Source organism: Heloderma suspectum, chromosome 4, assembly GCF_057233095.1.
Source record: "Heloderma suspectum isolate Gila_16-S chromosome 4, 16-S_ref, whole genome shotgun sequence".
In the NCBI taxonomy this organism is placed as follows: domain Eukaryota; kingdom Metazoa; phylum Chordata; class Lepidosauria; order Squamata; family Helodermatidae; genus Heloderma; species Heloderma suspectum.
The window spans coordinates 243717637-244294352 of NC_139461.1; the positions used below are offsets into that span (position 1 = coordinate 243717637).

The 576716-nt window shown below is 45.3% G+C and overlaps 1 protein-coding gene across 1 annotated transcript; it reads right to left on the minus strand.

Moving 5' to 3' along the window:
* Window positions 1-62548: 62548 nt before the first annotated feature.
* Window positions 62549-440829, minus strand: GRM4 (glutamate metabotropic receptor 4). Its single transcript, XM_084851663.1, has 10 exons — window positions 440299-440829; window positions 332532-332745; window positions 213941-214076; window positions 195980-196134; window positions 186670-186810; window positions 141662-141862; window positions 133305-133441; window positions 130865-131800; window positions 92840-93086; window positions 62549-62980 (listed from the first exon to the last, which is right to left on the minus strand). The coding sequence occupies exons 1-10, from the start codon at window positions 440827-440829 to the stop codon at window positions 62931-62933; spliced, it is 2748 nt and encodes a 915-aa protein (XP_084707789.1). The 3' UTR covers window positions 62549-62930.
* Window positions 440830-576716: the final 135887 nt, after the last annotated feature.

Consider the following 576716-nt stretch of genomic DNA (forward strand, 5'->3'; position numbering starts at 1 on the left):
ATCAGATGGAGTTGATACAGCGCTGTCCGGCTCACAGCTGACACCTGAGCCTCCATGGACAGCTGGGAGTCCAAAATGACCCCCAGGCTGCGGACCTGGTCTTTCAAGGGTAGCTGTACCCCATTCAACACCAGGTCAACATCCCCCAGCCTCCTCTTGTCTCCCACCAAAAGTACCTCGGTCTTGTCAGGGTTGAGCTTCAGCTTATTCCTCCCCATCCAGCCACTCACCGTCTCCAGACATTTGGACAGGGATTCTACGGCCAACCTTGGTGAAGATTTGAATGAGAGGTAGAGCTAAGTGTCATCCGCATATTGATGACACTGCACCCCAAACCTCCTGATGATAGCCCCCAGTGGCTTCACATAGATGTTAAATAGCATCGGGGAGAGGATGGAACCCTGTGGCACCCCACAAGTAAGTGGCCACGGGTCCGAAACCTCCTCTCCCAGTGCTACCCTCTGGTACCTGCCAGAGAGGAAGGACTGGAACCACCGCAATACAGTGTTTCCAATGCCCAACCCCTCCAGGTGGTCCAGGAGGATACCGTGGTCAACGGTATCAAAAGCCGCTGAGAGGTCGAGGAGAACAAGGAAGGAGCATTCACCCCTATCCAGAGCCCTCCTCATATCATCCACCAAGGCGACCAAGGCCGTTTATGTCCCATGCCCAGGCCTGAAGCCCGACTGAAATGGGTCTAGATAATCAGTTTCTTCCAAGTGTGCCTTCAACTGCACCGCCACCACCCGCTCAATCACCTTGCCCAAAAACGGCAGATTTGAGACTGGGCGAAAGTTGTTCAGAACTTGAGGATCCAAGGAGGGCTTCTTTAAGAGCGGTCTTATCACTGCCTCCTTGAGGGCTGATGGCATCACTCCCTCCTCAAGGGAGGCGTTCACCACCGCCTTGATCCCCTCACCCAGTCTCTCTCTGCAGCTCATAATGAGCCAAGATGGGCAAGGATCAAGTAAGCAGGTGGTTGGCCTTACAGATGAAAGCACCTTGTCCACTTCATCAGGAGGAAGAAGCTGGAACCGATCCCACAAAACCGGTTTGCCACAGGCCGCCTCTTGCTCACTAACTGTATCCACAGTGTGCAGAGTAACACACCTAATCTGATCAATTTTATCTGCAAAGTGCCTTGCCAAAGCCTCACAGGAGGCCTTAGAATGCTCCAGTGGTTCCGGAGCCACAGGACCGACCAGGCTCCGGACCACTTGGAACAGCCTCCTGGGGCAGCACTCTGCAGACGCGATGGAGGCAGCATAATATTCCTTTTTTGCTGCCTTCACCGCCACGTGATAGGCTGAAGATACAGCTCTAGCCCATGTCTGATCGTCTTTGGAGCGAGACTTCTGCCACCGGCGCTCTAGCCATCTCACCTCCTGTTTCAGAGCTCGTAACCGCGGATTGAACCATGGTGCAGTCCGAGCCCTGTTCAGGGGGAGAGGGCGTTTCGGAGCCACCTGATCTAATGCCCCAGTGATTGCGGCATTCCAGCCACCCACCAGGGTCTCGACCGAGTGGCCGTTGGCATGCCCCAGAAAATCCCCAAGCGCGTTCAGGAATCCATTCGGATCCATAAGACGCCTGGGGCGGACCATTTTAATGGGTCCTCCACCCCTGCGGAGGGGTTGTGGAACCGAGAAGTCCAACATCACCAGATAGTGATCTGACCATGACAAGGGGGGGGTGGATATACCCCCGACTTCCAGATCACTCCCCGCTTCTCCAGAAACAAACACAAGGTCTAGTGCATGACCGGCTACATGGGTGGGCCCAGTTAGAATATGGTGCAGCTCCCAGGAGGCCATGGTCTCCATGAAGTCCCGAGGTGCTCCTGTGAGGATGGCCTCCGAATGTACGTTGAAGTCCCCCAACACCAGTAAGTTAGGGGACTGTACACACACATCAGAGACCACCTCAAGCACCTCGGCCAGGGAGTCAGTCGTGCAGCGGGGTGGACGGTACACGAGCAGAATCCCCAGACTGCCCTTCGGGCCCAACCTCCAGTACATGCACTCAGCAACCTTGGTCTCCCGGAGAGGGGGTCTGGTGAAGACCAAGGACTCTCAGTAGAAAACAGCCACTCCCCCTCCCCGATCCCCAGCCCTCGGCTACTGTGCATACGAAAATCCAGCTGGACACATGGCTGCAAGGGTTGGAGCAGCAGCCTCGGCCAGCCAGGTCTCCGTAATACATGCCAGGTCTGCACCCTCATCCAGGATCATGTCATGGATGAGGGAGGTTTTCTGGGTAACAGACCTGGCATTGCAGAGCAGCAAACGAAGGCCAGAAGATGGGGTCACGCCTCCCCCAGCCATCCTTTGGCTCTGGACAGGCCCGGAGCAGGGGACAGATACTACACATCTCTCCCTTGTTCCCCTTACCTGGCATGGCCTGCCCCTAGCGCTCCGCCAGCGCCTGCCGCCCAGCCTCGGTATGTTCTGGCCCCCAACACTCCCCCCACTGCCTCCATCAGGTGGACACATGCCCCCTCACTCCCGCCTATCAGGCAGGCTACCCACCCCTAAAAACACAACAAAATCCCCCCCAACAAAATAAAACAAACAAACAAAACAATTAAAATCCCCTTAAAAATGCCAGGCAGGAGTCCACAGGGAAGGCCTGGTGGCGGTGGTAGCGGCGACGGCGGCAGCAGGCCCAGCGGCTGCAAGCACACCTCTTCCCCGGTGGTGGTGGTGGCTTCTCCTGCAGGCCCTGGCTCTCCCAGGCCACCTCAGCCAGCCAGCTTATGTAGCCCCTCCAGGGAGGGGCAGGTGGAGCAGCACAGCTGGCACCGTACCTGGGGTCCTGGTCCTGCAGGGACTGGCGGTCTGCCAGGCAGAAGTCCACAAGGAAGGCCTGGTGGTGGTGGTGGCAGCGGCGGCAGCAGCAGGCCCAGCGGCGGCAAGCAGCAGGCCCAGCGGCGGCAAGCAGCAGGCCCAGCGGCGGCAAGCAGCAGGCCCAGCGGCGGCAAGCACGCCTCTTCCCCGGTGGTGGTGGTGGTGGCTTCTCCTGCAGGCCCTGGCTCTCCCAGGCCACCTCAGCCAGCCAGCTTATGTAGCCCCTCCAGGGAGGGGCAGGTGGAGCAGCACAGCTGGCTCGGTACCTGGGGGCCTGGTCCTGCAGGGACTGGTGGTCTGCCAGGCAGAAGTCCACAAGGAAGGCCTGGTGGTGGTGGCAGCGGCGGCAGCAGCAGGCCCAGCGGCGGCGGCAGCAGGCCCAGCGGCAGCAAGCACGCCTCTTCCCTGGTGGTGGTGGTGGCTTCTCCTGCAGGCCCTGGCTCTCACTACCACATTTGTCTGGGCCAGAGTGAGAGGCAGGGGAACAAGCAGGTTGCAATGGTGAAGCAGAGGAACAACTTCATCAGGCTCTTATCACTGGGCCCCTGCTGGGGTGTGGGCCCTCAGCAGGTGCCCGACCATGCCTACCCTTGATGTTGGCCCTGGAGGTGCCCCTACAAAAGAAACCTGAACATTTTCAGAAGGATCGCTTCAGGGGGTTTTTGTGCTAGGTAGCTTGTTTAAAGTTGATTTGGGGGTGGGGGCTAAAAAGGAATTCACTTTCCCTGCCTCTGTTTTTGTGGGCAATTTGTATGCATGCATCAGCAAGGTGCCCCTAAGTAATGACCTTGCAAACATGCAGAAGAACAATTGCGGGGATTTAGGAGCTCCTTCTACATCCCTCCCCAAATCACTGTGATTGGAAGTAAAAAGGAGAATCGTGGTAAAGGTATTCTCTGGTTGAAAGCTAGAGTTGTTGGTCACAAAATTACATTTCCTCCTCTCCCTCTCCCCTCCCTGGTGTTTTCCTTATGGAAAACTTGAGCAGGGGCAAAATGTACCAATTTTTTTAAATGCACACTGTGTCTCTGTGTCTCTCTGAATTATTCACAAAGCTTTGGGAGGACCAAGATTAATTTTGGAATGATTCAGAGGACTAAAACTTGCAAAACGTGTCAAAGTATTGTAAATGGTGGTGCTTGCCCTAAGACAACAGACTTGGTTGCCCTTCGTGCAAGAGGTATTCCTTTATGCAAAAGCAGTGCTTAGCACAGATGGCTATCTCAACACTGCACATTGAGGAAACTTATTCATGACACATTGCCTTATCCCAAACAGAATTCACTTTATGTATGAGACATGCATACCTTGCTCAATTTCACCCCCTTTTCTTGCTTTGGGGCATATTGACATTGAGAGGTTTGTTTAGCATCTGATGATGCCTGATCTAGCCTTACCTACATAGCTGTTGATATTTATCGCTTTGTCTGTGTTTCCCACTTCTAATGCAGGGGGAGAAACAGCAAGCTCACCGCTCTCTGGCTAATATGGGGTCTGTTTGGTCTGCTCTAAAACTGAGTGAGTGTTTAACAAGGCCTGAATATACACAGCCTCTAGGATATGTCCTAATCTCACACATGAGGTTGCTCTATCAAACACTCAAATCTTCTTCAACAGGCTAATGGCTGATTTCAAGCACTGCCCTTTAAGCAGTCTCCTGTCCTACCTGTATGACCTACCTTATTCTAATGCTTCCCCTTTCTCTCCCCATCACCTGAGTTGTACTGGATTAGCAGTTGCTTATGTGGCTACAGTTCCAGGGGAAGATATTTATCTTGTTGCAGAGCAAGTAACTCAGTGATTGCTTTTATATCTGCCTACATGTAGGGATGTACGAAAGTCACTTACCTTTCGCGGATTATGTTGATGGGGGGGGAGGCGTTCCGTCCCTCCCACTGGAATTCTCGACGGGGGGGGATGCGATCCGTTCCTCCCCCCAGAATCCTCCGCAGCCGGCTGTGCTCCACAGCAGCTCTGCGGAGCAGCCGGCCAGGCCCAGCCAGGCCAGAGCCGTCCGCAGCCAGATTTCTGGCCGCGGAGGGCTCTGTGAAAAACAAAAAACCGCGTACGCAAATGGCGGCGGCTATGGCCGCCACCATTTGCATTCCTTATTTTTGCCATCTTAATCTACGTAAATATTTACGTAGACTAAAACGGCCCGAAATAAGGAACGCAAATGGTGGCGGCCGTAGCTGCCGCCATTTGCGTACACCTTTTTTTTTTTACCCAGTCGTTTTAGGCTACGTAAAAACTTATGTAGCCTATTACATCTCTGTAAAAAAACAAAAAAAAAAACCCTGCAAATGGCAGCGGCGGCAGCCGGTCGGAAGACCAGCTGCCGCCGCCACTGAAGCCGCCGCCGGAGCTGCCACCACCCGGAAGATCTGCCCCAGGTAAGTCTCATCCCGGGGGTGATCCGCAGGGTGGCGGGGGGGTGGCAGGCCATTCCGCCACAGATTTTGGGGGGCCGAATGCACTGGCATTCAGCTTCACCGAGATCCGTGGCGGAATTCTCTGCCATCCCTAATTACACGTCCAGCCTATCAACATCATGTTACACAACAACGCCACCTGTGCCGGTTCTTCTATGCAGTCACTGCAGAGACATCACAGAAAAGATGTATGCAACAGGTCACAGTAGGCAAATCAGATGCGCATTACAGCATCTACTGTAGCACTGCCAGGTTGCAACCTGAAGAATGTGTGTGTAGTTTTGAATGATTTACCAGATGTAATGGGGAAAGAGGCAGCTCTAGCATCTCTTTCCCTGGCCCTGTCATCTGCTTTTCCTCCTCCATCCAGTATAACAGCCTTCCACAAACTGGGTCCCTCTAGATGTTTTGCACTACAATTCCCATCATCCCCAACTAGCCTGGCCAATGGTTAGGAATCATGGGAATTGTTGTCCACACACCATACAGCAACTAGGGTTGGGTAGGTGATAGGAGCAAGGAAACAACTGGCAGGAGAATCCGCCACAGCCACTTCTCCCCCTGCATTAGAGAATTTAGCTTTAGCTGAGCTTTAAACACATGCTTTCCAAGTTGTGGTCTGATGACCCTTATCGGAAAGGCAAAGTAAACTCCTATGGAGATGTGCAAGTGTTCCCGACCTCCTTTAGTAGTTTCTCTGCCTCAGTGTGAGAGGGGGAGATGAGTCAAAATTGCTCAGAAGACATTTTTCTGAGAACATTTCTGAGATTTTTCTTTTTCTCATCCCTCTAGAAAAAGAATGTGACTTTGCAGAAATTTCTTCAAATATTCTCCACCATGTTTTGGTGTTGGCTGCTATCCCCTCACACATACACACACACTGCCCTGGAATGATGATAGGTCTGAGGTATTGCTCTGTGGAAAATTCTCCAACATTTTTTGACTAATCTCATTCAATTTGATAGAAAATAAATTGCTTTTGAAAATTCAACAGTGAAGAACATTTTGGATAAATTCTCATGGGCTGGGTTGGGATTTCTTCTGCTTATCTTACTTAAGAGGTAGCCAAAGAATATATGCAAGTGTTTTGTTTTTCATTGTACGTATCATCTTTCTGGCAACCTGTAACTTCCTTGGCTTCCCACACTTTAGTTAAAGCCCAGCGGAAGGCATCATGAGTTAATTCCTTTTGCAGATCAGGAAGCACAGGCAGCTTGGGAGGCTCCAGAGCAATGGAGAGATGTGTAATAGAAAGAAAAAACACACACCCAGGACTCTTGGCTGCTTCACAGTGATTAGACATGGTCAAAACATCACAAAAATAAATTATAAGGCATCCTGAGAATGAGGCAGAACAATGGAAGCCTCTTCCATGGGAGAAGGAAGCTTCCGAGGAACTGGAGGAGAGACTTTGGCACAGCACTGGCTCCACTGCTGTCTGGGAGCTGGACACAACACCCCCCCTCCTCACATCTGTATTGTGTGGATGCAAAATGGGGGTCATGACACCAACACCGCGGATGCTGTTGGCACTTGCAGCGACAGTGCGAAGAACCAGAAACCCTTTGGGAAAAAGAAAGGACCTGTGCTACAACCACTGCCAGTTGGAGGGCCCTCCCTCCCTGTGAGAAACTGTTGGAGCATTTCTCCTCCCCCTGGAGAAATTAAGTGAAATTGTCCTCCCAATTTCTCTGCCACAAATAGGGTGGAGAACTTTCAGAGGACACTTGTGCACAACTCTAGTCTGAGGCATTGTGGAGGTTGCAACATGGTGGCCCCGTTTGTGCTGCTGCTGCTAATGGAAACCCCCACCACCAAGAAACTGGTGGAGGTTTCCTCTAGGGCTGTGCACACACACACCCCGATCCGCTTCGGATGCCGCTTCAGATCATCCAAAGCAACCCCAATCTGCCTCAGACTGATTTGGTGTCAAGGCAAGGGCTCCTTGGAGGCCTCTCTCAGTCTAATCCAGTAGCCAAGTCCAGACACAGACAAAGGGATTCTTTTCAAAGCTTTATTCCTCTTTTACAACTCTACTGTTAGCAACTAGATATGAGCAGCAGAGTACCTATGCCCTAAGTTGAAACAGTTGGTCCCTGTTTGAAGGAGAATCACTGGCAGACCCTGAACTTATGGGCTAGGGAGAGTCCCTCCCCTTTTCCCTTGGATCCTCTGGGCGCAACCATTGTTTACGCACCAACCGGGCACTACGCCTCCTTTCCACACCCTTCATTTGGCACTGCTCCCTGCATCGGTCTCGCGCGTCCAGCAAGTCTGCTTCCCACGATCTCTCACTCCCGGGACTGCTATCTATGCTAGGAATGCCGGTGGGAGGAATCCCTGCCAGCTGTTGGCCCTGGGAAGGATGAGCATGCTCCTCTCCCAGGAGCGGCTGCTCTTCTCAGAATCAGAATTACTCTGGGATTCGATGGGCTTAGTGTCCACCCTGACATTTGGACCTCTTCTGATCTGATTCAGATCCAAATCCAAGGTGAGATTCGGATATCCAGATTGCCCGTTTGGGGCGTTTTCCCATTGACTTGCATGGGAAAACACAAACGGTCATAGCTTTTTTGTTTTTATTACACAACCATGAAATTTGGAGACCTCTCCACACCCCTAGAGAGGAGGCCACCTGCGAAATTTCAGACTGTTTAGCCCACCAGTTTTTGCGCTAGGTGGAGTTGAAATCTGATGTTTTCCACAGAAACTCTCAAAGCAAAGAGCTGTAACTTCTGCCTGTTGTGTTTCCACACACGCACGTGACACCTTGGCATCTCCCAGCCCCCTCCATAGGGTGCTATAATATGTCTTTCTTTATGGATTTAGAAAGAAAGCAAGAAAGAAAAAACTGAATGCTTGAATATGACTACAAAGCAGGGGGGGGACATGCCCAGAAGTCAATGTTTATTTTAAAAATTCTAAATAAGAGGGGGTTTGTAAAAATCTAACAGAGACACAGTTGACTAGGGATGTACGAAAGGCACTTACCTGGTCCTGCAGCTTGCTTCACGGTGGGGGGGAGGCGCTTCGGTTCTCCCCCTGAAGTTCAGGCTGGGGGGGGAGGCGCTCCGCCTCGCCCGGCCGAAATTCAGGCCAGGGAGAAGCGCCCCATCTCCCCAGCTGCAAAATACAAAAGTGAAAAAAAAACCCACCCATGATAGGCTAAGTAACGATTTACGTAGCCTATCACGGCTAGATTCCCAAAGTCATTTCCCAAACGCCGCCATTTGCATTCCATATTTGGTCCCGGTAGTCTACGTAAAGATGTACATAGACTACGGCGAAAATAAGGGCAATGCTGACATCCCTACAGTTGACTGACAAAAATGACAAGAAAATAGAATGGAGAAAACAGAAGTAAGGCTTGATGTTACACAACAAATGCAGCCTTTTCCAGAGTCCAAAATCGAGATAAACACACACAGAAATGGTGGGGAGTGGGAGCATGGCAGCATTTTGCAAGAAAAAGCTATGTTAGTTTGAAAAAATATGGAAAGGAGAGATAGAATCTAATCAAATACAAATAACAAATAAGTTGGAGGTACAAAGATATAGGCGAGAGCGGCTGGAAGAGGTGCTGCAAAAGACACTGCCCCAGTGGGGATGGGCGATCAAGGAGTGCGAGAAGGGAACACTCCCAGTACAACCAATATGTTTCCTTTTAATTTAAATTCTGAGGAAAGCCTAATGGTTATCAAAATTGAATAAATTGAAGGAACAACTCCTAGGAATGCATGCGTGCACACACGCACAAATGATCATCTACCCACACCAGCCCTCTCTCCCAAAGACACAGCTAGCGCAATGATTGAATGCAGCCTTTCGAAGAAGTATATACCCCCCTCCTCCAACACTTTCTCAGAGGCTGCTATTGTCAGTTTTGGCTGAGGGTTCTTATTCACCAAAGCACACTCCCTCCTCCTCCTGTGCTCACCGTCCTGTCTCCCTGCGTCCGCTTGCCTTCCCCCTCCCCCTTCGCATCTGCTTGCCTCCCTCCCCATGCACATTGGGGGGATTTGCGCATTGTTTTGCAAGTGTGAATTTGCACAAATGCAAATTTGCACAGATTGGATAAATCAGGAAAAAAATGGATTCCACCAATGAGCGGGAAACAGAATGAAAGGCACCTGAGAATCTGTGAAATGCAGATAGAATGGATTTTACAAAATCCATCTCTCCCTAGACATGATAGTCATGAGGCAGGGGAAGAGCCAACAGTTAAGTCTGCCCTCTTCATGCAGCTATCATATCCATTGCCCTGTGAGGTGAGAAAGCTAGATGCGCATGTGCCATGTGCCCACAATATCCCTGGATAGAGGTGGAATAGCTCCCTAGTTGATTTTAGGGATGTCAGAGAATTCCGCCATGGATCTCGGTGAGGCCGAATGCCAGTGCATTCAGCCCCCGAAATCTGTGGCGGAATGGCCCGCCCCCCCGCGGATCCCCCCCGCGGATCCCCCCCGGGACGAGACTTACCTGGGGCGGATCTTCCGGGCGGTGGCGGCTCCGGCAGCGGCGGCTGTAGCGGCTGGTCTTCCGACCAGCTGCCGCCACCGCCATTTGCAGTTTTTTTTGGTTTTTTTTTTTACACACATGTGATAGGCTACGTAAGTTTTTACATAGCCTAAAACGTCTGGGTAAAAAAAAAAAAATTGTGTTCCCCTTATTTTCGCTGTCTTAGTCTATAAGGAATGCAAATGGCGGCGGCCGTAGCCGCCGCCATTTGCATATGCGTTTGTTTGTTTTTTCCCCCCAGAGCCTTCTGCGGCCGTAATTCCAGCTGCGGACAGCTCTGGGCTGGCTGGGCCTGGCCAGCTGCTCTGCGGAGCTGCCGTGGAGCACAGCCGGCCGCGGAGGATTCCTGGGGGGAGGCACAGAGTGCCTCCCCCCCGTCCAGGATTCCGGGGGGAGGGACGGAACGCCTCCCCCCCCACCATAAACATAATCCGCGAACAGGTAAGTGATTTTCGTACATCCCTAGTTGATTTGCAAGAAGGTTTTGCTGTGGACTGCTGTGCATAGGGCAGCATTCTCTAGCTCAGCCCTTGCTTGCACATCCTATTCGTGTGAGGTGGGTATCAGCAGGGCAGTCCTTTGACACAAGGATCAGTAGCATCCCCACTAGTTGGCTTCAGTTGAAGGGAATATTAAAGAGGCAGATGCACACAAGTGAGTTTATAATTTCTCCCACAAGTGCCTAATCTTCTCTCTGCTTCCCTATCCTCACTCACACACCCATAAGTCGACCTATCTTACATTTGGGTAGAATGCTGATAATTAGATGGCATGTTATTCTAATGATCAAATTGCTATTGCACAGGCCCACAGGAATGCAGAGAACTAATTAAGGAGCTCATTTGCATACTCTAGAGTTTCTGATTTGTGAACATGGTGTATGTGAGTAGTTCCCATAGAAACCTTCACCAAAAAGAAGTATGTTTTTGGTGCTTTTGCTTCACTTTGTATATAAATTCCCATTGTTCCTGTGATGATAGCAAAGGCTTGCAATCAAGGAGGCTTGCTACCCAAAGGAGGTCAGAGATCTGTGGAATGTTAAAACAGAACAGGTCAGCAAAGATGTGTAGTTAAAGGGACATGAAGCACATGGGTCACTCCTAGTGCCCATTTTTAGGACTAGGAAGAATTGATGCCAAGCAAGATAGGCATGGGTTATATCATAGCATGTTAGATTTGGCAGGTACCTTGGAGGTCATTTAGTCCATTTAGCTTATTGCAGGATCTACAATGCAGGCACAGCATCCTGGGGTCAGATGGGGACAGCATCAGGAGATGATGGCCATCTAGCCTCTGCTTGAATACCTCCAGTGGAGGAGAGCTCATCACTTCCCAAGGCAACTGGTTCCACTATTGAACAGCTCTTGCTGTTCAGAGGTTTCTCCTAATGTTTAGCCAAAATCTGCTTCTCTCCAATTTCCACCCATCGGTTCTAGTCCTAGTCTCTGAAGCAACAATGAAAAATTCCTTTAAAGACTGTATAGAAAAAGGGGATTTTTTTTTTTTTTTTTTGCAGGTAGAGCTTGTCATGCAGGTATGCCTGTCACAATCGCCTCTTCTGGGCAGCCACCACTCAAATTCCAGGGAGTTCACACTGCCTGCCGGTCACGTGGACTGATATTGCAACTCCCGTTCTCTTCTGTGCCTGAAGAAGATGCTGAGGCACACACAGTCTCAGGTCTTAGGCAAGGCTAGGTCCTTCCCTCAGTCCAGCAGGTTCCTTCTCCAAAAATTATTGAGCTCCTGACAGGTCTAATCAGGGCTGGCCCAAGACATCTTGTGCCTGAGGGGAAGGACATAATGGTGCCCTTCCTATTCCATGTGCAAAAGCTGACTGGACTAGCAGCTGATAGGGGTGGACGGAAGTCCCTTACCTTATCCCGCAGCTTGCTTCGCGGTGGGGGGGAGGCGCTCCGTTCCTCCCCCCGAAATTCTGGGCGGGGTGGGAGGCGCCCCATCCCTCCCCGCCGAAATTCTGGCTGGGGGGGAGGCGCCCCGTCCCTCCAGCCGCGAATCTCGTCTCCTGCCGGGACGCAAATGGCGGCAGCCATAGCCGCTGCCGTTTGCGTCCCTGCAGTCAGCTGTGAAAGGCTACATAAATCCTTACGTAGCCTATCACGGCTGACTTTGGGGAAAAAAAAAAAGCACGTACGCAAATGGCGGCGCCCATGGGCACCGCCATTTGCGTTCCTTATTTGGGCACGTGTAGTCTACGTAAACATTTACGTAGACTACGGCGAAAATAAGGGCAACGCTATTTGCGTACGCGCTTTCCCCCCCCCCAAAGTCAGCTGTGATAGGCTACATAAATCTTTACGTAGCCTATCACGTTTGTTGTTGTTGTTGTTTTTTCACCTTGGAAATGGCGGTGGCGGCAGCCAGTCGGAAGACCGGCCGCCACCACCGCTGCCGAACCACCGCCAGGAGCCGCCAGCGCCAGGGACATTCGACAAAGGTAAGTCCTATTCCGGGGGTGGCGGGGGGGTGGCGGACCATTTCTCCACCAATTTCGGGGGGCTGAATGCGTTGGCATTTGGCCTCCCGGAGATTCGTGGAGAAATTCTCTGACATCCCTAGCAGCTGAATATTTCTTTGACATTGGCAATGGGATAGCATCCTCCACCACACCCGAAGTCAGTAGCAGGCACAGAGCTGGCTGTGAAGCCCACAGCTCTCTTCTCCAACACCTTGCTGCTGCCTCCCAATCATCTGCCACCTAAGGCAATTGCTTCACTCTGCCTAATAGGAGGGCCGGCCTTAGGTCTGTCGATTGGACTCAATGCTGCCTTCCCATGCAGTCTCCTGCCCTTGCTGCTGTTGAGGCCTTCTTTATTAAAAGTATAGGAATCTCACCCTCATTCGAATCTGATCATCCCACACAGGATGCTTTCACTCTGATCCCATTGATGTTAATGGGTCGGAATAACATTTACAGGAGCCTCATCTCATGTCAGGTATCGGCATGTCTTTGTATGCCTACCTTGCAAAGGTGTCAAAAACCTATAATCTGTGTAAACAGCAGACAGAGACATATTTCCCTGACATCTTTTTGACATTTTGGTGGCAACACCAAAATGATCCATTTTTATGGAAATATGAGGGAAGCAGTCACAGTTCAATGGAAGAGCACAAGCTTTGCCTGCAGAAAGTCCCAAGTTCAATCTCCAGGTAGGGCTAGGAAAAATTCCTGCCTGAAACCCTGGAGAGCCACTGCCAGTCAATGTTGACAAAGCAGGCTGAATGGAACAATGATCTGACTCAGGATAAGGCAGCTTCTATGTTCCTGACAAATGACACTCATGTTAAAGCAGCAAGTTGATGCAGCAGGTGCAGCAATGCTAGAAAGTAGAAGGGTGCTTATACAGGGTTCTGTTATTTTGCAATCCAGGTGAATTGTATCCAAGCTATACGTGTGGGAGGGAGAGTGCAGGTGCCCATGCATCAGCCTGTTCAAATACATGGGCTCCCTCCCGTTTCATAAAAGAGGTTGCAGAGTTTTGCATTTCCTTTGTAACATGCAGAACAGAAACTTGTGCAAGCCTCACATGCATCTGGAACTTGTGCAAGGGAGACACAAGTGCTCCCGCCATGCACATAAAACACCCAAAGCCACAAAGCCTGCCTACCTGTCTGCTCTTTGAACTCCTAGCTGCCAAGCTCATGTCTTGAGATGTCCTTCCTTCTGTCCTACTTTCCCTCCCTCCACCCCAGAGGATCAGGGCAAGGAATATGGTCCACCATGAAAAGATTCATCAAAACAAATTGCAGACTTCTAGCTATATGAATTAATTATCATGGCTGCAAGAGCATCAGATTAATCATTCTCCTGGTTTGTCTAATAGTCATCACAATAAGGCAGCCTTCCCCAACCTGGTGTTCATGCTAGACGTGTTAGACTAATACTCCCATCACCCCCTGCCAGCATGGCCAATGGTTGGGGATGATGGGAGTTGTAGTCCAGCACATCTGGAGAGTGCAGGTTGGGGAAGGCTACACTAAGGTACCAAGCCCTCTTTGTCCTTTATGCATATCTGAATGTGAAGAGTCCTATGTGTGAAGTGGTCCTCAGACTTCTAGAGCTAGGAAGCTCTTTACTGAAATATTTCCGGTGGAATAGTTTTACTTTTCCAATGCTAGACTGATGTGACTAGTGAAGCGTAAACAATATGACAGACTTTTCCTCTTGCTGGCTGTGAATTGCTTGTGAGCAAAGCACAATTCCTCTCAATTTGTCTCATGATTATTCACCAGAGGATTCCCAGCCTGTAGACTGAAGAAAAGATCCCTGATGCGAGTTCTCAGAATTGCCTTTTGCACTGTCAAAACACCAGAGGCCTCATCAGATTGGCATGAATTCAAGTGACGTATTCATGTGGCAATGAGACCGGTTGTTGTGTGTAACCCCACCTTGCCCCCCATTTATGAAAAAATCTGTTGTGGATAATAATCCAAATGTGCGGTAGGCAATTCAAGCAACAGGACTAATTTGTTACCTGATGATGCAGGTGGTCTGAAACACTTAATCACTTTGCTTTCTTTTCACACATTTTTTTTTTAAGAAAAGCTTGAATAGAGAGGTTGTGCATGCCTGGGACAGTGCCATATTTAAATATGTCAGGTTTCCCATAGTTCCATGTTCTGGAGGCAGTGAATGCTCCTTCTTTTGATCTCTGTTGCTTGTGCAGTGGAGTGCCCAGCCTGGCTAGGAATTGCATGGAAGAGAACGAGAAGCCCTGCTGAGTTCCATCTGCTGCCCCCTTCTATTGCCATTCCAAGCCTACACATGGGAAGGGGAAGGGTCTAGAGAATGTCAGGGGAGGGACCAGAAGGGCAACCCATGTATTTCACCCCCTTTCACAGAGGGTGAGAAAGATTGCATGGTGCAGAGCTGGACAATGGTGGGAGCTCTCAGTGTGCAGAGCTGGCCAAATTCTGAGCAACAGTGAGGTGTAAAACAGCAGGATTTATCAACCTCAGATGGATAATTTCAGAGGTAAGAATGGATGCCTTAGATTCTAGGGCAGGGAACCTCTAGCCCATGGAGTTATTCAGTTCAAACCAGAGCATGCCATCCCAGCCCCTCCACGGGCCCCACAGCTTGTCTAAAGCTCCCTTCAGCATCCTATCCCACTTCAACTCCTCCTCTGCCTTGTTGCTGCTTTCTCGTCTTGCATTTAGGCTTCTTCTTCTTTTTTAACTGCTGTTCTCCCCTTCTCTTCAGCTCTCTGTTTATCTGTGCATGGGATATTATTACTGTTGTTGTTGTTGTTGTTGACCCCTCCCTTTCTTTCCAAATCTCCCTTTCTCTCAACTCCATTTTTCTGTGCTGCTGGGCTTTCTTTTTTCCTACTGTCCCCTCCCATTCTCTCCAGCTTTCCATTCCTTGGTGCATCTGGGTTTTTTGTATTGTTGCTGCCCTGCCCTTTCTCTGAATCTCATTTCTCCCTGCATCTGGGCTTTTTTCCCTACCAAACATGGGGGCGGGGCGGGGGTTTCACCTTCTTCCTTGACATCTTTTTGCTTTAAAGAAACAGTGCATATTGGCACAGAGCAATTTTGCACCTTTCCAGTTTGACAAACTGCAAATTGTTAGATATTTGATTCATTATTATTGTATTTTTACTGCCAGGGATGGGGAGAGGCACTTGTGGGATTTTCTGCTTCACATGCCAAAATCAGTTGGCCAGCCTTGTACATTGACTTGGGAGGGGGTACCATTAGTTGTTCTGCCTCAGGCAGCAAAATGTTTTTGGTCGGCCCTGGATGTGTGGTCTCCATTACTCATGAGCAAATTCATCAATTTTACTTCTTCCTTTGATTTCACTGACATGAAATCAATTGGAGGAGCACTTTTTTATTCCTCTATTGGTTGTATTTCTTTCACAGTTATGGAAAAGAGGGCATTTTAGCAGGAGCAATTTTTCTCACCCCTAAATGACATTTGTCTTCCACATATTAAAGTATAGGAGCACTCTCTTCCTTTGCATATGAAAGAAATCATTAATGTATTCAGTCTTTACAAATCCCAATATGAACTGACCCAAATGGATACAAATTAATAATATGCGAGACTCACAACTTATTTTTCCACAGGAATTTGCACTTGCTGAATGTTCTGAGACAGCTCTTGTCTCAAAAAAAAATGATTGAAATGTATACTTCGAGAGAAAATACATTTAGAAATTAGGGCTGTGCACCACTCTGGCCTGAGGCCCAAAGCCTGAGTCGAAGCAGGCTGCTTCGGGTCACTTCGAGCCCACTCTAAGGGGAAGTGGTGGGGGCACGAAGCAACCCAGAAAGGGTCGGGGGCTCTCCAAAGTGCCTATTTGCACTTCAGAGCTTCATCACCCCTGGCCCAGCCACGTGAGCACCTCCAGGCCCTTCCCTGAGAGCCGCTCATCACCATCGCTGCTGCTGCTGCCACCATCACCTCCATTGCTGCCTCAGCCTCCACTGCCGTCATCACCATTGCTGCCACTGGCTCTGCCACCGCCTCCTCCATCACCATCACTTCCTCCACCACCATGCCGCTGCCATTGCTGCCACCAGCTCCGGAGGCCTGGGCATGTACTGGCTATAGTATTATCACAGGGAGTCGCCATTCTTAAAAATTCCTGGAAGTTCCAGGAAGTCACCATTTTAGAAATGGTGACTCCCTACAATAAGAGCTGGCACATGCCCAGGCCTCAGGAGCTGGCGATGATGATGACTTCGGTGGCAGCAATGGAGGAGGAGGCAAAGGAGGAGAAGGCAGCAGCGGCGGAGGAAGTGGTGGTGGAGGAGATGGAGGAGGTGGTCGCAGAGGAGGCAGCAGTCACAGAGGAGGCAGAGGCAGAGGAGTAGGAGGCAAGGTAAGGAGGTGGGGTTTGCGCGGGGGCATCAGGGGGGCCTGAAGCAGGATTCGGCCATCTGAATCCCACTTTGGGTTCAAGGCCGAGTCGGATGGGTGGCCCCCAAATCAGCCCGAGCTGAATTGGGCCCGCCTCCAAAGCCACAAAGCGGCTTCCAAGTCAGATCCAGGGGTCCCTGCACAGCCCTATTAGAAATGTATGTGCACTTTGACAGAAAATACTTTTTGAAATATGTCCTTAAATATGTGATGCCAAAACCCAATTCATAAGTCAAATCTAACAGGTTCATAATGCTCAAATGCCTAAAACATCCTGACCATGATCCACCAAACTTTAATATTTTGGAAATCCAAAACCAAGATTGATTATAAGAATTTACATTTTCTGTTCTTGTGCAGTCTGCATGGGTAAGCAGCCAAACTCCACCATCTTTGCATATGTTCAGATTTTTGTTCCTATACCCTTTACTTCGCTGAGCAAAATGAAAACATAACATTCATAGCGCACATGCATTCAGAATGACTTTGCTTTAACTATTTAGGGCACAATCCACATGCTGGCTGGGGAATGCTGCGAGTTGTAGGACTTCTTTTCTGTCTAAACATATATAGGATTGTGCCTTTAGTTATTCTTGTCCTTGGCAGCAGCAACAGCAACATGGGTCCTGTTGTGATGTACTGACATTTTTGTTGCTGATGCAGGGCTGCCTCTGCAGACACTACCTCTATCATCAGTTCTATATCCATCTAAAATTGTAAACAAAGCACTTATGATAACCGCCAATCAGCCAGCCATGATGCATGATAGGGATGGTGGAGAATTTCTCCACGAATCTCCGGGAGGCTGAATGCCAACGCATTCAGCCCCCTGAAATCAGTGGGGAAAATCTCCACCACCACCCCGCCACCCCCACTCGGATGGGACTTACCTCTGTCGAATGTCCCTCTCGGCGGCGGGTCCCAGCGGCGTTTCGGCGGCCTTTTGGTGGGGGCGGGGGCGGCAGCCGGTCTTCCGACCGGCTGCCGCCGCCGCCATTTCCCAGTAAAATAAATTTAAAAAAACAAAACGTGATAGGCTATGTAACGATTTACGTAGCCTATCATGGCTAGATTTTCAAAGTCAGCCGTGATAGGCTACGTAAATCGTTATGTAGCCTATCACTGCTGACTTTGGGGGGGAAAAAAAAGCACGTACACAAATGGCGGCGACCATGGGAGCCGCCATTTGCGTTCCTTATTTGGGCACGGGTATTCTATGTAAAGATTTACATAGACTACGGCGAAAATAATAAATATTTAAATAAATAAATAAATAAATATTTTCGCCGTAGTCTACGTAAATCTTTACGTAGACTACCCGTGCCTAAATAAGGAACCCAAAAGGCGGTACCCATGGGCGCCACCATTTGCGTACGCACTTTTTTTTTTTCAAAGTCAGCAGTGATAGGCTACATAACGATTTACGTAGCCTATCACGGCTGACTTTGAAAATCTAGCTGTGATAGGCTACGTAAATCGTTACGTAGCCTATCATGTGTGGGTTTTTTTTTTTGCATAACTCTTTAATTTCACTGCCGGGGAGACGGGGCGCTTCCCCCCGGCCAGAATTTCGGTGGCGAGGGATGGGGCGCCCCCCCCCGGCCTGAATTTCGGCCGGGAGTAGGGATGGGGGAGAATTTCTCCCCGAAACTTCAGGGGGCCGAGCGCCAACGTGTTTGGCCCCCCGAAGTAGTTTCAGGGAGAAATTCTCCACACACACCCTGCCTCCGCACCCCCCCCCCCCGGGACGGGACTTACCTTTCCCGAATGTCCCTCCCGGTGGCGGGTCCTGGCGGTGGTTCATCAGGTCTTCGACATTTTTACTTTTATTATTCCAATAAAAGTAAAAAAAAAAAAAACGCCCCCGTGATAGGCTACGTGACGATTAACGTAGCCTATCATGGGTAGCTTTGCAAAGTCAGCCGTGATAGGCTACGTTAATCGTCACGTAGCCTATCACGGGGGCTTTTTTTTTTTACTTTGTATTTCGCGGCCGGGCGAGGTGAGGCACCTCCTCCCCGGCCTGAATTTCGGCCGGGCGAGGCGGGAAGCCTCCCCCCCCGCCTGAACTTTGGGGGGAGCAGCGAAGCGCCTCCCCCCCACCGCGAACAAGCTGCGAGACCAGGTAAGTGGCTTTCGTGCACCCCTAGCCGGGAGAGGCGGGGCGCCTCCCCCCCACCAAGAATTTCGGGGGGAAAACCGAAGCGCCTCCCACCCACCGCGAAGCAAGCTGCAGGACCAGGAAAGGGACTTTTGTCCATCCTTACATGGGTTTGGAAAACACCAAATTATGCACACTATGAACCCAAGATGCACATGTTCAAAAATGTGAAGATACTACAACATCTCATAATAACAGGAAACTTTAATCTGAATCTGTTATACTGAATTTGCGATTTGGTGGCCAAATTATGAATTATGATAGGGTCAGTTCACCCATCAACAACAGCTGTATGTAAATTGGTATTTTTATGCAGACTTTTTTTTTTTTTCATTAAACAGAGATTCATGTGGGAAAGGAAGGAATGGGCTGAAGGCTGAAAGCATGCAAAAGTGACATGGATAAGAGGAATGGATGATGAATCCATTCCTACTGTCATGAATAGTAGAGAAAATGGAGTCCATGTCACTTTTGATGTTCATATTAGATTCATGTTTGTCCCAGACTCTTTACACTCTTGAGTATTAGTCTGGTATTTTCTGTCTTCTTTTGAACTTGTAATGTTCTTGCACCCTATGAAAGTTGTTGCTAACAACTGTTATCTTATTTTTGTTCCCCATATCTTGTAAATTATATTAGAGAATATATGAGTTAGATTCACTCTCTTATTAAATTGGAATAATATAATTTTTATTTTAGCAAATGCTTTCACTCTATTTGACATGCTGTACTTTTTCACTGTATTTTTTCAACTCTGACAACTTGGCCTACCATTCTTCGCCTAAGTGACAAGAGACAAACAAGGCTGAATCTCAAGAAAAACACACACATATGGTTCAGATCAGATCAGAGCAAGGCTAGCTGGTTAGCTAGTAAAGATAGTATTGTTAATATTTTCTGTGTATTTATTTTTAAACATTTTATTTAAAACATTTCTTTCTTTCTTTAAATAATAATTTAAATATTTATTTAAATAAATAATATTTATTTAAAATATTGTATTTAAATTATAAAATATGTCATATATAACATATCCAGGCAGCGTACAACCCAAAAACCCCTACAGTATAAATATACATTATAACTAAAACACAGTACAACTATATAACAAGTCAGTAGCCATAAACTAACTGTATAACGTATCAGTAGGCCATAAAAAAACCCCAGACTTTTATTCACTGAGGTGAATAAAAATGTTTTCAACATGCACCAAAACTGCAATGAGCTGGCACATGTTTTATTCCTGGCAGGAGGGTATTCCAATCCATAGTGGGCACCACAATGGAAAAAGGGCCCTCTTGTTGATTTTCACCAGATGGACATGTGGCACAACCACGAGGGCCTCTTCATTAAGAAAAGTATTTCCTGAAACAATTCCTAGAAAACATTTTAAAATATGTACATCATCATCATGATTATTATTATATCCCACCTTTTCCCCAATACTGGGACTGAGTGTTTTGCTTATTACAACTACCGCTTTGTATTTTTGTATATGTTCTATCATACACTGTTACGTTATCATGTAAATGTTGTTTGATATTTCAAGTGTTTGATAAGACAGTGATTGATAAGACCAAGTAGTGATGGGCAAACTTATCCACTGCAATACAAATCATACTTTGCTTGTCAGCTTATGAATTCCTTCATTCAATTTCAGACAAACATCCTATTCTTTGGTGATCTCATTGCGCATATAACTGTTGTGCGTGCATATCAACAAAGTGCATCTTGGGAACTTTGCTATGTGTCTGACATCATGCATCACTATGGTATGTTCCCCTTCTGGCTGTTTTTATGTGCCCTGCTGGTTGCCCTACAGTCAGTATGGAGCCACTGGAGCTAGAGGGTGCAACTACAGTGTGGGCATCATGGGCATGAGCTGTGGAGGAGGAACTTCCATCTGCCAAAGCCCAGACCTCCCCCTTGCCCACCAGTCACCCCAGGGTGCACTGCTCCCCGTGCAACTTCCTCCTCCTCCTTGATGGATCCCTTTTCCAATATCGCCACACAGTGCCACCCACCAGCGTCCAGATCTAAAATTAATGTTTACCTACTAAGTGGTGGATACTAGTCTACATGTGGCTAGCTTGTTGAAGGATTTAAAACCCAAACGTTTACACTGATATGTCTGGAAAACAATAACTACAGGGGTAAAAAGACATCATTCCACAAGCGTGAGCATTGTAAATGGGACATTAATATTTCCTTCAGAAAGTAAAGTGTTACATCAAACAACAGGACATTCGCAGAAATGGTGGAGTTTCCCTGCTTAGGAATGCAGGCAGTGCAGGGACAGAACGTAGATATCGACTCATAATTCGACTAGCTTTTGTTGGCTCTGTCCCCCCAGACTCCATTCCATCTTCTGTCAGCTGGCCCAAATCGGTGTGCAATGAGTTGGGCCAGCTGGTGGAATTTCCTTATTATTTTTTGTGAAATATTTCCTCAAATCACAGCAGCAAATTGCACAAAATTGCATAATTTGTGCAAATTCCAGCTGCAAAATTCACAAATTTGCACAATTTGTGCAGATTACAGCCATAATCTGCACAATTTATGGCTGAAATTTGTGCACATTTACCAAATTACAACCACAATTTGTGCAAATGGTGCCCGCAGCCACCACATTGGGGATCCTGGGGAAATGACTATGGGGAAGGGGGAGAACCCCGATTAAGTTCCCAGATTTTGAGAAAAATCTTGTGGCTTGACTCACAAATGCAAGCTGAGTTGGGGGCTCCAGAGAAACCTAACAAGCCCCAAAAGGGCCAGATTTTCTCAGAACAGCCATCCCTACTGTGAAGGAACAGAACTGTCCTCCATTTTTGGCATTTAGCCTAAACACGTTTATGCATGCTAATCAGCTTCAGCCAAAAGTCCAATAGTTTGGAGGTCAAAAGTTTAGTTAGAATATAGAGGTCAGGAAAGTTCTGCTCAGGAAGCAGGAGGTTATGAAGTTCGACATAAGGTCAGAGAAAGAGAAGGGGAAGTTTTCACTCAGGAAATACAAACTTAATTGGCAGAAATGAAAAAGAAACCACCCTCATGTTGGTTGGATTCAGGGTGAGAAAAAATAATTTTAGAAGATAAAAGCCAAAGGCAGAAGGGCAGACAAGCAGAGTGAGGAAGCGAGTGAGAGGAAGAGGGAGAGAAGGCCAGAGGCCTAGAGGAAAGAAAGAGTCAGAGCTGCTGGAACAGGAGAACTGATTTAGGGAACTGGACCAATGACAGTAAGGTATTTCAGATAAGGATAAGGGAACTGAATAAAATGGGATGCAGTCTATTTACATTAGCTGGATACATTTATTCCTGGATGCTTTATTAACCTGTTCCTTGAATGTTTTATCTGTGTTGTGTTGATCCATTCAGATTTTAAAACGTTTTCTATTGGTGCATTTCTTCAGTAAAATTTAAACCTTGTTATTTGAAATGCTGTGGTATCTTTTGGGGGTACCTACCCTACATCTAATAGCCATTCTACACTACTTAAAATAGACACCTGAGACCCAGAGAGTTTTGAGGTTGTTTTAGTGGAGGTAACCAGAAGAATAAAGACTTCCACCTGGTGGCAGCAGAAAAGGCCACGGGAAGGGAAAAATAAAACGGAGCATGAGCACACTACTTTGCCTGTTTTTCCTTTACTCAGTGAACAGTGCACAGCTGGTCCATGACAGCCACCCGGGCTTGGCGCACATACAGGCATTAAGAACGTAATAGATTATACCAATGAGCCATCTAATTTTAGGTTTCAGCAGTATCACTAATCTCAAGCCTTTGATTTAAATATTTGTCAAGTAAAAATACCTACTGGACCCACAATAAAGATGGCAGGTTGTACTTCTCCTTCATAGGATTATTTGTATCACCGAGTTAACTCATCGCTTACTTTTATCTAAATACCAAAGGTATGAGTCTCTGTCCTGGAGCTGAACCTGACACTCTGCGTCACAATAAGCCAGAATTCCGTATGATTCTGGCTTATTGTGAACGAGGCAGCATACTCATGCATGCTGTGTGTTCACTGCTGCTTAGCTCATCCTGCACAGCTAAACAAACCACATTGTGGTCCATTGTGGATTGTTTATTGTGATGTGTGAACCAGGAACACTGACTTATCTCTCCCCAGGGAAGCCAGAGTCATAAGCCATGGATTGTTCTTAGCTTATGACTCTGACTTGTCAGAGAGACAAGCCAGAGTCCCTGGTTTGCATGTAACAATTAACTAACTACAGACAGAAGTTCCATGGTTTGTTTAGCCACTCCCACTTGAAACAGGAGCAATCAGGCAGCATGCACCAGCACACTGCATTGTTCATCCTATTCTCCATCCTAGGCTTTGATGTGCTGAGAAAAATGTGCAAAAAATAGCATCTGTAAGGGGTCGGAGTTACCCCTTTCATAAATGTGAATCATTCTTCTTGGTGGCAGGGCACACAAGGGCTCTAGAGTGAAAGGAGAAGAAATAAAGATCCCATCTCTGCACACTCTGTGGAAAAAAGCATGCTGCATCTCTGGAATTAATGCACTAACACTCATCATTAGAGTAAATTAACTATTAGTTTTATTGAGCCAGGTCCATTCTGCTGGATATCAGCAAGTATCTCTAATGTAAACAACAATAGGAGAGTCTGCCCAAGGCTTGAACACATTCATGGGATGGATTTAAGGTTATTGTTACCTAGAATAGGAAGAAGCCTTCCTTCCAAAACTGGAGCTAGAGCATCCCATATTGTATACAGTCACTGCCGTTTTCCAGCTCTAAGTACTTTTCAGCCTGAATCTCATTTGTCCATAAAGAACCCTCAAGGTTCAAGATGTTGAAGAAATAAAGGCAAGCTAATTTCTAGTTTTCAAGACTAAATACTAGATTCTTATTTTTTCATTAGCTCCCACAATTTCTTCTTGAGTGTCATGGTATGGGGTAGGGCCCTATATTTGATATTCTATGTAAGTTCCAAATTTCATTTGGTGATCTTCTATAGTGTAGTCCATTCAAAGTTTCATGTTAGCATTACAGTCTATTCAAAGAGGTGTAGCCTTGCATAAACGGCCCCTTTGCAGCCACCATTTGCTTGAATGGGCATTTACGAAAAAGGCCAAGCCGCTATTTTTATGCAATGTTGGGCAAGCACAGTGGACTGGAGTCTGGATGTCCAAGCAGGAGGTTGTCCGACGGACTCCACCTCCTTCCCAGACTCTTGTGACATCCCTAGTGGCAGCTTGGAGACCAATGGATTTACTTCAGCAGAAGCTTTCATGGGTTAGAATCCATCATATGCAAGATTCCTCAGATAGCTTTTACATCCATGTCAAGAATAAGTGTGGTGACGTGAAGTCTCTAAGGTTACAATCTTAAACATGCTAATGGAGCAATTTCATTGCAGAGAGCTCTTATGCTGGAACCTCCAACAAATCCAAATCTCTGCCCAGCACAAGCCCAGCAGGATAGAAGAGAGGAAGGAGCAGCATCCCCCTGCCCCATTTCCCATACACTTTATGAATTCCATTGAAATCAGTCAGAGAGATTGATGGATGCCAGCTCCACAGCTGATGTACATTAGCAGCCAGTTTGGAGCATGTCTGGGGCCAGGAGGGATGTGCATATGCTCACCTCTGGCCCATCCTTGGCATCAGGGGCATCTTTAGGGGAGGGCTCACCAGGGCATGGACCCGGGATGGTTTTTGAGCTGTGCCCCCGATCTTTTGAGCTGTCCTAATTGCCTTTTTTTTTTTTTACATTTTCCCATAGACTTGCATTGGAAAACAAAAATGGCCATAACATTTTTAGTGTGTATGACAAATTCGGTAGTCCCCATGGAGCTGATTGAATATGCCAAATTTCAGGCAGTTAAGTCCAATGGCTTTTGTGCTAGTCACGGGTAGAATTTGCTATTTTCAAGAAAATCTGTCAAAGCAAAGAGGTTTTTTTTTTTGTGCTTTCACATACATGCATGGAATTTGGGGACCTGGCAGCCCCCATAGAGCTGACTGAGCCTGCCAAAGTTCAGGTAGTTAGGTCTAGTGGCTTTTGTGCTAGCCAGAGTTAAAATTTGCTTTTTCCAAGAAAATCTGTCAAAGTAAAGAGCTATAATTTTTTTGTGCTTCCACATAAATTCATGGAATTTGGGGACCTGGCAGGCCCTATGAAGCTGACTGAACCTACCAAATTTTAGACAGGTAAGTCCAGTGGCTTTTGCGTTAGCCATGCATAAAATTTCCTTTTCTCAAAGTCTAAAAAAGTAAAAACTGCCAAGCCACCCAGGGGATTAGGGATTCTAATCAGAAGTTGTTTAAGGTGACCATTAGGAGGTCACTATCCCTAATCTCTGGTGTAGGGTTGTTGTTGTTTTTGAGGTGCAAAAAAACTCTATCCCCCTGCTTTTCTGCTCTTACATGCCCACTGTTGAGAGCTTCCCTGCAATGAAATTTTGAAGAGGGAGAAGGAAGGGAAGAAAGAGCTCCATGTGAAATACTGGCATCTGATTTTACTGCCCCAAACTGGAACCTTTGGATTCTGTAGAAGTTTAGTAGCTTCAGTACAGCAAAGGATCCAATCAGCCTCCACAAACTTCTTTCTCCCCCTCCACTTTAATTTCTCCTAAATAGCTGTAGGACTCAAATAATCCCAAAGGGAGGGTTAGGACTATGTGGCGTCATGATCGAGAAACTGCTGGGGCTTTTATTTATTATTTATTTATTTATTATTAAATTTATTAATCGCCCATCTGGCTGGTCACCCAGATAGGTTTTAAATAGGTTCTACAGTTTTAAAAAAAGCTAGATAAAACCCTCAGCCACCTCACCTCATAAAGTTCATTTAAGTACATGCAATCCTTGCAAACCCTCCACAGCCTCCTAAATTCCTCTGAAGTACTACCCCTCTGAAAAGAGCCATTTGGCTTAGGGAATTCTCTCTACCTGCCAACCCCATGCCCACGCACATTTCCAATCACCTTTCTTCTTTTCTTCTTCCCTATCCATTCTTTCTTTCTTTCTCTTCTTTATTCCACCCAGAGCATATCTTGGGGAATTCTTAAAGAGAATTCTGTTCAGCGGGCAAGAGAAGTTCTGAACTATATTTGACTTTATACAAACAGACAAGAGGGTTGGGTTTTCTCCTCCTCCACACTCAAGTCTTTGAATAGAGTGGGTTCACATGGTCGCAGAGAAACAAATCTGGGACTGTTTTGTTTGTCATTTGCCATTATCCAGAAACAGAATAGGAAGGGCTGCAGCTCAGTGGCAGAGCCCATGCTTGGCATGCAGAAGGTCCCAGGTTCAATCCCCAGCAGCATCTCCAGGCAGGGCTACGAAAGAATCCTGCCTGAAACTTTGGAGAGCTGCTGCTGCCAGTCAGTGTCGACAATTCTGCGTTAGATGGGCGCAGGGTCTGACTCAGTATAAGGCAAGCTTCCTGTGTTCCTATGATCAGAAAGCTTTAATTAAAAAACAGGAGTTTTTGGTTTGTTTTTTAAATGGAGGGGAGATAAATATTGCTAATTTATGCAATCCTATGTATGCCTACTGAGAAGTCCCATTATGTTTAATGAGGCTTACCCTCAGGAAAGTGTGCATAGGATTCCAGCTCAAGTTACTTTTGCAGGGAGGTTTGCACCCTGATGTTCTGCATGTTTACCCAGAAATAAGTCCTGAGTTGTGAGCATGGTACAGGAAGCATAACACAGTGCCTATGCAATTCCATCTAATGAATTGACTACCCTTTCAGCTCAGTCCCATGCATGTTTTGTCATTTGTGGCTTGGGGAGGGCAGGGCAGGGTTGCATGAACTCTAGCTTCATTGGTGAGGGAAAGGCACTTAGTACATGCTCAGAGTTTCTCCATAACTTAGCCCTAGTTTTGAAAACAGACTCATTGGCTGAAACCTGGTGAAGTCTTGGCACAAATGAAGTTATGGGGAGGAAGATACAATGAGAGTTTGTGCATAACAAGGAGGAGGTAGAGAGCAGTTGCACAAAACAAGACATCTGTTTTTATGAAGAGTTGGTGGAGGGTAGTAGGATGAGGAGGAATGGTTGCATGGAGGGGAATAGAATTGGTAGGGGGAGAATGTAAGTGCTCAGTGCTGAAAGAAAAACATTCTGCACATGCTCAGAGGCCCTCTATATTTAAGAACATAAGAAGAGCCATTCTGCATTAGACCAAGGTCCATCTAGTCCAGCATTCTGTTCACACAGTGGCCAACCAGATGCCCACTGGAAAACCCACAAGCAGGACATGAGTGCTGTATCACCTTCCCACCCATGTTCCCCTAATTGCTAACTTTGATGAAATGTAAATAAATTCTAGTCATTCTAAATATGCATGCATGTATATCCTTCAGAAACTTTGCAGGTTTTTTGCCTGGGGTACACCTCTAATGACCTGTGCATTTTCATACAAATTTACCCAAAAACTATTGGGGAAGAGGTGAATGGAAGGGAAAGCAAATCACTCCCTCCCCCAAATTGAGAACTCCCCTTCCACATGACCTGCTGCACCTATCCTTCTGAAACTTTGTTGGTTTCTTACTTAGGGACACCTCTAGGCTGTCTGTAATTTTCAGAACAATGGTCCACAAGGAACATAGGGAGATAAGTATGTCCTCTTTTGGAGGCCTCAAAATGTCAAGGCCACCCTTGTACAAAAACCCTTGTGGCTATCATTCTGAAATTTGACAGACATGATCTTTTTGATAGAGCAATGAATCCTGAAATTTTTATCCATTTCTTCCAAGGAATTAAGACGTTATTGGCAGTTCCCTTTAAAAGAAAATCAAAATATAAACCCTGCACCTATTTTTCTGACATTGGGCAGGTGTAATCCCCTTTTAGGGGGCTACTATGCCTGAAATTATCATCCAGGTCTGACCAAGAGAAAAAAGTTACAGGGTGTTGTTGTTTTTTCTAATTTCCCATAGTAGTTAACAGCAAGCATAAAGATTCATTTTTCCAAACCTTGACTCAGGTTTGAAAGTGGTCCGACTACAAATTGTAGTCTGAAGTGACTCACTTCAGGTGAGCTGAAGTGGTCCGAATACAAATTGGCCCAAGCAGAAGCGGGATGTTTTCCAAAATGTTGAATCGGGGTCTGAGAGTTGAAGTGGGGTGGGAGGTCAGTGCACCCTTCCTATGTATGTATGTATGTAATCTATACACACACGCAAGCACACCACATGCACACACCAAACACCACACACACACACACATATTAGATGTGTGCTTATGTATGTATGTATATATATATGCTAATTTGTGTTATGGACCTGTGCCCCGGATCTTTTAAGAACCTAGAAACGCCCCTGCTTGGCATGCCTCCTTTTCCCCCTTTCTGACATCAGAATTCTGAGGTTGGAAAAGAACCACTGAGGAAGTTTCTATGGCAGCTGGGAGGGGGTATCTGAGGTTGAATCATCCCCTCCAAGGGAAGACCTCTTTCTCCATTCTTGGAGTGGGAGATCTTGTGGGGGGGGGGGATCTATGGACCTTGGGATTAAGGATGGATGAATCTTTCAATTTCAGCTTCTCTCAGCTTCTCATTTTTTCAAACTTAGGTTCAGTTTATTTTGAACTTTGAGAATTTCTCCAGTATTAATTTCATTACATTGCAAACTTTGATACAATTTGTAAAAGTCTGCATGAAAATTAATAAGCATTTTTCTGCACATTTCTTCTAATGCATGCATCCTAATATACATATTTTTTTACAAACATTTTTCCTAATATAATGCATTTTGGACTAGCACTGTGCCAAATATTTCAAGTCTGACATTTGGGGCAATGGGGGGGATTAATAATACCACAGCAAAAGAGGCTGGGGAGTGGGAGAATTTCAAAGAATTTTCTCACTGGAGAGGGGAGCGGGGGTTCCTTAACCTTTAAGTGTAGGAAGCGGTCAGTCTTTCTGGTGTGTGTGTGAGGGGGGGGTTGCTCTAACCCCCACCAGGTTATTGCAACACTTCTTGGAATGTCCAAGAGACCACATGACATCGTACTGTCTCCTGAGTGTTCAAGACTGAAGACGTCTGTGCTAAAAGCCCCAGACTTCTGTGGCAAGAACAGAGCTTTTAGACCTTTACTGGGGAAGAAAGCAGTGCAAGGCTCTTAGCTGAGTGGTGTTCAGCCCAGCAGCAGTTCCTGAATGTGCAGGAGGCTGCATAACATCACATGGTCTCCTAGGCATTCCAGGAAGCATTGTCATCTGAAAGCCTCTGTGCTAAGAACCCCACAATGCTTCAATAGTGGGGCGGTGGGTTAGAGTAAAAACAAAACCAGAAAGAACACCACTCAGCCCCCTCCTACTCTTAAAAGGTAAATGGAACCACTTTCCCCAATGAGAAATTTCTTCAAAATTCTCCCCCAAATACATTTCTCTCCTATCCTAGCTAGGACATGTTCCCAGGGAGTGTGGGATTGCAGGATTACAAGCATATGCTGCATTGAACACAGTGCAACTTACTTTTGACAAGTGTCATATAGGTTATGGGGTACCATTTTCTTGCATCCATAATGCATGTAAACAACGTTAGTTCTTCAAGGCAGGAATTTAAAAAGTAGCTGCTGATGTCCATAGTTGCTAATGTCTATAACATCAATATCTGTGGTGTTCATCAATGGTACCATAATGCCTATAGGTAATACCACAAAGGCTTAAAAGCAAAACACTAACATGCAAATCAGCTTTATTTTCCATTGACCCAGATACGTGCATATAGGATTTTTGCAATCTATAAGCTTTTCACTATCTGAGGTTTGCTTATTTATAGATATTTGGCCACAAACCTATGCACATTTACTTGGCTGGGAGAAATGTCCCATTGAACCCATTGCATAGGATTGTGCTGTTAGTTATTCTGAGATAAGAGTTTTTCACTCTCACCCAGGAAAATCTGCATAGCAGATTTGGGTTTGAATGAGTGTGTGGTCTAATGCTACAGGATCTGAGAAGGCAAATGAAGATCTGGCAACTTACCAGAGTTAGGTGCTTCTGCTATCCTCCTTACTTCATCCATCTTGGGAAAGCTCCCATAAATCAAAACCAAGAAACCCCATTTAGCCACCTAAATGCCTTTCCTCCCTTAACATTGTTTTCATTTTCTCCTCTAAAAAACCTCAGTAAAAACATAATTACAGGCCTTTTTTATATAAACCCCCCCACAAATTATAGTGACATACTTTAATTATCTCTGAGCAATGGAGAACTAAATTACACAGTCAGGGAATCTGAGGTTACCTAAAAATAAAAGGAAGTAGTCTCATTAAAAACTAATTGCATCTTTTGCCACTGAAGTGAAATTTTAACACAATTTGCCTTTGACTCACTTGGTCATTTATGAAAGGATTTGCGAAAATCTGGTTTGCGAACTAAGATAGACTCATTTTGCAGGGAGGGACTGCAATAGGGGTTACTCATGCATTTGGGGAAAATCCAAGTGATGTTTCTCTGATTAGCACAGCCATTACCGGGGGACATGTGATTTTTCCTTATAAACTAACCTGTGATTGTATGAAATGTGGAATCGGGCTGATTGGCACACTAGATTTATAGGGTTAGATCCAGGATCTCCCTTCCACAAAAGAAAGGAAGGATGCTTTCCACAAGCATTCCACTTGTGGAAAGTCCGTCTGCCAAATTTGGGGGGATCACACACACACACACACACACACACACAGAGTCCCCACTCCTTTCAACAAAGTTTCCTGATTCTATGTAGCACTTTCAGGGGGTTAGAGTCACATCTGTGGGAAGAAGGGGGCAGGGAAGTCCACTTCTGCCGGTGCCGTTGTTCCAGCTTAAATCTGGATATAACCCCCAGAATCACTTGGGATTTGCCCGTGACATCACAGCCATGAGGGACACCCACATTGTCCCACTCCTGCTGCCAGAGCCATTTTATGAGTAGGGATGTTGGAGGAATCTGGTTGGGGGGTGGAGCTCAATGAGCTTTCATCAGCTCAGCCCCCTGGACTCTGTCCCGTCTTCTGGCAGCTGGCCTAACTTGGTGAACACTGAGTCAGGCCAGCTGGTGGAATTTCCATAAATTATTATTATTATTTGCATTAAAAGACATTTGTGCAAATCACGGCAAATTATGCAAATAATTTTGCAAATTTGCGTAAACTGTGGCTGTAATTTGCACAAATTTCTATTTATGGAAATTATGGCTGAGGCAAAACAAATGCATAAAAAGTCTCTGGAACTCGGGAAAACCTGCAGCTTGGCTTGCAAAAGCAAGCCAAGTTGGGCATGCTGTGGAGGTCTGGCAATCCCCAAAAGGGCTGGATTTCCTGATGACAGACATCCCTATTTATGAGTACTTTAAAAAAAAATCTGGGAGGTTTTCTTATGTTTTCCAGAGGTAGTGCACTCACATTCTCCTATGTGGAAGTTCATGGCCTCAAGTGAAGTTTAAATTAGGGATGTCAGAGAAATCCGCTGCAGATTCAAATGAGGCCAGATTCTTTGGAATCCAGCCTCAGGAATCCGCAGCAGATTGGGACCACTTACCTCTGCTCCAGGAGAACTGGAGGCAGAATGGCACTCGGCTCCTTCTTGTCAGCTGGAGCCATTTGCCTCCTCCCTGTCCCTGCCGATTGCCATGTCTTCAAAAAAAAAACAAAAGGCCATTGGGAGGATGTGCCCATAGACTTATACACAAATAGAGTCATGAATCTTGCGTATAAGTCTATGTGTCCATAGGCTTATATGCAAGATTCATGGCTGTATTTTGCATATAAGTCTATGGGCACATCCTCCCGATCAGCAGGGTGTGCCCATAGACTTATATGCAAAATAGAGCCATGAATCTTGCGTATAAGCCTACGGACACATAGACTTATACGCAAGATTCATGACTCTACTTGTGTATAAGTCCACGGGCACATCCTCCCGATCGCCACTTCTTCTTTTTTTAAAGACATGGCTATTGGCAGGGACAGGGAGGAGGTGAAAAACTCTGGCTGGCAGGAGGGAAGGTAAGCGCCCCCAAGCCACTTCCCCCCCCCCAGAATCCGAGCGGCGTGGAACCGCTCTGGAGGATTCGGGGGGGGGGGGAGGAATGGATCACCACCACCCCCACGGATTTCCCACCAGAAAAGACGGTGGGGAATCTGTACACCCCTAGTTTAAATAAAGAGAAGGTGTTAAGTGGCTTTTCCCTTGACTATAAAGCTATACCCATACCCTTCCATTATGTAGGGGCGGAAGCAATCATAACATACTCATTAGCACTAACAAGCCACCAAAGAATGGATTGTGAGCAGGGGTTCCTTCTGCCTGGGAAGAGCCACCTCTGGGCAGAGCCACCATCAATTCCCCCCCACACACACACACACACACTCCTTTGGAGGGGTTTTTCAACCTACTCCATCACCAACCAAACCTGTATTAATTAGGGATGTATGGATTTTGTTCCATTCCATCTGTGTTTCACGGTTTCTTGGGCATCTTTTGTTCTGTCGTCTGCTCATCGACATAATTGGTTTTTTTCAGGGATGAATGAGAATTTTGTTCCACTTGAGCAAACCTGCATTTTCAGTAATGTGCAAGTGCGAATTGGCGCAAATCCCTCTCCAAAGCTAAAAACCAATCTGCAAGTCCACAGAATCTGCACAATTTGAAAAAATCCGGTCTGCTGCAGAATCCACAGGTTGGATTCCTAGAAATGCAAACTCATTTCAATCCATTGCCCCTTCCTCCAGCATCCCTAGTATTAACGCCTAATAACCATCACCTAAAGGTGAACCCTATTTTGCTGTCCTTTACCTTCCCTGACCCCATCATGTGACAAAGGCCATTTTTATACTTCCAGCCATCCAGTTTAATATCTGTTATAACTGATACCAGTGATTCACACAACCACTTTGGTGAAATAGTTGTCTGAGTGCTTTGCCAGAGGCTCAAATGCCCATTTTATGTGATGGTCTGCTAACATGGAGAAGTGATTGGATATGATTGGCTCCCCCCTTCAGCTGCGGAGAGCAAATGGCAAAAGTGGCACTTCAGCTTCAGGCAAGGACTTAGAGTTAGCGGGAGGACGTGTTTGAGGCACATCACAAGTCCCCTGGAAGAGTACCCTAAGAAGGCTCCAAACCAATCCTGATCTGAGCTGAATTATAGCTGTATGATTAGGGGTAGTAGAGAGCAACTTACCGTATACTCTGCATTGTACCATTTGTCTTGCACTCTTTTGCCCAGCAAACAGGATGGATGCAGTTTATCCTGGACACAGGCCGGACACTGAGTTACCCAGCATATGGGCTAGGGACTAAAATGCTGCAGTCCCTGCCCTCTGCATGCCAAGCCATTCGAAGTGGGTTATTCAGTAAAGCTGTGGCCTGTTTTCACCTTAGTTCACCTATTGGCTTTCTTTCCTCACCACTGCCACTGTCCTCTGCTGTGGGCAAAGCTGCCTACCCACCTCAGTTTTCCATCCATGGTTAGAGATTTTTGTGAAAGCCTGTTCAGAAATCTCACTAGCCTCATCGAAATTCTTTTAGCTGCCCTCAGAAATTCCTCAGATATTTTCCCCAGGGAGAAATTTGTCTCAGTGCTTTGTTTTAAGCCACATTCGGTCACAAGTGAGGGATCTCTCTCTCTCTCTCTCTCTCTCTCTCTCACACACACACACACACACACACCCCTTAGAATGTTTGTTAGTCTTACTGGAACACTTCTGGTTTTCCTCAACACTCCTCCACTGTTTTGTCTAAGAAGGGAGTCAAGGGACCACCACATTCCCCTCAAAGTTCACTAGCGATGAAATGTGATGGCAAGCCTAATCCATGGTAATAAAAATGAAACATGTTCCCAATCACATAAAGTAGTGTGGAAGAAAAAGCCATTAGCCCCCGTCACTTGAGTTTGTTCAGTTTTCCCTGTCCAGATTTGCCAACTAATGACATAATGATTTTGCTGTCATTAGCACTGGTTGTACCAGCTCCTCCCCTAGCAACCCTCTCTTGCTGCCAGCCATGTCTATCACCCTCTGTCAAAGAAGAACAGCAGCTAATTTTACCCAGACTGCTGTATTCAAAGCAGGGGGAACAGAGTTAAAAGAATTTGCAGAGAAATGATTTTGTTTTTCCATTTCCTATAGCATTGGCCTAATTGTGTCGCTAAGTCTGTAATTTGCCTCTCACGGAGTCGAGTTAATGATAGGCCCCATGCTGCTGCTTCTCTCCCTTTTGATTGATGAGTGTGCAGGCATGCACACACAGCCTTTGCCAGTGCCATCCCAACACTTGCAGACCTCCTGATCACAGCTAAGACTACACCAGCAACACTATCTGTGGTACTTTCTCTCTCTCTCTCCCTTTATTTGCCAACTTTGGTGGAAACAATCTACGGTCAAGAACAACCTGCTGCGATCTCCCACTGGCAAGCATTACCACGGAGGATTAAAGAAAGAAGAACTAAGGATAATAGAACTAAAACTACTTCAGTAAGATCCACCAGCCTGTGCAGTCACTCTGACCTAGGGATGCTGGAGAAATCCATTAAGGACCCCAATAAGGCCGAATTCCCAAGAATCCAACTCCAGAATCTGCAGAGGACTGCCCCTCAGCTTACCCATGCATCCTTGCTCAGGGCGGCTGTCCATCTTTCTAAAAGGTGCAATAGGCTAATGGCAGCTGCCATTAGCCTATCAAGGAAAAATTGCAGCTGCAATTGGTGTATTTTACACCATTTGTGGCTGTAAAGCACTTACTTCTACCTAAATTGTGGTGTAAATGGCAAAGCACTTGTGGCTGGAATGAACTTCCACCTAAACTGCAGTGTAAACAGCTGTAAAGCAGTTAGAAGTAAGTGCTTTCTGGCTGCAAATGGCATAAAATATGTCAGTTACAGCTGTAACTTTCCCACAATAGGCTAATGGGAGCTGCCATTAGCCTATTGCACCTTTTAGAAAGATGGAGAGCTTCCCCCACAAACTCCTGCCAGGGCTTTGGAAAAATTCATGGGACCCCAAGTGGCCTGGATTCCCTGCAGCAGACCCCTCCCAGACCTGACATCAAGGGGTTTGCCCATCCCTACTCTGACCTTATCTTAATTTTCACTCCCATTCTTTACAGACCAGCCTTCCTCTATTGGATGCATGGTTCCTTCTTATTAATCTGGGAGGAGCCTAAGAAGGCAACCTTATAGGGGAGGGGCCATAGCTCATTGGTAGAGCAGCTGCTTTTTATTGAAGAAGGTCCCTGGTTCAATCCATTGCATCTCTAGGTAGGACTGGATGGGAAAACTCCTGCCTGAAACCATACCGGTAGGACTCTGTTTTTAACCTCCAGTGAGTAAGGGCCAGGCACAGGCTACTTTAGAACAATCAGGAAGCTACACACACAAAAGAAAACAGACTATGGAAGGACAAGACTCTCCAGTGGTGGTGACCTGCAAGGTGTGTGCAGAGTTTGTTTTCTTGCCTGAGAACAACATGGTCTACACCTGCAATAAGTGCAAGTTGATCATGCTGCTGGAAGAAAAAGTAAGAGGACTGGAGCAGCGACTGTTGACCCTCCAAGGAATAAGAGAACACAAAGAGTTCTTGGACAGAACAGTGGAACTACAGCAGCAAAGCGAAGTACAGTAGCTAGAAGAGCAACAGCAAGCTGAGACAGAAGAGGGAAATGCTGAGGTGAGGAAAAATGGAGTAGAGGATACTCCTTGGAAAAGGGTGACAGTTAGGAGCAGAAGAACTAGAAGCCACTGTGCACCAGTGGAGGCAATGGAACTAGGGAACCATTTCCAGGTACTTGAGGATGAGACTGGAGGACAGCCTGCAGAGGAAGAATTACAGGGGAACCTGCATGAGAGCGAGCAAGAGGCTGAAGGTCAGTCAAGCAGAGGCGATGAAACCAAGGCCTACAACAACAGGAAGAGAAGAGCAGTAGTAGTGGGAGATTCCTTGCTGCATGGGATCGAAACCCAAGTATGTCGAGAAGACCCGTGGATTTGCCAGGTATGCTGTCTCCTGGGAGGATGGATTAGAGACGTGACTGAAGGGTTGCCTGCACTCATGAAGCCCACTGACAGGTATCCCTTTCTTCTCATCCATGTGAGAACAAATGATACCACCAAGAGGAGCTATGAACAAATCACATCAGACTTTGAAGCTTTGGGAAGGAAACTCAAGAACTTTGGGCCCCAGATAATTTTCCCATCCATCTTTCCAGTAGTCAGAAGAGGGATAGAAAGGGAAAGAAAAATACTCCGGGTGAATGACTGACTATGAAGGTGGTGCCGATGAGAAAGATTTGGATTCTGGGACCACGGGCTATACTTCCTGGAAGATCGACTGTTGGCAAGGGATGGGTTGTACCTCACAAAGGCTGGGAAGAATGTGTTTGGCCACAGCATGAAGAACTTTATCAGGAGGGCTTTAAACTGAATCCTATGGGGAAGGGAGACGTAAAGTTGGGTGTAACAATGGATGAAGGCTCATGCACTGCAACAGAGAGAACAGCTCTAATAGTGCCCAATAATAGTCTTCACAAAGATGTAGGAAGAAAGCCAGAACATGAAGCACATGGTCTTTGATGTCTATATACTAATGCTCAAAGTATGGGAAACAAACAGAACAAACTTGAACTCTTAATACAGAAGGGAAGTTATGACTTGATAGGTGTAACTGAGACTTGGTGGGATGACTCTCATGACTGGAATAGAGCAATTGAAGGATATTACTTGTTCAAAAACAACAGGAGGAACAGAAAGGGAGGTGGGGTTGCACTGTAAGTGAACAATACATATCTCTGCACAGAAATACAGGAGGATGAGCTTGGTAGCCCCATTGAGAGCATCTGGGTTAAAATAAATGGAGCAAAGAATAAAAGGAACCTGGTGGTCGGAGTCTACTACCGGCCACTCAATCAAGGAGAAGACAAGGATGAAACTTTTGAAAAGCAAATAGCCAATGTTTCCAGGAAGCATGGTGTAGTAGCAATGGGGGACTTCAATTTCCTCGATATTTGTTGGGAGACAAATTCTGCAAAACATGGCCCCTCCAGGAAATTCCTGACTCGTGTGGCGGATAACGTCCTCCTACAGAAAGTAGAGGAAGGAACTAGAGGATCAGCTATCCTTGACTTGATCCAAACCAATAGAGATGACTTAGTGGATAAAGTAGCAGTTACAGGAACTCTGGGGGAAAGTGACCATGTTATACTTGAGTTCTTGGTTCTAAAGGAAGAAAAAGCCAAGCATAGCCAGATGCGTATCCTGGATTTTAGGAAAGCTGGTCTTAATAAACTCAGAACAATGATCAGTAAGGTCCCATGGCAAGCGACGCTAATGACAAAAGGAGTCAAAGATGGGTGGGAGCTTTTAAAAAAGAAAATTCTCAAGGCACAATTACAAACAATTCCAACAAGAAGAAAAGGTGGAAGACAACAGAAGAAGCCAATGTGGCTTCACAAAGAGCTTAGAAATGACCTGAAAACAAAAAAGGACACATATAGGAAGTGGAGAGAAGGCCAAGCAACAAAGGAAGCGTACAAGCAGGTAGCACAGAATTGCAGGGATGGCGTCAAGAAGGCTAAAGCTGAGAACGAGCTGAGGTTAGCGAGGGATGCTAAAAGCAACAAAAGGGCTTTCTTCGGACACATGCATAGTAAAAGACAGAGGAAAGAAATAGTGGTTCAGCTATTAAATAAGGATGGCAAAATGATAACAGATGACAAAGAAAAGGCAGAAGTGCTCAATTCCTACTTTGGCTCAGTCTTCTCCCAAAAGAGGGGCTATGACCCCCGCCCCTGGCAAAGGCAAAGTACAGGCTGAAGAGTTAGGATTGCAGCTTGAGATCAATAGGCATATGGTCAAGGAACACCTAATTACTTTGAATGAGTTCAAATCCCCAGGGCCAGATGAACTGCACCCTAGAGTAATAAAGGAACTGGCAGAAGAACTCTCAGAACCGCTGTCTATTCTCTTTGAGAAATCATGGAGGACAGGGGAAGTGCCAGATGACTGGAGGAGGGCTCATGTTGTCCCTATCTTCAAAAAGGGTAAAAAGGAGGAACCTGGGAACTACAGACCAGTCAGTCTGACATCAATCCCTGGGAAAGTTCTGGAGCAGATAATAAAGCAATCCATCTGTAAGCACCTTGATAACAATGCAGTGATTACTCAAAGCCAATTGTCAAGAACAAATCCTGCCACATGAATCTGATCTCATTTTTTGATCAAGTAACCTCCCTTGTGGACTGTGGAAATGCTGTGGACATAATATACCTCGACTTCAGCAAAGCTTTTGACAAAGTGCCCCATGATATCCTGATAAACAAACTAGCTCAAAGTGGGCTAGATGAAACAACGATCCGGTGGATCCACAGTTGGCTACAGAATCGCACTCAAAGAGTGCTTATCAATGGGATCTTCTCAAACTGGGAAGAGGTAATGAGTGGGGTACTGCAGGGCTCAGTCCTGGGCCCAGTGCTCTTCAACATTTTTATTAATGACTTGGAGGAGGAGGTGCAGGAAATGCTGATCACATTTGCAATGACACAGAATTGGGCGGGATAGCTAATACTCTGGAAGACAGAAACAAAATTCAAAATGATCTGGATAGACTGGAGCACTGGGCAGAAAACAACAGAATGACATTTAATAGGGATAAATGTGAAGTTCTGCACCTAGGAAAAAGAAACCAAATGCACAGTTACAAGATGGGGGATACGTGGCTCAACCACACTACAAGCGAGAAGGATCTTGGAATTGTTGTCGATCACAAGCTGAATAGGAGCCAACAATGTGATGTGGCTGCAAAAAAGGCAAATTAATAGAAGCATAGCTTCCAAATCCTGGGACGTCCTAGTTACCCACTACTCAGCACTGGTTAGGCCTCATCTGGAGTACTGTGTAGAAGGATGCAGACAAGCTAGAGGAGGAGCAACAAAGGGGAGGGCAACAAAGATGATCAGGGGACTGGAAACAAAGCCCTATGAGGAGAGACTGAAAGAACTGGGCTTGTTTAGCCTTGAGAACAGAAGACTGAAGACTTCTCTGATATCATATCAGAGAAGATATGATAGCACTCTTCAAGTACTTGAAAGGTTGTCACAAAGAGGAAGGCCAGGATCTCTTCTCGATCATCCCAGAATGAAGGACATGGAATAATGGGCTCAAGTTACAGGAAGCCAGCTTCCGGCTGAACATCAGGAAAAGCTTCCTGACTGTAAGAGCAATACAACAATGGAACCAATTACCTGGGGAGGTGGTGGGCTCTCCCACACTGGAGGCATTCAAGATGAGGCTGGACAGCCGTCTGTCAGGGATGCTCTGACTTGGATTCCTGCATTGAGCAGGGGGTTGGACTCGATGGCCTTGTAGGGCCCTTCCAACCCTACTAGTCTATGATTCTATGAAACCCCAGTGAGCCACTGACAGTCAGTGTTGACTATACTGCGCAAGATGGACCAATGGTCTGACTCAGGATAAGGCAGCTTCCTATGTTTCTATGTTCCTAGCCTCCTGTCTTCCTCCCTTACTGTCAGAGGAAGCTGAGCCAGTGCTATATGACAGCACAACTCTGATGGATCCCAAAAATCAATTGGATGCTGTGCAACAATACCAAAGAGGACTTGCCCCTGTCCTGCCCTACCTCTGTTACACTTTCATTATCTTAAGACAGGCGTTGGCTAGGGTACTGGCTCTAGTATAAGGGCACCATGGGTGCTGATGTAATACCAAATTTGGACGCCTGATTCAATACTGAAGCATCAGATCAGCCTGCTTAGCTGCAATCAGAAGCATACAACTGGAAATATGTTCTATTACCATCAATGAGCCTTGTTTCCAAGTGAATATGTTTAGGATTGGGATGTAAGGCTGAAAATCATAGAATCATAGAATAGTAGGGTTGGAAGGGGCCTACAGGACCATCAAGTCCAGCCCCCTGCTCAGTGCAGGAATCCAAAATCACTGACTGCAGTGGAGCTGCAGCTGCTCACACCAAAAACTATGGGCTTACTTCAAGTCAGGGATGTGTGGATTGCAGATGAGGAGCTAATGTAGCAGCTAAGAAACTGCAAATCAAGAAGTCCAATGTTACTGCTGCCATCAAGCTACAAGGTGCCTTATGCAAGCCACTGTCTCTCAGCCTCTGTCTCCACCTGCAATATGGGGATGATTTTTATTTATTTATTTATTTATTTATTTACAATATTTATATACTGCTCCACACCAAAAATTTTGGAATGGTGAACAGCAAGATAAAAGAATAAAATCCCATAATTAAAACAAACATTTTAGAAGAACGGATGAACATAATAAACCATGGCTGCTCACTCAGGGAAAGCCTCTTGAAATAATAACATCTTCAGGAGGTGCCAAAAGCAACACAACGTTGGCACCTGCCTGAACTCCAAAGGCAGGGACTTCCACAGGAAGGGGGCCACTACACTGAAGGCTGTCTTCCTGGTGGACTCCAACCAGGCCATAGGTCCATGTGGAACCACCAAGAGCAAGCCCTCTGATGCCAGTGACTGGGCAGGTTGGTAAAGAAGAAGTTGCTCTCTCAGGTATCCAGGTCCCAAGTTGTTTAGGGCTTTGTACACTAGTACTTTGTGCACTAGTATTAAACCTGGCCCAGTAGTGAATAGTAGGGATGGGCAGATTCCCTACCTTCTGGTAGGGATGTCAGAGAATTCTGCCACAGACTCCAGTGAGGATGGATTCCTTAGAATCTGGCCCCCCGGAATCCGTGGCGGAATGGCCTCCCCTCCCCCCTCCCCCCCCACAGAATTGCCCCGGGACTGAGCTTACCTGGCGGCGGATGCGGTGGCGGATGCGGTGGCAGCTCTGGCGGCGGCAGCTCTGGCAGCGGATGTGGCAGCAGCAGCGGCTCCAGCTGGTCTCCCAGCCAGACGCTGCCGGGCTGCTGTGGATGCAAATGGCTGCTGTCTTAGCAGCCTCCATTTGCGTGCTTGCAGTCAGCCATGATAGGATATGTATTTACATAGCCTATCACGGTAAAGGCAGCCACACAAATGGCATAGCGGCCACAATTTGCGTCCCTGCTCTTTGCTGTGATAGGCTACGTAAATACTTACATAGCCTATCATGGCTGACTGCAAGCACGCAAATGGCGGCTGCTACAATGGCTGCCATTTGGGGCCACAGCAGCCCGACTGTGGCTGGAACTCCAGCTGCAGCTGGCCCCGGCTGGTGGCTCTGGCTCTGCAGAGCTGCCGTGGAGCGGAGCTGGTCTGGGGAGGATTCCGGGGGGAGGGATGGAGCGCCTCCCCCCACCACCAATGCCCCAGAATGGATGGGTGAGTAGGATTCATACATCACTACCTTCCAGTCCATGGGGAATCTGCCCAGGGGGGAGGCGATCCGTTCCTCCCCCTGGAATCCTCCGGACCGGAGCCAGATCCTCTCCACAGTGATTCTGAGGAGCCTCACGCTGGCTCTATATCGCTGTGAGGAATGAATACAGCCGCAAATGACATACTGGCTGGACACCACTTGCAGCTGTAAAGCCGTTAGTTTAACCTAACTGCAGCCATTTATGGCTGCATTTAGGTTAAACTAAGCACTTTACGGCCGCAAGTGGTGTCCACTATGCCATTTGTGGCTGTATTCATTCCTCACAATGATACAGTAATGGAGGCCCCCATTACCCTATTGCCAGCGATGCGGAGCCAGTGTGCGGCTCCATGGAATCACCACAGAGAGGAGCCAGCTCTGGAGGATTCCAGGTGGGAGGCGGAGGTAAGTGATCCATCCCGCCACGGACTCTGGAGGCTGGATTCTTTTGAATCTGGCCTCATTTGGGTCCACAGCAGAATTCTCTGCCATCCCTAGCGAATAGGCAGCCAGTGCAGTTCCCTCAGCAAAGGAGTTACATGCTGAAAAGGGGCAGCTCCTGACAACAGCCGAGCTGCTGCACCCTGCACTAGCTCCAGCTTCAGGACCAGCCTCAAGGGCAGCCCCACATAGAGCGCATTGCAGTAATCCAGTCTTGAGGTTACTAATGCCTGTACCATCATGGCCAAGCTATCCCTGTCCAGGAGAGGCCGTAGCTGGTGAACCAGCTGAAGCTGATAAAAGGCACTCCGAGCTGCAGTGGCCACTTCGGCTTCCAGCAACAGTGATGGATCTAGGAGAACCCCCAAACTATGGACCTGCTCTTTCAGAGGGAGTGCAACCCAGAACAGGCAATGAGCTTATCTCCCAGACTCAGGAACCACTCACCCACAGAGCTTCCGTCATGCCAGGATTCAGCTTCAGTTTATTGGCCGTCATCCAGCCCATTATTAAGTTCAGACACTGATCCAGGACTTGCACAACTTCTCCTGATTCAGGTGTCACAGGGAGATAGATCTGCATGTCATCAGCATACTGATGGCATGTAGCTCCAAATCCCCTAATGACCACTCCCAGCAGCTTCATATAGATGTTAAACAACACTGGGGACAAGATGGTGCCCTGCAGCACCTCATAGCTCAATTGCCAAGGGGCCCAGGGATAGTCACCCAATGTTGCTCTCTGAAATCAGCCCCGTAGGTAGGACTGGAACCACTGTAACACAGTGCCTCTGATACCCATCCCACAGAGCCAATCCAGGAGGATACCATGGTCAATGGTATCAAAAGCAGATGAGAGATCAAGCTGAATTAGCAAGGTTGCACTCCTCCCGTCCCTGTCTCGATAAAGGTCATCCATCAGGGCATCCAAAGCTGATTCAGTCCCATAACCAGATCGAAACCCAGACTGGAATGGGTCTAGATAATCAGTATCCTCCAAGAGCACCTGCAGTTGCTCTGCCACAATCCCCTCAAGTACCTTCCCTAGGAAAGGGGTATTTGCGACTGGGCAGTAGTTGTCTAATACCATTGGGTCCAGAGTGGGCTTCTTCAGGAGTGGTTGCGCTACTGCCTCCTTAAGGACAGCAGGGACCACCCCTTCCTACAGGGAAGCATTTTTCGCTCTCTGAACCACCACCACCACCCTGTCATACTTCCTCAGCTAGCTTTTATCAGTCAAGGGAGGCAGGGATCGAGAGGGCGTGTAGTTAGTCACATTACTGGAAGCACCTTGTTCACATCGACAGGCCACAGGAACTGAAACAGATCCCACAAAATCGGGCAGATGGTGGCAAGTAATACTCGCATTACAGGGTTGTTGTAAGGATTGCTGAGAGAATGCATGTGAGGTGTGTTAAGCCCTCTAAAGGTGCTATATAAAGGCTCAGTATTATTATTATGTCAGTGGACCAAAATGCCAATGTGCAATTTAATTCTCCACAAATGTCTCTTGCATGCCCCCTGCTTCCCATTCCTCCCCTTCTTTTCTGTGTCACTCCATGACCCTCCCAATTACATTTAGTTTACACCGAACCTTCCAAATGCTCTGCTGGAAGCATTAAGAGCATCTCCTTTTACTGTGAGTCATGATCAGCATCTTCATTCATTAGAGAAATGTAAGCCTTCCCTTCTGCTCCTGCACTCTAACAAAAACCTGGAGCTTGCTTGTGCCAATGCAGCCAAATGGTACTGATAATATATAGAACAACACCCCCACCCCACCCACAGTGACTTGACTCCTAGGAGCAAGACTCTGAATCTAGGGATGTACGAAAGTCAGTTACCTTTCGCGGATTATGTTGATGGGGGGGAGGCATTCCATCCCTCCCCCCGGAATCCTCGACAGGGGGGGAGGCGCTCCATTCCTCCCCCCCCCCGGAATCCTCCGCGGCCAGCTGTGCTCCGTGGCAGCTCCGCGGAACAGCTGGCCAGGCCCAGCCAGGCCAGAGCCGTCCGCAACCAGATTTCTGGCCGTGGAGGGCTTGGGGGGGGGGAACCGTGTACGCAAATGGCAGCGGCTACGGCCGCCCCCATTTGCGTTCCTTATTTTTGCCATCTTAATCTATGTAAATATTTATGTAGACTAAGACGGCGAAAATAAGGGGAACGCAAATAGCGTAGTGGATGCTATTTGCGTTCCCCTTATTTTCACTGTCTTAGTCTACGTAAATATTTACATAGATTAAGATGGCAAAAATAAGGAACGCAAATGGGGGCGGCCGTAGCCGCTGCCATTTGCGTACACGGTTCCCCCCCCCAAGCCCTCCACGGCCAGAAATCTGGTTGCGGACGGCTCTGGCCTGGCTGGGCCTGGCCGGCTGTTCCGCGGAGCTGCCACGGAGCACAGCTGGCCTACGTAAATATTTACGTAGACTAAGATGGCCCAAAATAAGGAACGCAAATTTGCGTATCCTTTTTTTTTTACCCAGACATTTTAGGCTACGTAAAAACTTACATAGCCTATCACGTCTGTGTAAAAAAAACCCCTGCAAATGGCGGTGGTGGCAGCCGGTCGGCCCCCCAAAATCAGTGGCCGAACGGCCCGCCACCCCCCACCTCCCCCCCTGGGACGGGACTTACCTTGGGCGGATCTTCCTGGCAGTGGCGGCTCTGGTGGCAGCTCCAGCGGCGAGGCGGCGGCGGCCGGTCTTCCGACCGGCTGCCGCCACTGCCATTTCCAGTTAAAAAAAAAAAAATGTGATAGGCTACGTAAAGATTTACGTAGCCTATCACGGCTAGATTTTTAAAAAAACACCATGATAGGCTATGTAAATCTTTACGTAGCCTATCACGGCTGACTTTAAAAAAAACACACCCGTACGCAAATGGCGGCAGCCATGGCTGCCACCATTTGCGTTCCTTATTTTGGCATGTCTTAGTCTACGTAAACATTTACGTAGACTAAGACGGCGAAAATAAGGGAATGCAAATAGCGTAGACGCTACGCTATTTGCGTTCCTCTTATTTTCACCGTCTTAGTCTACGTAAATGTTTACGTAGACTAAGACGTGCCAAAATAAAGAATGCAAATGGCGGCGGCCATGGCCGCCACCATTTGCGTACACGCATTTTTATTTTTTTTTTAAATCAGCCGTGATAGGCTACGTAAACATTTACGTAGCCTATCACGGCTGACTGCAGGGACGCAAATGGTGGCGGCTACGGCCGCTGCCATTTGCGTCCCTGCTAGCCAGTGGCCAGATGTCCAGCTGCTGGCAGAGCCGGCTGGCGGCTTCGCAGAATCGCTGCGGAGTGGAGCTGGCCAGCCAGGATTCCGGGGGGGAGGAACGGAACGCCTCCCCCCCACCATCAACATAATCTGCGGAAAGATAAGTCACTTTCGTACATCCCTACTTTTAACACAACTGTATTTTAAGCTACAAGGGAGTAGGGGAAAATCCATAGACATCTCCAGTGATTGTGTGTGCGCGCGTGCACATGCGTACATGCATGCTCACATACACACACACATCTTTACTGGATAGACAGACAGACATGTGTACACACACACACACACACACACACACACCATTTCTCCAGGTGGGGAGAGGTTCCATAGTGGAATGTGCTTACTCGGGTTTGTGTTTATTTACAAATTATATGAATGCGCATAGGTGGAGGCACCTCTTAAACACTGCAACAGATCACTGAAGTCCACCTGCCACCCCCAATGCTGTTAGCTTAGAGCCCAAAATCTCACCTCTCTGTCTCTTGTCACCTTGGCCTGACTCAAATGGCAACATATTATTCTTTTCACACAGAGACACCTTCCCCACTCCCTCTGGCTAAAGAGGGGGAATCCAGATGAGAGGAATCTCCTCCAACCATCACCTAGCATTTTTGGGCTGTCTTAGCTTCCATGGAGGCACATTTCTTGAATATTACAGGCTGCAGCCCTCTTTTGTAATGGTATTGATTCAAGGCAACCCATTCTGATAGCTCAACTCACAGAAATCTGATAGGAAACCCATAACATTATTATAACGCTTTCCTTTTAAGGATCTTGTTCTAGTAAGGTTCATATAGCCAGTCATGCCCACAGTCATCCCAGGCAGTAAGAAATATGAAGTACATGGGTGATACATATTATGGGATGTAATTGTTGATGTTAGCATAATGGCAAATGCCTGGTGAAGAACTCTCTGGAAGTCAAAAGCTTGCATACAAATCCTAACCAAAGAAACCTGGATTCAATTAAAGCTCAGTGCTACAATCACTTAGCTTGGTACCAAACAGAATGTAGTTTCTGTTCTCCCCATCTGCCCTGTGCCCTCCTATTTTACTCGCTCTAGAACTCCTGCAAACCCCAGGAATCCATACTGAATCAATGATGCCTGAGGAGGAAGGGGTACACTCCACTGAAAGCCAAAGTAAATGTTAAGTTCTACAGTTCATCCAGGCCCCTGGCAAACCAGCCATGAAATTCATCAGAAATTCTTTGCTTTGCCAGTGCTGACACCAAAACCCTATAGAATCAATTGATTCTTACATGTGGACAAATGCAACTGGATGCACCCAAATAATGAAAAATAGTTCATGCCATGTTTTATCTTAACTTCAGCAAATGCTGCAAATACACCAAAATTCTTACTGATGGCTTCTTGTAGCTCTTGAGTCAGTGGGCTCAGATTACCTGCATTCACAGATTTGCAAGTATATCCTCCATATGCAGAAAAATCCCTGATTAGAACTGGTATTTTTTCTTTTCTATTTGCATTCTCAATGTGTAGAAAAATACGTCCAAATTCTGGTGCCACATTACTCAAGAGCCTTTGCTGATATCTCCCATTCAGCCTGGGAGTGGGAGCACACAGAACTGGCTGGAGGATCTCAGCAGTGGTTCTGGACTGCACTCAGGGAGGGACTCCATTGAGATTAATACTGCGTCGAATTTTTTGGTCCATTTATTTTCAATAGGGGCATTCATTAGGGGCAGGGGCAAAAAGAAAATGCACCCAGAAATTGTGGGAAGGGGTGAGAATTTCATATACATTTCTCAGTGTGGAGGACTTCAGTGCTTACCTTACTGCTTCACACCTAGGGGGCTTTTCAGAAAGCTCAAGCCACTGGAGAGGCTGCAAGGACAGAATGGGATAAAAATGGTAAAAGAAAGAGAGCACACATGACCATCACCCTCAGCAACCTCCTTACAGTAAGTAAGCTCTGAAGCCCAACACACTGATAAATTTCTCAAAATTCTCACCCCTTCCCACACTTTTCAGGTGCAGCTTCTTTTCTTCTCTCCCTGCAGCAAATGGTCAAAAATAAATAGATTGAACAATTCAGCACAGTGCTGTTTCAGACTTCTTCATATTTGTTTAGTTGTCAGAGGCCTAGCCAAATAATACACAAGTATAGCTGCCTATAAGGAGGAATATTTGATGTCTTATGAGTTAAACTAGAAAGTATGTTTAGGCAGAAAGTCTGTAACTACTCAGTATTCTAGATCTTCTATAAAAAATGTTATATGCATCCATGACTTCAGTCCCACATCTCCTTTATAAAACCAAGATGGGTAGGATTCGTGGAAGAGTGGCTGACAATAGAAGATACGAAATCAGGATGTTGCTTTGCTCCCATCTGCCTCATCCCACTTCCAATACCGTCATCAATCTGACAAGGTCCCATCTCAGCAGGGTGCAGATAGATGGATGTTTCTGTCTTCCTGTGACATCCAATATCCAATTCCTCAATTTCTTTGATATTCATCAAATGTTTGTCCATTCCTGCTGGCCACTGACAGGCTGGCAATTTCATCCAGCTACATAGTTTCAGAAGATACTTTCTTCTAACTCTTCACAATATTGGACAAGAAGATGAGGCAATGCTAAGTTATGTGGGAGGCAGCATGGTTTAGTGGATCAAGTGTTTGCTGAGCTTGGACAGGGGAGACCTGGGTTTGTTGGGCTCTTGAACTGGGGAGATTCAGGTTCAAACCTCTACTCAGCTATGAAGTGGCTTGTGAGGTGGCTCTGTACAAGTCTCTCTCTCTCTCTCTCTCTCTCTCTCTCTCTGCCTAATCTCTCCCTAATGAACATAATCTCAGCTCAACCCAGTCATCCTAATCTCAATATAAACTCTTTTTTTCTTAACGTGATCTCTCTCAACCTGTTTTCTCTCTAATCTCTTTCTGTCTCAGCCTAATCTTCTTCCTAGCATTTTTCTGAGGTTAATTGGGATAACGTCATATATGCCCCCTTGGAAGAGGTGCAGAATACAAATGTGATGCATACAGTTATTGACCTGGTTCACATGATCACCACAGCGCAACATGGTTTATTTAAGCTATGGTGGGCTGCGGCGCATGCCAGTGCATGCCAGGCTGGTTATGCATATTCAAGCCATGGCTGCAGCTTGTCATGTTATCCGAACCTGGGCAGTGTGAGTTGGGTGAAGGTTAAACAGCCCTCGCATAACCCTAAAACAGGCCATGGGTTATGTGAAGGTTGTTTAACCCTCGCACAACCCACGTCGCCTGGGTTCAGATGACACGACAAGCCATGGCTGCAGCAGCTTGAATATTCAAAGTGGCCACCTACATGCACCAGTACCTGCTGCAACCCACCATGGTTTAAATAAGCCATGCTGGCTTATTTGATCATGTGAACCAGCCCATTGTCTGAAGGGGTAGCAGGGTGAAGCAACAATGCAGAGATTTTGAGAGCTGGCTTCTTTCAAGTTATGCAAAATTGCCAAACAATCTATTGGATAAGAGAAGAGCCATATCGGAATAAGAAAAATACAAAGCCTTCTGTTTCCTAGTATTCATGTCTCATCGCCACCACCACAACAAAGGAAGATAAAAGATGCTTGCAGCTGAAAGAACCTGACTAATCAAATCCAGAAGGAGCAGGTCTACTCACTGTTTGTGTAGGACAGCCTTTCCCAACCTGGTACCCTCCAGATGTTTTGGACTTCAGTTCTCATCAGCCCCAACTAGCATGGCCAAGTGTCAGGAATCCTGGAAGTTATAGCCCCAAACATCTGGAGGGCACCAGGTTGGGGAAGACTGATGTAGAGCTGTATATCTCAACACCAAATTGGGTAATATTCCCTGCTAGGGCTGTGAATGGTTTCAGCATGTGTAAGATCATAGTAACTAAAGCAGAGAGAGAGAGAGAGAGAGAGAGAGAATGGCAGGCAGGCTCAGGTTTACATGACTCTTCTGAACTAGTCACTATTTCACATCCAAATGGAAAATGATGGGATGGAGTAATTTTTTTTCTTCCCAGAAGCTCTTTTGGCAAGTGTGATCTTATCAAAGTTTCATGCTTTTCATTTTCTGTGAGCTGTTGCGCCCCAACCTGCTCCCTCCACTCCTTGCTGGTGGAGGAACTTTCGGTTTTCCTTGTACTGATCGATTGCATTCATTTGGCCCAGCTGGGTCAGCCCTCACACTCAGAGTTTGTAGAACAGATAGCAATTTTCTTAATCAATAGGATCTAGAAAAGAAGGGAGAACGTTTCAGCTCCCAGACCCAGTCACCCACTTCAGATCTGATGTACCATGAACACCTAGCTCTGGTCACCTGGAGCGCAATTTGTTAGGGTAAAATAGCCCTACATTTGTGAGTGTTGCAAGTTATGACAAGACACGTGTGCACAAAGGGGTGAATTAATCTTGCAGAAATGGTTCCAGTGCAGGGGAATTGTAAATGGGGTGAGTGCACATGCCCAAACTGCCATCTAGCCCAAATGCATGGGCACACAAGCTCTTTTCAGGCACTTAATTGTGCGTACAATGAATGTCCATATGGGGGTGGCATCGTAACGAGAGGTTCTGCCCCTGACTTACATGCGACCATTGTACTGTCTGGTAGGACTTCCAGGTATATAACCCTATGCACAGAGATCTCTTCTCCACACATTCAGGCATCTTGCTTTTTCAGGGTTCCTGAATGCAGAGCAGACAATACAATGATCACCTTTAAGTCAGGATTCTTTTCAGAAAGTACAATGAAGAATGAACTGTACATACAAATAAAATGTCTGAAAGGGTTGCTGACCGGGAGCTGAATGTGACTGTTCAGTAGCAAATAATGCCCCAGCTAACTACAAAAAGAAGATTCTCTTCAATAAATAGCTAATGACTTATTTATTTAGGATATTTATATCCTGTTTTGCCTCCAAGGAGCTCAAAACGGCATACATGATACATACATACTTTATCCTCACAGCACCCTAATAGATAGTGAGTGAGTCTCATCCAGTGAGTCTCATGGCTGAGTGGGGACTTGAACCTGAGATTCCCCAGTCCTGTATGGAAGGTTTTCTAGTCCGGAGTAGGGATGTCGGAGGGATCTGTTTGGGGCGGGGGGGGGGGGAGCCCAACAAGTTTTTGTCATCTTAGCCCCCTGGACTTCAGCCTGATTTCTGCTAACTGTCCCGACTCAGTCTGCAGCAAGTCAGGCCAATTAGCAGACTTTTAGTGTTTTTTTTTTTTATTTGCAGAAACTACAGCTGTAATTTGCACAAATTATACGAAGTATGGTGGCAATTTGCGCAAATTATGCAAATTTCTGCTGCAATTACTATGTGCGCAGATTTCAGCTGCAATTGCTATGTGTGCAAATTTCAGCTGATACCAAACCCCAAAAAGAGGGGAAAGTCCCAGAGTTCATGGAAAACCCATGGCTCAGCTCACAAATGCAAGTTGAGTCAAGCAGGCAGTGGAAATCCATCAAGCCAGATTTCCAAGTGAGAGACATCCCTCATTAGGGATGTCAGAGAATTCCGCCATGGATCTTGGTGAGGCCGAATGCCAGTGCATACGGCCCCCCGAACTCCGTGGCGGAATGGCCTGCCACTCCCCCACCCCCCGCAGATCCCCCCCGGGACAAGACTCACCTGGGGCAGATCTTCCGGGTGGCAGCGGCAGCCGCTGCGGCTGCGGCTGCAGCTGCGGCGGCGGCTGCGGCGGCAGCGGCCGGTCTTCTGACCGGCTGCTGCCGCCGCCATTTCCAGGCTTGTGTAAAAAAAAAAAAAAGATGTGATAGGCTATGTAAAGATTTACGTAGCCTATCATGGCTAGGTTTAAAAAAAAAAAAAAAGACGTGATAGGCTACGAAATCTTTACGTAGCCTATCATGGTTGGGTGGGTTAAAAAAAAAACCACCGCGTACGCAAATGGCGGTGGCTACGGCCGCTGCCATTTGCGTTCCTTCTTTTTACCGTCTTAATCTACGTAAATATTTACGTAGACTATGATGGCGAAAATAAAGGGGAACGCAAATAGCGTAGTGGGTGCTATTTGCGTCCCCTTTTGATTCACCGTTTTAGCCTACGTAAAGTTTTACGTAGGCTAAAACGGGGAATCAAAAAGGGACGCAAATAGCACCCACTACACTATTTGTGTTCCCCTTTATTTTCGCCGTCATAGTCTACATAAGTATTTACGTAGATTAAGATGGTAAAAAGAAGGAATGCAAATGGCGGCGGCCATAGCCGCCACCATTTGCGTATGTGGGTTTTTTGTTTGTTTGTTTTTTACCCAGAGCTCTCTGTGGACGGAAATCTGGCTGTGGACGGCTCTGGCCTGGCCAGGCCGGGCCTGGCCGGCTGCTCCGCGGAGCTGCCGCAGAGCACAGCCGGCCATTCGAGGATCCCGGGGGGAGGAACGGAGCGCCTCCCCCCCTGGCCAGGATTCCGGGGGGAGGGACGGAACGCCTCCCCCCCACCATCACCATAATCCACGAAAGGTAAGTCACTTTCGTACATCCCTATCCCTCATCCAGTGTCCCTGCTAGAAATGGAACCAAAAGCTGCAGGTTGAGCTGGAGCATGAAATACAGCAGGCAGAAAATGCTGCTCTGTTGATCAGGCAAGAGCAGAAGCGCAGGAGCCTGATGCTTACACAAGGCTTGGACAATCCAGAGGCTTCATACTGCCTGCTAATGTCAGGAGCTGATGTTGCACTCTCATATGTTCTACTGTGTCTGGAGAAGGCTCTAAGACCTGAGCATCCTCATTTCTAGGTAGCTCAGTAGGCTTCTCACAAACTACATTTAGGAGGTAAACCTATTTTTCTGGATTGTATCACTTCAGGCTGGAAGTGTGTGTCTCCCATAGAAGGGCCACTATAACTTAAATAGAAATACAATACATGACACCACAGAGAGGAAGACAGTGACCTGTTTGCCTGCCAGGTGTTGTTGATGGGCAACTTCAAGGCCCCTGCTGCTCTCCCTTCTAATAGTTCTCAACCTCAAAATTGGTCTGGGACAGGGCAGTCTTTCAAATTGCAGATGCTTTCAAATAGAGGACTGTCCTTTTTAAAGGAGGACACAGGGCCATGATAGTCTTCCATGAAGAACTAGCAATTATCTCCAAAGCAGAAGAAGAAGGAGCAAAATCAAACTAAGGGACTTGAGTGCCAGGAATCAGAGGCATGCCTTGCAATAATAGATATTTCATAATGAGAGTTCTGCTTGGACTCCCACCTTCTTAGGGTGCAATCCTATTCATGTTTAGCCCCCCCACAAAAAAGTCCTGCAACTCCCAGCATTCCCCAGTCAGCATGAGAAAAGCTGGGAGTTGTAGGTAGGGATGTGTGAATCAGCAAAACTCAAACCACCAAAGCTCTCCAAATCCCAACTCAAAGCTCATTCCACTGGAGTCCATATCAGATTGTGAGCGCTGGGTTTGTTTGTTTTTTCGCATGAAAAACCATGTTTATTTTTGTGCATATTTTTCTAAATGTACACATCAATTGTGTGCACTTAGGGATGTTGTGGGTGCTCGAGGGGGGTGGAGTCTGTCGGTGTCCCCTCACTCATCCTTCTGGACCACACCTGCTGAGCTGCCAGCTCTGCTCACCGAACTGTGCAAGCCCTCAGCACTTACTGATGCCATCCATGAACACCCGGCACTGTCCACGAGCACCTGGGGCCAATGACGAGCACCCTGCACCATCAGTCCCTCAGTGAGTCACCATTTAATGAAAAAAATGGCAACTCATTCTTTTCCATAAATTTAATCTTGTGCAAATGGCAGTCGTAAAAGAGCAATTTCTACAACATCACAGGCATAAATGGACAATTATTCCTGTAATGTTGCATAGATGACCCCCCCCAGGCCACCATTTGTATACAATTAGATTTACAGAAAAGAACGAGTCGCCATTTTTTTAGTAAAATGGTGACTTGCTGAGGGAGCAAACAGCTGCCAGACCCACTCATTGGGCATACAGCTGCTTGGTGATCAGGTCTGGGTGAGTGTGAGGACTCATGAGTGGGTCCGGGAGGGCACATGGGGCAGCAACTCAGCAAATGCTCAGAGAACCTGGATGGAGATGAGTCCGTCCATCCCTATTTGCATTTTTAAAATGTACGCAAACTTCTCCCATTGGGTAAAGCATATTTTTTCATGCACATTTTTCAAATGCACACATGCTGCCAAACACGCTTTTGGGGGGGTCTGTGAATCACATTGCAAGCTTGAAAATGTATGGACTTCAACCACAGATTGTGTCTGAATTCAGTCTGGAAGGTGTGAACTGGGTAAAATCCTGATTAAGAAATGAACAGAAATGAATCCCTAGTTGTAGGACTTCTTTCTGTCTAAACATGCACAGGATTGCACCTTTAAACTCTGTTTTCATATGAAGGAGGGAAAGGTCCTTACCTCTCTGTGGAATTTTTATAGTTGTTGAAGATTCAATGCAAACTTGTTTTCCATTTGTTGCAAATTTACCTAGTCATCCCTTCTGAGCAGTCTAAGTGCTATAGAATACCTGGGGAAATGTACTATATCTCCCAAACAGAGCATTCATTATCCTTATCATAATTGCAGTATGACTGTGATTGTGTGAGTGTCACTTTGTGGCTATGGTTTCTGATGTCATTGGTGATGGAGAGCAATATAAACCTCCACCTAGTTCAATCAGATCCCATTGCTGACATGTTTCCTGAAACACTGTTATTTTTGTAGCTTTGGGTTGTTGCTTATAATGCTGTTAGGATGCCTCTGCCCCTGCCACTGCCACCACCATCACCACCACCACCCCCACACACACCAACTCAATATTTTTTTCAAGGTTTTATGCTGGGAGTAATGTTGTTAGTATCAGATTAGTAATAGTAATAAGTATCTTCTCTCCAATCCCAATAGCATCAGAGTGCAATCCAGATGCCTGTACTAGTGGTGTTGCCAAGAGTTGTATTTCAAATATACAAGTCTCAGAGAGTCATAATGCTTGCCTCAAATAAGAGGTAAGCTCCTGTTTTTCTCTGGCTTGGATCTTAATCCATCCAAGCCACAGAAACATCTCCCTCTTCCACTCCTTCCACCCAGCCTGCCCTCAAACCTCCCTCCCATCCTTCCACTGATACCTTCAACCCCCCTTCCCTCCTTCACATCCTGTAAGCTGTGCCTCCAGCAGTGTAAGGAATCTGTAGCAAGCCCATTCTCCCACTTCCCTTCCCTGTGCCAGGCCAGGGTGAAGTAGCCCTTGGAAAATGTAGTTTCCTCCAGGGCTATTCACACTGCAGGGATCAGGAGGGAAGGGCCAGGGTGAGATCTCCCTCCCTTCATGCCCTCTCCCAGCAGCTTGCTACAGCAGCCACAGGACCACCACCATTCCAGCCTGATAAGAGTGTTGGGAATGAAGATGCTAAGAGGATTGGTGGGAAGAAGGCAGCTAGGTAAGTGGGTCAGGCAAACTTAGCTTAGAAATAAGACAAGTTTAGAAATAAGCTCAGCGACTCCTTTTTTCTTTCAAAGGTAGCTCAGCTTATTTCCAAGCCAATGTGATATAAGCAAGGGAATTTCACCCATCACTAGTGTGTACCTTGTGGCTGAAGGCTGAAATTCTATCTCTGGGAGGGCATGCCAGGGAGCATGGGATGGAGAAGATCACCACTTCAAGCCTCCTGCTTATGGGCATAGAAACCTCCAGGGCTGTTGCTGTTCTGCCATTGGTGATCCAATGGTGGTAATGACAGAAAGGGGCATTTTGGGGTGGGGGTGTCATGGCAGATTGCGGGAGACTTTGAATCTACTTGATCCAAAGCACACCAATTCCCCCAATACACCCCTGGAAGGGGGGAAGTGCAACACACCTGGAGCTGATGTGCTTAATTCCCACCACCACCTTTTACTGTAGTGATGTGAGACCAGCAGAGCTCTGGATTTGGTGGTTCATCCAGCATCGATTCTCCCTCCACCATCCTTGTTGGATTGCTCTGTAAACCTGTCTTGGCTCAAATGAAATTTTTTGTTAGAAGAACAGTCAATCAAAAATGTGCCCAAGATTGGGATGGGGAAGGGAGGCTGGGCACTAGATAATGATTAAATCCCTGGAACGTTTCGATTTTGACTCCATGCTTCACTCCTTCACCAACTCCCCCAATTGATTTCCCTTTCCCATATGTTCATCCTGCCTTGCATTCTGTTCCCCATTCTTGTAATGTTCTCCTCTTCTTGCCCCTCTGCAGTGTGTTCCATTCCTGCCATATAAACTCCTCATGGGAAAACCCCTTGCTCCATTACTTTCAAAGGATTGCTCATTCGGGAATCTCACAGCCCAAAAGATCCAATAGGTTTTCCTTCAGAACACTGCAATTAATAAATCCACACCACTGCTCTGCAATGTCCCTCAGTTTTGGCACATTGATGGCCCCCAAAATTCATTCAGCGACCGATGTGCCATCAGCAACATCTCTGCCCCAGCTGCACACAGCTACAAGTCCCTTTGTAGCACCCCCTTTATGCAGAAGTTAGTCAACAGTCAGTTCTCGCTATAGTGCACCCACTAAAGAACACAAGGACTGTCCAGGTTGCCCATTTCCTGTCATCAGACAAATAGCAAATGCACAGAGGCAGAGTGCTCCTATACATCATTTAGACAGCCAGCAACATTTGATGTTCCTAGGGCACCATCTCCCACAAGGTTCCTGAAGAAATTACTGCTTCTTGGAGTAATACTGACACACCTCATGCTTCCTTCTCAGCTCTCCCATCAGGCTGCCTGGTCCTTCCCAAGACAGCCACACAATGCTGCCTCTTGCCTATTACCCCCAAACCAGTTCTGTCTTCTTGCTAGGCTCTTTGTGAACCTCCCCTCTCCCCATCCCAGTGCACTACTTCTTCCAAACTATAAACCAAGTACAACAGCAGTGTCCCCTTCCTGCAACTCCCCCCCCCAAAAAAAAACCCCAGTGATGTTGCTCCTGAGATAGCCTGGAACAGAGGTAACCCTATCAGAGTAAAATTGTAAGGAGCAGGGAGGAGGCCATGGGAGACAACTGAGATAGCCCTGTGGGAAAACCTATGGAGAAAAGTTGACCCCACCACATTGCCCTAAACTCTTGACAAATCAGTCTCTCTGCAAGACTCAGTTCTGGCTTCTCTCACTTTCCCAGTATGTCTGGGACAGGCTGTGCACTCCTGTCACATATGGAGCATATAGTGTGTAGGGCAACACACTCACATCTTCAAAACAGTCCAGCCGAGGAGGTGCTACTAAAGTGGGCAAAAGATGATGATTTAACTCAAAATACTTGAGTTAAATCATCATCATTACCATCACCATCATCATCTTCATGCTCCCCCTACTTTTCAACCAGCTTACTCGTTCTATGCATTTGTATTAAAACCAGTTGCTGAATATTGAACGCCATAATCAGTACTCTGATTATTGCAGAGATGTACAGAGCTGCTATTTCTATACAAAGAAAGAAAGTTCCCCAAATACTGTAGCATCTGTTAGGGACAAGTGGGACATAGTGAAGCTGGTGCTGTCAGTGGCTGGAGATGTCAATGGTTGGTGAGGGGAGTGTCTTTGATGCTATTCTACAGCCCTCCTGCCCCCACAACCTTCCAGCTGCTGGTAGCTGCTAGTTTTTGGACCCTATGATGTCCCTCCCTGCCGAATCCCATGGTATCCTTCAGAGAAGCATGCCCCAGTAAAAACAGACCAGGCAGCAGAGAAAATATAAATACTAGCAATGTAATATATGTAAATGTACAATATAAAATATAAATTAGATTGCTCCTGCTGCTGAACAAGTGACTTGCTGGCACTAGGAAAAATCATGAACCAGACTTTCAAGGGATGACTCTGTCCCAGGATACTGACTTTATCAGTTCACATTTTCCCACATCTAGCCAGAGCCCAGCACACACTGGTTGAAGTGATTCCAGTTCTGGAGGGGCTATAATTCCATTCAGGGTTTTATTTACCACCAGCCAAAACTCTAACAGTTCTATCCAAGGTGTTGCTGAACACTTTCTGGGGATAGGGCTCAGCACCTTGGTAGTATCTTTCAGCACCTTGGATAGCACTGTTAGAGTTTTGGCTGGTGGGAACTAAAACCCTGGATGGGATCACAGCCCCTCCGGGAATGGAGTCACCAGCTGCCACTGGGCTGGAGGGGTAATGAGGCTTTTCAGTAGATCTGGCTGAAGCCATGTCTAACTCTTAAGCACATGCCTGGCTTTTTGTGTTTAGAGCCCTCCTCTCCAGCTGGCTCTTCCAGGCTCCCCTATTCAATAGCATCTCCCCCATTAGTACAGGATGGAGAAAGCTTTGTTTCATATATCACATTCCAGTCATTCTTACCCAGACCTTGGCATCCTTCTAGCAACTGTATCCATCCTAGTGAAGCTTGACCTTTGTGCTGCCTCTATGAGGCCTTGGCATATTTGCTGCAGTGAGAACCCCCTGTGGGAAGGATGTCAGGCTTTGTGCCATTGGGGGTCCAATTGGACCTGGCATTTCCATTAACGCCCCCCTCCCCTTGACTCCAATCTCATTTTGTGACTTCCTTTGCCAGGTCCAACCCTTTCCAGTGGCTAAGATCCCTGTGTGGAAATTCTACCTCAGTTGCTGGAGAGACATATCCCAAACACAGCTGCTTTTCCAGTGGCATGTTCACCATTAAGAAACGGGTGGTGGGATTGCAAGGTTACTGGCAATCATTAAGGAAATTAGAGGGTATTATGCTGTCTTTAAGGGACTCAGAGATGTATGAAGTGGGGGGGGGATACTTCAGATATACCAAAGTGCATCGTTTCAGGGAAGAGTAGATTAATGGGGGGATGCCACTAGTATTGTTGTTCAGTCGTTCAGTCGTGCCCGACTGAACCACTAGTATAGAACTGGACAAATTAGCAACAGGAGCCCATATAAAACACTGGGGTGTGTGTGTGTGTGTGTGTGAGAGAGAGAGAGAGAGAGAGAGAGAGAGAGAGAGAGAGATGTTCTACTTTTAGACCCTGCCTCAATGGACATACACGTGCATACACACAAACACACACACACACACACACCTTTAGATGGCCGTGTGTATTACTTTACTTGTGAAGCACACAACTTACTGTTTTCCCCCAGCCCCACTACCACCTTCATTCCATGCTTTGCAACTGCTTCTATATTCCTGATACATTAGAGCAACACACAAAACCTGTTTGCCAATCATGATTAAAAAAAGAAAAAAATTATCTGAGCATGTGGAGTTTTTCATTTTCTCACATCAATCATACACGATCTTGACTACAGAAATAAAATGGAGTTTGCTTCTGCCTTGCCCCACCCAGCCCCAGATGCAAAACTCATTTACTTCAGCATCATTTTGTTGTATAAAAGAATGACATATTATTAAGAGAGAGAGAGAGCATCTACAAACATGTACATGCCTGGCTCGCCCCTCACTATAAAATACTTTTTAAAAATAAGAAGCAAGAAAGGTAGTGGAAGCTCATGGATCTGATGTCAGTGAGGTGATGAATCCACTCTGGGTTTCAGTCAGAACAAGCCAGAACTCTAAAGGAGCTATCCAAGGTGCTGGGCCTATTTTGGGGATAGGGTCCAGCACCTTGGATAGCTCCTTTAAAGGTCTGTCTGGTTCTGACTGCAACCCAGGGTGGATTCACTAGGGATATCACAAGCACCTGACTTAGTCCAGAAGGCCAGTGAAATCCCACATGCCTGGCCCCCGCTCACCAAATTCCAGGGCACTGATGGGCCTGGCCAACAAGTGCCCTGGAGCTCAGCAAGCAACCAGGAACAGCTAGGACTTGGCTGGAGGAAGAGGAGGTGGCGCCCCGTCCACTAGCCATCTCCCGCTTGTGAGGAAGAGACAGCTAGCAGCTGAGGTGTGCTGGGATGTGCCCCATGCCTCCTCCTGCTGTTGACCAGGCAGGAGGAAGAGGCGATGACACCCCGTCGCAGGCACCTTCCCGGATGCTCCCCACAGACACCCTGGTCCCATCCAGCCAGCACCAGCCATTTTGCTGCCTTGGGGTTTTTTTTACGAAAAAAGGGAGCTAAAAGAAACTGTGTATATGTAAATGTATGCATTTTTTAAGTTCTCTTTTTCCGTTAAAAAAAAAAAAGCGGCAAAATGGCAGGCGCTCGCCAGGTGGGTCCGGCATGAGCGCGGGCAACTCACTGAGCTCCTGAGGGCTTGAGTGCAGGTCCAGTGGTGGGCAAGCAGGGGCGGTGCTTCAGTGGGTACCCAGAGAACCCAGGCAGGGGTGAGTTCAAACACCCCTAGGATTCACTGCCCCACTGACATCGAAGTCACCAGCCTCCACTGGGGAAAGGATGCTGCAGTAACCAGGGCCAGCCCAAGATGGCCTCTTTGCTGCTGCCTTCATCATCTGCCACTCTCTGGGTGGTCACTGGAGGCGGGGGCTTCAAGTTCCTGGAGTTTATCTCCAAGTTCCAGCCCTAGCTGTACCACTGAGAGAGAGAGTGTTTCTGGGGTGCAATGATTCCTAAACTGCGGTAGTCCCACTCTTGATTCAGAAACCCTTGATTCCCTTTCCTATAAGGTATGATCAAAACCCTGGGACCTCTTTCTGCCTGCATCCCCCCCTGTGGTGTGTGTTGTGAAGGTTGCCACTGCTATAAATCTGCTTTACAGAAATGTAAACTGCACAATGGGAGCCTTGGCTGAGGCCAACTGAGTGGGTGCAGGGAGAAGATGGAACTCAGTCACCTAGGGAAGTTGTTACCCTGCAAGACTTCAAAACCCCTGCTGAGGTAAGAGGATTTTGAAATGCTGGTAGAAGGAGAAGGGGTAGGCCATGCATTAACCCCCAGGAATGAGGAGTTGTGCTAAAATTGTGCTGGACAAGTTGTGGTTCCATATATATACGTGTGTGTGTGTGTGTGTATGTATGTGTGTGTGTGCGCGTGTGTGTGTGTGTGTGTGTTTATATATATATATATATATATATATATATATATATATATATATCAAACAGGAAGCTGTTATGTTGCACCTTTGTGTACAGTCATCCAGGAGACAAAAAGACCACCTGGGGTTAGAACGTAATTAAAATGCTAATAAACCTGACTCAGAGAGAAAAGCTTTTCTCTTAGCTCTCACCTAGGGAATGCATGCATGTAGTACTGTACCCTTTTGAAATGATAACAAGATGCAGTGACTGTAAACAGGGGCAAATGAAAGGAACCTTTCAAAATGCTGGACCATTTCAGGAAGAAGGGGGGATGACAGTATTTGTTATTCACCACTGCAAAACATTGTGTCTCAGTGGCAAAGCCATCATGTATGGAGGGTGACATTGAGCCTCAACCACTGGTAACAGATGTGACAGGAAAGTCCACAAAGAACAGGGGGTGTGGTTGAAGAAAGGAGGAGAGTGATGTCCCCAGGACTATACAACGAGGCAATCAAATGCAGAGATCCAAGGCCAGTGGAGTTCCCAGGAGACCTTGGATCTGACCTCTAATGTTTTGTGCACTGGCCTATCATTGAAAATAGTGTGAACTGGAAGCCTTTGTTCATACAGAAATTACATAGGCTGGATCCAGATGCAGTCATACTTTGAGAAGACCCATTGAAATCAAGGGACGTAACTTAGTCACAATTAATTTAAGTCCCCTTGATTTCAACAGGTCTGCTCTAAATATGACTAAGTCTAGATCCAGCTCCATAGAATTCCCATGGCACTTATCTGGATCTGACCAAAGGGTTGACTGCTCTTTCTGGCAGGCTCCTTGTCTTTGACAGCTATACAGATGACATATACAATATGTTCCTCTCTAAGCTATTTTATCCTGATGTTTGTTGCTTTTTAGAATGGTTGCTGCTGTTGCTGCTTTTACCATTTTTATTAACACATTATTTTCAATTATGTGAGTTTTAGTGCTGTATGCCACCTTGGAAGGGCTCCTGCCTTGAAAGTGGGCAAGAAATATTTTGAAAAAATAGCTGTACCTATTGAATATGATGGGTGAGAATTTTGTTTCAGTTTGTTTTCGCTAAGAATTCATCAAAATTTGCACATTTCTTCATATACAGAACAGAAAGAACTTGAGATTTAAAACAATTAGGAATGTGGGACAAACTGTATAGCATCGTTTTGCATATATGGAGTTCCCCTTTGGTAAATTGGGTGACTAACTTTAATAGACCATTACTCTACCATTTATCTTAGCTTAGTCCCTAGTTTATAAAATTCAAATGTTCAGGGTAAAGACAAAAAGGTTGCAAAACACTTGGCACACTAGCACCCTGATCCAAAGATTCTTATGGATACAGGAACTCTAAAAGTGCCTACTTGCACAGGCTCCTCTGTTGCTTTATGCATGCTGATCTACCCCATTAGAATGAAACAGCTCCTATCCATGCTGGAGCTTCATGTGTACATTAGGGAAGTGTGAACCCCCTGACATCTGGTCTGGGCTGATAGTCTGCCACGGGGAAATCTAAGCCACTTGGGACTCACCAGATTTCCCCGGGGCCCTGGCTCATCCTCTGGATTTTGCAGGGCATTTCTCCATCTTAAAAAAAGGCAAGATGCGCCAATCGTGGCTGCAATTGGCATATCTTGGGCAAATTACAGCCGTAATTTCCATATCATTTGTAGCCATAAAGCACTTACTTCTACGTAAATTGTGGCTGTCAAGCACTTACTTATATGTCCATTGTGGCTAGAAATCACTCTATGGCCACAATTTATGCAGAAGCACTTTACGGCCACAATTTACACAATAGAAGGAACTGTTTTAAGGCTGCAAATGGTGTACAATACAGACATTAAGGCTGTAATTTGCCCAAGATACGCTAATTGCAGCTGCAATTAGCATCTGTTGCCTTTTTTAAAGCCAGAAAACCACCCTGCACAAAATCCATGGGACGGGCGGGTAAGGGGAGCTGGTCTGCTGTGGACTCCGCAGGTCAGATGCTTGGCAATTGGACCTTATTGGAGTCCACAGCGGATTTCTGCAGTATCTCTAGTGTACGTACAGAAGCACACATAAGGCTCAAGGCCAAGATGCTGATAAATAAGTAAAGTATTTATACTGTAATATTCTGTGAATGCCCACAGCATTTACTTTTGTAAGGCTACAGTTCCTTAGTCCTTCAATCAGACACCAACATCAAGCAAGAAACGACAACTACTGAGTGCAAAACCATGGTTTTTATTAGAAATATTCTGGTATAAAAATGGTCATGCTCTACACATTGTCATCGAATAATTCATAAACATCCAGGCACTGAACTTTTGATATATTTTTTTTGTTTTTTATCATTTTTGATTGGTCAGTACAATAAAGCAGACATATTTCAATCCATATGGTCATCACATACATTAATTTACCACCTATAGAAATCAGCACTTTGAACACAGTCTAGGTTTTGTTTTCATTTTTTGTTGCTGTTGTTGTCGATGTTTTTTTGTTTTTGAAAAAGGAATTTTTATTATTTTTGCAACACAGAGAATTTGGTAAGGAGAGAGGGGGAAGACAGAAGGGAAAGCTAGGTGGGAAAAGAGTGGAAAAGTCAGAAGACAGGAATGAAAAAATGAGGTGGAGGGAACAAAAAAAAAATGAGAGAAAGCAAGACTCTTCACGACCACAAACCATCTCACAATTTTTTGGATAAAAGGGAAATTTATTCTTTTCTTTTTTTTCTTTTTTCATTTGCCAAAATACAGGAACAAAGCCTCGCCCCCCCCCCCCGCCAACCAAAAACCAAAAAAATTGCTAAAGATCTGTCACCTTCTTTCTGCTCAGTGTGATGCCCACCCAATTGGCCTGTTCTGCTCACTCTGACAGAGGGCAAATATTTCTTGTGGGTGGGTGGGTTCGTTCTTTCTGCTGCTGTGGGTGGCCATCTTCCTGCAGAACTGCCTCCAACAGCCCAGCCATCAGCAACAGTCACCCATGATGCTGCCTTCTTGGAATCAGATTTGGTTTCACCCTCTCCCCCACCATAACGTCATCTGTGCTGAGGGGTTCAACTCCACTTTCCGGTTCGTCCCCTTCATCAGCCCTTTTCTTGTGGCCAGTTGCCACTGGCTGGGTTTAAATCGCATGGTTGCTATAACTGACGTAAGTCTGTTTGGTAGCCAGAGCTGGAAGAAGAGACAAATCACACACATACCATTAATGAAGCTTTTTCTCTCCCATTCCTTTTCCAAATATGGAACTACAGGGGTGCCGCACAAGTGAACTTAAGACTAGTGCTGTGCCAAATCCTGCCCCCCTATTTTTGGGAATTTTGTGTGTGAAAAGGGCATTGTTTTTCTGCCTCTTTAGTGGGGATAAGAAGAATTTTGATTGAAGACTTTTCTCCTTGGGGAGGGGGACAAGGTTTCTACATATCCTTTTAAGTTTGGGAGGTGGCTGAAGAATATTTTTTATTTTACTTGAAAAATGTCCCTAGCATGAGACTTTTTACAGAGAGGCTTCTCCAATACAGCAGCACTTCTTGAACTCCCATGAGACCACATGACCTCGCCCTTTCCTATAGGTATCCAGGAAGAACTCCCAGGCTGCAGAGGCTTTAAAAAGATTCCCAGGCTGATGCAAACAAGAACAAATGGGAGTTTTGGAGTTTTAGAAAAACCTCTTATCTTGCTTGCTCTATCTTGCTGCAAGGAAGAAGGGAGTTTTTCTAAAGCTCTAAAAGCCCTGTTTGTTCTTGCTTTGCAGAGCCTCTGCAGCCCTGGAGCCTTTCCTGAATGCCTGCAGGAGAAGGCAAGGTCATATGGTCTCCTGGGAGTTCAGAAAGAGCTGCCAGGCTGGAGAAGCTTCTCCCTAAAGAGCCCAGGAAAGCTGCAAGTGTGGGGGGCAGCATTTTTAAAGTAAAAAAAAAAATAAATAGAAAGAAGATCCTCACTTAAAAAGGTAAGCAAAAATCCTATCCTCTTCCCCAAGGAGAAAAGTACTCAAAATGCTCACCTCCCCAGCCTCTTTCGCCAAAATGTTAATTTCACACACATACCCCGAAATGCCGAAAATTGAAGAATTGAAATTCTCAGCACAGCACTACTTAAGTTAAGACTGCCTCTGCTAGGGATGGATGAATCTGCCAATTTCAGTTTCTCTCTGTTTTTTCATTATCCCAATCTTAAACTCGGTTCATCTTGGGAATTTCTCCAGTCTTCAGTTCAATCAGAATGTTGAGATTTTTCTAAGGTTAAAAATTATAAGTATATCTGTGCACATTTCTTCCAACACAAGCATTCTCCCTAATATACACATCTTTGCAAGAACCTTTCCTAGTACAATGCATTTTGAATATGATTTCCCCTAATATATAGCATTTCTGTCACCTTTTTCAATGGGAGAACACCATTGCAAAATTTGGAGAAGTGGAAATTTCGAAGGACAACAGAGTTTCAGTCTTCATACTGGTTTGAAAATGCCAAATCGTTCAATGAATTTCTTTCTCATCCCTGGTCTCCAACTCCTCAACTGCTGCATCCCCAACATGGCATGAATCAGGAGAGAGTGTGGCTGGCTAGACTAAATCAAATATGGGCATTCTTTCACCTCCAGGCCACTATTCCCACTCTGAAGAGTTCTGACTTACTGACCTCAGGCTGGTTTTTAGACTGTTTGGGGCATGGAGGCAACTGAACCTTCATCCTTTAAGAAGTTACCAGCTCATCTTCACACTAGCCTGGGTTGAATAGTCTTTCTCTGTACCTGGGGAGATCAGGACCGCCCCCCCCCCCCAAAAAAAAACCCACCTTCCATGAAAGTTATGAAGTCTGTCTTAGTCTTGGGGAGAATTTGCTACAGATGGAACCTAGTCTTTGGGGAGAAATCAGAGGGATTGGTAGAAATGAGCAAAGCCAATGTATATGCAAGTGAGCAACAGTGCTTGGAGAATAGGGCTCGCACTGAGCAATTCACTTCTCCCCTGGGGTGTAATATGCATTAAACTGCAAGAGATAAAGGAAGGGAGAAAAGGAAAAGAAATCATTTCCCTGGTTTTACTTTAGGCACTGGAGTCCATGATGAGTTGCTCTTAATTAAATACCCACTTCCAGATGGGAAGCTGACTCTTGCAAGATTACAGATTAACCTTCCTTATGGACATTAGAGAAGGAGAGACAGTCCCCCGATCCTTCTTGTGAAAATGAACCAGACTTTGAGCACTCAGATGGGTGGAGCAGCTTTAGTGCTGTGATGGATTCCACATATAGCCATACTCAGAAGGTGAGTGCACAAAACAGGGCCTGAAAGGTGTTTTATTGAGGCCCACAGCTTTAAGAGAGAGAGGATTTTGTTTTGGAAGAGTACAATAACAAACTTTCCAAGCCCTAGATATGCCACTGTCTCCTTACTAGGGTTGTGTGATGTTGGAAATTCTGTTCCATTTAACAGAATTTAACAGGATTTTGCAGTGTTTCCATTAAGTAGCGGAAGTAGCAGCAGACTGCAGATGAATCTTTTTCTGATTCCAGAAATATTTTGCACAAGAGGGGGGAGTTCTGCCATTTGCACAAATCATAATTAAAAAAAAAAATCTATTGGTGATCTTGTGCACATGCACACGATCACAAGTGCACCTGTCCACTCTGTAGCCCCACAGAGGCATATTCCCCTCTTGCCAATATCCTCGTCAGTTTCAACCTCTCCACCCTCTGTTTTGTTTAGCCCAGCAGAGCCATATGTTAATTTCATCCTCAACTTTGGCACTTCCCTAGGGAAGGGTGCATGGGGAAATGACAAATTCTTTGACCAGTGTGGAATATGGCTCTGCTGGGCTAAACTAAGTAGGGTGTGGAGAGGATGAAACTGGCAAGGATATTGACAAAAAGAGAACATGCTTCTGTGGGGCTACTTAGCAGACAGGTGCACTTGCGATCATGTGCACTTGTGCAAGATAGACAATACATTTTTTTTTTAAAATGACACCACTTGCACAAATTTCAAGACCCTCCCTCCAAATGTCCAAATTGCCACCATCAAAAAACAAACAAAATCTGTGCATTGGCTTGACTTGCTACAGACTGAGTCAACACCAGCAGGGCTTGTGCGGGGGGGGGGGGGAGCAGAACAAAATTTGCAGGGCTAAACTGGAAAAATCTGTTGAGTTTTCACCCCCCCAGACACAATTCTCATACATCCCTATTCCTTAACTACCTGGTGTACTTTCCAAAACTGTTCTCTAGAGCTGCTAATGTAAAGGTTAATGGCCAAACTACAGATTACGCTAAGGGTGCTTCCAGACAGAGAGCTCCTAGCACTCATGGCAGCATTGTGCCACTGTTCCATCTTTTTTCCTCTTAACAGATTTTCTGTGTTATGGGAAAAGATGGAAGAAGTGGTCAGAAAACAAAGCAGGGTCATGAATAGAAGACGATGACATCTGGACCCAAGTAAACTGCAATGAATGGGTCAGGGTGATGGCAGTATAGAAGTCTTTAGAAGCAACCTAAATGTGTACCTCCATTTCCTTCCTTCCTTCCTTCCTTCCTTCCTTCCTTCCCTCCCTCCTTCCTTCCTTTTGTCTTCATTTATTAAAGAGTAGGGCTGTGCAGGGATGCCCTGACTAGGGATGGCAGAGAATTCCGCCACGGATTCCAGTGAGGTGGATTCTTTAGAATCCGGTAGGGATGGCAGAGAATTTCTCCCCGAAACTTCGGGGGGCCGAGCGCCAACGTGTTCGGCCCCCCGAAGAAGTTTCAGGGAGAAATTCTCCGCACCCCCCCCCCGCACCCCGCACCCCCCCCCCCCGGGATGGGACTTACCTTTCCTGAATGTCCCTCCCGGCAGCAGGTTCCGGCAGCGGTTCGTCGGGTCTTCCTCAGGGGCGGGGGCGGCAGCCGGTCTTTCGACCGGCTGCCGCCGCCGCCATTCCAATAAAAGTAAAAAAAAACAACGCCCCCATGATAGGCTACGTGACGATTAACGTAGCCTATCACGGCTAGATTTGCAAAGTCAGCCATGATAGGCTACGTAAATCGTCACATAGCCTATCACGGGTGACTTTAAAAAAAAAAAAAACGCGTACGGCTAATGGTGGCCCCCATAGGGAGCCGCCATTCACGTTCCTTATTTGGTCGCTGTAGTCTACATAAAGATTACGTAGACTACGGCGAAAATAAGGGCAACGCTATTTGCATTGCCCTTATTTTCACCGTAGTCTACGTAACTCCGACTGTGGACGGCCCTGGCCGGCTGCTCCTTGGAGCCGCTGCGGAGCAGAGCCGGCCGGGCAGGATTCTGGGGAGGACCGGATTGCCTCCCCCACCGTCAAGGATTCCAGGCGGAGGGACAGAGCACCTCCCCCCCCACCGTGACTCACATCCGCAAACAGGTAAGTCACTTTCGTACATCCCTAGCCCTGAGCTAGGGATGGACAAAAGTCCCTTGCCTGATCCCGAAGCTTGCTTCGCGGTGGGGGGGAGGCGCTCCGTCCCTCCCCCCGGAATTCTGGCGGGGAAGAGGTGCCCTGTCCCTCCCAGCCGAAATTCTGGCCAGGGGGGAGGCGTCCTGTCCCTCCCCGCCGAAATTCTGGCCAGGGGGGAGGCGCCCCATCCCTCTGGCCGCGAAACCTCATCTCCTGCCGGGACACAAATGGCGGTGGCTGTAGCCGCCGCCGCTTGCATCCCTGCAGTCAGCCGTGATAGGCTACGTAAATGTTTACGTAGCCTATCACGGCTGACTTTGAAAAAAAAGAAAAGCGTGTACGCAAATGGCGGCGCCCATGGGCGCCGTCATTTGCGTTCCTTATTTTGGCACGTTCAGTCTACGTAAACATTTACGTAGACTACGGCAAAAATAAGGGCAACGCTGACCTGCTTCGGTGCTTCGGACCAATCCTGACCCACACTGGGTGCAGCCTGAAGCAGCCCAAAGCACCCCACTTTAGCTCAGAATTTGGCTCCAGAGCTGAAGCAAGGAACAGCCTATGAAAAAGCAGTCATGGTGAGGCCTGATCAGGATCAGGAACATGCTGTATTAGGTGGGTGAGAGTTAATCCTTTTACCCCCATGCCACTGTACTGATGAAAATGGAGGTGGTGGTGGGCTCTCCCACACTGGAGGCATTCAAGATGAGGCTGGACAGCCATCTGTCAGGGATGCTCTGACTTGGATTCCTGCACTGAGCAGGGGGTTGGACTCAGTGGCCTTGTAGGCCCCTTCCAACTAGGGATGGCAGAGAATTTCTCCCCGAAACTTCGGGGGGCCGAGCGCCAACGTGTTCGGCCCCCCAAACAAGTTTTGGGGAGAAATTCTCTGCACCCCCCCGCACCCCGCACCCCCCCCGGGACGGGACTTACCTTTGCCGAATGTCCCTCCCAGCGGCGGGTCCGGCCGGCGGTTCGGCGGGTCTTCGTCTGGGGCGGGGGTGGCAGCCGATCTTTCAACCGGCTGCCGCCGCCGCCATTGCAATAAAAGAAAAAAAAAAAAACGCCCCCGTGATAGGCTACGTGACGATTAACGTAGCCTATCATGGCTAGATTTGCAAAGTCAGCCGTGATAGGCTACGTAAATCGTCACTTAGCCTATCACGGGTGACTTTAAAAAAAAAAAAAAAAGCACGTACGGATAATGGCGGCCCCCATAGGGAGCCGCCATTCCCGTTCCTTATTTGGTCGCTGTAGTCTACGTAAATGTTTACGTAGACTACGGCGAAAATAAGGGCAACGCTATTTGCATTGCCCTTATTTTCGCTGTAGTCTACATAAATCTTTACATAGACTACAGCAACCAAATAAGGAACATGAATGGCGGCTCCCTATGGGGGCCGCCATTTGCGTACGCGCTTTTTTTTTTTTTAAGTCACCCGTGATAGGCTACGTGACGATTTACGTAGCCTATCACGGCTGACTTTGCAGGTGTAGCCGTGATAGGCTACGTTAATCGTCACGTAGCCTATCATGGGGGCGTGTTTTTTTTTAACTGTTTATTTCGCGGCCGGGCGAGGTGAGGTGCCTCCTCCCTGGCCTGAATTTCGGCCGGGCGAGGCGGGAAGCCTCCCCCCCGGCCTGAATTTCGGCCGGGCGAGGCGGGAAGCCTCCCCCCCCGGCCTGAACTTCGCGGGGGGAGCAACGAAGCACCTCCCCCCCACTGCAGGAAATCTTCGAGGACAGGTAAGTGACTTTCGTGCACCCCTACTTCCAACCCTACTATTCTATGCTTCTATGATCATGGACCTCCCCCCAGTTATTTTCCACAGAAGAGAAGAGAAGCTGCTATTGATGCTCTAAGCTGGGGCTGGGGGATTTTTGCCAGAACTGTACTGCATGGGAGAGGACTTATTTTTTTATTATTATTTGTATTTATAACAACCCCATAAAACAGGTTGTCTGGTATCATACAATTCTTTTAAAATAAAGCAAATAGACAATAAAATACAACAAATATATAAAAACACAACAATGCAAAAACAACAGGATACCAAAACAGAAGCAAATACAAAAGCCAATATGATAAAAAAAAAAAATACAGTACAAAGCCAACCTGATAAAAAGTGGTAATAAATGAGGAGCTAAAACCAGCCAAAAAATAAAACAATTTAAATTACCAGAAACTAATAGGGACTGAGAAAGCACACCTTTAAAAGCCTGGGAGAACAACAACAAAAAAGTCTTAACCTAGTGACTTTATACATGAGGCTGTTAATCCACTGTTTCTACTTTCAGTTTTGTCTCAGAATTGAGAACCAAGCACTACATGGAGAATGTTTCCTTTCCTGTTTCCCCCTACATAACTTCTAGGTGTGGTGCAGCAGAATAGTGCAAATACACAAGTGGAAAAGCATTTTATTTTGCTTTCACAAATAATACTGCATTTTCCCTGCTCTAAAAAATACCTCGGCAAAAGTGCTCTTTAATAACAGAAGTGAAACTGATGGGGCACGATGTCATCTAAAGTTATGTAAACAACTGTGAGTAAGGAACGATGAGCACACAATAAATGCCTCATGCAGAAAAGCTTTGAAAGAAAGAAATGCTGGTGCCAGGCAAATTTTCCTGTGGAGAATCAGGGGGCCAGCATCAAGAGGTTCCTCCCTCTAATACAGAGCTACTCCCTCTAGTAGTTTCAGAATGAAGCAGCACTTGGAGGAGGGCCTCCATAGACAACTTTAGGGAGGAGAAGTTCTGACAAGCACTGAGGTCCCATGCCATGAAGAGCTTTGGAAGTCAAAACAAGCATATTGACTTGGGCTCAGAAACAAACTGGGACCTAGTGCAAGTGAGACAAGACTGGGTTAAACATCCCTTCCCTGTATACAGTAGTCCCAGTCCTGATCAGACCCTGCTGTGACTTTTATCGAAGGAAGGAAGGAAGGAAGGAAGGAAGGAAGGAAGGAAGGAAGGAAGGGACAGACTTGCATTTAATGTAATCTGTAACTTGGTCCTGTTTCATTACCTGTTCTTGACCTTATAGGGGCTCTTGAAGCTGAGTGACTCTGGAAATGGAAATATGCCCCACAATCTATTTTCCTTTATATTTTGGCTGGGCGCCCCTGCTCCTACCCCACCTCACCAACACATACTTTCAATTTTCCCTGCCTTGTTTCTGAAGGGAGTTGTGTGCATCGCAATCACTCCAGCAAGGCCAGATGGTTTGCAATCCAATCAACACATTTCCCCTTTAAATCTTCCTACTCCTTTTTATTATACAACACTGAATATTACTGAGGGTTAGCATCTGCCTGAACATGTAATATCATGTTTTTAAAATGTATATATTGCTGTGAATACCAAGAAGAGGGTTCTTTGGGGGAGACTCAAAAGCTCAGTTCCAATTTTGTGAAAGATTTGGTTGAGTAAGAGTAACGCCTTGCCCACTCTGCATGTTCTTTTTTCTTTTCTGTTATCCATAGAAAGGTTGCTGATGTCTGGAGAGGGTAGGGAAGGAGATGGCCATTTGGTCTGCCTGATTCAGAGCCTATAAACAACAAGCTGGATCCTTATATGTGCTAAGATTCTCCTAGTGCTGCTCAGGAAGCAGGGGAGAGAAACACATAAGTAAGACAAGAAAATACCTTTGCGATAACCTTTGTTTAGAAAGTGCCACTGGCTTCAGGTCACAAATGCTTAGTAGGCACCTTGGTTTAGCTCACTGTTGTTGATGATGTACCTTAAGCCTATACAGCAAGCAGGATTGGGGGGGGGGGGTGAACAGCTCATTGAAAATATCAACTCAGCATACAGCAGGCAAAGGCAAAGTCCATGCCAGAGAGATCATTAAAAAGGGGACTGAAAATAACACTGCCGGTACTGTAATGTCTCGATTCAAAGCTTGGTGCAGCCATACTTGGGAGACTGGATTTGAAACAACAGATTTGAAACAAGAGATTTGGATCTCTTCTTGATCATCCCAGAGGGCAGGACACGGAACAATGGGCTCAAGTTACAGGAAGCCAGATTCCGGCTGAACATCAGGAGAAACTTCCTGACTGTTAGAGCAATACGACAATGGAACCAATGACCTAGGGAGGTGGTAGGCTCTCCCACACTGGAGGCGTTCAAGACGAGGCTGGACAGCCGTCTGTCAGGGATGCTCTGACTTGGATTCCTGCACTGAGCAAGGGGTTGGACTCGATGGCCTTGTAGGCCCCTTCCAACCCTACTATTCTATGATTCTATAATTCTGTGACTGTGTCCCCCAATTCTGGCGACTAGTTCTGGTCACCCAGTCTGGTTTGTTGATCTGGAAAGGTACAGAAAACAGCAGCCAAAATAATCAGGGGGTTGGTTGGAGCTAATTGTGGTTGAGGGATTTGCTCTGTCACCTTCCTCCCAAAACTAAACATAGAGCCAAATGCAACTTCTGGTCAGAAATGAATAAATGAAATGAGAGGAAAATCTGCACATTTCTGAGCTTGCGATGTATTTCATGAAACAAAAAAATGCATCCATCAACATACACATTTTGAAAAATGTGCAAAGGAAACTGTGGATATTTTAAAAATGTGAACAAACAATCTTCAGTCAATGGGTGCATGTGTACAAAAATGCATACATTTGAAAAATATGCATACACACACACATGTGTATACATTTGAAAAATGTGCACCAAAATATGTATGCATTTCTGTGCAGGAAAAAGAACCCCATAGGGAACCAGGACAGAATGAGCTTAGTGGTGGAAAATGAGAACCTCTATGGGATCAAGCTTGACTGATCCAAGCAGCACCTGGCTTACAAGGAAAAGCTACATTGTTTGGGGCATTTTAGTTCAGAAAAAAAAGAGTGATGAGGGATCAAGAGAGAGATTTAAAGAGCAATCCTATGCATGTTTAGACAGAAAGAAGTCATAGAATTCCCAGCATTCCCAGCAGTGCTGGCTGGGGAATGCTGGGAATTCTAGGTGTTTTTTCTGTCTAAACATGCATAGGATTGTGCCCTTATAAAATCATGTATAGTATGGACAAAATGGATACTGATTCTTTTTCCCTCCCTCCCTCCCTCCCTCCCTCATAATATCAGAACTTAGAGCCATCTAGTAAAATTGTTTGGCCGTAGATTCAGGACAGATATTCGAAAGTATTTCTACAACAACCTGTCATTTATTTATGGAATTCAATATCACATGGATTCCTCATGGAAGATCAGGCTATCAATGGCTCCTAATCATGATGGCTATATTACCTCCAGTATCAGAGGCAGTATGCCTCTCAATACCAGTTGCTTGAGAGCACCATTGGGAGGGTGCCATTGTCTTCATGCCCTGTGGCCACTGTGCAAACAGAATGCTGAACTAGATAAGCCTTTGGTCTAATCCAACACAGCTCTTCTTATGTTCTTATCTTTTGTTAAGTTGTATTAGTGATGGCCGCAGGTTTGACGGATTCATCCAAGGAGACTAGACAAGTTCATGGGGGATAGGTTTCTCAACATCTATTAGCCATGATGGCTACATGGATGGAACATCTGTATTAAGAGGCAGCATACTAAAGTGCTGCAGAGCAACAAGGGGGATGGATTTTGCCTTGATGCCCTGCCTGAAGACTTCTTCTTGGCATCTTGTTGCTGACTGTGAGATCAAGGATGCTGGACTGGATGGACTTTTGTCTGATCCAGCAGGGGTAGGGAAGTTCTTATGTTCTTGGGTGCTCGAGGAAGCCCATCTACAGATGCAAAGTCAAGTTTGCTTTTTAAAAAGGAGATCTTAATTGGCATTCCCTCACCACCCCTCTTTACAGTCATATCACTTCTCTCAAGCCAACCACCCTGTCCCCTCTGACTGGTTAGCACTGCAGGGATGGACTCCCCTCTCTGCCCATGCTGCTAACTCGGGGGAGGGGGTAGTATTTCATTTCTGACAGTGCATCCCACATCCAGTATTCCTGGGATCACCCCCACTCCTGTCTGACAAGGCTAATGCAGGCAGCATAAGCTGAATAGTGTTGATTTTTCTCCACCTGCAATGATGCCTCCCTGACAAATGAACCTTATTGAAGATTTCAGGCACTGTTATCCTCAGATAACGGTTAGATGGGCCATAAGAAATCAGAGCTGACAGCGCTATTTGTTAGCCACAGTGTTTTCATAGCCAATCTGCCTGCAATCAAGCCCCGTAAATTATTTATTCTCTCGTTTATTTAAGGATACGTGACCTGCCATTGACAGAGTGAAAAATGTCCCTTTCTTCCCAGGCTGACAACTCCATAGCATCTCCTGTCCCCAGTGTGAACAATGTGATCACTCTCAGATATTCCCCCCAAGTTGCCTTGGCATTTGGATAACAAGCCTTGCCAGCTTCCATTTGGGCTGAGCTGCGGCATTCCAAATGGGAGGCATGTGAGAGTCTGAGGTACCACAGACTTGGGGGTGGCGGCCGCGGTGTGGTCTTCGTTCTCTGCATCACTCTCCATCTGAGCTGGTTTTCACCACCAAACGGAGGGAAATAGATCTAATGATCTCCTCTTTCTGAGACCCAGCACTGTGAAGTGCGGCGAGGGAAGAAGAGGGCTGCACTTCTTGGCTTGGCCAAGGTTCTGGCCAGGCCTCGTGGGCAACTGTGAACATAAAGTCATCAACATGAAGCCAGTGACCATTTATCGTACTTCTATTTTGTAACTTTGCCTTCACACCCACCTGGGCCTTTCATCAGTAAACTGTTTACCATGGAATCACTTGCCTTTTCTGAACAGCACAGCAGATAGCCACCTTTCATTTTCACTGCAAGATAAGAACATAAGAAGAGCCAAGCTGGATGAGACCAAGGGTCCATCTAGTCCAGCATTCTGTTCACACAAATCTATTCCCGAGGATGGAAATGTATTTCACATTCCTAGATGTCAGCAAGAAAACAGACAAGAAAACAGGTGTCTGGGATTCTTCTAGGCCTATGCATTTTCTTACTGAACTATGATAATTAATATTAGGGCTGTGCAGTGACCCCCCCGATCCGACTCGGAAGCTGCTTTGTAGCTTCCGAGATGGGCCCAATTTGGTTCAGGCAGATTCAGAGGGGCCCTGACCGGATTCAGCCTCAAACCCAAAGTGGGATTCAGATGTCGAACCCCGCTTCAGGTCCCCCCCTGATGCCCCCACGCAAACCCCCTTACCTTGCCACCACTGCCTCCTCCGCCGACATCATCCTCGCCACTGCCTCCACCACCTTCTCTGCTGCCGTTGTCGTCCTTGCCACCATCCTCGCTGCCATTGCCCTTCCCACCGCCTCCACCACCATCCTCGCCGCCACGGCCCTTGCCTCCGCCATCCTCGCCCCCGCCAACTGCTGAGGCCTGGATGCACATGGTTATTCTTACTGCAAGGAGTTGCCATTTTTAAAATGGCAACCTCCTGGAACTTCCTGGAGGTTGCCATTTTAAAAATGGTGGCCCCCTGCAGTAAGAGTCACTGTGCGCATCCAGGCCTCAGCAGTTGGTAGGGGCGAGGACAGCGGTGGCAGCAGTGGCAGTGGTGGTGAGGACAGCAGCAACAGCAGCGGCGGTGGTGAGGATGGTGGCAGTGGAGGCAGCAGCGCCGGCAAGGACTACATTGGTGGCAGCAGCAAAGGCAGCGATGGCAGCGTCAAGAACAAAGATCGCGGCGGCAGCTCAAGTAAGGACCTGGAGGCACCGGGGGGGCTGGGCTGGGGGGGGCAAGCCCCAAAGCACACTGAGCACTTTGGAGAGCCCCCAATCCACTCCGGGTCACCTCATGTGCCCTCCACTTCACCTCGGAAGGGGCACAAAGTAACCTGAAGCAGCCTGCTTCAACTCAGGGTTCGGGTCTTGGGCCAAAGCAGTCCACAGCCCTAATTAATATTTATTCTTATCTTTAAACAGATGAACTGAGTTCTCTGCTTTGCCACTGTAGTCTTGTAGTGACTTAGTCAAGACACTTGGGTTGGACATATTCTAAAAGATGATTAAACTGCCATTTCGGTCACAGTTCTCAAAACATAATTCATGGGACTCCTCTGAAGTAGCTGCTCCACTGAAAATACTGCCTGTTCCTGTGAGGTATCAACCAACCTTTCAAGCAGATCTAAGAATACTGAGGGAAAAGACCTAAAGCCAGTTGAGGCAGTCTTAACTCCTATTCAGTAAGAAGCAGATTCTGCCCTGAGCATCCTGGCCTTTGCTGGCTATGATTCTACTATGGTAAAAACTTCTAAGGGCATGTTGATGCTGCAGCTTTTTTTCTCACACACTGGTGTAGTGTTAGTTAGCTCACATTTTTTTATGACCATAGACCTGTTCATGTGATATGATCTCTTTTTATCTCCTTTAAAAAGTTTTTTAAAAGCCTCAGTGTGATCAAGGACCCCAATAAAGCAGGTTCCCCAGTCATGCAGAGGCTTCTACTCATGTTCTACTGAATGCAGACAGAAGCCCTGTTTAGACCTCCCTACTCTAGGCAGGAAGATCAAGGGCTGAGAGGATCAGGACATCGGGGCTGTGGGCAGTGGGTAGGGATGTGCAGATTTTAATCCATTCCATTTGTGTTTTGCGGATTGTCAGGCATCTTTCATCCTGTCATCCATTCATTGATGGGATTAGATTTTTCCCCTTTGGAAAAGTCTGCACAAAAGTCCACTGCAATACATCCAATGTTCACTGGCATGTAACATTTTGCATATTTTCCTTAGCTCAGTGTACAATCAATGAACAGAGTGTGCTCGCACACATACGCACACACACACACAAGAGTGCTACACAGAGAAAGTTGAAGAGAGATCAAAGATATAAAAAATGGTGTGTGGGGGGTGTGGGGGGTGTTTTAAAAAATGGTGTATATATTAGTGTATTTTCCAGTAATGTTCATACTTTTGTATGACTAAATTTGTGTACAATTCTGGAAAGTTAAAGAACGGTCTGAAGTCTGCATGACTCAGAAGCTGTCAGCCTGCTGCAGAATTTGAATCGATTCATAGAAATCTGAAGTCATTTGAATCTGGATTTCTCTGACATCCCTAGTGGCATGCATGGCCCTGTACCCCTTACAATGCATTGCTAACTGCACCTGTTCATGCAATGTGTCTGCCATCTGCTCTATTTTGAATGTGCATTGTCTTTCGCCTGTATCTGTGCATGCATGCTGCTCCTAGCCATTTGTTTCTGTCTGGGAGCCCTTTCCTTCAATGCTTGAAGGTTCTCCAAACATCATCTCCAAAGATGTTTGGAGAATGGCTGGGTTACTCGGCTGAAGGAAGGGCATTCCAACTATGTTCAACTACATTCTCCTCCTGATTATTTTGTGGTTGAAAAACATAAGAAGAGCCCTGCAGGATCAGAACAAGGGTCCATCAAGTCAACTATCCTGTTTCCAACAATGGCCAGCCAGATGCTTCTGGGAAGTCCATAAACACTGCATGGGCCGTTGCACTAGCCTTGCCACTATTTGCTCTCCTCCAGTGGTATTCAAAGGCATACTGCCCGTATTGGCCCCAGGAGCGTAGCCAAGTCATTTGTAGTGTTAGAGGGGCCTAGAGATCCATAATGTTTGCTTAAATTCATTATTGGTGCAATTCCCGTGCTAGTAAGCCTCTGAGCATGTGCAGATGAGTCAAAAGGCCAATGACAGCCTTCTTGGTGCATTCCTTGCTAATGAGGAGAGTCTTTATCTCTGATGTCCCTGGGAAGCAAAGTCTGTTTTCAGGTGGCTGTGCTTGAGAACCAAACACTTCTGGCCTATGCTGAGAATGAACGCTAGGGGTGCTGAAACACTGCTTACTGCTAACCTGTAGAGTATAAGACCCATTGTACCCAGTGGCTCAGGGTTCAGAGAAGCTGTCTGATCCAACCACTGGGTACGCCTGAGTGCTGTAAGTTACTCAATGAAGTCTCCTTGTAAGCAAACCTTTAAGTCTGATTTATCACTATCTTGGCACCTCTAACCTAAGAGTTAAACACCCATGGCCGGGGCAACACACTGCCCAACACATGGAGATTTCACTTAGTTATCACAGCTAATAGCTGCTGATAGACATCCTCCATGAATCTGTCTGCTTCCCTTTTAAAGTCATCTAAAGGCAAAATGAGAAATTATGTCATCTCTCGACATATCTTTTAAGACTTCAAAGCAACCATGGTGTATGTGTGCATGTGTGAATTGAATCAGGGCTACTGCACAACAGAGGTGGGTTAACTTTTTCCCTTGCACCATTTCCTCCAATTTAAATAATTATCCAAAGTTGCTATCTGATGGGGAGGAGGAGGCTGATATAAAATGGGTAATCTCCCCTTGCCACAGTGGCTGATAGCAGCTGGGGAGGGGTTAAATTGAAGAAATGGAAGAGGAGAAGGGGTTAAACCCCTTCCCCCAGTACTGTGACCCAATCCAGTTGGTCTCTCCTGGGTGTTTAAGTTTTAAAAAACAAACATTTGGAGATTCATTTACCAGCAATACCCTCCCTGAGTCATATCCAGTTTGTAGCTAAATCAAAAGCCATTGCCACCAGGGTAGTGGGACAGCTCTGTGGCAGAAGTTAACCATGTGATGTTTGAAGAAGTACTTTCTTTTATCTGTCCTAAAGCTACTTCACACCATTTTCTCTAAGTGATTCCGAGAGAGAGAGAGAGAGAGAGAGAGAGAGAGAGAGAGAGAGGATCTTTAACCTCTTTCTCCACACCATGCATAATTTTATAAACCTCAACCCTTTACTTACTTAAAATCTTTATACACTGCTTTTCACACACACACCAGTTTTAGAAGAGGTATACATAATAAAATAAGGCAACTATTAAAATATTCATGTTAATTCTATCATGTTCCCCCCAACCTGTGTGGTGTGTGTGTGTGTGTGTGTGTGTGTGTGTTTGTGTAGGGGAGGTTATTCATCAACGTAAAAGCCCTCAAAGCTTTAGACTTTTCCATGGTTTAGTACATGGCTTAGTACTGAAAACGGTTTGGAGTTGCTTTCTTGGCCACCCTTGGCTCAAACTGAGCCATGACTGACCACTGGACTGCACAAGAATTGTGAGCGATTCTTTTAAAGGCTTACAATAGTTGTGCAGTACTGTGGGTGTCTCTACATTAAGCAAAACCCCCACAAAAACCACATCCTTTCCGGAGCTTCCTGTTTTTGGTTTCTTTGCGGGATTAGGAAGGGCTTCTTTACATGGCAGACACATGGTTTGAACTGAGGGAGTGCCTTCCTCCCTCCCTGGCATGTGTGCAATGGAGGGGGGGGGGGGAGTCTTGTTTTCATAGCTCACTGCCCCCAGGAAACCTCTAAGTTACTTCTGAGTAGACATAAGTTACTTCTGAGTAGACACCTGATATTCTTCCGGAATCTGGCTTCCTGTAACTTGAGCCCATTATTCCGTGTCCTGCACTCTGGGATGATGGAGAAGAGATCCTGGCCTTCCTCTCTGAGACAACCTTTCAAGTGATTGAAGAGTGCTATCATATCTCCCCTCAGTCTTCTCTTCTCAAGGCTAAACATGCCCAGTTCTTTCAGTCTCTCTTCATCGGGCTTTGTTTCCAGTCCCCTGATCATCTTTGTTGCCCTCCTCTGAACCCTCTCCAGTTTGTCTGCATCCTTCTTAAAGTGTGGTGCCCAGAACTGGACACGGTACTCCAGATGAGGTCTAACCAGTGCTGAGTAGAGGGGAACTAGTACTTTCCGGGATTTGGAAGCTATGCTTCTATTAATGCAGCCCAAAAGAGCATTGGCCTTTTTTGCAGCCACATCACATTGTTGGCTCATATTCAGCTTGTGATCGACAACAATTCCAAGATCCTTCTCGCTTGTAGTGTGGTTGAGCCACGTATCCTCCATTTTGTAACTGTGCATTTGGTTTCTTTTTCCTAGGTGCAGAACTTGGCATTTATCCCTATTAAATGTCATTCTGTTGTTTTCTGCCCAGTGCTCCAGTCTATCCAGATCACTTTGAATTTTGTTTCTGTCTTCCAAAGTATTAGCTATCCTGCCCAATTTTGTGTCATCTGCAAATTTGATCAGCATTCCCTGTACCTCCTCCTCCAAGTCATTAATAAAAATGTTGAAGAGCACTGGGCCCAGGACTGAACCCTACGGTACCCCACTCATTACCTCTCCCCAGTTTGAGAAGGTCCCACTGATAAGCACTCTTTGAATCCGATTCTGTAGCCAACTGTGGATCCACCGGATCGTTGTTTCATCTAGCCCACTTTGAGCTAGTTTGCTCACCAGGATATCATGGGGCACTTTGTCAAAAGCTTTGCTGAAGTCGAGGTATATGATGTCTACAGCATTCCCACGGTCCACAAGGGAGGTTACTTGATCCAAAAATGAGATCACGTTTGTCTGGCAGGACTTGTTTTTGAGAAATCCATGTTGGCTTCGAGTAATCATGGCATTGTTTTCAAGGTACTTCCAGATGGATTGCTTTATCATCTGCTCCAGAATTTTCCCAGGGATTGATGTCAGACTGACTGGTCTATAGTTCCCAGGTTCCTCCTTTTTACCCTTTTTGAAGATAGGGACAACATGAGCCCTCCTCCAGTCATCTGGCACTTCCCCCGTCCTCCATGATTTCTCAAAGAGAATAGACAGCGGTTCTGAGAGTTCTTCTGCCAGTTCCTTTATTACTCTAGGGTGCAGTTCATCTGGCTCTGGAGATTTGAATTCATTCAAAGTAATTAGGTGTTCCTTGGCCATATGCCTATCAATCTCAAGCTGCAATCCTGCCCCTTCAGCCTGTACTCTGCCTTTGCCAGGGGGGTCATAGACCCTCTTTTGGGAGAAGACTGAGCCAAAGTAGGAATTGAGCACCTCTGCCTTTTCTTTGTCATCTGTTATTGTTTTGTTATTTAATAGCTGAACAACCATTTCTTTCCTCTGCCTTTTACTACGCACGTAGCTGAAGAAAGCCTTTTTGTTGTTTTTAGCATCCCTCGCTAACCTCAGCTCGTTCTCAGCTTTAGCCTTCCTGACACCATCCCTGCAATTCTGTGCTACCTGCCTGTACTCTTCCTTTGTTACTTGGCCTTCTTTCCACTTCCTATATGTGTCCCTTTTTTGTTTTCAGGTCATCCCTAAGCTTGTTGTGAAGCCACATTGGCTTCTTCTGTTGTCTTCCACCTTTTCTTCTTGTTGGAATTATTTGTGATTGTGCCTTGAGAATTTCCTTTTTTAAAAGCTTCCACCCATCTTGGACTCCTTTTCTCATTAGCGCCGCTTGCCATGGGACCTTACTGATCATTGTTCTGAGTTTATTAAAATCAGCTTTCCTAAAATCCAGGGTACGTGTTTGACTACACTCAGCTTTTGCTTCCCTTAGAACCAAGAACTCAAGTATAACATGGTCACTTTCCCCCAGAGTTCCTGTAACTGCTACTTTATCCACTAAGTCATCTCTGTTGGTTAGGATCAAGTCAAGGGTAGCCGATCCTCTAGTTCCTTCCTCTACTTTCTGTAGGAGGAAGTTATCTACCACACAAGTCAGGAATTTCCTGGATGGGCCATTTTTTGCAGAATTTGTCTCCCAACAAATATCAGGGAAATTGAAGTCCCCCATTGCTACTACATCATGCTTCCTTGAAACATTGGCTATTTGCTTTTCAAAAGTTTCATCCTCGTCTTCTCCTTGGTTGGGTGGCCGGTAGTAGACTCCGACCACCAGGTTCCTTTTATTCTTTGCTCCATTAATTTTGATCCAGATGCTCTTGATGGGGCTACCAAGCTCATCCTCCTGTATTTCTGTGCAGAGATATGTATTTTTCACATACAGTGCAACCCCACCTCCCTTTCTATTCCTCCTGTTGTTTTTGAACAAGTTATTTCCTTCAATTGCTCTATTCCAGTCATGAGAGTCATCCCACCAAGTCTCAGTTATACCTATCAGGTCATAATTTCCCTCTTGTATTAAGAGTTCAAGTTCGTTCTGTTTGTTTCCCATACTCTGGGCATTAGTAAATAGACATCGAAGACCATGTGCTTCATAGTCTGGCTTTCTTCCTACATGTGTCTGAAGACTATTATTGGGCGCTATCAGAGCTGTTCTCTCCATTGCAGTGCATGCGCCTACGTCCATTGTTACCCCCAACATTACATCTCCCTTCCCCGTAGGATTCAGTTTAAAGCCCTCCTGATGAAGTTCTTTATGCTATGGCCAAACACATTCTTCCCATCCTTTGTGAGGTTCAACTCGTCCCTTGCCAACAGCCCATCTTCCAGGAAGTATAGCCCGTGGTCCCAGAATCCAAATCTCTCTTGTCGGCACCACCTTCGTAGCCAGTCATTCACCCAGAGTATTGTTTGTTCCCTTTCTATCCCTCTTCTAACTACTGGAAGGATGGATGAGAAAACTATCTGGGCCCCAAAGTTCTTGAGTTTCCTTCCCAAAGCTTCAAAGTCTGATGTGATTTGTTCATAGCTCCTCTTGGCGGTATCATTTGTTCCCACATGGATGAGAAGAAAGGGATACCTGTCAGTGGGCTTTATGAGTGCAGCCAACCTTTCAATCTATCCTTTGTTGGTACAGTTTTCAGGACAGTAGCACTGTTTCTGCTATCTGTATATACTGATTCACGGGTGTTTTCAGTGCAGGCCAGATATACGCTGATGGCGTCACACACACAAAAAGAACACAAGCAGGCCAAACAAACTCAGGAAGCTTTGGTAACCATAACAACAATTTACAGGCACCTAGCACCTTTCATCTTAAGATCTCAAAGGACATTGTTAAGCCAAGCCTATTGAGACAGGTGACTCATAATCGGATTAAATGGAAACCCACCAGCAGACTCTTAGGGAAGCTAGAGAAAGACAGAAGAGAGGGACAAACACTGAGGATTAAACTACAGGCAACGTGGCTATTAAAGGAGTACAAAGCCACTGGACACCCTCTCTCCTTTAAGAGTGTGGTTACTACAGAGAAAGTCACACAGTGGGGTTCGCATAAACAATGCTTACTTTGAGCCCCAAAGCAGCATTTTCTTGTTGGATTCTCTGCATGCAAAAGGTCTGAAAAAGGCCTACCCAGAAACCCTTGTTCCCCTTGAATATTCCTGCCCAGACCATTGGGGATGGAGAAACGGGGCTTTCCCCAGACAGTTTCCTCCAGTGCCTGCAGCAGCAGAGCAGATTTGTGTAACCTACTCTAGTAGGAACTTAGACAGCATGAAGAGTAGCACCATGCTTCCTGCATCCTTCAGATGTTGACAGCCACCTGACAAGGACTTCAGCAGGATAAAAAGAGAAAGGGCTTCTGCATAGGGATGTCAGAGAATTCCGCCATGGATCTCGGTGAGGCCGAATGCCAGTGCATTCGGCCACCTGAAATCCGTGGCGGAACGAAGCCCCCCACCCCCCCGCCCCACGAAATGGGCCTGGAACGGAGCACCTACCTGCTGCCTTCTGCGCTGCATTGCGAATGGTGGCCGCGTCTGCGGCTGCCATTCGCTTCTTCCATATAGCCGTGATAGGCTACGTAAATACTTAGGTAGCCTATCACGGCTAACGCAGGGACGCCAGTTGCATCCCTGTATTTTGCTGTGATAGGCTACGTAAATATTTATGTAGCCTATCATGGCAAAAAAAAAAAGGAATGCAAATGGTGGCTACTATGCCATTTGCATTCTTTTTTTGCTGTAATAGCCTACATAAGTATTTATGTAGACTATCACGGCAAAAAAAAGGGAATGCAAATGGCGGCGGCTATGGCAGCCACCATTTGAGTTCCCTTTTTTTTTTTTGGCCATGATAGCCTACGTAAATATTTACATAGGCTATTATGGAAAAAAAAAGAAAAAAGAATGCAAATGGCATAGTGGCCGCCATTTGCATTCCCTTTTCTTTTTTGCCGTGATAGGCTACGTAAATATTTACGTAGCCTATCACGGCAAAATACAGGGATGCAAATGGCGGCGGCTACAGCAGCTGCCATTTGGGTCCCTGCAGGCTGCCCAGCAGCCGGATGTCCAGCTGCGGGCGGCCCCGGCCTGCGGCTCCACAGAATCTCTGCGGAGCGGAGTCAGCCAGAGAGAATTTCAGGGGGAGGGATGGAGTGCCTCCCCCCCACCGCGAATGTCACCCCTCGAAAAGGTGACTTTCATACATCCCAACTTCTGCAGGAGGCAGATCTGAAGACAGGATTAGCGACCTTCTTCAGCAAAGCTGTTAAAACGCATCCAGGCTAGAAGTGTGCAGGAGGTATCCAAGGTTTTTTGCATCATGGTGGGTTTATTTTCAGAGTGGAAGCATAGAAATTCAGGAGATGTAAAAGAGTAGAATTCTGCAGTTGGCTCTGCCATTCATGCAGCCATTGGTTGGGGTATGGAGGATAGAAATTCACCCTGGGTCCAGTGAATAATGCTACAATGCACTAGTGGCGTGAAAAGTCTAAATGTTCAGTTATTGGGGAGTTGCATTGGGAGATCTGTTTCATGAGCTCTTGTTGTCCTCAGCCTACAGGTGTTTGTCCAAACTCTGCCCTAGGATGGGAGAAGCAGTGATTTTCTAGCTCAACTAAATTCTCCAAAAAGCACCTTGAAGCTCATCTCAGCTTGCTTCTATTTTCATTTTCAACTGGTTTTTTGGCTCATTCAAACTGGAAATGTATGCATTTTAAATGGTAAAAGTGTGCATTTCTGAGTGTATTTTTCAAAAGTGCACAGTTTTCCTCCATTTCGAAGTGTGCATTTTTTTAAAAAAAAAAACACAATTCAGGACTTTGCAAACATTTATTGAAAAGAAAAGCTCTCAATCATCGCTCTCATTGTAATCCTGCTCTTGTTGAAGTTCAGGTTTACAAGCAGGACATGTTTGCATGATTTGTGAACAGAAACAAAATTCAAATATATCCCTATTCTGCTTATCCAATCAATTTCTAAAAAGAAGAAAACTAGACTTGGAGTGCTTCCAGATGGAGGGATGCTACTGGAGGGGTCCTAGTGCTAGAAGGCATTGTTCAGCTATATCATCTTTTCTTCCTTAATGGGTTGTCTGTGGTAAGAAAAAAGATGGAAGAAGTGGTGGGAAAACACAGGAGGGCTAGAAGAAGTGGAAAATTAAGTTGTCTGGACTCACCACAAAATTCTGTGAGTGAGGTAGGACAATGGCACAATAAAAGTGTATATGGAAGCACCCTTAACTCACAGCTAGGGATGGACGAGCGGCCCCCCCTTCAGCTTCTCCGGGTGCCTGCCCAGCCCCTGCCCCTGCTTGCACACCCCCAGACCACACTCAAGCTCCCTGCCACTTCTTGAGCCACCCGCACTTACCCAAGACCCACCCTTGAGCACCGCAATCCCTATTCTGTGATTTTAAAAAATGGCAATTGCGATACACACATTTCAAGTTGTGTGCAAAATGGCACTGTAAATGGCTCATATATGCATGATTACAGTTGTAAATGGCCCATTTAACACCTGTAATGTTGTGCATATGGGCCAGTCATGATGCCATTTTCTGTACAACTAGATGTGTGCATATCGCAATCACCTTTTTTTTTTTTTCAAAATGGTGATAGTGGTGCTTGCGGATGTACCCCAGGTGAGTGCTGGCGACTTGGAGAGTGCAGGGGGTCAAGCAGGGGCAGAGACTCGGTGGGCTCGGCTAGGGAGTGTGGGCAGGGGGGCTGACTATGAACCCAGGTGGTTGGAGATGTACCACCAGGGGGTTGTGCTTCTCTCTCTCCTCTTCTCTAGAGTAATTCTGGCAGGCCTGTTTCAGTCTTTGATATTTAAATGAGTACTGTAGTAGTCTGATTCACAATGGGATATGCCCATTTTAAGAGCTACAGAGAATGGAGACTTTTCAACAAATGTGACTTCTTTTGTTACAGTGAAGCCAGTAAAAGAAGTCCCATCTTTCTTTTTCACACAAACACTTTCTAAAACCCATGTCATCAAAATATGTGCAAATCTCATTTAGGAAGGATTATAAAAGGTAAAGGTAAAGGTGTCCCCAACCAGTCATGTCCGACCCTAGGGTGCGGTGCTCATCCCCGTTTCTAAGCCGAAGAGCCAGCGCTGTCCTAAGACACTTCCGTGGTCATGTGGCCAGCATGACTGAACACCGAGGTGCACGGAATGCTGTTACCTTTCCTGCCGAGGCGGTACCTATTTATCTACTTGCAATTTCTTGCTTTCGAACTGCTAGGTTGGCAGAATCATAGATAGATAGATAGAATAGTAGGGTTGGAAGGGGCCTACAAGGCCATCGAGTCCAACCCCCTGCTCAATGCAGGAATCCAAGTCAGAGCATCCCTGACAAATGGCTGTCCAGCCTCGTCTTAAAGGCCTCCAGTGTGGGAGAGCCCACCACCTCCCCAGGTAATTGGTTCCATTGCCGTATTGCTCTGACACTCAGGAAGTTTTTCCTGATGTTCAGCCGGAATCTGGCTTCCTGTAACTTGAGCCCATTATTCTGTGTCCTGCACTCTGAGATGATCAAGAAGAGATCCTGGCCTTCTTCTCTGTGACAACCTTTCAAGTACTTGAAGAGTGCTATCATATCTCCCCTCAGTCTTCTCTTCTCAAGGCTAAGCATGCCCAGTTCTTTCAGTCTCTCTTCATAGGGCTTTGTTTCCAGTCCCCTGATCATCTTTGTTGCCCTCCTTTGAACCCTCTCCAGCTTGTCTGCATCCTTCTTAAAGTGTGGTGCCCAGAACTGGACACAGTACTCCAGATGAGGCCTAACCAGTGCTGAGTAGAGGGGAACTAGTACTTCCCGGGATTTGGAAGCGATGCTTCTATTAATGCAGCCCAAAATAAGAAGCTGGGACTGAAGACGGGAGCTCACTCCGTTACGCGGCACTCGGGTCTCGAACTGCTGACCTGCCGACCTTCCAGTCTGCAGTTCAGCATCTTAACCATTAAGCCACCGCGGTCCCATAGGAAGGATTATACATGCATTTTAATTCTCTGCCCAAATCTGCATTTGGCAAAACTCTAGAAGCCAATTAGCCAAACGTGCACCTTGCAATGAAGTGGAAGCATAAGCCTTCCTAAGTGGCACTGTATACTTCAAGACACAAGGGTTAAGATGTGTGTATGAGGAAAGTTATCTTGAAAGCTACTCTGAATTATGTTAGCGCAGCCATGTGCTCAATCTAGTGATGTCACCGAATCTCTTATTTCCCAACTCAGAAATTGGGATCTTGATAGTTCATAATGCTTACCTAGGTTGTTGCTCTGCTATTGGAAACAGTAGGAAGAAGGAAGAGAGAAGAGAGGGAGGGAACCCGCCCCCTCTCCTCCTCCATCATACCACTGCCCAGTGAAGGCTGGTGCTCTGATGTCAGTGGGGCAGTGAATCAAGTCCAGGTTTCAGTTAGAACTCTAAAGGAACTATCCAAGATGCTTTAGAGTTCTGATGGTTCTGACTAAAACCTGGAGTGGATTCACTGCCCCACTGACATCGGAGCCACCAGCTTCCACTGTCACTGCCACTGACAGAGCAGGAGGTAAGTGAATGGGAGAGGTGAGGATGCTCAAGGATTTTGTTTGGTCTGCATTTTAAAGCAAATTGAGTTTTGATTCACACTGTCCAGATTAATATGCAGATCAGAACACTGTTATCCTTTAGTTTTTGTACATCTTTGATTTTTCAGTACAGCTTTCAGCTCAAATAGGTAACAAAATACTTATAAAATGTGTCATTTGGCTTAAAATTGATACAAAAAATGCATATCTTACAATAAAATGCATACCAAAATCTTTGGAACAGACTTCTGAATGAGTGCATGCAAACCTGGCACAGACTGATAGATAGATAGATCCATGTTTAGTGGGAGGGTGGGGGTTTGGAGGAAGGCAGGCAGGTGGGTAGTTAAGTAGGTGGGTGGGAGATGGAGGGAAGAAGCTCAGAGGTCCTCAGGGAGGTTGAAGGGGGGAAGGTTGGTATCATACTCTCAATTACACCATCTGAGGTGTGAACTGGATCTAAAAAAAGAGCTTGGAATAAACCAAGCTATTTTCCAGATTATGAGGGAAATTGCTCAGTTTTCCAAGCGCAGTTCCAAGCATGAGTAGAGGGGTTTGTCTCATCGCTAACTGAAGTGCTTTCAGAGATGGGCTGCAATGGGCGAGGGTAGCAAGACATTTGGCAATGGATCATGGCTCCTTTGGAATAGCTCTGCACTCTTGGTTCCCTTGCTGATTCTTCCATTTCTGGTCCAAGTATCTATCTTTGGAGATAACTACACTTGGGTTGCTATCAAAAATGGCAGCTCTGTGTTGAGTCCCCGCTTCCCTTCTTAACAGATAGCAGAACTTCCCTTGTTCTCTGACGTAATTACACAGGAAAATGTCAGGGAGAAACAGGGGGCTTTGGGGGAAGTCAACATATAACTCTGCTCTGTGAGAGGCTGCTCTCTGCAGGTGTAACCCAACCACAGGAGAAATTAAACTGGTATCATCCAATTTTTATGGCCATGGTAATGGGGTGCAAATATAACTGTAAAAATAATTCAGTTTCTCACGACTGCTGGTGTTTGCACAGAATTTGTACCCATCCCTATTGCCTTTCAGAAGACAGAGTGGAAGGAAGGTGAGTGGGTGTGTGTGGTACACAGCAGAAATGTTCAGGGGCAATGAGCCCTACAGCATCCAGTGAAGGCAATGGGAGTTCCAGGTAACTGGTGTTTCGGAACATCAGGCTGCGTTGGGTTTGCTTTTCTTCTAAGCACTACTGCATTTTGCAAGGGTTCCCATCCCAGGGGAGAAAGGGGAGGGTTGCCATGGAAACAGATTTCTAAAGGGGGGGGGGATATGCCTAATTCCTCTTGTGTTTGTTCTAGGTTTGGCAGCATGTGCTGCATAGATATATTGAACCTATGAGGATCAAATTACATGTTGCGTTTAAGGTTCACATTTACATGTTTTACATTTAGTGTCAAACAACATGATGAATTTTTTAAAGAGTGCCTTAGCACTAGACACTTCATTCCCCACCCCCCGCGCCCCCCGTCAGCTCAACAGGGGCCTGAACCAGATCAGAACTGCACTGCATGAGGGCTTCACTCATAGGTTTTTCCCACTGAAAATTCCTTCCCCAGCTTCTGTTTAGTCCCAAAGATGTTATTTGTAGGAAACAGCACCTCTTGAGGAAATAACACCTGGGGGAGAGTGATTTTCAGAGGGAAAATGGCACAGGGAGGAGAGGGTTAAATCTCCTCCCCACACACCATTCGTCTGATCAGGCCCCTTCCTGGAACATAGGAACACAGGGAGCTGCCTTATCCTGAGTCAGACCATTGGTCCATCCAGCCCAGTATCGTTGACACTGACTGGCAGCGGCTCTCCAGGGTTTCAGGTAGGGATGAACGAAAGGGACTCACCTTGTCCCGCAGCTTGCTTCGCGGTGGGGGGGAGGCGCTTTGCTTCTCCCCCCGAAGTTCAGGCGAGGGGGGGGAGGCGCCCCGCCTCGCTCGGCCGAAATTCAGGCCGGGGAGAAGCGCCCCGTCTCCCCGGCCGCGAAAGGAAAAGTGGAAAAAAAAAAACCGTGATAGGCTACTTAACAATTCACGTAGCCTATCACGGCTAGATTTCCAAAGTCAGCCGTGATAGGCTACGTAAATCGTCATGTAGCCTATCACGGGTGACTTTGGGGGGGGGGGAAAGCACGTACGCAAATGGCGGCGGCCCATGGGCGCCGCCATTTGCGTTCCTTATTTTGGCACGGCTAGTCTACGTAAAGATTTACGTAGACTACGGCGAAAATAAGGGAACACTATTTGCATTGCCCTTATTTTCGCCGTAGTCTGTCTACATAAATCTTTACATAGACTAGACGTGCCAAAATAAGGAACGCAAATGGCAGCGCCCATGAGCCGCCGCCATTTGCGTACACGCTTTTTTTTTTCCAAAGTCACCCATGATAGGCTACGTGACGATTGACATAGCCTATCATGGCTGACTTTGGAAATCTAGCCGTGATAGACTACGTAAATCGTCACGTAGCCTATCACGGGTGTGTGTTTTTTGTTTTTTGTTTTACTTTTTTATTTTGTAATGGTGGCAGCAGCTGGTCGGGAGACCGGCCGCCGCCCCCGACCCCGACGAAACGCCGCCGAAACGCCACCGGGACCCGCCGCCGAGAGGGACATTCGGCCATGGTAAGTCCCATCCCGGGGGGGGCGGGGGGCCGGCGGAGAATTTCCCCAACACTTTCAGGGGGCAGAATGTGTCAGCACTTGGCCTCCCGAAGATTCGTGGAGAAATTCTCCGCCATCCCTAGTTTCAGGCAGGAGTTTGCCCAGCCCTACCTGGAGATGCTGGGGATTGAACCTGGGACTTTCTGCATGCAAATCAGGTACTCTGCCACTGAGCCTCAGCCCCTCCCCTTCATAGCTGCTTTTTCTGAGAAAGAAAGGAAGCGGTCAGTGCTAAGCAAGCTTTTAATAATGTGTACTTAACATAACATATACCTTGACCCTGAGGTGTGTTAGCTGAACATGATCTCCAACCACACCAGATATGTGTCACAGACAGGAAAACATGACAAATAGGGTTCCCATAAACTACTGCGTAAAGTAGGGATGGGTAAGAAATCCACTCCGTCGAGGTTTTTTAAAAAAATGTTTTTACCCAATCCACACCTCCAGGAATAGAACATAGAATTAGATGCCATTTCCAGTTAGAAATCTGTACATTTCCAGGCTTGCAATGTATTCCATGAAAGAATAAAAAGAAGTGTTTGACAACATGAGCACATTTGAAAAAAAAATGTGCACAAAACACTGAGTACGCTTCTAATCCACACACAAAATAGCACTGTGCCGAATTATTCTATCTATGTTGTTTTCACCATTCATGGGAGGGAGGGGTGAAAAGAAATGGCATCCAAAAACTGTGGAAAGGGGTGAGACTTTGGGGGGGAAATTCTCAGTGTGCAGGGGGCTTCAGTGCTTACCTTACTGTAAGGAGGTGGCTGAGGGTTTTGTGTGTGCCCTTTATTTTACAAATGTTGTCCTGTGCGATGCTTTGCAGTCTGCCTAGTGCCTGAAAGCTGAATGAGGCATTTTTGGTTTGGTTTTGTTGTTCTTTAAAATCCTTTTAACAACAAGAAGGACAATAACAACAGCAACAACTCCTCTCTCAGCTTTCAGGGACTCATCAGGCACAGGGAGGCCCAAAGGGAGGGAGGCCTGCTAAAATCCTCCAGGGGGCTTTCCAAGAAGCACAAGCAGCCAGGGAAGCTGCAAAACACAGAACAAGACAAAATGGTAAAATAAAAAGCACACACAAACCCCTCCGCCACCTCCTTACAGTAAAGTCAACAGTGGAGCCCTGCACCACGAGAAATTTCTCCAACATTCTCAACATCCCTGCAAAAGAGGAAGCAAAACAGGGAAACAAAGAGGTTGTGAAAGGGCAGGTGGGGTTTTGGCAAAGCACTAACACAAACACTTTAATCAATGCGGGCATGCATACAAAAATGGATACATTAAAAAAAAAAGTGTTGTTTGGGCTTTAGCTGATAAGATGTCTAGGCAGTATGCCAGAATAAATAAATGTTTGCATTTTTTTTCTTTCTCCTTTTTTATGTTATATTGTAATAAAGTGCATATTTGTGTGTGCATGTGTGCGTACACATATAAATATATTTTTAGATATAGTACTTAAAATATATAAATGATTTGCTTTTGTTTTTATCCTTTTCTTAAACTTTTTTTCTCCCCCCTTTTTATTATTATTATTACTACTACTACTACTACTATTCCTTGTTGGCTAAACCTTTAATGTTTATTAATACGCGTTAACTGAATGGTAATATATGGCCAATGGAAATGGATTGTTTGCGTCTATTCCTGTGCTATAAGACTGTTTGGATATTTGGTTTGTTTTTATTGAAGTTTAATATAATTCTTTTTTTTCTTTTTTCTTTTTTTCTCTTCCTTCTTTTGCTATCCTCCCTTTTTTCTTTTTCTTAGAATACTGTAATGTTGGAAACTGAAGATTCTGATTATATTGTTGGTAGTGTTTATTTCACTTATAAAAATAAAATAAAAATAGTTTTTTAAAAATGCGTACAAAATTACATATGGATTTCTGTGCAAGGGGAAAAGAACTCATATGGAACTGGGACAGAGCTAACTTGGCAATGGAAAACCGAGAACCTAGACAAAATCGAGATTCAGAGATCTGCCTCTCTCTAGTACAGGACCCAGGCCTGTTCCTTCAAAATATCAAAATATTCATGACTTTCAATTGACACCGTAGGTGCCCTTTATTCCAAACATGTACAGTTTCAGAAGTTTTAGACACCTTCCCATGCTGTCTAAAATGTGGAGGTTACAACTGAGTTGCTAGCATACTTCCATGGCTAAAAGAGCTTCCACTATTGGGCAGTATAGAAAGAAAGAAAGAAAGAAAGAAAGAAAGAAAGAAAGAAAGAAAGAAAGAACTGAGCTGGAAAGCAGGAGGTCCAAGCCTTCGATTCAAATCTTGTCTTGGCCATGAATTCACCTTGGGCAAGCCATCAGCTCCAGACCTATCCTCACCACCACCATTTGTAATATGAGTATATAGTTGTTGCTGTAAAAACTATAGAAACACCATATAGTAGTTACTGAACAATACCTTTTTAAAGCAAGATGACAATGATGATGGGTGCTGCAGTTTCTAGATTTGGGAAACACAGGGAGGCCATCAAAAGGCATTCCACAAAGCTGGTGCCTATAAATATTGATTTCCAGCATCTAGGAATGTGGAATATGTTTCCATTTCCCAGTACTTGGTGCATGGGTTGCCTGGTAATGATATTGGAGGAAGGGAGGGAACTCCAGTATCTGAGTTCCAGAGAAGGATGGATTTTAAAGAAACCCTCCAAAGACCAGCAGAAAGCAAAATGGGGAAAAGCCTGGATGGGGTAGTCACTTCTTCCTTAATTGTTGTCAAATATTACAGTTCAAAGCAATCTGAATGAATTGCTTTCTCTCTAGATAGATAGATAGATAGATAGATATAGATATAGATAGAGATAGATAGAGATAGATAGAGATATAGATATACACACATACGTATATAATCTACCATCCTAACAGGAGTCCTCCTATTCAGGTATTCAGGATTCCAACCAATCATTTCCTTCAAGCAGGGCATTCCCATCTTACACACACACACCACCCCATCCCAGTTTTGTGGTTTACTTTTCCAACTGGCAACCAATATTTGGTGGCTACGACTCATGTTCAGTCCTCATTGGGTTTGTCTTGGGCCTTCTATTGTGCTGAATCCAGATTTAGGCATGTGCAGCTGGGCTGGTGGACTTCTCCACCCTGTTCTCCCCACAGCAGCCCCTCCCCCTTGAAATGCTACTCAAAGAGTCAGGAGATCCTGCTGAATGGGGTGCGCGGTGGTGGTGGTGGTGGGGAGGAGGGATCCTCCACACCCCAGAATTGGGTGTGTGTATCCAACCACCTGGATCTAACCCATTTTTGTTATTTTTACTATTTGTTTGCACTTCTGCAAACCTCAGGGTTCCCCTGAGCATACTGAGACCTTGTCTCTCTGTGGCCCCATTTTGGCTCCATTTCTGTTGGCACTCACCACCTGAGTTCACTATTAGTGGAAGTGATATTTTAAAGGGGACAGAGCAGCATGGACTCAGGTGGGTTCAGAAGGTTACCTTGTGTTTCCAGATTTTCACACAGTTCTGATTTGGCCTCTCCATTGGGGCGGAAGCCTCCTTTCTGAGTGAATTTGTTGGACATCGTGGCTGCTGTCACAACTGCCTTGAGGCTGCGCTTTCGTTTGGGTACATTTTGCTCTGGATGGAAGAGGATGATGTAGACTTTGGGCATGTACAGCATACCCAGTGAGACAGAGGCGCTTAGGCTCACCGAGATGGTCAACGTTGTGGTCTGAATATACATCTGAAAGACAGAAGGGAACATACTCAGCTCTGAAACCAGACTATAACTGCCTGCACTATTTCTTTCTTCTCTACGGGAATACTTGCTTGAACAACATGAAGATAGAAAAGATCATGGATCAATTAATCTCAGTGGAAGAATGAACAGGATATTTATGTACAGTAGGAAAGAGGGTCCCAGGAATTGGCTACTTTGATATGATTATTTTACTGTACATTTAACTTCTGGATGACTTTACCCCTTCCAGCACAAGCACATCACACACACAAATGTTGGCTGTGTAAGCCCCACCCACTGCATCCCAAGAACTGAATGCTGAAAATGTAACTCAAATGTAATAGGATCTTTATTTATACATCTAGATCCCACCTGACTTCTATGACACATGGTGAAGAGATAGTGGATAGGGAGAAAAACACAGTGGATAGAGATGTCTCTAATAATATTAGATCATGGGGCAATCCAATGAAGCTGATTGATGGGAGATTCAGGACAGATAAAAAGAAGTACTTCTTCACACAGTGCATGGTTAAACTGTAGAATTTGCTACCACAAGATGTAGTGATGGGCACCAATTTGGATGACTTTAAAAGTGGGTTAGGCAAATTAATGGTGGTGAAGGCTATCAGTGGCTACTAGTCCTGATGGCTATATGCTACCTCCAGTATCAGAGGCAGTGTGCCTATGTACACCAGTTGCTGGGAATATGAGCTATTGCACTCATGACCTACTTGTAGGTTTCCCACAGGCAGCTGGTTGGCCACTGTGTGAACAGAATACTGGACTAGACAGAGCCTTGGTCTGATCCAGCAGGGCTCTTCTTCTGTTCTTATGATAGAACTCAAAGTGGCATACCTAGGATTCTCAGATAGTCTTCCATCCAGGCACTGTCCAGACCTAGACCTTAGTTCTAGCAAGGTTGCATCATGTGCTTTTAGATCATGCCCAGGAACCAGAATACCAGCTGTCACTGAAATAATTTCTGCTTAGCACTCTTCACAGTACATTTTACAGGGCAGAGTTGGTTTGTTTTTGTTTTTACCCCACCCAATCCCAGAGGCTCTATGATTTAAGAAACGTTTAAAAACACTATCAAAAAATAGCCATATCCAAATTTTCCTGGATGAGACAGATGATCTAGATCCTTTTCAATCCAACTTTAGTACTGGTTTGGGAACTGAAATGGCTTTGGCGAATGACCTACACTTGGATCTGGACAGTGCAGTGGGAGTGCATCCCTGTCGGTTCTGCTGGACCTCTTGGTGGCATCTAATACCATCAACCATAGTTTCCTTCTGAGCTGGCTCACCAGGATGGGTCCTGGGGACACAGTGTTATAGTGGCTCCAGTCCTTCCTGGAGGGCTGGGTTTGGGAGGTAATGCTGGGGGACACCTGTTTGACATCTTGGCCATTGACACCCATGCTAATTAGTTGATTAAACTTGCACATTACCAAAGCAAAATATAGGTGCCTTCTTTGTTATACTGAAAGAAGCATGAGAATGCTTTCAACTGAAGCAAAAGCTACTGTTCACAGATAGAAGGAAATAACAGATTTCATGTCTTCATTTTCATTCCCCATAACAATAACATGCTAGAACCAAACTAGCCTTCCAAACTATCAAATTGTACTCAGTATGCAACTCCACTGATTTAAAATTGCCCTCTCCAATTAAAATTTGTTGCCACCAATTAGTCAATGAAACTTTAGCAGATTAATTTACTGATTAAGAGTTGCACTCTTACTGAATAGCAATATAAAGTGTGTGCGATCATTGATGGGATCGCAGTGGTGAGACTCATTGTTACACAGAGGAAATTTTTTGCACAACGTTCCCTTTGCTACATCCCTAAGGGCATATTGGCTGCATTGCTTCTTTGCTTACCCCTTCTTCACAGACATTTCAGCAATCACAACTATGAACTATACGAGGCATCCTCTCTACCCCATGCCATAGTCTCTATTACCTGCTTCTTACATTAATTCTCTGTAGAACTGGCAGCAAATAAGGGGCTGACATACTTTCTGATCACAGAAATCAGTAGGCAGCATACATGCAGGTGGGCTGGCCTCCTTTTAAACCCCTCCCCCAGCTTCCACACATTGCCCCTCCCCTCTCTGTTAGTGCAGAAGAAGCCCATTCTCCTTTCCACAGGTAATTCTCATTCAACAGCTCGCTCTCTGAGCCGTTGTAATGTTAGTCACATATTACACACTGACGTAGCCTTTCTGCAGTCAAAACTAATTTCACGCTCACTGTCCAAGACTAACGGTGACAGATGTTTTGCAAAATGAAAGCCCATTAATCTGACTGTAGAATAATCCATTTTTCTATGGAAAGGGCCTGGCAGGCATCTCGGAGATGGGTGGGGGAGATGTGTAAATCAGATAGCACCAGGAAGGGAAGTTCTCTTCATTTTGCCCAATCACAGAGAGCTGGCAGGGCTAGGCAATCCTTCAACACCGCCAAATAACAAGACATCTTCCTCATTTCAGCATTAGTCTGAGCCTCCCTCTCTTTATTCATTAGCTTAATCAATCACTATTGCACACTGAGTAATGACATGCACAATTCACATTTCATTCTGTATTATTTGTCTTTACTAAAACTCTAGATCTATCCTACATCTTGCTAATAAGGGCAAAGAAACTAGACCTAAGAGAGAGAGAGAACGAGAGCACATGTGTGTGTGTGTGTGTGTGTGTGCGCGCGCGCAAAGGTAGCTGTATAAAAAAACCAGGGATTTTCAAAACCCTCTTGACTGCTACACTACTTGCTTTATCTTTGCTATGCCTACTGAAGTTACTTCTAATTGCAGAGAGGTGTCAATTGAGAATTTGAGCAGAAAACAACAAAGCCCTGAACTGTTTTTCGTTCATAACTCCCAGCCCTTGCACCTGTCCTACTGAAGTTTTTTAAATTTATTGCGTAGGGATACCCCTATGACATATACCGTTTTCATAAAAATTACATCCCCCCCAAAAAAAAAAACCTATGGGAGGAATTAATCACACACACACACACCAAATTTGAAGACTCCCATTTGACAAAAACTGATGGTCCTATGCTTCTGAAATTTTGTAGGCTTCTTAGTTAGAACCACCTCAATGTCCATGCCATTTTCATAACTACCCACAAAGAACGTAGGGGGATAACCACATCCTTTTTATCAAAATGCCCAAACTTTAAAGGGTAATTTTTGTCAAAGCCCCTGCACCTATTCATCTGGACCTTGGCAGGCATCATCCCCTCAGAAGGGGTATGTATACCTGCAAATTCCATTCAATTCTACCAAGAAATTAAAAAGTTATTGATAGTTCTCTTTAAAAAGCAACAATGGACTTTCAAGGTGCTTAGCACAAACTTCCTGCACCTATTTGTCTGAAATGTGTCAGTTTTCATTCCCTTACATGGGGCTACTTTCATCCAATTCTGCAAAACAGAAAAAAACAGTTATAATCATTTGTTGATTTCGAATGATGGTCAATGGGAGATTTAGACCAAGAGTCAAATTGGACAGCCTCCAAATCAGTCTGAGGTGAATCAGGCTGGTTTCTAAATTGGGGTCTGAATCGAATCTTGGGGTCGGTGCATACCCCTAGTCAGTGTCTTTGTGGCTAGAGATTTCATGATTAAGCAGTGCCGAGACACATGAGGGGTAGGAGAGACAGGGCACAGCAGGCACCATTGCTAAGATTAGCAAATGGGCACTGCATGAATGCTAATGTGGTATCACACAATCAGTATGACTGCATGGTAGAGCACATAATCACATCACAACATTTTCTGTGAAATGGTCCTTTGCATTTAGCAGTCCAGATTATATGGAGTGCTTCATTTTCTTCCTGATGATTTAAGTCTATTCTGCCACTCTCAAAAGCAGTGGGATTCAGGGATGGGAGGCAGACTCAAAAACCATAAATCCTGTAACCCTCAGGGAATCTCCCAAGTTTACAAATAGAAGGCTATGAATTTGAATCATGCCCCTTATGTTCTTTTACCAGGGCAATCAGATGCAGAAGAGGACGGGGTTCCTAGACTTTTCCAGTTTGTGTAAAGGAGGGGATTTCAGCCGGTGCAGCTTGTCTCCTCATGACATGTAGTGATGTCACTGAGTCTCAGGCTCAGGGACTGAAGCTGGAATCCTCTGCATGCAAAGTATGTGCTCTACCACTGAGCTATGACCCCTTCCAGGCTCTATAAATATAAATCTCAGGGGCTTGTAATGTTCACCTCAAATATGAGGTGAGCATTACAGCCCCCAGCAACTATCTTCTTAGATTTTAATCTAAACCAGACACAAATTCCCCTGCTTTGGAATTTCACAATGGGAATTCCCCATCTACCCATCTCCCACCCACGCAGCCCTCTTCCCCACCAATCCCTCATACTCATTTCCCCCTTCTGTCCCACTCCACTTACTGGGCTGGTACCTCTGACAGCAAGCAAGGAGATGGAAGTAAGGAAAGTATCTGCCTCTTCCCCCAGGGCCTGGCATGCTGATGAACATCAGGAAGGAGACCCCACAAAATGATTTATTTCCCAATGGCTACTGCAATGTCAATAGCCCATGGGGTGCAGGGACAGGACCTGTATCTCCCAGGGGATACTTATGGATGAGCATGCTGTCAATGGAGGCTGGTGGCTCTGTTTTTGGTGGGACTGCGAATGTATTCTGGGTTTCAGTCAGAGCCAGCCAGAACTCTAAAGGAGCTATCCAAGGTACTGAACCCTATCCCCAAAATAGAATCAGCACCTTGGATAGCTACTTGAGAGTTCTGGCTGGTTCTGACTGAAACCTAGAATGGATGCACAGCCCTACCAAAACTGGCGCCACCAGCCTCCACCACATGCTGCATAACAATACTCCAATTACGGGAGAGGCAAGAGACCCCTTTCCCACCCCTCTCCCTGCTGGCTGCAGCTGGCTGCCACTTACACATCACTACCACACCAGCTCAGTAAGGAGGATTGACAGGGTGGGGAGTGGAGTTTGGAGGATTAATGGGTGAGTGGGAGGTGGGTGGGAGGGAGGGACAGGGATGGGACCACATGAGTGGGAGGCTGTTTCAATCCAGATTTGGATTGGCTCAGAAATATGCTGAGCTACTTAACCATTTGGGGGGAAGTCAATCTGATGTGAACTGAGGGTGCAGTCGCCCAGCATTCATGACAAACTGTACCTGTTGCAATGCCTCTTCCACACAACAATTAAAGGAACAGGAGGTCTGTCCTCCTTTGTCTCTGCTTTCATTCTTCTCTCTCTCTCTTTCTCTCTCTCTCTAACCCAAAGCACTACTCTCCTAAACAAGGAAGCTAAATCATGTGTTGCTCACGCTACATTGTTATAAGTAAACAAGTAGGAGTATAAGCTGCTTGAAATGATACCATTCTGCTAGGTGTGTTAAACAGGCACATATTTAACTTGCTGAGGGAAACAAATGACTGACAATTTTTCTTGTCATTTTTAGAAGCAGTAATGACCTCATGTCCCTCTGTCTCTCTCTATCTCTCCCTCCCTTTCTCTCTCTCTCTCTCTCTCATACACACACACACACACACACACACTCACACACAAATGACAGAGGATGTTGAGATGCACCTGTTCTTCAACATAGCATTCCTGTTCTTTCTACCAGACAGTCTGACACAGACCAGTTTTGGGCAGCTGCAGTACTGTGGCAAGTAGTCCAGGTCTGGGCTTTGCAGCTTCACTGTTGTTACATTGGCAAAGGCCTACATGCTCTTTGCCTCCTCCAGTGGGCAGTAGGAATATCACATGATCTCCTTAGGGTCCAAGAACAGTTCTAGGCCCATATTGTTGAGAATTGGATAGTGCTGGTTTCGGTCCCCCTGGATGTTTCTCCACCAAGCTCGACCTGCCATGACCACTTGGCATTTGCTGGATGTCTTTTCCAAACAGATTAACATTGTCCCTTCACTGTCTTTAGTGGCATCAGAAGCCAAGAACTACATGAAGCTGTAGGTACAGATGGCCAGGCAACTACATGTACCTATCCTTAAAGTTTTTGGGGTTTTTTAAGACTAAAAGGAGCCATTGCCCTGCCATCTTTCTTACTACCTGGGGAAAAGGTGGCTTCAGAACAGGGTCAATGTGCAGACCTGCCCTGAGCCACTGACACTGGGACATTTGGGAAATTGGAAAAAGTCCAATTCTGTCAATGAGTGGAAGATGGAATAAAAGGTGCCTGACAATCCACGAAATGCTGATGGAATAGATTTTACAAAATCCTTATATCCCTAGGGGTAACATGTGAACAGAGGGGTGGAGCACCTGGACAATGGTGAAGCTTTGGCTGGAGTCAAAGTCCAGAATCCTGGAGCCCAAATGCCCCCCCCCAATGACCACTGAGAAAGCAGAAGGTGTTCCATTTTATTCCTGTAGCTATGATGGCGCTGTGATTTATGTGAGTTTAAAATGCAAACAATGTTATCTTGGACAAATGCACAACTTTTAAAAGGCACAACTTTAAAAATGTACAATTCAAATTATGCATTTTAAAAAATGTGCATTTTTTTTTAAAAAAAGAACATACACTTTTAAATATTGCATTTTCATGCTTTAATGGGGGGAGTGCACACTTTTGAAAATGCACACATTAAGGGCACAATCTTATGCTTGTTTAGACAGAAACAAGTCCTACAACTCCCAGCAAAACGCAGCCAGTTGTAGGACTTCTTTTCTTGTCTACACAGGCATAGGATTGCACCCTTAGAAACACATAATTTTAAAATGTCCAACTTTAAAAATACAAACTTTTCCCATTCAAATGAACTGAAAGAACAGAACATTAGCAAGAATAGGAGTGACCCAAACTGAGCTTTGAAGTAACATTTGGAGAATTTCAGTGAGCTCAAGCTTCCCTGGTTCTCCCATCCCTATAACGTGCTACCTTGAGGAATGGTAGGATGTGTAATACATTTTTAAAAATAGGCTGAATGTTATAGAAATGAGCATTTGAAGTATGATAACAATAAAGCATCATTGGGGGAGCAAACTGAAAAGCAGTGTTTTACACACACAGAGTGCAAACTGCTGTTCATTAACATACCATCTTACCTCTAGACTAGTTGATATATGGAAGAGGTGAAAATGAGTCTTTCATTTTCTCCTGTCTCAGAGTACAAGGAGGATGTACACATATGGATACATTTCAGTGGAATGGATTAACTATTTTAGCTCATGCATTCTCTGCAAAATAGGTGGTACAGAGTGCTTCATGGCTGGCAACTGGCAAGGGCACCAATTCAGGCTGTGCAGTTTCCTTTGCGGGCTTACCACCTTAGAAATGGGGTGTCCTTCAGGAAAAGAAGCCTGCCTTTTCAAGGAACACTCCTTCCACCCCCAATTGCATGCCAAACTAAGATCCCAGAAAGCTGTTTATGGCTATGTTCTTAGTTAGCACGAACTAAGAAACGGTGTCAGATTTCTCATCTACTAGAAAGCAGAGCAACTGCAACAATACCATTCAACAGTGGTATTGGTTCAACAGACTTGTCAAAAGGGGAAGAAAGTGCAAATGCTGAAAGTAGTGTGCTCAGATGTCCTGGCATTCTGAAAAACTCTCTAACAGTCACAGATCAGTCTCAGCACACCTCTACAAGGCATGCAATCCACACACTTCCCCCCCCCATCTCAAGCTCTCCACTAAAGGGGGACGACAAATTGCTAATTGCATCGCTTACAAAAGGGGATTCATGTTGAGATGACTGCGGCATTACCTCCCCCTGCCAGGCACCAATCAGGCTGTCAGTGACAACAAATTCACCAGGAAGATTCAGAAACAACTGCAAGCATCATTGAAAAGAGACAGTTGGACAGTTCTGCTGCCAGCTATAGAGCTAATAATACGGAAGAATTCTTCTTTCAACAAGATATTCTTGCTGTAGGTTTTAACCAGGACATTGTTCAGTTCAGACCTATGCTAAGGTGAGCTTAAGAGGTATAGTCCCAAGTGGCCAATTTACACTAGCTGGGGACTTGATTAAACACACCACTTTCCTTTGTCACACCTTTATACTACACAGGCCTGCCCGGAAAATCATTTGCCTCTACAATAAATGTGCAGTCATTACTTGGCTGTTATAGTGGATCCACATCTCTTTCCCATAAGTAATAATCTTGTTCTTTCCCCCAACTAGTGCTGTGCATCTGTCATGGGGAAATTGTATTTTCAGACACACACACACACACACACACACTTCCTCAGGGGCATCAGAGACAGATGCAAACAGAGACAAGGTGTTGAGTAATATGGAGGTGCAGTATTGAATCCCTCTCCCTAGTCACATGGGATAGACCTGCCGGCATTGTTTGGGTCAGGCATGTTATATGTGCCTTCCTCTGAAACAAATGGGTCAACTGATTGAGCCATCCAGAGCGTCTGCTTTTTTCTCTCCAGACAATCTCCAGCAATGCACCTGCTTATCAATTAGAGTTAGGAATACACTAATTTAAATATTGCCCTCTGTTAAGTCTGTATCTGCATGGGCCAGATTGTCTCCATGGTCATGCTGGCTGGGGATAATGGTACTTGTAATCCAACACATCTGGAGGGCATCAGCATTGGACAAGGCTGCAAAAGAACAAGTCATAACAAATGTCTATTCTCCCATTAGGAGAAACCTGAACATGCCTTGCCTTACGTTCTGTACTGGGGACAAGACCACTTTTGGGAACTACACAACTTTAGCTAGGCTTGGTTAGGATAATTCACATTTAAGAACCTGCAACAGAAGAGTGCCCCCAGCCCCCCAGTCCTCAGTTCTACCTTCCTGCATTACCCAGCATGGCCAGCTGGGGGATGCTGGGAGTTGTTCGATTTTTTCTCTCTAAACATGCATAAGATTGTGCCTTAGATTGCCTTCAATCAAGCATTAGTGAAAGCTGTGCTCTCTGCAATCCATACTGCACATTCTGCCAAGGTGCCAGAGATGAACTTGGGCTTGTCCTTGCCTCTTGCTAGGGCTCTCCAGCATCCAAGTAAGCAATAAATGCCTCCCGAGGTTATCTCAGACAAATATGAAGTCCAAAATGCTTTGCTTTGAGGTGGGGGGGTCTTTCACTGCAACGTTATGCTTTTTGCATATATCAAATAAGAACCTAGGGATGGCACGGATGTCTGATTCCATCCGGGAATCCGGCGGAACCCCCCCTGCCTGCACCCCAAGCCCTGCTCGCTGAGCCCCAGGCCCCGCTCGACCCCTGCCCATGCTCTGAGAGTGGCCTGCATTCAGCCCAGCATCCTTGTCGAGCAGTAACCATTTTTTGAAAATAAAATGGCAGTCACAAAAATGTGCATATTTGCATATGCGTGAAAATGTACATTTGCCATTTTCACGTACGCGCATTCGCAAAAATGTGCATTTTTGTTCATATGAAAATATGCAAATTTTTGCCATGGTCATTTTATTTTTCAAAAAATGGTGACTGCAGACTCGATAAGGATGCTGAGGTGAGTGCGGGCTGCTTGCCGAGTATGGGAGGGGTTTGAGCACTGGTCCAGGGACCAGCGAGCACAGACAGGGACTGGGTGGGTGCATGGAGAACCCGGACGGGGGTGAGTTTGCACATCCCTAAATAAGCCCCAAGGGGCCGCGGAGGCTTAGTGGTTAAGACGCTGAACTGCAGACCAGAAGGTCGGCAGGACAGCAGTTCGAGACCCAAGTGCTGCGTGTCGGAGTGAGCTCCTTTCTTCAGTCCCAGCTTCTGCCAACCTAGCAGTTTGAAAGCAAGAAATTGCAAGTAGATAAATAGGTACCGCTTTGGCGGGAAAGGTAACAGCGCTCCGTGCACCTCAGTGTTCAGTCATGCTGGCCACATGACCATGGAAGCATCTTCAGACAGCGCTGGCTCTTCGGCTTAGAAATGGAAATGAGCACCACCCCTAGAGTCGGACACGACTGGTTGGGGACACCTTTACCTTTTTTAAAAAAAATAAGCCCCAACCTTTGGTTAAATACACCTAGGTGCTCTAATTGCAGGAGATTCTACACTTATCTCATCATAATATCTTTGTCTCTTTGGTCAAGTTATTAAGAAAGATCTGTGATAACTTTTGAGATTGGGAGATGGCAAAATTAATCCAGGTTTCTAAAGTGGAACTACTCGTAGAAACAAAGAGTCCCAATGATCACTCACTAGGAGGTGGAAGAACTATCAATGTATAGTTCCCTGTCAATTTTCTTGTACCTCTCAGTGGCTTTCGATGCCATCAACTGTGGTATCCTTTGCTGTCTGTGTTGGGTTTTGCAAGTACAGTGGTTTTGCTCCTAAATAGATGGGCGATTCCAGAAGGTGGTGCTGGGGGATTATTGCTCTGTGCCTTGGCATTTCTGCTATGGCAGAGGTGCAGAACTGTTTTGGGGTGGGAAGCTGGGCTGCCCCCATCCCACCCCCTGTGGGCCAGATGACATCAGGATGTGTGGCCCCACCCCTGATGTCATGGCAGGGGGCATGGCCCCACCCCCTGATGTCACACCTCCCCTTTTCCTTTTTTTCCCTACATGCTGGAAGGAGGCACAGAATTGTGCCTCCTCCCAGCACACAGAAAGAGATCCCTGATGCTATCTCTGATCTGAGCTTGGCGATAACAGTGGGGGAAGTGCTGGTATTGGCCTTTAAAAACCTAAATGGTTTGGGACCAGGCTATCTGAAGCACCACTTGCCTGCATTCACATAAACTTCCCTGAGCTTTAAGATAAATGTCTGAGGCCCTGCTCTCTGGCCTGTCAGTGACAGATGCTAGACTAATGGGTACTAGAGACAGGGCTTTTTTGGTGGTGGCCACCTAGGGAACTCATGCTCTCTGGAAATCCATATGGCTCCATCATTATCCTTTAAAAAAAATCTCTCAAGACATTTTTATTTTAATCTACATGTTATTAATTGCTGTGCTTTGGATGGATTTTTTTTGTTCATTTTAAAGGGTATTACAATGTCTTTAAAACTGATAGTTTCATATATTCTGTTGGAATTTATACGCCACTTTGTGAGGACTATTATATCCTGAAAGCTAGTCTAGAGATTAAAACTAAACTAAACTAAACTAAAATAATATTATGTTGGCCTCTGTGGAACAAGTACAGATGTTTTTGGTGCAAAATCCATATCCAGATCCCACATCAGACACAGACTTCCCAACAAATGTTTTTTCTGCTCCTGCTACTGTGCCTTTAAAAGACTGATGAAAAGCAAAAATTCATCAAGCAAAATTTGTCCTGGGGGACCCATCTACACCTGGCTTTTACTCCAGGGCAGGTGCAAGTAGGGATGTACGAAACCCTGCTTACCTGGCTCCACCGGGTTCCGCTGGGGGGGGTGCTCCATCCATTCCCCCAGAATCCTGGCTTTCTGGCTCCGCAGGGATTCCGCGGAGCCGCCAGCCGGCTCCGCCAGCAGCCGGACATCTGGCCGCTGGCTAGCAGGGACGCAAATGGCGGCGGCCATAGCCGCCGCCGTTTACGTCCCTGAATTCAGCCATGATAGGCTATGTAAAGACTTACGTAGCCTATCACGACTGGGTTAAATAAAAAAAAAGTGCACGCAAATGGCGGCGGCTACGGCCGCCACCATTTGCGTTCCTTATTTTTGGCTGTCTTAGTATACGTAAATATTTACGTAGGCTAAGACAAAGACAAGAAAGGGGAACGCAAATAGCATAGCGGACGCTATTTGCATTCCCCTTTATTTTCACCGTCTTACTCTACGTAAATATTTTTTACTTAAATAGTAAGTAAAAGACTTATGTAGCCTATCACAAATGGGGGGAAAACAGACTGCAAATGGTGACGGTGGCGGCGGCGGCCGGTCGGAAGACCAGCCGCTGCCGCGGCCAAAGCCGCCGCTGAAGCCGCCACTGTCCGGAACAACCACCCCAGGTAAGTCTCATCCCGGGGGGGATCCGCGGGGGGGCGGGGGGGCAGGCCATTCTGCCACGGAGTTCGGAGGGCCGAATGCACTGGCATTTGGCCTCACCGAGATCCATGGCGGAATTCTCTGACATCCCTAGGTGCAAGTCGAGGTCCCTTGTGATAGATGACACAGTCACAACTTTGCAGCCATCTGTGGTTTTTGCCCAGAAAATGCGGAGGTCCAAGGAGGCGTTTTGCTGCAATGTTTTTCATTTGCTACAGGTTTCCCCACGCTTGTGAGCCATTTGTCCCCTCCCCACACTGACTTCGCATTTTGCAGTGGGTGTGTTGTAGGCATGTGTAGTGCCTGCGACACTCTGTGATGCCCCTTACTCCCCCCATCCCTTTGCAGCTGCACAGTTAGAGAGGCACAGATATGCATTCTCATCTATTTAGTCACACTTCTGCACATTTTTGCAGCTTCGTATCTTTGCAATGGTTGCTTTTGGACTCAGTACCCAAGGGCTGGGGGGGGGGGCTTTGGGGAGGACCAACATCACTCCAGCCACCATTTCGGAGTGATGGCTTGGCACATAGTGCTCACGCTTGTGAGTATGAGCCTTTGTGAGAGTCTCAGACTGGGGAACTGACAAACTGATGGTGCAGAAATGAAGGAGCACAAAACACTAGGGCAGTGCATGGACCCCCCGATCCAACTCAGAAGCCGCTTCGCAGCTTCTGAGGCAGGCCCAATTCAGCTCAGGCAGATTTGGAGGTGCCCTGACCCAAAGCAGAATTTGGATGTTGAACCCCGCTTCGGATCCCCCCCGATGCCCCTGTACAAACCCCTTACCTTGCCACTGCCACCACCTCCTTTGCTGTCGTCCACACCTCCTCCTCCACTGCCTTCTCCACCACCGCCATTGTCCTCACCACCACTTCCATCACTGCTGCCACTGCCGCCATCACTGTCCTCACTGCCTTCTCCACCGCTGCCAACTGCTGAGGCCTGGATGTGCATAGCGACTCTTACTGCAGGGAGTCACCATTTTTAAAATGGCAACCTCCTGGAACTTCCTGGAGGTTGCCATTCTAAAAATGGCAACTTCCTGTAGTAAGAGTCGCCGCGTGCGCCCAGGCCTCAGTAGTTGGTGGCGGCAGAGAAGGCAGCGAGGACAGCGGTGGTGGAGGTGGTGGCGCCAGTGGCGGTGGTGAGGACGGTGGTGGCAGTGGAGAAGGCGGTGGCAGCAAGGAGAAGGCAGTCGTGGTGGTGGAGAAGACGGCTCAGGTAAGGGCTGGGCTGGGGGGGGCGAAGCTTTAAGGTACACCAAGTGCTTCAGAGAGCCCCCAACCTGCTCTGGGTTGCTTCGTGCCCCCGCCGCTTCACCTCAGAAGGGGCACAAAGTGACCTGAAGCAGCTCGCTTTGACTTGGGGTTCGGGCCTCGGGCCTCGGGCACAGCCCTACAAAATACCTACTTTTTACCTAAAAAGGGACAGAAAGACACAGTAGAGCACCTCAAATACAAAACAGCGACTGAAGTGTCGCTGGCACCCCCACACTCATGGGACTGCACAGCTGCGCATTTCAGTATAATGGCAAAAAAAGGGGAGCACAATGAGCCTGTTAGGGAAGCGCGCAGTACTTCGTGAGCGTATCGCAGGGCATGCTGATTCGAAGTTGCATTGCTGCGCAGTTGCGACGGGGTGAGGGGTCATGTAGATGGGGCCCTGGTATGTAGATGCAGTCATGTCAGCTAAGCTATATAGACCCAGGAGTCCTGGTAGGAAAAAAAAAAAGCAGAGCTCATCAGGTATGAAACAAACAAGTACTTCTCAGATTAATCTACCTTGCAGGATTGTTGTGAGTTATTATTATTATTATTATTATTATTATTATTTTATTTAAACAATTACCATGAAAACATGCAAGAGACATGAGGAATATCAGTCCCCTATCCTAATGTGCTGTATCTGCTTGTGACTGTCTATTGAGTGAGTTAGTGAAGGTGCTGCAGAGTGGCATAAAAATGCAGCATTCAAGTTGAGACACAGAAAGCATAATAATGGAATTGAAATCAGGACTGGTGGGAAATTTGCTGATGAATCATTTCCCACATCTTGGGGGTGGGGGAACATGTCTCCAATTTTCCTGCAGGAAAGTTGTGCTTTGAGTACACCAGGGATCCACTTCTGTGCACATCTGAAATTGCTAACAGGAGGTGTAAATTCAGCTTCATTCTCCCTTCTGCCACTTGTTCTTTGGGAAAAGGGATTATATACTCCCTAATCCAGACAGCTATGATGCACCAGGGCCTCATGGGAACCACGCCAAGACATGGGAGATGAAAACTGTCAGACACCAAAGCTTGTCAAAGAGAACAGAAAACTATCTGAAACTTTTATATGGCAACAGCTACTCTGCTCTAGTATAAAAAATGTCTGTAGTCAACAGTAATGAGTTTGTTTAGCGTGCACCAGACGCTATTTTCTGACCATTTTTAAAAGGTATTGACATTCCTGTTCTAATTGGATCTGGAGGTCTTGTTTACACGTGCACTGCAGATATGCCTCTGAACTAAGAGGGCTATTTTGCACTGTTCTCTACCACCCACACATCAGGAAGACATTTATGACCAAGAAGGAGGCAGGCAACAGGTAAATGTGATTGCAGGGATGTGATTTCTCACTCATTCCCTTTGCATTCCCACTGATATATGTAGACATTTGCGGTCAGAAGCATGGAAAAATGCACAGACTACTCCCCTTTCACTGCTCCGACACGGAAGGGGATGCAAAAGGTGACATATACTTCTCAACACAGCCAGTATGCAGTAAGACAGAAAACCATAGTCAGTGCTGCACCTGTACATTTTGAACTGCAGCACTCATCATGGCAGCCCCCATACCCATGCCCACAAGGAGAGTCTAACACGGAAAGCAGCTGTGTTGATCTATGTCAACAAACCAGTTCTAGCAGTTTCTCTCTCCACCAGGAGCAGGTCTTCTGTAAAGCCACAAGTCTTGATTACCCATTCAAGACCAAGCCACCCAAAACACTTTACATTATAACAAGGAAGAACTGGTTGCTGGGAATATTCATTCCCCACACTACTGTGAGGATTGCAGCTAAGCTCAGAGGGAACTGGAAATTCGGGGAGGGCAGATTATGTCAGTGTCCCTCCTAATAAAAAAAAAAGTGCTGGCACTGTGGCCCTGAGAGCCCCAGCTCTACCACACCATGGATCATACTGTTTTGTAGGGCTGTGTGCACCGCTTTGGTCCAAGGCCCGAAGCCTGAATCAAAGCGGGCTGCTTCAGGTCACTTCAAGCCCCTTCCAAGGCGAAGCAGAGGGGGCACAAAGTAACCCAGAGCAGGTTGGGGGCTCTTCCAAGCACCTCAGTGCGCTTAGGAGCTTCAGCACCCCCAGCCCAGCCTCGCAGGTGCCTCCAGGTCCTTACCTGAGAGCCACCCATCACCGCTGCTGCCACCGCCACCACTGCTGGCTCCGTTGCCGCCGCTGCCATCACTGCCGCCACCAGCTCCTGAGGCCTGGACGTGCGCTTGCTCTTATTGCAGGGAGTTGCCATTTTTAAGTTGCCATTTTAGGCCTCAGGAGCTGGTTGCGACGATGACAGCGATGGTGGAAGCAACAGAGGAGGAGGAAGAGGCAGTGGAGGAAGAGGAGGAGGAGGAGGAGGCGGCAAGGTAAGGAGCTGGGGGTTTGCGCAGTGGCGTCATGGGGGGTCCAAAGCAGTATTCAGCCATCCGAATCCTGCTTAGGGTTCAGGGCTGAGTTGGGTCGGTGGGGCCACGAATCAGGCCGAGCCAAACTTGGCCCACCTTGGAAGCACAAAGCAGCTTCCGAGTCGGATCAGAGGGTCCCTGCACAGCCCTACTGTTTTGTGCCCATAGTCATGCAACAAACACCTCCGTGTTGGATCTTGCATGTCGTCATTGACCCTAAATTCACTTTTATTCAAGTAAAGTTTGTTTAAACTCAAAACTGTGAGAATGTACTGGTAGGGATGGGCAAATCTGTCAATTTCAGTTTTGCTCAATTCCACACTTTCCTGACTGTAAGTTGATTTCGCCCCCTGTTTCCATATCAGTTTACACATTCAGCACACAAAAAAAAACACCTCAGCACAAAAATGTGGATTCATGTTCGTGATCATTTCTTCTAATATCTACTTCTTTGTATGCCCTCTTCCTGGTATGCACATTTTTTGCAAGTGATTTCCTCCCTAACATAATGTGTTTTTGTGCAAACGTTCCCCTAATATATGCATTTTTGTGTGCACTTCTCCTTAATATACATGTGTGAACTTTTGTGTAAATTTTTTCAGTAGCCTTTTTTTTTCAATTACCCCTAAAGCTCTAAAAGCCCCCCTTTTTTTCTCATAGCAGTGTGGGGCTCTTTGCCTAGAGGCTTTTAGCTGGGCAGCAGCTCCTGGATGTTCAGGAGACTGTGTGACATCACATGATCTCCTGGTTATTCCAGGAAGCATCGCCAGTTAAAAGCCTCTCTCCTGGGAAGCCCGCAACATTGCAATACTGGGCAGGGCATTTTTAAAGGTAAAACAACAACAACAGAAGACCCCTCAACCATCTCCTACACTTAAAAAATAAGCTGAATCCCTCTGCCCTCCCCAGTGAAAAAACTCTTCAAAATTCTCTCCTCCCCAGCTTCTTTCACTGGGTATTCATTTCTCCCCTCCCCACGTATGATAGGCTCGAAATGTTTGGCACAGCAGTAGTTTGTATTTCTCCACTTAGCAACGGAAATGATAAATTCTCCATTTGCTTGAATAGGGGGAGAAGAAAAAGCCCTCCTGCACAAAAACCCTTGGAGCAACAGGGTTCTTGGCAGGGGTGGGTTCCCCCCACCATCTATTTTTGGACAGGAGAGCTTTCTTCTCCCCCTATTCAAATCAATGAAAAATTTCTCCTTTCGCTTGATATGTGGAGAGAAAACAAATCTCAGTAGAAAAAACGGCTGCAGGGGGTGGGGGGCAAAAATATGCAGATTTGGGGTTCTAAAAAACCCACACATGAACCAAATGCAATTCTCAGTCATTCCTAGGTACAATTCTCTGCATCCAGTACTAGGGATGTACGAAAATTCCGCCACGGATCTCAGGGAGGCCGAACGCCAGCACATTCGGCCCCCCGAAATCGGTGGCGGAACGGCCCGCCACTCCCCCGCCCCCCCCCCGGGATGAGACTTACCTTGGCCGGATCTTCCTGGTGGCGGTGCGGCAGCTGCGGCGGCCGGTCTTCCGACCGGCTGCTGCCAACGCCATTTCCAGTTAAAAAAAAAAAAAAAGTCATAGGCTACATAAAGATTTACGTAACCTATTATGGCTAGGTTTTTTTAAAAAACGTGATAGGCTACGTAAATGTTTATGTAGCCTATCATGGCTGACTTTAAAAAAAAAATGCACGTACGCAAATGGCAGTGGTCACAGCCGCCGCCATTTGCGTTCCTTATTTTGGCACGTCTTAGTCTATGTAAACATTTACGTAGACTAAGACGGCGAAAATAAGGGGAACGCAAATAGAGTAGCGTCCACTATGCTATTTACGTTCCCCTTATTTTCGCCATCTTAATCTACGTAAATCTTGACGTAGACTAAGACGTGCTAAAATAAGGAACGCAAATGGCGGCGGCCGTGGCCGCCACCATTTGCATACGCACGTTGTTGTTTTCTTAAAAAGTCAGCCGTGATAGGCTACGTAAACATTTACGTAGCCTATCACGGCTGACTGCAAGAACGCAAACGGCGGCGGCTACAGCCGCTGCCATTTGCATCCCTGCTAGCCAGCGGCCGGATGTCCGGCTGCTGGCGGAGCCTGCTGGCGGCTCCGCAGAATCCCTGCAGAGCACAGCCGGCCAGCCAGGATTCCGGGGGGGGGAGGAACGGAGCGCCTCCCCCCTGTCCAGGATTCTGGGGGGAGGGACGGAGCACCTCCCCCCCACCACCATCAGCATAATCCGCGAAAGGTAAGTGATTTTCGTACATCCCTATCCAGTACCTAGGAAAACATGTAGTGATTATTGCTGGACTGGATATGTGCACACATTCCCTAACAGATGGCTGGCAAACAGCATCAGCCTGGAGTTTTTAAATCTCAAGTTCTTTTTGCCCTGAATATGGAGAACTTTGTGAATTTGGCAAATTCTTATCATAACCAAACCAAAACGAATTTCTCACCCATTCCTAGGAGGAAGGAGAAGAGAAAGAAACTCCATTCTGACTCAAGAAATTAATTAAGTATGCAGATACTATCTGCAGCAAACCTTTGCATTCCACAGTGACTGAAAGCACCAACAGCTTCTACAGTGAAACAACGGCTTTTAAAGCTTTGGGAATTTGCCATTATGCATACACTTAGTGAGCAATAAAAAAAGTAAGACTTTATAAGAGAAATCAGATTGTGAACATTTGAGTACCTTTATATTCATATGCAGATAAGAGTGGTATCAATGACTTTAGGCCAGAAATATAGAGCAATTTTTCACATTGATTAACTAGGGCAGGGGTGGGGCACCTGTGGCCCTCTAAATGCTGTGTATTCCAACTCCCATCAGCCCCAGCCAGCACAGACAATGGACATGGATGATGGGTGCTGTACTCCAATAACATCTGGAGGGCTAGAAGTTTCCCATCCCTGATTTATGGACTATACAGTATGTTCCATTAATACTAGAGATGGCTATAGCTCCCCTGTTCCATTCCTTCACTGCTTCTCAAATTGGCTCTGCCTTGCATTCCAGTCCTTCTGAATTCCAGTTTAACTAGGAAGATTTCTAAAATTATTTCTGGAACTGGAATATACAGTTTGCTGCAGGTTTTAGTTCTTTCACTTTATCTGCAACTTTCCCCCTCTCACATGATCCTCATGGTCCACATGTAAAAACAATGCAAAAACAACATTTGATGTGATCATACTTCCTACTGCATCAACATTCTTTTTGTGCAGTGTTTTACAATGTACATATGCACACATTGATGAAACACCACACAAAATGCATCTCGAGACAACCACATGTACAATCCCATCAAGATTGTGTGTTGTTGTTTTTTGGTAATGTTTAATCAATGTGCGTGCATGCAATGGTAATATCAGTAGTGGGGAGAAGATACAAATGAAGTGAAGATAAATGAACTGAAGGAGCATTTTATACAAAATCCATTTTTTTTTTCTTTAAAAAAAATGGAAAAGTGGAGGATGGCTAATGCAAGATTTCCATTCAGAAAGAAGGCCAGGTAATGTAATGTGGAACTTCAAAATCTAGGGAGAAAATTGAATGAGGAGAATTCCAAATGCATCCCTAATCAATACACCACACCATTGGATGAGAGGAATTGGGAGTTCCCTGATCTCTGCTTTGGGTGTTTTGCTTGTTTTCCCCCAGAAAAGTTGAATTAATGATTTCCTGCTGGGTCAGGTGTTATGGCACTTGCAATACTGTACATATCCTGCCACTTTTAATATGCCTGTTGCTGTAAAACAAACCTGATTTATGCTGAAAAATCACTTTCTGAAATTGTTTAATAAAATTTAATTAGAGAAAGAGAGAGAGAGAGAGAGAGAGTGATTACTATTACTGTGCTGCTGAGAAGGTTGCATTTAGGGACCTTCTGTCAGATAGGCTCTAGGATGTTGATAAAAGCTGAGAGGCAGAAGCTCCTCTTAATGAGCAGAGCTGGAGGAGGAAAAAAGGAGGTGCCGAGTGGATGCTAATGGGTTTGTGTAGGCAGCAGCCTCTGTCATGACGCTTTCACTAGATGCCTTCTATTTTAAACAATAACTTGCCTCCATTGAATAATCTATTTGTGGGTTAGAAATGCGGTATTTCGAGGACAGAGACTGCTGTCTCTTGAGGCAGGCTCTCTGGGAGACCTGCACAGATGTAGATGTCCTCAGTGCAGTGGCTCAGGCTGGATGATTCTGCCCTCCTACTGTTCCTGCTGCTGGTGGTTGCACACTCCATCACAGTGAGGGGCGTGTTGGTCCCCTGTTCTGTTTGCAACGGAGAGCTCCAGTTCTGAGAGGCATCCTAAGCTAGACCACTTGACAGGCCTCCTGGGATCTCCGCTTTCTTCAAGGCACTTGGTTAAGCTGGCCTGAGAGAATGGCAAGGGCTGAGACTCAGAGCACAAGCTTTGCACGCAGTTGGTCCCCGGCATCACCAGGTAGGGCTAGAAAACCTCCTGCTGAAACCCTGGGGAGCCTCTGGGCTAGATGGTCTGACTCAGTATCAGGCAGCTTCCTATGTTTCTATTTAGTGATACGTTTTGATGTCTATCATGCTGTGTCCCAAAGGCTCCAGGTATATAATGAGATATATTTAAACACAAGTCAACATTTTAAAATATGAAAATAAATGCAATTTACCTTCTACGTGTTGGTTCTAGCAACTGAACAACAGGCCGAACAGAGAGGTCTGGGCTGTTTTGGGCTTCCAAGTGTGAAAGCACAGATTTGGTAGATAAGATTTTTAAAGGGATCTGTAAATCAAAACTGACATCTTGAATTCTGTTTCTCCATTCTTCTTGTAATTGCCAACTAGAGAGGCAAACTCCCCTTTCTGCCCACATCAACCTCTGACAGATTTCTACATATTTCATAGCAATACAGGAAGCTGCCTTATTCCGAGTCAGTCTGTTTGGTTCAATTAGCTCAGTAGTGTTAACACTGATCAGCAGCGGCTCTCCAGGGTTTCAAGCAGTAGACTTTCCCAGCCTTATGTGGAGATGCTGAGGGTTAAACCTGGGAACTTTAGTAAGGCTTTTTTTACTGAGCTATGGTCCTTTGCATTCCCTCTTGTTTTTTCCATTGAATAGAATAACCAAAATATATCTGTGTGAGGGTCAAGTATTCCATCTCAACACCACTGCTAAATTTGTTTCAAGCCCAGCATGGTCCACTATCTGCAGATGTGATGAAGGACATAAAAGAAAATAATGTGTGTGTATTGGGGAGCGGGATATTGAACAGGGATACAAACAGCCTGAAGCATGGATTTTATGAAGATGGATATTTGTCTTAATAAAAACTGTTTGTTTTTTAATCTAGTTTAAATTGCTTCCATGTAAATGCTTCTAATTTGGATTAACGTCCCTTATGGAATCAAATCCTATATTCCCATTGGTGGACTTTATGTCTCTTTCACTCCCTCCCACTTTCTTTGTTAGAACACCATGGGGCTCTGGTCGCCTGGCAAGAGTGCCAATTACCCCTTTCATTTTTTTATCATCACCAAGAGCCTTTGCTGAAGAAACAAACGGGACAAGGAGCACCAGCATATTTCCCTCCCTCTCGCCATATCTCTGGAAGCACTGGCGATAAACAGTGGAATAGACAATGATGCTGCTGTTTGGCGTGTGCCTTATCAGCACAGAAAATTGTCTCTTTCTTTAGATCCTCGGTTATTGCTATTTCTGTAATCCACTGGGATCCGTTAGGATAAGAGGTTCCTTTGAGAAAGGGCTTGGGGGACTTGTTAGAATAATCTCCTGCCTCCAAGTAAAGTTGTAGACACAGGGTGGGGAAAAATTTAATAAAATAACATGGAGATCTCATCAGCTGTTCCCTCAGGAGAAGACAATAAGGCAATTGCACTCGGCTCCATAGATCAAACAACACATTTGCACAAATGAAATGCCTAGTGTGCAGTTCTACCTATAAGAGGGCATGTGAGCACGCACGCACGCACCACCACCACCACCCTCCACCCTTGAGGGCTTTTCTCAAAGGATACCTAAAACTGTCAGACCAGGGAACAGAATAGGCTTTGTACTACAGTCACATCTTGATGCCCCAGATGGGGCCCTCTAAGGCCCTATTTAAATAATAACAACAACAACAACAACCACCACCAATGCCTGCCTTGAATTGTACATTGTCCTTGAGCAGGAGACACAAAGAAAAGACTGGACTTCTCAGTCTTGAGTGGGAAAAGGCATGATACAAAATTTCAGTAAAAGCTGAGTAGGGATAAAACACGTTTTTATTCAACACAGCTGTATTTCTCCAATGGCCATGACTGCCTGGGATATTCCTGATTTGATCTGAATTCTTGACAAACTGTTCAGCATTGCTTTTTCTATGTTACTAATTTCCCCCATGCTTTTCCTGGATTTGCCTGCAATCCAATGGGCAGTACAAAGTCCAATCCTGGCTACTGGAGTCCACTGTTGTACATTCCCAGAGTTAACAAATAAAACATTCTCACACACTGGATGTTAACACATTCTTTCTAATTGCACAAATGTTAAGAAATGACTCCTATTTGAGGACACTTTTTTCTTTTATTAAATAAACATTTCCCAAGAGTCTCCCAAGTCTTTGCCCATACACATCAATAGGTCATAAATCAGGGATGGATGAATCTCTCAATTTCACTTTTTCCTTTTTCTGCTCGTAAGTTAGTTCAGTCCCTTTTCTCCATCACTTTTCAATTAAAAAAATACCACATGAACATTCATACTCATTTTCATAAGCATTTTTCTTAACATATGCATTTTATATGCAATCTTCTCTCCTATATGATTTTGCAAGGAATTTCACCTCATATAATGCATTTTGTACTTTATTTTCACGAATATACACATTTTTGGTGCAACTTTCTCTAATATACACATTTTTGGTACCCATAGTTTCTTTAGCAAATAATTGTATTACAAAATTCAGATAAGTGTAAAGACCAAAGGATAATTGCATGCTGATTAATGTATCGGTTTGGGAAATGTGAATTAGGTAGATTCACACCAAAATGTGAACCAAACAAATTTATCCTTCACCCCTATCATACATTTAACTTAAGCTTCTAAACATAGACATCTCACTCAAAGAGCTATAAGTCTGCCCAAAAGAAGGCATTTATTTCCTTGTTAATAGAAAGTTTGATGCCCCACATTGTGCCCTTCACTTCAAGGTGGTTCTCCTTTGCCTCTCATTTAGAGAGCTCCCGTCCCTCTTCCCTCAGCACCACTGGCTAGATTGCTACCTGGCCTCCTTACATTCTACCTGATCCTTCCTCCTTGTCACAGCCTTAATGCAAAAGAAAATGATCCAATGGCTGGCTGCTAGAGTCCACCCATACCCCCCATGTAGTGTTTGGTGCACAACCTTCTTCAACCTGGTGCCTTCCAGATGTTTTGGATTTTAACTCCCATCAACCCCAGCCAGTATGGCCAATGGTCAGGAATTCTGGGAGGTGTCGTCCATAACTTCTGGAGGGCACCAGGTTGGGGAAGACTGTGGTAGGACAATGGCATGAAAGTACCTTTGTTTATGGAAACTGTCTCTCTCCTATACAATTGTAGTTATCACTGCATCTACCTGTTATGATCATGTAAGTACTACACATAGAAATTGTCAACCCCAGGGATAAAACAATTGTATTATAATGTATAAGTACAGCTGAAAATGGCAATAGGGTTGTACAATTGCCTCAGATAAGGCTCAAGTTGGAGGTGCTCATCCCCACCTCAGAAATAAGCAGACTGCCTTAGAATCCAAGATGACCTGGATTTGAGGTGGTACAAGGTCAAGTGGCCTGGCTCTGAGGCCTTGGAACCCCTTTGGAGCCTAAGGAGGGCTTCTAAAGTTTTGTGTGCGTGTGCGTGTGCGTGCGTGTGTGTGTGTGTGTAAAACATTTTGTAACCTTCCCCAAGCTCTCTGAAATTGGAAAGTGCAAAGCAGAGAGGAGCAGGGAGGCAAAAGAGCGGGTGTAGTTAGTTTTGTGACTGAGAGCCTTAGCTTCCAATCAAGGAATAAGTTTACCAGGACTCTGTGTTTATTTCCAATCACAGTGGGTTTTGGAGGGAAGTCCACCTCTGTCCAAATCAGCTTTCCATGTTGTAACTTCAGTGCAAATTGAGCAGACAAAAGAAAAATAAATTTTTAAAGCCTCAAATACTGTTGTTGTTGTTGTTGTTGTTGTTGTTGTTATTATTATTATTATTATTATTATTCATAACTCCCTAACTCCTGCACCTATCTTCTGAAATTTTGCAGGGCAATTATTGCAATTATTGCATTTATATCCCACCTTTTTTCCCTCTTGCAAGGAACCCAAGGTGGCTTACATTATCCTCCTCCTCTCCGTTTTATCCTCACAACAACAACCCTGTGAGGTGGGTGGGGCTGAGAGTCTGTGACTGGCCCAAAGTCACCCAGTAAGCTTCCATGGACAAGTGGGGACTAGAACCCAGATCTCCTGGCTCCCAGTCCGTCACTCTCACCACTACACTACACTGGCTCTACACTGGCAGGGACTTTATCCAGGGGCACCTCTGTGTTGTATGTCATGTTCACACAAAGTTGTCCAAAAAAAAACCACAGAGAAGGGAATCAAACCTTAAAAAAAAAATCAAACTTAAAGGTTTGTAGCACAAAAAAATCATGCACCCATTTCTCAGAAGGGACAACTGTGCCCTCAAATCAAATTCTGATGACCAATAAAAAATATTTATGGGTGTTCATTGATTATCTTTTTGAAGTCAATGGGAAAGACATCTGAAGCTCTGGAAAATGAGGTGAGACCATCCTCTGCCTCCCATCTGTGATCTTAATCCAAACCACCAATCCAAGGCAACTGTGTAAAACATGCACCAATCTAACCCCAGAGTCATTTCTTAGAGATCAGCTATTTGACATCTAGAAAGAGAAAGGAACTCTGGGTTGAAATAAGACTCAGCTGGCAGTCTGGTTGGCTTCTGAACACAGGATGTGCCATCTTGCCCATTTCCTCAGGTGGTAAATGTCTTGAGTTGGCCCTGCCTGGGGGAAATGTGGCCAGGCTGACTCCAATGAAAAGAAGGCTGTTCCTGGTAGATGGCTGTACACAAAGAGCAGGAAAGTGAGTTGGGCTGTTGTGTTGTCTCCAAAGCATGCTAGGAACATTGCTACAATAGCCTCTACTCAGTTTGTTAGCAGCCTAATAGAAGAGGAACACTGCATATTACAAACCCTCAAAGTGAGGCAAAGCTTCTTGTCGAATTGCAACTTGACAGCTAGCTTTCGGCAGCCCTAAATTATCCCATGACAAGCTGCAGTAAGGAGGTGAGTAACCTTGCACATAATCTATAGTCATTATCATTTCCATCTTTATTACCCACAGTATACTGAGCACATTAAAGGAGCTTTAAGGGAGCTTTTGTTCTGGGGAAATAATTTCTTAAGAAACCTGTTTTCTTGTTAGCATCTCCTTTGCCATTTCTCCAAAATGAAAACCCTCCTTCATTTGTTTTCATTTCATTCTCCTGGCCACTTTAGGCAGACAGCTTTACTTGGTACCCGGTTTGCTCCTCCATCATGAGATGGATCAGCAGCTGAAATCACATACGTGGGTTGGAGCTGATATCCAAATCTAACAAAGCACCACCTTGGTCTCATGGCACTTCCTCAGAAAGAAAGAGTTCAGCTTGATTTGCACACACAGACAGTGCTCTCAGGGATTAATTTGAGGCAGGGCTCAGAGCCAGAACTAGTTGTCAGTACCAAGGCTATGACCTAGAATACATGCAGTAATAATAATAAAGAGTATATATCTTAAGAGGAGCATTTGCCCTCATTGGTGAAGGCTGCTTCGTACATTACATTTTGTAGGTGTCCACACATGTAACGTGTGCACCTAAGGAATTTGGAAATGAATTCTTGCATGTACATTCTTTGGCAAACCTGCATTCACCACTGGGTAACATGTGAAGAAAGTCCTCAGTAACCACACAGCTTACATGTCTAAGATTAAATATAAGGAACTCCAGGGCACAGTTGCTTCCAGGCAGACCTGAACCCAGCATTATATATATATATATTCTCCACCAAAACCCTTTCCTGAGTAATTGCTGAGATTTTCTCAAAGCTGCACTTGAATCTATAAAAGCTGAGCACATCAGGGGCATATTTAGTGCACCGTTTTTCTGAAAACATCAGATCGTTAAGTGTCACATAGACAATATAGGAAAGAGGCAGAAATACCATAGATACCACAGAGAAACAGATAATTACTATATCAGACTCTGTTTTTCTTTCTGGAGATTGTGTATCATCCCCACTGCTCATAAAATGACACTCCTCTCCTAAAGCATAACAGACACCCAAAGTAACACACACAGAGAGCCATTGAGAACATTTCATTCCACTCTTCCGAACAGATTCCTACAAGCCACACATTATGAAGTGCAAGAAGAAAAACAGTTAGTTTTCAAAGATACCTCCAACCAAGGATTTTAGTTCAATGATGTTAGTGGCCACTAATTCAGATAGTGCAAACGAAGATGAGCAACAAGTAGGGATGTATGAGAAATCCGTTGGGTTTCTTATCAGGATTTTACCCAGTTTGCACTTTCCAGACTGTACACAGACTTGGATATTATCTGCAGTCGAAGTCTGTACATTTCCAAGCTTGCAATGTGATTTGCAGACACACACAAAAAGTTCAACAGCATGAGTACATTTCAAAAATGAATACATTTCAAAAATGTGCACAACTGATATGTACATTTGGGAAAATACATATGTATTTCATGCAAAAAGAAAAAAATAAGGCTTGCAACCTGATATGGACTTGGTTGGAATGAGCTTCAAAATGGAATCTAGACAACTTTGCAGTGTTCGCGTTCTGCTGATTCGCACATCCCTAGCAACAAGGACAACTGTATCTTGCGCTTTCACCCCAAGACATATGTGATGGCAAAACCCTGAACTATCATACATCTTTGAGAAGAACATAGCCTGCATTTTGTTGCATGCCCCCTTTATCACAGCTTCAGCAGGGCCAGCCTGACTGTACAAGCAACCAAAATGGATACTTGGATGCAGCAATATTTTTAGGGGCAGAAGCAAAGCAGTGGGCAAATCTAAGAGGTGCACCTTGAAATCATTTGAACACCACACACACACACACACACACAGAGAAAGAGAGAGAGAGAGAGAGCAGGCTTGAAGTTTATACTAAAAAAAATCCAAGCACCATGTCATCTGAAGGCCCAGATGCTGCTGTTAGAATAGATTTGGCTTAATATATATTTGATTTTGGGAGATCTGGGATGAACACACAGAAATAAAAGCTGGAGGCAAGAAACAGATCATGGGGACCAAGTCTCGGCCATGAGGAGGGACTGTAATCTGTATGGAGTGTGAAAAGGCCCACTCTTTAGCCCCTGAAAGTCTGAGCCATATGCTCTTGTCATTTTCTAGATCTTTGTTGGGATATGCCAATACCTTTTACAGCAATTTCCTACACAACGATAAGGACTCGAACCAGGGTTAGCTCCAGGTTTTTGTGGGTACTGATCAAGAAAACAGTGATCACTCCTCTCTTCCCCTTGTATGTACGCACAGAGAGAGAGAAAGAAAGGGCTGCTACAGACTTGGACTGGCTGAGGCTCACTTCCCCCTCTCATGTGTGTACCTAGCTGCCCCTCCACCCTGGTGGGGCAAGGTTAGTGTGAAATGGGATGGGTGTGAGCATGAGCAGGGATGTTGCCTGACTCACCTGGCTGCTGAGCCATGAAGAGAAGTGGCAAAAAAAATTCTGGCATTCCTGGCCCAGGCAGACACTCCCCTGCAGCCTATCAGTGATTGGCTGCTTGCTTTCGGCCTCAGCAACAGCCAAAGAAAAATAAAGGCCCAAAGTCTGACCAGCTGGGGCACAGACAGAGATTGCAGAAGGATTCATTAAGAGGTTTGGGAGAACAAGCAGAACAACCTGGCTGCATCCATACCACTCTTCCTAAAGCAGCCTTCCCCAACTTCATGTATTCCAGATGTGTTGGACAACAACTCCCATCAGCCCCAGCCATTACAGCCCATGGTGGTACTTGGCAGACGTTCTGGGTGTCTACAGTCAGCAATGGGCTCCCTGCCTGTCCATGGATTCTCACAGCTGCCCAGTTATATGGACTGGCAATGTGTGCCCGGACTGGAGTCTTTCTTTTTAAGACACAAAAACTGTCACAGAGTTTGGTAGAAATTCTGCAGAAGCTATTGGATTGGAGGGCTCATTCCACACACTACACCATGACCATAGCCACCAAGTTTGTAGGTGCTCCAGTAAATTCCACAAGGCAGATAAAGGCCACTTAAATAGCACTTAGTGGAGGGAAATGTTTTCTTCTCATTTAGGGGCTCTAGACTAATTTTGCGTGATACTGTGGGGAGTTCCTGCTTGAAAAACACAAATCCAAATTTCCCTTTAGTGTGCAGAAAGAAACTGTAGCATAGTCCTTTGGATTCTGGCCATTTCTTACATACTATCATGGGAGAAAACCCAGTTTTTTCCTCAAAGTAGGCAGATCTACCTAGCTTAAAAAGTGTTGTTTTTATCTCAGCAGCACTGTAGCAAGAAATCACCGCCACTCTCTGTAGACTGTTGTGGAAAGTGACTACAGCATAATAAAAAAAACCACCACTGTAGCATCAGGAAAAAGTGCTGGACAACCTTCATCCATTATATGGGGTTAGCTTGCGAACCCCTTAAAATCCCAGCAGTACAAACAGAGGTCATACAGCATCAGTAAATGACTTCCACATCCTCCTTAATAAACTGGTATTTACAATAGATTTATAGAGATGTCAAGAGACATTAGGTCAGCGATGCTCAGGGCCCAAAATAATGCCTTTCCTTGTGTCACTAATAGAGCATGAAGGGACAGATTCTCACCGGGGCCGAAACAGGCATCACAGTCTCTGGCATCAAGCTGCTCTACACCAGCTGTGAATCAAGCTTAATGTGCTCCCATTCCCACTGCCTGCCTGTCACGTGGTGTGTAACATTGGATTAGCTAATGTGATTCCACCAGGTCATGTTCTAGCCCAACCTGATCTGCCACAGAAGACAAGGCCCTGGAGAGCTGGTGACCAGAATGACAGAATTCCTTCACTCACTAAACCTGCTGCTGCAAGATGTGCCACCTCCTCCCACTGCAGTTACAGGAGCTCAGTGTTGGAAACGCCCGTGTGTGAATTACAGTCCCAGCAATACAGGAACGGAATGAGGGGAAGTGCATGATTAGATGAAGGAGTGGAAGGTCTTCTCAGTTCCTTGGGCTGATAACTCAAGGATGGGGTAGAGTGTGTAAGAGGACCCCTTAGAGCTAAATTAAGGCAGTGCTGGTGCATGTTGCTCAGGGGCTCAGTAGACCTGTGGCAACCTTTTTTTCATGAACACAACAGGGACAGGAGAGGCTGTTTTTCTATGCAGTTTATTCCATTCCTAATTAATTACAAACTAAGAAGATGGTGGCAGAATGCAAGACAGCAGAGATATTAAGGAGGGAGGGGTTCAGGCAAAAGCTGTGCAAGCTCTATTCCAGGTTTCCTTGCATGGCTGATGGTTTGAAGGGAATGTTCACAGGCACATCAGAAATGTGGCCCGGTGCCTTTGAGTGAATACGCTTCATCATAGGCTGTAAATCACTAGGGGAGATCTCATAGGTTTCATAGAATCATAGGGTTGGAAGGGACCTACAAGACCTTCGAGTCCAACCCCCTGCACAGTGCAGGAAGTCTGATTCCCAGGCGGTCCCCGATCCAAGAACTAACCAGGGCTGACCCTGATGCATCCAGCCCTTTGCTCATCTGATGCCTGATCTTGAAATGGGTCCTCTGGCAGCCACCTTCTTGCATCCTGCAGCACTAGTGCTCTGGTCCCTCCGTCAGCCGGATGGACAGGTCTTTGTGAGTCAAAGGCAGTTTCTAGGCTACAGTCCTGGCCTGACCTGACCTCACAAGCCAATAGAGACACCCCTGGCCCTCTCAAACCTTTCCTTCCAAGCCAGCTCCTCAGCCTGATTGACTCATTGCTTTGAGCAGCAATACAGAGTCCCTGGCCTAGCCTGCTTAATCCAGTATCTCACCTCCAGCCCAACCACAATAATCTCTCCTGCTTTTGGCCCTTGGTTCCCATTTGCCTGATCCAGTATCAGAGTTTCAGCCTGTCCATTGACCATGTCTGCCTACCTCTGACCCATCTGCATAGCACCCACTTAGGTCAGACTCGGACCCTGCTGCAGCATGTTGAAAGCTCAGTCCCAGGACTGACAGGGGCATTAACCAGGCAAAGCAGTCTCTGTTATTACTCTATATCAGTGGCAAACCCTACAGTGGCTCATGAGTTATGGTTGAACTGAAGATACAAAAGCTGGGCGATCATTTTCCCAACCATAATGCCAGCCCCCTTTCAAACCAAACGCAGCTTGGGCAAAGTGACCAGCACACATGTGGCAAGCGATGAAAGGCAGGAGTACTTTGGGATGCACATGTCACTGCTGAACCACAGGGCTCTGGGACCTATCAGTCAACAGCCTGAGTGCTCGGACCTGTGAGATATTATGCATGCCCAGTCACAGCTGCCCCCTTGTTTCAGGTTCATAAGCATCTCTGCATGTCTGCTTCTGTAGCCTTCTCTGTACCTGACGATCAAGCTGCTTATAGTCCTGTAGCAGTGAAGGGTTGTCAGACTGAGTGCTGGCTAGCAGAGAGGAAGTTGGGATATAGAGAGAAAGCTCTGTCCTTCATCGCTTGCAACACATGTGCTGGTCCCTTTGACCAAAGCGCATTGTGGTTCAAAAGCAGAGTGGCGTTATGGTTGGAAAAATGATCTCCCACCTTTTTTGTGTTCAGTTCAACCATAATTCATGAACCACCGGCTTCCACTGCACCCAGCAGCTGCTGAGCTACAGGCCACAGTGCTGTCCTCTGGCCAGCTGTACTGGTGGCAACTAAGCACAGGCCAGCAACTCCTTCTGGCAAGACAGAAGATGAAGAGAATAAGGCAAGACTCTCTGCACCTCACATTACCTTGTGCAAACTCCCAACCTACTGAAAGGAATGACAAGTCCATCCGTTGTGAACTCTTTGGATCAGGCACTTTCCTGTTGTGAGTAGATTTGAAAACAGAGTCAAAGAAAGGCAAGACTAACCAGGGATTAGCTCCCAAACCTATTCAATGCCAGGTCTCTGGCCGCTGCCAGGCTGCTGCAGCCGCAAATGGCGGCCGTCGTAGCGGCCGCCATTTGTGTCCCTACAACGGCCCATGATAGGCTACATATATATTTACGTAGCCTATCACAGCTAAAGCAGGGACACAAATGGCATCCCCTATGCCATTTGCGTTCCTGCTTTAGCCGTGATAGGCTATGTAAATATTTACGTAGCCTATCATGGGCTTGTGTAGGGATGCAAATGGCGTCCCCTACGCAGGACGCCATTTGCGTCTGCACCAGCCCGGCAGTGGCTGGAGGCCCCACTGCGGGTTGGCCCGGCCGGCGGCTCCGCAGCCTGGCCATGGAGCAGAGCCAGCCCGGGAGGGAGGAACGAATCGCCTCCCCCGCATCGAGGATTCCGGGGGGGGGGAACGGATCACCTCCCCCCACCTGCGGAACCCAGTGGAGCCAGGTAAGTGGGGTTTCGTACACCCCTAGTTTCCATATCTACCTTTAAATTTACATTAAAATTCACATTTCAGATAAACTTGAGGTAAGGAGTCATTCAGAGAAGTCTGTAGAGCAGGGGTGTGGAACTTTAGGTCTGAGGGCCAAATCTAGCCTGCCTGGGGGCCAAATCCACTCCTTGAGGTTCCCCAAATGGACACACTCCCTTTTCCACATCACCAGGTAGTTCCTACTTTCTCCCCCACCCCCTGACCTTTTGGTGGTTTCCCACCTTTTGCATAGTCTTTCCCCCATTCTAAAAAGTTGAAATGTCTCTCGTGAAGCTTATTCACTGGCAGTTAAAGCTAGGGATGTCAGAGAAATCCACAATGGCATCAGATGAGTTTGGATTTCTAGGAATCCAACCCACAGATTGCATAGCAGACTGGCTTTTCCCAACTTTCACATGTTCCACAGACTTGTGGACCATTTTTTCTACTTTCTGGAGTTTTATGCAAATTTAGTTGTAGGAAAATATGTTTTAAAAAAACACCAGTCAACAATGCACATTTCCACCATAGGCTAAAACATGAAAAGTGCATTTGGGGGGGAATATGCACATCTGGGGGGGGGGATTTCCACATTTGTACAAGTGTGAATTTGTGCAAATGCGAATTTGCGCAAATTCAGGAAATTGGAAAAAATCCAGTTCCATCAATGAGTGGACAATGGAATTAAAAGTACCTGACAATCCATGAAACACCGTTGGGATGGATTTTATATAATCAGTACATCCCTAGTTAGAGCTTTTAGCTAAAATATGTTTGTATTTTTTGTATGCTGCTCGACCCCTTTTGCCTTCAGCCCCTCCCACCACAGGAATGTAGCCCCTGAGAGCTTCTATGAAACTGAATTTACTCCTTGGTTTGACAACTCTGCTGTACAGCAACCTCCCCCAACCTGGTGCCCTCCAGAAGTTTGGGACTACAACTCCTATCAGTCCTATCCAGCATGGACAATGGTCAATGAAGATGGGAGTTATACTTTGAAACATTTGGAGGATTCTAAGTTGGGGAAGAAGGCTACTGTAAGAAGAAGGGATACCAGACCAAATGGTCTAAAAATCTGATAGGTACAATGTATTCAATTATTAGTGCTGGACTGATGGGTGGCAAGGAAGAACTGAATTCCTCAGGGAAGTACAGAAACTGTGTGTGTCTGATGTCCAGGATGTTAACATACCAATGCATTGTGGGGGCAAAGGAAAAATGCTGTTTATTTCCTTGTTCTTTTTGGAGTGATGAAAAGGTTGGGAAACACTGCTTCACATCCAGAAGATCAGACTGCTTCACCTCTGATCTGCAGTCAAGTTGGCTAAATGCCATCCAAGAATTCTGCAGCATACTGAGGATATTCCCAGGCTTACAAGCACAAGGCCTATGAGGCATGTCTAGGGATGGACAAATTTGTCAAGATCAATTTCACCGAGTCTCTCATTTTCCCAGTGTTCAGTCCAGCTTTCACATCAGTTAGGAATTCCCCCCCCCCCAAGTCTGCAGGCACATTTGTATGAGTGTTCTGTGCATTTCTCCTAATATCCACATTTTGTATGTATTTTTTTCCAAATACATAGTTTTTCCAAGTAATGTCCCCTAATGTAATATATTTCATATGTTCTTTCCCCTAAATATATGCATGCTCATGCACATTTTTTTATTTGCAAACTGCATCACAAAATTCAGTGAAGTGCGAGTATTGCCATTGCCATATACCTGCATTCCTGTTCCTGTGTACATTTAGGAAGTGACAACTGGGTAAGTTTGCATTAAATTGTGAACCCAACAAATCTGCTACCCATCCCTAAGAGTGCTGTCTCTTAACTTACACTTTCCTCCATGAATGTCACTCCTTTAGAAATCATGGATGGTTATGGCAAAAGTAGGGGTATGCAATGGATTTGGATGAACCTCAAATCCCAAGCAGAAGCAGGCAGCTTCATTCCATTTCTGTTCCCTTCAAAGCCACAACAGAACCACACCCCAGCCCAGGATGAGGATTCTGCAGTGTGTTTCAGATACAGGCCTGTGTCCCACAAACTTCCTGCCTAGGGATGGCAGCGGAGTCTGGATAGAGGCTCAATCTCAGTGGATTACCACCACCTCAGCCCCCCAGATTGGAGCCTGTGGACTGCCGCGCTCACCTGACTCGGCACACACCAATTTGGGCAAGCTCGGTGGGCCCACTGCTCCACCATGCCACCATTCTGTGCAAAATGGCAGCTTGGTCTTTTCTATAAAGGCTGATTTTACATAAATGGTGGCTGTAAAGAGGCCCATTTACGCAACATGACAGGCAGAAATGGTCTATTTAGATGTTGTGTAAATAGGCCTTTTTACAGCTGCCATTTATGTAAAACCAGCCTTTACGGAAAGGCTGAGTTGCCATTTTGTGTAGAATGGTGGCTTGGTGGAGGAACCTTATGTAATGTTGTGTAAATAGGCCTCTTTACAGCTGCCATTTATGTAAAACCAGCCTTTACGGAAAGGCTGAGTTGCCATTTTGTGTAGAATGGTGGCTTGGCGGAGGAGTGGGATTCCGCGCACCACACACCGTGCGTTGGGTGCTTGCCAACCACCAGGCAGCTTGTCGCACACAGTGAGCGGGGGCAAGTGGCTGGCAGGTTTCTGGCAAGCGGCGCATGGTGCAGATGGGGGGAGTTCACCCATCCCTATTCCTTTCTCCCACAATAAATACAAAAGAGTGACTTTCTTATTTGGTTTCAATTCTCTAAATGCTGCAAGGGGAGGGGAGAGTATGGCTGGGTGACTGACAGGTCCACCTTTTAATCCTAGGGCATGTTTTACTAGGGACTCTAAACACTGTGTTTTTGGGGAGGGCATGGATGGGACCATGAGATGGACATTCTTCAACCAGGCTTCACTATGAAAAAGCCTAGCCTTCAACTGGTTTTCAAGCAACATAACACCTTCACCCCTATGCTGAAGCCTCTCAAAATTGGCAGGTTTCTTGCTTGGGACACCCCGAGAATCCATGCCATTTTCATAGGAATTGTCCAAAAAGATCAAAGGGGAATGGAAGGGGAAGCAACTTCCCTACCCCAAATGGGAGAGCTTCCCTTCTACATGTACCTAGCCTTCTAAAATTTGGCAGGTATATTCCTTAGGGACACCTCTAGGGTACCAGTAATTTTTAGAGCAATGTTCCAGAGGGTACATAAGGGGATAAGTGTGCCCCCCCCCAGAATATCAAGACTGCTCTTGCACAAAAGTCTTGTGGCTAGCCTTCTGAAATTTAGCAGGCTTGATTCCCTCAGAAGAAGGAACTGTCCCTGCAATTCTCATCCAATTCCATCCAGAAGTTAAAAGGTTATTTTTCACTTTTTAAAAAATCAAAATATAAAGGCACATACATAGCCCCCAAAACCCTGCACTGATTTCTCTGACATTTGGCAGGTGTAATCCTATCATGAGCAGCTACTCTGTCTGGAAATATCATCCAGTTCTGACCAAAAGGGGAAAAAGGTATAGCTGTTTTTGTATTTCCATAATGATCAATGGGAAACACACAGCATTGGATTTCTGTAGGGGTGTATGGATTCCCCACCATCTATTCCAGTGGGGAATCCGTGGGGTGGGGAGGTGATCCATTCCCCCCTACCCGGAATCCTCCAGAGCGGCTCCGCTCCATGCGGATTCCGGCGGGGTGGAAACCGGCTTGGGGGCTGCTTACCTTCCCTCCTGCCAACCAGAGTTGTTCGCCTCCTCCCTGTCCCTGCTGATTGCCATGTCTTTTCTTTTTTAAAAAAAAATGGTGATCAGCAGGATGTGCCCATAGACTTATATGCAAAATAGAGCCATGAATGAATCTTGCGTATAAGCCTATGGACACGTAGACTTAGAAACAAGATTCATGATTCTATTTGCATCTAAGTCTATGGGCACATCCTGCTGATCGCCTTTTTTTTTTTTTTTTAAGAAAAGACATGGAGATTGGCAGGGGCAGGGAGGAGGTGAATGGCTCTGGCTGGCAAGAAGCAGCCAAGTGCCATTCCGCCTCCAGTCCTCCTGGAGTGGAGGTAAGTGGTCCCAATTCGCTGTGGATTCCTGAGGCCAGATTCCAAAGAATCCAGCCTCATTTGAATCCTCAGCGGATTTCTCTGACATCCCTAGATTTCTGAACCTTGACTTGGGTCAGTCAAAGCAAACTGACGAATCAGTCCAAGCAGAAATGGGCTGTTTTCCAAAGCAGTGATCAGAGCCCAGATTGAAACAGAGGACTCATGCACATACCTAGCAGCTTCCGTGTCTGCTCCTGGTCCCACTATGGCAGCAGCTTTTTCCAGCAGTGCATCCCCAGTTCAAGCATTAAGAATTATTGCAGCAGTTAACTGCTTACCTGAGCAGGCAGGTGTTCAGAGACAGGACCTGCAGCTACACATATGCACACCTAGTCCTTGCAATCAACACTGCACCTTCGACCATGCTGGTCCCCTTCCATCCTGCATGGCATCCGAAAACCATCATGGTGCTAGTGCAATAATGGGCACATGTGCAAATCTGCACGTATGATGTTAGAAAATTCTCCCACACCGCATTGTTGATTGGTTGGATCCAGATTGACAGTGGAGCAACTGTGTTGGTTGAAGTGGACTTCCCTGTCCCCTTCTTCCCATGACAGCCCCTTCAGCCCCCTCAAGGTGCTACACAGAGAGTCTGCTCACCCTGCTGAATGTGGCAAGCTATGGTTTGAGGGGTAGGGTTGGCGTGGGTGCCCGATTCAGTCCAGGAATCTAGCAGACCCGCTCTTGCCCATACCCACGAGCCCCTCTCGCTGAGCCCCTGCCCCTGCTCACCCCCTGCCTGCGTTCGGAGAATGGCCTGCACTCAACCCCATGGCCTCGTCAAGCTCTGTGGTCACCATTTTTGGAGAAATAAAATCACGATGGCAAAAATGCGCAAATTTGTGCAAACACAACATGCGCATTTCGTGAATGCACGCATTCATGTATGCAAAATGTGTAGTTTGGGAATGCACATATTTCTGTATGTGCAAAAATGCACATTTTCCAAAAAATTCACATTTTGGCACACACACTGTGTGCCTTCGCAAAAATGCTCATTTCACGCATGAGAATATGTGCATTCACAAAAATGCACATTGTTGCACATACCAAACTATGCCCATTTTTGCAGTCACCATTGTATTATTTTTTAAAATGGCAACCGCGGAGCTCGATGAGGCTGCTGGGGTGAGTGCGGGCTGCTCACCAAGTATGGGAGGGGCTCGAGCGCAGTCCAGAGACCAGCAAGTGGGGACAGGGTCTGGGCCAGTGTCCGGAGAACCTGAACGGGGGTGAGTTCGCATATCCCTAGTGGGGGGGGGATTCCAAAAAATTCCAAAGAAGGCAGAGGGACCTTCGGCAAGCACAGCCCTTCCCCTTGCAGAAGATCCCTCTCATGGACGGCAGATCCTTGATCCAACCCAATGCATTTATAAATACTTTGGAGGAGCTCCTGCTAGTAGCAGCAAAACCCAAAGAGCCAGCAGAGCTTTGGAAAGCAGCCTAATCATTTCATCATGACCCATCATCCTATTACCTGCACCTTCAGGAGTGAGAACAACAAAGACCCCAACTAAAATTATTCAAGAAACTTAAAACAGAGGGAGAACTATGAGATCTAAATATCTAAATATCCCATCAGGACTCCAGGAACAAGGGCCTTCAGGATCCAAGAATACAATGGGTTGTTCTCACCCTGTGGGTATGTCATTATATATTCTGTACAAAGTTAACCCAGCTTCTGCATTAAGAATAGCCAAAATCAGGGCAAATTTGCATGTGCTTACTTCTCTTACGTGATCTATTTTCTGCTTTTTATAGCTTCGAAACTCCATCATCTGGACACTTGTCCAACCAAGGGAGTTTTCTTCCAGCTTTTGCCAATTCCCCTGGACATGTTTTCAAGTTTACCTACTCAGCTATAAGGACTAGAAATTTGGTTTTTTAAAACAGTGGAAGCTTTCATCCCCAGGATTTGCATTCTGTACCTGAAACTCAGTTGCATGCTTGTGCAGTGCAGTGACAGAAGTGCAGAATACGCTAAGGCCTGCCTGTGGACCAGAGTTCAGTAAGAGCCACCTCTATTTAATGCTCGATAGCCTACAACTCTTCTCTTCCACATGCTAAGGAGGTAGGGGAAGGGGAGGAAGCACAATTCAGAAAGGAAAATATTGAGAGCTACCCACAAAGAAATTCTGAATGTAAGGGAAAACAAAAGCAGTGGAGAACAGTGCAGGGAAATCTCAAACAAATCTAGAAACAGTACAATTTTGACAGCACCAGAACACTGGGAAGTCACCATACCAGGTTTTTGGTCTGCAGATTCACACATGCCAGATATATTTCATCACATTTCAACATCTGGGGAAAAGGAGAGCAGACCTATGAGTCACCCCCCCCCCTTCTGCCCTTACCCTTTCTCCATTACCTTCTCTGCTGACTGTGATGTCCCAAAGAAGATGGGAATGAAGGCTAACCAGACGATGCAGGTAGTGTACATGGTGAACCCAATGGGCTTGGCTTCATTAAAGGTCTCAGGAACCCCACGGGTCTTTATAGCATACACAGTGCAGGTCACCATGAGCAGCATGCTGTACCCAAGCAAACAGATGAGGGACAAGTCAGAAATGTCACACTTGAGGACTCCCCGGGCAAAGCGGGGGTCTGTAGTCCGCTGGTCCTCATAGTCGATGATGGAGTGGGACGGGTCCACAATGAACCAGATGCAGACCCCCAGGAGCTGCAGGGAGATGAGACTGAAGGTGATGACCAGCTGGGAGGCAGGGCTGATGAAGCGCGGGGCGCTGACTGACTTTTTGCCCTGCTCAAAGATGCGGTAGATGCGGTTGGTTTTGGTCAGCAAGGCAGCATAACTGATGCTCATGCCCAGCCCCAGGAAGACACGCCGCAGGGAGCAGGTGCCCAAGTCAGGCTCAGCAATCATCAGGAAGGTGGTGGCATAGCAGAGGAAGATGCCCGTCAGCAGCACATAGCTGAGCTCCCGCCCCGAGGCCTTGACGATGGGCGTGTCGTTGTAACGCACAAACGTCACCACCACAAAGAGGGTGGCGATGATGCCCACAATGGCAATGAAAACAGGCACCACGGCCCAAGGGGAGCGCCACTCCAGCTTGACGATGGGGATGGGGATGCAGCCCGTGTGGTTCTCATTGGGGCGCTCGCTAAGGCGGCACACCTTGCAGTGGAACTCATCCTGCTGATACTGGTACCCGTCGCAGCGCTCACAGTGCCAGCAGCATGGGATGCCCTTCACCAGCTTCTTCCTTTCGCCCGGCCTGCAGGGCTGGCTGCAGATTGAAGTGGGCACCCGGTTGCCTCCGCCAGGCCAATGCAGCCGCTCCATCTGAAGCAGAGAGAAAGCAAGGCACTCACTACTAGCCAACAGGAGCCAGCACAGCAGGGGCCAGGTCACAGCAAGGGCTGGACCAGTGTGCCCCACCAGCTCTGCAGAAGCACTAGCTTCAGATCTATACTGAACCCAGCTATGCTCACTGCTCCCTCCAGTCCAGTAGCAGCCCCTGATGACCGCATCTTGCAGATCTGCAGCACCCTTCCTCTTTCAGCCCTACAGCTAACTCAAGTCTACACTCTCTGGTTCTTAAGCTTCTTAAGGAGCAATCTTATGCATGTTTAGAGAGAGAAAAGTTCTACAACTCCCAGCATGGCTGGCTGGGGAATGCTGGGAGTTGTAGGACTTTCTTCTCTCTCTAAACCTGCATAGGATTATACCTTTAATTTAGCTGCTTAACCAGGACTTGTCATTTTAAATAAAATAGCTGTTTTTTAAATTGTTTTAACTCTTGGTCTCTTTTAATGTCTGCTGTAAGTCACCTTGAGTCTTTTTTTTTTAAAGGAAGGTGACTAATAAATGATGATGTTGATGATGATGATGCAATACCAACCTTTTACAGCAGCCTTCCCCAACATGGTGCCCCCCCAGAGGTGTCAGATTGCAAATCCCATCATTCCCAGCCAACATGGGAGCCTAGATTTGCTCCCATGTTGCAAGGGTTATTGCTAATCAAGTCCACCCACACTGACCTTGCTGAACGACATCAGTTCTTCTAGCCCTGTATCCTGCCTGCTACCCCTCACTGGCACAGTGCTACTTAATCTGTCCCTGCCTTTCTTTCCTCCCCAGCTCCCCATACTTATTGAAGATCTGCTAGCCCACACAGCCCACTTTGTTGTCCTCCCAGTCGATAGGCTATTTTTCAACAGCCAACTCTGAATATCTTTTCACCAGAGCCAAGATTAAATTCTGCACAAATGCAGGATTCCACAATGCTTCATAGTCTGGATTTCACTTGCTGAACATCAGGTTTCATTGTTGACATCCAAATCTGTGGAAGATCCATTAGCCACTTTTGTCCCATTGAATTCAATGGGAGTGTTAAAAAGATACACTAAATTCTCTCTCATTGAGATTGCACCCTTAAATCTTAAGTCTGTTTTGGTGAATTGCTAATAACATTGGCATCAACTTGCTAAGTGAAATACTTTTGCACCCTTTGTGCCCTAACAAACAAACAAACAAACAAAACTGTTCTAGTCTGCAGTTGCAACTTGCAACCCATGGTGTGAATTGCACTAAATGAGATCAAAGAGAAACCAGTGCAAAATGATTTCAGAAATCTCACCCTGTATGATCCCTTTGATGCCTACATACAGACAAGATGAATCAAGAATAAGCCCATTTTGACCAGGACACTTGATGTTGGAGTCTTTCAGGAGTGCAGCTCTGTTTCCTAATTAAAACTGTGGCTTCAGGGAGAAAGCTGTTTTTATGGGTTGTCTCCTTTAATTGTGTATGGATAAACCTACACTCAAGCTAAGATCTTGCTTACTTTTAAGTTCAGATGATCAGCCCAGTGCCCAATAACTTTATACTCAGGTGTGGCATTCTTGATTTGGTACTGGTAGATGTCATAGCGGCCTGGAGCATCTCCATTCTCATTGAATGTCACTGGGGTCCCAGCAATACCTGCAAGACACAAAGCATTTAGTTTGGGGGAAGCATTGCTAGTTTGGGCTGTATGTTTGATCCACCAAATGAAAGTTTATCTGTGTGTGTGTGTGTGTGTGTGTTACACATACACAAATGTATACATAGTATGAGAATCAAGTGGAATCCTGAGTTTGATCTAGCCAAAGTTAAGTACATTTAAGTCCTACTGATTTCAGTGCTTATGCTAGCAATGAGCGAACATGTGATGTTCGAGCTCGTTGAAGTTTTCCAAATTCCTCCTCAAGGCTTGGTGTGTCTCATTCCCTAACTGTAAAAACTGTGCATTAAAAATGAGCAAGTTTCCTTACTGAAAATGTGTATTTGCCACCATATGCTGAAGTATGAAAATGCAGATTTGGGGTCGGGGGATGTGCATATTCACATGTGCAGAAGTTGGGGAGTGTGCAATTGCACAATTTCAAACACAAATACAAAGTTTGGAAAATTGCCAAAAAATAAATAAATCCTGCTCGCATTCAGGGTTGCAAACAAGGTATGTTCACATGAGTTGTAAACAGGAATGAAATTCCTGTACAACCCTAGTTTAGGCTTAGCTTATTACATCTTTAACGCTTCCCTTTAATATCAAGGCGACATGCTTAACTTCAGCCAGATTGGGGCAAAGGTATTCAATGTCTGTTCCATGTTTCCAGTAATTCAGCAATTAAACCAACCTTGCAAAATTGTCCAATAAGTAAACTAACAAGGATATTAAAATCTCCTGGCTCTTCATTTGGGATAATAGATGTAGGAGAAAGACTCTCAGGTCCTGTACAGACAAACAGTTTCATTGACAACAAGGGGCCAGATCTGCAAATCAGTAAAATCCCCTCTTGTGAATTTCAGGGGTTAGCTGCTCTTCAGCTTTTGAGTTCGACTGGCTGTACCCCAATAAGAACCTATCCCTCTCACCCTTATATGAAGTATTTAAAATCTATTTCTTTGCCTTGGGCAAGTAGAAAAGAGCATCAGTCTTACCCTTCAACTCCTGTATTGCCAAGAGAAATCCTTCTGGTCTTTCTGCTCACATGGTTATAATCTATATAATAATTATATATTTGTACAGAGCTAAAGTCCAGATGCCTCCTTTGTTGACCAGGCCACCCACCATGTTAGGTGCTGTACACTCTGAAAATCAATAGACCATTTTGACATATGAGGCCGAGATTGGCTTTGTTTTGGCTCCAAATGCCAATGGGAAACCTGCAGAGGGAAACCTGTGGTGCCTGTGGAGCACATTCAATGCCTTTTCCAAATTCTCTCTGACATTGACAGCATTCATAAGTGGCACAAAAAACAATGTACTTTTCGCTGACCTGCAGTGAAAACACCTGAAGTCTCTATCCCAGCAAGTTTATAATTTGAATATAAAATGAGGGGCAGCCAATACCGGAGCTGAGGGCATTGATTTGCATTCACACATTCTCAATTAAAGCAGCCTCATGCAACCATGGCCATGCTGGCTGGGAATGATGGGACCTGTAGTCCAACACATCTGGAGGGTGCCAATGATGTTGAATGTCCCCTATATTAGGGGCTGTTGAATTAAAGCATTTCCCACCAACTATGTAAACTTGGTCAAGTTTCTTGTAGGCACCAAAGCGGGGGGAGGCGGGGGGAGCAGGGTGGATAAGTTCAGTTTAGGTTATATAAGGTGCTAGGCTAGGAATCAGATTGCAAAAGGGACAAAGCGAAGGACAGTTGCCTTTCACTTGTCATTCATCCAATCAGTTCCATTATGTCCATGAAGCACATGCCGAAGGACAGTATGCAGGTCTCCCTCCCTCCCGAGCCACCTGCGTATTTGTTACACCTCTGCTGGATGTCCAGGCATATTCTTCTTCCCTAACCCATTGAGCAATGAATCCATATATAGTGACAGTACATCATGAGGCTACATCATTCATTCACCAAGAGCGGTAATCCCCTCTCAGTATTCAACCACAGAGCTGGAGACAGAAAATAACATCGCATTTATATAGAGAGCTGGGTAAATCTGCACTTCATGAAATCGAAAAGCTGAAAGCCATAGCTGGAAGGAAGCTGAGAGCAGGCAGATGCTGAAAGAGACTGTGCTGCACATACCTTCTGGTCCACCTCTGTGTAGTACTGAGCATCCTTCTTCCCCTTCCTGCCTTGCTATCTCCTCCCCCCGTCCCAGCCACAATAGGCTGTTGCTGTTTCCCCAAACTTGAACAAATACTCTTCAGTCCTGCCCTAATATCTGAGTCCCAGACACGACACTCATCACTGCAGTCTAGGTTCTCTAAGCCTATTGCCATGTGTATGGCCCTGCTCCTGTGCCCTTTACAACAGGCTGACATAATTCAATTAACCAACCTCACTGCAGGAATAGTAGCCATAATAAGGATAAATTTTAGACTATGCTCCTTGGGACAGACACGTGTCTTCCTATATTTTATAGTGCCATGGGCATTGATGGCAGAACCAGAAGAGCAATAGCAGCAGATGATGCTCAAGCATAACGGTTAAAAGCGGATGCACAGGTTCAAAGGTCAGCTTGCTGTATATGCTCCAGGTTCTCACTGGTGCGCTCCCATTCCTGAAGTGAGGTTGGCACACAGCCACAGGTGGAGCCCTGGTCTGCATAACCCACTGTGCTACTGCAGTTTTCAGAAAAAGGAACAGAGGTTGGATTCAGCCAAGAGCTCTCTGCTGAAAACCATGGGCCACAGAAAGTGGTGGGCATGCTTGCGTGAACAGAGTGGCAGGCCGGTTGCTCTCTCATATGCTCTGTGAGGCTGACCTACTCACCACAACAAAACACACAGATCCAGGCAAGTGAAAAGGTGAGCTGAAAGACAGGATGGCTACCTTTCCCATTCCTGTTCTGGATGCCTTTGCAGACAGCTCATTATACTTGATGCACACAGTGAGTGATGAGCATTGACATCCCTGCCACTCATGTGCAAAGGGGACATGAGTTACAGAGGAGCAGTGAGGGATGTAGCCCGTGAGGGAGATGAAGGCTCTTCAGTACAAGAGCAGTCAGTGCCTGATCAGGCATTTGCACCAGCTGCTCCAGAAATGAGCGGCCAAAAACAGCTTCATTTGCCCTCCCCGTTTTGGCTCTCTTGGAGAGCTCTCTCCTTCTCCCCAGTGCTTGCATGTACATACATGCTAGACCCAAAGAAACAGAGACTGCTTTGTCCTTTCAACTGCACTGATCTTGCTGGACTAATTCTAAAACCAGAGGGAGGAGAAAAGTAAAAAACAAGCCAGAGTGCAGACACCTCAGCCTCTCCACACTGCTCTCTCACACACACACTGTAAAAAAGACATTCATGGGGATGGAAATGGCAAAGTTCTATCCCAGCTAGTCTTCAACAGATCAGGACTCAGTCCCTCCCTCCTCTCTTGACCTCCTCCTTCCTTCTTGGAGAACAGAGTCCATCCTCCAACATGGAAAACAGGGAATGATCTATTCTGCCCCCACCCTATCCCAAAGCAGGAAAAGACAGGATGAGCAGACAGAAAGCAGGAGACTGCCCCCAGCAGGAGTTTCCACACTGGATCTTGAAAGTTCATTCCAGAACCTTGCCCATATATCGATAGAGTCTGGAATACACTGGGAAATTGTAGATGGGAGCCATGATAAAGCTCACCAGCACTTCTTGTGCATGTCATCTATATAACTGTTGTATTCCAGAGGCAGACTCCTGCGGGGTATTCCAGTTTGATAGCTCCTTTCCACACACTGGGCTTATCCTGATGCAACCAAGATTATAATCCAATCTGTATGGGTGAAACACTCTCCTGAATGCCCTGATATGCAATGAGATCACATCTGTTCTGCTCTGCTCTGCCCACTTTCCATAGATTTTTCAAAAAGCAATTAAGGTGCAATTTTCCCCCAAATCAAAGCATTTAGAAGACCTCTTCCCCAGGTCAAAACTGGAAGCAGGGGAATTTCAACCACTGGCAAGCTTGTACAATGAAAAAAAAATTAGATCAGCACTTAGCAGTATCTTAAAATGCCCAGTTTAAAAGAAAAGTCTAATTAAGAGGAGTCACCCAGTTGGCTGGCTGCAAATGGACGATCAGACATAGTAAGGGAGATGTATGGCATGCAGTTAAAATGTACTTATCCAGAGAAGGATGTGACCAGATGAGAAGTACTATGAAAACTTTAATTACATTGGTTTATTTAGCAAGTTGCCTGAAACACAGGCACTCGGCTGCTTTTCTTTCTCCCAAAAGTTTATCTTAAAACAAAATCAAATGAATTGCATAAATAAACCCCAATAACATTAGAAAGCAGAAAAATCAGACAACAAGATTGGGAGGGAATAAATAAGGGAGACAGATTGTGAGGAGATTGCAGAGGAGAGATAAATAGATGCAATAAGAAAACAGGAGCAGAAAATGTATTTTAAAGACATATAATGTGAGGAAGTAATGATTTTCTAGAAGATGTAAAGGAATCACTAATTGAGGAGAGGGAACATTTTGTGCCAAACAAAAAAAAAATGGAAAGAGACTAAGGAAATAAGAGCTATTAACATGGGATTGTTCATGTGAATAGAATTATGATGGGGTTTTAGAAACTGTCAGGTTTGGTCCAGCTTTGCCACGTGCTCCCTGGCAATCCATATAGGGACAGCTACAAAAGCGCAAGGGCCCACACACCTGGGTATCGAGAGGCGGATACAGAGAAATTTCATTCCACCCCCATCCAACTGCCTAGATCTAGGATGATTCTTTCAGTCATTAGGAGCCACTTTATACATTCTAGGAAAGTTTCCCCATCACATGAGTTTGCAGCCAGCACTGTATGTGTGGACAGCAACAAATTTCTGAAAATATTGAGTAAAAATGTGCCTGAGAGCACTAACCAGTCATGATCCCCAGGTTTATATTTATCCATTTCCCCTCCACAAATTATAGTAACCACTGCAGAGAAACATGCAATGGACAAAAAGAATCCTATTTTTCCTGTGATGCATGAAGTGCCCCTAAATGACCCCCACCTCCTTTAGAGACACTCTTTGCCTTTAATACTGTTAGACTTGTTGAAATCAGTGGGACTTAGTGATGACTCATTTTAAGTCCCATTGATTTCAATGTGTCTGCTCTAAGTATCACTAAGTCTGGATCCAACCCTAGAAGCTTTTAGTGCTACCCAATCTTTGTTCTTCTACTGTAAGCTACATTTGGATTTGCAATTGACTTTCCACACTTTGATGAGTATAGTGCTTTTTGTATGTGCACATTCCACTATGTTTCATCCACACTGATGGAGATAACATAGCCATGTGGGCAAGGAAGAACAATGCACCTGAGTATGCCATTTTAACAACAAGTTTATTTTTGAATCAATTTTAAAATGTGCTCAAAATTACGTTTTTTCTTTTGTGCCAATCTTTTATTTATTTACTTTAAACATGGGCAAAAAAAAGTGTTGTAGGACCATTTTTAAATGGATTAATAAAGCGACACACTGCTGAAATGGCACTATCTGGAAAGGTAATAGTAAAGGTTGCTGAAGTGAAGAGGCATGGTGATAGAGTTCTACTGCCTGAAATGTCATTGCATGCATCAAAATCACATCTCTTCAAAAAGAGGCTAAGGTGGACTATACCTGTGGAGATTGTGCTAGTGTTCCATTCTCACCACCACCACATCAAAAATGGAAGGCAGCATTTTTGACCTTCCAAATAGGGATGTACGAAAGTCACTTACCTTTTCGAAGGGTGACATTCGCGGTGGGGGGGAGGCGCTCCGTCCCTCCCCCTGGAATTCTGGCCGAGGGGGGAGGCTCTCCGTCCCTCCTCCCGAAATTCTGGCCGGGGGGGAGGCGCTCCGTTCCTCCCCCAGCGGAATCCTGGCCGGCCAGCTCCACTCCACAGGGATTCTGCGGAGCCGCCAGCCAGCTCCGCCAGCAGCCGGACATCCGGCCGCTGGCTATCAGGGACGCAAATGGCGGTGGCCGTAGCCACTGCTGTTTGCGTCCCTGCAGTCAGCCGTGATAGGCTATGTAAATGTTTACATAGCCTATAATGGCTGATTTTTAAAAAAAATGCATGTATGCAAATGGCGGCACCCATGGGCGCCGCCATTTGCATTCCTTATTTTGGCATGTCTTAGTCTACGTAAACATTTACGTAGACTAAGACGGCGAAAATAAGGGGAACTCAAATAGCGTAGCGTCTACGCTATTTGCGTTCCCCTTATTTTTGCAGTATAAGTCTACTTAAATGTTTACGTAGACTAAGACGTGCCAAAATAAGGAACGCAAATGGTGGCGCCCATGGGCGCCGCCATTTGCGTACGCGCGTTTTTGTTTTTGTTTTAAATCAGCCGTGATAGGCTACGTAAAGATTTACGTAGCCTATCACGTTTTTTTGTTTTTTTAACTGGAAATGGTGGCGGCGGTGGCAGCCGGTCGGAAGACCGGCTGCCGCAGCCGCCGCTGCCAAACCACCACCGCAGCCGCTGCCGCAGCCACCGCTGCCAGGAAGATCCGCCCAAGGTAAGTCCCGTCCCGGGGGGGCGGGGGGGCAGACCGTTCCGACACCGATTTTGGGGGGCTGAATGTGCTAGCATTCAGCCTCCCCGAGATCCGTGGCAGAATTCTCTGACATCCCTACTTCCAAATGAAATGGAAGAAGCATGGGGAAAACACAGGAAAACAATATGGTAAAAATATCACATAGGGGGTGTCTCCATGAGCAATTTAGTCCGAGCTGGCTGTGTTTGGAGGTTGTTAGGGATATATGACATTGTGGCCAACCAGCAGACAGCCTGGGGCTTATGGGGGAAAAACCAGATTTCCTGAGACTGCTTAAGTCGGGTTCTCCCTGGTATAGTTTCTGTGTGCCCTAACATCTGCATTTACCTTGGGTATGCTAGCCCTGCCCAGGGGTGTGCCTTTCACCGTGACCCCAGTCAAGGGGTGTTTCCTGTGTGTTTCCCATCCCTGCACAAACGCATTAGTGTCTACTCAGAAGTAACTCCCATTGTGCTCAATGAAGCTTGTCCCCTGAATGCCCACATCAGAATTTACAGAGATCCCCCTCAACTGAAATGGCACAGTTTAAAGCACAAAGTCCCTAAATGTTATCGAGGCTCTGATTCTCCATTGTTTGGTTTATTGCCTTAGGAAGCAATGTCTTCACACCTTCATTATAGAGATCCTCCGCAGCATCAGGTTAGAAAGGGGGCTGGTTTCCCATCCCTGTGTTCCCCCTGCCTTTCCAAGCACAAGCATATGTGTGTCTATTCGGAAGTAACTCCCATTGTGCTCAATGAGGCTTGCCCTCTGAATGCCCACATCAGAATCCCCCTCAATTGAAATGGCACAGTTTAAAGCATGAAGTCCCTAAATGCTCTATAGCATGATCTCAAGGCTCTGACTGATTCTCTGATTCTCGGTTGTCTAGTTTATTGCCTTAGGAAGTAACTACTTCACACCTTCCTTATAGAGATCCTCCGCATCATCATTAGAAAAGGGGGCTGGTTTCCCATCCCTGTATTCCCACACACACACACCTTTCCCAGCACAAACATATGTGTGTCTACTCGGAACGGAAGGTACATCTGGAGCTTCAGGGGAAAGGAGAAAGGGAGGAGAGGGGGGAAGCCTCTCTTATTGGTTGAGCAGCCCCTGCCAGTCAGATGACATTCACTCCAACCTCCACCCCCTCCTGGAAGTATGTTCTGTGAAGTGATTTTTACTGGTGCAGAGCACTCACTCATGAAGCCCTGCATGGACCAAAGCACAGCAAAGCTGATTCCTTTTTAAAAAAAATCAATTACTACTCCACTCACTTCTCCTTCCCTTGTCATGGAAACACCCCCATAGATGCCCCAGAAAAAACAATGAATGAACAAGCAGTCCCAATATCAGAGTAAACACCCCACAGCATTTGATTCTGATGTGCCTGGCTCTCAAGACATATGGAAGGGAAGGAAGGAAGGAAGGAAGGAAGGAAGGAAGGAAGGAAGGAAGGAAGGAAGGAAGGAAGGAAAGGCATCATCCACTACCTGTGGATAAAAGATGCAAAACCATATGGAAGGTTGCAAATAAGGCATTTAAATATTCACTCAGGTTTGTATATAATTACACCAGGGAGGGCATGTCATCATGCCCCAAGAAGCCTCAACATGCCCCAACATGAGCCCTCAAGTAAATGAAGTCTAGCCTTGAGGGCAATCCCAGCCAGATGGACAGACCTGAGAAATTGACGCTACGGATGTACTTGAGCAGCTCTGCACCATCGACTGGGTCCATCTTGGGGCAGAGGCCAATCTTCCCTGGGCACAAGTTCTTGTGCATGTTGTGCAGTGCGTGGCCCATGGCATAGACAGCATCGATGACAAACTGCACCTTTCCCTCCTGCTCATAGGCAGAGTCCTGGCCAATCCGTTCACGATCTGGAACACAAAAAAGACACCGTGCAGGATTCTGTCATATGCTTCTGTTGGCAGCTGCAGACTTAAAGGGTTGTCTGTTGCCATTACAATCTGGTATTTGCTGCAGTTGCTGAATATTATTATTATGCCACTGTCAGAGGTATGGCTTGATCGCCTTACAAGGCTCCATTCCCCTTGTGCAGAGTGTCCTTTGAGGCCTTCCAGAGCCCACTGAGGAAAGACATGCACTGAGGAGGAGAAAATAGTATGCAATAAGTCATGGGAGAGAACCATTAAAGTACTGGTGGGTTTGCTGCACATTAAGCAGCGGGGAGGTGGGGGGGGGCATAGTTAAAGACCACTGAGAGATGAAGAGGTTACCAAAGAGCTGTGCTGCCTGAAGAGCTGCCAGTAAAAGGACTGTAAAAGCCACAGAAGTATCTAATTCCATGAGATGTTTATGGTGATTTAGAACATAAGAAGAGCCATGCTGGATCAGACCAAGGGTTCATCTAGTCCAGCATTCTGTTCACACAGTGGCCAACCAGCTGTCGACAGGGGACCCACAAGCAAGACATGAGTGCAACAGCACCCTCCCGCCCATGTTCCCCAGCAACTGGTGTACATAGGTATACTGCCTCTGATACTGGAGGTAGCATATAGCCACCAGGACTTGTAGCCATTGATAGCCTTTTCCTCCAGGAATTTGTCTAACCCCCTTTTAAAGCCATCCAAATTTGTGGCTATCACTACATCTTGTCATCACTACATCTTTGTAGATGTCTTGAATAAGGAGCAGGGTTTAGACTGTTCTCTCACATGAGAGAATTAAATCAATTTTTGCCTAAATCAGTTCCTAATGGGAATGCAAAACTTATAGTGCTCATTCCAACTGTTGATGTCTCTCTTCTGTAGGGATGGATGAATCTGTCAATTCTGGTTTCTCTCAGTTTCCTACTTTTCTAATCTTAACTTTGGTTCATCCCATTTCCACATCAGTTTGAAATGTATTTATTTTTAAAAGCCTGTACAAAAACTTGTACATGCTTTTGTGAGCATTTCTTCTAATACATTCATGTTATTATGCAACTTCCCCTAATATATGCATTCTTGCAGGCAGTTTTTCCTAATACAGGGATGGGTACCATCTGGTCCCCCAGATGATGTTGATCTGCAAGTCCTATCATCCCTCACCATTGACTATGCCAGCTGGGGCTGATGGGAGTTGCAGTTGTATCTAGATGGCCACAAGTTGCCCTCCCCAGCCCTAACTGGGTGCATTCATAATGCTCTATTAGTGTTTCTGGCCATCTGGAGGCTTCTATTCACATTTTATGAAAAATGTACATTTTGTACACACACTAATGTGTACCTTTGCAAAAATGCACATTTCACATGTGAGAATATGCACATTTGCAAAAATGTGCAGTTTCGCACATACAAAAACATGCACATTTTTGTGATAGCCATTTAATTTCTTTTAGAAATGGTGACCGCAGAGCTTGACAAGGCTGCTGTGGTGAGTCCAGGCTGCTCGCTGAGAGTGGGAGGGGCTCAAGCGCAGTCCGGGGAATGGTGAGCGGGGGCAGGAGTCTGGGGTGAGTTCGCACATCCCTACATTCAAGTGAACACAAGCAGAAGCCTTTTCAGAGCTTCTCCCTCAATACAGGAAAGTCAGGGTCTGAGAGGACAGGAACACTAGAACACTGGCAGGGCTTGTGTGCATGCCCAGGTCTACATTTTGCCTTTATGTGAGCAGGCAGAATACCTGCACAGGTCTCCCATTAGAGCTGTTTGTAGATCCAAAGTGACACCACACAGCGTACATCCTTTGAACTTCCAAACTTGCTCACCCCAGTCACGGCTTGAGCTGTACATATGCAAATATCATTCAGCCTCTGTGGCATCATCCATCTACCCACTGGTTGCTCTAGCATCAAGTCTCTCAGGCACTATCAACTGTGTCAAAGGATGGTCTGTACAACATCCATCAGTTCCAGGATGTGCTCTATCCAGTCCTTACCACTGCCAGACATTCTTCCAGGTTTCCTTCCATCCCAATCCTCCCCCCTACCTCCCTCTACCCCTGCCCCCACCCCCTCTCCAGCCAGCACCAGATTACAGGATCGTTCAAGTATACGCTAATTACCCATGACAGCTGCCTGGCTCTTCCTGTCATAACCGTTCTTAATGGGATTTGAAACATGTTAATCATTCGGCAAAAGATAACGATTAACGTAGCATGCTGTTAATTAGAGCTAAGAGAGGGTCCCCTGTGGAATAGTGCAGTGTCGTAGGGATGTACGAAAGTCACTTACCTTTTCAACGGGGTGATTCATGGGGGGGGAGACGCACCGCACCTCCCCCCGAAATCCTAATCTGGCTGGCTCCGCTCCGTGGAGATTCCACAAAGCTACCAGCCGGGGCTGCCTGCAGCCAGACATCCGGCCACTGGGCAGCCTTCCGGGGGGGGAGAAACGCGTACACAAATGGCGGCGGCTACAGCAGCCACCATTTGCATTCCTTTTTTCCCCTGCCATTTTAGCCTAAGTAAATATTTACGTAAGCTATTACGGAAAAAAAAAAAGGAACGCAAATAAGCGCCCACTACGCTATTTGCGTTCCCCTTTTTTTCGCCGTAATAGCTTACATAAATATTTACATAGGCTAAAACAGCAAAAAAAAGGAAATGCAAATGGTGGCCACTGTAGCCGCCGCCATTTGCGTACGCTGTTTTTTTGGGGGGGAGGTTGCGTGCCATGATAGGCTACATAAGTATTTACAACTTTACGTAGCCTATCATGGCAAAGGCAGCTACGCAAATGGCATGTTGGCCACCATTTGAGTCTGCAGCAGCCGGCTGAGAGACCAGCTGCCACTGCCGCTGCTGCCGGAGCCACTGCCGGAGCCAGAGCTGCCGGAACGTTCACCCCAGGTAAGCTTCGTCCCAGAGGGGATTCCACAGGGGGGGCGGGGGGAGGCCGTTCCGCCATGGGTTTCGGGGGGCCAAATGCCAGTGCATTCGGCCTCACTGAAATCCATGGCAGAATTCTCCGCCATCCCTAGCAGTGTGGTACCTCAAGAGTAACAGCCAGTATTTCTTTCCCAACCCCAGGCTCCAAAATACTACCCTCTCCCCAGCAGCTAACAGAGGGAGAGCATGCTTATGTGTGCCTCAGTATGTGCACTAAGTCATGAGGTTCAGAGGGCTTTCAAAATGGGGGATGTTCTGAAATGGAAAACCTAAGTGGACCATCAGAAAAAGCATCAACCCACATGAAGAATGATGTAATTTGTCCCAAAGGACTTAATGAGCTCCTCTATACATGTTTACTTGGGAATGAACTCCAGAATCCCGTACACAATCCATGTGCAATTCACACATGGTACCGATGTGCGTAAAATTGCAGCTCTTGCACACATGGCCACCGGAGGGAAAAAATGGGCCCTTGCTTGTGTGTGTGTGTCTGTGCATGTGTGGGATAGGGATGTACGAATTGTGTAAAATCCATTCCATCTGTGTTTCGTGGATTGTTAGGCACCCTTCATCCCATCATCCACCCATTGACAGAATTGAATTTTTTTTCAAATGTGTGCAAATTCGCAGGTGCGAAAATGTGCAAATTCCCTCAAAATGAGCAAATCCCCCACAAATGCACATTTTCACACTTTAGCCTAGGGGTAAAATGCACATTTTTGGTCAGCTTGTGTGTGTGTATCTGTTTCTATGATGTAATTTGCGCAAAATTTGGGAAAGTTAGAAAAACAGTCCACAAGTCCACAGAATCTGCCTGACAGGGAAAGCTGGTCCACTGCGGAATCCATGGGTCAGATACATAAAAATCTGAACTCATTTGGTTCCATTGCAGATTTCTCCAACAACCTAATGCGGGATTGCTGCAATTAATAAACGGGTAAAGTGCCAGAAGACTGGAGGAGGGCTAAAGTTGTCCCTATATTCAAAAAGGGTAAAAAGGAGGAACCTGGGAACTACAGACCAGTCAGTCTGACATCAATCCCTGGGAAAATTCTGGAGCAGATGATAAAGCAATCAGTCTGTAAGCACCTTGAAAGCAATGCAGTGATTACTCGAAACCAACATGGATTTGTCAAGAACAACTCCTGCCAGATGAATCTGATCTCATTTTTTGATCAAGTAACCTCCCTTATGGACTGTGGGAATGCTGTGGACATAATATACCTCGACTTCAGCAAAGCTTTTGAGAAAGTGCCCCATCATATCCTTATGAGCAAACTAGCTCAAAGTGGGCTAGATGTACAAAAGTCACTTACCTTTTCGAAGGGTGACATTCGTGGTGGTGGGGAGGCACTCCGTACTTCCCCCTAAAATCCTACCTCAGCTGGCTCCACTCCGTGATGACTCCACGGAGCCACCGGCCGGGTGCATCCTCATGGCAGGTCTGTGGACGGAAATGGGAGCCAGCGTAGCGGCCTCCATTTGTATCCTTTCGCTGAGCAGTGATAGGCTACATAAATATTTATGTAGCTTATCATGGCTCAGCGAAGGCACGCAAATGCCATAGGGGCCACCATTTAAGTCCCCGCTTTTGCTGTGATAGGCTACATGAATATTTACATAGCCTATCACGGCAAAAGCAGGGATGCAAATGGCGGCTGCTACGCCATTTGTGTCTCTGCTCCGAGCCGTGATAGGCTATGTAGATACTTACGTAGCCTATCACAGCTTGTCAGGGATGCAAATGGCGGCCGGCGTAGCGGCCGCCATTTGCGGTCGCAGCCCGGCAGCAGCTGGAGCCACTGGAGCTGCTGCTGCTGCTGGAGCCGACGCTGCCACAGCCAGGTAGGCTCCATTTTGCAGGGCTTTCACGGGGTGGTGAGGCAGGTTGCACCGTTCCGCCACAGATTCCGGGGAGCAAAATTCACTGGAATTCGGCCTCCCTGGGATCCGTGACGGAATTCTCTAACATCCCTAACTAGCAGGGATGGACAAAAGTCACTTACCTGATCCCGAAGCTTGCTTCGCGGTGGGGGGAGGCGCTCCGTCCCTCCCCCTGAAATTCTGGCCAGGGGGGAGGCGCCCCGTCCCTCCCCGCTGAAATTCTGGCTGGGGGGGAGGCACCCCATCCCTCCGGCCACAAATCCTCTAGTCCTACGTAAATGTTTACGTAGCCTATCATGGCTGACTTTGAAAAGAAAAGAAAAAAAGCGCATATGCAAATGGCGGCTATTTGCGTTGCCCTTATTTTCACCTTAGTCTACGTAAATGTTTACGTAGACTACACGTGCCAAAATAAGGAACGCAAATGGCGGCGCCTATGGGCGCCACCATTTGCGTATGTGCTTTTTTTTTTCTCAAAGTCAGCCATGATAGGCTACGTAAACATTTACGTAGCCTATCACTGTGTTTTCTAAAAATCTAGCCGTGATAGGCTACATAAATCTTTACGTAGCCTATCACGTTTGCTTGCTTGTTTGGGTTTTTTTACTTGGAAATGGTGGTGGCGGCAACCGGTCGGAAGACCCGCCGCCGCTGCCGCCGCCGCTGAACCACCACCGCCAGGGACATTCGACCAAGGTAAGTCCCATACTGGGGGGGCGGGGGGGGCAGACCATTTCTCCACCAATTTTGGGGGGCCGAATGCACTGGCATTCGGCCTCCCCGAGATTCGTGGAGAAATTCTCTGACATCCCTACAGATGAAACAACGATCAGGTGGATCCACAGTTGGCTACAGAATCAGACTCAAAGAGTGCTTATCGATGAGATCTTCTCAAACTGGGGAGAGGTAATGAGCAGGGTACCACAGGGCTCAGTTTTGGGCCTAGTGCTCCTCAACATTTTCATTAATGACTTGGAATGCAGGGAATGCTGATCAAATTTGCAGATGACACAAAATTGGGTGGGATAGCTAATACTTTGGAAGATAGAAACAAAATTCAAAGTGATCTTGATAGACTGGACTGCTGGGAAGAAAATAACAGAATGAAATTTAATAGGGATAAATGCCAAGTTCTGCACCTAGGAAAAAGAAACCAAATGCACTGTTACAAGATGGGGGATACATGGCTCAACAACACTACAAGTGAGAAGGATCTTGGAATTGTTGTCAATCACAAGCTGAATATGAGCCAACAATGTGATGTGGCTGCAAAAAAGGCCAATACTATTGGGCTGCATTAATAGAAGCATAGCTTCCAAACCCCGGGAAGTACTAGTTCCCCTCTACTCAGCACTGGTTAGACATCATCTGGAGAACTGTGTCCAGTTCTGGTCACCACACTTTAAGAAGGATGCAGACAAGCTGGAAAGGGTTCAGAGTATGGCAATGAAGATGTTCATGGGACTGGAAATAGCCCTATGAGGAGAGACTGAAAGAACTAGACATGTTTAGCATTGAGAAGAGAAGACTGAGGGGAGATATGATAGCACTCTTCAAGTACTGGAAAGGTTGTCACAGAGAAGAAGGCCAGGATCTCTTCTTGATCATCCCAGAGTGCAGGACATGGACTAATGGGCTCAAGTTACAGGAAGCCAGATTCCGGCTGAACATCAGGAAAAACTTCCTGACTGTTAGAGCGATAGGACATTGGAACCAATTACCTAGGGAGGTGGTGGGCTCTCCCACACTGGAGGCATTCAAGATGAGGCTGGACAGCCATCTGTCAGGATGCTCTGACTTGGATCCCTGCACTGAGCAGGGGGGTATACTCGATGGTCTTGTAGACCCCTTCCAACCCTACTATTCTATGATTCTATGAAACCTGGTTGCTTTTCAAAGTGACACCCCTTATGAAACTGTCTTATACCAAGTCAGACCATTGTCTGCCTAACCCAGTACGGTTTACATTGACCGGCATAATTTCCCTCAGTGTCTCATGTCTGGGTCTTTCCCAGCCTGGCAACCGGAAATAGCTGGAGATGGCATGGACTGAAGCTCAGACCTTCAGTACATAAGGCATGCACTCTACTATGGAGCTATGACTCTTCCCCTTGCAGATTTTGTTCTCGAGAACTGGTTCTCAAATCCAAAATCTGACCCTAACTTTGTCTTGCCATATCAAACTACCTCAGGCTGGCTGCATTTCCTGTACTTTTGGCCCACATTAGATAAAGTGTGCTTGCCATTTATCATCAGGTGTACCATTAAATGTGGCTTTCCTTCCCACCCAGCCACCCCCACCCCATCTCCTCTCCTGCCAAGAGTTCTCTACTGGCATGTATGCATGCAGCAAGTTCTCTTCCCACCCAATATGTTCCTTCCAGCAATATCACAGGGGGCAGTTCTGTGGGTGAGAGAAGGGGAAGGGAGTGGCAAGGCCAGCTTACAAAGAATCCTCTGGCCTACCCAGCCTGCTTCCTTCATGCTCTGCAGAGTCCGAGCTAGACAGGCGAAAATGCCTGTCTAGCAAAAATGCAGAGTAGGAGGAGCACAGAGCGGAGATTGCCTCTGCACTCATCCTGCTCTGCATAGGATGCCCATCAGCCTCCAAGTTAAGAGGCTGATGTACATCCTGATAGGATTGAACCCTAAAATACTAAACGCTAAAATTTATGGGGCATATTTCTATGTAAACATGGTTTAGGTTTGAGTTAGAAGATGAGCAACAAACAAAAAGGGCACAAATGAGTAGAATCTTAGGGGTAAAAACTATGTGAATTTCCATAATTTATTGCAAAGGCAAGTTCACTGGAAAAAAATGACAGAGAGCTTTGAAAGAAAAGAATTGTCTATATTTCAGGAATAATGGAGTCCTTCCTTTATATGCTGAACTGAATACAGTTGCAGTTTGCATCTCCTAGTTTGCATCTGTTTGATTTTTCCAACTTATGCAATAGTCATGCATGTACATTTTAATTGTCAAAGAACAGAAAAAGCAAAATATGCTTTTTGAATATTTTCATTTTAAAATATTTAGTTACATGGAAGAGACTTGATTTTCCTCATTTTCCTTGTAATGTAAGGAGTGTAACTATTCCTTATTTCAATGCCATGAGGAAACATGGGGGCATGTATAATAAAAGCTCTTGACTGTATAACAAGCAACGGAGTAAATCTCCCAATTCTGTTCTGTAGCTATTAGCAACCAAAAGAGGGTGGGGGGGGGGAGGAAGAGCATAACCTGAAAAAGGTACCACAAAAAGAGGAATACAAAACCTTTAAAATATACATAGAACTGCAGTGTATTTAAGCAAAACAAAGTGAAAATAATCTATGCAATACTATCATAAATGCTAGTTGTCATCAATGAAGCATACCCAATATGCAAGGCTGTGCAACACTACTCTAAATCCACATAAAAATGCTGGGCTGACAATAAAACATTCCATTTACTAGGTGAGCAAAATATCCACATTCTCTCCAGCGTGCTGGGCAATCAGCTTGATGGAAGGCCAGCTTGCTCCCACATTTCATTCATGGTCATGCAACTATTATAGATGCCAACAATATTCAGGCACCAAAAGTCTTCACAGATGTTAATAACTGAATTAAAAAAGTCTACACACAATAGAATTGGGTGCATAGACTATTTTGTAGCAATGGCTTCCCTGCAGCATGCTGAATATTAACAGAAGAGAGTCCTCATCCTATTTAATTAATTACAGGGAGCTCTGTTTCGTGACTGAGAATTCCAAGCTTTAGTTCATTGTGTGTGCCCTGTATCTTTCATTTTAGACTATTGTGTGTTCCTCTTTTTGTTTGGGGAGTGCCAAAGCTATTAACAGCGCATATGTATACACGAGCTGCTTGAAGGACTGCCTCCAATTACTCTTAAGGGACAAGCACTGGAAGAGGAGCTGGCTTAACTATTGATTCAATGGCAGTCAACAGATTCACCTTCCATTTTGCAAGCAGCAAATCAGAAGAAACTGGGTTACATTTTAGAAGCAAAGGCTTAATGAGGGAAAGGAAGAGGAAGTGGAAGTGATAGTGTAGTTTTTCCCATTTCTTCCTCCAGCATCACCACAGAAGCACACCTCAGTCTCTCCTAGAATGTGCGTAGTCAAGTGAACAGCCCACTGGAAAAACTCCTCTCTTTAGCCAAAGAAGTGATGATGGATGATGGCTAAAGAACTCTTTTTTTCAAAGGTGAGAGATTTCCTTGCTTCCACATCTCAGTGCCTTGATTTTGCATTTTAACATTCCTTGAAACATAAATCAAATCCACAGCATGGGACTCTCAACTTTTTTCAGGTATCTGAAAAATCAATTTGTGCTTGCATTAAAACGGTGAGATTTATGTACTCACTATTCCAGTGGGCTCCAACTGTTTTCAGAAGCTGGAGCCTCTTAAAGGAATGGGGGTGTCAGTGGGCTCTGCTTAAGACAATCTAGTACATAACCCCTTAAAAATACCATGTAAAATAAAAACCGTAAGTTATTTGGAGGAAGAAAAGAGTCTAGGTGTAATAAACAAACACATGAATAAATTCCATTGGCACATTTGCTGCTGGTGCCAGAGTTGTGCAACAGCCACTGTAAGCTTCTAACATGAGGCACAGATGTATATCCTGACCTTTCCTCCGAGGAGCCTCAGGTGGTGTACATGATCCTCCTCCTCTCCATTTTATCCTAACACCAACCCTGTGTCACCCAGTGAGCTTCATGGCCAAGTCGGGACTTGAACTTCGGTCTCTCTGGTCCTAGTCCAGCACACTAACCTAGGGATTGGCAAACTCATTGGAGCCAGGTCATACACTGCTCACCAGATCCCTGCCAGCCGGCCAGTTGTGTTCACTGTGCTGTGCACTGAGCCAGACAGTCTGCGAGCACCTGGCAAGCAGTGAGTGGCTGCCCACTTCCTCACCAAGCTGCCATTTTGTGGAAAAAATGGTGGCTCATCCTTGTTCGCAAACATCCATTTGTGCAAATGGCAGCCATCAAGGGGCCATTTAAACAAGATTACAGGCATAAATGGTCCATCTATGCCTTAATCTTGTGTGAATGGCCCCTCTACAGATGCCATTTGCACAGATGGATGTTTCTGTACAAGGTCGAGTTGCCATTTTTCTGCAAAATGGCAGCTCAGTGAAGAAGCCAGCAGCCGCATGCTTGCCTAGCTCACTGCATGCTGAGCCAGGCAAGCAGGGGATTCACAGACCGGCATCTGGGGGGCCGAGACAGAGATTTCTTGTTAGGCTTTGAGCCCCAGACAGACACCCGCGACATCCCCATGCTAACCACTACACTACACTGGTTCCCAATATTCTGAGATGGATATTACTTTAGCAACAAACAACAGTCATTTATGGCCTTCCATCTAGACTAGTTGGTAGGTGGCAACTCACTCACTATGACTGGGTTCGCATGACACAAGGGTGGTTAATAATAAGCAACAGTGGCTTGTGAACTACCCCCACCCACGCATGCCGCTCGCATGCTGGGTCATTTCCCTAATTACCCTCACCGGGTACAGTTTTTCATAACTTCTGAACCTGGTGAGGGTGGGTGACTAGGATGGCTAACAAACCACCCAGAACCCACAGTCTGTTGTAGGGTTGCACACACAGGGATGGTTGTTAACCAGCCACCATGGCTCATGAACTGTCCTTGTTCTGTGCGAACCAGACCTATGTGTAAAATATAATTGAGCAACCTATTATTATTATAAATACTGAGTAAACATCTGCCAGCTTACCTTTGTATCCAAGGCACCATGTGGATCTAGGATTTTAGATCACAGCAGCCAATGCCATTCCTTTTGGTATCCAATCTAGGGATGTTTGGGGTCACTCCTAATGATCCGGATGATAACTAACTACAAGTCACATGGGACAGTTTTACAAATGATGCTAAGAATAGGCTTTTGTCAGTTCTTTAAACTTCATGGCTACCTTGTCAGTGGCATGAAATATAAGAAGCCATCTTTCTTTTTTAATTTGAAGGATAGCTCCGAGAAACATGTCCCATTTATTTCAAATGCACAGTGGATATACACATTGCTGTGATCCGATGAACAGAGACAGATTTAAAGATGCAATTGACCACATTCACACATGACAAGCAGGCTGCGTGGGATAACAGAGGCAAAAATGCCTCCTGATTCTCCTGTCAGCTATTTTTCACTGGACAGGACTCTAAGCCCATCCAGCTTTCTGGCTTACCTGGAGGGAGGGTGTCTGGGAACAGAGAGGTTTATGGATCCTGCAGCTCACCTGGCACCTGATCTCATCTGATATTGGAAGCTAAGCAGGGTCAGCCCTGGATAGTACTTGGATGGGAGACCACCTGGGAATCTAGGGATGTACGAATCCCTTACCTGGCTCCGCACAGGGGCATCCGTGGGGGGGGGCACTCCTGCCTGGCCGGCTCCGCTCCGCGGCCAAGCCGCGGAGCCACTGGCCAGCTCCGGCCGCCCACAGCCGGACATCTGGCCACTGGGCAGGCCTGCAGGGATGCAAATGGTGGCTGTCGTAGCTGCCGCCATTCGTGTCCCTGTATTGAGCCATGATAGGCTATGTCAATATTTACGTAGCCTATCACGGCAGGGGGGGGGGGAAAGCCAGCGTATGCAAATGGCGGTAGCCACCACCATTTGCGTACGCTGGGGTTCCCCCCCCCCGCCATGATAGGCTATGTAAATACTTACGTAGCCTATCACAGCCTCCGCAGGGATGCAAATGGCATCTCTGCATTAGCCGTGATAGGCTACGTAAGTATTTACATAGCCTATCATGGCTATGAAGAGGAGGAAGCGAATGGCGGTCGCAGGACGGCCACCATTCGCAAAGCAGCACAGTCGGGAGCAGGTAAGTGCTCCGTTTTGCGCACCTTTCGTGGGGGGGGGACTTCGTCCCGTGTGCCTTTCGTGGGTTGGGGGGGTGGGGGCTTTGTTCCGTGATGGATTTCGGGGGGCCGAATGCACTGGCATTCGGCCTCACCGAGATCTGTCGTGGAATTCTCTGACAACCCTATGGGAATCAGGCTTCCTGTATGGAGCAGGGGGTTGGACTCGATGGTCTTGTAGGCCCCTTCCAACCCTATGATTCTATATCATCTCCATTTCCTCCCCACACCACCACCCATTGGCATGTCCCCTTCCTACCCTCCCTGACCCTCTTCCAGGATTGCAACAGTGAACTTGGGAGAGAAGCCGCAGCGAAGCTTACCACAGCAACTGGGGGGGGGGGGAATCCCCAGACAGATTTCCTGGGTCTCTTATCAGATTGCTCATAGTGAACCTGAGCTGCCTGATACCAAATTGGACCATTGGATCATTTAATCCAGACAAGGTCAGGAGGAGCAGAGGTCCCCGAGGTCTCTGGCTGAGGTCTTTCCAAAACTTGCTACATGAGATCCTTTTAATGGAGATACTAGGGACTAAATCTAGGATCTTGTGCATGGAAATCTTGTTCTTTACCACTAAGATAACCCCACAGGTTCAGTCCTACCCAGAGAGCCAGGCACTGAGCCACAAGTTCATACTGCTAACACAGAAGGATGCTGTGCATGCACCTTCCCCCCTCACCCTCAACATGTGTACAAAATGGCTATCACTTCTGCAGGCAGCCAGATGGCTTAACAATGATACAAGAGAAGGAAATACAGAGATGCATGAATGATATGATACCCAGGTACATTCCCATTCTCTGTCACTGCAATCTTCACTTCAGGATGGGAGCATCATGTTCAACAGATGATGTACCAGATGGAGGAGACACTATAACAAATCGATAGAGAACTGACCAACAAGAAAAGATTATATCAAGGAGGTAAATTTCCAGCCCATCCTTCAAAGGTATAAAAATGATCTTGGACTACATGGAGATTACTCATGTGAAACTCATCAAGTTATCCTTTCTTTCGCATTATTGACAATGACTATTAATCTTCTCCCTCAGCTCAGAGTCCTTACTGCATTCATCTCTCAATGAGCAGACAAACCACTCTATCTTGTCAAGATAATTACATATTTTTAAAAGAAGGGTGTAATAGACTTTGATCCTGAGCTAAGAACCTCTGAGATGTTCCTCCCAGCATTTTTGCTATTTGGTGCTCCAATCTTCTGTAAACGGGGGTATTTTTCAATAGCACAGAAACGTATATGTTATCATTTCAAACACTGGTGGATATCCAATCTTGTGACTGCAGGAGTTCCTGATCCATGAATTTGTGATACTCAAAATAGGCCATATGCACCGTTTTGAACATGTCCATTAAATTTATATATGTAGGCACTGACATACCAAGGCCATAAAGTTAGATAAGATCATTAATTTGATTCCTGCTTTCATTTTCCACTTCCAAAACAGTTTTCTTTTTCATCATGGGAAAAAATAAAATATCCTTGTCACAGAGTCTATGCTGGGGATCTTACCAAAGGAAGTTGGAAAAGCAAAAGGCTCACAAATCCCATCTGCTTGAAGACTTCCCTTCCACAAAAACTGCTGCCCCTGTCCTTCTGAAATGGTGCAGATTTCTTAGTTAGTACTACCCTTAGCTCTGTGTCATTTTCATAAAAACTGTCGAGGAAGAACATAGGGGGATAAGCACGTCTTTTTTGGAAACTCCCAAACCGTAAATGCTGCTCTTGCACAAACAACACCCCCACACACACACAAATTATTCACCTGAAATTTGACAGGGAAGATTTCCTCAGAAGGAGCAATTAAGTCTAAAAAAATTAATCTAATTCTATCAAACAGCAAAAAAATGTTATAGTCATTTGTTGATCTCCAATGGTAGTCAGTGGAAGGCACAAACCTGCAGATTTCTGAAACAAAATTTGGATTCACCCTGAGTCAAATCAGGCAAACTCCAAATTGGTCTGAGGTGAATTGGGTTGTTTTCTGAATCACTGAATCAGGGTCCAGATTGAATCTTGTGGTCGGTGTACAGACCTACTTTAGACACTTCCTGTAAGAAGCACTTTCACAATCAGAACCACAGGACTCAGAAGTCCTGTTCATGCATTCTTGTTTTATGTGTAGAGGGGGGAGAGCAAGAACGAGCACCCCTAAATTAACATGCTTGTTGCCTCCCCCCATCCAGTGGGGTAGTGGAGTTGAGGCCCACAGGGATGCAGCACCAGCACTTTTTTTATTAGCTGCCACCCCCTTCAGAATTCCCTGTTCCCTCTGAGCCTAGCTGCAATTCTCACAGGAGCTGTGGGGAAATGAATTTTCCACAGCAATAATGTATTGTCCCCTGTTATAACGCAAAATGTGTTGGAGCGGCTTGGTCATAAATGGGCAATTAAGACTCATTAGCTTTACAAAAGACCCTGATCTTGCAGGATTCTAAATTGCATAGGGAGCCTACATGGATAGAAAATCTCCCCACTGTGGAAGATTGCCCTCCTCAACACAGAGAGGGTGACAAGAGTGGTAACAGAGGTAGGAGGAGCTGGCATGCACATTGCTGCTCTCCCCCCTCATTTCTCCTTTATACTCACAGCAGGAATGTCTGAATAGGGCTAGGGTCACAATAAGATCATGGGTAAGCATCAAGGCAGGACTGGGACTAGATTTCAGCAATGGGACAGGATCAAGTTCCTCAGCTCACTTTTTATGCTTCAGAATGAGCCAATCAGGGTTCATCCAAGATAACCAAGAAAAAGTGGAGTTGTAATTGGGGTTGTCCATCATGGGGGAATCTGGCCCTTCTGAGGCCCGATGGATCCCTGCGACAGACCAGGCTGGACTTGCATTTGCAAGCCAAGCTCTATGATGGTTCCCGAAACCTGGGAACTTTGCTGAGGGGTGGGGGTGGGTTGCAAATTGACACCAGCAGCGGGCAGTGGTGGCAGGAGTCCTCGCCATGACCACCAGCCACTGGCAGCACCACCACTGCCATGTGCAAAGTGCTCAGGAGGGGGAGAAGGAGCCATTTGGGCATTGCAGGATCACTGTGTGTGAGTCACCAGGAGAGACCCAGGAGGAGAAAAACGACTCATGCCGGTGTGGCCCTGCTATTGTGTGCAAAATGGAGGATGAGAGGGGAATGGCACTCCCCTCTCATCCTTCCACTGCTACACTGCAGTGCAAAGGTGCAAAATCCACCAGCTGACTTAACTCGGTGCAGGCCAAGTCACGACAGCTGGTGGATGTTGGAGCGGAGCCCGGGGGGGGTCGAGCCGGCAAAAGCTCACCAAGCTCCACCCACCAAATGGATTCCTCTGACATCCTTAGTTGTAATCACTTCAGTGGATCAACGCCTGGCAGCTGGGCTCCTGAAAAGCAAGCACCTGATGTATCAAAACTAGGCCAGCAACTTGAAATGTGACACAGTTTGGGACCAACTTCCTGAAAGACAGTAATAACTTCAGATTTTATACAGACTCGTTACTTTCCATTGTCTCCTCCTCAACATGCCCTTGCCACAATGCAGAGCAGAGCAACTGGGGCAAGATATGTCATCTGGAGGACGTTTTACACCCCTTCAGCGCCATCTGTGTTGGCTGCCTATTTGCTTCCAGATCCAATCCAAAGTGCAGACTTTGCCCTCGGAAGCCCAACACAATCTGGGTCAAAGACAGCCAACTTCACCTCTCATTATAAATTAAACACAATGTACCAAACAAAAATACATTCACCCATCCACCCTGAATGGTGCCACAAGAGGCTACATGTATTTCTCTGGCCTACGTTCTTATTTTGGATGAGGTAGTTTTATAACAAAGGAATAGCAAACTTCTAAGACTCAGAGAAGAGCCATGCTGACGATTTTCTATTAAGATGTCAACTATAAAATTCAAGCTTGTATTATGCGGACATCCTTCTATGAGTCGGATAGAGTTCTAATAAATGGAATAATAAATCCAATTATATTAGAAGCCGTTAAGTGTATAAGGCGTCAAACATTCAGCTTAATAGCACCATAATCTTATGTGGAGCCTTGGAGGGGGGACTCATGTCTTATGGTCTTTTAGTGTTGCGTTCCTTCAAAAAATCCCCCACAATGCACTATGCAGGCATTCACCTGCATCAGATTAGGGCTAAAGCAAAGCAGGGCAACCTGAAGCCCTCAGCCAAATTTCATGAGGCCCTCAGTCAAATTTGAAAAGCTCTCGGCATGCAATCAGTTCAGACTTCTGGCAAGAGTGATCTGTCCTTTCCTTGGCATCCCATTGCATGGGAAGGAAAAGGGAAAGAGAGAAAAGTAGGTTGCAGAAAGAGAACAGGGGTGATTCACCCACTTTTGGCTCTTTCCCTGTCCACCACTAACTTCAGCCCTGCTCACCACCAACATGTGGCCTCTGACAGATTGCCCACAACAGAAAAAAGGTTACCCAGCCCTGGCCTAAAGTGTATATGGGACATGGGCATGCACATAAGCCCTGCCCTCAAAATACCCATGCACCTGAATGTCTTTTTGATCTTCACACTGAATGTGAAGGGTTCTGTAAGGGCATTTGAATTAACATGCTTACAGAGCTCCTGCGATCGGAAACCTGCAAGCTGAATGCACTTGCAGATCTTCATGCTAAATGAGTGCTAAAAGACATCTAGGCATGTGGGGGGATGGGTGTGGGGCTTATATGTATGCCCACATCCTCTACACACTGTAGCTCTACTTGTGTGCAGGCAAATGCCTGCATAGGGCTATCATCCGCTGAGGTTTTGGTAGTTTGCATCAACACAAAACCCAAGCTCAGAATTGTCCAAGGAGACTGATCTGCCTTGCTGTGCTTCTGAAGCAGAGCAGCAGGTCCTCCTCTGTTGGAGAATCGATGAGAAGAGCTTTCAGTATTGCTTCTCATACAGGCAGCTGTTCCCTGATGCACTGGAACTGTCAGCCCAGCACCTTTCTTCAAGATGCTGATACTTACATTAGAACGTTTTTTGAGAACGGGATTAGGTTGGCACTGGCAGAACACAGATGAGAAAGCAGAGTCGTGCAATGGCATGTTCTCGGCAGGAACACAATAAATCTCTTTGAAACTCACAGTAGATTAGGACAGCAGAGGAAATGTGACCCTGCTGATTATAATAGCAGGGGTCATGCATCGTTCTACCCATCTGATAATTAATTTTCAAGTACGCAGCTGAGTCTTGCCAGGCACCCCTCTGAGAATGAGCGCAGCTCTCTTTCCACGTGCTGGATGAGAAAGGATTAGCATCCGTTCTGATCACATCCCATCTCTGGAAGTGGCTTTCAGCAGGAGTTAATCAAACTCACTCGCTATGCCACTTTCCTGAGAGCTCAATTGATGCTCTCCCCAGACCACCAGGGGATCTGAACCATGATCTTGCCTGCTGTGAGTCACTTCAGGAAGTAACAAATGGCTGCAGAAAGCAAACAAACAGTTATTGGGGGAACCATCCAACGAAACTTGCATCTATCACGCATCTTCCCATGGATGCACTTTACTTCAGAATCTTCTACCCATGCAGCTTGTTAAGTATGGTCATATAAGTTGTTCCAAGCAGCAGTCTAGGGTCTACTTTACAGAACTGCCTGGAAACAAGCTGAATGGACAATGCATGCCAATGAAACATTTTCACACACATGCATCTATGGGACTCTTTCCATAAATCATCCAGTAGATGCAGAATGTTATTTAGGGAGGAACTATAGAGGGAAAAGCTGTGGCTAAGGGGTAGGGCACATGCTTTGCATGCAGAAGGTCCTAGGTTCGATTCCCCAGCATCTCCAGACTTGATGAACTGAACTTAAGACTGGAGAAATTCTCAAAGTTTGAGATGAACCAAGCTTAAGACAGGAAAAATGAGAAACAGAGAGAAACCAAAATGGACAGATACATCAATCCCTAGTCAGGACCAGGGGTAGACAGGACACTTTCTGAGCATCTACTGGATAATGATGGTGATACAGCCCAGTGTTACTGGTAGCCAGAGACATAACCAATTCCCGATTGTGGAATACCTTCCCTAAATCTGTTTGCCAGGTATTTACTTTAATATCCTTTAGGTGCCAGGTAAAAACTGTTCTATATACTAACACCTTCAGTGGGTTTTAAGTTTGGCTGCTGCCTTGAATTTTATTTATTGTAATACTGCTATTACTCTAACTTGTGCATGCTCATTCTTGTCAGTTTGGTTTTATTTATTTTTTTTGAGCTTTGTATTTGTTTTACCTTTATATGTAACCTGCCCTGGAAAAAGTAATGGAAAGGCAGGATATACATTTTAAATTAATTAATAAAAGATTGAAAGCTCTTCCTTCCTGCACTTATGTAGCTTGACAATGGTGCAAACTCACCTACCTGCCCAAAATAACTCATAAATGCATGAGATCAAAATTTGAGGTAAATGTGTAACAAAAATTAAGAGGTTTTTGGTTGCCTTTGTCTTCTGCTTGGCAAAGGAGAGCACTACCTTGATGACTGTGATGCACTCTCTCTCTCTCTCAATATATTAAAAGACTAAACTGGACCAAAAGAAGTGTTCCAGATGAGGATTCAAAAAGGGACAAATCAAAGGAATCTGTAAGATGGGAACAATGTTTCTCTTGGCTGCAGGAAGAAGAGAGTGGGTAGTGTTGAAGGAAAGGTATGAAAGGGAAGAAGACAGAGGAAGGAATTTGCTGGTACATGAGGCTACGAGGGGCTCTTATCTTCTGCAGCTAGAAGAGATAAATTCACCAACACATGGCACTGATGAGAGCATAACAGTTTGAAGATGTCCTAATTGTGTCCCGGGGCACAATGAACCAGACAACAGAGAGGAGTGACAACAATTGGGGAGCCAACGCAGAGCTCGTCAAAGCACAGCAGTTTGCCGTTACTACGGAGATGCACACTCTTTTTGTTAGCAAGTTGTAAACTGTAATTGAAATGAATTCTCAAGGTTGAAACGATCAGGTGAGATGATAACCCCTTCCTTTCCTCCCCTCCCCACAAAAAGGGAAGGAAGACAGGAAAACCATTTGGATTAATGGAAACAACCCAATGCAGCAGAATGTTGCTGAAGAGAACGGCTTGTCAATGTGATGATTTTGCAGAAATATTATCTGTTTACTGATTCATTAAGCCCGGAAACATTTCTCCAGCTCCATCTTTCCCACCATCTCTCCCTCCCTTTCACTCATACATTTATCTTATATCTCTGACATCCTAGATAGTGGGAGGGATCCGTTGCTCAGTGGCAGAACATGAGGCAGCAGGAGAGGGAAACCTCTAGCCCATGGGGCCTGATCTGGGCCATGGACATTTGCCAAATGACCCATGGGGGCTTTGGCTCCCTCCATGGGCCCTGCCTCCTGCCCAAGCCTCACCCCAGGAGTCTACCAGGGGCTTGGAAAGGGGGTGGGAGTCCCCCTCTTATCTTTGACCAGAAGCTGGGGGAGGAGGTGGGCAGAGGAATCCCCCTGTTAGCTCCAGTTAGGGAAGTCTGTCGCCAGGAAACCCATCCGTTTCTGGACTCACCAGAGTTCTGCAGCATGCCCTACTCAGCTCGCATGTGTGGGCCGAACCATAGGTTTTTCCAGAAATGCAGGAATGTTTTCTGTATTTTTCAAATTTGCACAGAGATTTCTGCACTGAAATTTGTGCAAATTATGCAAATCGTGGCCAAAATGTGTGCAAATTATGCAAATTGTGGCCAGGATTTGTGCAAATCTCTATTTGTACAAATAAAAAATGGAAAATCCACTAGCTAGCCTGACTCATTGTGGACCGAGCTGGGCCAGCTAGCGGAAGTTGAGCTGAAGTCTGGGGGGCTGAGTCAGTGAAAGCTCATTGAGCTCTAGCCCCCAATCAGATTCCTCTGACATCCCTATCTTCAATCAGTTATCCCAACTGGGAAGGTGAGCAGCAGCAGTGTTTTGGCCATGCTGTGCCTTCCCCTATCAGGGAGGATGCAGTGTAGGTAAAGTGGCCCCAATTGAGGCTGTAGCTGGAGTGCTCCAGCCATGGCTTTGGTTGCAGCCACTTTGCCCTCGTCATGCCTTCCCCCATCAGAGAGCATGGGACACGGGTGAAGCAGCCCTGACAAGAAGGACCATCTGGAGCTCCGCACAGTGCTTTGGCAGTGAACAATGATGTCAGAGGGTGTGGCCACACCCTGTCACATGGAGCTGTGGCTATGCCCCTTTACATCATCCAGCTGTGGAGGGTCTGGGTAGTGGAATTCTCCCCAAAAAACTGAGTTCCCTCCCCTGCCCTACAGGCAGGTGTTCCAGATTCTGGTATATCCAGCTCAAAGGATCATAGAATCATAGAACAGTAGGGTTGGAAGGGTCCCATAAGACCATCTAGTCCAACCCCCTGCTCAATGCAGGAATCCAGGTCAGAGCATCCCTGACAGATGGCTGTCTAGCCTCATCTTGAACGCCTCCATTGTGGGACAGCCCACCACCTCCCTAGGTACTTGGTTCCAATGTCCTATCACTCTAACAGTCAGGACGTTTTTCCTTATGTTCAACCAGAATCTGGCTTCCTGTAACTTGACCCCATTATTCCGTGACCTGCACTCTGGGACGATGGAGAAGAGATCCTTGCCTTCCTCTCTGTGAAAACCTTTCAAGTACTTGAAGAGCACTATTGTATCTCCCCTCAGTCTTCTCTTCTCAAGGCGAAATATGCCCAGTTCTTTCAGTCTCTCCTCATAGGGCTTTGTTTCTAGTCCCCTGATCATCTTCATTGCCCTCCTTTGAACCCTCTCCAGCTTGTCTGCATCCTTCTTAAAATGTGGCACTCAGAACTGGACAGAGTACTCCAGATGAGGCCTAACCTGTGCTGAGTAGAGGGGAACTAGTACTTCAAGGGATTTCAGGGAGCAAGGCTGGGAAAGACTTCTACCCAAGTGCTTGGCGAGCTATCCAGCTGGAGTTGACAGTGCTGGACTAGATGGGTCAATGGCCTGATTTACTATAAGACAGCTCCACATGTTCATATCTTTCTAATTCAAGCTGCCATCTTTCCCACAGGGTCTTTCAATGCTGAAGACACCCATTTTTTTCACCTCCTGTTACACAAAGCCCAATTTGTTGCCATCTTGTTCAAAAGGCTATGGAAAAATCAGTGCTTGCAAACAACAGGGTTTGAAAGAGTTCAGCAGCACTTGGCCCATTGGTCAAAAAAAGACTCTCTGTCCAGCTGTATTCCCCTTAGGCTAAAGGACATGTGAGTCCGGTACCAATGCCAGCTAGAAAAGCTTGGCTCTTTCCTGCAAGCTGTGGGCCATGTCCTCAGCTGCAGATAATCTCTGTGGTTCCATTGCAGAGAGTGGATTTCTGCTACTGCCAACAGAGGCATTAGGACAAGGGCCAAGAAAGCCCTGCTACTGAGGGCCAGTATGAAATGGGATTACCTTATTTTGAACATCACTTGCATTTATTTGGATATATTATTTATACCGCACCATCACTACGCAAGACACTTTAAAGAGTAATGTAAGCAAAACAAGAACAGAATTCAGAGGCCCTCGCCCCAAGAAGCTCACAATGAGGGATGCACGAGAATTCTGTTTATGCTCAGAAATCATGCGAACATGTCCTGATCACAACCCTGAATGCAAACGTGAGCAGGAACACATGTTCTCCAAACCTGTTTGTAAATTCTCAAGCTTGTGTTCACATTCGAACAATGCACATGGGGAGAAAATGCACATTTGGGTGTGCTCTTTAAAAAAAGTGCATCCTCCCACTTGAAATGCGCACTTTTCCCACTCAAATGAAATGAAAAAAGAATGCAATTGAACATGGGAAATGAGGCGAGCCACACTCCAAGGTGGTGTTCAGAGAATCTTGGCAACCACAAAATCACTTGTTTGCCCATCCCTCCTCACAAGATATGCCTTGTGGTTGACAACACAGGTAGGGAAGAAGAGGGTGAGACATGGGATAATGAGTGCAGTGTCACATACTTAGGCTATATTGAGTTGGGGATCATGAGGGAAAGGGCACTGAGCCTTCGGTTTCATGACAGCAGTGAGTTTTGAGGAGGGACTTAAAGTAAGCGAGAGAGGTGGCCTTTCCATTGTGGGAGAATGGGCAGATAACTCCATTTGCTCCCTCTCTTATTGCCTTTAAGCCAGGGCTGTTGAACATCAGGCTGATGGCCAAATTTGGCCCACCTAGGGGCCAAATCCAGCCTTCTTGGGTTCCCCATATGGCCATGCCCCCTTCCCCTGGTCCCACCCCCTTTCCTCTGACCACTGATAGTTTGGTGGTTTCCCCACGTTTGCTGTTTTTCTCCCATTCAAAAAGGTTGAAATGGTTCCCCTTTCACCACCACCCACCAGTGCAATGTGGTCCCTGAGAGCTTCTCCAGCATTAAATTTGACCCTCAGGATGAAATATGTTTGACATTCCCAGTACAAGCTGACTCTAAAGTCTTTTTTTTTAATTCCTCCAAGCTGTTTTATTGATGTTATTATTCAGTTGTTCTGCTTTTAGCATTTTTATTGTAAGTCACCTTGTGAGGACTTGTCCCCCAAACTAGGAATTATTATTATTATTATTATTATTATTATTATTATTATATTGAGGAAAAAGGCACACTGAGGTGATAAAATTGGAAGATCAAAGCCTGAAGGCAGGTAATGCCACATGGTGTGTACAATGAAAGAGATACATGATTTTGGTGGCAGAGTTCTGGGCAGAAGCGAAAGGGCTGAGGTGTGACAAGGGAAGGCTTGAAGAGAAGAAGGCTGCAGCAATGAAGGTCCAAGATGATCAAAGCATCAACTAGAGCTTTAGTCAAGGGGGCAGAGAGACAGGGATGGGGTTTTGTAATTCTGGATAGAAAGAATTAATGTGATTTGGCAATGGACTGAATATAAGGAAAAGGAAGAGGGCAAAATCAAATTGGCTTCATGGCTGGTTGACAGGATGGATGGTGATGCTGTCAAGGAGACAGAGAGTAATTGAAGAGGGAAGGCTTAATAGGGAAGATGAGCAGTTCCATGTAAGATATATTGAGTCACAGATAGTGATAGAACATCCTGTTACAATATCAGACAGGTGAGGGGGAGGAGGAGGGTTCCTACTTCCTACCATTACTGAGGACTCAAAGGAGAGTTGTGCAATGTCACTTGCCTGTGTAGCAGCCTTTGGTGACCAGTGCAGGCATTAACCGATTACATATTTGGCTCATGTTATTAAATGGGGACTACCTGGTAGGTTCAATGGCACAGCATAACTCTTTTGAAATGCTCATTTCCCAGTAAGAGGCCCACACTCTGATACAATCCACTCTACCAAGGGTTAGCAGCCATACACTTTTGATTTGGAGGAAGGATGACTAAGGTTGGACCTGTAATGCAGTAACTGCCTGCAGTGATGTAGTGGTGAATTTGGAAGTGCAGTTGCTCATCATGACAGTCCTCATAGCCATGCCCCCAAGGAGAGTCCAAAAATGCAGGTCACTATGTTGATCCATATCTACAGACCAATCCTAGTAGCTTTCGACTCCACCAGGAGCAGGTCTTCTGTAAAGCTAATGGGTCTTAATTGCCCACTGAAGACCAAGCCACCCCAAAATACTTTTCATTATAACAAGGGATGGATGAGTCTGTCAATTTTGATTTCTCACAATGTCTCATTTTTCCCAGTCTTAAATTCAGTTCATCCCAAACTTTGGGCATTTTTTTAAAAGTTTGCATGAAAATTCATATGCATTTTTGTGTGAATTCCTCCTAATCTATTCCTTTTTGTATGAAATTTTGCTTAATATACACATTTCTGCAAATAATTTTCCTAATATACTGCATTTTAATCTTATTTTCACTAATATATGACTTTTTGTATGGGAGAACTCAACTGCAAAATTTGGAGAAGTGCAAAGTATTTTGCTGAATTTTGGTTCGCATATTGGTTCAAGAGTGCAAAATATGGTATGTTTGCATTAAAGATGAACTGAATGAATCCCCTCCCCCATCCCTAATTACTGCAGGGATATTTTACAACAATACACTGTTGCTGAGAAAATCCATTCAGCCTCCCCCACTCCGCTACTATGAGGATTGCAGCTAAGATCGGGGCAAAAGGGAAGCCTGAGTGGGACCCTGCAAGCCCAGCCTCCACCACAACTCTGTCTACTTCACTCATGCAAAGTCCTTATGCAGGACTCTGTAATATAAAAGAGCAAGTGGCTTGAGACACCCAGTTGTTGGTCAGCAGCACCAAAAACAGTATGCCATGAAGGAAATGGTGACATCACATCCTGTTTGTGCTATGACTTCCAATGGGAGTAAAAAGTTGGAACTGGGCCTCGGGCAGAGTTTTGTGGTGAGATTTGGAATTCAAAGCGCTAAAGGGAAACATCAAAGGTCAGGACCAGGACCCTTCCCCAGAATGAAGCTGGAGGAAGCGTTTCCACTAACGCTCTGGAAGCAAAATCAGAAAGCTTCCATCTGGCTGCATTATTTATTTCAGTCTGTGCCACAATAAAATGCTATCTCCCTCCTGTCTATTTGGTAAGCAAACATTGCTCAGACAAATGGGGAGATAATTTATTTGCTGACAAATTCAGATAATTTAAAGACACTCCTTGGATTGCTGAATTTTACCTGCCTTTGCAAAAACAATGCTCTTAAAACATGCTCATTTAATGCTATGTTATCATTAAGATGAAGTGATCAGCAGCTTGCAGCAACTGGTAATGGAGCCAGTGAGTCGCTTTGCATCACCAGGGATTTCCAGAAGATGCTAGTGCCAATATATTTCTTAATGAACACGTTTTCCCATTCATGAATGTGAATACACAATGTGCTCATATAATGTGAGCACATAACACAAAGACTGGAGCTACTATTATAACGAGGAAAGGGGGAAAGCTGAAGACCACCTAGTAAATCCATGGCAGCAGCAAAATGTGAACTGGGGACATTCTGGTTCACAGCTCAGCCACCAAACTGGACTAGCTCTAGATCCATGGTGACAAGGTAAGGAGGCTAATATGTCCTAGGGTAGATAGGTGCAGGAGTAGGGATGTATGAAACCCCCCTTACCTGGCTTCGCCGGGTTCCGCTGGCGTGGGGAGGCACTCTGTCCCTTCCCCTGGAATCCGCGCCGGCCAGCTCCACTCCACGGGGATTCCACATCCAGCCGCTGGCTAGCAGGGACGCAAATGGCAGCGGCCGTAGCCGCCGCCATTTGCGTCCCTATATTCAGCTGTGATAGGCTATGTAAACACTTATGTAGCCTATAACATCTGGGTTTAAAAAAAAAATGTGTATGCAAATGGCGGCGGCTACAGCCACTGCCATTTGCGTTCCTTATTTTTGGCTGTCTTAGTCTACGTAAATATTTACATAGACTAAGACGACGAAAATAAGGGGGAACGCAAATAGCGTCCGCTAGGCTATTTGTGTTCCCCCTTAGTTTTGCCGTCTTAGTCTACGTAAATATTTACGTAGACTAAGACAACCAAAAATAGGGAACACAAATGGCGGCGGCCGTAGCCGCCGCCATTTCTGTACGTGTTTTTTTTTTAAAACCCAGATGTGATAGGCTACATAAGTCTTTACGTAGCCTATCACGAATGGGGGGGGGGAGACTGCAAATGGCGGCAGCGGCAGCCGGTCGGAAGACCAGCCGCTGCCACTGCCGAAGTTGCCACTGGAGCCGCCACCGTCCGGAACATCCACCCCAGGTAAGTCTCGTCCAGGGGGCAGAGGCGTGGCAGGCCGTTCCACCATGGAGTTCGGGGGGCCGAATGCACTGGCATTCAGCCTCACCGAGATCCGTGGCAGAATTCTCTGACATCCCTATGCAGGAGAGGAGAGTGTAACTGGCTTCATCTCAGCATGTTTGTTCAGTTCTGGAAGAAAGTGCTCTGGTCTCCCTCATAACAGTGTTTGGTTTACATACGATGGGAAAACTTCCGGCTAGGGATAGGAGAACCGGGGATGCTCAAGCTCACCAAAATTCTCCGATCTCCACTTTGAAGTTCAGTTCACATTGCTCCCATTTTTGTTTGCCACCTGTTTTTCCCTTTATTCAAACAGGAAAAGTGCATATTTTGAAGAGCAAAAGTGCACGTGTCTGTGCGCATTTTTCAAAAATGTGCCCCAATGACTAAAGTGTGAAAATGCAAATTTCTCAGAAGTGATCGTAAGTTCAGGAATGTGTGAGCTTTTCCCAAACAATGTGCTCCTGTTCATGTTGGTGTTTGGGGTTGCAAACAGGGCAAGTTCTGATGATGTACAAAATTATTGTGCTTCTCTACTTCAGGCTTGTCAAATCTACTTTTCTATTTTTACTAGAGCCCCAAGATTCACAAACTAAAGCCAGGTACAAAAGACCTATACATAGGGCAAAAACAGATGGGCAAAAACAGATTCCTTGAAATATGTGGCTAACTGCTACATTTTTTTTTCACTTTTATTCTAGAGTATGTAGAACCTGATCCAAATTGGGCCTATGGAGGTGGGAAGGGTTAAAGCCCCTATACCCCCAAACTAGGATCCCCCTGATCCAGATTGGGCCCACTGCACCTTGTTGTTGTTGTTTATTTGGTCAGTCGCTTCCGACTCTTCGTGACTTCGTGGACCAGCCTGCGCCAGAGCTTCCTGTCGGCTGTCACCACCCCCAGCTCCCCCAAGGTCAAGTCCGTCACCTCCAGAATATCATCCATCCATCTTGCCCTTGGTTGGCCCCTCTTCCTTTTTCCCTAGCATCAGCATCTTCTCCAGGGTCTCCTGTCTTCCCACTGCACCTTGTTGTTTTTCAGTCATTAAGTCATGTCTGACTCTTCGTGACCCCCTGGACCATAGCACGTCAGGCCTTCCTGTCCTCCGCTCTCTCCTGGAGTGTGCTCAAATTCATGTCCATTGCATCAGTGATGCTATCTAGCCATCTCATCCTCTGCCATCCCTTTCTTCTTTTGCCTTCAGTCTTTCCCAGCATCAGGGTCTTTTACAGAGAGTTTTCTCTTCCCATTAGGTGGCCAAAATATTTGAGCTTCAGCTTCAGGATCTGTCCTTCCAATGAGCAGTCAGGGGTGATTTCCTTTAGGATGGACTGATTTGACCTCCTTGCAGTCCAGGGGACTTGTGAGAGTCTTCTCCAGCACCACAGTTCGAAAGCATCACTTCTTCGGCGCTCAGCCTTCCTTATAGTCCAGCTCTCACAGCCATACGTTACTACTGGGAAAACCATAGCTTTGATTATGCAGACCTTTGTCGGCAAGGTGATGTCTCTGCTTCTTACTATGCTGTCTAGGTTTGCCATAGCTTTCCTCCCAAGGAGCAAGCATCTTTTAATTTCATGGCTACAGTCAACGTCTGCGGTGATCTTGGAGCCCAAGAAAATAAAATCTGTCACTGCTTCCATTTCTTCCCCTTCTATATGCCAGGAAGTGAAGGGGCCAGATGCCATGATCTTAGTTTTTTTAATGTTGAGTTTCAAACCAGCTTTTGCACTCTCCTCTTTCACCCTCAACAAGAGGCTCTTTAGATCCTCTTCGCTTTCTGCCATTAGGGTGGTATCGTCTGCGTATCTGAGGTTGTTGATAATTCTCCTGGCAATCTTAATTCTGACTTGTGATTCATCCAACCTGGCGTTTCTCATGATGTACTCTGCATATAAATTAAATAAGCAGGGCGACAATATGCAGCCTTGTTGTACTCCTTTCCCAGTTTTGAACCAATTGGTTGTTCCATGTCTGGTTCTTACTGTTGCTTCATGGCCCTCGTACAGATTTCTCAGGAGACAGGTAAGGTGGTCTGGTACTCCCATCTCTTTAAGAATTTGTCAGAGTTTGTTGTGATCCACACAATCACCTACTCTACAATAAAAAATGACTTTCAAATAATGTCTATTTTGGCCCTTGGAATTAAAGAACAGGGTGCTTGGGGCACATTTCTGAGTCCAGGAATTTGTCTTCATTCCTAGAAATGAATGATTACCCCCAAATTTCTTCATCTTGGCAGCCTAGTTTAGGTGGAAAAGATCATTTTGTTGTTACTGTTGTTAAACCATTGGGAATCAGAAACCTTTGCTGATCTAATGCAAACCACCCAGAGATCTAGCCGTAGATCCCATCTACTGTCTGTCCACCACTGCATTAACCAGATTAAAACTGTGAGATGCATAGATCCCATTGTGATGGAGGGCTACAAAAGCATTTATATTAGGCATGAATTTTTCCACAGGTCCATAGAAGGGATGTATGAATCTATCAGTTAACTTTCTCCCACATCCTTTTTTTTCTTTCTTTTCAACCTCAAGTTCTTTCCATCCTGTTTATAAAGAAATCTGTAAATTTTGGTAAGTTCTTATCGAGCAATGAACTGAACCCATCTGCACAGACCAAATTCAATTGGTGCAGCAATTCCCAGCATGCAGAAGGCCATGTTGTACCCACCTGCCATGTTAAAGATGAGGAGCCTCTCAGAAAAAAAATCAGGTAGCACTCATAGCAGCCCTAATTCTGATGACAAACAAGGCTGAACACACAGGGATTCAAACCCAGACTTTAAGTCTTAAAGCACCCAAAGGCTAAAGCCCTCTGCCTTGATGGACAAATCCGTCAGTTTCACTTTCTTCCACATTCACTTGGTTTAAATCTCACATTCTTTCTGTCCCATTTGTGGAGAATTATGCACATTTTGGTAAGATCTTATAAAAAAAACAATCACCCATCCCTAGTCTAGAGCTTCACCTGGTGCAAACTGGAGTAAGGACACTGACGTGAATTGCCTTTTTCACATGGGGGCTAAATATGGATCTGCTTTCATTCTGTGTTCTATCCATCAGCTATACAACTGATCTGACAGAGGAGGTCCTGATCCTTCTCTGCGCAGTCTTGAGAGTCACCAAGGCAGGTGCTCTGACTTTGCATCATTCTTTGCAAAGGTGCAAATGGTGATGCACAGTGCAAGACAAAAAAATAAATCATAGTTACTGTCTCCTCCTCTCATGCTGACAGTATCATTTTGGCTGACTCCAAAAGGAAAATTAAAAGCACACAAAATCTTGGCACCTTTAAATAATGGGCCTTTTTCCTGAGTCTGATGTTGGGCTCCATGTCTACTTTCACTCCAGAAAAACAACATCCTTCACAGTAGCCCAGGAAAGAGCCATCATTACCCAGGCAGGTTTTATGAGGACATGGGAAGTTGCAGCAGTTTCACTGGGTGCTTAGAAACAAACTGTGCTGCACTGCAAATATTAATCACCATGGACATTTTAATGGCAGACATATGCGTCCAAGTCAGATGCTCAACAGCCAACTGGTCTCTCTCAGCTTCCATACAGGAACCTGTCTCAGTTCTCTACACCTGTAGCCATGTGCTTCCCTCTCCTTCCCCAGGATCTGAGCCTCTCCTTTTTGACAAATGTCAGGGCCTTTTGGCTCCATTGCTTACAGGCTTTCTTCCCTTCTCGGCATCCATGTGTACCTGCCAACTAGTGGAGGCTGGTGGCTCTGATGTCAGTGGGGCTGTGGATCCGCTCCAGGTTTCAGTCAGAACCAGTCAGAACTCTAAAGGAGCTATCCAAGGTGCTGAATCCAATCCCCAAAATAGGTTTGGCATCTTGGATAGCTCCTTTAGAGTTCTGACTGAAACCTGGACTGGATCCACAGCCTCACTGACATCAGAGCTACCAGCCTTAATTGGTGCCAACTTGAGATATCACTTAATGCATCTGATGAAATGGACTGAAGTCCACAAATACTCATGCCTAGGGATGTCAGAGAATTTCACCACGAATCTCGGGGAGGCCAAATGCCAGCGCATTCGGCCCCCTGAAATCAGTGGCGGAACGGTCTGCCCCCCCCGCCCCCCCGGGACGTGACTTACCTTCGGCGAATCTTCCTGGCGGCGGCGGCAGCTCCGGCGGTGGTTCGGCAGCAGCGGCGGTGGCAGCTGGTCTTCCAACCGGCTGCCACCACCACAATTTCCAGTAAAAAAAAAAACAACGTGATAGGCTATGTAAAGATTTACATAGCCTATCACGGCTAGATTTTTAAAAAACACCGTGATAGGCTACGTAAATGTTTATGTAGCCTATCTCGGCTGATTTAAAAGGAAAAAAAAACCCGTGCATACGCAAATGGCAGCACCAATGGGTGCCGCCATTTGCGTTCCTTATTTTGGCATGTCTTAGTCTATGTAAACATTTACGTAGACTAAGACGGCGAAAATAAGGGGAATGCAAATTGCGTAGATGTTACGCTATTTGCGCTCCCCTTATTTTCACCGTCTTAGTCTACCTAAATGTTTATGTAGACTAAGACATGCCAAAATAAGGAATGCAAATGGCGGCGCCCATGGGCGCCGCCATTTGCGTACGCGCGAGGGGGGTTTCTTTTAAATCAGCTGTGATAGGCTACGTAAACATTTACGTAGCCTATCACGGCTGACTGCAGGGACGCAAATGGCGGTGGCTACGGCCACCGCCATTTGCGGAGCCAGCCGGCCAGGATTCGGGGGGGGAGGGATGGAGCGCCTCCCCCCCGGCCAGAATTTTGGGGGGGAGGGACGGAGCGCCTCCCCCCCGGCCAGAATTTTGGGGGGAGGGACAGAGCGCCTCCCCCCCACCGCGAATGTCACCCTCTGAAAAGGTAAGTGACTTTCATACATCCCTACTCATGCCACAATAAACGTGCTAGTCTTTAAGGTGCTAGGAGCCTCTGTGCTGTTTTTCCTATTGTATTGGCCCCAGGAGCTTAATCAAATCACCTGTAGTGTTAGAGGGGCCTAGAGATCCATAATGCTTGCTTAAGTTCATTATTAGTGCAATTCCCTTGCTAGTAAGCCTCTGAGCATGTGAAGATGTGTCAAAGGGCTGATAGCGAGGCCTAGCACATTCTATACTAATGAGTGAGAGTGTTATGAAGCACTCTGCCTGGGAAGTGAAGTTTGTTTACCTTAAAGCTACAGGTGGCTGTGCTGAGAACCAAGAGCTGTTAGTCTACGCTGGGAATGAATGCTAGGGGGCACTTGCTGTTGTCATGCTGCCTGATTGCTAACATGTATGGTATAAAATCCATTGTACCCCTTGGCTCTGGGTTCAGAGAAGCTGTCTGATCCAACCATTGGGTATACCTGTGTGCTGTAAGTTACTCAATAAAGTACACCTTTACCAGTAAACCTGGGTCTGATTAATCACTATCTTGGCACCTCTAAATTAAGAGGTTGAAGTTCATGGCCAGGGCAATACACCATGTACAATCATGTACAATCCTCTGGAATTCCTTTGAGGCATGCTCTCAGAGAAATGTGTTTCGGACATTGATGCCTTTTTAAACAGCAGACAGGGACTTGGAACTAACTCCACATTCACACAGAGCACCAATTCCTATCTCATATTTAACAATCAAGGGATGGCATCTTAAGAGGCCCTGTAAGCTTAGATACATGGAAAAATAAAATCTGAGGATGTTTCCAGGCAGAAGGCTCCTTTTGACTAACAGTCAAAAGGCATTGTGCAGCTCTTCCATCTTTTCTTTCTTAACACTTTTGGTTTTTTCTTTTCTTTTCTGGTAACTAAAAAAGATGGAAGAAGTGGTGGGAAAAACCAGAATGGCTACAAACTGAAAACGATGTCTGGATCCCCACACCTCCCTAAATTCTGCAGATAAGGCAGGGTGACTGCGCAATAGAAGCCTTGTCAGGAAGCACCCTCAATGCATTCTCTGTGTCTTTTCCAAGGTAGCACAGTCTCCATGTCTTATTCTTTCCTCTCTTTACTCACTGCATTGGCAGCACTTCCAAGATCAACTTCCAAGCACCATCGTTGGAGCTCCCTTAATTATGGAAGGGATGCAACCATGGTCTTTTGTGAGTTCCCAACTCACACACTGTGTCTGTGTGTGTGTGTGTATGCCATTTACATGAGCTGAAAAAAGGGTGGAAAGGGAATTGGCCTGGAATTTTCTAAAAGTCATACACGCACACAAATACAAAAATCTTCACTGCAAAGGAATCCAGTAAGAGCCCTGCCTAAAAAGCCTATGTAGGTGTTCTCTCTAATGAATAGCATCTGGTACCTCAGAATGTGGAGATGTCCTTGGCCTTTAAATGACTCTTGCATTCTATGTAGTGGATTTTATTGAGCTGGAAAGCATGGGTCCTCTTTATTTCTTGGAGCATTATGATATATGTGAAGAGGGGCCAAATGTATTATTGTGTTTGCAGATACACTGTAAACAATTTTCTACTGAATCCTTATAAACTTAAAAACATCTCTGTCTCTTTGGCCCAACTGGAGGCATTAAGAAATCAAATGAGGAGAAACAGAAAGATAATGGCTACAGCTACACCTGACTTGATGTGTTCCATTAGAAGCCAATGGCTTGCATCCATGAAAGACTGAAGTTTGCTGCTACCTGCTCAGAAGGGTACAAATGTTAGTTTTCACAACAATGTATAGTGCACATTATATTTTATTTCTTTGTAGCTTTTGCTTTTTCCCATTTCACCTCACCCTTGAACCCATAAACATTTCTGTAATAATTGTATGTGCTTTTAGTTTTGCGGCAGTAGAACTTGAGTCATCACTATTCCCTTATTTCTGAAGTTCAGGCAGTGAACACTGTTGCATATGGAGCCAAAATGGCACCACCCAGGCACAAGAGGGAGGTATCAAGGGAGGTATCTGCAGGCTCAGGGAAATGCCAAGGTTTGCAAAATTCCAAATTATCTTTTTTGGGGGGAGCCCTAATGAAGGCTGAGCATTCTCAATGGCCACAAAATGCTATACGATAGACTGTTGCAGAAACAAAATGGAAAACTGGATGGAAGCGGGAAATGGAACGGAGCAGGGTTGAGTGAGTAGAACACTGAACAGGAGCACTCCATGCTGCAACATTTTGTTGAGGGTCCCACTTCTTAGTTTCAAGGAAATGTACTTGGAGGAGAAATGGGAAAGCAGGTTTCCCCTTGCAGTCAGTGAACCTGAAAAGCCTGTGATTCTACAGCATCAGACGTTCAGCATCATAGAAGCATAGCTTACCAGATAATCAGGGTTATCCAGGGCATATTCCCATTCAGGTGAGCAAAGGCTAGTACCAGCGTAAAGGAGGGGATGAAGTGCTTATAGATGCTGACATCAAGGAGATACCTTATATCCAACAGAGTCATGCAACCAGTCATGACCTTGGGGCATCACGGTGCTGCAACAGGTAAGGATGGTTCCACTCAGTTCCACACAAGCCCCAGAAAGGAAAAGGAAATCTTACAGCAGACAGTGCACATCCTACAGCCCCACCACGTCTTCTCTGCCTGAAATCCCAGACACCTTTATCTGTCTTTCCCCAGAGGGAGGGAGGCAGTAACTCTCCCATCTTTCAGTAAACATGTCACCTGCAACCATCACCTCAACTGCATGGCTGTCAACAAGACAGATATCCTGTGCACATTGTTTACTACTCTAATCCCTCCCAGTCATTTTTAGTGGGAAACAGCTGAAAATACAGATGACCACATAATAACAGCAAGACTGGACCAGTGGCCAACACACGCACATGCACACACACACACACACACACACTTTCTTTACAAGATAGAAATGAGCCGCAAATGGGACACAAAGCTCAGCAAACCTGACTTTCTTTTCAAACATGTTCACTGGATACTGCATCCTAATGTATTCAACTCACTGGAGATTTGCTTTGTAAAGCTCCAGTATCAGTACCCTGCACTCTCAGGCAGCTGCTTGGGACAGGGCCCACTGGCACTCAAACCTGCCCCAGCTAGGGATGGCAGAGAATTCCGCCACAGATTCCAGTGAGGCCGGATTCTAAAGAAATGCCCCCGGAATCCATGGCGGAACGGCCTCCTGCCCCCCCCCCCGCGGAATCCCCCGGGACGGAACTTACCTGGGGCGGATGTGGCAGATTCGGCAGCAGCAGCGGCAGTTCCGGTGGCAGCGGCTCCGGAGGCTGGTCTCCTGGCCAGCCGCGGCCGGGCTGCTGCTGCCATCATTGGCGTCCTTGCAACTGTGATAGTCTACGTAAGTATTTACGTAGCCTATCACGGTTAACACCAAAAAAAAAACACCAGCGTACGCAAATGGCGGCGGCTACGGCGGCCACCATTTGCATTCCCTATTTTTCACCATTCTAGCCTACGTAAATATTTACGTAGGCTATTAGGACGAGAAAAAAAAGGAACGCAAATAATGCCCACTACACTATTTGCGTTCCCCTCTTTTTCGCCATAATAGCCTACGTAAATATTTACGTAGGCTAGAACGGTGAAAAATAGGGAATGCAAATGGCAGCCGCCGTAGCCGCCGCCATTTGTGTATGCTGGTTTTTTTTGGGGGGGTGGCGTTAGCCGTGATAGGCTACGTAAGTATTTACATAGTTATTTACGTAACTATCATAGTTATTTACTATCATAAGTATTTACATAGTTATTTACGTAACTATCATAGTTATTTGCATAACTATCATGACAGCCTGTCTGGATGCAAATGGCGGCCGCTACAGCGGCCACCATTTGTGTCCGCAGCAGCCCGTCTGCAGCCGGAACTCCGGTTGCGGACAGCCCTGGCCAGCTGTTCCGCAGAGCCACTGCGAAGCGGAGCTGGCCAGGCAGGATTCTAGGGGGGAGGACCAGATCGCCTCCCCCCCATTGAAGATTCCGGGGGGAGGGATGGAGCGCCTCCCCCCCACCGCGAAAAATTCCACGAAAAGGTAAGTGAGTTTCGTACATCCCTAGCCCCAGCCCCCTCATGTCAAGTGACTGGGTCCGTGAGCCATCTTTTTTAATTTTCCCACAATGCCCTGAAGTGATGCTACATCATGGGCATTGTGGGAAATTTAAAATGGCATCTTGCAGCTGCTGCCAGGAAACATGCAGCCAGGGCCCACCAACATAGGAGGTCACCAGATCGAACTTGGCAGAGGGCCCTCTCAAACCTGGATCTGGCCCTGGTCTAGTTTGGATAGAATCATAGAATCATAGAATAGTAGGGTTAGAAGGGTTAGAAGGGACCTATAAGGCCATCGAGTCCAACCCCTGCTCAGTGCAAGAATCCAAGTCAAAGCATCCCTGACAGATGGCTGTCCAGCCTCCTCTTGAATGCCTCCGGTGTGGGATGGCCCACCACCTCCCTAGGTAATTGGTCCCATTATCATATTGCTCTAACAGTCAGGAATAACTTGAGCCTGTTATTCTGTGTCCTGCACTTTGGGATCATCAAGAAGAGATCCTGTTCTTCCTTTCTGTGACAACCTTAATCCCATCCCTTCAACACAGGAGAGAGAGAGCAGAAGGTGTACTAAACAAAACCCACTAATTTTCCATGGGCTTGGAGGAGTGAAAATCTCACTCAGCATGTAGAAGCAACCCAAACATTGCTCAAAGTACAGAAAGTGGTACAAACATCCATAATGGAGGCAGATCCAGATCCTAGTATGTAGCAGTAGAGGAGCGAAGGTGGGAAGAAGCAGAACTTGGCCCACAACTGAAAAATCCACAGCTGCTCCTGGAGGGAAGTATGCCTGTATACAGCCTTAATGTGACAGATTTCCCAACTACAATGTGTATTCGTGAAAAAATATATTCAAGAATAAAGCATATTTGCATGCACTTTTTTTAATGCAGATTGATGTGGACACAAGACAAAATGGATTTATGAAGGAACATGTGCAAAACTGACATGGACCAGACACAGTCTGCTCCATCTATCCCTAGTTTAAGGGACATCTGGAACCCATAACCTAGATTGAGCAAATCCAAATGTGATTCTCATTCTTTCCCATTGTGTATCTGGAACCTTGGGCAAGTTATTGAGCATCCATAGACTAGATGGCTCAGCTTCCTCTGCCAAGTTGGACCAATGCACAACTGTACCTCCATTGGTAATGTCTTTCTGAGCTGTGTATAGGGGGAAAAGGAAGAGAAATGTGTAAAGAATGGGCTTGACACATTAGCTGCAGCACACGCAATAGCTCAAGAGTAAGGAAACCATTGCACTGCTGCGCTGCCCATGGCACCAAGCACCCATACTCCAATCCCAGGTCCAGATATTATTTCCAGCAACATGAGAATGTCAGTGAAGCATAAGTAACATTTTCTTTTTACACTGTGTGTGTGTGTGTGGGGGGGGATCTCCCTACTAGATGGGGAGAAGAAACTGGCCCTGTTAAGTACATGACCAATGTTAAGGCTGGCAGGGGAGATTGGATGCACAGGGTGGATAGAGAGGGGTTTGTTTCTCCTCCTCCCTGTCCCAAAGCATAATGAAACTGCCTGTGATGTAAAATGACAGAAGCCCTGGTGCTGGGCACCTCTTGCCTCAAGCATCAATTAAAATATTTCACTCCATAAAAATTTCTAGCCGCATGGGAAATACTATGCAAAATTGCTGTTAAAGGGAGTGGGGGAACCCCAGAGAAATTGGCTGCCATGTAAATGATACCAAGTCTTCAAGCCACAAGTACAGAAAGTGACTGGGACGGCTCCGTTATCTCTGTGTAGTCACATCCACTCACCATCCTTGACAGACACTGTGCTTCTGTGGAATTCATGGATGCCACAGCAACTCAAAGGAGAGAACAGAGAGAGAAACAGGGACAGAGAAATATACCTAGACCGCTGCCTCCGCATGCTGCTTTCTTGCTTCCCACTGAGAATAGATTCAGATGACACAGTAACTGCTTAAAGGCCAACCCTGCATTGCTTGTGACCTTGTGGAGACGAAGACTCCAGGCCCAGACACTATGAACTTGATACTTCTCCACTCTTTGTCCTCCATGTCCACATTTCATTTGACCAAAGACAAGTGGAAACCACAACAAAATGTTGTGCCCTCTGACCGAATACTTCATTCCATTCCCCTCTCTCAGTTTTCTATTGTTTGCCCCAACAAACCCACAGCGTTCTGTAGCCACTGAGCATGCTCAGTCCACATGGGGTTGTTCAGGGATCCCTACCACCACCACCACGGCGTTTGTTTCTACTGTTTGTACTTCTGCAAATCTTAGTGTTCCCCCAACCCTGCCGATACCTCCCTCTTGTGTGTGGGTGGTGACATTTTGGTTACATAAGGATTGGCACTTGAAGAATCAGTTCCCATCTTTCAGAAAACATGTCACCTGCAACCATCACCTCAACTGCAGGGTTGACAGGATTCTATTTTTCAAACTGGAACCTGTACCTAAATACATAAGACAAGAGATCCTCTTATACCAAAGTACAGTAAAGAGATGGTGAGCATGTGTGGACAGATGATGGAATGGAAAGTTTCTTTTGATGGGGAAAGGCAGCCAGCCAGCCAGGTATGGAATGGAATGGAATGAATGTATATTTGGATTCAACACCTGTGAATAGAAACTGATGGTAAACTTGAACAGAGTTGCATCCATGCCTTTGGAATAAACTACTAGTAATACCTTCCTTCTACTTATTTAACCCACTCATCCCAGGGCTTGGGGCAGGTAACAGTATGGCAGTTATTCTATCTTACTTCCTTGTCCAATGTGAATTAAAAAGGAAGTCATGCAGGGTCAAGCTTTAGAGAGTCTCCAGAGGAAGAGAATTCCATAGCTGAAAGGCAGTCATTGAGAACGTCTCTGCGCATACTCCTGCAATTCTGACTTGGCACATAAATAGTATGTTTAAGGGAGCCCCCTTAAATATATGTGCATAGTATGAGCACTAACAGAAGAGAGACGTATTGCATCTTGGACCATAGCTCAGTTTATACATCGCCCACATCTTTTAGTCCGGCTCTGGCAAAAAATATATATTCTTATTTGGTGGAGAGAGGTGGTATGCATGGCAGTTCATTGTTCATATTCCCTTGAGAAATTCATATTCTCTTGGGAATATGTCTGTTCAGTGGACCCTAACCATGTACCTGTGAATGTGAAGTGTGATCATGATTAGGGATGCATGAGAATTGTATTTTTCACTTTTTACCAGAATTTGCCCCATTTGCATCCCCTAAATGTAAGTGAATTTTTCAGGAAAAGCTCACATATTCCCGAGTTAAAAAGATCATAATTTAGGGGGGGGAAGTGTACTTTAAAAATGATGATTTTGGAAAAAAATATGCATTTTCATGCTTTAGACAATGGGGGAAAAGTACAGAATTTTCCCATTCAAACCACAGAAGCTAGCAATTGGGAATGGTGATGAGGCAAACCAAGCTTTGAGGTGGAACCTGGAAAACCTTGATGAGTTTCAGCCTCTCGGGTTCTTCCATCCTTAATCATGATAAGCCACATGCGTCAAGTGTGTGAGCTCATGCCTGTGGCTGAGGGCACACATGCCGTCGTGTGGCTGTGCTGGCACTTGTGTTCACAACACAGTCAAGTGCTATTCACTGCAAAAGCGACACGCCTTCTATTCCTGTGGCTGCTTTTATGTGGATCCAGCCTGACATACAAGCCCGAATTTCCAGCTGAGGGCAAAGCACTAAATGCCAAGTAGGTCCTGAGCAGAGGGAACTCGAGCACTTCCTGACTGTCAGTTCCTGTTTTAGAGAAGAATCCAAAAGCAGCAACATCGCAATAAGGGAAGAAACTGGGCTGATCTGAGAGGCTGTAATAGGAACCCGAACGAAACATTTTCAAAGCCGCCTCGAGTAATATGAGTGTCTTGAATATTTTATATAATCATCTAGTGGGAGCTGGGGGTACCTTTCCACAGCGCTGCATCCCTCTCCAGCACACAGCTTTATAACCTGTCAGAATACGGTTTTAAATAAATCATTTTAAATGTGTGTTTTCTCAAGGGATCCAAGAGGGGGGGGGAGAAGACAGAGAGAAGAGTTGCTGAGATAGATGTGGCTGATGGTGGGAGGGAGTAATGGAAATTTATGAGCAAATGAGGAAAGAAAAGAAAGACACAGAGAGGGCAGTCGTGGTAAACAGTTTGGAGGGAAACTAACAAAGGGGAGGGAAGTGCGTGTGCAGAAATGGCAGACCTGAGGAGAGAGTAGAAAGAGGGCCCCAGGGGGGCTGGGAAATGTGCCCGGTGGGTCAGTTGAGTTAAATGTGGGTTTGGTGCTATTTAACGATTGCAAAGATGGTGAGGCATTTAATTGGCTCATCCACACATTTCTGCCATACCCCTACAGGGATCAGAGGTTGGCATGGTTGGGCCCCTGCTGAGGCCCAAAACTCTGCAGGGGCCCCACTGGTGCATACTGATGTTGCACTTCCTTACCATCCCTACTTCCTCACTCTCCTGTGCTATTTGTCTGGCCCAGAGCCAGTGAATGTGGGTGGCAAGAAAGAGGAGAAGCACCTTCTGCCTCCTTCTCACCCATCATCTCTCTCTCCCTGGCAAGCAAGCTGGCAACAGTGGTGAGGCAGAGCAGAGCAGCTGATGACACTGGCAGCAAGGGGAAGGTAGGCCCACATTGAAGGAGGAGGCCCACTGACAGTGTCTTGCCCAAGGCAAGGTGGTGCTGCTAGGGCCGAGGTCCTTGGGGCTGAGGTCCAGGGTCCCCACAGCCCAGGTGGCCCATAAATCACCATCCAGAGAGTCCCAATGTGATGGGGGCAGTAGCAAACAGGCCCTGCATCAGCACCTGGCCCACCAGGGCTGACACTGCTTGCTGCAGCATCCTTATTTTTCAACATTTTAGAGTTAGAGAGAAGCTGACTAGGCATATATATGGTTACACATGCTCATTTAATTATTTTTACATTAAAAGTATATTATCCTTTTCTACAACAAAATGGTGCTTTTTCCCAAGTAAATGTATTTAGGATCAGAACAGCAAAAGCAAACTCCATTTTATTCCTGTAGTCATGGGTTTGTTTGCTTTAACACATCAAGAATGTAGAGCTGGGGATGGGTGAACATGTGATGTTCAAGCTTGTTGAGGTTCTCAGAATTCTTCCTTGAAGCTCATTTTGCCTCATTTGTGTAGCCCAAATGCAGGCATCTTCTTTTATTCAATCAGGAAAATGCGCATTTTTAAAATGCAGATTTTTTCCCAATTGAAAAAAATACATTTTTTTTCCTGACTGAAAACACATTTTCCTCCATAGGCTAAAGTGAACTAATTGTGAAGTATGGAATGGCGGAGAGGGGAGAAGTCAACAAACAGGTTTTGAACTACTAGTTCTGTTTCCATACAAACCTCTCCTCTTTAGTTGTGCGCTTTACAATTCAAGTCATATACATGACCTTCTAAAGGGCCCCCTCAAGGATAATTAAGTCCAAGGTCTAAAATAATCTAGTGGCACCACTGGCCCAAAGGCCCTCCAAAACCTGGAGCTGGCTGTGCCTCAAGGCTTTCATCATCCACTTTTGAACTTTGGCCATGCCTTGTGGCCTTATGCACCAGGCATCACAATCTAAAATCAGAGCCAGCCCAAGGAATGTTGCTCCCTGAAGTGAAGAACAAGATACCCCTCCTCCCAGTCCATGTACAAAAGCCAACTGGACTAGCAAATTTATTTTATTTTTATTTTATTTATTAAATTTATTAATCACCCATCTGGCCGGTCACCCAGCAATGAATCTGTCTTCAGCACTGAGGATGGGACAACTTTCTCCACTGCACTTGAAGACAGCAAGGAAACTTAGGAGGGAGCAGAGCAGGCCACATGGCACACAGGTTTCTCCTCCAGCTTCTCACTGCGACCTCCCAGAATCTGCTGCTTGAGGAGACTGCTTCAGCCTGCCTGATGGCAGGGGAGGTCTAAAACAATGCTCCTGTTCCACTATCACTGCTCATAAGCAGGTCTGGGAGAGGTTTTTGGCCAATAGAACCTCCCATGTGTTAGACAAGACCCACACAGCCACCTCAGCCTTGTTCTCTGACAAACATGTTCATACACTCCTGCCCTTGACTCCCACTGATACAAAAGACTTCTGTCTTAGATAACAGAGATGTATCAGGAGGCTGCTTGATCTGACTCCAATTCCAGAGGATCCAACCCCTCCAAGTTTGGGGAATCAGATCAATCAGCCTCCCGATAAATCCTTGCCCTAGAATAGATTCTGCCACTCCTGGTCAGCTCCTTTTCCTGTCATAAAAAAAGTCATCTCAGTTAATAACAACAACAATGTATATGGTACCTTCAAGTGTGTGTGTGTGTGTGTGTTTTCTTTTTCCTGGGGGATTTTGTTGTGGTTTTAGGGGTGGGTAGCCTGCCTGATAGGCGGGAGCGAGGGGGCATGTGTCCACCTGATGGAGGCAGTGGGGGGAGTGTTGGGGGCCAGAACATACCGAGGCTGGGCGGCAGGCGCTGGCGGAGCGCTAGGGGCAGGCCATGCCAGGTAAGGGGAACAAGGGGGAGATGTGTAGTATCTGTCCCCTGCTCCGGGCCTGTCCAGAGCCAAAGGATGGCTGGGGGAGGCGTGACCCCATCTTCTGGCCTTCGTTTGCTGCTCTGCAATGCCAGGTCTGTTACCCAGAAAACCTCCCTCATCCATGACATGATCCTGGATGAGGGTGCAGACCTGGCATGTATTACGGAGACCTGGCTGGCCGAGGCTGCTGCTCCAACCCTTGCAGCCATGTGTCCAGCTGGATTTTCGTATGCACAGCAGCCGAGGGCTGGGGATCGGGGAGGGGGAGTGGCTGTTATCTACCGAGAGTCCTTGGTCTTCACCAGACCCCCTCTCCGGGAGACCAAGGTTGCTGAGTGCATGTACTGGAGGTTAGGCCCGAAGGGCAGTCTGGGGATTCTGCTCGTGTACCGTCCACCCTGCTGCACGACTGACTCCCTGGCCGAGGTGCTTGAGGTGGTCTCTGATGTGCGTGTACAGTCCCCTAACTTACTGATGTTGGGGGACTTCAACGTACATTCGGAGGCCATCCTCACAGGAGCACCTCGGGACTTCATGGAGACCATGGCCTCCTGGGAGCTGCACCATATTCTAACTGGGCCCACCCATGTAGCCGGTCATGCACTAGACCTTGTGTTTGTTTCTGGAGAAGTGGGGAGTGATCTGAAAGTCGGGGGTATATCCACCACCCCCTTGTCATGGTCAGATCACTATCTGGTGATGTTGGACTTCTCGGTTCCACAACCCCTCCGCAGGGGTGGAGGACCCATTAAAATGGTCCGCCCCAGGCGTCTTATGGATCCGAATGGATTCCTGAACACGCTTGGGGATTCTCTGGGGCATGCCAACGGCCACTCGGTCGAGACCCTGGTGGGTGGCTGGAATGCCACAATCACTGGGGCATTAGATCAGGTGGCTCCGAAACGCCCTCTCCCCCTGAACAGGGCTCGGACTGCACCATGGTTCAATCCACGGTTACGAGGTCTGAAACAGGAGGTGAGACGGCCGGTGGCGGAAGTCTCACTCCAAAGACGATCAGACATGGGCTAGAGCTGTATCTTCAGCCTATCACATGGCGGTGAAGGCAGCAAAAAAGGAATATTATGCTGCCTCCATCGCGTCTGCAGAGTGCTGTCCCAGGAGGCTATTCCAAGTGGTCCGGAGCCTGGTCGGTCCTGTGGCTCCAGAACCACTGGAGCATTCTAAGGCCTCCTGTGAGGCCTTGGCAAGGCACTTTGCAGATAAAATTGATCAGATTAGGTGTGTTACTCTGCACACTGTGGATACAGTTAGTGAGCAAGAGGTGGCCTGTGGCAAACCGGTTTTGTGGGATCGGTTCCAGCTTCTTCCTCCTGATGAAGTGGACAAGGTGCTTTCATCGGTACGGCCGACCACCTGCTTACTTGATCCTTGCCCATCTTGGCTCATTATGAGCTGCAGAGAGAGACTGGGTGAGGGGATCAAGGCGGTGGTGAACGCCTCCCTTGACGAGGGAGTGATGCCATCAGCCCTCAAGGAGGCAGTGATAAGACCACTCTTAAAGAAGCCCTCCTTGGATCCTCAAGTTTTGAACAACTTTCGCCCAGTCTCAAATCTGCCATTTTTGGGCAAGGTGATTGAGCGGGTGGTGGCGGTGCAGTTGAAGGCACACTTGGAAGAAACTGATTATCTAGACCCATTTCAGTCAGGCTTCAGGCCTGGGCATGGGACAGAAACGGCCTTGGTCGCCTTGGTAGATGATATGAGGAGGGCTCTGGATAGGGGTGAATGCTCCTTCCTTGTTCTCCTCGACCTCTCAGTGGCTTTCGATACCGTTGACCACGATATCCTCCTGGACCGCCTGGAGGGGTTGGGCATTGGGGACACCGTATTGTGGTGGTTCTGGTCCTTCCTCTCCGGCAGGTACCAGAGGGTAGCACTGGGACAGGAGGTTTCGGACCCATGGCCACTTACTTGTGGGGTTCCACAGGGTTCCATCCTCTCCCCGATGCTATTTAACATCTATGTGAAGCCACTGGGGGCTATCATCAGGAGGTTTGGGGTGCAGTGTCATCAATATGCGGATGACACGCAGCTCTACCTCTCGTTTAAATCTTCACCAAGGTTGGCCGTAGAATCCCTGTCCAAATGTCTGGAGACGGTGAGTGGCTGGATGGGGAGGAATAGGCTGAAGCTGAAGACTGAGAAGACCGAGGTACTTTTGGTGGGAGACAAGATGAGGCTGGGGGATGTTGACCTGGTGTTGAATGGGGTACGGCTACCCTTGAAAGACCAGGTCCGCAGCCTGGGGCCATTTTGGACTCCCAGCTGTCCATGGAGGCTCAGGTGTCAGCTGTGAGCCGGACAGCGCTGTATCAACTCCATCTGATACGGCGGCTGCGCCCCTTCCTTCCCGACCATCTGCTCCCATCAGTAGTACATGCCCTGGTCTCCTCTCATTTAGACTACTGTAATGCGCTCTACGTGGGGTTACCCTTGAAGACGGTTCGGAAGCTGCAGCTGATACAGAACGCAGCGGCTCACCTGATTAAAGGCAGCCGCCGGCGAGATCACATCACTCCAGTGCTGAAGGAGTTGCACTGGTTACCAGTTGTTTTCCAGGCCAAATTCAAGGTGTTGGTTTTGACCTTTAAAACCCTATATGGTTCCGGCCCAGCCTCTCTTAAGGAGTGCCTCCAGCAGCACCAGACAGGCTGCTTAACAAGATCAGCCTCGGATGGCCTTCTCTCTGTCCCATCAGCCAGGACAGCTAGACTGGTGGGAACGAGGGAGAGGGCCTTTTCTGTGGTGTCCCCCACTCTGTGGAACTCCCTCCCTAGGGAACTCCGTCATGCCCCCTCTTTAATGAGCTTCCGTCGTGCATTAAAAACGTTGTTGTTCAGGCAGGCATTTGGGGTGGGTTAGGGTATTTTAGAAAATGTTTTTATTGTAGAATTTTATTGTTTTAAACTGTTTTATTTATTTATTTATCTATTTATTTATTTCATTTCTATACCGCCCAATAGCCAAAGCTCTCTGTTTTTATTGTATGTTGTACATCGCCCAGTGTGGCTGGGTGACCAGCCAGATGGGCGATTAATAAATTTAATAATAAATAAATAAATAAATAAAATAAATGTTCAAAGAGCTTCTCATATATGTTATTTTGTAGCCTTTACTGCATACCTGTAAGGTAGGTCAGCATTATTATCATCTCCAAACTGCATGGAGGGGAGGCTAAGCTTGAGAGAAAGTAGCTTGCCTAGTGAATTCATGGCAAAATGAGATTCAAACCATTGAGGGCCATCCTTCTTCATAGCTCAGCTCAATGCATTTTCATCCCAGCCCCATCTTTATCCCAGCCTGCTTTGCTTCAGACTGTTACCTTATCTCCTGAACTTAGCCACCAAGGCTCTCTCTCACACACACACTCTACGAATATAAAGACTATGTTGGCTGTAGAATTATGTTGATACTATATGGAGGATGTGATAGTGTGTTCTCTCCACCCATCAAACAGTCCCAGTGATTCCCACAGAGGATCCAGTTCATATACCTGGTTGATAAAAGCAACCAGTATCCTTAATGAGAACACCTGTCCATCAAAATGGAGATTGCCTGCCTGTAAGCCCCAACATGGAAGATGTTCACAGCCCACAGCTCAACTGGGCAATGGACTTCCTTATGTTACAACCTTGGAATTTAATCTTGCAACAACCCAGCCAGATTACTCCACCCCTCCCATGCTCCACCTCTCCCATACTCCACCCCACCCATGGCCCTCCCACCAGCTCACAGCCTCTTACTTGTACATTTCTTGATGGCGCTTCCCTTCTTGAGAGCATGGCGGCTCAGCTTGCAGTGGAAGTTATCCTCCCAAAATTCAGCAAACCAAATGTTTCGACGGTTATTGTCCAATGTCCTACTGGAGAAATAGCGATCAAAACCTGATGAGAGAAACAGATGATGGAAACATGAGGTCTTGGAGTCAAAACGTATTGGATGTGCTGCACATAAAGCAAAGGAAATCTACCACTTTTGATGCAAGGGACTTTTCAGCAAGTGAAATTGCATGTTAAAAAGAGGACGATTGTGTATGGAAACAGAAATAGTAATTCAAAAGCTATTTGTTGACTTCAGTGAATACTGAGGAACTTTGGAATCTTTCAATTGTATACCCAGCACAAAGATAAATAGCTCGAATGGCGATTCAGACAACGTGCACTGTCAATTTGATCGCCCATTTGTCTAGAATGGGAAAATGTTGTTCTGTTGTTGTTGTTTTAATCTTTTATTGTGAATTTTTACAAAACAAACCAAAATGAAAACATTACAAACCCTAAAAAAGAAGAATGAAATAAAAATAAAAACACAATGACATGTTCAAAATCCTCAGTTTCTAACATTACAATATTCAAGGGGAAAAAGGGCAGGGGAAGATTACACATAAACTTCAGTGAAAGCAGACCAAATATCTGCATATAAGTCCATTTGCAAGTTATGCCTATATACCACTCTTTCAAAAGTTGCTAGTGTTGTTAAGTCTTCAGCCCATTGTGTTACAGGCGGTGAGCTTTTACCCTTCCATTATTGCAGTATCAGTTTTTTAGCATCCAAAAGGGCACAAAAAATTAATTTACACTGACCATGTGTTACATTCCAATAAGCAGGTAAGTAATTTAAAAGAACATTTACATCAGTAAATGATGTACATTAAAGAGCTTTCCAATACAAAGTTTATCCATACAATAACTTCCTCCCAAAAGGAGGCAGCCATTGGGCATTTCCAAAACATATGAATAAAAGAAGCATTGACTGCATTACACCTCCAGTAAAGGCTTGTCAAATTCAGCTAATTGTTGTTGTTGTTTAAAGGACAAAATTTTGAGAACAGAGCCTCAATTCATTTGATGATATCTTTTGGTGATACCTAACTAAATGAAAATGGTTTGAGGATCTAGCTTTCTTGACAGGAATATCAAGAGGGGAAAAAAATCTACAGTGAGATATACGTGGGCTGATTCACATGAGCATTTTTTAGTTAATCAATTTCCTAGGTTAATCCCTCAATTCTCACTTAGCAATATGGTTGCTGTATCCTGAGAAATGCTTGTTTTGTTTGCAACACATGTGAAGCAGTTTACATTTGTGTCCAAGGTGATCTTCTATCCAGGCTTTGTTCAGGGCCAAACCCACTTAGATTTAGTCATGGGCCTTCAAACCATTCCTTGTGTGGGTGTTTATAAATGTTATAAAATGCTGGCCACTGTGCAGTGTCTGATCAAGACATTCTGTAACATCCTTTGTTTTATATACAGAATCACAACAGTACCAAATTGAGAAAGCCTAACTCAAATCCCTGCACTGAATCATGATAGTCTATATCACAGAGCCCCACCTGAACAGTTTACATCAACCAGATTCTAATGTTCCATAAACAGATAACTGGAACACCTGAAATGCATGATTCCAGAGGTGCTCCAGGGCAAGGAATACATTTAGATGTCTCAAGAAAGGAAGTTGAGTCACAGTCTACAGGGGAAAGCAAAACCCTCCAGGATCAACTCAAATCAGTGCCAAAGGGGGAAATGTGGCAATGATCAATGAGTTAGATTCAGAATGTGAAAGAAAAATCTCTCTATAGGAACAAATTTCAGGCTTTAATGCTTCAAGAGCTTAGGAAAAGTTATCACCCTCTCTCCCTTCTACTTTTCACAGAGATATTCCCCTAAGTCTGAAGGAAAACTGGAAGGCAAAAAGACAGAAGACTGTGGGGAAAGGACCTGCGCTCTTCAAAGGCATCAGTGTCTCCACAGACCATCTCTACAGCTTGTGAGGGCACTGGAAAGAAATGAAGGAGGGCTCTCAAACCAGGGTTTTTCACTGTTTCAGTGCCATCACATACCACAGGATGGTATGGGGCTGGATCCAAACCAGGGTAAACAGGTTGGTAAGGAATCTTAGATACCCATTTCTCAAGTTAATTCCAGCCTCTGCCCAGTGAGTCCCCCTCACAGCATTATTGAGAGAAGAAAGCTAAGTAATGTTGTAATAGTAGTAAAGTTACACAAGACTCTTAAAGGCATAGGTCAAAACCTTCTGAAACCCCAGGACAAAATGAGTGCCAGGGTGTGCAGCAAGGGTTAGAGTGTGGGAGTAGCACTGGGGAGACCTGGCTCCAAACCACTACACAGCCAAGAACCTTACTGGGTGACCTTGGGCCAGTCACCAACTCTCATCCAAACTTACCTCACAGAGTTGTTGTGAGGATAAAAGGGGGAGGAGAGCCATGTACACTGCCTTGACCTCCTTGGAGAAAAGGTGTGATATAAATGTAATAAAATGAAATGAAATGCAGCATTAGTTAATCTTTAAAGAAATTGGGGAGGGGGACAGACCCAGACAAATGAGAAAGTAAAAATATAACTGTTAACGTAACCCTCATCTGAAACTGGTATAAATGTAAAAAGCAAGTGTTTGAGCTTAGTTGCTTATTGTTTTATTTTAGAAGTACTAATTCCATTTGTTCCTCAGGCAGATGCCATCTCAGGTAAAACAGCAAGTCAAGCTTTCCAAATCCAGGTCTGTGTGCAGTTCACAGTCTGAAATCAGTTGACAGCCAAGCAAAAGGTAATAGGCAACCTGGAAAACATCCCTTTTTAAGGGAAGCCAATGCACGTGGTAGGTATGGGCCTCTGACTTCACAAAGCTAAGTTGCTTTGAGCCAATCTCTTGCTAGTTCCCACGATAGCAGAGGCTTAATTAACCGTGCATATTTTAGTCACGCAGAACACAAACCTAATTTCCTTGGTATAAGTGGATGTCAGTGGGGGGTAAGGTAGAGACAGGAAGGATGGTGGCATTGTATCTCTCCCTCTAGGGTTCTGTCTGGCATAGCCTTGTTAATTGAATAGATTCTTTAATGGGCTCGGGGCACTTGACAGCTCTTTCCGTTCTAATGAATGACACCTCTACAAATGAAACTTTGACTGTGAGCTAAGTTGAACAATGCTATGACATAGATGCACTTTTGGTCAAGTAGATAAAAACCATATTAATGACGAGCTAAGGACTCATTAATATGATTGCCTGTGGGGGTCAGAAAACCTCAAATGCACTCTTGCCATCTGTGGCTCTGACCCTTTGTGTCTCTCTGCAGACCAACCTGCTTTTATATCCAAGGGGCACTAGCCATCCTAGGGATGATGCAGGCATCAGGTTGGGGCTCGAAGCTCTGCGATTTCTTGCCAGCTCAGCCCCACGAATGCCAGTCCGCAGATCCCTTGCCGAGCTGCCATTTTGAGTACAAATGCCAGAGCAGACTTTTTCATAAATAACCATTTACATAAATGGTGGCCATACAGTGGCCATTTACACAACATTGCACAACACGTTACATAAATGGCTGCTTTACAGCCACCATTTATATAAATGGTCATTCATTAAAAAGGTCGAGCCACTATTTTTTTCGCTAAATGGCGGATTGACAAGGGACCACCTGTGGACCACCCAGGGGCTTGCCACATGCCGTGAGCAGCATCAGGCAGCCAGTGAGCAGTGCACAGGGCAAGAAATGGTGAGTTTCTCCATCCCTGAGCCATCCAGATATGTTGCAGTGCCTCTGGCTGCCCTTGGCTTATTTCCTCTGATGTCATAACAAGACCTGTCAGCCCTTGCCTGAGGCAGCTTACGGGGGCTTTTGAATTCACAGAATTTTCATTTTGCATTCTGTGAGCAGTTTATGTAAAACTGAATTCCTCTTATCTATTTGGGAAGTCCATGGGCTTTCAAAGGACACCTGGCTGCTGCAGATCAGTTCAATGGTTTCAAACCTTTTTAATAAAAGGCAGAGAGACACGCGATGCTTATGGATATGACAGGGCACAGCTGAATCAGCTTTCTTTACAAGCAAGGGGCATATTTTCTTCTTGGTGAACAGTAGGGATGTCAGAGAATTCCACAACGGATCTCAGTGAGGCCGAATGCCAGTGCATTCGGCCCCCCGAAAACTGTTGCGGAACAAAGCCCCTGCCCCCCCAACCCACGAAAGGCATGTGGGACGAAGTGCCCACCGCCCCCACCATGCGAAAGGCTTGCAAAACGGAGCACTTACCTGCTCCTGTCAGCGCTGGTGTGCAAATGGCAGCCGTCCTGCAGCCGCCATTCGCTTGTTCCTCTTCAGCCGTGATAGGCTACGTAAATACTTATGTAGCCTATCACAACTAATGCAGGGACACCATTTGCATCCCTGTGGAGGCCGTGATAGGCTACATAAATATTTACGTAGCCTATCACGGCGGGGGGGGGGGACCCAGCGTACGCAATTGCAGCGGCTACCGCCATTTGCGTACACTGGGGTTTTCCCCACACCGTGATAGGCTACGTAAATTTTTACGTAGCCTATCATGGTGAAAGAAAGGGACGCAAATGATGGTGGCTATGACAGCTGCCATTTGCGTCCCTGCAGGGCTGCCCAGCAGCCAGATGTCTGGCTGTGGGCGGCCAGAGCCAGCTGGCGGCTCCGCGGCTTGGCCGCGGAGCGGAGCCGGCCAGCCAGGATTCCGGGGGGGGGGCACGGAGTGCCTCCCCCCCCATCAAGGATTCCGGGGGGAGGGATGGAGCACCTCCCCCCCAGCAGAACCCAGCAGAGCCAGGTAAGCGGGATTTCGTACACCCCTAGTGAACAGGCAATGTTAGAAACTGGTTGACATGAGAAACAAAGATGAAGCTTGACCTGGAAGACTTACTTTTATGGAAGGGGTAGGGTTTTATGAGAAATTTGTTTCAGTTTGTTTTTTATCGGGATTTACCCAATAAGAACCTTCTCAACCAAACATGGACTTGGATGCAATCTGTGGTCGAAATCCATACATTTCCAAGCTGGCAATGTGATTTGAAGACCAAAAAAATGCACCCAACAGTATGCATACATTTGAAAAATGTGCATGAAAAAACACATACTTTTGAAAAATGCACACAAATACATGTTAATCAATGGGAGGAAAATGTGTACATTTAAATGCTGTGCACAATTGCTGTGTTCTTTTGGAAAAATATACATGAAAATATGCATGGATTTTCATGTGAAAAGGAAAAACGAAGCTCACAATCTGATACAGACTCTGAGACAGAATTTGGAGAACTTAGTTGAACTCGGGTTTTGCTTATTCCCACACTCCTAGACAGGGGTGGGAAACATGTGGGCCCCCTGATGTTGTTGGGCTGCAACTCCCATCAGCCTTAGCCAGCATTGCCAATGGTGAAGGATGATGGGAATTGCAGTCAAACAACATCTAGAGGGCTGCACATTCCACATCCCTGCTCTGTGGGTCAGCATGAGAATTTCAGAATGCTGTTAGGGCATTATGCAGTTAATGCCAGTTACATCCATCCCTCACAGATCCAAAGAAGTCAGCGGCTTGACAAATATTTAGATAGGCAAAGTGAGAAAGATTGACAAGGAACACTGGAAGGACTATGGGCATGGGATAATATGATGTGCTAGAAAACAATACTGACAAGGCACAGGCGGTTAAAACTGGAGTGGGGGGAAGCATGTGAAACTAGAGATGTACAAATGTGTCTCTTTCTGGGCTGTGTCACTTGTGCATGTTTTTACCCATAATTCCCTTCCCTTCCATTTGTACATTGTTGTTGTTCAGTCATTAAGTTGTGTCCAACTCTTCGTGACCCCATGGACCATAGCACGCCAGGCCCTCCTGTCCTCCGCTCTCTCTCGGAGTATGCTCAAGTTCATATCTGTACATTAATCTCCATTAAAAAATATTAATATTCATACTTCAATTGGTATTTTGTTACATTTAAGCTGCAGAGTACTGTGTCCCATGGATACATAAGTTGCAACCTGCACATTAGTCCAGGAGATGCGGAACAGCTCATTTCATATAGGAATTTGCATAGATCTGAATCTTCATGCATCCCTATGCGATGCATCTTTGCAAAGGACGTAGAATATCTGACAATGCTCCCATTGTTTCAATGAGATTTGCACAGGATAATTTCTTGGTGGACTGTGCCCACTGACAGGTTCAGAATCAATGAAGATATCCAGGTGATATTTGAACACTGTTCTGTAGAAGGAGCTGACCTTTGAAGAAGCTTAGAAAAAATGCCCAAGGTGTTGTAAGGACACCAAGCAAAACATGGCCATCTCTAAAGCATACACACCATATAATATATACCAAACTGATGGTTGTGATTTCCGCCACACAAATTCCATGGCTGCTTTCAGTTAATACCTTAAAACAAGAAGGGAAAACTATTCCAAGCAAAATAACACACTTGTAGAAAATCTGGAAAAGGATTTTTAATTATCAGCCAAACAAAAAAGAGGGGGCAGATTGATGCCTAGTAATAGTGGGGACACATCTGCCAAATGGCAGTGGAAGGCTCTTCTGAAACTGTGACCCATTTATCTAAGTGCTGGGATGGGAGCCTCACTCTTCTGCAAATCTAGCACCAAAAGCAGCCTACAGACATGAAAGGAGAAAATGCGTAAGTATGAAAAATGTATGAAGAATGGCATTGGGACATTGAGGAACAAACCAAAAGCAAAGTAACAAAACCTTCAACAAAGAGTTAATTGCAACACAGAAAGGAAATGCAGCAAAGGGTACTGCAGTAGCAATATCTGTAATCTGTGTGATCAGTGCTTTGTTTATATCTTTGTTATCTAGTACATTTATAACCTGGCTTTCTTCCATGACAGAACTCAAGACAGTGTACAAGGTTCCCAGATGTCACCTATCTGGGCACTGACTAGATCCCGGACTACTTATCTTCAGCACATAGCTGCATTTTATGTGTCCTTTGACCATGAACTGAGACTAGAGATGTTAGAGAAATCCACAACAGAATCAAATGAGTTCAGGTTTCTATGAATACAACCTGCAGATTCCGCAGCGGACTGGCTTTTCCTAAATCACATGGATTCTGCAGTCTTTCAGACCAGATTTTCTTTTTACTTTCTGGAATTTTGCACCAATGTCGTTGTAGAAAAATAGGTATTAAAAAAAACAACAACAGCCAAAAATGTACATTTCCCCCATAGGCTAAAGGAGGAAAATGTTCATTTTGGCGAGATTTGTACATTGGGAGGGGGGATTTGTGGAAGGGCCGCGGTGGCTCAGTGGTTAAGACGCTGAACTGCAGACTGGAAGGTCGGCAGGTCAGCAGTTCGAGACCCGAGTGCCGCGTGACGGAGTGAGCTCCCGTCTTCAGTCCCAGCTTCTGCCAACCTAGCAGTTTGAAAGCAAGAAATTGCAAGTAGATAAATAGGTACCGCCTCGGCGGGAAAGGTAACAGCGTTCCGTGCACCTCGGTGTTCAGTCATGCCGGCCACATGACCACGGAAGCGTCTTCGGACAGCGCTGGCTCTAACGGGGATGAGCACCGCACCCTAGAGTAGGACACGACTGGTTGGGGACACCTTTTAACTTTTTAGGGGGGATTTGTGCATTTGGGGGGGGGATTTGTGCATTTCCTCTGGTGTTAATTTGTGCAAAATTCAGGAAATTTATCAGTATGTGCAATTGCATCACTTTCTTAGGCTGAATCACATTAGGAAGGCAGAAAAGTGTCAACTTCTTTTGATTCTATTTTATAGAAGCTGCTGTTACTTCAAATAAAGGTTTAATATAATCTATTTATAAAATCCTTCAAATGCCATTACTGGATGACAAGTCATCCTATGTGCAGGCATGGGAGAATGACTCAGGTGAGTCTTTGGAAGACAATGACTGGCAGTGTGTTTGGACTTCTTTTGCATTTTTAATCAAGCAACACTAATTTAAAGTTGCCCAGTAAGGGCACTAAAGCATTATCAACTGGGCATGTCAAGAAGAGATACATCAGACTTCCTGCCTCAGGGTTGAGAAATGGTTAATTGTGCATTTATCAGCCTCTCCAAAGATATCCTCAGCTAATGCACAAGAGCTTCCCACCTACAATAAGGGAATCATATAATTTACTGAAAAGCTCTGACACCATCACCTACAATTTACAGCAACAGACCTGATACTGGCTTCATTTGCTGACCTTTCAACCATTTCAGCCGGGATCCATCACTAAAGGTATCACAATAATTACTGGGTTGTTAGGGAAGAATTTTCTAAACGGCATATGTGTGTTTATGTATGTGTCCTCATGTATGTTAGCACAAAGAAGTGTCTTTGTGTGGTCCAGTGTATCAGAAATTTGTTCCACCCTGTTCTCCCCAATAGGGACCATAGCTTAGAACAGGGGTGAGCAGAAAGTAGGTCAGCATCTATTGGCATGTTCAGCAAGGGTTTCTGATTCCCAAGTGTAACAATAGCAACAACAAGTTTTTAAACACTGTATATTGTGTTTTAACGTTTTAACTTTTGTAACCCACCCAGAGAGCTTCGGCTATGGGGCGGTATAGAAACGTAATAAATAAATAAATACTGTAAATACATAAATAAATAAATTTAACTAAACATTGTTGTTCTTTTTACTGAACTTGGCTGCTGAAACAAAGAATGCTTTGGAAGGAATCAGGATTGCATTTTTGTATGAAATGTCTATGAGTTCAGTTCTGGTACTGAACACAAACCCCTGGGCAGAGTACATGCTCAGAGGTACTCTGTTCTTTAATTCTAGGTGTACACTATCCAGCCCCTTGAGTCACTATTTTTCCCCAGCTTGGGTTGATGGACCTTGGGATTCTAGCAAAAACTTAAGCAGATCCTGCAACCCTGAAGTCTTCCTACCTTAAGCCTTAGAACACTTAAGCAGGCTTCCACGTGATCAAGGCATCTGTGCAATCAGGAGGTCCAATCATGTGGAAACCTATGTGCTGCTCATGTATGAGCTTCAGCAGTGCAGATGTTCCCATCAATGCATTGATATCTAGGAGATAGGGCCAGGGATGCAATGATGGGGTGAAGCCAGCTGCATAGCCCCACTGCCTGGTAACTGCATCAATCACCTTGCACATGATTAACACATGAAGGGGCTTCTAAGAGTCCAAAAACAATGTCTGTACACCCTAAGGGCAATGATAGCAAATTTCTACTCCTTGCCGCATGCTTCAAAACTGCACAAATCAGAAAGTTGGCATTGTTGTAAACATACCTCTAACAGATGCCCTCTTAGGCAAGATGGTGACTGATCCCTCAGCCACCTCTTCAAGATCTCTCACTGGGGCAATTTTGGAACCCCAGCTGTCAGAGCCCATCCAGATGAAGTGTCCAGTCTGATTGGCCTTTTTTGCTGCCATCAGCACATTCCTGAAGAGAAAACAACAAAGCACCAGTTTATGGAATCAGCATGGCATTTATATTCAGATTAAGTTAGGCACCACAATGGCAGGGAAAGACAGTGCTCACATTGTACATGCCACATTCACTGTGAGGAGGAATCACTTGCCATGTGCAATCACACCCAGAAAGCATCCCATCCAATTTCCAATATTCATAGCACAGCATATTCATTAATTTGCCACGTCCTTTCCTCCCTAGAGCTTTATATAGATGGATACAGATGAAAACCAAAACCAAGATTATGCTTTAAGTTTTAAGTAGCCATGACATATCTTCCAAACAAACTGAGGAACCTACTTAGCACACTCATGGTGCCTCTATACAGGCCATGTCTCACAGCTTGGATATGTAGTGGTCCCCCACCTGCATTTATTTATTTATTTATTTATTATTTCATTTCTATACTGCCCAATAGCCGAAGCTCTCTGGGCAGTTCACAAAAATTAAAACCAAACAACACACAATAAAACAATTTAAAATATATAGAACATTAAAACCACAATATAACAATACAACCACAATAAAACCTAGCAGCAGTGCAGGAGTTTAAAATACAGATTTAAAACAGCAAAGATAAAAATTTAGAAACTAAAATGCTAAAATGCCTGGGAAAATAAAAAGGTCTTCACCTGGCGCCGAAAGGAATACAATGTAGATGCCAGGCGAACCTCACTAGGGAACTCATCCCAGAGCCGGGGTGCCACAGCAGAAAAAGCCCTCCTCCTAGTAGCCACCCACCTCACTTCCTTTGGCAGGGGCTCACGGAGAAGGGCCGCTGACGATGATCTTAAGGTTCGGGCAGGCACATATGGGAGGAGGCGATCCTTCAGGTAACCTGGCCCCAAGCTGTTAAGGGCTTTGAATGTTAACACCAGCACTTTGAATCGGGCCCAGAAATGGGCAGCCAGTGCAGCTGGAAAAGTACTGGTGTAATATGAGCTCGCAGGCCAGTCCCTGTTAACAATCTTGCTGCCCTATTTTGGACCAGCTGAAGTTTCCGGACCGTTTTCAAAGGCAGCCCCACGTAGCTAGGCTACCTCTCTCCCAATAAGGGCATAGTTGGTATACCAGCCTAAGCTGATAAAAAGTGCTCCGTGCCACTGAGTTCACCTGTGCCTCAAGTGACAGTTCTGGATCCAAGAGCACCCCCAAACTATGAACCTGATCCTTTAGGGGGAGTGCAACCCCCTCCAGAACAGGTTGAATATCACCTAGCCGGGCAGACAAACCACCCACTAACAGTACCTCCATCTTGTCTGGATTGAGTTTCAGTTTATTGGCCCTCATCCAGTCCATTACCGTGCCCAGGCACTGATTCAGAACAGCCACTGCCTCACCTGGTTTTGATGAGAAAGAGAGGTAGAGCTGGGTGTCATCCGCATATTGATGGCACCTCAGCCCACACCTCTGGATAACCTCCCCCAGCGGTTTCATGTAGATGTTAAACAGCATGGGGGATAAAATAGAGCCCTGTGGAACCCCATGGCACAATTGCCATGGCACAGAGCAATAATCCCCCAGCACCACCTTCTGGAATCGGCCATCCAAGTAGGAGCGGAACCACTGTAGTGCAGTGCCTCCAACTCGTAACCCATACAACCTATCCAGAAGGATACCATGGTCGATGGTATCGAAAGCCGCTGAGAGGTCCAGGAGAATCAACAGGGTCACACTCCCCCTGTCCATCTCCCAGCAGAGGTCATCCCACAGGGCGACCAAGGCAGTTTCTGTTCCAAAACCAGGCCTGAAGCCCGATTGAAATGGATCTAGATAATCTGTTTCATTCAACAGTGCCTGGAGCTGTCCTACAACCACCTGCTCAAGCACCTTGCCCAGGAAGGGGATGTTGGCCACTGGCCTATAATTGTTAACATCCTCTGGGTCCAGGTTAGGCTTTTTCAGGAGTGGTCTAATTACCGCCTCTTTTAAAGGGCAGGCACCACTCCCTCTCTCAAGGAGGAGTTTACAACCTCCTGGACCCAGCCAGACATCCCCTCCTTGTTTGATTTAATAAGCCATGAAGGGCAAGGGTCAAGCACACAAGTGGTCGATCGGACTTGGCCAAGCACCTTGTCCGTATCCTCAGGCCTCAGTAACTGAAACTCATCCAATAAAACTGGACCAGACGGTGCTCTGAACGCCTCTACCAATGGAACTGCATTAATGGTGGTGTCCAATTCATGACAAATCTGAGCGACTTTATCCTCAAAGTGCTGTGCAAACTTGTCACAGTGTGCCACCAAGGGTTCCACCGTCTCTCTCCCTGGCCCAGAATGTAACAGGCCGCGAACCACTTGGAAAAGCTCCGCTGGGCAACACTGAGAAGATGCAATGCTGGTGGAAAAGAACTGTCTCTTTGCCACCCTCACCACCACAGAGTAGGCTCGATAGTGGGCTCTTACCTGTGTTCGGTCAGACTCAGCACGAGTTTTCCTCCACCTGCGTTCTAGCTGTCTCCCCTCTTGCTTCATTGCCCTCAGCTCAGGTGTATACCAAGGAGCTGGCCGGGCTCTGCTCAGAGGGAGAGGGCGCGCCGCTTGGGTGCGATCGTGTCAACCGCCCAAGTCATCTCTGCATTCCACAGAGCGACCTGGGCTTCAACCAGCAGGAAAATCCCCCAGAGCCCTCTGGAATCCATCGGAATCCATTAATCTCTGGAGGCAGACCATTTTAATAGGTCCCCCACCCTTGCAGAGGGGGAAGGCTGCCAGGAGTCTAAACCTCAGCAGGAAGTGATCTGACCATGATAAAGGGACAGATGTTAATTCCTCCACTTTCATATCACCATCCTCCTGCCCAGTCAAGAAAACCAGATCAAGCGTGTGTCCTTTTATATGCGTTGGGCCGATGACATGTTGGGACAGCCCCATGGTTGTCATGGCGGCCATGAAGTCCTGAGCTGCCCCGGATACAGTGGCCTCGGCATGGAAGTTGAGATCCCCCAGGACCATCATCCTAGGGGTCCTCAACACCAAGTCCGAGACCACCTCCGTCAGCTCAGGCAGGGAGTGTGATGGGCAGCGGGGTGGGCGGTACACCAACAGAATCCCTAATCTGTCCCAGGTACCCAACACAAGGTACAAACACTCACAATCTGCACTCAAATGATCTTGCATAACCTGTAAATAAGGAGTGAGCATAGAAAACATGCATTGGGTGAATAAATATGGGGTGAGCATAGAAAAAAAGTAATGGCTGCTGGACACACAGAGTCAGTCACATACTAACCCTCTTCATGGGTTACTCAAATGAAGTTGCAACACCAGTGCAGTGGGGCTATGCCTTTAGCCCTGCCCCTGAGGTCACACAACTCTTCCCCTCACAGGTGAATTTCTGCAGCAGGGCACGTTTTGTATATGTGTAGTCTCCCTGCATAATTTAGAACCCCAAAAGATTAGGATTCTCTAACAGTCATAGGGACCTCAACAGACAGAAAAGGCTCTCCCCTGCAGAAGGTATCCCTACACGTACAGGGCCATGAGAAATCATGCAACCTCAGGGGTGGGGCTAAACACACAACCTCGCTGGCTTTGAGCCAGGTGACCTCAATCTGTGAGAAATCAGGGTCAAAGGTCTACAGGACAGGATAATACAAAGAGGATAATAAAAGAGCCAAGATAGCATACAGTGTTGTGTCTTCAACAAAAGAAAAGCAAGTGGAGCTTCCGCTGTGTGTTTAACTTGCAGAGTAGCAAATAAGTCAAAAATGGGTTATTATCCTGTTGAGAAAGAGAAGGAGAAGAAATGGATCCTTAAGCATGAACTCCAGAAGGGGGGCACAGAGGGAGCTAGAGCCTCCTCTAAAATTAGCCAATGAGGGCTAAGAACCCCCAAGGATGATCAGGCATTAAAGACGACTGTGGTAGTCAAAGGTGATGGATCTTCTATAATTTTTTACTTTGATCAAAAACTAGCCTAATTTTAAAAGCCCCCTGCATGTGATTAGTTCAGACCTCTAGCAAGAATGATCTCTCCCTTTCCTGGCAGTCTGTTGCATGGGGCAGGGAGGGGGAGAGGAAGAGGGAAAGGGAGAAAATGGTAACAGAAAGGGAGAGAAAATGCAGTGGTAGAAAGAGAAAAGACCCACCCATTGCTGGCATGGACCCATCTCGTCCTCCCCAACGCTGGCTTCATCCCTACCCATTGCTGGCATGTATGCTGCTGCCGCCACCACCCCGACAGATTATCTATGAGGGAATGCAGTTCTCAACAGAAAAAAGGTTGCCCACACCTAGGGAATGTTGGATAAATCTGCAACAGATTCAAATGAGTTCAGATTTCTATGAATCCAACTTGAAGATTCTTCAGCAGACCAGCTTTTTCTGAATCACATGGATTCTGTGGACTTGTGGACCATTTTCTAACCTCTGGTGGGAATTTGCGCAACTGCGCATTTGCAAATGAATGAAATTCTCGTATCAAAAATCAAAATCCATCAATCAGCAGATGACAGAATGAAGGATGCCTGAGAATCCACAAAACACAGACAGATTTAACAAGCTCTGCACATTGCTACCCACACCTAATGTATAACTTTATTACTTGCCCATTAAATAAGCAGATGTTTAAAAGCACCTGAAAACTAGGCAATATTCATCATGTCCTTGAGCTCTGCTTCCCCTACCCCTTAAAAACACTTCTGGGGATCCTTGGCATTAGGGGAAAGTGGTACCACCAGGAGTGCAGGACTATTAATGAAGCTGGAATGCGTCTGTTCCTGTGTGGTAAATAAATAAAACAAAAGAAAAGGGTGCCCCATGGATCAATGGAGATTTTGTCAATAGCAAGGTTGATTAAAAAGTGATTAAGGGAGTAGTGGCAGCAAGACTGAATGACAGGCAACTTCAGGGCCCTAAGGGAAAGTCAAGTATTTTTTGGAAAGCCATGAAAAACACAAAGAAAGAAAAACAAGGAATTCAATCAGAGAAGGGGAAAGTGCAAACATGGTAGTGATCTGGATTTTTTATTTTTTAAGAAAAGAAAGGAGAGAAATCATGGCAGTTACTGTGCAGTCAGCCTAACTCCCATCTAACCTCAACTTTTCTTACTAAAGCATATTACTATTACTGTTATTATTATTACAGCAGCACCTCCAAAAACCATTGTGTTGCAACACTTAATAAAAGCTTTTCCTTAGTCTGATGAAGCGACAGTGTGTGGTAGGAAAGAGAGCAGAGGCAAAGAAGTGGGCAGGAATTTCTCAAGGTCACTCAGTAGGCCGGTGTAACCACTGGAAACTGAAATGGTCAGGTGCAAGGCCAAACTTCTGTCTTCAAGGTCATGGAATTATTGGAGAAATTACAAGGAAACAATCTGAAAGACCATGAGTGTCATGGCTAATTCAAGCATCACCGGGTAAATCCTGTGCAGTAGTTTTCCTTATTCAGTAGAGTTCTTTGTATTGATTTCATTGGTGCTACACCCACATAGGCCAGTGTGAGGACTTTTCAAGTAATAAGTACATAGATGAAACATACAGTGGGTTAATCTACGCATAATCATGTATGTAGGTATTGGTTCAGCATAGCTAGCGACTGACAAATAAGTATATTTCCAGTAGAGATGTGTGATAAGGACCTACCAAATTTTCTCCATAAATGGGATGGGAAATGGGATGGGAAATTTTCTTCATAAATGGGATGGAAAATAATTGAAATTTAATTTTTTTTAACAAAAAACTTGAATGTGGGAGATAATGAAATTTATAGATTTGTCCATCCAGACAGAGTGCTTAGCTTAGCTCTTTAAAGTCTGTCTTTTAATCCCTGAGTTTGTGGCACAGGATTAGAGTTCCCAACACTTTTTATGACAAGCTCCTCATTGTTAACAGCTATATGGCAGGCAGGTATGACATGGTCCTGGGAATAGCTGTACCCACTGAACTTGGACAGTGCAGATGATGGGTGAGCATTTCATTCAGTTTGTTTTTTGAGAAGAACTTGCCAAAATTTGAAAATTTCTCCATAAACTGGATGGAACTGGAAAATAATTGAGAAGAAAGAAAGAAAGAAAGAAAGAAAGAAAGAAAACCTGAATGTGGGAGAAAATGAAACTGTCTGATCCATCCATCCCTACTTTCTGGTCCATGTAACTTTTAATATGTTCACTCGTAAGTCTGTTCTGAACTGTTTCTGCATTAATCTGAGAATGTTTAAAATGTGCATAAACATTTGCATTTCAATACATATTTAATATTATTTTCTCTCAAGATACACAGTTCTAAAGATATTTTATTTCAAAATACACATTTTAAAATGCACTTTGATACACTTAACAAGCCATGTACTACGTCACAATATTTGGAGAAGTGTGAAATCTGATGGACAGCTAAACTGAAATCCACACATTAGTCTAGGAGGTAGGATCAGGTCAGTTCATATCACAATTCACAAAGATCAAATTCTTTAAGAATCCCCAAGTACAGCCCTCAAGGGCTGCCAAGATGAGACAGTACCTTTGCCGGTGTTAACGTGAACTTATTGTGCTGCACAGCTAAATGGAGTTGAACAGAATGGACATGCTCCAATAATTATCCCCCTAAGCCTTCCCAAGCTGGTGCCCTTGAGATGTTTTAGACTATGACTCCCATCAACCCCAGCCAGCATGGCCAATGGTTATGAATGTTTTGTAGTCCAAACCATCTGGAGAGTACCAGGTTGGGAAAGGCTGCCCTATGTCTTCCTCCCTCTCTCAGATGGTGTAAGTCAGCAGACCTTCACTGAAGGCAATGAATCATAGTTAGGGATGTACAAGAATTTGATTTCCATTTGCAAATCATCAGAACGTTCCCTGTTTGCAACCCCAATTGCAAATGGGAGTGTGCTTGGGCGGGAGAAGCTCACACAATTCCCAAACTTGCAATTGTGTTTTAAAAAATGCATATTTTTGGAAATGTGCATTTTTCCAAAAACATGCATTTTCATGCTTTAGTAAATGGGAGGAAGATATGTACATGGAAATGTGAATATATTTTTTCCATTTGAAATGTGCACTTTTCCTGTTTGAATGAAAGAAAAGCAGGTTGCAAAAAAAAATGGGAGCAAGGCAAACTGAGTTTTGAAGTAGAGTTCGGAGAATCTCAGCAAGCATTTTCCATCCCTAATCAGAGCTCCAATCAGCACAACCCAGCATTGCTTTATACCGCCAGGGACTCTGGAATAATTTTATTTTATCCTGTCCTTCCTCCATGGAGCACAGGTCAATATACATGTTCCCCACCCTTTTATCCTCACAAAAACCTTGTTAAGTAGGTTAGGCTGAGAGGAAGACGGAAGCTGTGATTTGCCCAAGATTACCCCTTTTGCTTCACAACTGGAGGAGGAACTGAATTTGAAGAAAAGAGCAATTACAGCCAGTGACACACTCACCCTGGGATGCTTTAAATCACACAAGAACATAACTGTGCTAATAAACAGGGCTATGTATGCTGGCATGGTTATCTGGGCAGGACTCATTCTTTTATTGTGAACCCATTCTAGAGTAGCCTCCCCCAAACCTGGTGCCCTCAAGATGTTTTGGACTACAAGTCCCAGTATTCCTGATCACTACCAATGCAGGCTGGGCCTGATGGGAGTTGAAATCCAACATATGTACAGCGCACCAGATTGCGGAAGGTTGTTGTAGAGAATCTCTCACTCAAAAGACTCAAACTCAGTTCCTATCCCCCTCCCAAAGTGATGCATAGCATAATACTGCTTTTAGATTTGCAGTGATGCAATGCTTTGGGGCAAAAGCAGTGGTCTAAGCCAGTGGGGGCTGGTGGTTCTGATGTTAGTGGGGCTGTGAATCTGCTCTGGGTTTTAGTTAGAACCAGTCAAAACTCTAAAGGAGCTATCCAAGGTGCTGAACCCTATCCCCAAAATAGAATAGAATAGAAAATAGATTCACAGTCCCACCAAAATAGGAGCCAGCAGCGTCCATTGGTCTCAGCACTCTTCACAATATGTGTGCAGACCACATACAGTCCTATCTGCCACTTTCTCTCCCTCCTTTCTCTTGCACCAGTCACTATGTGAGCACCAAGCTCTGTGAGCCCAGAGGTAGGGATGTGAGAACACATCCCAGTTTGTGTTCTCTGGGTGCCCCTGAGATTTCCCCCTGCTCGCTGGCCCTCCAGGCTGCAGTCGAGCAGCCCCTCTGTGCTTGATGAGCAGCCCGCAACTTACCCGGACCTGTTCATCTCCATACCGATCGCCATGTTTAAAAAAAAATGGTGATTGGTAGCACTTACCCATAAAGCTATACGCAAAATAGCTCTGTGAACTAGAGTCTATGGGAGATTCACAGCACTTTTTGTGTATAAGTCTATATGTGCCCACATACACTTATACGCAAAAGTGCTGTGAATCACCCATAGACTCTAGTTCACAGAGCTATTTTGCGTATAGCTTTATGGGCAAGTGCCGCTGATTGCCTTTTTAAAAAAACATGGCAATTGGCACAGAGACGAAGAGGCCCAGGTAAGTTGTGGGCTGCTCATTAAGCACATAGGGGGTGCTTGACTGCAGCCCGGAGGGCCAGCAAGCAGGGTGTCAGGATGCCCCTGTTGCCCACTGACTTCTCCAATAGCCAGAATCAACACTCAGACAAAAGGGCTGCTTTCCAAGGCTTTAATTCCATTTATCCTAATGAGGCATACAGATGCTAATTGCTTGAGACTCAGAGGAACTACAGAGGAACAGCCATCTAGGGGTTTCTAAGGGTTCGGACGTCAGTTGATCTCCATTTGGGAAAAATGCAGCAACTGCCTGAACTTAAGGGGTGGGAGGGGAAGATCTCCCCCTCTCCCGTGATGCTCCTGGGCACAGCTGTTGATGTTGAGCCAATCGGGCTAAGTACCGAAGCTCGGCCCCTGCAATCTCTCGCTTGTGCCTGCGTCTGCACCTCACATCTAAAAGCTCAGATTATACCTCCCTTTCCACGCCTGGTTCACTGTCGCTCCCAGGGGTATGAGCGGGGGGGGGCTCCCCCTCCAGCTGCTCCTCTCAAGTCTGAGAGAGTTCCTCCCCAACAAATTGTATCTCCTCCTCAGAATCAGAGTACCTTTGGGGTGGGCTCAGCTACAACCCTGACATCATCCCCACTCCCATGAGGCCCCCCTCATGCTCCCTCCCCCAGGGCCCCAGGCTTGTGGGGGTATTGTTGGTGGAAATGTCTCAGCAGCAAAGGGGAATGCACAGGTTCAGCTGGTTCCCAGGAGCGTTCATCTGGGCCATACCCCTTCCAGTCCACCAAGTATTGCAGGCGCCCATGGGAAAGGCACGAGTCCAGGATGCCAGTGACTTCAAACTCCTCCTCCCTCCCCACCAACACCGGAGATGGGGAGGAAGCAGATGGAGTGAAGGGGATTGCCAGAGATCAGTGGGGTAAGCAAGGAGTGATGAAACACAGGATGCACCTTCATGGAGGGGGGAAGAGCCAGGTGAAAAGCAACAGGGTTAATCTGGGCCGTAATTTGGAAAGGACCCATCTGGCGGGCTGCGAGCTTCTTCGCGGGGGAGCGAGAAGGGAGGTATCAGGTGGACAACCAAACCCAGTCTCCCAGCTACAAGGGCAGGCCAGGCTGGTGATGCCGATCAGCAGTTTCTTTGTATGCTGCTTTCGCTTGTTTGATGGAGTCCTGTAAAAGGTGGTGCACCAAGCACAACTTCTCTAAAAACTCATGGGCCATGGGTATTGAGGCCGGACCAAGCGAGGAGGGGAAAGCCTTGGGATGGTACCCAAAATTGGCAAAGAAAGGAGTTTGGTGGGTTGAGGCATGACATGCATTGTTGTAAGCAAATTCTGCCAGAAGCAGCAGGGAAAACCTGTCATCTTGTTGGTAGTTTACATAACAGCGTAAGTATTGTTCTAGAGTTGCATTAGTGCATTCGGTCTGACCATCCATCTGGGGTGGTGAGCAGGGAAAAGCTTTAGCATCACACTGAGTAGCCCAAGCAACTCCTGCCAGAAATGAGCTGTGAATTGGTGGCCTCAATCCAAAATAAGTCCCTCTGGCCATCCATGGAGCTGGAAAACATGTGACAAAAAGAGCTCTGCCATCTCCCTGGCCGTGGGCAGCCCAGAGCATGGGATGAAGTGAGCCTTCTTAGAAAAGAAACCCATTACCACCAGAATGGTGGTCTGACCTTGTGAGTGAGGCAAGTCAGTGATGAAATCGAGGAAGAGCAGCTTCCAAGGTCCTGAGAGTGTAGGCAGGGGGTGAAGTAAGCCTGTGGGTTTGCCAACGGGCCTTTCACCCACTAACAGGTTGTGCAGGGGGCGACATAACTCTTGACATCCCGACACACTCGGAGCCACCAAAAATCCCATGTAACTCCATGTAGGGTCTTGGCGAAGCCAAAATGCCCAGCAATGGGGGAATCGTGGCACTGATGGAGGACTTTTTCATGGAGGGGTCTGGAAGGCACATACATCCAGCCTGAATGGTAAAGCAGCCTGCCTTGCAAAGAGAAGGGGGTAGACTTGGGGGTGCCAGAGGCTAGTCCTAATTCCGCCACCTTCTCATGGACAAAAGAATCCCGAGCTTGTTCAGTGTGAAGGAGCTCCTCCCAAGAGCGAGGTACCACTGCAGCCACCAGACTTTCAGGGGGAAGAATTAGAGTAGGGGAGGGGCTCTCCTCACCCCCTGGATAGAGGTCCAGCTTACAAGAGAGAGCGTCTGCCTGTTGATCGTCAGCGTCTCTCACGTGGATGATCTTCAGGTTAAATCGGGGGGAAAATAAAGACCACCTAATCTGCCATTGATTTATGGCGTGGGCTGTTTGGAGATGCTCCAGGTTGTGATGGTCAGTTCTTACCTCAATTGGGTGCTGCACCCCTTCCAGAAGATGACGCCACGTCTCTAAGGCTGACTTAATAGCTAACAGTTCCTTCTCCCAGATAGTATAATTCCACTCAGACATGTTTAACTTCCTGGAGTGATAGGTGCAAGGTTGCAACTCTCCACCTGCCTGACCTGGCTGGAAAAGCACAGCCCCCACCGCATAGTCTGAGGCATCCATTTGCACTACAAAAGGCCTCCTCGGGTTGGGATGTAAAAAGATTGACTCAGAACTAAAAGGCCTTTTAAGCTCTTCAAAAGACTGTTGGGCAGAGGCAGTCCAATGAAAAGGGGATTTCCTGCCTTTAAAGAGGTCTGTGAGAGGAGATGTCAGTCTTGCATTACCAGGCAAGAACTTTCTGTAGAAATTGCCAAAGCACAGGAAATGTAATTCCTTCCTTGTGGATGGAGCCTGCCATGAAAGGATGGCTTGAACCTTGTCAGGATCCATCTTGATGCCATCTGCTGAAATAATGTAACCGAGATAGTCCAAGGATGTCAAGTCAAACGCACATTTCTCCAGCTTGACAAAGAGAGGGTGTTCTCGGAGGCGCTGTAATACAGCTGAGACATGAAGTTGGTGGGAGTGGGGGTCAGAAGAGAATATAAGCAAATCATCCAGATAAACAATGAGAAAAGTGTCCAAATAGTCCTGGAAGATGGCATTCATAAAACGCGAAAACATGGGGGGAGCGCACGCCAGCCCAAATGGCATAACAAAATATTCATATGCTCCATACCAGGTTCCAAAACAGGTCTTCCACTCATCCCCCTCCCAGATGCAAATCAGATTGTAGGCGCCACGCAGATCCAATTTGGTGAAAATCTTGGCTCGTCCCAGGTGCTCAAGCATCTCAGGGATCAGGGGGAGAGGGTATTTGTCAGGGATAGTAATGGCATTGAGGCTTCGATAGTCATGGACTGGACAGAGTTCCCCTGACTTTTTTTAATAAACATCATAGGAGCACAGGCAGGAGAGGTGGCGGGGCGAATGAAACTGCGCCGGAGGCTTGTGTCCAAAAACTCCCGCAGAGTTCACAGTTCTGGCTCTGACATAGAATACAGCCGGCCTGCTGGGATGGCGGCAACCAGGATCAGGTTAATGGCGCAATCAAAGGGGCAGTGACAGGGGGAGCTGGTCAGCCTCCTTCTTGTCGAAAACATCCCGGAAAGCTACATACTTCTCTGGGAGGATCACAGGAGCAGAAAGACTGCTTGGGGAAGACAAGGAGAGGGTAGAAAGGGTTAAGGCCTGGACTGGGGCCGACTCTACATTTGGAAAGCAATGCTGTAGGCAGTAGGGAGATGAGAATTTCACTTGATGAAGCTCCCAAGAAATCTGAGGATTGTGCTTAGAGATCCAGGATACGCCCAGCACGATTGGGCATTGGGGCACCTTGGCCAGGTGAAATTGAATCTGCTTGACATGGCCCTGGGAACGCAAAGTGACTGGAGTTGTAATCCGAGTGACTGCTCCCGAAGAGAGAGGACACCCATGGATAGTATCCACCTTCAAAGGGGTAGGAAGGAGCAAAGCAGGAATGCTGTGTTGCTGAGCAAACACTTCATCTATGAAACTGGTAGTAGCCCCAGAGTCCACCACCGCTAGGACATCTTCCCCACCCCGCTAGGAAGACTGGAGGTGCACAGAAAGCAGCAGATGGGATGGTGGGGGGTCTGAGGAAGGTGCCCCCTGGGTATGGAGTGGGCCCCTGCACTGGAGACCCCCAACAGGTCTGAGGGGTGACCTAGTCAGGCTTAGGGGCCAGGAGGTGGAGGAGGGGGTGGGGCCGTCAGTTGGGAATGACAGAATCTGGCAAAGTGCCCCTGCTTTCCACACCAGAAGTACCGACACTCTGCGCACTGCCTCTCCAGTTCGTCCAGCAATAGCGTAGCTCGGCTGGCTCCCAGTTGCATCGGGGTCTCTTCTGCCTCCACCACAGGGGTGGGGGTAGGGGGCAGAGGCCATGGGGGAATGGAAGGAGGAAAATCCTGGCCACTGGAGCTCCTCCTAGTATGTTGGCACCCCTCCAGCCGCCTGTCGATCTGCAGACAGGATTAGATGAGCTGCACCAGTGTTGGTGGGCAGGGTGCCCATGCCAGCTCATCCAAGATCTCGTTGTTCAAACCGTCTAAAAATTGGGCCACCAGAGCGGCATCATTCCATTGTAAATCCTGCATCAGCAAGTGAAAAGCGGTCGCATAGCTGGAAACTGAGTCCTTGCCCTGCTTGAGGCAGTGAATATCCCAAGTCGCCGTATCTGCACAAAGGGGATCACCAAAAAATCCTGCTATTGCTGTCATGAAACCTTGATAGTCCCCCAGCAGGGGGTCATTAGCGAGGAGAAGCGCTGAAGCCCATTTAGCCACCACGCCTGAAAGCAGGTTAATGATAAACCCCACACGAACCTGATCTGTCTGGCCAGAGGTGCATATACAGCTCTGATTGGGTGCAGAAAATTCAAAAAAGTCCCTTCTCACCCGCAAACTTTCACTGGGGGGGGGATGTGGGGTGGAGGGGGTTGAGCGTCAACTTGCAAGTCTTGTACAGCAGTCGTCAATTGGGTGACCTGATCATGAAGAGCCTGGTTCTCCTGCGTCAGGGTGTTCAAAACCTGCTCCATGGTGCTGTCCCAGAGGCAGTGAAAAAGAAAATGATGAGGAGCAGAGAGAGAGGGGAGAAAAGGACAGAGATCAATCTGTCAGGATGCCCCTGTTGTCCACTGACTTCTCCAATAGCCAGAATCAACACTCAGACAAAAGGGCTGCTTTCCAAGGCTTTAATTCCATTTATCCTAATGAGGCATACAGATGCTAATTGCTTGAGACTCAGAGGAACTACAGAGGAACAGCCATCTAGGGGTTTCTAAGGGTTCGGACGTCAGTTGATCTCCATTTGGGAAAAATGCAGCAACTGCCTGAACTTAAGGGGTGGGAGGGGAAGATCTCCCCCTCTCCCGTGATGCTCCTGGGCGCAGCTGTTGATGTCAAGCCAATCGGGCTGAGTGCCAAAGCTCGGCCCCTGCAACCTCTCGCTTGTGCCTGCGTCTGCACCTCACGTCTAAAAGCTCAGATTGTACCTCCCTTTCCATGCCTGGTTCACTGTCGCTCCCAGGGATGTGAGCGGGGGGGACTACCCCTCCAGCTGCACCTCTGAAGTCTGAGAGAGTTCCTCTCCCATGAATTGTATCTCATCCTCATAATCACAGCTGCTTTGGGACTCTGTGGGCTCAGCTACAACCCTGACACAGGGGGGAGTTCGGTGGGCACAGTTCGGTGGTAGGGACGGACAGAACACTTACCTTCCATTCCGTTCTGTTTCCGCTGGAGGGGAAGCTCCGGCCCTCCTCCCGGAATCCTTGATGGCGGGGGAGGTGATCCGGTCCCCCCCCTCCCAGAATCCTGCCCAGCCGGCTCTGCTCCGCGGCCAAGCTGCGGAGCCGCCAGCCGGCTCCGGCTGCCTGCAGCCAGACATCCGGCCGCTGGGCAGCCCTGCAGAGACACAAATGGTTGCTGTCGTAGCCACCACCATTTGTGTCCCTGTATTTAGCTGTGATAGGCTACATAAATATTTACATAGCCTATCACGGCAGGGGGGAAAAAACCCAGCGTACGCAAATGACGGTAGCTGCCGCCATTTGCGTACACTGGGGTTTTTCCCCCCTGCCATGATAGGCTACGTGAATACTTACGTAGCCTATCACAGCCTCCGCAGGGACACAAATGGTGTCCCTGTGTTAGCCGTGATAGGCTACGTAAGTATTTATGTAGCCTATCACGGCTATGAAGAGGAAGCGAATGGCGGCCCTCATTCGCAAAGCAGAGCGGATGGGAGCAGGTAAGTGCTCCGTTTCGCGCGCCTTTTGTGGGTTGGAGGTGGCAGGGACTTCATCCCACGCGCCTTTCGTGGTTTGGGGGGGCAGGGGCTTCGTTCCGCGATGGATTTCGGGGGGCCGAATGCACTTGCATTCGGCCTCACCGAGATCCGTCGTGGAATTCTCTGACATCCCTATTCGGTGGGCACTGGCACCAGCAGTCCATCAAATTTGCAGACCAAAATGGGTGCCCACAACATCCCTACCCAGAGGACATGAATCAGCAAAATGGAATCCAGTTCTCTCCCTATCACCCGCTTCACTCACAAATTACAAGCAGTGTGTGTCATATTCCTTAACACTAAGCAGCCTTCACCAATCTGGTACTCTCCAGATGTTTTGGACTTCAACTCCAATCAGCCCCAGCCAGCATGGCCAATGGTCAGGAATCCTGGGAGGTGTAGTCCAAAACAACCAGAGGGCACCATGTTGGCGATGGTTGCACTACAGCTTTGGTAGAAATAAAAGGGGAGGGATCCAGTCTGGCTGTGTAGATAAAGGCCACCAGCAACAATAATGGAACCAGCCTCCAAGCTGCCCTGTCTTGTGGATGATCTTCCTTAATTTTAGAGGGTATTGGCAATGTGAAGTTCCATCTTCTTATGGCAACTGCATCACCTTATGGCACTATATCCAGAAATACACACATACACACACAACATTTTAATGTCTCAAAAAAGGATCACATGGATAAGCCCTGAGAGAGATGTCTGTCCCAGAAGTAAACATCACTGCATGAAAAATGCAAGGCTTCCAGATGTGTGTAAGCTACTGCCAACAGGGTGCAATTCTCCAGCTTACAAACTGTTTTCAGATAGGTAAATGTTTACAAACCCTGGTTTAATGGTGCTTGCCATTTACACTGCAAGGCAAGTCCCTGGATTTGCTCTGAGTAAACAAGTGTAAATGTCTGGATTTCAGACATTTCTATTAGCCAGCTTCCCAGAAACTTAGATTGTTTGCATATTCCATGTAAACTGATTGAAAATGTCAGTTTACTCACATTTGCATAATGTTTGCTGATTAATAAATTAGACAGTTGCAAAATCAGGTGTAACTCACTGTAGATCGCTAGGTTCAAAACAAAACAAATAATCCAATACAAACAGAAACATTGTGCATTTTAAGATTTTTGTGCTGCACTTATTCTCTTGGAATGGAGCTTATTTTGATTTCCAGTGATGAATGCAGAACACCTAAACTATGCTTCTGTACCACCACAGAAAAATCCCAAGAGATCAGGCATCAGAATCTCTTCAACACATTATTACAATCTTCGTGAAAAGTATTTTTAAAGGCATTTGAAAGTTATGTTTTTGAGTTACAAAATAAAAAATAAAAAACCAGACCTGTTAAAACTTTTCACATTAGGTCAGGTTATTAAAGCTTCAAATAAGAGCAAACTGACTTGTATCACTTCTGATTCTATTCTATCAAACATGTCAAAGTGACTCTGAGAGGGGTTTTTTTAAGGGCAAGAATGGGCTTCTCATCAACTTTTCAGCTGAGCTCTTACTGGAACACAGTCCAGGCATTCTGAATCTCAGCCTTTTGATGTAGCCATTATGAATCATCCCGTCTCACATGTACCTTGGGTACACTGTGATGACACCTTAGAGGATAGTGGGATTATTTATAGACTTATGAGGGGTGCATCTATCTCTGGCCTGTGGTTCTAGACATGTGAACAAAAGAAACGGTGTGATCCTAGAAGCAGGAATATGGCCCCTGTAGTGGTGTAGATTGCAGTGCTGAATGAGTGGGGATTCAGTGCAGACTGAAGAGGGATGCAGTGTGGGCCTCCAGGTTCTGCGCCCAAGTGTATGCAATGCACATCAACCTATAGAGCTGCAAAATATATTTACTATAGGAATGTATGAGAATTTCGTTTTTGCTCACAAAACACGAGAGCATGCTGTGTTAGAATTTGGGATGGCCATTGTGGGGAAATCCAGCCATTTGGGGGCTTTTTCCAGATTTCTCCAAAGCCCCTGGCTCAGCTTGCATTTTTCCCAAAATCCAGGAACTTTCTTTACATTTTTTTCCTCCCGTAAATCACCATTTAAACAAATTGTAGCCATAATTCGTTTAATTTGCAGGCACAATTTGCCCAAAATTAAGCATATTGCAGCCACAATTTGCACAAATTAAGCATATTACGGCTGTAATTTGGGCAAAATTAAGAATATTACGGCCATAATTTGTGTAAATGGTGATTTTAATTGGGAAAAAAACTGAAAATCCACAAGCTGGCCTGACTCACCCTACACAGATTGAGTTGGGCCAGCTTGTGGATGAGCGAGCTGGAGTCTGGGGGCCAAGCTGCCAAAAGCTTAGCATACGTCATTCCCCAGATGGATTCCTCCAATGTCGCTAGTTTGAAGGTCCAAACGTGAGCACAAGCATAAGCACATGTCCACCAAAAATATTAGTCAATTATTGAACATGTGCTCACATTAATCTCATTTCAGATTCCCAGTTTGATTTGTACACATTTCATAATTTGCACAAATTTCTTCTGTAGACTAAATCAGCCCTACTTTATTCTATGGAGGAAAGCTGTGAAAATTTGGAAATGTGCGCAAATTTGAGGAAATTTCCGCAAATCTCCTGTTCAATCACTGCTTGATTTGCGCAGGTTTCCCATTCACACAGAGTGAGCAGTGACTGCAAATGCGAACAGGGATCAGGCATGAGACAAGCAGCAAGATGATGTTTGGAGAATCCTAACTATCTCTGACCTCTCGCTCATTTGCCTATCCCAACGTATTGTGGATGTATCTCAGATCTAGCTGTATAATACTGAGCTACCAGATAGGTAGGGGCACTGAGGCTCCTGGGAGGATAGAGAAGGGGGATGCAAAACTCAGAAGACACAATGACCCAGACAGTCTGCCCACCTTCATTAACACACATATAAGCACTCTCATTCTGTGACACAGCAGCTTGGAGCTTCCTGTTCCATTAGCTGCCCTCTCCTGTCCTCACCCTTCTCTCCCACCGACTTACTCACTCACTCTCCCACTTGCTCTCTTCTTCCCCCACAGTCCCTCAAACCAGACCATCGCCCTCTTACTTGATATCATCTTCATTGGCAAAGATGATGACGGCTCGAGCATGGGATGTTTCCAGGAGGCGACGAATGATCTTGTCGAACTCCCCCGCTTTGGGCTCTCGAGGGATCTTGACTGACTGTGCCACACAAACGCTCCCTGTGGTTGGACAAAACGGCGCCATTAGAGAAGCCTTTGAGCAAAATTACCAAATAACCCAGAGCCTGGGACTCCTCTGCCACGGATTGTATTGGTGGACTCAAGAAAGCCATCTGGGACACTTGTGCTTTTATCTACATTTTTGTGCATGGATGTAACTGTGACTCAAGTAAGGGGGGGACATGGAAGGAAGTGATGAACACAGATGAACATGCATGTGTGAACAAGCCCCATGATGACTACATATGCCAGGCAGCTTGTACATGCCTGGATGCAAATGTGAAGACTACACGAAAGGACATGGATGGAAGCCTAAATGACACTAAACATAGTATTCTTCTCCCATACCAGGAGTAGGCAATCTGGTGCCCTACAGATGTTTTGGACTATGACTCCCATAATCCCAGTTCTTGGCCATACTAGCTAGAGCTGATGGGGGTTGTAGTTCAAAACGTCTGGAGGGTACCAGGTTGCCTGCCCTTGTCCCACCCTAATGACCTAGAACTGTTTGGGGGCCTCATTCAGGCCTGATTCACAAATGCATGTACTTAATCTGATTTATCTATCCTTGATTACTGTACAACTGACTAGAAGCCAGCAGGTGAAAAACTGCTTAGTTCATGTCAATGTTTGAAATCCACCCCTTACCTCCTATTGCGCCCTTTGGATTGTCAGGTCATAATGCTGCAGTAAAAGCCACAATTGTCAGAATTCATCTTCCGTGAAATCCTGAAAGTTACAGAAGCCTCTATAGTCCCTTTCATATATGGGTTGCATGTGCCAAATGGGGCAGCAGGGCTTTGCCTCTGTGGTCACACAGCTCCCTGGCCCCTCCCTGATGTCCATGAGGTAGGCATGGATTTATGGAAGGGAAAGCCTGCATGTGTAGACTCCCAGGTGAACTGGATTGCATGTAGGCTTTCCTCTGTAGAACTCCATGCCTAACATGAGCAGGTCAGGAGTAGGGCCAAGGAGCCATGCAACCTCAGGGTTGGGCCAGTAGCACAGCCCCACAGCCCTTTTCTATGCATGATGCCCCTTCATGTGTTTCATATCTGAAGGGGGCTGATCAGAATCTGGATTCTAGACCTAGCAACCCAATGCCCCTATGGCTACCTGCTCCCCACTCTCAGTTGTCTATCACGGGCTTAGTTCCCTGTATCCTCTGCACTCCACCTCCCAAGCCTACCATTCCTTCAGGTTCCCAGTTCTCAGTCCATTGCCTACTATACACACTTCCTTCAATCATCTTGCCCATCAGCTTCCTGTTCCTTATGCTGCCTCACTTTAAGGCCTTCTTCCCAGTCCTCAGCCTGCTCCACAAAGCCTACCCGAGGGCCTGTGGGAGGTACTGATCAGAGCCAACGTGTCTAGCATCTGGTTTCAAAGACAACTGCAGGAAGCAGCTCATATGGCTAAGCATTCTTGCCCCAGCGTCAGCTTGAAATACTTCATCCATATATGCTGGTGCAAGGCCTCAACTTCAGACTGAGCATAGTGACAGCAATACCCAGCAGCACCACTATATAGCACAGGTCTTCACTTTCCCACACATAGGGATGCTGTGGAAATCTGCTGTGGACTCAAATAAGGCCAGATTCCCAAGAATCCAACCTGCAGGGTCTGCAGTGGACTGGCTGCCTTTACCTCCACGCCCACCAGACTCCGTGTGGAATGGCTTCCAGGTTTTAAAAACACAAAGTCAGTGAATGGCCATAAATTGCATATTTTACGTCATTTGCAGCCATAAAGCTCTTTCATCTATGTAACTTGCAGCCATAAACTGCCATTCACCAACCTTGTCATTTTAAAACCAGAAAGGTGCCCTGTGAAATCTGGCAGGTGCACACTGCGCACAGGGCTCTGGGGAAATCCGGTGAGCCCAAGCGGCCCAGATTTTCTCATGGTGGACCCCCCTCCTTGGACTGGACTTTGGGGGTTCTCCCATCCCTATCCACACATGGCACAACTGTGCCACGCACAGGGCTTTCAGGTGGTGGATGGGATGGGACAGATAAGTGACGCTCTCATAAGTAGTATCCTCTGGAGTGCTCATTGTCCCCGTATCTGGAAACACTTGTGCAACCTTGCACCATTATTCCCTGGTAGTTAAGGTTTTGGGGGGGGTTATGAAAATGTGTGCTTGGGGGCGGGGGGTCCACCACACTTAGAAGGAGACGACAATGCTTTAGTTTGCATACAGAGGCAGACAAAGTTTATTCGCATGGTCAAGCTGACCAGGTGGATTCTCTTGACAATGGTTCTGCCACAAGGTATTTTCTGTAGCACTGTGCAGAATTTTTTTTATCCATTTCTTTTTGATCATTTGTTTGGGGGAGAGGTGAAAAGAAAGTGCACCCCAAAATTGTGGCATGGGGTCAGAATTTCAGATAAATGTCTCAGGTTGCAGGGCTTCAATGCTTACCTTTACTGTAAGGAGGTGGTTGAGGGGTGATGGTGGTATGCAAGCTCTTCATTTTACCATTTTTATCCCACTGTTACCTGCTGAGTGCCTGAAAGCTGAGCGAGTTGTTGTTGTTGTTGTTGTTGTTGTCGTCCTTCTCCTTCTCCTTAGTACTCTTAACAACAACACTTAATGTGCCTTACTCAGCTTTCAGGTACTCAGTAGGCAGCATGGAAAGCCCCAAGGGAGGGAATCCTGGTTAAGTCCTCTGGGGGGCTTTTCAGAAAGGTCAAGAGGCTGGAGAGGCTGCAAGGATGAAATTTTATTTTATTTATTTACAATATTTATATACCACTCCACATCGAAGATTTCGAAGTGGTGATCAATGAAGATAAAAGAATAAAACACTATACGAAAACAATTAAAACATTTTAAAAGAAACAAATTCTGAATTTGGTAAATGATAAAAATGGTAAAATAAAGAGGGCACATGCCACCGCCACCACCCCTCAGCCCCCTCTTTACAGTAAGGTAAGCACTGAAGAAATTCCTCTGAAATTCTCAACTTCCCTGCAAAGAGGCAGAAAAATGACTGCCTCTTTTGCACAGAAATGAAGAGTTTGTGAAAGGGCAGGTGGGGGTTCAGTGCAGCAGTAATTTTTTGTAAATCTCTTTGTGAGGAGGTTCATATGGATGAACCCGATATACCAGCTTTCCCCAACCTGATGCTCTCCAGACGTTTTGGATTTCAACTCCCATCATCCCCAGCCAGCTTGGTCAATGGTCAGGAATGCTGGGTGTTGTAGTACAAAACATCTGGAGGGCACCAGGTTGGGGAAGGCTGCAATATATGCTAAGTTGCAGTCCTAAACTCACAGTGAGGTAACATTGGAGTAAATATGATTAGGATTGTAGAATGTTAGCATCATGGACCAACCTGCACATTACTGATTTCTGAAGCCGGCTGAACTCATGCTGACCTGCAATCCCAGCAATTGTTGTTTGTAACTCTCCTATTATATTGTTCTATGTGGCTATCTACAGCAAGAAGCACAAGTTCAACATAGGGGGAAAACAGTAGTATCTATCCAGTTTTTATCTTACTGGTTGAAAAAGAAATGCAAGGGAAATGTCTTCTACTATCTCCCTCTAAAGTATCTGGCAATGGTGGCTGTCAGAAAAATGGGATGTGGAACGCAATGCATCAATGGCAAACTTTGCTGCAAACTTTCCTCTGGATTAGTTTGGCCTCTGGACCACAGCAATGAGAACCTTTACACTTGATCACTGAGCCAACTCCTGGGGGGGTCCATAGAAGAAGCTAATTAAAAATAATTTTGGAAAAACAAGGCAGAAAGACCAAAAGGAAAACTAACTGCTCTGGCTTGCTGAGATTTAACCCTCGACATCTGTTTGCTTCAGCCTCTGCAAAAAAATACCAGACACTCCTGCTCGGTACAAACTTTTGCAGATTTAAAAAAGGAAGAAAGAGAAGATGTTACAAGACCTTCTGGATATAATTGATGGTCTCAATTTGCATAGGGAGTGACAAGATTGGTGTTCACTGCCACAAAAGGATCCCTCTTTATACAAAGGTCAAAATAATTAGCACAAGCCTGCTATTACAGAGGGTTGCACATAAATGTACCTGGCGAAAGTGACTCCTTTTTTAAAAAGGAAAGGGTTGGGAAATGAAAAACAGAATAGAAGAAAATAATAAACACCACCCATCCACCCCAAAAAGAAAGCTCTGTTTGTAAGTCAGTCTGTGGCCCTTGTTAACACTGGTGATGGCTTACTGAAGATGCCAAGAGGTGTCTATGGGGAACTCAGAGACAACACATGAGTGCTTTCTAAAAATGAATGGTGCCATGGATCAAGTCTGCCTTCAAGTCATACTCTCCAGTCTGCAAGCCCTCCCCAATTCCAGATTTGCAAGAAGAGGTTCTATACATGCTCAAGATCATACTTATCTGTAAACATGTGCCAGATATGCCAGAACTAAACCATGATTTAAAAAACAGGTTCCGGGGGGGACTAAGCCCTCACTTAAGTTAATTCCTGCTTGTAGGCAAACTAACATACAAGATCCAGCTCCTGAATTACGGCACCAAGAGAAGATCGTATTTTGTTATGTTGCTCTTGCCTTGTCATCCCGCACCTGATTCTGTGGCAGACTGGTGGCATGGGTTTGCGTGACTTACCAGAAACAGCCAGTAGTGCTGCATTGTGTGCCACAGAACTGAATAAAAGGGGCCTGCACACTCTAGTCTCAGTACTCTTGGGAGTGGTCCTGGAGTAATCTATCACCAGCCCTTCGTGCAGCAAGAGACACGCTTGGATAGCTGCGGGCTCCTGAAGACCCTGGAAGGAAGAATTGCAGTCCCAGGTCTCAGATACTCATCTGTGGTGTTGCAGCATTTCTTTACACCGGGGGTGGGCTACTTTTGGTCCTCCAGATGTTGTTGGACTTGGGGGTGGGAGAACTAGAGATGCTTGAGCTTGCTGAAATTCTCCAAACTTCACTTCAAAGTTTGCTTCAGCTCACGTCCATGCTTGTTTGCTACCTGTTGGGTGGGGTTCATTCAAATGGGAAAAGGGCACATTTTGAACAGGGCAAGTGTGCATTTCCCAGAAGTGTGCACTTTTCCTCCATTGACTAAACTGTGAAAATGTGATTATTATTTTAAAGTATGCATTTAAAAAAAAATGTGTAATTTTTAAAGGGCACATTTTTCAAATGTGAACACAAGTACGGGAATTTGCAAACATGTTCAGAGAACACGCACTCCCATACTCATTCCCATTTGGAATGACAAACGGGGGATTTTCAAGTGATTTGCTAAGTAAAAAAAAAAATTGCACATCTCTAGTTGGACTGGAACTCCCTTCATCCCTATCCAGCATAGCCAGTGGCAAGGGATGATGGGAGTTGCAGTCCAACAACATCTGGAGGGGCAGAAGTTGCCCGCCCCTGCTCTACACCTTCAAATTTTGATTAGGGGGCCCATTTCTCAATGCTGCCTTAGGGCTTCCATTTTCCAACCTCTTAGAGAAGAGGACCAGGCGCATAGTCAGGAAAATCAGCTGCTAAGCCTGCACTGGGACATACTGCTCCACACCATCCCCAGTCAATGTCTTGATTATTTCTCCTACTTTATGGCATGTCAGAGCTGCAGTTCCAATTTGGTGTGGTCCCTGTCTCAGTCCTATTGTCAAAACGTCTTTTGCACAAATCAACACAACAAAGAAGAAATTCTTGTTAGTATAGCTGCCAGGAAGTATTCCAGGAGATGGTTTCTCCATGGCAAGAGGAACCACTAGATGTAAGAGTTTAATGGAGAGCAGCTCATGAACAATAACCATGAACAATAAGCATAAGACAAGCACAAGAGCCATACTCTGGGATATTTTAATTATTTTGTGAAAGCTTTATCAGGAGCAATAATCAGGAAGGGCAGCATCCCGTCATCAGGGGGACATTCCCCTGAACCCCAGTTCAATCCCACCATAGCCAATTTATGGAATTACTATTGTAGAGAGATTAGTTATCATACATTCTATGACAAAGAGCTTTAATATCATCTGGTCACAGTAACTATCAATACAGCCAATCCAAACCTATCAGTGAATGATCACATGGACTCAAGTGAGCCATTCTAAGAGGTAGCTCTGACAAGCTCATCACATTGAGCAATATGCTTTAAGTAAACTTCATTTTTCAATGCATTCTAATTATGGTTATTGTATTGATACTGAGTGCAATATATTTTGGGGAAATGGGGTAGATAAATAAATGGGCGATGGCTATGCAATTTCCTTTTCCATTGCTCGTTACCACTTGCTTATGATTAAAAGGCCAAATGCTTGATAGCTGACATGATTGCCATGCTATCCAATCATATTTGCAATTATGAGATTAGGATCTAACCCCAGTTCAAGGTCACAGGTGCAGGATGTGCCCACAAGGTGCTTATTAGGGATTGGATGTACTGGTGCAAAGAACCTGATATCCAGTATCAGCCTGACCAGCATCCTATATATCTTCAGGGATAATTGCTCAACCAGAAAAACCTCCTACCATTGGCATAGGGGATGTCCAGGTGATGATGGTAGAGAAGGATACTTGCCTTTCCCAGGAACATTTCCTATGTTTGGAATTGTGTTACGGCATCCTGGCATACGGCAAGGAAGAATCAGGACCTTCCTATCTCTGACACCACCTTGCAAGGCAGTTTTGTCAGGCAGGAAACTTGTTACAGTGTGGGCTTTATATCAGGCTGTAGGCTATAAAAGTTAAGAGCCCATAGCGATCCATCTCAGCACCTTGGCTTAATCCCTGTGCACTGGTGAGGGTGGACAGACTGTGAAGACAAGAACAGTGTGCTAGCAAGGTAGTGCAGAACAGAGATAAAGAAGAGGTCTCTTGGGGAGGCAGACAGCTGTAAATCGTGTGGGGGGGGGTTAAATTTGGAGGTTGGTTTTTGAACTTTACATTTTATGAATTGAGATCATAATGCAAAACTTGGGGGGAAATGGGGATTTAGCTATGTGCACAAGAAACAGAGACAGGCTTTTGGTACACATTATCATCATTGAAGTATATATAAGAGCCAATTCTGAGAATTATGTCATGCTCCAGAGCTGTCATGCTGGACCATGGCAAAGGAACATTACACAGGGAACCAACGACACCCCTCCCATTCTTTGGAATAGGAAATCAAAAAGGGGGAACAGATCTTTTTGTGTTCCATCCTCCCACTTCAAAGGGATCATCTGGACTGGATGGGTAAAGCATAGGAAATGCACTGGAAAATTCTGAGCCGAGTAACTGTTAGATCAACCTTCCCCAACCTCAGGCCCTGGCTGGGGTTGATGGAGTTGCAGTCCAACACATTTGGAGAGCCTTACGTTGGGGAAGACTGTGTTAGATCCTGGCCCCATGAACATTTGTATTAACTAGGAAGGGCAGTGTACTTGGAGGGCTTTCATTTTCCAACACTGAATCATGGTGAATTATTGATCTCTGCATTCTTCTACTGCTCATTCCTTCCTAGTGAAGGGGGAGCTAAACTTATAAAATGAGATTTATTGTCCCACTTCTTTCAGTTCATCACTTCTGCCTTGACTTCCCCGTTCTGCAAGAAGCTTCTACTTAACAAACATCCTGCCCCCCTTCTTATCACCTTGTTTCTCAAACTTCATCTGCAAAAGCAGAAAGAGATACAAGGGAAAATTGTTTCTTAACTCTGCTGCCTACTATTCATGGATGATTTACACAAGGGATAACCCCACTGTCAGTACCTGCCCATTCAGTTTTTACCCACCTCCACTGAGCAATGAAAGGACTGCTGTGTATTGGGTTGCCAGGTCTCGGGCATTGCTTCTTGGGTTTGAGGCAGCAAATTAAATATAGCCAGCAAATTAAATCTTAAGACCATCGGCTAGTTCAGCACACCTGTGCACTGATTGGTTTCTTCTATGTGTATGGCTATGCTGGATGAAATTTGAGCAGCTTTTGCACAACAGCAGCTGTGTGCACCCATTCACAAATACCTACAGTATGTACCCACAGAAGAAAAATGATTCACAGATGCATGTTTGAAGGGAAACGCTCAAAAGATCTTCATCAAAATATTGGAGAGGAACTTCTGGTGAGGAGTTCAAGAAGACTGCTCAAGATTAATGGGCATCTGAGTTCATTTAGTCTATTTAATAACACAGTGGCACTATTGGGCTGTATCCAATGTTAGTCCTCCTTAGAGCAGACCCATTAAAATGAATGGAGCTTAAGTCAGACTAACATCGCATAAAACCCTTTGTTTTTTGTTGAGCTATCCAGACGTTTCCAGAGGCTGAAGGCAAAACAAAACTGAAGTGGATGTCCTTATGGAGAGCTAAGCTTAGTGCTAGAACACATGATTTGCATGTAGGCTCAGGCCTTTAAGCTGGATCTGAGGTAGCAGGACCTGGACAGAACTCTGCCTGAGACCGTGGGGACTTATTGCCAGTTAAAGTAGACAATATCAGGCTAGATGGACCAGTAGGCTGGCTCAGATAAGACAATTTCATATTAGCAAATAGACCCAGCTCTGCACAGGTTGGAATACCCCTTATTTGATTCAATGAAGCCTTCAAGCAAACTGACACAGCTGTCAGAGTTGGACACATTAGAATCATAGAATAGTAGGGTTGGAAGGGGCCTACAAGGCCATCGAGTCCAACCCCCTGCTCAATGCAGGAATCCAAGTCAGAGCATCCCCGATAGATGGCTGTTCAGCCTCGTCTTGAATGCCTCCAGTGTGGGAGAGCCCACCACCTCCCTAGATCATTGGTTCCATTTTCGTATTGCTCTAACAGTCAGGAAGTTTTTCCTGATGTTCAGCCGGAATTTGGCTTCCTGTAACTTGAGCCCATTATTCCGTGTCCTGCACTCTGGCATGATCGAGACGAAATCCTGGCCTTCCTCTTTGTGACAACCTTTCAAGTACTTGAAGAGCGCTATCATATCTCCCCTCAGTCTTCTCTTCTCAAGGCTAAACATGCCCAGTTCTTTCAGGCTCTCTTCATAGGGCTTTGTGTCCAGTCCCCTGATCATCTTTGTTGCCCTCTTCTGAACCCTCTCCAGTTTGTCTGCATCCTTCTTCAAGTGTGGTGCCCAGAACTGCACACAGTACTCCAGATGAGGCCTAACCAGCGCTGAGTAGAGGGGAACTAGTACTTCCGGAGATTTGGAAGCTATGCTTCTATTAATGCAGCTCAAAACAGCATTTGCCTTTTTTTGCAGCCACATCACATTGTTGGCTCATATTCAGCTTGTGATTGACAACAATTCCAAGATCCTTCTCACTTGTAGTGTTGTTGAGCCACATATCCCCCATCTTGTAACTGCATTTGGTTTCTTTTTCCTAGGTGCAGAACTTGGCATTTATCCCTATTAAATGTCATTCTGTTGTTTTCTGCCCAGCGCTCCAGTCTATCCAGATCACTTTGAATTTTGTTTCTGTCTTCCAAAGTATTAGCTATCCTGCCCAATTTTGTGTCATCTGCAAATTTGATCAGCATTCCCTGTACTGCCTCCTCCAAGTCATTATTAAAAATGTTGAAGAGCACTGGGCCCAGGACATTGAGTGAAGCCATGCCCACTGCCACCCCTAGGAATGGCCTCTGCCATGGTTCACCCCCATAGCCCACTGAGGGAGTGGTCTGTCCACTCCATCCACTTGAGGGGAGTTGCCCAACAGCATGGAGGGAAGGTGTATAACTCTGTCCTTCAGCCTACTAAACTCCCATAGCTTCAAACTGTATGGACTGCTACGTGCTGATTAGGAAAATCTGCCCCTTGTTCCAAAGATGTTACTACTGATGTTACATTTAAGGGCGCAATCCTATTCAGATAGGCGGCTGCCTCCAAATTCAGAAGCAACTACCTATCCAGTGCAGGGCAGGAGAAGCAGGGAGGGGATCGTTCCCTCTGCGCTTCTCCTGCCCTGCATTTTCAGCTAGACAGCCAATTGTGGCTGCCTAGCTGCAGGAGGGCAGAGCAGGGGAGGAGGGATGTGTCATACAGGCATTTCTGCCTTCCCCGCCCAAGAACACCCTCCAGAAACACCCCATTTTGACCACTCCGCACTCCTCTTGTGAGCGCGGAGCACAGGGCTGTTCCGCGCTGCCTCAGAGGCAGCGTGGAATTGGGGGGAGGTTGATTCCTCCAGAACCAACCTCAGAGCACAGGCTGCAAGGTCGGTTCCCGGAAAACCAGATATCCTATGGCCATCTAGCTGCTGTCTAGCGGCCATAGGATTGCTCCCTAAATTACTTTAAATTATTTAATGTTTGTAAAAACAAATAAAAAATAAACCAGATGTACACACCACTAGAGACCCATTAGTATGCATACCAAGTTTCAGGTGTTTAGGTTTCATGGTCCTGGTGCTATGACACTGACAGATGGACAGACAGACATATGTCCCCTTTTATTATTATAGAGTAGAAAACCGATCCAACTTCACATGGAGGGACAGACACGCACCCTTTTTTATTATAGATGATGTTTGTACTGAATTAGACCAGCCTTTCCCAACCTGGTACCCTCCAAATATTTTGGACTACAACTCCTAGAATTCCTGACCATTGACCATGCTGGCTGAAGCTGATGGGAGTTGTAGTTGGGGATGTCAAAAAAATCCACAACAGATTCAAATGAGTTTGGATTTCTATGTATTCGACTTGCAGATTCCACAGTGGACCAGTTTTTTCTGAGTCACACAAGTTCAGCAAACCAGTCCTTTACTTTGCGGGCAGATTTGTGCACTTCTACAAATGCATACTTGCACAAATGTGCATTTGCAAACAAGAATAAAATTCTTGTACAACTCTAAAAGAAAATCCAATTCTGTCAATGAGCAGACAGTGGAAAGGAAGACAATCCAGAAAACACAGACAGAACAGTTTTAACAAAATCTGTACATCCCTAATTGTAGCCCAAAACAACTGGAGGTCACCACGTTGGGAAAGGCTAAGTTAGACCTTGGGATTCCATGTGGTGCTCAAATCATGGGAGAAAAGGTTGGAGGTATTTAATGAAACACAAAAGCCTGACCCAATTTTAGCCAAAATCATACTCCCTCCTGTAGCCGTCTAAAACTGTAGCTAAGGATGGTTACAAAAAATGTGTCCCTCTGCCACCAACCTGTAATTTTATCCCTGATTTTATCATAACTGAGATCCCTAGGGAGGGTACATTGCCAGTACTGAAGCCCATTCTCCAGCTCCTGGAAAAGTGGATTAAATTTAGCGTAGTCAATCAATCCTTAAAAATCATGAATTCAGCCTTCCTTGCCAAGCACACATTACAAAATGGGTATGGAATCACATAATGTAATCTCCAACAATGGCACATTTAAAATTTGTTTTTATTAAACAAATAATTCTGAACCGTTAGTTTCTCATATGATATATTTTCTGTAACCTTTTTTTTTTATTTAACATTTTTGTGATCCTCAAATCTTCATGAGCTGGGTCTTGGAGACAAAATAATAAGATTCATACTGAAACCACAAGACATGTAAAACTAAAATTTGTTTTGCCCCTATTCACACACTGGTTAGATGCTTCTCAGACTATGGATGCATTGCATTTCCAAATACAGATCCCCAATTACAGTTGAAAGCAAAGTAACCACTCCCAATTTGAACGGTTGTTCCAGTCTGCAGACCAGGCATTGGAAGATTCTATTTGCCTTTTGGGAATAGGTAAGGGGAGGGGGAGCAGGTTAGATTAAATCCATTCACAAATAACAAGATTTGCATGCTTAACTCCTGCAAGCTGCTTTGGTATTTCACTTCCCTGAATAAAAAAGCAACATCCATGACTTTAAAAAGAAGGAAAGAAAAATATTGGGGGAATGAATTCGCATAGATGAAAATGCCACGTTAGCCTATTAGTATTCCTGGCTCCCAAAGGAAATAAACTGTTTTACACACACACAGCTGTATTATTATTATTAGGGTTCTATGCAATTCAGAAGAGATGTGGCATCAAAGCAAACTTGGTGTGGCTCCGCTTAGAAGTCCCATCCTCATTTTAGTATTTACCTCCTCCCTGCCTCTTGCCTCTGGTGTTATCTAGAATAGCTGATCTGCTCAAAGTCTCAAACTTCTCTCCAGACAAGATCTAGATCCTTGTGTTACCTGAGGATGTTGGAGAAATCCACAATGGAATCAAACGGGTTTGGATTTCTATGAACTCAACCTGCAGATTCTGCAGTGCACCAGCTTTTCCCAAGTCGCACGGATTCCATGGACTTCTGGAGCAGTTTTTTTTTTCTTTCCAGAATTTTACACAAATTTACTATTAGAAAAACACATGAAATAAAAGAGAAACAGCCAAAATGTGCCTTTCCCCCATACACTAAAGCATGAAAATGTGCATTTCATGGGGATTTACGCATGGGGGGGGAATTTGCACATGTTTGCAAGTACAAAATTACACAAATTCAGGAAATTAGAAAAAAAAACTATTCCATCTAGGAGCGGACAATGGAACAAAAGGCACCTGACAATCTGTGGAAGACAGACAGAACGGATTTTGCAAAACCTGTACATCCTTATCACCCATCTGCTCTCTCACAGAATCTTCTTAATAACTCGCATTTGTACAACAGCAAAAGCTCCAGGGCAGCCCAAACAAATGAGGCGCAGCCAAGATCAGAACACTTACAATTCTATTAGGGTGCACCATATAGACACAAAGCAAAACATAACTCTTGATCCAAAGGAACTTACAGCCTAAGTAAGGCTAAAGGGAAGAATGTTTTGTTCACTTTTGATAGAAAACAGGAGTACAAGTGGCCAAGGTCAGGCGGAGAGCTGTGTTGCTGATGCCTGAACCACTAATGGTGTAATCCTATGTATGTTTAGACAGAAAAACGTGCTACAACTACCAGCATGGCTAGCTGGAGAATGCTGGGAGTTGTGGGACTTTTTTTCTGTCTAAGCATGCATTGGACCCTTACGTGGATTGCACCTTGCTTTACCTGCCAGTCTGTGCCGTGTGACTGCTATCGTAGCTAGTGTCTCATCTTCTTCATGTAATGGCCCTGGAGCTGAGCCAAACTTGTTGTTTTCCTCCTTATGGGGAAGCAGATGGATGGGGAGGAGGGAGTTGGATCAACAGATTTCAGGACTAATATAGACCAGTAAAGCAAGCAAAACAAGCAGCAGATCCTGAGCAGCCAGGGAAGAGTAAATCCTCTTTTTACACAAGGGATGAGCTCCTAGGAAATGTTTGGGGCTGACATCCCATGAGCCAATTGAGATGGCAGCCCTTCAAGGAACTCCAGCAATGTAATGATTGTTTCCATGGCAATAAGGAGGAAAATCCAGTATCAGCAGCCGTTTGTATTTCACAAACTATGTGTGCAGAGCAATGTAGGCACTTCCTGTTCCCATGTGTGTGTACATATCTATGTGCACATGCAAACTAGATTCATACAAGCATGCACAGATGTGTGTGCATGCAAACATCTCTACATACAGAGCCAGTCCTGAGCATGAAGGCCCTTGGGCAAGACACCCTCAGTGGGCCCCTCCCTCAGTGAGTCTACCTTTTCATTGCCATTGTCACCAGCGGCTATTTCTCCTCATCCTCTTTCTCATCATTGCTGCCATTCGTTTGCTTGACAGGCAGGGAGCTAATGTGAGCGAGCAGGTAGTGGCATCTACTGTTCCTCTTTCCCGCACGCGCAGCCACCATCACCTGGGCCAGAGCAAGAGGCAGGTGAACAAGCAGGTTGCAATGGTGAAGAGGAGGAGCAAGTTCAGGGGGTTCTTGTCAGTGGGCCCCTCTCCAGGTGCAGGGGTTTGGCACATGCCTGACCATGCCTTACCCTTGGTCCTGTCCACACACATACAAACAAATTTTTCCGCCATGTGCGGTGCACACAAGGGTTTTATTTCATCTGGGGCGGCGGGGAGAAGGCAGATGCCTGGAATTTAGCTTGCTGTTCAACACCCCTTGAATGCTACACACTAGCCCTAGCTAGGTGTTCAGGTTGCACACAGGAGGGCTAGAAAGATAGTGGGGGTGAGGGCGCACATGCAAGCGCTGCCTCCAGTGTCGCCCTCATCCACGTTCCCAATCTCCTTCAGCAAGGTTTATGATTGCATGGAGGTTTCTCCTTGTATTCAAGCAAATGTGAGTAGAAGCCCTTTTCAGGCCTTGCTGCCCAGTGCAGGAAGGTCAGGGACTGACAGGGCAGAGCCAGGCCCTGTGGGAATCTTGAGAGTGGATTTTGCGTGCACACCCTCACCCCTACCACCCTTTTACCCCTCATGGGTACAAGCTGAACACCTGCAGTATGATCAAGGGGCGTGTGTGCTTAAACTACTAGACTGTGTAATCCACATATAAATTATGAAATAGTATACACATTTATATGGGGCCGCAGTGGCTTAGTGGTTAAGATGCTGAACTGCAGACCGGAAGGTCGGCAGGACAGCAGTTCGAGACCCGAGTGCCGTGTGATGGAGTGAGCTCCCGTCTTCAGTCCCAGCTCCTGCCAACCTAGCAGTTCGAAAGCAAGAAATTGCATGTAGATAAATAGGTACCGCTTTGGTGGGAAAGGTAACAGCGTTCCGTGCACCTTGGTGTTCAGTCATGCCGGCCCCATGACCATGGAAGCGTCTTCGGACAGCGCTGGCTCTTCAGCTTAGAAATGGAGATGAGCACCACCCCCTAGAGTTGGACATGACTGGTTCGGGACACCTTTACCTTTTATACGCATTTATGCATATTTTCTAAATTTGCATAATTAAATCTACTCTACCTTTCCTAGTAACAACATGAAATGAGGAGTAGGGATGTACAAATCCTCCATTGCCCCATCTGGGGGGGGTCCGCCACGGGGCAATTTGGGCCGCTTGAGGCCCTGCAGAGTCCTCCAGAGCCCTGCCATGTCCACCGGAGTTGGCAGAGCGGCTCTCCAGCTTTCTAAAAAATGTGATACGTTAATGGTGGCTGCCAGTATCCTAGCGCAGGATAATTACAGCCATAAATGGCATATTTTATGACATTTGCAGCTGCAAAGCACTTACTTTTACTTAAATTGCAGCTGTTTACAGCTGTATTTAGGTAAAGGTAAGTGCTTTATAGCCACAAATGGCGTAAAATACACCATTTACAACTATAACTTTCCTGTGATAAGCTAATGGCAGCCATCATTCACGTATTGCATTTTCTAGGAAGCTGGACAGCTGCCCTGTGCAAACTCCTCCAGACCCGGAGGTAAGTGCGGCCAATTCACTGCAGACTCTGGAGGTCAGATTTTTTGGAATCCAGCCTCATTTGAGTCCATGGTGGATTTCTCCAGCATCCCTAGTAAGGAGCTGTGTTGCTTATGAAAAGGGTTGCTGGATCAGATCAAAAGCCTATCTGTTTCCACATCCTGCTTTCCATAGTGGCCAAGCAAGCAAGGCTGGAAGGCAATACCTTCATTCACTCTTGCACCCCAACAGCTGGCACAGAGTAGCAGAGTGCCTCTGAGCTTGGAGGCCCAGTCAATGAATAGTAGCCATTGATAGACCTACCCTCCATTAATTTAGTCAGTCATCTTTTAAAATTATCTAAGCTAGTAGCTATCACAATGGGGGGGGGGGAATCTACACTAGAGCCCCTCCCATGTGCAAGTCAGTGCTGTGGGGGTATTTGTTCAAAACACAATGGTTTTCATTGAGACACATGCTAATGAATATGATGCAGCATTCACCAGGTTTATAATGTGATCGTGTGCCTCACAAAATCACATAGAGCTCTAATTCTGGAAAGTAGAAATTTGATAGGGGTGTATGAGAAATTCATTTGTTTTTCATCAGGATTTACCCTTTTTGCACCATCTGGACTGAACACAGACTTGGATGCAATCTGCAGTCGAAGTCCGTACATTTCTGAGCTTGCAATGTGATTTGTGGACCAAAAAAGTGTTCAACAGCATGTATACATTTGAAAAATGTGTACTTTCAAAAAATGTATACAAATATGCTTTAATCAATGGGAGAAGAATGGATATATTTCAAAGATAGACACAACTGATTTGTACATTTGGAAAAATATGCACGGATTTTCATGCATAAAGAAAAAAAAACAAAGCTCATAATCTGATACGGATTCGAGTTAGAACAACCTTTGAGATGGAATTTGGAGAACTTCAGCAAGCTTGAGTTTTGCTGATTCACACATCCCTAGAAAGTGAAAGGTCTCATGAGCATAGTTGTGCCATTTTGTAATGCAAGTTTGTGCCACATACTGCACTGTGGAGCTTGGACTGCCTTAGAAGTGGGAGGGATGAGCTGGGCTCGCTCGTGCTTCCTCTCTCCCTCCCCCCTCCCCTCAGCTGACAAAATGTGCAACTGTGATGGTGTGAAGCAACAGAGGTTTAAAAATAACAACTCAGAGCTCTTCTCTATAGTATGTGTGCAGTCAAAACTAGGTGCAAAAAAAAAGGAGGAAGAAGAGGAAGAGAACATGGCAGTTGTTCTTGCAGAGCAGTGCCCAGCAAAATGGCCCCTTGCCACCATGACCCCATGTTGCTCTCCTCCTCCTTTCATGTTCTGCTCTTTTCTCAGTGATGGCAGTGGGAAGGAGCTGCTTTGCTAGGTAGCCATGCAAGACCAAGCAAGACAGGAAGAAGACATGGGTGAGGGGGTTCCTGCCCATTGTTGTTGTTGTTGTTGTTCAGTCGTTCAGTCGTGTCCGACTCTTCGTGACCCCATGGACCATAGCACGCCAGGCCTTCCTGTCCTGCGCTCTCTCCTGGAGCGTGCTCAAGTTCATATTCATTGCATCCGTGATGCTATCTAGCCATCTCATCCTCTGCCGTCCCCTTCTCCTTTTGCCTTCAGTCTTTCCCAGCATCAGGGTCTTTTCCAGGGAGTTTTCTCTTCGCATTAGGTGGCCAAAATATTGGAGCTTCAGCTTCATTATCTGTCCTTCCAATGAGCACTCAGGGTTGATTTCCTTTAGGATGGACTGATTTGACCTCCTTGCAGTCCAGGGGACTCGTAAGAGTCTTCTCCAGCACCACAGTTCGAAAGCATCAATTCTTCGGCGCTCAGCCTTCCTTAGAGTCCAGCTCTCACAGCCATACATTACTACTGGGAAAACCATAGCTTTGATTAGACGGACCTTTGTCAGCAAGGTGATGTCTCTGCTTCTTACTATGCTGTCTAGGTTGGCCATAGCTTTCCTCCCAAGGAGCAAGCGTCTTTTAATTTCATGGCTACAGTCACCATCTGCGGTGATCTTGGAGCCCAAGAAAGTAAAATCTGTCACTGCTTCCATTTCTTCCCCTTCCATATGCCAGGAAGTGATGGGGCCAGATGCCATGATCTTCGTTTTTTTAATGTTGAGTTTCAAACCAGCTTTTGCACTCTCCTCTTTCACCCTCAACAAGAGGCTCTTGAGATCCTCTTCGCTTTCTGCCATTAGGGTGGTATCGTCTGCATATCGGAGGTTGTTGATAATTCTCCCAGCAATCTTAATTCCGACCTCTGATTCATCCAACCCGGCATTTCTCATGATGTACTCTGCATATAAGTTAAATAAGCAGGGTGACAATATGCAGCCTTGTCGTACTCCTTTCCCAATTTTGAACCAATCGGTTGTTCCATGTCTGGTTCTTACTGTTGCTTCTTGACCCTCGTACAGGTTTCTCAGGAGACAGGTAAGGTGGTCTGGTACTCCCATCACTTTAAGAATTTGCCACAGTTTGTTGTGATCCACACAATCAAAGGCTTTAGCGTAGTCAATGAAGCAGAAATAGACGTTTTTCTGGAATTCTCTTGCTTTCTCCATGATGCAGCGAATGTTGGCGATTTGATCTCTAGTTCCTCTGCCTCTTCTAAACCCAGCTTGTACTTCCGGTAGTTCTCGGTTCGCATACTGCTGAAGCCTAGCTTGTAGGATTTTGAGCATCACCTTGCTGGCATGTGAAATGAGCGCAACTGTGCGGTAGTTTGAACACTCTTTGGCGTTGCCCTTCTTTGGAATTGGAATGTAAACTGACCTTTTCCAGTCTTGTGGCCACTGTTGAGTGTTCCAGATTTGTTGGCATATTGAATGCAGCACTTTAACAGCATCATCTTTTAGGATTTTAAATAGCTCGGCTGGAATACTGTCATCTCCGCTAGCTTTGTTGTTACTAATGCTTCCTAAGGCCCACTTGACTTCACTCTCGAGGATGTCCGGCTCAAGTTCAGTGACCGCACTATCATGGCTATCAGGGACATTCAGATCTTTCCTGTATAGTTCTTCTGTGTATTCTTGCCACCTCTTCTTAATCTCATCTGCTTCTGTTAGGTCCCTGCCTTCTTTGTCCTTTATCATGCCCGTCTTTGCACAAAACGTTCCCTTGAGATCTCCAATTTTCTTGAAGAGATCTCTAGTCTTTCCCATTCTGTTGTTTTCCTCGATTTCTTTGCATTGTTCATTTAAGAAGGCCTTCTTGTCTCTCCTTGCTATTCTCTGGAACTCTGCATTCAGTTGGGTATATCTTCCCCTTTCTCCCTTGCTTTTCGCTTCCCTTCTTTCGTGAGCTACTTGTAAAGCCTCATCAGACAGCCACTTGGCTTTCTTGCATTTCTTTTTCTTTGGGATGGATTGAGTTGCTGCCTCCTGAACAATGTTACGGACCTCCGTCCATAGTTCCTCAGGCACTCTGTCTATCAGGTCTAATCCCTGAAATCTATTCCTCACCTCCACTGTATATTCATCAGGGATATGATTTAGGTCATACCTGAACGGTTTAGTGGTTTTCCCGACGTTCTTCAATTTAAGCCGAAATTTTGCAAGAAGCAGCTCATGATCTGAGCCACAGTCAGCTCCAGGTCTTGTTTTGACTGACTGTATGGAGCTTCTCCATCTTTGGCTGCAAAGGACATAATCAATCTGATTTCGATATTGACCATCTGGTGACGTCCATGTGTAGAGTCGCCTCTTGTGCTGTTGGAAAAGAGTGTTTGCTATGATCAGCATGTTCTCTTGGCAAAACTCTATTAGCTTTTGTCCTGCTTCATTTTGTACACCAAGGCCATGCCTGCCTGTTATCCCAGTGATTTCTTGACTTCCGACTTTAGCATTCCAATCCCCTATGATGAAGAGGACATCTTTTTTTGGTGTTAGTTCTAGAAGGTGTTGTAGGTCTTCATAGAACCGATCAACCTCAGCTTCTTCGGCCTCAGTGGTTGGGGCATAGACTTGAATTACTGTGATGTTGAATGGTTTGCCTTGGATTCGTACTGAGATCATTCTATCATTTTTAAGATTGTACCCCAGTACTGCTTTTCCCACCCTTTTGTTGACTATGAGTGCTACTCCATTTCTTCTAAGGGATTCTTGCCCACAATAGTAGATATGATGGTCACCTGAATTAAATTCGCCCATGCCTGTCCATTTGAGTTCGCTGATTCCCAAGATGTTGATGTTCAATCTTGCCATCTCATGTTTGACCACCTCCAGCTTACCTTGATTCATTGATCTGACATTCCAGGTTCCTAAACAATATTGTTCTTTACAGCATCGGATTTTCTTTTCACCACCAGACACATCCACAGCTGAGTGTCCTTTCGGCTTTGGCCCAGCCGCTTCACTCTTTCTGGCGCTACTTGGAAATACCCTCTGCCCATAAATCCCATTAAAACCAGTTTGAGGAAAGAGCAGGGAATAAAAGGATGAGGAGGAGAGTGACATGGGGTCGTGGTGGCAGGTGGAGGTGGGGAAAAATTTAAAGCCACTCTTACCATTACAAGTTATACCACTCGGTTGAAACACACATGTCTTTGTAGCAAATAGAAACTGCAAGCAACAGAAGAACCATCATAAAGATAGTTAAAAAAAAACAATGGAATATTGAGGGAGAAACACTATGAGACTGGTGTTCTGGGGTGTGTGTCATGTCACATGAGCCATTATAATGCTAGTAAAAACCCTTGGTGTAGATCAGTCCCTGATCTTGTGGCAAGAAATTCCTTTAATTAATTAAATATTGTGTGAAGAAACACTTCCTTCAGTTTATCTTGAATATATTGCTAATCAATTGCATTGAATGACCCGGAGTTCTATTATTATGAGAGAGGGAGAAGAAAAACCTCCATCTTCTTTCTCTACACCTTGCATAATTGTATACAAGTCTATCATGTTCTCTATTAGTCATCTTTTTTTCAAAACTAAAAATACTTTGGCCTTTCCTTGCAGCAAAGGTACTCTAACCCCTATTCATTTTGCTTGCCCTTTTCTGCACCTACTACAATATTGTGTTTGAGGTAGAGCATTACAATACTTAAAATTGTATTTCATATTCTGATAACCCCTAGCATGGAATTTGCCTTTAGTTGAGCTTCCACAGACTGAGTTAATGTTTTCATTGAGCTACCGTCCACAATCTAAAAAGATCTTTCCTGGTGAGTCACTACTAGTACAGTACAGTACAGACCCCATCAGTGCAGTTAGGATTCTTTCCCCCAATGCGTGCCACTTTATGCTTACTTATATTAAATCTCATTTGCCATTTTGTTTCCCATTCACCTAGTTGGGAGAGTTTGTTGGAGCTCTTTGGAGTCCACCTCATTCTCACTATGCTGAATCATTTGATATCATCTAGAAGTTTGGCCACACTGTTCACCCTCTAAGTCCAGATCATCTGTCTACAATTTAAATAACACCAGTCCCAATGCAGATCCTTGGGAGGGCACTTCATTTTCCATCCATCATGAGAACTACCCATCTACACCAAGTTTGCTTTGATGCCACGTCTCTTCTGAATTGCATAGAACCCTAATAATAATTATAGAGCTGTATGTTGTAAAACAGTTTATTTCCTTTGGGAGCCAGGAATACTAATAGGCTAACGTGGCATTTTCATCTATGCAAATTCATTCCCCCAATATTTTTCTTTCCTTCTTTTTAAAGTCATGGATGTTGCTTTTTTATTCAGGGAATACCAAAGCAGCTTTCAGGAGTTAAGTATGCAAATCTTGTTATTTGTGAATGGATTTAATCTAACCTGCTCCCGCTCCCCTTACCTAGGGATTGAGGAGAATTCCGCCACGGATCTCAGTGAGGCCGAATGCCAGTGCATTTGGCCCCCCGAAATCCATGGCGGAACAAAGTCCCCCCACCCCACCACCCCATGAAAGGCACATGAAACATAGCACCTACCTAGTGCCGTTCACGCTGCTTTGAGAATGGCGGCTGCATCTGCGGCCACCATTCACTTTATGATTTTTGCCGTGATAGGCTACATAAATACTTACGTAGCCTATCACGGCTAATGTAGGGATGCCATTTGCATCCCTGCAGAGGCCACGATAGGCTACGTAAATTTTTACATAGCCTATCACGGGGGGAAAAGGAATGCAAATGGCGGCCGCCGTAGCTGCTGCCATTTGCGTTCCTTTTTTTTCGCTGTGATAGGCTATGTAAATATTTACGTAGCCTATCACAGCAAAAAAAGGGAACGCAAATGGCGGTGGCCACGGTGGCCGCCATTTGCATCCCTGTGCAGGCCAGCAGTGGCTGGATGTCTCTGTGGGCGGCCCCTGCCAGCTGGCAGCTCCGCAGAGTCGCCACAGAGCAGAGCCAGCTGGTGAGGATTTCGGGGGGAGGGACGGAGCACCTCCCTCCCACCGCAGATGTCACGAAACAAAACAGGTGAGTCATTTTTTACATCCCTATCTACTCTACTCTTCACTTTCTGTTCTTCATCCAGTCCATAAGGGGAGCCATCATCATATCCCATTACTGCTAAATCTACTCAGGAGCCTTTGGTAAGGAACTTTGTCAAAAGTCTTTTTGAAAGTCCTACTATATAATGGGTTGGATCCAGATTTAGTCATGCTTAGAGTAGACCCACTGAAATCAGTTTTAAATTAGTCATGACCATCTTTTCCCATAGATTTCAATGGGTCTATTCTAAGCATGACTAAGCCTGGATCTGAGCCAAGGGATCACCACTACTTGCATGCTTGTGGACACTCCCAATGCACTCAAAAGAGCTGGTGAGGTAGAATTCACAATGGTATATTCACATCAGCAACATCTGCCTGGAGAAATCAAAGAACCAGTGAATCTGTCCTGCATTAGCATCTGTTCAAAATTACACACCCTAACAATTTATGGGAATTGAGGTTCATGTGGTAGAGTCTAATCTTATGAAATGACTGTGGAAGAATCAGTTATTCCACTTCTAATTGCCCTGTGCAAAATTATGTTTGGATAGAATCCATTGTCATGGTTCGATATCATCTTTGCTGATTTCTACTTAGCTTTAAAAGGGAGAGGTATACTTAGGTGGGGGGTGGGGGTGGGAGGATCACAAGATACAGTTCCAAATCTAAGTAACAGAGAGATTGGTGACATCTCTCAACATCAAACCAAATGTGAAGTAAGGAAGCTCACATGCAGTGCAGATATACTCTTACGGCTGACCATAGGTGCTTCCAGAAGTGTCTTTTATTTAAGGATGGACAAATCTGTCAGGTTTTCTTCCTCTTACATTCAGATCTTTTAAAACTTAAGTTCCCTCCATCCAAAATATGAAGACATTTGCAAATTTTCATAATTTTCATAGGAATTGAAACAAAGGAATTGAAATAAAATTCTCTTCCCACCCACCTGCACTGGCCAAATTCTATAGGTATAGCTAATCTCTGTATGGAAAGGACCATGTTTACCTGCCTGCCATGTATCTCTTAAAGAAGAGGACCATGTCAAAATAAAGAGGTGGCAACTAGGGATGTCAGAGAATTCTGCCACAGATCTCGGTGAGGCCGAATGTCAGTGCATTCAGCCCCCTGAACTCCGTGGCGGAACGGCCTGCCACCCCCCCGCCCCCCACGGATCCCCCCTGGGACGAGACTTACCTGGGGTGGATGTTTCGGACGGCGGCAGCACCGGCGGCTGCTCCGGCTGGTCTTCCAACCAGCTGCCGCCGCTGCCACCATTTGCAGTCTGGTTCCCCCTCCCCCCATTCATGATAGGCTACATAAAGACTTACGTAGCCTATCACATCTGGGTTAAAAAAAAAATGCGTACGCAAATGGCAGCAGCTACGGCCACCGCCATTTGCGTTCCTTATTTCTGGCTGTCTTAGTCTATGTAAATATTTACGTAGACTAAGACGGCGAAAATAAGGGGGAACGCAAATAGCGTCCGCTACACTATTTGCGTTCCCCTTATTTTCACCGTCTTAGTCTACGTAAATATTTACGTAGACTAAGACGGGCCAAAATAAGGAACGCAAATGGCGGCAGCCGTAGCCGCCGCCATTTGCATATGCATTGTTTGTTTTTTTTAACCCAGACGTGATAGGCTATGTAAGTCTTTACGTAGCCTATCATGACTGAATACAGGGACGCAAACGGCGGCGGCTACAGCCGCCATTTGCGTCCCTGCTAGCCAGCGGCCAGATGTCCAGCTGCTGGCGGAGCCGGCCAGCATGTCTGCAGAATCCCCGCAGAGTGGATCTGGCCAGCCAGGATTCTGGGGACAGGCACGGAGCGCCTCCCCCCCCGGCGGAACCCAGCGGAGCCAGGTAAGCGGGGTTTTGTACACCCCTAGTGGCAACCCTTATTCCGCCCTAACAAGGATTCAAACCCAGACTTTTACAAGCTAAGCACTCCACGCCCTGAGCCCAGATAGAAAAATATGTCTGTTCCTTTTTCTCCTGCATTCATTCATTTAATTTTTTAAAAAAAATCTCAAGTCTTTTCCATTTCAAATATGGATAAAGTTGTGAATTTTAGTAAATTCTTCTAAAAAAAAAAAAAGAACTGAAATGAAATTCTCACCCATCCTTATTTGTACTGTGCAATCACCATACCTCATTCATGGAATTTTACTGGGGGGGGGGTCGCAGCAGAGGACCCATTACCTTCCACCTTTATCCTTTCTGTGTTTCCACACTTATTCTTCAACTTTTTTTTTCTTTCCACAAAATATGAGTTAAGGAAGAAAGGATGGAATAGCTGCAGAATGTCTTTTGATTGGTAGCACTAGGAGACCTCCATCTGGATGCACCCCAAGCTATCGCCTCATCTTTCTCTCCCCCCCACCCCACCCCACCCACACAAAGAATGTAGCACTGAAGGATGAGAGAGAGACAAAGACAGAGAGATGCCCCTTGTTTCAGACCATATGTGATATTTCCCACGGAGCACCCACATTCTTGGCTAACTCAGTGATTCTACACATTGAGTGGCCTTTGATTACTAGGGGTGTTTCCAGAAGAAGGGGCCCTAGCACTAACAGTGAGAAGGGCATTGTGCAAGTAGTCCATCTTTTTTTTCCCCCTTAATGGATTATCTGAAGTAAGGGGAAAGGCAGAAGTTGTGGTTGTCCAGATTCTGTTAGTGCAAAAATAGCAAAGCTAGAAAGCAGCAAGAATCAAAACCAGAAGCAAGGTCTGAAGACAGTCCAAAGGTCCAAACACCCAGGCCCCTACAGAGAGCAAGGTAGCCAGGGAATTCATCGGTCACCTGAGGAAAGGTCTACTTGTGAGGAGAATCTTACTCATGAGTAACCCTTTACTCATGAGAAGTCTTTATTTCGCATGTGGGCAGTCCTTCGCTTGGTGGCCAGTCAAGCCTGCACCTTTAGATGCCTGTGCTTCCTCGGACTAGGTGGTTACTTGGCTTCTGTCTTTGAATATGAGGCTCTGTGTGTCTTGAAGGAAAGATTTGGATGCCATCTCCCCTGAGGGCCCAGGATCCCTCAAAACTAGCTGCTCCTCAGAGACATTCAGCTGATCCTCTGAAAAGGATTCTTCCAAAGGGGTCATGGCAGTGGGAAAACACAGGCAGGTTACTAGACCCTGCCCGCATAAAATTCTGTGAATGAGGAAGGGTGATAAAAGCCTTGTCTGGAAATACCCTAGTTATGTAGGCAAAATTAGTGTTGTGCTGAAAATTTATGCCACATTTTTCCACCATTCTCATTCAATTTGATAGAAAACAAATTGCTTTTGAAAATAAGTTCAGTGGTGAAAAACTTTTTGGAGACATTCTCATGGGTTCAGTTTGTGTTTCTTCTGCTTACCTTACTTAGGAGGTGGCCAAGGAGTGTGTGCAACTGTTCTGTTTTTCATTGCACAATCATCTTCCTGGCAGCCTGTAGCTTCCCTGGCTTCCCATGCTTCAGTTAAAGCCCAGAAGGAGGCATCATGAGTTAATTCCTTTTTCAGATCAGGAAGCACAGGCAGCCTGGAAGGCTGCAAAGCAATGGAGAGATGTGTAATAGAAAGAAAAATGCACACCCAGGACTCTTGGCTGCTTCACAGTGTTTAGGCATGGTCAAAAACATCACAAAAATAAATTATGAAACACCCTGAGAATGAGGCAGAACAATGGAAGCCTCTTTCATGAGGAAGGAAACTTTCAGGAAACTGGAGGACAGATTTTGGCACAGCACTGGCTCCACTGCTGGCTGGGAGCTGGACACAACACCGCCCCCCTCCTCACACCTGTATTGTGTGGATGCAAAATGGGGGTCATGACGCCAACACCACGGATGCTGTTGGCACATGCATCCACAGTGCAAAGAACCAAAAACCCTTTGGGAAAAAGAAAGGAGCTGTGCTACAATCACTGCCAGTTGGGGTGCCCTACTTGTGAGAAACTGTTGGAGAATTTTGCCTCCCACTGGAGACATTCAGTGAAATTGTGCCCCCAATTTTTCTGCCCACAAAATAGAGTGGAGAATTTTGACACGTGCACGGCTCTGAGTAAAATCCTTGTAATTGGTTGATGTATGTTGATAACATTGCTATAGTTTTATGAAGCATTTTAAAAAATCAACCCCAACAAATGCTCTTAAAATATACTGCTTTTATGCAAGGTAATCTTGGATAGATTTAAGAGCAGGCCTTTAAACATTGCTAAGGCTCTTCCCCCTTCTACTGAAATCTCTTTGCACCCCATAACTGAAATATGGAAGGGTGCTATGGGTATGACAGACATCCAGCTAGTAGTTTCTCAACTTTACCAGTGTTCTCTCATTCTCCACAAAGAGCTGAAGGCATGCAGCAGAAGGGTATGTGGAAAAGAAACTCTCCTCCACCCTCATCCCATCGCCAAACCTGAGCAGAAACAATGCAAAAGCAGTAAAATATCTCAACCCATGTGCACCACAGCTACAAACATTCCCATTCCTACCAAATATTAGTTTCACCTCGCATGTTGTGGCCTATCCTCAGAACTTTGCATGACTACAGGTATTGACAGCCTGAAGAAGACTGCAGCCTCTTTCAGAGTCCATAGAGAAGGGCTGGGCAACTCTTGAGGCCAATACGCCAATTACAACCTCTTGAACCTCCCAGGGGCTTCACCCCTGCTGTTGTGCGCTACCAAATTTCAGCAGCAGCAGCAAAACAATCGATGGTTTGCTGCCAAATTTTGACAGCAAGCCACAATGGTGGCCTAAACTAGTTTTCACCCCTTTGGTGTTCTGTAGCATCTCAAGATGCCATTTTGGTTTTATTTTTTCTTTCTTATCCCAAAAATGGCCCCTGGATCTTCAGAAGTTGTCCATCCCTGCTTTATGCCAAGGCTTTATAGCTAATTTTGGCTGTTTTAGACCACCATCACAGTTCAGCAGCAACCCATGGAAGTTTGATGGCAAACCACCAATTGTTTTATTGCTGCCACCACTGCCATGATTGTGGCCAATTCAGTAGTGGGGCTGAGGGCAGCTGGGGTTAAGGAATGCTTCCCATTCCTGCCTTAGAGGCATGTAATTTTAGTAACCTCTAAGCACATTCTCAGCCCGTGACTATCTGTTCTGTGCACTCCACTGGCTTAAGGAAAGATTCTTTCACAGGTCTTACCATGCTGCTTGGCAGAAGACCAAAGAATGGCCTTTTAACCTTTCCCTGAAAGGACTCTTGGGGTTGACACTGATGTAGCTGCCAGAAAGGGATGGACTCAAAATCCCCAAAGCTGCTCAACTATCAATAAATGATGGTTTTACAGGAAAGTGTGCTGGCAGTCTTTGTGCAGGCAGTTCCGAAATATTGTTTTTTCAGCCCTGCTCAAGCCAATATCTTTCTCTGCCCAGTTCTATCTTCTGGCCAACTATTTCCATGACAGCAAGGCTGCAGCCACTGTCCTGCTAATTAAAGGAACCACCAATTTGACCAGTGTAGAAACTACCTTACCAAACTGGATTCCCAGCACACAAACAACCCAAATGGTAGGGTTGACCAGCTCTCTGTATTTTATCTTGTGTCCCATTTAGGGAATTGCTGTGTAGAAAGCACATCCATTGATACAGAACAAAACCCCAAACTCCAAATATGTGTGGGCTTACTGTGATTGTACCCTGATGAAGTCAAAGAATTCTGCATATGTTCAGAGGCATTCTCCTCTCAACTAGTCACATTATCCCAGATTAATTTCAACTGCTGAACTGCCATGGGGGAGAGGGTTTGATGGACCCCCCTCACATGTTCAAGGGGTTGCAGGACCATGCAAGCTAGTCCCTGGTATTTGTGTATTTGGCATGCATTAGAAGGGACCCTACAACCAAATGTATGTGTCTATAGAGCTACTCCATGCAAGGGGAGATCCTGAGCCAATCAGGACCCCTGCCTTGCTTGGAGGAGTTCTACATACATACACACTGGAGCAGTTGGAAAAGTTTAGATCCTGGACTTAATTATCTTAGGGGATGGTTGCTTTAGACAGCCATGTGTATGTTGTAAAACACACAACCAACATTTCACTTCTCCACCCACAACTGTCATTCCATGCATTACAACAAACATTCCTGATATATTAAAACAACATTGTTTGCCAACCATGGGCCGATCTACACTGCGCCCACCATCGCAATGAATTCAGTGTCCCATCGGATTAAATGCTCTCGCATTAAAATGTGATTATTCACACTCACCCATTTTCCCCGTTGCAGTGCTTCATCGAATGCGCAAGCTCGGTTCACACTCGAGTACTGTGCTGTTTTCCTGCTGTTTTCCTGCGTGCACTTGTCTGATCTTGGATGCTAAGCGGGGTTGGCCCCGGTCAGTAGTTGGATGGGCGACCGCCTGGGAATCAGGCTTGCCGCACTGAGCAGGGGGTTGTTGTATCCCTTCAAATGAGACTAAGTTTTACCCCCTCCTATCCCCCGCTCTGGGTGGGTTTTTTTTAACATTCAGGCGTTACCCTCACAGAATCGGGGCTTCTCTGCCATGTTTTTTTCCTAATTGAGGCATGATCTTCGAAGCTTATGCCTCAATTAGAAAAAAAACATGGCGGTCACCCATCCAACTACTGACCGGGGCCAACCCCGCTTAGCTTCCAAGATCAGACAAGCATGCATCCAGCCCTTTGCTTGTTGCTGAGGAAATGGAGGCTGCTGAGGAAGCTATGCAATCAGTAGCCAGAAGAAGACATGGGGCTGTTGAGAGCTGTGATTGGACAGGAGGGAAATACAAACACTGCCGCATATGGGCAGGTGGGGGAGGGGACTATGACCAGAAATAGTAGCGAAGATGGAAAATCAGAGCACATTAAGGGGAAATACCAGTTCCAATTCAAGGCAGCTACTACATAGTGTGAAAGGCTGAAACCTCATTGGAAGCGAAAAAAGGCGGTAAGTGTAGATCCAGCCCATAATAATAATAATAATGAGAAAAATACTCCAAGCATGTGCTATTTTTCATTTTAAACTCCCTGAAGTCATAGCACTATCATGGCTACAGGAAAAAAATGGAGTTTGCTGCCACTTCCTTTATCACTTGCCCTCTCTGGGTGGTCATTTACCCACCCCTGGGCTGCGGGGCCCTGGACTCCAGCCTCAAAATCCAGCCCCAGCTTCCCAAATCCACATATATCAGTTCAAACATACATTCCCTCCTTACACGCGCTGAACATGTTGATAGAGGGAAGTGTGGCTGCCAGGCACATTGATGACAGGTGCAGGACTAGCCACCTACCCTCAATGTGCCTGGCAGCCCCACAATCCCTTCCTACATACTTTGAAAATGGGAAGGAGGTAATCTGCACACTGCGTATGTCCCAAGTGTATATTACACGACTCTTTAAAAAGATATTAATTCATTTATCCTTGTCTTACACATCTTGTCTCAAAGTTAAATTGCATATGACCTTTCAGTTGATTCTACTGAATTGCACCTTAAATGCACAGGAGTGCCATTCTGAATTATTTCAGTAGAGGGCTAGCATTTGCTCTCTGTCTAGGTTCCCCCTTTCCCTCCCACGAAAAATCACTGAAAAAAGAGGTGGAAGCCAGATTTGGGGCGGAAGGAGCAGCAGCAGAAGTCTCCTGCTGCCTGCCACCAACTTCAGTTTCTCTGCCATTCTATCATCTCTGGAGAAGAATGCAGCAGCAAATAGATGTGAAACACCAGGGTACAAAGTCCCCCACAGGCCTTATTGAAGTCCTTGTGTTAATTCTCCTTTAAAGCTGGGAGCCATTCCAGCAGCAGCTAAATTTAGAAAGAGCTACAAGGTGCTCCAGGCCGAGGATGGGGGTATGCTTGTTGGTGGAATCCAAATGGGCAGAGAATCAGAGTGGAAAATTTTTCCTTTTTGCATGTCAGCCTTGCATGACAACTGAGTGAGAGGTAGAGAACAAACAGCTCCCTGCCCCTCCCCCATTTGCTGTCACTTCTGTTTGAACAGGGAGAGGGTGGGCCTCAGAAACCACAAGGTATGGGGGGGTTATCATTCGGCTCTTTTACTCTGAGCTTGACACAGAAAGAAAAGGGTGATGGAAGCCACCTCCTTGACCTCTGTATTATCCTTTTACCCGCATTTCTAAAGGTGTAATCCTATGCAGGTTTAGACAGAAAAAAAGTCCTACAACTCCTAGCATTCCCCAGCCAGCCATGCTGGCTGGGGAATGCTGAGAGTTGTAGGACTTTTTTTTTCTGTCTAAACCTGCATAGGATTGAGCCCTTATTCTCCTTTCCCATACCATCCCTTAAACTGCATGCTGAGTGACAAGGAAGAGCCAAGTAGACTCCCCAGGGTGAAATTCTTTTGTTTTTTTAATGAGATGCAGTTATTATGAAAGTGACACAATCAGGATAATGCCCAATAAGCAACTCACACTGTAGGAATACTCTCTTAACGTTGTGTACTAAATGCCCCTGATGACTCTCAAGTAACGCAAAACTCTAGTGGCTTTGAATGAATGTCAGGATCCCACTTCCATAGCAGACATGAGAGAACGCACTCAGTCAATAGAGTACTCCCAAATGAACGAGTCCCTTGATGCCCCTGAAACCTGTCATGTGAATTGTACTTTTGCACTGGCTAATGAATGATAAAATTATGAATCACCCAGTAATAGACTGCAAATAGCATTCACCAAATTAATGAAATATAAATTAACAAAGTGTGAATAGCCAATTGCAAAGTCATATAACGTAATAAATTGCCCCCAAATGCACAGTTTTCATGTTATTTCCACCCAATTATAAGACAATAGACTTCTTTATCAGACCTCGGAATGTAAATATATCAAATTGGACATGAGAAAAATGTGAGAAAAGGCTCATCTGGCTATCTGTAAATCTGGCCTTGTGTGTGTGTGTGTGTGTGTGTGTGTGTGTATGGAAATCAGAAGCCTGAGTGCTGCTTCCACTTTGTCAGCGATGGAAATCAGAGTCCTACCACTTAATATGTCTTCCATATACCTTCAGAGAGGGTTCTGACTTAGCTGAGAATTACCCATGGAATATACAGTATTTTCAAAATGAGAGGGTTAGTCGCAGCGATGTACATCAGATTTGGATGAAATCCGAAGCCTGAGCAGAATTGGGCCAATTTGGTCCAGTTCTGTTGGGTCTCAAGGCAAAGCAGATTTCCCTCCAAAGCCAACAGAATTGAAGGCACTCCAGAATGAGGCTTTGTTACTGACTCATGTTTCGGATATGATATGAGCCCTCAGACTTTATGTCTCCAAGTAACTGCAAGGGGATGTCTCTAAACGCTGCAAGGGGATGGGGAGGGAGTACAGTTGAGTGACTGGCAGTTCCACCTTCTAGTCAGAGGGCACATTTTACCAGGGGCTCCAATAGTTGTGCTTTGGGGAAGGGTGGGGATACAACCACGTATACAGCCCCTTCTTCCAACTCTACCAGGCTTCACTATGAAAATACCTTAAACTGGTTTTCAAGTATCATAACTCCCTAGCCCCTGCACCTACCCTTCTGAAATGTTGCAGGTTTTTTGCCTGGGGAGGCACCTGTATGTGTGCCATTTTCATACAAATTGACCAAAAAAAACAGTGGGAGGGAGGGAAGGGGAAGCAAATCACCCCCCCCACACACACCAAAAAATTGGAGAACTTCCCTTCCACATGAACCACTGCATCTATGCTTCTAAAACTTTCAAGTTTCTTACCTAGGGACACCTCTAGGCTGCTTGAAATTAGAACAATGGTCCACAAGAAACATATAGGGGATAAGCATGTGTCCTCTTTTGCAGGCCTTCAAAATGTCAAGGCTGCTCTTGCACAAAGCTCCCTGCACCTATTTATCTCAAACTTTGTAGACCTGATCCCCTGAGAAGTAGGCCCCTATCTGAAGTGCCAAAATGAAGTGATTTTTCTCCTTGTGCACACCTCTAGTGTCTAGATCTTGTAAGACTCGCTGGAGCCAATCAGAGGTAAGCAACATTCTGCAAATGAGCAGCTAGTACAGCCCCCCCTTTCTTTTAGGAAAGAGAGTGCATGCACTAGTACAGGAAACCCGAGGTAGCTTGAGAAGTGAGATGTGTGCTTCCTTATCTGACATGCTTGCTCAAGAACTACAAGTCCCAGAGTTCCTTTGGGCATTTCCTATGCATCAGCAGGTGAAGCCAACAGAGAAGCCATATTTTCAGATTACTAGCATGTCACAGACTCACAGTTTAAAGCAGGAGTGAGGCCACACTCCTGCACCTGCGCCTAAAGTTGCTTCCCTGGGCTAGCCCTGCCCTTCAAAGTCTGCACTTTGAGCGTGATCATTTGCAAAGGGTATTGCATGGGCATTCCACTCATATGGAGCCCTTATCCATAAGCAGCATCTCACATGTAGGGCTTCCTTTACAGAAAACCATGTACACTGTGTGGATGTCAAGGGGTGGGGCTAGTACGGGACAGCAGCATCAAGGGCCAGGTTCATGCTTCAAACCTGGGGTGCCCTCTACATGCCAGTAAGGCATGAATAGGGCTACTGAGCACCATTTCTGGAGGAAGGAGGAGATATAAATGTAATTAAAAAATAAATATCTGTCCCAATCTGGAAATTTATTATTAATTTATTTATTTGATTTGTACCCTGCCTTTCTAACAAAAATGGTACTCAAGGTGGCTTCCAATCACTAATAAAATTTGATAAAAACTAGGGCTGTGCATGGAAACCCCACTTCGCTTTGGATTCTGCTTCAGACTTTCCAAAGCAGCCCTGCTTTGCTTCAGACCAACTTGGACTTCGCTTCAGATTTGGATTCAAACTGTAGGGATGTCAGAGAATTTCTCCACGAATCTCCAGGAGGCCAAATGCCAATGCATTCGGCCCCCCGAAACTGGTGGGGAAATTCTCCGACACCCCCTACCCCCCCCCGGGATGGGACTTACCTCATGCGAATGTCCCTCTCGGCGGCGGGTCCCGGCGGCGTTTCGGCAGCGGCAGCGGCCGGTCTTCCGACCGGCTGCCACTGCTGCCATTTCCCAGTAAAGTAAAAACAAAAAAAAATGATAGGCTATGTAACAATTTACGTAGCCTATCACGGCTAGATTTTCAAAGTCAGCCGTGATAGGCTACGTAAATCTTTACGTAGCCTATCATGGCTGACTTTGGGGGAAAAAAAAAAAGCGCGTACACAAATGGCGGCACCCATAGGCGCCGCCATTTGCGTTCCTTATTTGGGCACGGGAAGTCTACGTAAAGATTTACGTAGACTACGGCAAAAATAAGGGCAGTGCTATTTGCGTTGCCCTTATTTTTGCCGTAGTCTACGTAAATCGTACGTAGACTACCCGTGCCCAAATAAGGAACGCAAATGGTGGCACCTATGGGTGCCGCCATTTGCGTATGCGCTTTTTTTTTTTTTCCAAAGTCAGCCATGATAGGCTACGTAAAGATTTACGTAGCCTATCACGGCTGACTTTGAAAATCTAGCCGTGATAGGCTACGTAAATCGTTACGTAGCCTATCACAGTTTTTTTTTTTACATAACTTTTTTCTTTCACAGCCGGAGAGGCGAGGCGCTCCCCCCCGGCCTGAATTTCGGCGGGGAGGGGCAGGGCGCCTCCCCCCTGCCAAGAATTTCAGGGGGAGAACCAGAGCGCCTTCCCCCCACACTGAAAACAGCTGCGGGACCAGGTAAGGGACTTTCATCCATCCTTAATTCAAAGCGAGATTTGGATATCTGAATCACTTGGATTTGACGTTTTCCCATTGACTTGCATTAGAAAACACACACGGCCACAACTTTTCAGTTTTCATGCTACATACATGCTATTTGGAGACCTCTCAGGTCACATGGAGAGGATTCGAAGTGCCAAATTTCAGACAGTTTGGCCCAGGGGATTTTGTGCTAGGTGCAGGTGAAATTTGATTTTTTTAACAAAAACTTTCAAAGCAAAGAGCTATAACTGTTCACTGTTTCCATAGAACTGTGTGGAATTTGGAGACCTGTCAGTCCCCATAGAGGGGATTCCACTTAGGGATGTCAGATAATTTCGCGACGGATCTCAGTGAGGCCGAATGCCAGTGCATTCGGCCCCCCAAAACCCATTGCAGAACGAAGCCCCCGCCCCCCCAACCCACGAAAGGCACGCGGGACAAAGTCCCCGCTGCCCCCACCCCATGAAAGGCGCGCAAAACGGAGCACTTACCTGCTCCCGTCAGCGCTGCTTTGCGAATGGCGGCCGTCCTGCGGCCGCCATTCGCTTCCTCCTCTTCATAGCCGTGATAGGCTATGTAAATACTTAAGTAGCCTATCACGGCTAACGCAGGGATGCCATTTGCATCCCTGCGGAGGCTGTGATAGGCTACGTAAGTATTTACATAGCCTATCACGGCGGGGGGGGGAACGCAGCGTATGCAAATGGCAGCGGCTACCGCCATTTGCGTACGCTCGGGTTCTTTAAGTATTTACATAGCCTATCACAGCAGGGCGGGAAAACCCCAGCGTAGGCAAATGGCAGCAGCTTCCGCCATTTGCATATGCTGGGGTTTTTCCCCCTGCCGTGGTAGGCTACATAAATATTTACGTAGCCTATCACAGCTGAATATAGGGACGCAAATGGCGGTGGCTACGACAGCCTCCATTTGCGTCCCTGCAGGGCTGCCCAGGAGCCAGATGTCCGGCTGTGGGAGGCCGGAGCCGGCCGGCGGCTCCACAGCTTGGCCGCGGAGTGGAGCCAGCCGGGCAGGATTCCGGGGGGAGGGACGGAGCCATGGAAGTTCACAAACAGGGCAGGAAGGTGATGATCAACCCCTATTGTTTCTCCCTTGCATCTCATACTCAGCTGTCTTGCACCTGGAACTCTCTCCCAAGAGGAGAGGATGTAGCTAGGTGGAAAAGTGCATGTTTTGCATACAAAAGGTCTGAAGTTCAATCCTTGGCATCCCCAGGTAAAGAGATCAGATACTGGGTGATGGAGAAGACCACTGCCTGAGATCCTGGAGAGCTGCTGCCAACCTGAGTAGAGAACACTGGGCTGGAAGGACCAAAGATATGACTTTGTATGTTAAACACCTGTGATGAGATGCCTCTCTCTTCCTTCAAAAACTTCTCTGCTTGTGAAGTCTTTCGCTCAGGCGTGGGAACCCTATTGCCCCTCAGATGTTGTTGAACTCCAACTCCCATCAGTCCCAACCAGCATGGCCAGTGGTCAGGGATGATGGAGGTTGTAGTCTAACAACATCTGGAGGGCCACAGGTTCTCCATTCCTGCTTCAGCTTGGCCGCTCAGTCCTTATATCACACCAACATTCAGTTACATGTACTCTAAGTACATGTAACTGAATTTGCACATCTTCCTCCCACTACTCTCACCTCCATCTTCCTCCCTTCTGTCCACATTTAGATTGGTATCTCCTTGTGTCCCTCTGTAAAGCACTAGTAGCACTGATGGAGCCAAACAGCAAGAACAGTGCTATGGCTGTTGCTAAAACCTGCCCTCTACAAATTTGAATAATCTTTTCTTTTTTTTTAAAAAAAAGGCATCAGTGCTAGTGGCCATCACCACATCTTGCAATAGTGAATTCTGTGTTCTGTCATGCATTTAGCAGCATGAACTAGCCCCAAAGATAGCAAGGAAACTGTTCTGTGTGGTGCCTGTTGTCAGCCATGTGACGTTTTCAGGGAAATTCTTAGTGGCCAAAAAGAAAACTGGGAAACAAGAAAATGGATGGCCATGTGACCTACTTTACAGAAAACACTCCTCTATTTGAATGCCATCTTCTGTTTGAAGGGCTGCCCAGTCCAGGTCTGGTTTAAAGATGAAGACTCAGAAGAAGGGAGAGCAGCAGGGGCCTTGAAGTTGCCTCTCAAGAGTTAGCACCTGGACACCAGACTGAGCAAGGCACACAGGTCACCTGGTTAGAGTCTTCCACACTATAGTGCCATGTATTGTATTTAGGAATGTTGCAGGCATCTGGTTGGGGCTCGAAGCTCAGCAATTTCCCCGGATGCCAGTCCACAGATCCCAGTGCTTGCTGTACTCGGCACGCACTGAGTCAGGCAAGTGCAGTGTTCCCCAATCTCTCGCCAAGCTGCCATTTTGTGTAAAAATGCTCAACCTTTTACGAAAAGGACAATTTTGCACAAATAGCAGCCATAAAGAGGCCCACTTGTGCAAAATTACAGGCTTAAATGGTCTATTTACACCATTTATGCCTGTAATTTTGCATAAATGGCCCTCTTTATGGCCGCCATTTGCGCAAAATCAACCTTACTGTAAAAGGACGAGTCACCAGTTTTACACAAAATGGCAGCTTGGCAAAGGAGTGGGAGGCTACACATCACTTCTGGAAGCCCACAGACCACCCAGCAGCAAGCCACATGCAACGAGCAGGGTCAGGCAGCCGGCGAGGGACTCGTGGACAGAACACGAGGTGGGATGAAGTGAGTTCAACCATCCCTACTTGCATTTCTATTTAAATTATAATAATTCTTTCTAAATTTACATCTATTTGTACAAATTAGCATGTGTAAACTTAATGCAAACCCATGTCCTCTTTGGGGGTGATGTATTTCTCCTGTTTTGCTGATGCATAAGTGGACACCCTATACGGGAAAGAAGAATATTCAGAAAGTTTATGCATCTGATGGTGGACTCCGTTAATGTGGTCCTGCCAGGCCCAAGGCAGCACTGGATTCCGCAAGTCCTAGAGCAGCCATGTTGGAATGAAATGCATAACAGCAATGAAAAAGAAGGAAAGACAACCCTGGGCAACATCTGAGGAAGCCCAGAATGCCACTTATGGATCAAAGCGACTACTTTTGTTGAACCACAGAGTGACTGCCAGTGTGTAACCTTTTATTGATAACAAGAATACTTTGATAAGAGGAACATCCGTGGCACAATGGATGGTACATTCTTAACACCTTCAGAGAAGAAAGAGACACTGACACAACATTTGCTAACAAAGGGGCAGAAAGACAGTTACAGAGGCAATGGCGACACTTTCCCTTAGAAATCTGGGCAGAGAGAGAGTCCTAATGTCCACCTCTGGGCCAGGCACCCAAATAACGCAAATAAGGAAATGATCTGATCCCATTTCTAATCAATATAAAATCTATGAACTTAATTCCAACATTCTAGACAGTGTAGAGTGTCAGGGAAGCTTTGGATGGTTTAGGATGCTTTAAACTATATGGGCTAGAGGGAATTTTAGTGGGGAGATGCAGGTTTAGGCTTCTTATTCAAATTGCTTTCATGACTTGTTTTGTCAATGCCATTAGTATAATGGTTCTTTATGAACCTGATCGCGATATTATTTCCTCCTTTCCATACCACTGCTTTCATTGCATTGTCCTGTCCGGAGATATGTTTTGCTGTTCCTGTAGTGCAGAACAATAATATTATTTCTCTACTATTCCTGTAGTCATCATTGTGTTATCAATAAATGTTTTAATTCATTCTGCTTACAATCCTGAGTCTGTGGTCCTTGTCACTGGTTCAGTTTTGCCCACTTTGAGGTGTAAATCTGAACCCGCAAAAGCAGGCAAAATACCAGCAGAAAACTCCCATAATGCTGCAACTGTTTGGGGGAAGAGGAATGTTACTAATGGCCAAAGTGATCCAGCCAACCTTCATCTTATCAGACAATAGGCCAGAGTATCCAGGATCCTAAAGACTCCCAGAAGAGCATGCCATAAGAAATTTGTTATCCTTTAAAATACTTCCAGACTCGTTACTGGGGGTTTTTCTGCAGCAGACTAACACGGCTACTCTTCTGGAAGTCTTTAGGATCCTGGATACTCTGGCCTATTGTCTGATGATATGCAGGTTGGCTGGATCTATATGGCCGTTAGTAACATTCTTCTTCCCCCAAACAGTCGCAGCACCATGGGAGTTTTCTGACGGTATTTTGCCTGGAGTCTGGACACCAGCTACCGCTGCTGCCTGCTCCATACTGCTTATCTCACCAGCCTCTGCTGAAGGCATCAGGCTTGGTGCACTCTTTAATAACCCAGAAGCGTGCTGACAGGAACACTTCGTTAACAGTCTCTGAAATCTAAATCCACCTTGCCTTTCACCCTCCTATTCATTTCCCTCCACTCCTTTGAAATTTATAGCCCAACAACACATCCAGTCACATTTCCTGGACTAATGTGTGTCTCCTGAGCTCTGGCTTAATATCCCAGCTGCAGCAGTGCTGCAGCAGAGGAGGTGCAAAATTCTTTTTTGACCTCTCTGACCACTGGAGACAGGAGCTTGGAGCAAAACCTTCCTCCTGCTGGCTTGTAGATCTTCACATTCAGGCACATTTCTGGCAGATGCCAGAGCTGGAGGGTGTCAAAAATGTCTGTAGAAAGAATTTCTACAAAGCAAAGCAAAGAAAGCAAAGGGAAGGAGAATCTTCACTGTGGTTTTCCATTGTCAGGTAGGAGAGCCCGGAAGACATGCTTAGTTGTTTCCAGAGAGCACGATTCCACCACCATTTTGTGACTCCCTTCATAAACATCTCGTCTCAAAAGGCAAAATTGTCTGGGAAGGTAAGCTAGTCAGGATCTAACAAACTAGGAGAAAGTTCATGGGATGGTCCTGAGAAAACCCTTTACCAAAATGGAAAAGAAGTGTCCACACACTATACACTAGCATAAGACCTTCTGAACTCACTGATATCCAACCTTAGACCAGCTCCTAATCTAATCAGAACAATTTCATTGTCTGGTATTGTTCCTTTGTTCCTTGGATTTCATGCATAGTTTTAATTATTTTATTGTACATCATCCTGAGCACCTGCTAAATGAAGATGCAAATTTAAAAATCTAATAAATAAATCCTGTATTGCCTACTGTATCAGTTGGGATGAAATGCCCTCAGATTTCTAGTGTCCTTTCCAAAAAGTCTTTTAAACTTCAGTCCAACCACTTTAAAAAAATGCAACTCCAAAAACACAGTAGTTAAACCACCAGAAGTAAATAAAGCTTAAACACCAGTAAAAGGTAAAGGCCAGCCAAATGCAAAGATCTTAGCCGGGCACCTAAAGCTCATCAGACTAGCAAGCAGCTGTGGGGAGAGCATTCCAAAGTCAGGATGCCACCTTGGAGAAGACCCTTTCCCTGGCTGCCACCTGCCTAACTTCTGACAATAGTGGCACTCAGGGAAAATCCTTGATGGTGATCTTAACTGCTTTTGCAATCATGAAATGAACACTAGCTGGCTCTTTCTATAGCAGAGGTGCAGAACCTTAGGCCCTGGGGCCAAATCTGGCCCACCTGGGGTACTAACCCAGCCCTCCAGAGTTCCCCAGATGGCCACACCCCCTTCCCCTGATTCCACCCCCTTTCCCGTGACCACCGATCTTTTGCTGGTTTCCTGGCTTTTGAGCAGTTTTCCTCCCATTTGAAAAGGTTGAAATGCTTCTCCGAATGCTTAATCACTGGCAGTAAGCGCTTTCAGCTAACATATGCAGGTATGTTTGGTGTTTTGCCCCTGGCCCTTTTGCCGTTAAGAGCTAGGGTTGGTGGAGAATTCCGCCACGGATTCCAGTTCTTTAGAATCCGGCCCTCCGGAATCCGTGCCCCCCCACCCCCCCCCGCGGAATCCCCCCGGGACAGCACTTACCTGGGGCTGATGCGGCGGCGGCAGCGGTTCTGCCGGCGGTGGCTCCGGTGGCTGGTCTCCTGGCTGGCGACAGCCGGGCTGCTGCCACCACCATTACCATCCTTGCAGCCGTGATAGGCTACATAAGAATTTACGTAGCCTATCACGGCTAACCCCCCCCAAAAAAAAAACCCAGCGTACGCAAATGGCAGTGGCTACGGCAGCCGCCATTTGCGTTCCCTATTTTTCGCTGATTTATCTTACGTAAATATTTACGTAAGATAAAATGGCAAAAAAAGGGGGGAATGCAAATAGCGTAGTGGGCACTATTTGCGTTCCTTTATTTTTCACCGTTCTAGCCTATGTAAATATTTACATAGGCTCGAACGGCGAAAAATAAAGGAACGCAAATAGCGCCCACTACGCTATTTGCGTTACACTTTTTTTCGCCGTTTTATCTTACGTAAATATTTACGTAAGATAAATCGGCAAAAAATAGGAAACACAAATGGCAGCCACCATAGCTGCTGCCATTTGCATACCCTGGGGGGGTTGGGGGGGGGTAGCTGTGATAGGTTATGTAAATTCTTACATAGCCTATCACGGCTGCCTGGCTGGACGCAAATGGCGGCCGCTATGACGGCCGCCATTTGCGTCTGCAGCAGCCCGTCTGTGGACAGAAATCCGGCTGCGGACGGGCCTGGCCGGCTGCTCCGCAGCCTGGCTGCGGAGCGGAGCCAGCCGTTGAGGATTCCCGGGGGGAGGACCGGATCGCCTCCCCCGCCATCAAGGATTCCGGGGGGAGGGATGGAGCGCCTCCCCACCCACCGCATAAGATTCCGCGAAAAGGTAAGTGAGTTTCGTACATCCCTATTAAGAGCGTCTCCAAAATGGAATGTGGCCCTCAGGCTAAAAGAGGTTGAAAACAAAACAAAACCCTGTTCTATGGAACGTCTGGCATCTTTGTGATTAAGAGTCACACAGCATGAATTCCATGTACAGAAGATCTCTGGTGAAATCCCAGGCATCTCCAGGTAGGTCTGGGTAGGGATGTATGAAACCCCGCTTACCTGGCTCCGCCGGGTTCCACGGGGGGGGGAGGCGCTCCATCCCTCCCCCCGGAATCCTCACTGGCTGGCTCCACTCTGCTGGGATTCCGCGGAGCCGCCTGCCGGCTCCGCCAGCAGCCGGACATCCGGCCGCTGGCTAGCAGGGATGCAAATGGTGGTGGCCGTAGCTGCCGCCGTTTGCGTCCCTGAATTCAGCCGTGATAGGCTACATAAAGACTTACGTAGCCTATCACATCTGGGTTAACAAAAAAAATAGCGTACGCAAATGGTGGCGGCTATGGCCGCCGCCATTTGCGTTCCTTGTTTTTGGCCGTCTTAGTCTATGTAAATATTTACGTAGACTAAGACGAAGACAAGAAAGGGGAATGCAAATAGCGTCCGCTACGCTACTTGTGTTCCCCCTTATTTTCGCCATCTTAGTCTACATAAACATTTACGTAGACTAAGACGGCCAAAAATAAGGAATGCAAATGGCGGCAGCCATAGCCGCGTTTGTTTGGTTTTTTTAACCCAGACGTGATAGGCTACGTAAGTCTTTACGTAGCCTATCACGAATGGGGGGGGGGAAACAGACTGCAAATGGCGGCAGCGGTGGCAGCCAGTCGGAAGACCAGCCACCGCCACCACCGAAGCCGCCGCTGAAGCCGCCGCTGCCCAGAACATCCACCCCAGGTAAGTCTCGTCCCGGGAGGGATCCTCCGGGCGGGGGGGCAGGCCATTCCTCCACGGAGTTCAGGGGGCCGAATGCACTGGCATTCGGCCTCACTGAGATCCGTGGCAGAATTCTCTGACATCCCTAGGTCTGGGAAAGAATCCTATCCAGTGGAGGCTGGTGGCTCCAATGTCAGAGGGGTAGTAAATCCTCTACGGGTTTCAGTCAGAACCAATCAGAACTCTAAAGGAGCTATCCAAGGTGCAAAGCAAGGTGCTCTGCACCTTGGGAGCTCCTTTAGAGCTCTGATTGAAACTCAGAGTGGATTCACTGCCCCACTGATATCGGTGCCACCAGCCTCCACTGCTCGTATCTAAACCCCTGGAGAGCTGCTGCCAGTCAGTGCAGATCAGGACTAGGCAACCTTTGGGGGCCATGGGCACATATGGCAATATAAAAAACTGTCCTGGGCACCACCACAACGTGGTTGCCATGGGAGGCATGACAAAGGACAAGTAACCTGCCCAAAAGGCTGAGTACAAGGCAGAGGTGGGCTAAACAACTGAACTAAACAACTCCTTTGAAGTCAGTTTTCAGCACCAACATATTTCACAGCAATTCCAGCTGCCAGGAAGAAAATGTGGTAATTAAAAACAAAAAAAAGTGGGAGGCCTAGGGCACCTTGTCTGGCACCACAAAAGGTGTCTGGGCTGGGGCCACATTGGTGCCCTCAGGCACCATGTTGGCAACTCCTGGTGTAGACAGTGCTGAACTAGATGGACCCATGGGGTGACTCAGTATAATGGACCCATGGGGTGACTCAGTATAAGTTAGCTGCATGTGTAATGGGCTCAATATATCATCTACAGATTGTGGGAAGCCTAGCACATATTCACTTGTGGCCTGCATAAATATGGAGAATAAATGGGAAATGTACCTGCTACTATGAATCATGGACACCCAAAAGAGGTGGCCGTTTAACATAAGAAATGTGATTTCTGCAATTATGTAAATGCAGCCTAATTAACGTTTTCCTTGTTTTTCAAAATCCTCTCTCAATTAACTCTGGATATCTTATGTTTGCTCTCAGTTATTTCCATCCCTCATGTCTTACTCCCAGACTAATTTTGCATTACTTCTGGTCCTTGCATATCACTAGGTTGAATATCATTTGCAAATTTAATTCGCCTGATGTTTACTTTTAATTCCAGGTCATTTAATAAAGCAGTTTGGGGAAATCAGGTACACCTGTCCATTCTGCTGGACCCCTTCCACAATGCTCATTAGAATGATTACATTCCTCCAGCTAGTTCCCAGTTCATGATAACCTTTCGACCAGACAGCTCATATTATGAACCCTGTTGAACTAACTTGGATCAATTGCATCCAATTGCAAGCACGGATCCTGTACAAAGCTTCAACATGGAATTAGTTATTTGATTAACACCAGCAATGTTAGAGAAGGGTTGTAGCTCAGAGACAGAGCAGATGGTTTGCATGTAGAATGTCCCAGGTTCACTCCCTGGCATCTCCAAGTAGGGTTGGGAAATCATTGGCTGTGCTGGCTGTGGATGATGGGAGTTGTATGCTAACACATCTGAAAAGTGGAAGGTTGGGGAAGACTATACACACCAACTTACTTGAATACTCAGCTATGACTTGAAAACCATTAAAAAGCATTGTGTATTGGCACCTTACCATGCAAAAATGATGGGTATACAATTCACCTCATCTCATATGTGGGGTTTTGACAGCTGGGACACAGAGTCCATCCATGGCCATGCCAGGTGATCATTTTCAAAGTGAGCATACCTGAACTTTGCGACGGCTTCTTTTCCTCTTCCCTCCCCACCTCCCGTCCTTTCACTGTAAGCCATTCAGTGTCACGGTATCACTATAAGTCATTCTGACAGGGTTTTGTGCTTAGCAGAATGTTTAACAGCTTGATAAATACTAATATTCCAGCTTTTGCCATTTTCCCCCCCATCTTTATGAAGGGTCACAATGACTTCATAAAGACTCAATGAGTCACCGCAGCCTCCTGACCATGCAATCTCTCATCCAATTCTGCGACATGTCATGTGCTAATTTGTGCCCATCCTTAGCTGTGCGGAGAAACAACCAGGCCAAGGATACTGGGGGCTGCTGGGACTTGCACACCATTGTTCTGAAATGAGTCATCCTTCTTCAGAATAGAAGCAGGTAATCTTCAAAAAATGTGGAACGTATTGCAGAATAATGCAACTCCCCTTCTTCCATAGAAAGAGACTTTGGGGGGCGGTTTCTAAGAAGCTGAGCACAATTCCCGAGAAGAAGGCTGTTTGTTTGTTTGTTTCTCCCTTCTCCTCCCAGCCACTCATGTCTCAGCCACAAGAATGAGAAGTCAAGTATGAAAGGACCTTTTATACTTCTCTTTCGTTGCTGTCTCTTTGAGATACGTTTACATAAGTAGCCAACTACAGAGTCCAGAATGACAGCCATTCACTTTTACAACAGAAAGTAGACAGTGAAGGCTAAATTTCCTCCTTGCCTCTGGTGCCTACTCCTAGCTGCATAGCCACATCCTGGGTTCTACTTTTGTTCATGTTTCATTGTAAGAAAATGTAGAGAACAGGTATAATTCATCAGATTTCTATACCATGGATCATGGTCACTTTCTAGAGTGGCTGTCTGAATTGGAAGCCCTGCTTTGCAGTGGTTCTGCTCCTATCTGGATGGTCATTTCCAGAGGGTGGTGCTTGGAGGAGTATTGCCTGGCTCCATGGCGCCTCCAGTGTGGGGTTCTGCAGAGGTCAATTCTGTCCCCCATGTTGTTAATATCTACATGAAACCACTGCGTGTGAGGTCATTTGGAGCTGCATTGTCATCAGTATGCTGATGACACACAGCTCTATTTCTCCTTTTCATCTCAGGCAGGTGTGGCAGTGGATGGGCTGAATCGGTGTCTGGTCTTGGTAATGGACTGGATGAGAACCAATAAACTGAGGCTCAGTCCAGACAAGACCAAAGCTCTGCTGATGGGTGGTTCCTCTGTCCAGGTGGGGGAAGTGCAACCAGCTCTGGATGGGGTCACACTCCTGCTGAAGAAGCAGGTGCACAACTTGGGTGTAATCCATCATTGTCACTGGAGGTTCAGATGGCCTCTGTGATGCAGAGTGCCTTCTCCCAGCTTCGGTTGGTAACCCTGCTGTGACCCTATCTGGATGGAGATAGCCTAGCATCAGTGGTCTGTGCTCTGTTAACCTCTAAGTTAGATTACTTCAGTGTGTTCTCTTTGGGCTGCCTTTGAAAATGGTTCAAAACTGAAACTAGTGCAGAATTCAGAGGCCAGGTTGTTGAATCAGACTAGGTGATGTGAACATATAAACCTAGTCCTGGCTCACCTGCACTGGTTGCTCAATTGTCTCCAGGCCAAATTCAAAGTGCTAACTTTAACCTATAATCCCTATATAGGTCAGAACCCCAACTCCTCAAGGACCACCTCTCCCTGTATGAACCTATCTGGTCCCTAAGGTCAGCTTCAGTGGCCCTTCTCTCTATGTGCCCCCTCCAAGAGAAGCTGGGCAGGGGCGGTCAGTACAGGAATGTTCATTCTAGGCTGTGAACAGGGGGAGATTTCGTGTATTTGTGCATGAACACTTTTCATATTGTATTGTTTTTAGGGATGTAAGGATTATTGTTAAATCTGTTGCATCTGTGTTTCACAGACTGTTAAGCATTTTTCATTCTGTCATCCGCTCATTGATGGAATCTGATTTTTTTTAGGAATGCATGAGAATTTTGTTCCTGTATGCCAATGCACATTTGTGCTAATGCACACTTGTGCAAATGCTCTTTCATGCAATGTGCATTAGTGCTAATGAGCATTACTGCAGATGCGCACTTATGCAATTTTGCATTTGGGGGGAAAAAAACCGCCCAGTTTAAAAAAAAACAACAGTGCACAAGTCCTTGGAATTTGTGCGACATGGAAAAAGCCAGTCTACCATGGAATCTGCAGGTTGGACTCATAGAAATCTGAACTCATTTGAATCCACTGCTGATTTCTCCAACATCCCTAATTGTTTTTAGTTTATATTTTTCTTATATTTATTTTTATTTGTATTATCATGCTGATTATGGTTTATATTGATTTTCTTCTTCTTCCTGTTATGTTAACCATGGATTTCTGTATTGTGTGTTTAAGTTGCTTCAAGACTGCTTTTTATGGTGGGAAGAAATGCACACATTTCATAAATAATAATTTTTATTATTAGAATTATATGCACATGCAAACCTGAGTCCTTCTTGGTCTTTCATCAAGTGGTTGCTTCCAAACACACCAGCTAGGGATCTGAGCTATCAAGATAGATCAAGATAGATCAGAGCATGGTTTGGGTCATATTAGTTCTTTGTGTACTAAAGGCTAAGAAATGGGCTTTGTCATAATCAGCCTTATTGGCCAGAAATGTATTAGGATGAAAAATGGTGAAAAACATGGCCATGTCCCTCAGTCACAACTCCAAGCCTTCCTCTGCTACTTCATTTTCTGGGGCTTAAACACACCCTTTCCACATGGGAGATAATTTTCAGGAAACTACTGAATGCAAACTATTCAATACAGCTCCAGAGAGCATGGCAAGCTTACTGGGCATTACGACTTGATGTTCAGATCTCAGCAGAACCCAGAATCATTCAAGCAACGTTTATGATGAGCCAAGTTCCACTAAAGTTCAACAGTGCACATGATAAGTACAAAATTCATACTGTACCGTACAGCACATTTATTCATTCTGTCCAGTTGATGGGATTTATTCTGTGGGTGGATCCTGGACAATGACTATTATCACCACCAGCCTATGTCACCAAGATCAATTTCTTCAGCATTTTCTAAGCAGAGCAGGCTTTTTAGAGAGAAAGGCTGAATCTACACATAGCAGCTATACCGTTATCATACCATTATAACTATTGGTACCCATTGGTGTCATGTGTACCAATAGTTATGATAACGGTATGATAACAGTATAACTGCTATGTGTAGATTCAGCCAAAGAGAAATCTTCTCCTAAAATCCAGGTAGGCACTGGAATTGGGTAGGCAGACAAGCGTTGGGACTGAAGTCACATTCTTTTAATAAATGCTTAGTGTAGAAAAACTTGCAATAATGCTGTGCATGGCAGCCCCTTGGCATTACGCTGGGTGAGGAATGGTCACATTTTCTCAATGGAAATTGTACACTTCCCAGCTGTTTGCAATAATCAATGTGCCAAGCCTGCGTGCTCACTGGAGGAAAGAATCAACATAAAGGGATAGATCAGTCAGCAGCCTTGTTCATAAGAGGATGAATGCAAACTATGAGAACTAGCTCTGCAACAGAAAAAAGTCTTGATAAAGGAATCTCAGTTCATCACGGACTTATTCCATATATTTTAAGTGTCACAGGAATAGTATGCTCACCATACATATATTAGGCCAATGCACCAGAACAGTGACTTGCTCAATGTTAGAAATGGCCATTACCATTCATGTCAGATTAGCTCAGAAACGAGCCAGGTCATTTCACACACAAAATGGCAATAGCCCTGCTAATTTCAGATCTCTAATCCCTGCCCCATAAACCCTCTAAATCCTTGCCTTCCATCAACCCATCCAGCCCCCTTCTATCCCAACCCCCAGCATAGCTGGTGCAAGTAGCTGCAAGGAGAGGCATGAGAGGGAAGTAAAATTTTAGGCTGGAGAGGGGAACCGCCCCCCACACAGGGAAACTTCTTTCCTCTGTGGGAGTGGCCTCTTGCCCCCAAACTGGTAGTAAGCAAGCATTTGCAGGCACCCAGAGATCACGGATGATGTCATGCCTCCACAGTCCCTAGCTGCCTACAAATGCTTGGCATGGCAAGCAGAAGCCCCAGTACGGCTTCTTCTGTCTGTACAAAGCTGTCAGATCACTGAGGCTTTGAAGACCCCATGACCACAAGCTGTGAAAGCTTTCCACACCCCAGCAGGGCATCTCCTGGTTGGGCAAAGGTCTCATTTGGCGGCTGAGAAGGTGACAGCGAGTTAAGCTGGGAATTCTTCTCTGGCTCAGATTAGTATCTGAGCCAATGAAGAACTTAGAGGCTTTGTAATGCTCACCTCTTCTTTGAGGGGAGCTTTAAGAGCCCCTGAAGCTCATACCCAGGCCCAAGCACCAAGAGCTTCACCAGCACCTCTAGTCTCTATAAAGTTAAGGGTTAGAATGTGGGAGAATGATAGTTAGGATAACAAGCTCAGGGAGCAATCCTATGCCCCCAGAGAGTGTCTGGAGGATATAGGATTGTTCAGTTTGTGGGCTCTGAGGTTGGAAACAGGGCTCTGACCTTGGAGCCCAGAAACTGTGCTTCCCACCTCCTCATATGGTTCTGGCTATGTCTCTATGCTCGGAAATGGAGATGGGAAATGGGGTCGTTCCTGGGGGCAGGGAGGGGAGGAGACTGGGGCGGCAGCCATGCAACATTTCCTATGGCTGCCCCAGCCTCCTCCCCTCCCACTCTGAAGCGCCGCTGCTTGATGGGCAAAATCACCCATCTAGCAGAAATGCAGGGCAGCTGGAGAGTGGAGGAGAAGATTGCCTCGGCACTCCAGCCACCCTGAACTAGATACTCAGCAGCCTCCAAGGCTGCCAACTATTTTCAGAGGACTGAGCCCTTAGTGATGGGAGTAATCCCTTTGTCTTGATTTGGCACTGGATTATATTAGGGATGTATGAGATCTTCACAAATCTTGCAAACATGTCCTGTTCACAACCTTGAATGTAAACAAGCAGGAGAGCTTGTTCACAAATTCCTGAATTTATGTTTGCATTAAAAATGCACACTTTAAAAACTGCACATTTTTGCAAAAATGTGCATTTTCATGCTTTACTCTATGGGGGGAAGTGCACATTTTGGTGCACTTTTTTAAAAATGTGCATTTTTCTGGTTTGAAATGTGTACTTTTCAGGCTCAAAGGAAACACACACAAAGCGAGCACAACTGAATACAGGAAATGGGGCAAGACTTCAGGGAAGTCTTGCAAGAATTTCAGAGATCATCAAAATCACTTGTTCACCCATCCTTATTTAATATTAATGAACTCTCTTGGAGAGCATTCATAAGAAGCTTGACTATCTTCTGACAGTTCTTCCCATCTCATAACATTAGTGCATGTGGCCTTCTGATGCTATGTGTATGTATGCACATAATTGGACCTCTCCCTGGGACCTCTAGTTTGGTTTCCCCTGCCCTACATCCACTTCTGTGCATGCACCTACAAGCTGGCTTTAGGCATCTGATCTTCTGAATGCACACAGAGTAGGTACACACAGAATCTTGTTTCACTTTCTGAGCTGGAAAAGAACTTCTGGGGGTAATGGTGCTTGATTCATAATATAACATTCCAAGCCAAGCAATTACAAATTTCCACAACATGGCTAAACCTAGGCTCCTCCTGGGCTCCTCTTAACAGATGTGAAAAGATGGCTCTTTCTTTTCTTTTCACATTGTTGCAGAGGTACAAAAAGCTGCACCTGCTAAAATCCCCTCTTCTACTCAAACATTCGTGATACAGAAGCCATGGTCTCTCTTGCATCCAGTCTCCTTAATGACTGTGCGGGGGGGGGGGGCATTTTTCATTTTGTTTTGTTGCTGTTAGAAGTCGGAAGAAGAAGAAGAAGAAGAAGAAGAAGAAGAAGAAGAAGAAGAAGAAGAAGAAGAAGAAGAACAACAACAACAACAACAACAACAAGAAGACCTCATCTGGAGTACCGTGTCCAGTTCTGGGCACCACACTTTAAGAAGGATGCAGACAAACTGGAAAGGGTTCAGAGGAGGGCAACAAAGATGATCAGGGGACTGGAAACAAAGCCCTATGAAGAGAGACTGAAAGAACTGGGCATGTTTAGCCTTGAGAAGAGAAGACTGAGGGGAGATATGGTTGTTGTTGTTCAGTCGTTCAGTCGTGTCCGACTCTTCGTGACCCCATGGACCATAGCACGCCAGGCCTTCCTGTCCTGCGCTCTCTCCCGGAGCGTGCTCAAGTTCATATTCATTGCATCCGTGATGCTATCTAGCCATCTCATCCTCTGTCATCCCCTTCTCCTTTTGCCTTCAGTCTTTCCCAGCATCAGGGTCTTTTCCAGGGAGTTTTCTCTTCGCATTAGGTGGCCAAAATATTGGAGCTTCAGCTTCATTATCTGTCCTTCCAATGAGCACTCAGGGTTGATTGGATGGACTGATTGGACCTCCTTGCAGTCCAGGGGACTCGTAAGAGTCTTCTCCAGCACCACAGTTCGAAAGCATCAATTCTTCGGCGCTCAGCCTTCCTTATAGTCCAGCTCTCACAGCCATACATTACTACTGGGAAAACCATAGCTTTGATTAGATGGACCTTTGTCGGCAAGGTGATGTCTCTGCTTCTTACTATGCTGTCTAGGTTGGCCATAGCTTTCCTCCCAAGGAGCAAGCGTCTTTTCATTTCATGGCTACAGTCACCGTCTGCGGTGATCTTGGAGCCCAAGAAAGTAAAATCTGTCACTGCTTCCATTTCTTCCCCTTCTATATGCCAGGAAGTGATAGGGCCAGATGCCATGATCTTAGTTTTTTTAATGTTGAGTTTCAAACCAGCTTTTGCACTCTCCTCTTTCACCCTCAACAAGAGGCTCTTTAGATCCTCTTCGCTTTCTGCCATTAGGGTGGTATCGTCTGCATATCGGAGGTTGTTGATAATTCTCCCAGCAATCTTAATTCCGACCTCTGATTCATCCAACCCGGCATTTCTCATGATGTACTCTGCATATAAGTTAAATAAACAGGGTGACAATATGCAGCCTTGTCGTACTCCTTTCCCAATTTTGAACCAATCGGTTGTTCCATGTCTGGTTCTTACTGTTGCTTCTTGACCCTCGTACAGGTTTCTCAGGAGACAGGTAAGGTGGTCTGGTACTCCCATCGCTTTAAGAATTTGCCACAGTTTGTTGTGATCCACACAATCAAAGGCTTTAGCGTAGTCAATGAAGCAGAAATAGATGTTTTTCTGGAATTCTCTTGCTTTCTCCATGATCCAGCGAATGTTGGCGATTTGATCTCTAGTTCCTCTGCCCCTTCTAAACCCAGCTTGTACTTCCGGTAGTTCTCGGTTTGCATACTGCTGAAGCCTAGCTTGTAGGATTTTGAGCATCACCTTGCTGGCATGTAAAATAAGCGCAATTGTGCGGTAGTTTGAACACTCTTTGGCGTTGCCCTTCTTTGGAATTGGAATGTATACTGACCTTTTCCAGTCTTGCGGCCACTGTTGAGTGTTCCAGATTTGTTGGCATATTGAATGCAGTACTTTAACAGCATCATCTTTTAGGATTTTAAATAGCTCGGCTGGAATACTGTCATCTCCGCTAGCTTTGTTGTTACTAATGCTTCCTAAGGCCCACTTGACTTCACTCTCGAGGATGTCCGGCTCAAGTTCAGTGACCGCACTATCATGGCTATCAGGGACATTCAGATCTTTCCTGTATAGTTCTTCTGTGTATTCTTGCCACCTCTTCTTAATCTCATCTGCTTCTGTTAGGTCCCTGCCTTCTTTGTCCTTTATCATGCCCGTCTTTGCACAAAACGTTCCCTTGAGATCTCCAATTTTCTTGAAGAGATCTCTAGTCTTTCCCATTCTGTTGTTTTCCTCGATTTCTTTGCATTGTTCATTTAAGAAGGCCTTCTTGTCTCTCCTTGCTATTCTCTGGAACTCTGCATTCAGTTGGGTATATCTTCCCCTTTCTCCCTTGCTTTTCGCTTCCCTTCTTTCGTGAGCTACTTGTAAAGCCTCATCAGACAGCCACTTGGCTTTCTTGCATTTCTTTTTCTTTGGGATGGATTGAGTTGCTGCCTCCTGAACTGTGTTACGGACCTCCGTCCATAGTTCCTCAGGCACTCTGTCTATCAGGTCTAATCCCTTACATCTATTCCTCACCTCCACTGTATATTCATAAGGGATATGATTTAGGTCATACCTGAATGGTTTAGTGGTTTTCCCGACGTTCTTCAATTTAAGCTGACATTTTGCAAGAAGCAGCTCATGATCTGAGCCACAGTCAGCTCCAGGTCTTGTTTTGACTGACTGTATGGAGCTTCTCCATCTTTGGCTGCAAAGGACATAATCAATCTGATTTCGATATTGACCATCTGGTGACGTCCATGTGTAGAGTCGCCTCTTGTGCTGTTGGAAAAGAGTGTTTGCTATGATCAGCATGTTCTCTTGGCAAAACTCTATTAGCTTTTGTCCTGCTTCATTTTGTACACCAAGGCCATGCCTGCCTGTTATCCTGGTGATTTCTTGACTTCCTACTTTAGCATTCCAATCCCCTATGATGAAGAGGACATCTTTTTTTGGTGTTAGTTCTAGAAGGTGTTGTAGGTCTTCACAGAACCGATCAACCTCAGCTTCTTCAGCCTCAGTGGTTGGGGCATAGACTTGAATTACTGTGATGTTGAATGGTTTGCCTTGGATTCGTACTAAGATCATTCTATCATTTTTAAGATTGTACCCCAGTACTGCTTTTCCCACCCTTTTGTTGACTATGAGTGCTACTCCATTTCTTCTAAGGGATTCTTGCCCACAATAGTAGATATGATGGTCACCTGAATTAAATTCGCCCATGCCTGTCCATTTTAGTTCGCTGATCCCCAAGATGTCGATGTTCAATCTTGCCATCTCATGTTTGACCACCTCCAGCTTACCTTGATTCATTGATCTGACATTCCAGGTTCCTAAACAATATTGTTCTTTACAGCATCGGATTTTCTTTTCACCTGACATGGAGATATGGTAGAACTCTTCAAGTACTTGAAAGGTTGTCACAGAGAAGAAGGCCAGCATCTCTTCTTGATCATCCCAGAGTGCAGGACACAGAATAATGGGCTCAAGTTACAGGAAGCCAGATTCCGGCTGAACATCAGGAAAAACTTCCTGACTGTAAGAGCAATACGACAATGGAACCAATTACCTGGGGAGGTGGTGGGCTCTCCCGCACTGGAGGTGTTCAAGATGAGGCTGGACAACCATCTGTCAGGGATGCTCTGACTTGGATTCCTGCATTGAGCAGGGGGTTGGGCTCAATGGCCTTGTAGGCCCCTTCCAACCCTACTATTCTATGATTCTATAAGAAGAAGAAGGCCTTACTCAGTTTTCAGGTACTTAGCAGGTAGCATGGAAAGCCTCAAGGGAGGAAGTCCTGGCTAACTACTCTACGGGGCTTTCCACGAAGTTCAAGCAACCAGAGAGGCTGCAAGGACAGAACGGGGTAAAAATGGTAAAAGGAAGAGCACCCATCCATCACCACCCTCATCCACCTTCTTACAGTAAGGTAAGCCCTGCATACTGAGAAATTTCTCCAAAATTCTCACCCCTTCCCACAGTTGAGTGCAATTTCTGTTTGCCTCCGCCCACAACTGATGGTCAAAAATAAATAGATGAAAAAGGCACAGTGCTAACCCAAAGTCTTGTGTAGGTGGGGGGGCCATTGGGGAAGACCACCGTTGTCGGCTCTTTCTTCACAGTCTTCAGCCCTTTTACCTTGTGCAGCCGAGGCTTTTAGCACCTACATTATTCATGGCCTCTCAGCTGTTGTAGCAGGAAGGGGAATTTTCTGAGTGATATTCCTAATATCTTAACACAAAACCCATTTAGTCACAACGAAGCTTTGAGAAGAGAAATAGAGCTCGGTGGAGGAGACATTTTCCCCCTGTAGTGACAGTTGAGGCCAAGCAGGAAGATGAATATTCTAATTTGTTTCACCCCTTTTCACATTTGAAAATCCAAGACAATTATGTGAGCATCAGACCAACCTAGTGGATCCAGCAGACAGGTCCTGCTACATGGTCTAATCAGAAATGATGGAGGTCTTGAATCTGATATCAGTTTGCTTGCCAATAATAATTCTGCCACAGCAAGACTAACAAGGCTAGACTTCAGGAGGCTGCATTTGTCTACAGCTTTTCTACAGATATACAAGCAGGCTTAGAGAAGACTTTAGTTATAGAAGATTTTTCTCCACAGCTCCCTCTCTCCATCACATTCCTACTACTTCTCCTCCTTAGAATCATAGAATAGTAGGGTTGGAAGGGGCCTACAAGACCATTGAGTCGAAGCCCCTGCTCAATGCAGGAATTTAAGTCAAAGGATCCTGGACAGATTGCTGTTCAGCTTCATCTTGAATGCCTCCAGTGTGGGAGAGCCCACTACCTCCTAAGGTAATTGGTTCCATTATCATTTTGCTCTAACAGTCAGGACGTTTTTCCTGATGCTCAGCCAGAATCTGGCTTCCTGTAACTTGAGCCCATTATTCTGTGTCCTGCATTCTGGGATGATTGAGAAGAGTTCCTGGACGTCCTCTCTGTGGCACCTTTTCAAGTACTTGAAGAGCGCTATCATATCTCCCATCAGTCTTCTCTTCTCAAGGATAAACATGCCCAGTTCTTTCAGTCTCTCCTTATAGGCTATTTCCAGTTCCCTGATCATCTTCGTTGCCCTCATCTGAACCCTCTCCAGTTTGTCTGCATCCTTCTTAAAGTGTGGTGCCCAGAACTGGACACACAGTACTCCAGATGAGGCCTAACCAGTGCTGAATAGAGGGGAACTAGTACTTCCCGGGATTTGGAAGCTATGCTTCTATTAATGCAGCCCAAAACAGCATTGGCCTTTTTTGCAGCCACATCACATTGTTGGCTCATATTCAGCTTGTGATCGACAACAATTCCAAGATCCTTCTCGCTTGTAGTATTGTTGAGCCACGTATCCCCCATCTTGTAACTGTGCATTTGGTTTCTTTTCCCTAGGTGCAGAACTTCGCATTTATCCCTATTAAATTTCATTCTGTTATTTTCTGCCCAGCACTCCAGTCTATCAAGATCACTTAGAATTTTGTTTCTGAGTTCCAAAGTATTAGCTATCCCACCTAATTTTGTGTCATCTGCAGATTTGATAAGCATTCCCTGAATCTCCTCATCCAAGTCATTAATAAAATGTTGAAAAGCACTGGGCCCAGGACTGAGCCCTATGGTACCCCCTCATTACCTCTCCCCAGTTTGAGAAGATCCCATTGATAAGCACTCTTTGAGTCCAATTCTGTAGCCAACTGTGGATCCACCTGACTGTTGTTTCATCTAGCCCACTTTGAGCTAGTTTGCTCATCAGGATATCATGGGGCACTTTGTCGAAAGCTTTGCTGAAGTCGAGATAGTATATTATGTCCACAGCATTCCCACAGTCCCCAAGGGAGGTTACCTGATCAAAAAATGAGATCAGATTCATCTGGCAGCATTTGTTCTTGACAAATCCGTGTTGGCTTTGAGTAATCACTGCATTGTTTTCAAGGTGCTTCCAGATGGATTGCTTTATCATCTGCTCCAGAATTTTCCCAGGGATGGATGTCAGACTGACTGGTCCATAGTTCCCAGGTTCCTCCTTTTTGAAGATAGGGACAATATTAGCCCTCCTCCATTCAGCTGGCACTTCACCCGTCCTCCATGATTTCTCAAAGATAATAGACAGTGGTTCCAAGAGTACTTCTGCCAGTTCCTTTATTACTCTAGGATGCAGTTCATCTGGCCCTGGAGATTTGAACTCATTCAAAGTAATTAGGTGTTCCTTGACCATATGCCTGTCAATCTCAAGCTGCAATCCTGCCCCTTCAGCCTGTACTTCGCCTTTGCCAGGGGAGTCATAGACGCTCTTTTGGGAGAAGCCTGAGGTGAAGTAGGAATTGAGCACCTCTGCCTTTTCTTTGTCATCTGTTATCATTTTGCCATCCTTATTTAATAGCTGAGCCACCATTTCTTTCCTCTGTCCTTTACTATGCACGTATCTGAAGAAAGCCTTTTTGTTGCTTTTAGTATCCTTCACTAACCTCAGCTCTAGCCTTCCTGACACCATCCCTGAAATTCTGTGCTACCTGCCTGTACTCTTCCTTTGTAGCTTGGCCTTCCTTCCACTTTCTATATGTGTGTGTGGGGGGGGGGTGTTTTCAGGTCATCTCTAAGCTTTTTGTGAAGCCACATTGGTTTCTTCCATTGTCTTCCACCTTAACCTTATACTTCAGGAAAGCTTCAGGTAACCACTCTTCTCAAACGTACAGTATCTGAGATGCAATTATCAGCAGTTTCCCATTCCATTCAACAAGGTCTTATCCCCCAAATGATTCCAGTCATGAGATAATCCACTGAAATTTAAGCAAATGTTTAATTTCAGAACATTGACTGTGGAGGAGACTAATCAGCTGGATGACTTTTAGATTTCAAGGCAAACTGCCTCTTCTTCTAAAAATATGGTTAATTGTTCAACAGCAGGAGAGGGACCACAACTGGAATAATAGAGGTGTAAAAATAGCAGGTTGAGAACATCTGTACAGCTGCAAAGTTTTTATTTCATCTTGTGAAGTTATTAAAGGCACATCGCCTCATTCATGAAAAAGAAGGAAAAAAACATGGCAACCCTTCAAAGCCAAAAAACCTTATGCCAAAAATAGGTTTGCCAAATTTTGAATGATCCTGTTTTTGTTCCCTGAACAGCAGCCCAGCATGCAGATATTTCTTGAGGTTTTTCCACACATGAAGACACATTGATGGGAAAACCTTCATCTGCCTTCCATATTTTTTCAATGGATTTATTTTGTTTTAGCCATTGTGAATTTCTACATGACTGTTAAAGAAAATTATTTAGGAGGATTGTCTTTAAAGGGGCAGACATGTAAAGCTCCCACAAAAAAGGCACAGGAAGTAAATATCAATGATAGTGCCTGGGGGGAAGCAGTTTTCGTATGACATGGGCCACTGCTGTGCAAACATGGAGTCCACTTGGCAATGGTTAAGCACGACAGTTGCATATACCGGGGGTACACATTTTGTAAACCGACATCTTACAGGGTTGGGTTGTGCATAAATCCTCCATGTCTAGTGAGGAGTCAAAGGACCATGTTGAATGCTACATTTCTTCATAGTAGGATTGCTGTCCTAGGCAGGGGCTGGGGCCTCTGCATCTGATGCCTGTGTAGGTCCCGAAGCAGTTCCAGGGGAGAAGCCCAGCAGCATATGTGGCTCTGGGGGTAGAAAGGAATCCATTGTGAGAACCTAGTAAAAAAAAAACCTGTCTGTTCATCTAGTGTGGTTGGCGATGGGGGAATAGCCTCATCTGTTTTTCTTGCAACTGATATAAAAGAAAAAAGACCCGCAAAACACCCAGGCTAAGTTGTTTTAGGGTCATATGGCGACCCTGCTTCCCATGCACATGTGCATTTTTCTCTGCATTACATTTAGGGAACAGAATGCAGACCCAAAAGCAATCTGCAGTTGAACTCCATACATTTCTGCGCTTGTAATGCAATTCTCAGAACAAAAGAATTTTTAAAATGTGTGCTTTTGAAAAATGCACACTTTTGAAAAATGTACACAAACATGACTTAATCAGTGGGAGGAAAATGTGCACATTTCAAAAATGCACCCAAGTTATGTGTGCATTTGGGAAAAAGCACTCATGAAAATACACACACATTTTCATGCAAAAAGAAAAAGAAAAAAACAAAGCTCACAATCTGATACAGATATGAGCTGGAACAAGCTTCAAAGAGGAATTCAGAGAAGCTCAGCGTTTGCTGATCTACATATCTCTAATTCCATTGCTGGGAAATTGTGATTGCCTGGATCTTCCCTTAACATGTGCTGTACATACACATGCAGCAAAACGCACAGCTGTGCCTTCAGCACATATGGCAAACTGTGAATTCGCATTCAGCTAATTTCTATATGGAAATCAGTGTTTCCCACGTAGGGATTCTGTAGTTTGAAGCTGGCCTAAAACTGTGAGTACCAAGAGGCAGGCATAGGACAGCAGCCCTCACTGCTTTCCCTCCCAGCCTTGACAATATAGCCTCTGCTGGGCTGTAAACGGTGTCGCACGGCAGGACTCTTGGGATTCTCCTCTGTTATGGTGGGGTTAATATATGTTGTCAAACATGGGTCAGGGTTTAATCTCCAGCATTAAGGGCTCTGTGGGAGCTGAGAAGCACACCACTAAAATGCCCTCTTGATTGGAGGTAGCTAATAAGCTCTTGCCATTGCCAACATCCATCAGGGACCAGTTTGCCTGGTGCTCCCTACTGAGCTGACTGCTACAAAGTCTTCAGAATCAAACAACCTGCAGAGGTGTCCTGCCAGGCAAGCCATATGGGGGGAGGAGGGAAGCAACCATTCATTTTCTTCCAAGGAAATGCAGTCTTCTTCTCTCCTTCCAAATGCTTTGGGAGCTTTCCTAGTCTTCTCCATGATTAATTCCTTAATAATACCCTGCATATGCACAATTTGATATGTAGTCCATGACTTGGCTCACTTCCTTGAGATACCTGCTGTGCATGCACTTATGTTTTTGCCTGCTTTCTGATTATGGTACAGTTGTTTTGGATTGCATTATGGTTAGCGATGGGTGAACTAACCTTGAGTTAATTCGTTATTTGTTACTAATAAAGTAACAAATTTGTCCATGTGAGCTTGGACAAGAGTTCTCCTTCAATACAAAAGCTCATTTTTGCACACACACAGTATCATGGTGCACCTTGGGAGCTGTAATTTGGTACAGCATGACATCATGTGTCACTATGTTATGCCCCCTTTCTGCTTGGTTATTTTCACATGGCCTGCCTGCATGATTATGTCATGTGATGTTTACTTGTTGTCACCAATTGCCAGTATGAAGATGGACCCCATGGAGTCCTCCTGGAGCCAGAGTTGTGGTGGTGACAATGATGAAGGAAGCAGCTAAGGAGACTGCTTCAAGTAAGTGTTGTAGGGATCATGGTGGTAGGACAACCGAAAATTTAGGGGGGATCTGAGTAAAATCCAACATATGTCTTACTTAAAATAGATCAATTGAAATGAATGGGACTTAGTTCAGTCATGATTAACTTCAATCTCATTCATTTCAAAAGGTCTACTATAAGTAGGATTTATGTTGGATTTTACCCTCTGTGTGCTACTTTATGGCATGTGCTCCGAAGCTCTCAATCAGTTCTGAACTTAATAGTGAATACGTACATGGGTCCAGGATCGCTACAAAGTTAAGTATTATGAACTGACAAGTTTCAGCCAATGAACCAACTAATTACAAAATTCAGTGACATCACTCATTATGATCCATAGGGAGGGACACATCTGACACATCATGTGTTGATAGTATTGCTTGGTGGCAGCAAACTTGTAATTACTATACACCTAAAAGCTGTCATCTGTAGGGTTCTTCTCTCACCCATGAATAACCAGAACATGCTCTTATAATCTGGAATTAGTGGGAGGAAGGCTTCCAGGTCTGCAGCTTCCAGAAAGGACTGAGCTCTGCAGTGTCTCTTTTTAAAATTAAGTCCATGTCTTTTTGTAGTTTGGATGCTATTTCAGGGTTTGATATTAGAATTACTGATCTACAGTAATGCAATTGAGAACTTAGACATGCATAGGCAGGTCATTCCAGTGCAGTGCCCATCAGAGAGCACCAGTGGGAGAAGGACGATCTGCAGTGGCAGCCAGGATAGCTGGAGGCCAAGGAAAGTCTGTGTTATTGGAACATCATTCCCTTGTGCCTCCCAAAGTGGCCACAGCATCTCCCAGTCCAGCCTTACCAGTGAGAGCAGCAGCAGAGTCACAGAGTAGTCCTCTGACTTCCTAGAGGATCAGGTAGGGATTTCTTCTTTGGACCTTATCTGGACCCAATGTGCGTGGCAGGTCTCCACCAGGAGGTCTCCACCAAAAGAGGAACACAAAGGGGATCATCCCTTTGGGGTGGAACAAGGGCAAAGGCCAGAATGCAGCGAGGTGGGTCTTCTAGTGAAATGGGAGGGAAACTGATAATTCCTGGTGAGGTTTGCAATTGCGCTGTGGGTGATGGGCAAACTGGATAAAGCTCTGAGGTTTTAGTTGCTGTAAGGGGGCTGGTGGGCTGGTGTTATTGCAGCGGGGCTTCAAGCTGATAGAAGCCTATATGTTCGAGAGGTGAGGAATGTGGGGGGCATTATAAATACAGTGCATGGCAGTGGGTGCTCTCATGGTGGGAGGTGATGATGGTGGTTCAGGGGATAGTGACTGAGACATCTACGCGCTGTTTCCCCTTCCTATCTGCATCCCAAGCTTAGTAACGCTTGGTGCTCTCTCTAGTTTGAGTGCAGCTGCTGAATGCCAGACTGGTTCATGGGAAAGGATGGTTTACTTCTGACCTAATTATGGAAGAACATGATGACCTGCCTTGGATAAGACCTAGGGACATAAGAGAAATTCATTTCGGTTCATTTATGACCAGAATTTAACCCATTCACACCTCCCGAACGTGGATGCGAGCACAATGTGAGGCTGAAGCTTGTACATTCCTGAGCTTGCAGTGCTGTTCACAGAGGGGAAATGCATTTGAAAAATGTGTGCATTAGAAAAATACACAAGAAAAAAATGTGTACTTTTTAAAAAGTGTGCCCAAACGCACTTTAATCAATGGGAGACAATTGGATACTTTTGAATGCACACCCAAGTACTTTCTGATTTTCATGTGAAAAGAAAAAGAATGCTCACAATCTGATCTGGATGCGAGTTGGGCCGAGCTTTGAGGTGGAACTCGGAGAACCTCAGTGAGCTCAAATTGTGCTGATTTCCACATCCCTAATAAGACCTGGTTGGATAAAGCAAGAGGAATTCACCTCTTGGTGCAGCACCAAGCTCGATTAGAGAGTGAGTGAGTGAGTGAGTGAGTGAGCCTTTATCTAGCAGGGGTGGGTAACTTGTGGCCCTCCATGTGTTTTTGCCTCCAATTCCCATCAACCCTAGCCAGCATAGCCAGTGGTGATGGATGGTGGGAGTTGTAGGCCAAAGCATCTGGTGGGCCACAAGTTGCCCACTCCTGATCTATAAGAATCCAATTTCACTGTTCAGGAACTCTGTTCAATAGTCAACCAGTTTTGAAAGTTGGTATGTGGCACTGGATCTCAAGACAGGATTAGGATTCTGTTTGAGCACTAGCCACCCTGCTGCCTAACAGTCTTTCTGCCTGACCTGACAGAGATGGTCTTGAGTGTGGTCTTGAGGATTCAAAGGCTGACGTCTTAGAGGACTTGCATATTCATGCCAAGGCCAGCTTGTCAAGAGCAGCCCAGGATTTCATGGTTTCCACCTCAACCTTGGATTGGTCTGAGTTAATATCTAACCCAGCACTTGTGGCAGAACATATATTTTATCTGGGTTTCTGCATGAAATTAAGGGATAATGATCTCTGGGTGGGAGAGCCAGAAATGATTCTGTTGGCAAGCACAGATCATTTATTACCTGATCAGTTTTAACTTTCAAGCTGCCTATAACCTCTGCAGCAGTGGAGGAGCAATTTGGATGGTCTGCCCCAGGTGTCAGGATTCCTTTAGCCCCCACTTTATTTCAACACGGAAAACAAACACAAATGAGAGGCTTCAGTCTACAGCTTTTAATCCAGTACTTCACAGGGTCATACAGATGCAAATTCTTAGTGACTCTCAGTCAATTTGTGATTTACAAATCTACAAAGGAATGCCTTCAGGGGAATTCAAAAAGAAGTTATAAGAGTTGCCCGCCATTTGAAGAGGAAGGCAGTTTCACTAGCCTAACTTAAGGGGAGGAGGTTCCTCTTTCTCATGAGGCCTCTGAGCACAGCTTTTCACACAAGGCCAACCGTCTAAGTTCTGCCCTGCCTTCTCTCTCTTTGCTCTGCACCTGCATCTGGTGTCTATTAGATCAGACTCCCCAAACCCCACCTCCTTCTGTTCACTGTCTCTCGGGGGGGGGGGGAGGTGAAGAGGGACTCTCATCCTCAGCCAGCTGGATGTTTGTAACCTGAGAAGCTGGCCTAGTCATGTCTGGACTAGCCTGGGAAAACACCTCCCCCATGTCTGGCAGTTCTCCTTTAGTATCTGAACTGCTATCCCACTCCCTGTGCTCAGAAACACCCCTGACACCAGGTGGCTGATGGATCAGGATGGTTTTCTGAAGTCTCTGGGAGATTTTTCCCGAAGGTTTCACTCAGAGGTGCAGAATCTGTGTCAGCCTAATGGCCAGATTTGATTCGAAAAAGTTCTTGGTGGACACATTCCAGTGGTGAGCAGGGCTGAAGGCAAACGAGGATGAGGCTAAAGGCAATGGAGGTGGGGCCAAAATACTAGCAGACTCTTGCTCATACCTTATCCTGCCAGTAACTAAGCCTTAGGAGGGCTATTTCAGCCTTTTAGAATGAGGCTAAAATGCATAAAAGCCAGGAAACCACCAAATGATTAGAGGTTGGAGGAGCCATGGTCGTATCGCTGGACTGTGGACGCAAATGGCACCTGCTATGCCATTTGCGTCCCTGCTCTTTAATGTGATAGGCTACGTAAATCTTTACATAGCCTATCATGGTAAAGTGCCGGACGCCATTTGCGGATGAAGTCCAGCCGCGGCCGGCCCCGGACAGTGGCTCCACGGACTCACCGCAGAGCGGAGCTGGCCGGGAAGGATTCTGGGGGGAGGACTGGATTGCCTCCCCCCCCTGCAGACCCCCCAGCGGACCCAGGTAAGTGGGGTTCATACACCCCTAATGCAGACAGACTGGAGAGGGTTCAGAGGAGGGCAACAAAGATGATCAGGGGACTGGAAACAAAGCCCTATGAGGAGAGACTGAAAAAACTGGGCATATTTAGCCTTGAGAAGAGAAGACTGAGGGGAGATATGATAGCGCTCTTCAAGTACTTGAAAGGTTGTCACAGAGAGGAAGGCCAGGATCTCGTCTCGATCATCCCAGAGTGCAAGACACAGGATAATGGGCTCAAGTTACAGGAAGCCAGATTCCGGCTGAACATCAGGGAAAACTTCCTGACTGTTAGAGCAATATGACAATGGAACCAATTACCTGGGGAGGTGGTGGGCTCCCCCACACTGGAGGCATTCAAGATGAGGCTGGACAGCCATCTGTCGGGGATGCTCTGACTTGGATTCCTGCATTGAGCAGGGGGTTGGACTCGATGGTCTTATAGGCCCCTTCCAACCCTACTATTCTATGATTCTATGATTCTAAGGATGGGGTGGTTCCCACTAGCTTGAAGGAAACAGTGTTGAGGCCAATCCTGAAAAAACCTACTTCAGATCTAATGGTTTGCCACCGAAACCAAAGTTGCCATTCTTTGGCTCCTGCTGTCCTTCCCTCCAACACATTCATGTGTTAGAGCACATGGTAGCTTCTCAACTCCAGAGAGCTGAAGTTGATTGGATGATGCTGATTATTTCGATTCATTCCAATCTGCTTTCAGATCTGTTTTTCTGATGGAAATACCCATGATCTAGTGCTGTGCTGAAAATTTCTCACGCATTTTTTTCTACCAGTGTAATTCAATCCAGAGCCAGTGAAACAGTGTTGCACCAAACAGCGTTGTGGGGCAGCATTGCAAAGAAGAGAAGAGTGAGGCTCCGCTCCATATACGCATATTTGGAAGATAGTAAATTCGAAGTCCCATGTTTTATTGGGCAGCAGAAATCCAGGAGCCACATTAGCTGATGTCTTACTTGCACTAATTCACATACCAGCCCCGTGGCCAGCTGTCCTCAGCCGTGTGCTAGGCCCAAGCAACAAGCCACAATTAGGAATAACTGGCTGCTCCCTCCGCAGTATAAGGTCATATCCATCACTGCATATAAATCAGATGGGAACTAATAACCTCCATTTAATTTCTCCTCACCAGTGTAGGCACTCCCTGTTCCAGCTCCTGCTGTCCTTCCCTCCGCCTTCTCAAATGAGTCAATTTAAATGAAACGGCTGAGCCTGGGGTATTTTAATTGACAAGCTGGAACTCAACACTCCCCTACCTGGACGGATTCATTATTCATGTCACCTCGCAGGCCCCAGGAGTCTAGCTCATTAGAAAAGGTGGGCTGGATCCTGCTACCCATGCGCTTGGGCAAGACTCTTAGAGCTGATTAAAAGGCTGCCCACACATGAACTGTTAGGGGGAGGGCTGCTCAGAAATGAGGCCTCTGCCCTATCCGCTGCCCCTCACACCTCACAATGCTCAACTTCTAAGAAACAGCAACTTCTATAAAACACACACACACACACACACACACACACACCACCTGTCTGTGTGCTTTCGTCATGGCAGAGAAACCAGTTGGAAGTTGGCTGCATTTGCTTGCTTTGTTAGGGACCAATTCGACTCCGCAAATGCCCAGAAAGCAAATCCTCCATTGCCATGTAATGATGTAAGAAGGCGGTCCATTTTGCTCTGCTCAATGCAGCTGCAGTGGCAGGTGAGAGCAGCTCTGCAGAGAGCTCAGCACAGGGTTAGGGAACAAGAATGCTAAGCAAGCAGGCTGGTACCCCTGCTGTTTTCCAGAGAATGTGGTCATTTCATCTCTCTCAGAGGACAGGATAGCAGGGGAAATATCAGTGAGCTGCCTGAGTCCTTTATTAGCCACTGCTCTAATCTTTCCTTTGTCCTATCAAAGCCCTAATGAGAACAATACCCAGATTAGCGCTGCTCAGAAGAGGCTGCAGTGCCCTCTGCCTCCCACTGCTACTGGCAGCTTGCCTAGTCAACTCACCCAAGGAGGGAGAGGAAGCAAATGGAGCCTGCGCTGCACAGCAGGGGGATAAACAATCTCTCTTTTTGAGTGTCCGGTGTTGGGGAGAAGAGAGGGCGGTTTTGCGGATAATGAAGTTTTAATCAGAAGGGACCCAGAGTTTTAAGATGCAGCCCATCATCCATGGAGTGGTCTTTGCTGTCAGGGGTTTCCTTTTTAATGGCAGTTCTAGCCACAAGCCTCAGCCAGTTTTTCTTTCACGTGCTGTTGCCCTTGCAAAGTCCATGACCTTTCAAACTATGGATGGTTGTTGGACCCTAAAGCCTGGAGGAAGGGGTATCTTAGACCAGCCTTCCCCAACCTGTTGCCCTCCAGATGTATTGGACTACAACTTCCATCATTGCAACCTGCATGCTGGCTGGGTTGTGGGAGTTGTAGTCCAAGACATCTGGAGGGCAACAGGTTGGGCAAGTCTTCCTTAGACTGACTCAACAGCAAGGAAGGATCTCTCTTGAGCAGGATTCCTCAACCTGGTGCCCTCCAGATGTTTTGGATTTCAAACCTATCAGCCCCAGCCAGCATGGCCATGGTAAGAACACAAGAAGACCCATACAGGATCAGACCAATGGTCCATCTAGTCCAGAGTTCTGTTCACGCAGTAGCCAACCAGCTGCCCATGGGAAACCCACAAGCAGGACACAAGTGCAACACCACCCTCCCACCTATTTTCCCTAGCAACTGGTGTACTTAGGCATACTGCCTGGATACTGGGGGAAGCATAGAGCCATCAGGACTAGTAGCCACTGATAGCCTCATCCTCCATGAATTTTTCCAATTCCCTTTTAAAGCCATCCAAATTGGTAGCCATCGCTATATCTTGTGATAGCAAATTCTACAGTTTAACTATGCACTGTGTGAAGAAGTACTCCCTTTTATCTGTCCTGAATCTCCCATCAATCAGCTTCATGGGATGACCCCACTGGGTTCTAGTATTATGAGAGAGGGAGAAAAATGTCTCCCTATCCACTTTCTCCACACCACGCATAATTTTGTACACATCTATCATGTCTCCCCTTCTTGCCTTTTTCTAAGCTAAACAATCCCAGATATTGCAACCTTTCCTCATAGGAGAGATGCTCCAGCCCCTTGATCATTTTAGTTGCCCTTTTCTACACTTTTACCAGTTCTACAATATCTTCTTTGAGGTGTGGTGACCAGAACTGTACACAGTATTCTAAATGTGGTCGCGCCATAGATTTATATCGTGATACACAATGCTGTATACTAAGTTATTGTCAGAAATGATGGAGTATGAAGCCACAAATGTGTTCTCTTGCTTTCAAGTCATCCCTGAAATTTGCCAAACTGGAGATTTTGATCTTTTGATCTTTTGATTTCAAAAGAAATTTGATCTTTTTGAATTCTGATACAAACTGATATGCACCTCCCAGATCGGAACGTTGTTAAAATTGTTATCCATCAACTTTTGCATTTCCCAAATGTTTCAGTGCAATTCTCAGCTCAATCAATATGTATTTAAATTTGAGCATGTGTGTGTGTGTGTGTGTGTGTGTGCAGATTAAAAATACTAGTGTAGATTCATGCAAAAATGACACTGACTGGAAATAGCACATACATACATACATCTTGTAAATAAGGAATCGAGCACATGAAGGGTTTTAGCCGACAATCTCAGAGCAAAGGACTTCAGTGCAATTTCAGCCTTGTACAACATCTGCTAATCTTCTGCTGGATAATAATAGCCAAGGTATACTTTAAAACTCTATAAGAAGGACCTCACATTGGTCAGCTCTCTCTTGGCAATTATATCAAATGTATTAATACTAGGAGTCCAAGTATTAGGAGTCCAGAAAAAAAGGTTGGAAGTTGGAACTAGGAGCCAAGGTTGCCAACTTTTGAACTGGGCCTTGTAGCTGTCCCTTCACAACTATTTGATCTGTGGCAATAATATTTATCTCTATCTTGTGAAAAGCTTTATCTGCTAATACCTGCACATGAATCTGCTTTTAAAAGCACAGGAGTGTTCCAAGCCATTCTTTCTGGTTAACTGGCATATTTTCCAGAACAGAATAAACATTAGTTAGGTGGTAGTTATGGCAGTACAGACACCTAAGAGAGACCTATTCTGAGGATTAAAAATATTCCCCTTGCCTTAGAAAACAATTCCCTCCTACCCACATATCTGCAGTGCCTTACTGTACAGACCACCCTCTCTTAAAACATTTTCTCCCTGATTGTTTCTCAAAAACTATTGGCAGCCTGCATCTCACTCTGGAACTGGTTCAATCACTGCTCTTTAGTGTTTTGAAATCTCATTAGACATTATGAATTTGGGCAATTTAGCCTGCTTTTCAGCCAGCAGTGATGTGCTGCTAAATCAGTAATTAATGAATTTGCAGTAATAAAAAGAATTCAATAAAAACCTTAAGCTCTGCCCTGCAGAAGCTTTGGGGAAAAGGCAGACTGGAAAAAAAACCAGATCAAACTGAGGTGGATCTGAGTTTGAAAAATGGATTGTGGAGTTACAATATGAATTGGATGGTCATATGGTGCTGGGAAAGATTGAAGGCAAAAGGAGAAGAGGACAGCAGAGGATGAGATGGCTAGACAGCATCACCGATGCAATGAATATGAACTTGAGCACACTCTGGGAGAGAGCAGAGGGCAGGAAGGCCTGGCGTGCTATGGTCCATGGGGTCACGAAGAGTCGGACACGACTTAATGACTGAACAACAACAACAATGGTTCAATAAGGAAACTTCACTTGAATATCATTTCAAGAAGAGGAAAATTGGTCTCCCAGCTGTGTAGTTGTTTCCCCCAGTTAAAAAGAGGAAGAGAAAGGAAACATCCTTACTTTTCCCATTACATACTTTTTTATTAAATCTCTTTGCATTGGCCATGATGCTCAAGGGTGCAACCTCTTTCTCAAGGTACTCTTAATTTTGCTTAGCAGGAGCCAAGGGATGAATGACAAAGGAGGATAGGCAATTTCTCCCAAACTGCCCGATGCTCTTGTAAACTTCCTCCAAAGCACCTCGTATTGATCACTGCTGGAAATATGATACTGTGCTAGATGGACCAGAATTGCAGCAATATTCTTGGAGGCAGGGATTTCCACTCACTGTGTGTGTTTATGGTCCCTAACATAATAAGACCAAGATCCCAGCTGGCTACTGATTTGTTACCACAGTTCACAAGAACAAACCCAGGCATCCTGCGCAACCCTTCCCCCTAACCTATGACTCGCAGATCCATTTCAAATTTTTGCCAAAAGGCTGAAATGTCAACACATTTCAAATACTGTCCTGATTTAATAACTGTTCTGTTAAGTTTAATTTCCCTGAATGCCCTCCCCTACATTTGAAACACTCTACACCTTAGGGCGTATTTCTGCCTGAAGAGATTTTCAGACAGTATTTTAAAAGCTGATTACATGCTGGTTCAGAGCAAGTGTCCCACCACAGTGAGGAGCTTGGGAGAACCACCTGGCAATAGCAGGGGTGTTCGTGAACTCATCTAGAAGTCCTTTGATCACATTTGACTAAGGCCAACCTTCAAAATAGGGTTAGTCAGTGATAAGTGCCCACTTACACTCCACAGTGCAGATCCCTTCTCCCTTCCTGACAACTCTGCATTCCACTTTCTCTTTCAGAGCAACTTCTATCCAGACAATGTGAAAGAGATTTTAGGACGAGATCTATGCGAGAGTGGAGAGCCCTCCAGGGAACTGTGTTTGCCCACATTCAGGTGGAAGGACTGGCTTCTCTGAGCAGTTCAGATTACAATAGGTGGATGTCACATCCCTCTCTGTAGTACCCATTCGTACCACAGTACCTGATTCACAGGTCTGAACATGAGAGAAACGCACAGCAAACTGTGCCTCAGGAACTGCATGTGGCTCATTGACGGGTCCACTGTTGTCTTGAACCAAAAGATGAGTCCACACCGTTTTGTGGCTCCTGGCATCCTCCCCAAGGTGCTGACAGACCAGGCAACCCTCGCCCTCTGTCTGGGCTGTATTCACTGCTGAGGACCAAGGAGGAGCATCTGGCTTGCAGCAGAGAGAAGCAGTAACATTGAAGAGACATGGACAGCATGCAGGAGGAGGACACTGTGGGAGAAGCATGGACAGGGAGAAGACAGGAGCCAAAGAGGTGTGGATGGCATGAGAAGGGGGAGAGAACTGTAGGCTGACAAAGACTGCTGGAAAGCTGTGAATAGCATGGAGGGGGGGGAGGGAGGGGGGAGGGAGAGAGAGAGAGAGAGAGAGCAGGCTCAGCCAAAACAAAACAAGTGCAAGCCCAGGGCAGACAGAGAAGTGAGGAGACCCCCAAGGCCTGGAGAAGGTTGAAAGGTTACCCAATGTTACTCTTATGGCCACCTTCTAGGAGTTTGGCCCAGGGTATGGGCCTTCCCCACTGGGGAAGCTGGGGGAGTGAGTGGGCTTCAGCTGCTGCTCAGTGGTGGGACTCTGAGCCCCACCTCTGAGCAGCAGTCGCAGGAGCCTGCCCCTACACTGCTTCTATCTCCAACTGGAAACAAAGGTGGGGTGCATGCTTCCCATCCCTCCAGTTTTCCTTCCAACCCTGGAGTTGGCAGGAGGACCACTGTAAAGCTGCCAGCACAATCCTCACCCACCTCTGCAGCTTCAAAGTTGGGAGGAAGTTGTCACACTCGCCAGAGGGTTGTGCTACATTCACCACCCCAAGTGTAACAGACATATCTGTTGAAACCAGGGAGGAATTAATCTTCACCCTCCAATGCCTTTTCCCTTTTAACAGGGTTTTACGGGGGGGGGGGGGGTTGTCACCTGCACCTTCTCCTAGCCTTTCTTCTCCACCCGTGCTCTGCAGACCTTACAAAGGACCAGGAGGGGGATTCATCTGCACTCCCCAAGTCACAAATTGCCTGGTAATGCTTGTTGGTAAATGTTCAGGGCTCACAGGGATGCAGCGCCACCACTCATTCATTAGGAGGGATGCTGATGTCATCCGCCGCCACCATCCCTCAGATTTCCCTGTTCCCTTAGCTGCAATCCTCATAGTAGCAGGGGGGGGGGAATGAATATTCCTAGCAACAATATATTATTCCTTGTGGTAATGCAAAATATTTTGAGGTGGCTTGGTCTGGAATGGGCAATTTTGACCCATTAGCTTTGTGTGTGTATATGTGTTTTATAAGACCTGATGGGGAGGCCCTTTAGTCTCTAGGATCACCTGGGCCTGCCCCATCCTGACCCCTTGATCTGCAATGGCTTTTCTTCTTTTTTGGTGGTTACTCAGAGGCAGCAGCCTAATATTACAGCTGATAACACACACCCCCCCCCCCCGCACAGACATGCAACTGATAAAGTTGAAGTGATATGAGTGGGTTTTCCAAAGGGTCCCAAGTTTTTCTCAAGCAGCCTGGCTGGAAGACTATGGCCAAGCAGAATCAGAATACTTCTATTCATTAAGTACTGTGATATGCACTGCTCCTCTGGGGATCTTCTGGTACAGCTGGGAGTGAGATAAACATGGCACACGTTAGAGCCAGATGGTTCTGCAAAACCTGTGGGCAGAAAGCTACAAATGCTGCTAATAACTCACTGCTACCTGCACTCACACCATCCATTCACCTTGCTGAAACCTCTTCTGCTTGAACAGTTGACATTAAGTCACTTAGCTCCTGCATGATGCTTTCAATTTATCATTGACAATCCCGGGGAATATTCTTACGAAACACTGCATACCTTTCAAGGATCATCAGCGATGTCTGTGAAATATCTATATTTTGGAGGCAATGTACTATGAAGTTTGCAAACAGTTATCATAAAGAAAATAAACTGTACATTGTGCGAAGAAAATACAGCCTGTTATAACTGGCCTTTATCCTGTGAATTTTTTCCCATAGTACAGGTGACATTTTTATCTATGTTTGGTCAAAGCTAGAGTAAAATATCTCCATTCAGTTCTGAAATATGTGAAAGTTTGAGGGTTAGTTATCAAAGACTAACGAATGGCAAGTTCAGTTCCTTCAGAACACATCTTAATCTTATGTTTACATGGAAGTAACTTCCAGTCCCACTAATGGGATTTACTCCCAAGTAAGCATATATACAATTGCAACCAAATGCTAGGAACGCTAGGGAGTTCTAGAAACCCCATTAGTTAGGAGGGAATCTAGAAAGATATCCCTGAGACCATTCCTAGCAAAAGAATAGTCACAGGCTTCCAGACCAAAATGTCAGCTCCCAGGCCTGGAATCTCTGTTCTGGAGGAGGGCCTGGGCTAGGGTGGCCATGTGTCCTCTTTTACAGAAGACAGCCTTCTGTTTGAAGGGCTGTCCGGTTCAAGTCCTATTTAAATATAAAGAACCATAAGAAGGAAGAGCTGGGCCTTGAAGGTGCCCATCAACAGCACCTGGACAGCAGACTGAACAGGCAGGGATACAGCACACCTGGCCACAGTCTTCCACACTGTGGTGAGATGTAGTGAATTTCTATTTAAATTATAATAATTATTTCTAAATTTCCATAGGAATTAGCATATGCACATTTTATGCAAGAAGATGCATTTCCTCCTTCTTGGTGATTCATTAGTGGCCATCCTAGCCTGGACTTACAGCAACTGTGTTCAGAATGCTATCTGTTCAATATGCTCTCACACAGCTTCTGTTTGATTAGAGTAAATCTCACAAGATCTAGACACCTGATAGACACAGGGAAATAAGTTTGCATAAATATGCCTAAGCACTATCTTCTACAATTTAGTTGCAATTTTCCACTCATGGTAATGGGCTTATTGCAGGAAAGGTCCTGGCTCCCCTGGGATTTTGGGCCCCAGTAAAGTGTACCCATTCCTCTCTCCCTGCCCCTCTTGGCTCTGCTAAAGGCCTTTCCCCTCAGGCTGCTCTGGCTCTGGACCTTCCTCCTTCTTCCCCAACAGAGCTGGGAGGAGGAAGTTCAGCACAAGTGTCTGCCAGCTGGCCACCCATTTATCTCCAGTTTAGAGCCCAGCACAGGCAGCAGGTAGGAGAAGCTGTCAGTCCACATCCCAGAAGACTGAGAAGAGAGCAGGCCAACAACATGCCCAGTTATAACCAATGACTCTGGAGGCATCTATCCTTCTGTGTTTTTCTGTGGAATGGGGATGAGGCATACAGCTGTCTGCTGTATGGAGCACAGAAGTGACATATTCCTTGCACAGAAGATTTACAAACTAGTACAGGAAAAATTGCGGGCGGGGGGGGGGAGTTGCCAAGATTAATTATGAGTTGCCCAGGGGGATGGGAAGGAAGAATCGTGGCAACTGAGGAACAACATTGCTAAGTGTAGTGTACTTCAGGAAAGACCCTGTCATGGAAATGGGTCTTGAGGAGGTCCGTGAGGAGGATACAGAGGCAGAATAGAAAGGAGGGCAGTGTGAGATGTATTTTTTAAAGATCAAGATACCACATTCAATGCCAAAGAGATGATATCCAAAGCAGAGCATAGTTACAATAAAAACCATAAAGTGCATACCAATAATAACCACCATAAAATGGATACCAATACAACACTATAAAATTTGAAACCACAAATTTAAAACTAAAAACGACTAAAAATCCAGCTAAATGATGTCAGAAAAAAATCCAGCAAAATGGATGCCAACACCAGCTGCCATTGAACCAGTAAAACAACATGCTTCCCAAAAAAGTCTTCTTTTGACTATACATCAGAAAGCCAGCAGAATTGTGGCACCCTTCAAGTGCAAAGCATTCTACAGGCATCTCAATGGAGATAGCACAAGAGGGATGGGAGAGGAAAAAGAGGAGGCATTTAAGAAGCTATTGCAACGTACTGTTATGATACTGTTATGAGCCTGGCTGTCTTGATGATTGCCATGAACCAATCACTATAGTTCTTCTGCCTAGAAAACTTGATGACTTGATGATCAGAGTCTTGATGATCAGAGACTTAATCAACAGGTCTTTGATTAGCTCTAGCCTTTGGAATGTAGTACCCATCAGAGTTAAGGGAAAGGCAGAAGGACAGCTAGAAAGAATTTTAGCAGTCTGAATTTGGGCAGAGAGGGAGAGAGAGCTGAGAATTAGCTAAAACTGGAGTTGGCTAAACTGGAGTGAAACCCTGGGGTACGGATGGAGGAATTAATCTGTTCTGGACCATATCACTTTCACATGTACTCAATCAGAAGTCTGTTCTGTCCAATTTCTGCATCAGTCTGTAAATTAAAATACACACACACACACACACTTTGTATGCATTTTCTATAATATCTGCATTTTTCTACACAACTTTACCTAATATACACATTTTTTTATGCAACGTTTGAGCAGAAAAATGCACCACAAAATTCAGAGAAGTGCGCTGTCTGAAGGACAACTGTGTGTTCTGATCTTCTTATTAGTCCAGGAAGTGCAAATCAGGTCAGTTTGGTTAAAAATGCAGACCAAACTAAATTCTCCCGTTCCTGCAATGATTGGGCACCTGATGTGGGATGACAGGTTGTGCAGTCTTCCTTAGGAATGCTGTACTTTTATATCTGTAAATTAACAGGCATTACAAAGACTCTGTAAGTAGTGCTCTCTTTTCCAAAGGAAACCAAAGCCTGGTGCTACCCCAGCATTTCTCACCAGGGAATGGGGATAAAGCTTTGCTACAGTTCCTAGTGGTGTGGCTATGCTGTCCCACACACACACACACATCATCTGGTCCTCCAGGATAACATGAACAGGCATTCAAACCCAAAGGCGTTCAAGCTGCATATCACAGAAAAGCTATTCCAATGTTACATTTTATTTGATCTGATTTGCATACTGCCCAACTGGCAAATGCCCTCAGGGCACTTTACAGTCATAAAACCAAACAACAACAACAACAACAATGTAACAAAAAACACAACCTTGGGCTTTTGGGGACGTGAGTTACAGTTGTTAAGAAGGTGGGTTCCAGCCACTAGGTAATTTTCTGATTTGCTGGCTAGACCACTGACATCAGAAATAGAGGCTAGCACATTATTGGACAGACCAACCATCTCTGCAGAGGGGCTCACATTTAATGAGTGGAGATCCCCGTAAAAAAGATTCCCTCAGCCCTGCTAGAGCTTTCCTATATACCATCTAACTGGAACCCAGATGTAGGGATCTCGCGAAAGTCCACGGGGTGTTGGGGGGAGTCCAGCAGACTCCCCCTCACCTGACCTCTCAGGTGCTGCTCACTGAACCATAGGGCACTTGCAGACCCACGTGGTGAGTGCCTCATGGCTCAGCGAGTGCCCGGCAGCTGCCCTGTCCTCCAAGCGAGCCGCTATTGTGCATTGTGCATGGAGCATTCATGCCTGTAATGCTGCATAAATGGGCCCCTTATGGCCACCAATATTCCCTACCTGGAAGCACCCAAGCTGCCATTGTTGTGCACAATGGCAGCTCACTGGGAGGACGGCACCCCGCAGCTTCGTTGGACGCTCACCAGGCCATGAATAGGGGCAGGCAGTGGCTCGGGAAGCACCCAGCAAAGCTGGGCGTGACTAAATCCATCCATCCCTAGCCTGATGCTCCCTCTCTCTCAGACTAGCCTCTCTGCAATAAACTCAACATAGTCTTCGGGACCCAAGGCTCTACTCAGGTAGGTAATATGACTATGTTAGACTGACTTTTTGATTTTTATTTGGAATTTTGTGTATGTGTGTGATGGTTGCCTTCCCTGGTTCCTCCACCCTTAATTTCTCTTCCCCCTGCCCCTTTTCTTTCTTATATTGGACATTTGGCTGTGTTGTTTTAATGGGGATTTTCTCACTGAACTCTTCCCCACTTGAAAGATGGCATGGTTACAAAGCTACTGCTGGTATTTAAAAAAAAGAAGAAGAAGAAGGGCTTTGGAAAGTTCTCCGTTTCTGAGCTTTGGAAAGAAAAGTCCAAAGCACCTTTCTTTCTCTTGTTTCCTAGGTCTGGGTGGAAGGGTGGGGTCCTTGGCAATAAGGCTCAGAAATTCCCGAAGCAGGTGGACAGACTAGGGTGTGTCAGGAAGTTTATCCTGACTGGTGACAGCCTATTAGATATTATTTTCCTGGGGAACCCACATAAAGAAAGGGTCCATAAGGAGGAAACAGGCTCATAACAGTGGCTCTCTGCTTCTCTCTCTCTCTCTTTCTCTCTCTCTCTTGCTGCTCACTTTTAGCATAGATCTCTAGCTTTGCCTTGTTGTTTGTCTTAGTGGTTGGCCAACTTCTGTAATCTGGTTTACTTAGGGATGTACGAATCCCTTACCTGGTTCTGTTCCAGGGCATCTGCAGTGGGGGGGAGGTGATCCATCCCTCCCCACCGAATTCTCCCTGGCCGGCTCCGCTCTGTGGCAGGTGGACTTCCGGCAGCTGCTGGGCTGCTGTGGCTGCAAATGGTGGCCATCGTAGCGGCCACCATTTGGTCCTTGCATCAGGCCGGGATAGGCTGCATAAGTATTTCATGTTACTCTTTGCTTGTTAGAGTAGCGGCCACCATTTGCGCCCCTGCCTTTTGCCGTGATAGGCTATGTAAATACTATCCCAATCCAAGGACCAATACTGAGCCTGTTGGAATTTGCCTCCATGGTGACTTGGTGCCTTACTGATGAGGCCTTGCTTGGATGAAGTGGAGGGATATGGGGAGGACGGGCCCCAAAAGGCTCCAGATGAGTCCAGGACACAGTGTCGCTTCTTGAGTGAGGGTGGGTGGGAGAGGAGAGGAGAGGAGAGGAGAGGAGAGGCCACTTGTGGCCTTGGAAAGGCCTCCAAGTGGCCTCGTTAGCGGTGCCTAGAGCCAAAGTGGCTCCTGCATGAAAAATAGTGAAGGTTACACATTTAAAACCCACACACACACACACACACCACAGTCCTGATCTTGTTCTCCCATCTGCATACACATACATACGGCTGCTATTTAAAGAATAAAAATACGCATATTAAATGCTTATACACATTTAAGGTCACTTGTAGTTTGGCCCACACATTAATAGTTTTTAGGTGTACACTTAAGATGTTTCAAGTGTACTTTTGGTGTCAAATCATTTCATGCGGAGCATACTCCAGCACCACCACTGGGGAATAACATTAACGTGGAAGTATTGCAGTCTAATTTTTGTGCTGTGCATCTCTATTTCTGCATGTTTGTGTGTGAAAATATATATGTATGTATGTATATCTCACATTGAATGGTATGCTTCAAGGAAGCTAAAGATGACAACGTATTGTTGGAGTGGAAACAAACAGTGTTTATCCAATCTGAGTATTAATTTCATGTGATGAATACTTGAATTCAAATCTGCATCCTTTGAAAATTGACTTCTATTGACTTGCTTTGGCAGTTTCTGCAAATGCGGCTGCAGTTTTATTATTTCCACTGCCATGCTATATATTTAACCAAGCACAGGTGATGGAACCGCGTTACTGAAGCTCATAAATTTGCTTACTGCAAATCACAACATGACAAAAACAGCCATCACAAATTTATAAATTTACTGAAAACAAAGCAGGGATGGGGGAAATAAACCACCCTTTGGAACATTTGAATGTGGATAGCACAAACTTTGAAAAGGGCTTCAGATCTTAAATTCCCACAATGCACAGAGATGTGACATTTCTCAAATTTGAAATTTGCTGTGAAGATTTGGTTCCACTCTATGGACTGCCCTCAGATGACATGGCAATTTGCTGGGGCAGGAGTAAAGGTAGCTATTTATCATGCCATCTGGCCAAAAGAAGGGACAGGACCAACAGCAGCAGTAAGTTTGCTTTATTATTTGGGTTGCTGTTGGGAACCAGATTCAAGGCCGGGCACTGCCAGCCAGTGCCAACTTGTTAACGTCTCTCATGTGTGAAGATCAATTTGGAGTAACTATGTGATTGATTTGTAACTCACTCTTCAAAAAAATGAGAGGGGCTAAAGAAAGAAAAATGGGAAATATGGCCTTGCTGGACAAAAGCCCACAAAAGTACAAGGGCAACAAAATGCTGGCCCTTCTCTCAGAATGATTAATCAGGGAAGACGCAAACCTGGAGACACGAGTTCAGCAGCCAGTATCTGCAGCAGACAGATCAATGGCTATATCACAGTGAAGGGTAGTTCAATTCCCATCCTTTTTGTGCTATACAGAATAGAGTACCAGTTTGAATGTGGAGGTGGCAGCATTTTTCTAGAGGTTGGGGTAGAGTTATTCAGCATTGACACCTGCATGGGAAGGGTACAAAGGGTTGGGGATCAAACAATTTGTTCCAGTTGTATATTCTGCTACAGAACCCACCAGAACTAGAATACAGGGTTAGTGTTATACTTTCATGGCTAGCTGGGGATTGCTGGGAGTTGTAGTCCAACACATCTAGAGGGCATCAGGTTGGGGAAGACTGCTTTACATTCCTCTTAGTCCTTTTCTTTACTCTGTGCCCTCCCTGAAGGCACATTCCTGGTTTCTGATGTTTCTGGTACCCCCTTGTTAGACCCTTGCATGGGATGCTTAGGAAGGTTACTAATCTTGCCAGCACACCTCCAACCCTCCATGTCTTCTTTCTTTGGTGTGTTCCTCCTGCTCTTTGTACTAATCAGGGTAAAAGGGATACATGGTTGCATGCTAAGGCTACCATTGCACAATGCAGTGGGGAAAAGGCAACAATTCTATGGCTGAAGGTCTGGTACCATAACATGCTTGTAGCAAAATAGGACATTTCTCTCTCTTCCCCTGCCCCATCAGATATTGATTTCTACCTCCATTAGGCTGGGGGGGGGGGTTTCACTACAGCTTTTCCATCCTAGAGTGTGAGACTTTCAAATCTTTATGTTCTCTAGATAGATGAGCTGCTTTGATACTAAACTATAGCAGCAAAGGGAGATCTAATGCAATGCCAATGAATACAAAGTATGTTAATTTTACATTTATCAACAAAAAAAACACAGCCCCAGCTTTACTTATGCCTCATCAGATTTTCTATTCCTTGTTTGACAGTCTTTTTAACTAAAGGTAAGTTGACACCGGCTGATTCATATGATGTGTAATTGCAGATCTGGTACCATCAGCATCTCATCCAGTGTCTGTCTCTCGACTACTCTTCCACTTTCTGGTTCTTTGCATGAAATTTAGAGTAACAACTTCCCAGTGATTAGTTTGTACAAATTCCTTGCATTGTGCTATTGTGCTATCCTTCCTGTTTCATTATCAGATACTCCTCCCTACTTAAATAAAAAAAAATCCACCCACCCACTGTAAGCACATTATTAACACCTGATTCACACTTGCATCTTCATTACATGATGTCTTGTCACTCAACCCACAGCAAAACATATGAAATGCCTCCATTGAGACATATCAGTGCCAGTCCCTATGAACGCTCTGCCTGTGATTGCCTTTTCATACTTTTGGCACACACTTACTTTATGGCATGGTAGTGGTCACATTATGGGGATACATGTGAGAACCTACACTGATTCCTTCTGCTATGTTTTGGGGGAAGGCAGAAGAGGAAGGCATATTTTCTTACCATGCACAACTGCAGCTAATTCCACTTTATAACCCCTAACAATGCACAGTCACATATATGGGTTCGAGAACAAATAAAAAATTATCCAATATTGGGCAGCTCCGCCCCCTCCTGCTGCCATGACTATGTAATAGCCACAGTCTCAAGCATCAGTCCTGCTAGCACATAAACTAATAAAATGGCATTTAGAGAATCATACCTTGACAAGGAGGAATCAGAGGGGCATGTAACAGGGTTGGGACTTGAAATCGTGCCTATCCATCTAGACTTGCAGCTAACGGGCAGCCTTGCACCTGGTGTCCCTACATGTGTGACATTCCTAAGTACTGCAGATCTAAGGCCAAACAAGCTGTGTCAAAGCTGCCACTAATCATATTATTTTCTTGCCAAGCCATAAATCACTCAGCTGGCACCTGGAAGATAAAGAATCGTTTTGCAAAGGACACGCCATCAGAAACTCGGTTGGAAGCTCTGTTCTGCCAGCCTCCCTTGGCAAAGCCAATCTCTCTTTCCGCCAAGTGGCTTTTGTCGAGCACCCTTTTTCCCCCCAAGTGAGCATACTGGCAGTAGTCTTTTGTAGCCCAGTCTTTAACTGCCAGCCTACTTTAGTTCAGCTTTTGTGAGTTCATAAATGGAAGTGGTGGGCCTCACTTCAGAGCCATAAAGGAATGTGCTGATAGTTTGGCATGTCCTGCCATCCTCTCCAGTGGAGAGAGACCTTCCAGACGCCAAGCCTGGGCAAGCAACATCAAGTGTGCTTGCCAGTTTCTTGGCTCCAGCCAGGAATGAGGGCACAGGTGCTGCCAAAGGAACTCCTGCCATGGCTGAAGTTTACTTTGTGAAATGGATCCTCTGAGCCATGGATATGGGAAATTCTGGTTAGGACAGAGGAGGTTCATGGGTCCTGGCCTTGAGGGACTGAAGGAACCAGAAATGTAAAGATCAAGACATCAGTGACTCCTCGTGTATGTGTTGATGAAGGTTCTCTATAGAACTACACAGCGCATCTCTAAAAGTGGGCTAGACTGGCAGGTCACTATGTATCATCATAGTGGAATCATCAGGGAGATAGTACCTTGAGTAGTTTCTGGTACTGCATCTCACCTCACATGAGCAATTAACAGCTCTCAATCTCCCCATTTTCTACAAGTTGATAAAGAAATGTTATGGAGATAATCTACCAGAAACCTCACTGAAGTAAGACCCATTGAGATGAATAAGTGGGACGTTTAAAATGAACAATGGAACTACAGACATATTTCAGTGGGGCTTGTGCCAGAGAACTTTCCTACAGTTCACATCCTTTTCCATTCTATGTCCTAGAAAGCTCTTGCTTGACACTGCCCAACCATGTTTTTCTGGAGCTGCCATATAACATACAGCAAGGAAGCAATGCAAGAAAGGAGATGGGCTGAATTTCTACAGAATTCAAATCCATCCCAACTTACCGATGTGGCATTTTGCCAGTATGTGCCTTGCCTTGTTAAAGAGACATTCAGGGTGAATGGATGAGGCCCCATGTATCTCCTAATCTGAAAAGTAACACTCATTCCCATCACTCTGTTTCCGGGAGCTCAGGCCACTTAACTGGATTTCTTGTCAATGCTAGGTAAGCAATAAGGAACTTGCAACATTTTCTGAACATATAGAAAGAAGGATTTAGAAGAGGAAGATGGGAAGCATAATATGAATGCACTGAGAGCTTCTAATATCCCCTCATTGCAGGGAACCTATGAACACAGTAGACTTGATGATAATAAAGCCACAGTCCTGGTCCAGTATTTTAAGTGATATATAGCAAGCAGGGCCTGAGCTGCTAGCAATCTCAGAGAAGTAATATGACAGGTAAATGCAAGAGCAGCTAAGAATGGAGTCCAGGTCTCTTGACTCTTAATGGTCTTTTTCCTGTAACTTACTGCTCACCCATTTTTGTTAAAAACTACCAATTACTATAACGTTAAAGAAGAATGTGATAATGGACTGTCAAATATCATAGCATGGAGCTACAGTACAAAATGTCCAATCTCATGCTGGGAAGAAAGGCCTATCCTTGTGATATATGAGCACTCTTACTTTGATATCACTATAGCTCAGAATGACTCTGTGGATCAACAGTAACTCAGGAATTCATCATCAGATTGACTTTTAAAAGTGTTTGAGTGTGCTGCCCACAGCTGTGAAATCTCCATCCATCTAATCACATAAGGGTTTGCTTTTGTGGATAATTCTTGTCAAGATAAAACAAAACTTGACCTTGGCGAGCCTCCTCCTCTAATCTGGCGCAATGCTAATAAAAATAATAACAGCAGTTGTAGATCAGGTGGATAGGACAGCTGGGGATGAATGAAGAGAAGGGAACCAGGAGAGATCACCTGCCCTTGCTAACTCCCTGATGATTTGCACAGAGCCCTTCCTTTGCTGTGGTAACATTTGACAATCCCTTGAGATGGAAAGTGGTTAATTAGACTTTGTAACCCACTGTTTTGTGATGAAAGGAAGGTGCAACCAGCAGTAATGCACTTTGGGATTGGTGGGTGGGCTGGCAGGATTGAACCTAGCTGTTCCTGCTCCCTTTCATCTCCAAGCGATATGCGGCTGTTGTTGTCATCGTTGTACAGCTGGCATTCAATTACCCCTTCTCATGTGAATACTTTGATTCAGCACCCTAGACAGAGCTGCAGCCTTCTACAAGAAATGCTTCATGGTCTTCACAGAAAAGAATTGATGGGAGCTGGTATAGGGCTTGTTCGCACAGCTTTCTTTACATGATGGGGATGTATCAAACACACTCCAAAGTGCCATTTAAAAAAAAATTGGTGAGTATTGTGAAAGTTCCACATGGCATCTGGCCCCATCACTTCCTGGCATATAGAAGGGGAAGAAATGGAAGCAGTGACAGATTTTACTTCCTTGGGCTCCAAGATCACCACAGACAGTGACTGTAGCTATGAAATTAAAAGACACTTGCTCCTTGGGAGGAAAGCTATGGCACACCTAGACAGCATAGTAAGAAGCAGAGACATCACTTTGCTGACAAAGGTTCGTATAAACAAAGCTATGGCTTTCCCAGTAGTAATGTATGACTGTGAGAGCTGGACTATAAGGAAGGCTGAGCACAGAAGAATTGATGCTTTCAAACTGTGGTGCTGGAGAAGACTCTTATGAGTCCCCTGGACTGCAAGGAGGTCAAATCAGTCAATCCTAAAGGAAATCAACCCTGAGTGCTCCTTGGAAGGACAGATACTGAAGCTGAAGCTGAAATATTTTGGCCACCTAATGCGAAAAGTCACTGGAAAAGACCCTGATGCTGGGAAAGATTGAAGGCAAAAGGAGAAGGGGACAGCAGAGGATGAGATGGCTAGATAGCATGACTGATGCAATGAATATGAACTTGAGCACACTCCAGGAGAGAGCAGAGGACAGGAAGGCCTGGCGTGCTATGGTCCATGGGGTCACAAAGAGTCGGACATGACTTGACGACTGAACAACAACAATGCTAATATGTGGGTTGAGTCAGTTTCAGACACTGAGTCTCAGACTTTGAAGAACAGGCATGGGTTTCCCTAGCCCCTGTATCACCATGACAGCTGACCAGCAGAAGGGATTACTGGCACTTCAGCTCAGCCAAAAGTGTGTATCAGGAACTTAGGTGACCCACAGACTCACAGTTCTCTCTTCCCTATATGTACCTAATGGATCTCCTTAGTTCTCCAGTCTGTACAACACAGATTTTCTGTTGGTCCCTACCACAGATTCCCCTTGTCCAGACTCTTTCTGTCCTCTTGTCTTAGCAAACTCAGATCCTGCCAATGGATTGCCACCACAGCCCCTGAATCTCTGGGTCATGACAGCCAATACATTGCGTACAGTACTCTTGACATGCCCTGCAGCACTCATAAGACTGGTCACCTTACATGAAAATGGCAAATCACTCCTGACATCTCCACCATATCAAAATTGTTGCATGAATGGACACTTATATTGTTGTAAGAGGCAGCACATGGAAGGCTATTGACTAACGTGATCAGAGGTTTAAAGTCATGCCATGGGTACTTCTAAATCACTGGTGGCATGAGTTGAATTCTGACCATTCCATAATATCTTGTGGCTTTTCCTGAAGTCTCTAGTCCCAGCCACACTCACAGAAAAGCTAATCAAAATAAGTTATATGACTGTTCTTAATGGGAGAAGCTATTGGGAAGAGAAGCAATTGAATGTATAACTTGTTCAAAAAGAACAGGAGAAACAGAAAGGGAGGTGGGGTTGGACTATATGTTAAAAATACGTATCTCTGCACAGAAATACAGGAGGATGAGCTTGGTAACCCCATCGAGAGCATGTGGGTTAAAATAAATGAAGCAAAGAATAAAAGGAACATGGTGGTCAGAGTCTACTATTGGCCACCCAATCAAGGAGAAGGTGAGGATGAAACTTTTGGAAAGCAAATAGCCAGTGTTTCAAAGAAGCATGATGTAGTAGTAATTTGTTGTTGTTTATTCGGTCAGTCGCTTCCGACTCTTCGTGACTTCATGGACCAGCCCATGCCAGAGCCCCAATATTTGTTGGGAGACAAATTTTGCAAAACATGGCCCCTCCAGGAAATTCCTGACTTGTGTGGTGGATAACTTCCTTCTACAGAAAGTAGAGGAAGGAACTAGCGAATCGGCTATCCTTGTCTTGATCCTAACCAACAGAGATGACTTAATGGATAAAGTAGCAGTTACAGGAACTCTGGGGGAAAGCGACCATGTTGTACTTGAGTTCTTGGTTCTTAAGGAAGCAAAAGCTGAGTGTAACCAAACACATTCCCTGGATTTTAGGAAAGCTGATTTTAATGAACTCAGAACAATGATAAGTAAGGTCCCATGGCAAGCATGAGAAAAGGAGTCCAAGATGGGTGGGAGTTTTTTAAAAAGGAAATTCTAAAGGCACAATTACAAACAATTCCAACAAGAAATGGAAGAAGCTAATGTGGCTTCACAAGAAGCTTAGAGATGACCTGAAAACAAAAAAGGACACATATAGGAAGTGGAAGGAAGGCCAAGCAACAAAGGAAGAGTATATGCAGGTAGCACAGGATTGCAGGGATGGTGTCAGGAAGGCTAAAGCAGAGAATAAGCGAGGGATGCTAAAAGCAACAAAAGGGCTTTCTTCAGATACATGCATAGTAAAAGACAGAGGAAAGAAATGGTGGTTCAACTATTAAATAAGGATGGCAAAATGATAACAGATGACAAAGAACAGGCAGAAGTGCTCAATTCCTACTTTGGCTCAGTCTTCTCCCAAAAGAGGGTCTATGAGCCCCCCCCCCCCCACAAAGGCGAAGTACAGGCTGAAGGGGCAGGATTGCAGCTTGAGATCGATAGGCATATGGTCAAGGAACACCTAATTACTGTGAATGAGTTCAAATCTCCAGGGCCAGATGAACTGCATCCTAGAGTAATAAAGGAACTGGCAGAAGAGCTTTCAGAACCACTGTCTATTATATTTGAGAAATCATGGAGGATGGATGAAGTGCCAGATGACTGGAGGAAGGCTAATATTATCCCTATCTTCGAAAAGGGCAAAAAGGAGGAACCTGGGAACTACAGAACAGTCAGTCTGACATCAATCCCCGGGAAAATTCTGGAGCAGATGATAAAGCAATCCATCTGGAAGCACCTTGAAAACAATGCAGTGATTACTCAAAGCCAACATGGATTTGTCAAGAACAAATCCTGCCAGACAAATCTGATCTCATTTTTTGATCAAGTAACCTCCCTTGTGCACTGTGGGAATGCTGTCGACATAATATATCTTGACTTCAGCAAAGCTTTCAACAAAGTGCCCCATGATATCCTGATGAGCAAACTAGCTCAAAGTGGGCTAGATGAAACAACCATCAGGTGGATCCACAGTTGGCTACAGAATAACACTCAAAGAGTGCTTACCAATGGGATCTTCTCAAACTGTGGAGAGGTAACGAGTGGGGTACTGCAGGGCTCAGTCCTGGGCCCAATGCTCTTCAACATTTTTATTAATGACTTGGAGCAGGAGGAGGTGCAGGGAATGCTGATCAAATTTACAGATGACACAAAATTGGGCAGGATAGTGAATACCTTGGAAGCAGAAACAAAATTCGAAGTGATCTTGATAGACTGGAGCACTGGGCAGAAAAGAACAGAATGAAATTTAATAGGGATAAATGCGAAGTTCTGCACCTAGGGAAAATAAACCAAATGCACAGTTACAAGATGGGGGATATGTGGCTGAACAACACTACAAGCGAGAAGGATCTTGGAATTGTTGTTGATCACAAACTGAATATCCCACAACAATGGGATGTGGCTGCAAAAAAGGCCAATGCTCTTTTGGGCTGCATTAATAGAAGCATAGCTTCCAAATCCCAGGAAGTACTAGTTCCCCTCTATTCAGCACTGGTTAGGCCTCAACTGCAGTACTGTGTCCAGTTCTGGACACCACACTTTAAGAAGGATGCAGACAAGCTGGAGCAGGTTCAGAGGAGGGCAAGGAAGACGATCAAGGGACTGGAAACAAAGCCCTATGAAGAGAGACTGAAAGAACTGGGCATGTTTATCCTTGAGAAGAGAAGACTGAGAGGAGATATGATAGTGCTCTTCAAGGACTTGAAAGGTTGTCACAAAGAGGAAAGCCAGGACCTCTTCTCGATCATCCCAGAATGCAGGACACAGAATCATGGGCTCAAGTTACAAGAAGCCAGATTCCGGCTGAACATCAGGAAAAACTTCCTGACTGTTAGACCAATACAACAATGGAACCAATTCCCTAGGGAGATAGTAGCCTCTCCCACACTGGAGGCATTCCAGATGAAGCTGGACAGCCATCTGTCAGGGATGCTCTGACTTGGATTCCTGCATTGAGCAGGGGGCTGGACTCGATGGTCTTGTAGGCCCCTTCCAACCCTACTATTCTATGATTCTATGAGTCTGGTGGGCTGAGCCAACAAAAGTGCCTCAAGCTCCACCCCTCAACTGGATTCCTCCAATATCCCTACTTCAGCACCCCAGGATCTAGTTATTCTGGCCCTGCTGACTAAATCTGGAGTGTTCTCTAACCATCTCCTTACCTACCCTGGGCTGCAAATCTATCCTGATATAATTTCTTCTATTTGTCCTCCTTTGATCACAACTCCCCTTTTGGGAGACGACTGAGGTAAAATGAGTAGTTGACTGAGTAGTTCTCTCCATCATTTCTTGACATTTTACCATATTCTCTAAGCAGTGGACCTGCCGCTTCCTTGTTCATCTTCTCGCTCTGAACATAGCCAAATAAGCCACTTTTGTTGTTTTTAGAATCTCTTGCAAGCCTTGGCTCATCATGGGCCTTAGTCATCCTTACACTATCCCTGCAGGTTTGGGGTACTCTACTGTATCCACCCTTGTCCTTCTTTCCATATCTTTCCATATCTGTCTCAACTCATCCGAAAGCTTCATTTGCAGCCATACTGGCTTCTTTAGATGTCTCCCATTTTTCCTTCTCATGAGAATAGCTTCTGATCATGCCTTCAGTATTTCACTTCTTAGAATCTCCCAACCTGAACCTGTTTTTTTCCTTTAGGATGTCTAGCAATTTCTAGAATCTAATAAGATCCTACCCAACTCCTCTCTGAGCTTTTCGAAACTGGCTTTCTTAAAGTCCAGGTACATCTCTGACTAGGTTCAGTTTTCATAGTCCTCACTATCATGAATTCCAAAATCACAGTTACTTCCCCCAAGGTTCCTGCCACTTTCAGTTCATCAACCAGTTCTTCCCTGATGGTCAAGATTAAGTCAAGGATAGCAGATCCACTTGCTCCTTCCTTTACCTTCTGAGAGATGAAGTTGTCAACTAGGCAAGGCAAGAATTTATTTGACATTCCTTTCTTAACACATTTCCACAGAGTGTCAGGATAGTTGAAATCCTCTATTACTACAATGGCATTCCTCTGTGAAAGTTTTGTCATCAGCTTCAAGAAAGCTTTGTCCATGTCTTTTAGTTGGCTGAGTGTTCTATAGTATACTGCCACATAATATCACTTTTGTTTTTCATTTCTCCTATCTTTACCCAGATGCTTAGGGTTTCCATTCTCCCCTTGTCTTTCTCTTAGGTCTGACCATTTAGAAAAGGTCTACCCTTCAACTGCTATATTCCAATCATGAGTCTCATCCTACCAAGTCTCAGTGATACCTATCAGATTGTACTTACTATCCCATATTAGGATTTCAAGTTCATCCTGTCTGTTTTCCATACTCTGTGCATTAGTATAGAGATATCACAGCCCATAGATGTTGAACTTCCCAGTTTCCCTGCTGTATTTACCTGCAAATTACTGGGTGCCATCTCCACTGCCCTGCCTCCTCATTTGGTCCTCATATTCTTGTCCCTAATACTTAGCTCTGGGCTTCTGCCACCCTCCCCTACAAGACTTAGTTTAAAGCCTCTTGATCAGGTTTGTGAGGTTCCTGGCAAGCACATTACCCCCAGTCTTCATGAGGTCCACTCCACTTCTGTGAGTCTTTCATATTGGTACCATGGTCCAAGAAACCAACCCTTTCCCAATGACAGCATATGTATAGCCAGCTGTTCATTTACATTCACCTGTTTTCCCTACCAACACTATAACCTTGGACAGGAAGGGGTGAAGAAAACATTGCTTGTGCCTCCAGTTCCTTCACATTTCTCCTCAGAGCCTCATAGTCTGACGATCCATGCAAGGTTTCCTCTGGCTATATCTAATTTCCACATGGATCAGCAGGGGAAGGTAGTAGTCAGTGGGTCTGATGAGTCTCAATAGTGTCTCAGCAAGCCAGCATGATTATGGTTTTTAACATGTCCAGAACCATGTTTAAACTCTGAGTCAAGGCCCTAAGAGCCTGGAGAACAATGCTTTTCCTTTGTATTCTACTTCCTCTTCTTGCCAGCATTGTTTGATTGCTGTACATTCTCTTTTGCTTCTTCTCCCATTTCCCAAACACAGTTGCATTGCAGTGCATATTAATGTGAGAAATGCTTAGCAAGGTATATAACAGTGTTGTAGCATCTTCACCTTTCCAGTGTTTTTCCCTTGGCCCCTGTCATTCTAACCCTTTGCTCATAAATGTGCATGCGCTCTTGTTGGAATTCAGGACCTGCTCATTTCCTTTATGGCTCAGAGTTAAAAGGCAGCTTCACCTTGGCTTTCACTGAGTGGAAATGCTGTATAATGGGCTAATTGGAAATTACCTTAACCTGGATCGTATGGGAGGCCCTGTTGAGAGAGTGCTGCATATTTAGCTCACTTCTTTAGCTTCTTTGGTAGTCACAGCAATTATTAATACATTTCTGCTCAGTGTCTTTAGAGCAGGTGTGGGGAACCTGTGGCTCTCTAGATATTGGACTACAACTCCCATCACCCAACCATTGGTGATGCTAGATGGGGCTGATGGGAGTTGGTGTCCAACATTTGGCAGGCCGCAGGTTCCCCATACCTGCTTTAAAGTCTTTGTTTATCTAGCACCCAAGAAGTACATCACTCCTGCTCTCTATCCTTATTACTAGGGGCATCTTAAACATTGAAATTCAATAAGATTTATAGACCTTTAAAAGGGCAATTGAATCCAGCGAATTTTAGGGATGGCAGAGAATTCCACCACAAACTCCAGTAAGGTGGGATTCTGAAGAATCCGGTCCCCCGGAGTCCATGGTGGAATGGACTGCTCCCCTCGCCACCCCATGAAGTCCCTGCGGACCGGATCCTACCTGCCTCTGGAGGGTCCAGATCCAGCCGCTGCAGTCCCCTGCTCCGGTGTGTGGCTGCGAATGGCATCCTGCATAGGGGACGCCATTTGCGTCCCTCCTTTAGCCATGATAGGCTACGTAAATATTTACATAGCCTATTACAGCAAAGAGCAGGGACGCAAATGGCATCTGCTATGCCATTTGCGTCCCCACTTTAGCCGTGATAGGCTACATAAATACTTACGTAGCCTATCACGGCAAAGTCTGCCATGCCATTTATGTCCCTGTTCTTTGCAGTAATAGGCTACGTAAACATTTACGTAGCCTATTACTGCAAAGAACAGGGATGCAAATGCTGTAGCGGATGCCATTTGCATCCCTGCCCTTTGCCATGATAGGCTACATAAGTATTTACGTTGCCTATCATGGCTAAAGGGGGGACGCAAATGGCGTCCCCTATGCAGGGCGCCATTTGTGGCCACAGCAGCCCAGCAGTGGACGGAGGTCCGGCTGTGGATGAGCCCGGCCGGCGGCTCTGCGGAGTCAGGTAAGTGAGTATAGAATTGCAGCCTTAGCCTTGGAATAGATGAAGAACAGAAAGCCTCTTCATATCTGCACATTTCCATCATTGCTAGATTTGCAGCTCTTTTTCCTGGCAGGATTCCTATGCCTTTAATAAGCGTCTGACATGCAGGCACTTAGCAAATGAAGTTTTTGCCATCTAGGAACAGAGGAAGAGCCCTGCTGGATCAGATCAAAAGCCTATCTAGTCCAACATTCTGTTCCCACACTGGCCAGCCAGATGCCTATGGGAAGCCCACAAGCAGGACACAAGCGCAATAGCGCCCTCCCACTCATGTTCCCCAGCAACTGGTATTCAGAGCCATACTGCCTCTGATACTGGAGGTAATATGACTAGGAGCCATTGATAGCCCTATCCTCCATGAATGTGTCTACTCCTCTTTTAAAGCTGTCCAAGTCTGAGGCCATCGCTACATATTGTGTCAAATTCAATAGTTTAAATGTGTGCTGTGTGATGTACTTCCTTTTATCTGTCCCACCATTCAGCTTCATTGGATGACTTCTGGTTCTAGACTTATCAGAGGAGGGGGTGTGTGTCTCCATTTCTACTTTCTCCACATCATGCTTAATTTTATACACCTCTATCATGTCCCCTGTTACTTGCCTTTTTTCTAAGCTAAAAGGCCCCAGGTATCATAACCTTTTCTCGTAAGGGGTTGCTCCTACTCCTTAATCGTTTTAGCTGCTCTTTTATGCACCTTTTCCAATTCTACAATATTCTTTTAAAGGTTCAGTGACCAGAATGGTACACAGTATTCCAAATGAGGTCACACCATAGATTTGTATAAAGGCCTTATGATATTGGCAGTTTGATTTCTGATTCCTTTCCTAATGATCCCCAACACAGAATTTGTCTTTTTCACAGCAGCCACATATTGGGTTGACATTTTCATTGAACTACCCAGCACAACACCAATATCCCATTTCTGGTCAGTTAACACCAGATATAACCTGATCAGCATATATGTGAACTTAGCATTAAATATATATATATATATATATATATATATATATATATATATATATATATTCGGCCCCAGTGTATATCACTTTACACTGGCTTACACTAAACCAAATTGGTCTTCATGTTATTATTAGCACTATATTCATCAAAATCCTTTTCAGCATGCATTATTTTCTGCTTGCATTTCTTTTGTGCAAGTTCATGTTCCTTTTTGTTCCCCTTCTTTGGGCAAGATTTCCATTTTCTGAAGAAAGCCTTCTTTTCTCTAATAGCTTCCTTAAGATTAGGGCTGTGCACAGACCCTCTGCTTCACTTTGGATGCTGCCTGAGACCTTGTGGAGCAGCCCTGCTTCCCTTCAGACCAGTTCAGACCCCATCCACTTTGACTCGGATCTGAATCCGAAGCGAGATTCAAATATCTGAATCATTCTGATATGACATTTTCCCATTGACTTGCATTGGAAAATAGAAACAGCCATAACGTTTCCACTTTTCACGATAAATACATGAAATTTGGGGAACTGTCAGCCCCCTTGAAGGACAGTTTGGCCCAGTAGTTTTTGTGCTAGGCACAGATAAAATGTGCTGTTCTCAGAAACACAAACCAAAATCAGAAGGGATAATAATCAGAGAAGTTGTGTTTAAGCAGAGGAGGTCACTATCCCTAATCTCTGCTGTAGGTTTCTTTGAAGTGCAAACAGCCCCTTTCACCTAGTACTTTCCTATTCAGAATCTAGGGATGGACGAAAGTCCCTTACCTGGTCCCACAGCTTGCTTCGCAGTGCAGGGGAGGCGCTCCATTCCTCCCCGCCGAAATTCTGGCCGGGGAGGAGGCGCCCCGTCCCTCTGGCCGAAATTCTGGCTGGGGGGGAGGCGCCCTGTCCCTCCGGCCGCAAATCCTCCTGGCCGGCCAGGACACAAATGGCGGTGGCCATAGCCACCGCCATTTGCGTCCCTGCAGTCAGCCATGATAGGCTACATAAATCCTTACGTAGCCTATCACGGCTGACTTTGGGGGGGGAAGCGCGTACGCAAATGGCGGCGCCCATGGGTGCCGCCATTTGCATTCCTTATTTGGGCACGTGTAGTCTACGTAAACATTTATGTAGACTATGGCAAAAATAAGGGCGCCGCCATTTGCGTACGTGCTTTTTTTTTTCCCCAAAGTCAGGATTTACGTAGCCTATCACAGTTTTTTTAAAAATCTAGCCATGATAGGCTACATAAATCTTTACGTAGCCTATCACGTTTGTTGTTTTTTTCTTTTTTTATGGGAAATGGCGGCGGCAGCAGCCGGTTGGAAGACCGGCCGCCGTCGCCGCCGCCGCCGAACCACCGCCGGGAGCCGCCAGTGCCAGGGACATTCGCGCAAGGTAAGTCCCATCCCGGGGGGGGGCAGGGGGGCGGACTGTTTCTCCACCAATTTTGGGGGGCCGAATGCGTTGGCATTCGGCCTCCCAGAGATTCGTGGAGGAATTCTCCGACATCCCTATCAGAATCACGGTTGAAGACCTCAGGCTCTCAGTGGTAGGGATGTCAGAGAATTCCGAGACGGATCTCGGTTTCAGCCCCCGAAACCCATTGCGGAACGAAGCCCCCGCCTCCCCACCCCACGAAGGGCACGTGGGACAAAGTCCCTGCTGCCCCCACCCCACGAAAGGCGCACAAAACAGAGCACTTACCTGCTCCCATCTGCGCTGCTTTGCGAATGGCGGCCATCCTGCGGCCGCCATTCGCTTCCTCCTCTTCATAGCCGTGATAGGGTACGTAAATACTTACGTACCCTATCACAGCTTAACGCAGGGATGCCATTTGCGTCCCGGCGGAGGCCATGATAGGCTACCTAAGTATTTACGTAACCTATCACGGCAGGGGGGGAAAACCCAGCGTACACAAATGGTGGCGGCTGCTGCACTTTGCATATGCTGGTTTTTTTCCCCCCTGCTGTGATAGGCTACGTAAATATTCACGTAGCTTATCATGGCTAAATACAGGGACGCAAATGGTGGTGGCTACGACAGCCGCCATTTGCTTCCCTGCAGGGCTGCCCAGTGGCCGGATGTCCGGCTGTGGGCAGCTGGAGCCGGCCGGCGGCTCCGCGGCTTGGCTGCGGAGCGGAGCTGGCCAGGCAGGATTCCGGCGGGGAGGACTGGATTGCCTCCCCCACTGTCGAGGATTCTGGGGGGAGGGACAGAGTGCCTCCCCACCACCACGGAAACAGAACGGAATGGAAGGTAAGTGTTCCATCCATCCCTACTCAGTGGTCTTGTCTGACAGAGGCAGCAAGACACAGCAAGCAACCCTGCCAGGAGGGCACATCGAGTTGAACTGAGAGCAACCACAGTGGTCTGGTCTGACAGAGGCAGCAAGACACAGTAAGCAACCCTGCAAGGAGGGCACATTGAATGAAACTATGGAAACCTCCACCTTGTGGACCCACACTTCCCCCACCCCATCTCCCCCATGGTGGCATGGCTCTTGGGGGTGAGAGGTGGAGAGCTTGCAGGTGTTCCAGCATGAGCAGCCTCCAGCTTGCCCCTGCTGCCTGCCTGCTGGGACATGGAGGCCTCTTCCCCAAGCAAGACTGATTGGTGCTGCCTCCTTAAGTGCAGGAGCAGGCTGCTGGTGCTGTAGTGCCCTGGCTGTTTCTCCCGGCTCAGAGATGCCTTGCAGTCATAGCAGACAGCAGTGCTGGGATCCACTCCCACCTCAAAGTGTCCCGCATGATGCTGTCCTGACATTTCTGTGGAGACAGAGACTGCCTGCCTTCAGTCTCTGGGACACCACACGACCAGGACGAACAATGGAAGAGAGGTGAGGTGTTGGAGCCTCTGTCTGCTGCTCATCCTCCCCCATGCTCTGGAGGATCTCCTCCTCTTCATCCTCCACCACACTGAGGGCAGCCTCCTCAAACAGTGTCCTCCAGGCACCGCAACTTCCCTCCACACTCTGCTGCCCGACTCCACCCAGACACACTATCTGGACTGGGGGAGAGCTAGCTTGCCTAGCAGCACTGCTAGTACCAGCAGCACCTTGCCCACCTCTGCCCCTGCCAACAAGACCTCGAAGATGCCTCATATTGGGCTTGCTTGATCTGCAACACACAATGTAGTATTATATTATTTAAATAATAGATGTTAATGTGTGTGTAGTGCTTTGCCCGCTGTTTTTTTGAAATGCAGAATGTGTGCTTTGACACACAATGTTTGCTTGTCCACAGCAGAAGTATGCATACATGCACACGCACGTATGCACGCACGCACAAGACCAAAAGCAAAGCAAACACTAAAATACCTACAATCAGTGAGGGTGAGGACTATAATCCAAACAGAAAAGAAAAGGGTTTTTATTTTTTAAGGAAAAGACAGAGATCAAAAATGGGAAGAGAAGGAATACAGGAATCAAAAATGGGGATGGGGGAGAGCCAAGAACAAGGACAGGAAAAGTACGAGAGAGAGAGAGAGAGAGAGAGAGAGAGAGAGAGAGAGAGAGAGAGAGACAGACCCCTCTAGCCAAATAAGTTCAGACAGAGCCCTCCAACAGAATTATCTCTGGCAATGAGCACACACAGCCATTTTTCTCCAGGTTATTCAGTATTCTCTCCCCACCACCACCACTGTCACTGATTGAAGACTGCTGGGTTCCATTCAGCCCTAATTTGGCAATTAAAGTTGCCATACCCCAAAGCTCCCTCCCTCCCCCCTCCCCCTTCCCCCTCCTTCCCCACTCCCTCCTCTTTTCCCACTCCCTGATCTCTCTCAAGTTGATACATTTGGAACCAGGCTGTCTGGGCTGCTCAGAAGGCATCAAAAGAACTATGAATCTCCAAGGCAGACAAGGCACGATGAGCCACTTTATTTCAGGGTACCTGGGTGCTGTTCTGATCTGCCTTGTATCATGCAGAGGCACCTCCGAATCAGCCCGCTTCACCTCGTTATTCAGGCTTCAGACCAAAGCCATGCACAGCCCTACTTAATATTGTTCGATAACCATGCTGGTGGCCTCTTGGATTTAGTGGTACCTTTCCTGATCTTGCAGTATGCATTCCAGCTGAGCTTCTATTACTGCAGTTTTGACTAACTCCCAAGCATTCTGGAGAGATTTGACCCTCTTGATTTTCCCTTTTAAATTCCTTTTTGCCAATCCCCACATTTGTGCCAGGAGATGCTTCATCTGCTACAAACATGATTTCCTCAAGAAGCAAGGACCGGCTACCCCAGCTCTAAAGTTGTCAGGTTGCACCATGGAGATCTGCTCATTGCCTGTAATGATGGGGAAGACAGTGCAACCACAGCTTCTCCCCTTTGTTTTTCCCATGGTCCATTCATCTACTTCCCTCCCCCAACATGTTGTGTAACACATTTGGAATCCTGCTTGCTTCAGGAGGTGATGGGAAGGGATAAAAGAAGGAATCAGCATTTTCAAATGGTATGTCTCATGCCAAATTCTGGGTGTCATCTAGCTGTCCTGTCTCAAAGCAAGCTTCTCATGCCCTCACTGCTCCTGTTGTATCTACAATGAGCCAATTAAACCATCCCTTCAATGTGTACCTGGAGTGATTAACAATTGCCCAACCTTCTTCTATGGTAGGGGTGGGGAACCTCTGGCTCAGGGCCCAAATCCACCCCTCTTAGGCTCCCAAACCAGCCCAATAGTGTTCCCCAGATGGCCATGCCCCTTCCCCTTTCCCCAATCACTGAGCATTTGATGATTTCCTGGCTTTTAAGCATTTTTCCCCATTCTAAAATATTGAAATGCCTCTCTTAAGGCTTAGTTACTGGCAGAAAGAGCTTTAAGCGATGTTACACCAGGGGTGGGGGTGAGTATTATTGGTCTCACCCATTTTTCCTTTGACTCCAACCCCTTTGCCTTCAGCCCCACCCACTCCTGGAATGCAGCCCCAGAGGGCTTCTCCAAAATTGAATTGGTCCTGCAGACTGATAGAGGTTCCCCACCCCTGCTCCATGGTAATTGTATGTTAGGTAGGAAGTAGTGATCTTTGCTGGCTTAAGAAATAAGCCACGCACATGCTGGCCTGTGAAGCCCACCTGCGGTATTACTCCCAACATAGTTTTGTTAGAGTTTTATTAACGCAGTCACTTTGGGGTGCAGTTTCATCACTCCAAGCAATGCGTAATGAACCCAGCTGAAAGGGAAATAGACTGACACAAATGTCACATTGTAATGAACAAATACATTACAAGTATGTAGCAGCCTCTTAACTAAAAATGCAAGGGGTGGAAGGTGGGGGAACCAGCAAAGGATAGAACAGAATGGAGGGAGAAAAATGACAGTGTGAGATTGATCTAGACAGATGACTAAGGAGACTTGCATTCTGTTAGAAATATTACTCGCCTCACGAAATCGAGAGTGCCTCATTATGAAGCATTGTGTAACATGTGCAGCACACCAGTTAAATTGCATATATATATAAAGCTAATATTTCATCTCAGAGGATTTGGTGGCAGAACAAGAAGAGACTGGTTAGAAGGTATGTTTGAGTCATGCAAAGCTCTGCAAAGAGAAGGCATTTGTCCTTCAGCAATGATTCATGTATTCTTCCTTTGGATTTCTGGTAGGACTGCCAATATTTCAACTGGCCTCTGTAGCTATGCTTTTCTCAGCAGCCTACTGAGCAGACCTAGGACAGTGATAAGGTTATTTTCATGCTGTGAAAAGCACTACCTGGTGATTTTTGTAAATCAAGCTGATAATAAAGGCACAAGAGCAGAGCACACTGGATTCTTTCAGGTCAGTTGGCAACCCTGTTTTTTGGGCCCAATAAGCTACAATTGGGTTGCCAAGACTTTTTCTGCTCAGGCTCCTACACATTTAACAAGCAGAAATTCAGCAAGTGGAAACTTTTCCTACCATGCAAATATATAGCAATGGAACAGCTTGACCTGCCGAATATCTGAACTGGTGGATCAAAAATTATTTTCCAGTCTCCAGAAGCATCCCCCAAAGTTGCTCCAGGGATATTCCCACGATCAAGGAACTACTGAGGTCTAAAGAAATGTAATTTTCTAGTCCTTGTTAGATAAGCCTGCCTTATATCCCAAAGTAGAAATCTTGTGCTCTCCAAAAATGCTAAGCTTTAATATGAGACTTCAGAAAATATTGTAGCTGAAGGTCAAGTTGACAGTGCATCCTATAGAAAACAGCTTGAATGCAAACTGGTAACTACGGTAATAAACATTATATTATGAAAATAAACATTCATGCCAGAAATATGGGGCTGGCATAAAGAATAGAGACACAGCTGTGTTATGGAGGAGGAAGCACACAGAGAAACTGGAATAAAGCCGCACCAAGAAAAGGAGGGGGGAGGGAGAATATGCAGAATATTCCGAGACACAGGTGGCTTTTCGATACTCTCCCAGCTTTGTTTGTAGCCACTGTTCTGTAAGCAGTTCCTCACAGATCTTGAAATGGCCAAATCACGTGCATCTTCCCAACACAATTAACACACCCTCTCCTGGCACATGGCCAATTCAATGGGAAAGACATGCATCGTTAGGCTTATCCAAGTGGTCGGGTCATTTAAACTTTAGCCCAGCCATGTGGGACCAGCACCCAGATAAGCGGCTCTTACACTAGGGATGTCGCAGGAGTCTGAGAGGGGGATGGAGTCCAGCAGACCTCCCCCAACTTGGCCTCCTGGACTCTAAACTGCAGACTGCCACCACTTACCTGCCCCTGTTCGGCTCCGTGGACAAGCCGCCAGGCAGTCTACAGGTGCAAGGCGAGCAGCGCTTGGCTGCCTGACCACACAGCAAGTTGCCATTTTGTGCAATGGCAGCTCGTTGCTTTACATAAAAGGCCCTTTATGCAAATGGCATCCGTAAAGCGGCTATTTACACAAGATGATAGGTGTGAATGGTCCATTCACACCTGCAATCTTGCAGTAATGGCCACTTTATGGCCGCTATTTCCGTAAAAGTCCTTTTACCTAAAACGAGCCACCATTTATTTATTTTTACCTAAAATGGCAACTCACTGAAGGGTCAGGCAGCTGCGCACCGCTTGCCAGGCACTCGCGGACCACCCAGCAGCTCACCCAGTGAGCCAAATAGGGGCAGGTAAGTGGCAGCAGTCTGGTGAGCGGTACACGGGGTGAGGGCAGGCTGATTCACCCATCCCTATCCTATGCAGTTGGGAGAACATCTAAAAGACACCATATTCCAGGACAGGGTAGGGATGTCAGAGAAATCTGCAAGAGAATCAGATGAGTTTGGATTCCTATGAATCCGACCCACAGATTCTGCAATGGACCGGCTTTTCCCAAGTCACATGGATTCTGCAGACTTGCAAACGTGTCTTTTTACTTCCTGGAACTGTATGCAAATTTAGTCATAGAAAAAATACATAAAATTAAAAAAATACCAGCCAAAAATGTGCATTCCCCCCACAGGCTAAAGTATGGAAATGAGGATTTGTGTGTGGGGTGGAGGGATTTGTGCATTTTTGCAAGCACAAATTTGGGAAATTCAAACAAATGCAATTCTGTCAATGAGTGGACGATGGAACAAAAGGCACCTGACAATCTATGAAAAGCAGATGGAACAGATTTTACAAATCCATACATCACTAGGACAGGATGGGCAGACCTCAGGCCTGCAGGATCTACTTTGTTCCAGAAAGATCCTGGTTTGCCTGGCAATCGAGCCAACTTCTTTCAATGCAAAAAGAAAATAAAAAATAATGATAAAGTATTATAAAGGCTCCACACTTTAGGTGGCAGAAGGGACACATCCTTAAACATGCATGTCCATGCCTCCGGAAACCCTGATAGAGGTGCAGCTGTCTAACATGTTCACACTTTGCATCAGGGTGAGCAACACATGGCCCATAGACTGCATGCAGCCCCCATGGCCATTTTTTCACACACACCCCTCCATTCCCTTGCTGCCACCAACACAGCCACCAAATTTGCCACAGAGTTGCCAAAAAAATCCCAATTTTGCACAGAAACAAGATGTATGGGGAGCATGTAACTTGCTCCTGGAAGTCTCCCCAAAGCGGGATTCTGCTTGGAAACTAAACGCATTCTAGCCACATACATTGTTTCCCCACAAAATTGTTGTGATTTTTCCCACCGTGGCGTTGGCAAATTCAGCAACAGCAAATTTGGCAGGTGTATGGCCCCCCAGAGTCTGGAGCTTGCCTTCCCCTGCTTTGCTACAGGAAATTCAGATGTAACACTGTTGTAACTGTAGCACACATGATAATCACCTAAAGTGTAGAGCTATCTTCACATATGCCAAGATCAGAAGTGAAATGATTTTCATAAGAAATGCTCTTCTGTGAACTTTGATGGAGAATATTAGATAGATATGTAGTGCTCAGCATCTGCATTTGACATTTCTGTAGTAGCAGTCACACTGGATAGCAACTGACAACTGGCATACAGAAGCAATTCGACAGTATATGTCATGTAGCATATTTGATCATTGACATGCAGCAGCAAACATTATTTATTGTATCTGATAGCTGGCATGCAACAGCAAGCAGTATTTGACAGGACCCAATATGTAGCAGTCAACATTTGACAATACAGTTGTCAAATCTGAGAACAACATTTGACATGAAGTAGCAGTCTGTATTTGCCAGAATCTAGCATGAAGCAATCAATGTTTGATGGTATTTGACAGCAGACATGCAGTAGCAATCAGAATTTGACAGCACCTGACTCTTAACTTGCAGTAAAAGTTAATAAATTATATATTAATCTTCCTTTAGGCCAGGGGTGGGGAACCTGGGGCAGTATCCAACTGTGTCATTCTGTTAGTGCAAATGATGTTGCGCCAGCAGAAACTAGTTTCTGAACTATGCGTGAGAGAAGAATCCAACTAAAGTTACGTTTGCACAAGCACAGATGTGCAAGCAGTTTTGCATTATGCTTGTGCAACACATTGTGCAACCCACTGTGCAACCAGTTGCGCATTCTGCTTGGGTTACGCAACTGCTTGCACCTGTTGTTCAACATGTTGTGCAACCCTTTGTGCAACTGGTTGCGCAACTGCTTTGCACCCATTGTGCAACCCATTGTAAAACCAGTTGCTCAACTGCTTGCACAACCAGTTGTACAAGAGTAATGGGCAACCACTTGCACAACAGAAAGATTCAGCAGAGTTCCACTGGTGCTATTTGAGTTTGTGGAATGTCATTGTTGGGTACTGCCACTGGGGTCCTCCCATCATCCCTGACCATTGGCCATGCTGTCTGGGGATTATCGGAATTGGAGTCCGACAACTTCTGGAGGGCCATAGGTGTCCCATCCCTGATTTGAATAATCAAGACAGGCAAATTTCAAATGTTGATTCATTTTAACATAAAAATACAACTTTCAAGCTCATCAGATTTTCACCATTTCCGAAGATTCACTTTAGCACGTTAGGAGTAACCATCTATTTTAATCTGGATGTGTGAATGATGTTGATTGAACATTCTCACAACCCTAGGGTAAAAAAGTCTGGCTCTGTTAATGTAAATCTGACCCATCTATAGTTTAATTTTAAGATCCTTTGGTCTGATTCAAATATATAAAATCTTCTCCATGCAATGCAGCCCAGCTGGGCCAGTGGATGGCCTTGGTCAACCTATATTCTCTATGCAATTATTTAGCTCAATGTGCAATGGAGACAGAGTCTGGAATTTACCAGTGTGTGTATGTGTTGGGGGGGGATGAAAAATACTTCACTCCCACCCACCACCATCACATGGATGGGCTCCAAACAGGCTGTTGCCTTTAAGACAAAGTCAAACCTCTTTGTGGCTGATTCCCTCCTAACCAGAGACAAATTCAGAAAATGGTTATTGTTAGAAAGTGGTGGATTAGAGGTATGATTCAGTAAGGCAAACTCAGTATTCGTCTCAGTTTCACCTCTCTGCTAGTAGTTGCAGGGAGCAGGGGAGGAAATACAGCTTGAGGCCATCCATGCAGGTGCTTGTTCAGACCCAGAAGAGCAGGATTCCCAGCAACACGCACTTGTGCAAGCCAGGCTGGGGCAGGGCTGCTATTGCAGGTTGAAAATCTCCATGACAAATAATTCAAAGTGACAAGGGGGGAAAAGGTTGCTTTTCCCTTTATTCTTGTCTATTTGCCAGACAAATCACATTATTGCTGTCATACAGATGGGGCTGCTATTCAGCATTTACAAGCCTTAGAAGTGATGTCAGCTAAGCCATTAGTGCTGGGGTAGGCAAGCTGCTGGTACCTGGCAGATGTTTTTGGACTACAATTCCCATCAGCCCCAGCCAGCACAGCCAATGATCAGGGATGACAGGAGCTGTTGTCCAAAACATCTGGAGGTTGCCAACTTGCCTGCCCCTGCATTAGTGGAACATTGTCCTGCATTAGCACTCTTAGGTCCCTGATTAAATCTCATGTCCAGCCATGTGTAGTAATGCAAAGTCCCAAAGCACACAATACATTTTTTTTTCGTTTATACATACATATACTGAAATGTATACCCCAAGAACTAGCCTAGTTGCAACTTCTCATGACAACTACATGCATGCATGCATATATGTACATCTTTTTTTTATTATTCTATTTCTATACAGCCTTTCTGAAGTCAACCAAGGTGGTTTATAAAGATTTTGGAAAATAAAAATCATAATTAAATAAAATGTAGCAAACATTCAAACCAGCCTTAAAAGGCCATAACAACTAGTGCTGTGCCGAAAATGTATCCCACATTTTTTCTTCCATTCTCATTCAATTTGATAGAAGAGAAATTGCTTCCGAAAAGAAATTCAGTACTGAAGAAATTTCGGAGACATTCCCAAGGGTTGGGTTTGGGTTTCTGGGGCTTACCTTACTTAGGAGGTGGCAGAGGGATGAGCACAAGTGCCCTGTCTTTCACTGTACAGTCGTCTCTTTGGCAGCCTGTAGCCTCCTCAGCTCCCAACACTTCAGCTGAAGCCCAGTGGAAGGCATCAGGAGCTAATTCCTCCCTTAGGGCTTTTTCAGATCAGGAACTGCGGGCAGCCTGGGAGGCTAGTTGTGATTAGGTCAGCTCAAAAACGCCACCAGAAGAAATTCAACATGAATTATAGACTAGCCTGAGAATGAGGCAGAACAATGGAAGCCCCTTTCATGGGGGAAGAAAACTTTCTGGAAATTGGAGCACAGATTTTGGCAAAGTACAAGTGCACCTCATCCCCAGAGCTGGACACAACACTGCCCCCCGCCACCTGCATTGTGGTGGATGCAAAATGTGGGCCAGCCTGCCAATGCAGTTGATGCTGCTGCAGCACGAAAAACTGCAAAACCCTTACCAAAAACAAAGGAAGCTGTGCTAAAAGCCCAATGGGGAGCCCTACCTGGGAGAAACTGTTAAGCATTTCTCTTTCCCCTGGAGAAATTGGGTGAAATTATCTCCCAAATTTCTCTGCCCACAAATAAGGTGGAGAATTTTGAGAGGCCATCTGCGCGCAGCTCTAATAAGAACCAGTTTAAAAGGCCAAGTTAGAAAGATGTGTCTTCAACCCCTTCCTGAGCACAGGGAGAGTGGGGACCAGTCACAACTCCAAAGGGAATGTGTTCCACAGCAACACAGGAGAAAGCCCTTCCCCGTGTACCTGACAAACAGGCCTCTACAAGTGAGGGTGTCTTCAAAAGCGTGCCTCCTGCTGATTTTAATAAATGAGCACCTTCATACAAAGATAGGTAGGTGGCCTCTCAGATAGCCAGGCCCTAAGCCATTTAGAGCATTGAAGATTAAAACCAACACCTTGAATTGAACCTGGAAAACAATTGGCAACCAGTACAAATCTTTCCATATTGGGGAGATATGGTTACAATACTGTGCACTGGTTAGCAGCCTAGCTGCCAAATTATGCACCAATTATAGCTCTTGGACGCTCTGCAAGGGTAGCCCCACATGCAGCACACTGCAAGAGTCTATCCATGATGTAACCAAGGCATGGATAACTGTTGCCAGATCAGACTGACTTGGGACCAGCCACAGCTGGTGCGCTAGATGTAGTTGCGCAAATGCGCTCCTTGCTACTCCTGCCACCTGAAGATCCATGGACAATGTAGGATCCAGGAGTGTTCCCAAGCTACTAACCTGACCTTTCAGGGGGACCATGACCACATCCAGGTTGGATCCCAGTCCCCATATGTTTTCTATGTGTGTAGACAGAAAACATGTACACTTATCTTTACCAATATCCAGTAACACTGCAGCACACCAGTGCACAGACTACTGTATGCCACAAATCTATTATATATACAACACATACAGGTTTACAGTCCAGCTCCCCACTCATATATATGCAGACAAAGGCTCATATACAAAGAAACACACTGGTCTATCTGATAGGGATGTACTAAAACTTCATTTTGATTCATTTTTTTCCCAAACTTATCCCACTCACACCCAAGAACTCTGATGCAAGCACATATTTTCAGGAAAAGCTTGCATGTTCCTGAGCTTGCATTTGCATTTGAAAGATATGCACTTTAAAAATGCACATTTTTGGAAATATACTCATTTTCATGTTGTAGTCAATGAGGAAAAGCGTGCATTTGAGTGCACATCTTTAAAAAAAAAAAATGGCACCCAAATGTGCATTTCCCCGTTCAAACTAAAAAAAAAAAGCTAACAATCAAGAATGAAAATGAGGTGAACTGAGCTTTGAGGTGAAACTCAGAGAACCTCAACAAGATCCATCTTCACAGTTTTTCCCATCACTATTATCCGAAAAGTCCATGGAAGGCCAAACCAAGTATGTGCCAGGAATAGCACTCCCTGTCACACAAAGATATCCTTACTGATTCCCTCCCAATTTGTTCTGAAATTCACACACATGCATGTGTCGAAATGAGACTTGCTAGATAGAGACAGCACTTATCAACTTACAAATCCTGAAGAGCAGAGATTCCCAAATGGGCTCCTCTGTGTATATTCAAAGCACAGCTATGGTTGCAGAGAAGCCTAGAATTAGCACAGTTCCTATTTATAGCACTTTGATTAGAAGCTCGTCACCTCAAAGTTTTTATTCCCTTTATCCATTTATAAGGCCATAACACAGTTTGACTAGAACTAAATAGCCTGGTGTCCCACAGATCTCACCAGAACTTAATGTGCCATTCAGATACAGTTAAATTAGTAATAGACAGCAGTCGGTGCACCACAGGGCTCTCGCTGCCTCAGAAAACACTCTTTATTTCCCATATCTCTCCCTCTGAATGGTTTATGCAGCAGAGAGCCAAGGAAAAAAATCCAGCTCAGAGACAGCAGTAAGCTCTTGACAGAGTCAGCCCCTCATTTACTGCCGTATGTTTCCTGAGGAGAGAGATTGGAAGGAACTGTGGGTTCATTTTGAGCTTGTAGCCAGTAGGACCAAAACAATTCTGCAAAGAGGAGCTGAGAGAATAAGTAGCTACTGAGTTCCTCAGTCTAGTTTCCCTTCAACTCTTTGTGGGACATGCTGCAATTACAGCAACTGTGTGAATTTCCACAGCCAGCTCTCCTTCATTAGCATAGCAGAGATGGTCTAATAATCTGCTTCACAATGATTAGTGCAGGCTCCCATTTTCTCCCTCTCTGTGGGTCTTGAGGGGTGGAGGTTAAGAGCAGAATGTCTTCTTACATAGCCAATGGGCAGCACAGCACCATCCTCCACAGTGGCCTCTAAAGGGAGAGGCTGGGAGTGTCCGTAACTGGCTGCCAACGCTGCTGCTACTGCTTCACGGAGTGGTAATCCCTTCTAAGCATCCTGTAGCAACAGTCAGCAAAATGCGTTCTTTCTCATTCTTGACAAATCATTGCTGGGTTTTGCTGAGCATGGCATTTTCAGTCGTCCAAAGTCTTCAGACAAGTTAAAGCACCAGCCTTCAGGGATAATTCCACTAAATTGGGTGAGCTGAGCAATGGTGCCAAGTTTAAACACCGTTAAAACCTGGTAATATTTGTAAATGTCTGCTTTCTCTCGCTCTCTCCTGGAATATACCCAGTTTGGTGATGGGGGGGAGGGAGGAGCGCACGAGTTGTCTCATTTTCAGCCTTCCCCAACCTGGTGCCCTCCAGATGTGCTGGACTGCAACTCCCGACAACCCAGCCAGCATGCCTGCTGGAATACACTTCCCATCATCCCCACCAACATGGCTAATAGCCACGCTGGCTGGAGAATAATGGGAGTTGTAGTCCAACACATCTGGAGGACACCAGTTTGGGGAAAGCTGCCTTGCTTGTCTGTAACAACAACAATAACTAACAGTCTACTTCAGTTTATTGCAGTCTATATTAGCTAACCTTTACCGTGTATTGGCTAACCTTTATCATGCAGGGACCTAACCATTGTTGTTTTCTTCCAAAGAGAAAAACAGAGTAACTAAACATACATACATACATACATACATACACATACAAACATATAGTCCATTCTAGTGTTCCCGTTCTGTCTGCAGGCCCACTTCCACAAGCATTTCCTTTTCCTTGCTGCACAGAGCCAAAATTTCTCATTTTCTATCATAGGGGCATAGCCACCACTCTGAAGAAAGTAGGTTTCTAGAGCTATAGGTGGAGGTGTAGTGATGTCAGGGCTCACAGGGATGCCATCTGCCACCCCTCTCTGACTTCCTTGTTCCCTCTGTTCCTACAATCCTCACAATAGCTGAGGGAAAATTTATTCCCCATTGTAATGCAATGTATTTTGGGTGGATTGGTCTTGAATGAGCAATTAAGACTCAGTAGCTTCACAAAAAAAACTGCTTCTGGTGGAGATGAAAACTGCTAGAACTCTTTTGTTGATATGGATCAACAATGCTTCCTGAATTATTGGACTCTCCTTGCCCATTGTCACCTTTACTGTTTATATTGGTTCTAGAATTATTGAAAAGAGATATAAGACAAGATGATCGAATTATAGGAATAAAGATTTTTAAAAAGGAGGAATATAAACTGGGGGCTTTTGCAGATGACTTGGTTTCATGTTGGAAGAACCTTTAAAGGGAATTGAAATTTTAATGAAAAAAACTAAAAGAATTTGGAGCAGTGGCAGGGTTTAAAGTTAATAAACAGAATACAAAAATCTTAACAAAGAATATGAATGTTCAAGAAAAAAAAAAGTTGATGGACAAGACAGGCTTCCAAATTGAAAAGAAAGTAAAATATTTGGGAATCCTTCTGACAAATATGAATTGTATGCTTTTTCAAAATAACTATGTTAAAGGGTGGAATGAAATTAAACAAGACCTATTAAAATGGGAAAAATTACTGCTATCACTTTTGGGAAGAATTGCAACAATTAAAATGAATGTACTGCCTAGAATGTTATTTCTGTTTCAAATGATACCCATTATTACATCGGATTTACTTTTTAAGCAGTGGCAGAGAGACATAACAAAGTTTATATGGCAAGCAAAAAAACCAAGAGTTAAAATAAAAATTTTACAAGATGCAAAAGAAAGAGGTGGTTTGGGATTGTTGTTCAGTCATTCAGTCGTGTCCAACTCTTCATGACCCCATGGACCATAGCACACCAGGCCTTCCTGTCCTGCGCTCTCGCCCGGAGTGTGCTCAAGTTCATATTCATTGCATCGGTGATGCTATCTAGCCATCTCATCCTCTGTCATCCCCTTCTCCTTTTGCCTTCAGTCTTTCCCAGCATCAGGGTCTTTTCCAGAGAGTTTTCTCTTCTCAATAGGTGGCCAAAATATTTCAGCTTCAGCTTCAGTATCTGTCCTTCCAATGAGCACTCAGGGTTGATTTCCTTTAGGATGGACTGATTTGACCTCCTTGCAGTCCAGGGGACTCGTAAGAGTCTTCTCCAGCACCACAGTTCGAAAGCATCAATTCTTCGGCGCTCAGCCTTCCTTAGAGTCCAGCTCTCACAGCCATACATTACTACTGGGAAAACCATAGCTTTGATTAGATGGACCTATGTCGGCAAGGTGATGTCTCTGCTTCTTACTATGCTGTCTAGGTTTGCCATAGCTTTCCTCCCAAGGAGCAAGCGTCTTTTAATTTCATGGCTACAGTCACTGTCTGTGGTGATCTTGGAGCCCAAGAAAGTAAAATCTGTCACTGCTTCCATTTCTTCCCCTTCTATATGCCAGGAAGTGATGGGGCCAGATGCCATGATCTTAGTTTTTTTAATGTTGAGTTTCAAACCAGCTTTTGCACTCTCCTCTTTCACCCTCAACAAGAGGCTCTTGAGATCCTCTTCGCTTTCTGCCATTAGGGTGGTATCGTCTGCATATCGGAGGTTGTTGATAATTCTCCCGGCAATCTTAATTCCGACCTGTGATTCATCCAATCCGGCATTTCTCATGATGTTCTCTGCATATAAATTAAATAAGCAGGGTGACAATATGCAGCCTTGTCGTACTCCTTTCCCAATTTTGAACCACTTGGTTGTTCCATGTCTGGTTCTTACTGTTGCTTCTTGACCCTCGTACAGGTTTCTCAGGAGACAGGTAAGGTGGTCTGGTACTCCCATCACTTTAAGAATTTGCCACAGTTTGTTGTGATCCACACAATCAAAGGCTTTAGTGTAGTCAATGAAGCAGAAATAGACGTTTTTCTGGAATTCTCTTGCTTTCTCCATGATCCAGCGAACGTTGGCGATTTGATCTCTAGTTCCTCTGCCTCTTCGAAATCCAGGTTGTACTTCTGGTAGTTCTCGGTTCGCATACTGCTGAAGTCTAGCTTGTAGGATTTTGAGCATCACTTTGCTGGCATGTGAAATGAGCGCAATTGTGCGGTCGTTTGAACACTCTTTGGCATTGCCCTTCTTTGGAGTTGGAATGTAAACTGACCTTTTCCAGTCTTGCGGCCATTGTTGAGTGTTCCAAATTTGTTGGCATATTGAATGCAGCACTTTAACAGCATCATCTTTTAGGATTTTAAATAGCTCAGCTGGAATACTGTCATCTCCGCTAGCTTTGTTGTTACTAATGCTTCCTAAGGCCCACTTGACTTCACTCTCGAGGATGTCTGGCTCAAGTTCAGTGGCCGCACTATCATGGCTATCAGGGACATTCAGATCTTTCCTGTATAGTTCTTCTGTGTATTCTTCTTAATCTCATCTGCTTCTGTTAGGTCCCTGCCTTCTCTGTCCTTTATCATGCCCGTCTTTGCACAAAACGTTCCCTTGAGATCTCTGATTTTCTTGAAGAGATCTCTAATCTTTCCCATTCTGTTGTTTTCCTCGATTTCTTTGCATTGTTCATTTAAGAAGAATGAACTCTCTGCCATGACCTGTCCGTCTTGGGTGGCCCTGCACGGCATAGCTATGGCTTCACTGAGTTACGCAAGCCCCTTCGCCACAACAAGGCAGTGATCCATGAAGGGGGGTTTGGGATTACCAGACTTTAAAACCTATGTCTCTGCCTGCTGCTTGGTGTGGATGAAAGAATGGGTGATGTTGAAACATAGAAGACTTTTAGAATTAGAAGGACATGATTTGAGATATGGGTGGCATGGTTATTTGTGGTATGATAAAACAAAAGTGAATGTAGATTTTAATAATCATTATACAAGATGGGCTATTTTAAAAATTTGGAATAAATATAAATTAAGGTTTTATTAAAAAAAAAAATACCACATTGGATATCCTCACAAGAAGCAATGCATAGAAGAGAATTTGAAAGCATGCATAAATGGTTAAGATATAATGATTTATTAGAATTGTCACAAGGAAAATATAAATTAAAATTAAGGGAAATTTTATTGGAAGAAGAAGGTCATGTCTGTCAATGGTTTTCATATTTGCAAATTAAGGAAAGGTTCAAAATAAGCAAGAAAAATGGAGGATTTGAACAAATAGAATCTGAGTTTGAATCAGCATTGTGTACAAATGATGAACATGTTATTGCTAAACTGTATAAATTATTGTTAAGGTACGAGACAGAGGATGAACAAGTAAAAGATTGTATGATAAAATGGGCACAAAATGTTGGTCATAATAAATTAATGGAAGAATGGGAAACTATATGGGGAAAAGATCTGAAATTTACCTTATGTACAAATCTTAAAGAGAATTTCTATAAGATGATGTATAGATGGTATATGTCACTGTGTAAACTGTCTAAAATGTGTAAAGCTGTTTCTGGAAAATGCTGGAAATGTGAAGTCCAAGATGGAACATTTTATCATCTATGGTAGACTTGTAAAAAAGCTAAAACATTTTGGAAATGAATACAGTCTCTAGTTCAAAGAATATTAAAGACTACTATAGAACTTAAGCCAGATACTTTTTTACTGGGACTAATGGACAAACACGTAAAAGAGAAGGGGGAACCCTCTTTGTCTATATGATAACAGTTGCAAGGTTATTGTATGCACAAAAGTGGAAGAATGAAACAATACCAACTGTGAATGAGTGGATCATGAAAATGATGGAGCTGGCAGAAATGGCAAAACTTACTATTATAATTAAAGAAGGATTAATAACTAAATTTATGTCAGAATGGAAACCTTTTTTTAGAATTTGTACAAGAAATAGAGAAAAATGATATCTATGTATGTGGATTCTGATCTTTGAGATGGTTAACTGTCTTTTTTCTTTGTTAAAAATTAGGGGAGAAATGAGATAATGTCTGTGAACTCAGTGTGTGATATACAACTAAGATAGGAAGCAGAGAACAATAATAAGCATTTGTTGTGTAAGGGGAGCCGAAGGTAGATACCTTATAATCTTAGATGTATTTTAGTGTATCCCTGTGTGTGTTGTTGTAATGATGTGTATTGTGTGTCTATGTTGTTTCTCCCCCCCCCTTCTCTTTTCTTTTTTGAAATAAAATAAAAGTATTAATAAAAAAAAATATTGGACTCTCCTTGGGGACGTATCTTTGGGGACTATCATGATGAGTGCCTGCACTTCAAAATTTACCACTACTTTACTGGCTAGATGGCAGGGGTCCCCAACCTTTTTGGACCTGTGGATGCACTTGGGAATTTGGAAAACTGCTGTGGACACCACCACAAAATGGCTCCCATAGAAGTTGTGGCTGGTCACATAAGGGTTCCCATGGGGGCTTAGCTAGTCAAGAGGTGGTGCGGGGGAGAGAAATAGTGAGGCTAGAGGCTGGGAGGAAGGGGGAAATGGAAAGAGTTACTTCCTGGCCTGTCCAATCTTCTTCCATCCACATAGACCTTTCCCCTTTGCACTCTCTCTCTCTCCACTTCCAGCCTCTAGCCTCACAATTTCTCCCCCACACATACCACTTTATCTTACTGTTTCTCTCTCCTAGCATCTAGCCTTGCTCTTTCTCTGCCCTCTACCCCTTTCCCTTGCTTTCTCTTCCTGATCACTGAACAGCTGATCAGCATCAGGTTCAGGAACAGGAAGGAGAAGGTGGCATCCTACCATTTCTCAATTTTGTATTACATTTTTTATTCTGAAGGGGGCAGGGAGTGAAGAGCTTTGCTGGTGCCATTGGAGGTGCCCACGGGTGCTGCACTGGGGACCCCTACTATATGGTGTTCTTTCTGTTAACATTTTGGTCATCAGTTTGAAAGCCATTCCCTGTCTTACCACCACACAAACACAGTGTATGGCCTTAGGTGAGCCACCATATGTCTCTAGGGCTCGGTTTTGCAGTGATATGAATGTGCTACTCACAGAAGTGGGGTTGTTGTTTTTCATTTCAGCAGTTCCCATATCTTTCTGGAGAAAAGGTCTGCAACCAATAGTCTTACAAGAGACATTTTTAATCCTCTGGGGTGCATCATTAATATGTCAGTTTTGCAGAGGGGAACCTGTAAACAAGTCCATGGTAGGGATGAGACTTGAATCTTGGTCTCCCAGATCTTTGGTCCTGGACCACAATCACTCTCATTATTCAGTTCTTGCCATTTGGAAATGCAAAAATTATTGTTTGTGTCTGCTTATACTACTTTAGTTGTTCCCTATTGGAAGACTGATATCTATCACAATTCCAGATGCTCAGCACCCCAGTGCTCTGGGAAACCTTGCCTTAAATTAAGCCCTATTTCTGGGAAAGCTGTTGAAGAAGAAGAAGAAGAAGAAGAAGAAGAAGAAGAAGAAGAAGAAGAAGAAGAAGAAGAAGAAGTTCTGAAAAGGTTAAAACAGGGGGATGCAGAAGACAAAATGGAGTAGGAAAAAAGGGGGGAACCCTATTCAGGTGTTCAAATACCCCCATGCTATTAGAATCACATGAGGGAGAGAATCAATAAACTATTTATTTAATCAATTGATATACTGCTTACCATTTATTAAAACAATATAAGCAGTTTGCAAAACCAAAAAATAAAATGCATCACCATAAATATAAAAACTAACCTGTTGAAATGTAGAAAATATTTAAAACCAAACCTAAAGATAAGTACCGAACAAACTAACTGGACAGCACAATCATTCAGGGAAGGCTTGGGTAAAGAGATGGATCTTTAACAGGCATGAAAAACATACTGCGGTTCTTTACAAAGTTATGCAGTAATAAAAGTTAATTACATGTTTTCATAGAACTCCTAAAATATTACATAGAGGGTTGCATAATGACACATAATGTTTTGCTAGTACTGGATATTAAGTACCCCAATCCTGCCCACTTTTATAATTCATACCTTACCTCATCATTACTTTGAGTTGCTTAGTGTAAGATAGGGGTGGACAACTTGAGGCCCTCCAGATGTTTTGGCCTACAACTCTCATGGTCCCGCACCTTTGGATGTGCTGGCTAAGACTGATGGGAGTTGTTGGCCAAAACTTCTGGAGGACCACATGTTGGTTATCCCTGGTATAAAGACCTGATGTGTACCATACTATTCGAGGAAGAGGAGATGATTAAACCAGTCTGTTCTGCCAGATCTTATGCTTGCTCCATCCATACCATGCCAGGTTGCATTGAGTCCATACTAGCCAGAGCATCACCTACCAAGGCCACTGGTTGATGGTTATATACATAACAATATATGATAAATAATAGGATCATGCCTCTTGTTGCAATCATAGGTTTATCTATAAGTTACAAGGACATGTGGCATTTCCTTCAGCAAAATAGAAACAGGGCTTAGCTGTAAAGAACAGAGAGGAATTTCTTTAAGCAAGTTGCTGGATGGATCAGACACTGTGAGATATTCTCTGGATCTGAATAATTCAGCTTACGCTACTCAGTGTTTCAGCAAAGCATGACCTTTAAACCCTGACCTGGAGCAATTCATCATGGAGAAGGCAAGACTATGGATCCCTTAGAATGCTTTTCTTGCATTCCTTTTTGAATGAATACCATGAGGTTCTAGGAATATATGAGAAAATTTGTTTCAGTTTGGTTTTGACCAGAATTTACCTAGTTTGCACCTCCTGAATCAAACACAGACTCAAACACAATCTGCAATTGAAGCTCATACATTTCCAAGCTTGCAATATGATTCTTGGACATAAAAAAAATTAGTTTGACAACCTATGTACATTTGAAAAATGCATACAAACACTCTTTAATCAACAGGAGATGAATGTGTACATTTCAAAGATTTGTACAATTGATGCATATATTTGGAAAATGCACAAAATATGCACACATTTTCATACAAAAAGAAAAAAACAAAGATCACAATATGATATGGACACAAGATAGAGCAAACTTTGATGAGGAATTTGGAGAACTTGCATGAGGTCTGGTTTTGCTCATTTGCACATCCCTATGAGGTTCCTCCCCTTCATGGATCACTGCCTTGTTGTGGTGAAGGGGCTTGCGTAACTCAGTGAAGCCATAAGCTATGCCGTGCAGGGCCACCCAAGACGGACAGGTCATGGCAGAGAGTTCTGACAAAATGTGGTCCACTGGAGAAGGAAATGGCAACCCACTCCAGGATTCTTGCCAAGAAAACCCCATGGAACGTATCACAAGGCTAAAAGAGATGACGCCGGAAGATGAGCCCCTCAGGTCGGAAGGTGTCCAATATGCTACTGGGGAAGAGCAGAGGGTATTTCCAAGTAGCGCCAGAAAGAGTGAAGCGGCTGGGCCAAAGCCGAAAGGACACTCAGCTGTGGATGTGTCTGGTGGTGAAAAGAAAATCCGATGCTGTAAAGAACAATATTGTTTAGGGACTGGAATGTCAGATCAATGAATCAAGGTAAGCTGGAGGTGGTCAAACATGAGATGGCAAGATTGAACATCGACATCTTGGGAATCAGCGAACTAAAATGGACAGACATGGGCGAATTTAATTCAGGTGACCATCATATCTACTACTGTGGGCAAGAATCCCTTAGAAGAAATGGAGTAGCACTCATAGTCAACAAAAGGGTGTGAAAAGCAGTACTGGGATACAATCTTAAAAACGATAGAATGATCTCAGTACGAATCCAAGGCAAACCATTCAACATCACAGTAATTCAAGTCTATGCCCCAACCACTGAGGCCGAAGAAGCTGAGGTTGATCGGTTCTATGATGACCTACAACACCTTCTAGAACTAACACCAAAAAAAGATGTCCTCTTCATCATAGGGGATTGGAATGCTAAAGTAGGAAGTCAAGAAATCACTGGGATAACAGGCAGGCATGGCCTTGGTGTACAAAATGAAGCAGGACAAAAGCTAATAGAGTTTTGCCAAGAGAACATGCTGATCATAGCAAACACTCTTTTCCAACAGCACAAGAGGCGACTCTACACATGGACGTCACCAGATGGTCAATATCGAAATCAGATTGATTATGTCCTTTGCAGCCAAAGATGGAGAAGCTCCATACAGTCAGTAAAAACAAGACCTGGAGCTGACTGTGGCTCAGATCATGAGCTGCTTCTTGCAAAATTTCGGCTTAAATTGAAGAACGTCGGGAAAACCACTAAACCATTCAGGTATGACCTAAATCATATCCCTGATGAATATACAGTGGAGGTGAGGAATAGATTTCAGGGATTAGACCTGATAGACAGAGTGCCTGAGGAACTATGGACGGAGGTCCGTAACATTGTTCAGGAGGCAGCAACGAAATCCATCCCCAAGAAAAAGAAATGCAAGAAAGCCAAGTGGCTGTCTGATGAGGCTTTACAAGTAGCTGAGGAAAGAAGGGAAGCGAAAAGCAAGGGAGAAAGGGGAAGATATACCCAACTGGATGCAGAGTTCCAGAGAATAGCAAGGAGAGACAAGAAGGCCTTCTTAAATGAACAATGCAAAGAAATCGAGGAAAACAACAGAATGGGAAAGACTAGAGATCTCTTCATGAAAATCGGAGAACTCAAGGGAACGTTTTGTGCAAAGACGGGCATGATAAAGGACAAAGAAGGCAGGGACCTAACAGAAGCAGATGAGATTAAGAAGAGGTGGCAAGAATACACAGAAGAACTATACAGGAAAGATCTGAATGTCCCTGATAGCCATGATAGTGCGCTCACTGAACTTGAGCCAGACATCCTAGAGAGTGAAGTCAAGCGGGCCTTAGGAAGCATTAGTAACAACAAAGCTAGCAGAGATGACAGTCTTCCAGCTGAGCTATTTAAAATCCTAAAAGATGATGCTGTTAAAGTGCTGCATTCAATATGCCAACAAATCTGGAACACTCAGCAGTGGCCACAAGACTGGAAAAGGTCAGTTTACATTCCAATTCCAAAGAAGGGAAACGCCAAAGAGTGTTCAAACGACCGCACAATTGCGCTCATTTCACATGCCAGCAAGGTGATGCTCAAAATCCTACAAGCTAGGCTTCAGCAGTATGCGAACCGAGAACTACCGGAAGTACAAGCTGGGTTTAGAAGAGGCAGAGGAACTAGAGATCAAATCGCCAACATTCGCTGCATCATGGAGAAAGCAAGAGAATTCCAGAAAAACGTCTATTTCTGCTTCATTGACTATGCTAAAGCCTTTGATTGTGTGGATCACAACAAACTGTGGCAAATTCTTAAAGTGATGGGAGTACCAGACCACCTTACCTGTCTACTGAGAAACCTGTATGAGGGTCAAGAAGCAACAGTAAGAACCAGACATGGAACAACCGATTGGTTCAAAATTGGGAAAGGAGTACGACAAGGCTGCATATTGTCACCCTGCTTATTTAACTTATATGCAGAGTACATCATGAGAAATGCCGGGTTGGATGAATCAGAGGTCGGAATTAAGATTGCTGGGAGAATTATCAACAACCTCCGATATGCAGACGATACCACCCTAATGGCAGAAAGCGAAGAGGATCTCAAGAGCCTCTTGTTGAGGGTGAAAGAGGAGAGTGCAAAAGCTGGTTTGAAACTCAACATTAAAAAAACTAAGATCATCGCATCTGGCCCCATCACTTCCTGGCATATAGAAGGGGAAGAAATGGAAGCAGTGACAGATTTTACTTTCTTGGGCTCCAAGATCACCGCAGACGGTGACTGTAGCCATGAAATTAAAAGACGCTTGCTCCTTGGGAGGAAAGCTATGGCCAACCTAGACAGCATAGTAAGAAGCAGAGACATCACCTTGCCGGCAAAGGTCCATCTAATCAAAGCTATGGTTTTCCCAGTAGTAATGTATGGCTCTGAGAGCTGGACTATAAGGAAGGCTGAGCGCCGAAGAACTGATGCTTTCGAACTGTGGTGCTGGAGAAGACTCTTACGAGTCCCCTGGACTGCAAGGAGGTCAAATCAGTCCATCCTAAAGGAAATCAACCCTGAGTGCTCATTGGAAGGACAGATACTGAAGCTGATGCTGAAATATTTTGGCCACCTAATGCGAAGAGAAAACTCCCTGGAAAAGACCCTGATGCTGGGAAAGACTGAAGGCAAAAGGAGAAGGGGACGGCAGAGGATGAGATGGCTAGATAGCATCACGGATGCAATGAATATGAACTTGAGCACGCTCCGGGAGAGAGCGCAGGACAGGAAGGCCTGGCGTGCTATGGTCCATGGGGTCACGAAGAGTCGGACATGACTGAACGACTGAACAACAACAACAACAACAACATGAGGTTCCTCCTTGCCATTCTATTATATGTGGAAAATACACACACACATCCCCACCCCCCACTGCCTTAAACATTCAACTGTAAGCACTGGTTGGTTGCCAGCCTGCTGGTGAACAAATGATTTATACTTCAGAGAATGAATCAATACAATATATGGCCAAAGACAACTTTAATCTTTCAGAAGGATTAGGCTGCAAGGGGACGTCAGCAGCATTGCACAGCCTTTCAATTCAGTTTTCAATTTGAAGAGCTAGAGAAATGGCTTCTCACCTTCACCTCTCCCTTCTCACCACATGCCTCCTCTTTTCTTTTCTGAAAATTAAAGAGGGGTGAGAATCCAGTTTCATACAGTAGGTGAGTTCTTCTGTAATTTGCCAACTGCTTATTTTGCATTACCAGCAGGACATCAGTTCCATAAGTCATATTTTGGTCTCTTGGGTGTGTATTTGCCACTTCCCTGTGAGAGTGCCTGCTGAGATGGCAAAGTTTGTCCAGCATCAAGGAGCACTTATCCTCTCTCCCCATCTCCAGTACAGCATGCCCTCCCACATCAGGGAGGGGATGCTGCACTGGGGTGGGCAGGTAACATCTGGGGATGAGTCAGATACAAAGGAAGACCGAGCATGCTGCAGCCTATCTTTATGGAAGAAACCCCAAATACAAAATGAGGTGAAGATCTGTCACCAGGCATGCCTTGACCTTGGTTTGGGTGGAAGCAATATTTCTCTGTCTGTATGCATGAAGCACACAGAGATGCATTGCCTTGCCAACTCTTAGCCTATGTTTCCAGCTTTCATATGTCTTCCTTAGAGAATAGGAGGGTGGATCACCTGGAAACCAAGATGAACATGGGAAACAGGCTTGATGCATGGCTGGATCTGAAAGAAGAGGAGCCCATCTACAAAAGAAGGGACCCAGATTTAAGAATGCATCCAGACAGCAGCTTTCCAAGCTCTTGGTTCAGGCTCAGCATGTACATTGAACTAATGTTTGGGGAAGGCCAAAGTAGGTACCAAGAAGGAGATGGAGAAGGAGAAGGAGCTTTTTACTGGTTCAAAGTGTGACTTTACCCCCAACAGATCATGTTAGCCCTGAAAACAGTGTGTGTGGGTAGAGATTGACAGGGGACCAACATGGGATAAAATCAAGGGTGAGCATGGACTGCAGTAGTTGGGTGTGCCTTGGATAATGCACAGCCGTTTCCCTTCAAAATGGCCATGCAGATGTGCCATAAACCTAAAGAGGAGCAAGGAGTTATTTGACATGGCATCACAAAGAACCAGAAGACTCTGAAGGTTAGCTTTCATGATTGAGAGCCTCTGTAGAAGCAGCAATGTTTTGTGCACTCCTAAAACTTGATTGCACCATGCAACTATCCCAAGCAGAAGATAAGGGACTGAGGGAAAGCAATGAGTTAGTTCAGACTGCATATATTGTCTCCTTAGCTTTGATAAATTGCAACTTGAGATCCTACCTATATCATCATAAAGCAGTGAGAGGATACAACCACTGCACCTCTTGTCCCATTGCTCTACCTTCCTCCCTCAACCTGCTGGAGAAAGCAGGATAGAGGATAAATTAAGGGACCCATGGTGGTTTGGTATGGGAGGCTCAGTGGTTGTCACCCCCAGCCAATATCTTTTGATGGACAAAGACTCTGTGCCTTTCACAGCTACAGACCCAGCAGAAATCAACACCTGAAGCTTTTCCTAGCAGGAAGATGCACCTACTGATTTCTGCCTGCCAGATAGCTGTTAAAGCCACAGAGTTTCTATCCATTTTCTGTCCACATTCATGTGTTGCAGCAAATATATGTTTGGGATACTATTGAAGTATCATCCATGCCATCAGCCTGGCACTGCAGAAGCCATTTGAGATTCCCAGAAAGAAACGAGTTTTATTCATCCCACAATGCAAATCATACTAATTGTGCAGCAAATGCTGAAGTGCCATCTACTGGTGCTGTAAGTATTCACACCCATCAGGAACTCATCTCAGCATTCTTTTACCATGGCATGTCATTGTCAACTCTCATTGGTTGAAGGAATAGCCTATAGTGGTGGACAGACAGAAAAATCACCATCCCAAAGATGCATTGAAGTGCACAGGATCTTTCAACAGTTCTGAACAGCTTGTAGAAGATAATGACCAAAGACAACAAAAAAAAAATCTAGAAGATGGCTACCCATTTGTGCTGAGAGAGGCCCTTGGGCTTGCAGTTGAGTACAGGATTAAACAAACAGGGCATCAGTAATTCATCTCCATCATCTCACAGGGAAATGGTTCTTTCTCGTATCACTCTTAGTCCATATGTATAAGTTGACTCCCCTTCATGGATCACTGCCTTGTTGTGGCGAAGGGGCTTGCGTAACTCAGTGAAGCCATAAGCTATGCCGTGCAGGGCCACCCAAGACGGACAGGTCATGGCAGAGAGTTCTGACAAAATGTGGTCCACTGGAGAAGGAAATGGCAACGCACTCCAGTATTCTTGCCAAGAAAACCCCATGGAACTTATCACAAGGCTATAAGATATGATGCCGGAAGATGAGCTCCTCAGGTCAGAAGGTGTCCAATATACTACTGGGGAAGAAGAGCAGAGGGAATTTCCAAGGGAAGGCCTGGCGTGCTATGGTCCATGGGGCCACGAAGAGTCGGACATGACTTAACAACTGAACAACAATAAGTTGACTATCATCATTCTAAGAATGCCGGGGGGGGGGGTGTCCCTGGCTTTCAAAGGGTAGAAGAGGGCAGTAGCATCAGCATTTAATCCAGAGGTGCCCAAATTTGGTCACAGTGAGCCTCCTATGCCCAAGGAACAGCTAATTTGAGCATCCGCAGATGAAATCACAAGCAAAGGTTTGCCCAGTGGTATTACCCTTTGGTCCAGGGAGTAAACAAGGAGGGTGTGTGTGTGTGTGTATGTGTGTGTGTGTGGCAACCACCTGACCATGGACACTAGCTGCTCTCTTGTCTTCCAGCATTTACAGTCCCTGAAGGGGATGGAGTACATGGCTATCATGTTTTATGCTGATTGTTCATTGTTTATGGAGAGGGAGTGAGCCATTCTGTCTCCTGGCTCAGTAAAGTCACACATTCAGAGAGGTGGAACTCACACCTCCCCCTGGCAACTGCCCATGGCTCCCTAAGGAGGCCTGATTCATAGTTAGATTTTGGGGGGAGGAATCCCTTCCCACACCATTTTGCCTGCAGCAAGCACTTCTTGTGTAACCCATGATGTCTTATACAGAGGATGTCTGGGCCAATTCCACGCATTCCTTTTCTGTCTGTCTGCAATGCCCTGAAAATTGCCACTCCTCCGCAGACAGTTGCAATAATGAATTCAGCCTAGGCTGCACAATTAAAAGAGCTTAGGAGAGATTTATAGCAGGATTATATCTGCAGGGTATTACCAATGTCTAACATTTGGACACTATGTGGTCCTTGGAAATAAGCAATTACAATGAGCTTGATGTGCTGTATAAACACATAAACACAGCTTTTGCTCAAGGTTGGAAAATGGACCTTTGTTAGCTAGTCGGGCAGATGGGGAGAGAGGGGCAAACAACACAAACATTAAGCTGAAAGCCATCTACCAAGGAAAGCTTCCAAAGTTCCAGTCCTAAGTTTTATAGATGAACATTTGGACACCAAGAAGCACTTCAGTATCTATCTCATACATCTGTATTAGAGGTTGAGTTGCCACCTTTTGTATTGGGCTTGCTCCTGTGATTTTAACAGCAGTCTGACATTTCACAGGCAAAGCTTTTTCTGACATGGAGATAAGTGGTGGGAAAAGCTTTACTTGCTATAGTTGTGCTTTTCAGGCTGCTGTTGCAGGCACAAGAACCGAGACAGTAAAAATGTGGCAACAGTGCAGGCTTTGCAATGATTTGAGCTTTTACCCCATTTAATACCTAGTGTTCTTTCCAACAATCCCCACTAAGATTAAAGCAGCTGCTATACTTGCATAGATTATGCTGTGCACACTAGAATCCCCATTGAGTTGGCTATGATAGTAAAGGATGAAGTGTCACTGTCCAAAGTTGGAAATAGATGGTGTGCCGTGGTTTGTAATAAACTATCATTGGCAATGTCCCATGGGCAGAGTCTCTTCAGTAGGTGGAGCTTAGCAGGGTATCACTGCTCTTCCCATTCTGACCCTTGGTTGCCACTTTTGTAAATATAGCTTTATGTAGAATTATGGCATGGTCCACACTAATATGGTAGAAGAAGAAAAATTGGCCTCTTTGTTAGTAATGGCCATGGTATTGCCTCTTAATTTCCACAGATATATCTGCCTTCCCATATATTGAAATTCCAAACATTCACCATCTACACCAGCCTTCCCCAAGCTGGTGCACTCAAAATGTTTTACACTACAACTCCAATCAGCTCCCAACCAGCATGGCCAATGGTCAGGAATTATGGGAGTTGTAGTTTAAAATAACTGGAAGGCACCAGGTTGGGGAAGGTTGATCTATACTGAATATACACTGGACATAATGTATATTTTTCTCACTGGACATAGAAAATCATGTGCATTTGCCATGTCTCCTCACCATGGCCATCTCAAAACAATAGCTTTTCTACTTCTACAGCTAATAGAACATTTTTCAGCCAGCATATTCTCCTGATCCCTCATAAAGGCTAGGAACTGTTGGCATTTCCTGATAGACAATGTCCAGTTGTGTTGAAGCAGGAAATTCAACAGACACCCAGTTGCTAACTGATCCAATGTGTGCTGGTTGTCACCATCCCATCTGCCTCACGATAGCATTGTACTTGCACTTCAAAAGTATCAACCTCCAGAAGACCCTTCTGAGCAACGTCAACCAATAGGAATAACTTCCTTGCCTGAGTCAGACATTATCCCTTTATAGATAATGTAGCCACTGAAGGCCCATTATTCACTCAGCTGTTAACATCAACACAGTGTATAAATATGTTATGGTAAAGCTTTGTAATGACATTTTGTGGCTTCCAAGCCTAACATATGAGTTAAAAGATAACATTTATTTGGTAAATCCCATTATCCCTCACCCCCATGGTTTTTAGCACCATGGCCCATATCTCATTCTACAGCAGGAATGGGCAATTTGTGGCCTCCAGATGTTTTGGCTTCCCATCATCCCTCATTCCCATCATCCCTCATCACTGGCTATTCTGGCTAAGGCTGATGGGACTTGTGGAATGAAACATCTGGAGAGCCACAAGTTGTCCATCCCTGTTCTACAGCAACAAGAGCAATAATCATTTACCCATACTTCCAAGCAGTTCCATACATTATCTCTGTCCCATACATCATATCTTCATAGGAATGGAAGTTTACCTACCACTCTCCCTGGATTTCTGGATGAAGGCCTCAACTCCACTCTCACCATAGCTGCCTTCAGAGGCTAAGGTTGAAACATAATTCCACTTGAATGCTTTGACAATATCCACCATTGCCTGGGCCTGGTAGGTGTCTGAGGGGACGACGCGGGAAAAGAAGTCATATCTGCTGTTGTCACTCAGGTCAGGGGCAGTGGAAGCATAGCTTATCTGGGGAATCTGTGAAAGCCAAGAGAAGGATCAAAAAAATTAAATTGGAGGACCAGTCTTGGGAATCCACAAACCATATACCAGCATCTGAGCACCTAATCTCTCATGCCCCATCATGTAATAAATACACTACTGTTGTCCTTCTCTTTCAAAAGGGGTGGGAGGAAAGATCTCAGAAATTACTAACTGAGCTAGAGAAAAGTAGTCCTCCCCCTCATTCAGTTTGAGTCAAGTCACAACATTAGAAGACAACGTAAGAAGCTGCCTTACACTGTGCAAGGTCATTGGTCTATCAACCTGGTGCCCTCCAAATATTTTGGCCTACAACTCCTACCATCCCTTACCATTTGCCATACTGGCTAAGGATGATGGGAGTGCAATCCAAAACATCTGGAGGCCATCAGTACTACACCAACTGGCAGTGGCTCTCCAGAGTTCCAGGCACGGGCCTTTGCCAACCTTTTTTGGAGATGCCACAGACTGAACCTGGACCTTCAGCATGTAAAGTACGTGCTCTACTGCTGAGCTTCAGCCCTTGTCCAGGAGTGAGCACCACAGATTAGAAAGATATTTGAATTATCCTTGGGAGTTACCAAAGAGCAAATACAAAGCACAGTTCTAGGTAGCCATATGTGTGGGCAAGCACATGCAGGCAGAAAGGTTTCTGAGTTTTTATGACAACTGATCACTGAGTGGACTGGGCACCATTCTATTTAAAATGGCTCAGCCTGATCAGCCAGGTGTTCAACTGCCATAAACACTTTCAAAACACTGCCAGCTACATGAACACTTCTCTCTAGCCCGTGCTATAGCTGTCTAGGATTTTGTGACCATACACTGTGCATCTGTGGTGAGTGACTTGGATTCTCATTTGCCTTTTAGATAAAGGAATATCCAGAAGCTTTTGCTTCCCATTGAAATACATTGCAGGGCAGATGGGAATCGAACTAGGAGTGACCATCAGAGATACAGAATCCCAAAGGATATACAGTTGGACATACATTAACTTACATTCTCCAACCTGCAGACCAAGTCATCTGTGAGGATTTAAAATCAAGGAGAATGGAAATGTTTGTGCCTGGACCCAGTAGATGAATGCACCACCCCTCCTGCAAGCAGCAGTTTGAGAGAGAGGGGACTACGCAGTTGTTCCAGCCTATGCACCTTTGGGACCTTTCATATCTGTACAATGCCAGCAAGGACTAGGAATTTCTCTCCAGTGCCAGCCAGCATTCATGCTCCAATGAACTCTTTGGAGTGAGCAACTGAATGAATAAGTTGCTAACTGTAATTTTCTCTACTACTTGCTTAAGCTATGCTTAAGCCATGCAAAGTTGCCAAAAGAAGTTGAAATGGGGCTCCAGGTCAGAGAGAAGAATGAGAATGTGCTCACATGGACATACTAGATAAGCAGCCTAAAGCAGATGGAGACCTCAGCCCCACCCTGCTATAGTTCTTAGTCCAGAGCCCCAGTCTGCATCAGCTCACTGTTCCTTGGTTATTTGACACAACCAGCAATTTGATGACAGTAACATCATGATAGGTAAAGAGAGAGTAAAGAGTGAGACTTAGGCTGACTCCTTTCTGTTCAGCCCTATAAAATGGCAGCTACAGTTCACATGACAGGAAACAGCAGCAAAGACAAAGCTAGAGGAGAATATTCTCTCTCCCTCCCCCCCCCCCGACGAACACATTCAGTCTGATCACAGATGATGAAGTGCTAGAAATAATCATGCTGTCACCATTCTGTGTTTTCTCCCACAAAATCTGGCACCACAACAGAGGGTGGCAGATGAAAGAAAGACTGGCGTCTACCCCAAGAAGAAGAAAAGGAGGCAGACAAAAGCCTCTCATCTCTGAAGAATTACATGTAGGAAGAAGAGAGGGGTTCCAGATGGATTTGGGGCCCAGGAGCAGCCACTGAAGGGAGATCTAAAAGGCTCCTAAGACCCAGGTTTCAAATTGCCCAAACAGCCAATAAAACACTTCTCTGCTGCTTTAATTTCCCCCCTTTTCATGGTTTATATTTGCTTAATTGGTGCAGCTGTCACCGCCCACCAACTTCGCCTCCTCCCACGCTTTGGGCCTAATTATGACAGGCTTCAAAAGGGCAGTCGGGAACTCCAGGGATAGGAGAGAAAAAAGAAAGATGTTTTTATAAAACATGGCAGCTGAAGCTATCAACAAGTCACTTTGGCAGCAACACTCCACTGGCTCTTGGAAAGAGCTGGAGAGAATTGCGATGCACTTTTCTTCTTTTCTTCACCACAGCCTTCCTGCCCACTCTCTGGCCTCTTCCCTACAAGCCTTGAAGGCCAGGTTACTAGGTATCCATTATCCAGGTAATGGAGGGCCTTTCTGAGGAATGATGCACATTGTCAAAAGCAGACACATAAACCCTAACCACAAAGAGAGTTCAGTACGCACTGGTGGCAGCTTGCAAGTGGGGAACAGTGGCCTAGGGAGAGGAGGCCCTCAGCCCTTACCAGTGGGCGTGGCAAGACAAATCCAGAAGCAGAGGGGTGCCCAAGTTATGCCACATAGAAGTGTAGACACAGACTGGCTGACGTAGCCAATAGCGGCACACGCCGTTATGTCAGTGACATTACTGTAAGAGGGCAACCTGTTTTAGTCCACAGGCTGGATCACCCCCTGGACCAAAGCCCTGTCGCCTCCTGCGATGTCATCTATGCCACCTCACCCACTTCCCCACCCCTTCTCCATGAAGAGCGAGGCACAGAGCTCTGTGATTCTGCAAGTGCTGGCTGAGTTGGGTGCCTACTTCCTGGTCCTGCACTGCTTGCATCCCAATTGGGGCATAAGCAACATGGGAAGGAGGCAACCAACTCATGCAGCACTTCCAGGACCTGGACCTGCGGCTGCAAGCCCTAGCCAAGTGCAGGGGAATCCATTTGTTATCTCCAGTCTCTGATTGGAGGTAACAAAGGAATTCCCCTTCATGCTGCTTGCTCCCCCACAACTGGGAGGGTAAGCAGCATGGGGGGGGATCTCTTTCTTATATCCAATTGGAGGTAACATGGGGATTCCTCTCCCTGGGCCAGAGGGTGGGGCTTGAGGGGACAGGGCCAAGGAAAGGTAGAGGCAGGGACCATGGAGGGTGCCCTGGATTGGATATATGGGCTGGATTGGATAAAACCACCAGCTGTGGAGCCTGGTGGCTCTGATGTCAGTGGGGCAGTGAATCTGCTCTGGGTTTCAGTCAGAACCAGTCAGAAATCTAAAGAGCCTATCCAAGGTGCTTCCGCACCATCCCACTGACATTGGAGCCACCAGCCTCCACTGTCCATAAGCTGAATTAGGCCCATGAGGCAGAAGGTGCCCTCCCCTGCTTTACAAGTGCCAGTCAGCAGCTGCATGCCTGCACAACACTCACCCAAACATCTCTCTGCCTCCCCTATACCTTTTGATGCCTGCCAGTAATGGCACAGGGAGGCCTTCCCCATAGTAGCCACATCCAGACGCTGCACCCGGTCATAGCCCACCACTGGTGCTGGCTACAGTTCGCTTGCTGTGGCCAACTCAGTTTTCAGAACAGAATGAGGGGAGTCCCTTTCCCCAAACCTCTTACCACAGACTGAAAATCCACTTGGCTGCATGATGGAGTAGACAGGCCATCATTTCGCCATGCAGGCAGTCCTAACGCAGACGAAATCTGCCACACATGGCTCAGGCCAGCTTTTGGTCAAATGGAACAGCCCTCAGTCTGGTAGTTCATGAGGCTTAAAGAAATGCTGTCACAAAAATGAGGGACTGTGCCCCTTAAGTCTCAGCTTCAGAAAGTTAGCAGTAAGATCAGTCCACCACAATCCCCAGACTGCATTGCTTTCCCATAGATTATTTCTAGACAGACAGAAATTCATAGTGAATTGTCTACAATGGCATTACTTGGGGAATCAAATTAATCCCATTATCTGCTCCCTATTAGTTTCATACATCATTAGTAGGGCTGAAGTACACATTTAAAATTTACCAATTTTTCCATATTCACTATTCAAGACGTTTGGACAAGAAAGCAAAATGCAAACACATTTTGAGGCTGAGATTTTCTCAAAATTCTATAACTGAATGGTTTACATCTCTTGCCATCTCTTGATTATTTTGATTTTGGAATACTTTAAACACAAGATATCATAACCTGTCAACTCTCAAATACTAATTGCCATTACATGTTATCCATCAAATGCTGTCAGATAAAAAAATACCATTACATGTCAACGATCAAATCCTAATTAATGTTAAGACTACTGCATACCAACCATCCAATACTGTCAAATATGATACAAGCTGTTTTTGAAACAATCTTCCAAGGAGCCCTGGGTTCTTTGGGAGCTTATCAGAGGCCCCTCCCTGAAGAAAATAGCTATAAGACAGCTCTCACCACTACTGATCTTCTTCTGCAATGTCCCACAGGGGACTACTAGATATGTTCTAGGGACACGCTCTCAATTCATGATCAGCAATGCCAAGGCCTTACACTGTCCCATTATATGAACTGAGTGTGCACCCTAAAAGATGCTCTACAACCCTCATCCAGACACATCAATTTGAAAAATGTTCTCTGAAGGTAGAGATTGCGATAAGCCATTGTATAAAAGCTATTGGTACTGTCAAATATTAATTACCAGTGCATATCAACTAGAAATGTGAAGGCCACCCAAAAAAGCAGAAAAATGGGAGGGGGCTTTTTTCTAGACTTTTTTTTTTTGTCCTTGGGGGGGGAAAAACAGGGGGAAATGGGGGGGTCTGGATTTTCCCACCACTTTTTCTAGGACTTCACATCTCAGACACCAGCGATCAAATGCAAAATATCAACTATCAGCTATCAGATCTAGAAATGAAATACCACTAGTGTCAAACCTAGATATCAAATATTTGGAAAATTCAGAGAATATTTGAGCAGACAACAAATGGCTGGAGAACATTTGCCATCAAAATTCACAGGGGAGAACTTTGAGATTAAATTTTGGGACCAAATTAAGTTCTGTTCTAATTCCTAGAGACCACACAGCCCATTAATTATGATATATATTAAAATACGTAACTGAGGTTTCATTTCAACAGGAGTCTAATTACTCCACAGTACATTATTATTGACACTATTTAGATTTATAACTCAGCCTAAACCTTTAAGATTCAGAGCAGGTAATATTTTTTTTCATTAACTCACTGAGATAGATCACTACTGTTTCCATTTTACTGGTGGATAAATGAAGCTGAGATTTAAGCGACCAGACCAAGACCATGAAAGCTGTGGTGATATTTGAACTCAGATTCTATCTGTTGAAGCACACTGTTAAAACAAAAACATGCTTTAGCTTAGTAGGTGAAATCATGTAATATTATTCATTTGGTTAAGCAGGATGTGTGGTTGATGTTTTCTCAATGGGAGTTCATAGTTAGGAAATGATTGGCAATCTCTCTTGAGAGTTTTGAATTGAATATTATATATCTCTTACTGATGTTAAGGAGAGGGCGCTGATGTAAGGTGCACATATAAGCATTGCTGTACATTTATGTCCTTGTGTCATTGGAGAGGCTGACACTGGTACACATGCTGTATTATACTGTCCACTTTATGGAAGGAGCAGAATGAAATTATTGTTACATTTAAATAAATCCTTGAGCTCCCTTATTTTTTTATTTCCATAAATAACAGATGTCAGACTGAGGATAATAAACCCAATTTTACAAAAATGCCATAAGCCACCAGTGATCACCAAAGGCTGCAGATCCAGCCAGGTACTGCTGCCCATGGAATCTCTCACCGCTCAACTGGAGAGCACATAACAATATAAAAGGACCTTTAGGAGCTGCTCTCATCATGGCAACCAGGGACGGAGAGAAAAGGAGTGCCCCCACCAGGGAATAACTTCCCAAATGTACAAAGTTTGTTGATTTCTGGAAAAGATGAAAGCTGAGCCAACTTGGCATAATCTATGGCATAATCAACATCAGTCTCTTTCACCCTATTCAGTACTCAGGAGAGCTATTGATACTCCATTGGAAGAAGAGATAATAACTAGGGATTGGAGAGAAATTTGTTCAGTTCAAACGTTAATATGAATTTACCTAATTTTGCACTTTTGAACCACTATGCACACTAAATCTCAGTTATATTCAATTGAAATTTGCATTTCTCCATTAAAAATTTGCAATAGAGTTCTTCAATCAGAAAATGTGTGCAAAACTGTGTACATTAAGGGAAATGATGTTCAAAAATGCCTCATATTAGGAAAACTACTTGCAAAAATGTGCATATAAGACAAAAATGCATACCAAAATGCACATATTAGGAGAAACGTGCACAAAAAATGCTTGACTTTTCATGCCAACAGGTTTTTTTAAAAAAATCTCAAAGTTTAGAATGAATCAAACTTGAGACAGGAGAAATTCTCAAAGTTTGAGATGAACTGAACCTATGTTTGGAAAAATGAGAAACTGAGAGAAATTGAAATTGACAGATTCATCCATCCCAAAGAAAAACCCAGTGGGCAGAGGAATATTGGGAGAAAGAGCAGTAGAAATGGGAATAGGATCATAAATGGGGATAGCCTACAGGCAGCAGCAGCACAGCTTTAGTGCACAGTCTCCCCTTAGGTAGGAAGCTGTCTGAGAGAAAAAAGAGGTGGGGGAAGATGAAGTTCCACTCCTTGCTAGGCATTGGTTTTAAAACTCTCTAGCCAGTGAAGCAATAAATAAGCCCCTTAAATTAATCAGCACTGTCCCACATTGAATGGTGCATTTGAATGATTTAGCACCAGAGGATCTTACACTGCTGAGCACTTATATAGCACTTTACATCTTCAGAATGCTCTACAGGCATCAATTAATCTCAGAGATGGAAAAGACCTATTAAATCATCACAGCCTCTCTCTCTCCCCCCCCCACCACCACCCTGCTGCCCATTTCCCTCCCACAAAGATGCAGAAGATTACTAAAGCAGCAACCAGTTCTCTGCTCAGATTCCGCTATCTTCATTCTTCGATTTTTACAGCATATTCTCCCAAAAGATTGCTGCTCCCAAAAAGTTTGGGGAACACTGCAACTGCCATGGATTTTCATTCAGCCTCCTCCGAAGTGTGACTGCTGGTGACCAGAGTGCAACAATACTGCAAGGCTGCTGAGCCAAATGGCTGATGAAGAATAACGGCGCCTGCCTGTTAGGTTAATTGTCTGTTGGTTTGGTATTTTATATTTTATGGCTTTAATTTTGTTTGTGCACCGTCCAGAGAACTTCTTGTTAATGGGTGGTGTAAAAATCCTGTTAATAAATAAATGTGATTAATAGATAAATAAACAGAAACATAAATGAATGTATCTGAGAAATCTTAACAGTTGTTTTACACACAGTAAATCTCAGTACTGGAATGGGCAGTTTGGTTATGATTTGAGGTCTCCTTCCTCACTTCAGCAATAGAAAGTGCTGTGGCTGTGTTCAGAGGAGTGACCTAGGGCTACTGCCTTCCTGTCCTACTTGTGGGCTTCCCATTGGGGCATGTGGTTGGCCACTGTGAGAAACAGGATGCTGAACTAGATAGATCTTTAATCTGATCCCACAGGGCTCTTCTTCAGTGGTGCCATCAGCGCAGGGCTTTGTGGGGCAGAGTTCCAGGGACCCACTCAACAGAACAAGCTGCCTTACCACATTTTGAAGTGTGTGAAGTAATACACACTTTTTTTTTCTTTTCGCATGAAAATCCGTGCATATTTTTCTGCGTTGTTTCCTCAAATGCAGGCATCACTTCTGCACATTTTTGAAATGTATGTATTCTTCTCCCATTGATGAAAGCATATTTGTGCACGTTTTCCAGAAGTATGCATTTTTTTCATGTGCATTTTTCAAATGTACACATGCTGTCAAACACATTTGGTGGTGGGGTCCATGAATCACATTGCAAGCTCAGAAATGTATGGACTTCAACCACAGATTGAGTCTGAATCTGTGCTCGGTCTGGAAGGTGTGAACAAGGTAAATTTGTGATCAAATACAAACTGAAATGAATTTCCCATGCATCCCTACCAAAGGTTGATGGAGCAAGGCTGCAATCACGGATGGTGGGGGGCATATATGCGGAACACAAGTAAATTAGCATAGGCTGTGCTTAGCCTTAAGGACGGATGAACACGCAATGTTCACAATCACACAGATTCTCCAAATGCCACCTTGAACCTTGGCTCACCGCATTTCACAAATTCACTTGCACTTTTCATTTCATTTGAATGGGGAAAATGTGCATTCTGAATGGGAAAAAAACACATTTTTAAAAAAGCGCACCAAAAATGCTCACCTTCCCCTCATGTGAATGTACACATTTTTTCAAGCAGGAACACATATTTGGGAAATTGCAAACATTTTTGGAGAACATACTTTCATGCTCATGGTTGCATTTGGGGTTTTGAATGGGACATGCTTTCATGATTTTTAAACAGAAACAAAATTCCCATACATTCCTACTTAGCCTAATGGGGTTTTTCAAATCACACCAAAAATAGCAGTCCACTGAAAAGGGGGGGGGAAGCATTACAGTGAGGTAGAAATGGGTTGGTCAGCGTGACAGGATTGTAGTTCTACAGTACTGAAGTGCTATGTTAGGCTGGGATCAAAGCTACTGTTTCTCAAAACCACTGCTGTCAGCCTTGAGATAATTATACGTTCCCCTAATTACGGCGATTTACATAAAGCATTTAGCCATTGCTTAAAATATTATCATAACCTGCTTCAGTATGATCATATCCAACATAACCCAGCCCCTACATTTTGAAAACTGGAACCACAAAGCCACCTTGCAAATTAGACCACTGTTGTCAGGTGCATCAGCTCAGCTAGAAAGGAAGCCTTTGTTATTGTGGTAGTGGCAGATTGGCAGATCGGCAGCATCCCCCTGCCCCCAAGCCCCCTAGATCCTCTGAGTAAAACACATTGGCATAATTCCTGCACAGAGTCCAAGAACTGCCTGAATCCATAAGGAAGCTCTCACTGTTTCTGAAGAGAATTAAGGCCACAGAAGCCTAACATTGTCTTGTGTTTACATTGTCCATTATAGGTGAGTAAGTGCAGTTTGTTGGCTGAGTCATAAAGGATGAAAACAAAGATTCAAGGCATTTGCATAGCTATTAGAGAGGAACAGCCTTCTCCAGCTTGGTAAGGTGACTGAGCCAAAGCCTGTAGTGTTTTAGCCAGGCAAAATCTGTCTACCTGAATGTTCTTGCCATGTGCGCCCCAGGATGTGGAGGAGGGGGAGAGGGGGAGAGAGGGAGAGCATGCACTTTGCAGGAGCAGTCTACAGTACAGGGGGAGTAAAGGTCATGGGCTTTGTATCAGCAGGGAGGGAAAAGGGACTCAATAACATGATATAGGGGATCAAGGGTTGTGCAGGGGCATGGGAAACCCAGTTTTATTGGGCAGTACTGTGTCAATCACTGACTCCCAGCCTAATCTCATAGGATTGATTGCCAAAAACTTTGCAGGGTGAAAGGGACCCTAGAAATAATTCACACAAACAGCAGAGGTGTTGGCCATCAGAAAAAATCCATACTAGGATTTTGGAATAATATTTAAAACTCACACTAAATCAGTGCCTTGTACTCTTCCCACAGCTGTGAAGAGGATGCACAGAGATGCCCCTTAAAAGAATCCTGAATTAGGAAAGCCCCAAGATCAAGCCCCATGGTAGAATTTTCATCTCCTTCCACAATCGTTTTCCTGTAGAAGACAGCCCATGTTTACCACCACCTCATTCAAGTTTATTCTTCATCTTTCCATTCACCGACAGAACGTTTTCTATATTTTTCCATTGCCTCTTAATTACCCTTTCTTATTTATTTCCCTCTTCTCTCTCTCTCTCTCTCTCTCTCTCTCCCCTTTCTTAAATGTGATGCCAGCATTGTAAGTGCACAACTGCACCTGAATGCTAAGAGTATCTTGTAAAGTGCTACCTTCTCTTTTAACTACCTGGAGAGAAAGGGAGGAGGGGGAGGAGGCAGAGAGAGAGAGAGCATGCGCACAAGCAGGAGACAGCAGGCAGAGAAATGAGAGGGAGAGACCCTTTATCAAGGATAGAATTATTATATGTGACAATCTGCTTTGTGCTCTATTCCAAGGGGCTGTGGTCTGCTTATTAGATATCTGTTACCAAAACTATTTATGTGACGCTTGATTAAAATTCTGCTCAGTGAGTAAAGCTCTGACATCCTAACGATTCCTTCAGGGGAGGGGGCACTTTGATTTCTTCCTCTCCTCCCCCCACTTTCCTTTCTTACAGAGCCTGAGATACTGGAAGCTATACAAGCTAAAATACTGTAGAGGCAATGGAAGGGAATGTAGGAGTATTCAAAGCAGTTGTGTATGTGAAGGGTGAATGAGCAGAATTGATTGTGCACAGGCATGAGGATGAAAGCTCATGTGGGAATGTGTGTGCAGATAAGTTTATGGGGATGTGGATATTTGGATGTGTAAACAGATTTCATCGATATAAGGCATTTCTATTGGCAAGAGGACATCTGCAATAGAACATCCACACAGTGCTTTTGAAATGGATGGAGTCACACCCGTCTCTCAACTGACATGTTCACAGCGTTCCGTCCTGCACTGAAATCCAAGCACTTTCCACCAGTTCGTATCAGAGGTGATGACAAACGCTGGGTTATGCACCTGTGCAGTGAGACTTGCACTTGCAGCCCACTTGATTCACTTCTTGTGTTCAAATTTAGGGCTTCATCACATGGAGCTTTTATTCTGCAATTCAGATTGCTCCTTCACGGAAGTCTGCAAGCTCTTTGCATGATGCCGTGACCCTCCTGCACTAAATGCCCTTTTTTTCCGTTTTTAAATAGATCACAGATAATGAGCTATCAAATTACCCCATTGTGTTCCACTTCAGTTTCCTCCATGAAAAGAGTTAAAGCGGCAAGAAGAGGAGCGAGATCAATAAAAGATAATGGAAGACTCAGATAGGGGGAGAAGGGGCGGGGGAGGAAGCACATATAAAGGGAGTCAGTGGTGATCCTGCATTTAAAACGGAAGCAGAAAGCCCCGTTTTAAATGCAGGGTTTTAGGCTGGTGTAGAAATGCCCAGAGTGAACAAACAAGGGCTGAGAGTATGAGCAACTGCTGTTCACAAGGTCTGCCAAGGATTGTTTTAAAAATTAAAAAGCACACACACACACTTAAAATAGGTTTTTGATTTTTCATCACAGTGTGCAACCACATTCCACAAACCAATCATAATAGCATTGACATGACTGTCTGGGGCTGGAGAGAGGTAAATTATACTTTCCCAGATACAAAATTGTGGTCTGAGTACTCAGAAATGCAACTTATCTGCAACAGAAGCCCAACCTTAAGGTATGGGTACTATTCACAACAAATGACAAACAAATGCACCTTTATTGCAGAATAAATGTATTCTGCAGGAAGGCCCTAGATCAGTCCTGTCTGTTATTGCACATAACGGAAGCCTGCTGGATCTTACCCCTTGAAGGTTACACCTTCTGATCCTAAAGCCCAAATATCATATAGCCAGCAGCTTCAGTCCATGACAACTGGTTTTCTTCTTACCTCCTTCCTGCAGCCTGATCTCTCTTCCTCTTTTCATCCTCCAGTGGTTCTGGGCCACTTTCCCCACATCTACAGCTGTTCCATGCACTTCCTCCATGAAACTCCCTCTCCACCTTTGCTTGCAATGTCAGTGGCAGTTGTGATAGTGGCAGGTTTATATGTGCAGGGACTCACACACATATCCCCCAGAAAACTCAGGGATCCCCCCTGCCATCAAGTTCCTCTGGGTTGCTTCCCAATTGCCTGGGCACCAGCCCCACTGCCTCTGGATGATTGTCAGAGGAGGGGGAGATCTTATGGCCACCACTCAGGTTCATCCATATAGGTGAACTAGGTGGTCATCTAGGGTGCTAAGTTAAGTGGGGCACCAAATTCAAGGGGAAAAAATACAATGAAAAAAACAAATATAACAAAGATGTCATTATTTCAATTCCCATGTGCGTACAGAAGGAATATGACCAGGGCTGTGGAGATGAGTGAGGGACCGGCTGAAGATGGTGGGGCTGAGTCAGGCCACCACCCCACCCTTGGGACCCAGTCCTTCCTCAGGCAATGCAGGATATCCTCCCGCTCTGCTGCTGCTCTCAGTTGGAGACAGGGAGTGAGAGGATCCCCTGAGAGCAGCTGCTTCCTTTGCCCTCAGAGGGCTGAGCCTAGGGGCTGGTGGTGCCTTGTTGGCCATGCCACCCCCCAAGCAAGCAACTGGGCCCCTTCTTCCAGGGCTGTGCTTGTCTCCTTGGCTGTTTTTATCATACCCTCTGTGCTGATACCATGCTTAGTAAAAACAAAAAAATGGGCACATTTTATTATAAATGATAACATTTATGCTTTGGAAGATGCAGCAGGGGGGTTGCCTCTTCATTAAATAGAAAATAGGGGCAAAATGTTTCCCAGTTTACTAAAAACCTCAGCCTAGATCTGTCCTTGGGGTTTGAGGGTGGGGGTGCTGATTGCATGGTTCGCCTCGGGCACCAGTTGCTGGCAGTTAGTCTAGGCCCACCCCTGCCACCACTGTCACTACCTCAGAGTCCATTGAGCACAGCACAGCATGGCATAAATGGAGACATGATCATGGCTATGGGGCAATGGCCCAAGCTCTATAGATGCAATAAAGCCACTTCTCTCCACCATCCCCCTAATCTCTATCTCATCATTCCACATTAATCTGCCGGCATCTGCTTCCCCTGCAGAAGTCTGATGCTCATCCATCCCCAGGCATTAAGGTGATTGTGCATTCGGCCTCACTCCCAATCTGACAGTTGGGATCCTTCATCTTCACATCCAAAGCCTGCTCAAAGAGCTGCACATTTATAGTTTTGCGCTTTCAAGTTCAAATACAGCTACAAAGTAACAAACCATCATTGTTTCCAAAGTGGAGACAAATGAATTTGCTTAGTTAGTCTCATTCCGTTAATTCTCACCTTTGCTAAACCTGTTCAGAGAATGGTGTATACGCACACACACACACACACACACACACACACCAGAGGCCTATCTCATAACAATGCATTGCCCTGTCTATATCTGAGACTTACTCCTAGGGATGTACGAAAGTGACTTACCTTTTCATGGATTCTGTTCGGGGGGGGGAGGCGTTCCATCCCTCCCCCCGGAATCCTCGATGGGGGGGGAGGCAATCCGGTCCTCCCCCCCAGAATCCTCGACAGCCAGCTGTGCTCTACGGCGGCTCTGCGGAGCAGCCGGCCAGGCCCAGGCCAGGGCCATCCGCAGCCGGATTTCTGGCCGTGGAGGGCTCTGGGTAAAACAAAAACAAAAAAACGCGTACGCTAATAGCGGCAGCTACGGCCGCCGCCATTTGAGTTCCTTATTTTTCGCTGTCTTAGTCTACGTCAATATTTACGTAGACTAAGACGAAGTAAAGAAAGGGGAACGCAAATAGCGTAGTGGGTAGACGGCGAAAAATAAGGAACGCAAATGGCAGCGGCCATAGCTGCCGCCATTTGCGTACGCGTGTTGTTGTTTTTTAACCCAGACGTGATAGGCTATGTAAGTCTTTACGTAGCCTATCACATCTATGGGGGGGGAGAAAAAGACACAGACTGCAAATGGCGGCGGCAGCAGCCGGGCGGAAGACCAGCCGCCACCGCCGAAGCCGCCACTGGAGCCGCTGCCATCTGGAACATCCGCCCCAGGTAAGTCTCGTCCTGGGGGGGATCCACGGGGGGCAGGGGGGTGGCAGGCTGTTCCGCGATGGATTTCAGGGGGCCGAATGCACTGGCATTCGGCCTCACCAAGATCCATTGCAGAATTCTCTGGCATCCTTACTTATTCCTGGAACTTGACTTAGGTAGCTTTCTGCCTTTGGGGATTCTGCCAATGCACCTTACCTTGGTCAGCACTTCTACTGTTTGCTGATAAGACCTCTCACTAGGGAACTTTCCCCTTCTTATTGTCCAGGTGTTTTCATTCAGGCATATACTCATGGTTCACACTTTACTGTAGCTTCCTATTCCTATCTCCTTTTTTAAAACATCAGTTTTAATTTAATTGTATGTGATGCTGTTGAATTTTATGGCACCAAATTAATTACAAATTAAATTAAAAGCAACATGAAAAGCAACAGGGAGCCATCTGCAGAAGCTTTAGGGATGTGTTCACACACCACACCCTCCTCCCTCCTATACACTATTTGTAGGCATGAAGTTTGCACCAGCAACAATCGATATAGCAATTACTGGTTGTGGGCATGTGAAGTGGCAGATTAAGAGGTTAACATGGTGTCCACTTAGCAATCGCAGAAAAAGAAGGCATCATTTGCATAAAATTTTCATATGTTAATTTATGTGTAGATGCAAATTTAGAAATAATTACTGAAATTTGAATAGAAATGCTGTACATCTCACCATAGTGTGGAAGACTGCAACCTGGTGACCTGTGTGCCTGCCTGTTCACAGCTGTCCAGATGCTAGCTCATTGATGGGCCAAGGCCCCTGCTGCTCTCCCTTTTGAGGGTCCTTTGGGTAGTATCCAATGTTAGTCCTACTTAGAGTAGACCCAATGAAATGAATGAGAGATAGGCTAGTCATGAGTAACTTAAGTTCCATTCATTTCAGTGGGTCTACTCTAAGTAGAACTAACATTGGATACTACCCTTTATCTTTAAACTGGACTTCAACTGGGCAGCCCACCAAATAAAGGACACCTTCAAATCAAGGACAGTCTTCTGGCAGCCTTTCAAATACAGAACTATCCTCTGTAAAAGAGGACACATGGCCACCCTGGGGTGTACCCATGCGTTGACCATTGACAGGGCAAGCTCCAGGTTGTTGCTTGAAGTGACAGGCTAGATGCCTTCCCAGCCAGCACATCTGCCCTCAAGGAAGGGTTCCAGCACAGACAAGCCCTTCCTCAAGAGGAGGTGTGATGAGTAGAAAGGGCTGTGGCCTGTGGTTTCAAGCTGCAGGCTGGAGCCCTCAATGGCCAGCGGATCTGCTGCACAGAAAATAGGCAGCATTCCTTGCTATTTCTTTTCAGTTCCAAAACAGGCATGACATGGGAAATCCATGATCATGACTTTAAAAAAAAAAAATTAAAGCAGCAGCTGGGGGGGGCACAAATTTCGATCAGAGGAGCAGCATTAGGGGAGGAGGCTAAGTAAATATTTACATAGACTAAAATGGCTAAAAATAGAGAACGCAAATGGCGGCCGCTGTAGCCGCTGCCATTTGCGTACGCTGTTTGTTTGTTTTTTGCCCAGCCATGATAGGCTACGTAAATACTTACGTAGCCTATCACGGCAGCCTGGCTGGATTCAAATGGCAGCCGCAGCAGCCCATCCACAGCTAGAAGTCCGGCTACGGACGGCCCTGGCCGGCTGCTCTGTGGAGCCACCGCGGAGCGGAGCCGGCCGGGCAGGATTCTGGGGGGGAGGACTGGATCGCCTCCCCCCCATTGAGGATTCTGGGGGGAGGGACGGAGTGCCTCCCCCCCATGCGAATCAATTCTGCGAAAAGGTAAGTGACTTTCGTACATCCCTAGGGGCTTCCCAAAAGAAGGCTGTCTTAGGTGTGCCTGAGTGATAAACTATTTGCTTAAAGCAACACTGTTTTAAAGAAAGAAAAAACGTTTTAAAATGACCATGCCAGTCCTGGAGCGGCCTGGTCATTTAAAAAAGTTTTTCTTTCTTTAAAACAACGTTGCTTTAAACAAATAGTTTATCACTCAGGCATACCTAAGACAGCCTTCTTTTGGGAAGCCCCTAGGAAGAGGATGTGTTTTGGCTGAAAGTAAACAGAGACGGAGGATTTCAATTTTTTTAAAAAACCAACGTAAATATTTACGAAAAATAGCGATTCATACGGAAGTTATGCAGACCCATGGAGACAGCCAGGCACCGGAATTATGGTTGTCAGTACGGATTCATCTTCGTAATTTTTGGAGCGGAAAAAAAAGAGGAGAATTCCGGGGGCTTGTGAACGGCGGAACGGAGCACTGGCCACAAACTGCAGAAATCAAGCAGCACCAAAGGTACACAATTCATACATCCCTAACAAAAGTGAAAGACAAAGAGAGCGAGCGAGTGAGAGCTGCTAGACACAGATTTAAAGTAATGTCTGCTTTGGGCCAGAGACTCACCTCCACAGAAGCAGCAAGGCTCAGTAGAGGAGCTGTTTCCTACCTGCCACACACTTTAAACCCCCCATGTGAGAGTCCTGGGACTCTGGCATATCTGGTATAGGCCTTAGTCCAGGTGAGACCTCAACTCTCCCCTGCCTCCCTCTGAAGATTATATTCCCTTAAGGCACCTGCTGTTAGTAGCTGCCTCAGTATATTGTGTTTCCTTGGCTTTCCTTTCTACTTACTTTACCTACCTGTAAGGAGGGATGTACGGAATATGTAAAATCTGTTCCATCTGTGTTTTGTGGATTCTTAGGCACCTTTCATTCCACAGCCCGCCCATCCGCTGAATTAGACTTTTTTAGTTCCCGAATTCGCACAAATTTGCACATGTGCAAATGTGCAAATCCCCTAAATGTGCATTTTCTTCCTTTAGCCTATAAGGAAATGCATATATTTGTATTAAGCTATTACAGCGGAAAAAAAGGGGAACGCAAATAACGTAGTGGGCGCTATTTGAGTTCCTTTTTTTCCGCCGTAATAGCTTACGTAAATATTTACGTAGGCTAAAACGGCGGGGGGGAGAAAGGAACGCAAATAGCGCCCACTACACTATTTGCATTCCCTTTTTTTTCACCGTAATAGCCTACGTAAATATTTACGTAGGCTTAAACGGCAAAAAATAGGGAACGCAAATGGCGGCCACCGTAGCCGCCGCCATTTGCATACGCTTTTTTTTTTTTTTTTGGCTTGGCTTGCTGTGATAGGCTACATAAATACTTACGTAGCCTATCACGGCAAAGACCAGGATGCAAATGGTGGCCGCAGCAGCCGGTCAAAAGACCAGCTGCCGCTGCCGCCACTGCCGGAGCCGCCGCTGTCCAGAACATCTGCCCCAGGTAAGCTTCGCAGGGGGGGCAGGGGGCAGGCCGTTCCACCATGGATTTCGGGGGGCTGAATGCCAGTGCATTCAGCCTCACTGAAATCCATGGCGGAATTCTCCGCCATCCCTACTAGGAAGAGGAAAGTAAATGGCTGAAAGTTTTGGCTGAAAGTAAATGGAGACAGAGGATTTCAATTTAAAAAGAACACCCACAAACAAGGCCGTGAGCACAATTCATTTTTTTAAAAAAGTATGTATTTATTATTGGAACATACTACACTGTGTTTTTATTTACAAAAATTTTGTGACTCTTTGCGGACGATGAAAAAAAGCCGCATGACTGCTGGCTCCGCAGGACCTCGTGGTGCCATTCCGCAGAGGATTCCGTGGCACAGACTGAAGGGAATTCGATGCCATTTCAGTCCATGGCAGAATTCTCTGACATCCCTAATTTTGATGGTAGAGTACACCCAGGGGGTGCAATCTGAATCTTAAAAGACCCCCCTCCCCAAAGCTAGGGTCCCAGTTTAAACTGAGCCCCCTGCATCTAGTCTAGACTAGAGTAGAAATGGGAAGAAAGACATAGCTGCTAGATATGCCTTGAAAGTAATGTCTGTTTTGACCCTCTGTTGAGGTGAGTAGGGAAAGGTGAGTAGAGAGTGGAAAGCACCTCTACGAGCTTTTCACTCTCCTCTCCAACTCCCAGATGGAGGGTGTTCATCCTGATCTGGGTGGGATTGGGCTCCCCCTGAAGAAGCAGGTTCATAGCTGAGCGGGGGGGGGGGGTAGCTGTCCTCCTGGAGCCATCATTGTCACTTGATACTCAGGTGTCCTCAGTGGCACAGACTGCCTTCTATCAGTTTCGGTGGGTGGCCCAGCTATGCCCCTATCTGGACAGGGATAACCTGGCCTCAGCAGTCTATGTTCTCATCACCTCCAAGTTAATTATTGCAATGCACTCTATGTGGGGCTGCCTTTGAAGATGGTTCCGAAGCTGCAGCTTGTGCAAAATGTGGCAGCCATATTGATTACAGGGGCCAGAAGGTCTAAACATATAACACCAAGTCTGTCCCACTTGGACTTGTTGCCTTCATATTTCCAAGCACATTTCAAGGTGCTAGTTTTGACCTATGAAGTCTTACACAGCTCAATGTCAGGGTGGACACTGAGCCCATAGAACATTAGAGCAGTTCTGATTCTGAGGAGGAACAGTCGTCCATGGGAGAGGAGCGTGCTCATCCCTCCCAGGCCCTGCAGCTGGCAGAGATTCCTCCTGCCGGCATTCCAGACATAGATAGCGGTCCTGGGAGTGAAAGAGCGTGGGAGGAGGGCTTGCTGGATGCTCGATGCAGATGCAAAGAGCGACGAGTTATGGAGGGCGCAGAAAGGAGGCGTAGTGCCCATTTGGCGCGCAAGCAATGGTCGCGTCCAGAGGACCCAAGGGAAAAGGGGAGGGACTCTCCCTAACCCATAAGTTCAGGGTCTGCAAGTGATTCTCGTTCAAATGGGGGCCAACTGTTTCCAACCAAGGGCATAGCTGTACCCTTGCTGTACATAGCTTAGTCGCTGGTGATAGAGTTATTAAGTTGTAAAAGGAATAAAGCCTTGAAAAGAATCCTTTGTCTGTCTGAAGTTGGCTACTGGAGTAGACTGAAAGAGGCCAGCTAGGGCCCCCTGACACTCAGGACCAAAATACCTGACAGAGCACCTCTCCTGATAGGAACCTACCCAGACACTACGATCAACATCTGAGGCCCTCCTCTGAGGGAGGCTTGGAGAATGGCAACAAGGGAGAGAGCCTTCTCTGTGGTAGCACCCCAAATGTGGAATGCTCTCCCCACTGAGGTCTGCATAGCACTGACACTGACATTTTTTTAGCACCAGGTTAAGACTTTTCTCTACTCCCAGCATTTGATGGCATATGTCAAGCCATTTATGTCAATTGTTTTATCATGTCCTGGTATCTTAATGTAATGGGGGGGTAGCTGTTTTAAATTGCTTTCAAATGTTGTATGTTAAATATTTTATATTATTTTTTTTTTAATCTTACATTTGGGGGTTGTAATTTTTGTGAACTGCCTAGAGAGCTTTGGCTATTGGGCAATATAGAAATGAAATGGATCCTTCCAAATGAAATGGATGTATCCCATCCATTCATCCAAGTGGATGAATCCCAGCTGCATCCTCCTGAAAGCAATGGGCCTTTTTATCCCAATGGACCCAGAAGCATCATTCTGTGGCCCCACCCCTGCCAACCCAAAAGCTGGCCACCATTCAGCTACAGCCCAATTATAATTCATCCTAGAGGTTCAGTTGGCACCTACATTTGTGCTCTTTCCGGCACCAGATGAAGACCTTTTCATTTTCCCAGGAATTTTAGCATTCTAGTCTTTTCTCTCTGATGTTTTAAATTTGTTACTGTACTTTAAATCCCTGCATTGCTGCTAGGTTTTATTCTGGTTGGACTTTTATACTGTAGTTTTAAGCTTTTATATTTTATATTGTTTTTATGTTGTACTTCGTGGTTTTGATTTTTGTGAACTGCCAGAGTGCTTCGGCAATTGGGTGGTATGGAAATGTAATAAATAAATAAATGCAATTAGCCCTTCTGCATGACAGCCATCTGGGAGCTCACCACACTATTTGACAGAAGCCAAATAGCCCCACCATTCCAGAGGGCCAGTTGGCAAAGAGCTTTGAGCAGCTGGGTTACCTCTGAGAGGACTCACAGCTCCTCCCCACTACAGGTGAAATCCAGGTATAGCAGTTTGTGGAGGGCTGATTTCAGTCAGGTAAACAGCATGGGAGAAAGAGTTAAAACCACCACCATTGCCCTGTCAGAGGTCTCCATGGCGGTTTTATTTTATCATAATTATTTTTAATCAGGAATTCTGATCCTGGATTTCCCATATCAGTCATGTCTCTATCCAGCCCCAGAGCCCCTTTCTAATGAGAGATTTGCTTCTTTTCATCCCGACCTGTAAGAGGAGGATTAATCCATGACTCCACCCAGGAAAATGATCCACATGTGAAAACTGCATATGCCTCTAGACTCTGCAGCAGCTCCTTAATAAGATGCATAGGGCTTTGCTTCCAGAGAGACTAAAGGGTAGGCAATCTGTTGTCCTCCAGATGTTTTGACTACAAGTCTCATAAGCCCCAGCCAGTATGGACAATGGGAGTGGATTATGGGAGTGGTCATCCAAGGGCACAAGGCTGGCTACCCCTATGAACAGTTCCTTATCAGAAGGTTTATAGTCTGCATTTGATAGGTGGGAAGGGCAGCAACAGACAGAGCAGGAGATGGCAGGACCACCAAGTAAGATCTTATAGAATGCAACATCCACATCAATCACTTTGGGCATATCAGGAGTGTCTTTTCATGAAGCAAATAATGAGAACATGTTCTGCAGCTATTGTTTTAGGCTGTTGTCTAAGCTCAGTTTAGGAACACGTGTTGATTTTCAAGCTGCAGGCTTTGAGCTCAGGAGGGGTTTTTCCTCCATTCTTCTTTGGATAGAGTGTAAATACAATGCCAGCTCCCAAAATGTTGGGTTTCACAGAGATTCTTTTCCCCCTTGGTGCGTTTTTGATCTAGCATACTGCAATAGCCTAACTCTCTACATCAGCTGTTTTCTCAGATAAAAGACAAAAAGTGCTTTTAGATACATAAAAGCAAATACAGTGTGGAATTCAATGTTTTTATGAGTGAAAAAAGATACCAATCTATGTACTGTGCTTTGGGCAGGGGACTCAGAATTAAATCTGAATTTTCTCTTTCTAAAATCAGGTCTGTTCACTTCCAACTTGCTAAAATAAAAAGAAGTGAAGACTTGTTCACATAACTGCTCCTCATGTTGGGTGATGACTGCAGACAGCCTTTTGCAATATGGTGGCTGCATCAACACTGTGGAAGAGCTGTGAGCACACAGGGAGCTAGTTACTTGCAGCATCAAGCCACAACCTGAGATTAAAATAAATACATACATACATGCATACATGCATACATACATACATACATACATGCATGCATACATACATACATACATACATAAAAGTTTACCATCACCCCCAACACTTCCAGTTGGTTGTGAACATGATAAAGCACACCTTACCTCTGAACCAAAGCATTACATTAGACTAAGAGGCATTTGACAATGGAACCAGTTACTTAGAGGTGTGGTCAGCTTTCCTTCATTCAAGGTCTTCAAGCAATGATTATCTAGCTCTAGATTTCCTATATCAACAAGCAGAGGATTATACAAGATGGCCTCCAAGGCCCTCTCCAATTCTATGATTCCACTATGCCATGGGTGGTCAACTTGGTGCCCTCCAGATATTTTGTCCTACACCTCCCATGATCCCTCAGTATTGGCTATGATGGCTAGGGCTGATGGGAGTTGTAGGCTAAAACATTGGGAGGGCCACAAATTGACCACCCTGGCCCTATACAGTAGCAGTTAGCCTGCAAATTATTTACAAAAGGCTACCACATGGTGACTAGCCATTTGTAGTAGGGCTGTGCACGGACCCCCCCAATCCTCTTCGAATTCGGATGCCACTTCAGATCCTCTGAAGTGACCCCTATCTGCCTTGGATCAATTCAGACCCCTCCACTTTGACTCAGATCCAAATCTGAAGTGAGATTCAGATATCCAGATTGGCGCTATCCAGCACAGCCAATGGTGAGGGATGCTGGGAGCTGCAGCCCAATAACATCTAGGGGGCACACCTTCCCCATCCATGTAAGGTAAGCCCTGTCATTATCTTACCCTATTCTGTAAAGAAGGCCTAAGACTGAGAGAAAAGGTGACCATTTTGTCAACAAGCCTCAGGGTTGCATCCTCTCCCCTCTTCCTCTGGCATGGCCACAAGGAGGACATTGGAAACATCACTTCTGCTTTTAAATGAACCATAATTCCCATTTCATCTGAAACTGTGAATATTCTGATTAGTTTAAATGCTGGTTTGTTAAGCACTGCTGTATATATGGGATAGAAGGCATTGGCCCTTTCTAATCCATTCCCACATGGAATGGCAGGGTCACATTTTCTGTCAAATAACTGTGGCACAGCACTCCCTGTCCCCTCCCAGCCAAATTGCCGAAGCAGTCACCTCCGTTCTATGTACCCTCTTATTCCACCAGTTGAACTAATGCAATATTTTCTTTAATAACAGTGGAAGGCACCAATGTAACCGAAACAGTTTCAGATTGGAAAGAATTAGACAATGACAGCAATTTTGAGTTTTCCCTCCAGTTGAGGTGCACAGGATGGAGTTCTTGAACTTAAACCATCAATTTCAGTCTCAGCACGATTAGCCAAAGTATCAGTATCCAAAGATTTCTCTTTTTTAGGGGAAAAAAAATAGAGTTTCAAGGAGAAGAAGCAACAGTTTGCCTTAGCTGGCTCTCTGGTGAGATAATGCTGAGTGTAGATATGAAGTCAAGGAGACCTAAGGCCATATCCTCTCTGCACCACTTCATCAAAATGATGAACAATGGTCAAGCGGTCCCCAGTTGCCACGTCCTTTTCTGGATGAGTGTTTCTCTCTATTTTTTGAAGCCACAAGCCTTTCAGATCGATATAGTGTCTGGCAGATCCTCAAAATCTTCAATGAAGAACCCCAAGGGCAGCTTCCTTGCTTCTAAACAGCAGCTCCCAAAATATCTGCTCACTAAACTGAAGTAACATAAAGAAAACTGCTTGCAAGTGCCTAGATGTCCCTGTCAATAAAAACAAGAAGCTGTTGTTCAGCCAGACTTTGACTGCAGATTCAAGAAGCCAATGATAAGCCAGAAACATGCAGAAAAAACATATTTAACAAAAGAAAAATGACACTGGAGCTCTTTTGTTCCATGCAAGCATCTTCCTTCTGTATTCTGTTGTTTGGCACCACTACTCAAACTAATTCAGATCCCTTTTAGGGAGGCAATGAATACTTGTGGTTTTTAATAACCAAAGCAACATTCACCAGAGTTAGGTAAGGGTTCCAAATAAAGCAATAGCTCTCAAACAGTTGTTGTAGATTTGTAAATTAAAAGGGGGGCAGCAGTGACTTGTTGCACAAGAAGTTGTATCAATAGCAGGGAACAGGGAAAGAAGTGTCCAGCATTTTGAGCAAAAGCTCACCATCAGTCATAAGAGCAAGCTGGTCAGGACTTGTTTGTTTGTTTGTTTGTTTATTATTTAATAGATGTATTTATTGATTTGTTGATTTGATTTGTACACACACACCCCTTCCTACCAAAAATGGCACTCAAGGTGGCTTCATTAATACAGTGAAGCCACACACAATCATTAATAAAAATACTAAAAACTTGGAACTTCCTCCACACAAGGCAAGCTGGGGAATGCAATGCCCTCACTAGAAGCTGGAGCATTCTAGAGAGAAACACAGTAGCCTGTGATTGATCCAAAATGGTCATCAAGGAAGTATGCTTGGATCACCCAGAAATTCAAAATAGGTGTGTTCCAAAGAGAATGGAAATGACCTCTGATGGAAAGATGATTTTCCTAAAAATGGTCTGAAACTAAGATCATATATCCACTGTAAGGCAATACCTTTGGACCAACCCAGGGCCATCATAAAGAATAGTCATGGTCGGGAACCTGCCGAGGGCCCATACCTGAAGAGGGGCCCACTGAAAAGAGCCCCCTGGAGTTGCTCCTCTTCACCATCGCAACCTGCTTGTTCACCTTCCTCTTGCTCTGGCCCAGACAACAGCAGTGGTGATAAAGAGGAGCAGTAGATGCCACTGCCTGCTTGCTCACTGGCTCTCTGTGTGTCAAGCAAGTAAGCGGTAGCAGCAATGCTGAGAAAAGAAGAGGAGGAGCAAAAGCAGCTGGAGACAATGGCAGTGAGAAGGTCAACTCACTGAGGGAGGGGGCCCACTGGGGGTCTTTTGCCCAAGGGGGTGAGGAGAGAAAATGAGAATGCTGACATGATGTTAAAGCCACAAAGTCAGTAATTTTGTAACAGTCCTAAGATGGTGTGCTGGAGGGGTTGTACAGGTTTAATTAGATTAGCCTTTGCTAGGTGCTAACCAGATTTCAGATTGCACTGAAGACTGCTGGAACAGGAAAATAATAGCTGATCTCCGCCCCACTCCTAGAAAGAAAGAAAGAAAGAAAGAAAGAAAGAAAGAAAGAAAGAAAGAAAGAAAGAAAGAAAGAAAGAAAGTCTCACAGTTACTCAGATCCATCTCCAGCACTAAGTGGAATCCAACAGTCCCTTCTGATTTTTGTTGTGTTTTTTAAGTTCTTACACTTCTGAGTTCATTCATACAGTCTGTTGCCCTTTCTCTGAAAGTTTTCCCCTCTCCTGTACACCATCCTCGGTATCTGGATTCACCTCCCATCAACACTTCTTGTATCGGGCCATATCAAGCTACAATGATCTCTGCATTTTTTGAAGCCAGAGAAAATGAGACAAAAGAATATGTCACCAGATACAGCTCTGAAAGCAGCTGATTCCAAAACAATTATTAATGTCATGCTTTATTTTATGCAAACCACAAGTTCACACAGAAGATGGAGTTGATTTAATTAGAATTTCCATCATCAAGCCATTTGGATTAGAGCTTTTAATTAGGCTAGAGTAAAAAAAAAAACTGTTGGGGATGCCAGAACAAGGGGTTGGGGGGGGGTGTTAAATTGATGCCTGCTGGCTCTTTTAATCAGTGCTGGAAGGCAAGCCATCCTTTCTTTGGCATAGCCATTGACACAATCCTGTCTCCTTCCTCAAACATTATTTATAGGCAAGAAGGAAAGAACGGGCACAAAGCTAGTTTACCAATATCAGCAATGTAATTGCTTTCAGAAATCTTCCATTTACTGACTAATACATAGGGATTCAGGACAGCTTGCTCTCATGGTCCTGAAGAAAGGTCCCCACATCCCAGACAAGATTCCCCAAGAAGAGCAAGTACAGCAGCTGCATGGTTTATTGATCTATATTATTTCTTTTATTTACGTATCTAACCTGCCTAACTCAATGGTCTAGTTCACTAAAAGCGAAACATTGAAACAATGTAGTAAAACTCAGTTAAAATACAAAGTAATACTAGCCTGAAAATGAATGTTTTATGTTGCTTCCAAATCAGTAGAGGCTGCTAGCTCTGATTTTGGTGGGTCTGTTTTAGTCAGAATCAGCCAGAACTCTACAGAAGCTATCCAAGGTGCTGGACCTATTTGGGGGATAGGGTTCAGCACCTTGGATAAGTCCTTTAGAGTTCTGTCTGGTTCTGACTGTAACCCAGAATGGATACACAGCCCACCAAAATCGGAGTCACCAGCCTCCACTGCCCCAAATAGGTTGCAATGTTGGACTATGATGGATTGCCGTTGTTAGCTCCTTTATTTCTCTAGCTTCCTGAGCATCAGTTAGTGCAGCCTCCTCCAACCTGGTAGTGTGGCCCATCTGGTCCTGCTCACTGGGGATGATGGGAGTTGTAGTCCAATAAATTTAGAGGGCATTAGGTTAAGAAGACTCTTCTAGTGAAAGTCTAAGAGACCAAGAACATTGTTTTTAATCTAAGGCATTTCAGTTCTTTAAAAAAAATGGATGTTTATCTTGATGGCTCAGGCTAGTATATTAAATATATTTCAAGCAAAAATGTTTTTAAAAGTAGACATGAAACCAACTAAAAGCCCATCAAGTTCCCCAAAAGGTTTGCCCTATCTGCATCCACCCCACTATATTGGCTTCATCCAAACTACTAAAAATCTGCTCTCACAAGATTTTGGGATTATGCCAAGAATGTGGTTCCTCTCTGAGCCTTAGAACAAGCCATGCAGTATAGAGAGTAGGCATCACCCAATGCACTTTAGAGCTGGGCACATTTCTACATTCAGAGATGTCTTGCTTCCCACAGGTGGCAAAGCAGCTTTTGGGAGAGAAAAACAGCCAGAGAGGAAAGGGTTAAACAGTTCTCCCACTCTCCCTCCACTCCTCTGCTCAAAGTGGCAGCCCCTGAAGCTGTTTCTCATTTAAAAAAGTGTTGGGAGTTTATTCATGTTTTCTGTATAATATGGAGTCTCATCCAGAAAGAAATGGATATGCTGATGCCTCTTCCCAAAATGTTCTTCTTTCCACAATCTGCAATTATTTCTTACATTTTACCTCTCTGATCATGATCATCCCCACAAAGGGATATGAATTAACAAAATCAAGGGAGAGAATTTATCCAAATGAACAGGAATGTTTGCCCCCAATCACAGTTCAGTCCATGTGCCAGAGGGAGCAATCCTATGGCCACTAGACTCTATCTAGAAGGCCATAGGGTTTTTTGGTGTCTGGGAACTAAGAAACCACATTCCCAGCCTCCACGTCCTCATAGCCAGTGTGGTTCTTTCCATGCCAGCTATGTCTCCATGCTCAGAAATGGAGCGTGGAGATGGGGAAAAGGGGACAGTCCCAGGGGCCGGGAGGGGAAGAGACCATGGAAGCCACTTTACACAGCTTCCTATACAGTGTGCAGCCTCCTTCTCTCCCCCTCCCCGAAGCTACAGCTAGACAGCCGAAATCAGCCATCTAGCCAAAAATGGATCCCCTCCGTGTTCCAGCTGCCCTGCATAGGATAATCAGCAGCCTCCAATTTCAGAGGTTGGTGACTACCTGGATAAGATTGTGCCTTATTCCCCCCAGTCCTGATCCAAAGACAAAAGGATGGGATCCCATCTACACATAATGAATGATGGAGCAAGATATCCAGCTATGGTGGAAGAATTAGCCTCATTTTTAAACAAGAGGGGAGGTTCTCCTCCAAGTGCCTCAGGTACATTGTAGGTTGTAGTCGGTGTGAGTCCTACTTAGAGTAGACCTATTGAAATGAATGGGACTTAGCCTAGACTAACGCTGGATACAACCCACTGTATCAACAAGGGAGAGAGCCTTCTTGGTTGTGGCACTGCAACTGCAGCCACCCTCCCCATGGAGGTGTAACTGGCACCAATGCTGCCATTATTTTGGCACTAGCACAAAACCGTTTGTGATTGCCCAGACATTTCAGTCGGTAGATTTTGTCTGTTCTACTGCATTTGTGGTGTTTTCATTGCATTGTGTATTATCTAATTATATTTTTACAGTGATTTGGTATCCACAAAGATGAAGGGTGTTTTAAAAAAATGTTTTAGTAAAATAAAGACATATAAATGGGTACTCCAGCACTGGAGGGAAAGAGTACAGCTTTCAAGTAACTCAATTTTAACAACTAAAAATAGCAACAACAACAAAAAGTTACAAATTAGCACAGATTTGGAGAGGGGAAGAAGTATTGCTCATCACCATTCACATTATAGGCAATATCTAGTTGGTGTTCATGACAAACTCATTCCTCAGAACAACTGCAATGACAATGAATGGCTTATCTGCAGCCATTTTCCTCAGTACAAGAACTGTGCCTTGGGTGCTCAAAAAACACACTATTCCTACAACAGGAGCACTTCCTTGATGGAAGAAGCCTGGATGCTCTGTAGCATTTGAGCAACAACTGCACAATTATTTCACAAAATCAAAGGATTTTTTGAAAAAGCCCTTGGGTACTACTGCCCCTGCAAGGGAAGGGATTTCTAGATCCCCTCAAAGAAAGATGTTGTTAGCCTTGGGTGGAGCACTCGAAGTTTTGGTCTTGGACCAAAATTTCTCCAGTTGCAAAGCCAGAACTCCATTTGCTTCAGGGGAGACACTACCAAAGCAGATACGTTCAACACATCAGAATCTGATTTTGCTTAGGCTGCCAGCTTGTATAAGAAAGTTGCATCATGTCACTTCTCAGCTACCTTCTGTACTGCTGTTATTTCATCATTAGCATTGCAACAGATGTCAGCCTTTGGCTGCAATCCTAGGTCCCTTTACTGGGAGGGAATCATAGAATCATAGAATAGTAGGGTTGGAAGGGGCCTACAAGGCCATCGAGTCCAACCCCCTGCTCAATGCAGGAATCCAAGTCAGAGCATCCCTGACAAATGGCTGTCCAGCCTCGTCTTGAAGGCCTCCAGTGTGGGAGAGCCCACCACTTCCCCAGGTAATTGGTTCCATTGTCGTATTGCTCTTACAGTCAGGAAGTTTCTCCTGATGTTCAGCCGGAATCTGGCTTCCTGTAACTTGAGCCCATGATTCCGTGTCCTGCACTCTGGGATGATCAAGAAGAGATCCTGGCCTTCCTCTCTGTGACAACCGTTCAAGTACTTGAAGAGTGCTATCATATCTCCCCTCAGTCTTCTCTTCTCAAGGCTAAACATGCCCAGTTCTTTCAGTCTCTCTTCATAGGGCTCCCACTGAAGTCCCACTGAAATCAATTGGACTTACTTCCAAGTAATGTTTAGGATCAGGTTTAGGATCATTGTTCTTTCAGTCAAATTAAATGAGAAAGTGTTTTTCTGCCAGGAATTATTTATTTTCTGGAATGGGCTAAATTCTCTGAATCTCAGAGCCTCTCCACACTGGGACGCCCCCTTGATGCCTTTGTGGCCGAAGACTGTTCATATGTGTACACATATGAAGGATGGGGCCAGAAGAAGCCACTCTATTTAGCAAGCTCTCTCCCAGGCATTATGGGCCAAATCTGTCCCAAGGGTAAAGCCTACTGAAATTAATAGAGTGAGTGGTGGGGTGTACCTGGCCCTGTGTGTTTTTCACAGCAAAAGGGAAAAAGCGATAAGCGTGGAAGAAAAGAATAGGCAGCTGAGCCTCTGTGGCTGCTTCGAAAGGCTAACAAAGGTTTGGAGAGTTTTGATGCAAGCTCAGAGGAATTACCAAAGATAAGAGAAGCAGAAAGCACAGGAGGGAGGAGAGAGAGAAGAGGGGGGGATAGAGAAAGGAAACAAGATTCTCAAATCAGCACTTGTCCTATTTCATAAGCAAAATGTAGATCAATAAATTACACTCACTTTTCAAGATTTAACATGCTGACTCCATAACCTTGTCAAGTGTGATACATCAGCCAAGGAAGCAGGATGCCAAGCCAGGAAAATGAGCAGGGTTGGAAGAGAAACACGTGGGGAGAACGAAGGAGCAAGGAAACTCCGATTACAAAGACAGCACAGCATGCCTTCCCTTAGGATAGGAACCTTGGCAGGTTATCTCTTAAGTGTTTGTTTTCCCTTGAGCTATGAATATGCCTAGTCCCTTTTTATCTCCCCTTCCACATCTTGTGTGTCTCCCCTTATCCCATCCTCCTCCTGCTGACTATTCAATGATGTTGCCAAGATTATGAAGACTAACAGTAACTGGGGGGGGGGTCTAGGACAGGGGTGCACAATCTTTTCAGCCCCAAGGGCTGCATCTGGTGTCAACAGAGGGCTCAGGGGCTGTACATGCATGAACATGCATGTGTATGCATGCACCAAACATACTCTGGGATGGCAGAGGCTTTAACCTCACCCCCATCCTACTGATCCTGCACAAGATTGCTGGGGTAGGGTGGGGAGGCTGCTTCAGTTGTCACTAAGAGTGGGAGAGGCTTAAGCCTCTTCCCCTCCCAGCAACCTCAATGGGCATCACTGCTTCTACACCATCAGCAGTGGTGTGGAAGCAGCAATGCTGCCTGCCTCAAGATGACTGGGGAGAAGAAGAAGCTTTAGCCTCCTTCATTTCCAGTGATCCTGATGGGCATCATTGCTTCCAGAATGTTTCAGGGTCAGGAGGAGGAGGAGGAGGAGGAGGAGGAGGCGGCAGCTTTAGTGGTGCAGAAGCAGAGAGGCCAATTGGCCATTGGGGGGAATTTGGTGCACATACACACCATGGGGCTTCACAACAGGTCTCCAGGGTCCACATGAGGCCCACGAGCCACAGGTTGTGCACCCCTGGTCTAGGAGGAAAGTTGAAAAATTTGGGAATCTGGGTTGACCCTACAAGTAGAGGAAAAGACCAAGGATGATCCTAAAACTTAAGACAGGCATAAATGGATACATATTTTAATAATGGGATTCAAGGAATCAGGTTCTTAGGTGAAAATGCTTGTCCTAAACAAGTATGTTTGACTTTTCAGAGATCAGCTTGTTAATGTTGTGAAGGAATATATAAACTTTAAGGAAAGTGGAGATCAACACAGAGGTGCTGATCACAAGGATGGTGACTTAAATGGTAGTTTGGCAACTGATGACAGGGCTCTGTTCCAACAGTCTGGAAACTCACTAATGGGGTTTTATTTTTATTTATTGCATTTATACCCTGCCTTTTTTCCTCTTGCAAGGAACCCAAGGCAGCTTACATTATCATCCTCCTCTCCATTTTATTCTCACAACAACAGCCCTGTGAGGTGGGTTGGGCTGAGAGTCTGTGACTGGCCCAAAGTCACCCAGTGAGCTTCCATGGCCGAGTGGGGACTAGAACCTGGATCTCCCAGCTCTTAGTCCAACACTCTTGCCACTACACAATGCTGGGATAACTTGGGACCACTTCCTATGTCACAGTTCCCATGTGGAGGCCACTTGAAAGCACTCTGAGCATGGAGATTCTCCCTGCAACTGGGTTGGTGCAGACATTAAAGGGGTTGGAGCAGACATAAAGTGGCAATCAGATTTCTTGGGTACTAATGTAGGAACTGGGTGCCGCGGTGGCTTAGTGGTTAAGACACTGAACTGCAGACTGGAAGGTCGGCAAGTCAGCAGTTCGAGACCCGAGTGCTGCGTGACGGAGTGAGCTCCTGTCTTCAGTCCCAGCTTCTGCCAACCTAGCAGCTCAAAAGCAAGAAATTGCAAGTAGATAAATAGGTACCGCTTCGGCGGGAAAGGTAACAGCGTTCTGTGCACCTCGGTGTTCAGTCATGCCGGCCACATGACCACGGAAGCGTCTTCGGACAGCGCTGGCTCTTCAGCTTAGAAATGGAGATGAGCACCACACCCTAGGGTCGGACACGACTCGTTGGGGACACCTTTACCTTTAATGTAGGAACTGACGGCACTGGATTTCATAAAAGAGGCTATTTATTTATTTACAATATTTATATACCACTCCATATCTAGAACAGATTTCGGAGTGGTGAACACAAAAGACAAAATAGTAAAAGAATAAAAAGATTAAAACACCACATAAAAATTATGTTTAAAAAACACAGTGCCAGTAAAAAGCATAACTGGTCAATTAAGGAATGCCTCCTGGAACAGTACAGTTTTCAGGAGGCACCAAAAACAATGCAGTTTTGTTGCCTGATGGATCTCCAGGGGCAGGGAATTCCAAAGAAAGGGGGCCACCACCCTGAAGGCTCTTCTCCTGGTAGACTTCAATGGGGCCATAGGTCCACGTGGAACCACCAGGAACAAGCCCGCCAATGACCTCAGTGACTGGGCAGGTTGGTAATGGAGAAGGCACTTTCTCAGGGATCCTGGTTCCAAGTTGTTTAGGGCTTTGTACACTAGTACCAAAACTTTAAACCTGGCCCGGTAGCGAATAGGCAGCCAGTACAGTTCCCTCAGCAAAGGAGTTACATGCTAGAAAGGGGCAGCTCCCAATGACAGATGAGCTGCTGCATTCTGCACTAGCTCCAGCTTCAGGACCAGCCTCAAGGGCAGCCCCACATAGAGTGTGTTGCAGTAATCCAGTCTTGAGAGTACTAGTGCCTGTACCACTGTGGCCAAGCTATCCCTGTCCAGGAGAGGCAAATCAGCCAAAGCTGGTAAAAGACACTCCAAGCTGCCATGGCCACTTGGGCTTCCAGCAACAATGATGGATCTAGGAGTACCCCCAACCTATGGACCTGTTCTTTCAGAAGGAGTGCAACCCAGAACATGCAATGAACCTATCTCCCCAATGCGGGAACCACTCACCCACAGGGCTTCCATCTTGCTAGGATGCAGTTTCGGTTAATTGGCCCTCATCCAGCCCATTACTGAGTTCAGGGACTGGTCCAGTACTTGCACAGCCTCTCCTGATTCAGATGTCACAGGGAGATAAAGCTGTATACCTACCAATGGCACTCAGCTCCAAATCCCCTAATGACTGCTTCCAGCAGCTTCATATGGGTGTTAAATAGCATTGGGGACAAGATGGTATCTTGTGGAACCCTATAGCTCAGTTGCCAAGGGGCTGATGAATGGTCACCTAATGTTACTGTCTGAAATCGGCCCTGCAGGTAGGACCAGAATCACTGTAACACAGCGCCTCCAATACCTATCCCACGGAGTTGATCCAGGAGGATACCATGGTCAATGGTATCAAAAACCAATGAGAGATCAAGAAGAATTAAAAGGGTTGCACTCCCCCTGTCCCTCTCTCAATAAAAGTCCTCTACCTGGATGACCAAAGCTGATTCAGTCCCATAATCAAGATGAAACTCAGATTGAAATGGGTCTAGCTAATCAGTACCTCCAAGAGTGCCTGCAGTTGTTCTACCACTACCCGCTCCAGATCCTTCCCTTAAAAGGGGGGCATTTATAACTGGACAATAGTTGTCTAACACCATTGGATCCAGAGTGGGCTTCTTCAGGAGCGGTCACACTACTGCCTCCTTAAGGCAGTAGTGTGTGGGACCACCACTTCCCAAAGGGAAGCATTCAGCACACCCTGGACCCTCCCAATCATACCTCCTCAGCTAACTTATTAGCCAGGAGGGGCAAGGATCAAGAAGGTACATGGTCAGTTGCATTGCTGCAAGCACCTTGCCCACATCATCAGGCTGCAACCAAAACTGATCCCACAAAATCGGGCAGATGGTGGCATCAGACACCTCGACTAGAACTGCACTAACAACAACATCGAGTTCACTGTGCAGACAAGCAATTTTGTCCTCAAAGTGCAATGCAAAAAGGTCACAGCAGGTTCTTGAGGGGACCAGGGCTCCATTTTCTGGGGAGAGTGTAAACAACCCCTGGACCAGCTGAACAAGCTCTGCTGACAGCTACTTGAGGATGCAATGGAGGCAGCAAAGTAAGCCTTCTTTGCTGCCCACACCACCACACAGTAGGCATGATTATGCGCTCTAGATCATGCTCAATCATCTTCTCTTCAAGACTTGCACCATTTGCACTCCAGCTGATGTCCAGCCTGTTTCATTGCCTTTAGCTCCCCAGTATACCAGGGAGCAGAACGGGTTCCACAGCACCAGAGATGGCATTCAGGTGCAATCGAGTTGATGGCCCTCTGCATCTCACTGTTCCACAATGAGGCTAGGGCCTCAGCTGGATCACCAGCTTTCTCTACTAGGAAATCCCCTAGAGCATTCAGAAATCCATCAGATTCCATCAGTCTCCTGGGGCAGACCATCTGAATGGGTCCCCCACCCCTGCAGGAGGGAAGTAATGCCATGAGTTCAAATCTCACCAGGAAATGATCTGACCATGTCAGTGGGGTTACTTGGAACACCACCACCCCAGTTTTCAGATTACTCATCTCACAGTTTGGAGCAAAAACAAAATCAAGGGTATGCCCTGCTTCATGTGTTAGGCCAATGACAAACTGAGACAGCCCCATGGTTGTCATGGAGGCCATGAAGTCCTGAGCTGGAGCTCCAGAGACAGCCTCAGCATGGAATTTGAAGTCACTCAGAACTACCATCCTGGGTTCCTCCAACACCACACTTGAGGTCAGCTCGGTCAGGTAGGCAGTTGGGCAGCAGGGTGGACGGTACACTAGCAGCATCCCCAATCTGTCTCTATGGCCCAACAGCAGCTGCAGTCCCTGAAGGACCGCTCCAAGGTGGAGTGGTTTCCTGGTGATAGAGATAGAGGTTCTATGAACCAAGGTGACTCCCCCACCCCCATCCCATTCTGCAGATTATCAAAACTGATGGAATTATAGCCATGAGTATAATATGAGTCTGTGTTCCACAGGACACAGAGAAAGGAAAGCAAAGGGGGAGAAGTAACATTATGCATCATAACACAAATGACACCGCCAAGAGAGAGAACAAGAAAAATGCTAAAACAGATTAAATAAATGGGACTTAGATCACCTTTGGCAAGAAAAGCAGAAATGACTCTTTGGCTGTAGCATTACAGCTTTGGTGCAGAGACAAACACAGATCAAATTCCAACGAGGACACAAAATGCTTTTGCTATTACAACCAAAAGAATTGCTATGGGTCATTGTATCATTGGGTGTGATTTTGATTTCTCTGCTGTAAAATAATGCCACTAACAATAGCTGTTCCTGAATGTGAGGAGAAAATGTATCCAGTGATGCATTCAACCAGTAGAAGGGGTGAGATTAATATAATATAATATAATATAATATAATATATATATATAATATTAGTTGTAGGGAGGATGTGGTAATGATAATAGGATAATTATGATTGTGAGACAATTTGATTTGATTAAATCAGAAGGTTGTTTGGAACCAGAAGTATAAGGTATTTGCTTCTTCAATGGCAGGTTTTGTGAAAGACAGTTAGGCATGCAACTGAAGCAAGGAACCTATTATTTATTATTTATTACATTTGTTTATATGCAAATAAATATAAAACAGGGCCTGATATTCTTCAGCCTTCTTACTACATTACATAGTCCACCCACCACAAAATGCAACCATCTTTGTGCAGGGACTAGTGGTTGTTCAGTGTGAGGCAGAGATGACAACAAATCCCTGGACCTCACCCCCCACTGAGACAGGAACATTCCTACAGGGATGATCATTCATACATGTTATTGGTCTGTGTCGTGGGACAGTCCAAGCCTGAGTTTGCATGCCAAGAGGTTGAGTGAAAGGATGCACAAGGAAGACAACATCTTTTCCTTGCACACTTTATATTGCAGATATTGATCCAATTCTCTTAAATGTGCGCCGGAGGCCCCTGATTTGTGTGATTGTTTTCTTGCCTCTCAATAAGGATTTGAGAGCCCAAACCTCTGCTGGTATGAAGCCATCGACTTCAATAGAGCCACTTCATTTAGCCACCCGAGGGTCTGAAAGTCATTGAATTATATGGGAGCTATTAACAAAATAAAATGCCAAACAATTATAGCTGTCACAAGATGATCTCTCCAGCCGCCAGCTTACCTGCAGCAGGGCACCCAGCCATCTGCTGGCCCCAGCTTATGCTGATGGCCTTTACTGCAAAAGTGCATTTCAGCAATTGTCTGACATGGTGATAATAATAATAATAAAAGTGGAGAGCAAATGCAGACTCCTATGTGAAGGGATTGCAGCTGGTGACTGCCCAGCATGTGATAGCATCACATTTGTTTTCCCAATTGGGAGAGGCCAGCATATATGCAAGGCCTGGAGGGTCAGATTTCAAGAAGATCAGCATTCAATTAAGAACCAAAATAGATGCTCCATTCTCAAAGTGCTGAATATCCATTGTGTCATCCCTCCGCAAGTTTGCTGAAGATAGCAGCTGGGTGACGAAACAGAAGCGCTTTTCTTGAAAACACTACTCTGGAAGCAAAACCTGATGCCTTCCTTTATGTTAGGATAGCCCTACAGATGTTTTGACCTACAACCCCCATCAGCCCTAGCCAGCATAGCCAATGGTGAGGAATCATGGGAGTTGTAGGCCAAAACCTCTGCAGGGCCACAAGTTGCCCAGCCCTACCTTATGTCCCCCACTGTTTCCTTCTTTCTCCAATGCACCAGATATTGGCCATGGATAGATCTTGTGGTCCCCTTCATGGATCACTGCCTTGTTGTGGCAAAGGGGCTTGCGTAACTCAGTGAAGCCATAAGCTATGCCATGCAGGGCCACCCAAGACAGACAGGTCATGGCAGAGAGTTCTGACAAAATGTGGTCCACTGGAGAAGGAAATGGCAACCCACGCCAGTATTCTTGCCAAGAAAACCCCATGGAACGTATCACAAGGCTAAAAGAGATGACGCCGGAAGATGAGCCCCTCAGGTCGGAAGGTGTCCAATATACTACTGGGGAAGAGCAGAGGGGATTTCCAAGTAGCACCAGAAAGAGTGAAGCGGCTGGGCCAAAGCCGAAAGGACACTCAGCTGTGGATGTGTCTGGTGGTGAAAAGAAAATCCGATGCTGTAAAGAACAATATTGTTTAGGAACCTGGAATGTCAGATCAATGAATCAAGGTAAGCTGGAGGTGGTCAAACATGAGATGGCAAGATTGAACATTGACATCTTGGGAATCAGTGAACTAAAATGGACAGGCATGGGCGAATTTAATTCAAGTGACCATCATATCTACTATTGTGGGCAAGAATCCCTTAGAAGAAATGGAGTAGCACTCATAGTCAACAAAAGGGTGGGAAAAGCAGTACTGGGGTACAATCTTAAAAATGATAGAATGATCTCAGTACGAATCCAAGGCAAAGCATTCAACATCACAGTAATTCAAGTCTATGCCCCAACCACTGATGCCGAAGAAGCTGAGGTTGATCGGTTCTATGAAGGCCTACAACACCTTCTAGAACTAACACCAAAAAAAGATGTCCTCTTCATCATAGGGGATTGGAATGCTAAAGTAGGAAGTCAAGAAATCACTGGGATAACAGGCAGGCATGGCCTTGGTATACAAAATGAAGCAGGACAAAAGCTAATAGAGTTTTGCCAAGAGAACACACTGATCATAGCAAACAGTCTTTTCCAACAGCACAAGAGATGACTCTACACATGGACATCACCAGATGGTCAATATCAAAATCAGATTGATTATGTCCTTTGCAACCAAAGATGGAGAAGCTCCATACAGTCAGTAAAAACAAGACCTGGAGCTGACTGTGGCTCAGATCATGAGCTTCTTGTTGCAAAATTTTGGCTGAAATTGAAGAACGTAGGAAAAACCACTAAACCATTCAGGTATGACCTAAATCATATCCCTTATGAATATACAGTGGAGGTAAGGAACAGATTTCAGGGATTAGACCTGATAGACAGAGTGCCTGAGGAACTATGGACAGAGGTCCGTAACATTGTTCAGGAGGCAGCAACTCAATCCATCCCAAAGAAAAAGAAATGCAAGAAAGCCAAGTGGCTGTCTGATGAGGCTTTACAAGTAGCTGAGGAAAGAAGGGAAGCGAAAAGCAAGGGAGAAAGGGGAAGATATATCCAACTGAATGCAGAGTTCCAGAGAATAGCAAGGAGAGACAAGAAGGCCTTCTTAAATGAACAATGCAAGGAAATCGAGGAAAACAACAGAATGGGAAAGACTAGAGATCTCTTCAAGAAAATCGGAGATCTCAAGGGAATGTTTTGTGCAAAGACGGGCATGATAAAGGACAAAGAAGGCAGGGACCTAACAGAAGCAGATGAGATTAAGAAGAGGTGGCAAGAATACACAGAAGAACTATACAGGAAAGATCTGAATGTCCCTGATAGCCATGATAGTGCGGTCACTGAACTTGAGCCGGACATCCTCGAGAGTGAAGTCAAGTGGGCCTTAGGAAGCATTAGTAACAACAAAGCTAGCGGAGATGACAGTATTCCAGCTGAGCTATTTAAAATCCTAAAAGATGATGCTGTTAAAGTGCTGCATTCAATATGCCAACAAATTTGGCACACTCAACAATGGCCGCAAGACTGGAAAAGGTCCGTTTACATTCCAATTCCAAAGAAGGGCAACGCCAAAGAGTGTTCAAACGACCGCACAATTGCGCTCATTTCACATGCCAGCAAGGTGATGCTCAAAATCCTACAAGCTAGGCTTCAGCAGTATGCGAACCAAGAACTACCAGAAGTACAAGCTGGATTTCAAAGAGGCAGAGGAACTAGAGATCAAATCACCAACATTCGCTGCATCATGGCGAAAGCAAGAGAATTCCAGAAAAACGTCCATTTCTGCTTCATTGACTATGCTAAAGCCTTTGATTGTGTGGATCACAACAAACTGTGGCAAATTCTTAAAGTGATGGGAGTACCAGACCACCTTACCTGTTTCCTGAGAAATCTGTACGAGGGTCAAGAAGCAACAGTAAGAACCAGACATGGAACAACCAAGTGGTTCAAAATTGGGAAAGGAGTACGACAAGGCTGCATATTGTCACCCTGCTTATTTAACTTATATGCAGAGTACATCATGAGAAATGCCGGGTTGGATGAATCAGAGGTCGGAATTAAGATTGCTGGGAGAATTATCAACAACCTCCCATATGCAGACGATACCACCCTAATGGCAGAAAGCAAAGAGGATCTCAAGAGCCTCTTGTTGAGGGTGAAAGAGGAGAGTGCAAAAGCTGGTTTGAAACTCAACATTAAAAAAACTAAGATCATGGCATCTGGCCCTATCACTTCCTGGCATATAGAAGGGGAAGAAATGGAAGCAGTGACAGATTTTACTTTCTTGGGCTCCAAGATCACTGCAGATGGTGACTGTAGTCATGAAATTAAAAGACGCTTGCTCCTTGGGAGGAAAGCTATGGCAAACCTAGACAGCATAGTAAGAAGCAGAGACATCACCTTGCCGACAAAGGTCTGTCTAATCAAAGCTATAGTTTTCCCAGTAGTAATGTATGGCTGTGAGAGCTGGACTCTAAGGAAGGCTGAGCGCCGAAGAATTGATGCTTTCGAACTGTGGTGCTGGAGAAGACTCTTACGAGTCCCCTGGACTGCAAGGAGGTCAAATCAGTCAATCCTAAAGGAAATCAACCCTGAGTGCTCATTGGAAGGACAGATACTGAAGCTGAAGCTCAAATATTTTGGCCACCTAATGCGAAGAGAAAACTCTCTGGAAAAGACCCTGATGCTGGGAAAGACTGAAGGCAAAAGGAGAAGGGGATGGCAGAGGATGAGATGGCTAGATAGCATCACTGATGCAATGAATATGAACTTGAGCACGCTCCGGGAGAGAGCACAGGACAGGAAGGCCTGGCGTGCTATGGTCCATGGGGTCACGAAGAGTCGGACACGACTGAACAACTGAACAACAACAAGATCTTGTGGTACCTGATCTTTGTGACCCAGCCAGGAAGAAAAGTAGAAATGTCCATGTTCACTGCTCAAGATGCAAAAACAAAAGGTCAGGAAGGGGGATGGGGAAGGGGGGGTGACAAAATAATCAGAAGTCTAGGGTGAGATTTCTTAAGCTCCAATTTCTCTTTCATGTGCACATTCACTTTGAATTGCAGAGAGAACAGACAGAGCCATGGGGAAGAAAAAAGAGTGCACCTCAGAGCCAGGACAATTGATTCCATAACTTTTTTTGTTGGAAGCCAGACAAAGTGAGACAATTGACTCGCAGGTCATCATGAGGTATTGATCAGGAAGGGTTCAGGGAAAGAAGGCAAGGACTTCTACCTCTGCCCTTCTCTATTCTCCTCCACATTTTCAGTCCTTTGTGGGTGTCCATCAAACCTCCTGTTCAGTTTGCCTTCTGAGATGCCCTGTCAATTTCCCCCTCAGTTTACCATGCACCAGTGCTTCGCTGCTAGTCTGTGGAGGCCTGATGTTGATGTGGTCTGATCTATAATTAAAAGCTACAGTAATTGGAAACTGATGTCAGCTGTTTATTCCTTTGTCAGTAATTCTGAAAACACTCAGGGGTTCTTCCTTTCTTGGAGAAAAAAAAGTTCTGAGTTCTCATCTCAATGCTTCTCACATTTACCCCTCCTGTTCTTTGAAACCCCTTTCATTTAATTTCAAACTGACACATCTACCTAGATACTATGTCTAGCAGGTCTGTAAAACCACATGGCTTCTATGCTGTAAAACACAAGATATGGCCTGCAGTGTGGATCCCACTAGCTTGGGCAAAGCCCAGGGAGTTTCAGTTTTTTTAAATTTACAGAAATGTTCTAGCTTTCATGCTTGAAGAACAAGTGCACAATGTAAGAGCCAAATAAAGCCACATGAAATATAGCCCCATTGAAACGAGTGAATGATAAAAGAATAAAAAAGTTATGACATTTCCCTTGCAATGCACCAAAGCAGAAGTGGTATGACAGAAGCCAGGCAGTTAAAAGAATTGCTCTGAGCAAAGAGATACATTTCTGGTGCATCAAACCAACCCATATATCAGGAGCATGCCAAACAAGAATTCCCATTAGAAGGGCAATGGGCCCATTAACCTCCTCAGCAGTTCCTTTTATAATCCTTTTACTGCCCAAGTTAAAACTATATCTGAAGCTATGCATGGTAAGATTTTCAGGATGTTCTCTAAGCATCCATAGGGATCAAGCAGGAAAGGCTCCAAAGCTCCCAAAGTATGTTACCTATCTTAGGGCAATGCCTCTCAATGCTTGATTATCTCCACAGATAATTATAGAGTTCTGTAACCTTAAGTGACTCCATCATGAAAGGAATCTACAACAGAATAAAGTGTTGAGTCCATGTCTCCTATTGGACTTTTCTACTGGGACTTTTCTACTGGACAATAGAAGGCCTTCCTCAGAAACAGTATGTTGGGTATATTTTTGCCAAAGGTACAAACAACAGAAGAGAATGCTTTACCTGTCATTAAACTCTCAGCTAGTGATGTCACCAAATTCTGTATTTCGTGGCTCAGAAATTCAAACATTGGAGGCAAGCCTTACAGCAGGGTGGGCAACTTGTGGCCCTTCAGATGTTTTGGCCTATGACTCCCATGACCCCTCACCACCAGCTGTGCTGACTAGGGCAGATGAGATTATGGCTCAAAATAACTGGAGGGCCACGAGTTGCCCACCCCTGCGTTGCAGCCTCAAAAATAATTTCCTGGCTCTGACATTAATCTGATCCAGTGGATAACTTAACTCTTCCCTCCCTGCTTCCCTCCCACCCACCCACCTATGTATCTCTACATCTTGTCCCCTTTCCCTCCAACTCACCCAGTTACCTTCCTTGCTGCTCCTGCAGTGGAACTGAGAGAGGTTTCCCTTGCCCCCTGGTGACTGAGCACATTGCTACAACTGCAAGCCAAGAGTCTGGGGAAATGGTGTCTTCTCAGAGATACTGACAGCCTGTACCCCTGGCACCACCCAGCCCACAGCCACAATAGCATGCCAGCCACCAGAGGGTGAAAGAGAGAGCCTTTGGCCCCTTCCCCTTTTCCCCTGCCACTGTCAGAATAGCAGTCGGGGGGGGGGGATAAGAGCAGGAGGGTGTTTGGAATGAGGAGGGTGGATAGGTGGAGGAGAGAAAGCAGTAGAGACTCGAGTCAGGTGGGGGAAGAACAAGACCTCTTTTTGCTCCCAGTGACATCATCAGAGATGTGGCAAATTGACTTTGGAATAAACTGAGCTATTTCCCAAGATCTGAGAGAAATGGTTCAGTTTTCCAAGCTCATTTCCAAGCCTGACCAAAGGAGTTCACCCGATTATTATTCTCTGTTGCACTAAATATGGGAAGGGAGGGGACATTAACAGCCTGGCTGTGGTTCTCCAGTTTCAGAGACTGTGCTTTGCCAGTATAAATTTCAGCACTAATTAGGCTGGAGCTTTCTGATTAGTCTGTTCTCAGTCCTCCCTCCTCCCTATGGCTTCCAGTGATATATCAACCATCGGAAAGCCAAAATCTTCCATGGCATCTGAGATTCCAGCTGGTTTATTGTGATGCAAGCTTTCCTAGGCCACAACCCATGTAATCAGATGCACAGAGTCAAGGAGGTAGATAGTGTCCATGTACAAGTATGCTAAAGCACCATGTTGGCTAAACCAAAGTAAACAGTGAGAATTCTAGCTAACAGGAATACAGCAACACACTCTGGCAGTCTGGTTTCTAAGTGCAAGTACAATGCAGGATAATATTAGCGTTTCACATCAAAGCTCTCAGGATGTAGCCACACAACAGAATATAGTCCCCTCCCCACAGCCTCCATTCCAGGGGCCGTTCTACAACAACAGGACACCTGGGATGCCCAGGCAGGTGTAAAGCACGTGACATGCATCCAAAGCAGTGTATCCATCTGCTTTGTTTCTCAGCTAATCAAGTCCTTATTCTTCTTTGTCTGATTATCCTCTGCAGGATCTCAAGTGGAATAGAAGACAGGGAAGGGTTCTTGCAGGCAAGTGGGGGTTTTCAAAGCCACACAGCTGATTGTGTTTGTCAGAAAGTGGTTGGGAGGAACAGAAGAAAACAAAAGCAGGCAAAAGTTGCAAGGAAGCTGTTTGGGAGTGAGAAAGCCTGATCCCCGAAGGGGCTCTTGGGAGAAATACCACTGTAATTTGTTTTAATAATCCCAGCAAACAGCCAGGAAATTAACAAGTGAGAACAGAGTTAGAGATTAATCAAAGTTTTCCCAGTACAATTGCCACCTTCCCATCTTAATGAAGGTTATTTATTCACTAAGTGATAAAATGTGGAATCGAATTAAGTGATTTTATTTTATTTTTTGGTCTGTCCCACATCACTTAGTCAGGCCATGTGTCTGGCTGAATTCTCTTCTCTATCTGTCTCTGTCTTTCTCTCTCTCCCCTCCCCCTCTCTCTTTTCAAGGCCAGAATTGTGGGGACCTTGAGCCTCTGATGCAACAGGAATAACTCATTTATTTATTTATTTATTTATTTATTTAAGCTACTTATAGATCTCTATATCATAAGATCTCTAAGCAGTGTACATGGAAAAAATATAAAATACCATATAAAAAATCAATGCAAAACCAGTATAGAATAATAAATATATTAAAAATGTTAGAAGAACAGTAGAACAGAACAGTGCACTTACAAGTCAGGGAAAGCCTGAGTAAACAGGTGCATCTTTAAGAGGCATCTAAAGCTCACCAGTTTACACCTCTTGCACCACACATGGGAAAATGTTCCAGAGAGAGGGTCCAACTACCAAGAAGGCCTGCTCATGTGCCATCATGTGATGACACAGTAATTGGTTATGGGACAACCACTAAAGACTCCTCAGAAGATCTCAGGGATCGATTTGGTGTATAAAGGAGAAGATGGTTGGCTAGATAGCCTGGTTTTGTATACTGTTGCATGTCAATAGCATAACCTTGAACATGGCTCAGTAGCTAATAGGCAGCCAATGCAGTTTTTTTAATACAGGTGTAATGTCTGCATAGATAGGTGCTCAACTCAGCATCCTAGCAGCTGCATTCAGCACTACCTACAACTTCCAAAGCAGTTGCAAGGGCAGTCCCCCATAGAGTGTATTGCAGTGATATAATTGTGAGAGTACTAGTGCATGGATCACTGGGGGTAGGCTAGCTCCAGGAATGGACATAGTTGGCACAGCAAACGAAGTTGATAATGGGTGCTCCAGGCCACCAAAGTTACCAGGACCTCCAGTGACAAAGATGGATCCAAGGGCACTCCCAAACTATGGACCTGTTCCTTCAAAAGGAGTGCAACCACATCCCAAACAGACAAACACCCCAACTGCCAGACCTGGGAACTGACCACCCACCTTATCAGGATTCATCTTCAGTTTATTAACCTTCATCAAACGCATAGCTGCATCCAGGCCCTGGTTCAGAACATGCATGGCCTCTCCTGGTTCAGATGTCACAAAGAAATAGAGCTGGGTGTCATCAACATACTGGTGCAGCCTTGCCCCAAATTTCCTAATGGCTGCTCCCAACAGCTTCATATAAGAATATTGGGGACAACATTGTGCCCTCTGGCACACCACAATTCAACTGCCAGGGGGCCAAGGCACAGTCACCCAATGTTATTCTCTAGAACCAACCCTACAAGTAAGAACTGAACCCTTGTAAAACAATGCCCGCAACTCCCTACTCACAGAGGCAGTCCAGGAGGATATCATGGTCAATGGTATCAAAAGCTGCTGAAAGATCAAGAAGAAGTAACAGGGTCAAATGCACCCTCTCCCTCTCCCAAAGAAGGCCATCCATCAAGGCAACCAAGGCAGATTCTGTCCCAAAACTTTCCCTGAACCCAGACTGGAATGGATCCAGATAATAAGTTTCATTCAAAAGCTCCTGCAGCTGAGACACCACTACTGTCTTGAGAACCTTACCTAAGAAAGAGGTATCTGTAACTAGATGACAGTTGGTATGGATCTCTGGATCCAGGAAGGGTGTTTTTTAGGAGTGGTTGTGCCACTGCCTCCTTCAAGGGCACAGGGACCACACCATTATGCATTCACCATTCCCCTGATCCATCTAGTCAGTCCCCTGTGGGTAGCTCAAAGAAGCCATGAAGGCCAAGGGTCAAGAAAGCAATTTACAACAGCAAATAGCAAGACTACTAATCAATCATTTGGTGTCCATTGCACATTATAGGAACATATCAAATAGAACACACACATAGGTAATGGGACATGCAAGGAGCTTTCATTACATGGAGTCTGGGAGGAATGTAACCCTGTGATATATATTATATACACCTGGCTTCCCACCTCTGACCTAAACAGAACTGCTTGGAGGTTTCCATATATGGGAGGAACTTTATTTATTTATTTATTTATTTTCATTTCTATACCGCCCAATAGCCAAAGCTCTCTGGGCGGTTCACAAAAATTAACATTAACAGGAGGCCCCTTGGTAAGGACTCAATATCTCTATACGTACAGGAGGCTCATATGGCATTAGAGGCTTTGGGGGGAGGGGCTTGACATATGTTTGCTTCTTAATGCCCAGTCTCCCAGGGCAGGCCTAAAATGAAATATGGTACCAATCTGAATGCCCTGGAGAGGAAGGGGCATGGTTAAAGTGGCTAAAAGCTGGGTTATGCCACCTCCTGAGTTCCCCCTACCCTGTTGTAAGAGTTGTGACAGCACTGGGATTTACAGGAAATTACAGGCTGATTAGCTTAACATCTGTTCTGGGTAAATTGGTTGAAGGCATTATTAAAGATAAAACTAGTAACCATATAGAAGGACAAGGCCTGCTGAATAAGTATCAACACGGCTCCTGCAAAGGTAAGTCCTGTCTCATTAACATTTTAGAGTTCTTTGAGAGTGTCAATAAACATGTAGACAGGGGTGATCTGGTAGACACTGTTTACCTGGACTTCCAAAAGGCTTTTGACAAAGTCCCTCACCAAAGACTCCTGAGCAAATGTAGCAGTCATGGAATAAGAGGACAGGTCCTCTTATGGATCAGTAACTGGTTGAAGAACAGAAAGCAGAGGGTAGGAAGAAATGGTAAATTCTCCCAGTGGAGGGAAGTAAATAGTGGTGTCCCACAGGGATCTGTATTAGGACCAGTGCTTTTCAACCTGTTCATAAAGGATCTGGAATTAGGAGTGAGCAGTGAAGTGGCCAAGTTTATGGATGACACCAAATTATTTAGGGTGGTAAAAATAAAAAGGGATTGTGAAGACCTCCAAAAGGATCTCTCCAAACTGGGAAAATGGGCATAAAAATGGCAAATGTAAGCAAGTGTAAAGTGATGCACACTGGGGCAACAAATCCCAACTTCAAATATAACCTGATGGGATCTGAGCTAGCGGTGACCAACCAAGAAAGATATCTTGGGGTTGTGGTGGACAGCTCAATGAAGATGTCAACCCAGTGTGCAGCAGCTGTAAAAAAAAAAAAAAAAAAAAAAGGCAAACTCCATGTTAGGCATGATTAGAAAAAGAATTGAGAATAAAATTGCCACTATCATACTGCACCTATACAAATCTTAATGGTGTGACCACACTTGGAACACTGTGTACAGTTCTGGTCACCACACCTAAAAAAAAGATACTGTAGAGCTGGAAAAAATGCAGAAAAGGGCAAATAAAATGATCAAGGGGCTGGATCACCTCCCCTATGAGAGAAGGTTACAACAGCTGGGATTGTTTAGCTTGGAAAAAAGGAGGGTAAGGGGAGACATGATAGAGGTCTACAAAATTATGCATGGTGAGGAGAATGTGGGTAGGGAGACATTTTTCTCCATCTCTCAAAATACTAGAACCCAGCATCATCCTATGAAGCTGATTGGGGGGAGATTCAAGACAGATAAAAAGAAGTACTTCTTCACACAGCACATAGCTACACTATGGAATTTGCTATCACAGGATGTAGTGCTGGCCACCAATTTGGATGGCTTTAAAAGGGGGTTGGACAATTCCTGGAGGAAAAGGCTATCAGTGGCTACTAGTCTTAATGGCTATGGGCTACCTCCAGTACCAGAGGCAGTGAGCCTATGTACACCTGTTGCTGGGGAACATGGGTGGGAGGGTGCTGTTGCGCTCATGCCCTGCTTGTGGGTTCCTAGTTGACAGCTGATTGGCCACTGTGTGAACATTATGCTGGACTAGATGGACCCTTGGTCTGATCCAGCATGTTTCTTCTTATGTTCACTGCATACCTTAAAAAGCTTGGTGTAAATAATCTGAAGTTAGACAGTAAATGCCATGCTTACCAAGACAAGTTAGTATCACAGGCAGAATTAGAAAGAGTCCTCTTGAGGACTAGACTCTTAAACCAGACACTGCACTCTAATGCCTTTTAGCCAGTACAATATAGCTGAATAAAACCTTCCAGAAATATATTCTCTATGTGATTTATCCCCGTGAATGCAAACAGCAGGCAAATGTCTTCATTAACTGAATTATTTATTCTATACATTGTGAGCATGCTAAAGATAGAAACTATGTCTCTAGGCCTCAATTAAAACATCAAGAGTGCCTACTTGACTAACATGTTTTGCTCCAGTTTCACATCACACTCCCACAACAGTGTTCTGGACATCCATGGTTCTCTCCCCTCTTCCAGCTGGGCTGACAGTTCTCTGGCTTCCATCTGTGCCTCATGGCGGTGGCACCAGCAGAGCAAAAGCTATTTCAGGACCATGGCCAGCATTCTTCCTCAGCCTCACGTTCGTGGAAACCCTAAACACACAAATCTATTTCAGGCTTACATTACATTAACAGGAGTGGACACTGGCAGAAAAATTAGAATCAGTCTTGCCTTCTTCCTCTTTAGAGAGAGAGAGATCTCTGAATTACAGCTTTAATCACACACAAAATCGGCAACGGAAGAAAAGTCACACACTTGCAACAGAAAGCAATAATATCTCCAGGATGTGATCTGTGGAATACAGCAGGAGGCATCTAAGACAAACAATCTTCTGCCATAGGTCCAAACTAAATCTGATATGCAGTTACATGTGTCTTTTCCCTACTGTGTTTTTTTTAAGTCAAAAGCAAACCTTAAGAGGCTGTGAGTTTGAGCATAGGGATATTAGGAGGAGGGGATGCTGGACCCTTTTCTCTCTGTTTTTCCATTTAAAATCAGGCCCCAAGCTGTTTTCCCACCCATGGGTAACATAGACCTTTTAACTATTTTAGCCTATATGCTATAGCTGAATAAAACATGGGAGTGATTTGGAGTGGGAAAATGGACAAAAGGAACGAATGAAGTAGCCCTTCCCCTGCCACACACACACACACACACACACACACACACACACACATGTTTCTTGTGCTCAGACTCACTGTCTTCCATTGCTTCTTGTGGTTAAAACATAGATCTGAAGAAAGACGTGTGTGCAATTGTGTATAATCTGTAGTCTGACCCCCAGTTTCTTTATAGATGAGCTCTAATAAGCTGCAAGGCTCAAGTGGTCCAATTAACTCTTTTTCCACTCCCACTTCCTGGTTTTCTATGACTCCTGGAGGCCACTGGGCACATTTGGAAGTTTTATCCAAGAGTGGTAAGTATGAAGAGTCAACGTTAAGATGGGGCTTGGAAAGCCAGTTGAGGCAACATGATGGGCCTGATACGTCCCATAGGCAGCCTACTGAGAAGCATGGTTTTAGGACACAGCCAGTAGTCACACAGGGAAAGCCTGTAAGATGCACAACAGCACCCTCTCTGAAGCAGGATCAAGGACCAATGGCAGGCCCTTCAGGTTTTGCCATTCCACCAAATAAATGTAACATATTTATTTTATTTATTTATTTATTACATTTATATCCCGCCTTTTTTCCTCCAAGGAACTCAAGGTGGCGTACATAATCCTCCTCCTCCTCCTCCATTTTATCCTCACAACAACAACCCTGTGAGGTAGGTTGGGCTGAGAGTATGTGACTGGCCCAAAGTCACCCAGTGAGCTTCCATGGCCGAGTGGGGACTAGAACCCGGATCTCCCGACTCCCAGTCCAGCACTCTAGCCATGCAATTACAAATCGAGGCGTATGCAAATGTAAGTCTGCTGTAGTTTCCCCCATTTTAAATCCATCATTTAAAAAGATATGTTAAACCACTCAACAAAGTCTCAGCTTGACTGCACTTGCCTGAGTTATCCAGTTGCCTGGCTAAGGCACTATACTTTCTCCATGGATCTAAAGCTTCATATATGCCCTCATTGTTTCCTTTATCAATTTTTCTCTGTGGCTCAGTTTGGAAGCTACTGGCCTAGTAACTTTAACATGTTCTACTATGTTAGAGCAGGGCCAGCTTCAAGCTCCAACCCCTGGAGAGTGTCATGCAGGCCACTGCAGAGGATTTCATGTGTTTTCTCCCTCTCACTTCATTCCGCAACAGATTATACAGGTCCAGAGTGCCAGCACATGAAGAGTGGAGGTGGGTGAAATCCAGAGATACACCTAAGTCATCTCCAAGAACTATACTACACTGCCAGAAATCCTTAGAACAGCACTGTGTACAACCACTCTTATGCCTTATAGTTGGAAAATGAAATAGCTTCTATATATAACTTTTCCACACCTTAACTATTTAGCCAGACTGACAAAGAAGCTACAATTTAACATCATCAGCTACTTAGCATCTTTGGGATTAGGTGATATCCCACTTTTGTAACAACTGAATTAAGAGTAGGATCATAGCCAAGTATATTACAAGTCATGTGTGAAAAGGCTGACACCAATCAGGGCATGTTAAACAGCTACCTTTCTAGTGTGCTTTTTAAACACAATTTTAGCCATTTTTGTTCAGATTCAAGGAGTTACATTATTCAGTATTCCAGCCAGCACATTGAAAAGACAGTAGATACAATCCAGTTAAATGTAACAGCACCAAATTTGTCCTGAAGCCAACTGATCATAAGCATTTGGATTCAGTTCTTATGTTCCACTGGTTTCTGCTAGTGATAAATCGGAAGGGGGTTCACTTTTCACAAACATTTTCTGTAGCAGTGAGAAGTGTCTCCTTTCAGCAATTGTTCAGGGACTGAGATAAAAAAGGACAAATCTCCTGCTGAGAGTCATGACACTACACAGCCAATCAGAGCTGGCTACATTACATCACTAAAGGCAAACAAAACTAGTTCAAAGTGAGGGCAATGCTTCCTGCATCACATTGCCCCAACTCTGAATTGGTTTCCTTCACCCCTAATGACACCATTTGGTATGTTGCATCATGACATCACCATGCTTATGGTGATCCCTATTTGGCTGGGAACATTCCAGGAAAAAGAAGATGCCACTTTTGAACTGGTATAGAATTCTGGGAAGGGAGTATATAAACCCTGTTCACATTATATATTTGGGGATATGAATGCATGGGGGGCAAAACTGTATCTGATGCCCCACTCCCAGCATCTACACATTAATTCAAAGCTCTGCACAGAGTCTATGTATGCAGTACAAGTTTTATGTGAGAAGGCTCTGTTCATAGATTCAGCTGAACATATAGAGCTTGGGAGAAGGACCAGCAAGCACAATCCCGCCTTGTCCCTCTACTCCCACTGGCACTCTGTGCATTCATATTCCCTGATATGTCACATGAACAGGGCTATAAGGAAGGAAGTTCAGATGCTTGAAGGAGTCTGTATGGAATGGAGTGAGATTAGTTTCAGAGAAAGAATACTACAAGCACATGGAGGCCACAGATAGGCTGTTGGAAATCCTCAAGTAGACTTTAGCCCAATGCAAGCCAGTGCTTGGAAGACGGTGCCCCATCTGCAAACTGATTCGATGATGTACAACTTTAATTAGTCTATGGCATCTAATAAAGGGCACTTTACAGACCAGCAAAATGACAGAATGCACTCTGCATAGCAGAAGTTCTCTCACTGAATATTTAAAGAACATGTGTAATAAAAGGGTTGTTGTTTTTTGTCATAGTTTCAAATGGAGTAAGCAAAGATCAAGAAACAAATGTCAGCTATAATCTGTTAGAGCATAACTGCTAGAACTTCAGGCTGAGAAAGCAGAACTACTCAGCTCCTATTTTGCCTCAGTCTTCTCCCACAAAGGCAGTGCAATCAAACTGAGATAAGTAGAACAAATGATATGAGGAGGGACTTGCAACCCAAGATAGGTTAGGAGATGGATAGAGAAGACCTAGCTACTAGAGGTTATTTCAGAGCCACAGTCTATAATCTTTAAGAATTTTTGGACAATGGGCAAAGCGCCAGAAGAGAAGACAAGATGCAAGCAACTGTTGTCCCCATCTTCAAAAAGGGGGAAAGGGTGGATCCTGGAAACCACAGACCACACAGCCTGACACTGATAATGGGCAAAATTCTAGAACAGATTATTAAGTGGCTCATCTGTGAGAATCTAGAGAATAATGCTTTGATTACTAGGAGCCAACATGTATTTATCAAGAGTGACTCCACATGCCAGACCATCCATATATATATATATTTATATATATATATATATATATATATATATATATATATATAGAGAGAGAGAGAGAGAGAGAGAGAGAGAGTATTCATAGTCTGGTAGATCATGGGGACATTGTAGGTATAGTATACCTTAATTTCAGCAATGTACTTAACAAGGTTTCCTATTATATCCTTGTTGACAAGATGGTAAAATGTGGGTTAAATGCTACTGCTACTAAGTGGATCCACAGATGGCTGAGCAGCTGTACTCAGCAAATGCTCACTACTTTTCTATGTCAACCTGGAGGTAGGTCTTGAGTGGTGTTCTGTCCTAGACCCTGTGCCTTTCAGTATTTTATTAAATGAGTTGGATGAGGGTGTAGAGTGGGGGCTTATCAAAATTTGCAGCTGACAAGAAGCTAGAAGGGATAGCTACACCATAGAAGCCAGAAACAAGAATAAAAAAGATCTTGACAGGCTGGAAGCTGCTGGTCCAGAATAACAAGATGAAATTCAATAAGAGGTCAATGCAAAGACTTTCAGTACCAAAAAAAAATCATAGGCATGAGTATAGAATGGAGGAGACCTGGTTTGGCACTAGTACATGGAGAAAGAATCTAGGTGTCTTAGTGGATCACAGACTGCGTATGAGCCAGCAATGTGATGCAGCTGCTAAAAAAGCTAATGCAATTTTAAGCTGTGTTAATCGAGGCATAGTGTCCAGATCACAGAAAGTAATAAGCCCAGGCATTCAAGAGAACATGTGAGGGATTAGAATGTGTACTAGGTTGGGGACATGCATGCTGGCCCTGCCCCCTACATGTCTGCATGTGCCAGCCCCACTGCCCTCAGAACAGACCCTACCTTGTTGAGCTGGCAAAGTCTGCACTGGAGTTCTACTCACATTCTCTTGGACATGAGTAGAACACTCCATGCCACTGGGAACCTTGATAATCTCTGAAATGAGGGAGGTGGGACCAGCATGCCCAGAGACAAAGGGAGAGGGTCCAGCATCCCCCTCCCCAACCCAGTCCTCACTTTGCTGAGGGTGCAGAACAGCTTGGGGGTGGGAGAGGATTGTCCCCCACCCTACATCCTGTGGGCCAGATGACATCAGGGGGCATGGCTCCACCCCTGACATCATCTCCCTTTTTTCCTTTGTTGGCAGTGGGGGTTGGGACTTGTCCACATGTGAGGATGAGCAGGCTTTCTTCCCCCACCCCACATGGGTGAGTCCCAATGCCTCTCATCCCCACTGCTATCTCCAGTCTCGGAGCTGGCAACAGGGATGAGATACAATGGGACTCACCCACTAGAGGGGAAGAGTTCCTGCTCATCCCTGCACACAGTGAGTCCTAAGCCTGCTGCCTCTCAGCCCTGCTGCTACCTCCAAGATCAGAGATAGTGGTGGGGATGAGAGGTGGAAGGACTCACTCATATGGGAGGAGCACCGCTCATCCTTGCACACAGGCAACTCCCAGACCCAGGGCCGGCCCAAAACATTTTGCTGCCTGAGGCAGAGCAGCAAATGGTGCCCCCCAGCCACCCAAATCAAGGTGCATAGTACCCAAAGTTAGCAGAATTATTGTGGTATATGTGGCAGAAAATGCCATCAGCATCTCTCCCCCTCCATATAGTAAGACGGTAAATAACTAACAATTTGCACCCCTTTTATAACACCCAAAATTTGCTGCCTGAGGCAACTGCCTCATGGTAGGGCCAGCCCTGCCCAGACCCTTCCGCCAGGCATTCCTGCTGCTATCTCTGATCTGAGATTGGAGATTCAAGCAGGAAAATCCCCACTATTTTCTCCCATTTCAGATCAGAGATAGCAGCAGGGATGCCCTCTAAGGGGTTTACTCAAGGGGGTGGGGTCTGTAGCCTAAACCCCACCCTCTGGAGGAACCCCAAAAGGTGGCACATACCAGATTGGGGTCCCCTGTGGGCCAGATTAGGTCCATGGACTGGAGGTTCTGCAGCCCTGCCTTAAGTCCTCAGGCGTTCTCTTGAATGCCTACACAGGGCTACAGTTCCTCTCCATTCTGCACTGGTCAGGCTACACTTGGACCCTTGTGTCTATTTCTGGGTGTCACAGTTTAAGAAAGACTCTGGCAAACTGGACAGTGTCCAGAAAGGGGTAACCAGGATGGTGAGGGGTCTGGAAAACAAGCCCTATGAAGATCAGTTGTAAGTGCTGGGTATATTTAGTCTGGAGAAGAGAACATTAAAGGAAAACAGGATAGCTTGTCTTTAATACCTCAGAAGACTGTCAGGCAGAAAAGAGAGCAGATTTGTTCTCTGTTGCTCCAGACAGCAGGACTAGCACCAGTAGGTGGAAATTGCAGGAAGCAGATTTCAACGATATAGGCAGATAAACTTCCTTTAAAAAAGGTAAGAGCTGTTCAGCAGTGGAATAGACTGCCTGGGGAGGTGGTGGGTTCTCTTCAATAGAGGTATTTAAGCAGAGGCTGTCAGGAATGGATCATTATCCTGCACTGCAGAGCCTGCATTGAGCAAGAGGTTGGAGTGCATAACCACAAAGGTCCCTTCTGACTATGATTCGATTTCAGCCTTCCCCAGCCTGGAGCCCTCCCATAATTCCCAGCCAGCTCTGGTAAGTTAGGAAAAAGGGAGTAATGAGGAAAGCTCATGTTGAGATCCAATCTACACAGGACCCAATTGGGGGGGGGGGCTTCTTTTTCCAAACGTGTGAAGTGTGTTTGGCAAAATAATCTAGATTCCCCAAATCATTTCTGTTATGAACTGGGAAGGCCCACCAATCGTTAATCCTGGAAAACTGACATTATTTCTTACCAAAGTTTTCTCCAGTATTTTCCCCCATTTCAACCCTCACTCCTCCTGGCCTCAGGTACAGGGAAGGAAAACTGCAGGCTGCAATTTTGTTTCAGGTATTGATTGGACTCAGGTCAAATCCCAAAGGCCAAGAATCTCTTGGAGAAATGCTGACTAAAACCACTCCCTCCAGACTAGCTCTGCGTTTCTGAATGCTTAAAAGGGAGGGGGGAGAGAAAGCCTGTTTTCTTTAAATTACTTTGTTGTACTTTCTAATTGATTTTGTGCTGGTGTCACTTATGCAGATGTGTTACGGCCATCTCAGAAAACCACTTAAGCAATTTAAAATAATCAAAGTGCTTATAAGCCACTTAACATATTCAAACTCTTCACATTCTGCAAAAAAAAAAAAAAAAGTCACCGATATACAAACAGGGACATAACTGCTAAACACTCTGATGACAAAATGTGTGGGTAAGGGGGTGGGGGCAGAGGGGTTGCAATTCAGGGCATGATATTTCTTAGCAGAGAGGGTAAGGTTGTCTCATAATGCTTTGCTCACTTGCTTTCCCTCCCCACCCCTCTTTCACTCGGTCTCAACTTTAAGAATCCCTGTTGTCCCGGTAATTTCTCAGGCAACAATGACTGGCAGTTTTTATTAATCCTTCAGTCTATTTCTGCAATATGTCACCAAGGCTCCAGTATAGCCCTTTTGCTGTGCTCCAAGGATGCAAAAAAAGGAGACAACCTCTGTGTAGATGAAACTGAAACTATTGTATGCCATACATACACTTCTCGCTCTCTTCCTTTCTATCCTTCTCCTGAATTTCCCAGTATCTCTGCATTTTAACAAGCCTGAAACCCTTAACTGAACACCACCAGTGTAATTTTGCATCATATGTTTTTATGGTCATGTAAGCCAAGCATGGGCAGAAGGTAGCTCGGGATCTACTGGTAAATCTCAGGGTTAATGTTCAGTAGATCAGCAAGAGTTTCTGACTACCAATGGTTTAACAATAGCAACAAATAAAAGGCTTAAACCCCTCCCCATCTCAAATTAGACTGCTCCCAAAGTATACATTTGTAAGTGTATTTAATCCTAAAATACACATTTTAAACCAATTCTTTTATAGTAGAGAACTGCATTGCAAAGTTCAGAGAAACTCAAAATCTGAAGGATAACCAGGTTCCAATCTGCACAGTTGATAGTTTATCACAGTTTAATCTGGTCAGTTGATATCAGAATTCACAAAGAATTCCTCATGGTGTCTCTAACACACATGCACACTTGGGGGGTTTCTCCACAACAATGGAAGGAGGCGGAAGGAGAAGCCAATAGGGGCTTAACCGGATTTTTCATGGAGTCATCTTAGGTCTGCACAGGGCTCTATGAGTGAATGTATCACAGTCACTTCACAGAACATACTTCTGGGTTGGGGTGGGGGGAGTGAACATCATCTGACTGGCAGGGGCTGCTCAACCAGTAAGAGAGGCTCCCCCCCTCCAGGGAGGTTTCCTTCCCAGTATCCACAGAAATCACTCCCTTTCTCTCTCTCTTCTCCACCCCACCGACAATCATGAAAGGAACACCGTGTTCTAGCTGCCCTGCTGTGATCAATCGAAGCTTCGAAGCTTTCACATTAAGGCTCTCTAAATGTGTTATTTCGATTCATGGGAATCTCAGGAGTATGCAGTTCGGGGACAAGCCTCATTGACTACAGTGGGTGTTACTCCTCAGTAGACACACATATGTTTGTGCTGGAAAAGACAGGGAGGGGAAATGGATGGGAAACCAGCCTCCTTTCTAACCCGATGCAGGATCAGGATGATCAAAGGTGGAAGTAGTTACTTTGGAAAGGCAATAAATCAAACAATGGAGAATCGTAGCTTCAAGAAAGTGCTTTACAGCCTTTAGGGAATTAGTGCTTTAAGATGTGCTATTTCAATTGAGGAGGGATCTCTGTAAATTCTGATGTGTGCATTCAAGGGACAAGCCTCATGGACCACAATGGGAATTACTTCTGAGTAGGCACTTACTGGTTTGTGCAGGGACAGGAGACACATAGGAAACACCCCTTGACTGGTGTCATGGTGAAAGAAATGCCCCTGGGCAGGGCTAGCATACCCAAGGTAAATGCAGGGGTTGGGGCACACAGCAACTATGCTGCAGAGAACCCAACATAAGGAAAAGAACTGGACTTTAAGCAGTCTCAGGAAATCTGGTTTTTCCCTGATAAGCTCTGGGGTGGCTGCTGTCTGGCTACAATATCATGTATCTCTAATGACCTCCAAACACAGCCAGCTCAGAGTAGATCGCTCATGGAGACACTCCCTTGGTCATCTCCCAGTGGTGGCACCTCTCAAGTGCAGGAACTCTCCCCCACCAATGCAAGCCAAAGAAAGCAAATCACTGGCTGCTGCTGGTGTATAGACTGAACTTCCCTGCCTTCCAATACCTTGTCAATTTTATTTATTTATTTATTTATTTATTTATTTTATTAAATGTCTTAATCGTCCATCTGGCCAGTCACCTGGCCACTCTGGGTGATGTACAACAGTACAATTTAAAACAGTAAAATCATACATTAAAACATTATTTAAAAATACCCTAACCCACCCCAAAAGCCTGCCTGAACAACCACGTTTTTAATGCGTGACAAAAGCTCATTAAAGAGGGGGCATGGCGGAGTTCCCTTGGGAGGGAGTTCCACAGAGTGGGGGCCACAACAGAGAAGGCCCTCTCCCTCGTCCTCACCAGCCTAGCTGTCCTGGCTGATGGGACAGAGAGAAGGCCATCCGAGGCTGATCTTGTTAAGTGGCCTGTCTGGTGTTGCAGGAGGTGGTCCTTGAGATAGGCTGGGCCGGAACCGTATAGGATTTTAAAAGTCAAAACCAAAACCTTGAATTTGGCCTGGAAAACAACTGGTAACCACTGCAACTCCTTCAGCACCATAGTGATGTGATCACGCTGGTGGCTGCCTTTAATTAGGTGAGCCTCCATGTTCTGCACCAGCTGCAGCTTCTGAACCATCTTCAAGGATAACTCCACATAGAATGCATTTATTTTTTGTTTGTTGGTTGGTTTGTTTATCACATTTATATCCTGCCTTTTTTCCTCCTTAAGGAACCCAAGGCGGCTTACACAATCCTCCTCCTCCATTTTATCCTCACAACAACAACCCTGTGGGGTGAGTTGGGCTGAGAGTCTGTGACTGGCCCAAAGTCACCCAGTGAGCTTCCATGTCTGAGTGGGGACTAGAACCTGGATCTCCCGACTCCTAGTCCAACACTCTAGCCACTACACCACACTGGCTCTTGCCACTACACCACACTGGCATTACAGTAGTCTAGACAAGAGGAGACCAGGACATGTATTACCAATGGGAGCAGATGGTCAGGAAGGTAGGGGCACAGCCACCATATCAGATGGAGTTGGTACAACACTGTCCAGCTCACAGCTGACACCTGAGTCTCCATGGACAGCTGGGAGTCTAAGATGACCCCCAGGCTGTGGACCTGGTCTTTCAAGGGTAGCCATACCCCATTCAACACCAGGTCAACATCCCCCAACCTACTCTTGTCTCCCACCAAAAGTACCTTGGTCTTGTCAGGGTTCAGCTTCAGCTTATTCCTCCCCATCCAGCCACTCACCATCTCCAGACATTTAGACAGGGATTCCACGGCCAACCCTGATGAGGATTTGAACGAGAGGTAGAGCTGCGTGTCATCTGAATATGGATGACACCACACCCCAAACCTCCTGATGTTAGCCCCCAGCAGCTTCACGTAGATATTAAATAGCATCAGGGAGAGGATGGAACCCTATGGCACCCCACATGTGAGTGGCCATGGGTCCGACACCTCTCCCAGTGCTACCCTGTGGTACCAGCCAGAGAGGAAGGACCGGATCCACCATAATACAATGTCTCCAATGCCCATCCTCTCCAGGCAGTCCTTGGCAAGGCCAAGATCCTCTCAAAGGGAAGAAAACTTTGTTTGCAACTTTATGCTGGCCTCAGTAGAGAATCTCCCCCATATTCCTTGAGCTATTCTGCTTAAAGCAGAATGTATCATGGAGGGTGAGGGCCTGCAAAAAGGGAAAGCACCTCTGCAAATCCCACCCAGTCACTGAGTCCACAACACAGAGTGTTCAGAGACCCATTCCCCTCTGTCAGCAGATCATTGCTAGAAATTCAGAATTAATATAGTCTTAACAGGAGTCTGATCAGTGTGGCTCAGAGAATAAACAGCAAGTGATGGGGCTGCTTGAGGTGGTGTCACATGGCCCTTTGTCTCTTGGATTCCAGGTGAGCCTAGCTGCTCCCCAACCCAACACAAGCCAGCTTCCACTTGCCCTTCCATAGGCATCAGGGACTGAGCCCCCAGCCACACTGAGGCACAAGCAAACACCTCTGCGTTCTCTGGCTGGCTTTTACTCCAGGGGAACCACAGCAATGCCCACCACAAGCCCAAAGCCCTTCAGGTGGAGTGAAAAGAACTAAAACAGAAACGCCACCTCCACAGACAGTGGGGCACGTTACATTACATCTCACATTGACCAACTCACCTGAGTTCATTACCCTTAATGGTCAAACACTTCCAAGTTCAAATATAGTAACACAAAAGGAGTGTTTATTGAGGGGAACATCCTTAAAAAGAGCTTTGGCTATTGGGCAGTATAGACATGTAATAAAGAAAGAAAGACTAAGGAAGAATCAAACTAGTTGGGTAGCAGAACAAAAGAAAACACAATAACTGCTACTCCAAACTGGACTTCAAGCCAGATTGGACCACTTTAGGCATCCCAACCCATGAAGCTGGGTTTCCTCAGCTTGTAGCACCTGCCTCAGCTTCCAGGTAAAAAGAACATCAATTCCCTGCAAATCCTGAGTGCACTCATATTTCCTGGCATTCTCCCTCTGTCAGTTGGATGTTCCCCTGATATCAATTTGCTTTCTGTGCTCAGAAATCCCACAGACTTATGTTTGCCTAGCATCCACTCCCAAAGTACCCACTTTGGTCCAACCGCCAGGGATGAGAAGGCAATGGTTATGAGTTAGCCTTCCTATTGTTTCGCATGCTAGCATCTTGCACAACATGTCTGGCTGCAGAAATGTATCCGATATAAGAGTGGCAAGTTTAAACTTAATCTTGTAAAGCTGGGGGTGACATCCTGAACTACCGAGGCAGAGGTGCAGAAACTCAGGCCAAGGGGCTAAATGTGGCTCACTGGAGTTTCAATCCAGCCCTCTGGGGTTCCCCAGAAGTCCAAGCCCCCTTCCCTTAACCCCAAGCCCTTTCCCCCAACCACAAATCATTTTGTGGTTTCCTGGCTTTTGTGCAGATTTTTCCCCATTGTAAAAGGTTGAAATGCTTCTAACTGTTACTTGCTGTAAGAGCTTTAAACTACAAATTCCTTTTGCCTTCGGTCCTGCCCACCACTGGAATGTCCCCCCCCCCAGAATTTTTCCAAAATGGAATTCGGCCCTTGAGCTGAAAGAGGTTCTGCACCCCTGAGCCTCTAGGGAGGCTAGGGGACATGGGGAGCCTTAGAGCCCCCCCCCCACCTCTAGGCATCACAGGTGACTTGGGAGATATTCTCCCTAAGTAGCTATTTCAGGTAATCTCTCAGAAGTCAGACTTCATAATCAGCAGTAGGATATGGGAATTATAATGTGACAGACAGAGGGTAAGATTTTCAGACAAAGATGTATTATCTCGTGTGGAGCCTCTGTATAGATCAGGTGATGATATGGTGCAGATTGAATGTCTTATAGGTGTTTTAGCCTGGTTTAAAGGCAACTGGGGTACATTTAAAACAAGAGGGCCTATAACAATATCTTGCAGCATGGAGTGCTCCTGTTCTGGGTTCCAGCCAGCCAGACAAGCCATTTTTCAGGATACTCCATTCCATTAACCCACCCCACCCACATTTTCCATTTTCCTCCCTCTCTACAAATAGCATTCCATGGCTACTGAGCATTGGCTTGTTTGAGGGGTTAGCCTCCTAAGTTTTTTTTTTTTCTGAAGGTTGTTGTTTGTGTGTTTTTTTGTACTTCTTCAAAGCTTGGGGTCTCCCCAAGCCTGGTAATACTTCCCTCCTATGCATAGGTGGTGCTATTTCAGCTACATATATGGATACACACTCAGAGAATGTGTTTACTATCAGTCTATAGGGTTATGCAGTCAACAGTAACAACAGAAACATGACCAACATGAAATCTTGCATGCCCTGAACCAACATTGTAACATTTCAAGTAGATTTTTTATATATATCTGGCCCCACTAGCAGTATCTGCTCAGGGTTTTGAGGGCCCTTGGGTGAGGCACCCTCAAGTGCCCCCTCCCTCAGTGAGTCTATCTTCCCATAGTCAGCAGCTGCTCTTGCACCTCCTCCTCTTTCTCGTCATTGCTACCACTTGCTTGCTTGACTGGCAGAGAGCCACTGAACAAGTAGGCAGTGGCATCTACTGCTTCTCCTTCTCACCACCACTGTTATCTGGGCCAGAGGAAGAGGCAGGTGAACAAGTAAGTTGCAATGGTGAGGAGGAGGAGCAACTCCAGGGGGCTTTTGTCAGTGGGCCCCTCCTGGGGTGTGGGCCCTTGGCAGGTGCTCCACCATGCCTACCCTTGATGCCAGCTCTGCCGCCGTTCCTTTCCCTCCTTCACAACAACCGTTGAGAATGTCAGAAATCCATTCTGAGCATCCTGACACATGTATATCCTTTAATAGCACATTTTCTTCATGGTAAACCAAAAAAATAGCCCCAGATTAGCAAAACAGCAGGTTTTTAAGAAATTGCATGACATTTTGAAATTCTGAAGACAAATCATCTCCCTACTTTCAATAACAGGAAGCTTTGGCTTACTGCCCACATGGTAGGAGTCCATTGTCATTCCTGTAGCTACCATTGTGCATTTATATTTAAGGTCCATATGAGACTGTTGAAATGGGAGGGTAGGATGTGATAGGCAACAAGTGTGTCACTAGCCACCCATACCATTCAGTTGATTATACAGCACTGGTTATGAGGTGTAGATCTGAATAGTTCTGCTAACAGAAGTGCATGATTCAGTGTGTGCCTCAAGGAAATAAAGTGTTTCTGATGGCGGGGGTGGGGGGGGAGCAGCAGTGCACACTTTATTTCCCATGATTCCAAAGGCTGGAATGAGGCTTTGAGCCTCCTAACCATAGCTTAAAGGTCAACGGCAGCATGAAATGGAATTTGCGTTCTTTTCATTTTTAACTTGCTAGGGTGACAAATCAGCATCTGTAATCACTTTTGTGAAAATGGAGAGAGTCATTCCTTGGCCATGTTCCTCCCCTGCTCCCAGAAATAATGCCATCTCCTCAGGTGGCAGAAGAAGGCCACACTTTAATTCTTCAGCTGTTGTGGGAACAAAAATGCCTTAAATAACATCGTGCAATCCAAGGAACTGTGGAAATTAGGAGACTGCTGCAACAATTTTGTAGCAAATCCGTTGTCCAATCCAGTATCCTCACCATCACTACTTGAAATCAGCACTGAGCACCGAATTAGCTGAGGTTCATGAGTGTGACTGCAGCAGCACTCTCACCAGTACCAAATGATCTAGGGATGAAAATTTTTTTTTTTTTTTATAATATTTGCCTTTCTAACTCAGAAGCTGATGACTCAAGGCAATGTGTAATTAAACTCTAAAAACATCAAATTAAAACAACACTAACAAGCATCTAAAGAACACATTGTATACCAGCAGTGTCATAAAACTCCCAAACTGAGAATCCTCAGCATATCCTAAGCAAATGCCTTAGAAAAGCCAATGGCTGCTAATCATGATGGCTATAGGCTACCTCCAGTATCAAAGGCAATATGCCTATGTACACCAATTACTGGGGAACATGAGCACGAGGGTGCTATTGCACTCATGTCCTACTTGTGGGCTTCCCACAGGCTGCTGGTTGGCCACTGTGTGAACAGAATGCTGGACTAGATGGACCCTGTTCTTAAGAGAAATGTATTCTGCAAGGGGGATTATGAGATTTTGGTGCCTCTCAATTCTCACCAAAGTAAAGGGAGGCATGCCTTCTTCAAATACCTTCAACAAGTGGGGAGGTGCTAAGAGAAGGTGCTCCTCAGGGGTTTCAAATCCCAGGCTGTGAAAATTGTGGTCTAGACCTACTTTGGCTCCAGCCTGGGAGACATCTTCATCTTGACACATGAGAGCTGGTGCTCTGTCCTCACAAATGCATCCGAGGATATAGCAGCTGTGTACATTAGCACACCAGGGGATCCCATGCATTAGGGATGAGTAGATCTGTCAGTCAGTTTTGCTTTCTCCAACATTCATTTTAAAAAAAAGTCAAGTTCTATTTCTCCCAAATATAAAAACTTTGGAAATTTTGGTAAATTCTTATAAACAAATGGAAACAAAATCCTTGCCCATCTGTGCACCACCCAAATTCAACAGTTATGGCTACCCCCAGGATGGAGAGGACTATGTTGTGCCTGCCTGCCTGCCTGCCTGCCTGCCACGAAGCTGCTAAAGGAGAGGAAAAAAGTGGTGGCAACCCTAATTCAGCATCACAAACATGGCTGAACACACAGGGATTCAAACCCAGACTCTTACAGGCAAAGCACTCAAAGCCCTGGGCCTGGATGGACAATCTCAAGTTCTTTGTGTCCTTAATATGGACAACTTTGTGAATTTGGGTAAATTCTTATCAAAACCAAACTGAAACAAAATTTCTCATCCATCCCTATGAACAATTAGCCTTGCAAACTCTCGGTAAGGTAAGGTGGGACTTTCATCCAGGAGAATGTATGGGGGGAAGGGATGGTGGCCTGGAAACACTAAGCCATCCAGGTCTGTGAATTAAACCCTCATTTTCTAGCTCTGATACAGGCACCCCGATCTGGACTGGAAGTTCCATTTCTGGCAAATGGATCAATATACACAGGGCCAGATGGGCTGAAAGGGAAGATATGATTACAGTACCCTCTGGAGGATATTCATGCTGCCATCAAAGGAGCCTGCAATGTTGCCTCTAAACTAAATGAGGAAGAAGATGAAAGCCAGGACGGCACATTAAAACACCAATGTCATCACCTTCTCTCAAATGAAAATACAGCTGAGGCTGATGCAAAGTAAACAATCTCATCCAGCTTCAGGGAGAAGCCTAATGGTTTGCAATAGCAATGCATACACGTAGCTAGCTCTGAATTAAGTGGCTTGTTCTGCCTGAAGCCCACAGGTTGCTCTGCAAGTTTTCTAAGGTATTTGAAAGAACATGTTCTGGAAGGTAGAGCCCATCATCTGCCGGATCCCAGTATGGAACTAGACAAGTACTCCTGCATATGCTGTTTGATGTAGAGATGTTTTCAAGCACAATTTGGGTCCAAGATTTAAAGGCAGGTAACTTCTGGCCCTCAAGATATTATTGGACTGCAGCTCCTATCAGCCCTACCCAGCATAGTCAATTGTGAGGGAGGATGGGAGTTGCAGTCTAACCAGTGGTGCATCTAGGGCTGGACCCTTGGGCCAAACTCTGGGGGCCTGCAGGCCAGGCCCAAAATGACCACCCAGAAAGCAGCAAGAGATGAGGAAAGCACAGCAGCAGGAGCAAATTCCAATGTATTATTTTAGTCATAATATGCTATGATTAAGTAAGTTTACAGTGCAAAACTGAACATGCTCAGAATCAGGGCTGGCAGACAGTTTTGCTGTTGTTCTAACATATTTGGAAAGAAGAAGCATAGAATAGTGGTTCAGAGAGTGGGGGAGAGAAGATAAATGTTAGTTGTGTGATACACATGGCTGTCTAAAGAGGCCCCACATATGGTCGTTAAGTCCAGGGTCTAAAATTAGCTAGCTGCACCACTGAATCCAACAACATCTGGAGGGCTACATATTGCACACTCCCGATTTAAAGACTCCATTAGACACATAGTAATAAGTTTGGTAAAGAATTCCCAAGATTCTACTTGCCTCTCCAATCCCTAGTTCCATACTCACAATTACAGTTACTAACACTGTGGGTATTTTTTAACCACTTCAGCCAGGAATACACATTGAAAGGTAAGTAAAATCACCTTTTTACCATCTTTAACCCTGGCCATGAGTATGAAAGGGTGCTAGGGGTAACTAGTCTGTATTCAATCATCTTGCATATGCACCCAGAGAGATATGATAACAGTTTGAGCTTAGATACATGCAGAAAGTGATCTAACCCTTGCAAGCCACTCAGAAGATTTGATATGCTAGCGTTAGTGTGAAACTCTTACTTTTCACAATACCATACTTTGTGTATAAGTCACATGATTGTGCCTTGCATGAAGTATCTTTGGGGTGATCAAGATTTGTCCACACTACCAAAAGAACTAATGTTTACTCGATGTCGCTTTGGTTCAGTCAGTGCCAACCTGCCAAGCCATTCATCCCTATGGGTAGGCCACCTGTGAAACAAAAATCTAGTTCATGCACATAAAGGATATGACAAAAATCCATGGAACTCCCATTTTGGAATTTGGACCATTGGGTTGTGCCTTTCAAATGGTAAATCTGTCCATTTGTTTTTCCTTGCTCAAATATCCTGTTTGATCTTCTATAAAGACATTTGTGTGTGTGTTTAAGCACTGGTCTCCTTAGATAATATGTATTCAAAGTTTTCAGTCTGCACATTATAGTTAATCTTTATATGCATATTTTCCAAGGTAATTAGTATTAACAGAGTGATCAATAATCTTTCACTTTTCAATGTTATTGGGGAAGAGGGCTGGAAGAATAGATTATGAAAATAAGGGAAAATTATTTTCACTTCCCCTACCCCCAAATCCTGACTAGCTATTTCTGTGGGCCATAGTGGGCATTAAGGAGAATGCAGAGACACACAAAATTTGAGAATGTGACGTTGGCTGCCTGTTAGACACTCACTTGACCTCGCTGGAGGCATTTACCCTCCAAAATAAAAGGAACACGCTTGTGACACTCTTTGGTTATATGGCTAAAACCTCACTTCTAGACCCCATGTTACATATGGGGTTTCATTTCAGCACCAAGTTAAAACATGGCTTTTTACCAAGGCCTTTGAGGGCTAAATTAATTCACGAAAGTTGCACTGTTTTAACTGTTTTATTATTTCAAATTGTTTAATTGGTATTCGCTTGTTTAATGGTTTGCTTTTAGCTGTTTCAATTATTTATTGTTTTATACCGTTTAAATTGTTTTTTTCTTTATGCCGCCCTGAGATCTTAATGATAGAGGGCTGGATACCAAAGTTTTAAATACATACATACATACATGGGATTGGCTCAACCAGAGAGAGAGTGTGTGCGTCCCCACAGGCTTAACTGACATCAGCTGTCCCGTGGGAAGGAAAAAGGAGTGAGAGGGGCAGGGGTAGGCAAAGCAAACATCAGGGTCTGCTCCAGTTGGGTCCCCCTGCCCGGAGGTGAGACGCAAGGCCATTCCACCAGTCCCTGCTGACAGCTACTTTTTTCCCTCCCCAGCCATTTCCCTTGTATGTTCTGTCTTTTTAGATTGTAAGCCTGCAAGCAGGGCCTGACTTTTTTCCTGATTGTGAGCTACTGGGGGGGGGGGCTTTTTTTTGCTGAAGCAGGATAAAATATTTTAAATAAATAAATATGAAAGCCCCATTCCATCTGCTCTTCACAATATTAATAATTTACTTGGCAATAGCCCGTCCTGCACTGTTTAAAAAAAAACACTTTCGAAACTGCTGTAGACAGTTTTATGGGGGAGTGACTTCATGACTGACAGAAGTGCTGGCCAGTCAGCACAGTGCAATCAAAATTGTGCTGGCAACCAGAGCAATTTGTTTCCCTTGAGCTCAATCTAGGGAAGAAGGCTATGCAAAGCACCCAAAACTGTGGTGAGTATTTATCCAGAACAGGATTATATCTAAAACGTTGTGTACATCCATATGCACCCTAATGTTTTTGGATAGAACTAAAATACTAGCTTTTCTGACTTTTTGTTCTTATGCTTTATGGTATGATTATGTGACTTCTCTCTTTAGAAGGAAGGAAGGAAGGAAGGAAGGAAGGAAGGAAGGAAGGAAGGAAGGAAAGAGTCAATTTTGTTTATGGAGGCTGCTTTAAAAACTGCACTGTGTAGACTAGCCCTGACTGAAAATATTCCCAGAGCAGCAGTGAACAGTCTGCAGGCAGGCTAGTCCTTATGAAATCCAGCCGTCATACCCGAATTTGTTTTGGCATGAGCATGGGATCCAGAACACCAGCTCCAGTGCAAGCTCGCTTGCTGCCTGAGACAGGAGAGAACATGTGCTGCTGCTGCCACCACCCAGCATGCCATCACCCTCTTCCCCATCACATGACCCCCCTACCCTCTTTTTGCCTCATCATGTGAAGTGCCACATGAACAGAAGAAGTGGTTGTGAGGTTCTTGCAAGAGCTCGCCCAGGTCTCAAGAAGAAGTGGCTGCAAGGCTGGAAGACGTGGCTCTTGGGCTCTTACATGAGTTCACCTGGGTCTCACAAGACCTGAGAGAGCTCTCATGAGACCCCCACAGACACTTCTTCTGGCCATGCAACTTTCTACATGATGAGGCAAACAGAGGGCGAGTAGGTGCTCTAGAGAGTCCCACTGACTATTCTCTTGCTGAGGCAAATGCCATGGTGAGAGAGCAGCTGGCAGGGCTCTCCCAAGCACCTGCTGGGGGCAGCAGGGCAGTGGTGGTGGTAGTGGGCCCTCCTAGAGTTCAGGGGAGCAGCCCTTCCTGCTCTACCACCTGACATGAGCACCTCACCCTGCTTCATGGGAGGGCCCAACCCTGCAGATAACACTCAGGCTCAAACTGCACATAATGGTGGCATATCCCTTTGTTTCTACCCAGATCGGCTTCAATCATGTATAAAGTGAGGCATGGGAAACCCAATTCTAGAGCCAAAGAGCCACACTGATACTAACCCTCCCCCAACACTTACACACACACACACACACACACACACACACACACACAGATTTACCTCCTCTTCTCAATGGTCCCGCTGGGTGCTTTTGTCCTCAAACTCTGATGACAAAGAAGGGGAAGGCAGGCTGCGGTGCTCGAAAAAGGAAAATTTGTTGTGCTCTATGCGTTTCAGAAATGCCTCCTTCTTCAGGAGCTGTTTAAAGCTGTTCAGTCTCTTGTTCTAAAATGAACAATAATTCTTTTCTCTGAATGCTTACACATGCTACTCCTGTAGCATGTGAAAGCATTTAGAGAATGTGTGGATGTGAGAGCAATATGCCTTAGGAGTAGCGTGTGTAAGCATTCAGAGAAAAGAATTATTGTTCATTTTAGAACAAGAGACTGAACAGCTTTAAACAGCTCCTGAAGAAGGAGACATTTCCGAAATGCATAGAGCACAATACATTTTCCTTTTTCGAGCACCGCAGCCTGCCTCCCCTTTCTTTGTCGTTAGTCCATGGTGCTTCTTCCCTCTCAAACTCTGACACCAGAAGTGAGCTCTGCATGGGGGCAAGCAGAGGACACAAGGAGGGTTCAGCTCCCTTCACTTGCATGCCTCTTTTTGCTCTCAAAATGAGACCACCCCCATCCCTACCCCTTTGCAAACCCAGGTTTGGTTCTCTCAAAACATTTGTCTGCTTTGCCAGGCGACAGTAATGATTCACCCAGGCATTGCCTTCCTCAGTGAAACCTGATGCTGGAGCCAAGCACCCAAGGATCAATGAAGTCACCAAGCAGCCACACATGGAAAACAAGAGCTCAGTTTGCATCACATAGCACATTCCAGTCGATTTCTTGGATTCCATCTGCTGTGGGGAGCCAGCAGTGAGTCAACTGGAGTAGCAACAGTAAACAAAACAAAACCCCACAGCTCTACAAGAACAGTCTAGCAGACCACTGAATTCCATATCCTGTCTCTGACAAAAGCAAGAATCAAATAGTACATCAATACAAGGCAATAAGGCCAACAACTCCCTCCCAACATATGTCAAGAACAATGATGCAGTTAGGTAATTCTAGACTCTGGATTTAATGGTCTGATGAGGGAAGATACTTTTTAGAAGGTAATATATATTATTTTACTTACTTCAAAATATGGTAAGCCAGCCCTGCTGCAATTGAGGGATCTCCTGCTGAGTGAGGCCCTGGACATCAGCCCTAAAGTCCTGTCCTGAATGCACCATTGGTCAAGAACAGGGAGAATGAACAGCTAGGTAAGCAATGTTTACCCATTGCTGTGTGCACAATCCTTTTAAATTGTTGTACACCACTTTGATGTCTTCTTAGCAAATAAAGTGGTATATAAAGGTGGTTGTTGTTGATGATGATGATGATGATAAACTGTAGCTCAATATCTTGATAAGACCCACCTTTTGAGTCACATCACCATTCCAACGTGCATTCCCCAGCAGTTGCAGAACTAAAGCACAGTGGATGTATAACCGTCAGCACATGAAAATAAATTGAGTTTCAGTTTTAATGGCAGAAGTTCTCATTCTGAACACTTGTTTTAACTCCCTATATAGTGAATCAGGGAATCTCACTTCCTCATTGCTCCGGTCCCTGCCTAAAACATCTGGAACATCTAGATGAGTGAAAAGGGGACTCCTTCCTCAAGGTATGAGCAGTTAGGGATGGAATATTTAATTCGGGTGCTGGCACTGAATCAGTGAAGGCTGGTGGATCCGATGTCAGTGGGGCAGTGAATCTACTCCAGGTTTCAGTCAGAGCTCTAAAGGAGCTATCCAAGGCGCACCTTGGAGAGCTCCTTTAGAGTTCTGACTGGTTCTGACTGAAACCTGGAGCAGATTCACCATCCCACTGACATCAGAGCCACCAGCCTCCACTGCAATGAATGTATGAAATATATCATAATTCGGACACAAAAACCAAAGTTAAGGTATAATCCAAAGTAGGAAAAAGGGTCAAAAAGAGTTTTGCTTTCCCAGCTGCATCCAGGATCAGTACAAGAAGGCAAAGTAGCATAAGCTGGGATCCCAAAAGCTGTTTCCATTCACACAAATAACTTGCACTAGCCCAGGGAGATTTTTTAATGGGGGGGGTAAAAAAACATGCCATATCACTCTCCTTACTTTTAAGAGCAGTTTGCCATGTATCCTGGGAAGGATACTATTCAAGAAACAGACTATCTAAAGCAGGGGTTAGCAGAGGGTAGATCTGGATCTACTGGTCGATCTTTGCATGATTTGCAGTATATCAGCAGTAGATTTCTGGGTCTCGATTATTTAACAATAGCAGTGGTACAATGATGCCCCCCCCCCCAATTATGCTGCTGAAATGAAGAAAGTGTGGGGTAACCAGGAGTCAATTTATGTGTGGAACGACTGTGAGCTGAGTTACTGGATTACTTTAACGTGCCCTTTGTGGGGATGCCCTTAGAACTGGTTCAGAAGCTGTATCTAGTAAAGAATGAAGCAGAGAGGTTATTGACACCCCAGTCAATAACATCTCTGCTTCATTCTGCACTGGCTGCAGCTTGCCATGCACATATTAGACCTGTGTTAAAGGATCCACACTGGGTGCCAGTCTTCTACTGAGCTAAGTTTAAGGTGTTGGTATTAGTATGCAAAGCCTTATACAACTTGGAAACCAGGTTACCTCAAGGGCTGGGCAACTTTGAGAGGTCTGGGGGGCATTTTTGGCCCCCCAGATCCCCCATGAAGCACAGTCTGCCAGGGAACCCCAAAAATGTTTTTAAAAAATTTTGGAAGAAAAATGGCATCCATAGCACCACAGAGCACCCAAGAGGTCAAAATTGACTTGTTTGCAAGATAAACCTTACCTGACCCTTTTAGGGCTCTGGAGCAGCCATGGGTGCCAATTGTTTTGTATAATACTTTTGTATATTTGTTTGTATTCACTTCTGCTTCAGGATTTATTCAATGAGAAGCAGCATATAAATATTGCTAATAATAATAATAATAAATGCCCAGACTCAAAATTCTTTAATTCTGCGAAGGGCACCAGGTTCCAGTTGGTGGATATCAGAGCTCTAGTAAAAAAAAAAAAAATAAAAGCCATACACACACTAAATAAATCCCATAAGCCTTCTGAAGTCTGCCCATGCTGCTATAAAGCTCCCTTTGGCTCACAGAACTAATGTCATGGCTCTTTGGATACTAGCCCCTATCTCAGAAGACCTTTCCTTCCTCTGGGACTACAGATCTTCCCAGATGGAACAAGTTGTCTGCAGGCATTCCTCCTCAGACATTCCTGAGCTGATTTAAAACAATCAACCCAGCTAAGAAACAATTTATTTTACAGTGCCATCGTATACATGTCTACACAAAAATAATCCCTATAGAGTTCAATGGGGCTTGCTCTCAGCTAAGGGAGTACGGGATTGCAGCCTTAAGAAATGTTGCCAGGATCTGGCACTGCTGGCAGCTACCCTCCCAGGGCAAATAGCACCTTAAGGGGGCAGAGGGTCACCAGGATGACAGTGCAGTGGGAGAGTGTTAAAAACCCCACCCCTATGCACCATGTTCCTGATCAGGGGACCCCATGGCCATTACCTTTAAAGTGAAAACAAGACTTGGTCAGTGCATACATACATTCAATGTATCATCAAGTATGAGCATCAGTGAGTCTCTGTCCCCTGTCTTGATACCTCCACCCTTCTATACCTCAGATAATTAGTTCTTCCGCTGCCAAGAAAGCAAAAACAAAAAAACCCTATCTGGCATGGTTTTACAGGGACACAGGGTAGAGCTAAGAAAATGTCATGGAGAAGCTCTGGTTACAAAAAAAAGAAAATCCATTGCAAAAACAAACAAAAACAAGACCCCCAAATGGTTGTTTTTAATTAAGTCACCACAAAAGATTCTCCCTGGAACAAAAGAAGCAAGTTGCCTCTTTAGGATCATCCTTTTAGCTGTACAACAACTAGGCTTTTGTTTATTGGTTTTTACAGCTCAATTTAAAAGCACTTTTTTCTCTCTCTTTTTTGGTCCCAGGTTCTCCTTTCTATTTTGTTTTCAAGTCAATTGCTTCTTAGACCAATTCTCCATCTGCACAAATGGCCCTTTTATCATCACAGGCTGAACGGATATGGACAAAGTGAGCAAACATTAGCTCTCTCCCAGTGGATTCCCTTCCTTGACATCTCATCTTAATTGCCAGCACTCTCTCTGGGTAACATTCTCAGCCTAGAGAAATGGGTACCTTCAAGGCCACATAAAACTTTGGCAAAGTTTTTGAAGCCTGAAGCAGTCAGGAGGTTGCAACTACTGGAAGGTCAAAAACAGCAGTGAAAGGGCCAAGATGAAATAAAGCAGCCCCCCAACCTGGTGCACCCTCAAAAGGTTCTGGATGGAAATTTCCAGAATTCCTGACCATTAGGCATGCTGGCTGTGACTGATGGGCAATGTGGTCCACAACACATCTGGATTGCACCAGGTTGGGGAAGGCCGAAATACAGGATTACACTGCCCTTGTTGCGTCCTATTCCATTTTCTAATCTAACAATGAAGGTGGTTCTTGGCCAATTTATTCATTTGTTTGTTTGAAGTATTTTTCTTCCACTCCTCAGCCAAAAAGTTTCTTGGAGAAGCTTACATATAGTCAGTAAAACAAGACATTCCCTGCCCACAGGCTTAGAAACTAAAAAAGCACGACACACAAGGAAAAAAGAGATGGGGAGGGAAAAGGAGAGACTTTCAACGAGGCAGATGGAAAGGGCCTGCTGCCCCCTCTCATCTCCCTCAGTGCTGGAATGGCTGCTGGTGGCAATAGTTCCCCCTTGGGCTGACCTATAATCAGGACTGAGAGGATTACAAATGCTGAAGTGGTGCCTTCCTAATTTTCAACAGTCATGGCCTGCTATGGCTGAATCAGACTCAGTATCAGCTTAGGCTGGTATACCAACTACGCCCTTATCTGGACAGAGATAGCCTAGCTACAGTTATCCATGCTCTGATAACTTCTCGTCTGGAGTACTGCAATGCGTTATACGTGGGGCTGCCTTTGAAAACGGTCCGGAAACTTCAGCTGGTCCAAAATAGGGCAGCAAGATTGTTAACAGGGACCGGCCTGCGAGCTCATATTACGCCAGTACTTTTCCAGCTGCAGTGGCTGCCAGTCCATTTCCGGGCCCGATTCAAAGTGCTGGTGTTAACATTCAAAGCCCTTAACGGCTTGGGGCCAGGTTACCTGAAGGATCGCCTCCTCCCATATGTGCCTGCCCGGACCTTAAGATCATCCTCAGCGGCCCTTCTCCGTGAGCCCCTGCCAAAGGAAGTGAGGCGGGTGGCTACCAGGAGGAGGGCTTTTTCTGCTGTGGCACCCCGGCTCTGGAATGAGCTCCCTAGTGAGGTTCGCCTGGCGCCTACATTGTACTCCTTTCGGCGCCAGGTGAAGACCTTTTTATTTTCCCAGGCATTTTAGCTTTCTAAATTTTTATCTTTGCTGTTTTAAATCTGTATTTTAAACTCCTGTACTGCTGCTAGGTTTTATTGTGGTTGTATTGTTATATTGTGGTTTTAATGTTCTATATATTTTAAATTGTTTTATTGTGTGTTGTTTGGTTTTAGTTTTTGTGAACCGCCCAGAGAGCTTCGGCTATTGGGCAGTATAGAAATAAATAAATAAATAAATAAATATAAATAAATAAATATTAAGGCAAATTACAGGGCAATCCAAAAGGCAAGGTAAGAAAGCAGGCAAATGGTCAAGCACAAAGGTTTCAGTCCAGTATGGGATCAGGTTAAGGCAGAAGCAGTCAAGATACAGGCAAAGGTCAAAGCATAATTAAGCAGTCAGATACAACACACGGCCCAGAAGGAGAGTCAAGCAGGAATCCAAGGGTCAGTGGCACAGAGGTTCAATCACAAGGTAAGATCAGGGATACACAGCACTGGAGCTGGTTGAACAATGTTGTTCCAGCACTGGCTAGGCTAAAACTGAAAGCTTATACAGCCAGAGCTTCCTGAGCCGCACTCAGGGCTCAGCTGCGGTGTGTTCCAGGCCCCCTGGCAAAAGTCCTAATCCAGAGAAGGGCCATGCTCCCAATGAGTCCTTTCCTTTCAAGGAGTCCTCCATTACAATCCAGCACTTCTCCTCAAAGGAGCCCTATTGGCCTGCTTCTTGAAGCAATGATGCTCTGGGGATCTAGGTGCAAAGCACCTTGGGTAGCTCCTTTAGAGTTCTGACTGGTTCTTACTGAAACCCGGAGTGGATTCACCATCCCACTGACTTTGAAGCCACCAGCCTCTACTGGCAGTAAGGGTGTTATTTGATTAACACCACTTGTCAAGGACTCTGGATCTTGCAAGTGGTGGTAGCCATTGCCGTAAGAAGTTTGTATCTGTAAAGAAGGCTTCCCCAACCTGATGCCCTCCAGATACTGGGGGCTACAATTCCCATCAGCCCTAGCCACCATGGCCAATGATCAGGAATCCTGGGAGCTGTAAACCAAAACATCTGGAGGGCACCAGGTTGGGGAAGGCTAGTATGCAGTAATTTTTATGTGCCTCATAAAGGCCCGACATTCGTCACTGAGGGCTCTGCCCATGTAAGTCTCCAGGCTAACATCTGTGTAACATCCTTCACGGAAAACATACAAGGTGCTTTACATTAAAAAAAGGAATTCACAATCAACTCACTCAGATTAAAATTAAATCCCATGAAAGTCATTTAAAAGCAAATACGTTAACTCATCTCCTCCTCCACCACCACTTCTCATGCTTTCATACCTTCTCTCTTGTTCCCCACCCCATCCCCCATTGAAGCAAGCATACTCAATCTTTTTTGTCTAGGCAAATGGCTTTTAAGTTCCTCTCGTTCCCTCTAATTTATATTATTTTAATTATTGAATAGCCCTCTCACTCATTGCCTGGAACATTAACGCATTTTTAAAAGGGACCTCAGAAAAATCAAACTCCATCAGTGATCTGTTTTTCTGTCTCAGCTAACAGCCTCCAGCTCTCCCAGGAGATGGAGAGTTTTGCTGCTGCTGCTTGCTGGGTAAAGGGATTGAGGAGTCAGGGGTAGGGGGCAATAATCAAGGAGAGCAAAAAATGAATTTCAAGATACCATAGAAACAGATACCATTTGCTAATGCTGAAATTGTGCACCTTGGGCAGAGAATGAGCTGGCGCTTTGTGGATATTATGTTGCAGCTGCTTCAGCATTTGCATGATATTTACATTTATCTCTGTTCTTCCCTGTATCTGTGTTGCTGCTAAGGGGTGTTTTGTTCAAACTTTCTAGCCTAGGGAGGTTCCTATTTATAAATAGGTACTCAGCAGGAAAATATGGTGATTATAAAGTCCTCTGATTTCTGTTCTGCTTGTATAAAGGTGAGGCGGGGGGGGCAAAAACTGGAACAGATTAGATCTGACAGCAATTTTTAAAAAAATGGTAATATTTGGTCAAAAATTCCAGTTCTGTAGTTCTTTTTTTTATCCAAATCTACCATGTTATCAAGGAATCTGCTTAGAAGCCACAACAGAGTTGTGTGCATTACATTTTCGTCCAATATCTACATATTCACATTATTTAAACTTTTTTGGCCTTGTGATAGTCTTATTTTTCACACCAAACACCTGCACTGTCACAATATTTTGGACCAAGCCATTTTCACTGTAGTTGTATTAAACCAACCTTCCTCAGCCTGGTGCCAAGTTTGCTGGGATGATGAGAGTGCACCAGGTTGAGGGAGACCACATTCAGCCCTTCATTCGGTGCAGCTACAAGAAAAACAACAGGCATGGAGGGGGGGTTGAATCCAGCTGTCAGATCATTGGTGTATGTATCCACTGAGCCACGGTGAATCATGTTTACGTGACTGGTGTCCTATTGGCTCCCTTTCAATCCTTTGGTATACAGACCCTGATTTAGCAATTGGTTACAGCATAGCAAACAATGTTGTTTTGCAATTTCATATCGGAGTTTCTTCAAAACTCCAGGATGAATATCAGGTGCTCATGGTGACTTATTACTGTTCATTTTATCAATTTGCTCCAAAACCTGACACATCAATTTGTGGCAATTCCTCAGATTTATCACTTGAAAAGAATAGCTCAGGTGTGTTTCTCCCCAATGCCTTTTGCAGCAAACATCGAAGCAAAGAATTCATTTACTTGCTCTGCAGTGTTCTTATTTTCATTGAGTGCACATTTTACTCCCTGATGGTCACAACTACAACAGCTCTCCTGCAGATTTCTTGCTTCTAATGTACTTTTTAGAGAATCTATCATTTTTGTCATATCATATTATGTCCTACAAATTCCCTTCTGATCAGAATTAGATTAAAATCTTACAGTTAGTTCACAAACATTTGTGCTCCTTGCTGTTCTCTTGAGCTCAGCACAATATTTTCTACATTCCATGACTTTGTTCTGCTGTTTAGCCATGCTGGCATTAGAGTTGGGATGCTTGTGTAAATTGATTACCTATTGTTTGGCATTATTTATATCACACATACATACCATGTAGGAGCAGAAACTCATTGCGCTGCACTTAGGGCCATAGCCACGCTACATTTTAAAAGTAAGTAGTGAACCAAGTGTTGGACTTAGACCAGGGATATCTGGATTCAACTCTTTGCTCATACATGAAGCTCACTAGATGACCTTGGGCCAGTCATCAGCTCTCAACCTAAAATACCTCACAGTGTTCTTAAGATAAAATAGAGGGTGTAGACTTGTACCATCATCCTGAGCTGCTTGCAGGAAGGGCAGAATAAAAATTAAATAAATACATAAATAAAACTATAAATAACAATTGATAATAGCTTAGAACAGCTGTCCCCAACCCGGTGCCCTCCACAACTCCCAGCATTCTTAACCATTGGTCATGCTGGCTGGGGCTGAGAGGTGTTGGTCCAAAACATATGGAAGGCACCAGGTGGGGAAGGCTGGCTTAGAATTTAATGCTAGCATAGCACATGTCTCTACTAAATTAATGCTTAAAGCACGTGACCATCATTTGACAATATTTGAACATACCTGATAAATCAAGTAATATTTGAGCATGCTTCACTGATTAGTCTATGCATAATATGTCCACCCAAATGGTCAAGCCTATTGACTGTTCTTTTAAACCTCTTGCTACTTTTTTCATTCTGGCATGCATATCTATTCCTAGCCTGTGCCATGGTATTTCAATTATAAACCATGCAGCCAGGGCCCAAGCAACCTTTTGGGGGTGCAGTACAAACATGTAAGCACAAACTTGTAAGTATAAGTGAGGCCTCTCCCACACACATACTATGATCCCATCCCATGCATACAATCTCACGAGTCACGAAAGAAAATGTATATTTTAATTCCGAAATTACATTTTCTACAATTTTGAAATTATACCGCTGAATCTTTCTGTTGCACAAGCAGTTGTCCATTACATTTGTGCAACTGGTTATGCAAGCAGTGGCACAACCACTTGTGCCACTGGTTGCACAAGCAGAATGTGCAACCGGTTGCACAACCGTTTGCAAAACTGGTTGCACAAGAGTTATGCGCAACAGGTTGCACAAGCATAACATACAACCGCTTGCACAAATGTAACTTTATTTGGATTCTTCTCTTTTGCATAGTAGAACCTAGTTTCCGCTAGTGCAACATCATTTCCACTAACGGAATGGGATAGATGTCACAATGTCCCTGATTATTATGGTGCTTTGTCCTTCTCGCCTGCCTATGCACAAGGAACTCTGGGACTGATAGTTCTTGAGAGAGCATGTCATATAGCAAAGCACACATTTCTGTCTCTCAAACTACAAGTCCTAGTTTAACTTCACAAGTACACCCTCTCAGTTCTAGAGAAGGGCTGCTTGAGCCAGGAACTCACTGTCCAGAATGTTGCCTGTTCTGCTCTAACATTGCTTCTGATTGGCTCTAGCAAACCCTACAAGATCTGGACAACAGGTGCATACATAATGGGGAAAGTGGAAGCCACATTTATGGCTTCCATAAATAGGTTTCCAAAGGAAGCTAGGCAGTTGCCTACAAGAGGGGGGGCTTCTCAGTGCTGGCACCCCACTTATGGAATAAATTTCCCAAAGAGGTTCACCTGGCACCTACGTTATTATATTTTGTGCACCAGACAAAAAGACCTTTCTTTTCTCCCAGGCATTTTAGAGACCTAGTTCTAGTTTATTATGGCTGTTTTATAGATTCCTCTGTTGTTTTATTATTTTGAATTATATTGTATTTTATTCTTTTAAATATTTATATTGTACTTTATATTTTTAATTGTTCTATGGCGTTTTAGTTTTTTAACTGTTTGTAATCTACCCAAAGAACATTAGTTACTGGGTGAATTAGAAATGTGATGATAGATAGATGGATGGATAGATAGATAGATAGATAGATAATATGATCTACAGTTTAGCCTCACTTTTTATCCCCATGGTAAAAGAGTTACAGCCTGGGCCACTTATCCCCCCCCCCCACACACACACACACCAGATATCTGGGCTTCACTAAAGGGTATCTTACACACCCACCCCCATGCTTGGGCTCTGCATACAGCTTGCAGTCATTTTTAATTGCATTATTTTACAGATAAACCTTCCTTAAATTAAACAGCCTTTTCCCACAATTTCTTGCAAAAATCACATGAAGCTGTCTTATATACTGAGCAGACCATTGGTTCATCTAGCCCAGTGCCGCCTTCTTCGACTGGCATTGGCTCTCTCAGATGAGGTCTTTCTTTGCCTTGCTATCACATCCTTTTAACTGGGGATGCCACAGACTGAACTTGGAACCTTCTGCATGGAAAGCACGGGCTCTGCCAATGGGCTATAAAGCCAGGCTCATGGTTTTAGGGGAAGGTGAGGCAACTGCAGTCTCCTTTTACGAAGGATGTATGGATTTTGTTAAAACCCTTCCATCTGTGTTTCATGGATTGTCAGGCGTCTTTCGTTCTGTCATCCACTCATTGATGGAATTGGATTTTTTGTAAGACAGTTTCATTCTACTTGCGGTAATTCGCATGTGAGCTAATGCACACCTAACTAACGCACATTAGCACTAATGTTCATTTATGCAAATCTCCCCAAATGTGTGTGTGGGGGGGGGGGGAAATGAACAAATCCCTCCAAAATCTACATTTTCATGCTTCAGCCTGTGGGGGGGGGAATCATATTTTTGTTCAGTGCCCTTTTCTCTTCATATTTTTGTATGACTCAATTTGCATACAGTTCCCAGAAAGTTTTTAAAAAAAAAAACTGGTCTGGAAGTCCACAGAATCCAGACAACTTGGAAAGAGCAGGTCTGCTGCGGAATCTGTGAGTCAGATTAATAGAAATCTGAACTCATTTGAATCCTTTGCGGATTTCTCTAACATCCCTACCTTTTAGCCAATCCACCATTTCCTCCCTTCTCGCAGGTGATCAGGCTTCTCACTTTGGGAAAACCTAAAGCAGGGGTAGGACATCTCATGCCTTCTGGATGTTTTGGGCTACAGCCCCCAGAATCCCTGATCATTGGCCATGCTGGGGATTGTAGTCCAAAACATTTGGATGACCACAGGTGGCCTACCCCTGCCCTAAATTACCCAGGTAATTTATGTCTGGATCTTTCAGAGACAAAAATAAGCCATCCTACATCTGAAAAGTTAAACACAGCAGAAAAGTTAACCATCCAGAAGGCACCCATGGGGCCATATGCAACCTGACCAACCGAAGGACAGGGGAAACCAAGGCAGAGACATTAGCTTAGCCATCAGGAAAACCCACATTATTCCTGCCTAGGGATGTATGAGAAATTCGTTTCAGTTTGTTTTTGATCAGGATTTACCCATTTCACACTTTCTGAATTGAGCACGGACTTGGATGCAATCTGTTGCCAAAATCCATACATTTCCAAGTTTGTGAAGTGATACGTGAACCAAAAAAAATGTGTTTGACTGCATGTGTACATTTGAAAAACGTCCATGAGAAGATTCATACTTTTGAAAAATGTGCACAAATCAGCTTTAATCAATGGGAGAAGAATGCATTCATTTCAAAGATGCACACAGCTGATGCATACATGTGGGAAAATGCATGACAATATGCACAGATTTTTATGCAAAAAGAAAGAGAAAAACAATGCTTGCAATCTGATACAGACGAGCTTTGAGATGGAATTTGGAGAAATTCACCAAGCTTGAAATTCACCAGACTGGTTTACACATCCCTATTCCTGCCACACATACACATCAATCAGTCTCTTTGTGTTGCTGCAGTTCCTTCCCACCCATTCATCTGGAATAAATCCTGAGGTGCTACTCAGGAGGCTCATTGTGAGGACAAATACATGATATTTTGAGAGTTGAAGAGATGAAGAGATGAAGGCCACATAAGCACTTCTTATGGGCCTGACAACCCAAGTTGCATCAACCAATCATAGTTTATTCATATTTCTTTGACAAAGGGAACTGCATTGCATGGCATATGACAACTGCATGTGGAAAGCCTTAGAAAGTAGTGTCCAATTAACTTGAGTAAAACAAATTTCACTTTAACAATGGGGTCCGTAGCATGACTATTTAGTAGGTAGCTGCCTCTGTTCTGAATGATAAACGTGTCAAGCTATGGCAATCATTCAGCCATTAGGAACGGAGAGTGGATGTGATTTCACACTTTGGGTATATAATCCACAGCCCCATTATCCAATCATCTACAATAACTGGTGTCAGGATGATATATACTAATATGGTTTCATATACTATCTATTAACTGTTGGAAAGCAGATAAGTTGAGAGCATTAGTCTGCACATGACAACCACACAGAGGCTTCTGAGCATATCTTAACATTATCACAGAAGTGAAAGATGGTTGCGATTTATCATCAGCCTGCATTTTTCAAAAGAAAGAGCTGTTGTTCGCCTTAGTGGCTAATTCAGCTAGAAGAAACAGTGGACCCATTAACTGCTAGATTATTCATGCTGGTCACTTCCACCCTCTGCCACATACTCTCTGCAATGTGGGGCAAGTCCATTAAAAGTAATCCCTCTTTGCAACAGTGTGGCAGAATTTGGGTCCCCGTCTTCATTTTGGATAGTGTTAGATTAATAATTTAGCATTTAATTGCTGGAGTGCTTAAGTGCTGGAGAAGACTCTTACGAGTCCCCTGGACTGCAAGGAGGTCAAATCAGTCAATCCTAAAGGAAATCAACCCTGAGTGCTCATTGGAAGGACAGATACTGAAGCTGAAGCTCAAATATTTTGGCCACCTAATGCGAAGAGAAAACTCCCTGGAAAAGACCCTGATGCTGGGAAAGACTGAAGGCAAAAGGAGAAGGGGACAGCAGAGGATGAGATGGCTAGATAGCATCACCGATGCAATGAGTATGAACTTGAGCACACTCCAGGAGAGGGTGGAGGACAGGAAGGCCTGGTGTGCTATGGTCCATGGAGTCACAAAGAGTCGGACATGACTGAACGACTGAACAACAACAATTTAATTGCAATTGCCATCTTAAAGACATGCAGAGATGCATGTCTCTCATCATGCATCTCTGTTTGCAATATAATGCTATTCATGCATCAGCTCCATGGAATGAGAATAGACTATGCAATATTGGTTATTGAGCAAACTTCAGACAGCAAGGGTACACATTTGACTGAGATCTTCTTGACACAGAATAAGAAAGCAAAAGTCAAATGAAAGTCATACCAGATCAAGCAAGCAAAAATTCCCAAATAATCTGAAATTCCACATCACCCCATAAGAAAATCTCCATAGTCAATTCAGGTAACTAGGGCCCTCTTGCAGATGAAACAGCACACCGATTCAGAATGGTGGTTCCAGTTGGTATAACCATGTGCAGTTATACCATATTATACATGGTATAACTGCACAAAGGGAACCCTCAGAGCTTCTATGTGTCTGCAGATGGCAAAAAAAGCTATATGTTAAATTGGCTCTATATTGACACCATCCATGTAAGTGAAGCTTATTCAAACAGTGACAATACCACTTTAAAGTGAAGTCACCAACATGGAAATTGGCTGCATTCCCACATACAGAATTCATATAAGGGCACATACCATACAGCTTCCATAGTTTGAGCTCAATTGTTTACAGTCATGGATGGATGAAGTGTCAATTTCAGTTTCTTATTTTTCCAGTCTTAAATTTGGTTTCTCCCAAACTTTGAGAATAATCCCACTATTCAATTTGGTTCATCCTGAACTTTGAGGGTTTAAAAAAAAACTTCACATGAAAATTCATGTACATTTTTGTACATATTTCTCTGAATACTTGCATTTCTGTATAAATTTTGCCCAGTGTACACATTATTTTCAAGCACATTTTCTAAAATAATGCATTTCTGAACATTTTCACTAACATACACAGTTTGTGTGTGCACGTTCCCCTAATATACACATTTTTGCACACATTTCTCAACTGGAGAACTCCACTGCAAAATTCAAAGATGTGCAAATCTCAAAGGATTGCATTTCAGTTGGCATATTGGTTCAAAATTGCAAAATTAGGTAAATTCATATTAAAATGCAAACTGAATGAATTTCTCCCCCATCACTATTTCCAATAGAAGGTTACCAAGCAGGAAATTATAGACTTCTAAGATCAGTGAATCAAGGCAAGCTGGAGGTGGTCTAACATGAGATGGCAAGATTGAACATTGACATCTTGGGAATCAGCGAACTAAAATGGACAAGCACAGGCAAATTTAATTCAGGTGACCATTGTATCTACTACTGTGGGCAAGAATCCCTTAGAAGAAATGGAGTAGCACTCATAGTCAATAAAAGGGTGGGAAAAGCAGTACTGGGGTACAATCTCAAAAATGATAGAATGATCTCAGTACGAATCCAAGGCAAACCATTCAATATCACAGTAATTCAAGTCTATGCCCCAGCCACTGAGGCCGAAGAAGCTGAGGTTGATTGGTTCTATGAAGACCTACAACACCTTCTAGAACTAACACCAAAAAAAGATGTCCTTTTCATCATAGGGGATTGGAATGCTAAAGTAGGAAGTCAAGAAATCACCAGGAGAACAGGCAAGCATGGCCTTGGTGTACAAAATGAAGCAGGACAAAGGCTAATAGAGTTTTGCCAACAGAACACGCTGATCATAGCAAACACTCTTTTCCAACAGCACAAGAGGCGACTCTACACATGGACATCACCAGGTGGTCATTATTGAAATCAGATTGATTATGTACTTTGCAGCCAAAGATGGAGAAGCTCTATACAGTCAGTAAAAAAAAGACCTGGAGCTGACTGTGGTCATGAGTTTCTTGTTGCAAAATTCCGGCTTAAATTGAAGAAGGTAGGGAAAACCACTAAACCATTCAGGTATGACCTAAATCATATCCCTTATGAATACAGTGGAGGTGAGGAATAGATGTAAGGGATTAGACCTGATAGACAGAGTGCCTGAGGAACTATGGACGGAGGTCCTTAACATTGTTCAGGAGGCAGCAACTCAATCCATCCCAAAGAAAAAGAAATGCAAGAAAGCAAAGTGGCTGTCTGATGAGGCTTTACAAAAAGCTGAGGAAAGAAGGGAAGCAAAAAGCAAGGGAGAAAGGGGAAGATATATCCAACTGAATGCAGAGTTCCAGAGAATAGCAAGAAGGCCTTCTTAAATGAACAATGCAAAGAAATCGAGGAAAACAATAGAATGGGAAAGACTAGAGATCTTTTCAAGAAAATCGGAGATCTCAAGGGAGCGTTTTGTATAAAGATGGGCATGATAAATGACAAAGAAGGCAGGGACCTCACAGAAGCAGATGAGATTAAGAAAAGGTGGAAAGAATACACAGAAGAACTATACAGGAAAGATCTGAATGTCCCTGATAGCCATGATAGTGCGGTCACTGAACTTGAGCCGGACATCTTCGAGAGTGAAGTCAAGTGGGCCTTAGGAAGCATTACTAACAACAAAGCTAGCAGAGATGACAGTATTCCAGCTGAGCTATTTAAAATCCTAAAAGAGGATGCTGTTAAAGTGCTGCACTCAATATGCCAACAGATTTGGCACACTCAGCAGTGGCCACAAGACTGGAAAAGGTCAGTTTATATTCCAATTCCAAGAAGGGCAATGCCAAAGAGTGCTCAAACTACTGTACAATTGCGCTCATTTCACATGCCAGCAAGGTTATGCTCAAAATCCTACAAGCTAGGCTTCAGCAGTATGTGAACCGAGAACTACCGGAAGTACAAGCTGGGTTTCGAAGAGGCAGAGGAACTAGGGACGGCAGAGAATTCCACCACGGATCTCGGTGAGGCCGAATACCAGTGCATTCGGCACCCCGAAATCTGTGGCGGAACAGCCTGCCATCCCCCCGCCCCCCCGTGGATCCCCCCCGGGATGAGACTTACCTGGGGCGGATGTTCCGGGCGGCGGTGGCTCTGGCGGCGGCTTCAGCAGCGGCTGCGGCGGCTGGTCTTCCGACCGGCTGCCACCACCGCCATTTGCAGTCTTGTCGCTTTGTTTGGTTTTTTTACAAGATGTGATAGGCTACATAAAGACTTACATAGCCTATCACGTCTGGTTGAGAAAAAAAAACGCGTATGCAAATGGCGGTGGCTACGGCCACCACCATTTGCGTTCCTTATTTTTGGCCGTCTTAGTCTACATAAATATTTACATAGACTTAAGACAGCGAAAATAAGGGGAACGCAAATAGCATAGCGGACGCTATTTGCGTTCCCCCTTATTTTCGCCGTCTTAGTCTACGTAAATATTTACATAGACTAAGACAGCCAAAAATAAGGAACGCAAATGGCGGCGGCCGTAGCAGCCGCCATTTGCATACGCGCGTTTTTTGGTGTGTTTTTTAAGCCAGACGTGATAGGCTACATAGGCTATCACAGCTGACTACAGGGATGCAAACAGCGGTGGCTACAGCCGCCGCCATTTGCATCCCTGTTAGCCAGCAGCCAGATTTCCGGCTGTTGGCGGAGCCGGCTGGCGGCTCCGCGGAATCCCTGCGGAGTGGAGCCGGCCGGCCAGGATTCTGGGGGGGGATTCCGGGGGGAGGGACGGAGCGCCTCCCCCCCCCAGCAGAACCCGGCGGAGCCAGGTAAGGGGACTTTCATACATCCCTAAGAGGAACTAGAGATCAAATCACCAACAGTCGCTGGATCATGGAGAAAGCAAGAGAATTCCAGAAAAACGTCTATTTCTGCTTCATTGACTACACTAAAGCCTTTGATTGTGTGGATCACAACAAACTGTGGCAAATTCTTAAAGTGATGGGAGTACCAGACCACCTTACCTGTCTCCTGAAAAACCTGTACGAGGGTCAAGAAGCAACAGTAAGAACCGGACATGGAACAACAATCTCTTGCTTTCTCCATGATCCAGCGAATGTTTCTCAAATATTTTGGAGAAGCTTTTGCTTTTGGATATTTTTGGATTTTTTTTTATTTTTATTTTGGAGAGAAGCTCAAATATTTTGGCCACCAAATGCGAAGAGAAAACTCCCTGGAAAACACCCTGATGCTGGGAAAGACTGAAGGCAAAAGGAGAAGGGGACGGCAGAGGATGAGATGGCTAGATAGCATCACCGATGCAATGAATATGAACTTGAGCACACTCCGAGAGAGAGCGGAGGACAGGAAGGCCTGGTGTGCTATGGTCCATGGAGTCACGAAGAGTTGGACATGACTTAACAACTGAACAACAACAATAGATCTCTAGCCAATCTATTGCTGATGGGCTCTAGCATTGTTATACCTAATGAGTACAATCCATGCAATTAAGTACTTTTGATTTTCATGGGAAAGAGTTAAGCATGTGCTTAATTCTCCCTTTAAAAAACCAACAGGGCAATAGATTGGATCTCAAACCATATGCTTTCATTTCTAGCCAATGAGAACCACGTGCGCCCATGCAAACCAGTTACTGGGGCCCAGTCAATTAATATGCATTTAAAAAAAAAATCAATAGCTGACCTGATGAAGTCCCTCCACCCACAACCTACTATTAGCCCAGGAAGAAAGCTTTCATTGGTGCCAATGGGAGCTTTCCTACCAATGCAAATAGTAGCTTCAGAGGGGAGGAAGCATTATAACATGTTCATCAATGAGCGATAGACTGTTCTTCCCACACAGGAGCACACAAACACACACACACACACATCCTTTCCCAACCTGGAAACCTCCAGATGCATTGGACTGCAACTCCCATAATTCCTAGGCAACAATGGTCATGCTGGCTGGGAATTATGGGAGTTGCAGTCCAACACATCTGGAGGGCACCAGGTTGGGGAAAATTGGCTAGTTACATGATTCTTCCCCAACTGCCTCTCCTGGGAAACTGGTCCACTAAGGGAGCAATCCTATCTAGATAGGCCGCCGCCTCCAAACTCAGAAGCGACTGCCTATCCAAAGCAGGGCAGGAGAAGCACAGAGGGGATCATTCCCTCCGCACTTCTTTTGCCCTGCTTTTTCGGCTAGACAGCCCATTGCAGCTGTCTAGCTGTGGGAGGGCAGAGCAGGGAAGGATGCTGCTGTACAACACATAGGATGCGTCATACAGGCAGTTACACTCCCCCCACCCCGGAACAACCCCAGCCATGCCCCTTTCCATCCGCTCCGCATTCCCCTTGCAAGCACGGAGGACAGGGCTGTTCTGCATTGCCTCCAAGGCAGCGCGGAAGTGGGGGAGGGTCGGTTCTCCAGGTACTGGCCTCAGAGCATGGGCTCCGAGGTCGGTTCCCGGAAAGCCACATATCCTATGGCCATCTAGCCGCTGTCTAGTGGCCATAGGATTGCTCCCTGAATGAATTATTTTTCTTCACCCCCACCTAGTTTCTACCAAATTGTTTCCCAAGCAAATCGTATCTTATTATAGTCAGTCTCTTCTTTACTACCCCCAGTTTTCTTAGGGGCTGAAACTATCACCTGTGTTGCAAAAACAGCACCCTTTCCTTCCTCTTGAAACCTCATTCCTGCCCAGGAGCTTTCAGTCAACAAGAAGAAAAAGAAAAAGAAAACTCATAAAATTAATGATCCTAATGTTCCAGGACCAATGTACACATGATTCTGCCTCATGTATCCATTGGCCTTATTTCTCCCTTTCACATTGCATCCATGTGGCAACGACCTCACATGCACTCACTTGATGTAGAGGGCAACCACAAAAAAGTAAGTCATGCCCCCTCTTTAATGAGCTTCTGTCATGCATTAAAAACATTGTTGTTCAGGCAGGCATTTGGGGTGGGTTAGGGTATTTTAGAAAATGTTTTTATTGTAGAATTTTGTTGTTTTAAACTGTTTTTATTGTAGGTTGTACATCGCCCAGAGTGGCTGGGCGACCAGCCAGATGGGCGATTAATAAATTTAATAATTAATAAATAAATGAGTGAGTGAGTGTGAGTGTGTGTGTGTGTGTGCTTGCACCACTCCTGCTAACACTGCTAACACTATACTAGCACTATACTACCACTACATTCAGTGGTAATAATGCAATATCTAGTCCCCATGCAATAAAGTGCTTTCTTTCGCTCTAACTCACTTAGAGCACAATTCTATGCATGTTTAGACAGAAAAAAGTCCTACAACTCTCAGCATTCCCCAGCCAGCACTGCTTATTCACATCGTTCCCCTGTAAAAAAAAAAAGAAAAAAAGAAAAATTCTTGCTGCTACTGTTGCCGCAGCTGAGGAGAGGAACACCTTTTTCTTTCAAAAGGGCATATCTGCACACACCAGTGCTAATACACACAACGCAACAACAACGAGTCCCTCTACAATTAACTAGTATTAACTTCACCTTTTCCCTTATAAGTGCTCCCATTGCTTTCGCCTTTTTTTTTTTTGCCTGCTGGGGAAGCTCACTCACCCACCCCTTTCCCTATAAAAGCTCCAGTTGCTGTTGGTGCTGGTACTGCTTTCTGAAAATAAGGGCAGCTTCCTGCAGGTTTTTTTTCCTTGCTTTAGAATTAATCCTGAAGTGGCTGAAAAAGTATAGCACAAACATCACAGGGGTTTCATGCCATAACCTCTCTTCTAGCAGCCACATGGATATTCCTAGCTCCCAGTCTGCTTGGGATAATACAGTGGTGCAATGAAGTAATTTGACATTCTGAACTTAATGGTCTTACATGGGGCAGCCTCTTTAGATAGTCAATACAATTCATTTTCTTCAAAATGTGGTAAGCCAGTCCTTTGGGTTTTGGAGGCCCTCCCAGTCATTCTGCTGTCTGGAGGCCTGGACATCTGACCCAGATCCCTTCTCTGATGGCAACACAGGGACATATTTTATTTAGAATATTTTGGAAATGCTCCTCCACTCAGTGATATCAGCCATCAGCACATGGACTGGGCACAGTCCCCACATGGCTTGCAAGAATTGGGCATGCTACATCCAAACACCTAATACTTATTTTAAAAAAGCCACCATACAGAAATGCCCTTAGGGAGCAATCCTGTGGCCGCTAGACAGCGGCTAGATGGCCATAAGATATGCTGTTTTCCAGGAACCAAACTCAGAGCCTGGAAAACTGACCTCTCCCCATGTCTGCGCTGCCTCGGAGGCAGAGAAGAGAAGCCCTGTCCTCCACGCTCGGAAGAGGAGCATGGAGCGGCTGAAAAGAGGCAGGGCTGGGGGCGTTCCAGGGCGGGGAGAGCAGATCAGCCTGTATGACACATCCTATGTGTCATACAGCAGATTCCTGTCCCGCTCGCCCCTCCCCCGCAGCTAGACAGCCAAAAACAGCTGTCTAGCAGAAAAAGCAGGGCAGGAGAGGCACATAGGGAATGATCTCCGCCGCCCCCCCCCCCCGCTTCTCCTGCCTTGCTTTGGATAGGCAGCTGCCTATCCAGATAGGATTGTGCCCTTAATCTAGCGCTTACTTCCTTTGGTGGTGGTTGCTGCAAAGTGGTACTGACCTAGACAGGTCTATTATGACATCAATAAACTATCGTGTTATTTGGAAAGATTTCATATGTACTTGCTCTCTCTCCCACAAAGGGTCACAGACTTTACAAAGTATCCCCACCTGCCAAACAATTCTGAGAACACAATGAAAAGGGATGTTTTATTCAACCGTTGTCAATGACCTTCACAGAATTAATGCATTACTAAGAGCTGAGTCAATGAAAACTCTACTGCCCACTAGAACCCTTTCAAATGCTTTAAACAACCTGCTGTGCAAGAGTCATCTGGGTTTCTCCTATTTTGTAGTCTCTGTGTCATTTGAGCCTTGTACACATTAGTTCAGAACACAGCGATCAAAATGGTTGCTCCTTGCTAGCTCTTCCAAACTTGCATGCAGAAAAAATGTCTGACCCACAAAGGATATACAAAGGCAGCTTCATTTCCATTCTCTCATTTCTACTTACAAAAGTAAGTTGCTGTGGCATGTTGTTTCCATGTAGGAAACAACATGCTATTGCTATCCTTGTGTAGATCGTCAATACTCACCTATGTATGTGCACAAAGCAAATAACAGGGGTATGCAATTAACACATGTTAATCCCTTGAATAGTGAACTGTAATAGTAAGAAACAAGAGGTAGGTATCATCATATCTGGGTGAATCCTGAGGTATACAGAAGTACAAAAACAAAACCTGCTTAAAAAAACCAAAAGGGGGCAACCCTCCCAAAGCAAAACAGCTCGACAAGGACTGGGCATGCTCATTTCTCTAGGAATGTTGAGTGTCAGTTGGGACAGAAAAACAAGAAATGTGGAGAAGGAGTGGAATGGCCTAGTTGAGCCCCTTCCAGCAGCCTTCCCCAACCTGGTGCTGGCTACGCATAATGGGAGTTGCAGTCCAACATGTCTGGAGGGCACCAAGTTGAGGTAGCCTATATTAATTTGGGGTCCTGATCCTATCAGGATCCCAGTCAAAATAGATTCGGGATAAGCCAAACTGAGACAAAGTCACAAATGTATCAGTTTAACAGTTTATTAATTATACATGTGATAGTAAATGGATGCAGAAATAAAGCAAGGCAAAGAACCTCTCACATCCCTTGTGCTGACCGGAGCTATTGACTCCCCCCCCCCCAGCCACACGTGTATCTGGATCCCAATCAAAATACATAGGATGCCTCTCCGCAGACCGATAATTCTCCAAGTTGGATGCCCCAGTGGATGCATAAGGCATCACAGTCAAGCCAATAAGTTTTCCTTCCTCAACAGAAAGAGGAAGGAAAATTCTAGTCTAAGACTCTCAGCTCATCAGGGAGACATAACACTACACTCCTGTCTGAGGGACCAGAGCGACCTAGCAAGAATCAAACAGCTTCATATTTGTTGGCATATAGAATTGGCCTTGTCTGGCATCAGCACTCCCATGTAAGACAGCCTACTTAATTACCTATTCATTCATTCATTCATTTATTAAAGCATTTCTATTCCGCCTTATATCATTAAGATCGCAGGGCAGCGTACAGATAAAATCAATTTAAACAGTATAAAAATAAATAATTTAAACACCTAAAACATATTAAACTATTAAACAAGCTAATACCAGTTAAAATCTAAAACATAAAACAGTTAAAACAATGTGCTAGGGAATGCATTTAGTGCTCAAAGGCTTTGGTAAAAAGCCATGTTTTTACTTGATGCTGAAACGAGACCAATGTCAATCAGGCCGCCAAGGGGAGGGCATTTCACAACTGGGGTGCCACAGCAGAGAAGGCCCTCTCCCACGTCCCACCATAGTGTATGCCTTGTACTGGTGGGACACAGAGGAGGGCCCCTCCAACAGATCTCAGTTCTTGGGCAGATATATATAGGGAGAGGCACTCCCTCAAATATCGAGGTCCCAAGCCACTTAGGGCTTGAAATGTCATCACCAAAATCTTGAATTCTGATAAGAAGCGTATTGGCAACCAGTGCAATTCCTTTAAAACTGGTGTTATATGATTTTTATGAGGTGTTCCAGTCAGCAGTGTAGCTGCTGCATTTTGCACTAGCTGCAACTTCTGAGTCATCTTCAAGGGCAGCCCCACATAAAGTGCATTGCAGTAGCCTAATCGGGAAGTTACCAGCGCATGTACTACCGTGGCTAAGTTATCCCTGTCCAGGAACAGCTGTAGCTGGCATATCAGCTGAAGCTGGCCCCAAGTACTCCGGGCCACGGAGTCCACCTGGGGCTCCAGTGACAGGGATAGATCTAGGAGTACTCCCAAGCTACACACCTGCTCCTTCAGGAGGAGTGCAACCCCATCCAGGACAGGTCGCTTACCCAGTTCCCGGACTTGGGAACCATCAATCCACAGAGCTTCCATCTTGTCAGGATTTACCTTCAGTTTATTGGCCCTCATCCATCCCATTATAGCCTCCAGGCACTGGTCCAGCACCTTCACTGCCTGAGCCGACTCTGACGACAAGGAGAAATAGAGCCGAGTATCATCAGCATACTGGTGACACCCCACCCCAAAACTCCTAATGACCTCTCCCAATGGCTTCATCTAGATGTTGAACAGCATGGTGGATAGAATAGAACCCTGTGGCACCCCACAGCTAAATAGCCATGGGGTAGAACAGGAATCCCCCAATACCACTCTCTGGAATTGGCCCTGCAGGTAGGAGTGGAAACACTATAGCACACTGCCCCCAACTCCCATCCTGCAGAGCCAATTCAGTAAGACACCATGATCAATGGTGTCAAAAGCCACTGAGAGATCCAGGAAGATCAACAGGGTAGCACTCCCCCTCTCTTTCACCCGGAGGAGGACATCAGTCAGAGCAACCAAGGCCGTTTCAGTGCCATACCCTGGCTTGAAACCAGACTGAAATGGGTCCAGATAATCAGCTTGCTCCAAGAACATTTGAAGCTGCCCAGCCACCACACGCTCAAGCACCTTGCCCAAGAAGGGGATATTGGCAATGGGGCAATAGTTCTCACACACCTCTGGGTCCAGGGAGGTCTTCTTCAGGAGAGCGTACACTACAGCCTCTTTCAAGGCAGCAGGAACCACCCCCTGACAGAGCAAAACATTTACCACTCCCTGCACCCACCCAGCCAATCCACCCCTGCTAGATCGTACAAGCCAAGATGGGCAAGGGTCAAGCTTACATGTGGTGGGCTGGACTGATTCAAGCATCTTCTCCACATCATCAGGATGCAACAACTGAAATTGATCCCAGGAAACACAACCAGACAGAACACTGGTCACCTCCCCATACTCTGCGATAACTGTGGCGTCAAGTTCTGAGCAAATACGAGTGACTTTCTCCTCAAAGTGCCTAGCAAATTTATCACAGAAAATGACTGAGGGTTCCAAACCCAGTTTCTCTGAGCCTGAGCAAGATCCCAAAAGGCCCTTCTCCACTTGGAACAATTCTGCTGGGTGACATTTCAAGGATGAAATAATAGATGTATAATAAGATTTTTTTGCCATCCTCACTGCCACATAATAGGCACAACGAAGAGTCTTTGGTAACTGTCGGTCATACTCGCTCCAAGACCTGCGCCACCTGCACTCTAGCCATCGTCCAGCCTGTTTCATTGCCCATAGATCTTCTGTAAACCAAGGTGAATTACGGGCTCCACAGCACTGGAGTGGGCGCTTGGGAGCGATTGTATCGAAGGCCCTTTCCATCTCACCATTCCACAGTGAGACCAAAGCCTTGACTGAATTGCCAACCCTATCAGCCAGAAAATCCCCCAGAGCATTCAGGAATCCATCATATTCCATATGTCCCTGGGGGCAGACCATCTCAATCGGTCCCCCACCACGGCAGGGAGGATCTGCTACTGCCAATCCAAACGTCACAAGGAAATGATCTTACCATGACAACGGGGTTGTTGACCCCCCACCCAAACCAGATCATCCATCATCCACCCAACAGCAAAAACCAGGTCCAGGGTATGTCCAGCCTAAGGATGGGCAGATTCCCTACCTGTTGTCCCGGCCGGGAATCCACCCAGGGGGGAGGCGATCCGTCCATCCGCCCGGAATCCTCTTCGGCCGGCGCCACTCCGCAGCAATTCCGCAGAGCGGGCTGCTGGCTACGTATTGCCAGTGATATGGCCAGCCACCATTGCCATGCCATATCTCTAGGTTAAGGGCTGACTCCAGATGCAAATGGCATCCACTACACCATTTGCCGCTGTAAAGCTCTTAGATTAAACTAAATGCAGCTATAAACTAAGGGCTTTACAGCCACAAATGGCGTCTGCTACGCCATTTGTGTCTGTGGTCTTTCCCGCGATAGGCTAGCAATACGGCATGGCAATGGCGGCCATATCACTGGTGATACGGAGCCGGCAGCCGGCTCTGCAGAGTCACCCTGAGGAGGATCTGGCTCCGGATGGTTCCGCAGAGGAGGTGGAGGTAAGAGATCCATTCCGCCACGGACTCCAGAGGCCAGATTCTTTTGAACCCAGCCTCATTGGGGTCCGTGGCAGAATTCTCTGCCATCCCTAGTCCTGCCACATGTGTCAGGCCAGTGATGTACTGAGACAGCCCTATGGTTGTCATGGTTGCCATGAAGTCCTGAGCAGGCCCTGTCAGGATAGCCTCAGCATGGATGTTGAAGTCCCCCAGAAATGCTGTCCATGGGTTCTCCAACACCACCTCCAAGACCATCTCAGCTAGCTCAGGCAGGCAGGGAGACTTCTGGGCAGCGGCGGGGGGGGCGGTACACCAGCAACATACCTGTTCTGTCTCTTTGGCCCAACACAAGGTACAGACCCTCAAAACTGGTGCTAGGATGGATGGGTTTCCTCATGAGGGAGGTGGAATCCTTTTGGGTGACAGCAACTCCCCCCCCCCCACAAGCCTCCAGTCTAGGTTGGTGCTGCACTGAGTACCCAGGTGGACAAAGCTGAGACACATCCATGCTACCCAGCTCATCCACCCAGGTCTCAGTAATGCACACCAGTTCAGCCCCCTCATCCACAATCAAGTTATGGATAGTAATTGTTTTATTATAGACTGACCTAGCATTCAAAAGCAGCACCAACAGATCAGAGGGTGGGTGGGTTAGGGTATTTTTAAAAATATGTTTTTAATGTAGAATTTTATTGTTTTAAACTGTTTCTATTATTGTACATCACCCAGAGTGGCTGGGTGACCAGCCAGATGGATGATTAATAAATTTAATTAATAAATAAACCTAGATTTTGAGGTATGGGGGAAAGATGGGACAAATTTGAAATATCTGTCCCACCTTCCCCTTACCTGACATGTCCAGCCCCCAAAGTCATACCTCCCTCTGCCCGAGATTACTCCAATAGGGACACCCCATTTCTCCCCGCTCCCCTGGGATTCACCTAAGCACATGTACAGCTCTAAAGTAATATAAAATTAATAACAAAAGGCCAGTAGAGCCAGACAACAAACCAGGCCAGTAAAAACTGTAGCAGCAACCTAAAATGAAAATAGGCCTACTCCACCTCCCCCGTCAAGCACTCCACACTTATACACTCACATAACGCCGTCATCCACAAGCCACCTTCTATGCTATGTTAACACAGGCCTCTATGCACTTAACAAACTGTGTAGAATGTGACTATGGAAACTCACTATACTCCTCACCATCTTCTGGTGTAACCCACTACAGAGCCTGGCTTATAGAATCCTGGAAGGGGACGTGGCTGGCTGGAATCCTGATCAGGAGCATTCTTGTTAAGAGGTAAGGATATATACTGCAACATTTTGTTGCAAGTCTCACTTGTCATTAGGGCTGTGTAAGGACCCCCTGCTTTGCTTCAGATGCAAAACCCTTGCATCTGAACACCCTCCAAATCAGCCCACCTTTGACTTGGATCACTTCGGACCCTCTCTGCTTTGACTCGGGTCCGAAGCTAGATTCGAATATCTGGATCACTTGGTTTGAGCGTTTTCCCATTAACTTGCATGGGAAAACGCAAATGGCCATAGCTTTTTAGTTTTCATGATCAATACATGAAACTTGGGGCCTCTCTGCCAACAGAGGGGATTCCACCTGCCAAAGTTCAGACAGTTTGGTCCAGTACTTTTTGTGTTAGGTGCAGCTGAAATTTGATTTTTCCCACAAAAACTCTCAAAGCAAAGAGCGATTCCTCTCATCCCTGCACCGCCACTGCCTCCTGCCTGCTCGGCTGTCTATGGCCGTGTTTTCACAACAACGGAAAGAGAAGCAAATGGAGAAGTACTGGATTTTTTAAAATAAGAATCAGCTTTGCTGTGCTTTGGTCCATGCAGGGCTCCTTGCTCTGCACCAGTAAAAATCCCTTCACAGAACATACTTCCTGGTGGGGGTGGGGGTTGGAGTGAATGTCATCTGACTGGCAGGGGCTGCTCAACCAATAAGAGAGGCTTCCCCCTCTCCTCCCGCCTTTCTTCTTTCCCCTGAAAGTCCAGATGCACCTGCATTTCAGGAGCAAGCTTCATTGACCACAATGGGAGTTACTTCCGAGTAGACACACATATGCTTGTGCTGGGAAAGAGACCAGTAAACACAGAGATGGAAACTAGACCCCATTTTAACCTGCAGGATCCCTATAATGAAGGGTCGAAGTTTCTTCCTAAGGCAATAAACCAAACAAAGGAGAATCGGAGCCTCGAGATCGCACTGTGCCTTGTCAATTGAGGGGGTTCTCTATATGTTCTCTGTAAGTTCTGTGGGCATTAAGAGGGCAAGCCTTATTGACCACAATGGGAGTTGCTTCTGAGGAGACACTAATGGATTTGTTATGGGAAAGAGAGCAGTAAACACAAAGACAGAAACCAGCCCCCATTTTAACCCACAGGATCCCTATAATGAAGGGTCAAAGTTTCTTCCTAAGGCAATAAACCAAATAAAGGAGAATTGGAGCCTCGAGATCATGCTGTGCCTTGTCAATTGAGGGGGTAAATCGCAGGTGGAAATACCCCCAAGGACTGCTAGCCATCTCCTGCTCATGAGGAGGAGATAGCTAGTGAGCTGCAGGGGCATGCGCCGCACTGCTGGTCTGCTGTCCTTGACAGCAGACCAGGGAGGAGGAGGAGGAGGAGGAGGAGGAGGAGCGGTGCATGCCCCCCACTGCTAGCCATCTCCTGCTCACAAGAAGGAGACAGCTAGCTAACAGCAGGGGAGTGCACTGTGCCTCCTCCTCCTCCTCCTCCCCCTACCTGGGCGATTCACAGTGCTTTTTGTGTATAAGTCTATGTGCACACATAGACTTGCAAAAAGTGCTGTGAATCACCCATATACTCAAGATGCATGGCGCTTTTGCATCTAAGTCTATATGCACATGGACTTCCAATCACCATGTTTTTAAAAAACATGGCAATTGCAGTGGAGGCAGAGGGACCAACGAGCTGAACAGGGGCTGGGGGTGTGTCCAGAGAACCCAGACGGGGGTGGGTTCTCACATCCCTAAGCAATATTGCCAGAATTATCTCTGTCTCTGAAACACAGCCATTTTTCTCCCGTTATTCCGTCTTCCCCCCTCCTCCACCACGGTCACTGATTGGAGATTGCTGCCTTACATTCAGCCCTGGTTTGGCAACTAGAGTTTCCATTTGCCAAAGCTCCCTCCCTCCTCCTCAATCCCTTGCTGAACTTTCTCAAGTTGATACTTTTGGCACCAGGCTGTCTAGGTTGCGCAGAACGAATCACCAAGTCAGACAAGGCACTTTGTATACAAGCTGCTTCGTTTCGGGGTGCCTCATTGCTATTCTGCTCCACCTCTTGTCACACGGAGGCACCTCCAAAGCAGCCCCCTTCAACTCGTTATTTGGGCTTCAGACTGAGGCAGTGCACAGCCCTACTTGTCATGATCTAAATGTGGAATGCATGTTATTTCTTGCACTGATGCTTTTCCACATAGCAATAAACAGATGAAGTAAAGTTGGGAGTTTTACTCTGAGATTGCCACACTTTCTTTCTTTCTTTTCATCTTTTTTTTTCTTTTTCTATTTTGTGGGGAGAAATCTCTCCTCCAGCAGTCTTGGACTTTACTCTGAGACATAATTAAAAGGACTAGATTCAACAGTGCATGTATGGGTAATTTTCCATCCAAGCGATTCTATCTGCATGCATTTGTCTTGAATTTCTCTGCATATCATACAACTGGCAGAAGCCTTGTAAGCCATCCAGTAGACAAAATCATAGCTCACTCTGAGATACTGTGGAGACTTTTCCCATGTTAAAAATGGTTCTGCTTCGTACAATTCACATTTCACATCACCTTCTTTGGAATCCTAGAAATTACGCTTATGCGCACACACACACACACACACACACACAGACGTGAACACTTCCAAATAGGCTTGTACTAGTCTACAATCTGTTTCATTTAGAAAGTAAATTTGAGCCCAGAATGGGATCTCTGCAAAAACAAAAAAACAAAAACCCACCATTCACTATGGAAAGTGCAGCAAAACACAAATTAGACAGAAGGGATTGTCAAACTGCCCTGTACAAATCCCTCTTGTCTCTGTAATTCCACAAGAGGACAGATTTGAAGGTGAGACTTATACTTTTTAACCTTAGATTCTTTGTTTAGAATCTAACAAAGCCATGCTTTTTAGAACCTCACAGCAAGAATAAGTGTAGACCTATAGACACCTCACAGTTGGCACATAAGCCTCATATCTCTTTGGCTAAAGAAAATAAAAATATTGGACATAAGCTTTATTGCATCCATAGAAGAGAAGTGGATAATTTTGAAATCATAGCCAGTAGGAAGCACTGGCAATTTGTAGACAGAAGCATCTGGTTGGCCCCTGTGTGAACAGAGTACGAGACTAGATAGGCCTTTGGTCTGATCCAGGATAGCAAGTCTTATATTCTTATGGACCCAGCCTCCATAATATTTATTTTATTTATTTGTTAGGTTAGCCGCCCATCTGGCCAGCTACCTGGCCCAGGTAGCCAGCCAAATAAAATCTTTTGCTCCTTTCCTATTTGAAATCTGAAATAGTGCCCCCAGGAAAGCATTATAGTAAATGAAACTCTGCACTGAACCCATTTGGCTCAGTCCAGCACTGGATTCATACCCAAGTTACACTGTGCATGAATTAGACCTCTCCCTACTTTGAAGGAGCTAGAAATAGTCCAGTGCTTAATTCTGTAGAATGGACTGGGTGGGAACTACCCCTTTGTCATGACCCTTTACAGCTGCCAGGCAGGCTGTCCCACCAAAAGGAAGAAGCGCATGTGGTCAGTATACGTTCCATGCCTACTTCAAAACGTAATTCTGTTTTGTTGCATCCCTTGGATCTATAATCCAAGTGCTCTCCTTTTCCTCCCAAAGGTAGAAGGTTAAAAATAAGAAGTGCTTCACATAAATCAGTTTCATGAACGTGAACGTTATTCTCTTGTCCCCAGTATTTCCTGCTCAGTTCATGGGATCAGTCTGCAACAGCAGAGAAGTGAATTGTATTGCCCTGCTGCCCTTGAAACAGAGCCAGGGTGAATAATTAGGCAGGCCTTCTGCCAGAGAACATAGCCTGCAACACACAGCAAAAGCCGGTTGCTTCCCAGACCAAGGCCTCATCTACACAAGCCTTTTAGTCCAGGGTGGCTGCAAGTCAAGGTCCCTTGGGAGATGACACAGTCGCTGCTTTGCTGCCATCTATTGCTTTCTCCCCTTCATGGATCACTGCCTTGTTGTGGCGAAGGGGCTTGCATAACTCAGTGAAGCCATAAGCTATGCCGTGCAGGGCCACCCAAGATGGACAGGTCATGGCATAGAGTTCTGACAAAATGTGGTCCACTGGAGAAGGAAATGGCAACCCACTCCAATATTCTTGCCAAGAAAACCCCATGGAATGTATCACAAGGCTAAAAGATATGACGCTGGAAGATGAGCCCCTCAGGTCGGAAGGTGTCCAATATACTACTGGGGAAGAGCAGAGGGAATTTCCAAGTAGCGCCAGAAAGAGTGAAGTGGCTGGGCCAAAGCCGAAAGGACACTCAGCTGTGGATGTGTCTGGTGGTGAAAAGAAAATCTGATGCTGTAAAGAACAATATTGTTTAGGAACCTGGAATGTAAGATCAATGAATCAAGCTAAGCTGGAGGTGGTCAAACATGAGATGGCAAGATTGAACATCGACATCTCGGAAATCAGCGAACTAAAATGGACAAGCATGGGCGAATTTAATTCAGGTGACCATCATATCTACTACTGTGGGCAAGAATCCCTTAGAAGAAATGGAGTAGCACTCAGAGTCAACAAAAGGGTGGGAAAAGCAGTACTGGGGTACAATCTTAAAAACGATAGAATTATCTCAGTACGAATCCAAGGCAAACCATTCAACATCACAGTAATTCACGTCTATGCCCCAACCACTGATGCCGAAGCATTACTAACAACAAAGCTAGCGGAGATGACAGTATTCCAGCTGAGCTATTTAAAATCCTAAAAGAGGATGCTGTTAAAGTGCTGCACTCAATATGCCAACAAATTTGGAACACTCAACATTGGCCACAAGACTGGAAAACGTCAGTTTACATTCCAATTCCAAAGAAGGACAATGCCAAAGAGTGTTCAAACTACCGTACAATTGCGCTCATTTCACATGCCAGCAAGGTGATGCTCAAAATCCTATAAGCTAGGCTTCAGCAGTATGCGAACTGAGAACTACCGGAAGTATAAGCTGGGTTTCAAAGAGGCAGAGGAACTAGAGATCAAATCGCCAACAGTCTCTGGATCATGGAGAAAGCAAGAGAATGCCAGAAAAAACGTCTATTTCTGCTTCATTGACTACACTAAAGCCTTTGATTGTGTGGATCACAACAAACTCTGGCAAATTCTGAAAGAGATGGGGGTACCAGACCACCTTACCTGTCTCCTGAGAAACCTGTACGAGGGTCAAGAAGCAACAGTAAGAACCAGACATGGAACAACCGATTGGTTCAACATTGGGAAAGGAGTACGACAAGGTTGCATATTGTCGCCCTGCTTATTTAACTTATATGCAGAGTACATCATGAGAAACGCCGGGTTGGATGAATCACAGGTCGGAATTAAGATTGCCAGGAGAATCATCAACAACCTCAGATATGCAGATGATACCACCCTAATGGCAGAAAGTGAAAAGGATCTTGTTGAGGGTGAAAGAGGAGAGTGCAAAAGCTGGTTTGAAACTCAACATTAAAAAAACTAAGATCATGGCATCTGGCCCCATCACTTCCTGGCATACGGAAGGGGAAGAAATGGAAGCAGTGACAGATTTTATTTTCTTGGGCTCCAAGATCACCACAGACGGTGACTGTAGCCATGAAATTAAAAGACGCTTGCTCCTTGGGAGGAAAGCTATGGCAAACCTAGACAGCATAGTAAGAAGCAGAGACATCACCTTGCCGACAAAGGTCCGTCTAATCAAAGCTATGGTTTTCCCAGTGGTAATGTATGGCTGTGGGAGCTGGACTATAAGGAAGGCTGAGTGCCGAAGAATTGATGCTTTTGAACTGTGGTGCTGGAGAAGACTCTTACGAGTCCCCTGGACTGCAAGGAGGTCAAATCAGTCAATCCTAAAGGAAATCAACCCTGAGTGCTCCTTGGAAGGACAGATACTGAAGCTGAAGCTCAAATATTTTGGCCACCTAATGTGAAGAGAAAACTCTCTGGAAAAGTCCCTGATGCTGGGAAAGACTGAAGGCAAAAGGAGAAGGGGACGGCAGAGGATGAGATGGCTAGATAGCATCACTGATGCAATGAATATGGACTTGAGCACGCTCCGGGAGAGAGAGCGCAGGACAGGAAGGCCTGGCGTGCTATGGTCCATGGGGTCACGAAGAGTCGGACTCGACTGAATGACTGAACAACAACAACAACAATTGCTTTCTTCCAGAAGATAAGCATTTCCAAGGAGGTGTTTTGCTGCAATGTTTTTTGTTTGCTATGGGTTTCCCTGTGGTTCCGAGCTGTCTGTCCCTTCCCCAAACTGTCTTCGCATTTTGCAGTGGGCGTGTTGTAGGCATGCGTAGTGCTTGCGTCACTCTGTGACACCCCTTTCCTCCCCCCATCCCTTTGCAGCTGCTCAGTTACAGAGGCCCAGGGAGGTGTTTTCATTTATTTAATCACACTTTTGCACATTTTTGCAGCTTCATATCTTCACAATGGTTGCTTTTGGACTCAGTGCCCAAGGGTCAGGGGGTCTTGGGGAAGAACCAACTTCACTCCAGCCACCATTTCAGAGCAATGGGTAGCCACATACCGTTCATACCTTGTGAGTGTGAACCATCACGAGAGTCTTCGGCTGGGGAACTGACAAACAGTTCATTTGTAGAAATGAAGGCGCACAGAACACCCTCTTTTTATCTATCGAGGGATGGACAGACACAACAGAACCCCTAAAATACAAAACAGCCAGTGAAGTGTTGCACCCCCATGTTCACAGGACTGCACAGCTGCACATTAAAATATAATGGCAAAAAAGGGCACAGGGAGTCTGTTAGGGAAGCCTGCAGTAAATCGCTAGTGTATCCCAACAGAAGCTAATTTGAAGCTGAAATGCTGCGCAGGTGTGACAGAGTGAGGGGAGAAAGCAGTGCCAGGAAGGGTTCCAAAAGAAAAAAAAATGTCTGCACCAGGCACCTTGGAAGCTAGCTATGCTTTGCGCAGGTGAGTAAGAGAATGAAGGAAGGCTCACAGGCCCTCTGCAGATCCCACATAAGGTCTTCATGCAACTATTAAAATATGCCAGGAGTTGGGAACTTTTTGTTGTGTTTTGTTTTGTTTTGTTTTCTTTTTCTTTTTTCTTTTTTTGTTGAGGGCTGCATTCTCTTTGGGGCAGTCTTTTCTCAGGCTGAATGCTGAATATTTTTCCCACCTACACATCCTTCTCTCTCTCTGGGATCCCACACCCCTGCATGAAATTAGGCCAAGGACCACATGTGGCTTTTCAGCCACATGGTTGCCAACCCCTGAAGTAGACCCTTGCCTACAAAACCTCATGCCACAATCGACAGCATTAGCTTTAAAAGGTATTAACAGGATTACTTAGCGGTCTGCTAATTTTACTTCTAGAAATGCACTTACTGGGAAGTAAATCCCATTGGACTCAGTGGGACTTACTTCAAGGAAGACATGCATAGGATTGCTCTGTTAGTAACTAAGAATGCTTGCACCCTGTGCCTCATTTTCATATCAGAATTAACACTGTGAATAGAAATGCAAATGTTTTAACATGTCTTTGTCTGCAACCCTCAGAATATGTAAACAACAACATTAATTAAAATGATACCTTTGAAACACATTCAACAAGAGAATTATAATCCATAGCATAGAATCTGATCAAGATGCCCATCATTGGAAACTGGCAGAGAAAAGTAATTGCCAGTTGCCTGAGTTGTCCTTAGAACCTCCAGTGCACCCTGCAGAATCATCACAAATATTCATCCCTTCTGGGATGGAGTGGCAGCTTCTGACCTTTCCAGCAGCAGGGAAGTATTTGAGAGGATTACTAATGCACCTGAGAATCTATCTGGGGCCTTTTGCAAAAAGTGCTCCTACAGAGCATGAGTTGTCTGGACCTGTTTCATACCCTCTAAGTTCATGGATTCTTGCATAGTCCAGTTGGACTCTGGACATAAGTCCAGAGACTTGAGACATTATACATCAGATAAGAAGCTTCCTGCAACAGTAAGAGCTTTCTAAAGACTCTCATGTATCCCATATAGGTGAAGACCTTCATATTTTCCTAGGCTGCGCATGTGTGTGTGTGTGTGCGCACGCACGCACGCATGCGTGCACGCACGCATATACTTCTTAGATCTGTTGTATTGATGTCATTTTCTATCAGTGATTTCATTCTGGTTTTATTCTAGTGTTCTTTTATTCATTTTAGATTTCATTTTTATGTTGTATTTTTTTGGTTTTGTTATAATTTTTACTCACAAACCACCTAAATAACTTGTTATTGAATATTTTGTTATTTTCCATATATAAATTCTATATGCAAATTTGGAAAATAAGTAAATAAAAATACAGACACTGTCAGGTTTGTGAGATCACCACCCCCAATAATTATGATGAGTTACAAAATTCTCCATCTCACTGGGGGGAAAAAACTAACAAAAGCTTGATGACCCTGACCTGGATTAGAGCCATAGTGTGGGGGCGGGGGTGAGGGCAGGGGAGGATAGCATTTTCCCATTGAAAATCCACTCGATGTTGCTACTTGCACCCAAATATATAGATATGCCCACCCCGGGGAGAAAATGATTTGCAGTGAGGAGGCTTAAACCCCTTCCTCCAGTGCAGTGGTCATAATCAGGGTTAGCCCGCCACCTCCCCTACCCCCCCAATACAGCTGCTATAAAAATTCCATGTAGCCATGATGGTCCATTCAAAAAAATCCAAAAGTAATAGTAGGCAAAACCTTTAATAGAACCAACCTCTCCCTAAGCCTAAGAGTTCCTAATATAATGCATTTTTATGTTATTTTCCCTAACATACAAATCTTTGTACACATTTTTTGACTGGAGCACTCCATTACAAAATTCAGAGAGGTATAGAGTTCAAAGGGTAACCAAGTTTTGGTTTGCACAGTAGATTGAACGTGGAAACGTAGGTAAGTTTGCAACGAAATTCATTTCTGTCCCATCCCTAACCTGAACTCAGTTCAAGAGCAGTTGTTTGCATAATGGAACCACCACAAGAAATTAGAGAGGGAGCAGCATGGCAACTCCAGTGCAAATGCAGCACAAGACTGGAGAACAGCAGCTGTAAGCAGGAATCTTGTTAATGTTACACCTCTGATCAGCTAATTGTTCCACCTCCAACCAGAGTAAAAGCTATTCCGGCAGCTTTTTATAACTCAAGAACTGAGAGGTCAGGCACTGACACCATATCTGTGCCATAACTCACAGCCAAACCTGACACCAACATATGTGTAACATAGAAATGAATAGTTCTGGAGAACTTGAAAGCTTGCACATTTTTTAGGATTTTTGGTTGGTCCTTATAAAGGTATTGCCTAACTGTGGATTTTAGATTTTTTTTTCTCATGGACCAGCACAGCAATCTTTGTTTTTTTTTAATATGCTTTGGAAAATACCATATTGAGCCAGTCAGGGCCAAATCTATCACCAGGTGAAGTGCAGATGGAGAAAAATGCCTAGAGGATGCAATTGAACACTGCTGTGTACCTATGCTCATGTATATTCAGGTGCAGTGGAGGCAGCAAAGGAACAATATCTCTCTGCTTCTTCAGTCTTCAATGTGTCACCCAGTGGAGCTTTTCAGGGTTGTCTGGGAATTATTACATGCTGGCCCTAAGGACTTTTGGATCCATCAGGACTGTGGATCCATCAGAGGCCTGCTGCAATATGTTTGCAAGGTACTTCCAAGATAAAATCTCTTGCATCCACTGGAACGTAGACTCCAGTGTTACAGCAGGTGAATCAGTGAGGCTTCTAGAGTGCAGCCCTGTCCAATTTTCTTGGATGCATTTCAGTTCGTACAGCTGAAGAACATTGACAAGGTGCTTGGATAGGTTTGTGCAACCACTTCTGTATTGGATCCTTGCCCCTCTTGCCTCATTAAAACTGGCAGGGGGGGAACAGCCAGCTGGGCCAGGGAGGTGATTCATGCCTCTTTGTGAGAGGGGATAGTCCCAGGCCACCTGAGAGAGGTGGCAGTGAGACCACTCCCAAAGAAATCCTCCCTGAACCCAGAAGATCTCAACAACTTTAGGCTGGTAGCAAGTGTTTCTTTCCTGGGCAAGGTCCTTGAGCAGGCAGTTGTTGACGAGCTCCAGATGCTCTTGGATGAGACCAATTATCTGGATCCATTTCAGTCAGGGTTCAGGCCAGGTTTTGGCATGGAAACAGTCCTGGTTGCCCTGTATAATGACCTATGTCGGGAGAAAGACAGAGGAACTGTGACCCTGTAGACGCTTATTGATATCTCAGCACCTTTCCATACTATTGACCACAGTATACTTCTGGAGCAATTGTCTGAGTAGGGAGTGAGAGATACTTTATTGCAGTGGTTTTGCTCCTACTTGGATGGCCGGCTCCAGAAGGTGGTGCTTGTGGGACACTGCTCATCCCTGTGAATTCTCCAATGTGGAGTTCCACAGGGGTCAGTTCTGTCCCCCATACTATTTAACATCTACATGAAACTGTTGAGTGGAGTCATCAGGCATTTTGGAGTGCATTGGCATCAATATGCTGATGACATGCAGCTCTATTTCTCCTTTTCATAATCAGGTGAGGCTCTGGATGAGCTAGATCAGTGTCTGGCTGTAACGATGGATTGGATGAGAGCTAATAAACTGGAGCTCAATCCAGACAAGACTGAGATGCTGCTAATGGGTGGTTCTTCTGAGCAGATGGAGGGTGTTCAACCTGTTCTGGGAGGGGTTGCACTCCCCCTGAAGAAGGAGGTTTGTAGCTTGGGGGTTCTACTGGAGTCATCTTTGTCACTTGAGGATCAGATGTTCTCTGTGGCACAGAGGTAGACATTGCCTTCTACCAGTTTCAATTGGTGGCCCAGCTACACCCCTATCTGGACAGGGATAACCTGGCCTCAGTAGTCTACACTCTGGTAACTCCCAAGTTAGATTGCTGCAATGCACTCCATGTGGGGCTGCCCTTGAAGATGGTTAGGAAGCTGCAGCTTGTGCAAAGTGCAGCAGCCAGATTGATTACATGGACCAGAAGATCTGAACTTATAACACCAATTCTGGCACACTTGCACTGGCTGCCTGTATGTTTCAAAGCCCAATAAAGTCTTACAAAGTTCAGGACAGAAATACCTGATGGACCACCTCTCCTATCATGAACCTACCCATACAATACAATAATCATCTGATGCCCTCCTCCAGGTCCCTCCTCCAAGGGAGGTTCAGAGGGTAGCAACAAGGGAGGAGGCCTTCTCTGTGGGGGCCCGCTGATTGTGGATGCTCTCCCCACTAAGGTTCTGCTTGCACCAACACTGTCGTCCCTTCGCACCAGGTTAAGACTTGCCTCTACTCCCATGCATTTGACAGGTTATGATGAGGTTTTTAACAAGTCCTGGGATATTTATTATTGAGTGTTTTAAATTGTTTTGTATGTAAAAGACTTCTATATTATGTTTTATATTGTATTTTTAAGGTTTTAATCTTTTGCAAACCACTCAAAGAGCATTGGCTATTGCGCGATACAGAAATGTAAATTATTATTATTTTCTACTATCTGAACAAGGGGTGTACAAAACCCACTTACCATTCCATCCGGGCATCCTCAGGGAGGGGAGGCGATCCGTCCCTTCCCCCAGAATCCTGCCCGGCTGGCTCTGCTCTGCGACGAGGCCATGGAGCCGCCAGCCGGGGCCACCCGCAGCTGGGCTTCTGTCGGGTAACTTCTGTCGGGTGACTTCTGTCCGCTGCCGGGCTGCAGCCGCAAATGCCATCCGGTGTAGGGAACGCCATTTGCATCCCTGCCCTTGGCCGTGATTGGCTATGTAAATATTTACGTAGCCTATCACGACAAAGGGTAGGGACACAAATGGCGTCCGCTACACCATTTGCGTCCCTGCTCTTTGCTGTGATAGGCTATGTACATATTTATGTAGCCAATCATGGCCAAAGGCAGGGACGCAAATGGCATCCGCTACACCGGACGCCATTTTGTTCCGCAGCCCAGCAGCAGATGGCTGCAGAACGAAGACAACCACCCGGACCAGCCACCATGTAGGTCCTGTCCCGGGGGGATTTCGGGGGGTGGCAGGAGGTAGTCCATTCTGTCGCAGACTCTGAAGGGCCGGATCCTAAATAATCCAGCCTCACTGGAGTCCGTGGCGGATTTCTCCGCCATCCCTAACCTGAAGAGGGACTTTGGACTGAGGGTTCCATAGCCTCCAACCACTAGGTAGTGCTCACGATTTGGCCTCAGCTGATCAGATCAGACTTACAGCTGGTTAGGGATGGAGGAGAATTCTGCCATGGATTTCAGTGAGGCTGAATGCACTGGCATTCGGCCCCCTGAAACCCATGGCAGAATGGCCTCCCACCCCCTGCCACCCTGCGGAATCCCTCCAGGACGAAGCTTACCTGGGGCAGATGCTCCAGCGGTGGCGGCGGCTCCAGCGGCACCTCCAGTGATGGCTCCAGTGGCGGCTCTGGCTGCGGCAGCTGATCTCTTGGCCGGCTGCTGTGGCCACAAATGGTGGCCATTGCAGCAGCTGCCATTTGCATCCTGCCAGGCTCGGGCTGCCATGATAGGCTACATAAGTATTTATGTAGCCTATCACAGCAAAGAGCAGGGACGCAAACGGCAGCTGCTACGCCATTTGCGTGGCTGTCTTTACCGTGATAGGCTACGTAAATACTTATGTAGCCTATCACGGCAGCCTGGAAGGATGCAAATGGCAGCTGCTACAATGGCCGCCATTTGCGGCCGCAGCAGTAGGGATGGACGAAAGTCCCTTACCTGGTCCTGCAGCTTGCTTCGCGGTGGGGGAGAGGCGCCCCGTCCCTCTGGCCGAAATTCTGTCCGGGGGGGAGGTGCCCCGTCCCTCCGGCCGTGAATCCTCCTGGCTGGCCGGGACACAAATGGCGGCGGCCGTAGCCGCTGCCGTTTGTGTCCCTGCAGTCAGCCGTGATAGGCTACGTAAATCCTTATGTAACCTATCACGGCTGACTTTGGAGAAAGAAAAAAAAAGTGCGTACGCAAATGGCAGCACCCATGGGCGCTGCCATTTGTCTTCCTTATTTGGGCATGTGTAGTCTACGTAAACATTTACGTAGACTACGGTGAAAATAAGGGCAACGCTATTTGCACTTTTTTTTTTCTTTCAAAGTCAGCCATGATAGGCTATGTAAGGATTTACGTAGCCTATCATGGTGTTCTTTGAAAATCTAGCTGTGATAGGCTACGTAAATCTTTACTTAGCCTATCACGTTTGCTTGAGTTTTTGTGTTTTTTTAGTTGGGAATGGCGGCGGCGGCAGCCGGTCGGAAGACCGGCCGCCGCCGCCGAACCGCCGCCGAACCGCCGCCGAACCGCCGCCGAACCGCCGCCGAACCGCCGCCGAACCGCCGCCGAACCGCCGCCGGGAGCCGCCAGCACCAGGGACATTCGGGAAAGGTAAGTCCCATCCCAGGGGGGGCGGGGGGGCCGACCGTTTCTCCACTAATTTCGAGGGGCCGAATGCGTTGGCATTCGGCCTCCCGGAGATTCGTGGAGAAATTCTCCGCCATCCCTACGCAGCAGCCCAGCCGTGGCTGGAACTCCGGCTGTCGACAGCACTAGCCGGCGGCTCTGCGGAGCCGCTGCAGAGCGGATCCGGCCAGGGAGGATTCCAGGGAGAGGGACGGAGCGCCTCCCCCGCACCGCAGATGCCCCTGCATGGAGCCAGGTAAGGGATTCGTACATCCTTACAGCTGGTCTTTGTGTTTTCAGAAATGGAGTTCAGCCATTGCTCCTCTTTCCCAAAATGCATTGCTAGGTGTAATCTGACACCTGAAATATGTACCACTAATCAGATCTCTGACTGCAAATCTCCACTTAGAGATTGGGTCTATCTGTTCTGCAGACCTCATGGCCACAACACCTGGCCCAATTTTTGTACTTTGCTGCACACGAATTCCTCTGCTTTTTGTACCTAGGCTGATAAAGAATTCTGGAGCACTGGAAAGGTTGCACATTTTTGTGGAAGTTCGATTGGTCCTAATAACGGTATTGCCCAAATGTGGATAGAAACTTATGGTCTTTAATCTAAAGTTAGCCTGGTACTGCTCCCTTCCATTATACAAATAGGCACTGAAATCATTGGAATTTGAAAAACACACACCAGTGATGTCAGATCCTCCATTTGAAATGTGACTCTGCCTCACAAAAAGGAGTGGCCCTATTTCTCTGACATTCCAAGAGCAGGGCAGGAGATCTCTTCCTCTAGAAAGAACATTCCCCCTCCCATGACATGCTTTGCAAATCCGCATTGGAAGTTTAAAAAAAAAAAAATGGTATGTAAGTGCACTATGATCACTTCCGTAGCAGAAGCAATATACTCCTTGCCACCCATGCAGCTAGGGATTTTGGAAGGCAAGGTATGAGAGAATTCTTTGAGATCTTCTAGCACTGGAAAGTAAATCAGGCCAGGAGAATGTCCCTCACCTGCCTTTAGAGATAACTACAGCAGCCACCAGAGTGGGAAATTACTGTGTACACTAGAAAAAGGTCTTCCCCCTCATGCTGGTTTATAAATTCTTTGATGGAGCAAGTCTCTCATTCTCCCCACCCCCTCACCCTCCCACAGCGTCTTCTGGGATACATGCAGCACGAATATTCCTCTCAGCTGTAAAACAACCATATAATTCCCCACCCCCACCCCTCTCCACACTGAGGAATGCTCTCCCCACAAAATCTATTGGCATCAGAAACAGCTCCTCAAATTTCTATCACACAAGTGGAAGATACAAATGGAAGGGATGGATGGAAGGGAAGGGTCAGAGTCCCAGAGGAAGCAGGGAGTTCTTTAAACACCCACGGAGACATGCAGAGAACTTTCATTCCCCTCCCATTTCTCCACCAGGGAGAAAGAACTTAGCCTGTATAATTATTGTTACAACCACGTTAATGGGGTTTTTTTTCCTCTTAACAGTCACTGACAGTTATTTTAGCAGCTGCAATAAGAAGGAAGGCATTGAATTGTAAATTCTCCTCTGTGGTTAGAGCAGGAGGGGAGCTGGGGGTGGGAAGAAGAGGGGGGCTGGTTGCAATCTTACCTTGAAGAGGCGCAATATGTTGGCCACCATAATGGAGACCGAGCTGCCAGATGCTCCAATCACCCCAACCACACGTTCTGGCTTGGTGATGATGGGTGGCCCCCCATTGATGCAGCGCACCTCAGTGCTGTCCTTCTCAATTAGGGCCTGGACAAAGGTGAGAGACTGCTCCAAGGCATGGGTGTCTCGAGAGCAGGTGTCCAAGATGCGGGCCCCCAAAGTGATGTTTGGGAGTAAGTCCAGGTCATTGTTGATTCGGTCCAGAGCAAACAGCATGGCCTCGAGGCGGTGAATCCCCTTCTCTTTCTTCAGCTCACCACAGGCCTTGCCCTCTGAGCCCCTCCCATGGACAGGGAAGAGGCCCCCTAAGGTGATATCCCCATCAAGGCGGATGGAGTTCATGTGGGGGTGTCCTTGGCCTTTTGGTTTGGCTGAGCTGGCTGGCTGATACCACCAGCCACAACAGACACTCAGGAGTAGGCAGAAGGAGAGTTGCTCCATGCACAAAAATCCCCCGTTCTTCCCAGTCATTGCCAAAGACCCCTTGAAACTCAAACGCTTCAACCTAAAGACCCATGGAAGTAGAGGATTTCTGTCAACAAACTCCTGAGCTTTGATGGCTTAGAGACTGGATCTACATTGAAATCCTACTGGGGTAGAAAGTGGGGGGGGGGAACCCTTCAAAGGACTGAGACTGAGGGGGAGAACTGATCGGTGGACTTCTGAAAGGGACAAACCATGGTTCTCTTCCCCCTGAACTGTCACTTTTCAGTCAGGACTTCCAGTTTAATTTAGTATCCATTCCAAGGCAGGTGGTGAAGGTGGATGAGATTTACAAGGTCCCTTTTTCAGCCCTCTCAAGGATTTCAACAGTGCAACTAAAGAAGGGCTCTGGAGTTTGCATATTTTTGCATGAAGGAGAAGAGTGGAGAAGGACGAAGTAGAAAAATCCCCTTTATTCGTTTGTCTGTAATCCTTGAAAGGGAAAGAGAAAGAGAGAAAGGGAAAGAAGATCAAAATGAAGCATTAGAAAGGACATTAGCTATTCAGATCTTTTCAGGGAGTTTGACAGAATGGTATAAGTTCTTGCACAAAAAGCTTCAGGATTCATTTGATCAGAGTTTTTGTTATGCTTTGAGAGAGAGAATGTTTGTACAAAAGCAACACACAAGGGGGAAGGGGAGAAACCATATTTGAAGACTCCTAAACTCAATATCTCATTCATGGAGTTAAAGCAGGTTCACACAGTGGGAGCTTGAGCTATATAGCACATACCCAGAGCTATGAAAGCTAACCTGGCTTCTTACTGGGGGAAAGAGAAAAATGAAACCAGTTTACCTTATAGGTGCTCATTAACAACTATATTCTTCTTTTTTTAAGGAGGAAAGGGCCTACTTTATTGATTTTGGAAAAGCTGCTCACTCCATCTGGCAATCAGAGCTGAATATCAAAACTATCACACAGTGGAAAGGCAGATGCAGGAGAAGTCCAACAGGGAAAATTGGCCAGGTAATATTTTGTACTGGGCCAGTTTTGTGCAAAGTAGAGGGCAACTGAGCCCCATTGCCAGAAAGTGAGATATGTGGGTAGGGGAAAGGAATGCAGTGACTCATTGGCTACAGCAGCCTTCCCTGACACGGGGACCTCCAGATGTGTTGGACTACCACTCCTAACATCCCCATCTAGCATGGCTGGGGATGATGGGATTTGTAAGCCAGCACATCTGGGAAAGCTGGGCCATGGAGTCCAGCAGAGCTCCCAAACAATTTGGAGGAAGGGTGGAGAGTGGCTGCTTGCACTGAAAACAAAGTAGGGCTGGGAAACAGGGTCACTTCCAATATTTCTCCCCCTTTTTTGCATGAGATGATAAAACATCAATGGTTTGCAATGGCCCTTCCAATTATCCAGCTGCTTATAACTCAGCTCAGGGGGAGAACAAATTTTTGAACCAATCCCTATACGTATCTATATATGGATGGATGGATGGATGGATGGATATTAAATGAAGGTGCTTTTCCAGCAACTTACACAAAGCAAAAATGTAGCCCTTACTCCCTCAAGGGCCTCATTCTGCACTGATAAGAAGAGAGAGCAGGGCAGCACCTGGACACATGAGCAAAGGCCTTGCAGCATTTCCACATCTTCTCCATAGAATCCCAAAGGAGAAGATGTGGAAATGGGCTGGCATTCCCATCCCCTGGGCTGGCAACCAACTAGAAGTAGAGACAAGGGGCCAAAACAGACATTACTTTAAATCTGTATCTAGGAGCTATGTTTTTCTTTCATTTTTACTCCAGAGTCTGTGCAGGGCCCCCTGATCCAATTCTTAAAAGTTCCCCTATCCCCAACACTTAAATATGCAATCCAGATCAGGCCCTGCACCTACTTTGGAGTAAAAATGAAAGAAAAAAAAGATGAAGCTGCTAGATTTAAATTATGTATGTATTTTACCCAAAGATGTATGTAGATAAATCTGGGTCTGTCCCATAGCTCAACTATGAAGATGACTAGGAAACAGCTTAGATCCTCACATAGATTAGGAGTGTTGAACCTCTTTCAGAGGTTCAATCTCTTTCAGCATCAATTCTTTGGCGCTCAGCCTTCCTTATAGTCCAGCTCTCACAGCCATACAATACTACTGGGAAAACCATAGCTTTGATTAGATGGACCTTTGTCGGCAAGGTGATGTCTCTGCTTCTTACTGTGCTGTCTAGGTTTGCCATAGCTTTCCTCCCAAGGAGCAAGCGTCTTTTAATTTCATGGCTACAGTTTACTGGTCTACTGTATATAGGGATGCCACAAGAGTCTGAGGGGGTATAGTCTGGCAGATTCCCCCCCACCTGACTACCCGGACCCCACTTGCTGGGCCAAAGGGGGCTCACTTAACCACTTGGCAACCAGTGGGAAGTGCTGTGAGGCTGTCCGTTGCCTTACAGAGCTATCATTGTGCACAGAAATCATGGCCCGGTTACTTCTACATATTTAACGTTATGTCTACAGCTGCCTTAAAGGGGCAATGGGTTAATATAACAGGCTTAAAGGGACCCTTATTCCTGTAGTGTTGAGTCATTGCCCCTTTAAGGCAGCTGTAGATGCAACATTAGATACACAGAAGTAACCAAGCCACTATTTCTGCACAAAGTAGGAGCTCAGTAAGGCGATGTATGGCCTCGCAGGGCTTCTCAGGTGGTCGCCGAGCCATCCTGTAGCTCCTGTAGTGCAGCTTATACAGCCGGGCAGCAACAATGTCTCATTGATTGCCCGAAGGGACTGGACAGAGGTGAGTCCATCCATCCCTAACTGGATAGATGATGATAGGTAGGTAGGTAGGTAGGTAGGTAGATGATAGATAGATTCCACCAGATACCATTATAAGGCAAGCTTAATACTTTACTCTCAATGTGGGTGACAGAATTCTCATTTCAAAGAAACACTCTCTGAGACAAGATTTACCTTTTTGTCTTTTTAGTACAAAAGTATCAGCATAACAGTACTAAATACAAAAGCTTGTGCATCCATGAATTCAAACACATGAAGCAGTCAACATCATTCTAAACAAGGCTTCTAAGCAAAATCAAGTACAATTGTTAGTTCTCAGTGATAATCAATATCAAGCTTATCAGGTTGATTCTACAGGTGACATATCAGGGAAGCTGATCAGAGAGGACAGCTCCCATTTTTGCATGTTCAGAGTCTCCTTTATATACTTTTTGGATGCTATAAAATATGTTGCAACCATTTTTACTACTTGTTTATCATAGAATCATAGAACAGTAGGGTTGGAAGAGGCCTACAAGGCCATTGAGTCCAACCCCCTGCTCAATGCAGGAATCCAAGTCAGAGCATCCCTGACAGATGGCTGTCCAGCCTCCTCTTGAATGCCTCCAGTATGGGAGAGCCCACTACCTCCCTAGGTAATTGGTTCCATTGTTGTATTGCTCTAATAGGATGTATTTTCTGATGTTCAACTGGAATCTGGCTTCCTGTAACTTGAGCCCATTATTCTGTGTCCTGCACTCTGGGATGATCAAGAAGAGATCCTGGCCTTCCTCTCTGTGACAACCTTTCAAGTACTTGAAGAGCGCTATCATATCTCCCCTCAGTCTTCTCTTCTCAAGGCTAAACATGCTCAGTTCTTTCAGTCTCTCTCCATAGGGCTTTGTTTCCAGTACCCTGATCATCTTTTTTGCCTTCCTCTGAACCCTCTCCAGTTTGTCTGCATCCTTCTTAAAGTGTGGTGCCCAGAACTGGACACAGTACACCAAATGAGGCCTAACCAGTGCTGAGTAGAGGGGAACTAGTACTTCCCGGGATTTGGAAGCTATGCTTCTATTAATGCAGCCCAAAAGAGCATTGGCCTTTTTTGCAGCCACATCACATTGTTGGCTCATATTCAGCTTGTGATCGACAACAATTCCAAGATCCTTCTCGCTTGTAGTGTTGTTGAGCCACGTATCCCCCATCTTGTAACTGTGCCTTTGGTTTCTTTTTCCTAGGTGCAGAACTTGGCATTCATCCCTATTAAATGTCAATCTGTTGTTTTCTGCCCAGCACCCCAGTCTATCAAGATCACTTTGAATTTTGTTTCCGTCTTCCAAAGTATTAGCTATCCCACCCAATTTGGTGTCATCTGCAAATTTGATATGCATTCCCTGCACCTCCTCCTCCAAGTCATTAATAAAAATGTTGAGGAGCACTGGGTCCAGGACTGAGCCCTGTGGTACCCTGCTCGTTACCTCTCCCCAGTTTGAGAAGATCCCACTGATAAGCACTCTTTGAGTCCGATTCTGTAGCCAACTGTGGATTCACCGGATTGTTGTTTCATCTAGCCCACTTTGAGCTAGTTTGCTCATCAGAATATCATGGGGCACTTTGTTGAAAGCTTTGCTGAAGTCGAGGTATATTATGTCCACAGCATTCCCACAAGGGAGGCTACCTGATCAAAAAATGAGATCAGATTTGTCTGGCAGGATTTGTTCCTGACAAATCCATGTTGGCTTCAAGTAATCACTACATTGTTTTCAAGGTTCTTACAGATGCTTATGTTTCTTATTTAAGAATTCTAAGGATGCACTTCTACCCTAAATCTTCATATGTCTAAATAAGATTAATGAATTTCAAAGCTTCTTATCAAGATAAATGACCATAGCACCATACCTATACAAACATTTTAGCCTTCCTTGACATGTTACAGGTGTGTTTGTGACCAAAACAAAAAACAAAAATTGACTGCATCCTGTCTTGTGAACCTCTTTTCTTATTACATACCTGTTGCATTTTATAGTCTGGGATGAGCCTTCTGGTTACTTTATCTGGTGGCTTTCTTGGCTTTGTTATGAAGCTAATTGATTTATAGTACCCTTTTTTACAATGCTAAGAAGACATAGCTATCAATTTAACATGAGCACCTCTTTGTCTAGATTCCTTTCTTATCAATAAAGGGTGCCAATTATCAATCACCAATGACCTGGCATGGCTGTTTCTCATCTGGCAAACCTCAGAGATGAGACATCTTTGCTCCGGAGGCCAAGCTGTGTTGCATTAGCTACTGGAGTCCTATTTTTAATTCTAGGATTCTCTTGGAGGCATTTGATTACAAAATGTCCTAATTGGGCAGCAGGGGGTAGATGATGCAAATATGAAGTTTTGCCTTCACATGGCCCTTGGGACTGGGACCGGGACCCCAGGAGGGCCAGATTTGGCCTCCTGGTATAAGAGTCTGCACCCCTGGTGTAGGTGCTAAATAAAAGCCTCCACTGGGTAATATATTAGAAGAGGTTGCAAAGGAGCTCCCTTGCAGATTCACTTATAATATATATACTGCTTCTGTAAGGGGAGATAAAGGGCACCCTTTAGGAAGCTGCCTTTAGGGATGTCAATCTGGTTGGGGGTGGAGCTCAACAGGTTTTCATCAGCTCATCCCCCTGGACTTCAACTCATCGTCCACTAGCTAGCCCAACTTGGTCTGCAACACATCGGGCCAGCTAGAGGATTTTTCATAGTTTTTTTTTATTTGCACAAATAGAGATTTGTGCATATTGCACCTGCAATTTGCATAATTTGCACAAATTCCAGCCAAAGTTTGAGTCACTTGTGCAAATTTCAGCCACAATTTGCACAAATCTTCATTTGCACAAATAAAAAAAAGAAAGAAAAAGTTCCCAGATCTCAGGAAAACCCCACACCTTGGCCTGAAAATGCAAGCAGGGTTGGGCACACTGTGAAACTCTGGCAAGCCCAAAAAGGGCTGGATTCCCCAGCGACGGAAATCCCTGCCTGCTTTATATTGAGCCAGACCATGGGTCCATCTAGCCCAGTATTGTTGATACTGATTGGCAGGGGCTCTCCAGGGTTTCAGGAAGGAGTTTGCCCAGCCCTGCCAGGGATTGCGCCTGAGACCTTCTGCATGCAAAGCAGGTGCTCTGCCACTGAGCTATGGTCCCTAATGAGCAATCCATTGCTGCTCACAGCTCTCTCCCACTAAGGACTGAATTGAAACACTCACTTTATGGATTTTAGCATCTAATGAGCAATAATGCAGAATACAGCCATGACTGCCATTATAAAAAGCTGCTTTAAACTGAGTCAGATCATTGTTCCATCTAGCCCAATACTGTCTACACCAGGGGTGGGCGACTTGTGGCCCTCCAGATATTTTGCCCTACAAATCCAATCATCCTTTACAATTTGCTGGCTAGGGCTGATGGGAAATGTAGGCCAAAACATCTGGAGGGCCACAAGTTGCCCACCTCCGGTCCACATGGAAAGGCAACAGCTTTTCAGGGTTTCAGTTTTTCCCAGCCCTACTTGGAGATATCAGGGATAGAACCCAGGACCTTCTCTATGCAGTTGTGCTCCACCACTGAGTTGCAACCCTTCATAACATACAGAAACAATGAAAATGGAGTGTGTGTCTGTCAGATACATTTATAATGAAGCTCTTAGAAAAAGGTGAGCCATTTAAACTAAATGATGAATTAAACCCCCCAGGCTCTTGTGGGACAGTTGGGTTGGTTTCACGGCAGAAATTTAGAATGTCATAACATACAAGGAGGCTGAAGATCATAAATTCCAGGGTTCCAGTTTATCCCAAAGTTGTCAGTCACACTTGCTTTAACAGAGAAGGAGCAGAGCTGATCACGAAAAAGATTCTCTACTGACGAAGATGTGTAGCAGCCATATCGGGGGTCAGACTAAGTAGCCTCATGCAGTTTCATGCTTCATGTTCTTGCTGAGCTCTTTCTCTCTTGAATATATTGTTGTAAGCTGACGAGACACAGGAATTCCTTATCTTGTCAAAGGTCATACAATTGTATATCTTGTTCTCTGCTGTTCTCTTCTGTTCTCTCCTTATCATGGCTACCCTATAACCCAGTTCTTGTATTATAAACAATGGTGCTGGGAAAAGAAATGTTGAGGACTGCAACCCCACGCGGGAGGGGGAGGAGGAGCCGTTTCATATGTGTCACAATGTCTATAAAAACAATGTGCTGATGTATTTCGGGGCTTCTGGCTCTTTGGAAATGACTCCAGCCTTAAGCCCGCGCGTTAAAAAAAGAATCTCTTTTTCCTTCACTCCGTGGTCTCTCTGACTCTGGGTTCTGCAACATAAATGGTGCCGTGACTCGGATGTGGCAGGCTCTGAGCCAGACAGGTGGCAGTTGCCTGCCCTTGATCGCCGCACCGGGAAGACGAGTTCGGCGCATGCCTCCCTTTCTTGGCGCCACCGACCTTTTTGTCGGGTAAATGGGAGAAAGCCTGCACCGGGATCGCCCAAACGGCAGTGAGCAGCAAGAGAACCTTGGGAAGCGGAGGAAGGAACTTGAGCCCTGCCTGTATTGCAGCTGCAATTGAGTTGAAACCCACATTGGAAGCCTTCAGGAGAAAGGCAAGTATATGGGAAAAAGAGGGCCTTGCCTTTAGGGAGAAAGGCCACTGGGCAGAAAAAAAGAGGGCCCTGCCTTATGAAGAAGGTCAGTGTTGGTGGTATACGTATACAAAAAGAACCTACTCCTTGCGGGTAGAAGGGGGGCCTGATCACACCCCCGAGTGGGCGCCAGTACCTAGCACGCCAGTACTCAGTAGGAAGCTGAGGAAGCTGGGGAAGCCATTTTCCGCTCTGGTAAAAAGTGGGAAAAGTGGGTGGCAGGGACATATGGATGCAGTGGAGAGATTGATGATTGTGTGAGTGGCTACTGCGGTTTCTGACGCATACCGTTGACCGTCCGGGTGCCCAGGCCAGTAGCAAAGTGCGTGGTGTGTAAAATCCTCTTGTGTCGGCCAGTGAGACCCCTTACTCACTGACCAATTCCCATTCCCTAATTGTGTCTGTCTTCAATTTAGGAGGGAGGCTATGGGTGGTGGGGGAAGCAAACCTTGCACCCCCTTGAGATGTATGTCAAACAGAAGGAAAAAGGTTTTTTTAAAAGATTCAGAATAGAGAGAGAAAACAGCAAAAAGCTCAAGGTCGAGCTGAGAGAAAAAAAAGAACAAGATCTGAGGCTGTTAATTAGAAAAATGTTGCAGGACAGTCTGGCTTTTAACAAAGCGTGGGAGCGTGAGAGTGTAAGGCCGAAGAAGTAGCTGTTAGCCTAGCGCGCCGAGGGGGGGGGGCAGGAAAATTGCCCACAATGTTCTGAGTTGTACAACATCATCACCTCGCCTAATTGAGATGAAATCCCTAAGAAATGGAAACTGAAAATGAAGACCCAGAAGATGAAGGCAAAATAGAAAATAAAGGTGAAGAATCAGCCCCCAGAGCACAGGCTAGACCCCTCTTCGAATGAAAAGTGTGCCATAAGACTGTCCCAAAGCAGAATGAAGCGGAAAGACCATGTTGAAGATCTCTGTCAAGGTAACTGTGTTTAGCTTTGAACTGTGTTAAAATTGCATAGAGCCTGTAGCTACTGACCATCAGCTATATAATTTCTGAAGAGCGTAACCATTAAGCTTTTGCCGTGGGATTCCCTGCAATGAAGAAATCTCACTGATTTGAGTGTCCAGTGTTACACTGCCTAAGTGTGTGTGCTAAAGAGACCGAGAAACCAGACAGCATGTTCCTGGCCAAGCCAAAATCACGCTACTGCCATGCTCCTGGAAGCTGCAATAAACTGTGTAAGCTGGGAGACCCAACCTGATTGAGAAGAAAAGAAGATATTGGAGCAACTGTCTTAAAAAACAATGAGATCTGTGTAGCTGGCTGGCTGATGCTGTCAGTGATGTAACAACTTTAAATTAAGACTGTTTTCCTGTTTGAGACCCGAGCGAAGAAAGCTGACCTGAGTTATTTGTTGCCCGTGCCAAAGCAAGAATTTGGCTGCCCTGTACCTCATCCTGTCCTGTTTTAAGCTTGGGATTTACAAATACAAACAAACAAAGAAGCTTGCCTTTGAAGTCCTGCAAATCACCCCACCGCCTCCCCGAAGATTAATGGCTGCTTGAAAAATGCAAGTATAAGGCGATGCCCATCACCCCCCAGCGTCCTGAGTTTCGGCACTCAGTGTTTCAGTGCTTTCGTGTACCAGGTTAGAAGAGGGGGGAAAAAAAAGAGTAAGTTTTTAAAATGTCTGTGAGAACCTGACAAAAGTAAAATAAAATTTACAGAGGAGTTGCCCAAGTTAAAGTGTCATGGCTAGAGAGCTGAGCTGTGCCGCTCTGTTTAGACAGAGGCCTTGCTAAAAAGTTAAAGGCCCTTGTCTGTCAGAAGGGGTGTAGGGCCACACTTTCCCTTTTTAAAGTGATGCAAAAGTAGAGAGCCTTTGCTGGAAACATCGCATCTTCATTGCCCAGAGCCTTCTCTGTTTGCCTCCATCATCATCTGGGCTTTTTAGAGACACTCTGCACATGGACTAAAATTTTAAATTGTCAAAGACTTGCCATGGACAGTGCTGTGAAGCTTTTGATAAACTTGAACTCTCATCGCTGTGGACCGTGTGTCTGTGTTTGTAGTCAGCTCAGTGTACAGCAGGCTGAGTTTGATCTATGACTTTTAGATTTCCTTCTGCTAAAACTCATGCAGCATAGAGTTGCCGAGGCAAAAATGGTGACCTAGAACTTTTTGCGTGTGTGGGTATGCCCGTCCCTTGATGTTAATGGGCCCTGAGCTTTCAGCCAAAAGAGCAGTATAATTGCTGGATCTGCTCCATCATGCCTTACCATGCAAAAAGTGTTTTCCATTAATTGTGTTAAATTGCAGAAAAAGTTTGTTGTGTATATTTTATGATTTCTTAAATATTATGAAATATATGTAATATTTGCAAATTAGTGTTAGTTGCAACTCCAAATAATACTAAGTGTGGTTCCCAAAGGATGACAAGGAGAAAAGACAAAGTCAAGTAGAGAAAAGACAAAAGCAAGTAGAAAAGAAGGAATAGAAAAAATAGAAGACAGATAGAGAAGAGAGAAAAAAAGAAAGAAAAGGCAAGAGGCAAAGAAAAAAAACATTTATAAAAAAAAAAGCGTGGCCATAGTTGCCCCCAGGGTAAATTAAAAGCAGCTGATTGTGCCTGGAGCTTATTACCTGGGGTAAAGTAGCCACAATAATGTAATAGTTCTTTAAGATGAAAAAAATGTAACTAGAAGGAAAAAAGACCCTATCCCAAATGTGTGTCATTGAGACTAGTGTAAGGCAGAAAGGTTTAAGTAAGTGAGTTTAACTTGAAAAAGACAAATAAAGAGACAAGGCTGGTGCATGGAGCAGAAAGTTTTATGTAAAAAGTTTGAAACATGATCTGCAATACAGGCAGATCAGCAAAGAAAAAGAAAGCAAAAAAAAGAAAAAAAATTGTCTTCCCATACTAATAAATAAAAGTGTTATCAAGCACTTTGAGAAGTGAAGCTGTTTACAGGAAGCTGTTCCTGAGAACCAAACACTTCTAGCCTATGCTGAAAATGCTTGCTAGTGTTGTGCTGCCTCATGGGTAACATGTATGATATAAAAACCCATTTAGCCCAATAGCTCGTGGTTCAGAGAAGCTGTCTGATCCAGCCATTAAGTATGCCTGTGTGCTGTAAGTTACCCAATAAAGTCTCCTTGTAAGTAACCCCCCCCCCCGCTGAAATCCCAAAACACAAGTGGGGCTAGAGAGCCTCACCCAGTATCAAACCCTGCTTTTAGAAGCCATGAAAGCAGGTATGAAAAAGTCAGTTAATATGACCAAAGTGTCTAAAGTGCTGCAAGGTGCCACCGAGGCCCCAGAGCGTACTTGGAGCGTCTTTCAGATGCCTATCGCCAGTATACCCCCCTCAACCCAGAGGCCCAAGAAGACGTAAATGAAAAAAGAAAAGAAGAAGACCCGGCAGAGGCAGAAGATTCTTAAAAAAGAACCAGTGTGCCCAGTGTGGACAAGATAGACATTAGCGGCATGAATGCCCAAATAAAATAAATCAAATACACAAAGGAGAAAACCAAAGGGGCCAGAATGGGCGAAGAGGGAGACAGCTTGAGAGGGGCTGTGACATTGACTGTGAGGGGCCGTGACATTAACTTCATGATTGACACTGGAGCGGCATCAAGAGCAAGCAAACGTTAGCCTTAAACAAGAAGTCCAAACACTGAGCAAAGTTCTTCAAGCCCAGCGTCGCTTTGTCTTAAAAAATAAGCCATTCCTATCACAGAAGTTCATCCTTTCCAACCAAGAGTTAAAGTATAAGTTAAAAAGGGAAAAATAACCCTTTGACTCCCAGATGGAGAGGACTGAAAACTGTCATACTTTCCACCCCCACAGCTATGAAAGCAGCTAGAGTTAAACCCTGAATACATTAGACACGAGTCAAGAGAGCGAGAGGGGGAGAGTAGACTATAAACAGAAATCCTGAAAATCCTTTAAAAATCATTCTGAAAAAGCAGTAAGAAGACTCAGGCTAGACCTTACTGTGGACACACCGGGAGACTGTCCCCCTGCGTACGGTCAGACCTGCAACTGGAGAATTGAAGAAGGGGACTAGACCCTACCGCAGCTTGCCAGGTGAATAGCTGCCCGGCGTACGGTCAGATCCCAAAGAAGATCAAACATGCGTGTTGTAGTGTTAGTAGTGTTGCATTGTGTTTCCTTAATAAGGTGCAAAAAGGGGGGTCTGCCCCTGGAAAGAAAAGTTTGTCCCAGTAATTTGCTGATAATTACTGGCTTCACCTGGCTAACATCACGAGAGTAAAACATTTTTGTTTGCCAAGAAATATACCTGCAAACAGGCTTATTAGCTCTTGCCTAATACCTGTCTGTAGACATCCTGAGAAAATTCAAAAAGATACCATGTTAAGAGTTTATAGTGTAAGTTTAACTTATTCCCAAAATGCTAATTGGGGCGTAGTTGCAAAGATCCTACCCCCTACAGAGTTCACTCTACGCACTCCCATCGTTGCTGAAACAAATGCTACGTGTGCACGAATGCTTAATTGTCAAAAAATTTTCCAGAAAATACAAAGCTATCCCTGGCCCCCTTCCACTATAATAAAATTCAAAACATATCTTTTAATGATGCCCACATACTTTTGCCTCATAGATGGTTTTAGACATGTAGTTCCCGCACTTGGTCATTCATTCCTGCCAACTTGTCTAATAACCACCCATGTTGCCTCAGCCGCCAATTGAACTAGTGCCAATTCTTCCCCTGTGGCCCGAGAAAATCCGTCGACGGCAGCCTCGAGCACTCCAACTAACTAAAAATTGTAAAAGTCATGTGCAGTTATATTTTGACTCAGAAAAATTGGCCTTAGCAATGTCACTGGTTAAGGTTCCAGGTTTAGCCTTAGCTGATAGTCTAGAAATCAACCGGTTAGCTTGCAGCTTAGCCAAAAGCATAAATGCCACCTCACGAGCATTGTCATTGTTAAATAAAGAGTTGCGTGATCTAAGAGGTGCAGTTCTAGAAAACAGAGCTGGTATAGATTACCTCTTCCTTCTTCATCATTTAAGTTGTGAGACACACCAAAAGCTCTGTTGTTTTAACTTAACTGATAATGGCAATGCTGTAGATGAACAGATCAACAAGCTGCACAATATAGTAGCTAACAAAACAATAAGACAAAACAATTAGCTCAATTAGTTAACCCCTTGGCTTCCAGATCTTAGCTGGCTTAAAAGCATTGTTCATCCTAATTCTACCAGTGTTGTTCATAAAAGTTCTGTTATGTCTCTGCGTTCCTTGTCTTATGCGCTGTTTAACCAATCTGTTTTATGTCTCAGCTAATAAAACTGCTGCCCTCTACGCTCTAATAGCCCAACAAGAGGCTAAGTAATATGTATGTCACAAAAAGCTTTGTATAGTTATCAGAAATGCTATAATTGTAATGAAATTATGCATTTAAGGGGGGAATGTAGCAGCCATATCGGGGGTCAGACTAAGTAGCCTCATGCAGTCTCATGCTTCATGTTCTTGCTGAGCTCTTTCTCCCTTGAATATATTGTTGTAAGCTGACGAGACACAGGAATTCCTTATCTTGTCAAAGGTCATACAATTGTATATCTTGTTCTCTGCTGTTCTCTTCTGTTCTCTCCTTATCATGGCTACCCTATAACCCAGTTCTTGTATTATAAACAATGGTGCTGGGAAAAGAAATGTTGAGGACTGCAACCCCACGCGGGAGGGGGAGGAGGAGCTGTTTCATATGTGTCACAATGTCTATAAAAACAATGTGCTGATGTATTTCGGGGCTTCTGGCTCTTTGGAAATGACTCCAGCCTTAAGCCCGCGCGTTAAAAAAAGAATCTCTTTTTCCTTCACTCCGTGGTCTCTCTGACTCTGGGTTCTGCAACAGATGGAACAGATAAATTGCTTAGTTTTCAGGGTAGACACTAATTCTCACATTTATTAGGGCTACCAGCCACAGTACATCTTGAACTGTACATCTTGAACCTTCTGGAAGCTGAGCTAGAGCCATGCTTCTTCACTTCTTGCATGACAATTCAGGACCCAAAGGCTTCACCATCCCTGTGCCTTGCTCCATCCTTCCCCAAAAAGATTTGATCATAGTCCTTCCCAACTGTTTTTTAACATCCTAATCCTGCTAGCAACAGACTTTGTGCAATGAAGCACCTCCTGTGTGCAGCTCAGGCACAACTCTTTATGTCATTCTTGCTGGTCTCTGCCTCACCCCCTGAGCTTGTAAACCACTCCTGACCATACACAGGACTGGCCCTACTATAAGGAAGAGGGAGGAGGCTGCCTCAGGTGGTAGATGTTGGGGTGGTGAGGAAGCTGTCTCAGGCAATAGGGGTTCGGAGTGGCCACTGCCTCTCCCCCCAGTTTTCCCTCCTAAAATGCACACCCCTGGCCATTTCCATCCTTCTGAGACATCAACCAATAGCAGTGATGCTTGTTTGTTGCTGGCCTGGCCTGGCTGGCTGTCTCACCTTCTCCCACTGCATCACAGACAGCAGAAAGGCTCCTAGTTGAGCAAACAGGCAACGAGGCAGCCAGCCCAGGCAACACATGTGATGTGACACAGGCTGGTGCTGCTAAGCAGTGTGTGAACGATGGTGAGTTGTTGGAGGACAGAACTGTAAGTGCCTTGCAGCCTGCCCTGCACCCCCTAAGCTACCTTCTGCCCCAGGGCCAGCCCAAGATATTTTGCTGTCTGAGGCAAAGGACAAGATGGCACCTCCTTCCCCATTCCATATACAGATGCCAGCTGAACTGGTGGTTGAAACTTACGTCAACAGTTGCAATGGGACAGTGTCCTCCATCACACCTGAGGCAGCAGGCAGGTTTAGGAGGCCCAGGAAACTTGTGCAGCATATACAGCCCTGTCCTCCAACAGAGAAGGGTACAGCCAGGGAATTCAGAAGGACAGCCTGAAGGCTACCATCACTGCCCTCCAGAATCTGCTGCCTGAAGCTATTGCCTCAGTCTGCCTAATGGCAGGGCCAGCCCTGCACTGCCCTCAGGTGCAGTGGTGGGAGTTGTTGTCTTGTCACCAATGTTAAAGTAAGATTCAACTGCCAGGTTGGTCAACTTCTATACATGGAATGGTGTGGGGGGCGGGGGGGGGACGCCACTTTGCAATTTGTCTCAGGCAGCAAAATGCCTTGGGCTAGCCCTGGCCCAACTACTTATTCCTTTCCCCCCACCCTGCCTGCTCTGCTACCAGTTTTCTGTGTGACTTTGGGGAAACCATTTTGCTTCTATTTTCTCTGCCTGGTAGAATGAGGTAATAGCAATGGCCTAGTCTGTGAAGAATTAAAGGCCTATTTAAAGACCATTGTTTACAAGTGTTCATTTTGTGGCTCTGGTATCTCTGAATTCATCTTTAGAACGTGATAACCTTCCAGAAAATGTGCTCCTCCATTTCTACAAAAATTGCACAAGTTCTAATAAAAGCCCAGGAAAAGAAACAGAATCACTGTTCAATGCTGATGTCTGTCCATAAGTAAACTCCCTTGAGGGGAGGTTGTTATTAACAGTTAGATGCAATTCTTCGGTCACAACCTTCTGGTCTTTTCCCTCCAAGGGAACAAGAACCTCCTAAAGCTATTTGATTTAAAATGTGCAAACATCTCTCTAACATGACATAACACCCAGCTCGGAAGAATGTACCAAGAGGAGTTTAGTGTAGAAAATTCAAAAGTAATGAGAAACACACACAAAAAGCAAAAATACATACATGCATAAATATGCCCTTGCCTTCATAAGCCACACATGCTACAAGGAAGCCCAGAAGCCAGGCATGGAATAACTGGCCCTGCCCTGAGATGTAAGTTAGGGCCTCTTAAATTTAAATTGAATTGCAGATACTGTTCAAGGATGGTTCCTTGGGGTAATATCTATGAGGATGTGGATAGGGGCTACTTCCTAGCAGCAATCCAACCTAATCTCTCTGCAAACTCACCTGTTGTCGGGAAACCCACACCTGGGCTGGCACAAAGCCCAAGGATGTCTGAGCAGCAGCTTAATGACCCCACATCTCAACTGTAAGGCAGCCTTTAACATACGCAATCCCCCTCTACCTGGTATGTATATATGTATGTATGTGTCTGTTTATTTATGCCTAAAGCCCATCAAGGACACTCAAAAGGTCTCACAGTTAAAATGATCAAATAGCGCAACCATTTTAAAACGTAATAGTCACCTCATGAAAGTAACGTACAAACAAAAAAAGAACATACGAACAAAAAAAGAACATACAAAATCCACACTGGAACATTTTCTTTGTCAGCCCTACAGCCCCAAAGTTCTGCAGCATAGGACTATTTTCACTAGTGTTCTAAAAATCCTGATTTTGTGGGAGTGGGGCTGCCAGGCTCATTTTAAGGGAAGGAATTTCACAAGAAAGATGCCACTACAAAGAAGGCCGTGTTCCCTTGAATGACCAACCTTGTCTCTGATGGCAAAAATATCCAGAACATGACCTCAATCAAGGATTGTGACAGATGGTGATGGAAGGCATATGAGAGGAGATGCTTAAAGAGGTATGGTAGGTCATTTAGGTAATTTAGGACCTTAATTGTGTCATTGCTACATTCCAAGCCCTGGAGGCTTCAAGGTGCTAATTTGGATATATCTGAGCCTGGACTCTGACCCTGGATGGCCTGAAGCCTGATTCATAATTGACCTGCAAGGGGCAGAATCCTCAAATCTGGGTTTGGTGGTGGGGTTTGACAGCATCCTAGTCACAGTCTGTACAATACCTCCTAAATCAGTGGTGGGCAATTTGTTGGGGTGCAATTCCCATCAGCCCTAGCCAGCATAACCAATGGTGAGGGATGATGGGGCTTGCAATCCAACAACATCTGGAGGGTCACAAGTTGTCCACCCCATCCTAAAGGCTGCAATCATGAACCCACATATCAAGGAGTAAGACCCATTGAACTCAGTGGGACTCACTTCTGTACAAACATGCATAGGATTCTACTGTAAGAATAGTTTCGCTGGATGGATCACAGATCCTCCAGAGTAAGAGACTGCTGACCTTGTGTCCTAAGTTGACTCTGCACTAGATATCATTGGGCATGGTTCACATAGCTTTAACATAGAGGTATGCTCCGATCTAGACAATCCATTTCTCTCTGCTTGCCTAAATGAGAGATAATTGTTCCTTGCTTACCTTCATCACAAGGGCTGTGGTGAGGATTAATTGCATGCTGGTTGTAACCCACTTTGAAAATGAAAAGCCCTGCATTATATTTGTATTAGAAAAACAAATAAGTTCTCAGTACTAACCAGTAAAATGTCAAGATTACTTAGCAAGAAGGGGATGAATGAAAGGGCTGCTAATGGAAGTATTTCAGGCTCCAAAAAGCACCATGAATCCAGTCAGTGGCTCCTTCGCATCGACATCATCCATTGATCCAACAAGAAGTGGCTCAAGACTTGCTTACATGATCACTGACACAGATATCCATCCATGGTTTAACTCACTTCCCCTTTAAATTGGGGCCTCTTCCATAGATCTGATGCTCATAAAAACTCTGTATGGCAGCTGCTTGTTTGCAATATGACCTCAAAAAAATATATATAATGATGAACTGGCTATGTGAGCTCTGCATCTCAAGCCCAGCCAGTAATTGTCCATGCCACTGATCAATCCACTGACTTTAGGAAGTTTTTTTGGTATCATGGACAATCATAGACTCACTTGATGACAAAATCCATGTGCCCAGTCCTCTAGAAGCAGACTCCCAACGAGCTTAAGGGTCATGGGATATAAATGCTATCAGTCAATCAGTTCCCATCTTCCCTCCAAGAAGCTCAAGACAGCATATGTGGTCTCCCTTCTCCATTTTATCCTCACAACAACCCTGTGAGGTAGGTTCAGCTAAGAGAGAAAGAGAGCCAAGTGAGAAAAAAATGAAGGAGACCCACAGAATTCAAGACCTTTTGTTGTTGTTCCTTTGTATGCCATCTCCTTGTAACTAAATATGTAAACTGGAGATGGGGAACATGTAGCCTTCCACATGTTGGTGGACTGCAACTCCCATGAGCCCTAGCCAGCATAGCCAATGGTGAGGGATGAAGGGAGTTGCAGTCCACAAACATCTGCGAAGTCACACATTCCCCATCCCTGATGTTAACATTGTGTCTGAAACAGCAGATGAGCAGGATATGGACTCACAAAGGAAGATCCTCTTCTCTTTTGGCTTCACACCTGTGATGCCCTCTTATTGCTCTGGATTCTTTGGACCCTGACACCTGATGAGTGAAAAAAAATTCAGCCATTTCTTTTTAAACTATGTTTTCCTTTTAAGGACATGTGCTACCACCACCTTACCAAAGGAGAACACATCCCTGTATTTTGTAATTAAAAGGTGGGCAAACAGACTTTCCTATACAGCAAAACCTCCCTTCTCTCCCACCCCCACCCAACTATGACCAGGCATCGCTGTGTTCCAAATGTATAGTAGAAGAAGTACTGCTGCTAGGTAGACCATAACGCCATGGGATGTCTCTCCCATTACTCCAAGGCAAGGATTGCCCATAGGTCATGCCTCAGAGGAACTGATGCTGTTAATTTGCAATAACAAACCCATGTTAACAGCCTTTGAATCAACACTGGAACTCTTGAATATGCAAACGAGCCCTCCGTAATGGTACTAGGCAGTATTTGGAGCTTTAATTAAGGGTCAATAGGTAGGCAGGTCACAGATTTACGATGCATAAGCAGCCAGGCCATGATGTTAAACTGAGGGGGAAAGCATTTTGTTCAATGATATGAGGATGGTCCATGGAATTCATAATCAGATTCTAAGAAGAAGACTGTGCTCACAGAGACACCCACAGACCAGGCTGGAACTGTCCTGGATATTGAGCAATGCAGGTTTCTAGGGCACTCGGGCAAGGTGCCCTCAACGGGCCCCCTACCTGAGCAGGTCCACCTCCTTCCTGTTTCCATCTCTGCTGAACATTCACTTGCTTTCTCCCCCAGGACTCTGTTTGTACAACTCCCCTGAGGGACATCACAAAGCAAATAAAGGATGCTGTTCTGTCTTCTCATGCTGGCCGCTGCTTGAATGCTTGGAGAGGGCAGGTGAACAAGATGAAGAGGAGGAGGAGCTGCAGCAGCAGAGCCAGGAGACTCCAAGGGTTGGCAGTTGGCCCCCTGCAGGGGTGTGGGTCTTGGCAAGTGCCCAACAATACCTAATGCTGATGCCAGCCATGATGCTGAGTAAGATCAGAATGCCAGCAATGAATTTTGTGAACAAAAGAGGTATCAGAATGAGACGTTGATTAGAAAAGACCCCTACAAGATATCATGGTGCAGACGTGCTGGAGTAAAAAGTGCCAGGAGAACTGGGATCTACTAGAGGCAACCTTTGGTCAATCACTGCCTAATTAAGGCTGCAACCCTCAAATCACTTCCTCCAAGATCCCACTGAGGCTGATCTGAACAAATGCTGCTTAAGGTGCCACAGTAAAGGTTTAAAATGAATCAAACTAAAAGGGTTGCTTGAAACAGCCACAGCTTTGCTATCAGGACAGGAAAAGAAACTGCAGGCAATTACGCCAAACATCTGCCTTGCCAGAAACTCCCAAGGAGAACTGTTAGCTGCCAACATCTGGAGAAAGCCTGCTAGGGCTGAAAAGGAGGAACAGTGGAACAGGAACTGATTAGGGAGGGGTTTCTTAGGAGAAGGACTGCATGGCTTGATGGCCCCACTGCCCTGGATCTGCTCCTAGAGAAGGGAGGGAAAGAACATGAAGAATTATTTAATATTCTGAGCACAGAAAGGTTAAGGAGAAGGCAGGGCGAGATGAATCTCAAATTGAAAAACATGTTAGCATTAGCAGTTGGTCCCCTGAAGAGCAGCAATTAAAGAGCAGTTTAGTGATGAAAAGTGGCTCTCTAAATATGGAAACATGGGGTTCTACATTCATCATCTTCTCAGTGATTCCAGTGTTCAGTTTAAAAGCCCCCTCGCCAAAAAAAAACCCTCCCTCAGCAGTACCCATCTGCAGATTTTGCTATAGGACACAGGGGGAAGCACATTCCACTATTATCTCTGCAGCATGGGAGCTCTTGCACCATGGATCCTTCCCAAGGCCCCTATCGCTGAAATCATGTGGGTAGGAGGACCAGCAGGGTTATGGTCCAGACCAGCCTTGTTCCTGCCACAGGATTTCAGGGAACAGGCCCATAGACCACCTGTGTGCTATGACCACTCAACTTGTACACCTTGCCGAAATCTCTTCAGCTATACAACAATTAAAGGTGCAGGAACCCTGTCTCCTTTGCATCTGGCCACCCTAGCAGCATAGAAAAATATCTGAACTTCCTGATTCATACTCACATCTACACAGAAGAATTTACTTTGTGTAGGGTTTTCCTCATTGAAAGGCAGCAGAAGTGGGGGTTGAAACCTCCATAGGACAAACCTTCCTTAATCTGTATAGGCCATGACTTCAGGTTATATTGAAAAGGTAGGCACAGAGGAAATATACCGAACCCCTCCCTTGGGTCAACAGCTGTGTACTCAAATGATTATAGAGCTACTCTTAACATCATTGTTTATTTCATGTCCAACTGTGTGCATGGCACTTTGCAGAATATTAAAAAAAAAAAAAAAAACTCTGCCCAGAGGAGTTTACACTGTAAAATGTAACAGAGGGGAAACAATGAGGGGAGGGGAGGGGAGGGGAGGGGAGGGTAAACAGAGGAAGTATGCGTGATTATTTCAGTTAAACATACTTAAGGCTTAGCTATCATTAGATAACCATATTGATAAAGAAGGAGGCCAGAGATTATTAGGACCTGAAAGACCCTTTTCCAAATATTGGGCTACCCTGAGATCACCACATTTGGCCTCTTTCAATAGGTGAAAGGGATAAGGAGGTTAAAATCCCACAATGAAGTATCTGCATGCAAGATTTCTCCATGAGGTTCCTCACAATAAGCTATTGGCAAGACATACTATTACAAAGTGCTGCCAAACCACTGGATGGGGGCCTGTATTGCTGGAATGAATTACATCTTACCTTCCCCATTCACTTGCTTGCTTCTTTGCAGTCATCTTTCTCTCCTATGAATTTTCCCTCAAGAGGAGATGAAACACTTGGGAGTTACCTGAGCCATAAAAATAGTACCATGATTGTATTAGCTAACCCTCCTAGAGCTAAGTCATATGTTTGTTTGGAACATAGCTCCGTTTACTGTGTCCATTAATTCCTGATATACATACATATATATTGGGTGATGACACTGTTCTCCTCTGAAGGGATGACACTGCAAGCAATCTAGTGCAAATTGAGCAATTAGACTCTAATTATTAGACCATCCAATAGGTTTTCAGCCACTCATCAGTGCAGCAGTAGCCCACAGACCTAGCATTGTATCAGCTAATTAAAACTTCGGCTTCCACATGTTCTAAGCAAAGTGTTTGCTTAAGTTGCCCATAAGCCAGGTGGTTAGGTTGCTTCCATTATCTCCCAACCTGTGTCTGATCACTCCTTGTGGCCCCCTGCATGTTCTCTGACAAGGTGAATCTAACTTGGGCTGCTGCTTTCAAGCAGGCTCAGCCCTACCATTAAGCAGAGTGAGGCAGCCACCTCAGGCAGCAGATTTTTGGCATCATAAAAAAGCAGCAAATTGATAGTTATTACTTTATTATTATTGGGATTTTCTGCCTCAGGTACCAAAGTAATTTGGTTGGCCTTGAGTATAACTACAGACCTTGACTGAGGGGGTTGGGGGCATTTACTGCTCTATCTCAGGCAGCAAAATGTCCTGGGCCAGCCCTGCTTTCAAATCATGTCCAAGCAGTAATGCATTCCCTCCTGTTTACTTTTCAGTCATGACAATGGGCCATCCTTTCTTTTTCTTCATCCATCCAGTGGTGTTGTAGTAAATTTTGAAGTGCAGGCACTCATCATGGCAGTCCCCATAGCCACAGCCCCAAGGAGACTTCAAAAATGCAGGTCCTGTGTTGATCCATATTAACAAGCTAGTTCTAGCAGTTTTCATCTCCATCAGGAGCAGGTCTTTTGTAAAAGTAACGAGTCTTAATTGCCCATTCAAGACCAGTCCACTCCAAAATACTTTGCATTGCAAGGGGAAACAATATATTGCTGTTGGGGGAATTCATTTTCCCCCAGGTACTATGACAATGGCAGCTAAGCTCAGAAGGAACAGGGAAGCCTGAGATGGGTGGCAAATGTGCTCATCATCCCTGCTAACAAAAAAAAAATGCAGGCGCTGCATCCCTGTGAGCTTTGGCTCCTCTACACTACCGGATCCGTTCCATTTTCAAGCAACATAAGATCTGCCATGATCTCCTTGCCACATCTATGGCCTGCCCTTGCTTTGAAAGCATGAGAGGAAGGGAATTTCCCCCTCCACCCTTTCACCTTCATTTTCCCCCTTCTTGCAAAATCCATCCTCATCTGAGAGGGGCTTCATAGTTTCTTCTGTCCAGCTCTCATAATATTTACAATGCCTGTGAGAGAAGAGGATAGCTTAGGAGGATTCTTAGGGACCGATTCTTCAGGAGTCTCCTCTTTCATAGCTAGAGAAGACATCCCCTTCTCACGGCATCTCTACACCAGCCTAAAATGAGGCTTTCTGCTTCCGTTTTAAATGCAGGATCACAATGACTCCCCTTTTCACCCGCTTCCTTTCCCCCCACCCTCTTCCCCTCACCCCCTTCCCCCTCCTTCTCCCTGTATCTGAGTCTTCGATTATCTTTCATTGATCTCACTCCTCTTCTTTCCGCTTTTACTCTTTTCACAGAGGAAACTGAAGTGGAACACACCAGGGTAATTTCATAGCTCATTATCTGTGATCTATTTAAAAATGGAACAAAGGGCATTTAGTGCAGGAGACGCCTTGAACGATCACGGTGTCATGTAAAGAGCCTGAAAACTTCTGTGAAGGAGCCATCTCAATCGCAAAAGCCCAGTGCGCAGGAGCCCTCAGTCGAGGCTTCCAAGAGGTTGACAAGAAAGTAGGGAAAAGAAGGCCTTGCGTATTGGAGAAATTTGGAGACTAGTATCAGGATCATCTACCACAAGCAGACTTTCTGAGAGCTGGACTGAAGCTCTGATCCTTGAGATAATTCATCTCTTTTTCTTTTTTAAAAATGGGTTTTTTGGGTTCTACGTAGCTCTTGGGTCTCTTTTCCTTGCCCCACCCTTCTGCAGTGTGATTAGGCCCTACCTTTTTGTGTCTCCCAATAAAACCTTTCACATTCCCACTTCCTGTCCACAGACTTTGGTCAGTTCTACACATGAAGCAGAATGAGGTGGCAGAGTTTTGAGGTGATAGAATGAATGTACCACTTCAGACTATAAGATGGGAATGGGTCACATTTTGGGATGCTCTCCTGCATAATCAACTGCGTGCAGATAGAAAACTAGCCCAGGAAAGAGTGGGCTGGACAGGAACTTTTCTCCCTTGCAAAGAGGTTTTTTTAAATATCGGAAAACATTGTAAAAAATGGCATTTCCCACCACCAGCAGTGCAGTGCCCTCTACCGCCTCAGTGTTTTACCACCTCATTCTGCTGCATATGTAGGCCAGGCCTGCCACTCCACATGCAGCTGTTCTTCATTCTGCCCCAGGCTCTTCCCTCCACACTTCCCTGATCCTGCAAACCTCTCTTGGTTCCCCAGACCAGCTAGTCCCACTACCTGCACTCCTCCTGCCTTACCTGTCCAGACTGCCTTCTGGGAATTTACCTTGTCCTTCATCTCTGATCAACAATTTTGCTTCTCCCTTTGATTTTGTGCCTCAGTCTATCCCTGCCTGGAAGACCCAGAATCCCTCTATTATTTCACAGCAAGGGAAACTACAGAATATTAATTGGATAGGCACCATGAGTGGTCCCAGTGCCGCCACACCTCGAACCAAGAATATCTCCCTAGGGGCCTTGGCATTACTGACCACACAAGATGACATAAAGCAGTTGTGCCATTCCGTACTCCTGCTATAAAGCAATTGTATAATAAGAACTGCAACAGCAAGATAATCTCCCATCAGAGGTTCTGTCTACAGCCTTTGGAGGACATCAGATTCCCTCTCAAGTGCACTTATCTGCCCACTTTATCAATATACCTGAGAGCACACCACAATCATGCATCCATTTCTTCTCATAATCACCTCTGTGATGGAGAGTAGAGCATTATCCCCCATGTCACAGGTGGGAAGCTTAGCTGGAGAGACTAAAATCACAGGGGATAAAAATGGGGGTTGCCATTTTCATTACAGAGAAGGGCCCACGTGCCATAATACTTGTGTAGATGGGATTTATTATTAAGTTATTAAGTTTATTAATCGCCCATATGGCTGGTCACCCAGCCACTCTGGGCGATATACAATAAAAAGTTCAAAACAATAAAATTCTACATTATTTAAAAACATCACATTTCTAAAATTACCCTAACCCACCCAAAATGCCCGGCTGAACAACCACGTTCTTAATGCGTGGCAGAAACTCATTTTTACGAATAAGCATTTTAGGAACCCTCTAGACACAGACCAACTCCCAGCTCTTCCAAGGGATCATGTAGTTGGCTCTGAAAAGAGCCTTTGGGATCAATTTGGAAGGGATGCCTTCTCTTGTCAATGGTTGGAGAAGTTACCTGGACTGAAAGGATATCATCTACAAGCTATTAAAGGCACCAGAAGAGAACTATTCTGTACAGAATGTGCCAAGCTTGAATCAAATACAGGATTCCCAGTCTAAGAGCCTGAAGGGTACTGCATATGTAACCTTCTCTTTTCTGTTCTACACGGCCAAGATAAAGTTAGATGCACAAATATTATAAAACAGATTCAAAGGCAAATTTTAAAAACAATTCACATTCAGATTGAGTTAAGAAACAACAGGCTCTCCTTGGCTTCCACCCTCTCTTTCAAACATTCAGAAGCGACAATAGAATATATCACTATACTTGCAGTATACTAAAATATCAACACTTCTATCAATTCAGTTCCCTTGATATCAATTCAAATGATACAGGAGTTCAGCCCATCATTTTGGAAAAGATCACTCTCTTGATATCTCATTTAAAGTTCCCTTTTGCAAAAAGTACAGGCCATACATATCACAGTGGCAAACAAGGCAAAAAATGAATAAATAGAAGATCCTTGGAACAATTAACATGTTAGACAAAGTGTGCCAGCTCACACAAGAAAAATATAGTGCCATGATACTTTTATTTCTTATTCTTTCTTGTGTCAAGCTGTTCAGGGTTGTTGTTGTTGTTGTTGTTATATTTATATTTATATCCCACCTTTTTCCCAATACTGGGACACAAGGCAGCTTTACAACATTAAAACTTGTACAATTAAAACCTATAAATAGAAGTATAAATAAAGGTATACAAAAGTTACAAATATAATTAAACCATCAATAATATTAAAATTGTATAAAATATCAAAACATTAAAAAGCAACAAGAAATACAGTATCTATCTGTCATATTTAATAGCTTTCCTACAGTATTTTTTTTATTTATTTATTAAATTTATTAATCGCCCATCTGGCTGGTCACCCAGCCACTCTGGGTGATGTACAATAATAGAAACAGTTTAAAACAATAACATTCTACATTAAAAACATCATATTTCTAAAAAAAAATACCCTAACCCACCCCAAATGCCTGCCTGAACAACCACATTTTTAATGCGTGGCAGAAGCTCATTAAAGAGGGGGCATGGTGGAGTTCCCTTGGGAGGGAGTTCCACAGAGTAGAGGCCACCACAGAGAAGGCCCTCTCCCTCGTCCTCACCAGTCTAGCTGTCTTGGCTGATGGGACAGAGAGAAGGCCATCCAAGGCTGATCTTGTTAAGCAGCATGTCTGGTGCTACTGGAGGTGCTCCTTAAGATAGGCTGGGCCGGAACTATATAGGGTTTTAAAGGTCAAAACCAACACCTCGAATTTGGCCCAGAAAACAACTGGTAACCAATACAACTCCTTCAGCACTGGAGTGATGGAATCGCGCCAGCGGCTGCCTTTAATCAGGCGAGCTGCCGCGTTCTGTACCAGCTGCAGCTTCCGAACCGTCTTCAAGGGTAACCCCATGTAGAGCGCATTACAGTAGTCTAAACGAGAGGAGACCAGGGCATGTACTACTGATGGGAGCAGATGGTCAGGAAGGTAGGGGTGCAGCTGCCATATCAGATGGAGTTGGTACAGCCCTGTCCAGCTCACAGCTGACACCTGTGCCTCCATGGACAGCTGGGAGGCTAAAATGACCCCCAGGCTGAGGACCTGGTCTTTCAAGGGTAGCTGTACCCCATTCAACACCAGGTCAACATCCCCCAACCTTCTCTTGTCTCCCACCAAAAGTACCTCAGTCTTCTCAGTCTTCAGCTTCAGCTTATTCCTCCCCATCCAGCCACTCACCATCTCCAGACATTTGGACAGAGATTCTACAGCCAACCTTGGTGAAGATTTAAACAAGAGGTAGAGCTATGTGTTATCTGCATATTGATGACACCGCACCCCAAACCTCCTGATGATAGCCCCCAGCAGCTTCACATAGATGTTAAATAGCATCGGGCAGAGGATGGAACCCTGTGGCACCCCACAAGTGAGCGGCCACGGGTCCAAAACCTCCTATCCCAGTGCTACCCTCTGGTACCTGCCGGAGAGGAAGGACCGGAACCACCGCAATACAGTGTCTCCAATGCCCAACCCCTCCAGGCGGTCCAGGAGAATACCATAGTCAATGGTATCAAAAGCCGCTGAGAGGTCAAGGAGAACAAGGAAGGAGCATTCGCCTCTATCCAGAGCCCTCCTCATATCATCCACCAAGGCGACCAAGGCCATTTCTGTCCCATGCCCAGGCCTGAAGCCTGACTGAAATGGATCTAGATAATCGGCTTCTTCCAAGTGTGCCTTCAACTGCATCACCACCACCTGCTTGATCACCTTGCCCAAAAATGGCAGATTCGAGACTGGGCAAAAGTTGTTCAGAACTTGGGGATCCAATGAGGGCTTTTTAAAAAGTGGTCTTATCACTGCCTCCTTGAGAGCTGATGGCATCACTCCCTCCTCAAGGGAGGGGTTCACCTGATCCCCTCACCCAGTCTCTCTCTGCAGCCCATAATGAGCCAAGATGGGCAAGGATCAAGTAAGCAGGTGGTCGACCTTACAGATGAAAGCACCTTGTCCACTTCTTCAGAAGGAAGAAGCTGGAACCGATCCCACAAAACCAGTTTGCCACAGTAGAACCTTATTCTTTCTCTCTGGGTTGCCCCTCAAGGGGGGGAGGGGGGAACCTTGCAGCTCCATCACAACATGTGCAAAATATGAAAGCAGAAAGCCATAAAATGGAAATGTGGGGAAAAGACAGCCCCTGAGCACATGCAGTCCAGCGTGCTCCTTTCCCTTCCTTTTCTAAACAAACAGAAAAATCTTACTAGATAAGAGAGAATCTATGGCAGAGGAACTCCCTTCCTAAAGCCTGCTGGACTTGCACTCACCAGGGCAGAACATGGGGTGGGGGGAGGGCTTTTTTCTTTATTTAAATCTACACACACACACACACACACAGAGGTTTGTCTTTTTAAAAAAATGTCCTCCCATTGGTTCCAGTTCCATGGCTGATTTCGGGGGGTTTTCCCCGGGGGGTATTGCAGGCATGTGTCCAGGGAATAAGGGGCATTTAGATCTGGCAGAACCAAAGCCTCCCCTGATCCACGCCAAGAAACCCCTAGAACACCCCCTTTTTTGCTCTTATCTCTAGAGTAGAGCAGCCATGGCAACAGACCTTTCCACCATCAGTTGAGCAAGGACCTCTGCAGTGGACTTCCCTCTCTGCCTGCAGGGGGGGAGGTTCACAGTATCCTGTGGCCCCTGGAATGCCCTCCCAGGGACCGTACCAATGCACCCTTAAACAGCCAGGGTTACACAACCTATCTCCCTATGTCAGAAATGAAGCAATGAGCTATATGCTGTTATTATTACAACTTCTTTACAGGTACTTAGGCAAGGTAATATAAATAATCCCTTCCCTCAAACATATTCACACATTCTGAACCAGACTCCATGGTATGCAAGAGATGTAATGTTTTTAATATATTTATTATTTTATTGTTTTTACATTTTTTCATATTGTATTATATGTATTTTTAATGTAAACCACTTGGAGAGTTTAGGATATCAAAGATACACAAATAGATAGATGATAGATTAGATAGATAGATGACAGATGATGATAGATAGATGATGACGATGATGATGATGATGATGAAGATAGATAGATAGATAGATAGATAAAAAGCATCTGTGATTGGACCCCCAAGCATTCTTTTAAAATAAGATGCAAGCATGGGGGGCAGGGGGACTAGAAGATTGACTGGAGCAGTGGCAGGGGGGAGGGGAGATTAACTATTCAACACATATTGCTGTCCCACACATATCAAGATCACCCCTCCCCCAAGTTTCTGTTTGCCCCTATACCCTGTGAAGGTACCTGTATTCTCTTTCCTCTCCTCCCCCCTGCCCCCATAGGGAAAATAGCAACTAGAGGAAGGGCAGCTTTGATGTGGAAAAGGCATAGAGGAAAGGGTTAAGCATCACCTTTCTGCTACAATCAAATTGTCAGCCCCTCCCAGTCCTGGTATCTGCAATTCATTCAAAAAGAGCATGCCAGGAGATCCCATCATAGATCTCCCATGTCCTGTATAGCTTTGCCCTCAGGAGTGTATCTACAGAGTCCCATTTTTTGCATAATGTGTTAGTGATAATTGTATGACTATTGTATGTGGCACAGTGTGTACCACATCAGGGTTTAGCTTTTCATTTCCTGGCATGTTTGAGTGTGAACACATATAGTGCCCTACCACAGAAAAACAGAGCTTTTTCACAATTGGTCTAGACAGAAATCATGTATCATCCCTATTTTCGCCATTCATCTCCCTCCTCCATCATCAGACCCGTTTTGTTTTGTTTTGTTTTGTTTTACAGTAAATTTACACGATTGCACCCATATGCACAATAAACAACTGCAGATGTCATGTGCTAATTTCCCCTTTGTGGAAATGAAACACCCCGCTTCATAATCTTATTTCAGTTCACACACCCATGCTTTTTCAAACCCTTGCTTGGGTGTAACTGAGCAGATTCAACATTGTTTGAGGGATGGGAATTAAAAACAAGCCCACCGTTCTGGAATGATGGAGTGTATATTCACAGTACTGGGACAATGAGGGATGAAAAGGAAATAAAACACAAAGCAGCCGGTTTCACAGAGTCATGGAAGTGTTCTCAAAGGTCATCTAGTCCAACCTCCTGCCACTACAGGAAATCTGCTGCTACAGCATCCCTAAAAAATAGCTATCCAGCTTAAAAACTTCCAATGAAGGAAAGTCCACTACTGCTGAACAGCTCATACTGTCAGGAAGTTCTTCCTAATGTTTAGCCAAAATCCTCTTTCTTGTAATTTGAACTGGCTAGGACCCAGAAGAACAAATTTGCTCCATCATCTATGTGACATCCCTACAGATATTTGGTCTGAATGCACCCTCAAACATACACCAGCCCTATTAGTCCGAGACGCATTCTTTCATGATATTAAGCCAGCCTTCTCCATCCTGGCATCCTCCAGATGTTTTGAACTACAGCTCCTATCATTCCCAGCCTGACATGCTCAATGGTCAGGGATGATAGGAGTTATAGTCCAAAATATCTGGAGGATGCCAAGTCAGGGAAGGTTGCACATTAAGCAATATGACCTACCACCAAAATCACTGGGAACACAAAATACAGTGCAATCTTTTGTATGTTTACTCAAAAGTAAGCCTGACCTTGTTGAGTGGGCTTTACTCCCAGGTATGTAACCATTGGTCTTCAGTTAAGCACTTCCATATTTCTGTTCAGAACAAGACTGTATTTCAAGTAGGGATGTACAAAAGTCCCTTACCTGGTCCCGCAGCTTGCTTCGCGATGGGGGGGAGGCGCTTCGGTTCTCCCCCCAAAGTTCAGGCCAGGGGGGGAGGCGCCCCGCCTCGCCCGGCTGAAATTCAGGCTGTGGGGGGAGGCGCCCCACCTCACCCGGATGAAATTCAGGCCGGGAAGAAGAGCCCCGTCTCCCCGGCCGCGAAATACAAAAGTAAAGTTAAAAACACACACACACACGTGATAGGCTACGTAACGATTTACGTAGCCTATCACGGCTGACTTTGGAAATCTAGCCATGATAGGCTACGTAAATTGTTACGTAGCCTATCACGTGTGTGTTTTTTGTTTTTTTTACATTTACTTTGTAATGGCGGCGGCGGCAGCCGGTCGGAAGACCGGCCGCCGCCCCCGCCCCCGCCGAAATGCCGCCAAAATGTCGCCGGGACCCGCTGCCGAGAGGGACATTCGAGGAAGGTAAGTCCCATCCCAGGGGGGGCAGGGGGCGGAGAATTTCACCGCCAATTTCGGCGGGCCGAATGCGTTGGCATTCGGCCTCCCCGAGGTTCGTGGAGAAATTCTCCGCCATCCCTAATTTCAAGGGTGCAGAATCTTGGGCCTGGGGCCAAATTCAGCCTGCCTGAAGTCCCATTCCAGGCCTCCAGGGTTCCCCAGATCACCAAACCCACATCCCCTGACCCCTCCCCTTTCCCAGTACCACCTATTGTTTGGTGGTTTTCTGGCTTTTGTGCAGTTTTCCCCCCATTCTAAACTGTTGAAATGCCTCTCCCAAGGCTTAGCTACTGGCAGGAAGAGCTTTAAGCTACAATATGCTGGTATTTTTTAGTATTTTGGCCCTGCTCCTGTTGCCTTTGGCCCCACCCATCACTGGAATATGGCCCCTGAGTGCTTTTCCAAAATGGAATTCAGCCTTCAGGCTGGAAGAGGTTCAACATGCCTTCTCTGCTCTGCTTCTCTCTCATGTATCCAGGGATACATTCTGATCACTCTAACCACACTTATGCATTTTCCCTTTAGTTCAGTCAGCTCAAGTTTTTTTCCTCCAATTCTTTTTTTCACAGCAATATCAGGTACAGAAGAATCCAGTAGTGGTGCTCTCAAATTCACCATGGAAAATAAGTCAGAAATGGCATGCTGGTGTGAGGAGTGAAGCATGAAATTACTTGGGAGACCAGTCTGTCTAATAACTCATCAGAATATCTTAAAAAATAAAAATAAAAACAAGCCACAGAACAGCAAGTCCCATTTCAACTCCCTCCCTGTTCCACACTCACCTCCGCAGTTTAGATTTCCCAGAGGGCAAGCGCATTCCTCTATGCTGTACTACATACAGTCAAGGCCAGAAATATTGGAACAAGGATAACTGTTTTGGCAGTTGAAGTTTGGCAGATGTTTCAACCACATCGAAGTTGAAAGGAAACACACCCAGATGGGAGCAAAGTCAGGACTTTCAGATGTAATTCAAGGGGTTTGACAAAAGTGGGGCACTAACCATTCAGGAAGTACAGCCAGTGGCATGCACACACCCCATGGTTGGTGGCTCATAAGTAATGGAACAAACCAACATCATTTCAAAATTAAGGATTGCCTTTAATACCTGGATGAAAAGCCATTGAAGTCAATGACTGCCTGAAGTCTGGAACCCATGGACATGACCAAATGCTGAGTTTCCTCCCTCAAGATGCTTTGCCAGGCCTTTACTGCAGCTGCCTTCAGCTGCTGCTTGTCTGTGGGTCTTTCTGCCTTCAGTCTTGTCTTCAGTAAGTGAGAAGCATGCTCTATTGGGTTGAGATCAGGTGACTGACTTGGCCATTGAAGAACATCCCACTTCTTTGCCTGGAGAAACTCTTGGGTAGCTTTTGCTGTCTGTTTTGGGTCATTATCCATCTGCAATATGAAGCGGCGTCCTATCAGTTTGGCAGCATTTGGCTGAATCTGAGCAGGAAGTATAGCCCTATACACTTCAGAATTCATCCTGCTGCTTTTATCAGCAGTCAGGTCATCAATAAACACCAGTGACCTGGCTCCATTGGCAGCCATACATGCCCATGCCATAACACTGCCTCCACCATGTTTGACAGATGATATGGTATGCTTTGGATCATGAGCTATTCCTTTCCTTCTCCATACTTTTCTCTTCCCATCATTCTGGTACAAGTTAATCTTGGTTTCATCAGTCCAAATAATCTTGTTCCAGAACTGGGCAGGCCTTTTTAGGTGTTTGCTGGCAAAGGCTGATCTGGCCTTTCAGTTCTTGAGTGTTCCCAGTGGTTTGCACCTTGTTGTGAAGCCTCTGTATTTACATTCATAAAGCTGTCTCTTGACTGTAGATGTTGACAATGACATGCCTACCTCTTCAAGAGCATTCTTGACCTGCCTAGAAGTTGTGAAAGGGTTCCTCTTCACCATGAGCAGAATTCTGTGGTCATCCACTTTAGTTGTCTTCCATGGTCTTCCAGGCCTTTTGCTGTTGCTGAGCTTGCCAGTTAATTCCTTCCTTTTCAGGATGTTCCTAACTATTGTATTGGCCACTCCCACTGTTTTTGCTATCTCTCTGATGGGTTTATTTTGTTTCCTCAGCCTAATGATGGCCTCCTTCACTCGCATGGACACCTCTTTGGACCTCATGTTGGAGGTTCCAGGGAACAGCTACCAAATGCAAATGTAACACTCAGAACCACCTCCAGGCCTTTTATCTGCTTGATTGGTCATGGGGTAGCCAGGAAACAGGCCACACCTGGCCATGCAGCTGCTTGTCAGCCATTCGTTCCATTACTTATGAGCCACCAGCGATGGGAGTGTGTGTATGCCACTGGCTGTACTTCCTGAATGGTTAGTGCCCCACTTTTGTCAAACCCCTTGAATTACAGCTGAAAGTCTTGACTTTGCTCCCATCTGGGTGTGTTTCCTTTCAACTTCAATGTGGTGGTGTATGGAGGCCAACTGCCAAAACAGTTATCCTTGTTCCAATATTTCTGGCCCTGACTGTATATCAAAACACAGTACCAACTTCAGATCATACTCTTCTCCCCAAATCCCATGGTAATACATCATTTCATACACATGTGGCTCAAATCAGCTGGGCTGTCAGCTCCAGAGTAGTTTCTGATACTTGCATTGCTGGTGTGGCCAACTCAAGTTTAGGCACATGTGGACAAAACCCAGGGCAATGATACCCCAAGCAGAGACCTGGTGGTCCAGAGCCAGATGAACTAATGCAGAGCTTGATCTGCATGCCAGAAAATTTATTTGTTGCATTTATTTATTTATTTATTTATTTATTTCTATGCCACCCAATAGCTGAAGCTCTCTGGGCAGTTCACAACAATTACAACTGTAAAATACCACAAAAGATGCACTATAAAAGTTTAAAACCACAGTATAAAATAGGCAAAATGTAAAAGGCAAAATAAAATTTAGCAGCAATACAAAGATTTAAAATACAGTAACAGATTTAAGCAGATGTGCTCAGTCAGACTTGGCATGAGTTTTCCTCTTCCCTCTTGCTTCATTGCCCTCAGCTCAGGTGTATACCAAGGAGCTGGCCAGGCACTGCTCAGAGGGAGAGGGTGCTTGGGTGTGATCATGTCAACTGCCGAGTGACCTAGGCTTTGACAGGAGCACCATCCACACCCTCAGGAAAATCCCCCAGAGCCCTCTGGAATCCACTGGAATCCATTAGCTTCCATGGGCAGACTGTTTTAATAGGTCCCCCACCCTTGCAGAGCGTAAAGACTGCTGAGAGTCAAACCTCAATAGATGTGATCTGCGTATGACAATGGGACAGATGTTAATTGCCCCCACTTTCAGATCACCATCCTCCTGCCCAGTTGAGAAAACCAAATCAAGCTTGTGTCCTCTTACATGTGTTTGGCCGATGACATGTTGAGACAGCCCCATGGTTGTCATGGCAGCCATGAAGTCCTGAGCTGCCCCAGATCTGGCAGCCTCAGCATGGAAGTTGAGATCTCCCAGAACCATCATCCTAGGGATCCTCAACACCACGTCTGAGACAACATCCATCAATTTAGGCAGGGAGACTTAAGGACAGCAAAGGGGTGGTACACCAGCAGAATCCCTAATCTGTCCTGGGTACTCAACACAAGGTACAGGCACTCAATATCAGCACTCGAATGGACAGGAAGCCTAGAGAAGGAGATAGAATTCCTATAGACCACAGCAACTTCCTCCCCCCCGACACTCAAGTTGATGTTGGTGCTCCATCGGGTACCCAAGAGGGCACAGCTAGGAGAGGCTAGCTCCTCCCAGTTCCCCCACCCTGATCTCCATAATGCACACCAGGTCGGCCCTCTCATCCATAATTAAATCACAGATGAGGGAGATTTCATTCTGGACCGATCTGACAGGAGCACCATCCAAGGATGAGCTGGTAAGGCAGCCAGAAACCATCTGGTTGGAGGAAGAACCAGAAGAGGGGGTAGGCACAAGGTGTCTAGCCCCTTCTCCTTAATTGGCTTGTTCATCCCCCAATGGGCTCTTTTGCTCAGGTAAGAAACCAACATAGCCATGCTTGTCAGGGCCTCCTCCACCTGTACAGCAGCCACTACAGGCCCTTCTTTGCAATGCTGAATAAGCCCATCTAACCTGTCCCCACAACAGACATCATACAGAACCATCTATGCTTTTCATGTGTAGCCAGTGAAGTGGACTTCAATGACAGATGCCTGGTGTTTTAAAATTTATTTAATGATTAGTTGGAATGTGGAAGTGACCTCAAAGATGATCTAGGCCAACCCGCTGCTGATGGAGGAAATCCACTGTGACAGCACCCCTGCGAGATGGCCATCAGGCCTCAAAAAGTGACAATTTAATTTCACCAGGGTTTATCGAAGGCTCTTGTTCTTGGCAGGGTTATACAATCTCAGTGAATATGGAGACATCCTTAGCAAGGAGCTCCTTGCTCACTGGCTCTAGAATCCTCCTTATTGGGATATATCTCATGTGGGTTGCACAGCATTATGGGCAGCCTCTGCTTCCTGTTTGCCCAAGGAAGCAATGTGCTCATTGAACTATTTTTGCAGGGCTTCCCCAGAGCAGCCTTTCTTCCCCAACCTGGTGTCCCCAGATGTTTTGGACTACAATTCCCAGCATTCTTGGCCATTGGCTATGCTTGTTGGGGCTGATGGAAGCTGACATCCAAAACATCTGGAGGGCTACAGGTTGGAAGGCTGCCCTAGAACCTGATCCTAGTCCTAGTCTAGTTCAAAAGATAGTGGAAGCACTGAAACCCCTAAGCACAAGAACTGAGCACCAATGAAAACAGGGTAGAATTCTGCCCTCGTGCAGCAGATGTCTGTCTCCCTCCCTTTCTATGCCTTAGCTTCCGTGGTCATACAGTGTAAAGAGCAATTCTCACCTACTCTGAGAATTAAGGATGAACAACATGAGCATTTTAAGAGAAGGGTACTGTATTATTTATGCAAGCCACAGAAAATTATTACAGAGGAGGAGGAGGAAGATGAGGCAAAATGCATTCCCCAAGTGGGAGGCTATTCAGTACTTAGTGCAGGAGAACAATTTAGTGTAAGCTTATTTTGTACTGAACTGGAGAGCACAACTCATCTGGCAGGGCCAGATCCTTACCTCTGCTCATCTCAGCGGCACACGGCCAAAGTCAGCACGGAAGTGCCAGTTCCCATCTGCTGATGAATTAGTCCCTACTCCACAGTTTGCATCACCTGAGGAGCCATTCCCCTCTCCTCCACAGATCTGTGGCATTCTCATGTGGGAGGGACCCAGCATGGACTAACCCTGGTAAATTATGAACATCTGAGCATCTCAAAGCTGCTTTGAAGGCCAAACTCCAAAGTGTTTCTGACAGGTGGGGCTTTTAAGCAAACAGAATTACCCAAAGCCAAGGTGTTTGCTTTAAGAAGAAAAGGGACTCAAAGCACAGTGGCATGAAAACTTCTTATTGCAGGGCCAATTTCTTCCAGTTCCATCCTATCCCTGTCTTATTTTTAAAGTTGACTTCTGCCCAGAATGTTCTGGAACTCACAAGCTGGGAAGACTACTACTATTATTATCATTAATATTAATATTATTATCATTATCATTATCATTATCATTATCATTATTATTATTATTATTATTAAATCAGTGTGCATGGTACAGAGTAACAAACTAAAAGACAGGTCCCTGTCCTGGGGTGCTTACAATCAAAATTCAGTGCAGGAGGAGACAACAAAGGGAAGGGAGGAAAATGCAGGTGCAGGAAGATGTGTTCTGTTAAGCTACACATGTTTAGGTTTAATTTCAGTGGGTGATGAGTTCTAAGGAGTTAAGCCAAATGCTTCCTAGAAGAGGTTAGTTTTGAGGAGGGATTTAAAAGAAGAGAGATGGTATCATGTAGGCATTATGGGAGTTCTACACCCTTAGTCTGCAGACATCAGATACATTGGAAGATGGTAGGCTGAAGACAGGCTGTAGGCTGACAAGCCAGACAGGTAGGCTGGAAACAGGTGTGAAGTAGGCTGGGATAACTTGGAGGTGGGCTAAAGACAAGCCAGTTGGGGACACAGTGGCTGGAACTCTGGAGGTATGCAGTGTGAGGTTTGGGCAGCCTTTCCCAGACAAGAAGTCTTCATTTTCCTGATCACCCAGACCAAGTGAATCATAAGGAAATAAGAAAAGCCATGCTAGATCAAACCATGGTCTATCTAGTCCAGCATTCTGTTCACACAGTGGCCAACCAGCTGCCCCAATGGGAAGCCCACAAGTAGGACATGAGTGCAATAGCACCCTCCTGGTCATGTTCCCCAGCAACATGGTGTACATAAGCATATTGCCTCTGATACCGGAGGTAGCATATAGCCATCAGTACTAGTGGCCACTGATGGCCTTCTCCTCCAGAAATTTGTCTAACCTGCTTTTAAAGCCATCCAAATTTGTGGCCACCACTACACCTTGAGGTAGTGAATTCCATAGTTTTACGATGTGCTGTGTCAAGAAGCACTTCCTTTTATCTGTCCTGACTGTCCCACCAGTCAGCTTCCTGGGATGTCCCCAGGTTCTAGTATTATGAGAGAGAGAGAGAGAGAGAGAGAGAGAGAGAGAGAGAGGTCTCCTATCCACTTTCTCCACACCATGCTTAATTTTGTACACCTCTATCATGTCTCCCCTTACTCACCTTTTTTCTAAGCCAAACAGCTCCAGATGCTGTAACCTTTCTTCATAGGGGAGTTGCTCCAGCAGCTTGATCATTTTAGTTGCCCTTTTCTGCACTTTCCCCAACTCTACAATATCCTTTTTTTAGGTGCAGAGACCAAAACTATACACAGTATTCATGGGCTGTTATGTCAACCTCTTGGCCCACATGGCTGCAGTTCTCACTGCCAGCCAGCAGTCCTAGTGGCACAGGGAGCTAGAGCCTGATGGATGGACTCCTGGCTCAAACCCCACAGTACGTGATGGGGATGGAGTTCCAGACCCAAGGGGCAGCAAAGGAGAACAGATGGAGTTGCTTAAGGGAACAAGAGGCCTTTAGGTGGCTGACCATGGTATTGCTGGTGGCATGGAGGTCATGGACAGGTTGTCACAGAGAAGGCCAGGATCTCTTCTCCATCATCCCAGAATGCAGGACATGGAATAATGGCTCAAGTTACAGGAAGCCAGATTCCACCTGAACATCAGGAAAAACTTCCTGACTGTTAGAGTATTATGACAATGGAACCAATTCCCTAGGGAGGTAGTGGGCTCTCCCACACTGGAGGCATTCAAGATGAGGCTGGACAGCCATCAATCAGGGATGCTCTGACTTGGATTCCTGCACTGAGCAGGGGGTTGTACCCAATGGTCTTATAGGCCCCTTCCAACCCTACTATTCTATGATTCTATGTCAGTGGAGAGAAGGGAGTAAAGTTTGTGCTGGATATGGAAATGGACAGTAAGCCAGTATAAGGATTTAAGGAGGGGTATCACAAAGTCTGAACATTGAGAGATGTGAATTACCTCTCTTTATGTTTTCTTTATGTTGTTATATGCCTGATTTTATGTTTTGTTAGGTTTTCCAAAAGAAAACAAACACAATCCTTTATTCTTTATTTAAGAATTTAGATATTGGGTTCATCTGAATTTTAGATTAGCTTCTGGGACTTATTGCTTCATCTGGGATATAATATTCCTGAGGAGAAAATGTGCACATCTACCTTTGAATCTTCGGGCTGATCTACATTGCACCTGCCATTGCAATGAATTCGGTGTCCCATCAGGTTAAACGCTCTCGCATTAGAATGTGATTATTCACACTCACCCATTTTCCCCATTGCAGTGCTTCATCAAATGCGCAAGCTCGGTTCACACTCGAGCACTGTGCTGTTTTTCTGCGTGCGCTTGTCTGATCTCGGATGCTAAGCAGGGTCAGCCCCGGTCAGAAGTTGGATGGGCGACCGTCTGGGAATCAGGCTTCCTGCACTGAGCAGGGGGTTATTCTATCCCTTCCAATGAGATTTAGTTTTACCCCCTCCTATCCCCCGCTCTGGATGTTTTTTAAAAATTGAGTTATCCTTGCAGAATAGGGGCTTCTCCGCGATGTTTTTTTTTCTAATTCAGGCATGATCTTCGAAGATTCGAAGTTGTGAAGCTTCACAAATTCGAATCTTCAAAGATCATGCCTGAATTAGAAAAAAAAAAAAACATCACGGAAAAGCCCTGATTCTGCGAGGATAATGCCTTAATCTTAAAAAAAAAAATCCGGAGCAGGGGATAGGAGGGGGTAAAACTTAGTCTCCCTTGAAGGGATAGAACAACCTCCTGCTCAATGCAGGAAGCCTGATTCCCAGGTGGTAGCCCATCCAACTACTGACCGGGACTGACCCCGCTTAGGTTCTGAGATCAGATAAGCATGTGCACATCCAGCCCTTTGCTTATTGCTGGGGAAACGGGGGCTGCTGAGGAAGCTATGCAATCAGTAGCTGGAAGAAGACATGGGGCCGTCAAGAGCTGTGATTGGACAGGAGGGAAATACAAACACCGCCGTATATGGACAGGTGGGGGAGGGGACTACGACCGGATACGGTAGCAAAGGCAGAATATCAGAGCACATTAAGGGGAAATACTGGGATATTAGGGTATTGAAAGCAGGAGCACAGAAGTGGGAAATTCCAGTTCCAATTCAAGGTGGGTACTGCGTAGTGTGAAAGGTGGGTGGTGAAACCTCATTGGAAGTGAAAAAGGGCAGTAAGTGTAGATCCAGCCCAGGTCTTCAGAAGTCACAATAATCTACAAACTTAAATCATATCATTTAGCAATTTTGTAGTTCAAATCCAAGCAAAGAAAAGGCCCACTTTTCACTGCTGAACAATTTTACCAATGCCACCATAAAAAAATGGCCACAGTTCCATAGAATTCTGTAGGGCCTCTGTTCCACCAACATCCTCAGCAAAAACAAAAAGAGTCTTCCTTTCATAACTCAGTACAGTCATCTATCCTCTTCTTTCCTACCTGTCTGGGCTGTTCTGAATGACTTGTGTCCATGTCTAGGTAGTGCAGCATTGCAGAACTTTGCTCACTTCTGGCGAATAATATTTTTATGACAGGTGAGTAAAATGTTATTAGTTTTCCTTTCACCATTATTGTAAAAGAGCACCTGAGGAGATTCTGCACCTCAATGGGTAAACTTTCCACGTGACTTTTGCAAGGCTGAGGTAGGTAAATATTCATTCATAATAAATATCTTCATAATAAATGTCTCTCAGGCCCATTCTCTTCCCAGCATGCATTGCAAGCTGGATGTGCTCCATTTATTGTTAGGTGTTGCTAGATCCCCCAGCCAAAGCCAAACCAGTTTTCTTGTCCTAACCGTACAAAGAGATAGTACAGAGCCAATGGGGAAAATATGACAGGAAGTCCAAGGGACAATGGGAAAATACATCAGGAAGACTGATGTATGCCCATTCTTCAGTTGTGAAACTGAGACACAAATAAATGGAAGTCTCATGAACCCTGCATCACAGGGTAAGGAAAAACATTCCAATGTTCCTGAAACTCAGTGCTTCCTTTCATAGTCATCCTTCATTCAAGTACACTGTCCCAATCTGCATCTCTGTTGGAAATTAGGCAGGTGTCTGTCTATCCCAGTCTTTCCCAACCTGGTGCCTTCCAGATGTGTTGGACTGCAACTCCCATGATTCCCAAGAGATTTCCAAGAGAATCATGGAAGTTGCAGTCCAACACATCTGAGGGGCACCTGGTTGGGAAGGTTGGTCTATCCATAAGCACAACTTTCCATTAGATGTGTGGATCGCAGAATTGTAGGGCTATAAATTAATCAAACAGGTCTATTTCCCTACCCTTTGGCAGAGTCAGTTATATGTAATTCACCTCTAGTAGCTGTTGTACCTATTTTTAATGGCATCCAACAGAAAGAGTACTTCATTGGTAATCTGATCTACTACCCAAACATTCTTATGACAAAAGAATGCTTGATATTTAACCTAATCTGTCCTCTTTTGAATTAAGCCTATCATCTTACTTATCATTCCTGACTTCCCTGAGGAACTTAGGATCATGGAACAGAATCTGAATTCCTTGAAACCTTGGTGTATGTATGTATTTAAAAAAATGTGCTTCTTTTGTTTTAGGAATGTGCTTGAATACAGCCATTGTTACTAGTATTCAACATTTAATTAAGAGCCAGTGCTCTAGGTAGGTATATCCTGCACTGAGCCGGGGGTTGGACTCGATGGCCTTGTAGGCCCCTTTCAACTCTACTATTCTATGATTCTATGATATACAGAGTATCACCAAAAGCTTAGAGAAGCCTTCCCCATCTGGTGCCTTCCAGATGTTTGGAACTACAATTCCTAGCATTCCTGATGATTGGCCATGTCAGCTGGGGCTGATGGGAGTTTAAGTCCAAAACATCCAGAGGTAACAAAGTTGGGGAAGGCTGGTTTAGAGGACACACACACTCCATCCTATGGAGCACTACACAATACCCATATGGTGTGGACTCATTTGCTTTTCTCCCCTTCTTAGATATGTGTAAATCTTAAAAGATGTAATTACATCCTTATTGTTTTAACAGTCTTACTGTTTTCAGCTTAGTTCTCCAGTGTAGCATTTGCTGCTATATTAATACTCTGCAGGTGACATGGAGACAAGAAAAGAGGAAAGCAACAGAAACTGCTTCTCTCACAGTGCAATTCAGCACAGGTAAAGGGTATGATCTAAGCATTAACCTGAATGAAATTATTGATTGCATTAAAAATTAACCAAAACAAATTCAGGGCTTTTCACTTGGTCTTGATGGTAAGGACATCCTGAGTTGAACTCTTTGGTGCACAGGACTTGTCTTGTTTCCAAGCATTGCCTCTTGAGATTATGGATTCCCCCCAAAACGGATTGAGCCAGGATACATGTACAATAATCTTAAGGCACGTTGAAGCTTTCAAAAGGTTGGCCACGGCACCCAAGGCACGTTGTAGCAGCTTCAGCACAAAGTTAAAATGTTTGCATGCATTAGCCCTTAGAAGGGAGGTGATTGAGGATTTTCGGCAGTGAGGGTTTATTTTTTTCCCCAGTGTGTATTTCCCTCAGGCTAAGCTTATTGGAGCAGGAGGCCAAGAATCACAATTTGACCCACTACTGATTTGGGCTAATCCCCACCCATCCCATCCCATTCAGTACTGCCTCAGGCCTTCCTGGAAGCTGGGAAATAATCTCAAATCAGCTGGGAAATAATATATGTATGTATAAGAAAGTCTGCCAGTTTCTGCTCTCATCTCTTCATCATCATCGTCATCCACAACATTTATATACTGTTCCACATCTAAATAGATTCTAGAGTGGTGAACAATAAAAGATAAAAGTAATAAAGCACACTGTTAACAGTTTTAATAAAATTAACACTTTTAAAAGCAGAGGACCAATAAAAACTGTGTCTGGTCAATTGGGGAAGGCTTGTTGGAATAAAAATGTCTTCAGAGGTCACCAAAAGCAAAGCAATGTTGGTGACTGCCTGACAACTGGAGGCAGGGAGGTCCACAGAGGGGGAGCCACCACACTGAAGACTTTACACAGGGCCATGCAGAACCACCAGAAGCTCCTCATATGATTACCCCACTGACCAGGCAGGGTGATAAGGGAGAGAGCGTTCTCTCAAGTATCCTGCTGGTCTGAAGTTGTTTAGGGGTTTATATGCTTGTAATGAAACCTTAAACCTGGCGCAGTAGCGAATAGGCAGCCAGCACAGTTCCTTCTGCAAAGGAGTTACATGCTGGAAAGGGGCAGCTCCCGCCTCCCAACAACAGCCGAGCTGCTGCGTTCTGCACTAGCTCCAGCTTCCAGCCAACTTTAGGGGCAGCTCTCACACCAGGTTTCATCCCTATATGAGATCACTGTGGCAGTCTGTAAGCTGGTATAGTGGTCAATCATGATGAATTCCACCAACAGTAGCAGGTGGGGCCCTGCAATGAACGAGAGGATCTCTTTCATTTATTTGATGTATTTCTAACCTTCCTTTTAGGCCAAGCCTTCACAAGAGGCAGCTTACAATTAAAAATGATGAAAACAATTGAAATAATAAAAAAACAACATCAGATTAAAGACATAACTCAGGGGCTAACAATAAGACCAATAAAATGTTTGACAGAGGTCTAAAAAAAAGGATTTAGGGAACACTTAAAGCAGGGGTGGGCAACTTTGGGGAGTCTGGGAAGCACACACACACAGGCTGCACTCCTGCCACTGCTCTGCCCAAATTCAGCAGAGTGGCAAGTGGCTATGGAGGCTTAGAACTAGAAGTGGCAATTTAGCTTTGATTAGAGTGGGGCCACCTACTAAAAAAGCCCTGTCCATGGTACCCACCAACCAAAATGACTTCAGTGGTGGGCCAAACAGAAGGGGCTTTGAGGCCAATCTTAGGGCCTGGGCAGGTTCAGAGGGATGCAGGCAGTTCTTCAAATCCTGGTCCCATATGATTAAGGACTTTAAAGGCCAAAGGCTTAAAAGCAGAGGTGGGGTCATATGGCCCTCCAGATGTTGGTGGACTGCAACTCCCATCAGCCCTAGTCAACATAGCCAATAGTGAGGGATGATGGGAGTTGCATTCCAATAACATCTGGAGGACTGCACAGTCTCCATCTCTGCTTTAAAAGTAGAATTTGTGCCTAGAGATGAATGGGTAACCAATGCAACAGATGCAAAAGTGGTGTTATTAGATCAAACCACCTAACAATCACCACCACCACCCCATAAACACACACGAGGATTTTGGCAGCTGAATTTAGTATCAGCTGAAGTTTCCAGACTAACTTTAAAGGCAGTCTTTAAAGGCAGACCATCTTTAAAGAGCAGTACAGTTGTCTATAGGTATCCAGCATATCTGCAATGGAGGCCAGGTCTGCCTTTTCCAGATAGAGTCGCAGTTGGCAAACTGGTAAAAGGCACTCCTAGCCACTGATGTCACTTGGTTTAGGGAAAACCCCAAACATTGTGCCTCATATTACCCACATATTAACTACTCAGATAAAACCTGAGGGAGCAAATAAGAATTCCTCTGATGGCCACCAGATTTTAGGACAAGCAGAAAGAAAATATTCTATTGCTCATCCAACCCATAGAAACTAAAATCCTGATCAAGTGGCACAAAGACATTGATCCATAACTTATTGGACCAAATTGGACTTATTGGACCATAAAGGAAATGAATTATATAGCACCTTCTGAACTGAATACTATGGGATTAAGTGCAAAAAGTGCAAATTAAGTGCAAATTAAGTGAATCAGTGCAAAATACTGATTCAGTGTGTAAAGATATCATCAACGCGCACCGCAGTTATAGACAGTAAGCCAGTATGTGGCATTGTGGATCGTGTTGAACCAGGGTTCAAAACTCTACATGGCTCTGAAGCTGACTGGGTAGCCTTGGGCAAGTCACTCTCTCTAGGCCTGACCTTCCTCACAGGGATGTTGTGACCCACAAAGCAAATTGTAGGAATAAAATGTCAGGATCCCAGGTGCTCTCAGTTTCATAGAGGCAGAGTGAAATAAACATGTGATCAGTGAATAAACAGTGCCTTCTTAGGACATGGCTACCTATCTCATCAGCACATGAAAAGGGGAAGAACATCTGCCTGATGAGCAGACCAGTGCAGAATGTGCAACTCCAGTGAATATCTTCTCAAAACATTACAATAGAGGAAAGCTCTGCTCTGCATTAGTCAGTCACATGGTTTCAGCACAGCAATGGATTTGAAGCACAAGTATACAAAAGACATGTGCTCAAAATGTGAAGACTGCCTCTGCTTAGAGGAGGGGTGGGCAACTTCTGGCCAACGTCTGGCCCAACATCTTGAGAGCCAAAAGTTGCCCGCCTCTGGATTGGGGGATTCCTGATATTAAAATATGCTTCATGTATGCGCCTGTGCACACAGTTTTCTTTGGCCGGGGTAGTGAGTGCTTCTTCACATCCTGTATGAATGCTTTCTCAGCAGACAAGAGACCATAATCTGCAGTCAAGGGGACTGGATCTAGGCTATGTACAGTGTCCATGGCCCCAACAGGTAGTGCTGATGTCAGTTCATCAGCACTACAAATTCATGGAGGATAAGGCTGTCAATGGCTAATCATCTTGATGGCTATATGCTGCCTCCGGTATCAGAGGCAGTATGCCTAAGTGCACCAGTTGCTGGGGAACATGGGGGGGGGGGTGCTGTTGCACTCATACCGTGCTTGTATGTTTCCTATGGGCAGCTGGTTGGCCACTGTGTGAACAGAGTGCTGGACTAGATGGACCTTTGGTCTGATCCAGCGTGGCTCTTGTTTGTATGTTCTTATGCCCATGCTTAAGAAATATAGAGGGGAGGACACAGCTGTCTGTGCAGAGAGATGGCTAGAACTCTGGATTGCCTTAATGGGGTCTCTGGTTAGGTGTCTTTTGCACAGTGCCTAGAGATGTATGAGAAATTTGTTGCAGTTCATTTTGATCAGAATTTACCTGGTTCACACCACATGGACTCTGACACAATCTGTGGTTGAAGTCCATACATTTTTGAGCTTGCAGTGTGATTTGCAGACCCCACCCCCCCACCCTACAAAATGTGTTTGACAGTATACGCACATTTGAAAAATGTACATGAAAAATATGTACTTTTGAAAAATGCACACAAATATGCTTTAATCAATGGGAGAAGAATGTGTACATTTCAAAGGTGTGCACACTTGATGCATACATTTGGAAAAATACACACAAAAATACGCATGGATTTCATACAAAAACAAAAAACCCAAAGCTCAGAATCTGATACAGAGTTGAGTTGGAACAAGTGTCAAGATGGAATTCAGAGAACTTTGGCAAGCTCGAATTTTGCTGATTTGCACATCACTAACAGTGCTCAAAAAATGTTTGTCTAATCTTTAAAACAACATCCAGTATTTTTTAGTGTATCATTGAGAACGGGAATGTGAGGCGGTGGGGGAGAGACATTTAAATAATGTGCCACCAGTTCAGAATAAAAGTGTGTTAACAGTGTGTAATCACTGAACATCGCAATTTTTTGTAGGGGAGAAATATCCCTGTTCATCTAACTGTTCATGGGCTCTTGTGATATCGAGTACAGCCAGGACCCCTGAGAGTTGAGCAAAAAAAGGAGTCTCTATAGTATCCCAGAGAACTGGTAAGCTGTCCCTTTCCCCCTTTGTGCGGATCCTCTTCTTTTGTTCATGTGTCTCCCTTCCTTTGATCATGCTGCAATCTGAGCAAACAGTAGGCAAAAAGAAGAAGATCATAGCAAGTAACTAGAAAGCACAAATAATGGCAGTTGCAAGAATTCCTGCTGAATGCAGTGATGAACAGCTGGACAGAGAAGGACAGGGATGCATTCAGAAGCAAGGCAAGCTCCTTCCCCACTCACCAATGCTTCTACCTCTGCTCCCAAAAACTTGCCCTGCTGCTCCATTCTCAGGAAGCAAAAATGGAACTGCCTTCCTTGCCACAGCAAAGAACTCATTCCCAGCTCTAACATCACCAATTATTTTCTAAAGCAAACGGCACGCAGCCAGGTGTCCCCCTGCTAAATGTCCCAAATCTATCTTTATTACCTTTCTCTCTCCCCTGCCTGCTCCCACAGTTTCTGTCGTTTCCAAGAGTCACACAGGAAGGCTGCGTAAGATGAATAATTCAGCCACTAACAGCTTTTCTGGTGCATCCTCTTTGCCTGGGGATTCCTTCCCTGGGCAAGGTTATCCTTTGGCATATTCCTGTCTTACTTTCAGTCAGTAGCTTTCCTGCTAATGCACTTTGCAGTTTTGCTTTTTCAGCGAAAGACACCTGTTTCCTGGGTGGAAGGGCAGTTAACTACTTGACCGCATACCTGAAGCATATGTATGAGATGGCCTGAAGCCAGGAGGGAGAGATGTTTTAGGTGATGTCAAGGGAACCCCCACCTTTCCTTAAACTGTCATTTGATGCCAAACCAAAGAGTACTGGCAGCTTTAAACATATACAGGCCACACAACTGCAGGGGGTCTCTCAACTTGTCTATGTAGTCTAAAACTGTGGGATGGAGGTTTTGCTGCTAAGAAAAGAATGGATGAAGCTTCACATGATGTGGAATTATTGCAGCACCTGGGCAAAAGATCTTGGAAGAAGCCAACTTTAATTTAAAACTCACTCCCAGGAAAGCAGGGGTGTTGAACCCCAGGCTCATGGGCTAAATCTAGCCCTCTGGGCTTCTCCAGAAGGCCACACCCTCTTTCTCCCAACTGCCAATCATTTGGTGGTTTCCAGGCTTTTGCATTTTTTCCCCCATTCTAAAAAGTTGAAACACCTCTCCTAAAGCTTAGTGACTGGCAGTAAGAGCTTTCAGCTACAATGTGCTGGTATTTTTGGTATCTGAGATATCCCCTAACCCTAACCCTTTTATTTTCCTTTGGCCCTGCCCCCTTTTGACTTCAGCCCCACCCACCACTGGATTGCGGCTCCAAGAGCTTCTCTGAAATTGAATTCAGCCCTCAGAATGAAAGAGGTTCAACACCTCTGTAATAAAGAAGCCATCTTGCAGTCCCGTCTATCGTGAAGCAAGACCCCCACTTTCAAAAATGCAGGATCTTCATTACCTCTAGCTGAGACATTTACTGAATTTAACGGGACTAGCTGTAGGTTTGAGAGGAAGCTGGGTGAAGTGTCCTTTAACAGTGAATGCCGGCTGGTTTATCTAGCTGCAATGGCAGTGCTCCTAGTAATGCTGGACAGCAGGATATAGCCACCCTTTTGATTCCTCACAATACCCCAGAGAACATTAGGCTGGATCATTGTGGGGAATTAAAACAGTGGCTAGATCCTTGTGCTACTCAGAGTGGCAGATGGGTTTTTAAAAAATGGTGCCCAAACAGAGGCGGTGCCAGTCTCTGGTGGGCCCTCAGCATAGAGCTGCCGATGCGCCCCCCCCACTGCACCCCCTGCTGCTGCTGAAGCCCCCCACCCCCGCTATTCCACAGCACGCCACAGCCACCCCCTGCTGCCGCTAAAGCCCCCTGCCTGCACCTTCAGCTGCTGAAGCACCTCACCTGTGGCCACTGAAGTCCTCTGCCACTACCAAAGCCCCTCGCCCCCCACCAAAGCCCCCTGCCCACCTGGCACCAAAGCTCCCTGCCTGCCTGCTTGACTGGTAATTTCGATGCTATTTGAAAGTGTTGCTGAGTGAGTCTTTCCTGCTTACTTCTGTGTAGACATGCAGAGGTTCGTCCTGCTTATTTATGAGTAGACATGGCGCATATATACTTCTGAGCAGACTTGCTTCCATACATTTGTAATTAGAATGGGGGGTATTGGATCTGTTCAGCCCCACTCACTTTTGCCTTTGGCCCCACCCACCACTGGAATGTGACCCCTGAGAGCTTCTCCAAACTAGGGATAGGCAACCCCCCCTCCCGCAATGTCCAGTCCAGGGGGGGGAGGTCTGCCAAAGGGAAATCCAGGCCGCTTTGGGCCGCATGGATTTCCATAGAGCCCTGGTGCATCCAACATAGCTTGCAAGGCAGCTCTCCGGCTCTCTGAAAGGCACAATAGGCTAATGGTGGCTGCCATTAGCCCATCACAAGAAAATTACAGCTGTAAATTGCGTAGTTTTTGCATATGGCATTTGTGGCCGTAAAGCACTTTCATGTAAATTGCAGGCTTTTATGCTGTGATTTACATAGAAGGAAGTGCCTTATGGCTGCAAATGCTGGAAGCTGCAGAAATTATGGCTGTAATTTTCCCGCAATAGACTAATGGCAGCCTCCATTAGCCTACCACATCTTTAAGACAGGCAGAGAGCCACCCCATGAACTATGGCAGATGCACCAGGTAAGGAGTGCCAGTCCACTGCAGAATCCAGAGGTTGGATTCCTGGGAATTTGGCCTTATTTGGGTCTACAGCAGATTTCCCCAGTATCCCCACTCCAAACTGGAAGCTGACCCTTGGGCAAAAATGGTTCCCCACACCTCTTCTAAAGTGTGGGAAACAGGGTTCAAAGGCTTCACAAGGATCTAGGAGGTAATACCAAGGACTCAGTTGGTAGCATACCATCACTTAGGGGATTTTCCAATGGATATTGAGTAGAGAATCAGGCTGACCTTAGTGTATTCCATTTAAAGATTTGTGAAAGGGTCCCAGTGTGCACCTAGGACCCTGAAGTAAACCAGCACCTATAAAAAGCTAATCATGATTCCTTTCCCATCCATACAGTAGAGATGAGGGGGCTGAATTCAGCTAAGCCCTTGAGGCAGCAACAACAACGATGAGATGGATACCCTGATGCGACTGTATTCTACTATTTCCAGATCATTGCCACTGTGTTGTTACTATTGTATGCTTCGAATAATAAACAGCACATAGCAACCAATGCAGTGATACTATATGGCTGGATATTCCCACATCATCTATCACTAGCACATTATGCTGTAGATGAACTGCATGAACTGAACCATGCTGGAGTCTGTTTCCATCTAGTACAATGGAAGCAGTACACACAGATCCCAACAATCACATCTTGTACACACTTCCTGACAAGCATTGCATCAGCCCCTCCCCAACAACTTGTTCTCTTTCAATCAGAATAAAATTTTCACCCACCTCCTGCCAGGCTAAAAGACTGGAGCTGGAACTTTGCAAGCAGAGCCATAACTACAGTGAGTTATCAGTTCTTCAGTGATAAATCCTGGGCCATAGTTAATCTCACCCTGCCTGACTGAAGCCAGAATAAAAAGTTGCAAAAATTCCAGGACTGAGTATTGGTGCTGCTGGCTGGCTCTTGTGTGTTTCCTCCATCCCTTTTGCTTGCTGTGGACTGCCAGTCTCACTTGCCCACCTCTGAGCAATCCAGAACCTGCCAGCCAGCACAGGCATCCTTCCCATAAGCAGGTTGTCACTTAACATATTCAGACACTGGATAACAATATTAATATCTATTAACTAGTGTACATTAGTGTCATTGTTTGCATGGGAAGCAAGGTGCTGTGAAGAATGGTACCAGAGGTGAGAGCTATTCCTGGAGATCTGGAGATCTCCCTTCCCAAGTACAGGAGCGCCACAACAAATGGGTACAATGGTAGGTAGGAGTCAGCCACTATTCTTGAATACTGGTCATTGCTTTAGTATAAAGTGAACAGAACCCTTCAGGGCTCTCTAAACATGGTTACTCCCCCACCCTACCCCCTCTCTCCATGCAACAGTGCCCCATATGTCTGCCCAGACTGTCTCTCTGCCTGCTTTCTGTTCCAGATCCTCTCTGCCATCGTGGGCAGGAGAGGTACCATTGGAAAGCTGAGGGAGAGGGGCTGGTAGGTGAATTTGCAACTTCCCACCTCAAATAAATGCCCACCACCATCCCTAAGAACTGGATGGGGAAAATTGCTTTTCCCCTGCTTTGGGGAAGCTGCTTGTGTGACATCAGCAGTCATTGCACCAATCACCATTCTTAATCTCAGACATATTTGCATGCCTAGCAACTAACACTTAGGAAAGATGGCCATATTCATCAGGGTTGGAAATTAATGGTCCAGAATGAAAATGCACCTGCAGACATGAGCAGCACCAACCACTTGCCCATCCAGTCAACTACAGCCAACCTTGATGGCTGCATTTCCATTCATGTTCCAACCATTTGGCAGGCATTTTGCTAACAACATCAATATTGAAGAAGCATTAAAATAAGTATCAAATGCAAATTGCAGAAAAGGTATTCTTGGTGTCATCAGCATTTCATGCTTGTCATGCCAGGCTTTATATTCCTGCAAGAATCCCTAGGCTCACTATGGCTGGCAACCCATTCCCCCATGACAGACCAGGAAAGTAGCTCACACTCTTTTTACCAAATCTATAGGAAGTGTCTTTTCTTTGATTAAACAATCTATCAGTGGAAGAAGTGAAATATCCCCTCTATTCTCACCTCTCCTTCCTGCCTCCTGTAATGGGAAGCACTAATCAATACAGGCAGTGGAAGCTGGTGGCTCCAATGTCAGTGGGGCAGTGAATCTGCTCTGAGTGTCAGTCAGAACTCTAAAGAAGCTATCCAAGGTCCTTGGAGTGGATTCACTGCTCCACTAACATTGGAGCCACCAGCCTCCACTACATAGAGGTGCACACCAACACTCCACTTTGACTCAGACCCTGATTCAGCACTTTGGAAAATGACCTGCTTGAACTTGGACTAATTTGGAATCAGTTCACTTCAACCTGGTACTGAACCTGAGTTGAGGTTCAAAACTCCAGGGCTTCAGGCTTCCTGTTGACTATGATGGGATTTTTTTTTTTTAATGGCTATAATTTTTTTCCCCTCTTGGTCAGAAGTGGAGGACAGTTGAAGGCATAGTAGCCAAGTCCAGATCTGATGCACATCCCTCCTAATCAGCCATTGACTGCCCAGGTTAAGTTTACATCAAGTACCCTTTGCCAACCTGATCAGAGGAATCCCTCCACCTGCCAATTGATTCCCAGCCTCAGCCCTCGATTAGAGGGAGATAAATGGCATTGAGTTTGACTATCTTTTCATCTTTACCTGGACATCTTTGGGGACCCATGCCATTAGCATGTAACTTTTGAAACCTACCTTTATATAGTATAGGCTCTGTTGAAGTGACTTTGTTTCTCATTCATTTATACCGATTTCTCTGTGATCCCTTTTTGCCTTAAACAAAATCTTTCTTAATTGGATTCTGGGGGTCAACTATCCACTCTGAGCACCCAAGAAGTAATCTTCCACTTGCAATGTGGATGCTTGACACACCCTACCTGTATTGATCTCAAGCGAATAAGGGCAAATGGGTTGAAACTCTCTCTCTCCCTCTCTCCCTCTCTCCCTCTCTCTCTCTCTCTCTCATAGATATAGATATAGATATAGATATAGATATAGATATAGATATAGATATAGATATGGAGAATTTCAGCAGCTGTGCCCCCTGCTGAAGTTAACAGCCCATGGATTTCTGGGGATCCCTTTACCCGACTAACCAGAGGGTATGGTAGGGTGATAGCAAAACAAAAGAGATAGTATGGAAAGCAGCCTAATTTGCAGGGTCATTGTGCATGTATCTTCACATGCCTGTCTTCTCCAATTCCAAAGCAGTCCTTTTCCTGAAGCTCATCCTTTCTCCACCATCCTTCCTCCCTCTCCACCATAGTCTCCCTGCCCCAAGCTTGCAAAACCAGGTACTAAAGTCCCTCTCCCACAACCAGCTTGTCTGAAGGCACTGGAGGATGGTTGTTTCAAAAAGCTGTCAACAGCTATCATGTGAAGTCCAGGTCTCCGGACTACAAAGTGAAGAGGAACTAGGTAGGGGGTCTCTCAATCCTGTCCTTTCTCGTCTGGTATCTCTAAGACCCTAAATATTCTGCCTGAGCAAGCTCTTATGCCATCCTCCTCCAGCGCTTTGGTTTAATACCTGACTAGCAACCTGCATTATTGATAGCAACATAAAATGTTTTAGCTAATGAGGTTGTGTTGGAGCCAGATATATGGCCCTGTAAAACTAGGCCACCTTTACAGACTTATTTATGTTCCTTGGAAGCAGGTGATAGAATCTTGTTTCTTTTCTTTCTGGGAAGTACAAACTGGAAAAACTGCCTGCCTAGATTCAAAGGGGATGAATTCAGGTTAAAATGGGATCCTACAAGCAAGAGATCCCCTCACTTCAGCACACCTCAATCAGTGCCATAAATATCGCTAGCCCTCCAAAACAGCCTTCCTTCTTACAGCCCCCTTTTCTTACACACACACACATACACACCTGTCTAGCACCAGCCCAGCTTACTTATTTCCACAACAGTTGCCTCCAACATTGCTTTGTAGAGCTTCTGTTCTGCACACAAGCCTCCTCTCCCTCTCTTTCCTCACACACACTGGATACGGAATTCCATTTTTTCCAAGTGCATGTCAGTGCATTGACTTTTTCAGTGGATTTGCATATTTTTTGGTGTTGTGAATGTTCAGTGAGCAGCTATGTAGCACAACATGCCTTGAAAGAATCTATTAAAAGCAGACTGAATTCAGACTGGTTGTGTCACAACTAGCAATATAGATGCTTGTTGTGCAGTTCACAAGACCCAAAAAATATTCAAACCCTCTGAAGGAAAAAAAAATGTATCCCTTTTCTCAGTTCACCAAGAACACAGCACAGTAAAATTGGGTGCATGGCCACTATCCCTGCTCCCAACCATCACACATTCGGCCAAAGGTCTGAACAAAGCCACTTGTAGAGTTATATGAATATAGGATCCCTCCATGCAGTCGGATACCAAAGGCAGCATCCTAAATTGCATGTACAGAGCCAATGCACATACAGTTGATTTTGGTTCTGTTCAGAACTTCAACTGAGTGCATGGAGATCATAGGCAGAGCCAGTGAGTGTGATCCCTTTCCCACCTCCACGTACTCACTGAATGGGGTTATGACGTCAACAAAAGCCCTGTACGTATGACCAAACAGAGATATTGAACATGTGGATGGGGAGCAGGATCATGATGGCAGGCTCAACCCTCAATCTACAGATGTTCATCAGTTTGTGCAGAAGAGCTCATGAACATGTGGAGATCAAGGGAGGGACCGGTTGCCATCATCCCATCCACTCACACATTCAGTAACCCTTGTTTCAACATTTGAATGGGGCTTTCCACATGAAGCCTTACCCTTTCCAGCCACAGTCTCCTCATACACAAGGTCTAGTCTTTGCATCCTGAAAGACACCTCTTCTTCCCGCAGTTCTCTCTTTTTCAAGCCATGTCTACCCCTCCCAACACCATCTTCTCATCTTATTCTAGTGAGCATCATTCTACTCATACTGGAGTATGGAAGTCCAAGCCCATTCCATAAGGAACCATGTCCCTTAAATTAGGCCTACATAAAGTCACCTAGCAAGCTCAATATGAACCATTAGCCATGTATTGTGACCTGCCAGGTTCTTGACAACCATTCAGTTTTTGGAGTCCCAAGTAGACAACAGGGGAAGGAGATCTCCCGAGCTGCTGGTTTAAGGGCTGGTGGGCTGCATACAACTGGGTCACAATTTGTGCAGACCTGTCTACAGTGGCCATGTGGCCTACTTTACAGAGGAGAGTCCTCTATTTGAAGGCACCTTCTATTTGAAGGGCTGCCCAGTCCAAGTCCAGTTTAAAGGCAAAGAACCATAAAAAGGGAGTGTGGGGGCTTGAAGTTCATAGAATCATAGAATCATAGAATAGTAGGGTTGGAAGGAATCTAAAGAAGTTGCCTCTCAACAGTCAGTACCTGGACAGCAGACTGAGCAGGCACACAAGTAGAGATGTACGGATTTTAGTTTCCAAATGTGCACAAATTCACATGTGCAAAAATATGCAAATTCCCACAAAATGCACAAATCCTCCAAAAATGTGCATTTTTACCCTTTAGCCTATGAAGGAAATGCACATTTTCAGCCAGGTTTTTTTTTATGTATTTTTCTACAACAAAATTTGAGCAAAATTCCTGAAGGTTAGAAAGACAGTCCACAAGTCCATGGAATCCACCCAACAGGGGAAAGCTGGTCTGCCGATTCATCATAATCTGAACCCATTTGGTTCTGTTGCGGATTTCTCCAACATCCCTACACCCAGGTCACCTGGTCACTGTCATTCCCACTATGGTGAGCTATATTGTATTTCTGTTTAATTGTAGTAATTCTTTCCCAGTTTGCACCTGTACATATAGATTAGCATATGCAATTTTTATGCAAATCTGTGTCTTCTTCTGTCCTCCCTTTTTGAGATGCATTTCCTCTTTTGGGGGCAATGTGTAAGTGACCACCTTAGGCCTGACTTAACATGAGACAACCTTGGTCCAAAGCAATCTCACATAGAATTATTTCACAAAATTCTAACTTGAAGACCCATTGAAATCCCTTGGCCAGCTCATGGTGCTAAAGTGCACCCTGGGGTTACTGCATGCCATGTGCTGCTTTGAAAATTTGCATTCTAGGTACTACAGATAAGTACTTGCAAAGGAGTCTGGGAGGGGGAAATGTCAAAGGCAAACTAATCTCCTTTTAAGACTTGCACTTTGAAAGGAAGGTGATTATTTTCCTCCATTCTCAGACTGTAACTTCTAGGTAGAAAGAAATAAAGCTACAAGACTTCACAATCAGTCAAGAGTGACAGGAGAAAGGTCCCATCCTGCCTGACTCCCATCCCAGTACCTTACTCACTGGCCAGTAGAGATGTATGACAAATTTATTTCAGTTCATTTTTTATCAAGTTTTTATGCCATTTGAATCTTTCTGACAGAACACAGACTCGAACACAACATGCGATTGAAGTTCATACATTTCTGAGTTTGTGATGTGATTTGTGGACCAAAAACGATGCATTCAACAATATGCATGCATTTCAAAAATGTGTACATTTCAAAATGAGCATATTTCAAAAAATGTGCACAAACACACTTTCATCGTAGGAGAAGAGCATGTACATTTCAAAAATCTGCACAATTGATGTGTACATTTGGAAAAATGTGCACAGAAATACGCACGGATTTTCATGCGAAAAGAAAAAACAACACTCGCAATCTGATACGGACTCAAATCAGAATGAGCTTTGAAATGGAATTTGAAGAACTTCGGTGAGCTCACGTCTTGCTGGTCCACACATCCCTAGCCAGCAGTTCTTTGAGAAACAGGTTTCAGCCTCTCTCCTTCCTTTCCCTCCTCAAGCAGAAATGCAAGAGTTAAATGCTGAACCAAGGCCATTTGCTCTGCCTGTTCCTTGGGAGTGCTGTGTGTGCCAGAGACCGCACTCCAACTACTGGGCACAGCGGTAGGTGAATGGCACTTGACTGCCAGGAGTGGGCGATGGCGATGCCCTCCAAAGCAAAGGAGGTGGAAACATCAGCTTATGGTTTTTAAACTCCTCTCATTAAGCGCTCAGCAAAACAGCCCCCAGGATGCAGTTTTGGTTCCCTCCAGTGTACAGTTTGGTGGTGTTTTCTGCAGACAGTGCAGTAAACAATTCATTGGGAAGAGCATGCAAAATGTTGACAGGTTTTAAATGAAGATCTAGGATCTGTGACTGTCTCTGCTCAGGCAGGGGGGAGAGCACATTTGCATGAGCACAGTGCAATCCGTTACTCAGGGAAGCTGGCACTGCTGAGCTTACTTTTGTAAGCTGCATTGTGCTGCAAACTGGATTATCCTCTGGCATTTACATCTTTCCTGTGAAACAATGCTGGGGAGCGGTGCAGACAAAGAGCTTGTATTTTTCAACAACAAAAAAGGAGTGGAAGCAATGGGGTCTGGTACACTGCATGAAATGCGAGGAGCACTTTAACCTGATGCCAGTTTTTGCACTGTAGAGAACATGGGCAGAGCCTCCCAGTAAAATATAGGGATGTATGAGACTTTTGTTTCAGTTTGCTTTTTATCAGGATTTACCCAGTTCACAGCTTCCAGATTGAACATGGACTCAGATGCAATCTGTGGTCAAAGTCCGTACATTTCCAAGCTTGCAATGTCATTCATGGACCAAAAAAAGGCATTCAAAAGCATGCATTCATTTGAAAAATGCACATGAAAAAGATGAGTGCTTTTGAAAAATGCATGCAAATACACTTCAATGAATGGGAGAAGAATAGATACATTTCAAAGATTCGCACAATGGATGCATACATTTGGAAAAATATACATGAAAATATGCATGGATTTTCATGCAAAAAGAAAAAAAACTAAGCGCGCAATCTGATATGGACTCAAGTCAGAACAAGCTTCAAGATGGAATTTGGAGAACTTCGGTGAACTTGAGTTTTGTTGATTTGCACATCCATAGTAAAATGCAAGAATAGAATAACACTAGGAAGTTATTACCCCAGAATGGAGGATATTCTCCAAGATTCCAAATTGGAAGGGAGTATGCTAAAAAGAGTGCTGAGAACACAACTTCACACACAGCTATGCCCATCAGACATACTTTATGTAAAAGCAAAAGGGCTTACAAAAATGAGCATAATTACCAAACTTATAGTCACAGAGGTATTCCCGGGGGGGGGGGGAGATAATTTCACTAGCATGGAAGCCTTTTGTCTGGTGATGAATGGTGATGACTTCCCTTTCTTGGAAGCCCTTGACTATTCTAGACCCCATAGATTTATACAATACTTAACTTACTACTTCAAATACCTCCAGTTAGAGGAACAGGGCTGGCTACATACATAATTATGATCTTTGTAACAGAGTGCAATCTGAATTTAGAGTATTGGGGGGGTGGAGTATTGTACATGTACTAAAAAGTAATTGGGGGGTGGGGTATTGTACATGTACTAAAAAGTAATTTACAGTTGTGGGAGCTAAGAGATACCTCACCATGCCTATTCTGGCCTGGAAAGGGCCTATATCAGGCACACAGAGTATCCCAATCCTGGCCTGGTACAAGGATGCCAAAGAATATAATGTATCTTTGCTTCCGTATGCTGGAAAGCACCCCATGGGTATATAGATCTATCCTTTGGGTAAGTATTCTGCTTCTTTGTTCTGCTTGAGTAAATAATATATGTCCTTGCATGTTCTGGCTCACTTTCACCCCCCAACTGTGCTAGGAGTCCCCTTAGGGGGGAATTCTAGCCAGAATTCTTTCCTGGTGATTTATAACAGAGAAGCAAGAAGAAAGGGAGAAGACAGAAAAGGATTTGAAAGGAATAAGGAAATTCCTGCACTTACAGGAGATGGTAGTCAATATACATGATAGTCAATATCCTCCTGATAGCACTGAAGATCAGATCATTGGCATCGCATGGACTGCTTAACCAAATTACTCCTTGCCTCCTTTGGAGACTTGTGTTTTGTTAGCTCATGGCAATTGGGGAGTGGATATCAACAAGATGGGGTTGGGCTACAGTGGCCACATGCTTCCACTAGCAGTTCCCTCTTTGAGCCTCCTCCATATACGTGACTCACTGAGGCAGTGCCAGTTCCAGGTTTTGAGAGCCCTTGGGAAAGATACTCACAATGGGACCTTCCTCCAGTGAGTCTACCTCCTCAGCAACATTGTCACCAGCTGCTATTACTCACCATCCTCTTTCTTATCATTGCTACCACTTGCTTGCTCAGCAAGCAGGGAGCCATTGAGCAAGTAGGCAGTGGCCTCTCACCACCACTGTTGTCTGGGCCAGAGCAAGAGGCAGATGAACAATCAGGTTGCAATAGTGAAGAGGAGGAGCAGCTTCAGGGGCCTCTTGTCAGTGGGCCCCTCTTGGTGTGCGGTCCCTTGGCAACTGCCCGACCACACCTACCATTGATGCCAGCCCTGCACCAAGGGACCCTGGAGGTGCCATCCCATCTCTGCACACTTGTCTCCAGAAAAACCCATCCCTCTCTTTGCTTCCATGCAGGTGGTTCACTCCATGGTGAATGATCAGTAACATACAGTGGGATCCTAGAGCTGATTCATGGAAAGATCTTGTGAGTTCTGTTGCTACCATTGCAAACCTGTTCAGCTTGGGAACCCCATAGCAGAATGGGCTTGTAGCAGTGGCCAGCAGTACCTCTGTGGAAGCAACTCAGAGGGGGACCCTGTAGGTAAACTTGCCACTGGCTAAATTGGCCCAGAAATTCATCAAGCTGGGAGATGCAGCAGAGGTAGGAGCTTACTTGTGTCTTCCACCTCCAAAAAGTGTGAGGCTGGTCTTGAGTCATCTAGATCAGCCTTGGATCCATGACATCATCACAAATAAGACAGCCAAATGCCTAAATGAAATGTAAATGAGAAATATTACATAGCATCATTCTCAGAGTTAAATCAACCACTTCACAGCAGGATCAATATCAGGAAAAGATGTTCTTGTTGATGTCACTGAAACTGCAATACATAAGTGGATAGAAGAGCCAGCCAAACCAGCAATAAGCTAAACTTTTACAGGTATTTGAATAACTACAGCACAAGAAAAAATACATGATTATAGCAAAATGTGTAGAACTCGAAGGCTCTGTCAAGCCCCATGCTGCTTCAGCCCAGCTGTGGCACACACAATCTGGTCTGACAAGAAATAAATATAGCCAGGCTGGACATTTCAGCCTGTCACCTAGAATGTCCAGGACTTAAGTCCTGATAGCCACCAAGGGAGATGAGGTGGCCTACATGAAACCTTCCTGCTGGTGGAGAGAACCCCTGTGTAGAGAGGTTCAGTGGCCCACAATCCTCACAGCTCCAAGGAGAATGACTTCAAGGACAATCGATATCAGGGACTTGTGGCCTTCTGTGGAGACTGATTCATCACTGGCATGTTATACTGGGATTAATCACTGTTCTCCTTACTGCATGTTCTGTGAAGTGTGAAATGAGCCAGTAGGAAGGGTTCTCCAAAGGAAACATGGAAGGCCTGTAGCATTTCAAGCTGAAGAATCACAGGTAGCACCCCAGGTTTTCTCAAGGAAGATACACATTGAGATGCTCCTAGAAAAACCATGCACTAACATGCAAATATGTGCTCCTGAGAGAGGTAGAAACTGTGGGATTTTTTTAAAAGAAGGATGAACAAGGAAGTCACATCATGCAGAGGGGTAGCTGTGTTAAGAGTGTTGCCACAAAAATAAGAGTCTTGTGGCACCTTAAAGCAGAGATGCAGAACCTCAGGCCCAGGGGCTAAATCCAGCCCTCCTATGGTCCCAACCTGGCCCTCCAGTATTCCACAGATGACCATGCCCCATTCCCCTGGCTCCACCCCCTTTCCACCAACCACTGATCATTTGGTGGTTTCCTGGCTTTTGTGCACTTTCTTCCCATTCTAAGAGGTTGAAAAGCCTCTCCTAAGTCTTAGTTATTGGGGGCACTAAAAACTTTTAAGTTGAAATATGCTGGTATTTTTGCCCTACCTTTTTCCTTTTCCACTGCCCACTACTGGAATGTGGCCCCCAAAAGCTTCTCCAAACTGGAAATTAGCCCTCTGGCTGAAAAGGGTTCAACAACCCTGCCTTAAAGACTAATATTGTGACATGGGCTCTATACTGCAGTCAACTTTGCAAACTTCGCTGTGATCAGGATAGACGCTTGCTTTAAAAAAAATAATAATTCAAATTTCAGTACCTGTCATATATAAAGCTGAAGATTCCTCCAATCCTTTATTACATGCTGTCTGTGATCCTAGGTTCAGGCAAAACTGGAGAATATCCAAATTAACCCAATGGAAAAGAGAGAACAAGTCTCAGGATATAGAAAAATAAAGTTTTATTCTTCAAAGTAGCCTAGTGCATTTCAGACCTGTGGCATATATTTCTGGGCCTTCTGCAGGGGTTAAAATTAGTAAATGGCCTGCAGAGATCTCTGATAAAGTGTCTCGAAGAATAATTCCTACAACTGGATCCTTTCCAGCCATCTAGACCTTCTTGCAGCAGCAATCTTGCTCATAACTCATCAACCTATACAACCCCACCCACCCTTTTTGTAAGTGCCTCTCCTACTAGTTGCTATGCTTCCTTGCTGATTCTTTTCCTTGAGATCCTAGCGATTAGATGCACTTGTCTGGGAAATAAGAAGGTCATGTCTGACAAATGGATAGATGGCACTTGCAGCAGCTCTGATCTGAGTGCCATACTTTCAGTAAGCTGTAGGCAAACCAGAGAAGATTTGAAGCATGGAAGATTCAGAACGCTGATTTTAGGGGCAGAGAAATCCATGTTAGTGCTGTCCATCTCCACTGTCCAGATGTACAAAGCATTTCAGAACAGACCTGCCTGTCAGAGTCCTGTGTGAGCTGTACAAATCTTGTGACTGGCTTTCTACAGTGACTGGGGGGGGGGGAATGCTACAGGGGTAAAGCTGTCTGCCTTTCTCCAGGACAACTTCCATCATCCCAGATGTGAGCTGAACTACACAGATGGGAGTTTGGGAAGCTGCTATCTAGATGTGCCCTCACTTTATTCAAACATCTGTTAGAAAATTCATCTCCAGTTAGAATACTGAAGAATTATATAGATTTTTCCCCTGGTGAGTCCAAAATGTGCAAGGTGTGTATTTCTTTAATAAATCCTTTGTACCTGAGGCTTTGTACTTCTGCAATATTCCTTACTGCTGAAGGCCAGTTGTTCTGGGGTGTTCTTTTACACAGATATATAGGTGTTTATATGTGTCATAGAATCATAGACTAGTAGGGTTGGAAGGGGCCTACAAGGCCATCGAGTCCAACCCCCTGCTCAATGCAGGAATCCAAGTCAGAGCATCCCTGACAGATAGCTGTCCAGCCTCATCTTGAACGCCTCCAGCGTGGAAGAGCCCACCACCTCCCTAGGTCATTGGTTCCATTGTACTGCTCTAACAGTCAGGAAGTTTTTCCTGATGTTCAGCTGGAATCTGACTTCCTGTAATGTGAGCCCATTATTTCATGTCCTGCACTCTGGGATGACCGAGAAGAGATCCTGGCCTTTCTCTCTGGGACAACCTTTCAAGTACTTGAACAGTGCTATCATATCTCCCCTCAGTCTTCTCTTCCCAAGGCTAAACATGCCCAGTTCTTTCAGTCTCTCCTCATAAGTCTTTGTTTCCAGTCCCCTGATCATCTTTGTTGCCCTCCTCTGAACCCTCTCCAGTTTGTCTGCATCCTTCTTAAAGTGTGGTGCCCAGAACTGGACACAGTACACCAAATGAGGCCTAACCAGTGCTGAGTAGAGGGGAACTAGTACTTCTCGGGAGTTGGAAGCTATGCTTCTATTAATGCAGCCCAAAAGAGCATTGGCCTTTTTTGCAGCCACATCACATTGTTGGCTCATATTCAGCTTGTGATCAATAATTCCAAAATCCTTCTTGCTTGTAGTGTTGTTGAGCCACGTATCCCCCATCTTGTAACTGTGCCTTTGGTTTCTTTTTCCTAGGTGCAGAACTTGGCATTCATCCCTGTTAAATGTCATTCTGTTGTTTTCTGCCCAGTGCTCCAGTCTATCAAGATCACTTTAAATTTTGTTTCTGTCTTCCAGGGTATTAGCTATCCCGCCCAATTTTGTGTCATCTGCAAATTTGATATGCATTCCCTGCACCTCCTCCTCCAAGTCATTAATACAAATGTTGAAGAGCATTGGGCCCAGGACTGAGCCCTGTGGTACCCCACCCATTTCCTCTCCCCAGTTTGAGAAGATCCCATTGATAAGCACTCTTTGAATCCGATTCTGTAGCCAACTGTGGATCCACTGGATCCTTGTTTCATGTAGCCCACTTTGAGCTAGTTTGCTCATCAGGATATCATGGGGCACTTTGTTGAAAGCTTTGCTGAAGTCGAGGTATATGATGTCTACAGCATTCCCACAGTCCACAAGGGAGGTTACTTGATCAAAAAATGAGATCAGATTCATCTGGCAGGACTTGTTCTTGACAAATCCATGTTGGCTTTGAGTAATCGCTGCATTGTTTTCAAGGTGCTCACAGATGGATTGCTTTATCATCTGCTCCAGAATTTTCCCAGGGATTGATGTCAGTCGGACAGGTCTGTAGTTCCCAGATTCCTCCTTTTTACTCTTTTTGAAGATAGGGACAATATTAGCCCCCCTCCAGTCATCTGGCACTTCACCCATCCTCCATGATTTCTCAAAGAGAAGAGACAGTGGTTCTGAGAGTTCTTCTGCCAGTTCCTTTATTACTCTAGGATGCAGTTCATCTGGCCCTGGAGATTTGAACTCATTCAAAGTAATTAGGTGTTCCTTGACCATATGCCTATCGATCTCAAGCTGCAATCCTGCTCCTTCAGCCTGTACTTCACCTTTGCCAGGGGGGTCATAGACCCTCTTTTGGGAGAAGACTGAGCCAAAGTAGGAACTGAGCACCTCTGCCTTTTCTTTGTCATCTGTTATCGTTTTGCCATCCTTATTTAATAGCTGAACAACCATTTCTTTCCTCTGCCTTTTACTATGCATGTAGCTGAAGAAAGCTTTTTTGCTACTTTTAGTATCCTTCGCTAACCTCAGCTCGTTCTCAGCCTTAGCCTTCCTGACACCATCCCTGCAATTCTGTTCTACCTGCCTGTACTCTTCCTTTGTTACTTGGCCTTCTTTCCACTTCCTATATGTGTCCTTTTTTGTTTTCAGGTCATCTCTAAGCTTTTTGTGAAGCCACATTGGCTTCTTCTGTTGACTTCTACCTTTTCTTCTAGTTGGAATTGTTTGTAATTGTGCCTTCAGAATTTCCTTTTTTAAAAGCTCCCACCCATCTTGGACTCCTTTTCTTGCTAGCATCGCTTGTCATGGGACCTTACTGATCATTGTTCTGAGTTTATCAAAATCACCTTTCCTAAAATCCAAGGTACGCATTTGACTACACTCGGCTTTTGCTTCCCTTAGAACCAAGAACTCAAGTACAACATGGTCGCTTTCCCCTACAGTTCCTGTAACTGCTACTTTATCCACTAAGTCATCTCTGTTGGTTAGGATCAAGTCAAGGATAGCCGATCCTCTAGTTCCGTCCTCTACTTTCTGTAGGAGGAAGTTATCCACCACACAAGTCAGGAATTTCCTGGAGGGGCCATGTTTTGCAGAATTTGTCTCCCAACAAATATCGGGGAAATTGAAGTCCCCCATCACTACTACATCATGCTTCCTTAAAACATTGGCTATTTGCTTTTCAAAAGTTTCATCCTCATCTTCTCCTTGATTGGGTGGCCGGTAGTAGACTCCGATCATCAGGTTCCTTTTATTCTTTGCTCCATTTATTTTGATCCAGATGCTCTCGATGGGGCTACCAAGCTCATCCTCCTGTATTTCTGTGCAGAGATATGTATTTTTCACATACACTGCAATCCCACCTTCCTTTCTGCTCCTCCTGTTCTTTTTGAACAAGTTATATCCTTCAGTTGCTGTATTCCAGTCACAAGAGTCATCCCACCAAGTCTCAGTTATACCTATCAAGTCATAATTTCCCTCCTGTATTAAGAGTTCAAGTTCATTCTGTTTGTTTCCCATACTCTGAGATTAGTATATAGACATCGAAGGCCATGTGCTTCATAGTCTGGCTTTCTTCCCACATGTGTCTGAAGACTATTATTGGGTGCTATCAGAGCTGTTCTCTCCATTGCAGTGCATGAGCATACGTCCATTGTTATCCCCAACTTTGTATCTCCCTTCCCCATAGGATTCAGTTTAAAGCCCTCCTGATGAAGTTCTTCATGCTGTGGCCAAACACATTCTTCCCATCCTTTGTGAGGTGCAACCCATCCCTTGCCAACAGCCCATCTTCCAGGAAGTATAGCCCCTGGTCCCAGAATCCAAATCTCTCTCGTCGGCACCAGCTTCGTAGCCAGTCATTCACCCGGAGTATTTTTCTTTCCCTTTCTATACCTCTTCTAACTACTGGAAGGATGGATGAGAAAACTATCTGGGCCCCAAAGTTCTTGAGTTTCCTTCCCAAAGCTTCAAAGTCTGACGTGATTTCTTCGTAGCTCCACTTGGCAATATCATTTGTTCCCACATGGATGAGAAGAAAGGGTTACCTGTCAGTGGGCTTTATGAGTGCAGGCAACCTTTCAGTCACATCTCTAATCCATCCTCCTAGGAGACAACATACCTGGTGAGTCCACAGGTCTTCGCGACATACTTGGGTCCCAATCCCATGCAGCAAGGAGTCTCCCACTGCTACCACTCTTCTCTTTTTGTTGTTGTAGGCCTGGGTTTCATCACCTCTGTTTCATTGACCTTCAGCCTCTTTCTCACTCTCATGTAGGTTCCCCTGTGATTCTTCCTCTTCAGGCTGTCCTCCAGTCTCATCCGCAAGTACCTGGAATCGGTTCCACAGCTCCACTGCTTCCACTGGTGCAGAGTGGTGTCTAGTTCTTCTCCTAACTGTCACCCTTTTTCAAGGAGTATCCTCTACTCCATTTTTCTTCACCTCAGCATTTCCCACTTCTGCCTCAGCTTGCTGTTGCTCTTCAAGCTTCTGGTCTTCCCTTTGCTGCTGTAGTTCCGCCATTCAGTCCAAGAACTCTTTGTGTTCTCTTATTCCCCGGAAGGTCGACAGTCGCCGCTCCAGTCCACTTACTTTTTCTTCCAGCAGTATGATCAACTTGCACTTGTTGCAGGTGTAGGCCATGTTGTTCTCAGGCAAGAAAACAAACATTGCACACACCTTGCAGGTCACCACCACTGGAGAGTCCTGTCCTTCCATTGCCTCTTTTCCCTTTTTGTGTCTAGCTTTGTGATTGTTCTAGACTAGCCTGCGCCTGCTCCTCTACTCAGTAGAGGTTAAAAGCAGAGTCCCACTGGTGTGGAAGTGTGTGTTACAAGACAAATAATTTTTTTAAAATGTTAGTTAAAAAAGAAAAAAAATGTTAGGGGCCTCCCCCTTGACCTTCCCTGCTGAACTCCCCTGGCCTACTCCTGTTTGCTCCCCCTGTTCACTTGCTCTGGTTGCTCGCTCTCTGGGAGCTTGCTTGCTTCTGTAGTCCCTGGACCAGCTGGAGCAGCTTGCTCTCAATGGGTCATTCAATGCAGTCGTACTGCATCGTGATTTTGTAGTGATAGGAATGATTAAACACTTTGTTTTTATGCTTGTATATTTTGCTATGGATCAACACAGTGTCACAGGGTATTTGTAAATTTAAAGTAAATATTTATAGGTATTTTGTATATATTTTGTTGTTCATGATTGCAGGTTTGGCTCTGGATCATACCTGGTATCATAGGATGTGTGGAGATTGCAGGAGATTTCCTGGTATAAAAGGGCTTAAATATCATGAGAATACTTATAGTTTGGCGAAATGGGGTTAAGATGTTGTGGAAACAATGACATTGTGAGGATATATAGGGTTGGATCCAGACTGAATCTTGCTTAGAGTAGAAATCAATGGGACACCTTAGTTGTGATTAACTTAAGTCCCATTGATTTCTGTGGGTCTGCTGTAAGCATGACTAAGTCTAGATCCAATCCATCATCCTCATTGACATATACGTGACAACAGTAAGAAGATCTTGGTTTAGGGTGAACAGGCAGCAACAAAAGCATGGCAGACATTAGTGTGGCTGGTGGAATTTTCAAGTCAGAATTCTGAATTCCTAGACGTGCCATATTCAACCCAAGTCTAGAAGAAGAAAGAAGAGCATCCATCAAATATTTAACAAGCTCCAGTAAAAAAAGTTGGAGAACAGAAGAAAAAAAAGGAGGGGGGGAGGAGAGGAAGAAGACTGAGGAAGGTAGAGTTTAGTTAAATATTAATTAAAATATCCTACTGGCAATATCAGGAAAGTGACAAAACAAATTGCAGATTGTCCTTTTGGGAAAGTAGTGCAAAGAAAAGATTGTTAAATAACTGTGACAATCAATAAAATCTAAACAGCTGGTAATTCACCAGCTCAGGGATGCAGATGGGGATGTCATTTGAGGATTAAGGCCTCACTCCTTTTTTGCAGGAAGAGGGAAAATATTGGGGGGGGTATAGGAAAGGAAGGAATCTTTACAGTCTGGACTTGGAGAAGAATCTCTGGCTACTGCCCTATAGAACCTCTGGATCACGCTGAGAACTAGAGAATGTAAGGCAGCATGCTCGACAGAGCAAAGCTGATGGCCCTGGCAGCTTGGATCTGGGGCACACCCTGGGAAATGCAATGCCACATGACCCAAGATGACAGTGCCTGATCCCAGGACTTGGCACATGACAGCTGGAAATTGGGGTAACACTCAGGCTGCCCCAGGAGCATGCAGGTTTCTGTCCCACTCCCCTTTTTGTTGCTTGGTGCTCTGTGTGCCTGGCCAAGGCTTTCCTATAGCCCCTGGGACATGTAGCCCAAGGTCCACTGATGTTTCAGTAAGTAGCAGGAAAGCTACATTTCCAAGAAGCTAGAGAAAGGCCTTGAAATCTGCTGCATTCCATTGCATCATGCGAGGCACCAGAGAGATTTGGGTGGAGGCACTGGCCTCTCTTCCCTTTCCCTGCCACTCTGGGTAAGTAGGTTGAAGACAAGGAGGGAGGAAGGTTGGAGGATTGGAGGATGGATAGGGGAAAGGGGCTGGGTGAAGAGCAGGTTTGGTCTTTACAGGTGGGTCAGCTTATTTTTGAAATCAGATTGCCTATATGTATGTATTTCTATACCGCCCAATAGCCAAAGCTCTCTGGGTGGTTCACAAAAATTAATATGTCTGTCTGATGTATACTGCCCTCTAGCAATGATTCCAGGGCGATTTTCAAAAACTAATTTTAGTGGAAGTAGTTCAGCTTATTTCTATGACAACCTGACATGAGCCCGGGAGTGGTGACAGCAGTCACCCATCTACATTCATGTAAGAAACGGAGGTGTTCACCCACCAAAGTATGATAAAAAAAAGCAAACACAAAGTGTTCTAGTTAGCACAAGTGACATCCACATGATGTGCAAGACCTACTGTTTGGCTTCTCATGAAGTACTATCAGAACCTAATCCATTCCAGGACTTCTACTTATAAACAGAGAAAGACTTTGATTTCATGAAGCCTCCCAGCTGACGAGACAGGCTTTATCATTCTCTGCCTTTGCTCCTGTGTGCCCAGACTTGGTAACTCTCATCACTACAGGTTACTCAGCAGAGCGGCCAAACTATCCATAGCACAGAACAGACAAAAATGCCCCATACTTGACCACTGCATTTCCCATATGATGACTTTGGCAACTCAACCAACTTTGTCCTGGATAAAATAATATAAAAATGGCCATTAAATGCTTTTTAATCAAACATTAAAAAAAATAAACCTACTTTTGAAGAAATAACTGGGGCCTAAGTAAGCCTCATTGAGCCAAGTGATGATTCATGGGGAAAGTGAACATGGCTTAACTAATTAAGAAGCCTACAGATGAATTTAGTTACTTAACAAACAAAAAATAAACATTTTCCCCCTCAATATGAAAACTATCAGTTTTTCAGAAATACATGTTAAATAGCAACAAATTGAAATGTAGATGTTAGATCAAGGGTGGGCAACTCATGACCTGTGGGCTGCATGCAGCCTTCCTGGCCATTTATGCAGCCCTCATGGACCCCAGACCACTACTGGCAATTTTGCCAGTGATATTCAGCAGTGCAGCGGTAGCAAAAAAAAAAAAAAAAAGGCTGCACTTTTCCTTTTAAAGACGGCACACAGGGAGCTCACACCTTGTTTTCAAGCAAGCTTTTAAGAAGGCCTTGAAAATGTATTATTTACCTTAGCCTTCTCTTGATATGACTGTTGTTGTTGCTGTTAGTGCTGTTGTTGCTGCTGCTAGTATTATTGTCGGCTTTTACTGTTGCTTTTATTGCTCTTTTATTATGTTTATGTTTTTATCACTTTTAATATTTTAACTGTTTTTATGTATTTTATTGCTGTGAGCCACTTTGGGAGGGCTTCTGCTCCAAAAGGTGGCCAAGATTTTTTTAAAATAAATGAATTAAATGAAAACCATGCTCCCATAATATGTGTAAATGAAAAACACATCTGCGGGTTTCTATAAAGATTTCATTTCCAATGACTGCCTAGGTCACCAGGATTGGAGATTTGGGTTGTTACACTATGGAGTGAGCAGGACTGGGGAGACTTAGGTTCGAATCAGCGTACATGTCACTGGGCTGTTCACACAACATACTAACCCACACTCAGTGGTTGAGTGTGGGTGGTTGTTGAACCATGGATTAGCATGTTGTCTGAACCCAGGCATGTTATCTGAACCCAGGTGGCTTGTTAACCATGCAGTGTGTTTTTTTAACTACTCTGAACAACCCAACAACAACCCATGAGTTCTCAAGGTAGGTTGTTCAAGGAATGTTGTTCAGACAACATGCTAACCTACAATTCAACAAATAATCCATGGTTCAACAACAACCCACACTCAACTACTGAGTGTGGGTTAGTGTGTTGTGTGAACCCAGTCTATCTCTCAGCCTCACCTATTCACAGATTAGGGCTACCATTTATGCCACCTTGAACTCCTTGGAGGAAAGGTGGCATATCAATGCTCGAAAGATCCTTGGGAAATACAGGCTACAATATTACAATTTATATACATTTCTGGAGCAGGGATACAATCCAGTTTGCCATTGATTTCATCAGGAACTGGATTGCTCCCTCAAATTATCCAGTTCACTTAATTTATCACTTGGATCAAATTTATTCACATCGTCCAACCACTTTTTTTAGAAAAGCAAAGTGCTTATGCCAACATTTCTGACGTCCTCCATATCCTGGCCCACCCTGATGTGAGTTGCAAGCTCCTACAATCCAATACCACCTGCTCAATACGGACAAATGGGATGTGGCCTATGGTTATCTGGAACAATTTGCTTTAGATAAACCATTATCCATCTTGTGGATTTTATTGTAGTTGTTAGCTTTACAGAGATTTATCTGAAGGAAGTAATCGTTAGCCAATCTGCACATTAGCATTGATTACTACTCTTTCTGTAAGAGTGCTAAGCTTGCTTAGTAGTAGGGCTACATTAGGAAATACCACCCTCCAAAAGGCAGTGACTTGCCATTTCTTCCCAAGGAGGATTATCTTCATGCACAACATATACACAAAGCAGTTTAGTACGCAGTTGTTACTAGGTTAAAAAATAAAAAATAATGTTTAAATATATATTGGCCCCTATCAGTACAAGAAGGTGAAACAGAGCTATCACAAATTCTTAGGTCACAAAAACAGACTGCTAATCTCTGCTGGTCAAGACAGCGGAGGCTGGTGGCTCCTATGTCACTAAGCCTGCTCTGGGTTTCAGTCAGAACAAGTCAGAACTGTAGGGGAGCTATCCAAGGTGCTGAACCCATTTGGGGGATAGGGTTCAGCATCTTGGATAGCTCCTTTAGAGTTCTGACCGAAACCCAGAGTGGCTTTACTGCCCCACTGTCATAGGAGCCACCAGCCTCCGCTGGGTCAAGGTATTATATTTTGCCCTTTAAAGAGGAGTTTTCTGTAACAAATGTTGTCCCGATCTGGACCATTTTCAATGCATGTTCCCCAAAAGGCCCCCCAAAAGCTTACATTTTCCACATCTGTTAGCCCACTGGTTGCTGCCACTCTTGGCAGCTGATGGAACATCATTTTGTTTGCTTGCTTGCTTTATCCACCAGGTATCTTTTTGCCCATGTCCTGGACCCAGCCAATTAGAGATCATATTGTGAATGTGATGACATAGCAGTGCCAAATAACTTTTTAGATTTGGCATTGTGAAATCACTGAGAGCGAATGAAGCCAATTGTGAGGGTAATGCTTCCTGTACATTTCCAAGCCCAATTCAAGGTACTACTTTTGCTCTATAAAGCCTTACATGGCTCAGGACCACAATACCCGATGGAGCACCTCTCCCACTATGAACCTACCTATATACTTTGACCATCATCTGAGGCCCTCCTTTGAGGGAGGTTCAGAGGATGGCAACAAGGGAGAGGGCCTTCTGAGTGGTGGTAGTCTCCCGATTATGGAATGCTCTCCTTAATGAGGTCTGCCTGGCACCAACACTGTCATGTTTTGGGCACCAAGTTAAGACCTTCCTCTACTCCCAGGCATTTGACAGCATACGAGGTTTTTAATGGCTCCTAGGATGCTTGTTTAAAATTGTTTTATATTTTTGTATGTAAATTTTTAAACATTATGTTATTATATTGTACTTTTAGGGTTTTAATTTTTGTAAACTGCCCATAGAGCTTTGGGTATTGGGCAGTATAGAAATGTAATAAATGAAATAAAATGGAATGTATCTTATTGCTCTCATTCTGAATGGGTGGAGGAGGGGGTGAGGAACAGGATTGTGCTTGCCTTGAATTTATGTCAGTGGAATAAGGGGCATGTGACCGCTATTATGGTCACTGCCCCAGCTTGGACAGATGCCTGCCCCTATGTAGGAACTTCCCCAACTGCAACCCCACTTTCTGCACCCTGCTATTTACTGTTAAGATGGACAAGCACTTTACCCCTGTTCATCCCACAAAAGAAATTGCAAAGTGGGGGAACCTGTGAATAGAGCTGTGAAGTTGAGGATCTGCTTCAATTCAGCCCTAAAATTCAATGATAAGGTTGGAAAGAGGCACTGTCTACTTTCTGATCATCGTACTGTTAAGAGCACTAACTAGAATCAAAGTGTTTTTCTTCAAAGACTGATAAACTCACTGTCCAATAATTGCAAAAATGTTGATCTAATTATATAAGCACATTATGTCTGATCAACTGCCTTTAACATAATAAGCCATAGAGAAACATAAAATTAAATTTAAGTAAAAGCCATCAAGTCACTACAAAAAGTCCAAATGTAACCAGTCTTTGAAGCAATTGTTTTCAAATCAATCAAGCAGTCCCACGGTTATTTAGTCTTAGAAATCGGCTCAGTCCAATAAAAACTGCCAAATGTATTTTGACTCCTGTTTTCATTGGTGCCTGTTTGCTAACAGTTAAAATTCATTACATTTGAAAACTGACTTGGTCGGTTTTACCTGAATTTAATTGTATGTTTGTATATGGATTATTATTATTATTACTATTATTATATTAAAGATAGTTGTTTTGATTGGATTTGTTTATATAATTAAATCTACCTTGTATTATTGTTGTGTTTAGTCATGGGTTGTATCTCTAATTTGCAGGGCGTTTGTCGGGCAAGCCCACTGGCCTATACTAACTGTCTGTTATAATCATATTGTCTGCTTGTAGAGCACCTTCTGTTGCAGCTTTCATCCAAACATCATGAGGGTTACTGGGATTTTTAAATAAATCCAGTACAGGAGAACCCATACAGACCAACTTATTTTGTAAGGACAGAAATGGTGCAGGAGCATTTTTGTGTAGTATATCCTTTTACCTGGCAAGAAGCCATAGAAACACAAATCTGCTAAGGAAGTTAGATATATTGAAATTAGGCTTCCTTTTTATATAGTCCTCCTCCTAATGGGCCATGCTGACTAGACAGAGCCCTGACCTCTACTTCTTGCATGGAGTTCTGCTGAGCTAGCCCCCAGAAGAGGCTACATTATATCCAGCTCATACTTCATTGGAACAGAATCCTTATCAGAGTCTGACCCGAGGAGACAATATGATGGAGCAGGCTGCCTGTTGTAATAATATGGCGAGTCACACTTTCAATCACAAGACCTCTTACATAAGACCCATGAAGTTTGTAGAGAACAAAAGGGCATCTAGCCCAGGGGTTGGCAATCTTTTTGGGCTGTGGGCATAATGGCCAATTTGAGAAGCTGTCTTGAGCACTACTGCAAAAATGGCTGCCATGGGAGGTGTGGCAAAGGACAAGTAGCCTGCCCAAAAGACTGTGTACAAGGCAGAGGTGGGCTCTGAGCCCCACCACACAAAATGACTCCTTTGAACCCACAATATTCAGCACCGATAGAAACCTATTTCCCAACAATCCCAGCTGCCAGCAAGAAAATGGGTTATTTTACTTTTTTTAAGTTAGAGGAGTGGGGCACCTTGGTGGGCACCATGAGAGATGTCCAGGGCCGCATTGGTGCCCGTAGGCAGCACAATTTCTACCTCTGATCTAGTTCAACCCAAGGGCCAGCCTACCTCAGTAGGTAGAGTGATGCAGGCTTCTCAGGCAGCAGATTTGGGGTGTTATGGAAGAGCAGCAAGTTGTTAGCAGTTTCATTTGTTTCATTTGACTTGTATGGTGGGCAGGCACCATGTACAGCTCTGCTTCAGGTGGCAAAATGTCTTGGGCTGGCCTTGTCGAATCCCCTGCCACAAGACAGGCCCATCCATCCAATAACCCCTCATTATCATTTGCTTGGCTCTAAAGGACCGCAAGCCTAAGGCTTAAGTTCAGAACCTTGGATAGCTCCTTTAGAGATCTGGCTGGTTCCGAGTGAAACCCAGAATGGATTCACAGCCCCACTGAAATCAGAGCCACCAGCCTCCACAGGCCTAAGAGCTACTTCTTAGGCCAGTGAGGTGATAAACTTGTGTCTGGGCTGTACCACTGCCATCTGCAGGTGAGGGCTCACATGACTGAATATTCATATGCATATATCCTTGCACATAGATCACTAGCATGTCAGGGAGAATGCTTTAACCCATCTCTCTGGCATCTAATTTTCTATGAGGTGTGTTGTTTTGGGTGGGAGGCAGAGTATGGAGCAATGTTCAGTCATGTGAGCTCCCACATGCACTCTGCAGTGGTACAGCTCCAGACACCAGCTTACCATCTCATCATCTCTTTGTGAGAATAGGCCTAATTCTGCATGCCATGGCTATGTCTTTTTACCCTTGTGTTTCCCAAATAGAAGCATTCCTTTTGGAGCTTTGTAGGAGCTTCAGCAGCAGTTTGTGACCATGACATGGGGAGGCACAGAAGCTGAGTGGTAAATGAATGGCATGCAAAAGGTCCTTGGTACAATCCCTGGCGTCTTGAGCTGAACACGTACACACAGAGAGTCAGGTAGGAGGTAATGGGCATGGCCTCTGTTAAGATCCTGGAATGCTGCTGAGGGTCTTCATTGAAAGTGGCGAGTACTGCACATGCTTAGGTCCTTGGCCTATAAGCTGCCCTTTGGATCTCAGCCAATGTATGCAGTCCAGATCACAATATGCCACATGCAGAGAGAAAGTGAGCCACTAAAAAGGTGTCTACAAAGTAAATAGCTCTAGAGGAGACCAGCAAGTCAAGCTAAAACATATGCTGCACACATACTAAAAAGAAATCTCATGATCACATAGCATTCCACAATCCTAGAAATGCTGCTTGATGATCTCTCTTCCCCTTACCACCATTCATTTTTTTCAGCACACAGCATCAAATCCATGGGAAAGGGATATAGGTGCTCAGTGGCAGAGCCTATGCTTGGCATGCAGAAGGTTCCAGGTTCAATCCCGGGCATCTCCAGGTAGGGCAGGAAAAACTTGTGCCTGAAACTCTGGTCAGCTGCTACCAGTCAGTGTCAACAATAGCTAGATGGACCAAGTGTCTGACTCAGTATAAAGCAGCTTCCTATGCCAGCCCTACGAATAGAATTAGTCAGATACATTTATTGTAGTATTATTATTGTAGTTGTTGTTGTTTTATGTAAGCAATTCAGGGATGGAAAACATGCCAAAGATTATGTCAGACCAGTGAGAAGTGAAATGAAATGAAACAAGACTGCTGGTGCAGACACAGATGGAGTGCTGTAAACAGTCTTTTCGAAATCAAGCATATATCCAAGTGCTCAGTCTTGATGTCTCTCAACACATCTTTCATAAAACGTGAACCATTTTAGACCCTTTCTGAATGAAACTTGAAAAAGTGTGCTTCCCCCCCCCCTCCCCACCCCCCAGTAGTCCAGTAGAAAAATACAGCAGTGAAAGTGGTGGGAGAACAGATAAGTCCACTGAGTTACTGTAGCTCCAGTGTAAGTGTTTTGTGTTGTATCACCACCTGTAGCATAAAGTACAGTGCTCTAAAATTATTTGGCCTCACCTATTGTATCTGTCCCTGAATATCCCTATATAATTTCCCCATTAGCCCCACTGAGCCATTGCAGCCATAAAAAGCAAACAAGGTGGGATGTTGTTCACACCAGAAAAGAGTGCCATCAATCAAATACTAGCCAAATTCAGTCTGTAGCATCTTTAATACTGGTGTTTATGAACTAGTCTGGAAACTCTCTGGTGGGTTATTCAGGCGTCAGGTGGAGTTGTGGCATATCTTTGACATGTTAATGGAATGATCTGAGAGTTACAGAGGGATAAAAAATATTATGCCACAGTGGCTAGCTTAACCGTGTCACTTTTCAGAGCACAAACCACACACTGCAACCACAGCTCTCTCAACAAATCTCCTGATTTCCAGCCACAGCACACACACACACACCACCTGAGCCACAAAACAAAGAGGACAGGATGCTGCCTTTGCACAGTTCATTTCCTTGGTATTCTTTCGTCTTACTCAACCACTATAGAGGAATCTCACTATAGACCCCAGCAGAGCTGAGGCAGAGTGGGGTGGGGAATCAGGAGAAACAAAAGACTGGCAATACACACACAAAACCTCTAAATGAGATACTTTCAACTGCTTGAGCTGCTACAGACTTCTGTAGCTATGTACAAGTCACATGCTCAACAAAGCTCAGTTGCATATCATGTTACAAGTTTAGCCACTTATGGCCATAACTCTGGAAGAAGGCAACATGGATAGGGTTGGACAGGAACCAGGGAAATCTGGGCTCCATTCTCTACTTAGCCAGGAAATTGATTGGGGGAGCTATGGCTCATCACAATACCTCAGCCTAACTTAACTCCCAGGGTTGTTGTGAGGATTAAAAAAGACAATCCTCATGTTCACCACCCTGAGCCCCTTGGTAGAAGCATGGATTACAAATGTAAGTGATTAAGGAATGCTGCATAAGTCATATCTAAATGTAGTAATCTCATAATAACATAAGAAGAACCTTGCTGGATCAGGCTGACCAAAGGTCTATGTAGTCCAGCATTCTGTTCACAGAGTAGCCCACCAGGTGTCTCTGGAAATCTGACAAATAGGACCTGAGCACAATAGCATCCTCCTGTTCATACTCCCCAGCAACTAGCATACAGAGGCATATTGGCTCTGCTACTGGAGGTAATATGTAGCCATCATGACTAGTAGCCATTGATAGCCTCATCCTCCATGTCTCATGGTAGACATTGCTGTAGCTGTACTGCCCACAGTTGAATGGGAGGAAGGCACAAGCATTTATGAGTCCCTATGGGAAAATGACAGCAGACGCATCATGCAGACAACTTTCTAAAACCAAACACACTCATCATTTATAAAAAAAAAAACATAATTAGAAGTGCATTCAATGTGTGTTGCACACAGATGCTCTTGTAATGGGTATGATGATTAGAACTGCACAGGCATTCATGTGTGCCAGCTAAAGGCCTAGCCCTTTGGTGTAAATTAGTAACACTCACAATGACCCCATAATGTCTTTGTTGCATTATTACATAATTAAGAAGCATTGTTAAGAGCATTTGGATGGGGGGGGGGGCTTAAGTACAGGAAGGACAGACAAAACATCCCACAGAATTCTTTGATTGGCACTCTTTGAACATGTTATCATTCAAGATTTACTGTCAATTATGAGGCCTCATTCCTGGCTGCACCACACTATTTCACTGTCATTGATTTCATTGAAGTCACATAGTTGACTGCAATATCAAAAATTTCTTCAGGCTCCCAAAATATTAAGAGTATAGTCCTCCAGAACAACAGGAGTGAAATGAAATAACAAGGAATTGTGCTGAAAAGACTCATCCTGCACAAAACATAGAGACTCTTGAAAATCCATATGAACAAGGAAAGAATGCCAGCTTATTTTATGGTTGAGTGAATTAAGCACAAAGTTGCTGGGATAACGTGTGCACTTTGCTGTTCAACTTGCCCCATATGGTCACACATGAAGGATTTTCTGCATGGATGTCACTTCAATACAGAAAATTGTATACATCCCACATGCATACTGTGGTGTGCAATGAATGCATACACATCTGTGTTTCACTGCCCAACCCTGCTGTAACACCCTGCCTCAAATTTGGCCTTCAGTAGCATATGGATTGTGGCAAAATATATATGGAAGTGAAGTGATTACCCACATAGGAGCTATATTATGTGTAAAGCAGCCCTGAGTCCCTTACAGTCTCCCCACTGATCCTCTCCTCCCATCAAATGTGGAAGAAATTTTAGAAATCCCACTTTTCTGTCTACAACACTAACCAACAAGCTGCAATCTCTATGCTCTACATGTGTCTCCTTTTCCACCCAGGAAACTGAACCTGCCAATAAAGTGATTAAAATCCATTCATCCTAAATCAAATAACCCAATTTCCCATGCTGATATTCAAATGGGCAGAGCTACCACCTTACTTCTGTCACTGTAGCAGTTGTGAATTGTGCCAATGTCTTTTTTCCCCCTTTAAATCAATACCATTTGCTCCACCTGCACGAATCCTTTGGAGAGCTAGAACACTCTTACCACAGCATAATATTCCAATTAGCTTACACCAGTGGTTTTTTCCCCACTTGTGAGGCTATTGCAGGGGACTTTGCCTTGGCTGTGTGTTTTATTACAAAGACTGTGTTAACTACAGCAGAACAAAATAGAAGGGCAGTTGGTTTTAAACTTGCTTTAAAAACCTTTAATCTTCTGGCTACGGATGGATTTTTAGTAGCATGCTCACCCCACAAATGTTTAAAAATGGTTGGAGTACAACCCTTATTCACTGATGCCTACATAAATGACCATAACCAATACCATGAACCTTTACGTAATCATGACCCAGTTAAAAGCTAGTTAACAATTCTCACCACTGAATGCAGTCCAGTTAATGTCAGTTAACTCCTGATGCTTCTACTGCTACTATCTCTTCTGAAAGCTTAGGACTACAGGAGAGAGCTTGTTACCAGTCATAAGTCTGGCAATTAATAAGCATTGACCTCACCATGCAGACTTTTAAAGAAGAGCATTCTCATTGCCTGGAGCAGGGTCTGCTCAACTGAAGCCAGGTGGTGGTTAGCAAAGACTTTGGCTCAAAGCTCCAGCATCTTGGAAGAGAAGAAGGATATACCTCTAGCGTTGGCATTGATTACAGCCTGTCTGTCACTGTCTGGCTCTACATGGCATTTCCACCCAGACGTCTTCCACAATTTTCTAAAGTAAACCAGTTTTTATCACATTGAAAGTAAAAAGCAACTGAGAATTGGGCAATCATGATGGATATATCACAGGATTCCATGATGTGAGTGACAAACAGTAAGGCAAGCGGAGTAGCGGATTTGTACCAGCAGTGAACATGTACTAGTAAACAAATACATCCAACATATTTCAGTGTCAGGAAAGGAAGAAGGGAAAAGTCAGTCTTTATTTTTGCTCTTGGCAAATGCAATAAACATCTTGAAATAAACATTTTGATAGCCTCTTGCTAGCTAGGGCAGCACTGTTTTCGAATGACAGTGGCTCCTGTGGCACATGGATCCACTGAGGAAAAATGGGTGGCCAGGATCTTTGAACAGAGCTCACATTTCTCTTATGTCTATCTCTGTATACCAGGATATCAGCATATTGAACACCTGGCGCCCCCTTTTTTCAGGCAGCCAACATTGGTAGTCTATAGTGCTAGCAAATATGCAAAATATTTTCAGTGGAGTGGATCCTGATATCTCCAGAGTAGTTTCTTGCCAGGCCATGATGCATCATAATGCCAGGCCATGATGCGTAATGCATGTGCATGTAAACTCATTCATTTCAGAGAGACAATTTCCTTGTTGCTACAAGATAACAATAGGCCAGAGAAACTGAATGAGCAAAGCAGCTGTGAGCATGCTCAGGTGGCTAGAAAGGATTATACAGGTGGAAATGCGGGTGGAGGGGTTCTAATAATTTTGAAATAGGTGTTTCTTCTGCAGTTTTCTCCAGAAATATTTGAATGAGGGATTGAGAGAATTCTTGAGCCACACAGTGGAAAAGTTACAAAGCTTTACATCTTTCTGGTGCTCATTGGCAATGGTTCTGGGCTCCTGCCAGTGGGAGAGATACCAAAAATGGGTCCCTGGTCGCTTTCCAGCACAACACTGACTAGAAGCCAGCCAAAGAATGCTATAAAGAAATTGTCTGTAAATATTGTCTGGGTTTGATAGGAGCTTTAAAATGCTGAACGTATAGTTAATATGACATAGCTGATGTACATTACTCATGTTAAGGCTGTTTTATGCCTTCAGCCACTTTGGGAATAAGATGACTCTGAAGCAGCAGCTTCTTTACTGATTAGGCTTTCCTACTTTTTCCTCACAGCTAATGCTACTTATGCTGGTCCTTACAGGATATAGGATATGGGTCTAGAACAGCCAGATAGCCAATATAGAATCATAGAGCCATCAACAGTCATCCAATACAACACCATGCTGATGCAGAAAATCCATGACTACATCATCCCTGATAGGCACTCATCCAGCTGCTGCTTCAAAACCTCTAACAATGGAGAGTCCACCACCTTCTGAGTCAGTCTGTACAGTTCATGCTGTCAGGAAGCTCTTCCTGATGTTTAGTCTAAATCATTGTTCTGAACCCATTGGTTCAGGTCATACTGTCTGGAACAACAGCAAACAAATTGGGTACATTATCTACATTTCAGTCCTTCAGATATTTGAAGATGGCTAGCAAATGGCCTCTTAATCATATCTTCTCCAGTCCAAACCTACCCACTTCCTTCAACCTTTCCTCATAGGATGTGATCTATGGAGAGCTAGGTCCTAGATCCAATAATTCTCATACTCTGGGATCCTTTGGAGCAGAACTAAATGGTGAACAAACTTAAATAAATGGTTGTCTGGATGAAAGATGCATTTTATATGTCCTTAAGGGATAATTTTTTATCTTGTGAAGATATTTGACAGCAAGATGTCCTGAAACATCAGGGTAAAGCGTTACACTACACTTCTTCTATAATAGTCCATACCCACATTGTGGGGCAGGTGTGATCATTCTATAGGTCAATAAATATCTTCCAGGCTGCTTCCTCCTTCAGAACATCAGGACTTTCCTCAATAAGTAACATTGGTCTTATCAGCATGCCACTGAACACAGTGGCAAAACTGATAGGTGAAATCAAGGGTGGAGAGCATGTGGCCCTACAGATATTGTTGGACTACAATTCCTACCTTTCCCAGACAAAAGGACCAGTGGTCAGAAATGATGTGGAGTTTTAATCCAACAACATCTGGAGAGCCACATGCTCTCCACCCCTGGATGAATAGATTTGGGGATTTACCTCTTGAATTTAGGTGAGGACATGAGTAAGTGAGGGCTGTTCCTGAATGTAACTAAGACATCTTATCCACAGGTTGTGCCTAAGATAACCTACTGAGCTATAAATCCTCCAGTTCGTTCAGTCCTACCTTGCAAAAATTCTCTTCAACCGAGAGCCAAAGGTGAGTCAAAAACAGCAGTGACTCATACTTGAGCCTCATAAGTGCTGATATAATCAAATTGATGTTGGTGGTTTTCTGGGAGGAAGAGGCTCCCCTCCAGGGCTGAAATGGGCATGATAAACTTATTACAGCAAAACAAATGAGTGTGGAAGCTGAAATTCAGAGGGGACTAGAAACGGTTGTTTTGGTTTTATGTCCCATCAACTTTCCTTTTATGCAGAAATCCCAGATCTGTTTTTACAAAAGCCCTGTTCAGAGAGCTCTCCCAAAGGAAAATTCATGGCAGCAGGTTATGCTTGACTACACTGCTCAAGCAAAGCTTTGAGTCTGATGTTCAGCGGTGTATTTCAAAACCAGCAGCACTTTTTTAAAAAAGTAAAGGAAGGATGGTAGTCTGGCCTTCCTCATTATGTCCTTCATCTCGAAATGCCACCAAACCAAGATACTTTTTTTTCCACCAATTCACACTCAGTTTACAACACACAGTTAGACTGCCCCAGCATAGGCAGCAGTTATTTACTGCCTGCAGTGAAAACACAAACCTTTTCTCTTATGCTGCTGGTGAAGACCAAGACAAGTAGAAGTTAGTTGCCCCTCTCTTTCCACTGCCAACTACTACTCCTCGTCTTTCTTCTCTTTGGAGAGTCCATTGTAGCAATGCAAAGTCTTGAACTCCCTGGAAGATCTTTTAGCCCAAACAAGTAGCTACATAACTATTAGATACCTTGGACAGGTCCATGCATTGGATAATTATTGCCCATAACTCTTTGCCTAGAGGTATAGCCTAGGCATTTTATCTCTTCTGCAGAAAGTATTAAAATGCATCCCCTCCCCAAAGAGATAAAATAATTCCATGCTGGGCTAAATGGATGGGAATTAAACAGATGGTTTTCTGTTCCATCTCGGAAGCAAAAGAGCCAAAGGTTCATAGCCTAGAGGGGTGTGTGAGCATTATCTTCAAGGCAGCAAAGCATCGGCACAGTCTTTCCAATTCCAGGGGTAGCACATAGTAAAAGGGGTGGAGAGAGAAAGCTAATCTGAGGACAGATTAGCAGAACACCAAGGGGAGATCCATTCAGTACAGTACACTGGGGCTTGCAGATGAAAACTATTAATGTAATTAACTGAGAAGAAAGGTGTGGAGAGGAATTGAAATAGCATCTCCAGGCATCTGAACCATCTTGAATAAGCATCACATAGCACTAGATCACCAAGGTACTGACTGGATCTCTTTTAATTATCCCTTTCTTCCTCCCCACTGCCACTGTTACATTTGCTCATCAAACAGCAAAGAGTGTCACTCTCTGCTATCCTGGCTTCCATTTAAAAAAAAACCTGTTCTGTTTAGATGCCTTCCTGCTGCAGCCCAAATTGATGCAGACTTCCACCTCCTCAGTGCGACTAAAATGCTCCAGGGTTCTAAACAAAACAACAGCTGAACATGTATGCAGATGTTTTATAAAACTGAATGGGGAACATGCCATGATTGAATACCCCCTGCTTTTGCTGCAGCTCTTTTCCCTGCCTGCCCTCCATGATATTAGATTCCTGCTACACTGACCACCGTACACAAGGAATGCTTTCCCACCTCTCTTTCCCAATTCAACCCAGCGACCCAAAGATTTATTGCAAACCATTAGCAAGACCCCTGTGCTCATCCTTCATTGCCCATCCAATCCCCCTGGCAGTACTGATGTGTTCATTAGCATATCGTCGAACATCAAAGCCCTCAACCCATAGCAAAGTTCCTCACATGTGGCAAGTTCTTCTACCGCTGTAGTATAGTAAGAAAGCTGGGACAATAGTTTGCTCCAGAGATAGCCAAATGCAGAGCTACACACCCCTTGCAAACTGCAATCTTCGTGATCGGATGTTTTCTCCGCGGTGGAGGGAGGGTGTTCCTAGTCTTACAATATAGGACGATTGCTAGCTTTTTGAGTTTAAAGAGAGGGGGACATAAACAAGAAGGAGGAAAAGAAAATTACTCCCCGGCCAATTCAAGGGGATCCCTCCAAACCCCATTCACCACTATCAAGGCAAATCACGGAACTCACCGTCAGAGACCAGGCGAAGTTGGGCGAAATCCTACCATCCCGGCATTTTTTTAAAAAAAAAAATCCACGTTTCCCTACTCCCTGCAAGCTTCACTTTCCCAAGAAGCTTGGCACAAAGCTATCCCAGGTGCTTGTGCTTTTCAACTCCTTAGGGCTTCGTGTGTGTGTGTGTGTGTGTGTGTGTTTAATTCACCCTCCCTTGCTTTCTGCCTAACAGCCAAATAGATCACACGGTTGTTGTACTAGTCTCTTTCTTCAGTCCAAAATCAGGAGGGGTGTGGGTCTTGCATAGTTTAGAAGGCAGTTCGTAATGGTGTATCTCTTGTTCTTCTTTTTTTCACCTAAGCATAGCGGAAGGCTTTGCAGCCCCTCTCCTGTGTGGGATTCGGCAAGCCTTTCCTGTGGCTGTTGCAGATTTCCTGCCTTCCTCTCTCTCCTCCTGATAATTAATGGATATTATTGGACCCAATGGGCTGTCTAGGGAGTTGAGTCCCCCCCCCCTTCCCACTCCCCCCACACGGAACACACAAGACTCAAGCTTCTTCCGAAGTGCGGCAAGGTTCGCTCCGAGGAGCTGTCCGCTTTCAATGGTGCTGAAAGAGTCGTCCGTTCCAGAGCCAGTCGCTCAGAAGCTCGGGAGGTGGGGGCGGGGGGGACGCTTTTATCCTCCTCGGATCTTGCCGAAGAAAAGCTGTATTCCAGGGCCAGTGAAGCTGAAACAGGCTTTGCCACCATCCAGTTGCTTTTCTTTTTTCAGGTTCAAAGAAATCCTTGAATTTAACACATTAAGCAGCAGACCTCCTTCCAGGAGAGATCGTATATGTGTGATGCTGGATGAAGCGCATTCCTTCTTGTCACTCAGGGATGATAGAAAAGCCCCTAAAAGGTCCCCCCGCCCTCTTATTATTTCAGTGTTTGGGGATATCAGCAGCAGAAGACTGGTCCTTGGACGGAAAGATATATACAGAGAGGAAATAAGTGAGGGTTGTGGGGGGAGGGGGAATCTACAGTCACGCTAAACTAAATTCAGTCTGATAACATCTGCTGAACAGCATGCACAGCAGCCAGAAAGGAGGGAGACTTGGAAGTTTTGCATTAAGAGATGCTGCTAAGCTCGAGGCTTTGATTCCTGCCAGCCTTTTAAAGAACTAGTACACCTTGATTTTATGGCCAAGGAAGCCAAAAAAGATTCTACAGAAATGCATGCAGGACTATTCTATATAGGACTATTCCTCTTTTCCATATAAATCCTTGAGTCATGTGTATATAGATCATAATCCAGGATAACACTTCATAGTCCATGAAAGCTTATTCCACAATTAAGTCGCTAGTCTTTATAAGGTGCCACAAGACTCTTTGTTGTGTATAATGGAGTGCAAAGCAAAATGTATCTATAACCCTTAAATACTGAAATGAGGAGAAAGTCTTCCACATACCTTTAAAAATTGACCTTTTAAAATGCAAAAGCTTTGAAGAAACAGTATGAATGTGGAGATCAGGTGTTACATAAAGACACAATGAATGCATTTATTAGCACAGACAGTATTATACATGTTAGCACTGAGTGTGTGATACAGTGATGAAACAGACAAAGGCTAAGGAATTGACTGACTTTTTATTATAACATCTGCCACTAATTCATTAACCCTCATTAATCTTACCTTTTTAGAAGTGTACAGTAATGCCAATATAAAGGATTGTAAAAATGGATTCCTCTGGGTTTCTGTTCAGGACTCTGTCATTACTGAAAACGAGCACACTGAAAAAGAGGTTTCTCTTAATTGTGTCTTTGTTTCACCATCTATGAAACAGGACTAGATAAGGTTTTTTCTCAGACAGCTGCAAAGCTTTGCTCTGCCCACTCTGAAATTTTTGGATGAAAGGTAGCCACAAATGATCATTATCATTACTAGTTGTTGTATGTGGCAAAACTGTAATTATAAGCAATCCAAATAATTGTAATTATAAGCAATCCAAATAACTGTCCAGACAAAAAGTAGGGAAGAAAGATGATGATGATGGAGAGATGTTTATGTTTGTCTACAATGCTATCTTACTTCACTGTAATGTTGAATAAGATAATCACTTAACTCCGGTTGGTACCTACCAAAAAGTAAATGTTTCATAGACTACAACAATCTTTTTGTGACCATGAAATTCACAGCAGAGCTTCAGCATGCACAATGCAATCACGAATAAAAACAACAAAGCACTTCCCTTACATGGTCAGCATAGTTCTCTATTCATAACACATCTTGTGCTAATGAGGAAACTCTCTGGCAGACCCTAGTGGCCCTGAAATAGTAACTGCGGCCTACCAATTAATTAATCCAAAACAGGATCCTCTAGAAATCATCACTGACAGAATTAAGCGCACCAATCTATCAAGATAATGATTGATATATAAACTGGTCATGCAAATCCATCTCCAGCATGTGGTGCACTGTCACCTCATCAGGGTTAGTGGGTATAGCTGGGCCAGCATCAATCTCATTGTGCAAACAGTATCCAACATACAAAAAAAACAGCTTCATCTTCTGTTTTTCTGTTGACGTTCCAGGGGGACTGAATATTTGAATCTCTGGCAATCCCAGATCCCACTGTTAAGTCACATCAAGTAGAGGGGCTTCTACCTCCGGATGCAAGCCACTTCCCCCTGAAACCACCAGCAGAACTCCACCAATGGATGGAAATGGGTTGCACCCCCACACACGACCACAAGCGAGACCAACAGCTAGGGCAGTGTTCTTAGCAGAGGAGGGAGAGAGATCCAAATACCAGTCCCTGAACTAGTCCGACTGAACAAGACAGAGTTAGTTTCTACTCTTGAGAAGCATGCAGTAATCACCTTCCTCCTCCACACAGTCCCCCCTACCACAGACAGAAGATTAATGGTATTGATTGTCCCCTCAGGATTTCTCTCAACTGTTCACATTATAACACTCCTGTAGAAACATGGTACATCATCAAGATTGGTTATTTCAGCTGTGATCGAAAGGCAAGGAATTTCCCTGGGAATTAACAACTAGCTGCACACAGTGAGTTGATGCAGATGGGCGAGATACATTCTGCATCATCAAGGTTATTACTATACTTACTTGAGTCAGAGCTGTCTCAAGCTATTTTACTGCCTTAGGCAAAAATTAATTCCCCCTCCCCATGTTTAGTTTTATGTAATGGAGATGGGGGAAATTGTGTTTCCTCTTCAAGGATTCTCCTGATTGAAGCCCTTTTCCCTGTCCTATGCAAGCAAATGGAACAAAGGGAAGAGCCTTTCACTCTACTCACTTGCATGGTATGAAGAGAGAGGGATGCAACTGGGAAATGAGAGTACAGTTACATACCTTACAGCCTTCCCCAACCTTGGGCCCTCCAGATGTGTTAGACTACAATTCCCAGGATTGGGGCTGAGGGGAGTTGTAGTCCAAAACATCTGGTTGGTTAAATATGTTGTCCTAAAGGTCTAGGATGGGGATTTTCAGCCCTTCAGAATTTTTTTCAAATTGAGTTGGATTCTGCCATCCCAGGTAGCTTTCTATAGTGTTAGGCTGACCCTGAGAAGAACTGCTAGGTGCTGGGTTACCCAGTGATACATTCTGCATCCTAAATTCCATCTCCCTCCTCACTGGGCCATGTAAAGCACTATGTATAGAACAGCCATGCCACATGGAGACCTGCTAGCACTAGGACCAGTAGCAGCTGGTGACCCCAGTTCCAGAGGAGCTAAGATTCCATTAAGGGTTTTAGTTGCCACCAGCCAAAACTCTGGTGGTGCTATCCAAAGTGCTGAAGGTGCTATCCAAGCTGCTGAACTCTATCTCCAAATGGGTTCAGCACCTTGGATAGCACCATTAGAATTTTGGCTGGTGGTAAATAAAACCCTGAATGGAATTACACCCCCTCTGGAACTGGAGTCACCAGCCACCACTGATCAGGACTGATCTAATATGAGAGAAAAGGCTGCCCTCCCCCGCATCACCTTTACTCTGAAACCTATATGAACCAGAAGTGGACTGAGTGCTGAACCAGAAGTCTGAATATGTGCTAAGTTACTCCTGTCCACTTAAGATAAAGGTAGGCCAAGTAAATGTGTTATGCACTGCATAAGTATGGAGTCCAGACCCCCAAACTAGCCACCACCCCTCTGTTTCTCCAATGTTGATCATCTTGGTTTTAAACTGTGTCTTTCCAAAATATACTGACCCATTTGCATGATGGAGGGATGAAACAACAACAGTTCTCCCTTTCAAAGATGTTTTATGAGAGATGACTGGTCCATCCCTTTGGTTGAATTAAATATAGAATCAGCTGCTTAAAGAACCATACTGGGATGTGGATTGACAGCTACAGTCTCAAGGGCAATATCTGTCTGCAAGACATAGAGGGTACAAACACCTGCTGTGCAAATATGCCCCTATGCTGAAATGTCACTGCCCTCACTTAAAAAGCCAGATTTTTTTACCTGGCTCAGGGTCAGGTTCATTTTATTAAACTGAGCCAGTGGCAGAGAGTGAGATTTAGAGCTATGATGTCCCTGCACAGTGTGATCATTATTGTCATGCACCTGAGGCAGATGCAGAACTCTAAAGGTCAGAGAATCATTCCCTGTCCACTCCCATTCACTTACTGGTGAGTTGCAGAAAACCATCAGTTGGGCACTTTTGTCATGGGTTTACTTGGCCATCCAGCAAACTGACTGAGTCACAACCTAGGCTAGATCGACACTAGTCCTTTTTATCAATATTGAAGTGCACTGATAATGCTTGGGACACATTTGGCATTCCACTTTCCTAACATTATTTCCTGTGTTTTATTCCATATTATCTAAAATACCACATGTCATTGTGTGTGCTATGAGGTAGAAATGTGCAAGAGGGACACCATGTATTGATATGGCATGAAGTGTAGATCTGGCCCTAGTTAATTCACATCAGCTGCAAAATAACTCAGCATCATTCCCCATGATAGGAGTGGTAGTCCAAAACAATTGGAGGGCACCAGGTTGGGGATGGTTGTTCTAAAGTGTTTACATAGCCTCCTTTTCCCAAGAAACTCAGTGTCTGTATTACACTGATCTTCAGTATCATTCATGCCCCAAAAGGAAAAGGCTCTCCCATTAAATTGTTTATGTACTTGGAAAAGTACATTGGTTTACTGTACTTGCTAAAGTACAGCAAACACCATTGGTGTTCCTGGGCTAAAAGATAGCAAAGATTCATGAGTCGACCTACATTTGGAATGGAAAACTGTGATGTTTGGACAGCACACTGGATTTACCATAGGCTTTGCCTCCCTCTGAATCTTAATTGCATTGATGCTACCAAAAATGAGGATAAATACAACTGAGTATATGCCTGGAATGGTTAATAAGAAAATTAAGAACTATGAGGCACTTAATGGCTCAGCCATCAACATACAAACTCAGTGAGAGTCTGCAACTGGGACCACTTTTGATTTCTTTTGATCAGTTGTTGGAGTTACCTTGTGAGAGTCAACAGATGTCTTTGTAAAGTCTGGCCACAGCCTTTAAGAGCTTGCATCTGCTTTGTTCCAAAGACACTGCTTCTTGGTCACCAATTAGATATAACTGCATTTCCTTTATCTCTTCCAAAGGAGTGCTTTGCACTCTGCAGGAGCATCTTTTGAAATAATAATAATGATCAGCATAGCTAACCACTAGGATTCTGTTCACAGGCACATCTCTAGAGAAATTATACACATAAACAACCAGTTCTGGTGAACGGAATGTTTCCATATATATGATCACTTCCAAAAAGTCATCCCATGAGCACGGAACATTGCATCACAATCAGACTTCGTTACTAAAGTTGACTTTGTTTCTTCAACAAATATTAATCAAGTGATACTTTCATAAAACTGCTTCAAAGGATCAAAAGATGTGAGATGAATTGGTACAGTGGAGTACCCAGCCCTCTGGGGACAGCGTGCAAGGGATGGTTCTCACATGTGTCCAAATTATTTGACAACACTCAGCCAAATGTGTGAACTAGACCTACTGAAAAGTATTGCTCATATTGTAGGACCTGCATGTGGGAATCAGCCCTTTGAACTGGCATCTATCACAGGAATGCCATGCATAGGATTGGGATTTCTGTCATCCACAAGACATAATTAGTGAGAGATCTGATTGCTCACCAGATCATTCATGCCAGCATTTGGGGCAATTGAGTATTCTATAATACTAAACACCAGTTGGATTGTCACTATAAGAATGCTAAAAAATATTTTGTCTTAGCTTCCCTATCATTAAGAAATGAGCTGCCCAAGTTTACCCATCATTGTTGAGGAGGTTTGGAGAGCAGCTGATGTAGTGTCAGAAGACAAATGATCGTCATGATTATTTTTAAGGCGCACATATGGAAAGGCATCCCCTTACATAAAAATAACCCTAGGTGATTATGAGAGCCTGCACTGGTGGCTATGGAGGGCCAGAAGGAAGCATTCCATTTCACTTAGCAATGATCAGGTCGAATGTCTAGGAAATAGTTCACTTTTCTCAAAGAAAGAGATACAGCCCACTATTAGAAATAGAACACTGCTGGATCAGACGATCAAGCCTAAAGAAAATCCTGAATTTATTGGCAGCTAGCTTTCTGGATAATGAAGCAGTAGAGACAAGAAAAGAACCCAAAACATGGAGATATTTTCTAAGGCTGCAGTTCTACACAGTTACATTCACTCAAGCACCACCAGGGTCAAAAGGGCAAGGCAGAGGATTGCAACCTACAGCTTTAATTTCTCCCGCATTCCATTCATCATTCTTCCCATCCTCTCTTTACCCCAAACAATGAAGCTTGTTCATTCTGCACAGAGAAGGTGGCAACTTAAAAACAGAAGACTTGGCTCAGTGGAGGATGGTGGCTCCGATTTCAGTGGCGCTGTGAATCCATTCTGGGTTTTAGTCAGAACCACCCAGAATTCTAAAGAAGCTATCCAAGGTGCTGAACCCATTTCAAGGCTAGGGCTCAGGATTTTGGATAGCTCCTGTAGAGTTCTGGCTGCTTCTGACTGAAACTCAGGATGGATTTGCAGCCCCACTGAAATTGGAGCCACCAGCCTCCACTGCTAGAGGTTCCACTTTGAAGCCCGTTGGGCCGTATATTCAAAAAGAAGCCATGGAGCCATGTTGAGGGCATGGAGCCATGTGGGTGTAGATTTAGTCCAGCCTTCCCCGACCTGGTGCCCTCCAGATGTGCTGGACTACAACTCCGTTGGTCATTCTGGCTGGCATTGTGGGAGTTGTAGTCCAGCACATCTGGAGGGCAATGCCCAGCCAGAATGACCAATGGCCATTCTGGCTGGGCATTGTGGGAGTTGTAGTCCAGCACATCTGGAGGGCACCAGGTTGAGGAAGGCTGACTTAGTCTCTTAGTTCCCTAGAAACAGTGTTGTTTATGACTCTGGAGCTGCATATATCTGCATCATTTCCTTGTTTTCTCCCAAACTCCTGGCCAGGGTGACTGCTTTGGCAATAGCTGTGACTTATCCCTCTGTCTGTGTGCCTCCCACTGTCAGCCAGGAGCCAAATATTATCAAAATGTGTGTCACAACCAGGAATGTCAAAATACAATTAACATTTTTTTAAAAAAAACCAGCTCAACCCAGCTAACGCGGTGCTGCTGAATGCTATTGTGCCTCCCAAGCAGAGACCCGTGTGTGACAATCAAAGAGGAAATTGTGTTTAGCTACCAGAGTGACTGGCAGGGGGAAGAGAGGCAAGATGGCATGAACTGTGCTAGCTGTGGAGCGCATTTGTTTCATTAGGACCAACCCTAGCAGTCTGGGAGGAGATGCCTTAAGATCACATTTGTCCCCCGCTCTGCAGACAGTGTTTGTCTCCTCCAGTATTTGCAGCAAACTGCAGACATTTATCAAATAATGCAAAAATGCTTGCTGAAGAAGACTGTGGAGAATCTGTTTTTTCAGATGGCTGATCATGGAGGGGGCAGAGGCGGGGGGTGGGAGACAGGATGAAATACTCAAAGATAATTCAGTCCCGTCAGCAAATGGCTTGCCATAAGCAGTGCATAATGCAATATTTATCATTCACAGAAATCGATAGAGCTTCATCATAGACAAACAAGAAGGATTTGAACAAATCACCTCTTGCCCCCATCACATGGAGGAAGGGAGCAGTCACTGGAAGACAAGATGCTTCAGGCAAGGGGCTTCAAAATATTAGCAACAGCTTCCCCACAGTGCTGAATACAAAATCAAAATTGTATTCAGCAATATAGTAATATTACCTTGCTCAAGAAAGGGAGATTTGTCTGCACAGTGAAAAAACACAAGGCCTGAGCACCATTTGGTTGATGTTCAACATCTTTACCCATATCAGCCTGCCTGCACTTTATGATCAGAAAAAGAGGCCCTTTAATGGCATCTAAATTCAGCTAATTTAGTCCATTGTTATTTTCTTAAAGAGGCTTAAATGTGCTTAAATTTGGCTAGATCATGCCCATTGTTTCTTATTCTCATTACTCACTTTTATCTTTAGGCTAGCTTAGGCTAGGCTAAAATGTGGTAGGCAGGTTGGTGACCACCAGATGTTTTCATATGCAGCTCCCATAAGCCCCAGCCAGCATGGCCAATGTTCAGGGATTATGTGAGTTCTGGTTCAAAACATCTGGAGGGCACAAGGTTGCCTATCCCTAGGCTAAGAGATTGTAACTGCCCCAGGATGACCCACTGAGCTTTATTGCTGGATGGGGATTTGGACCCAGGTCTTCCCAGTCCAAGTCTAACACTCTAACACTACACCATGATGGCTCTCAGATTCTTAGAGTTGTAACCACTAACACTTGCCCTCTGCACAGCACATGTGACCAGTCAGTGGGATCAATTGAGCCCAAGGAGAGGTGTTAAAATCTAGCTAGAATACACACTACTAACTATACCCCTAGCTACACACTACACACCTTACTGTTTATACACTTATTTAGAGGCTGTGTGCTCAGAGCTAAGCAAAACATAGAAGTGGCACAGTTCTGGCCCAGAGATTTTACAAGCTATCAACAGAGATGGAAATTATTTCAGGGTTGACAGATAGATGGGAGAAGGTCCTGCAGTGGTTTTCAAACTGTGTTACAGCCAGGGAATCCAGGGGTTCCTTTGAGGCTCATCAAGGATTCTTCAGTGAGAAAATCAATAACGGCAGACAAAGTCCCCTGAAGAACAGCTTACCCACCACCATCGATCTCCTCCTGAAGCAGGTAACACAAGACCGTGTTTGGTGGGCTCATGGCCATGATCTAAGTTTAAGGCTGTCCTGGTTTGGCTTAGACCCCAGCTTAGCTGGTCAAGGGAGAGATTCTGGTAGAAGGAAACTGCAACTGGCAACACACTGGTCAGATTTGGTCAGCAATTATGCCAGATAAGCAGAAGCACAGCAAGGCAGAGACTAACAGCACCTTGGACAGCACTCTACGGGAGCCGCTAGGCTGGGATAGTTCCTCATAAAATGAGCTGTTGTTCTAGCAAGGGACTAGCAGCAACTGAGAGTTTAAGTAGGCTGGTCAACTTGTCTGAAGTTCCATCTCCCACGGAGTACAAACTGCAGCCTTAAAGGGCCCATGCTGATTTCCATAGCCTTAAGCTCCTATGTGGCTGAGGGACCTGGAAGGCTTTGGGAGAGCCATACTTAGAGGCTGAGGTGGATGGAAGGGCTGAGTCCTTGGGTCTGGGGGATCCATGAGGGATTCCTGAGGATCCTGCCTGAAGTAGAGTGACCAGTGTCTCACTGGGCTCAGAGTCCTCTTTGGGGAGATACCAATCCTCTAGACATGAGCAAGGCAAGCTGAGCAACACTGAGGTCCAACACAAGCCTGGCCAGTGCCCCATTTGAACAGAGTGTGTACACCCCCAGAATCCTCAGCAACATGTAAGGTTTCCATGGCAGAAATGCTGGAGTTTCTTGGTAGACATGTGAATGTGGGGGGGAAATGTCCTAAAGGTATAAACTTCAAAATCTTCTAGTTGAAAGTCACACAGAAATCAGTTCTTCTGCCAAAGCAATGCCTTGTTAATAAAGGATTTCTGTTGTTTACTTCAGTCAGAGACTTCTATTGTTTACTTCAGTCAGAAATGACACAGGGCTTTCTCTCATGGAGCTGATTGCACCAAATCGCCCTCCATCTAATCAATTCCCCTTGCCTTAGAGTGTGCACAGTTACTCCCAGTAACTCCTTTCAGTCCATTTTAGAAGACAGATATACATAGATTAGCCATCCTCTTAAAGACTCCAGTTTTCTGGTGTTACTGTAGCCATGAAGGTCATTTTGTCCATTCACTGGAATCATTGTAGCACAGAGGGTGAGGAGATGCTAGCTGCAAATGCCTTGAATTAAAAAAACTAAAACTAAAACCATACCTTTTGAACAGAAATCACTTTTTACCTTTCTATAGGAACAAAATGAGCAAAAGTCCATTTTGGGGACATGCTACCACAAAAGCCAGCACAGGCATTTAACAAAGTTGGGCTTTTATTTGTAGAATGCAATTTTTAAACATTGATCTGATAGAAACAGAATTTCCTTACTAGAGGAAAAGTGCTGGGGGTGGGCATCTTTAATTCATCAAACTGAAATATCAGTAAAACTCTAACAGGCTGCAATGTCTACAGAATTAAAGCCATAAAAAGTTCAGATGGGTGGAAAAGAAAGAATGCTCAAAAAATTTAAAAGCACCTTTTGTAGCATCCTGCTTCTCCACAAGTACAAAAAAAAAAACCCTAAAAGCATCACATCTTCTAGGTACCAAAAAACCATAACTAAGAAATGTGGAAGAAGTGGCATTGTTCTGTTCAAAGCCCATGTTGCACAACAATGAAGAAGCAAGCTTCAAAGGCCCTCTTCCCAAAGAGGGAAAAAAGATTGCTAAGAGAGAGAAAAAGTCTCTTCTTTCCTGTTCTCCATTAAACAGAGAAAATAAAGGCAGAATAGATCTTCAGCTATTATAAACCACTAAAGCTGCATCAATTTACACCTCAGGAAAGTATAATGAAATTCTCCAGTAAAATCCTCAGCAGATATACATCAACATACGTAGCTTTATCAATTTTAGATGGCCCCATTACTATGGCATGCTATTCACTGCGTTCCAGTGTATTCATCCTTCAAGGGGCAGATAGATACAGGTAAGGTACAGATGGCAGAGGGACTAGCATCACTCACAATCCTAAACAGCATATCTTCCTGCAAAACTGTATGAAGGGGGCGGGGCAGGTTCTGAAGTTGTCCTGGCACAGAAGTCTTTCAGTTGGATCCAGAGAAACCCCCACTGAAAGAGGTGGTCAGAAGGTGACATCCTCTCCTTCCCTGCACAGCTCCCTGAGCCCCTGAAAAGCCTCCCCCAGGGGTTGGGGACCTTGCTGAATAGCATGAGCTGTGGCATAGGGGGCTGTGAGGGAAGGGAGATCCCCAAAAATCAGGCAAAGGCACGTTCTGTGATTCAGCACTGAGACTCAAATCCTGTTATACTGGCCCAGATAAACTTCCCAGAGGCAATTAATTTGGAATTCACCACAATACGGTGGCCACTAGTTTAGATGGCTTTGAAAAAAGGAGATTAAACATGTTTGTGGTCTATCACTGGCTACTGGTCATGCTGGTTAAATGGAACCTTAATATTCAGAGGCAGTCGGGCCAGTGTGTGCCTGTTGCTCAGGGCAAGAGTGGAAGAGGACTTTAGCCTTCAAACCATGCTTGTGAGCTCCCTGGAGGCAACTGGTTGGCCACTGTGTTGAAGATGATGCTGGCCAAGATAAGTGCTTAGCTGGGGTGAATAGCAATTGCCCCCAAATGAGCACTCAAGTGGCAAACTTCATCTACCACCCACGGGCATCTGTGTGTATAGAGGGAGTCATACCTACATACTCCATAGCACTCCCTTTTGTCAATGCAATGCTTCAGCAGCACATCCCCCTAAGAGGCCCCTCTCAGCTACTCTCCTAAGGTTACAAGAAAGGAGCAGTGCTATGGTGGCTTTCTGTGTAGAGCAAGATCTCCCTTCCAGTTAGCCCCAAAGGCTAGGAGCCCCTTCATACTAGAAGAGGGGGAAGCCATGCTGCACATAAGGCAGTGTGCAACACAGACTTTTTAGAAATATATAACACAGCTTACAGGAGCCAGGGAAGGAGGCAATCAGCCATGGGGTGAAGCAGGAGCACCACAGGTGGGTGGAGCAGGGTGTGGGTCACTGCCCTCTAAAATTACCCTTTGCAAGGCTGCAGTACTCCATGTGAAAAACCCTCCTACATTCCTACAGCTGCCGGTTGCCAATAATAGACATGAAATTTCAGCAAGTCAAAATGGGAAAGGATGCTTCCCCGGAAGAAGTCAGGTGCTGTTTGTCAGGGCTTGTATACTGTATATCACGCACCTCCTCATTATATGTCTCCTGCCTACTGCTGTGCTCTGTGAAAAGGCACAGGGATGTGTAAGAAAGAATTAACAACACAGAGGGGTGACACAACAGTCTCCTATTAGGCAGAGACGCCTTCTGTTCTGGAGATGCTCATAGCAAGTGTGCCAACATTCCACCAAGCAAGCAAGAGGGGCCATGCAGAGAACTCTGGGGAGATTTTATTTTCCTCAACTCCATGGCTTCCCTGACGTTGTGATATCTGACTGCTGCCAAAGCTCATTGAAGCCTGCTGAGCAAAGATCTTTTTGGTGGACTGAGGCGCCGTCTAGTGCTGGAACATCGCCTACTTGGCTGGTTGGATAGCTGGCTCAGGCAAGTGAGCACATCCCCTGTAACATGGATTGCCTGAGAGGCTCCAGGCACACAGAGACATCCATTGTGGCTGCCCTCCCCCCTCCCTTCCCCCCATCCAGCAAAAGTATGAATTCAGGAAAAACATATCAAGAAATGCTGATGCATAATCTATACTTCCCAAAGCCAGCCCAGTGAACTGAGTCACTGATCAAACAGGAGGAAAAATGGTATGGATAGTTACAGCTTCCCCAAGGCTCTAGGAAAGCAAAAGCCACGTGATGGTAGTGAAAATACAAAAGATAAAAGACTGGAGTTGCAATAGCACCTGATGAGCCATCCCCGACACATTCGTCTGCTCAAGTATGTGTTATCTTCGCACGCACACACACATGCACACGCACACACTCACACACTTCTGTAAAGCACAAAGATTTGCCCCCATGAAATCAGGCCAATTCACACCCCTTCACTGTAGACAAAATGGCAAAGAGAGTTGCAAGAGTCAGATACACCAGATGGCAGCTGTCCTCACAAAAGCCCTGTGGGTGTTAGCAGTATATCAACAGCACTTGTCACAGAAAGAATGCATGGGGAGTTTTCTGCAGGAACTTTTTTTGACCCACTGAAGGAAACACTTCATGCATCCAAAAGAGTGGGCTTTAGGGTGCAATCCAATGCATATTTAGACAGAAAAAAAAGTCCTACAACTCCCAGCATTCCCCAGCCAGCTCTGCAGGGAATTGCAGGACTTTTTTCTATCTAAACATGCACAGGATTGCACCCTTCATCTGTGAAAGGTTGCACTACAACAAATCAGTTCATCTTTAGGGTATTACAAGACTCTTCATTGTTGTTGCTCCCAGAGATGAACATGGCTAGTGATAAGTCACCTCCAGGACGGAGCTTTGCTGGTGGTGGGCCGATGGAGCTATGATCATGCTTTCAGAGATGGGGGGGGTCATTAACAGTAATGAGCAGGTTTAGCTCCCCACTGCAATGGAGTCTGCAAATGCCCGTCCCTGCATGCAGTCTAAGTAAATGATCATCATTTACTTCGACGGATAAAAATGAAGGTACTGTACTTGGAGACAGTGTTGTGATGAAGTTAAAAGCTGTCTTGGATCATTGACATCAGATGTCCCAGCCCCACAGTGAGGATCCCACAGGGGGAGGACTATGTATTCTGACTCTGTGCAAAGAGCTGCACTGCACCCTTACTGCCTTTTCCACAAACAAACACGCTCCCTTGACACACACCCCACCAGTCATAGCAACAAGCATTTTGCTAATGTTTAAATAGTCCCCACCTTCCTCCTGAGAAGGCTGCCTCAACCTCCATTACTTCAGCAGCAGGATTTTATTCGAGGTACACATCACACATCTCCTTTGGCTGATTTCCATTCATTGTAACATGTATCCCAATTGCTGCATTTATTGTAAAAGACAGAAGAATCACAGAGAATTTTGTTGCACCCTTCTGTTCTCTGGAACAGGCTGCTAGCTGCTGCAGAAGGCAAAGGACTTCCTTTCTCCAACACTTCCCCCTACTGGAAAAAATAATATTTTGGAAAGAAACATATCCACCCTGATGTTTTACATGCAGTCAGACCATTAGTTCATCTCGCTCAGTTTTGTTGACACTGACTTGCAGCAGCTCCCTAGAGTTTCAGACAAGAGACTTTCTTTGCCCTACCCAGAGAACCCAGGGATTGAACCTGGGACCTGCTGCATGCAAAGTATGTGCTGTACCTCTGAGCTATAGCCCTTCTCTGCTTTTTTCAGTGTTGCCACTGAAGTATGAGAACCCCCATTTTCAAGGCAATCATAGATGGCTGGGGTCTGCAGCAGAATCTCTACATATTTGGAGAATCATGTGGATCTGCCCATTTTTTACACAGTAATGCCATTTCTGGAAATGCCTTCCCATCTGTGATTTTTGTTATCGTGGTTGAGTTAGACACAGATCTCTCCCTGTTCCTCTTGGCTACCCTTCATGTGGTGGGGTCTGAACCACTTCTGTCCATTGTCATTCAGTCTGTACATACCACGATATCTAACAGAGTGCTTTGCTGATGCTTCCCCCAGTTGTTGGACTGACATTTTTACCGCAGCTGTAGGCTAGATGATGCGCAACATCTCGCTTAAGCACCAAGACTTGTGCACAAAGCCTTCAAAGAGTAGTTGGGTGGGGATGAAATTGATAAAACCTTCCCCTCACCTCTGCAGTGAGTGGGAAGCCATTTTACCACGGAGGTGGAATTGGCAGGGAGTTTTCACATCACAAGCAGCACAGCACATTATAGCACGGTGCAGCGCATCACCACAGGGAAATGACTGGACTTGCACATCAGGCTTATTTAGACCAATTTTAAGACTCTGTTTTTTTAGAGTTATTTATTAGATGCTATGGTTAAGGAACAATCCTACCTGTAAAGTATGCATATCCTCAGCACTCATATGGAATAAATCCTCCATTTTTCATAAAAAGCACCAGGAAGATAGCAATGTATATAAACTCACAATAGGAATCCATTGTGGATCAGGGAATTCGTCAATCAAATACTCACCATTAGCCCATTTTGTATGTATGTATGTATGTATTTTTAATCTCGGGGGGAGCAATCCTATGGCCACTAGACAGCAGCTAGACGGCCATAGGATATCGTGTTATCTGGGAACCGACTTCATAGCCTGCGCTCCGAGGTCAGTTCCTGGAGAACCAACCTCCCTGCACTTCCACACTGCCTTGGAGGCAGCGCAGAACAGCCCCATCCTCCGCACTCATAAGAGGAGTGTGGAGAGGCCAAAAGGGGGGATGGCTGGGGCTGTTTTGGGGCGGGGAGGGCAGAAATGCCTGTGTCATACAGCAGCCTCCTTCCCCACTCCATCCTTCCATGGCTAGACAGCCGCAATCAGCTGTCTAGCCGAAAATGCAGGGCAGGAGAAGCACGGAGGGAATGATCCCCTCCGTGCTTCTCCTGCCCTGCTTTGGATAGGCAGTCGCCTCCGAGTTCTGAGGTGGCCGCCTATCTCGTTAGGATTGCGCCCTAACCCATCATTCATTAATTCATTCATTTATGTCCTGCCTTTTTTCCTCCAAGGAGCCCAAATCAGCCTTTGTTTGTTTGTTGCACACCGCCCCATAGCCAAAGCTCTCTGGGCGGTTCACAAAAAAAACTACATGGTCCTCCTCCTCTCTGTTTTATCCTTTTCACCCAAATCAGGCCCTCAAAGCAGCTTACAACAAGCCGCTAATGATTAAAACTTTAACAACCATTTATAAACACAACGATAAAAACAGCAAACATTTAAAGCAATTTAAATTGCAGCACAAGGCTAGTCAGCAGCAAAGGTATGTATTTATTTTTAAAGTAAAACATGTAACTCCCTCGAAACTGAGTCTATAGACACCAGAAAGCCAAACATGTCCTAACAAATCCACTAAGTACTTTATCATATTCAGAGCCCACAATGATGGGACAAGTGCTCAATGTACAAAGGCAGCTACCTCATATCAGACTCAGGCTGTAGGCTCACACACATTGTATATGGATGGTGCTTACATCTTGCTTTAGAATTCTTTGTCATTCACAGTGTCATCTGTTCGGCATTTATTACCCATGCAATCCATAACATGCTGGATACCACATTATTAAAGAACCAGCATTGCTGCATGTAGCAATCATTTCAGGAAGATGAATAATACATTTATAAATGATGTCGCCTCGAACCAAAGCATAACTTCAGCTGCAGGGGGAGAGGGGAACGAGAGAAATGAGAAATTTTCATTGGTTTGGGAAATTTAGATCAGACATTATAGATTACATAACATGGAGATGCTGCCAAAAATAAGCTCCCCATGTAACATTGTTCCATGTAGCATCATTTACCCATGTTATGACATCACTGTGTGATGGCATTTTCCCAGCATTGCTAGCAGCAGCCAATGATGTACAGCCTATAACATCTTGCTACTCATTAAAGGGGTGAATTTGACTGTGGTGTGTATGTATGTACCATTTGCAAAAGCATCCTAGTATCACCTGTAACATTTAAAGATCATGATAAAGCTGTCATGATCTTTAAATACAAGGAAAACAAAAGTTTTCTTCTGTGACAAGAAGCCCATGCGATAAATCATTCTGCAAACAACAAGCTGAGATGCAAAAGTGTTTAAAGTTTCTCATTAGGTTCATTCAGAAAATAGTTTTCCTCCCCCAGCATGGGAAATTATTTCACATACACTCTGGGAAACATTTTTTCATTCCAGAGCAGAATGGAAAATAACGTTTAAGAGAAAAATCTGATAAGGAGACCAAAAATATTTTGTTCTGCCCCAGAAAGCACTGTACTCCTTAAATATTTGTGGAGTTCACATGTTCCACCATGCATATGATTTTTTTAGGATGTTATACTGCTATGCTGCTCTCTCTATGTACATACAGGGTGAATTCAAAGGGGATGCATTGACTTGGGCTCACTTCTCTTCTGAAGAGATAACTAAGAACCTATACTGGGAAACAATGGAATTTTTTTCTTTAATTCAATTTTTATCACAATAAAACCTTTGCTCTAACAAAAAAAAATGTTAGAAATTTCCCAGATGTTCAAATATCTTTACAAGAATATGTTTCAGTGCAATAACTAGTCATTGCTATGCCTAGGGCTGGTCACAGTTCTGCACACATGCTTCTTGGGAACTAGCAGCCGTGGTACATAAACAAGGGTTCTGGGGCTTTACAAGTGCTACAACTAAGTTTTCACTATTCGTCCAGTATTTTGAAGTGTGGCATCCTCACCATGCAGATGATACCCAGCTCTGTCTTTCCTTTCCATCAGAAGCTAGAGAGGCAGCTGAAACCCTAAACCGGTGTTTGGGGGCTGTGATTGGCTGGGTATGAGCTATCAGGCTGAGACTTAATCCAGACAAGACAAAGGTGCCTTTGGTCAGCAGGAGACCAGTCTGGGAATGGGGATTCAGCCTCTTCTAGATGGTGCAGCATTGCCTCTGAACAGTCTTGACCCCAGGTGGGCAGGTTGCAGCTGTGGCCAGGAGTGCATTTTTGCACAGCTTCAGCTAGTGCACCAGCTGCAGCCCTTTCTAGAAAAGCTGGAGCTGGCCACTAGCAGAATGCATTGATTGCATCCAGGTTGGACTATCACAACACATTCTACGTGGGACTGCCTTTGAAGACTCTTTGGGAACTACAGTTAATTCAGAATGCTGCTGCCAAACTGTTGACAGAGGCCCATTATTCGCAGCATGTAACTCTGCTGCAGTTTAATCTGCATTGGCTCCTCTTGAGTTTGCGAGTGGAGACAGGGTAATAAAGAGACAGATGCAAGTGCTTGGATTAAAAATGGGGCCACATTTATTGAAATATCTGCAAAGGGGAAACCTAGGATGGATACTGACTCTACCAGCAGCTAGCTGACACTTTTATGGGCGAAAACATACCCAGCCTGCGGGGTGGCATGACAGCATCGCCGCCCCTCTGGACTGCCCCTTATAGGGGAGGTAGACCTTCCCCTGTCACCCCCTCCCAGGCCGCAAAGCTCCTGGGTGTGTGAGGTGAGTTGGTCTCCCCGGCAGCTCTTATCCCCCTGCCAAGCCGCAAAACCCGTTCAGGAGGCCTCAGGCGTCACCTGTCACCATAAGTTGCCTCTGAATGCTCACCATCCCTAAGTTCATTCTCCTTTGCCTGCCCTAGCTGCCACCAGGAGTGACAAGCCTATTGCTTGTCAAACTCCCCCACCCCCCCGTGCAGAAGAACTTCCCGCAGGCCCCTTTGCAGTTCAGACAGAAATATGTCATTTCCTGCATCAGACAGGTGCACACCATACTGTCTGTAAAACTCCCTCCTAGTCCAGGTGATTTCCTAGTGAGCGATGATCCCATCGCCATGCTTGTATAGCCTGAAGGCTATTTCCCATTCCACTTTCTGACAGGCCTTTTCCATGGCCTTCTGGGTCAGAACATTTTGCACTTCATTCTTGTGAACTCACAAGACCAAATTATAGTTATCCCCGGCTCACAGTGCCAGATAACTTGGAATCAGCCAAGGCCTGGAGAATGAGGTCCTTGCCTTCACACAGCCAGGTCATTCCCCCCTAGATGCAGCACCAAAACCTGCAGGGGAACCTGCACGTCATGCTGATGGAATAGAGTGGGGAGAGCACTCTCACTGCATACCACATCTGCCAAGCACCTGGACACAGGGGACAGGGCACACTGGGACAGTCCGAGCTGGGATCCACAGCTTGACCAAAGACCACCGACCATCCCTGAACACCATGTTGTGACCACATAAGCACACACATGGGTTCACATCCATTCCATTGATCTAAAGGAGATAAAGGACAACAGTAAGTAACAGAAAAGGAGAGGCAGTTCCTTGGCATCAAGAAAAAGCCCACACGTAAGTCCTGAAGGCCTTGGAGTGCCACCTGCCCACTGCCTCCACTTGATGCCATGCCAAAACCCAAAGACACAGCTGTAGGAGCAGCCCCAATGCTGGAAGAATGTGTCCCGAATCGGATTTCCTAGACTGAGAGTGCTCAATGCCAGCTTAATAACAGTCCAAAATTGATATAATTAAATGGGGGGGGGGATCCAAGGAAAAAGACTGGGCTAGCTGCCTTCCCCTATAGAAGCAGGAAGCAGCTAATGCCCTCTATCAACATAGGGAGAAGGAACATCTCTGCACCCATAGCTAATTAGTCAGTTTTAAGTTTCCTGAACCAAATCCGGAGAATATCATACTGCGCTTGGGCATCAAGTGTCCTAGGGCCCAATCGGTTGGATCACATCTGGATGCCCCGACCAGCTTGAAGATTCTGATGGCCCAAAGAAAGCCATTAAGGTGGTCAGACACAACAATGATGCCTCAGAAGCAGAGGTGCTAGTTAATGGCCACAATCTCTGGAGTCGTAAGGAATATCTGGGGAAAGGGGATGGCTGGAGTCCTCAGTTGCAGGTGACATCCTGACCCTGCCCTGGATGGCATGGCGAGCACCAAAGCCCACATCCTAGCGGCCACCTGGAGTGACAAGCCTAACTCTTAGTCACACTCCCCCCTCCTGTGCTGAAGGACTTCTTGCAGGCCCCTAGCCGATCCAACAAAGTTTGTCATTGCCAAATCGGACAGGTGCTGTCTATAAGGCTCCCCCCGCATCCCGGTAATTTCCAGATGAGAGATGATCCCGCGCTATTCTGATATAGCCCAATGCCATCACCTGGTTCACTTTCCGATGGGCCCTTTCCATAGCCCTCATATTCCAAACATTCCTCCAATCAATTCGAGGAAGCAAGCAGGACCAATGATCATTATTCCTGGCCAACTGTATTGTATGACCCTGGAATCAGCCAAGGCAGACAGGCTGAGGTCCTGGCCTTTCACACCAACAGGTCGTTCCCTCCAAGAGGCAGCGCCAGAACCTGCATGGGGAACACCCCGCCGCCACCGATCAGGCCATTGTCACTGCCGCTGCCCTTCCTTTTTGCAGCTGCAGAGCGCGTGCTACACGCCCAGCAGCCGCGCGAGTGAGAGGCTGTTGGGAGGGGCGCGGAGCGTAAAAGGCCTCTCCAGCTCCTCGCTTTTCCAGTGGCACCACGGGGTTCCGCCAATGGTGGCCCACGACATCTGCTCACCCCACCTGCCCACAACACCCCGCCCCCACAGCCAGGCAAGCCGGACGTGGGGGTAGGGCATTTCTGAGCCTAATCTAAAGGGCCAATTGTTACCTTTACAATTTTGTTACCTGTATGGTTTTGGTCTGGGTACTTGAAAGATCTCCTGTTCTCACATAGCTTTGCCCACCGGTTAAGATCTTCTGGGAGGCTCTGTTCCAAATTCTGCCACTGTCTGAGGTGTGCTTGGTGAATATGCAGGACAGGGCCTTCTTGCTGTTCTGGAACACCTATGTTCTGGAACTCACTCCTTCCAGAGGCTCAGTTATCCCCTTTCTTCCATGTGGTTTATTCTGTCTGAACCCCAGAGCTTTATTTATAATGCTGGTGTTCTAAATAGGATAGTTGTTTGGTTTTTAAACTGATATTATTGCCACTGTTTTATTATGCTGTGAGCTGGTATGGCGGGGAGGGGCATATCATAGGCTGAGATGTAGCATATCAATAATTAAATTAATAAATAATACATACTCAGATATACAACTTCTGCTCAGGAGCTGGTGTACCCAAAATCCTGCTGGCTGCTATTGTCTATATGGGGACATCTATCTCCAACAACCATTCAGACAGAGGAGATGGTATCTACAAGATGAAGCTGGACGGCCATCTGTCAGGGATGCTTTGACTTGGATTCCTGCATTGAGCAGGGGGTTGGACTCGATGGTCTTATAGGCCCCTTCCAACGCTACTGTTTTATGATTCTATGATTCTATGTCTTCTAGTTTTTCCTCCCCTACTAGTAACATTCAGTGTCTAATTAGTGGTCAATGGGCAATCCCATGCATGTTTAGACAGAAAAAAAAAAGTCCTATCCAGCATTCCTCAGCTAACACTGCTAGTGGGGAAATGCTGGGTGTTATAGGGTTTTTTCTGTCTAAAGAAAAATTGTGCCATTCACCTACTCACACGTAATCATTCCATACTGAGAAGAAAAGGAAAATAACATCATTTAATATTCTTTTAGCAGCCAATACATAATATTGTTATGTTATGCTATGCTATGCTATGCTATGCTATGTTATGTTTAGTATAGTATAGTATAGTATAGTATAGTATAGTATAGCATATATTAGATAATATTGAGTAATATATTCTGTATTACATAACATTCTATATTACATAATATTATATAATACAATGTAGCCTAGATAATGTACTGATCCACTCTCACATTGGACAGGAGTAGTATGAGAAAGAGGGACAGGTTGTGGTTTCCTACAGATCTTTCCAGTGGGGAAACTGTGGCACAGTAAGGAGAAAGTATGTGGTTAAAGCGATAGCTGAGAATAAAACCACTGTATTCCTTGTACTTTTCTTTCCCCACTCCCCCATACATCAATACTTTTCTACCTTGGCTCCAAGGATGTAAATTCTCCTGCACCAGCATCTTAAATCACAAAGCAATATGACCTTTCATCTCTATATTGCTGCTTATTTTCATCCTTCTGTCTCCTTGCTTGGCAGACAAATCTAATTGCTATTCTATGCCAATGGTTTAATTGCATATTCTACCCCTCCCAGCCACTCTGAAACAAGCTACATTAAAGAACCAGCGCAATGAGCCAATCAGAATACACTACACATGGCAAATCAATATATAGGGCTAACGTGTGTGGTCTCCTGTCTCTCTCTAGTGGTTGAATCTGGTACCTACACCAGTCTGTTAGATGCCTGAAGAAATCAATCCTGCCATTCATGAAGCTGAGTATAGTTCATTAGAATTACATTCTTACTGGACACATACTCCCTTTTGGTTAGGCAGTGGCCTATCCTAGTTTAAAGTCATGCCAAATAGGGCTGCTAAGCTGATGTAATTATTATTCTCTATTGCTCATATCGTCTCCTCTGAAATGTTTATTTTGTGGGAACATCGGACAGGTCTTTTTAGCTGTCAATGTTGAGTCATAGGCAGTGGAGTACCTGGCAGCTGAAGTGAAACTCCAGGCAGGATAGGGACCTAACAGTGGAATCCTATGCATGTTTAGACAGAAAAAAATTCCTACAACTCCCAACATTCCCCAGTGGGCCATGCTGGCTGGGGAACACTGGGAGTTGTAGGACTATTTTCTGTCTAAACATGCATAGGATTATGCCCAGAGTTATATGGGACAGATCTGGAGGAGAATAAATATGAAAGCAGAGGCAGCTGTGTCTGGGTAAGGGTAAACTTTACTGGTTCCCAGAAACCCATGGGGCCTAGCCCAGGCTGCATTACCATGAGGAAAATAATTAAAGTTAAATGTTAGATCATGCTTGAGGATATTTATGTAAACTTATTTCCCTGTATCTATGTATGCATTATCCAGATCTTGTGAGATCTGCTGGAGCCAATCAGAGAACAAGCCAGAGTGAGTTGCTGCCCAGGCACTTCTCCAGAGCAGAGAGCATGCAGCTGTCCAGTTAAACTAGGACTTGTAGTTCTGGAGAGTTTGTGCTTCCCTATGAGACATGGGCTGCTTCCAGACAGGCAGCTCCTAGCTAATCAAAAGGCATTGTGCAGCTACTCAACCTTTCTATCCTTAATGGATGTTTTATTGTTGTAAGAAAAAGACCAAAAAGGCAGCAGGAAAACATGGGAGGGTTACAAATGGGAGGTGATGATGTAAAGGTTGTAAAGACAGATGACATGTGTAGAGGTTGTGCGCATTTTGTGGCTCCCAAATATTTGGAGGTTGTGATCTGTGGCTTGGAGGATCTGGAACAGGGCCAGCCCAAGACATTTTTCTGCTTGAGGAAAAGAACAAGATGGCTTCTTTCTTCATTCCATGTACAGAAGCTGACCAGACTGGTAGCTGAATCTTATTTCAACATTGGCTAGAGGAAAGCATCCTCCACTGCAGACTGCAATGCGCGCACACCTTACCACCGATTCCCACCCACTCAGCATCTGCTGCCTGAGGTGGCTGCCTCACTCTGCCTAATGGTAGGGCTGGTCTTGGTCTAAAGTTTTGGCCACCTTTGCTCTGGAAGGAAGCAGGAGCCTGGGCTCATTTTGCAACTTTATCACACAATGCTGTCATTTAGAGGTGGCGTGAGTTGCTTTTTAAAAAAAAAATCTAAACCCCTTACATCCAGATGCGGTTTCCACTGAAGGAGGTTGTCAGTTGCCAAAACTACCACAGAACATGAGGGCCCTCATTTATGCACAACTGTGCCTTCCACCCCATATCAAAAGGATACAAGGCTCTCCTTCGTGGCAGGATTCTTTATGTTGCAGCTCCTAACAGCTCAGAGTTGTATGTGCACTCCCTACCTATTATGTGAAAGAAGAAAGAGCAAATGAATGTTTCATGGAATCCCGCCTTGCACTTTACTGAAAAGAGCACAGTAATGTTGCATTTATCCATCCATCTCTGAACAAGCAAAAGCTGATGGGGGTGGGGCAGAATGGGGGATTGACTAATATGAGATCTGAGGAGGCTCTCACCACTGGCTGTTTTTGAAAACTAATGAATCAAGGCTGGAAGATCAAAGGACATGATGTTCACTGTTACACTAATTAACCTTCCCAGCAATAGAGGAAACTGGAGGAGGGCAGGAGAGGGTGTCTCTCCATAGTATTGCGCTCAGTGGGAAAGCCTGCACTCAGCAATTAGAACACTTTTCAACTCTGCTGCTGATTACTCTGTCATATTCAAAGAAGGGCAGATCATGCTCTGCCCAGGGCTTCATATATATAATGCACAAAAGGCGACTGGCTCCTACTTAAACAGGCAGAAAGTGAAGATCTGGTGGCTCCCTCCCTTACATAGTGTGGGAGTTGTTAAAGAGCCCACATGATTCCCTAAGACAAATGATCGACAGGAAGTACCACCACCAAAAATGCCTGAGATGCAAACACAGCTTGCTAATGTTGTGACTGTGCCCATTTTAGTAAAACTGATAGGTATGTCATGATTTCTATGACATGCAAGTTTCAGAATTCCACCAGAAAATACCTGTGGGTAGAGAACATAAAATACTACATTGCAAGGTATGATTGTTTGCTTCTCTGCTGATAGAGTAACACCCACTTTTTCAGGAAAGTTGTTCAACATTAATAAGAACTGCTGCATATTCTTTAATCTGCTTTGAGGAAAGAGATGGCGGGGCAGTCGGAAATGGTTTTGTTATGGATATAAGCTTTTAATGGTTGCAGCATGGAGTGCTCCTGCTCGGTGGAGGCCTCTGGCTCCGAAGTCAGTGGGGTGGTAAATCCACTCCGAGTTTCAGTCAGAACCCATCAGAATTCTAAAGGAGCACCTTGGATAGCTCCTTTAGAATTTTGATGGGTTCTGACTGAAACCCGGAGTGGATTCGCCACCCCCCTGACATCGGAGCCAGCAGCCTCCACTGGTCTTGCTCACTCTTCCGTCAGCCACGTCCTCCTCCATAATATTCCCTTCTACTCCCTCTCCCACCTGGTTCTCCAGGTTTTTTGCCCCAACACTCAGTCAGCATTCTGTGGACACTGAACATGCTCAGTCCCCACTAGGCTGTTTTGAGTATTTTTTCACCTTTTTAAGGCTTTTTGTCCTTAAGATTTTTTGCACTTCCTCTGACAACCATGAGGCTCCCCTGAGTCTTCTTATCCCACCACCCCTTGCATGCGGGTGGGGCACTTTTAGCTACATAGGCAACAGCACTCACAGCCTGAATATCAGAAATAAAATTGTTGGGGTACAACTGTTGCTTTTATGGATTTTATTTTGGTTTTAATATTAGATGTTATGCCACCATGAGCTTTTGGGAGGGTGAGATAGAAATATTTTAAACACTTAAATAAATAGGATACAGCAGCTGCCACAGTAAGGGGGGGGGAAACCACTGTGCAAAGCTTATGCATAAATAAACTTGCTAGCCTTTAAGGTGCCACAATATTTTGTGGTTAGACACAACAGCCATCATGAGTGTCCAGTCTCATGCACACAAAAGTCTCCAATAATGAGATTTCTTCTCACACACTTTGTTCTGCTAATTACAGAGTGTTATCCTGTGTCCTTGTGTACATATGTGTAGCAATACACACACATACACAAATGGTATGTATTAGGATCTTTAACCAAAAACTACAGGCTACTATGGCAAGAACTCAGGTAAAGAGAAACAAGGAAGACTTCAAGGTACTTGACCACATGGTTTATTACAAAAATAGCCAGATCAAATACATGAATAGCATTCAGATGATACTGGCAATTATTTGGTTAAATCTATAGGGAATGTAGGCGGGGGGGGGGGGGGGATGACCAAGTGCCTCAAGGGATATGGGAAGATAGAGGAGGGGAGCTAATGCTAGAGTACCTGCTGTCCTGCTGTGCGTGCGGAAGGACCCAAGTTTGATCCCTGGCATTTCCAGGCAGGGCAGCAAAAACTCATGCCTGAAACCCTTGAAAGCCACTGCCAGTCAGTGCCAATAATACTGGGCTAGATGGACCCATGGTCTGACCCAGTATAAAGCAGCTTCCTATGTTCCTAAGGGAGGGTGGTGGGAGTAAGACTGACATGCGAGAGGCCTAATAGGGCTGGACAAAGGGACCAAACTGTAAATAATTTGGCCGAAGAAGTCACAGATAGCTGTTTGAATGGTTAGGGACACAAGAGAGGAAACAGAGTGAGCAAGAGAGAAAATGAGGCTGAAGAACAGGTATTATGTATCCCAAAGCAAAGGAGGTAGAAGTGGGTTTCCTCAGGGATCTGTTGTTATACAGGAGTTCATTGTTTGGATCAGAACATCAAGCTGCATGGGTTATTCCTTATAAGTTATTGTTAAGTTAAGCCTTAAAAGGCTAGGTACCCACACTCTAAGATGACAAGATGTAACTTGTTTTCTACAAACAACCAGGAAAATGCTGTGATGGACAACTGTGGGTTCCCTTGTAGGTTCCCTTGAACCTGCTATGGCACAGAACGTAAAGAAAGCAAAAACCTGGGTTCTCCTTGAACTTGCCAAGATGGTACAAAAATAAAGGTTGTGGCAAAAATAGGATATGGGGAAGAGGCCTGCTGAGCAAAGAGCAAACTCTTCTAGAAGCAGGTGAATGGACAAACGCTCCTTTCCAAATCAGATATTCCTTCTTAAATCTCCAGGTTCTGAGATGGGTTTTTTTCCCCTAGGATCAAAAGAGGAATGGGGGTGTAGATGACACTGATAGGGCTTGGTTTTCCTATCATGGGTGTCTAGGTACAGAGTCTTGGCACCCACCCATCGGTGGGTCACAATGCAGAGGCTGCTGTTCACATAAAGGCCCAACTAGGACATTTTTGTCCATTAACAGGGCCAGCATCAAGGGCTGGCATGGTCAGACACCTGATGAGTGCCTAGACCCCAGGAGGGGCCCACTGACAAGAGATCCCTGGACTTGCTCCTCCTCTTCACTATTGCAACCTGCTTGTTCACCTGCCCTCCTCCTCTGGGCCGGACAAGGGTGGTGGTGAGAAGGAGGAACAGGAGATACTACTGTCTACTTGTTCACCAGCTCTCTGCCTCTCAAGCAAGCAAGTGGTAGCAATGTTGGGAAAGAAAATGAAGAGCAATAGCAGCTGCTAACAATGGCAGTAAGAAGGTAGACTCACTGAAGGAGGGGGCCCACTGAGGGCATCTTGGGCAAAAACCTGAAGACAGCACTGCACATTAATCAGATTTGTGAAGGCAGGCAAGGGTTTTCACATACTCTGCACTGTTCACACAGGATCAGCAAATCATGTGGCATCAGAATTGTGTAGCTTTCTTGGGCACAACAGCAGGACAGTATGGGAAAGTTGGCATTACAGCCAGTTATTTTATTTTAAAATATTTCTAAACCACTTATTAAAAAAAACCTCTAATACAATATAGAGCATAAAACAACATAAAAACCAGTTAAACATATCAGCAACTGACTGATGCAGGGTCCAACATCAGCCATTGGGAAAAGCTTGAGTAAAAAAGGTGTGCCTTCAAAAGACATTTTACACACATCACAGATGATGCTTCACGTATGGCTGCAGTCATCCTTGAGCACCCCAAGGCACCAAGAGGATGGGAAAGGGTTCCCTGCACTTCTACTCTTGGGGAACATTGCTTGGCCCCATGGATTCTCCAGTATGGGGTTCCACAGGGGTCAGTTTTTTCTACCAACTCTGGTTGGTGGCCCAGCTATGCCCCTATCTGGACAGGGATAACCTGGCTTCAGTTGTCTATGCTCTGGTAATCTCCAAGTTGGATTACTGCAATGCACTCTACGTGGGGCAGCCTTTGAAGATGGTTCAGAAGCTGCAGCTCATGCAAAAAGCAGCCTGATTGATAACTGGGACTAGAAGGTCTGTACATATAAGACCAACGCTGGTCTGCTTGCACTGGCTGCCTATATGCTTCCGAGCTCAATTCAAGGTGCTGGTTTTAACCTATAAAGCCCTACATGGCTTGGGACCGCAATACCTGATGGCACACCTCCCCCAAAATGAACCTACCCATACTCTACATTCAGCATCTAAGGTCCTCCCTCCCGGTGCTTCCTCCAAGGGAAGCTCGGAAGGCAGCAACGAGGGAGAGGGCCTTCTCAGTGGTGGCCCCCCATCTGTGGAACGAACTCTCCAATGAGGTCCACCTGGCACAAACATTGCTATCTTTTTGACACCAGGTTAAGACCTATCCCTTTTTCCAGGCATTTGGCAGCACATGATGAGTTTTAATCAGTCCTGGCTGTGTCTTTAGGTATGAGTCTCAAGTTTCCCAATCCCCCCAGCGCACACGCTCAGGCAATCTGACATTGGACACCCAAATCAGTGAGATTTCTTTATTGCAGGGAATCCAACAGCAAAAACTTAATGGTTACACTCTTCAGAAATCATATAGCTGATGGTTGGTACCTATAGGCTCTATGTAATTCCAGAACAGTCCAAAGCTAAACACTACTACTGTGACTGAGATCCTCAGCATGGTTTCTCCATTGCCATCTCCACAGTTCTGAACACAAGGGATGGGACTCTGGATTCCTGAGTTCCTAACCCAGACAATCCTTTCATGGGGCTCCAACCCCGGACATGGAAAGGGAACGATTCCTGGAATGAACCCATCAGGCAATCAGGGGATAACTTCTTGAAAGGCCTAAACAACCCACACCCATAGAGAGCCCAGCTCTGAATCTTTTGTTGATAACTCTAGGCTACATGGTCAAAGCCCATCAAGATCAACGGAAGGGCATACCCACACATGCAAGGAGTTCCAGGCCACTGCTTTCGTATTGGCAATGCCACGCTGCATGAGTTCATGCAGAGGGAAGTCCAAAAGTCGTAGATCAAACCCAGCCTGCCGTTCACTGAGCTGACTACAAACACAGACATACAATCCACAGCAACGAGAGTTCAAATCTATGAAAAGCCTCACAGTATTTTTCATGGCAAGTCCTTAAAAATCCGAACTTCCAGTCCATGTGCAGAGTGTCTCCAAAAGCTCAGACGATTATGGATCCAAACAGAGAAGGCTTCAGGCAATGAAGACGAGATGTTCCTAGCAAAGGCTCTTCACCTTTGAATCAGCATGAAAGGGAAGGTGTGACTGTAGGACACCCCCTCAAGATCCCTTGACAAACAAGGGCCTTTAGCCTTTCAGCAAGGCCCCTGTCTGAACAGGGCGGCACTGCTCAGCCCTCCAGCAGTGACGCTACAACCTGAGCGACCCTTCTGCAAACCCCACCCCACCTCTGTCTGGTTCTCACTGTCCAAGGCCAGACCAGCAGGGGGACAGGGAGTTGGGTGACTCCCCCTGGCTCTGCTCTGAGAACACTGACAGAGAGACTCTCACACAGATTCTGACATTCCAGAGGCTGAATAGCCCTTCTGGGATACCTCTACTCAAATCCTGGCTATAACCTACAAGGCCCACTGCAGTACGGAAGCTGGGCCCTGACAATGAGTGACTGTTCAAAGTTGTTTTTAGTTATCTGCTGTTTGTATATATTTTCTGTGTGCTTTTATGTAAATGACTTTTAAACTTTGTATATTGTTTTTTAATGTTTTAACTTCTGTAAACAGCCCAGAGAGCTTTGGCTATGGGGCAGTATAGAAATGTTGATGATGATGATGATATTCCTCAGGGCTTTGGCATCCAGAGGAGTGGAAAGGAAATCCATTGGGGCTTGCCTGGCTCACACACTGGGAGTTCTGAGGCTCAGGGGATTGCAACTCAGGAGGTTCTCCCTCAACATCCGGAAAGGTGTGGCCACATGGGGCAGCAGCAGTCAGAGCTATGCCTTTCAACTCAGGGTGATCTAGCCTGAACCCATTCAATAATCCATGCAAACCTGAGACCACTATTACCCTTCAAATACTTCCTTGGTAGAGATAGGATTATGCAAAGATCCGGTACAAATCAGAAAAGAAACGAACAAGGTGTTTCTATTTAGGGCGCAACCCTTCCATGTTTCCAATGCCCTGCTGAGCTGCTGCCGGCAGGGCAGGAGGAGGATGGAGGTGATTTTTGTCTCTCTGTCCTCTGTGTTTGTTTGTTTTCTCTAGACAGGCCTCTGACCATTTGCAAGCTCGGAAAGTAGCTGACGCAGTTCGTTCTGTGGCAACTGCAAGAGGGCAAGGGAGAGGGCAGGTGGAGGGATCGGATACCAGAGTCCCCCTTCCAAGGCCGTACGAGTGTCCATGGCCTTGGGGGGCGGGGGGACTTCAAAGAATCGTGTGGCCCCTCAGATGCTGTCCCAGGACCATAGGATTAGCTCTCCTGGTGAATAATGTTTCAGCTGCAATGCTGTGTTCCCTGGGATAGCATTCCAAAAGCCCTAGGATAGGAAATCCCCCTCCAAGGTTACAGACAGGGCTCTGATTCCAGAGGAGGAGATCTGATCTTAATTCTCCCCTCCCTGCCCCTGTGGATAGAGCCAAAGCCCTTACCTCTCTGATGATATTGCTCCAATGGCAGGAGAAAGGAGAAGATCAGGGGTCTGGGGAGGGAGGGTGGAGCAGGCAAGGCTGTGGATCTGCAGGATCCAAAAACCCCCCAGTCCTCAACCATGCCCTTGACTGGGTCAAAAATTTAGACCAGCCCTGGAGCTGGTCTAGATGTATTCCCTCCCATAGCTCACAATGGGAGGGAAATTACTTTCCTTAAAAACCTAGGAGGAAGAGCAGTAAACACCACTCCTCCCTCCCTTCTGCCCTGCGAGCAGCCCAGCAGGGCACTGGAGGCTCTGACCTTGAAGCCAACAATAGGCTTGCGCTGCCCATGAAGAATAGAGCACTTCGATGTCTCTATGGGGTTTCAGCCCTATTGAGGATGATGGTTTGGTAAGTTACGATTCTCTTGCCTGAATTTAGATCATGCACATTAATGGTGTAAATAATAATTATAATTATAGCTATAATTATTATTTGTGCACAGATAAACTACAGTATGCTAGACATTTGATCTGACTGCAAGAGAGTCATACACGTTCATGTTTGGTGTTGTATACATTTTCCCTCTTACATTTCGCCATTTCTTCAGCTCAGTGCATTAGAACTCAGCTATTGGCCTTTTCATTCATTAAGCAACAGCCAGAACTTTGCCAGAAGACCTTCCAAACTGAGGAAGATTGTCTTCGGACTAAATCTATCTAAATTGCTAATTTTGATGGATATGAACTTTGCTGTGGATGCGCTTAGTTCAGCTCCAGTGAGAAACAATCCTTGTCCCAAAGCCTTACAAACAAGACACACACAACAGGTCCGGGAAGTATAATAATCCCCATCTTAAAGATGGCACAAACCAAGGAAATTAAGTGGCTTGCCCAAGGTCACGCACGGAACCAAATTTAAAACAAATTAAGTTTGTTCGTGTCATCTTCTTGCTGAGCTTGGAATCATTTTTGTTCTCTGATCACCTTGGCTCGGAGCTCAAGGAGCCACGCTGTTACAGTAATAACATGAGGCCAATAAGGTTTATTAAGCCCTGGAGGGATTCCTCGCAATCCCCAAGTCACAGAGCTGCCTAATAAGCAGAGAATGTTGGCCTTGCTAATGTCATTAGTGGTGCCATTTGTTTTAGGCTAAATGTTGTACAAAGCAAAATCCATTTTAATCCCAATTTAGAACAGGCTTGCGACTGTCACCGGGGGCATTTTTCCCCCTAGCCTATTTTTAAAAATAATCTGCTAGACGTGCTGATTGCCAAAATTCCACTGAAAGCTCTATTCCAGGGCCTTACACTTTCAAAAAGGCTTTTGCATGGTGCACCGCACGCACAGACAGACAAGTGGATGGTAATGCTTGCTAGACAGAAGAACCCTGACTTGTCATTTGGGGATGAAACCCAGGAAGGACCAAATTCAGCTTCAATAGCATATTGATGGTGTGGATCACTTGTCACCTAGCACTGTTCCCAAATCAAAGTTGGATTATAATACGCTTGATGGAACCTCCATAACTTACATATAGTTCTAATATGGCAAGGATGTTGAACCTCAGGCCTGGAGGCCAAATCCAGCCCTCTGGGATTCCTCAGAAGGCTCTGCCCACTTCCTCAGTCACACTGAGGGTTGGGGGTTTCCCAGCTTCTGTCCAGTATTTTCCCATTCGAAAAGGTTGAAAAGCCTCGCCTGGGGCTTAGTTACCAGTAGCAACAGCTTTAAGCTAATATATGCTGATGTATTTCATATTTTGGCCCTGCCCACCACTGGAATGTGGCCCCCGAGAGCTTCTCAGAAACTGAATTTGTCCCTCAGGCTGAAAGACATTCTGCTTCCCTTCCTATTATGAGGCATGGTTGCTCAGTGGCAAGGTTGTTTTGCACCAAGACAGTCTTAGTTTCCATCTTTACCCTCTCCATTGGAAAGGATCAGGTTGCAAGTAATGAGAAAGACCATCTACCTGTGACCCCGGAGAGCCCCCCCCCCCCCCAGTCAAAGCAGACGATACTGGAATAGATGGACAAATAGAGTGATGTAGGATATGGCAGTTTCCTATGTTCATTCCTATTGTCTTCACTGGAGCTCTGCCTTACTCATCTAGATGCCACTGTGGCCTACTTCTCAAGGTTGTTGTAAGGATGAGTGAAATAGTGTACATGAAGTGTGTTCAGTACTTGGTAAAATGCCTTTATAACACACACACACACACACACATACATACAGATATATAGATATATATATAGATATATAGATATATATATTATAAATGCCACTATATAACTTGTATATACATATATATTATTGAGATCTGAAAACTCAGTTCCAATACTTGTCCATTTGGAAGAATGCGGGGGTTAGAATTCCTAGTAACTGTAAACATATCCAAATGTGGATTTGTTCAAATTCTATTCATTCAAATACAGACAGACAACTCAGATAATTTAATTGAAAGTCCATTATAATAAGGACTTTGGTTGACTGAACATAATCAGCCCAGGATGTAAAAACACATCTTTCAAATGTATCTTTTAGTTAATTAACTAATGTGTCCAATGTCAGATGATATATTATCAAGCATAGATTGCGCTCTATCTATATCTCTATCTAAACCCAAGCATCAACATTAAAGATTGTCTGGGACAGAGTCCTCCAACCTGTTACCCTCCCGATATGTTGGACTACAACTTCCATTATCCCCAGCTGTCCAGTCTTGGCATTATGCCCAGGGGAAGCAGACAGCAGCAGAGGCATTATTTGGGGCTGCTCTCACACCACACTAAACCACTGTGGGTTAATTAACCTTCAGATCTTAATAGCACATGCAGGAAGCCATTTTAAATATTCAAGCTGTGACCACAAGTTGTCATGTCATGCAAACCTGGCAAGGGTAAGTTGTTGGCATGGTTAACAAACCACCCAGAACCCATGGCCTGTTTTGTGGGTGGTTGGTTAACCATGCCAACAACCCAGCCTTGCAAGGTTCACATGACATGACAAGCTGCATCCGGGGCCTGAATAGGCAACCTGGCACCTGTGCGTGCCATGACTCATCATGGCATAAATAAGCCACAATGAGCCATGGCGATCATGTGAACCCAGTCACTGATTGTTCTGGATCACGTTGAATAGAGTACAGACACATCCAACAGAGTAGAGCCAAAGCAGTTCAAGGTCACAACAGGCAAGGCAGGAGCTGTCTGAACCGCAGATAGAGCACTACAGGGGGTGCTGGCTGAACTAGTCTCCCATAAAGACAGCTGTTGTCCCAGCAAAGAACTGAACTCAATTAAGGCGTTAAGAATACTAGCAGAACCTGATCTTTCAGTGGCTCCATCTCAGATGGACGCTGACTGCACTTCTCAAAGGGCTTCAGCAGTCCTGTGCTCCTACATGGATGATAGGAGAAGTTGCAGGTGTGTCATCCCAGAGTGAGATGTTGATGAGAGAGCTTGGTCTGCAGGTTGTAATATATAGAAAGGAATGCCAAGAGCTCCTCCTGAAGTGGGACCACCTGTGATCTGTCTGGGTCTGAGTCCTCCTCGGGGTGATGCAGAGCCACGGAACCAGGGAACATGACACCAGCCTGCATGCCCAATGGCCATGCTGGCTGGAGAGAATTAGGGTTGTAGTCCAACACATCTGGAGGGCATCAGGGTGGAGAAGGCTGGTCTGGGGAATATGGAGGAATGATATCAATTGCCAGATGACCTAGAACCAATCCTAACAGATTTCAGGCATAGGTCACCTGGTAGGGTGTTGGGCTCAGGGTTCTTGTGTTTACTTATGAGGTAGCTGAAAATTATGCGAGTAGCGATGCTGGACAAATTCAAGACAGACTAAAATTAGTTTGGATTTCTAAGAATCCGACACTGCAGACTGGCCTCCTCAGGCAGCACAGAGTCTGTGGATTTTTGGATCTTTTTTTTTTTACTTTCCCAAAATTTATGCATATTTATTTGTAGGAAAATATACAAGTTTCTGCTAAGAGTGGTAATATACATGGAGGAAAGTTGAATGGAATGGGGGACAATACACTAAATGTTACATACTAGGGTAAATTATGTAAATTGTTGCGAACCCCCTTATGGAATTACGTTTGTATTTTTCCGCATAATGTGTGGGGGGGTGAATCTGTCTGTGAACTAATGATGGAGCAAAAGATGCCTGACAATCTGCAAAACATAGACAGAGCGGATTATAAACCATCTGTACTTCCCTACATGTGAGTGTCCTGTTTTTCATTATACAATCATTTCTCCGGCAGCCTGTAGCCTCCTTGGCTCCCCACATGTCAATTCAAGCCCAGGGGAAGACATCCTGGGGTAATTCCTCCCACAGAGCTTTTTTCAGATTAGGAAGCACACGCAGCACCCTTGGCCGCCTTGCAGTGATTTGGTAAGTTCAAAAACTCCACCAAAAGAAATTCAGAAGAAACTATAAAATGCCCTTTCAGAAGACAGTTGTCTCAGAAACGCTCTGAGATATTTCTTTTCTTAGCCCCCACCCCCGCCCTTTGCCGAAATAAAATGCTGCTTTGAGGAATCTTCTCAAATTTTCTTCACCATCTTTTTTGTGGTGATCACTTTCCCTGTCACACCTCCCTACAATACCCCAGAACAACACTACATATGGGGCGTTGTGGACATTGCAAAATAGGGGCTAAGCTGCCATCACTGTTGCTGCTGTTGCCATTAGCAGTGGCTGCACAGAAAACCCAAAAACCTTTAGGAAAAAAGAAAGTGTGCTACAACCCCTGCCCACCTGCGAGACCTACCTGTGGGAAACTGTTGGATAATTTCTCCTCCTCCTGGAGAAATTCAGTGAAATTGTTCCCCCCAATTTCTCTGCCTACAAACAGCGTAGAGAATTTCAAGAGGCCATTTGTATGAAACTCCAAATGGGACATTAAGCCACAATTTCAGTTTGCGCATCCACATTCCAGAGCAATTTTTGTCTTTGCCCACTGACTTTTTGGCTCTACACAACCAGTCTGTTGTTGGCCTTCTCTGTTTGGACCAGTACTCTTAATTGGGTTTGTTTTGTTGTTGTTGTTTTGGCAACCATCTTACGTGATTGTGGTCCCCTGTTCAGATCTGAAACCCTCTCTTGTACCCAGGTACTTTTGTTCAGGGAGAGGGGACAGCTGAATTTTCAAGTAGCTCTCCACCACCATTGCAGCTGGGAACTATAATTTCCAGGAGGCAATACACAAAAGTGCATGAACACAGCACTATTGGCACACTACATGTGCCAATTTTACAGCTGAGGAAGAACTCTGTGAGAACAGGTGAGTTTTTTTTAATTCGCACCAAGAAAGCTCTTAAAGGTTGAGCCAGTTCCAAATTGAGCTGAGGGGATCATCTATCACTAGTTGACATGTGTCTAGAGCTGGGGAGTAGGGCCTCGATGATGGGGGAGGTAGGAAAAGAGCTCTCTTCTTAGTTCCCTGTCCCTCCATGTTGCAGTAGCATTAGGAGAGTGGGAGAGCAGCTTGGTGGAAGAGCTGAGGCAGAGAGAGGGGGGGTCTCTGCTATCCTGCCCTTCAGTTGTTCAGTGGAGGAGGCATAGCTCAGACTGGAGCACAAGTCTTCTGGTCTCAGGGTTTCATCCAATGTTAGTCCTACTTAGAGGACACCCACTGAAATGAATGGGACTTAAATTAGTCATTTCAATGGGTCTACAAATATTGTTTTCAGTTAGGAGGAATATTATGAATGAAGTCTAGACTCAAGATGGATGGATGGATGGATGGAAGATAGAGAGGAAGTTATAGCAGCGCATAAATTATTTAGACATCACAATAAAAGGCTGTTGAAAATGCTGTTCTGAGATGTGTTAATGCCATGGAATACATGGAATACACTTCTAAGGTCAGCAGTAGAGAGGCTCTCCTTGCAGTATCATGTTCACTTTGGACATTACAGGAAAAGTGGAAACGAACTGGGGAAGGCTCGTCAAGCCCTGTGAAAAAAGACAGAGAAGATTAACTAACCAGGAGTGCTTGTTCTTCCAAAGACTAGAGGGAGATCATAGTCTTAAAACCTGCATATGTTGGCTAGGAAAGTGTCATTGTGGACCTTTTCTGATGACAGAAGAGAAGAAACAATCAACGTCAATCAGAAGAACTCTTCAGGTTAAATAATAGGACAAAGAAAGGAAATCGTTCTGCCCACAATCATTACTGCTGGATAGTCATTCAAGTCAACCAGAGCAATTATGGTCACCCAGTCATATGCCATTTACATCAACAGCTTTCAAGAAATGCCAAACACTTGGAGAAACACCAGCCAAAAGCAAAGACATAGGCTTAGTTCATCCTTGCTTTGCTGCAGAAGGATGGAGTCTCTCGCAAGGCCATGCAACTATGTTATTCCAGAAACTGCTGGATTTGGTGCCTGAAGGGAGCTTGATGCAATTCCTGCCTTTTTATTTCATATACCTTTGGACAAATCAATGAGTTCCCCATCTGTAAAATGGAGATCAAAGCATATTTTATTCACATTATAAGCTCTTTTGGAGGCTTGGTTTGAATTAGACCACAGTATAAGTTGAGGCCCGGGAGTCCTTTACATCATATAAAATGTGTGTGTGTGTGTGTGTGTGTGTGAGAGAGAGAGAGAGAGAGAGAGAGCAAGAGCGCAAATTATCAAGCCAGGAAATCTATTTTTCCTGCAAGCATCTTGCTGTAGCCCCATCTGTTATTCTACATGTAGCTGTAGGGGAAGTTGAAAAAGAAAAAAAGTGCCCTGGTTCCTCTGACATACACCACTCCTGAAATGTGATCATGTTCATAAATGCCAAATCCTAAGATTTCTAGAGGGAAAGAGGAAAGAGACACATTCTTAAAGTTTATATTCTTAAAAGTGTGGGGTGTTTTATTATGGCTGTTTTTACCCTCAGCAATCATTTGGTAATAGTAAGTTATCTCTACTTCTTACTTTTTTAAAAAGCGTTTGATGGTGAAATTTTCTGTGATGGCTAATAAACACATGTTCCCTCTGCTGCTGACATGACAATGAAAGAAAAACCTTTACAAATTAGCAAGAGCAAATGCTGCCGGGGGAGATTTAGTCACTCATATATCCCAACCCCCACCTTTTCCAAATGCCCTTAATATGAGCTTCTCTTCTTTATAGCTTTGCAGGCAGGATACTCCTGCCCTCTCTTCATAGGCGCTCACATTCAGTGGGGTTTGAATCCCAGCCTCTATCCCAGGGGTAAGCAACCTTTTGGGGCCTGTCAGCACATTTGACAACTTGATCAAAGGTCCTGGGCACCACCCCAAATTGGCTGTCATGGGAAGCATGGCTAGTCACAATGGACAAATAGCCTGCCCAAAAGACTATGCAGAAGGCAGAGGAGGGGTCTGAGCCCCAACACACTAAACTTATCCATTGAACTCACAGTTTTCAGCATCAACAGAAACCTATATCACAGAAGGCAAACTCTTTTTCTCCTTTACCCCCTTTTCTGCCAGCTAACTCATTCCTCCCTTGTCTCTTTTTCTCTCACACTCAGATGCTTGCTTTCTCTCTCTCTCTCTCTCTCTCTCTCTCACACACACACACACACGCACCCCTCAAATCCATCATGCAACTGTGAGGACTAGGGCACCTTGGCAGGTGCCAAGAAAGGTGTCTGGGGATGCATTGGTGCCCACAATCACCACACTGTCTTCCCCTGCTCTGTCCCAGGAATCAATGGAAATTGATTTAACTTTCCCAAGGACTGTCCTATGCAACTGAACTTCCTCAGGCCCTGGTTGGCTCCCATTCTGGCCTTGTGTTTGGCCCAAGGCCTACAGTATGTAGACATTTTGCTTCTTGGAAGCCTTCCATCTTGGACATCTAGCTATGATCTGATTGCCTTGGCCATGGGGCTCCTTTTGCTCCTTTCAAAAATATCCAGTCCTTCCTGATCCCAATTTGCATTTCCTCCATTTCTCTCATCCCCTCAATGCATGTTATATGTATCTTCTTGAAAACTGGGAACAAAAATAACTCTGAACGCCTTCAACAAGAACCATTATGGTCAATGCTTCAAGGTCAACTCCCACACTGTTTGATGAGGCTCTGCAACCATTTTCCAAAGAGCACAATAATGTCATCACTTCAGCGAAGCAAGCAACATTTCTACATAAGCTGTCTGGGTTTCTCTAGTATTTTTTATTCAGTTTCACATTCACAAGCATTGGTCTATAGTGGATCCTCATTCATCACAGCCTTTACACTGCAATGCCTTATTCACAGTCTATTTGTAGCTGCAAAGGTACTCAAACATGTGGAACATAATGCTCTACCCTGTAACGACCTCCTGTCTCAACTAATGGCATACAAGTGACATGGGTCCTTTACCACCCTGGAGTACAATGAACAGCACAGAAGTTTCCAAAGCAACTACATAATTCTCCTGCTGTTGCCTGGAGATCTGCCACTTTCACTTATTTCTTTATAATGGCCTTGACCATGAGATTCATCTAATGGGCTGGCGGGACACATGTGTGAAGAATTTCTGCTGAATTACCTTGACCTCATTTCCTCCATAGCTGGAAACCACATTGTCAGAAAGAAGATGCAGTGGCTACAACTAGTCTCCAGCAGCTTTTCCCTGATGTTTGCCCATCTGTGGCACTTTTCAGATGCGCTCGGGGATGCTGCCACCTGTGGTCTTGCCAGTGCCTCTTTGCCAGTAACTGATGCCTAATGAGCTTTAATTGCTATGTAGTTAGTGATCCGACAAATCAGTAGTGCTCGGGTCACTAGTATCAGATGTGGATTGTTTGATGATTTTACATATTGATGAAGCAATACAATCATATAGTTCCAGCTCTTAAACCAGTATGCATTCATTGTATTCATTGAAGCTGCATGTAATAAAAAGTAAATATACCCATCTTTGGATGAGAGAAAAGTGTACATACAAAACAACAACAACAATGATGATAACAACAACAATGGCAACTTCAGCAACCCATCATATGTGCCATCGGCTCAACACACCTTGATAAAAGAAAAAATAGCCACATTGCAACAGGAATCCAAGTCTGTTGAGGAACATAGGAAGCTGCCTTATACCAGATCAGACTATATGTCCATTTAACCCAGTATTGTCTACTCTGACTGGCAGAGACTCTCCAGGAAACAGATCTTTCATATCACCTGCTCTGCCTGGTCATTTAATTGGAGATGGCAGGGATCGAACCTGGGACCTTCTGCATGCAAAGCTCATGCTCTGTATGATATGTCTCTCAAACTCCACTCCTGGCCAAACCCCACAATTTGCCATCAGAGGTCTGCCATGCTCCATTACTGCAGGCTTTTAAGAAGGCCTTGAACATGTATTAATTTACCATGGCCTTCTTTTGATATGACCGCTGTTGTTGCTGGTTTTATTGTTGGCTTTTATTGTTGCTTTTATTGCTATTTTTTTGTGTTTATGTTTTTAGCGCTTTTAGTACTTTAACTCTTTTTATGTATTTTATTGCTGTGAGCTGCCTTGGGAGGGCTTCTGCCCTGAAAGGCAGCCAAGAATTTTTTTGAATGAATGCATGAATAAAATTATATTATACAGGTGAGATCTGGAAACCCCATGTTTATTGTAAACTCTCTCTTAGGAAGCCATGACTTATTGGTTTCAAGATATAAACATTTGGACATAGGAAAGTGCCTCAGACTGAGCCAGACTATTGGTTCATCTAGCCCAGTACTGTCTGTTCTGGGGGGGGGGGGTGTCCCAGCCCTTTTATCTAAGATCTTTCAACTGCAGGGGCCAGGGAATGAATCTGGGACATGCTCCATGCAAGGTATGTGTTCTTCTACTGAACAAAGCCCCTTCCATTGACTAGCTGAAGGACAGAGGAGGATCTATCCCCATCTCTGCCCTTCAGCCCCTTGCCACCATGCAACTGCAACATGATTGAAAAGTGGATGGGGTGGGTAGGGAGCTGCCCTCCAGCTCTTCAGCTAATGGCAGTGCTGATGCTGCCATGAAGAGGGATCTGTGAGGCACAGGGAGACAATTACTGTTTTCTTCCCTTCCTCCCTGCTAACAAAGACAGAAGCAGCGTCAGACCTAACAGGGAGCTGGGAAAGGCGGAAAAAAGTTTCTCTGCTCCCTGTCAGTTCTGATGCAGTTTCAGTGATTGAGAAAGGCCTCCCCACGATGACTTGTGACCCACTTGTTCCTCCCCATAATGTAACATGCATTTCACGGGTGCATGGCAAGAAAGGGTGATAAACATCATTTTGCATGCAAATTACAGCCAAGGTAACTGAGGAATGGTCTTATAGATATGATATAGATATAGAGGTAGAGGTAGATGTAGATATAAAAATGCCTTGAATTAAAAGCTCAAAAAATGGCAGAATCTGCTGCCGAGGGTTAGCCTTGCCATTGTTGTTTTTAGAAATGTTGGACTGGATGAGCTTTTCAGTGGTGGGAGGGGAGGAACAGCCTCTGAAGAATACTTTCCTTTTTTTTAAGATGACACAAAAGAGGTCACCCACCAGGGGAAGACATTGTGCCCTAACATCCCAAATAAATATGCTATCTGTGGGAAGTCTTGTATTTTCCCTGTTGTGAAATATTGCCACTTGATAGCTGGGGAAATGAAATATCCTCACAACAGAAATGTCACTTTCTATTGCACAGGCCATATGACAGCATATGGCCTGTGCAAAATTTGTCTCCACGGTATAAATAGCTGGTGGCATGAAAAGACCACAAGGCAAGCCACACTTTATTTATGTATTATTGTATTGTATTATTATACTTATATACTGCCTTTTTTCCTTCAAGGAACCCAAGGCAGCTTATATGATCCTCCTCCTCTCCATTTGATCCTCACAACAACCCTGTGAGGTAGGTTAGGCTGTGAGTCAGTGACTGGCCCAAAGTCAACCAGTGAGTTTCATGGCCCAGTGGGAAGTCGAACCCAGATCTCCCAAGTCCCAATCCAACACTGCACCACACTGCCTCACCTTGCAGCTAAGGCTGCAACCCTAAGCATCTTTGGCAGGGAGTCTTTCCCCATGACCTGGTCACATTTACTTCTGAATAAGCATGCTTAGGAGCACACTGGATATCTGTGACCCATATGTGGAGCAGAGCCTCACCCTCCCAAGGCAGCAGCATAAGTACCACAAGGCTTCTGCTCAAACATGACCCTCTAGTCCCCTATAACATCCCTGCGGATCAAACAGGACTGCCCGGGTGGAGCACTTTTCACTCATCGGCAGCAGCAGCGCAGCCCACAAGCAGCCGTATCGGCTTGTATTTCTGTTGAAACTTCTCCATAATTCATATGGTGGCCCCCTCTCTGGCATCAAATATTTATGCCCTGATATTTAGTAACAAAATATCATCTTCCTTGGAGCCCGGCTGAACATTCAAGGCTCGCATGGATTTTCCTTTGTTAAAGTAATGATTGCCCGTATTGATTTAGCTTGCCAGGTGAATGGGACGTGCCTCGGGAAAGAAAATGGCACAGCCCCTCTCTCCACACCCCTAAGAGCTTCAGGAGCAGAGCTGCTGCCTAGCCCCTTTTCACATTCCAGTTCCCTCTTGACTACAGCCATGGAACTCTCTGATCCGCTCCTCACAGGAACAAAATGCTCTCTAGAAAGCCTGCTGCCACCGACAGTATGTCTCTATCTCCCTCTGATGGCCAAATTTTATGGCAGTGTTGAGAAAGGTCAGCTTCTCACATGGCTTTGGCACAGTAATCTTAAGGTGGAAGCCAGGGAGAAAGGAAGCTCACCCTGGAAGCTCAACTTGGGGCACTGGGCGGGGGGCTTGTGCTAGCCATGGTGATCGTGCTATTCCTCACTCTGGTGTTTGAACTAACACAGAACAGCTCAGTGATTGGCGTAATCCTGATGTGGCTTACAGATGCCAGGCAGACTGAATCAGCATGCCCGGTGGAGGCCGGTGGCTCCAAAGTCAGTGGGACGGTGAATCAGCTCTGGGTTTCAGTCAGAGCCAATCAGAATTAAGGACCTGTCCAAGGTGTGAAGCACCTTGGATAGCTCCTTTGGAGCTCTGACTGGCTTTGACTGACACCTGGAGCAGATTGACTGCCCCACTAGCATCAGAGCCACCAGCCTCCACTGGGCATGCCTGACATGAAAAGAAATCTCCCCACCTAGAAGCCTGCTTTGGCTTAACTCAGGGATGCATAACCTCCAGCATCAGGCCACACTCCCTTCCCTGTCCCCACCCTCTTTACCCCAACCACTGGTGGTTTGGTGCTTTCCCAGTTTTTGTGGTGTTTTTTTCCCCCATTCTAAAAGGCTGAAATGCTAAGGCTGAGTTCCTGGCACTAAGAGGTATAAGCTGCAGTATGCTGGTAGTTTGGGTATTTTGGTCCCACTTCTTTGCCTTTGGCCTCACTCCATTTTGCCTTCAGCCCCAACCAGCATGGCGCAGTGGGGAGAGTGTTGGACTCTACCATGGAAAGCTTTTATTATATTCAGCAGCATAGAAATACCACAAATAAATAAAGACCGGGACTTGGGAGATCCAGATTCTAGGCCCCATGTAGCCGTGAAGCTCACTGACCAGTCACTGACTCTCAGCCTAACCTACCTCACAGGGTTGTAGTGAGGATGAAATAGAGAGGAGGATCATGTAAGCTGTCTTGGGTTCCTTGCAAGAGGAAAAAAGGCAGGATACAAATGTAATAATAAAAAATATAACCACCACTAGAATGTGGCCCTTGAGAGCTTCTCCAAAACTGAATTTGGCACTCAGGCTAAAAGAGGTTTAATACTAGGGCTGTGCACCGCTTTGGTGTGAAGCCTGAATAACGAGGCAAAGTGGGCTGATTCGGAGGTGCCTCATCTTGCTATGAAGCAGATCAGAACAGCACCGAGGTGCACAGAACTGAAGTGGGTCCCCTACGAGGCACCTCAGTCCAACTCGTATATTTGGAGCTCTTCTTATGCCTTCTGAACAGCCCAGATAGGCTGTCTCCAAAATGTATCAACTTCTGAAAGATCATGCAGAGGGAGAGGAGGAGGAGAAGGGAAGGGGAAAGGGGAGAGGAGGTGGAGGCACCTAATGTATCAATTTGAGAGAGATCCAGCCACCAGGAGAGGCAAAAGACAAAGAGGGAGGGGGAAGGGGAGAGGAGGAGGAAGAGGAAGAGGAGGGAGTGAGTTTTGCTGTGAATCAGCCTCCATTTGCTCATTGTGAGAGAGGTGGTGTTACTGGAGATGAGAGGACTAGAAGCTACAGCAGTGGTCTCCAAAATGGGATGCAAGATGATCCATTGGGGTGAGCAAGCTGCTGATTATTGAGCAGCCTTCCACTGCCCTGACAAGCTGCCATTGTGTGCAATGATGGTGGTGGTGGCAGTGGCGGCAGTGGCGGCAGGATGGGATGGGATGGGAGCCAAGAGGGAAGCTACGTGGCATTTCTCTCTCTGCTCCAGTCCTATCCTGCCTCTGCTGTGACCACTGAGAGCAACTGCACTAGTCTCTGCCAGGCATGGCAGAGGAAGCCTTAACCCTTCCCACTGACCTTTGGAAGAATGAAGCCGAGAAGAAAGTGTGTGCTATGACAGCTATGTTAGCATCTCCCCACCCCACCCCACCCCTATAATAGGTTACAGATCATTCTTGTTGTTTGTTCATTTAAAAATCCAGAAAATTTCACTGCAGTTGCTTATCTTCCCCCACACAAACCTTTTCAATTCTCTCTCAGCCATTAGTTTGCCCTTGCTTTGATTCTGGATGGATGGATAGATAGATAGATAGATAGATAGATAGATAGATAGATAGATAGATAGAATCTTTCCTTTCTTTGTTCTTGGCTCCCCTCCACCTCCCCTTCTCAATTCCTGCATTCCTTCCCTTCCCATTTTTGATCTCCCTTCCCTTAAAAAAAAAAAAAAAAAGCCTCCTTTCTTTTCTGTTAGGATTATAGTTCGTCTCCCCACACCCCCACTTTGCTTGTAGTTTAGTGTTTGCTTTTCTTTTGCTCGTGTGTGTGTGTGTGTGTGCGTGCTTGTGCTGTGTGGACAAGCAAACAGTGTGTCCTCAAAAGAGTACACACAATCTACATTTCCAAAAACAGTGGGCAAAGGACTACACACATTAACAGCTATTATTTAAATAATATAATACAACACTGTGTGTTGCAAAGCAAGCAAGCCCAATATGAGGCACCTTCGGGGTCTTGGCAGGTGCAGAGGTGGGCGAGGTGCTGTTGTGCCCTCCCAGCAGGGTGGCTGTGTTGCTTCCTGCCTCTGTCAGTCCAGCAGACAACTGCCATTGCTCTTCGTTCAAGTCAATGTGCCCACCTGGCAGGGGTGGTGTCTTTGTTTGCTTCCTGCCTACCAGCCAGTGTTTCCCCAGGCAATTCAGCCAAAGAGACCCTGAGGTTATTGACTGTGAATAGGAAAACAGTACTATTGGTATTTCAAAGAAACCTACAGCAAAGTTTAGGGACAGTGACCTCCTCACCGCCTCAACTTGATTATCCCTTTATGAACTTTGGTTTGCGCTTCTCAGAATAGCACATTTTACATGCACCTTGCACAAAAATTAGTGGGCCAAACTGTCTGAGATTTGGCAGGTGAGATGCCCTCCATGAGGGCTGTGCATTGCCCAACTCTCATGCACTTCTGTACAAGCAGTGAATAGTTATAGTTCCTTGCTTTGAGAGATTTCCTTGAAAAAATCAAATTTCACCTGCACCTAGCACAAAAACTACTGAGCCAAACTGCTGGACATTTGGCAGGTGGACACCCCTCCAGGTGAGCTGAGAGTTCCCCAAATTTCATGTATTAGTCATGAAAAGTGAAAATTATGGCCATTTGTGTTTTCCCATGCAAGTCGATGGGAAACACCCAAAACGAGTGATTCGGATGTCTGAATCTCGCTTCAGATTCGGATCCGAGTTGAAGTGGATGGGGTCCGAATTGGTCTGAAGTGAAATGGAACCAATTCAGAAGGTCTGAAGCAGCATCTCAAACAAAGTGGGGGGTCCGTGCACAGCCCTGTTCAATACCCACCCCTGGCTTAACTCATATATGAATAGAATGGAACCAGATATGCAAGTCCAGGCAATTGTGTGCAATATTCCCTGATCCAAAATTTCTAGGCTTTATCCCTACTACCACAGTACACCAGAACTGTGGCATTGCATGCGGCAGCAAATTTAGGTGTCCGAGGCCAAATGTCCACATTTTCCTTGCTCCTTGGACCCATCATGAAGCAAAAGAAATGGCTCATATCTTGAAATAAGGAGCCGTGTAGGGCAGGATGAGCCAGCACTGATACTCCACAAAGGAATGTAAGGCATGGCAGAAAAAAACAACTGTCTTGGAGCTTCTCCACACGAGCGATTTATTGCACGCCTGTGATTGGCCACTCATGGAAGTTTGTAGGTCCTTTACATGATGTCGTTAACCTCCAAGAATGGAGATAATGCACTATTTAAATGTAAATCCGCTTTAATGGCCATTTGTAATTGTGCAGTTCTGTTATAACCACAGTCTGGGGAGAAGAGAAGTATAGGATTGCAACCTTAGAGGGTGCCTCTGAGCACATGCTCTGCCCAAGCATTTATTTTCAGTACCAGAATTGAGGTCACAATCCTTTCACACAAAGATTCACACTTCATTTTGCCCCAAGCTTTCTTCATTACAGCTGTCTAATTGGAGGTGGGGAGCCTTTTAGCTGTTGCTATTGTTAAATCATTTAGAGCCAGAAATTCTTGCCAATCTCCTGCAAAGCGCCCTGAGATCTACCAGTAGATCCCAATGTACCTACTGCCCACCCCTGTTTTAGAGGGCTGCGGAAGGCTCAGATATGATCTATGCCTACATTACCTTCACTCCTGGCATCTGATCCAACTCTGTCTTATTCCTTTCACTCCTGCTGCAGCTATGCTCCTTTTTTCAGAGTCAGCCATCAAGAATGATTGATATGTATATAAACCTAGATGTAATTCAATCCTAAGGAAGCATTCATTTCTTCGGAAAAAACAAATTCTCCAGTCAGCCAGTCTGGGCTCTGAATAGACATCTAGAACAACAATACTGTGCTATACATGTAGAGAGAAATCCATCCCAAAATACTGGCAACTGCCCCTCCTCATGTACCATCAGTAACCCATTGACACAAAATCCTAGAGCAGCTGTTCTCTGTGAGCTGGGAGCAGGCAAAGAGAAAACATGATGCAGATACAAGGATAATTAATGCATGACCCATAAAGCCCAGTTTGCAGACATGTGTTCCTGGTGGACAGTTAAAATGCAGTGTTTTAAAATCCCATCCATAATTTGTAGTGCTGTACCATTTTAATAGACAAATTTGTTTCCAATTAATCTTTAATTAAATTGACTTTATTTTTTTTTAAAGAAAGTAAAACACAACAGTTTTCCTGAAATAAGATCGTCTAAACTACCATGATGGAATCATCATAGCTTCATGTCAGGAAGGCTGATTCACACTTTGCCAAATTCCCACACAGAAGACACTTCCATGTAGGTTGTCATACACAACCCCATTGTATTATTTATGTATCGCATTTGCTCCCCAAACTTTCTCAAAGGAGTCCAGAGTTATCTTCCCAACTACTGTATGAGGCAGGCTACGCTGAGAGAAGGTGACTTGAACCGAGGCCAACAGCTATTTTATTATTATTATTATATACATGTGTCAGGACTGGGCCCAGGCTCCCTGGTTTGGTTTCTGACTCTGATTCGGAGGCAGTTCTAGAGACAATGAGCGGGGGAGGAAATTCCCCACAACTCTCCAGGAGTCTGCAAAGAACCTTCCCAGCAGCTTATTAAGTAGGAGGGCCAGGTTCAAAGACTGCCTTTCCCCCTTCCCATGGGAACCCAGCCTCTGTTGGAGGGGGAGGAAGCACAGAAATTGACAGATGCCAGAACCCACCCCTGAGTTAAGCAGGTGGAGTTGACAGGAGGTAGGAGGCATTCCACCAGATTGGCTGCCAGGCTGAAGTTGGGGCAGGAGGATCCTAAAAAGCCTATTAAGCATAGTGGAAAACCCATCAATTAGCTGAAAGGCAACTGCCCTGCTTTAAGTAACCTCCTTAGCAAAAGCCCTATTTAGTTGATTAGGCCCAGAGGACAGCTCCCAGCCTTTGCAGATGCTATGGGTGTGAAGAGGCACTACTAGCTCAATAAGGGTGCAATCCTACAGGGATAGTTGACCAACAATCCAATGCAGGGCAGGTGGAGCGCAGAGGGGATCTTCTTCTCCATGCTCCAGCCACCCTGCATTTATGGCCGATTTTGGCTGTCTAGCTGGAACTGCTCAGAGTGGGGTGGGGGGAAGCCAAATGGCACATCGGAAGTGTCATACCCATGCTTCTGCCATCCCCTCCCCGCCCCCACAAACGCCCCCTTTTCTCCTGCTCCATGCTGCTCTTCCAAGAGCGGAGCCAGGGATGAACCACGCCACTATGAGGTGGGGGGGGGAGGTGGTGGAGAGATGGCTTTCTGGGAACCGACCTTGGAGTGCTGGCTCCGAGGTTGGTTCCCAAAAACTGAAAAATCCTATGGCCGTCTAGCCTCTGTCTAACGGTCATAGGGTTGCGCCCTAAAAGAGTTTGTGGATTGCACAGTGAGTCTCTGTTGCCTCACTACTCTGCAGGAGGGCTTGGAAGCCCTGACAACACTGAAGACAACTGAGGAAAGGGGGGAGGATGGAAACAGGGGGAAACGGGAACAATACGCCATTTTTTCAAACTAGCACACAGGTTCAGCTTCACATGGGTTGGAATAGCCCTTCATTTGACACAACAAAGCCTTCAAGCAAACATACATAGCTGTCAGAGTTGGACACATTGTGCCCACCCCATCTGAGTGAGGCCATACCCCCTGGAACCCCTAGGCATGGCCACTGTTACGATGCACCCCTATAGTCTGTCCACTCCATTCCTTTGATGGGGGGGCTGCTCCAGAGCAGGGTGGAAGGGCAGCTATATCACTCTATCCCTTGAATTAATCTCCCCCAGCTTCAAATTGTTTCAACTGCTATGTAATGTGGTGGTTAGGGAAGTCTGCCACCTAGTGACTGAAGATGGTGCTACAGGCTTCAAACATACTGGCACATGTAAATTAATTAATTTTATTTAATTTTACAAACAAAATAACCCTGAGGCGCACAACTCTAGGGCACCCTTAGTAGAAATACCAAGTTTCAGGTGTCCAGGTTTCACCATCTTTGTGCAATGGCGTTGACTGACAGAGATGCACATCCTCTTTATTATAGATACATATATTTTGGCTTAGTTACAATCTGGTAGCAGGACTCAGAGATGATTCCAAGGCATCCTGGAAAAGGTGAGTTTTGAGGAGGGGCATGAAGGAAGGAAGGAAGGAAGGGGGAGAGGGGGGGAGGGAGAGATGGTCACACATATGTTTTGGGGGACAGTTCCAGGCATAAGGGGCAGCAAGGGGAAAGGGGCATAAGGAGAAGCTATTCAGTGTGGACCAGGGGTGGGCAACATGTGGCCACCTCCATCCCCCGCTACAACCCCCACCACCCCTCAAATTCAGGGAAAAGATATTTAAACAAAAATGGCATCCAGAGTGCCAAAAGATCTCAATATCAGCTTACTAAGATAATTTTTACTCTTCTGGTCTTCCATCCCCCTTGGGAACATAGGATGCTGCCTTATACTGAGTCAGGCTAGCCCAGTAGGTCTCAGATCGCCACAGTGGAATATATATATATATATATATATATATATATATATATATATATATATAATTTTTCAGCACCTGTGGGGAGGAGGGCAAAAATTCCCCCCTGGACCTCCTGAAATTGCCCACCCCTGGTGTAGTCCATCAGCATGCAACACTCATTGACACAGCGTGGCTGCAGCTCCCCAGCATGTATGTACATGAGTTGTACACACAGCCAAAAACCCAGACATAGGATTGTCTCATGAGACCGTCTTTGTGGCAGTTTCACTTCAAATTCCTATATGGGAGGGTGAAACTCACAGATGCATTTTAGGATGTTACGGTGTAGACGACTATGCTCATGGCGCTTGCTGAGTGCACAAGGAAGCCCTCAGAAACACATTGACATTGTAACATTCCAGAATGGTTGTGAGAACTAGATCTTAAATATTCAAACCTGGTTTTCAGACATGCCTTTTGATGCCCACACAAGTGCTTGCCAACACTAGAGGGAACCTGTGATTTTCTCTATGGGGCTTTAAATAAGGAATGATGGAGAGTGCATTCTTAAAGCCCTAACCCAAGATGGGGTCATTTACTGCATGAATTGGAAGCCACAAATGGGACCTGTGATGGCATCCCACTGTCTTCGCTAGTGCTTCCTCTTCCACAAGCTTTGCATGGCTTCCCCTCCAATGGCCTCTGCAGAGCAACCATGACACTAACTGATGAAGTCACACCCACATCTATGAGATCTGAACCAGGAACAAGTGGCCCAGAGCTGACTCAGAAGGGCATTGGAATTAACAGCATCAGTCCACTGCATGCTTGCAGTAGGAGGTAGAGCCTTGCTCAATATATAAAGTCCCTCTTCCGTAGCTCAGTGGTAGAGCACATGCTTTGCATGCACAAGGTCTCAGGTGAGACTCCCAGCATATCCAGGTAGGGCTAGGAAGGAAACCACCACCTGAAACTGCCCAGAGAGCTTTGGCTATTGAGCAGTATATAAATGTAATAAATAAACAAACAAACCCTGGAGAGCATTGCCAGTCTGCATCAACAATACTGGGGTATATGGACCAGTGATCTGACTCGGTATAAGGCAGTTCCTATGTTCCCAAGGAGGAGGGAAGACAAGGACTCTTAAAAGAGGGAGAAAGCCATAAAGATGAGCAGAGAGAAGATGGATGCTCAGATGCAGATTGTGGTGCCACAGCATTAAGGCAGCCCGAGGCTATCATAAATGCTCCTCCTTGCCTCTTGAGATCAAGTAAGCAGTCTCAGATTACCTTGTGCAGTGTCTCCACAGTCGATTTGCTGTGAGCTGTCTCCATTTCAAGGTCATTCAGGGCACATGATGTTATAGCCATCCCACAGCCACCTTGGAACTTTTCACTGAAAACCCAGATTTCTTGAGACTGCTTCAAGTGTGATTCTTTTCCTCAAGTCGGGTTCTCTGCAGTGCAGCTGTTGTGTGCCCCAACCCCCGCATTTACCACCGGTCCGCTAGCCCTGCCCAGGGGTGTGCCTTTCACCATAACCCCAGTCAAGGGGTGTTTTCTGTCCCTGTGTTTCCTATCACAAACTAATTAGTGTCTACTCAGAAGTAACTCCCATTGTGGTCAATGAGACTTGTCCTCTGAATGCACACTTCAGAATTTACAGAGATCCAGCTCAATCAAAATAGCAAATTTTAAAGCACTAATTCCCTAAAGGCTATAAAGGACTATCTCAGTGCTGCCATTGTTTGTTGTCTGGTTTATTGCTGCTCGGAAGTAACTAATTCGTACCTTCTATTGTGCACAGCATCAGGTTAGAAAGGGGGCTGCTTTCCCATCCCTGTGTTACTCATCCCTGTCTTTCCCACCACAAACATGTGTGTGTATACTCAGAAGTAACTCCCATTGTGTTCAATGAGGCTTGTCTTTACTTCCTTTCTTTTTGCAAGTAATTTATTCGCAGCTTTGCTCCTTTACAGCACTGGGAGCTTTAGGGGAAAGGAGAAAGAGGATTAGAAAAAGGGCTAGTTGGAGCCAGGGTGCTTCAAGTATTCACAGGGTTAAGTCTCCTAAAGGCTGTAAAGCACTTGCCCGGGTGTAAGGGAGTAGTTAAAGCAGAGCCTGGCTGGATTGCACCACTGGGAGCTTTAATGGAGGGAGAAGGATCTACAGCTGTGTTTCCTTAATGTTTGATGCTTTAAGGAAGTAATTCATTCAGAGGCAGGGGAGAGAAGGAGAGTGCTTTTGTGGAGACACAGGAGAAAACCTCCCAGGATTTTATAGAAGGAGAAGGCGGGGGGAGCCTCTCCTATTGCTTGAGCAGCCCCTGCTAGTCAGATGATGTTCACTCCAATCCCACGCACCCACCCACCTACCTACCTGGAAGTATGTTCTGTGAAGCGACTTATGCTGGTGCGGTGCACTCACTTGTGGAGCCCTGCGTGGACTAAAGCACACCAAAGCTGATCCCTAGGCAAATCCAGATAATCCTCCATTTGATCCTCCTTCCGTTGTCATGGAGAACCCTCCTCTGTCAGTGGTCCCAACCTCTTTGGCTCAATGGGCACATTTTGAATGTTGTGAGTGCTCTCGTAAAACAGCTGCTATCTGAGGCCCAGAGGCATTCTTGGAAATAAAGATGGAGCTGGAGGCTAGCACTTCACTTCGCAGCATGCCAGCTTCCCGGTTAAAAAATAATAATGCGGGGGGGGGGGGAATCTTTTAAAATATAATAAAAATCAGGAGAGGCAGAGAGCCTGGTGGGTGCCAGGAGAGGTGCCTGTGCCTGTGGGCATATTGGTGCCCACAGACATCACACTGGAGTCCCCAGACCTGGGCTCTCACCCCACTCAGCAGTCCCAAAAGGAGGCGGCCAAGGGTGTGGACTTCTTTCCTGAGACGGGGGAATTATAATTCCTAGCTACAGGTAGCCCCGCCAGTTAGGGCTGGTATGCTGTAGACCTTCTGCCTGATGCTCCAGAGCAATCCTCAGCCCTTACATACTAGAATATGTCTTCGCTAGCAGTTTCGTAATTGTCTTGTAGTACTTGTACAGCGCCTTCTGGCTGGGTGCCAACATGGGAGCTTTCTTCTAGCAGAGATACACAATGTGCTGTCTGGTCTATTAATTTTGGTATTCCAGTGGACTAACACACTGCCTGCTAAAGCCAAAGGTTAATTTCCTATCTCCTAGGTCTGATGTATATATCTGTATTGTAGCACTTGTACATCTATTTAGCTGAGATGTTAGGCAAATGAGACATCCTCTGTGGGCACCTGCTACTATTAATCATCCTACTACTGCTGGCCAACTGCCCTTCCTTCTTCCTCGTACTGACACATCTCTAAAACCCTGTTCACCCCTCCACCTATGTAGAAATTAATGTGGGGGAGTGGGAGGGGATCCCACTCACCATCCCCCATATTTAACCCCTCGTGTTCATCCAAACCTATGAACATCAATGGAGCCTTCCCATATTAGAGTTGAACACCACCTGTCAGGATTCCCTTAGCCCCCACTTCACTTTAACACCCAAACTTACACAGAAGAAAGGCTTCAGTCCACAGCTTTTAATCCATTACTTCACAGGGTCATACAGATGCAATTTCTCAGAGACTCCTGTCTACAAAGGAATGCTTTTAGGGGATTCAAATGGAATTTATGAGAGTTTGAAGAGGGGGGCAGTCTCGCTAGCCTAACTTAAGGGGGGGAAGTCCCTCTCTTGTCATGAGTCCTCTAAGCACAGCTTTTCACTCAAGGCCAATTGGGTAGACTATCTAAGTTCCGCCCCTGCCTTCTCTCTCTTTGCTCTGCACCTGCATCTGGCATCTATTAGGTCCTACTCCTGTTCACTGCCTCTCACGGGGGGGGGGGGTGAGGAGGGACCCTCAAGCTCAGCCATCTGGACGTTTGTAACCTGAGAAGCAGGCCTACTCATATCTGGACTAGCCTGGGAAAACACCTCCCCCATGTCTGATGGTTCTCCTTTAGAATCTGAACTGCTATCCTACTCGCTGCGCTCAGAAACAACCCTGACAGCACCTTCCCCAACCTGGTGCCCTCCAGATGTGTTGGACTACAACTCCTATCACTCCCAGCCAGCATGGCCATGCTGGCTGGGAATGATGGGAGTTGCAGTCCGACACATCTGAAGGGCACCAGGTTGGGGAAGACTGATATAACATAGACCCTGCTCACAAATTCAGAGAAGTGTGTGGAGATCAGGCAGCAGGGGACCTTGCAAAAATATAGCCTCTTGTATTATGATGAACGAACATATGCACATGAAAGTTATATCAGTCTTTCCCAGTCCTGCCAACTAAGATCTGGGGATCTAGTGAAGAAGTAAAAGTCTATCCCATCCCCCAGTGATCACCACCAAGATTGCTGTTTTGCCACACCACTAGGAGCAGGAAAACAATGATCTCAGAAGCCAGGAAACAGCATATTTTCCCCTGCAGCCCAGCTGATCATCTGGGCCACAGGGAAAGTGAGAGGGGTCCTGCTAGCTTCAAGGGCTGCACAGGGAGCAGCCAAGGTCCCCAGGTTGTGCACCCCTGTCGTAGATGGAGGGCTGAGGTATGGTGGCTGGCCTAAATTCATGGCTGAACTCTGTGGAGGCTGGTGGCTCCAATGTCAGTGGGGCAGTGAGTCTGCTCCAGGTTTCAGTCAGAACTCTAACGGAGCTATTCAGGGAGCAGATTCATTGCCCCACTGACATCAGGGCCACCAGCCTCCACTGGCTGAACCAAGATATGAGCCAGGGCCTTCGCTGTTCTTAAGCCTAGTTCTAGTTGAGGTGATGAACCTGTTTTTGGTCTGTACCATGTCAGTCTTCAGGGGGCATGAGTAAATGTTCCTCAGAGGAACTTCCTGGATGAAATAAGAAGGAGAACAGAAACATTATTTATTCTTATTACATTACATTTGTATTACACAATTCTACAACAGTGTTTGAATTACAGGTATATTTTGTAATGCCTACCATTTTAGAAGCCTCTAGGGGGCATGACTTTCCCCCTACCTCTAGTCAAGCCGCCCACCCCCATCCCATGGCCTCCCTGCCTGGTCCTCTCCACCATGTCTCTCTGTGGCTATGTGCCTGGCTGAGGAAGGCAATGTGGTCTCCAGCCCTGCATTGCTTTCTTTATTCAGGCAGTCTATCTAGATCCACTCATGTTCAGTGCCTAGATTACAGGAGGACCATAGGGGGGCTGCCCCCTTTCCTTTTGCGCTGGACTCTTTTGCTTTAGTTTTTAGGAGGCTACAGTGGGGAGGCATGATTTTGACTAAAACTGGGAGGAGTTGGGGTGGGGTTCATTAAGGCCACACCTTCCTCCCCCACCCCACCCCCACAATAATCCAAGTACTGCCCCACACCTACCTGAGATAAGAATAAGAGAAATTGTCCTACTAGCAGGCAAATCTTGTGACCCTGCAGCTTAATAGCATGAGATGCAAATTGTGAAAACACTGAGCCTTTTGCTTTGCAGAGAAGCATGTGTGTTAGAATTATTTAAATACATTTTGGTCAAGCATGCTACCAAAACTGTAGAAGCCACTGACATTTTGTTTGCTTGCTCCTACCCTAATGAACCCCTGATGCACTTAATAAAAAGTTCCCCTCTGTATTAGCGATAGAAGGTTATTCAATGGTTATTTTCCACACACACACAAAAACCAGTTGTGCTGGGTAGCTGTACCCTCTGACCTGGAAGCCTTGATGCCTCCAGATGTGCGAGGCCTTGAAGTTATACAGAGGTGAAGGGAAAGGACACTCTGCACATACTCAGACACTCTCCATAATTACTTTTGACAAATACTCTGACATTCAAAGCTGATTCAGGGGCTCAAATGATGCCCTGAAAATGGGATTGCCATCTTCTGTGATGCTGAGCAGGAAATGAAATCCTCATCCTTCAAAACTGCATTCCTAAGTGCCTACTCCTCACCAGCTTAGCAACCAGAACAAAAGCATTATACCGTCTGGAAGATAAGTCTGCTTAGCTGCTGCACACCATCTCCATACACTGCAAGGGGCCAGCTTAATAGCAAATTCTTCTGGAACAAAACTCTTCTTGATGGCTAAAGCTCCTGTTTGTTTTAGCACATAGATGGCAGCACCATCCAGGTTAGGGGGGCAATGAATAGTAATGTGAACACAGAAAAAATCCCTGACTTTGCTATCGGAAGGCTATGCCTTATCTATAATACTTAAAAATAAACCCTGCTTTGAACAGAGCTGAGCTGAGCTAAAATGACAGCATGGGTTTAATTACTCCCATCTTGTTCAGAGCGATAGGAACTATAATAAAACATGGCCCAGATTTCATGGTTTTT

What these genes read in the sequence shown, in the direction of transcription:
- GRM4 (XM_084851663.1), bottom strand. Translation starts at nt 440,829, where the DNA reads ATGACTGGGAAGAACGGGGGATTTTTGTGCATGGAGCAACTCTCCTTC. An exon ending in ACATATTGCGCCTCTTCAAG is followed by an intron (nt 332,746 to 440,298) that starts GTAAGATTGCAA and finishes TGGCTTTCACAG; the next exon opens with ATTCCCCAGATAAGCTATGC. An exon ending in CGCCATCAAGAAATGTACAA is followed by an intron (nt 141,863 to 186,669) that starts GTAAGAGGCTGT and finishes TTTGTGTTCCAG; the next exon opens with ATCGTGAACGGATTGGCCAG.